Here is a 514,856-nt window from a genome sequence, read left to right as displayed (position 1 = left end):
GTGCAGAAGTTGAAAGAACTGTTGCACAAGTGTCTGCTAAAACACAACTCTGCATAAACCCAGAGGTTTTTGCTTATATGAAACAGAGCAAACTGAGCCTCTTGGGGCAGAACCACCACTTCCAAAGAGCTGAATGCCTAAACTGAACAAAGTTGAGAAGTATTTGATGCACAATCAACTCTTTGGGCTTGTTTGAATTATCTTCTACACCTAAAGTGTAGGTGTGCAATTTCTTCTGCTTTGGTTGCTCTAAAAGGGGGGCGGGGCAGGTTCTCTTTGGGAGCAGGCTTCATGGCTTTATGAGGGAAGGAATGTGTCCCTTAAACAACTGCAAGACTATAGCACTCAAAATTTCCCCTTAAAACTCTCCCAAACTCCCCCAAATGCAGAAAAATAAGCTCTGAGGGTCACAGAAGGGATGAAGGCAAGTCAGATGAAGCCTCCATCTTTGGTACTTCTTATATAGTTAGGTCTATATAACTGCATCTTTGGTGCTTCTGGTTGAGGATCTAGGCAGCAAGCAAAGAGTATGCACAGAACAAAGCCAGAATTCTTCAGGGCACAAGCAACAAGCTATTGCATGCTGTTCTAGTTATTCTCACTGGCTCCTCCACAGCTGATAAATACAACTGTTTGGAACTTAAGCAAAAGCCAGGTTCTTGCTCCCTTTTTCATGCTGGTTTACAACTGAAAAAATAGTAGTTAGGGGTTTTTAAAATTTTATTTTAACTATAAAATTTACCCTGTTACTCCAAGAGGGTTACATGATCTTGATTAAGGCCAGGATTAATCTTATCTATGCTGTTATAAATTCCTATAGCATCATTTTTCTTTTGTATCAATATCATTGAATTGTTAGAAAATGAGATGGTATGGTTTTACGGTTTTCTCTTGAGAAACAGGACAAAAAAGGACCAGTGACACTAATACTTCCAGATGACCACTTTAGTATAACTAGGGTACATAATATAATGAAGAATATAGTATTTGTAGGTCTTTTTTTTAATGTCTTCAGCCTAAGAAAAAGGGGTTTTGTGTAAAAGATACAAGATGCTCTGGTTACATGGATAGGTGCTCTTGATTTACTTTACTATGTCAAGCTGCTGATATATAAGCTGTCCAGAAGCTAAGCTCCAGAGCTGAATGTGATCCTCTGTGGTAGGGAGCTGCCAGCTCAGTTCTGTTGAAAATACTAGTTTTGTCTTATTCTGTAAGATGATGGTGATGGTGGTGGTGGTGGTGATGATACAGATGGGGAGAAACACAAACATCTCTTAACTGATTGTGAATTACATTTGTAATACATACGCAGTTATTTAGTGATGCCAAGACTAGCTTGTCATTGATATATATCTGGAACCTTCAAGAAAATATGTACAATCTTCCTGGATTAGCAGCATGTTCAGTACATAAACCTATTAGCAGGGCCAGCTTTAGACTGAGGCTGAGTAGACACTGACCTTGGGTGCTAAAACTTAGGGAGCATCAGTGCTGCCTGTCCTTCCAAATTATTCTAAAAATGCAAATCTGTGGGAGGTGGCCCCATCAATCAGTGTGACCTAGGGGCACCATATGCTCTTGAGCCAACCCTGCCCTTTAGCCAGAAAAAAAGTAAAGGCTGAACTAAACAGTGATGTTTAATGGACTCTATTGATTCTTTTTCGGCTTGAAACATTATTCTGGAAACAAAGAGAAGCAATAGTTGAGTGTAATACTTAAAAAAAAAAATCTCCATCAAACTAAGCTGGACTTCTGGTGACATCTTAGCAACAGCATGAGGAAGTGGTTTGCAACTTCCCAGTCTAGCTTACAATCCTGGTATTCTTTAGTGGTCTCCCATCCAAGTACTAACCAGAGCTGATTCTGCTTAGCTTTTTAAGATGACCCAATGTTGAACAGGAGGAACTGTTACTTAGTTAGGTCTGTGTAATTCTTTTATCTGCACTAAATTCTACCTCATGCATTTTTTTTCCTTGGGAAGAAGAGAGGAATAGATTAAGAATACATACATAGTAATTAACTTTCTTAACTGAGGCAGATCTTTTAAATTAAAATTGAGCTAGAATTATGTACATTTCCATATAGCATACAGATTTAACCCCAAGTAAAGCCAGATGTAGGCTTTTTTTTTTTTGGCATAATTTGAATTGATGCCATCTGAGGGGAGATTACAAACTGCCAAGCTAAAACTCAGTCTCTCTGCTTGTATGTATGGAGAGGGCTGTAAGTGTATGCGCACATGCATACCTTGTCATGACTTTTTATCCATAAAGTGCTTAAATATAGCAAAAGCAATTTTAGGAAGCCCTCGAAGACCCTATTTGGTCTTGTGCAGACACGTTGCCATTTAATCTTTCACTCACTTATCTTCTTTTTCAGCAGGATGCAATAAGGTTTGTTTTTACGCACTTAAGACCCTGAGTACATGCTGACAGTGGACTTGCATGCTTAACAGAGTCATCAAATGGCCTATTCACTGTGCGCCCACTTCGATAAGTATCAACTCTTTCCAGCAGTGGCTGTGCACAGAGAGGGTAATGTGCCTCCATTCTAAATTAAAGCCTCTTGGGCATTTTGTGTCTTACTTACATGCCACATATTTCTTTGACATGTGCAAGAGTTTTTTGGCCATTACATCTGTACATTACTATGTAAATGGTAAATAAATAATGCATTCGCCAGATCTTTTAATAGCTTGAGGCCACCTGTTGTAAAGCTGACCACATTCACGATGCCATTCTCTTCAGATTCTTAGGATGTTTTTGAAGGGTTTTGTTCAGCTTTCCTAACCCAAGCATTTGTGTTGTAGGTCTCTGTGACGGCCAAGCAGTCAAGTGGGAAGGGATTCTCTCGGCCAGCTCGCCCAGCAAACAGACGCTTACCTTCCAGATGGGCCTCCAGGTCTCCGTCAGCACCACCTGCCGTGAGAAGAACACTTTTGAATGAACTTGCTTGAGCGTTTCAGTGGGTCTGAACCTCTGTGTGGATTCAGGAATGATGTGAAAGTGCCATGTTTTTTAAAACACTCTTTTCCATGTTCCCAACCAGAACTAGTTCTATGCAACTCTACATTGGCCAATAATAACCATATTTTTGACTTGCTGAAGAAACTCTTTGGATTCTTTAATCATTCTTACTGTCTTCAGTGTTATATCAATTAGATAAGGATTCCCCTTTCCTTGAATGTGTATGTGTATATATTTATATATATTTTAGCTCATAGTAATTTTTCTTTGAACCTCATGCCACTATTCATCTCCTTAATCTGTTTTTAATTTAACTTTAGTGCTGTATATTCTGACTTTCCCCACAAAGGGTAGGAAAAAATGCTGTGTGCATGATCATGTCATTTTAGGTGCATGTGTTGAAATAGCAAGTGCATTTCGTGTGTAAGTAGAAGAGATTATTGCCATACCTACATATATCCATGCAGTTCCCAATGTTTGAGATTTGTTTCAAGGTTTGAATATATGAATATACATACATACATACACCCCTGCCAATACTTACATTCTGTATGTCTTTTATAGGCTTTACATGCCTAGTATTTAATATAACAAACCTAACTTACACATTTTTTAAAAAATGCATGCTAGCAGATGGAAAGTTATTGCAGTGATGTCATAGAAGCTGAATGGACTGGTTCTTCATTCGTGCTTCATGTTTCCCTTTTAATCTCCCATTTTTGAAACGTCCCAATGCACAATCTAAAGTTTTACGTATCTTTTTTTCCAGTTCAAATCATCTATTTATAACTGCATTAGCTTTTCTATTTAGCTGTTTCTAAAAAGGAATAATTCTCTTATTTCATTCAGTGTTATATTTCTCAGAAACTAAACTCAGACAACAACATAAGAAGAGCCTTGCTGGATCATGCCAAAAGCCTATCTAGTCCTACATTCTACATCTCCCAGGGCCCAAGCACAAGCAGTTGAGAGTCTCTGAAGTGAGATATGACGTTGAAAGCCCTCTTCTTTCCATCCCTAGCAGCTAGTATTTCAGGTAGTCTGTTTTTGGACTTGGAGATAATATGCAGTAGCCCTTGACAGCCATGTTAAGTTTATTTGATCAGCAGTATGGGTTGGGCCTGGGGAAGGAAGGAGACAGATGTCTACTCAGCATCTCAGAGCAAAGCTAAACTTATCAAGAGGCGCAGATCAACTTATCCCACGTCCCGATGCGACCGCTTTGCCAGCTGCACCCAGGAATAGATGAGCGTTCATTGTAACAATGTCTAGACATTCAAAAAGATAAATTAATGGCGTGAAGATAAACTTTACAAGTGGATGCTGTGATCACATGATGACTCATGTAGTTTGAAATTCCACCTATTAGCCTATTTTTCTCTATTTGTCTTAAGGTGAGGACATAGGGAATAGCCTTGAAGGACAGGAGGAAAAGCCTCTACCAAGGCAATGGTCAGATAAGTGGGGCTTGAGCCCATTCCAAGAAACTAATTTGAGAAAGCGTTTCAGGCAGGCCCCTTCTTAGTTCACATGAAGATAAAGTGAGGGAGGGGGGAAGCACATTCAGATTTGCAAGAATCCGTTACTCTAGCTGTTACAATAAAAGTAGTCCTGATCTCTATGGCATTGGTTTCATAGTCTAGTCTACCTTGTATGGCTGACACCTGATACGTTTTAAAGGAGTAGTGAAGTCATGTACAGAATTAACATTAAGATTTTCCTGGATCAGGACTTCTTCATATGGAGTTGATTCAATTACTTTCTCTTTTGATTATCTAGCCTTCACTTAGAGACTCAGGCCTTCAGCAAAGCAAAGTTAAACTAGTTAGTTTTGCATGGAGGGAGATAGATAAGAACACTATGGCTGTTTGGCATGAAACTACTTTTTTGAGATTTGTGCTCAGCAGAGATGACAGTGACCAGCTCACCGTGGCTGATCTGGAAAAAGCTAAATAGACTCAGCCCTGGTGAGTACTTGGATGGGAGATCACCAGAAATCCCAGAGGTATAGATTACTGAGAAGTCCAGAGTCACCATATTAGAACAAATCAATGGCAAACCCCTTCTGTATTGTTTTCCAAGCAAACTAAAGGGTCATGCCCATATAGCTACAGGAGTCAAGTTTGACTCAAGGAAGGCTTTATTTTACTGAACTTCAGATAGCCAAGGTAACTCCGTGCACTCTTCTCCCTTGACTGACACAAATGGCTGTCAGTTATGAATCTGCTTGTTTTCTGGCTGAAGCCTGACAGAGTGCATAAATATTGCATCAAGATAGTATTGCTGTGGTGCCAGAAATCCTAGACAAATGCCATTACAGGCATGTACTTCCCTTAATCTATCTCTGTGTTGTTGGCTGTTAATATGCTATGTATGTAGCCTGGTTTATTTCTCTTACCAACAGTCTGAATGAAATATCGATTCTACAGAGCTGCCTTACTGAAAGTCATTAAAAAAATTTCTCCTCTTTATGAATGTTCATCCCTCTTCCAACCATGAATGGCAATTACCTGACTGAGCGAGAACAAAGAGGTAATTTTGTTATATCAGCTTGGTTTCTAATCTCTCATTCTTTACCTCACATCAAAATAAGTAGCATTTCAGGCCATGCCATCCTTGACTTACCTGTCTGTCATTTAGATTACAGAGAAAGAGAGAACCTTCAATTGTTTTTTGTGAAGTAATTATGTTACTCTGGGGAAAACTGTTGTATTTATCAGACAGCAATTGTATTGCCTTGGCCTTCTCAGAAGACTCAGAATTGGTTGATATGTATAATGCAGTAGTTAATTTTATAGAACCTGTTCACAGCAATCCTTATGTTGTACCTGGTGTGCAACCCTGTGTCAATGGTTCATTTCCATATTCCCGTATTTTATTATATTGCTATTCATGGTGAGTGACAAAGAGAAAACACTGCAAAACTGTTCATCACTTCTTTCTTCCCCCCAAAGCTTTGGACATTTTGCAAGGTATTGTCCATCAATTCCAAGTCTGTTTGTGCAGTCTACAGTGATTAGATGCACAAGTGGGTTTTCCTTCTGGGGAAAGCTGAGATTCTAAGGATGCAGATTTCTGCCAATTCGTATAATCCCAATGTTATTTTTTTTAATTACGTAACTGCTCTGCATAGAAATATATTTGTGTGTTTTCATTCAGATAATTTTTAAAACCATCCTGCAAATTAGCAGCTTTAGAAAGTGACAGAAATTCACCTTGGAATTTTCCTCACATACACATTCCATTGTTAAATCCTGAATAATAAAAGATGAAATTATTTTCAGAGCCTAGAACAACTCTCACAAATCTGGGCATCCACAACTGTTGTTGGGGATAGTAGCTACAACTGTTGTCTTTATTGCAAATAAGCAAACTCACTCTGCTCATTTGCCAAACATATGGAAGCTAGCTGAATCTAATTTGGGATTTGCCCATCAATATCACACTGACTTGTTTAGAAATAAAATCTGACTTCTTGTTTATCTGACTCCATTATGATTTGTCTAAAACCAGAGCAAAACTGGATTTTATTTTACCTTATTTTATTTTTAGTGTTGAGAGCTGTGGGTAGTCTATGTCTTTGTTGGCATTATTCTTGCTTCTCCACATTTTCTGGCTTCTGGGTACAAGTAAGCCCTTACTTAGCAACCTATTTATATTAGGTAGGAATTACCTGCAGCCTTATCAGTAAACCCAATCTGAATTCTTCTAGTCAGTTTCAGGATCCCTGTTAAAAACAGCCTGGCCTGATTTTCTCTACTTATATAAGTTGTGAATTCCTGCTTCACTGAATCTCCCAGTCTTTGGTTTCTATTACTGTCCCCCACACACACTGACATATAGAGATAATCGTATGTGTAGCCGTAACTAGAACTTTTATGAAAAATCCTTTGTTGCAAAAATACGGCCACACTCTTCTTCCGATATCAGAGGTAACAGAAGCTTAGAAAGAGAAGGCATTGTTCAGACACATACACTGGGAATGCTTGTGTGCGTCTGTGTAGTGCCAGTGGCAAAGTACTAGGAAGAGTTGTTTTTGTTTTTCTATTGTGTGGAAAGGAAAGATGGGGATTTTTATTACTCCAGGAGCTGTGGCAGGTCACCTGTTACCTACAAATTAACTTCTATAGGACGGTGGGACCTTTTACCTAATACCCATGCCTCTACTGTATCCTGGGGTGTCATCAAACTGAGGTTTGTGCTCTAACTACCTTCAGTTAATAGTATCTTGGAAAACAAAGGTCTGTGTACGAAGACAGGGATCTTACTGTTAAGTCTTAACCAAATGGCTGCCCATTTCTCCTTACATGGTTAAATACCTCTCTGTTGTTCCACCTATAATGATCTGGTAGTTGTTATTCTGGTTTATTAGAACAGGTCTGCATTTTGGTATGGAATATATAAAATCTGCTGAAGTCCTGGGTTGTTTGTAGCAACATGGAGCATTACTCCTTGTTCTGTAAGTATTTTACAAAATGTGTTTAAAATTTCTTCTGTAGCAGGCGGTCCCACAAATGCAACAGCTCATTTTCATGCCAGCCCAGCAGAAGACAAAGACAAATTACCAAAGGATGACAACTAATTAATATTGCATGGTAAAAATTTATTCCCAAGACCAAATTTGGAAAATAACAGAGAAGAAATTTAAGACAGTGTTACGTCCTTCCACCAGTTCCTTCCTTCTTTCTTTACAAAACTAAAAAACAAAAGGCACAATGGAAAAACAATATTTTATCCACAGTTACACATTTCCATTTGTTCTGTTGAAATGTTCTATCATATTTCTGTTTTGGAAGAGTGACTTGAAATTTTGCCAAGGTATAGCTTGCATGATTGATGGGTCATCAATCCCTTTAAAAACTGTCCATCTTGAGTGTTCTCTAACAAAACACTTAGCTAAGCTTTGTGTGCAATGGCTCCTTCATGTTCCCTTACATAGTTTTTCAGATATTGTCACCTTCTCTGAGTTGAAATAGAAAACTACTAACACAGCTCAGACTCACCTGTAATTTCTGCAATAAAATATGAAATATACAGCAGAGGGGGGAAAATAATTGGTTCTGCATGCTTTGCGCTGTTGACAACTTCTTCCATCCATTCATAGTTCCAGAACTAAAACTTAGCAATAAAAACAAATGCTAGGCTGAAGCCTGACATAAAGACCTGCCTTTTTTCATTATTCTAAAACTTACTCTGCTTCACAGCACCTCCCCAGTCTTTTTCAAACATGTGCCTTCACTTAGATTCTAGCTTCAGCTTCTGCTGCAATTCCATGGACTGGTTCTTTGATTTTTTGCAGGCTGTTTTTTTCCCAAGTGAAGCCATATTTGGTCCCTTGAGTTCAGTTATGCCAATTCTGGAAAAGAAGTTCTCTAAGATGTTTTTAACTGGGGATACCTGAGACTGAATCTAGGACTTTATGAATATGCTCTGCCATTGCACCACATCCTCTTCTTAGTGGAAGTGGTTCAGTGCTTCCTCTTGACTCTGGTCTTGGGTTGTGCTATGATTCATATTCTCACTATTGGCTACCTGGAACCAATGTTTCCATTCTTGTGCATAAAATATATTTTGGACAACAGTATGAAGCTAGTACTATTATAATTTGATGCCAGTGTTCCTTTACATCTAGAACTAAAGCTGGATAGCCTTTGAGACTTATGAGAGCTTAAGTCTGTTCCTCTTGGATCAGACCAAAAACCAATCTCATAGGGGCCAAGAAGCTAATGAGAGGGGTATGATGGCAGCAGTCCTCTTCCACACTGGGTCAACAGCAATGCATTTAAGAATACAGTTTGTGAATCAAGAAGCAATATACTTCTTGAGTACAGTAGCTGCTGATAGTCTACCGTAGATTTATTGTCTCCTTCTAAAGCAATTAAACTAAGGGCTATCAGGAGGGTTACCTCTATATCTGTATGTGGTGGCTGGATATTCCATACTTTAACAACATATTGTATAAAGAAGTACTTGTTTTAATTGATCCTTTCCATTTAGTTTAAATGGATTACTAATTATAAGAGTGGAGTTCTAATTCTAGGCAGAGGAAAATAATTTTATCTTCCCTTTTTTATATTAAGCATGATTTTATTTAACCAATTCTTCCTAAGCTAAAAACCCCAAATGTTATCTTTCCTTGGTGCAGACCTTTTCCAGCCTTTTGGTTAACATGTTTTTGCCATTTTGCCAGTTCTAGGATTTGCTTTAAAATGTGTGATGATCAGAACTGTACAAAATATTCCAACTATTATCACACCATAGATTTATAGAAGACCATTAATACAGTGGCAATGTGGTTTTCATTCTAAACAATGCTTAGCATGGAATGTACCCTTTCTTTACAGCAACTTCACTGCCATCTCAGATCCCATTAGGAGAATCACTGCTGTTGTTCTAATCACTGCGTACTTGCTTTCATTCAATTTGCCACTTTAAACCCCATTCGGCTAGCTTGGAGAGCTATTTTGATCTTTTCAATCCCCCCCCCCTTTTTTAACTGCTTTTAATAATTAGGAATCATCAGCAAAGTTGGCAAACTTTCAAGCCCTGCGAGGCTGGCAAATTCAAGAAACAAGAACCTCTTTGACTTCTGGAAAGTTCTTTATTGCCAGTATGGAACTGAATCTTGAAGGACTGTCAAAGCCATTCTCCTGCTCAACTTACACCTAGCAAAAGTCAGCCAGAGTTGCTGTGAGTGTCTTTACCACACTTCCCTTCTCACCTGGGCTAAGTTCTCTTCTGTAACAGTACTGTTTCCTTCTTTCTTTTCTCAGAGTCTGCTAGACCAGGGTTCCTCAACCTCAGCAACTTTAAGATGGGTGGACTTCAACTCCCAGAATTCTCCAACCAGAGGTTGAGGAACCCTGTGCTAGACATTCCATCACACTACCTCATCCATCATCTGTAGCTACAAGTCACACTTGTAAACATGTTAAAAGTACCAGCATAGCTCTTATGGGTGGGAGGACTGTGCACATCTCTCCGTTTTGAAAACTATTTATTTCTACCACCTTCTTCCTATTCTTTAAACTGTTAGCAGTTCACAGGAGGACCAGTCCTCTTATCTGTGACTGCTGAATTTATACAGGGCCTTTGGTGAAGGCCTGAGGTGGGTGCCTCCTTCAGGCACTTTTCCGAGCCTCTTTTTAAAAATGAGCAGTGACTTCAGAAGGAGATGCAAAGGGAAACTGCATTTGTTCCCACTGTAGAACAGAAAACAGAATTTGTCCAATCTATTGTTAACCTTTTTCCCACCTCTTTATGGAGCCTGTAATTGTCTGCTGTTTGAGGAGAAAAAACTTTTATAATGCTATCATTATCTGAAGCTGAATAAATGAATATAAATCAGTAGGGGAGAGCCAAGCAGCAGCCAGCTGGTAGGAATACAATACACATTTCTAGAACTTCTTTCATATCACAAATATATTTATGATCAGTATATTCAGGCATATATTGTCCATCTACATCATTTAGAAAAGATTGGTTGTAAAAATTATTTTGTTTCTCTATTCTATGGAAGTGTTTGGTTTGGTTTCAGGAATAGATTGCACTAAATTGCATTGAAATTGCCAAAATAAATACAGAGAAAAACAGCATTTTTGCATAGTTGTTTTAAACCAGCTGCAAGCCCATTCAATGTGTTTTTGTTGTGGATAAGTGAATGTGTGGGTGTGCACACATGTGCAGGTTCAGAGCAGTCACACAGCCAGAGAAGAAATGGGCCTCCTCCTCTGAAGACAGATAATCTAACCATTCCACTGACATCAGAGGCCAAATGACAAAGGAACAAGCCAACAACAGTGGAAACAATGTAGTCTAGTGGCTAAGGCTTTGGATTGGAGTGGGGATACCCTGGATCAAGTCCCCACCTGGGCATAAAGTTCAGTGTGTGACTTTAGCACAATCATACTCTTTCAGCCTTAACAATCTTAAAGATAGTGGGCTAAAGAAACCTTCATTAAAACTGTTCTGAGATCTTGGGGAAATGATGGGATATCAATGAAACAAGCCAACAAACCCCCCTGGGACTTAATTTACTTGGCTGCATCTCTGGATCCAAAGCAGTAAAATGAAAGACAGAGAGCAAGTCGAATTGCTCCCCCTCTGACTCGGGCAGAGGTGAGCATGCCACCATCTCTGTAGTCTAATCCTTTGACCAATAAAAGCTTTTAGTGACGGTGACAGTTACTCTGCTAAAGGAACAGGAGTCTCCTGTCAGCTGGGAGTTGGCAATGCATGCTGATCTGTGGACCAGGGGAATGATTGGAATGAGAGCCAAACTAACTGCGATGGCAGCCTTTCTGAATGAAGAATGGTTCTGCTACAGACACCCTATAAAAGCCCTGATTCTAAAATGCTGTAGAAGGAAGTGGGAGGCAGCAGTTTAAATTATCCCTCCATCTGCCCCTCCCCTCCAAAAAGCAAACTTAAAAAATCTGTTTTGTCCTGGTGATTGTACTTCTATTAATAATGCCTGCTAGAGAGAGGTGGGGGGAGTTGTTTGTGGTGGTAATGTAGAACTAGAGAACTTTGCTTCCCCAATCTCCCATCCTTTCACTTTTGAAAGAATCAAGATAACTTGGTCTGGTTGCAGATAACAAGGGAAAGCAACTTTGTTTTATTGCAATGTGTTTCCTGGAAATGGTAAACCCCCTCCCTGCCCCCAGCATCAAGCACAGGCATGGGTGCAAGTCATAAAAAAGTACTACCACTTTTAAAAATAGATCATTTGACCTATAGCTAAAAGCTCTCAGGGCAACGTACAAGAGAAACACTAATAAAATCTTCATATCAAATCAAATAATAAAACAATTAAACAATCCATTAAAAATAGCAGTTAAATTCAGCACAGACAAAAGCACTTCAAGAAAATCTTAAGATTTTGATCTTCATGCCATCAAGATAAAACCTCTTTTTCTAAAAAGTTGAACATACTGGTAGAACATGTGGATGAAATGGTCTGAAAGAAGAAAAATATCTTTTCCTAGTGCAGAAAGGTATAATAATGAATTGTTTGAGAGCCAATGTTTGCCTGTTAACCTTAGAAGATTTCTAAGTACAAGGCAAGAGAGACAGTGCTATTAAATCTGGTAGAGTAGGTGTTAAACATTTAACAGTATTTCTACTCTCTGACTTTCTTCAGCTTTACTTAATGGTGCTCTGACTGCTCATGGAGGCCATATTAACCTGGCCTACAGATCTTGCACAGCTATGCTCCCCAGCCCTACTGGATGCTTTCTTTACTTTGATAATCACTCCAAGCTATTTATCATTTAGCTTTTGCTTAATTGGAGGCTCCTCTCACCAGCTGATTACATCAGTTATTCATTATCTTTAGAATTCAAGCGTTGCAATTTGATCCCATACTAGGAACCAATTCCAATTCCCTGCCTCCATCCTGTGATTGATGGTGGAGAAGAATTGGCAAACAAGGGTACTTCCCATTGGCCAGCGAAGAGGGAGGGTGTCCTGCCTCTAATGTTTGGGTTTCAATAGCCGAGGGAGAGTGATAGAATAGCAGTTAAATTCACAGACGAAAACACTGCAAGAAAAACTTAAAATGCCATCAAGATAAAACCTCTTTCTCTAAAAAGTCCAATGTATTTGTAGAAGATGTGGATGCAATGGTCTGAAAGAAGAAATTCCCATGGATTCCCCCGAGTCACCTGCTGGCATGGTTCCAGGAGCAATGGAGAAAATAAATGAGAAGCAATCTTGAAGAGAACACAGGAAACTTGTGAACAATCAAAGTGGACATTCTTCCCCAAGCAACCTCATGCTGGTTCAGACTAACAGAACATTAAGAATAATAGATTGCAATTACAAGGCATCCTTGATTTATTAAGAGATCTAGAGGTGCTGCTGATGGGACTTGTGGAACAAGAAAGGTCTTTCTCTGAGTCAGACTGTTGATTCACCCCCCTCAGTTTTATTGACTGGCTGCAGGTCCAGGGTAACAAACAGAGGATTTCCCCAGCCCTAGTGGGATAATTAAAGTTAGGACTTTTGTACACAAAGCATGCAATGCATTGAGCAGCCTTCACCAGCAAAGATTTGTATCTGGGTAAGCTGGATCAGAATGCAAGTTGAGTCACGTTTTCCTCTTAACTTCACACAAGTGGTGTGTTAGGAGAGGACTGTGCTTGCAGGCCTTTGGAAGAGGAAAAGCCAAAAGAGGGGCCCAGGCCAGGGCAGAACTGACATGCTAAGAGTGCGTGTTGAACCTGTGTTTCATATGCAAGTGAAGAGAAACCTTGTACGAAAGAGTTTGTGTCCTCATGTACTCAAGCACTGATGTCAGGACAGGCTCCTCAGACAAGATTGACTTACTGACAGAAAAAAGGGAAGGGAGGTGGACATTAAAAAGTCAACACTACTTGAAAGCAAGAGCCAGAATGCATTTGGTAACATTTCATCTGAGCTTTACAACCAGATGACTGAACCTCAGCTGGCACACCTAAATCAGTGAGCTGGACTGCCTTGTGCTACCGTGACTCAGAATGAGGTGGCACTCATGCAGCATGCTTAGGCTGCCTACAGGATTAACCCCTTTTCTGGTTTTGCAGGATGTATTGAGCCCTGAACATTCCAAACAAACTGGGTTTACACAACCTGGTAAGCCACACAAAATGCTAACAAAGTTCACTATGGTTAACCTTAACTGAACTGAGCATGATGTGTGAATGCTTCTGCAGAGTTTTCATTTGCTCTAGTAAAGTGTGTTGGGTGAACACAGCCCTAAGTTCTGTGTTTTCAGCTGAAAACAAATTGAGACCCTGATAGGAAGAAAACTCTTTTCAAACCAAATTGGGTTTGTCTCATATCCTGGAGCTGCTTGAGAGTCAGACTGATGGGACTGATCGGGAGTCATTCAATTAGTGTGCTTCCTTTTTAAATATAAGACTATTTATGGCATGTACTACTGTCCTAAAAGCTTTCCCATTCCAATTATGTAACTCTGCATGAAGCTGTAAATGCACATTTGGTTAAGGAGCCCAGCCTTTTGCTGAAAGAACAAAGGAATAAAGAAATGTAATAACAGTGGCAATGAAGGTAACAGTTGCAATCGTATTAATGACCTTTGGGAGGATTTGAATCATGCTGCACAGACTTTTTTTTTTTTTTACCAGGAGCTCAGGATCTGCAAAGGTACAACATATCATGGCCTAATTAAACTACAAAAGAGTTTGGTTTTATTGGAAGCAATCTTCGAAATGGCTAATACTGACTGGTTGGGTGAGTGAATAAGAAAATAGGGGGGAATGGGGCTTTGCCCTCTTTGCTGATTTTCTGCCATCTCGTGAAGACATTTCCTTTCAAGCAAACCAGAGCTGGGCTTTGCTTTTATTTATTCCTGGGGATAATGTTTATTTAATTTTTATTTGGATTTCCATATTTTAAAAAACTTCGGAGGGGTATTTTTTTCCCGACAGCTCTTCGTAAATTTGTAAATAGAAAAATGGAACATTATCTACTAGTCTGCCATATCTTCTCAGCATCTTCAGAGGAACAAATAAGACATTCAGGTGTCAACCTAAAACCATATTGTCAATGTTATTACTACAATAATTAAAACACTAGGCTTATAAACAAGAATACCATTTATGGATGGTATCAATAATATAATGCTCTATTGACTATTACTTTTACAAAACGTTCTACCAACACAGAGATGACAGTGATTTTCCTCAGACTTTCCGTCTTCAGCCTTCTCCTTTTCCTTAGTGTTGACAATGGCAGGCTGAGACGTGTAGTCATGCCAAGCTGTTGCTTAGCTACAACCTTCTAAGTAGGGTGTCCATGAAATGGAAACATTGTTTTATTTTGAACTTGGAACATTCCATCTCATTCTGGAAGTTCTGCCAAACTGTTTTGGGTCAGCTGCAGTTTGGCAGAAATTAAACCCAGAACTTTTGGGTTGTTCCAGGATTTGGAAGAAATAAAATCCAGATTGACAAGAGGGCAAGTCTGGTGTGTGTCATTCCTCTCTCCCCTTAGCAGCTCCCAGAGTGGCATATACCATCAGCTTACCTTCCCTGATCTTCTAGTGCCCTCTCTTCCTTCTTTCTCCTCATCTGCCATCCTTGTCTCAGCATGGCATAACCCATTAGCCTGCCCACATCCAGTCTTCCCAGTAGCTTCCCTCCCTCCCCTCAGTCACCACCAACAATATCCTTAGCTTTTTCCCACTCTTCATTCATGAACCACTTCTGCCTAGAGTAGCCCCATTTTGGTTCAAAACACCAGAAATATGTTTTAGTTTCAAGCACAGATTGTGCAGAGAATGTTTTGCATATCCCTAAGAGCAAAAAGAACATTATTGCTTTAATGATGACAAACTTTGCTTTACTGAGGCCACAGCTTTATTGTGCTTATTTAGTTTTTGCCTGATGCTACATTCTCAACTCATTGTTGCTATGAAGCATATTCTTAGCTCTGAGTAATTATCTTTCCAAACCTGCAGCTGAATTTGATGGTAATTTCCACTATCCCTAATTGGCCAGTTCAATTATCATTGTGGGGATTGGCAGATTATTGGAATTGTAGTCCATCGCATTTAGAGAGTACAAGGCTGAAAAAAAGAAGAACACGCTTTCAGGTAAAAGACAGAGTATCACCTCAGATTATACTTCTCAGTGGAAAAATTATGCAGATTGTGCTAAACTATAACATGGTTTGTTTCATTTTGGTGTTGTATGAATCCAAACAATTGAGGCTTAAACAAACTGTTTAAAACAAACTATTGTTTAGGAGAGTGTATATGTCCTAATCTATTCTCTGTACCTTTTCTGGTCTTAGGAGACTGATGGTCACCTTTAGGACCATCATAGCCTTGTTTCTGTTGAGGTTTTGTTAGTAGCCAGGAATTTCCACAGCAAGAATTTCCAGTGCACTATATGGACAGGCAACTGTCACTTACAAGTCAGTGTGAGAAACAAAAAAACAGTTTCCCAGACAGATTGCTGGAATTTTAGTGAAAAAAAGTGCAGCTTCCACTGTTGGTAATGGTTACCAGTCTTCCATAACAATAGGAATTTAGTTCCAGTTTGTTACATTGAGTCATCAAGAAGCTCCAACTAAATTCTTCCTTGAAGAAGTCTGAAGGTGCATGACTATGAAGGCCAATTCATAAAACTTACATCCTTCCTGGATTCAAATCTGGATCGGAGTCCTCTCTTTCCATGTTTTACTCTGTGTAACAGTAAACTGGCTTTTTGTTTCTCACACTCACTTGATGGTGACAGTTGATTGTGAATGTTCGCTGCATCCTTGTCCTAAAAAATGCGAATTGCTAACAGAATCCAAACAGTTTATGATAAAATGTATGCTATGTCAAATACCATGGATGACTTGCACATTTGCTTTTTTTTTGGCTTGCACATTGTACTATCCATGTCATTGTGATTTATTTAATAAGCCATATTTAAATAAACCATGACCTAGGACAATTTTTATCATCAACCCAGCTGATATGCCACTTTTATTTTCATTACAATGCTTCCTTGCTTTGTCAACTTGATATTTGTTTCTTAGAATTTACTCAACTAGTAGTATATAATATTTGGGTGAAGGTCACCTGTACTTCTTAAGGTAGAACGTTTTCTGTGCTTGTAAAATATTTATTATCTGTACTTTTATCTCATGACATATGTTCTCAATTCACACACTCAAAGGGATTTAACAAAATATTAGAGTTGTCTTTAAAAAAAAAATCTGAAATCTATGTTAGGACAATGATCAAATTTGTTCCTCAAAGGTCGCCCTAATGGATTTTCCAGTCAAATAAGATATTTACCAAGAGATCCTCTTTGATCTTTGGGTGAGGCTTTCTTGTTACTTTCTGAGACATTTGATAGAAACAAGAGAGAGGGACTTTTTCCTGCCTCCTGCCAGATGGTGGAATTAACTTCTCAGAGTTGTTCATGTTTTCCCCTCAGTGACAGCTTTTGGGTGCCAAGTGAAAACTCCTTACCTGGGAACAGACTTTTACCATCTTTTGCCTGTAAGTCTGTTTGTCTTATGGTGTTGTTACAATCCTACTAATATTTTACCAGCTCTTTTGAAGAAGTAAGAATTTATCATTTTATAATTTTGAATTTTATGTTTTAGTCTGTCCTTTAAAAATGTATTAATAGCTTGAGCACTTTTTGTATTTATGTCTGTTGTTAGCCATCTTGGGTATGATTCATACAAGAAGAGGATATGAGAGTTTCTAACAAATAAACCCTACCAATTATTGACCATTACGAATACATTAGTATCTTCCTCCAGCTTTATCTCCTTGGCAATCTTCTTGCTTTCACTTCCCACCCCACCCACTAGTCATCAGTCATCGTTCAGATGTTGAGAGCATGGCATGCCCCTAAAGCACAATGTTCTCATTGAGAAGTTATTGTCATATGTTTCTAATTAGTTTCTCATCAGGTTTTTTATTCAATGTATAGTTTTAATTCAGTACAGTTTTGTCAATTTTGAAGTAAAATGTTTATCTAGTGCATAATATAATGGATGGAATGAATATCCAATCCTTTATGGGAACTTGAGGAGGACATAATGGATTTTACTCTCATCTTATATTGTAGATATCAAAATAGGTGCTAGATCATTATAGCTCAGTTCAAATTAATGCAAATCATACTGTAATTGCTTTTAATGTTGAAATCAAAATCTTCATACAAATTATAGTTTATTTGGGGCTGAAAAATCAAGAATGCATAGTCTGAAGCTAGCTTGCAAATCACTGTTTGTACTAGCAGTAATTGGCTTTTAATATTGCTATTGCTCTATTTCACATGGCTGTGGACTATGGAGATGAAAATCACCTTAGGAAGTCAGGGTCTGACCTGATAGTGAATAGCCACCAATAGGCAGATGAAAATGTTGGTTAGCAAGTTGGAAACTCAAATATCAATTCCAGGCCTTTTTTAAGCGTGCATCAATTGTGAACACCTCACTCAGAAAACATACCAGCCACCAACACTGTCAGTTTTCAGACTCCAGCTGAACACATTTTGCTTGCTTAAGTGTTTTATCATTTTGTTGGTTTACCTTTTATCTGTCAATATGGTGAGATGGGGGGATTGTTTGGTTATTCAAAGGGTGTAAGTTTTAGTATGGTAAATAAACATGGAATCAACATATTCATAATTCATAAATATATGAATATTTAAAATAAATAAAACAAAGATGTGGATTCCTAACTATGATGTTTAGCACAAATCAAAATGCTTACTTCTGAATACCCTTAAACTGTTGCTAAAAAATATAGAAGCATTTTAAGAAAGGAAACTGTAAGTAAAATAGTTTTTGAAATCACCTAGCTAAAAATGTAGCGTCAAGCATTGCCTTGCAAGGATACAGAAGAGAACATGGGAGAGGCACGCTACATTCCTGCTGCTTGAATGTGCTTGAGTTATTCCCATAAATATAAGAACCACATTTGCTAATTGAAGCCACATTCTTTTGACTTACAGGGGAAAACATAGATATGTTATAGCAAAAAACATTTATCAATACAGCTGCTGGCTTGCTGCTATTAGACAGCAGAGTCCTAAAACGTCCCTTGTTCTGTATACCAGTGCAATTGATCTGTTGCCTAACAGCCCCAAAATGATGTTAGTTGTTAGCTTTTATAAGCCAAGTGACTAGAACTTCTCTGCTATGTGACCATGTTGATTAACTCTAAAGTAGAATCACAGGCATGGCAGCACTGAGCAGTTGAAGAAGGGAAAGACTGTACAGGAAGGCTGCCAAGAAAAGAGACAAAGTTTCAGCTGCTGCCAAAAACATATTGCAGTTGGCATTTGGTTTCCTGCAGATGCCAGACATATCCCATATGGAGTTAAAGGGTGGTCCCAGCACTGGATCTGTGGAAGGAAAATTCAATAGTGGCAGCAACAGATGAGGGAATGCCAAATTAGGATAAAAATTAGAAGTGTAGACTGGTTTGTCTAATAAATTCTGTGTCAGTGGAGCCCCTAGGAAAGACAACCCACAGAGTTTCCAGATGTACTCCTTGTTTCTTTCTGTATACTTCCCACTAACCAACGAGCCAACCTAAATAAGAGAGCAGATATGTTCCCAGATGGAGGGGATGGAATTGTGCCCTTTGACCCATTGAGCAGATAGAAGCTACACCCGAATAATTTGCTCCAACTTGTGCTCTTTCACACACTCCATGCTCAAAGCACATGAAAAGCTATGAGCTTATCTCTCTCCCAGGAATGACTGGGACAGGCAGTGTGGTGCCCTTTAGATGCTATGGAGAATTCCCACAATTCCCTATTCTTTGTCATTAGTGAAGCTGAATCCAAATCCTGGAGGGTTCCAAGTTCCATTATATACATATATGTATGAAATATACTTCTCCACTTCTTTAGCACCATAGATCAAATGTACATATCCACCCAGATCATCATGGGAGGATGATTTGGCAATGCATTTCAAAAGAAAGGAAAATGAATGAACACACCTGCAGAGTTACCCACCAAAACAATATTTTATTTATATATGTAGTGTTTGTGATGAGTGAAAAATGTATGTAGTATGGTGCAGTCATTATGCAATTGAATGCTGAACTGTGAGTGCTGAATGATGGTTACATGGGAAGAAAACCTAGGAAGACCAACCTTATTATCTCCATCTTGGGAGGGAGGATGGGTTCACTGCTGCTGATTAAATTTAAGCTAGAGTATATGGAGAGGAAGTCATAGCCTCTTTCCAAAAAAAGAGGCTTGCAAACCACAGTATGATTCCGTGTATTTCTGTTACTGGCATGAAATAGTAAGGAATTCAATGCCATCTCAGATTGCCAGCTCATTTGCGCCAATAGCCATCAACTTGCATGATAAGCATGACATTACATAAACATACTCATGGCAGCACTGAAACCTTTGATTCACATTTATTGAATCGGGAGAGAACCAAATTTCCAATAATCAGTCGATTTTTGAGACAGTGCTCTTCCTGTATTAAAAATATAAAAAGATATTTTTATATACCTCATGGTAGATGTCTAGTTACTAATTAGTTCTGCATTCTGATTTAGGAAGACTATAGTCCTCAGTAATTTAAATTTATAGCAAACGTTTATCCTGATATTATAAATCTTTCAGAAGTTCCAATCATTGCATATGTCTTTTTTTAAGTATTTCAGTTATGTATGTACACATATTCATATATGTGTGTAACACAAAATCTGTTGCTGATATTTACATAATGCTGATAATTTCACACTGAAGTAGCAGGAAACCCTGCTCATGGAAACTTCTTTCAGTGCTGCCATGAGTATGTTTATGTAATGTCATGCTTATCATGCAAGTTGATGGCTATTGGCGCAAATGAGCTGGCAATCTGAGATGGCATTGAATTCCTTACTATTTCATGCCAGTAACAGAAATACACGGAATCATACTGTGGTTTGCAAGCTGTTTTTCTTAGAATCTGCAGAAGATGAACTTGGGCTCCTTATAGGATAAAATCAGTAATGGCACCTGAGCTTTTCTTTAGGTTAGGTTGCATACCAGTCCTAGCTTTCCTCAACTGACATTTCCTCAGGGACTTTTAGCTCCTGGACCTCCTTTTGCATTATCTAAGTGGGCACACTAGAATGTATCCTGAATACCCCACAGTCCACAGCAGATGTACTTCAGCAGACATGTTCCTTCTAGGAAGGAAGCTTCAAAGTCATGAATTAGTGGCAGGATTTAATCCTTCCATTCAGCCCTGGATATGTTTAAAGTCCCAAACCTTCTATTAGAAGGATGGTCAGACTGGAAAAAAAGACTATTTGAGTAAAATTAGTATTCTAAAGGCTTAGAAGGTTTGGCATACAAATCAGTCTATTCTTCCTATAAACAAACTTGCTACAGAATGCTGGCTAAGAGTGGCCTGATTATGCCCTTGGCTGTGGATCAAGTTGGATCTCTAAATGCAGAAAACAGTCTAACTACATTAGACTCATATATATGCTTACTTGAAAGTCCAGCTGAACTATGTGAAGTTTACTTTAAAGTAAACATGCATGGAACTACACCACACGTGAGCTTTCTAAGTCAATATGGAAACTGATTGTGTTCTTCCGGAGATTAAACCTGATACATTTTTTGGAAGAGACATTTTTTTTGTCTCATTTTTTGATGCTGCTGTTTTCATTATAAACAAATGAATTTCCACAAAACTAAACATCCATTCTGTGCTAGACCAGGCTAAGGTGCGAAGAGGGAGAAATTAAAGCTATTCTGAAATTTACAGATAAAATTGCATTTTTATTGAGAGCTTCATGAACTTAAAAATGTAAGCTATGTTTTCCCCTGGTGGATTGCATTCCAAGTGTATGGGTTACATTTAAGCACAAGTCCATGTAATCAATTTAACATTAGCATTGAAGCTGATGTGTTTTGGTGTGTGTGTGCTACATCTAATTCAAACCAAGAGGACAATCCTGATAAAATCAATCATATTTAAAAGCTATTGATTTCATTGGGGAAAGAAGTCTTTAAATCTTTCCAACAGATAGCAATGTAGTGTAAAAGTGTGTTTAATACTGGTGGATGCCCCAAAACTGCTGAATAATGTTTCTCTTTTTATTAGCATCTCAAGCAGAACAGGAGATCCAACAAACCATGAAAAGGTAGACGGTACATGATGGGAAGAAAACAAACAAACATTCTCTTAAATGTATCATGCATTCTTAGCAGGTCAATTCCTCATTACTGTTGAACAGCACTTTTTCTTCGGGGCTATAGAAAATGGTTTGCAGAAAAAAAATAATGGAATAAATAATTGTATAGAAACACTGACTTTGAACTGGGCCATAATTGTTTATAAACAATAGACCATGTGCAGTAACTGGAGTTTTGCTGCTGCTTCTGTTCCTGCCATGGAAGTCTAGTCTATTAAAAGTGGCCTTGTATGATGCTGATCATGAACTGGATCATCTGTCCTAGTGTAACTTCTGCTAAATGTTGGTCCGAGAGAACCAGGTTGGAGGGAAACTTGAAAGTTTCCCATTTTTAAAATATCTTCAGTTAAATTGGCAGAATATAACCACTTATCAGACTTGGAATTAAACATGCATAGCTAATTAATCAATATGAACCAAGTGTTCTTTGCCCAAAGATGTTACTTTCAATTTGATGTTCCATTAAATGTTTCTTTGGTTCCTCAGGATCCATGTAACAGCTGGTAAATTAGGACTTCCAGCTTGAAGTGAAAGAGCTTTAATGACAATAACAAGCAGTCTCCACAGTGGAGATGAGGTAAAAACAGGCAAGATGGCAGTTGTGACAGCATGATCAAAACCCCACCCCTTTGTATCTGTGTCGATACAGAAAGCACATCTTTCAAAGGATTTGCACAGCCCCATTCTTTCTCCCCCACAATCTTTTTTTGAATTGACATTCCACTCCTCCCTTAGGAGGGTAAGCCAAGCTGTTCATATGGGATATACTGCCTCTCTATCTTGGTTTTGTTTTGTTTCCTTCCCCCTTTGTGCTTTATCCAACTTCTCCATGCAATCTACATGTGTTCAGGAAGAAGCAGCCAAGCAAAAGACTTGAGGAACTGTTAGGAACAAGAACCAAATGCTGGTATACAACCTTCTCCAATTGCTTATCCTCCAAATATGTTGAGACTACAACTTCCACAGCAGCAGCAGCAGCAGCAGCAGCAGCAGCAGCAGCAGCAGCAGCCAGGACAGTAGTTTATCCGTGTGTCCTCTGTCATTCATTTACTTGATCAGAAATAATCTTGTTTACTGCACAGTTATGCTGCCATAATTATTTGACCTTAACTTTGGCTCAAGCTGTGGGCCATACCAGCCTGCATAGGCCTTTCTTTAATTATGTTAGTAATTTTAAACAGCACTCTATGTTACCATCCTGTATTAAAAATAAAAGTGCTACAGACTGTGAAATTATTGTAAGCAAAGTAGTGTGCACACAAAAGATCACTGTGCCAGTGTGGTGTAATGATGAGGTGTTGGGCCATGGCAAAGCCAGCCGCTTTCTCTCACCCCAGCCTACCACGTTAGGATCTTTTTTTGAGAGTAAAATGAAGGTGGAGTCACATTTCTTCACTGCTAGGACCAAAAAAAAAAAAAAAGAGGAATATACATCTAATGAAAAATAACATTTACTGCCAAAGCATGGGGTCAGCCTTTTTTTCCAGAAGATGATAATCACAGATCACAAATACAGTATAAAGGAATGAACAAATTATATAAGTTATGTAAATCTCCTTAAATCTTGCAAATAAATCAGACACAAAGTTTAGCCAGCACTAACAGGACTTTACATCTACTTCATTAAGAGGATCAGCCCAGATAGTCTGCTTACATTCTAAAAGAATATCTTTTATTTCCTTCTAATTATACAACTTTTAATAATTTCCATGTGAAATAAAAGAAGATGAATAGGAAGTCAAACTTTTCTATGAGTTATTGTATGAGTCCAGAGAGAACATGGTAAAACCCACATTTTAGGCGGTCAAAGGAGTGAGACAAGGCTGTATGCTCTCCCCATATTTATTCAATTTATATGCTGAATATATATTGAGGGAAGTGGGACTGGAAGATGACTATGGTTTTAAAACTGAAGGAATAAACATCAATAATTGCACTATGCTGTGACTATTCTAATATCTGAAAATGCAAATGATCTGCAAGCGTTATTAATGACAGTCAAGGGCATAGTGGAAAAAAATGGGACTAAGATGAAAGAACACCAAAAATTGACACTTAGAACTGACAATGAAGATATTGAATTGGTGAATAACTTCTGCCTTGTAGGATTGACTATCAATAGTATAAAGGAACCAGCTGTCAAGAAATATGCTGCAGACTAGGACTTGGTAGAGCAGCAATGATGGCCTTGGAGATATTCAGATGCCAGGAATATCTAGAAAGATCAGAAGTGTGCAAGCAATGGTTTTCCCTGTGACAATCTATGGAAGCAAAAGTTGGATTTTGAAGAAGGACCTCTTGGGCACTAATTCTCTTTTTTTGGGGGGGGGTGCCTTAACTCCTGACGACTGCCTGGACTAGCCCCTGCAATTTTCTTGGCAAGGTTTTTCAGAAGTGGTTTGCCATTGGTTGCTTCCTAGGGCTGAGAGACAGGGACTGGGCCAAGATCACCCAGCATGCTTTGTGCCTAAGGTGCAACTAGAACTCACGGTATCCCAGTTTCTGGCCTGGTGCCTTAACCACTACACCAAAGTGGCTCTCGAACTGTTTCTCATTTAGAAAGCATATTTGCTGAGGGAATGGCTATGTGTGTTGGCCAAACCAATTGAAAAAGTAGCCAATGACATGCATTGCACAAACCAAGCTCCTCTGGCTCAACAAATCCAGGACATAGGGACAACTAAATACCCCACATGCTTAATCATGGATAAGTATATTGTGGGAAAGGAAAAGACAAGTAGTTCTGCCCATTTCAAAGCAGTTGCTTCTAGTGAGACATCCTTCACTGATATCAAGGTAGTGTTACCCACAACTGATTCAGTGTATTGTCTTCCATTTCTTTCAGACTCTTGACTGATTGGTGTATGTACTTTCCATGTCTGAATCTTTAGGGATGACATCCTACTGACCCCTCTGCTGAAAGATTGGCTGGATAACAGCCTTGGGCCTTACATAAGAAAAAAGAATGGCAAAATACTCTTTTATCAGCTTCGTTTCTTCAGTATTTACTGCTTTATTATCCAAAACACTTACATTTCCTAATCATGTTTGAGTTTCCAAAACAGTTTAACTAATATCATAAAATAATCAGGGCATGTTTCAACTGCACTTCGAGTACTATTGCTGGATCTATAATCTGAGGCCAAATGCCGAGCAGCAATAGCGTTGAAATAAAAATCTTAAAATGGCGGACAGTGTTCTTCTTCTTTGAGCCGATGAACTGCTGAAGCCAGGCAATGTTTTCATGAACCACTGAAGCTGTGCAATGTTTTCATGAGCGTCACAATGTATGCATGCGTTTTTAATATACAGCCTGTTTTCAGCCATTCATGAAAACATTGTGTGGCTTCAGTGGTTTGTTGGCTCAAGGAAGGAGAACACTGTTCGCCATTTTAGTATGGTAATAGGCAGTCTGTTTGTAAGTACGAGCTCCGACTTTCATGCAAATTCGACTTAAGGACAGACTTAGGAACGGATCTCGTTCTTAACCCAGGGATTGCCTGTACATTATGGTTTAGTATCATGTGTGAACTTGTGGTAGTGGGTTAGGAAAAACAAAAGAGTAGATGCTGTGGTGATCCTTTTTGCCAGCTTCAGTCAGACCTTTGAAATGCTAAAGCTCTTTCCCTGTTTTCCTTCTCCTGTCTACAGCTTACCTTCTGCTTTCACTCAGCAAACCTGTCACCTATAATTAATGCTTCGGTTGCTCCTGTGCTTTCTTGACATTACTATATATGGAAAGAACACAGCAGCAGCCCTCTTTGTGAGATGAAAGAAATGTTAACATTGCTGTCTAGGGAAAGAAAGCTCAATGCTGCCCTGTTTCCGTGTGCACTATACAGCTGTGTGGACTGAGCAGCCATCTGGTCACAGACCAGGGTCAGTGTTGGGAAATCCACAGCAGGCATGCAGTGGAGCTATTTTTAAAAAGTGGTTTAAATATTAACAGGCACATTTCTGCTTCTATTGGACAGGTGCCTAATTCTGCAATAGCAAAACTCCTTAGCAAATATGTGGAGAACATGCAGGCTTGAAACTAGAAGCTGAGCAGCTAAGCTTAAGCGTCATTTAATTCATAAAGGCACTAATGTGTCCTTTTGTTTCTTAGCACACAATTACGTGGCACTTCTTTTAGCATGAGGATGTTGAGTTTGATACAGCCTTTTCATTTGAAGGTACTTTTTATCTTTGGCCCTGAGTGCTAAATTGGAAGGAAATCTATGTACACTCTGCTCAAGTTATATTTCAGACATAATGATCCCTATTGTCTGAAAAAGAGTTATGTGCCTGGTTGTTCTCTTTTTTCTTAATCTTGTTTTATATTTGTCACCTTTTAAACTGGACCAGTGAATCGTGCAGCCATTTGGGCCACTGAGTTCAACCCCCTGCTTCATGAATGAATCCAGATGAAAGCATTCCTAACCAACAGCTGCCCAGCGTTTCCTTAAGCATATCCAGCAGAGGGATCTCACCACTTCCCTTAGTGATCAGTTCCATGGGTCACCTGTTTTTACTGGAATCTGCTTTCCTGTAATTATTATGTTTATTAGACTATTATGCTGTAAACTGTACCAATAGGTTGATCTCTTCAAAACAAAGAACCATTATTAGTTTTCACTGGGCTTGTTTCGTTCAACCTTTCTGAAAATTAATTTTACTTTGTCCCAGTTCAGGCAAAGTAATGAACTGCAGCAAAAATTGCTGTTTTCCAATCTCATAGAAATTTTAGAATGAACACAAAAGCTCAAGCTTCACTCCTGTAGTACTAAACTGTTTGAGCAATGTTAGTGAAAATAAAGATTCTCCTATATTGCTCTATAGCTGGGTTCCACACTGAGCCATAAGGTGATTTGTTTGTTTTTTGTCTTAGCATTATCTGTGAAACCACACATTATGGCTTAGTGTTAAATATGAACCAGGCTATTATCTGGATCTAATGATTTAAGTCCTCCTGTTGTGAGAAATACATTTTACACAAATGAACAGGGATACTTTTGTGGACAGAGAGAAGAAGAAATGCCTGCAGGACTAATACTCCTCCCACAATTTGGCAAAAATTTGAATTAAATTTAAAATTAAATTAAATTAAAATTAAAATGAATGAGGGACATTTTTCTGAGTTCTTTGAAAGGCAAATGGTGTAACAAACTGGGAGGGGGAATACTTTAAAATATCCCTACTAGACCACTTTCTTCCAATGGTTCCCCATAAAAAACAAATACCATTAGTTAGACTGAACTGCTAGACACCCCTCCGTTTAGCCAGCTGGGCAGTTCTTACCCCTTCCCTTAGGACCTCTCCTTGCAGGCCAGCTCTAGGAACTAGAAGGGAAGATGCTTTGGATCTTCCTGCCCAAATCCCAGAAATACAGAACTCAACCAATTCTGAAATGTGTAAGGTAGCTATTTACTTGTGCATGTAGGGAAGGTTTTAATGAGCGATTCCTTTCTAAAACAAATGAAACCAAATATCTAGATATAAAAAAATGTATCAGAAATATGAGAATATAGAGAAAACAACAGATTGCTTGAAGGTCCTGCTTGGATGCTAGTGGGCAAGGATGCCTGGATCCTTGTTATCCTCCTTCTTTTGAGCGCTTATCTTCCATTCTCTTTGTATTGGTGAAGTGGTATTGTGTTTCTATTTTGTATTAGATATATTTATTGTATTTTTTCTATGTGAGCTGCTGAGAATTGTTCTGATTGCAGCAGCATAGAAATATGTGTAATAAATAAATATTAAAGTGAAAGCCAATCTCTTTGATGAGACTGACCGTTGCTTTGCTGAAGCGAAGACAGAATTCTATCAGTGATGTCCTTGGACTAGTCAGCAAATCAGAAGTTATGTAGGTCCTAAATCCATCTTCCTAACAAGCCTTGGTGGAAACATAAAGCCACAGACTGGTTTTTACCAGGTGTGCCTTTGTGTAAATGGAATTACATGGAAGAATTTTTGGAGGGAAGGCTGAATTCATCTATTCAGGCCTCTGAATATAGGGTCCATTTGTCAAATGCTTTAGGGAGGACTACAGTACTACACCAAAACTAAAGGTTTGTCTAATCATGCAACAGCATCATTGCAATCACCTACCAACATTACCTTTATGGACTGATCAGGAAGACTGAGATTTGAATCTTCATTTGATTCATAAAATTCACTGAGTTCCTGTGGCTAAATCACTAATCTTAAATATAAAAGTAATCAAATATGAAAGAAGACAAGACTCCTGGATTCTTTGCAGTTAATGCAGCTCATCATTGGGGGAATGCTGACAGTCCCATCTGAAAAAGGTCTTTCTCTATGAATCTGTTAAAGGTACGGAAGAGCCTTGTCCTTGGCAATCCAAGACTCCATAAAGCCTAACCAGCAACCACAGAGCTGTAACAAGGATAAATGAGGCAATCCATTATTTGCTTCCCTATGTGAAGTAAATAAACAATTTGGCTGGATTGATTTTTCTAGCTTTTACCCTGATACTTTCAGTCAGCCAGCATGCATTTAAATAAAAGATAAATTTAAATAAAAGAGAAATGGCTACTTTTGAGGTCTGTTGCAGCTCTTTGTCTCAAACTATCATTACTATGGCTTTCAGTGGAACTAAATACACAGTCTCGGAACAAGATGAAACTTGGTTGGCAACTGGTTAAATAGAAACTAATAATATATCCAGTAGGTGATGTTCTTAGCTGTACAGGGCTGGTTATGTTTCTGAGGTTAGAAGTTGGAATATCCTCAGAACATCCTATTTCCTTTCCAACCTGACTATATCAAATGTCTGCTAAGACAAAAGGGGACAAAAGATTTGGACATTTCTGGGACATTTGTAGGAACATTGGTAAAAATGTCTCACTCCCAATTGCTTAGTGATAGTTGTAATAAAACAACTTATTCCTGCTGTCCTATATCATAATTGTATTGATTGTTGATTTAATTTTTTTCAATACATTCTTTCAAAGCGGAAGCACTCACAGTGCAGCTTGCAGACCAGCAGGGACAGACTTTTATTAGGACAGACTTTGAATTTTCTTCAGTTTGTATATGCTTTCATTATCCAGGTTTGCCTTTTATAATTAGATGCTTTTGGTAGATCTCACAAGTCTAATAAAAAGCCAAAACAGAACCAAAACAACCCCTGCAAACAAAAGCAAAAAGCAAAGCAGATCCAGCAAATCTGCCTATCTGGTGTAAGGAGATTTGCATATGGAGTCAAGCTAGTACATATCCCAACTGACATTCACAAGGCTGGATAACACATAGACGCAATCCAATGAAGGATCATGAAGTGGCTGTTTGCTGAGTCAAGTCATAATACAATTATTTATTTATCACTCTCCTGTAAGAAGCTATACTGAATGCCTCTTTTTGTACCTCCTAGAACTGAGCATTTCCTAATTGGAAATTATGCAGACAGAATTTAAAAAGCTGTTCATCTAGAATTCTTCAGTGATTTTGTTTGAAAGACCGTGTGTGACTAATTAAAACAAAAATAAGAAGTGATTACCAAGGATTAGGCCTATTTCCTGAACGTGTTTGCTTGTAAAAATAGAACGTAGAAGTGCTTGATTATCTGCTGACCTATTTATGGTTAATTGTATGTTTCATGAAGAGCAGTGTGAAATGCACATTTATAGAGAATATTCAGGAAGTGTGCCTGATTAAACAGGAACGCGGTTCTCGTTGTGTTTTGACTGCTGGATTGATATCGCCTTGGCAGAGATGCAGCATCTATTATGGCTGAACTTTCCTTATCTACCCAATATAAAATTCTTCTACTGGCTTTCTAGATCCAACACAACATCTGAGCCCCACCCCAGCTCCAGAACCTCCAGCTGTTCAAGGAGTTCCTCTTCTCTACTGCTCTTATCTTTCTACTGCTGCTACTGCTCAGAGTCACCCTCCAGGGGAGATGGGTGGCATACAAATTTAATAAATAAATAAATACATATATACATAAAAAAAATACTGCTCACCTTCTATTGTTTTCTATTGTTGCCTCTAATATCCCAGCACATTTTTCTGATGGTCCCTCATACTGCCTCTAAATTGTTTCCCTAAACCCCAGCTAATTCATGGCCCTATCCATTATTCCCTCTGCTCTGCTTTACTGGAACTAACTTAAATACACTATGAACTCAAATAACTCCTTTTTTTTATCTCTGTCTCACTTTTTTCCCTTCCTCTGTTGTCTCTCTTGTAGAATTATAGACTGAAGAGCCTTTGGGGGCAAAGATCTGTGTTCTGATACTCTGTAAGTGTACCCCTCAATTACCTAACAAGAGCAACAGCTATCATTTCAACAAAGGTAGCTTTCCTCATGGCTGGAGGATTCCTGTGGGCAAGCTAACTATTGCATTTATGAAGTTGCAGAGAAATGTACATATGCCACCAAGTGGTGAGGCATTGTTCAAACATTCCAAAAATATGACTGTGAAGGAACTTTAATAAATACTTACTAGTTTGTTATTGTAGGCATATACAAAGTGTTTTTAGGACTCGTGTATCTTCTTATCAATCACACTAAGTAAGTCAAGGTCCGAGTGCTGGATGGGTGCATGTCTGGTTAGGGAAAGGTGGTTGGTTGTAGGAATTACCTTATGAAATGAATTCTACAAAGCTGGCTGATTTCTGCAAGATGCCTAAGTGTAGAACTAGAATTAGCCTCTTGCTGATGGCTTGAAGCTGAGAACGGCTCATTTTTGCCATAGAGATCATTTATTTATTTAACAAAGATATAGGCTGCCCAAGTCATAGCAACTCTGGGTGAGGTACAAGATAAAAATAATCAATAAAATACAAACAAAAGAAGTCACCCAATTTTGGGTAAATCCAGCCTCAAACTGTTACTGTTCGTTGCAGAAACAGGATATATTACAATATTTTATTCCTGTGCACCAGTTTTTTGTTATCTTTCCACTTTCTACGTCTTTGTCTATTATGGTGTCTGTGTCTGTGTCTCTCTGTGTGTGTGTATTCTTGTTTTTAATATTTTTTACTTGCGAAAGTAAAGTCATTGGGAGTTGGGCAGTATATAATCAATTAATGAATAAATAAATAATTTTCTGCCTTTCGGTGAATCACACAAGGGGCTTGTACTCACTGACTGTATTCTAGATTTGACTTGAATAAGGTCAAGGACATAGGTTTCCACTGCTCTTTTTAAGTTTGGGAAGGTATGGAATGATTTGGATTTGGGGATATTTTATGCTGTGATCATCTCGTTTGTTAATCTGAATCAATATTCTGCAATGCTGTTAGAAAATCATTGTTAATCATTGCTTGCTCAAAATGTGCATATGTATTTGTAAGATGAGGTTGTCCCTATATTTAGCTACTCATCTTCCCTTTTTCCCCTGGAAGTTTGTGAGTTGTAGCCCTATCACATTTACTCCTTTGTATACTAAAACCACCAATTAGTCAGGTGGGGCAGGAAGTCTGATACAAAGCAATCAGTGATTGTATCTGGAATTCTCATTAGTTTAAGAACACTAAAATGAAACACCACAAGATCTTTAGTTACTTTCAGCTAATAGATAGCAAAACCTGCAGCCACACCTAAGAGTCTCATCCCACACACACACACACACACACACACTCATCAAAACTCCTTATATCAGCTTCTTGTCTTCGTCATGAGCAGAACTGTATTGAAAACAAAGAATGCAGTTGTAAAAACTGCATGGGGAATAGGATCCATTATTTAAATATGATAATTCTTTGTGTACCTTGTCATTCCAGTTCAGAATAAACTTTTTCTGTTTTCCAATTAATGATAACACCATTAATCAAATAGATTAATATTAATATTAATCAAATAGATTAAACATCTGTAGGCATTTTTGTAACAAGATTGGAAGATTCTAGGAACAATGAGATGAACTTCCAAGTAAAATCTACATATTAAATGCCTCTCCAAATAGGATTATTTAAGATTGATTATTTATACACACCTCATGCAACCAGAATCACTTTTATATAGCCAGTGTGATATTATTTTTAATTTAGATAAGTCTGTAAATACCTGCTTGCATATAAGTAAATATCTTTTTCATCCATCCAGAAAGTATGTATGAAGTTTATAGACATATTGTTTAAATCCATTATTTATTTTGTTTTTACTAAACCTGTTCTGACAGAATGGAAATTAAACAGGAAACACTAACAATGCTTATCAAATTATCTATAATTTTCCCATTATGAGGAAATCGGTTCTTGTTTCTAGAAAGGCACTGTGATACACAATTATATTATTTTTTTTAAAAGGTTGTATACAATAAGCCAAATGTCAAATCATTGAGCCAAAAGGAACCTTCGTACAATTGTATATATTCCCTTTCGTGCTGCGACTTGATTAAAGTACTTGGGAAAATTCTAAATCCAGACCATGATACTGATAATCTACTGATCGGACGAGTAAAAAGCTGCCCCGCTGACACGATGGACAGGAATCCTGAACAAACTCGTGAAGCGCTAGCTATTGCTGAACTACAACTCCCAGCATCCATCACACTAGGCAAAGCTGGCTAGGGCTACTGGGGTAAAGAGTTCATGAATATAACCTCAGGTGTCCCACTTCTACCCAAAATAAGATTTTTCTTCGCACTGTAATAGTCCATTTCTATACGGATTCCTTTCCTCCGTCTCTTGGGCTGAGGATCTCTTTTTCGGAGTGGCGGTTCCCCCACGGAGCTTATTCCCTGTAACACCAGAATTCTGCTTTCTGGGAAGCGGCGGCGTGTATTAGGGAAGGTTAGTGATCTGAGCGCGTTTCGCCCGTAATTCCTCTCTTCCCTCTTGTGTTGCCAGCACTTTGTTGCTAGACGCTGGGCAGCTTAGATTTTATTTCTTCTTTTCGGCATTACTGAGGATTCCTAGTTTGAGCCTTAGTTGCCTTTTCGTACTTGATTTCTCCTGTTTGTCCGTGGTATTAATTTTGCAGGACCGCTTAGCAGTTCACTTAATGATTGTTTATGGTGGGAGGTTGAAAAGAATTTGACCTGGCGGCCCCGCAGGGAACTAAGTTTATTATCTTTCCTTTTGAATTTGCTTCCTGTAGAGAAGTCGCGTGTGTATCTGACCAGGTTGGCAGGAAGGGATACTCCGTATGGGCCCAGGGGAATAGTTGAAGATTAACTATGGTCCCCAAATTAGGCTTTGGTACCGGTGAAGGAAAAAAGAGGATTTAGTACTTTTCTGTATTGGGGCGTGTGTGCGTGTGTTTATGTCCCTACATTGTTTTGTGCTTTTTGTTGTTAAAACTTAATGATCATAGTTACAGAAATGTGATTATGAAGCTTTAGGACTGAGAACTGCTGGAAGATGATAGAGTGCATGGAGCCCTGAAATAGTGTGCATTATAACATAAAGTCTTTGGTAGAGGTCTTTTGCTTTGGGAGTTAAGTTCTAATTACTTATTTTAGAAAGTAACATTGAATTCTAAGATTTACTTATAAGTAATCATGAGTATATTTGTACTAGGTAAATGTGTGGGCAGATCATCTGGAGATCTTTGCTCTGCAGACTGTTTGCAGAACAAATTGCATGAAACAGTGTGTGAAGACCTGAAGTTCTGATGAATGTTTTGTGTGATGACCTAAAGACTGAATGAAACTTTGCTTGGAATCCATTTGAGAATGTGTTATCAGGTTGTGATATATTGTAATAGGATGTTTTATCAAGTTGTCATATGCTGTAATAAGGTTGGACATTTCTTGAAAATTTGGCTACATTTTCTCTTTGTCTAGATCCATACTTGGAAGCTTCAATGACACAGTGGAACTTACTTAAAAATAAAAGCAGATAGGATAACTTCATAATTTGAAGTCTGTCTTGTCATTTGCTCAGGAATTCTTTATTCTTTTCTTTCTCTTTCTATTTAAAGATAATTAGAGTTGATGGTACAAAAATTGGTTTCTTCAAGCATATCCTGAGGCTGTTAATGCAAATCTTTTCCCTTGCAGTTCAGTGTGGGAGGATTTGACAGTTAAATGTCTGCGTGTGGTGTGCACAGAATTCTAATCACCGTTGGCAAGAAATTCTAATTTTGAATTTTATTATCCAACTGACTGTTGGTCTAATCCATATACAGCACTGATTATTTCTGAATTGACTGTGCTTTGAGAGTCTGTTCATAAATGTATGTTTATAAATATCAAGGGGGAAGGGAGGTGGTGGTGGAAATAACATCTATCTAGGCAATGATTTTGTTCTAAAACAGGATATACACAAAAATGATATTTATATTTGCTTCCTAGTAAGGTAAGATTGTTCATCATTCACTGAGCTGTTTGAATATAGAGATCTAACATTTATAAAAATGTGAGTTTCTGAACTGATGTGTTGCTGAAGTTTACAAAGGAAGAAAGAAGGGGATAGGTAATAGGAGCTAACTTCTATCAACATTTTGTTTGCTGTTTAGTTATTAAAACATAAATTGCATTTTACCTTGTATGAAGTAGATATTTATAAATATGAAAATTTTAATGGGAAGGAAGAAGTTGACAACTTTGAAATAATGGGCATATTACATATTGATTTTCTTGGCAATTCTATAAGTAGATTTTAGAGGGAGATTATTGACTTGGCTGCTGTTTCTGTTAAACAAGCACTAGATTGCTTCTAGTTAAGCATGTACATACTTATATGTTGTTTACAGTTTCATCATATAAACAACATCTAAGTATTTACATGCTTAACTAGAAGCAATCCTAGTTGACCTCTGGAACTGCCTCCTAAAAACACATGTTTAGGATTATATTCTAATGTTCCCAAAACTAGGTCATGTGAATAAACTACTTCAGGGGCAAAAGAAAGTACATCATCCAGAAATTCTCAAACTATTTGTCAGAATCCTTGCAAGATTTTATAATAGATTATTAGATGGCTAGTTTTAAAAAGAGAAAAAATGGTTTTTTACATGCTGCGGTTCTGCCATTGTAAAGGGGGTGGGGAAGTAGGGATGAGAAACCGTTAAAAAGCAGATGGCTCCTTATCACAAGCTCTGGCATGCTCAAGGTCATACCAGCAAGAGAATCAGAGGACCAAGAACTAAGGGCAATGGGGGGGGGGGGAGTAAGAAAAACAGCTTTTGTAACGCTTTTGATCAGTCTTAGCAATGCTTTGGATCGGTACACTTATTCTCAATAAATGAACTTTCTTTTGAATCAATATTGGTTGCAAGGAAAGTTGCTGGATTTGGGATCAACAGGTGGCAGCTCGTTAAATTATTGAGTTGCAGCCCCAAATGAATTTGAAGGAAATTGCAGATTTTTTGAGGCTTGCAGTCAAAAAGCAGGATTCCTGTCAGAACTTGTTCCTGCTGTAGCTTTCAGCTGCTTCTCCAAACAAAATCTGGAATGTGCACTGAGAGGGTTCCAGTTTTGAATGTACAATCAGCATATGTACCCAAAGCTGGATTGCTGTTAGAACTCACTCCTGCTTTGTCTGCAGAAGCTGATAGTAAAGTCAGGATTTTCTATAATTGCTGCTATAGAGAGCAGATATCAGTACAAGATAAATATAGAATGAGAAATTAGAGGGGCTGTAAAAGCCATATTTCAGGAATTATGCAAAACTAATCAAGGCTTCCTTCCCATTAGCAATAATGGTTTTAAATCTGATTGTATTGATCATTTATTTCCAATGAAAAGGTTGTATTTTTTAAGTAGAAATGGCTCAGTTTTTGTTTTAATGTATATATTGATTAAACATTAAATATAAAATTAAGTGGTTTATTTATTTCTTGCCCATCCCTAGCCCCAATAAAATCATTCAGATTCATTTATCATTTTAAGGAGTTATGGCATAGCAAAGTTTAAGAACCCCTGCTACAGTCTTTCTCAACTTGGAGTGCTCCAGATGTTAAGGGGTGCAACTTCCATTACCCATAGTGATTGTAGTCCTATATAACTAGAGTGCATCATCTTGGAAAAGGCTGGTCTGATTATAAGTAATGATTGATTGATTGATTGTATGACTTCAAGTCGTTGTCAACTCTTAGTGACCACATAGATTTTCTCCATCGTAAGCAATATGATAAGCAATGAATTTAATATAAATTGGAAAGCAGTTGATTAGCCAACCAAAACATTGAACTTTTCAAAGTAATGTTGTTTGAACAACAACAAAAATCAAATGAAGTTAGAGAAGTGAACTTACATGATAAGTTTTAAAGGAAAGTAAAAGCTGATAACAACAACAACAGCATAAAGCCTGGATATTATCAGTGACCAAGAAATCAGAAACCTGCCTAGTCCCAACATGTTTATTCTTAGCCTATGTAGAGGAGGGTCTTTGTTTGTCCCCTAATGAGCTCTCCCTCTTTGTTTGTACCTAATTCTGCTACTTCTTTGCTCATCTGTGTCTAGGATATTTTGAGACCTTGTTGTTAAGCTGAAGAAGATGTTGATTATCTTGGGCAGAATAAGTTGCTTGGTCTTGAGATATGCTTGAGATGCAGAACTGGATTGACACTGCCTATGTATTCCTTTCCAGACATGACTGTTTTATTATGGAAGAGTTTCCATGGAGTTACTAAGAGCAGGTTGTTCCAGCAAAGAATGCTGTGTCTGTATAACAATACTCATGGTTTTGAAGAAGATGAAATAAAGAAAAAGCTTCAGCAGTTTACGGGTGGCTCTGTTGACCTTTCTAAAGAAGATGATGGGATTGGAATACTTACACTGAACAATCCAAGGTTTATGAATGCATTTACAGGTAATAACAAAATGTTTGATTTCTCTGATAGCAGGCAAACTTAAAAGTGAAAAATGATACGTATCAGTTGTGGAAAAAAAAAAGATTTAATCACCAAGTTGTGCAGTGGCCTTCTCACTTGAACAAGGACAGAGTAAAGCGTGCGTGTGCGCGTTCTCTCTCTCTCTCCCTCCCTCCCTCCCTCTCTCTCTCTCTCTCTCTCTCTCTCTCTCAGTTATTTTCTTGAGCTTGCAGGAGCATCTGTCTTTCATGGTCAGATTCCCAACAGTGTCACTTGCTGTTGGCAGTACGTTGTCTGATGTGTGGATGTAGCTAACAGTTGTGTTGCTCTGGTGGAGAAGTTCTCCTGCCTCCTCTGTCCCTTTGATCTAAATCTTCCCTTGCAATTTTCCTTCTCATGAATAATAATTGTATTTGTAAAGGGATAAATGGTAATAGCACATGCAATTGTAGTTATAAAGCTGTACTCTAAAGATGTCACTTGACTGTTTTTTCTCTTAATGGCAGGAACAATGATGATAGAACTACAGGAAAGAATTATTGAACTGGAAAATTGGAAGGATGGGAAAGGACTTATCATCCATGGTGCAGGAAATACTTTTTGCTCAGGATCTGATCTGAATGCAGTAAGAGCACTTTCCAGTTCTCAGGCAAGTGATGGCAGAAATCAATTTGCCATGTACACCTTAACATTCTGAAGCATTTTTCCTTTAAAGAAAGTTGGCCCTGAAACTTAGTGCTGCAAAAAATAATAATAACAGTAATAGAACATAATTTTTTTTCTAATTTTGTGTTTGGTGCTAAGTGTCCAGTTGGCATTCCAGAAACAACTGACAAATTGCAAGTTTAGTTGTGATATTTTTGAGTTATTGCCTGTTTTCTTCAGTGTATTCCATTTAGACAGACAGACAGACAGACAGACAGACAGATAGATAGATAGATAGATAGATAGATAGATAGATAGATAGATAGATAGATTTGGTTTAATTTCTTATACCATTCAGAAGAATAAAACTCTTTGTGGATCAAATTATAAGCATGATTGCTTTCCCAAGCTGTCAAAGATTATTGTTTTCCTTAAATTGCAGATCAGCTATGGAAAAGAAAGCAAAGTGGAGGAAGGGAGATCTCTCCTTTTGAAGAGAGAGAATTTTTTCCCCAATGAGAATCTTGGAATACCTTTCCTACCTTCATGGGAAACTCCATAGACCTTTTCTATCTAATCTTGGTGTTCTGAAGTTAGGGAAAAGACAAAACAGACAATTTTGGGGGCTATTCCTGAAAATGCATGGAATGGCTTTTGAACAAGTGCACTACCAATCCTCTTGCAGACTCCCCAAAAGCGGGCAGAGAGGATTTATGTCCATCTTGGACTAGAATAAATTATTTCTCTCCCATTGCTCATAGTAACAGGGTTAAAAAAAAAGACAGAAACCCCAGTCAGGAAGTGACAAAAAATATAAACTCTGGCTAAACTTTGAATATTTTGGAAGCCCATAGGGCAACTCTTTAGGTTACCCTGTGAGAGGAGGAAATCACACCCTCTCCCCCGTCATACTGTCTTCCTCTTTGCTTTTTCCCGCCATACAGTTTTCCTCCCTCAATCAAAGCAAAAGATTAAAATTTACAATTAGAATGGGCTCACACAAAAAATTAAAATGTGGCAGGAAGAGTTAATATTCCTTGAACTTAGCCAAAAGATCTCCTTAGTTGAATAACAGAAGATCTCTTCCCCGAAGAGATTAGCATTCCAATCAGCCGGTGCTAGATAGGCAGAAACCGCAGCTCAATGGGAGGCCTGCTTACAATAAAACCGCAGTCAGCAGGGTGCCTGGCTGCAGAGTGCTTCCTTTCGGAACTCCGGCTAAGTGCAATTTCTAAGAATAAAGAACACTTTTGCCTGCTTCCGAAAGAACAAAAGCGAGCCTTCTCTATATAAAGGGCTTGCAGAGAAACCAAAGGGCGGCTGCATCTGACAGCTGACTTTTCATGTTGTGCTCTCAGAAATAAAACTTTTATCTCTGTTTCAAGCAACTGCCTGCACATTTTTATTCCTGGCTCGGAAATGAACTTGGTAAGATTTCTTTCCAACACTTGTTAGAGTGTAATCCTATGACTTCTTACTTGAAAGTGAGCTCCACTGAACTGAATGGAACCTGATTTCTGAGAAGTTTTGTAAAGGTCTGATGTTAATTCTAAGGTTAGAATTAGTATGCTTGAAAATAAGTTCTACCCTGGGGATTTTTTTTTCTTTTTGCAAACTCCATAAATCTGGGAGAAATTCTCTTTGAACTCAGCAGGTATTTTATCAATTTTGTTCTCCTCAAGTACCTTTTTCTTTCTGCAACTATATTCAGCCACAGTCTTTTGTTTACATAATTGCAGGAGCAATAAAGGACTTGGATGCAGACAGCTGAAATATATTGTTGGTGTTGAATGATCCACCCACTGCTGTAATGTGACAATTAACAATAGATGGCAAGCTATGTTGAAAAGTGCTGTTTTTCCTGAAGCCAGTAATGTTGGACTGAGGAAGAAAGATTGTTTTCTTAATTTGTTCAGGGAGGCTTTGAGCCTTCATAGTTGGCCTCAGTATATTCTGATCCCTGCTGTTGTAGCTTCAGTTTGCAAAATATGAGAGTTAATATAAATATATTCCCTTAATTCATTAATTTGTGCAATTACCATCACCCAGGTTTGACTGAAACATACATATTTCATATATACACATACACATGAAATATATATATTTCATATATATACATACATACGTGTATATGCTTTACTGGTGAAATCCATGCACAACATGTTCTTTGTAGTACAGAATGGTATAGGACAATTAAGATATTAGGATAAATTTCAGCAGCAGCTTGTGGTGGTGGTTCTGGAAGGAATGGAGGTGTGTGCATGTGTGTGTGAGAGAGAGAGAGAGAGAGGGGCTGTATTTTTAAAGGTCATGAGTCAAGCTTCCAAAGGATTTGGGTAATGTTGTAGTAAAAATTACAAGCATGATCCAGCATACATAAGTGTGCCTCCTTTACATTGATTACAGTGGGAAAGTTAAGGAAGGGATTCCATCTTCCTTTTGGCTGAGTGGTTCCCTGTATTTTGTACTTCTTTTTCTTTGCTTCCTGTTGTCTGAAGCTGAGGATTGTGTTTCTAAATATGGGCAGGAATGCTCCAGTGGCCTTCAAGATCCTTGAAATTGAGTCTTCAGGCTGCATTTTGCTTTTAGCTTCTCTGTTCCGCAAAGAGTAGCTTTAATTGATTTTATTTTTACATTACTTCTCCTATGTATTGAGAATAATAAAAAATTTTCAAGTCCCAAAGAAACATGAAAATACCATCAAGATATTTTCTACTCTCATAGGTATACCTGAAGGAATCATCTATACCAAAAATGCCCAAAATTGAATTGCTTGTTGTAAATTGGGATGTTATAAATATGGCACCCACTGGAGTTTCAGGCTGTTTTGAAGCTCAGGCCACTATTGAATCTTAAGGGACAAGAAAGGGAAAACTCTGGCAATGCAGTTTCAGCTGGATAAAAGAGAAGCGTGAAAAGTTCAGTGATCTCATGAATGGGCTGCTAAACTTGGCCTGCCAAAAAACTGTTTCACATTCTGAAAGGGTTTCTGCTAACTGTGTGCTAAGATACAATAATCAATGTCCATTTTATGGTTATGCAAAGGAGAACTCAGTAAATCTTTCAGGCCATCTTATTAGAATGACTTGGGCCATTTGGGATCAGGGACTAGTTCAGATGTAAAATGTGGGAGTAGGAGATCTAACCTTGTGTTTATGTGTGTCCCCTCACCTTTTTCATTTCACTTTTGATTTTGATGTTAGAAATACAGGTAGTCCTCACTTACTGACTTCCTCATTCAGTGACTGCTCTAAGTTACAACAGTGCTGAAAAAAATAACTTTACGACCAATGCCCACATTTATGACCTTCTCATCATCCCTCAGTTATGTGATCGCTATTACAGTCAATATGCATTTGTCCTATGCCTGACCTATTGTTTTTCTTTTCCCCCTCCCCTTGCAGAGTGGAGAGATTGGAGAGGAAGAGATTACAAGAGAGTAAGCAAGTACACAGTGAGGAATACACATCGAAAGCAATGCACTGGCATTGATAGCCCTGAGTGCGCTATGCAAGCAGCCTGTTATTTTCCCATTTTGTGCCTGCTTACCCTTTTGTAATCCCTTCCTCTCCAATGAATGTACAACTACAAACATTAATGCCCTTCTTGCTAATTACCCAGCACCAGGGCAAGCATTCCATAGAGTAGGGGAGTGGGGAAAAGGAAAGCACAGTTGTAGTCACATGATTTTCCACTTAGCAACCACTTTGCTTAATGACAGAACTGCTGGTTTCAATTGTGGTTGCTAAATGAGGACTACCGGTAGACTGCTTGGCCATTATGCTCAGAATGGTTTGCCCATTTCAGATGTAAAGGCAGAATATAAGTTATTCAGTTTGAATGTAATGTCAGATCATAGTTTACAACTAAATTAGAAGCACAGGAGTACTAAATCATATTGCATAGGACTCATTGGCATAGCGCTTACCCATATCTTGCAGTGACATCTGACCCACTGCTCTATTTGACCACTTTGATAGTCAGTAAAGCAATGATGTTGCAGGAAATCGCTGACAAGAGTACTCTATTCAGAAGTTAATATTCTGCTAATTGGAGGGAGCTCACAGGATCATTACTCTTTCTGCAGCTTAAAATCTCTTATTGTAAAGGAGATATATACCAGCCTTTCTCAACTTGGTGCCTTCCTATTCAGTTGGGCTACAGACCCCATTTTGATTGTAATCTGCACATAACTATAGGGCACCAGGGTAGGGAGGGCTGCTGGATAAGGTATGTAGAGACTAGTCTTGATTTAGGATAAAGATTTCCATTCTAAGCTGCTTAGAATTCAGGCTTCAAGCTTACTGTCAAATATAACAGTGAAGAGCAGAAACACCTTACATACAGAATTTGCTTTCTACGTGTGCTGTGTTGGCCTGCCAGAGGTTATGAACCCAAGCTGTAAGTTACTGAGCTACTATAATATAGCACATATGGCAGCTAGGGTCTAATTAAAACGATATGCTAGGTATGCATAACACTTATGGATGAATCCTTGTTTGCTTCCTGTGGCATGTTTCTAGATAAGGAGCATGAGGGGCATTGTTCATAGATGTAGGAATTAAAATAAATATAAATTGCAATGTAAAACAGATAGTTCTCTTCTGTTGGCAGGAAATTAAGTGCTTTAGTTTGAAATTTTACTCCCCTGCTACCTGTGTGGCTGCATAGCCATTTTTTAAATGAACCTTCTCTACAAGATCCAGTTGTATATAGGATCATGTGTTATTAGTTGGACACAGTACAACCATCCATTCTATCTTTTGGTGATAGGCATCTTGGTAAGAAAGATAAAACTGGAGGTTAATTCCAGCAACACTAGGAAAAACTGTGTCCTATAAATCTTGCATACGGGCTTCCTAAACAGTATCTGCTAAGCCTGTGGAAAACAGGATACTGCACTAGGTAGTTCTTCCTTTATTAAATCTGGGGGTTTGTATGAATCAATAGTCTATAGTTGTGTCTGGGCCTTTCCAATTTAAATCACTCTTGGCAATTACTTAATATGATGATGGTAACGGTTTACATTCCACAGTCTGTTTCAGCTGAATTTCTCTGTGTTAAAGCAGAATTGTCCTTTTTTTTTTTTGTAATAATTTTTATTAAAGATTACAATTAGAAAACATAAAAACTAATACAAACTACAAAAATATAAGAATAATAAGAAAGAATAAAAAGTGTATAATAGAAAAAAAGAAAAAAGAAAGTATATAAAGAAGTAACTTTTCCCTTCATCACAAGTATAAGGAATTTTAGTAACTTATCATCTGTCAGGCCTAGCCCAAGGAACTCCTGGAGACCGTGCAGGTTCAATCAACAAGGTTTATTAGCTAGCGCTTATTTACAGAATCATCTCAGACTGACCAGTAGTTCCCAGGGACAAGTCTCTACTATCTTCTGGAATGTTTAGGGATGTGCCAGCTTTCTCCGCTTATCTCCAGAGCGTTGCTCTGGAGACGAGAGCACCGTTTTCACCCCCCTTCCTCCATTCCAGTCCATCACATCACCATCTTTTAAAATGCAACAAACACTCTCTTTATCCAATATCTCATCTCTTAACTTTAAACAGAATCCAAAAGCCTCGTCATTCATTCCTTATCAGCAAAAGTCCATTAAGGGTTACCAGAAATATCTATTTTAATCTTGATCAAATAAGCTAATTCTATATTCCTTCCCTGTACTAATGTCTTAGAACTTGATTCCTTTCCTTTCCTTTCCTTTCCTTTCCTTTCCTTTCCTTTCCTTTCCTTTCCTTTCCTTTCCTTTCCTTTCCTTTCCTCTCCTCTCCTCTCCTCTCCTCTCCTCTCCTCTCCTCTCCTCTCCTCTCCTCTCCTCTCCTCTCCTCCTCCTCCCCTCCCCTCCCCTCCCCTCCCCTCCCCTCCCCTCCCCTCCCCCTCCCCTCCCCTCCTCTCCTTCTCCTTCTCCTTCTCCTTCTCCTTCTCCTTCTCCTTCTCCTTCTCCTTCTCCTTCTCCTTCTCCTTCTCCTTCTCCTTCTCCTTCTCCTTCTCCTTCTCCTTCTTTTGTCCCTTTTCAGAGAATCCTTCAAGCCTTTAACAGATCTCTTTTGTACACCCAGTAAGAAAAGGTTATCCAAATCACTCTTTGGTTTGATACTTGTATGTCACCTTTAAGTATTAAGACATTAGCAGGTTTAATTTGTATGTCCAGTATATTAGCTTTTTCCATATTGTTCTTGTAATTTGTCATATTTAAATCCACATTCAAATCAATTTCAGTCTTATCCAGTATAACTTCTTGTTCTTCTGTGACATCATTAACACACCATCTAGCTATGTATCAGACATTCTCAAAATTAATTTCTGAGTCCGTTGTTCAAAAATAGCCTTTATAATAACCACTGTTAAAGTATTTTGCTCCATTCTTTGTTAACAAGTAAAATTGAAATATTCTTCTTATTTAATTATAATTTCTTTTTTTCTTCTAGTTCCCTCTAGTGTTCAACCTGCAAAGTCCCATCTTATCATGTTTTTTTTTTCCAAAGAACCCAAACAGCCAGAGTTTCCTACAGGAAGAATTTTTATAATTCATTTCAAATTTTTATTCCAAATTTGTCTGGACCCTTAGTCTGTTTTTCACTTTCCAAAATCAACATTCTAAACACCATTTTGCTGTTTATTCCAAAAAATAAATATTTTTCCATGTCCCTAAATTGTATTTAAAACTTCTTTTTCTAAAGAGAAGGAGACTCACCCAGTGAATGCAATAAAATATTTGTGAGCCATCTAGAGTCACTTATATAGTGAGATGGGTGGTAGCATATAAATTTGATTTATAAATAAATAAAAACTTGCTGCTCCGAAGGGTGTTAATATTTCCAAAGCAATAAAAAATAGTTCCAACAATGATTAAGAAATGAGGCTCAGACAAGCTTTTTGTCCATAAAAGGCTGCATTATGACTGTGAGCTTAGATGGCATCCCTCAACTCCCAGCTGCTCGACTAATAAGCTGCCTGCAAAACCTTGGTTCCTGCGGTCTATTCACGAGGAGCAGCTGCCAGAGTGTGCATAGGCTATCTCACAATCTCTCCTTTCTCCAGAGAGGTTTTGCCAGCCAGGATCCAGCATCCAGCTGCCAATCTCCACATAAAAGCTGTCTTGCTTCTGCAGGGATGTCTAGCTTGCCATGGCGCTCACTGGAAGTCCCTTGAAGTTGAATTGTCCTGAGATCATTAATGCAATTTTGTAATCAATAGTCTTATTTTTACTTTTTTCCTTCTGTCAGTAAACACACAGATACCAATATTCTCTGATAGCCTCTATTTGTGCAGTGTTTCTTTAAAAAGAGAGAGAGAGAGAGAGAGAATGGTATTATATGTGAAAATGTTCTGAAATTCTTTGAAAGCTGTATTTTTTATTTTTAGACTATATAATGTATGGGTTAGTATCTTCGGTTTCACTGCAAATTATCAAACATTAGTTTACAAAAGTCAGTAAATCCTGATAATAATAGAATGTCAAAATAAAAACTAAATCAGAGAGAAAGCCAAATACACAGACACACACACACACACACACACACACACACACACACACACAGAAATAAAATTCAAAGAAAAGCGGCAGAGGTTTAGCAAACCATGATATTGTGCCAACTAGCCAATAACATGTCCCTGTCTCAAATGTCAAGTGGTATACTGAGAAAATAGGAGAAGGATGTAATTTTATGACTCCATGATTACCTTTTGGAAAGAACCCTTGATCTTTTCTAGAGCTGTCCAAAGTAAATGGCAGAAAACTTGCAATTTCATTATGTAAATGAAGTTAGAGATGGCTTCCCCAGACCAGTCTTTACCTGTTGAATTAAAGATAAGTCTTGTTGACCTCAGTGGTATTACAAGAGTCTCATTTTATTTTTCATTTTTTATTGTTAAAAAATGCAACAACCATGCCAGTGAACACTGTTGACGGGCATCTCAAGAGAAACTCTATTTTCCTTCCCTGACGGTGAAAGAGAGATCTGACTTGGAGATTGAATCTTGAATGCTTCTTTTCAATCCACATGGAAACTTCTGAATCACTTGCCTCTTCAGTAGAGGACTCAGAGCTGTAATATGGGCAGATTGGGAGAAGCTTTGATGTTGCATGAGCCCTTCCACTCTCTGTACATACTTCTAAAATTGTGGAAAAATGTAGAAACCCTGGTAACCGATGAACCTAATTTCCCTCAAATTGGTTGCAATAGGAATAGGAGAAGAAAATAGTCCTCTCCCTCTGTGCCACTCTCTCAACAAGAGCCCAGTCTCCTTGAAAAGTTATTGTGTAAAGGATGCATAAACTGAGCAGATTGTTTGAGAAATGTATTCTTTGCATGTTCACTGGAAATCAAGATACTTGGAACACTGAATATACCAAGCAGCTTGTTCCATTTTTATTCTTAGAATATTTCTTGATAATTTGTTTCTCTGTTTTCTAGGATGGGATGAACATGTGTATGTTCATGCAAAACATCTTAACCAGACTCATGAGGTAGTATGTGCAAGTGTTTGTTTTGTGTATTTTTTTCTCGAAATTTACTAAGCTATACATGAAATTTCAGCACAGTTTTAGAGGTTGTACCTAATAATGTTATAGTTCACTTTTGTAGATCCAGAAATGTTTGGAAAGAGAATAATTGATTCTTATAAAAAATCTGATTTTTAAAATTTGTTGACTTAGGGTCCTTTTTTTTTTTAATTGCTACTTGGGAAAATGCCCTTTGCAGAAATAAAATTCCAGAAACCAGAAAGTGTTGAAGTCTTGTAAAATAGATGTACCAACTTCTTACAAATTCATCTTCCCTGTCATAGAAGCCAGTCATCTTGAAAATTTGGCAAGCCTCATTTTTGCAACCTACGTAGGTCCGTGAATGGAACACATGCAGAAACATGAGTTTAATCCACCATCTGTTCTCTCCACGCTCCCACATAAGTAAATTCTACTCTTCAGCTTGTTTTAGTATCTGCTGCATGATCCATGCTCCAGATTTCTCTTGCATTATTTATTATATTTCTGACCTTCAGTTTTATGAAGACATTTGATTAAACATCTGACCTCAGGACTTGGAGATACGGAAAACATTGAGGGTCTTTGACATTTAATCCCATTCCCATCATTTAGGACATTTCTTTAACAAGCTGTAGGTTTACCATTTCCATGGACTTTGTAAAAAGCATTGAGTAATGCCTGTTCAAGGTCACAAGAATTATGAGACAGTACACAATGGGCCATGAGGAGAATTGGGGGAAAATGCTTGGTAAATTAATGTTATGCAATGCTGCAGGGCTAGACCAAGACATTTTATTGCCTGATACAGAGGGCAAGATGACCCTCAATCTCCCATGCACAAAAGCTGTCTGAACTGGCAGTCGAAAGTTACTTTAACACTGTCTAGAACTGACCCAGCTCCTTTCTGAGAAGTGCGATTCTCAGTTTTTTAAATAGGGTACATTTAAAGAAACAAACCTAAAATTGAATTTTGTACCAGTTGCTGTAAGTCATATTTTTGTCCACTTTGAGCTCCAGTGATTTAAAAACAACAGGAAAAAATGTATTAATTTCTGGATGTGTTCACAGATAATTTGGAGGAACATTACCCTAAACATTTGAACAATGGAAGCTCTCTCCTCATACTTATTTACTTGAGCAGTATTTATATACTGCTCCAATCATTGCAAACTCAGGGAGATGCACAACAAGAGATCCCTAGAAACCCCTAACCCACATTAAGACAAAACAATAATAAAGAATGGTTTTAAGGCCTTCAGAAACATCAGAAAAATAGGAGCCACATATACCTCCCAGGGCACCGTATTTTATTTATAGTGTTGGGATTACTACAGAGAAGAGTGACTACAGGTAGTCCTTGACTTATGACCACAACTGGGACCGAAACTTCTGTCACTAAGTGCAGTCATTAAGTGAGTCACACCCCATTTTATTACCTTTTTTGTGGTCATTAAATGATCACCACAGTTCTTAAATGAATCTGTCTTCCCTCATTGACTTTGCTTGTCGGAAGCCCCATGGGAAGGTCACAAATGGTGATCATGTGACCCTGGGATGCTGCAACTGTCGTAAATACATGCTGGTTGGCAAGCTCCTGAATTTTGATCACATGACTGTGGGGATACTGCAATGGTCATAAATGTGAGGACTGGTTGTAAGTCACTTTTTTCAGCACCACCATAACTTTGAACGGTCATTAAACGAATGGTCCTAAGTTGAGGACTACTTGCATAGTTACTACTGGCTTCACCTCGCTTTAGAACTCCTAGGCTGGGTTCCTCAACAGACTTACTTTAGATGTTTTGACTGGATGGATCAGGTGCTCCCTGATGTACTTCCAGGCTTCCTTGGATTAGTTAGTGTATACATAGGGTTGTGAGAATGTTTAGAAAATTATGAATTATTGCAGCAAATACTGGGGATGTATCTGATGAAATGAACCTTGAATGGATTTTTGAACCTGAAAAATGTAAACAGATTTTCCCATAGGGAATACTTAACTGAAATGTGAATGCAAATATCAAGAATTGTATATATTATAAGGATACTATTTCCTGGAATCATTTATCCTTTTTGAATCCATTGATGCCTTTGTCTTCCCACACTGAATAAAATTAATATGTCCAGTTGTCCTCACAGAACCATGGAGAAGATCCCCTGTCAGTACAAAAATATGTACATTTTTTCCTTTAACAAACCACTCATATTCTCAGGAATTTCTTCTTAAGTTTTATTCAAAATCTTCTCTCTCATATTTTGTTGATTTGGATTATACAGTCCCATTCAGATACTATATTCTGAAGCATATTTAGAGCAAGTGCTTCTTACTAGAAGTCAGTGAGAAGCAATGTTGAAATAATGCAAATGGATTAGGGCCAGCATTTCAGACTTTTGGGTGCTAACTTCAGATTTCTAGTGGGGGTGGGTTTCAACCTCACTGAAATGTCTTCACAAATCATATGTACTTGCTAGTCTCCTGTTTGAGTTGCTTGATAATTTGCTTGAGATGAATAGGTCAGTTTCTCTGTATGTAAGGTTGGCTGTTTTCAGATTTGTAATTTTTGAATTGTTTCTTTTTGATGTGTCCTGCTGCGTAGGTTACCTCTCATCACAGCTGCATTAATTCAGGGGAAAGCTCTAGGTGGAGGAGCAGAACTCACCACTGCATGTGATTTCAGGTAAGCTTAAAAACATCACTCATAGATCTGGGGCCCCATTCAGATGCTATTTCCTCCCCAAATTGTCCCCAGAGGAAGTGTGATAGCAAGTCTCAGTGCTATCTTATCTATTATTCCCTTGCTGTCCTAATTATCCTATTGTGCTATGATACGTTTTAGGATTTTTCTTTAGCTCTGTTTTTACATCCATCCATCCATCCATCCATCCATCCATCCATCCATCCATCCATCCATCCATCCATCCATCTTTGAATGCGTTAACATTACATTTTAACTAAACTTTGATGATTAAATTCTATATTGTAAAACACTGGCTCTTACTTCAACAAGTAGATGTGCTATTATTCCATTTAGTTATAACTCTGTGTTTGAAAAAAGTTAAGCAATGTCCCCGTCCTTTTTTATTTGAACAGTTCATTGTGTTATAGGCCTGAGAATTAGATCCTTGTCTTATTTAAAAGCAATGTACCTAGTGCAATAACCTAATATTCTCCATTATACAGCAAGCTTCGCTTCATATTTCATAAGTATACCAGCTGAAATTCCCCTTCCCTACCATTCTGCTTCCTTTGTCTAGGTCACTAAAACTGTCTGCTAATAGTATATGGAAGGACTCTCCCAATTCTTTACTTTACATGCAGCTTTCTGGATTGTTAAATGCCAATAACCCATCTCCCCAGGTGCCCCAGTCATGCCCCCCTGCATAGCCCGTGCTATGTCTCGGGTGCCCCAAATGCACTCCCTTGCAGGTGGGATAAGCTCAATACCTGCCTGAGATGTTCCAGTGAGACTCTGAAGGCTATTGGCCAAGTACACTTGACCTATCCAGTGAATCCTGATTTTCCCCAATACACTCCAAATCAGTCTGCAACCTGTACATCTTTGGAGGGTGATGAAACTTTTCCTTTTATACATTTGGGGCAGTCTTTCAACCAGATCAGAATATCAGATAATTAAGACAGTAAATACCAATGTATTTATGGAATATAATATTCAGCACAAGCAGTCATATGTTAAATATAATAAGAATTATATCTATATCTAGCATGACTGTCTTCTGGTTAAAAGTCTGTATCAGAGTACCTGGTGTGAGTAAAGACATAAAAGGCATTCCATTGAATGTGCTCATATGCCTCTTGCAGATCTTTACATTAAATGCATGAACACCAGTACAAGTGGCTAGATCCTTCATCTCTGTTCAGACACAGAATATAAATAAACCTTGGTCTCCCAACTAAATTTGAATTTCCTCTCTAAGATGGTCTAGCATAGATGATTTAGAGAGCAATCTTTTGTTGTTTGTTTTTCATTACCTACTTCCAAGTGTCTAGCTTCAATGAAGCTTCTGAATTTGCACTTTGACTGTATCTCTTGGACAACTTAGGCAACTGTTTCCTACGTGGCAATCCTCTTGTGCTACAGGCTTTGACCAAAGTGAAAAGGAAGGGAAAGAAGCTAAATGGCCTAACAACAATGAGGGGCGGAAGAGCTGATAGGTGTCTCCCTCTCAGGTGAGACGTTAGCTTCCAGCTCTCAGGAATTCCTCTTTTTTAATGGTCAGATAAAACGAGAGGAAATAGTAGACTTTTAAGGAGATTTACCAGACCAGCCTTGCTCTTGAGACAGCCGTGCATTTTCCATGCTTATTTCTTGTCAGACAGCTGCATAAGCATGTCAGAACAATCTTAGCAATTTGGAATTTGAGCATCCGAATATAGTGCTGGTCTTGTGAGTTGCATTATTAAGCATAAATATCAAACAAAAAACCAATGTGGCAAATAGAGGGAAATGAGAAACTACTTGGTGCTGGTTTATTGGTCAGCATCATTTAAAATTAGTCTGAAATAAATTTTATATCTATATCTAATTTTATATCTATAAATACAGATCTCTTTCGTTCTCTCACATACAGACACACACACATACTCATTTATAACTGACCACACCATTATAACTGACATTGCTAAGAGCCAGCTAAAATTAAGCATCATGTTTCTACCAAGACATTCTCTGAATTTTGTAGGTATGGTTAGCCATAAAGAATGTTCTGAAGTGCGTTGGTATTGGCACATGGAAATTATTTTGGTTGTAAGGTTCACATGGAGAATGCTTTGTGAGTATTACATTTACCTTCTGCTGCCACATGTACTGTATTAAATCAGTTGCATCAATGTTTGCTGTTAGATATGGGTACCTTTTTTCTTTGGTTATTGTTGAGAACATTTCCTCCACTCCACCCGTCTTCTCCTTGTGCTTTATTCAGGTACCAGTGACTGGAGTTTAGAACAAGACATAAATGTAATTCCTTGTACTTCATTCTATGTAATTAGGTAGCTCACATAATATAAATTTGGCAAAAAGCCCTAATCAGAATATTCTATGTGGCTCTGAACAAGGTCAAATGAGAACAGCTGAGTGCAGAAATTTTCTCAGCTTTCTCCAAAACAACAACCATACCCCACATCCTTTGCTTTAGACCCACAGATTTGATATTACTGTATAATTACAGTCATGAAACACTGTATAATTTATCGGATTGTCTGGAATGAGAAGCCTTAGCTTGATTTCCCATGTTTTAATTTTTTTCCTAGCTAAAGATCTGGCTTTAATTTCACTTTATTTAAAATTCATCCCAATACAACTAGCAATAAAGTGGGGAAAAGCTGTTTCATGTCACTAGCCCCTTTCTGTGCTTGTAAAAATATAAAAGAAGCTGATTGATTTGGACAAAATGCCTGTCTTTTCAGGATACTGTTCCACATTGGCCTTCCAGATGCATTAGTATGCCCTTAACCAAGATAGGAAAGCAATAGCACCTTCTTTTTTACACTCCCCAGCAACTGGCATTCAGGGACCAGAGGCCTATGGTACTGGAAGTAATATATAGCTATTGTGACTTGTAACCATCAAGAAATGGAAATGGTAACAATAGTTCCATGCCAGTGTTAACACACAATAGTTCTTTTATACAGCCATAAAACTTTAGAGTTGAATAAATCTTTGTAGGCTACTCAGTTTACTCCTTTGTTCAGTGGAGGAAATCAGGAATTAGAACATTCCAAATGATGGTTATATTTACCCTTCAGGAAAACAAAAACAGAACAACAAACCACTATTCCTCTAGGTAGTTTGTTCTGTTGCCAAACTACTTGTATATGTATGTGTTTTAAGATAGTCTCTTTGAGGCTAGCTTGATTTCTGGTAACTTCATGGGCACTTCCATATAGTTTGTGTGGGATAGTAATATAGAAGTTCAGGCAAGCTAGGTGGTTCCCCCACCCCCACCCCAAGCCTACAATATGACCCAGTTTTGAAAGCTTGGATGCAATAGTAAGATATACCAGTTTGGGTCATAGTTGCTGGAAATACTATTTAATAGTATATGCCATGGCATGGTCCTCTGCACCCATCTCAGTTCATGTTTTAGGGACACTAGTATTTGTTTCTATAGTGCTGGAAATTGCACCTCTCTCAATCTAAAAGGACACCATCAATGTGTATTGAACTAAGGTAGACATTTGTGTAAGCTTTTGGCACAATCTCCTAATTCCCATTCCCAAACCCTAAATTTAAATATGCTTAATAGCTTAAAAGTGTGTGCCCTTCTTGCTGTCTTTCTCCTGATTTCTTTTTTTTTAATTGTGTCTTAACCCTCCCACAACTGGAAAGGAGAGCCTGTTTCAACACCAGGAGGATTTTATGTGCATTTATACATATAGTATATATGTGCTTGGCAAATATGACAAGCAAAGCCTTGGCAAGGATGGTAGGAAAGGAAGATTTGAATAGAGGTGTATTCATATGCTCCTCTCTATGCACAGCTCTGTGTATCCATGCCAATCATGGAAGTGGTCCTTAGCATATCAGTGGTTTCTTGTCCACTTCTGGCCAAATTGTTTGTTTACACGAGGCTGAACAGGGGCTGCAGGAGACTGATTCTTATTGATTTAATAGGGAGAGGGAAGATAGAACTATAGCCTCCTGCTAATTAGACTGGGTGATAGAATGAAAAACTTTCAGTACTTTTCCTGGGAACTTGTGTGCAGTGAAACACTGAAATAAATAGATGAATATATTTGATTGCTCAGGTGCGTCAGGACAACAATAACAGTGGTTGAACTATGATGGGAGCCTTGTTCCATGGGGATGATGGAGCTGTGGCTCAACACATTCAGTGGGAGTTAGGTTGCTATTTTAGATTGACTTTGATCACTTCCAGATACTGTATGCCTCCTCTCTGAATTTTCACAAAAGAGTAAAGGAGGTAATCAACATGATGTTGGTTCCTTTCTTGGAGAGTAAACCCCCAGTCTCATACCTGATCAAACTGTTTTCTTCTTTGTACTTTCCATTGCCAGATGATTTGGAACCTATGAGTTCCCTGAAGCAGAGTCCTGGTCACCAGCAACCATAGTTACCTGGCCTCTATCCACATTAGTCTTATCAGTGTAGGCTGGGATGGGTTACTTGAATTCAGTAGGTTTAAAAATGTGTGAGAGATCTGTATCATGTAGAAACAGTTATTGGATATGCAGAGAACAAAAAATGTATGTGTGTATGAGAGACAGGCAGAAATACACCAGAAAAAGTGAAGAAACTTTGAGATCTATGACCCTCTTCCCCTGCACCTTGCATGCACCTGCCCATTAATAAAGCTAGGAAGCTAGATAAATTCTTTTGTACTACTTAGTTTTGCTGGGAGAGAATTGTAAGCAATCTAACTAGCATTCCAGAGCATTTCAATCCATGTTCATAGAGAGCAACACACAGCTTTGTCTTGTGATACTTACAGTCTTTTTATTTTTTATATTTAAATTCTGAGCAGTAAACAGAACAGTTTCTATCTGAAATTCTGTTGCCTCCTCCTTTTACAATAATGTATTCTTCTCAGGCTAAATTTCACACAATGCTTTCACATGTTCATGAGCTGTTATTGAGAAATACAAGCTAAGGAAACACTGCTGTGAGATTGGTACTCCATGTTTGTGTGAACAAAAGACATTCCTGAACCCATAGTATAGGCTGATTGTGTTCATGAAGTCACCTATTAACAATTTAATTTGTCTTGATCAAATCTTTGTTATTATTAAATAAAACTGCCATATTTAATTTAAAAGGCTTGAATTTAATAAGGATTTTAGAATGGCTGGAGATACAATAACAAGAATTTTGAGATGTAGTCCCTGGGTAAGGAATGCCCAGTTTAAAGATGACCCACAGTTTTTTTTTTAATAATAACTTTATTAAATTTTTTAAAAAGAACAGTAAAAAGTAACAAAAACTAATATTAAGAAAGAGAATAGGAAAAAGGAATTGGAAAAAAGAGAAAATTGTAAAGATCAAAAGTTCAGAAAAGAAAAGAAAAAGAGAAAAACAACAAAAGAAAAAAAGAATTGATTTCCAACCCTTCCTGCAACTGATGTAACTATATACATCAAACTTTTGCTCTAAATTTACAACATAACTTCTATTATTTCTGTTAACTCATATTATTTCTAATCATCAAACCCATAAAACATAATTTCATTTTTTTCTATATCCCACAAAAAGTCAAAAAAAGATTTCCAGTTAAGGCTAAAATTACACTATGTCTTATCTCATGTCAAAGCCACCAGTTTCACCATCTCAGCTAACTCCATCAACTTCACCAGCCATTCTTCCACTGTAGATAATGTCTTATCTATCTATCCCTGTGCATTTAAAAGCCTTGCTGCTGTTATCATATATAAAAATAAAGTTATAGATAATGTCATATCCTTCACCTTTGTACATATAGAAACCTTACTGTCAGGTTCAGCCCAAGAATTACACAAGATAGTCTGGAAATCAGCTCAGCTTCTTTATTAGCTAGCACCTAATAGATAGAACCTCTCCAGACTAACTCTAATTCCCCAACAAGAGCAACTGTAACCATCAAGCCCTTAGGGAGGAGCCAGTCTCTTCCTCCTTACTTTCACACAGTCCAGCTGGGGGCTGAGGAGATGCTTGGAATGTCACTTCCCCCTCCCTGTAACCTTGAAGCTCCATTCCAGAATCTTCCCCACTCATGCCTTCCATCACACTTACTATTGTTATCATATATAAGAACAAAAATTCCATACATTTAATAACAAATATATTTTTACTTTAGTGAACTTTATACACAGATCCTTAAAGCATCGTCATTCAATCATGGTCACTAAAAAAAAAAAAAAAATCCCTTTAATAACTACCAGAAGCCTCAACGTATATGTTAACTATAGTCAAATAAATTCACTTTGTAAACCTTCTGTTTACTTTTGAAAAGCTTAAACTTTAATCCTTTCAAATACTGACCCACAAGTTGATTCCCCATCAGGCTTTTTTGGACTCCAATTCCATTCGAGTCAATCTCCACCTCTTAACCATCTTATCCACTTATAAGTGGATCCACTTATCCACTTTTTTTTTTTCAAGGAACTTGAATTTTAGCTCCTAATTCATCAAACATTGACTGGAGTAAACTTAAAGGAGTTATTTTATCTTCTAACAGCTGCTCCAAAGGATCTCTTCTAGCCATTTTTTTCCCCCAAAGCAAACCTCATAGCCATATTCTTTTTTTGTTCGTTGGTTTACACAAGTAAAATGTAGAGCCAGATATAATTAATTATAAGCAAAAGTAAAATGTAAATTCATGCCTTCAAGTGTCTTTCAAGCTGGAATTGTTTTAGAAACCTAGCCAATCAACAGACATAATCCAGCAAAACAAGAAACTTTCCCACGGGAAAAGCAAACATCGTTACTGCAAATGGAGTTTCATAAAAAAAGAAACTTCTAACAAATAAATCTTCCCTTTTCACTGTAAGAAATTTTTAAGTCTCTTTTAAATTCCACATATCATCCAGCTTTTTTCGAACTAATCAGATTTAAATTAATGCTCTATTTCTTCTTTTGAAAATATAGACCAAAAATAAGGATAAGCCCCAAGAGAATTATTTATCTGTTGTGAAGGAAGATCTCTGTTAAGCTACAAAATAGTTATATTCCACAGTGTTTAGAAATGAGCTTCGGTTGGGTCTGGTGTCATAAAAAGGCTGCACCACAGCTTTCAACAAAGATGGATCCCCCGCCTCCCAGCCACTTGACTCAAAAACTGTTCGCAGAAGCTACTGTCTCTGTGATTAGCTTTCAAGGAATGGCTGTCTGGAGACTGTATGTGTCAATTTCTTTGCTTCCTCCTTGATCTGGAGCAAGTTGGGCGGCCAGCACTTGCTGCCAGTCGCCAATCCAGCTGCGGTGCCGTCTCCCCTCTCACAGAGAGATGACTAAGCTGCCATTGTCCCCACCGGAATTCGTCAGGATGACCCATGGCTAAGAACATAGCCTATTGTAGCAAAATTTGAGTTATGGTTCGAGTTCATTACGCAATACTACTTGTACTGCGTTATATAATAATACTGTTTGGCTTACATACAAATTCGACTTAAGGACAGATCTTGGGAATGGAACTCGATCTTAAATTGGGGACTACCTGTATACTATATGATCTGAAATCCATAGAGTGATAACACCTTTATTGAGATCAGCTGTAGCCCCAAACTGTATAAGTGTATACAGTATACACTGTATAACTTTTCTGAGAAAAAGTTCTGTAGGACTTAAAAGTCTCCATGCTATTTTATACTCATTTGTTTGGTCCCAATCAAGTTATATCAAGCTATGGATTTTGGATCACACAATACAAGAAAGTTGATATTTTCAGTAGCAACACTAGATAACATGTACTGCAGTGTTCGAATTTTTGCCTGCTAACGTTCTATGTATTGAGGAAGTACCCTTCTATCAAGTATTGTAACCCCTAAAAAATCTTCATGTATCCAAAAAACCATGTGTGCAGGTACCACATGTGCACATTAAGCAAGCTATTCTTTAGATAGCCTTAAAATTAAAATCCATCTTTGGGTAATGAAGATGACTTACTTGAATGACTGAGTTTTATTGAGAAAATGGCTTTGTCCATCATCAGCATCTATTTCTCTCAATAAGAAAAGAGCCCTTCTCTCTCCACGCATGAAGTCTCTCTCCCTTCCTCCTAAGAGAACGGCTATGTCAGAAGTTCCATTTGCCTTACAACAGTCTGTAAATGCAAAAAATAGTCTTTCCATTGGCAGCTCTCCCTTTTTCTAAAGGCCAGACAAAACCCATCACCAGAGGCCTTTAAAATGCAGAGAAATGGCCTTATTCAGGCCATCGTTACCTGGCTAGTTGGTATACATCTCTGCCTATAATCTGTTTTTATCACCTGGGTCCCATTTATTTATTTTATTTTATTTATTTTATTTATTAAATTTGTCCCCTGCCCATCTCCCCCCAGTGGGGGACTCTGGGCGGCTCACAACATGTTAAAACAATAAATAAATGTACAATTAAAACCTATAATAATACACATTCACAAAAATAAAAGGGAAAAAATCCAGGAGGCCAATGGTTCAAGGCAGCAATGCCAGGCCACTAAGGGACTAGCCAATCCCACAGTTGATGATCCCCCTCCTCGCCCCAGGCCAGATGGCAGAGCCAGGTCTTCAGATCCCTCTGAAAGGCCAGGAGTGAGGAGGCCAATCTCACCTCCAGGGGCAAGATATTCCAAAGGGTGGGGGCTACCTCAGAGAAGGACCGTCTTCTGGACCCCACTAGTTGGAGTTCTTTTGCCAAAGGGGTCCGGAGCATGCCCTCTCTGTGTGATTGGGTGGGACATGTCATCATTGTTGTAAAATGCATTGAGCTCTTCTGTATAAAGAAAGGAAAGGGTTTGAACAAACCAAACAGGAAGTCTGTGGCCAGGGCTTTGGCTGACAAACATGTCAGGATGTAGGGGTTTTTCCTGCCTGACCTCCTTTGTCAAGTCATGCCAGAATTGTCCACTCTCAGGCTTGTCTTCTTCACTGATGATCTTCACATTGGTCCCATTCATTTTCTCTTCTGCATGAATGTTCCCCACAGACATACTTGCTTCCCACCTGTAACCTCCTCCTGTCCCTCAATGTGTGTCCTTGCTTTGTTCTGACCTGTGTGCTCTTCTCACTTTCCCTTTTCACCATAACCTGCACTGCTCCGCAATCCCTAGCACCGTGCAAGCAAATGTTGGAGAAGATACAAATTGGGGAGACAAGTAGCTGTTGTCAGAAGTAGCTGTTTACACTGGCATGCCTATTCAGGTCTTTGGCCCCACTCCAGCACACTGTAGCAGTGTCATTAGCTTCTGAGGAACTGTGCTAGTTCTGTTCTGCAGCATGGCATTAGCTTCAGGATTGTGTGGTACATTGTGTTTTTCCGCCCCCTTTTTAAAAAAGCACAATGAAGAATGACAGAGTATTTCGACAAGGATGCGATAAATGGCAGAGTCCTGACTACAGTAGCAATTAACCATTCCCTATTACTTTGCCAAGGTAGAGGATAATATCCCTGTCCATTATTACTCTTAGGAAAACTTCTTTTTGTCTGCCCTGCCCTACTTACAGATAATACTGCAAGCTGTCCAGTTTTCTCTCTGAAGTATCATTTATTTATTTGTTTCAATTAAATGCTCCCTTTGACCTACCTTCTTCTCAGTTAACTACATGAAAAATAAACCTTCTTTTCAGTGTACATCACTATCTGGGCCAGTTTAAAATTAATTCAAGAAACTACATTTGCGGTTTTGATATTATGATTCTTGTGTATGTATGATGCACGTCTCCTATTGTACTATGCTGTACTTTTGTTGTTCAGATACTATAATCTGGAGAGATTTGGAGAGACTACTGATCCTATACTTATCTGGGTATATTTTTCAATACTATTCAATTTCATAAGCTTATCAAGTTTTACTACAATCAACTGAACTGTTTCTGTTGAATCACCCACTTCAGAAATACATTTTATAATTGTGGTCTTCATCAGTGGAACGTGGCTTTTAGTTTGCTACTGAACACAGTGAGGTGCCTTTGCTTTATTATAGTCAACAATGAATTGGATTGATATTTTAGTGTATCAACTGTTAAGTATAATGAACAGAGGCTTTGTCTTTATTTCATTTGGATATGCAGTTTTTGAAGAAAGAGAGGTTAATATCAATCTGTTTATTGACAGTTTATACTCTTCTAATGTGTAATATGATTTTCCTCTTAAAAAGCTCAGGACATAAATAATAGTTTTCCATTTAATTTTGAGTTTGGTTAGGTCAGATGAAGAGCATGTGATCACAGTCACCTAGCAATAGTGCAGATATAGTGGAGTTGATAATTCTACTTGCCCTCCTGGTGGCTGTTTCATCACCTCAGAGATAAAGGTGATGAGAAGAGCCATGGAAGTTTTCTTTCTCTTGGATCTGGAAAACCAGGGAGAAAGGAATCAACCTCATAGTTGCAATTAACGTAAGAATTTATTTTTAAAGTCTCCAGTCTATTTTGTTTAGGAAACACATGCACAGTAAAAGTGTAGTTAAGCAGGGCAACAGTCAAAGGTACAGAGACAGTCTTCCTTCAGCACAACTGGAAGATCACAGCCTAGAAAGGCCATGTAGCAGCCTAGAAAGGCCATGCTTTAATTCTGATTCCTGCACTAAGCATGGATTGGACTTGACCTAATTGGCTCCTTCCAATTCTCTGATGACATGTATATGCCTCTGAGGGCAACAGCACAATTCAAAATGACTTTGACAGATTTGAACACCTGGGCAAACCCTACAGGATGTGATATGCATATGGTCCATTTTAATTAAGATGCAGAGATATAAGATTGGGAAGACCTGGTTTGGTGGCAATGCGTGTGAAAGCAGGAACTAAAAGTCCTAGTGGGCCACCAGCAGAATGTGAAGAAGTCTATTCTTGGTTTTATCAGAAGCGTTGCATCCAGTTTATTGGAGGTAATAGCTCCCTTGAACTATTTGTTTATTTACTTGTATACTGCTTGATTCCTGACAACTCTGGGCAGTTTACAATTGAAAAGTTAGAAAAAAAAAAGACATGATGAGTGGCCCAAAAACAACATATACAAACAAACAAACAAAACCAATTAAACATCCCACCACCACCAAGCAGGGGCTCAACCTTCACCCTGCCTCCAAGCCTGGGAGAAAAGTCAGGTCTTCAGTAGCTTTAAAAGGGACACAAAGAAGCTAGAGTAAATTTAAAGGAGAGCTACCAGGATGATAAAGGATCTGAAAACCAAGCGTAACAGAAACAGTAAAAGGTGCTGGGCATGTTTAGTTTGTAAGAGAGAAAAATAAGGGGAGATATTATAAATATCTAAAAGGCTTTCCCATGCAAGAGGGGCTTGACCTGTTCTCTGATGAAATTGACAACAACCAGTGGCTTAAAATACAAAGAAAGATCCAAGCTGAATATTAGGAAGAAGTTCCTAGTGGTTAAGAACTATTAAGCAGTGGAATAATCTGCTTAAGAATAATGGACTTCTTGCTGGAGGTTATTAAAAGAGGGCTGAGTGACTACCTGTCGGATGGTTTAGTGGATTTCTTCAAGGAGCAGGTGGCTGTAGTAGGCAAGCTGTAAGGTTCCTTTGAACTTCTACATCTTATCAGTCTATGTTTGACTTGATATATTCCAAGTTTGAATCTGGAGAGCAGGAGTTTCTGTGTGACCTCTCAGAGATACTTCAGGATGGTAGGGACTGAGACTCCAGGTTTGTGTGCACTTACTTTGGGAGTAAAACAGTAGCAGATTGTCAAGAATACTTGGGTAGGTTTTCATTTAGGGAGTCAGGCAGAACTTTGGGATAGGTATCGTGTATTCTTTCTTCTGTTATTTCCAGCATAATTTTTTATTTTCACCTGAAAAAGAGATGATTAAAATTGATAATATTGTGATTTCCCCCCAAACCTAATTTGCACCTTTATAACTGTAGGATATGTGTTTGTTCACTGCAACTATCATTTTTAAATGTTTGCAGAAGTAACAAACAATAGTGTGGCAGGAGGAAAATATTTGAGCAAGATATGCTGTGATGGACATGAGTTTTAAGATCTTTATAAATTTGTGAACCCAAATATCAATATTAGATCTTAAGAATAATGTTTAGAAATTCTGGATTAGGGGATACTTTAAAAAATGATCTATTTGTTTTGTATTACTCAGGGTAAATTTTCTGCAAATCAATTCCCTGATGTGTCTAGTATTAAAAGATGTTCATTGTCAGCAAGTCTTGTCCAGAGCTGTGCTTTGCATAGAAATGAAGCAAAGAAGAAGGTGATGGCATCATTGCAACACTTTAAACATAATATTCTTTTTCACTGACAGGTTAATGACTTCAGAGAGTGAAATTAGATTTGTCCACAAGCAGATGGGCTTAGTGCCAGGCTGGGGGGGAGCTGCCAGGCTTACCCAAATCCTTGGCAGCAGCCCTGCCCTCAAGTTGTTGAGTGGTGCTGTGAAACTGGATCCAGAGAATGCCCTTCATATTGGCCTGGTAGATTCCATCTTGTCCTCGTCTGATGAACTCGAGTCTCTGAGAGAAATGCACACATGGCTTGAGCTATACACAATGGGCCCTGCTGAAGTCATTCAGGCTGTGAAGAAAGTTGTTTCAGCAGGAAGAGAGCTACAATTAGAAGCTGCCTTGAGAAGAGAAAAGGAGATATTTGGAACAGTTTGGGGTGGTCCTGCTAATTTGCAGGCATTGGCTCAGAGAACAAAACATAAATGAGTAATATATAAAAGGAATAGTTTTGATCTTACTTTCTTCAACTGAAACAGCTGCTGCCAAAGATGACTTGTGGGAAGCTTTCCAAACCTTATGAACTCAGTAGGTGTTAACCTTATTAGACCAGCTCTCCTGAAATGCCACTGGCACCCCATTGGCAATCAACTAGAGGTGTCACCCCAGGCTTTTTTTTAAACAATACTCCCCTCTTCCTCTACTGGTCTTGTCTCCCTCCTTTCCTTTCTTCAGACTCCTACCCAGATGGTACATCCTGATATCTGTAAGCTCCACTTGGAAATTAATGTACATAAAGTAGCATGCTTATAGTGTAAGAACCATCAGACTTGAGAAAATAGTTTTCCACAGAATTTTCAAATGCTGGCATTATGATGTGTGGCTTGTACGTATAGACATTGTGTTGAGAAGCTGCCTTTTCAAACAGGTTTAGTTAACATTGGTATCCTCAACTCTAAAGTCCTAGAGATGATCATGAGTAATTTATGATTCTTACCCGTCATGCCTTTGAATAACTAGTTCATTGTGAATTGACCCATAACCCCAAATTGAAACTGCAAAAATATCAAATACTTTTTCTTTGTAAGTAGTTCTTTCTGAACTGGTTATTTATAAGCAAAGCCCCTGCCTTGAAGCCTCATGTCTAATAACTGGGTTCTTATTCTCTGAACTAAGCTCTTGGAGACATTCACTTTCCATGTGAACTTCTTACCTTCACTTTATATATTTATAAAGTTGATGTAAGGAAGAAATGCTCACTCTGCTGCATGGCAACATTTGACATTTTGATATTCATGCTACCATTTGCCATGTCTGTGAAATTTATTTAATGGCATCTAGTCCATGCATCATCGCAGTATTTGATGGTACCATCACTCTAAGGATAACATTCTGTTGACTTTGCCTGTTCTACACTGTACTTAGCTTGTATGAGGAAGCATCTTCAAAGTGGTTTTCAAATGTCCATATGCAAACAACGTTCACTTGCAATGAATAATTACTGAACAAAGACATTGAGAGAGGTATTGAGAGAGAGGGAGAGAGACTGACTCTTTTAGGCTGAGATTCCTACATATCTCATGCTAGAAGTAAAGTACACCCTACATACTCCTTGTTCAGTTTATACTAGCTGATCAGTCATGAACAGGGCTATGCAGTGCTTCTGATGCATATCCCAAAAGTGCTTTGGAATACATGGAGTAGTAAATGGAGCATCTGTCTATAACTTTTTACAACAGCAGTTCATTTTCCCAGGACAGTGTGGCGATTGGACTGTGTTTTCTGAAGGACCATTCTGGAATCAAATCCAAAGAATTGCACAGCCTTAAAACTAATCTTTGTGAATAAGCTTAAATTATAATAGCACGTTCAACAATCTAGGGACCTGTTCAGGCAATAATTGAATCTTTGCTTGCTGGCTGAGACTGGATGCTGACAGCACAACCATATGTATATCTGCTCTGAAGTATCAGTATATTCCATTGAACTTACTCGTAGACAGGTAAGTATATACGGTACTGTGCAAAAATTTTAGGTAGGTGTGAAAAAATGCTGTAAAGTAAGAATGCTTTCAAAAATATATATTGTAATTGTTTAACAATTTACAAAATGCAAAGTGAGAGAACAGAAGAAAAACCCAAATCAAACTAATATTTGGTATACGGTATAAAATGGAAGATACTTTTTTATGCCTTTTTATGTTTTTGTTTGTTCATGTTTGTTTTGTGTTTGTTGTAAAAATAAAAAAATAAAAAAAACTAATATTTGGTATGACCACCCTTTGCCTTCAAAACAGTATCAATTCTTCTAGGTACACTTGCACACAGTTTTTGAAGGAACTCGGCAGGTAGGTTGTTCCAAACATATTGGAGAACTAACCACAGATCTCCTGTGGATGTAGGCTGCCTCAATTCCTTCTGTCTCTTCATGTAATCCCAGGCAGACTCGATGATGTTGAGATCAGGGCTCTGTGGAGGCCAAACCATCACTTCCAAGATTCCTTGTTCTTCTTTACACTGAAGATAGTTCTTAATGACATTAGCTGTATGTTTGGGTTGTTGTCCTGATGCAGAATAAATTTGGGACCAATCACACGCCTCCCTGATGGTATGGCATGATGGATAAATATCTGCCTGTATTTCTCAGCATTGAGGACACCATTGATCCTGAGCAAATCTCCAACTCCATTTGCAGAAATGCAACCCCAAATGTGCAAGGAACCTCCAACCATGCTTCACTGTTGCCTGCAGGCACTCATTATTTTACCACTCTCCACCGTTCGGCAAACAAACTGCCTCCTGCTACAGCCAAATACTTCAAATTTTGACTCATCAGTCCAGAGCACCTGCTACCATTTTTCTGCACCCCAGTTCCTATGTTTTCATGCATAGTTGAGTCGCTTAGCCTTGTTTCCATGTCAGAGGTATGGCTTTTTGGCCACAATTCTTCCATGAAGACCACTTCTGGCCAGACTTCTCTAGACAGTAGATGGGTGTACCTGGGTCCCACTAGTTTCTGCCAGTTCTGCACTGATGGCACTGCTGGACATCTGATGTCAAAGGGAAGTAAGCATGATGTGTCTTCCATCTGCTGCATTAAGTTTCCTTGGCCGACCATTGCGTCTGTGGTCCTCAGTGTTGTCCATTTCTTTGTGCTTCTTCAAAAGAGCTTGAACAGCACATCTTGAAACCCCAGTCTGCTTTGAAATTTTTGCCTGGGAGAGATCTTGCTGATGCAGTCTAACTACCTTGTGTTTTGTTGCTGTGCTCAGTCTTGTGATGGTGTATGACCTGTGACATGAAACTCTTCCACAACCTCACACTAGTAGCAGAGTTTGGCTGTTCCTCACCTAGTTTTAAGCCTCCTACACAGCTATTTCTATTTCAGTTAATGACTGTGTTTCAACCTACATATGAAATTGATGATCATTAGCACCTGCTTGGTATAATTGGTTAATCATACACCTGATTCTAATCCTACAAGATCCCTGACTTTGTGCAAGTGTACAAAGTGTGCAAGTGTAAGAATTGGTGCTGGTTTGAAGGCAAAGGGTAGTCACACCAAATATTGATTTGATTTAGATTTGCTCACTTTGCATTTTATAAATTGATAAACATAAACAACTACAATATATATTTTTGAAAGCATTCTGACTTTACAGCATTTTTTCACACCTGCCTAAAACTGTTGCACTTATATAAGGTTGAAGCTTCACTCTATAGTCCTTGCATGTCAGGAAGTTTGAAGTAGTAGATGAATTCATCAATCTAGATTGCCTTAACAAACCTCTGCTAACCTACAGTAACTGCTTTTGCTGAAGAAAAGGAGTTCAGTGCTGAGCTTGCTTTTAATAAGTATCTCATTTCTATATTTTCTTGAGATCAGAGAGAGTAGATGCTCTTCCCAGCTGCAGACAGAAACATGAAGTGGCAAGGCTTCTAGAAGCACAAGAGGAATTTTCACTACTCTTAGTTCAGCGCTTCAACAAGGTGTAATACCAGACCAAAAATCTAACCTTCCTTCTGGCTGGGAAGAAAGGGACTAAGTCCCATCATCCACCATTCTAATTAAAGTTGAACATATAGTTGAGGATATTAGAGCAATTTGGAAACATCTACAGCTGGGAAAGATGGTTTCTTCAAATCTGCAGACTTGTGTTTATTGCAGTAGCCTTGGTGAATCTGTTGAAATGAAGGCCTGGTGCTATCTTGTAAGCAGATTTGTGTATGTATTTTTTAATTGCATACCTACAGGGTACCATTTACTAGCAGAAAATGAGATATGGGGAGAATTTTTAAAATCAGTTAAGCACATTTAATAATTCTTGTTCATGAGTCAGGCATTTTCTTCATCTAAATACATGATTGGGATGTCTGTACTTTTAATTGGAATCTATTATGTCTCTAGCCTATCTCTTATGAAATTATTTCAAATGATGTATATGGGATTAATTAAAATTTAATTTTGTGAACCTGAGCAAAAAAAAGCACAGTAATATGAATTATGTAATTGTTCGGTACCTATAAATGTTTTGTTCAATTCTGTAAAGGAGATCTATGGGCAGAAATAAATAATTTAAATAAGCCCATTGACCATGTTCCCTGGTTATTGGCAGGTAGAGCAGGAATGGTACAATTTGATATAAACCAGATTTGCTAATGACAGAGGCAATAATTATGTATCTGCTGCCTTAATTTTTTAAAAACTAAAATGTTGAGTATCTTGCTCTATTGCATATAACTTTCTATCTACAAAGCTCTAAGATGTTTAGAAGCAGTTCAGTCTAAATGTTTTAAGAGCTACGATTCATGTTGCTTGGTGTGTATCAAATGCTCTCCCATGCCTGGAATCCAGACTAATTTTCATAATGTGTGCATGAGACTATGTTGCTTAATGTATGGTTAAAACAGATCTTTATGTGAGAACTTTGGCCTCCTTGATCGTCATGGATAATTTTGCATTTTCCTGGAAGAAGATACAAAAGGAGGAAGGTACAGACTCAGATTTAGGATACTGGTGTCTCTCAGCCCAATGTTTCCACCTCATGAGGGTTAAAATGTGCTGATCTAAACAAAGAACATTGCATCTCTGAGCCTGATGTCTAGGATGGCTGGAATACACCTCACTGCTGCAGAGGCTAAAGTAGATGATGTTTTGCACTAGCCAACTGTTTAATGAATATCTTGTCCATTCTACATACAAGAGACTTATTAGATGTAATGATTAATTGATGATTAAGCCACTGCATGTTTTATTGCACCCTTAAAAAAAAAAAAAGACTGGCATTCAGGCCTAATAATCCCCTTGCTAATTAACTGTTCAGGCAGGTTGGGTGAGGAAAATCCATATTTTCTGATAGCTGACCTGCCTATAGAAATCTCCAGAATAGTCACTAAATTCTGGTTTATTGTTATTGCTATAAAGTGGTTATGGGTATAACTCTGGGACTCTTATTCTGATATGGATTTATTCTATTAATTGTCTGAATAATTTTAAATTCTTCCTGCTTTCATCTACATGTATTGGAAATTTGATTCCTGAACTAAATAAATACATTTACCAGATTAATTGCCATCTTAAAGCAGATTTTTACCATGGAAGCAGCATACATAGTGCCTAGAATAAAGAATGGCAGTTCAAATACCGTATTATTTTATTTTCAGCTATTAGAGCTGGTTGTGTTCAACCTACATTTGATGGGTTCTCAATACAAAGTACGTATTTTTATATATACTGCAATATATTTCACTAGTAAAGCAACTACCACTACTTTGAGATTAAGCTATAGTCAGATGGCCCATAGCATCCTAGGACTTCTCAGCTGCATTACCTAAGAAAAAAGATAATTTAGTTATGCTGCAAAAGTACTGCAGAATGCATGTAAAACCATTCCCGACAAAATATAATTTAAATAACATGACTGAAAAACCAAATTCTGATAATTTCAATGTAAAAATGATTTTCTGATGGTTTCTACCATTCTCTCGCATAGAAGCTAGGAGAAGCAAATAAATGTTATATCCCTTTTCTATCATTATCTTTCTTCAAATATTGTAGGCTTCTTTCCGTAGGAGCTTAATGTGCAAGCATCTTTATTTTCCTGCTCAATATTTATTCTAGTCATCTTGGAAGCAAAATGCAGGGGGGTTTTTTTGTTCTGCAGTGCACTTAGTTCTTCTGCTAACCAAAGGCAGTGCATATACTGATGTGCCTTCAGTGTGACATGGGTTCAATTAAGATTGTTGATAAAATGTAGTTTATTAAATTATTAATTTTGTAACAAAAACAAGACACAAGAAAGACGCAAACAAGCTACAGGGACTAGACAGCCAATGAAGACACCATGACTTCTTTACAAGTAAAACTCTGCAACAGAAATTATTTTACATTTCATTCAGGATGATTCATCTCAGCTTTAGTAAAACATCTGAATTTCAGGAGTCACAACTATTTTATGTTAAAATTAAGCATCTTGCACATATCCAAACTCTTGGTCATTTCCAGTTTTTAATATTCCTTCCATACATCAATCCATGCAGATAGTAAAGATACTTAATGCAACAAATAATAACAGTTCCAAGTTGTACAGTGAATATACATTTGTCCAAAAAAGAGGATGGGTTTTAATATGGAGAGGGGCATATACTACAAAATAAAGGGAGACATTTTACAAAACTGTTGCTAAACAGCTTCCAAACCATTAACACATGCCCAGGTTTTTAAATGTTCAGTGTTCCAGACATAATAACAGACAGCTTTTAATGTTAGATGATCAGGTTTTTTCTTCCCCTTCTTCTCATGCTGAAACACTTTCAAATAGACTGCTAGGCTGGAGCGCAATGCCAATACAGACAAAATGTACAGGTATAAGACTGAGTTTTAAAACCATGGCTCTAGATTTAGACTTCTGTTATTGTGCACTGTCCATCAGGCCTTCTAGATCTCACAGTGGTATTTCCCACCCCACTACCTGCCATTGGTCTATCCAAGGCTGGCTGATTTCCATTCAGATGTCTCTGCTGTGCAGAGGGTACAGGCAGCTGAAATTGGGCAGACAAATCCTCACTATCACTGCTAGCATCCGATTCTGTTTCCTCTATGGAGGTGTCAATAACTCGCACCCTACCAGAAGATGGTGATTCATGGTCTTCCTCTCCCTCACCCCTATGGCTCCTTTCCACCAAACTGTCTCCATTTATTTGCAAGCTGGCAAAAGAGTTCTCTAGAGTACTTTCATCAGGTGATGGCGTTGCAGGACTTGTCCGCTGACCATCTAGTATAGGAAGGGGTCTAACAGTTGCTACAGGCTGCCCAGCAGCAGCACCTAGTGGTGGTATACTGTCTGCACCATCTGCAGAGCTCTCTCTTGCTAGATTGATAGCATTAGAGTCACAGTCCAACCTAAGCCCAGCCACCCCCTTCTTTGGAATATCTATTATGTCCCGTTTTATTTTCCTGCGACGTCCATGCTCATTTCTCCTATACTGAACCATGTTCTCAAGATCTGCCACATATAAGAAACCAGCAATTAACATTTCAGTGCTCTTTTTACCTTTAGAAAATGCATCTTCCAACTCCCTACTGGTACGTTCATCATATTGCCACCAGCCATTTCTGCCTTCATAGTACCAAGCATATTCCCCATTGCCTCTACTGGCTGCTTTGAGTTCCTCAGGTGACAGCAAAGTTGGCTTATCAAGAAAGTCCTCTGGAATCTCCTGCCGGCAGAGCGCACACCGCTTTCCCAACCAGGAAGCTCCTTTTACACACAGATAGCAGAAGACGTGTTTACAGGGCAGACTCACGGGGTGGACACATGTTTGCAGGCAGATAGCACATTCAGGAACCATAAGAGATGGTGCTGCATTTGAACATGATTCATTTGTCTTCTTGTTTGTTGGAAGCATATTGATTGAGTGATCAAGTTCACCACAACCAGCCATCCTACAGAGAATCAAAAGTATCTTAATTTGATGAGACATAGCATTACTTGCTTTAGAAAACCTGAACTGTTTAAAATGATTGAAAACTGAATATACTTAAGATGAGAAGCAGAACGTACTAGGCTGTATGTATCTACTGGCAAGGAGAAAGATGTTACAGGTCAACAACCACACATTCAGTGACTGAAGTTACAATGGCACTGAATGAGTGGTGGCTATGACCAGTCCTTGAACTTGTAGCTGTCCCAGCATTTCCGCAGTCATGTGACCACAATCTGGCGCTTGGTAACCAGCTTGCACTTATGATGGTTGCAGCATTCCATGGTCACGTAATCACGATTTGCAACTTTCCCTGACAGCTTCCCATAAGCAAAGTCAATAGGGAAGCCAGCAGGAAAGGTCACAAGTTGCTTGGGTAAGTCTCCCCCACTTGCGCACCTTCCCTGAGCCTTGCGGTGCTTATGCCGTGCCTCCCCAACCACTCACGCAGCCTCCCCGACCACTTGCATAACCTCCCCCACCCGGCAGTAGCCACGCTGCAGTCGCAGTGTACCTCCCCAGCCACCCACGCACCCCCTCACTCCCTCTCCCAGCTGGCAGCAGCCACTTACCTGCCTGCTGGCCTGCTTGCAAGCCACTTAGGACTTGCAACTTCCTGCCAGCTTCCCCACTGACTTTGGTTGTTGGAAGCTGGCAGGAAGTTGCAAGAAGCTCCTCGCTTAATGACAGCAACAGGACTGCATGGATTGCTGTCACTAAGTGATGCGGTCCTGTGACATCACACTTCACAACCACATTGCTTAGTGACATAAATTCCAGCCCCAACTGCCATTGTAACTAGAGGGCTACCTGTATACTGTGGGCAGTGCTCCAAAAGATGGGTAAATTTGCTAAGATAAATAGACAAATTAAAACAAAGTTACTTGCTTAACACTGGCTTACTCCTCTCTCCTATTGGTTATCCATTTTAATCAAGTATATTTAATTGTTATTATTACCCAGTTCCGTATTTGCTTCCTTGCATGTTCATCAATTACTCAAAATCAAAATAAGCCATAGTAACACCTGCATCTGTCTCTTTCTGTAACAGCAAAGATTGTTCAGCTACAGGATGCAGAGTTCCTTCTGTGATACACTTTCATTCATTTATATAGGGGCTAATTTTAGTATGAGGGGGAGAAATAGTGTTCACCACAAAGTGTTAGAAGCAAACTGTTAAAAGGAAATAAAACTCTCCTATGGAGTTTTCAGTTTCTGTTTTTAGTGATAAGTGAATGTAAAAAGAAAAGCAGGCAGAAGAACAATATTTACCTTAATCTTCTGCTGTAAGTAGAAGTCCACTTAAACTCAGAAAGCAAGGGATTTTAAAGCAGAAATTAGCAGTATTTCAGAGGCTGCAACATGGCTACCTGACCTTCCAGTAGGACCCAGGAAGCAGTGACAATGACATAGGAAAGAATGGCACTAACATCTTTTTACTTGTTTTTTCAGGGTGGGGAGGAGGTAAGGGTGGCAATAAGAGCAGGAGACCTCTAAGAAGCAAACAGCTTCCAACTGCCCTTTTTGAAATTCCCCCCAAAAGAAGACAAACAAAATCTAAACATGCCACTGTTTTTTGTATTTCTGGCACAATTTGGGATCTTTTTCACACTTTTAAGACAATTAGTTTGCTTTCCAGAAGCCCCCTATTCCCATTCCCAATGTTTCCAAATAAAAAATTGCACTACCCCAAATTGGCCATTTTGCTGCCAAATTTAGGCGATGTAATTTCAGGTTGCTGGGATGGGCCACAGGCAACCCACAGGCCATAAGTTGTCCATTCCTATTCTAAAGTCTTTAACTGCTAATAAACCTCAGGGAAAAGAGACCCTCATCAGCTGTGCTGTAGTAGCAACTTGAGAGAGGCCATTAGATGTTCATAGAATAAAATGAGACAACAAAGCATGATATGCAGAGCTCTTTGAAAGACATTATGGAAATATTATTTAATAACACATAAGCAGCTGATATTAAACTAGATTTGGCACAACAGAAGCTTAAAAGCAAGATGTTTTCTCTAGCAGCAAGGGGCTAAAGAGCTCAATCATAACAAGAAAGAATATCAGTAATATTTCTTCAATTTTTGTTTTACAAGCAAAACAAATTCAATTTGGGATCTCAAACGGGTTGGCCCTATTTCTCCTTATTCTAATTAGACTGGTATTTTGGGACTTTTCAGTACCTTTCAATGTATATTACTTAAGTGGCGACAATGTATATTTCTTAAGTGGTTTCGGTATTTGTATGGCTAATAATAGGCCTAGTCATCTCTTGGGAGTTACACTATGGGTTGAAAAGGATTTCATCACCTTCCACGTTATTTTTAACAGGTACATGGAACCTGGAGGTGAAGTCATCAGGAATTTTAGATTCAGATGAAGTAGAAATTTTACATTTTAAATTTATGCTTGAGATAAAGGATGGACTAGATAAATGTTAGTGGATAGGTCACATAGTTAGTATTCAATATGTTCTTGATTGAGGCTGTATTTCTCTGCATAAAGTGAGAGGTATGCAATTTGTGGGTCTTATATATCCAATCTTGTTGGATCCAGACCAGATTATAATGCTGCAACTCCTGAACAGATATAAACTAGTCCCAGTGATCCATGTGTTGGTAATATTTAGGTTAGACTATTATAGAAATTATGCACTTGGAGCTTTATTTAAAAACTGTTTAGAAGTTGTAATTATTACAAAATACAGCAGAAAGTAGAACTGATCTTGGAAACACCCTTGCCTCTTCTAAAATGTTTCTACTGTTTAGCGGTTCATTTAAATGCAATTTACGCCACTGATCTTTAGAGACCTACACAACTGTATACCTGGGATGTGAAAAAGTATGCCATTCCATATTCCCTTATGAGTGCAATAAAAATCTTCATAGGTCCTTTTCTTAGGTATTGCTTCTCTTAGATGGCAAATTGGGCAAAAGCTCCCTACCCTTGCTTGGGGCACCCTATTTATGGACATGTCTCCTCAGGAAGGCTTGCCAGACACCTTTAAGGTCCTTTCAGGTCACAGTGGTTTATTCTTGTACTTTTCAAAGCTCATAACAAAGTTTATTGTCTTTTAACATATTGTATTTATTTTGCAAACTACCCATGTAATTATATATTGAATGATAGCAAATACTAAAAAAGATGGTGAAATAAATGCTGTATAAGATGGATAAGCAAGCTGTTCAAACTATTTATCTGTCAATTTGGAGAACAGCTGGTTCGAACATTGTTCTTGCTTGGTGTTGGAAAAAAGGTATGCATCTTTTGTCTCTGTGCTGAGCTTTCCAAAGTTTTCCTTATATCACAGCTATACAGAAAAGATTGTAATTCCCCTTTTCATTCCATTAGAGGCCAACAGAAGACTGTCCGTGGTAGAGATGGCAAGCAGACCCCTTCAACAACATACTTTAAAATAACTACTGCTGTAACTAAGGCAAACATTAGAACTATTTAATCTCCAAATACTTGAGGGTAATAATCCAGTTAACAATTCTACTTCATTAAAATGAAGTGTTTTACACAAAACATGCTTTTCCACTGGCAGGCTTTATTTTTCTGAAAAAACCCTACAGTGAGTTTGAAGTTTTAATTTAAATGGATGTCAATAGCCAGATTTTCTCAAGTCTGCTCCTTGCTTCTAGTTCAAGAACTGTTTAGTTTCTGGACTCTAGTTCCAAGACTAGTTAAAGCTTGCAGAAGTGTAGCTGAACAATAATCCTTTGCCTGTGAAAACTTCTGATTCTCAAAAAAAGGCTAGTGTGTTCCTGTTCTCGGCTCTATAGCTCTAATGGGAGGAGCAATATAATTAGCCACTAGCTCACAGTATTATAAAAAAGTCACATACGAGTCAAGTCACCACACTTTTCAGGTGAAAAAAATTGAAAAAAAAAATCGCACCCCAGGCAGATAATAGATGCAGTACCAACCTGAGTTGTAGCAGGGCTCTGTATGTGTGCGCGCGTGTTTAATGTATCATAAAGATTAAAGCTGTGCAAAGCAATTCAAATTGTTAAAGCTTTTTGTGTGGCTTGCCATTATGACAATTTCAATCTTGGGTTTTCCTGGTGCCTTCCATCCAAGTGCTAACCAGGCCAACACTAATTAGTTTTTCATGACCAGTCAAGACAAGCCAGGAGTTGCTATGTGCTTTGACACACTTTCCCATTCACACACAAAACATTTTTCATCCATTCAGAAAATTGAACTAACCACTACCATATTTTCTCTTCCCTCTCCATCATGTTCCCTTATATCTTGTGTGTGTGGCTTTTTTTTTTTAATTGCAATTTTAAGGACCGAAAACGTTTAATGACTGATTTTTGAAAACTGCTCTGAAAATTTTTTTTAACAGAAGTACAGGAAAAATGTTCAAAATAAAATGTAAGTAATACATATTGATAATCTTACCTTTTCTTACTATTATTGCTATTCTTGGAACATATTGCAAAATTAATAGGTCATCTTTAAATGCATTAATCAAAGCAGAATGCTCTGTTTTCCACTGATAAATTTATTCTTGCATGCTGCCAGAGTTCTACTGCAAAAGAATAGCAAAATAAAGTATTATTAAACACAAAGTAACCAATTATTTCTAAATATATTTATATTTCATCTTTCTATACATGTGTCCACAGTGGTTTATATATGGGTTATAACAAAAAAGGTTAGGCAAAAGAAAAATGGATAAGAAAAAAAAGTATCAGCAATTTCAATATTGTTTCATTATGTTTAGGTTGAGTATTCACTGAACTTGACAGTTCTTGGCAGAAGCTCAGTCAGGTTTTATGGTACATGGATAGGGCCTTACTGGTTCACTTCTCCTTCTGCCATATAGTTGCTGTGAGTGGAGCAGAAGAGGCAAATGGTGGCTTTTTTAGAGCCAATAATTTTCCAACTGGACATTCTTTCTTTGGGAACTCAATGGCATGATTAAAGGTGGTCTATGTGCTGTGATTCTCGCTTCAAAGTAAAACTTCTCAACTCATTAAGCACGAATTGCAATCATTTAATACTGGCAATTAAAATGAACTCTGTAGTGAAAGTGAAATGTATTTGAAACAATAAAAGCTTATAACTCTTAGAAAATATATTAGTTCTTGAGAAAGCTATTGACTATGAAAGGACAACATGTAAGCCATCAAAAGCTACTAGACTGCAGGGGGATATAAGTACAATACATAAACAAGCATACATACTATTTCCTTAATATTTTATTGTATTGCTAGAGCAGGACACCTCAATTCCTACATGTTAGAGAACAGAAACATACATGCCCTACTATTTAATTTGATCACTACTCACCTTTCATCTGCTTTATCTTCAATATATTCTTTTGGAAAAAACTGAAACCTATGCTATCAATTGAAACATTTTGTCTTACCAGTCTTCTGTGGTTCCTATTTTTCATAATGCTGTGTGTCTGGACAACTAACTAAAAACAGTGTATCTTATTTGGAACAAGAGAGGTTACATTGAAAGGTAATTTTTTATTAAGGATGAAGCTTTTCAATTGCCTTGCCAGATTTGTTAAGTGAATTTTTACTGCATAAATTAGGCTTATCTCATATGCATGAAGCTAAATAAAGTTAGGAAACTGATGGGCCTTACAGAAAGGTTAATTGTAATGTATATAATTAAAAAGAGCTTTGAGCACTACCTTCCATACTAAAATCTCTTGTGTGCTACATGAAACTACTTAACAAGTATGTGTATGCATTTTAAATAACTATTACCAAGCAAGTAAATGTTATATAATTTTTAAGCATTTTTTTGAGAATAGAAATGCCTAACTCAAATCACCCAGTATCACTTTATATAATTGAAGAGGACCTACTGTTATGTACAGATTTTTTAAAATGCAGCACTTTATGTTCTTTGTATATCCTGTAATTTACCTTACACTCTTTTTTTATTCCATTTGGTATTCTTTTCACCACAAATAGCACTTTCTCAGTGATGCTTTGTTCAGTACAGCTAAATCTCTCAGTTCCTGTCATGTTTTCCTGTCTCACATTGCTCTCTTTCTAGAATCTCTTTGCTGGAGATTCAGCATCAGAAATATATGTCTATTGTTCTAGAATTTCATACTGAAACCAAATCGTAGTCCTGAAGTTCAGCAAATAAATAATGGCTTGTTTAGCCAATTCCTAGTGTGTTTTCCCTCCTTTTGTAAACTGCTGTCTTGCAATTCTCTGGATTGGTTAGGTGTCTGGGTGAGGCACAGAAGTCAGTGAAATAAAAGTTAGGAAGCCACAAACAAATAATGCTCCTGAATTCTCACACTATCCTAACCCACAAGTATAAGTAAAGCAATAAACCATGGTTTTAAACAGCAGTTTACTACACTAAAAAAAGTCATGTCAAGTGAAAACAAGTCACATTATGGCTTAGTATTAATGAGACAACCATTCTTCCACCTCCATCTGAATATATCTTTGGTATTTCTACAAAGGGATAAGAAAGAACTCAAAACTGGAATTCTCCTACACGAAGCCCAATGGGCCTGATGATTCACACAGGATTAATTTAGTTGAATTATTAACTCAGCTCCTCAAGCTTGAGCAGTGTCTCTCTTAAGGGACAGTTTCTCCATGTGTTGTGAATGAAGAGCTTTGATAATACTCTAAAGGTCTGTTGTAGGTGTCATCTTGGAAGGAGACCTACTTGGCAATGATCAGGAAAAAGGCATTTTTTGTGGTGGCCCCAGCTTTATGGAATTTTCTTGTTTTAAGAGGTTAAAAACTCATTTGTGTATTCAAACCTTCTACACCTAACAACATGTACTTTTAAGATTACTACTCTAATAATTTTATGATAGTTACAAATTGTTACAATCTATTTTTTTCTATTTTTGGATTACTAAGATGAAAAAAGTATAAAAAGAGAAAGGACAATTGGATAATTAAGTAAACTTGCAATGCTATTCTCAGTATTAAGCAATCTCTTTAACTAAAGATGCTTCAAATTGTCCTCTATTTAACATACATACACTTCTCACTGTGGTTCATTTGAACTTTCTGAAATTATGAGCAATTCAAGGAATGCTTTCAATCTTAAAGTTAACAGATTGTTAGAAAAGAAGGGTACTGGAAATAATGTATTTATTTATTAACAAGATTTATAAGGCCACCCAACTGAAATAGTGTGACTCTAGGCAGTGTACAGCATAAAAAGCAAACAATACCCCACCCAAAACCCAAACCACTTAACATTAAATATCTGTAATATAAATATAAAATATAAAATGGTGACCAAGCAACAGAACAGAACAATCAAAAGGGGACTCTCAGTCAAATGGCCTCTAATGCCTGGTGGAAGAACCAAGTCTTAATGGCTTTCCTAAAGGCAAGCACAGTTGAGGCTTGTCATATATCAGAGAAGATCGTTCCAGAGAACAGGGGCTACCACAGAAAAGGTGCACTTCCTAGGGCCCATAAGATCACAAGATTTCAAAGAATCTTGTCCTCCCCGTGGGAGCATGTGTGGTGGGCAGATGTTCTTGGGAGAAGTAGTAATCTGATTCTATGCCATGTAGGGCTTTAAGGTGATAAGCAGCACCTTGAATTGCATCCAGAAGCCTACTGGAAGCCAATGCAGCTCATGGAGTAACATGTTACATGGGCATAACAAGATACACACACAACTACCTGTACCACTGCTACTAAGCTACTAAAAAACGAATGAAGATAATATCCAATATAACCATAACCATCACAATTAATAGAAAATGTCTGGTATTTCACCTGCTAATCTCATGGAAACCATGAGTCCAAGAGGATCCCCAAAATCAAAGACCTGCTCTTTTAGGTGAAAAGTGATGCCATCTAGTGTCAATGTTAGAATTAACCCAGATCAATCACCAAGAAACAGCTTCTCCATCTTGTGAAGATGTAATCTGAACTTTAAAAAAAACAAAAACATTCAGGCCCTTTAGCTTCTAGGCACTTGCTTGGGATGGAAATGTAAAACTGGATATCATCAGCATCCTAATAGTACTTCAACCCAAACTTATGAATTGCCTCTTCCAGCAACTTTATGTACTATCCGAAAAAGCTCCATGTTTAACATCTTCCTGAATGCAGTCCACAGAGAGACTGCTGAAGAGGACTGGTGTGGCTTTCTGGCTTCAGCTCTTGACAGTGAGGCACTAGCAGCAGTTCTCCCTAGATGATGTGCAGATCAGGCCCATAAGGTTGGACCAAGTGTTCCCATGCTCAGGCCTGAACCCTGCCTGAAAAGAGTCCAGATAACCCTTCATCTAGGTGCTCTATAGTCGATCCACTGTTGCAGCAAACTTCCCCGAAAAGGAAAGGCTGGAGACCAGGTGATGGCTATCAATGCCACTGGATCCAGGGATGGTCTCTTCAGGAGGGGGCCATACAACAACTTCTTTCAAAGTTACTGGCAGAACCACCTCCCATTAAGAGGTGTTGAAAATCTCCAGAACCAAATGGTCATGCTACCCCTAGCCCTGTGAAGGAGACAACTTGAGCACAGGTGAAGCCTGCAGGTGGCAGAAGATAGTCTAGAAAGCATCACATCCACTTTGTGAGAGTTCACAGGCCAAAGGAAGTCCCAGATAAAACAAGATAATGTCCTAGTCACCACCAACAAAGATTTTGTCTTTAATAGAGAAGTGTGGGCCTGAACATAGGCACATACCTGTGCTCAAACAGAATCACTTTTTTGTCTTTTTTCACCCAGTGCTCTAGGTGTCATTTCTGTCACTTCATTTCCCAGATGTCCTCTGTAGGCAAAAGGCCACTGGTTTAATCAGCAGGAAGAGGCAGCTCAGGGGAAATCTTATCTAGTGCTTGACTTGCCTCCTGTGGCTGTGGCTTACCAAGCATTTGGCAAACCTGCCTGCTCAGTATCTGAGGAAGTCACCAAGCACCTCTGGAAGCCAGTTGGAATCATCAGGCACTTGAGATGGACCATTTAAATCAGCCCTTGCCCACAAATCATGGGAGGAAAACTAATTTGAATCAGGATGTGATATTACCAAACCAAAAGGTAAGGAAACTTTCTTCATATCCAAATCACTTAATATCTCTGAGGCAAATACGAGATCTTATGTATGATCACGTACATGTTTTGGGCCATGTAAGTCCACAATTGCCTTACATGCCATAAACTTCTAGGCTTAACCAGATCCAGCCAGCAAGTTCCTTACCTTATTTCTATGGCGCACTTTCACACATAAGCACTCCAATACCTCAGGAGCAGCATCCCTGATCACAGAAAAAGGTCCCTAACTACCAATGTCATTGCCTACCCTGCCATGATGTGGAGACTGAAGGGGCTGAAGCCTGGTGGGGTAAATTTCAAAGAGCAGTGGTGCCTCCCTCACCCAGCCAGATTTTGGCAATACATGCCAGATCTGCCTGTTCATCCAAACTGTGAGCGAATGAGGTTTTATTATAGACAGATCTGGCATTTATCATCAGCACCTTGAGGCCGCTCACCCCAGCAATCCAATAACCTGGCCCCCAGGATGGGCCTACTGGATTAAAAGTAGAGACTGGCATTGGATGACTTTCCTTCTGGAACAACATACCAAACAGTTCCCCCTCCTCCCTCCCACTACTGTACAGAGATATTTAATGTTGTAACGTGTACTAACAAATGGTTAACAAATTTATCTTTTATCAATTACTTACAGACTTTATATAGTATTTTTTCTGATTATGCACTTGTATTGCAGTAGCCACTGGACCTGTAGGTAGGTATATTTGGTATTGCCATATTTATAGACTTGGTGTCAGAGGTACAAATCAGTTAAGTTTATGACCATAATAAAATAAAATTAATCAATCTGTTATGAACTACTGTAGTGAAAACAATGAAAACCAACTTACTTTTGTGACAAATTTGAAAACTGATACACAAGAATGACATAATGTATATATTATTTGGTTTTGAAATGATGTTTCTATTGTTGGGAACCTGTTACTCTTTAAATGCAAGTTCTATTTACCACCCATTCCCAACAGTCTTTCAGATTCAGCAAAAGAAGCTCTCTTCTGTATTTACTTATCAAAACCTATATCACAAACCAATTTTCATCTTTCATTTCTGCCTATTAAAACAATGTGGGGAAATACCAAGATGCACACTGATAGAGAACAATAACATAGGTACTTACAGGCTACTTTTCAGAGTTCTGAACAATCAAATATAAGTTAGTCTGTGTGGTTTACTTTCTATTCCTGTATCTCATAAATATAAATTCAGGCAAAGTCATTATTTTTTTATCTTTAAACAGTTGCATAAACTCAGCATTATTCTAGCTATATTTTTAAAAGTTAAGAGAATAAATGTAAACCCAATAGCTAAGTTACAAAAGTTGGTAATATTAAACTAAAAATAGGAAATACTTGTAGTTCTATTTTCATGGTACTGTAACAATATGTATTTAGAATGTGGACATCAATGACTGAACTAATTGGCACTTTTTAATCCAGTAATAATGTGGAACTTCCATTATCAGATCTGTACTTCATAAACTAGGAAAAGGGAACATTAAGAGGAATGAACTATATTTTCTACAGCTAAAGGTCTACAGTAGGCATGCAAATACTTTCCATTTTTATTTGTTTGACTGATTATAATCTGCATTTTTGTTCTGGCAAGCACTCGAGTGCCTAATAATATTTATCTTTATATGACAACTTTATAAAAAGATAAAAATATAAAGATTATCAGTAACACAAATGCTAAAATTGTTCAAACCTAGTGTCTGTTGAAAGAGATGCATCTTTATAGACTTCCTAAAGATGAGGGCCAAATGCAACTCCCAATGGAGTCCCACAGCTGAGGAACAACACAGATGAAAGCCATTTTCTTCCTACCAGACAAACCTCTGACAGTAGGGGCTTCTTCAGTTCTATGGGTCAAATCTATGATTACGGATCCAGGCACTTCCATTCATTTTTTGTCTTTAGCAATACAGGCTATAATAAATCACTTTTAATAGCTTCCAGACCACAGGATAACCTTCTCCCTGTTTAATATTTAATTCATTTAACACTTAAGCACTTACTTTCATTACCAAGTGGAGCATGGTTGGGTTTGCAAAGTGATGTAAGCCAGTTTGTCTTATATCAATCTATTACTGAATAAACCACAATGGCTACATACAGTACAACATACATAAACCTAAGCCTTCATAGTTTTTGAACTACAATTTCAACAAAGTTCTACTTCAGTACACACTAGTTGGGAATTATGGGAGTTAATTTCAGAAACATATGGAGGATACCAGATGTGATGGAGTAGCCTAACTGATTTCTTCAGTGAATGTATATGTAAATGTAAAATCAAATATTATGCTGTTGCAATTGGGGGAGAGGTGCAAGGGGGGAAAGGAATTCTTAACATTACATACATTTTCAACAATTTCAAGTCATCCCTCCCTATGACGCTTTCACTTAACTTCTAGACACTTAGGAAAAAAATGCAGTTGTAGTAGAAAAATGTGCATTTATATTACTTTGTTGAGTAAAGAATTTTATATTACTTTACCTAATATAATATTTACTGCTTAAGTCTGATTTTTTTTTCAATTGTAGCTCTAACAACTTATTTCACACAAATGCCAACAGATGCACCTCAGTTTCTCTCAACCTGGGATGCTTCCAAATAAATACATACATATTTCAAAGACTGAAATTATTTCATATTGTACATGATTTTCTAGCATTATGAGAAAAATATAACTGTAGCAAAGCAATAAAACCATTTTATAAACCAACCATACTACCCTCATAATGATAAAAATGGAATATCAAATGTTCTCAGTGGGGAATACAGCTCTTTGTTCTATCCTGCTCCTCACCAAGGTGGTGTCAGGGATGAGAAGAGAACCAGGACGTTTAATTTTTTTTCTACACACGATTCAGGTGAGGTTTCAACAACCTCACGCCTCTCTTTAATGTACCAACAATAAGCGAAGCTCCGGAGATAAAGCTTCTCCAATGAAGTTGCACACAGTCAATCATCCAATGAAGTTGTCAATCTCGCACTTCGTTATATATAGCTACTAAAACGTTCAACAAAAGCGGTTTCCCCACCAAATCCGACTCCCCACCCCACACACCGAGAGAAGAGAGTTGCAACTGTTTCAGGTTCGCCCCTGCAAAGACAAAAATTAAAACAAGCGCAGAGAGACGTGGGGAAACAACTCCACTCCAGAGAAGAGCGCTGGAGCCGGAGGAAGCGCCCTCCCTTCCGTCCAGGTTCGCTTGGCGGGAGGGGGGGAGGGATGCAGCGGCGCAGGGCAGGCTTGACCCCACCAGCGACCCCACGAACCGGGAGGGGCGGGCGGTGGGACAGACGGCGCGGGCCCCGTCCTCGCCCAGGGCGCGGAGCGGACGACGACGCGGGCCTTTGTTCGGGTCTGCCGCTGCCCGGAAGGACCGGGAAGGGGCGGAGGGAGAAGCGAGAAGCGGCTCTCCGCGAAGGAGGCCGCGGCCGCTCCACAGCGACGGCCGCCTTCGCCAGAGTCCACGCCGTGGGGCTGGACGAGGAGGACCCATCCCCACGCGGAGCCTTCGCCCCCAGGAACGCCGCGGAGGCCCTCCGCTACCCCGTCCCCGCACTCACCTGCCCCCCCGCCAGGACTCCGGCCGCTGCCTCCGAGCCCCGCCGCCGCTCGGTGATTAGACTGCGCTGCGCCGCGCCGCCCTGCCCCCACCCCCGTTGCGTGAGGCCGCGAGCAAACGCTCGAGCTCGGCTGACGTCAGGACGCAAGGGAGGAGGGGGAAGGCGTGGGGGCGGAGCGTGGAGGAGCCGGCTCGGAGCGCCCCTGGAACGGGGAAGGAGGGGGGCTGTCGCCGCGGGCTCCCTCCCTCTTTCACCCGCCCTCCCCCGGGGAAAGCGGCTCGCTCGTACGTGCGGGGAGTCTTTCTGTGGTGCGGCAGGTTGGGAAGTGGGGAGCCTCAAACCTTCTTTCTTGTTATCCGCAGCGTGGGGGATGCAAGAACTTCTAACGACAACATGTCAACCTGCAGGCATCGTTAGAAGGTCCCGTGAGTTGGGTAGGGCCGGCCTCGCAGGAAGGTGGTGACATGTTGAAAGCCAACGAACAAGGCCGTTGTAAAGCGGTGCGTGCCGGTATTATTTGCCAGATCTTATTTTTAAGTTTATTTACTTGGAATACTAAGTTTTGCAGTATTTGTGTCAGCTTCAAATATGCTTCCCTACAACGAGAGGCATTTCTGTATTTAGACTGTTGCGAAAGCCTGTGCATATTTTATGGCCCCTTGAGCTCCCAAATTGTGTCACAGTCATAAGAACCAAATTGAGAGCATGCTGGTAATGTAACCTGAACAACATAAAACAGGGTCAGCTCTGTCATGCTTGTATTCAGGGACAGTTTCTCCGGTGGTGAATATTGACAGAACAAATGCAGAACAAGGTCACTGAGGAATAAAAGACCCAAGAAAGAAACCAGCCAAGTAGTATGTTATCCTTGACTCCTTGGCAGGTTACCAAGGAGGTAGGGGTATATTAGGACCTAAAGTTTCACAGGGTGGGAATGAAGAAAATGTAAACAAACAACTAACTGGCAGAAATAGGGAAATTGCGGGGGGGGGGGGCGGAGCGGAGGGCACCAGATCTGAACCAGAGAGGATCTAAGTTTGGGACTTGGCCTCAGCTGCAAGTGTGGGAGCTGCAGCGGTAGGTAAAGGCTTCAGTCCCAGTGTTACCATAATGCTTTCTTGCTGCAGACTTGCAGTGGCAGGTTACTGAGAAGCTTCTTCAACGTTTGAGTCTGCCCTTAGGGAACCTAACAATACCCTGGAAGAAAGTGTGGGCTTATTAACACCTCAGTCTGCTAAGAAGTGAGGAGACTTTCTGCTGGAACAGAGTTCTGATGAATTGGATTCCTGGTTTGACTCTGCAACATTATTCTTATACTGTGTTCCAGTATTAGAAGATGACAAGAGAAAAAGTGGGCATTGTAATGAAGTGCTGTAAGATCTTAGATCAACTAGCGCCTCCTTTTCCAAACTGACTTCTCTCTCCCTCCCTCTCCTCATATTTCCCCTTGGTGTCTCACAGTTACTTTAGCTGCCATAGTTACAGGTATAATTGTCTTTCGGTAGCACAGCTTTTGAGTCGGTGCACAAGCTGATAATTGTTGATGTGCCAAGGCAAGGCAACTTAAATGGTTCTCTATCTGTCATATCAACTCTCAGTGAAAAATAGAGCTGCATTGTTAAGAGAATGAATATTTAAAACCTGTAATGGGATAAGAAACATACATTATTTAAAATTAGCTCTTCTCTGTGACCTAACGATGATACAGTTTTTTAAGTAGTCTTCATTAATAAATGGAAAGTGGAAAAGCTGTACAATATTTCTAGAATGAATTTGCAGAAACTGATTCCATTAAAAATAACATTTTAATTATGATAATACAGTATCTGTGTACCAAAATATGTCACAAAAGTTTACTTGGTTAATCTAGTATGCAAAAATAGTAGCATTGATACAAATTATTATTATGGCATTATTAGGAGGAATCTTCTATGTCACGGGAACAAATCCAAGAAGGAAGGTTCTGAAATTGCTTTTTATAGTCTTCTGAGAGCTAAATATATGCCTGTGGGAAATCATCTGTGTGACCCAAATTGTATCTTAACTGGGCTGCTGCCAGATCTATGGTCAGTCTGACTTTTTTGCAAATATCATGATTTAGAAATCATCATTCTCTGATGTCAGTTGTAACTGAATGAAGAGATAGAATTGTTTTTGTTTCTATAGCCATTCTCCGCCCCCATATGGTTTAGTGAGAACCTCCCAATCAGATTTTTTTTTTTCTTTTCAGTATCAGGATCACAGAATTAAATACCATTGTAGAGAATTTTTCTATTGAACAAGTAACACTATATGAATGTGAGCTTAGTCTTCATGTATATCTTTTCTCATAATAAATTTAGCACCAACTATGATTTTGTCTCATCTACATTGGCTTCTTTCAAACTCATGCATATAAAAATACCCATTTACATTTGTTTTAAGTATCTTTTTTGCAATTCAGATGTCAAATGCTCACAGGCATTCTTGTCTTTTACATATTTATTCAACTTGGGATTCAGGTATTTCTGGCCAAAATATTAATGAGCAAATGGTATTAGAAAAGAAAATTGTTGATGGTATTTTCTAAATGTAGACTTCAGCTTACTGCCAGTAATCTGCTGAAGAATCACTGATTTGTAGTATAGAATTAGTATTGGTCTAGTTTTTTGTTGTTGGTTGATTTGTTCCTAAGATAAGTGAGATCTTATATCAAAAACCTTGCAGCTATAACAGTTCTTATCTGTGGGCTCAGTTTTCTGCTGAGGAAACTTGTCTTTTTCTATTAGACTTCACATATTCCCAAGTGATGAGAAAATTTCATCCTCAGAATTTATATAGATATAATTATAGTTAAAAGTACATGAGTAGAATTTGTAAAAATATATATATGTCCATGAAAAGCAACATGAAGATGAGAGGAGGCTGCATATAATGGCAACCTGTGGTTCTTGGCCACTGTGTCTGCACTGTGGAGCCATAGCATAGGCAAAATGCTTCAACCTCAAAGTGACTATTTCATATGTTCCAATCTTGAAATAAAACATTCATGTTCAGAGAGTTTTCTTGCACAGTTGGAACAAAAAGCAGTTTTGTTTCATCTCTGAACAAAGCCCAGCTATTTCAAGCAGCATCATTCCAACTGTTCCAAGTGCTATGATATTGTAAGTTGTGATTGGGTTAATTTTTTTTTCAAACTTATTCACCCTAGTCGGTACAGCAGCAGGGAACAGTTGCTTCTATTACTTTAAATTAGTTATGGAATTCTGGGGCAAACCTCAGTTACTTAAGCACATGGCTGAAGGCTAAATACCTACAGTATTGTGGATTTTGCTTTGCTGCTGGAGAAAGAGGACCAAAACTTCTGAAATTGACTGCCTAACCGCTAATCCTAAATTTGTAAGCTGGAAAGGCCATTATTAGTACTCTACTGAGATGGTTTGAGAGTGGTTTGCTAAACTTTAATGTATGGAAACTCTGTGTGCTTTTGTCCTGTACCCTACTGATGTTGAGTTTCAGGGGCATTTAAAGCTGAAAATAATTATATTTCTTTGGTTGTTTTGTAGAACGTTGGCTGTAGTTGATGAGCCTTCAGAATGCATTTAAACATTGATATTGTAGGCAGAGCCTCACTGAAAAGTAGTTTGTGGTGTAGTAGTTGTAACACTTCATGGAGTTATTCATGCAGTTATACATCAGTACCCCTTTTGGGGGGAGAGCAGCTCCTTTGTTTCACAAAATGTTAGGCACTGCAAAGAGCATTATAGTGTGCTAGACTTGCACCAAAAAAAAAAGATATGGCAGATATATGGCATGAATTTAATAAGTAGGATGATTAGGCTGCATACCCACTGCTGTCAACCCCTCAACTTACAGAAAATTTGGCAAGCTGATAATTTAAAAACATTTTTTAAAAACATAAAAACAGTTGGAAACAATGAAAGTGCATTTGACTAAGACTTAATACGTGCTTCCAGTCTTCAGGCCAGGAAGTAGTCATAGAAAAGGCAGTTTTTTATGATTAGTAAGACAAAAATGTTGATGTGATTACTTGAACTTCATGGTTTATTTTAAGAAATGAAAAGAAATCAGAATCCAGAAGGTTTTCTGGCAACAGATTCTAATTTTTAATGTTTTCATCCTCATCCTCATTTCTTTGGCCAATTTTTCCATAACTTGGGTGCCAAGAAATAATCAGCATACACTATTGCCCTATCTATTTGTATGGTGAAAAACAACAAAGCAAGGGGCTTGTTTTGATTTCCTGTTGCCTTTTATAGCCAGAAAACTCATTTCAAGTTTTGTCCTGTCAGAACACCCAAGTTCAGATATTCAGAAGGAACAATTCGGGTAGGGCTGGTTTGTCCCAAGCTATGGGGGGAAAAACCCACTCTATATTCCATTTAATACACATCTATACCTGGCATTGCTGCTGAAGATCAGCTGAAGAGTTTTCTCTAGCAAAGGCTTTGTGTTGAGTTTTGACCTACTTACCAGCCATAGCTACTGTATTTATGCATCCCATATGCTCTTCCCTGGAATCCAGTCCAGCTACCATACCAAAAAGATTTGCTCGCTTCTTCATATGGAAAACTGACACCTTGGTTTAAATACCTTATACTTTGCTATGGAAGAAAAAAATATGTAGCCAAAAAATCGGATTTGGCTTATCCATGGATAGGCTTATCCATGAGTATATACAGTAATACTTTTTAAAAGTACCCGTATTTCCTATATATACTTGTGCATAAGCCGATCTGCGGATAAGCAGACCCTCAAACTTTTAACTAAAATACCACAAAAAATGTGGGTCAGCTTATCCACAGGTGGTGCATTTTTCATGGTATTTTGGTTAAAAATTCAAGGGCCAGCTTATCTGCAGATGGGCTTATACGCAAGTATATACAGTAAAATAGTAAATTAGCAAAAATGTTTTATATTCTTTCATACATAGAATTGTTTTTTGTGTTGGTATCAGGTGTGTTGCAGAATGAAAAGGAGCAGGGCCTTAAGGTTCCCAGACTGTACAAACGGTAAATTTGGAGATGTAATTTTCAGGTAAGAACTGTTCCTCAAATCTGCCCCTTCTTTAATCCCCCCCTGAAATTTAAAAAAAACCAAACTCTCAGTTTTTGCAAATATCTTTGTTTTCCAATGCTACATTCATAATCTGTACCATTTTATGGCGAAATGGAAGCAAACAGAGCAGCCATTTTTACAAATGTGCCTGTTTTACTATAGTGCTAAAAAGCGCTAAAGCACCCATAAAGGTTCCTTGCTCACAGTCATTCATGCCTTAGTCACCTCCTGTTTGGATTACTGCAATGTGCTCTAATGGGGCTGCTCTTGAAGACCATCCAGTCCAGAATGCAGTGGTACGCATAGTTTTGGGTGCTGCATGGTTCACCTGAGTTATGCCACTACTGCATGAATTGCACTGGCAGCCAGTTGCTTTCCAGGTGCAATTCAAGGTGCTAGTTATCACCTTTAAAGCCCTACGTGGCACAAGGCCAGGTTATTTGCTGGACCATCTCTCCCTGAGGGTATCTATCCATCCTACTAGATTAGATAGGGTGGGCACACTCCAGATTTTCCTCCCTTAAATGTTGTCACCTGATGGGACCTCAGATCCCTACCCTTTTAGCTTTCTGGAAGGTTGTGAAGACCTGGCTCTCCCCCCAAACATTGGGCTTGGATGGGGCTTGAGCTGGGAGGCTGTTTGGTCTGTCACCTGGTGGGGGAAGGGGAGGGTATTTTTTTTTAATCTTTATTTTTATTGATTGTTGTGAGCCACCTAGAATCATTCTGTGAGATAGATGCCCATATAGGTTCTGTAAATAAATAAATGTAAATCAGTGGCTTTGTAGGGATTTTTTTTCAGTTTGTATGATCACAGATTCAATCTAAATCTGCCTGGTTTTTGAATATTTCTTTGGAGTGCATCTCTGCTTGGACACGATCTCCGATTTTAACTACTGGGTCTAACCTAGCTGAAAAGACTTGCCTTCCAAGCTCTTTGTCCAGCACTAGTGCTGCTTTGCCATTTGCTAAACACACATTTAAAGTTTCTAATCTCAAAATTGTTGTTGTTGATAAATACTTATGCCCAAAAACTTCAGTTGGCTTTGCAATCTTCCCTGTAGTTCTCTTTCCATCTGTTATGTTGCTGTCTCCCGTCTTGTGCTGAACTGTCTGACTGGATTTGATTCTTTCTAATTTACCTCTCCACTCTGTTCTCTGGATTGCTGTTCCTCTGCAGAATTACAAGCTTCATGCTCCTGTTCTGGGCCCCTTTTTTCTGTAGCACCTCCCTTTGTCCCTGGCCTCTGGCTTTTTACTTTGTGTGCTTTCTTGTGGTGCCACCCTCCATCTGTGTCTATATCTCTACTTCATATATCGCTGCAGATCAGTGGGTTAGCTTATGAGTTCAGTGCCCATGGAAATCTGAAATTATTACTGGCTGCTGCACAAAATCTCAAAATCATTTGATAAAGTTATCTTCAAGTTTTGTTACTAAGTCACTAATAGGCTAACTTCCATAAGTTTATCTAGTTGTGTTTTAAAAAACACATGCAGATATAAAAAGCAAAGTGTGTTTTAAAAATAAAACAAGCCTCCTTTTTAAGTTGTTAAAAACATATTTGCACTCTTTAGAAAAAATAATAAACTATGGCGTTTCTTTAAAAAAAAAGAGTTGGATGAAATCTTTTGGTTACAAAAATAAATCTTGAAATCCTAATTAGAAATGGCAGTTTCAGTCTCTGGAGTCCTAAATAACACTTCAGATCTCTGGTGACATAAAAGCCTGAGAGTTTTGTGCAAAGGAAGTCAAAGGTAGGTTACCAAAGTCATCAAGGAGTGAAGCATCCAAGACTTTCTTCACCAATCACCAATAATGACTATTATTAAAAAACATCCAAGGCTACTTAGGCCACTCGCTTCCTTGACATTCCAGTGGCTCTTGTTTTTAAAAGTAAGAGCGTGGCATGTAACCATGACAATGATGTTTTGCCAGTTATATGGGTTATAATTAAAAATCAAAAACATCTGTGACTGTTTCTGAGGTTGTTTTCAAGCCCTCTGTCTCTTTGTAACATTGATTCAGTGGGACTAATTAGGGTGCATCCATGCATATGCAGTATGTTGCACAATAGGACATGAAACCTTAATTAGTTTTTCCCTCTCTGCACTTACTCTAGTAAATTAATATATCATGAAGAATTCATCTTTGGCATTGATAGAAATGGACTGCTGTCAATTAGCCTGTTCTTTAATAGTTGTTTTGTCCTTATATCCCTAACCGATTCATATTCAATGATAGTGATGAAATAAGGTGATTTTGGCACTAAAGTACTGTTTCTACAAGACATAGTAGAATCCTGTCTTGTATTTAGCATGTTGTTTGCCATAAGGCGTGGGACACAGAATGCTGTCTTTGGAAGCCAGTCATGTTTAAGGTTTTGATTTCCAGTGGCTTTGTATTCCTCTGGCTTTGCAGCTGACCTAAGTTAGCAAAATAAATAACATGTAACCTTTTAAGGTGTCATATACAGCCTTAAATTGCAGAGCCTATAATAGCAAGTCATTATTGTCATGGTTAGTTTCATTGGAAACTGATGATGAAGACAGCCAGTTGATCTGCTGATGTTTGAGGGAGAAGGGCTCTGATGACATAAGATCATGTCTCATGCACATGGAGCCATTAGATAAAAATATGTAGAAAACTGAACATTTCTTCCGTGAAGCCTTTTTTTATGGCAGTTGGTTCATATAAACAATATAGCAAAATTAGCAGATAAACATTAACATTTGAATCAGCTTTTTTATCACATCATTTTGGTTGTCATTGACTACAGGATGTCTTCCTTTAGTATCTTTCATTTCTCCCTTATTTCTTCCTTTCCACTGTTGTTGGAATTATAAACGTTACGGTATCAGAATAATGTTTTTTGCTTGTGATATTCTGCAAAGGACCTTATGCTTTGATTCTGCTGCATAAACCACCATTAAATAATGGCTAACTTTTAATCATTAGATTAGAATATGCAAATTGTGGCCCTCAACATGTTGTTAAACTGCAACTTCCAGCTTCCCTAGGAAGTGTGGCAAATGACAGCAATTATAAAATATTCCTTGGAAAATTAAATTTGTTGTGGTATTTTGTTTTTCAGGATTAATTATCTTAGAATTTTGAGAATTATGATCAATAGATGAAGTTTACATGTCTCCGTATTAATGTGTGAATTCTTGCACTGTATGTGACATTTGTAGACATAATGGATAACACATATGTTGATACAGATAATTATTTCCATTTCTAATCATCCATACAATGCTGTGGAATTGGAGCTGGCATTTTAAATATATAGGAATAGATATTAATGCTCTTTTTTTTATCCTTCCACAGTTTTACTTTGGGTTGGGGAAGTTGTAGGCTTCATGTATCTTCTAACACCCCCTCCTCTCTGCAACACACCAAGATTGTGCCACAACAAATGGGTAGCTGAAGGGTGATACAGTGAAATAAAATTGCTTTGACAGCTTTAGCACACCTGTACAGGTTTTTAAAAATCCCATTAAAAATGGAGGGAATTGACTAGAAATCCTGGTATTCACCCTCTTCCCAGTAATAGCACCACTGTTTTACCTGTGTGGCCTTGCGTAGGGAAAATAATTACAAAGGGACTGTAGCATAAAACTATTCCCCATTTAAATCAGTAACTTCCAAGCCTGTACATTGCACACCTCCACTCTAGTGAATTAGCACAGTTGCCATAAGTGAGATGGAAGAAACAATTGTCAGTTACTAGCAAATGCCAAATCCTATGAAAAAGCAACATTCAGATTATTAAAATTAAGATTTTAATACATGTTAATAATAATAATATTAATAATACTATTTTTATGCCCATTTTCCAATCACAGACATTGCAGCTGGGGTTGCTCTGAGATGCAGACTCTTTGGTAATGCTAACTTCATGATAACATGTTTTTTTTCTCTGCACACAAGGCATACATTAATCAGCAGTGTTCTGTCTCCTGTGATAGCTTACTATTAATTAACAAATGCAGCCATGGGCAATGACAGTATGATAGTTGCAAGAAGTCTTTTTGCCCTCCTTTTTAGAAAATTGTTAATCGTAATCATCTTTAGTTTGACGCCAAGGCAACCACTTCTCCTCCTAGCTGCATTACACATGTGAGAAGCATTAATCACATACTGAAAGTGAAGGGTAGACATGGTTTTTTGACTCACTGCTGTGGTGGGTAGTTGTTGGGGCCCAGCAAGCTATAAAAACTCATCCACACTTGCTATTTTAGAGGAACAAGATAAGGAAAAGCCAAGTCCTGGTCATCGCAGTGAACTCATTAAATTTCAAGAGTAAGTTAGAAGATAACGTGCATTGTATTTAATAGTGTGGAAGCCAAATATCAGGTAATTCCCAAAGCCACTTGACCTTCGTACTAAAACTGAATTGGAAAGAAAAAGGAATGTGGATTCCAAATCAATTGAGCCATTATTGCCAGTAATATAGTGTTTGAAGCAAGGTACTGTACCTTGAAATGAATGAAAATGAAGCTCTGAAGTGAAAGTAGATGCTAGCTTTGTTATACAGTTGAAAATGTGGTTAGATGAAAAGGAACTGTTGACATTTAATTAAACAACACTGCAAAATCTGTTTGACCAGATTAAGAGAAATCCTGATCAGCTTTTAATTGTCGGAACACTATCAATTTGCTATATTCAAAAACAATTTCCTATCTGCTGCCCTAAGTTAGCTTGTGATGAAAAATAAATAAATGGTTGCTTTTCACAATATAAATTAATATTAATGTATATTAGTTGTTCATGAAAAACTAAAATTGAAATTAATTTTCCTAGTTTGTGATGATCCTATTTTGAGAATTGTTCTGCCCAAAGCTCATTTAGGGTTCTTTCTCATAATTGAATTGAAGTGCTACCCACCTGTCTTTGTACTGGCATAAAATCTGCTGTCCTTAGTAGCAATTCCTATTTTAACACAGGCATGATGCCAACAAATGGTGCTGTTGTTATTGTAGAGGAATAAAGAGTTAGTCTTGAAGAAAGTATGGGGCAGCCATTACAACAATATCAACTTAACCCAGAAAGACAGAAGGGGCTGAGGGAGAAACTCAAGATTAGCCCATCTTGATTCTCTTGGGTATAAGAGGAAAGGAAAGAGAAACTGTCAGGCTTTCAAGATTCTATTATAGTCTAAATAGAGTTGAGTTCTAGTGTTTCTTGTGGTGTCTGTTTCCTGACCTAGTCTACCTTGAAGGGCTGACACTTATTCACAGTGTACATGGCACATTAAAGCAGGCATTGTTGGAGTCCCCTAGCTTTATTTCCACCTCTTCTCATCAAAGTCACCAGCAAAGCCAGTGTGGGCTGGGACTGGGAAGGAGGCACATTTGACAGGTGGCCAGACTAGCAAGTATTTTGTCTCTGTGCATTTGAAATGAGAGTGACTGTCAGGCGATAGCTCCTTTTAGACATGAGTTTAGTGCTCTTGTCTATTAAACCCATATCCAAATGAAGCTGGACACGGGCTTAGTGCTATTCCAGAACAGTGCTAAACTCATGTTCAGTAGGTGAGTGATTACCAGCTGATTCAGTTATTCCAGAAAAACACTAAGCCTGTGTTCAAAAGCAGCCTACCTGAATGACAATCAACAGGCATGAGGGGGATTGCACCCTGAAGCAGACAGATAGAGCTAGTTATCCTGCTTCACACAGTGCCTCTCCCTCCTGTCACTACCACAGGCTAGCTGCCATTTAGGCTGCTCCAAGAAGCAGAATGGGGTTGGCTCGGAGACCTGGCAGAAATGGGGAAAGCCCAACTTGAAAGAACCAGACTCTCCTGTCCAGAGCAGATTAGCCCTGGAAGACAGTGCCTGGAGGCCAGTGGGGAGGAGGCATGCCAGCATCAGCCTAAGGTCAACCAGTAGACATGGGTCACCTTACTACATTACTGCCAAAATGGTCAGTGAAGCATTCCAGATTGTGTCCCCTGCATAGCAGTGTCAAGATAAGAGGGAAAACTCTAATAAGGGTACAGTTAAGAATGATTTAAGGCTGCCTCAGGAATCAGCTGGGGATCTGAGGAAGGCCACATTATGCAGACAGACCAGAAAAATGATGTTAGGGCACGTCTGTGTCCATAGCAAGTGAGGAAACCCAACCTTGGCACTTCTTGAATGTGAGAGAAGCAATGAGTGCTACTGTTCTTGTGGGAACAATGTAAATTCAGCTATACTGTACAAATATTTATTCTTTGTCCAACCCTAAAGAATTCTTGCTTACTTTGTTGATAGCATGTTGCCCACCATTGTGCATAGTGATGTCATTCCATCAGCTGGAGGAGTTAATTGGATATTCCCCTGTATATTTGGTAAAGTGGCCTTAGTTTATTAGATAAAACATTTCTAAAGAACAGCATACTTTTCTCCATTTACAAAGCAGACTGTGTGACAATGTTCAATTACAAGAGGGATGAAAAAGTCATCAGTGCAAATGTCCTATTTGTGTGATCTCCCATCTCTGTTCTTTATTCTCTCAGTGTTTTGCTTTTTTTTTTTTTCCGGCAAATATGATTTGTCAGTCTTTGGAAGATTTCAGTGATATAGAGAACAGCTCTATATAAATGATATAGAGAATGATATAAAGCATAGAACAGCTGTATTATCAAGGTTTTGACAGAAAATATTCTGCTATCTTGCAAATAAGAGTGCTACTTAACGCCATTGCCTCTCTTTCCAATGTGTTTACTGATGCTTCCATTTCTTTTGTGCCTTTGCTTCAGAGCCGTGCAGCTCTTCAGTCTGGAACTTCTAATACGAATCTGTGGCAAAATCCAGTGAACTTAGTTCTGATAGACTGTGTGGTACTGAACATTCAGTGCTCGTAAGACACTTTCTTCCTCCTCCTCTTAATTCATATGTAACATATATACTGTAATGATGCACCTAGGGATGCTGTATCTTTACCTTAGGTAATTTTTGCTTCATAAAGAATTGGTTGAAAAAAATATTTTACAGAGGAAAAAGACTTTTTCCTAGTGGTTGTCCAATACATTGTTATACTTTATACCATATTGATAATTATATACAAGCTTCTAAATTGACCCTTAGAGATAAAAGCTAAAGTCTCCTTTGAATCCCACTTGATTCCTGGTGACATCAGGGACACATCCACGTTGCTTTCTCAGCAAGAGCAGGGAAGTGGTTTACACTGCCGTCTTCTGGGATTTTCTTTTCTTTTCTTTTCTTTTCTTTTCTTTTCTTTTCTTTTCTTTTCTTTTCTTTTCTTTTCTTTTCTTTTCTTTTCTACTTCCCAGTTTCACCTACTGCCTTGCCAGTATTCTAGAACTAGCCAGGCCCAATCCTGCTGAGCTTCTGAGCCTGACAAGATCAACCAGGCAGTCCAGCTGCTGAGACACTCCTAGAGATGCATGGAAGCATGTAATATAAGGTTGAAAGTATCCCATTTAAAGAAAAAAAAAATCTTGCTTCATGTCAGTCTCTTGAATAAACTGTGATTGCATGAAGAATATAGTAGTAAGTATTGGAATGTTGTTTAAGTATAACTTGTAATATTGTCTATTGGTGATAACTGAGGAACACTGACTCTGGGGGTCTGGTGATGGTAGCAGCAGCAATAGTTTTAAACAGTGGTGTAAGGCGGTTAGTGTGCAGTGCTGATGGTGACTAGTTTCTGCTGTTTATCCTGCCCTCTTTTCTTCAGTTGCGTTTTGTTTTTGTTGTCCCGATCTCTGTTCTGCCTTCTGGATTCTTGATCTCTGTTTTCCTGACTGGTTTCTTTGCTTTCTTCTCTCTTTGGCTTTTTTCTTCTTTCCTTTCTTCTCCCTGCAATAAAAAACTACAGTACATTACAAGGTATATTATTTATTCAGGATGATCAGTTTCTCTCGGTTAGCCTGGAATTCTCAAACTCTGAACTCTTAAATAAAGAAAACTTCTGACATTGGCCTCTTTCAAAGAACAAGGTTGAGAACAATTGAAGACATAGAGAACTCAGACCACCATTTTGACAAACTAATTCAAAATACAAATTATAGCCTTTGTCTTTTCATTTTAAACTGTTTAAAAAGGTATTATGCACAATGCCACCATTTGTTGTAACTTACATAAAAACCCTTTAGATTGTTATAGTTGCATGTCAGGATTGTTCATTATAGCATATATTATAATCAGATGAATAAAACTGCAATATCATAGCATTAGTTTTGTTGCATATATTTTAATAATTAGCAATACCCTACAATTATGCTAAGATCTGTAAGAGTCTTCCCGATGGGGAGCAAGCCAGAATGTAAAATCACACATAATAAAACATTTTTATTTATTGCATTTATGTCACAACTTGTTTCTGTGGAATATTGATCTACATAAATGGCAAGGAATCTTCCCTGATTTTGTCTCCACAACCCCAAGAAAGAATAACTGGGCCAAAGACATAGAGAGCTCCATGACTGAGTGGGGACTTGAACTTAGATCTTGCCAGTTAGTTGTATGATCATAGAGTTGGAAGGGCCATTTAGGCCATCATATCTACCTCCTTGCTCAGTTTAGGAATCCAGATGTCTCTAGAACCTACACTTGAAGACATCCAGAGAGAAGGAGCCCATTATCACTCTGGATAATGGATTCCACTGTCAAACTGTTCTTACAATGAAAGTTTTTGCTATCATTCAGCCAGAATCTACCCTATAATATTAAATTACTATTCCATGTCCTATCTGGAATACATCAGAACAAATCTTGATGGTTGTCTATGTCAAGAAAGTTTCAAATGCTATTTGGGATGAGCAAATCTTAACAATCTTCTATGTCAAGATCATTTCAGATACATGAAGAGTACTGTTCCCATCAGTCTTCTCAAGGTTAAACATGTCCAGTTCCTTCAGTCCTCTTCACAGTGTTAGTTACTAGCTCTCAATCGTCCTCATCTGCATTTCAGAAAAACTGTGTAGCTGAAACTTATTAAAACGTGTGGCTAGAAATGGATACAGCATTCAAAATGGAGTCTGACCAATGCAGAATACTAAAATTATTACTTGCCATAATTTGGAAACCATACTTTTATGCAGCCTAAGATTACATTTGCCTTTTTTTGCTGCCATATCTGCCCAGGAACAACGATGAAACAGTCCAGTCGAGTACAGTTCCTTTATTTGCTTACACCTTATAGACAGAATCTTGCCAAACTAAATCTATACTACTACAACTAGTGGATATACCCTGGGAGATTCTAGGGAATGGCTATCCCGAATCCCTTACTCTTCTCATGCTCCCCCTGTGGACTGTCTTGCCTCTTGCCTCCTCTCCCCTCCTGGAATGCACCCCCTCTTTCCTGATAGCCTTGATCTTCCACATCGCTCTCCTCCTCGTAGATACATTCCATCACAATATCACACTGCTGAATCATATTCAATTTGCATTCAACTATTCTAAGATCTTAAAAAGTATATTACCAAGCCAGGTATCTCCATCTATAACATAGATGCATTTGATTTTTGCCTTCCAAGTGCATAACTTTGTGTTGTCTGTTAATTTCATTCTATTATTTTCAGCCTATCTAACCCATCAAGTATCTCTGAATTCTCTTTCTCAAAATCCCATCTAATTTTGTGTCATCTGCAAATAAACATTCCTTCCACTTCTTTATCCAAGTCATTAAGAAAATATTGAAAAACAGACAATCTACGACTGAAGCTTGTTGGAACTCTACCACAATGGTTCCAGTTTGATTAGGAACCGTTGATGATATCTTTCAGTACAATTTTTGGACCACGTATGTCCACATAATTGTTAATGTCATCCAGCTTATGTTAAACTTGCCTCCTAATCAGAATGTCATGGAACACTGTCAAATGCTGGAAAGGAATGTAAGAAATCAACTTAGAATGATGGCTTTCAAAGTTGATGTCAGCCCTTCAAGGTAGGTCAGGTCAGGAAACATGCCATAAGGATTCCTGGAATGCTACTTTGTTGTTATAGGGTATAGTAACAGAATCTTGAAAGCCTCCGTTCCAGGGACATCTCTACCTTCCTTTACAAATGCTTTGCTTCGACCAAGTTATATTGCCTCCGTAGGATTCCCACAACCTATTAAGGAAATTATCTAATTAAAATAAATGAAATAAGGTTAATTTTGCAAGACTTGACAAATCCAAGGCCAGGACTTTAACTATTACTCTATAAGGCTCTTAATAAAAATGATAAACACGGCTAACATAATAACAATCCGATACTAAAGTTTAATATATTTTCTTTTCAGTTGTCTATTCCAATAGGCTGTGGGCAAGGAAGAATGAATAAATGAAACTGACTTAAAAGTTAGAAGAATTATTTACAATGCATATAATTAATGCAGCTGGAGAAAATGTGATAGTGTAGATCCTTCAAGAGATGAAGCGTATAAAACGAACAATTGCTCTAATTCTGAACAACTTTGTAATATATTGCACTTATTTATGTGAGCTACCATAAGAATCCACTAAGAGGCACCCTTGTGCTTTTTAAGTCTGTCTTCTGAAATCCTTTCAAATAAAGATGTATTCTTTTTAATGAACAATGTAAATGCCATTGTTCTGCAGCATAGTCTATTCTGAGTGTATGGATTCTATGTTCAGTTTTGTTTTTACAGTGTTTGTACTCTCTGAATCCATCTGATTTATCATATCAAACAATCATAAAAGGAAAGATATAAGACAGTTACACACTCTAATGTTGTCTTATAGGTTATGCTATAGAAAGAAGAGTGAATGAGAATAAGCAGGTGCAGTGCCATCATATTTTGTGACTCTTGGATACAAGGATGAGAAGATAGACAGAATTATGCACTGAACGTGATTCAATACTGTTAGGGGCCTTCACAAATAGAGGATTTTTTTATAACAGTTCCTTAGCTGTTCTTAAGAAACTAATGTGTCTAAGGGAAAGCATTATGTTTAAAGATAAGCTAATCTTACTTGTCAGACTGTATTTACTGACTTTTTAATCACAGGATTAAGAGGCACAGCAAGTGATAATATGTTATTTGAAGCTCTCTGATTTTTTGCTGCTGCTAGGCTTTCTCTCTCTTTATCCTGAAAAGACTGGTTTGCAATTTAGTCAGGACATGGTAGCAGTTCAGGTCGGTGTGAAACAGCTTAGTTAAGCTGCATACAGTAAGCCTGGTAGGACTTATGTTGTCCATCCTATTGATCCCTGCATTGTAGCACAAAGAAGGAAGAAAAAAGGTAGCAATTCAAGAAGGAGAAAATACACTGGAAGAACCAGCTTCTCTCAAAAGTACTGATATAATTATTGATTACTCCTAGGTCACTTCAAGTCACCTATTGTCCATTAATGCAGTATTACGTATATTCCTAGCACCTTTCTCACTTCCAAGAAGCATGACCACTTTTTTGGAGAAAGGTCAACTTTCAAATATACTGAGGCTGAACTTGACAGATGCTGGCCAAAACAGAATTTTAAAGACTCCGCTCCCTCCATCACAAGGCACCTGTTCAGTTCAAAAGAGATTTTAATTCCATTTGCCAACAAATAGGTCTATCTTCTTGTAGTTTATGTGTACGGAGACTTGGTGCTTCTACGGAAGAGCAAATGTCAGACTGCTTTCAAGAAGTGTTACCCTTGTGGGAGGGTTTTCATTAGAACAGTCCCACAAGCACAGGAAGTAGAATCTATGGTTTCTAAATGATTGTTTATTGTAGTTTGCAATTCTGAGTATTAATTACATGCTATTATCACAGTAACAATACAAGGGAGATCAGGGTGAGAGGGTGTGTATGATGGGATCAAAGTCAGCTAGTAACTTTCAGGTTCAAGTGGAGTTTAGAAACCAGATTTCCCAGTTTTGTGTGCAGTCATCTCCAAAATGCCCATTAGTAGGTATGCATTTCCCATCACCCTAACCTTTAACACAATGTCCCTGCAATAAGACTGTCCTTGCACATGTAGACATCCATTTATAAAGTATGAACTAGTAATCAGGCTGTTGTCTCTATGAGGAATAATAGTACAGTACTCATATGGGCAATACTCTTGGAGCATATGCTAAATCATGATGGAATTACTTGAAAAATTCTAAAATATGATAGTGGGATTTGCTGCTTAAACAATCTCCACATGTATATGACTTGGATGCAATATATGATGTGGATGATATATGTATATGGTACAACTTAGGATCAAGAATTTTGGTATAAATAGTTGTAACTTCTTTTTGGGCTTCAACAGTTTAATCCCTTTTACAAAATTCCCTTGAGGTCATAGTTGTTCTTTATGAGACATTAATTCAGCTGGCAGAGGCATTTGAGCAAACCAGGAATACAAATGTGATGCTGCATTATGTCAGAATTGCATGTTTAGTCTGCATTTCAAGAAATAATCAGGAAAAGTTATACATGATAAGGTACAGATGCTCCTATCCCACAGATATCTAAATTATTTCAAGTACGGTATTATAGTGAGAAAGCAACCAGATGAATTATTTGATTTCATATTTAAATGATTTGTAATTCAGACACTTCTAAATTGTTTCTCTTTTAAAAATAAAATTCACTTTAAAATAAAATCAAAGTAACTGCATCCTTCCCCAATAAAATACATGTATTTGAAATGGTTTGTAATATAATGAAGACTTCTCTTATGCCAATAACATTTTTGTTCCCAAATTGTAGGACTGTAAGGGAGTAGGAGATATAAAGTCCAATACCATCCCCCAAAGTCTGACAATAAACTCTTTAGCTTCATGAATAATGTGTGCATTGTGTATCAAAGATACTAGAAATAGGCAAGCTACTGTGACCATAGCACTTTCAGGGCATATGGCTCCATCTGAGCCAGGAAAGTAAGCCAAACTTCACCCTACATGGGAAAAAAAGTAGAAAACCTTTTTCCCCTTTATCCAAAGAAGGCTATTTTCTAATATCCAACATAGATACAAAGGACTAGGAAACAAAATGTACTCAAGTCAGGTCAGGGTGGTTATATATCTCACTTTATGGAAGCAGATCCTCTATTTGAAGGACCATCTGATCTAAGTCTGCTATACAGTTAAAGTAGGAGAAGGGAGATTTATTTATTTAAAGCATTTATATAGCCGCCCATCTTGTACGAAACTCTGGGAGGCTCACAACCAAAAGATAAAACCATATCTATGTACAATAAAAAATTTAAATCAAAAATATTAAAACCAAAAATACCCCACCCTATCCAAACTGGTAGGACAGGCAGATGTCCTTAGGGAGAGGCAGTCACACAAATAACCTGGTCCCATGCCATATAAGGGTTTAAATAACCAGCATCTTGAATTGCACCTAAAAGAAACTGGGAGCTAGTGCAGCTCGCACAACAGGAGTGTAATGTGGGTGAACTTGGGGCATGTATCATTGCATGTGCCACTGAATACTGAACCAGTTGTAACTTCCACATGGTCTTCAACAGCAGCCCCATGTAGACTGCATTGCAGTAATCCAACTGGGAAGTAACCAAGGCACAAGTGACCATGAGCAAGACCTCCCAGTCCAGGAAAGGGCACAATTGGTGCACAAGACAAATCGGTGCAAAGGCCCCCTACCACGCTCCCACCTGCTCCTAAAGCAGGAGCCGTGAGTCTAGGAGGACCCCCAGATTGCACACCAGCTCAGTCTAGGGGAGTGCCACCCTGTCCAGAGTCAAAGATGACATATCTCCTGGGCCTGGGGGGCCAAAGACCCAGAGCCACTCAGTCTTGGCAGGGTTGAGCCAAAGCTGTTTTCTCCCCATCCAGACCCTTACCACCTCCAGGTACTCGGTCAGTGCCATAACAGCGTCACCTGCCGGGCAAGTGGTGGAGATGTATAGCTGGGTATCATCAGCATACTGATGATACTGCACCCCATGCCGTCGGATGATCTCCCCCAGAGGTTTCGTGTAGATGTTAAAAGAGGAGAGGCCCTGAGGCCCACATTGCAGGGGCCTAGGACCTGACCTCTCCTCCCCCCCCCCAACATGGACTGGAACTGGCCATAGAAGGAAGAGGAAAACCACTGCAAAGCAGTGCCTCCCACCCCCAATGCCCAAAGCCAGTCCAGAAAGATACCATGGTTGATGGTATCAAAAGCCACTCAGAGGCCCAGGAGGGCCAGAATGGTTGCACCACCCCCATCCTGACCTCTCCAAAGGTCATGTGCAAGCACCACCAATGCCATTTCAGCTCTGTGCCCCACCCTGAACCCAGACAGAAAAGGGTTCAGATAATCCACCTCATCCAGGGCTCTCTGTAGCTGAGCGCCAGCCACCCTCTCAACAACTTTTCCTAAAAAGGGAAGGTTGGAGACTGGACAAAAATTGTCTAATGCTGTTGGGTCCAAGGATGGCCTCTTGAGAAAGGGGCGCACCACCACCTCCTTCAAGGCAGGCATTTCCACCCCATCCTACAAAGAGGCATTAACCATTGCTTGGACCTAACTACATGCCACCTCTCAGGAGGCCTTGACCAACCATGTGGGACATGGGTCCAGAACACAGGTGGCCGAGCTCACAGCCACAAGGACCCTTTCCACTTCCTCACGATCAACCGGCTCAAACTCCTCCCAGATAACAAGGCTCAGAGATGAAGAATCTGTAAGTTTGTCACTGAACGTTAACACCTGCAGGTCACATAAAGTAGATACATGGGACATAGCCTACAGCTTTGGCTATGATTAGCCTGGCTGGCTGAGGAAATTCTGGGAGTTGTAGGCCACACATCTTAAAGTCGCCAAGGTTGAGAAAACTGCCCTATGCACTGAAGTGATGGTAGATAGTTTAAACTTTAGGATGACATCTCCTGTTGAGTCCTAAAAAGTTTGCTTGAAGCAAAATTGCTAGGAATAAGATCAACAAAAACTAGTTCTTCCTGGGTAGAAAACTTACAAAGAAAAGTGGCTATTTCATGGGAATTTCCAATATAGTAATACATTCTGCTTCATAGATTTGGCCATTCAGCTTTGTCTTACCATGACAAAGTATGGTATACATACCATGAATATAATTCTACTATCCTATAGCCTCTTTTTCCTTCTTCCTAAACTGTAAGTGCTATTAAGCATGCACAAAACCATAAACAGCTACATTACACATTTGTAATATACAATAAAAGTACCATACGTTTAACCTTGAAGCCCCCCCATCAGAACAATAAATGGAAGTAGAACCATTCATTTCAATAAAGTCCAAAAATCAAAGCTGCAGTTAGAAGATAAAACAGGATCATATACTATTAAAAGTTTGATGGAACAGATTAGAACTCTCCATCTAAAATATGCAAAGGGCAGCCAACCACACATTCCTTGAGAAAAACTTCAACTTAGCTACGGGTAAATAAATCCTATTACAAGAACATACCAACCTAACTTCCATAAGTGATAAAATATATAATAAGCTATTTAATGATGATCAGAATTTACAGGCAGTTTAATATGTCAGGAAGTTTTCTTTCAGATTTCCTGGCCCAAATTAGCAATTACACTGTCTATTATTTTATACTATTCTGAGAACTCCAAAGTGCCTAGATGGATCGGATAAAGACCAAGCTGGTCCAGAAAATGTTGTAACAATCCGAGACCTAGCTGTGCCATTGAAAATAGCCCAGTAGTCACACAGCCAAACTAACGTGGTCTCGGCAATTACCTTGATGCTCCCCCCCCCCATCAGATTTTCAAATTCCAGTAGTGCAGTTTGCCACTGTTTAAACAGGGGACTGAGCATTTAAAGGTTTCTAGGCCTTCTTGAAAGTATGCATTTAAAGAGAATGATTACAAGCAACTATTTAAACACATATGTATATTTATCATGGATAAACTGAACAAGATGTGTTTTTGTTCTTTATTAAAAGAAAAGGAGCAGTCAAGAACTTGGATGTATTCACTTTACTATGCTTTATATTATTTAAGCCCCCCACTGTAGCCAATTGACAATATAGGGCTAATCTGCCTAAATTATTAATGGAAGGAACTCATGAAGCTGATTGGGGCATCTCTCTGGCAGCTGTGCTGAAAGTCAAGAGGTCCATATGCTGCTGAAAGAACCAGTACCGATTCATTATTCTTGGGGCCCAGCATTGTGACAGAACAGGAAACAAATACAGCTAAAAGTCATGAGGCAAAGAGCAGTGTATCATAGTTAGACTAGATTCAGACTACCAGTTGGAAGGCCCAGGTTCATACTCCTCATTTGTTCATTATCTCACCTCTTCTCATGTGGTGATCTCTCAGCCTGATCTACCTCACAGAATTTGTGCAAAATATGTGTGGGAAACTGAATTTTTAAAACCCTAGGTATATACCCTCTTATGTTTTTTGAGGGAGGGTGAGTTGTATACATGTGAATAAATCAGCCAGCACTGAATTGAAAGAGCAAGAAACCTGAATTCCACAGGCATATTATAAACAATTTATGTAGTGAATGTATGTGTACCATAATTCTAAAACAGAAATTGTTGGTAACAGCTGCTTTTACAGAAACTTAATTTTTTCAGGTAACAGCTCAATGCAATAAATCAATAGCAATACATATGGAAATTCTTAAATGGTGTGCCCAGTATTTGGACTACCCGGTCTGGTTGCAAAGATCTAGGCAATTCCTGGATGGCAGCAGAAAATACTCTAAGTCTTTGTTTCTGTCTAGCATCTATCTAAACTTTTGCACCTCAGATCTCACGACCCTAATTATATGATGAAATTATAATAAATGGTAGGTGAGTTATTATCCATATTTTGATGTTTCAGCACTTGGATCACTCACTGGCAGTTCCTTTTAATGTATATGCATATTTCTAATCATGTATTCATTTAATTAATTAATTAAATTCCTAAATCCTTCTACAACCAATGGCCCTGTTCCCACAACACTCTTAATTGGGTCAGTGGAGATCAGCAATTTTATGTGTGGTATGAGAACACCAAAAAAGAATCAGTTAATCCCGTCAGCTAAGATTCTAGGGGGTTGAATTTAGCCCTAAACATACCTATATTAATGCAGAGAGATCAGCTAATTCCAATGTAAGTTAAATAGTGGGGTTGTTCCATTTTATAAAACTAATTTTCAAGAGTTGACAATACTCCTTTGGTGGCAGGGTTCATATATCAGGTGCCATTTGAAGAAAGGGGATGGAGTCTCCATATTGTCAAAACTGTAATTTTTGATCTAGATACTGTGTACTGCCAGAATCACCAGTGAGGAAATTTGACTGGTTTAGTGACTGACTGGTTTAAGTATCTTATGGGAATGGGGCCAGATATTTCCAGCCAGCAATAAGTAGAATTTGCAGAATGGAGCATATTATCAGTGTAAATAGTTACATGTGATAGAGGGAACAGAAGGCGGGAAGAAAATAAAGCCTGGTATGAGATTTGTTACATATTAGTTTTAAATTAAGACAAGACACTGCTTAAATATGGCATGCCACCCATTACATGGGGCCATAAATGAACAGTTTTGTGAATTAAAGGCTGTTTGTTTCATGATGTAGGAATCTAGCTGTGTTTGTTTTGGAATTCTAATTTAGTTTGATACCATATCCCTCAGATTGTAGCAAACCTATGGATGGAGACAATTAGAAAGCAAATTAGCTTGAACCAATTTTTAAGATCAAGAGGAAAGCACAATTTTTAAGATCAAGAGGAAAGCACAGTTTTTAAGATCAAGAGCAAAGCATATTCACCATTTGTATGAATATTTGTACTGAGGCAACTGTTTTCTATAGCATAAAACTTAAAAGGATTATAATTTTAAAAGGGTTATATATGTGAATTGCCTTATGATCATCTAAACAAAGGAGGGGGGAGCAAAAAAAGAGAGCAAAACCCACAATTAAGCAAATGTTTTATTCACTGGTATTTACATTTGCCATTCACCTACAGGGCTGGGAGGGAGCTAGGTCCACAATGGAATTTGAGAATTTATTTGTTTAGAAATATTAACTGTGATTTTGGTTTCTTAATATCAGATAATTGTATAAGACTATTGCCTACCTGCAATAGAAAAAAAAGTATACATTAAAATATATGTTTAGAACTAAATCCTTCTACTTAAAACACTAATATAGAATAATAAGATTCTTCTACATTTATAATTCCAGTTCGGTTACTAGTATTCTAATAATATATTACCTAAAAAACTGCTGTGGTATAACTATTTCTCTGTCAATCTCCAGTCTCAATTTGCCTTGAACAAATGTTTTATTGCATGCAACTGAATGTGCAGTTGTTAGTTGCTATAGGGATACACACAAATAGTCCAAACAGCATGTGTTATGGAGAAACATATTTTCTCAATTTCAGACATGTCTGAAACCCATGTCAGCTAATACCTGTTAAACCACTGTTAATAAAAATCTCTCTCTCTCTCTTGAAAAGTATTTTCATACATCAGTAAAAGCTGAATCCTTTCCGCAAGCTTCATACAGTGCTTGGAATTCAGTTGCAGATGAGACTGGCTGCTGCTTTCTTCTGATTTAAATTTGGTGTTTTGTACAATTGGGTTATATAGGAATCCTAATCCTTTGTTACTTTCCAATTTTAATGCCAAACTCAGCATTCACTTCATGGTTTTTGCACTGTTGGTTTTATGTTTAACTTTAATATTTTGTTAATTGTCCCCTGCGCCTAATTGACAGGAGTGAAGTTTGTAAATTAATGCTGTAAATAAATAAATGTGACCTATGGAGTCTTTTGTAAAAGAAACATGGCATCTATAGCAACTTTACCATTATACACTGTAAGGTGAAGATTTCTTCTCTATTATTTCAGCATTAGAGATCATACAGAGGAAAGACTAAATTACAATTTATTTCATCCTAGTTGCCTAAACTGTGCTCGAGTTTAACTGTTATTAATGTCACAATTATTTGATAAATATGGTTTATGTAAGGTAGGAGTCTAGACTAGATGATATAACAGGCTTTTGGACCTGATGTGAATAGTTTTTCTTATGCCTTCACTGACTTTCTTTTCTGGACACTTTCTAAGCCACTTCCTAATAAATGGAACTGACTGTACTTTGCCAGTCTTCCTTTATAAAAACTGCAGTGAAGGTGATCCTTGGAATAAGCTGTAGGAAGAGAGATGCCAATGACTCAATACCACTTTGAAAGCATCCCATAAAATCCTGGCTAATAATAGAGTAATAAATAAATGTTCCTGAGCTTGGTGGTTAACAATGTCCTAACTGTGTTGCTATGCATGGAAGTATTTCATGGAAATATAATTAAGCCGTATTAAATTTTGCCATCATTACGTTTAAAAAGTCTGTTCCTCCATATGTTCTTCATACTTTGGCTGAGCTTAATAGAGGTGCTTATATGTTATTTGTTTTTCTTTTCCTCCCTGCCTTTCCTTTCTCTTCCACTTACAGTATTTCCAATACTCAGATACTGAAATGCTAGCCAAAGATATCTCTAACCCATCTATCCAGTTCCCTTCCTAAGCACTAAGTGGCAGCATATTCTAATTCATTATGGGGACAGCTGAAGGAAGGTAAGTTGCTTGCCTCCCTTGCTGTAGCTGGGTGCCCTGTCTTCTTAGAAAAGACGCCAGGTGAAGATAACTGGGGTGTCTGGTAGAGCAAGCAGATTATTGGAAGCAATGTGATATATAAATGTGTGTTTTCCAATAGTAGGGAAAATATATGTTTTGCATGCTTTGTTTTGGCTCACTTGATTAGAATCCATAGAATCTGGTCTATGTAACCCTAAACCCAGATATTTTTGGCATCATTAATGTGCTATTGTTATAATCACACAGCAGATATTTAACTGATTTCTTTCTCCACTTGTTTGTTCTCAGAATAATTCAAAGTTGATACACCTTTGTAGTTTCTGTGACTCTGCTTTAAATATTGTAGATGTTCATCTGTATGATCAGGTTATGTTTTGCAATATTGTTATCAGATTACAGTATTACAAAACAAGAGTTGTCCTAATAAGAATGATTCTTTTCTAGTTGGTAGACTTTGGTCTTTCTTACCCAGAATCCTTCCTAGGAACCCCTTGCATAGTGCTGCTACACTACCTTGCCGTTCTGTTGCATGGTTAATTACCTAAAGAACCAGTGAATTGTCAAGAGAAAAAGTAGGTGTCAATGAAGAGACACAGGAACTTCCTCTTTTAGAAGAGAATATGTGTAGCTCAGGGTTGAACTGTGGAGTCCTTGGGGTTCTCTGAGCTTGGTTGTTTTCTCGCAAACATTTTGTTACCTGGTTAGGTAACATCTTCAGGGCTAGAATGGGATGGGGTTTGCTCTCTGTTTGTATACTGTGGCATGCCTTGCCAGTGTTGGTGGGGGTGTGGGTTTTGTTTTGTTTTATTTTTTCCTCTGGTAGTTCCTTGATTAGGATATTGTTTACTGCTTGATTGTACGTCTGGTGTTAATCTTTGCTTATCTGGGTGATGATTGCTGGTGAGGAGATGTTCTGGTCTTTTGTTTTCCTTTCTATTGTCTCTTTTGAACAGTGTGTAGATGTTGTTTATCTCTGTGTGCCTGTCGATGGCTGCCTTGCCTGAATACCAAGTTTCTAAGAATTTCCTTGCATTTTTGGATTTAGCTTAGTCTAAGATGCTCAGTTTCCCAGTTGAAACCATGGTTAAATCTGTCCATGTGTTGTGAGATTAAGGAGTTTTCATGTCTTCTGACTGCTAGTTGATGTTCATGGATGCACTCTGCAAGCCTACCTGTCTGTCCTACATAGTGGTTGTTACAGTCCTTACACTGTATGTTGTAGATGACTCCTGTTTTTTCTTCTTGGGCTACTGGGTCTTTTGGTTTGTTATCCTTTTCATAGCTTGTGTTGGTTGTGTTGTAGGTTGAGTGGTCAGGCACTTTTTGATAAAGTTGCGTGGATATCCATTTTGTTGGAAGATGTTGTATAGGTGGTCTGTTTTCTTTTTCTGCTGTTCTGGGTTGCTGCAATGCATTTGTGCTCATTTGAATAATGTTCTTACATAGCTCCTCTTGTGGGAGGTTGGGTTGTTACTTTGGTAATGGTACCAATCCATTACCAAAATAACAACCCAACCTCCCACAACCAACACAAGCTATGAAAAGGATAACACTGCCATACATCAGAAACGTCTCAGACACTACCAACAGCCTATTACAACCACATGACATCTCCATAGCACACAAACCAACTAAAGCCCTCCAAAACATCTTAAGAAAACAGGACAGAAGGCTTGCAGAGCACATCCATGAACACCAACTAGCAGTCAGAAGACATGATGAAAACTACTTAATCTCACAACACATGGACAGACTTAACCATAGTTTCAACTGGGAAGCTGTCAGCATCGTAGACCAAGCTAAATCCAAAAATGCGAGGGAATTCTTAGAAGCTTGGTAATCAGACAAGGCAGCCATCAACAGGCACATAAACAACATCTACACACTATTCAAAAGAGACAATAGAAAGGAAAACAAAAGACCAGAACATCTCCTCACCAGCAATCATCACCCAGATAAGCAAAGATTAACACCAGACATACAATCAAGCAGTAAACAATACCCTAATCAAGGAACTACCAGAGGAAAAAATAAAACAAAATAAAACCTACCCCCCCCCAATACGGCATGCCACAGTATATAAACAGAGAGCAAACCCCATTCCATTCTAGCACTGAAGATGTTACCTAGCTGAGTAACGAAACATTTGCAAGAAAACAACCAAGCTCAGAGAACCCCAAGGACTCTACACTTCCTCTTTTACCTACTCTGGGAAGGACATATGTAACCTCTCTTCTCTTGAGTGGGTAGAAGAGGGAAGAGTAGCTACACAGGATGTGGAACAGCTATGGGCTCATTTGTGATACCAAGGCCTCCACATCTTTCCTAAAAGTTAATCTTGACATTGGCTCTGGAAGCCACTCTACCACACATAGTAAAAGTACGATACAAGGGATCTTCAACAGGTTCCATTCAATTTACTAGAGTAAGCCCACTGTATTTGAGCATATAGTCTTTCTTCAGAATAACTTTTTGAGCATGCAATCTTTCTTCAGATAACTTTTTTTTGCAGGGGTTAAGGTTAGGGTTAGAGAGAGGGACTGACCCAAGGTTACCCAGTTGATTTTCTCCCTCGCTCTATCTTTATGCCAGTTTCAAAATGTAAGTTCATTGAAATTACGTGCTTGGTGATGAAATTTTTTAGTGCTTCTTATTTAGTGCACGGTTCTAACTCGGACAGGGGCCATTGCTTAACAATACAATATATCTTTAGTATGGATAATATCTTGGGCTGAATATCTGACATCTTCAATTTTTAAAAAAAGGTAATAGATGATGATGGCTGGCAAAGTGATTTTCCAGCAACCATAGTTTGGTATTCATGAAGCAGACACATGAACACCAAACTGGCTTTTATATCTCTTAAAGCATAAAGCCACCTTATACATGTTAGTGAAGAAAAAAGGGAAAAAAAAGTATAAATTACAGGTAGTCTTTGCTTAACAATGGTAATTGGGACTGGAATTTACATCACTAAGCAATGCAGTCGTAAGGTGTGATGTCACGTGACCACTCTGCATAGCAACGACAGTTCCAGGAGTCCCCAGATACCGACATTAAGCAAATCACTGCAGGTCATTAAGTCTGCAGTGACCTCACATGACTGTGACTTCCGACTTCCTGCCAGTTTCCCTATTAACTTGGCTTGTGGAAAGCCGGCAGGGAAGATCACGGATCACAATCACATGACTGTGGGAACGCTGCAACAGCCAGAACTTCGAGGACCGGTTGTAACCACCACTAGTTCAGCATCATCATAAGTTCAAACAGTTGCTGAACAAGTGGTCATTAACCAAGGACCACCTGTAGTGCAACGCCCCAAAATATATTCTACATTTTTCCTTTCCCTACTTCTTTAGTTTGATGCAACTGTAATTGCCTCCTTGTTTCAAAAGAGGATAAATATTGGTGGAATTCTGATAGATTAAATCGTTAAAGGATAGATCTGAGTTTCTGTCATTGTACAATCATCTCTCCAAAAGTCAGTATCCCCTGGTACACTTCAAATAAGTCCAAAGAGAAAGACATCAAGCAGAAACTCTTCTCTTGGAACTCTTCCACAGAGCAAAGTGGCTACAGAGTAATGGACGAATGTGTAATAGTAAAATATAACACCCCCAACCCATATCTACTTTGCAGCAATGAAAAAAGATCAATAATATCAAGGAAATGTAAAAGAAATTCTCAAGCTCTCTGAGAAAAAGGTAGCAAAAATGGAAGCATATTTCAAAGGAGAAGAAAACTGAAGGACCAATTTTGTTATAGTAGTAGTATAAATTTAGTCTGCTAGCAGTATTAATATCATGGATGATTACAGGGTGAGAAAGTTCCATTAAATGAGATGGATGAACGTTCTGACTCATTTGTTTTAAGACAGACCGACCACTCTGCACTGGAATAAAGTATTTAATCTATTATGTTTCCTATGCTATTTATTAATTCATTTTCTTTTTATGAATTTAAAAATGTTATGTTTTAAACACTGATGCAACTGTTCCCAGAAACTTACTGGGCAGATTTAAATTTATATATATATATATAGAGAGAGAGAGAGAGAGAGAGGGAGGGAGGGAGGGAGGGAGGGAGGGAGGGGCAGGCTATGGATGTCCAGAATAATAGTAAAATTTTCCTTTCTTTTTCTTCCCCTTCTGGTTGCATTTTAGTCATGCTTCTAAGTATGACTAAAGCTAAAGCCAATTCATTAAAATGTGTTTATATTGGGAACCCACAACCTCATTCTCAAAGTGCTTCATTTGAAGCAGAAATGGGCTACCTTCCTTGTAAGAGAAAAAAATAAAATGCAATGAGAGGATTTGTTGGCAGAAAAAAAGACAATTAAAGGCCCAGTACTTCATGAGTCGTTTATACTAGTAGAATTACAGTTGCAGATCCAAGTTATGATGACCCAGCAGTGTATGTAAAATGTCAACACTGAGATACAATAATTAGTTTCATGTTAATTTTGAAGCCACTACAGCCTGGGGAACAAGTACAAAGAAAGAGCATTAACCTTAATTACACTGGGGTCATTCATATGCTGTTGCTGGAGAATTGTGCAGGAATGATATGATCCAGCTGCCAAGTCCCCAAGTTTGTTTGTTTGTTTACATATCTCTTTATTTCAGTGTGTAGAAGCTTTATATTTCTTTCCTGGGAGTGAAATAGTTCATCTTCGTGTCTAATTAATATCTCTGTGTGTGTGTGTGTGTGTCTATGTGTATATGCATGTATGTGTATATATATATATACAGTAGAGTCTCATTTAACCGACCTTCGCTTATCCGACATTCCGTCTTATCCGACACCCCTAAAAAAAACACAACACTCATAAATCAGCGATGAGAAAAGTGTGCCGCTTGTTTGCGAGCGTGAGTGTACTCTTTCTTGTTGCTCCTGATGCTGCGGTGCCACAACGCAAAAATCGATTGCAACAGGCGCAGCAGATCGGTTTTTGTTTTTACTGCACTCAATCGTTACTGTGTGTTATCCGACATTTTCGCTTATCCAATGTTCTGCTGGCCCGTTTATGTCGGATAAGTGAGACTCTACTGTATATATATATATATATGTATATAAAATGTTAACAGCCTTATTCTCCACTGTAAATTACAATATTGCCATTACCCCAGGAGATATGGAAGATACATTAGAGCTCAGGGCAAAATAAACTCTTTACTTTCCCATTTCTGCGCTCCTGTAGCACTATGTACTATGTCAGGTGCTGAACAATCCAGTACAATGTCTCTTTCCATTTAATACTGAGAATAATGCCCTGGAGCCAAATACAAGCTAACAATATTATTTAAAGTATCTGAAGTTAGTTGAATGCAGTATTATAATAGAGAACTTGGTGGTGTTTTATTTTAAAGTTTCCTAATTTCATTATCTGCAAATTAAAACAAGGCTTTGCATTTCAGGAAATAAGTTTGTGCAAAACCTAATCAACAAGGTTTGGTGATTTGTGCAAAACTTAATCAACAAGGTTAGTCTTTGTTATTTTGCAATGCTACAGTGGGCCTTATCTACCTTTTACCATGAATTTATGCAACATGCTGTTTTTGTTGAAATTCATCTATTGTTGTTGTTCTTTAACAATAGTTGTTTAAAGTTTACTTTAAATTATCTCAATCTCCATATGCCAAAAGCGTTGGTCATGACTACTCTGATGACATTACCACAACATCCCCATGCCCCTTGTGTCCCTGAGAGAATGAAGCTATTATTAAAAAATGCAGCCTCAGCCACAAAAAAAAGTTACTTTCCAGTGGCTTGTACTCTCTTGGCATTCAGGTATATCTTGCAGACATTGGTAATCAATCCACTTTGTTAGGGTGACCTGATTTATGCTTCATATTAAGCCATAGTTAACTATGTTTAATCCTAGTTGCACAAATAAGGCACAAATGGCTAAGTTAACGTATCATCATAAACAATGGTTTACAAACCACACTGGTGCTACCAGACTCCTCCTGATTTTAGATCACCCTGGGTGGGTTCACAAAATAATTTAAGTCAAATCTATAGGGACTTTCTCATAGCAATGTACTGGGCAATGTATTGCTCTCTCAAGTAATACCTGGATAATAATCTCAAGGTTTCTTCTGACCATTTGGAAATAACTAATGAGTATGAGTTTCATTTAGGACTTTCTCCAGCTCCCATCTTGTCCATGATGGTGATATTCCAACTGCAAATTCCAGAAATATCCTAATCTGTTCTTTGCTGTCCTTTCAATAGGAGGTCTATTAGATTGCTTTGGTGAAACCAGCCATTCTGAATTTCAACACACTAAAAATACAAGATATCATGGCTTAATACAATCCAACAATGAGCCACTATAACTCTGGACCTCAAGCAGCTTGACTTTCTGAACCTCTCTCTGTCCTGAGTGTTGTATAACAACTTAGACAATCTCTTTTAGTTCTGTTAATAAGCTAATAGTTTCATTGTCATCTTTATAATAACACATTGTGTTAAATCATAATCATAGTATTGGTTTATTTGTTTTTGGCTTGGAATAATGTGCTGCTGTTAGCCAGTCTGAAATCATGTTTTTGTTGTAGGTATGATTGCAGCAGTGACTTGGTGTGATGTACAAATAAGGATGCATAGTTTCTTTGTAGATTCTTGGCTTGTTCTTGCTTGTTTTTATACCATGTCCATTTAATCAGAAGAGCAAGGCAAAAAAAAACAAAAGCTAAACAAAATATTAAAAATAAACTAGGAATTGGCCAAACAAGCTCCAGTTTTTGCTAATGCACAAAATAGTCTTTCCTTTAGTTTTGGGCTCATCAAATATTGGCTAAAAAAAAATTAACTAGAGGAATATGCAAACTCAGCCCAGCAGTTCCTGCAGCCTTTGATGCTTTCATCCATTACAGTATCACACTACAAGCTCCATCCCTTTTGTGCAGGCAGGTGACATCATGATACATGTAGAAAAGGGGCTGGCATCACTCTGATCTCATCACTCTGATTCCACGTCTGCCGCTGACTCAGCCTATAAACAAGGAGCTTTTCTGTTGAACAGAAATCATCTAACAACTAACCATTCTACTTTGTCCTGTGTTGGTCAAATCAAACCTTGAGTGTTGTGCCCAGCACCATACCTTAAGGAGGATTTAGACAAAATGGAACAGGTTCAGAGAGGAGCAAAGAAGATAATCAAGAAACTAAAAGCTAAATCCTACAAAGGGTAAAATACTTGAGAATATTTAGCCTGGAGAAGACAGGGACATGACAACATTCTTCAACTACTTAAATCATCCCAGGGAGAAGGGTATGGAATAATGGATTCAAATTATAGGAAGGCAGATTCCAACTGAAAGCTAGGAAAAACTTCCTAACAGTAAAAGCATTTCACAGTATAACAAACTATCCAGAGAGGGAGTAGGTTATTCATCAGTGGAATTTTCAAATGAAGTCAGAACAATTTTTGGGGATGTTTTAATTTGCATTCCTGCACTAAACAGGGCACTGGGCTCTGTGGCTTTTCAGCTCTATGAATCTTTACATACTTGCATACTTAGAAGTAAGGCTAAGTATAGTGAGCAAGAGAATAGCAAGGGAGTTTGTTCCCTACTTTTTAAGACTGCCAGCTTTCCCCCCCCCTTTAATGGACCTCACAGTGTGTCTCTGCTGATTTTCTTCAAATCTCATTATTACTAGAAAATTCTATGATTATGAACAGAGGAAAGTGAACAGAGATGAATTACACATTCATTCTTTCTACAGAAATGAGTAGCCTATTTTTCTTTGTGTTACATTTTAATGAAGTCTGCATCTGGTTGGTGTCTGAGTAGGTATAAATAAAACTACTTAATTTAATCTTAGTTTAAGCCTGTTTGCATTATATCACATTGCCTTTACATAGAAGCACCGTTATCTTAACATTAATGAATGGCTGGACTGTTGGATTTCAATTCAATAGTGTTCTAGAAAAACCCAAAAGGACATTCTACTGGATTCTCTATACAAAAGAGTCAACTAATTTAAAATACCTTTATTGTATTACTGTACTTAGCCACATATTAATTAGGGATGTTTCTATGAATCCAAACACATGATTTAAACCTCACAGGAAGTGATCCTAACCTCCTCCATCCAAAAGTGGTTGGATGGGGTGGCGTTGCCTCTGTCCTGATGAAGATGAGCTCCTCTAATGAAGTAGAAAGTTCTGCAGACAGAGCATCACTGCTAATGATGCAGACTGAAACCAGAAGACCTGTGGTGGGAAACAGATAGCTTTGGATCTGCAGAATTTAAAGCTCCTTCATTCCCCTTCTATGGGCCCAAACTAAAATTCTTTCCTATTATGAGGTGTACCAATGGAAGAGGGAAAATGTAGGCAGAATATCAGAAGAATACAGAACACTTATCTTTCTACTTCCTGCCCTGGCTTTACAAATGGCAGTTTGTTAATTGTGAGTTTTCCATTCCATTTACTTTTGCACTGTCATTTAAAAATATAATTCTGCTCTACCAGGATGGATAAATCAATGGTTTTCATATGTTCTTGGAGTTATTTGGCTGGGTATTATAGTTTCTGAGCAATAAAATGAGAAATAATAGAAAGCTTCTTGAAAGATAGCTTTTTCTTTATTACTATTCTTCCATTATACCTGCAAGATAGCACTTTTCTATTCTAGGCTACCATCTCATGCTCAGTTCATGTGGATTATGGTGAAGCCTCGTGCAATGAAGATACTCTAAATACTGTGTTTAAAGAAATTTTATTAGGTTCGCTGAAATGGAAGAATGAAAATCTCTCCTTTTTCAACCTTTAGTGAAAAAGCATCAACTATTCAAAGTTATTCAAATGGAGAGGTATATTTAATTTAGGGCAAGTGCACTCTGACTTCCTGCTATGGATAAGAATTTGTGGTGAATGGCAGAAGACAATAGTGATCCTGATTTGCACTTGTTTCCTTTCTGGTTCATGTGCAAAAGTATTCAGCAACAAATTATATAACTTCAGGCAAAAAGTATTTGGATTCAAATTACAACCCATCAGATTTCAACTTTTCAAATACAACTTTTGACCATGTGACTACCTATTAACAATATTTCTCAGGATTATGAGCTAACAGGTGTAATTGGAATAAGTGAATACTAAAAACTCTTAGTCCTATACTATACACAATGAGATACAATATAGTATTGTACATGTGAAACAGTTGTTACATGTATGCAGAGCCCCTTCCATGCATACAGTCTGTCTCCTGGAAGGCACTGACTGCTTTCAGACTATTCCTGGAACTATCTTGAACTTCTGCTTTCTCTTGTAGCAATTGTCAAGTGAAAAATTACATTTTACAGCTCGATTGCATCATGTTTCCAATAGTACTTCACAAAAACATATTAATTGTATCACATAAGATAACTTTATATAACTGAATTCCTGAAAGTAAATAAAATTAAAATATATCATAAAATGTATAAACAGTTAATTTCATTTCCTGCAAATATTCAATGCAACCTACTTTGAAATTTGCATATTACCCAATAAATGTAAGGCTGTTTGTAGTATGTAATCATTAAAGGAGCATGAACATTGCTACAGTGCACATATTTTAAAAGGTGGGGAAAAAAATTAAAGTCCATAAACTTAAATAGCAAATGCTGCTGTTCCCCAATGTAGCCAACGCATCTCTGGAAGTTACATCCATTAACTGCTGGAAACTTTTACGTTGTGCATGCTAAGCTATAGGCTAGACTGAAAACTAAAAAAAAAAAGACTTGGAAGAATATAATGGCAAACCACTTCCATAACATTATTCCCCCCCCGCTACCAAAAAAAAAAAAAAATACATGGATGTGCCTATGATATCACCCGGAGCAGACTTCAACTCAGAAGAGACTTTATCTTTACCTACAGCAAGCTAATTTGTCATACAAAACTCATTTAGTAGAACATTCCTTAAAAATTAAAAAACCTTTCCCATAGAGTACCCTTATGGGAAAGCAAATGAAATTGATTGGAAGAATTGGAGGCACACACACAAAAATTGCACAGTGTGATCTACTAATCAACTGTCTTTTGTAGCACTATGCTACACTAATGAATCTGTTTCCCACTGCCTGTCATAGCCATGTATACCAGAGTTTTAGATACCTAACAACTTTGAACATTACTGTGAGTGATGAAAGCTGTTGACAAGAGCTTCAAGCCTCAGATAATACTGCTGTCTGGAAGCTTATACAACTATTCCACTGAATCTCAAATACTGTTAGTTGTTAGGCCATATAGAGAGAGCAAAATTTAAGTAGTGCTGAGATGCTCTTCTCCAGACTTGCTAAACAGTAATTTCACTTAAATTAGTGGCATCATGTTTATACAGTAGTATAAAAAGAAAATATGATTCTAAGGTATTTTTGGCAAATACAAAAACTATTTTTGTTTGTTGGAAGAGGCAAAGCCCATAAGTCAACAATACAAACACACTATGTCAATTTATAACTTTTTTTTTTAATCAAAGCAAAAACTACAGTTAAGGCCCAACAAAAGTTCTGGTGAAATAAGCCTTTATATGGAATTGATACTCATTAGTTAAAAATATTGAGCAATAACAATCTTAAGTACCTTTTTCTCCTCTCTGGCATTTCTTTTTTTGTACAACACATTTTCTTGTTTCACTTGTATGTGGGCATAATTTGCCTTTTGTTGAAGGAAGTTGTAGGATTTCTCTGACCCTTGTTTCATTTCCCCTTTTGAAACCACATGTTTTTCCTTTCCTTGTGCAAGGACTCCACTGGCTCCATTCATTAATTTTACAATGCACTGTAACAAAAACATGAAACAAATAAATCTGGGCCAATAGCCTACGAAGTATAGCCTTTTCATTGCACATCACGTATTTAGTCTGTAAATGAAAAATAGATCCAGGAAGAAAATCTCTCTTTAAATTTGAATCTTGCATCATCTTAAATGACTCCTTCTCAAGGACCTTTTTTCATTTGCTCAAATATGGCTGCAATTCTTATTTGTTCAAAATTAAGGTCATTTTCCCACTAGTGACATGTAGCCTCTTTATAGCATCACCCAGCCGTCATTGAAGTAATATAAAATCCTTCAGTCCTTATTACTGTTATTTAGCACAATAAAGGGCCTTACAGACCCTAAAAGGTGCTATTGGTCAGGGTTTTTGAAACACAAAAAAAACCCTTGAACACAACCAGTTTTCTGTCACTAGAGCTTTGTCTCTTGATCAGAAATTCCAGGAAGTTTTTTTTAGCTAACAAGTTCTGAGGCCTGAAAAAGTTTGAAAACTGCTGTTCTATGTTACTAATGCGGAAATGGCCTAAAGATAATTTCATTGTCTTGTAAGAAATTGCATTGTGATTTTTGGAACTTTTCTAGATGCTGGGCAGTGAAAAAGCAGTACAATAAGTGGGATGAATAACATAATAATTGTGATAATGACTATATCATTGCATTGTACCAGCAATGAGGCCCCTTAATTCCACTAAAAATGGGTCCTGCACCAAGAAACTCTATGCTGAAAATAATAGCATATACAAAACAACTCCTGGCATGGATATGGTAAGGAGGAAACTTGAGCAGAATATTTTTGGGCAAATAATGCTTCCTATGGTTTTCAGTGGTTTTTCTACTTCACACCTTCTGAAGTTCAAAGGTCTAAATTATAAAGAGAAGGAGCTTTTATTTTAGCTTTTCTGCTAACCCTAAGCTCTGTAAAACTTTACAGAGAGCCAACAGTAGCAAAACAGTATCCACCTGGAAAGGTTTATTGAGTAAAGTTCTTAGCATAAACAATTTACTTACCAATATCATTGCATTCCATAGTGTGATTGTTGGATTCCAGCCAGTCAGGGCAGTTTTCAAGGCACTTTCCAAGGTGTAAGTAAAATCCATTTTTACACTTCGTGCAGAAATTTTTATTGAAGCAGGCTTCACAGTCAGCTTTACATTCTGAAGTACAAGAAATAATCAGTCACTTCCTGATCATATTCATCCCCCTACATAATGTATATGATTTACATATAAAATGACTGTGAGACATGGTTTCTACAATAGGGATTGTTGTAGGAGGCGAACATTGTTAGTCTATGGTAGCCAAAAATCAGCTTATCCCTTTTAATAAAATTTTATGATACTCTTATCAACTGCACACATGGCTTTTCTCTAAAACTTGGGTGCATAAAGACATAATTGTTTGAGTGATCAAACATCTTTGGAAGTATACATTATCCCAATATATCCCAAGCTCTGGGAATACCAGGCTTGCATTTTGCCTCAGACTATAAATAGCACTGTTTGGCTAGTAATTGTAATAGTTGTCCTTCCATCTATTTGCATAATAATTTTCTATATTTTTAAAGTGAACTCTCCTATAAAATTACAACAACGATGATGTTCCATGGAAAGAAGTGTCACACTGTGGTTCATAAATGTATTTAAAAAGGCGTTACTATAATTTGAGGAGGAACAGACAGACAACATACTAATGTGAGTAAATACAGGGAAGGAGAGATAATTGAATTTCATTCTCTGGGAAGAAGATGCCATGCAAGAATGACACACGCATGCAGGAAGTGTCCCACATTTGTGTTGTTTTGTAAGGGTAATATTTTAATATTTTATGAACCACATGTATTTGTAAATCACCACGAGCTGTACGGAGTCGACAATCTATAAATACTTTAAATAAATAAAATACGAAGATAAAATTAATCCTGTGTCAAGATATATCTGCATACCCTTAATTGTAAAACCCATCTTGTATCTTGGGATTTATTATAAGCAACAGTATCAACTGCAGTGATGACTGGAGATGTCGATCTGAATAGATATCTGAGTCTAGTGGAGTGGGTGGCCATAATAAATTGTGCCATAATAACAATAATAATAGCTTTGTAACATGGTATTTTAGTTTCAGTTTCTAATTAATCCTTGAGGCATAGTTATTGCTGTCATCATGACTTCCCTTAAAGAGACATAGTATTCAATGTGAAAATGTTGAATAAATCAGGTTACAATACTTAAATTGTGACAAATATATAAGAAACTTATAGAGGTGAGCTCAAATGAGCATTTGTATCTGCTATTATTATCTGAACAATTTACCAGTAACTGTCATGGTTTTTTGTGATTTCAAAATGCAAAGCTTTTCAAATATTAAACTAGCTTTAGAAAACGATTGTTGCAACATTCTATCAACTTACTTATACACTCATTTCGTTCTGGGGATCGTTGTCCAAAATACCCAGGAGGACAGGATGAAAGACACACCCCAATCTGTTTCATGCGAATCCTCTCCAGAAAAAAGAAGAGTCTAGGTTTACATGACATGCATCCATTGTATTCAGAACATGTTGCACATCCTCCTTGACAAGCTTGGCTCATATTGCGATGCACTAAGAAGAAAAATCACAAAAATATAATTAGCTGAAGTACTATAATTTTTATCTATATAGCCTACTGAACAGTTCAAAATATTCAGTACATAGCTGTTTTAAATGCCCTGTATGGTAGAAAAATAGACTGAAATAACAATAACAATTTATTTACTGTTATTAGTAAGTTTAACACAATGAATTTTAATGTCCCTAGGAAAGAAGAAAGATAACAAAAATGCAGGTATTTTGGTCCTAAGTTTGTATTTGAAAGGAATTTTGTACTGTGCATAATGGAGCTTTTAATTGCAGTACATGTACAGTATATAAGATTGCAGCTTCAATGGTATACAGCAAATATGCATATTATTCATAAATAAGTAAAAGTAACTTCTACTGCATTGTAAGACTACAGACTTAATTTTATGTTTAACTTGGTTCCAGGAAATCTTTAAGCTATTTGAAACATTTTCTAATTAGCAGCAGTTTAATATCCCTGAAAGACAAGTTACTTTAACATTGCTATCAGACTTCCCCTGATGATACAGGAAAACCTAGAAAAGATGATTTTAGGTTGCAGCTGTAATTCATATGGAATAATGGCCCAACAAGCATATGGAAAGGAAAAAAAAGGCATAGTATAGAAATGGGCTTCATCTGCATTGGTACTATTATATGAATATTAATGATTTAGGTGTTTCTAAATCATAGTCATCGTAGTCTATGTCTATTCTATTTTGTGCCTTCAAGTCACCATTGACTCCTGGAGACTGCCTGGACTAATCCCTGAAGTTTTCTTGGCAAAGTTTTTCAGAAGTGGTTTGCCCTTTCCTTCTTCCTAGGGCGGAGAGAGAGAGTGACTGGCCCAAGATCACCTAGCTGGCTTTATGCCTAAGGTGGGACCAGAATTCATGGCTGCCGCTACCTAGCCTTGTGCCTTAACCACTAACACCATGTACCTTTTTTTTTTTTTTTTGCATTTTGCCTTTGTGTTCAGATTATTATAATAGCAACTAAGTCCTTGAAAGTAGAAGGTAAATGCTCTGCTTTATTATAACCTTGATTGGGATTATGCATTCAGCTTTAAAAGAATTCTTGTTCAGTAAATCATCAGAAGCCATGGCAGGGAAATGGAGGTAAATGGAGAAAAATCAGTAAGGACTTCTTGAGTTCTCTGTGCTGCATAAGCACTCAATCACTACCAGTAAGATATAAAAATGAAAATATTCATAGTATTTTCAGTTACCTTAATTTATTATCTTTTGTTGAAGTAGCACAACAAAAATATGGAAGGACTCTGATATCTATTTCAGTAACTGTATATTTATACTTTCTAAATTTATGTTTCTCCAGGATCTTAATAGCAGAAAAAACAGAATGAACCTCATACTTATCCACATGCACCATCAGTTTTCAGTTTTCTCCTACTTTTAAGTGGAAAATACATGGGAAATGTAGTTTTAGCATAAAATAGAGCTGACGCAACTTTTAAAGATCAAATAAAACTGCCAGCCATTACACACACACTCTCACACTTGCAGACTAAAAAAAAACCTTAAAAAAATTCACCCTGTATGTGTGGAAGGTGCAGCCCCGTCCTCATTTTATAACTGTCCTACTAAAGTAACCCTAATCTTTCTTGCCCCATAATATTCATTAAATATAATCACCAAAAGTTGCCTCTTCTATTTCAATGTGATCAATGAAATGGATGTTTCATGAAAGGCACACTTGTATCTCTCTGAGACTATATGTGGTTATTCGTCCAGAACATTTTTATCTTTCATTATAACACATTGAAAAAGAAGAAGAAAAAAAAATGTTTTTAAAACGTTTGACTGGTTTTAGTCCAGACTTGAAACATGTTTCTGAATGCATTTAAGAGCAGGTTTTTGAGACTTGACATGAATACTTTGGCATCAGTTAAAGAAAAGTGCAAGAGTCAATATGCCATTACATAGATAATTTAATCAATTATACATTCTAAAGATTACATTGTTGCACACTGACTTACTTCATACCACAGACTTCAGGTGCTTCACAGTCCTGATCCTATACTACATGGTTCCTTCCATCCACAACTGTATCTTGGTTTCAGCCCAACAAGTTTAGCATTATACTGTAACATTGGCTTTATGACATATGGACTTATTTATTGCCATTAACAAGGACTATCTCAAAAATGGTTAGGGCTACCAAGTATGAAACAACTATCTTTTAAAAAATTGTCTTCACAACAGGTGAAATGAAAGTATAAATGTCATACCAGGAGATAGAATAAAGTTTGTTCCTTGTAGTTTTACCCTTTTATGACTAAACAGACTGTTGATTTAATTTTCAGAAGGCCTGGTTTTCATTCACACACGTGTACACTAAGCTATACAAAAGCTGTTTCTTTCTGGTGTTATCCCATGTGGCTCTGGTAACATATTTGAATATCGCAGCTATAAATAATTGTAGCATATTTCCCTACTCAGGCAATTCCTCACCATGAGATTAGATTAGGAGATTAGAAATCTTCCCATTGGTTCTACCTGTGTAAGGAACCATATGGAGTTTAGTGTCATTCAATTCTGTCTTCTATGGAAAACTCTTTTGAAAACTTAGAGTATACAGTAACTCTCTATTTTTTTTTTTTTTGGTTCAAACTTTTGAATTATAGAGTAAATATGAAGAAACATCATTGTGTTGAGATAGTAACTAATTAACTGGTAACTTCAGCTGATAAATTCATCCAGAATATTACTTTTTTACAAGATTGCCCAAAAGTTAATGTTAGCACTATAGCATAAGCACAGAACTTCCTGTTAAAACAGAAAAATTAAAACCAAGTGACAACATAAATAAGTGGGTTGGATTATTCAGGCTTCCTCCTTTGACTATGAAACCAATTTGCCACATTGCTTAAGTTGTTCTTTTGCCAAAGAAGGAAAAGAAAGAAAAAAAAGGGGGGGCAAGCAGCCATTCATTTATATAAAAATGAAATCATCTGTGTCATGCATTTGTTATTTCCTCTTTTATTTTCTTGTTCAGCTACTCATTTTTTTCTGCTGGCAAAGATTGTGGATGTTCACAGTGAAACAGCTATGTGCTTCTCCTTAAATATAGCCCAGGCTCCAGTCTTTGACTTTCCTTTGGCCTAGGGGAAAAAAAATCTTACTGAAGTTATCGTGTTAGAGTACTACCAAGTAGTCCCCTCCTGCTTTACTGGGAGTCCCTACCCATTTCCTGGACCATCTCCTACACCTATACTCACCAGGGCAGGATGGCAAAGTCTGTACATAATAGCAGCCATGGTGGCAGGTCGCATGTGGCGGTTGTGCAGGTTGAAGTGGGAGATTCCTCCTACTTTAGCCATAGTGGCAACCATCCACAACATGCTGTGCAGGGGATCTGGGAGGAAGGAGTAAATATGACTTCAAAGAGTCATACCCCTACTAAACAACTCTTACTCACCACAATGACTGCAGGGGAGGGCTGCAGCCAAAAGAGGCCAATAGATGCTGGGCAGTACCCACCTTGTTGCATTATCTATTCAGTTGCTGAAAAAGCACAGCATCATGCAAATGACGACAAGGCATATGTTGGAATAAGATGGAAAATATCACTTCAGCTTTGGTTCAGAAAAACATAAAGGTAGTTGACCCCAACTCTGGGCTGGCAATGACAGGAACCCCTCTTGTGAAGGTATCCTTCAGGAACATTTTCCCAGGCATCCTTATGCTGAAGTTAATGGGACATGTGTAAGTGTGTCTTTTATGAACCACTCATAGTAAGAATACATCCATTTAAAGTCATACTCTTTCACTATATAAAATATATTCCTCTTATGTATCTATTAATTTGTGGAAAAAGAGAACATTTGTTTATCCTCCAATCTAAATCAGTAACCAACCATACATTGCATGCATAATGAACTGTTAAATTTGCAAACTAAAGCTTATTGTAGTATCTGGTAAAATATACATCCTATGGTAAACTAGTCTTACCGTCATATCTCTTGACACTTAAATTCTCTGAATGCATGATAGGAACCTGGAGCTCTCCAGATGTTGCTGAACTCCTCCTTTCAATTAGCCCCAGCCAGGATGTCCAATGGTAAGGCCTCATATTCCTGAGCTTGTTCCAATATTTTATTTTCCATTAGTAATGTGACTGCATTACTAGATTAAATGATTTCTAACAGCATGGACTGGGAGAAAGAATATAAATCAGAGGAAGAGTTTTGCTGGTTTCATACATTATACTAAGCCATAATGTGATTTGTTTGGTTTTCACTTTAACACATTATAGGCAGACTATAAGAGAGAATTGGAGAAATTTAATTTCAGCAGCAAAACTTAAAATTCCACTTGGTTTTGGCACTTAATCAATTGATCCTTTATAGATAGAGGTTTTAGCCCTTTCACAGAAATATCTGCAGATAAATGGGAGGATCACTTCTGTAACATCTTTAAAAGGGAATTTGCTGTAATCTCAGATGGGATTCTCTCTCGCAGTGTCCTCCCAGATTGGCCACCAGTGTCCATAGCTGAGGTTAAAGATCTTATTGCCCAATTAAAACCAGGTAAATCATCTGGAGGTGATTTCATCCCCCCAGAATTAATAAAAGAAAACAAAGATTGGTGGTTCTGGCCACTTTATTCACACATATTAATAACACAGGCCAATTTCTATCTGATTGGAATCAGGCTATTATTGTACCGTTACACAAAAATAAAGGAAATAGACTTGATCCCTACAATTTATAGACCTATTAGTTTATTAGACACAATAAGTAAACTTTATGCCAGATTTTTATATCTAGAATTAGTGGATTGGGTACAAAATGAAAATATCATTGCTGAAGAACAGGCTGGATTTAGAGGGGAACAATCAGCATTAGATCAATGTTTGGTTCTCCATCATTTGGCAGAAAAATATTCTGCGCCCCCTTGAGGTTCCCTTTTTGCAACTTTTGTTGATTTTAAGTCAACTTTTGACCTAATACCAAGACTGTGAGACAGTCCGAGATAGTCTACTGTTGATAAAAAGCTGCTCCTACTTACTCAGTCACTTTACTCAAATACCTCCCTGAGAATTAGATGTACACCTTGGCGACATTTATCTAAAGCAATCCTAACTTATAGAGGTGTAAGACAAGGTTACATATTAGCTCCACTATTTTTTAATCTATATTAAAATCCAATAATCTGAGTGCTTGCTGTTTCAGCCCATCATCCAGCTACAGTATTTTAGCTGATCGTGCGATTCCAGCATTACTGTATGCCGATGATGTAGTTATTATGTCTACTTCACAGGTGGGAATGAGAGAAGCACTTAGGGGACTAGCTTTATTCTGTACAGATAAAGATATCAATAAACTATCAGAAAACCAAAGTTTTAGTATTTGCTTGACATTATCATAAAATTCACAAATGGCAAATAAATGGGACTCAAATTGAGCAGGTGTGCACACATAAATATCTTGGAATGCAGTTCCATGCTTTTCTATCCTGGAATGCTCATTTTCTTTACGGGACAAGTGTCACACAGTACACCTCTATAGCTATTGTAGGATTTTACTGATCAAAAGGAGCCCATTATATCCCTGCAGCTTGCAAGGTTTTCCAAGCTAAGGTAGTCCCTCAGCTTCTTTATGGCCCCCAAATTTACTCGTTTGCAAACCTTAACAGTCTTGAAACTTTTCAAAATAAGTTTATTAGAGACATGCCGATGGTTCCAAAAAGTATCAAAAATGCCACCTTACGTGTAGACAGGCATAGTCTTGCTGGATGCTAGAGCATGGTTTCTTCTTATTACCTTTTGGCTAAAGTTAATTTTACTTCCTATAGGTTTGGCCCCATTAGCACTTAGAGATCATATTAAATCATCATGGCTTAAAAAAGCCCTAGATAAGATTCTTTTACTGGGCTTCTCTATGGAAGGTTTGTGCTCATTAGGTTTGGATAATACTAGAACTGCCCTCAAACAACAAATTTGGGATATAAATCTCCAAACAAATGTAAGCAAGGTGTCACACCCCAATATTTATCATATTCTTCCAAAAGTGTTTGCGCCAGCCTCCTATTTATCATCTATTACGATTTTGAAATTGTGTAAGGGCTTCACTTTAGCTAGGCTGGACGCATTGCCCTCAGCAGTCCTTTTTGGACATTTTAAGGGTACTCCTATGTATCTTCAGTTATATCCACGTGACGATGGCTCAATAGAAACTCTAAGCCATATGCTACTATGCAGCTCCCTATATAAGGACTCTAGGCAGACCTTCGTTTATCAAATCTTGAAGAAATTTCCAGGTAGGAAGTGTGATTTCTACTAAATGTTACTTCTTTTGAACAAGGACTCAAAAATATCTTTCCAAGTCCAGTTTTGTGCTCCCATCTGTACAATAGGCCACACCATTAATTAAATTTGGAACTTCTTATACTACTATTTTTATTCTGTTTTATTTTATTATATCTGTTCTTAATTATTTTTGTGATCCTATTATACTTATTGTTTTTCTGTTATATATGGAGAAGTATGTAACAGTTCTACTATTATGTATTTTATTGTATCTGGCCTTAGGGCTGTAATAAACTGATTTGATTTGATCACTTTAGCAATATAGTATCTACAATATATGAGCTATGTAGCATGTTCTTGCTGCTGTCATTGGATGTTGTCGGATTAAGAGAAAAACATTACTTAACACCATTTAAACCAGACTCATTTGTAAGCTGTGGATGAAATGAAGACAATGTGATGGGGACTTGGGAAAGGGTCCAGGACATGTTAATCACCTGCAATCTCATGAGACCTAGACAGAGAGAAACTACTACAGAAAGAAAGAATGTAGGTTGCATGTTCTGGGAAAAAAATCCAGTTTCAGTATTGTACTCAAACAAGAATTTGCAATACTTTATGAGTCCATAAAAAATTAGGTTCTTAACTGGAAATATCTAAGAATATGAAGGATTTACTCAGCATAGATGAATATTCTACATATTGTTCAATATTAAAGAGAGAACAGTAGACTCATTGAGTATAACAAATTAAAATCTAATCCAAAAGAAATGCATCCTGAATTTGTTGAGAAACTGTTTAAAGATTAAGAGAAACCCACCATGGAAGGATGCAAAATTTATTCAGTCTATTAATTTCTTTGGCACAACAGAAATAACCTCCAGATCAGCCACATGAGCCGCCAGTGGTTTGCTTTCCATCCAAGAATATTTCTTATAAATAAACTGAGAAGAATTTTCTGTATACAGAATGAATGAAACAGTTCTTTTCCCCCTCCATACACTCCTCCTTGTTCTTCTAAAATTTATAGGAACTCATTTTGACAAAGCTATGTGCATGCACACATACATAATATGCACAAGGAGGCTAGGATAAAGGTATTTTATTAGATCAATGTATTTTGAGGTTAATGAAAACCCCACAAAATAGAGCTATGGTTCCCACAAAAGCTCACTTTGGCAAGAGGGGCAGCTATATAAATTTAAATAAATAAATAGTACTCATGAGTATACTTTTAACACTTATCTGTCCCCTACATTCAATCTGATTGCTATCTTATATGCAGAAACATAAAGGATTATAAAATCAACAATGAAGTCTTAGCTAGTAAGGCCTAATTCAGACAAGCTTGGGAGCTGCACATTGTGAAAAAGCAGAATATCAATTGCTTAGATTGTCCAACCCAGCTTGTTTTTGTGTTAATAGGTAGTTGCTATTCAGACATGATACGCGCATCTCTATAGCTGGTTAACTAAGAGCCATGCCAATGTTCCCAATAAGTGGTGTTGCTCCCTGTCCACATGTTATTGGGAGAAGTGTTTAAATTGACTATCAAATTAAGGTGCTATCTATCCACCCTTGATCAGCACCAAACAATGCTGTCATAAAAAGTGTTGTTCCCATTTGCTAATCCGTAGCTTCTATCCATTCCAGGTCAATGTTGAATAGCATCATCCTGATTCATGAGTGTGCCAGAGGTGAATGGTTTTCTCCTGTGGCTTTGCTACTGTCCTGTCAGCATGGCACTAGCCAATGGGAAAAACATCCCCAAATAAGGCACTGCAGCAAGAATGGCCTGAGTTTGATTTCAAGACATTGCCAAGGTTTCTCCAGCTGGCTTGCTTATTCCTCTTTCTATAACTCCTTCAGCTGCCTCCAAGGAAAAATAATGTTGCTACCATGACAGATTCCTAGTTAATCTAATACCTATCTCCTGTACCCACTACCTGTTGGATATTCCCAAGTGCTTGAATATATATTCTGGAATTCACAAAATTCATTTTCTCTAGCAGCCATACTATGAACTACTTTGAAAACTCCAATTTTATAAACAATTTGGTATATGGAAAGAAGAGTTGATCCTCATGAAACAGAAGTCTAAATTTCCAGTGATCCCTTGGATTATCTAACCCAATTGCTTTATAATTTTGAATTTAAGCCCTTGAAAATCCAAAATAAATCCAGTTTTCCCCATGAGGCAGGTTAAGAGTCAAAGGGTATCTTAAGCCTTGTAGAGCTTAAAAAGACATTTTTGAAAAAATCATGAAAGCCCAAAAGAAGAAAATTTTCACTCTGATGGTCTCACATCACCAGCCATGCAATCTGTGCACCCTTATCAGAAAAGTTTGCTTACTCCTGGTTTCAAATCAGAAGCAGAAGCCTCTTAAGGCATAGAAAAAGAATGGAGTGAGGAAAAGGATGTTGGTCTGGGGTTCAATGAGGCAGAATTATATAGTGGCAAACCACAGTTTCCTGTCAGATGTTAGAGCCTCTCAGATGTTAGAGTATGACTGCAATGCCAAAGTTATGCAATAATTTTGAGGCAGATCTGCAATATAGTATGCATGTGATGGACACACTCACAAAAATGTTGTCTTGGTGATTATGGCTAGTAAGAGACACCCATTTACTAGAAGATGAATTAGCTTCTTAAGGTGCTCCCAGTGAGACTTTCATGGGCCCAAAGCTATTTCTGCAAGTAAATACAGTTATTTTGCAGCATGGCAGTTTCTATTTATTTATTTACCTTTGTCTGTGCCAAGCCATTATATGGATTGACTAGTTTTTGCTTTACATTATGTGTGAATTGAGCTACTATTGGCTTATAAACCATGTCTTTATATCTTACATATTGAATGTGAACAGTTGATTGCGGCTTGCTCACCATGTTTAAACCAAAACATGGGTTATAGATTCATATGTGCAATCTGAACTGAATAATGCAGAAAAAAAATCACATTTCTGTTACACTGACCATTTCTAAAAAATATATCAAGGTCTACATCAATTATTATTAGCTGTGGCTTGAATTGACTTTACAGATGTCATTCATTATTTGCAAAATGTGAAAGAATGCAATCTTAGGAAAGCATTATGAAATCACTGACTGAGCACTAATGTAACCAAAAGCTGAGTTTAAATTCTTGGCTAGAAATTTAACAACTTTCATTGTTAAATGTTACATATTTCCTCATCGATTCTCAAATGATATGGGAATCATTCAGTTCATATCATTAGCATTATGCAACACCAGTAACAAGTTTCCCTTACAGTAAGACAAAAGTTTTTGTTATGCAGGTTTTTTTTTTTTATATTAGAAACCACAGAAATTATAGCAGCAACATATTTTAGTTTAAACCCCCTTTTCTTATTCTTGCACATACTATACCACAAAACCCTGTAATTCTATTTTAGGAATTTTTATGTTGCTTAATATTAAAGAAATAAGACTTAATGTAATCATCCAGCTTTATTACAGAACTGTACAAACAGTGTGACCCACTGAACTGAAAACAGCCCACTATGTATTATGGTCTTTTAGATACATGTTGACACTCTCATTTATTTTTAAAGTCCCAGACAGAAAACCTAAGCAAAGGCCTTTAGCAAGCCCATGGGATCCACCATATATGGCTATGTTTAGTTTGGTGGGTTCAAGTAGACACATATCTAATTGTCTTGACTTTTGCTCAATAAACTTTGGCAGTGATTTCAACATCTCTTTCCCAGTCTTATGAAGGTTGATGTATACTCTATCAAGAAGGCACAACGTCATATTTGTTTATTCAGAAATAAGCTTCACTGAATTCAGTTTATTGAATTCTTTTTTCATTCAAATCTCTGTTTTACTAAAAAGTGTTCTGTGAATGCCTCAACTGATCACAATCATGATAGACAGCAGAGGTTAATACTTATGAGCCCATCAGGTGGCGACCACAGCATATGGAAGATTGTGACTTGGAATGTAAGAATAGTAAATAATAAAGAACAATTACTTAACAAAAGAAATCAAAGAAGACTGTATAACTAAGAGTCAGGGAAAGATGTAATCAACCTGAATGAAAATGGACTGATTCTTGGGAATGGAGTTGATAAATACATGCAGGTCAGTGAAGGTGAAGGTTTAATTATGAATGAAACAGCTAAAATGTATGTCAGGAAGTATGGCTTGGGTTATCTAAGTAGTTGTTGTGGATGTTTGAAAGTAGGAATCCATAGGTCAGTGATAGTTGTATGTTATATTTTATGAATGGTCATAATGAAATGATCAGAAATGAGTTTTGAGGGGAAAAATGTTAAACTTGCTGAATTAATTTGATCCAGGAGGAAAAAAATATTCTGTTAGAGGACATGAATTGATGTATGGCAATAAGATCAGAGATATAGAAAAAGTACCTGGACCATTCAGAGATTCAAGAATAAATGAGAATGGTGACTGATTGGTGAGCATCTGCTTAGAAAATGTGTGTTTTGAATATATGATGTGAGTATAAGTCTATTTGAATGAATATAAATCTAAAAGCTTGATTGATTTCTTTGTTTATGATGAAAGATTGAGAGAATCAGTGAAGAATACAAAGGTAATGAGAAGTCCTGAATGTGTAACAGAACATCATTTGGTAGTGTCAAGAGCAGTACTTAGGAAAAATGGACATGGGAGAAAAAGAAGTGAAAGAAACAAGAGTGAAGAATCAGAGGAAAAGAAGGCACCAGTCTTTTCTGGTGATAAAAGTTAACACACACACACCCCCAACCTTCATACACATGTGAGCTGCAGTCAGTACCAAACCTATGAGATGTCCTCTCACCACCCAAAACATGTGAACTGCTTAAAGTGCCTTTGTAAGAAAACACTTACAGCAAGCTGAATTGGCCCTGAGTGGGGACAGGGAAAGGGATCTTATGTTGAATGTTCAAAGTGATTTGTTTGCTTTAGGTGAGCCTAGTTTTGGCCACAACACTTCACAGAAGGGTGTGGAGTTACATTGGGAAGAATGAAAAAGGGTGCTGGATGAAATAAGGAGATGAAAGTGGCTGTGAATGGGGAACATATGAATATAAGGTAATGATTCCTGCAAAGATGAGGATGAATGAAAGATAGTTTCAAAGAATGTAGTCAAAGAGAGGAAGGAACGGTTAGGATTCAAGGAGGCACAGAAAAAGCAGAGACATTTTAATGGAAATAAAAGTTGTTTTGAAATTGGGTGAAGAGGGCTAGCCAAGAAGCTTCCAAAAAAGTAAATGGGATTAAAATAAAAGGAATGAAATCATTTGGGATGAAACTGAAGTGAGAGAATGCTGGAAAGTGTGTTTTAGAGATGTGTGTAGGAATGATAGTGATATGCTAAGAATGGAATTGAAATAAACACTACATTTTACTGTCCAAGAAAAAAGGATGAAAAGGAAATACTAAATGTAGTGAGTGTTTAAAAATGACTAGGCTGCAGGTGTAGAGTGAATAATTGGAGAAGTGTTAAAATATGGTTGTGGTTTTCTTATGAAGTGGCTGTGTGACTTGTTTAACATGTGTGTGAAGACTGTATCTGTTCCTGACAATTGGAAGAATGTTATTATAGTAAGGAAAGGTAGCAAATTTCAATGCAAAACCTACAGGGTGATTATTTTGTTAAATATACCAGGGAAGATGTTTGGAAGAATTCTAGCTGAAAAGCTATAAGAGGTGACAATAAGCAAAATTTGGGAAATACAGTGAAGGTTTATGCCAGGTAATGGATGTGCAGAACTTTGCCCTTAAGCAGGTAATTGAGAAATGTATGAATGAGAAACAGAAGGATTATTGTATGCTTGTTGATTTAGAGAACGCATGTAATAAAGTGAATAGATATACATTTTGAAATACTTTCCATGAGTGTGGAAAAGAAGAATGTGATAAGAGCAGTTCATGATGGAAGCAAACCAGGCATGAGAATAAATGGAACTGTTAGCAAATGATTAAGTATTGAGTAAGGATGTGTAACATTCCCTTGGATATTTAAAATATTTATAGATAAATGTCTAATTAGTGCTTGTAATGACGTATAAAGAGGTATGTTGGTCACTGACTTATGCAAATGATGCAATGTTGTTAACTGAGAATCCAAATAATTTGCAGATAACATCAGATAGATTGTATGATGCAACAAGAAGTATGGGTGTGAAAACTAATGTACCAGCCCAAAGAAGATGTGTAACAGGAAAAATGGAATGAACATCTGCCAGTTATTCTTAGATGGGGAAAGCCTACAGCAAGTAGACGAATTTATGATCATTGGTAGAACATTACTAAAAATGAGGAAATGATGGGGAAATATTAAGATAAATAGTTGTAGAAAAGCATTAGAAGGTATGTGGTCTGTTGTGAATGAATGTTTGTCAAAAGTGGCAAAAATGTGTAAGAGGGTCTTCTGTCCACTTTATTATATGGAGGTGAGAGTTGGGTATGCCAGGAGAAACATTAAAGCATATTGAGTGCAGTGGGAATAGGGTACTTAAGAAGAACGTATCATAAAATGAGAAGAGATATGGTTCTGAATGAATATTGGTTGAATACAAAATGAGTGAAGTGTGTGAAAGAAGTATATTGAGGTGATTTGATCATAAATAGGATTGAACTGCAAAACAAGTGTATGAAGGACAAGTTAATAAGTTTAGAGGAATACTGAGAAAGTCATGCTGGATGGAATTGATAAGATGCTCTGAAAAAAGAGAAATTTAAATGATAAGGAGCAGTATAGGAAGTGGTATCTGGGCCAGGTGGAAGCAAGAATGGCTTGCAGAGTAAAAAATACAGGGAAATATAATAAATGTATTGCTACAATCTACCTTTACCTCTATTTCTTTCTCTTTCTCTTATTGTATGCCTTAATTCCTTTGCCTTACTATTTCTTACTACTCCTTTTCTGCACTTTGTATAATGTTGCTTACCTTGAAAGAAAACAGCATAATGGGTATGTTTGTACTATGAAGCATCAAACCAGAATTGAAATATGGTTTGGACCACCAAAACTTATGATGCAATTAGCTTGTCAGTTTTTAAGTTATCAGGCATTTTGATGTTTTTATTAAAGTGATGTAATACTACTATCCTTTGGGAATAAAGCATAGAAATTATTTCAAAGAAAACTTCAAAATAGGTGTTTTAGATTTACCATTTGAAGTACAGTATTTGAATAATCTTATAGACATGGACACATGGATTGACTGATTTCACAATATAGATTTGAATATGAGGAGAAATGTAGGCAATTCTTCCCATATCATATTTTATAGGTCTTAGGTTTATGTCAGAGTGCCAGTTGCAATATAAGAAATAAACTCTGGACATATCCCATGTGGCAAGAATTCCATAGGTGGGAAGACATGAAGGTGCAGCAGTGCAACTGACCCGATTACTGATCCCACAAAACTCTTAAATATGGGCTTAATGTTATTCAGAGGAAGCCTTGTAATTAGAAATGACTTCTTGGAAAGATGAAAGCATGAATCCAATTTCAAAGCTTACTGAAATCAATGAAGATTGGGTTGGGTGGGACTCCCTGTGGTAGCAAATTCCATTTCAAATGAAATGAGAGCTTTCTGTGTTGAAAAACTCTGGCTTCTACTATTAGCTCTAAAAAGAATGTAGTCTTGCCATATTATAGTATGACTAAATAACTTATCCATTTTATGAGAAGAGTAGAAGAAAATAAATGTGTATGCCTGGAATAAAGCAAGGGAGAGAAAAATCTCACTGCTGAAAAGTGTTCTGCCAAGATAAACCTTAGAGAGTTTTATAAATTAATTCTATTCCACATGTTTATTTTTCTTCTGGAAATTCTAAAAGGAGACCATTTAAATAATCTTATTGGCAGCAGCATATTTTTAGAGAATGTATATCCCTGTTACTGGAAGATGCTTGCTATTTTTTCACTAAAAAGTCTTCTTCCCTTCTGACCTAGCATATTAGGTAAGATTTATACTTCTGACCTGACATTAGGTTGTTAAGATTTATTCTTATATATTAATTTTATGATGCTTGCAAACCATTTATTTACAGCATAGGGAATATATTTATGGCTGAAGAAAAAGCAATTGTACTTTACACAACAGTAAAAATATCTTAGGGAGAGTCCCTTAGATTGATGAAAGTAACAGATGCCCCTGCAGCTGGTTTCCTCTGGCACTTGGGGTATTTTCTTTGTTGTTTAAGTGTTAATATTATAAAATTTCAAGTTGGTTTGTTGGATATTAATTTTAGAATGTTCCAAAAATTCCAGCTTAGTGATATCTATTGAAGTGAAAAACAAAATGGACTAGTTGTTAAATTCCAGTGGCAATCAGTCCCCAGCACAGAGAACTATCAAGCTGAACTTCACTGAAATCTAATATTAAAATTAGATAATTTAACAGAACTTAACTTTAGATAGATTTAGTGCTGAGTTGCAAATTCTGGCTTTTTAAACTATGCACAGGGTGAGTTTATATGGTATTTGCTATTTCAACATTTAGTTGATCAAGACTCAATAACTCACAGCTGAATGTATAGACCACTATCTCCACTGAAAAGCAGATTTAGTCATCAGTTAAAAACCATGTCATTAAATCATGAATGTACAGCTCCTGAAATCTCACATAAATCAGATAGATAAATGATCAAGATTAAAACCAAAAACATGTATTGTAAAAAAACCATAGAAGAACCAGGAAATAACTTTCCAAACATAAAACTAATTCCCAGAAGCCCTGCCCCAAAGGCTTGATGAAATAACTTTCATACACTTTTTAAAAACTAGGAGGGAAGGGACCATTCAAAATATCTGGGGAATGCTATTCCTGATGAGAGGTTGGTAACTGAAAAGGGATGTTTCTGTGATCTCTGTTGGTGGCAATCTCTAATTGAGGAGTCAGCCCTACTAGATTTTATGGGTGGGCAGATGTCACTGGGAGAAGATAGTCCCACAAATATCCAGATCCTGAAACATGAAGGGCTTTAAAGATGACCGCCAGCACCTTGAAGCCAACTGGCAACCAGCATAGTTATTGAAGTAGAGGTGATATGTTGGCACCTGGAAGGGCAGCCATAACTACCTGAGCCATCACATTCTGGTCCAGCCATAGCTTCCAAATACTCTTCAAGAGCAGTCCCGTGTTCAGTTAAGAGGTGATTAAGGTGTGAGTGGAAGTGAGTAAAGCCTCCTGTTCCAGGAAAGGTTACAATTAGTGCACAAGATGAAAATGTGCAAAGGCCCTCTTTGTCACAAATATGTTTTATATGCCAGATAAGTGTTATAACCACTATACTATTGAGAAGACCTGTAACAAAAGCTGCAGCAGATCTTATCAAGGAAAAGCTGGAAAAATCATTTGATGGGCCTTTCTAGCTTAGCCCAATAGCCAACCAAATTTTGCTTCAGGGGTTAACTTACCCTGATGCAAAAAATTCCTAGACTGGGAGCCCTTGCTCACAGTCACTCATGCCTTAGTCGCCTCCCATTTGGATTACTGCAATGCGCTGTAGGCTGCCCTTGAAGACCATTCAGAAGTTGCATCTAGTTCAGAATGCAGTGGCACGTGCAATTTTGGGTGCCCTGCAGTTCACCCGAGTAACACCACTGCTGTGTAAGCTGCACTGGCTCCCAGTTGCTTTCCGGGTGCAATTCAAGGTGCTAGTTATCACCTACATGGCACAGGGCCAGGTTACTTGCAGGACTGCCTGTCCCTGAGGGTATCTGCCTGTCTTACTAGGCTAGATAGGGTGGGCGCGCTCCAGGTCCCCTCCCTTAAATGTTGCCACCTGATGGGACCTTGGAGATGTGCCTTCTCGGTGGCACCCCAGCCCTTTGGAACAGTCTCCCACCTCAGATATGAGGGATACCTACCCTTTTAGCCTTCCGAAAGGGCCATGAAGACAGGATTCTTCCCTCAAGCATTGGGCTAGAAGCGGGGTTGAGCTGGGAGGCTGTTTGGTCTGGCGTGAAGGGTATTTTTGTTTTTAGCTATGTTTTAATGGAAGTCATGAGCCACCTAGAGTCATTGTATGAGAGAGGCAGCCATGTAAATCCTATAAATAAATAAATAAATAAACAAACAAACAAACAAACAAACACACACACACACAGCAGGCAAACTAGACAGCAACATTTGAACTGGTTGAAACTGGAAAACACTACTTTCAACCCACACTGGGTGGGGTGGGGCAAGTAGAAATTGTTGGGGAAATGATGGGAAAACTTGGCAGTGCAGATATTCCCTAAGCCTGTGCAACTGAAAAAATGGCTAATAGTTTCCCTATTAATGTCATTTCTATCTCTCCTTCCTCTGTTATTGCCCTTGTGTTGGATTTTCAATGTAAATGTAACCTCTTCAGGATAAGTCCCATGTGTAGGGATAGCACTGTATTAAAATAAGGATAACAAATTAACTATATTAACATTTGATGTTAAAAAGGTTTGTTGAAAATGGAATGTTCAGGATTCTGAGAGTTCTGTAAATTGATGGATTATTTGAGGGTCCTCATTTCTTCAGTTCTTGGTTACAACATGTTTTTTGTCAATGTTAACATATTACCACAACTACTCCCACTTTATGGGTGAGTTCCTGAGCAAATGCACATTTTAAAAAGGGCTTGAATAATATGAACCAACACAGTGTTAGCTTTTGCAACCTATTTGGATTTTACAGCTTCAGTTCAAGTAATACTTCTTAATATGTATCCTTATATAGTCATCTAATGTAAGAATGTCCTGCTTTCAGAAGCAGCTTAGAGGCATTACTATAGTGAAAATAAATATGGGGGATTTTTAATCCTTTTTCCACTAAAATTGTAGATTTCACTTAAGAAGTCAGTTATATTTCCCCTTTCTTTTATTCTAATACTTTTAAAAAACAATACTTCAATTCTAGAGTTCTTGTGTAATCAACACTATAGTTCTAGACAAGTTTACTTTTGGGTATTCTCAGAGTAAGCCCAGTTAAACATAAACAGATTTCTGTCCAAATATTCATGGGCATACTTTAGGACATAATCAGGAGCCCTGCAATCTTGGAGTATTTCAAAACTATTTCTGAGGCAGGAATCAATGGGATGCACCATACCAGGCACCTAGTCACCTTTGTGGCAACTGCATGTCATTTCTCTAAATGTCAATGATAGACAATTGAACTTATTAGAAATTGTCTTTTCAATACCTAGCCTACGAAAGGAACAAAATACAAATAAGCACCCTCACTTATTATCACAGAGTCCTCATTTGCCTCATGCTCTGAAGACAGTATTTGAGTAATCCCCCTCTCTGTTACTCATACCTTAAGTTCTTTCCATAAAAATGATATGTAGCCACTACAGCTTTGACTGGTATAGCATTTTTACAAAGCATGCTAACTGGTGTTTGGCAACCAAAGGCAATGGTTCCAAAAAAGGGGAAGAAGCAGAGTTACAGCAGAGTAGGCGAGATGCAGCAAAAAGCATAGAGGGAAAGGGGTGTCCTTTTCAGTAGAACCCCCTCATACTTGGTAATACCTCTGTCATATACATCTTGACCCCAGGCACAACAGAAGATGCAGATGAGGTTCTGTCCTGATGACTGGAAGCTGTTAGGGTCTGCATGGGGACAAACAGGCTCAGGTTTAAGCATAGAGGGCTGAGTTTGGAAGCTTTCTAATTCTAGTGATATTCCATCTTTGTCCTAGATAGGGTCACTCTTCCCCATGCAGAACGGCTCCATAATCTGGAGTTCCCTCATAGCTCCTGCTCAAGGAGTAGTTGGCAGTTGTGCTTAGAAGAGCATTTACACAGCTTCATCTTGTACACCAGTTACAGCCTTTCCTGAATCAGGAAGCCCTGCTCACAATCATTCATGACTTGATCTGGACTGTGGCAGCACCCTCTACATGGAACTGCCCTTGAACAGCATGAGGACCTGCAGTGAGTCCAGAATGCAATGGCTTATGTAGTTATGGATACTGATCAGTTTGCCCATGTAATACCATTACTTTGATAGCTGCAGTAGTTACCAGTTGATTCCAGGTGCAATTCAAGGTGTTGGTTTTCGCCTTGTTGCTCAGCATCTGCTTTCTTTGGGACAGTAGCCTTTGCCCATCTGATAAATCTGTGTCTCTCCTCTTAGAGAATACTATGTACAGGGATCTTGGGGACACATTTTTTGTTTTTTTAGAATAATACCTCTGAGAAATCTTATTGTTCTCTATACTTCTGGGGTTTCATGAACCCATGAAAACCTGGCTATTTCAGGAACCCTTTGGGATATGAAGGATGGGATGGTTGCTTCTGGTAGGGGAATGTATGTTGGATATGTGATTTTCCCAGAGCTAAATTTTTCTTTTTGGTTGAATTAATTATTCTTTTTGTTTTGTCATTATTATTATGGTTTTGTAATTTAAAAATTTGTGCTATTGAATGAAGTTTGTGAGCTGCTCAGAATCACTTGGGGATTGAAGCAGCGTATAATCCTAATAAACAAACAAACAGGCATAGGTTGACACTGTAACACTGCAGTCCTATATAAATTTTCTTGAAAAGCAATTTCATTGATTCAGTTGCTTTATTTTAAGTAGACAAGTGTGGTATTATATACTGTTAATGTTGTATCAATAATCTCCTTGAACCTAAGTGGTCTATTTTTAAGTAATTTGAGGGTTGATTTGATGTTCAACTTTTTCAAGCATTTACTTAGGAATAAGAGAAAGTTTATGGATGAATTATGACAATGTCAAGATGGAATAATACAAGTCATAAAATATTTGCAGATTCTGGCATTTGTAGCTTTCATGAACAAACAATAGACTAATGTTTACTGTTGCTATGTGGGAGATTTGCTTCATGGAACATGGTTAATTTTCTTTCCTCTGACCAATAGAGCTGATAGGAATCAAATATCATGTTCTTAAAATTCTCTTCAATAAATTCTGTTGGTTCAGTGAATATGCTGATAACACACATAAATTTCATAAGCTACATTAAAGTGTCATGGTTTTGCAGCTTAGGGGATTTGTGCATGGGGATTCAGAGATACAATGCAGGTGTTTTTACATCAGCTAGTTATTGCTACATTTGTGATTTATATTTGGGTTCAGTTCAAATACTCTCCAAAGTATAACAGAATCTGGTGTTGCCAGGTAACGTCAAATATGTTTACCTGTATGAATAGTGCCTAAACTACAAATTCTTAATATAGTTAGTTTCTGTCTCAATAAATTATAGGTCTGTCATGACAGAGGTGATGTTGTAGTCATCAGAAAGAAAAAAGCAATGAGTGAATCAGTCTGTCTTTCTCCCTGTGTATGTTGGGCAAATTTTATTTATTCATTGTTAATTTTATATCCTACCTTTCTTCCAGGAGCTCAAGGTGGCCTCCATAATTTTACTACCACAACAATCATCCTCTGGGGTAAGTTGGTCTGAATGAAAGTGGCTGGTAGACCTATCAGTACTTCTGATTTGACAGGAAAAAGGTACTTGTCCTGAACTCCTTAAAGCAGCTGTTTTTTTACCCCCCTGGGATTTTGAGGCTTCATTTTGCAACCCGGAGAATAGATGCTTTGTTTAAGGAGTTGCAGATAGGCGCTATTTGCACACCCCTCCATGCTCTGAAGTACAGCACAGCCCTAGGGACTGGCCCAAACTCACCCAATGAGCTTCCATGGCTGAGGTGGACTTGAACCTGAGGGTGAATGTGAAGACTCAAATGTCAGGACTGTTAAGTGCATATTGGCATAGCAATTGGATGGATAGTTGGTGAACTCACTATCAAATTCTCTGAATGGATAACTGTGCTAGTATGTTTTAGTAAGAACCAGTAGGCTGACGTTATTTTAAAAAAATAAGTAAAATCTTCACAAGAAGTTAGTGGTCACTTGTGAGATCTCCCAAGATTTCATCAACATTTTTTACCTTAATTTTTGTTTGTTTTGAATCACATTAAATCGCTATGGTAAGTAAGGCTGGAAAATGCTTGCATATATAGATTAAAATGACTTTGTTTACACACATAACTGCTGAGACATTAAGATTAACTTTCATGGCACTTTTTGGGGCAGGAACTTATTTTCAGAAGTAAAGTAGATGGTAAACCGCAATGCATTCTCCATAGAGGCTTGCCTGGTACCTGTCTTATGCTTTCAGTACCAGGTTGATTGGCCTATAGATTTTAGATATTATAAATATTATTAATGTTAATGTTTTAAAGCAGGAATATATCTGAGATGTAGTTGCTGCTTAAAGGAAAAGATTAACCCTTCCCAACTCTGCAAATTCTTCCCACTACAATTTTATCATAAATTGTAATCAGCTCTGTTTTTCAGATGTTCTATAACCAACTAGGAATATTTATTTGCCAGTCACTAAAATATGAGTATGTTTTTCTTGTTTCTTCTGATTTCATTATGATAATGACTAGATTAAGACTAAGTGCTTAAAATAGGACTATTAGACCTGGGCTGCAAAAATCTGGATGACTATGACTATGAGATGGTAGCAAAGAGTTGGAGTTTTCTGTATTTCTTGACTACCATCTCTTGGGCATCAAGATTTTACAGTTCAAATATGTAGCCCTTACTACAAACTCCACTTACCGAATGCTCCTCCCAGTAGGTGCAAAATGAAAGAGCAAAAGCAAGGGGAGATGTAGAAATCTGTCAACTTTTTAGAATCAGAAATAGGGATGTGGTTATTTTAATGTGCTTTATATAGCATCATGCACTTTTTCCTTTCCCCCCCGCCCCTCCACCTCCCAGGCATGAATTCTGTCTCAAGTCCTAAAGGGACAGTCTTTATATAGGTCTTGTGATGAAACCATAAATCTTACATTCTACTAAAACAAGTAGAGTATAAACTGAACAATTCCTTATGTGGAAGGCAGGAAGAAAGGGAAGAGATCTTGGAGAGACGAAGATATTAAGAGAAGAAACAGTGGTACCAAGTAAAAAGAAGGAAAGGGAAAGGAAGTAGCCAGAATATAGAAAAGAAAGATACTGTGATAATCATTCTGTACTTAAGTATTCAGAAGGCCTGTTGCTGTATCTCTTTGCTGTCATCTAGGTCATTGGGATTTTTCCAGTCTAGAACTGATAGCCTTAACCTCGTAGTTTAGGTGCCCCTGAATTAATAGTGGCTACAAAAAAAAAAAAAGTTGTAGCACTTAATGAGGACAAACAAACAGTTTCAGGCAGAACAGTTTTTGGGCATGAACATTTCTCTGGGTTTCTGGGCAGAATAACTAACTCAGTGACCAACATAAAATTCCAATTGCTTTCCACAATTTGTTTCCAGCTGCTGAGCTCATCTTTTATATGAAAATTAATTAAAATAGAAAGGAAAAAAATAAAGAAAAAATGAGGAACAGAACAGAACAGAACAGAAATGTGTTAAGACATACCTCAAAAACCTTATTTTCTATGTCCTTTCAAAACTTATTAGAACTTATCTGGGCTTAGAAGATAAACAGGTTCAATAATCAATCATCCTAATTAATTATTGGATGATAGACCTCCAGGGAATTCCCAAGCTATAGGCTAGACTGGGAAATTGAAAAACAAAAAAAATCCAGAAGAAGGCAATGGAAAACCATTTCCATGTTGCTGCCAAGAAAACTACATGGATGTGGTCATGAGCCAATTTGGATTCGAATCTACTCCTTTTTTTAACATCCTAGCTGTAACACAAATTATCTTTGGTTTGTTTTATATCTTTTGGTATCCACTTGTTTTTTATGTCCTTAATATCCTTATTTTTTTAAGAAGCAAACAAATGCCCATCATTTTATTACTGTGGTTCTTAAGGATTTCAGCTCAACTTTTACATCGTCTGTTATATAAGCTCATCCAGGCAGCCACTTTAAAATGCTTTTCTTCCATCTTTAGATCAGTAGGAAAGTATGTTGACATAAATTGTGCTGCCCCCACTGTTGAGATTTACTGCACCTCAGCAACAACAGTGGGCAGTGTTGCTGTCCTTACAGTTTTTACTAAAGGACAGTTTCAGGGCAGTGATTGGTAGAATCCTGTCATCCTTTCTCCTCCCACCATCATTTACGGGCAGGAAAATTAACCATCAGTTGCTTTCCTGAATAGATGATGGGGCTGGGTGGGTATTTTATTTTAGTTTTAATTGTGTGTGTGCGTGTGTGTGTGTGTAGCCTTGGGAATATCAATCTTTTGGTCTAAATGCTGTGAAGAGATTGATATCCCCTCAGAGACAATGCCAGTAGACCTCTCTTGATAATCAGTCATATCTGCCTAATGTTTTCAATAGCATTAATAGAAAGTTAGGAGAAATAACACTAGATAATTTTCTACTGCTTTCCAATAACTTTTGCTAATGGGGGAAATCTAGACTTATGATTGTTTGTTGTTTTGTTTTGTAAAGTGGTAAAAAATTGTTCAAGCAAATGATTTGCTGAAAAGATAGCACCTGCCCCTTCCTCCCTCCCTTCCATAGAAACTGACCAGTTGCTGTTCCCAATAATAATAACAAAAACATCCCAAGCTACCTAATTTTCAGTACTTCTATGCACAGAGTTTAGACACACTAGTCTGAAAACAGTTCTCAACTCTTTGCCTTTTCTAAAAGTGCCACTTCACAACCAGGAGGTTATATCACGTGCTTTTCCTGCCAGAAAGAAACAACTCATAGTTCAGTCTTCTTCCATGACAGACTGAGAAACTGGAAGTAAAATATTGTGGGAACAATCCCCATAGATCATTGCTTGCAGCTTTACTGATGAAATCCAAGGGCAGTCCAAATGAGTTTTTTCCTACACTACCACCTGCCTTAAAAACACCATGCATTGCTTTGCAACCTTCTGACCCATTCAAGGTCATGGGGAAGGGGCAACAAAGGAACAGCAATAAACAATGTAGCCAGCAATTGACCCTGTTCAGAAATAACGAAAGAAAGGCTGCGAGGAAGGCTTGTTTAACTTTACATGAAACCATTGGGTGAGATCATCCATCAGCATGGGACTAAGTACCATCAGTATGCTGATAATACTACATTATATATCTTTTTTCCAGCTGGTAATGACTCCTAATCTGAACACCAGAAGACTGAAGCCCCACTTTAACAGGTTGATATCAGGAGCCCATTTAAAAAGTAATTTTCCTTTGAGTGTCCAGTTTAGTTTCTATGTACCTATAAAGAAGATTGCTACTGACAAGTGATAATGTAAGTTCCCTGAGCATTTTTAATTCCTTTTCTCTCTGAGCCTTTCCTTCCATTCTTCACAATTCAATACTTTTCTGACAATTCAGATAGATAGAGTTTTTACACATTCTTACCTACCTCATGCTTGGAGCAGCAAGTATGATAAAGCACAAAAGATGCCATTAAGCTGGAATGGAGTTGCTACAGTTGTTTAAGATCTTTTCAGGAGCCTCCAGCTACTGCTGCATTGTGTATTAAGCTAAGTGCTTTCACACAAGGGCCAGGAGGTGAGTGGGGAGATGCTACATGAGTCCTCTACAGCCTTTTAAGGGGTGAATACTTTTAGGACTTGTTGTTTATCATAGGAATATCAATTTTCTTGAGGTCCTCCATTTGGTCTAGGTTGCCTCAGCAGCAAGCTGGGTATGAGGTGTAGATGATGTCATGAGGACATATCCCTCAATAACAGTTTAAAAAGTGGCATGTGTCATTAGTAAAAGTATTTTGTGCCACGGCAAGACACAAGGAACCATAATGCTCTCTCTGCAGGGTGAAGCAAGGAGAGTGAAGATCATTAGTATCTTTTTTCCTCCTGATGTCACTTCCTCTTTCGTCAACGAGGATGGAAGAAAGACAAAAGAAAGAAGGAACTAAGTTCCAACAAGTAATACCCACAGAGTCCAATGGAGGTAAAAAAGGCAAGCTGGCAGAAGTGGAATGTACACGTACAAAAGGACAACATAACACTTCCATCATCTTGCCTTTTTTTGAAACACACACGCACACACATACTGTGGACCCTACTCATTTGCCACAATGTAGGTTTCTAAATCATCTTTCTGGTTTAACATCCTGGTTTTTGCTTTATGTCTTAAACTGTAGTTTCCCATGAAATAGCTCTAGAAGTGTCTAATCTCTTCATATATGTGAAGAAGGGGGACATGGGGAAAGGAGAAATGTGAGGGTGATGTAGATGTCCATAACAACAAACCTATGGTTTGCTCTTCATGTGTCTAAGCAAAGGTATCTCAAATGAATTCAGCAACGTAAGTTTAAAATATAATGTGGCATGATCACCAAATAGTGTTTTGATACCTCAGATTGTAATGAAAATGTCTTTTTTAAATGGCAAAGATTTGCTGTTTCCATCTTTTTTTTTTTTTAATATGGTGAATGTGAATGTTATCAACACTTGTATATTTGTTAAGGGCACATCTTCCTCAGATTTCTGTTAGTTCCTTTCAAGAGTATCTCAGTTGTGCTCCATGGAACTCTGGGCAGCAAATATGAGAAAATCTAGTCTCCCATCTAGACACTGCCAGATGCACAGCTGGCAGTAGTATAACTGAACCTTGTAATATTTTCTTTCAAGCTATGTTAATTGTTTGTTCACACTTACTTGTATATGTAGATTTGTTTTGTGTGCATAGTACAGTTCAGGCATTACACAAATAGGGGAATGCTGTGTAGTTCTGCCCCTGTTACCTGTTATATAGTTACTCCAGAAATATCCATGCATATAGCATGAACAACTACAGCTAGGAAGATCCATGTACAATTATACAGACTGAGGATCACAAATGTGAAGGAACCTTGATAGTCCACAACTGCCTCAACATCCCTGATATGTTAAAGAAGGATTCCCTGTGGCTGGAGGAATAACATTTTTATTTTATTTTATTTTATTTTATTTTATTTTATTTTATTTTATTTTATTTTATTTTATTTTATTTTATTTTTATGCCTCCCATCTCCCCCAGAGATTTGCTTTGCTTACCCCATGCTAAGAACTTTTATTTGGGACCACTTTTCAGTAAAAATGCCTTGTTTTTCCCCTTTATTTATGCTGTCAAGATAGCTACCAGCAAGGAGAGAAACCTCTTTCTTTTCTCTCTAGGCTGAGTACAGCTGAAACCAAGTAATGTCCTGGCCAATTGTCCAGCAACTGTCTAAGTGAGTTTGTCCCACACAGGCTGTTCTTATATTTGTAGAGAAGGGAGAAGAAAAGGATGAGGAACTATTCATATATTTATTGGAAGTCTGTTTTCAATTTCACAACTTTCCAAAATAGCAAACCAATCTTTAAAAAAGTTTACATGAAGAAGCATACAAATAGATGTGCACAATGTAAATAATAAGTAAACAAAACAAAATGATATAGAGAAGAATGGATGAAAGCAAAAATGATGGGTTGAAGCAAATGGAAATGTAGTATATAAGAGGTTGGGGGGAGGGTTGCTTTTTCCCCTTTTTTCCAAATTAGCCATCCATCTCACTATGAGATGTCATGAGTAATGTCCTATAAAAGGAGAGACAGAACATCAAATAGCCTAAAATGAAGCCTGACCCTGCCTCAACTATAATGATCCTACTTAATGCTTCTATTGCAATACATTTGGAAATCTGTCTCAAGACCAGCATAAATGGGTAAGGTTGACCAACTAGATCACAAGTAAGTTAACACATACATGCACACAGACACAGACACACATAAGCAGCAAACAAACAAACAAAAAGCAAGTTCATTAATTATTCTACTCCAAGACTACAATTGATTGAGTGATTGATTGATTGATTGATTGATTGATTGCAAATTTGGGGGAGATGACTGTCGCATGTCTTTTGAGCTGCTTCATTTTTAATGTAATTCCATATCTTAGTAAGAAAACAGAAGAAGCTGTTTATTGACTAAATTTTTACCACAGAGCATCTCTTCAAATTATTTAATACATACTATTATTTCTCCATGTATAACTACAGAAAATAAGACCCACTGAGTTGAATAGAATATATTTCTGAATAGATGTATTTTGGCTCTTTCACTGTTAAACTATTATCTTTTTAAATTCTCAGAATATGTTAATGTTAAGATATCTTACCTGAATAAAACACAGAATACTCCACCACTAATGTCTTTAAATCTTTCTATTGTGTATTATATATTACCTGAATAAACTGCAGCTGAAATATTGTCTTTATCTGCTGCAAAAGGGTATCCCTGCTGACAGTGCAATTATTTCTTATTTTTTTATTTTTTATTTATTTATTTATATATCAAATTTGTCACTGCCCATCTCATTGAAACGACTCTGGGAGGTTTACAAAACAATTAAAATCAATTAAAATGACAATATACAATAATCTTAAATAAATAGAAAATAAATAGATCCAAGGATAGATATAAAATATTGAGTGAATTGGCAGTCACTCAGGGAGCTACTTATGCTACTGACTTTCCTCAAAATTAGTCCTCAACTTATCCTCGGATGAACCTAATATAGCAATCTTTCCAGAAAGTTAAAATCATAAAATATGTGTCTTCTTTCTGAGAGGAAAATATTGTCTTTATAAGTTAAACATACACATGCCTGTACCAGGGTTATTTCACTTCTCTTTCATGCAGGACAAAGTAGGACTGAGTATTAGGTTGACAACAACAACAACAAAATGTTCTTTAAGAGAAGGAAGAAACCCTTTTTCATTTTAAATGTATTCAATTAATTTATTCATTATGAATAAACTACTTGATTACATGAACATTGTTTTCTGGAAAGAACAGTACCAAATATCATTTTTGGTTTGCACAGGAAATTTAAAGTTCTCATGAATGCTGCCCACTAGAAGAAAATGTGACCACATACCAGTAGTTTATTGACCACAGCTTGTTTTTCTCCTGTTATTTTACTGGTCTTTTCACCCATAAGCCAAACTGTCATAGTCTGAAACTTAAAATATATATTTTTTAAATGGCCTAATTTAAAAGGAAGAAATGTCAAATCCAATTGATTGTGTTCCATTGGGAAGCTCTGCAAAAACTAGGAAAAGTTCAGTGAATGGACAGCTGCAGCCCCACCCCCAATTTTCCCTTCACTTCTTGCAGACATTGCTTTTCCTGCACTAACCTATACCCAAGAAAGCTGCTGGATTAAGGTTGGATAGACAGAAATCCCATCCTAAATTGGAATCCCACTTTGAAACATACCCAGGTTTCATCTTCTTCACCAGCAGATTCTTTCCAAATATTCTTGTGGATGCAGATACTATGTGGACAGAGTAGAAGATAAATGGAAGAGTAGAAGACACACAACTTCAGGATTTTCATATGCTGAGGCTGATCTGTTTCACCAACAGTGCTGCAGCAGCAATTTGGAAAATACCGGCAGCCTGATGAGTGATGAACACTAATCTTGAATGCCTGTCACCATTCATTTAGGTGCAATCTCTTCCCAGTTACCTTTCAAAATTGCATCCCTGATTCTCCTTGTATGTTTTTGTTCCCTTGCTCTGAAGCCAAGTAAGAGGAGTAGCTGCCTTTGAAGTAAATCTTTGTCCAATTTACATTGCCTGATTAGTTTCTAAAGATAAGAAAGTATTCTCTACCATGCTGATTAAGCATTTGTCTGATCTTGTCATCATCATCTGATCTGATCATTCTCCCCCCACCCTTTCCTCCACCCAAATGTTCATTGTCTTCAAATACAAGTTTAGGGGCTGTGATTGTTGCTTTTGAAATCAATGGCAAAGCTTTGGTAGAAGCAAAGTATGGGCCTTTTAAATACTTGCACAAAGAGTTTTAGTTAGCACCTCATCCTTTTATCCTTTGGGCAACCTTGCAAAAAGCAAGTCCACACCTGCAAAGGGGAGAGTGACATAAGGGCATATATGAGCACTGCATGGATTTCTGCAGCAGACACCAGAGGTCGCACCTCTCACAGTTTTGGAGCTCTGGAAATTCAGGGAGATGGAAGACCTTGGAGAAAATTGAATTGAGTAGGTCATGCCCAGAGAAATCCTTCCTCTCTCTTAAATAATTATCAGTTCATTTGGGCAAATGCAAAAATGAAACTGATTGGGGTTTGTATTTTTTTCCCTCATGGATCCTGAAGAACCTGTTCCTTGGTTCATATTTTTTTCTGATCTCAGAAAAGCAGATATAAATAAAATATATATAAGTATTCTTGCAGTATCTAGGCTACTTCTGTATGAAAATCCAATTCTCCCATTAAACTTTGATCTTTGATTGCAAACAAGTACAATCTAAAACTGTAATCCTATGCCAATTTAACTGATGGAGATATGGTCCCAAGGTAATTTCCTCATCAATGTTAGATAGTGTCACCCAAATATCATTGTGATCAATTGGCACAGAAATTTCAGAGGATGCTAGTAAGGCATCAATGCAAGTCAATGTACATAAGAGAGCAGTAGGTAAAAATGTTGCCTTGCAAAAGAAATGAAAATGTAGGCTCTGGTGTTTGATTTCTGATGGACATTTCAAGTATCCTTCAGATTATCCAACAAGTAGGTATAAAATAACTTCCCCACCCTACTGTAATTGCAGGAACAAGAACTGAGAAATCAGAAGAAATTGGTTTATTTCAATCTTCCTCTTGGACAGATGACTGCATTTACTAGCATCCAATGAGATAACTCATGCAAATGCTTAAATATCTTCATTGGATACATTTAGCACTATAGGATATGGTTTTATTGTTTTGTTTGATTTCTGCTTGATAGAGGGGCAGTGAGGGAAAGAGTCCCCACAACTATTTGATGACCTTTCAGCAACTCATTGTGAAAAGTCTGAAACCAAATCTATTTAGGGACCAGTCTTGCTAGCTAGACTGGAGAACAGCAGAGGTGCTCTGAAGAAAACACAGCACTCCATTGCCCAAGGTATTCACCTGGGTGGTTTGTCAAAGGCTGATTGCCTTTCCTTCTCTTAGTTCACTGGACTGTAGAATGACTGGAGGTCTCTTGCAAAAAGTGATGTTTTCAGGGAACCTTCAGTGAATCAGACAGACCTTGTTTTTCGGAGGCCAATGCTACAAAGGAAGCCTTTCAGGAGATACGCATGCCATGGCGCGGAAAGGGAAGGCTGGGCAAAACCTAGGAAATAACCCAGTGTACTTTTAAAAAACTGAATACAGACCACTGTGTGTTCTGACATTTCTCTCTCCCTATCAGAATAGAACTGTTAAGCAAGAGCAAAATAAGCAGCCCTTTTCACAAGTACAAACAGTGTCAGAAGGCAGAGGGAGAAATACTCATGAAGACGAAGCAGTCTCAGTGGGCTTGCAGACACTTTCAGAAAGGCCTTTTAGAAATATAAATCTTGAGGGAGGACTAGGCCAGATGGAAATTTTTGTTTTCTGTTTTATTTTCTGTAAAGTGTGCTGCTGTTCACAAGGGAGATAGGAAAACGTAACTTTGCCTCCTCCAACCTGGTGCTCCCCAGTGCATGACTTTTAATCCAAATCCTGTTGGAATACACCAAAATGGGGGAGGATAATGAAAACAATAACACTATCTCTCAAAACATTGCAAGAAATGAAAAGCAAGACCAAACTGACTCCCAGTCTTCTGGACTTACCTATTTTGTTCCCTTCTTCTACTTGACTTAACACTATGAACTAATTAAGGCACATTTTAAAATACGTTTTATTTAGCTTTGAGACTGCCATCCACTTCCAACCATATGAACTGCCTTGAAAGTGAAGCTATGGGGCCAGACCAGCAACTGAAATCCCAGATTGAAACACCAAAGTTAGATGTAGCTTTCCTTGGAAAGATGGTACCTATCATTGTCTCCACAATGTTCCTAGGTCTCTGCATATTTCTAAGTAGGAGCAGGGCATGATCCAGCCAAAATTAAGCCAGCAAGACTTATGGTATATAAATGAATATATTCTACTGAAATCAGTGACAGTTAGGCACAATCCAATAAACACTTCCTTGTGAGAAAGTTGAACTTTACTTATTTCTCAGTGAAAATGTTGAGATTACATCGCTCAGCAACATTTAACTATGCTTGGGTGCTGTTGCTTTTGGGCTTGTTTGATGTACAGTAGTCGTTTGGGATCTTTTTGTGACCTTTAGATTGATCAGTTATCCTCCCTCCTTAGAGAGATGGGATAGGTTGGATAATCTTTGCCTTCCTCCATCCTCAAGGCAGAATTTTGACAGGAATCTTCTCTTAGGGCATTTATTTCAACATTCCAATACTGCAGAAACGCCTAAACTATACCCACTCCCTCCAATATATCACCCATCTCTCTCTTTCCTTCTTACTGGCTGCACCGTATAGCCATTCCGCAAATTGGATATCAGTTTACCACTATGAGCTTCAACGGAAGACAGACCTCATTTCAATAGCCCTGCAAAAGGCACTTGCTGGAATCCAGCTGGGCCTCTCCAGTGCTCGACTGCGCTGGGAGCAGGAGAAGCTAATCGGCCACACATCCCATAATTTGGTGTGGGGCACAGATATGCTTCCTGGATCCCGAATGACACATGAACTAGAAGAAAGCAGTAGACTAATACATAAGGAAGAAGTTAAGCTTTCATTAATCGAATTTCGTCTGGATTGGTTTCTAAGCCTTTGACGAACAAAGAAAGACAGAGAAAAGCTTTTCCTTCACAGAGCATACTGCGATTCCATTTTTCAAATTATTGCAGTTCCAGTTTGTAAGCTTTGTTCCACTAATTTAATAAGACTCACGCAGCGCTGTCATAACCATACTTACTTGGAAGCAAGTTTCCTGAAAGCCTGTCGCTGTACATACACTTCCTCAGCATCAAATCCCACCACTACACTTGCTTCAGAGTGCAGGATCTGAATTTAGGATCGCTTTGCACTGCAAAGAGATGCTGCAATCCTATGCATCTCTACCTGGCCCAGCAAGCCCCGCTGAACATAATAGTGATGCTTCACTATGGAAGCCTAAATAAAAATGCGGATGCTTGGACTTCAGAGGGACTAAGTCCCTCTGCCCGACTACAGTGTCCGCTGGGGTAGCGAGGCGTCCAGCCCCGCTTCAAGAGAGGCGGTGGAGAAAGGCGCACTTACTTCTTCCCTGTCGCCGGACTCTGGAAGGGTGCTCCTGGCCACCAACGTATTCCATTAAGTTCCAAGTGATAAAGAACCAAGAAACCAGTCGCAATTGCATAGTAACCCTGTAAAAGTTCTCGTCTAGTGTCCTTTGGGGAGGAGGAGGAGGAGGAAACGTGGGGAGGGGGAAGAGGATGCGGAAGAGCAGCAGAAATACCTGTCTCTGAGAAACGGCTCCCGATCTTCTTCTTTAAAAGAAAAAAGGGGGGAGGGGGAGGGGGCAAACTCTTGCTGAGGACGACCGATTATTGTACCTTCCGATTGCCCCAACGATTCCCTCCTCCTGGCAGTCTCGTCGGAAGGGTGGCGAGGAAGGGCAGCAGCCCTGATACGGGAGCGATAGATCCGATCGACCTCAGGGCAGGGACCATGTTGCCGAAGGAGGGGGACAGGGGGAGGGAAGCGCGGTCTAATAAGAAGGAGAGAGGGGAGAGCCCGGCTCGTTCGGGGTTCACGCTCTGCTCCGGCTAGGGGACGGCGGTCCCGTTCGGGAACTCCATGGGCAGGTGTGCTCCTTTCCTCGCGCGCTGGCGCTCAAGCCCGCCGAAGGACTCCCGGAGGCAGTCCCACATGGGGAAAGGAGAAGAAAGGCTCGGGCAGGTGGGGCGAGCGCCTCGGAAAAGCAGCTCAAAGGTCCGGCTGGCCCTGCTTCAGGACCGAGCGCGCCCTCGGGCTGTGCTGAGGGCTGCCTCGGCCATCCTGACTCCTCGCAGCATCTCCGGCAGGAAAGGCAGGCGCGCCGAAGAGCAGACCTAGCCCTGAAGAGGAGCGCTTTGCCCCTGGACGGAGGCGACCCCGTTAGAAAAACGGCTTCATCCAGTGGCACCGAAGTCAGACCGAAGTAGCGGCGTCGGTGACCCCTCTGCTCCGAAAGGCCGGTTGAGTGACGCTCCGCTAGGAGGGACAGCTGTCTCCGCCGCGCTGCTGGCCTCGGCAAGCCAGCGCTTCCCTTCCTCTCTTCCCTCCCCGGCTGCCCAGGGCCATTTTTGAAGCCCGCATGAAGTGTGGAAAGCCGACTCCAATAGGACGCGCGGCAGCTTGGGCGAGGAACTTCCAATCGGCGGCCGGCGGGCGGGCGGCTCTGCTTCCCGCCGGAGAAGGGAGGGGCGCTGGGCGAGGAGGGGAGAAAAGGGAGAGATGCGAGCGAGCGAATGCGCCCGGGAGCCTCGCGCTCTCCCTTGCTACTCCGCGGGCCTGGCAAATTGGCCTCCGCTTCCGCGGGAGGGAGACTCCAAAGTGGTGGCTCCGCGGAGCGCCATGCGCCACGCTTGCTTTCTTTTCCAGTATTCATTTACGAAAGAGTAAGCCCAGGTCTTTACTGAGGCCAGCTAACAGGGAAGCCGTAGTGAGTGACCTTTCATGTTTTACAGACGCCGTTGTCCTGCACAGCATTCAAAAGAAATAAGGGGGGAGGGAGCAGAACAGTAAAATGTCTGATATATGCCTGATAATGTCAGGCTCGTGGTCTGTTTTGTTCCAAATTATCTCCTTTGCCGTGACAGGGACCTCTCCAGAATATCTAAGAGGGAGATCTTCCCAACCCTTTCTGGAGACTGAATCTGAAGCAGCTAGAACACCCGTGTTGATGATAGAAACTGATAGAAACTGTGTCAGCTAATGTGAGGGTAACATATGACAGTTGGTTTCTTTTTCTAGATTAAGAAGAATAAACTGAACCCACTGCAGAGTATTTCATGTGGCAGCAGAATAGATTGTGACAATAAGGTAATGGATACTTTTCTTTTTGCAAATATAAAAGTAAGCAGACATTAATTTGTTCGAAGACTTACTGAAAGTCACACTCCCTCATAATACAGAAAGAAAATGATTTTTTAAAAATAAAGGTGTCTTAATTTTAAATTATGAACTAAGTAATTATAACTGCTACAGAGTAGCTCCCATTTATTCTAGCATTTTTTGTTCTGTGCCGCTGTCTTATTTTTTAATAACATGTTTGAAAAAGAGCTCTGTGAAACTCAAAAGCTAGCTTCTACTCTGCAACTTTTAACAGGGCTTTGTGAATTTTCAAAAGAATGGTTTGGAGAAGATTTAGTCCAATCACTCCTTTCAACAAATGCTGAAATCAAATCATAGAGGTGATTTGAAGTGCTGAATCAAACCAGGAATTGCGGATGATTTGGAAATTCTGTAGACTTTCCAAATTTGTAGAGCCTCAAACATTGTTGCAAGTTTCCTTCCATGTATGGACAAAGTTGGCAGGGGGATATTGAATGGTGTGCTAGGCTGCCTGATACTGAACTAAGTTGCTGGTGGATGAGTTTTACCACCTCCTCAAATCCTGCCTATCAGAATACTTTGTGCTCTTTGTGTCTCACTCTTCTGATAGAATTTGTTAGGCAGGTTTGCTTGAGGGAGCAGGGAGAGACCAAAGGATGAAAGGAAAAATCAGATTTATTCTGCTGCTTTTTTTAATCTGGTTTACTGCTTCTGTTGTGCTTCTCTAACTCTCCCTACATTCATAACATTTTAACCTTATCATCTTTAACATTAAGTCTATTTGTCTGACATTATACAATTCCAGTCTACCTACAGTTCTTCAGCTCTTTGAGTTCTCTCTTTTATTACTCCCTTTCCCTCCCTCCCTAAAGTTAAAAAAGCCTGTTTTGTCTGCTTTGAGTGGAGCTTAAATAATCTCATTAAAGCATATTTGTGATACTTGCAAAATGCTTTGTATGTAACTTTCCTGCATTTCTGGGTTTGTTGCAAAGAACATGTAGAAAATGAAGTTGCAAGTTCAGTTTCATATGGAATGGTATAATTGGCTCTCTGTGTTGCCCTGAATAGCTGGCCACTGAGTGAAATTCTCTGCCTATCAGGATTTTGTTAAGGTAGCAAAACTAACATTGCTTGGGGCTTCATTTACTTTCTCTGTTCTCAGTTCCCTTAAAATGGGCACAAGCATTACCCTTGCTTTCCTTTGTGCTGATGGAATGTTACACTTCTGTACTTGTCCTGCAAACACAACTAGAAGTTCAACTCAGCCCTCAAGTACTCTGAAAACGAGCACAAGGCTAGCCAGCCCAGTATCTGGTCAATTCATTAAACTTATAACTTGGCTTTCTTCTGGAGCACAAGGTGACTTATGTAAACCTTTCCTTTCATTTTCTATCCGTAACAGCAACTCTGTAAGGTAGGTTGGCCTGTGCCAGAGTGACTGGTCCAAAACCACTCAGTGAATTTCCAAGGCTAAGATGGACTTGAATCAAGGTTTCCCTGGTCTTGGTCCAATATCTTCATCACTACTCTACCTTAGATGGGGCAGGTTTAAATGTTCTGACAGTGGAAGCCAGCCTAATTTTTACAGGCTGTAGCTCAAACAGTTACTGCTTTTAAAACTGTGAGGAGGGAGTCTATGAATGTCACTTGCTCTGTGGCACTGTACTGTACGATGCCATCCTGTTTTTTGCTAATAAATGTAGAACATTGCGAGCAAGCCACAATCCTGACTCAGTTGTAAGCCTTACCCAGAAGCCAAGCTTTGCCAGTGTATTTTACCTAGCTTGGCATCCCACCAAGGCCAACAACAGTGAGGCATACCACTAAGCCATTATTTGAGGCAGCAAAGCTATACCTCCCACATGAGCAAGTCCTTGGGCATTCTTCAATAAGATGCCACATTTGGAGATTCAAGTGAGAAATGAGAAAGCTTACTTTAATTTTTTTTTAATTTTTAAAGTGGAATAGGATACTTTCTGCAGTGATGCAACACAATTTCTTTATAGGGACTTTATTGAATAATTTGGAGCTGATCCTTTTTCCTCATTCTTGCTATCTCTGTCTTAAAGGAGGCATTGTTTTAAACATTATGTTAATGATATTCTTCAAGGTTTCTGGCTGAATCTTTGCAGGGGTAATGTCCCCTAAAGAGTCTACTATCCCTACCAGTTTTATCCCATCCTGTACAGGAAAAAAAAAAAAGGCAGTTGCAGATACTTTGAATCTTTTTCCATCTCAGACTAAGTTCCAAATAAAATATATTGATCCAAATAGATTCTTGTCTTCAGATCAAATTTCACTGAATCTTGCCACCTTTGGATCTAAAAATTCACATTGAAATTAGACTTGGGTAATTTTTATATATTTAATTTTTGGATAGATCCAACATTTTAATGTCATCTGCCTACAATTTAAAGTTCATATTCATAAGTCACTATTAATAGACTTGTGACAGGCTACTGAATAGGCTAAGCTTTCCCCTTCACTATCACAACATCTCCATGTTAAAAAAAAACAAAACCTAAGAATTGAATTTCTGCTTGGCAATCAAACATAAAGCACCTAACATGCCAAAGGATGGCTAACTGAAGTACCACTAGTTGAAAAGTTTTGCTTACAGGAAGTTTAAATTTGGGAGGACAGATTTTAAAAAGAAAGCAAATGTAGAATATTTTCTTGTCTATGAAGTGGTATGTAGTTAGGTGATTTATCCTTACAACAGGGCTGAAAAATAGTAATTTGCCCAAGAAATTACAATTTAATTTTAGAATCCTTAGTTTAAAGCCAAGGGGTAATCTATCTAATACATTTTATCCTGCACATCATTAAAAATTTCCACAATAGAGGATGGAGGAACTACTATACATCTTAAACAACCCTACTGAAATTGTATGGAAAATGTTAGAGTAAATGCTTGTAGTTTAAGGGTACAATCTAACAAAAGCTGGTCCTAAAACATGTCCTGATCCTATGTACATTTATTTGGAAGTAAAACTTACTGAGGTAGAAATTGTATTGTTAAATCTTTTGAAAGAAAAAGCTAACAATTAACTTAAGCTTGGTTTATTTCAATATACAGTAATTTAGTCACAACTATTTTTTTCTAGGCTAGGCTGCATTTTATTTGCAGTCCAGATTGTCCAAAAATGAGGGTTTTAATTGTCCCCGTCTTTCTTAATGAGGATATTTCATATAACTAATTTCATTTTCATGGATAATGTAGTTTGTGCATTTTAAAAGAAATGAAATAAAATCATATTTATAGGTGGTTTCATCCTTCATTAGAAATTCATGTTTTTGTGAAACAAAGACAGTGTCAGAAAACTGGGAAAAAAAACTGTGTCTGCCTTATTAAATATTCAGATTTAATTTAGTTAATGCAATAGAGTCAGAACAGTCACCAAAAGTAGGAGATTGCTTTATAAATCAATGGCATTACTATTTCTAATCCCCAATTAATTGATTTAGAAGTCACACTGATTTTAACCCTTTTATTTAGCAGACTGGGCTAGCTTTTACATATCAATATTTATTCAAGAAAATATTAGTATTTTTACAAATAAGCAATGCTATTTCTTTTCTTTTACCAATAATCAATATACGTCTGTTAAAAAAATAAGAAGATTGCTTTGCCCACACTTAAATAACAAGCAAATCATTAAGTTCAGTACTGTTTAATACACATCTTTAGAATTCTCCTTTTTCCTTTTTGTTGTATTGTCAGATATCTCTATCAGAAAATATAATGGATTTAAAGTTCTGTGGGAGGTTTTATTTGAACAGGGCTCCAGAGAAAATCCTCCTAATCCAGTTTACTGGGACAGATGGGAAGGGAGCACGGGGCAGACATAGGATAATAGCAATTCAGCCTTTGAATTGTTAGCTTAAACCATAGGAATGGTGTTAATAAACAAGCAGGGTAAGAGGCAAAAGGAGTGTACAGACCAACCAACCCACAGCAAACTTGGGCGGTTCAGCTGGATAAGTGTTAAGGAGAAGATGGATCTTGAAGAAGCATAAGGAAAACATTATATTATATATAGAGAGTTCATTCTCACTCACTAATGACACCTTCACCCAAGTAGAATAATGGATATATTGCATTATTTTATTGTGTCACTGTTTACACACAACTTTTAATAACTGAGATGACAGAAGAGGCTTAGCAATATCGTTCTGAACTATTTTCTGTATTCACAAAAGGCAGGATTCAAAAAAACTTCATTCAAAGGTAGATTCAGTTTAAATCACTGGCTGTCTCTACAGCTTGGAGAATTATTTCTTGGATGTTGGTCAGGGTATAAGAAAGATATTTAAATGATCAGAATTTTTAAAAAATCATTTAAAAATTAGTAATTGTCTATGTTTCTATTTCCACAAGAGGAAAGTTGGGAATATTTTACACTTTGATATTATGAAAGTCAATACTGTTGAAGAAAACTAACATAATGTTCATCTTGACGTCCATCTGAATAAAATAATGCTGGCTTTCTGTGTTCTGTAATTTTTGCCACAGGGACTGAATACTAGTTAGTGCACATTCCTACACATATGTAAGTTCACATCTGTACACATGACAAGGCCTATGCATCAAGACATTATGTACTTTCCTTCAAAAATACAAAGAATATTACTCTAAACTGGGGCCCCGAGTTTTCAAATTACAGAGTAAACATATGTTACCATAGAATAACTAATCCTTTGGTTAGTATACTAATCCCCTAGCACATGGAGGAATACGCTATTTTTAATTGTCCTAAAATAGAAATCTGCTTGGTTAGTCATGAATATTTGGAAACTCTCAGCAGGCATATGCTACCCTTTCAGTACTCAGCATAAAGCTGGGCAAGAACAACTAATAGATGCCAAACATCCCAAGATAAACTTTGGTACTTGTGGTAAGAATAGGGAGACATCTCCTGACCACCCCCCCCCCAAAAAAAGTCTTGCTGTTATTCGGTGATTTCAGAATCACCAATATTTTGCTGTAAAATCATTAATTTTAATATAGCCAGCTGAGTATAAAAATGGTTAGTTTGACCCTTGAAATAGGCACTAAGGGTTGTGGGGAGAGCACTAGAGATTATGAAGACAGGGTCATGGAAGTCAAGCAAGCCATAGATTCATACATGGAGATGAAGGGGAGAAAAAGTAAACCAAATGTGTAGACTAAAAAGCAATTATTGACTACAGAAGGAACATTACACAAAGAATTTAATATCTCCAAGGCTTGCCTCAGATATAACAGAACAAAGAAATCAATAGCTGGCTTCTAGATTGAAAGGCAATCTTTCAGAAACTGCTTGATTGGATTAGAACTAATTAACCTGAGCACTGCAAAGCTATGCAATGGGAAACAACTGGATAAAGGTATAGTAAAAAAAAAAAAAAAGTATTGCGCCAATATCAGGTTCCAACCAGTTGATCTATTTTGGAACTGATTACTTCTGGATTTATCAGTGCTCTCATAAATAAAGCTGATGGCCAGTTATTTGGCAATCATGTAGTCATTTGCTTGTATCTGCGATGCTAAGCATTCACATCTGTTCCTAACCATGATGATACCAAAATAACTAAACATACATTGTGACATCATAAGACAACCTTCATCTTTACACTCAAATAATAGGGGGTGGAGCTTGTGTCATGATGTTGTGACATCCATTTCATCATTTATCCCCATTGCCCACCCCCATTTTCTGCAGATGCCTATAATGCTAAAGGAGCTACCCCATTATCAAAGAAGGAAACACATGTTAGATTCTTACCCCTCTGCAACCATCCAGAGCTCTCTTCTTGTAATTAACAGGGACAGTTTCTGGCTCCGTTACGTTTTCTGAAACAAAAAGGATTTTTTAGCCAAGGTACATGGATGATGCCATTGGAAGTATGAAGCATAAGCTAAAATACATAAATACAGAGGATCAAGATGACTGTACCTCTTTCACTGTAAATAATGTTCATTTTGTACTTTCTTTCTATACATCAGAATACAAAAGAAAGGGAAAGGAGTCATGGTTATGAACAGGATTTTATGGAAAAGTCAGGAAGTGAAGCTGAATCCTAAGTTTGGTTGACTAAAGAGAAAGTTTTCACACTGTGTAGAAGATATAGGAGTTATGTGCCTTTATTCAGATTCAGCTCCTGAAAACTGCATGGACAAATGGTCACTATCTTGGTCCATCTGTGTTAATAACTTATAGCTTTTCCAAGAGCATTCCAAGAATCCTTGTTTTATCCATCCATTTTATCCATTGTTTTTCTCTTCCATTACTTCCCTTAATCCTTCTAAGCATAATCATTTCTCCTACTCCATCAGTTTATATTATATGCCCAAAATATGTGATCTACTTGTTGATCATTGTCTCAAGGAATAAGTCAGTCTTTATTTGGTCCAGAACTGATTGATTGATTCTCCTTGCAGACTTTAATATTCTTGGTAATTATCTCCAGATTGGTAACTCAAAGCCATCCTTCTTTCTATGACCAGCTTTTACAGCTGAATATTAAGAAAGACCATTTCAACTATTCTGGTCTTTGTGGTCATTGAAATATCTTTATACCGCATACTCTTGTTAAGTTTGTCATTGCCTTCTTCCTTAAGATTAATTTCTTCTTCACTTCTCCATAATACTCCAGATGAATACTGTCCATCTTTATTCTGGAGTTCAAGAATTACCTACCACTTTCACTTTTTCACTGCCAACTATAAGTTCATGGAAACATGGAACAAAACAAATTTCTCCATATTGGAGCATGTCTGGACCACTGTTATTCATTACTGGAATTATGTGACTGTAAAGTGAGAACTCTTATTAAAGCCAGGCTGTGGCATGTGAAGGAGTTGTTTCTGCAGTAATCTGGCATGGAGCACTGATTATTTATTTATTTATTTATTTAAATGTTAGCCATCATGCTAAGATAGCAGTGGCACAGTTCAGATTGACATCAGATGTTGAAGCCAAAAAATTTATAAAAATATGTCAGGCATATCTTGATGGTGTAGAGTCTTGCAGCTGTATATGATGTCTACTGGGAATATGAAGACTTTAGATGTTGAGATGAGGCATTCAGTGAAAGCTCCTAACACCCGTATTTTGTAAAATAAAATCAAATAAGCATATTCACTACAGCAGTGCTTCTTTTCCTGAAGCTATTCATCAGATATACACCTTGGAAGTTTTCATGTGACCATGGACTATGAAATTAAAGGAGAAATGTTGGCTGCCCAGAGTCTGGTACTGCTTCAGAAAAACAAATTACTACCAGATAACTGGGAGTCAATTTATATATCACAATATGTAATGCCAAAGACATATTAGGAGGAAGCCACAGCTATGGCTCTTTGCTGCAGAATGCACTAGTGTTATGCCAGCAGCAATCCACCCAGATAATTATCTTATATTCCTCTTATGGTCAGGCAAGTAAATTATTTCTACCTTTATCATCCCATGTTGCTACTTCAATCAATTTAAGACCTCGACCACACTGCATTTCTCTAAAAATTGCAATATTCCAAAACATTTTTTACAATTACAATTACAATTACAACATTGTACTATAATGGTTGGTTGTCATGCGTTGACTTTCAGCAACATCAGTGGCAAAACTAGATTACTTTGCAGGACTGTTACACTGCTGTTGCTGGGCTATATTGGAGAACTACCTGACTCATTGGATGAAAACTCTGAAAACCCTTATCCTTTGCAAAGCATCTTTCATCTCTGACTCTGTACTAGACATATCATCATCATCACTGTCATCATCATCATCAGAATCAGAGCCCCACGCTAGGTACCATGTACATTAGATTTTAAATGAATGTGGTACTATTTTTTCCCCCCATTTCAGGAAATTTGGTTGTTAGATGTGAGGGATGTGTTGCTTTTGGGGGTGCTGGGAACTTTTATATTGATTTTTATGCTTTTTATTGTTTTATTATTATTTGTAAGCCACCCAGAATTATGATACATAATATGGGAGGCTATGTACATCTTTTTAAAAGCAAATAAATAACCGTTTCTAATATCTGTAAAATTGTTTCTAATACATAATATAATATAGTGGATATGATCTATCCAAAGTTAAGCACTCTTCCTATTCATTGATCTTAATGGAACATAACTAAGAACAAGTTTAATGATTCTCTTGAAGTATGATTGGCTTTTACTTATTTAGATTCTAAATAAATAATTGAAAATAACAGGATATTTTGATTTGAATAGAAATAAAAATATTAGAGAAAGTAAGTATATGCATATAATTATCAACTAAGATATTGCCTTTTCAAGTAGGATTCAGTCATATGCCTAATATAAGATTTCAGTCCATAGGTTGTAACTGTAAGTGCTAGAAACACAACAGTGACCTTATTGCATAACCCAGAACAAATGAACTAGTACCAGTGCTAAACAAAGTTAGACCTGTATTCTAATTTATTTTTCTCTTAAATTTTCCAGTAAAATAGCAGTTTTAAAATAATTTTATCCTTTAATGCTACAGGAATCTCTACTGTCATTATAAATACTGGCTTTGTTTTTTATGAAGTTTTTCTATTAAAATAATTAAAAAGATATCTGTATTATTTGTATAACTAGACAAAAATATGAAATCCTTTTCACGTGTGCAAAAATGAACGACATAGTTACAACAACTTTGTTGGTTAAAGTTTGCAGAGTTTTAATTTTAATTAAACAAGATGCAGATCATGACCTATGATGAATATGGAACATGCTATCCATCATCATGCATGTCCCTGGTTTTTACATGCTAAGGGTAGAAAGAAGCCCTTTCTATCTAAAGTTACCCCTGCATAATTGACAAAAATAATTTTTTCAAGTTTTGAATTCTTCTACATGGATACAAAATGCTCTTCAATGGAGAAGTTCATCCTCATCGGATGAGGGAGTAAGAGGAAGTGAATGGCCTTAGAAGTGGAGTAAATGTACAGCGCTGTTTTATTTATGTTGTCTCTTTCCAGCATGAAGGAGGCTGGAAAAAATGTAGACTTGAGTCATTGGGGAAATTGTCATTTAATTCTAAATGTAATGACCTGACAAGCTGAAAATGGGCAGGTGGGCTATAATACTAAAACAAATGCACCACACAATGCTCATGGAGGGGCAAAACTGAGTAAACAGGTAAGCTTGTAGAGTGTTCTGCTTGGTTCAGAGCAACATTCAATCTATATTCTGAGAGATAGAAGAGTTTGCTTAGATATAGTTCATGCATGTACATCCTATTCAAATATGTGAGTGAAATTAGTACATTATTAAGCAATACTAAAAGTAGTGTCCACTATCAGTAATACCATAAGCATAGTTACTGAAGCAAAGTCCTATGTGAGTAGCTTCAGAAAGCAACCTAGAAGTTTCTGACTGATCTTTCAGAATTGACTAGGAAATACATGACAATAGACAATAATCCTAGAGACCCTAGAAGGGGCATCCTAGACTGAGAGGATTGGTCTTTCTCCCATTCTGAATTTACCCTCCCCTCCAACCTGCCAGTCAGCCTCCCTAGATGGCTGTTTCTGAACTCATGAAGCCAGGAAGTACAGCAAAGACCATGGTAAAGCTGGGAGGAGGCATGGCTGGGGCAGCTTTGATTTGAAGGATCTAAAGTTTTCTCAGCATCTCACTGTGATATTGACCAAGTGGGAACTGTAAGCAATGAAAAACACACACACACACACACAAAATAGGCACTGCTGTTTTGATCCTGCTTGTCTGACACTGAAAAACGGTCCATGATTGAAGCACTCTGATTTCCCATTAGCATGTCCTTGTCAAAGTTAATGCAAATCCTGCATTCAGAAGAAAGAAAGAAAGAAAGAAAGAAAGAAAGAAAGAAAGAAAGAAAGAAAGAAAGAAAGAAAGAAAGAGGGAGGGAGGGAGGGAGGGAGGGAGGGAGGGAGGGAGGGAAAAGCCTTGATGCATAAGCCCCAAGTTCAGCATTCTGATAATTAGACTCTTTTGGGCAGCTGGTTCTTTTCTGCTGATGGTCCCCAAATGTGATATTCAGAGGCATTCTGTTTTAGAACACAGGCATTCTGACTTATTTTGCTATTATAACTAAAAGTTTTCTTTGAACTTTCAGAAACCCTAGGTATAATATTATAAATATAAACCTACCACGTTTCCCCTCTCTTCCTTATCCTCTTGCATTTCCATATGTCTTTTGTTTCTGACATCCATCTTTTGAAATTGGTATTTTCTAACAATAGAATTAATCTCAGTACTGTTAATTTAACACCATAATCAAAGGTTTAATGAATGAGCATTTAAAAAATGGACTATGTAACTGAGTGGATGCAAATTATGAGATTTCCATAGATCGTTGTTGTAAAAGGATCCTTTGGTTATTTAAAGACAAGATACATTTTTTTTAAGATCTATAACAAAAAAATACTAAAACAGTAAAAAAATTATTATGGAGATGTTATCGTAATTGAGGCCTAAAATTCAGAATGTTCTGGGTACAAATTTTATACATGTAATAATCCCCATTTAATTTGTTTTTGAGTAAACAGAGTTACTCTGGAAGACTGAACATTAACGTAATCCCTAAGAAAGATATGTTCACCAATATTTAACAACAACAATAATACTAATGATGATGTTTTGGTCTTTGACTTTTAAAAAATTATTACTTTAAATCCATAATTAGATTTAGAACTACATGAACTCAGACATCTGAGTTTTCCAGAACACTTCATGGGAAGGATACACAAAATTCCCAAATTAGGCCTGATGTTGTGGCCATGAAGTTTGCAGTTTAGGCTCAGTAAGTCTTGCAGGTATCAAATTTCATTTTGTGTCAAGGATCAAAAAAAGGCTAGCTCCCTATTTCAATTCTCAAAAAAAAAAAAAAGTGATAGCAGGTTCTAACTCTCTTGCTTTGAGTAGAACTCACAGGAAGAGAGCAAAGAGAACAAGAAATACCACTGTTATAGTGTCAACACAGCCAACCTTTCTAGGTGGAAGATTTCCTCAACATTTTTCCCTACTAGGTTGTATGAGATTGTCACTTTAATGTTATAAGTGTGTGCGTATGCATTAAAGCTGGAACAGAGAAACTGCTTTAAATTATTCCCCTCATCTTCAAGCACCAAGTATCTGCAACTGCATGAACAACCTTGAATCCCCTGTGTTGGAAAGGTGATATTTAGTTCCTATTGTGTTATAGCCTTTGTGTAATCTTTTCAGATAAGAAGGTTGTGCAATTTTTAAAAGCAATAAGGCATTGGGAAAGTTTTGTGACAATGTTTTATCAAAGGGTAAGAATAAAGCTAATGTAGAGATATAATGTTATTTGATTTACACAGCCAAAAATGCTAATTTGGACCATCTCTGTTAGAGAAACAAAAGGGTTATTTTTGAATGGGTGGACCTGGAGGAAATAAAAAAAATAAAGGCATTCTCCAGTCAGACTCAACTCTGGTGTCTATATGGACATTCACAAGTCTATTTAGTTTTACTGGCAACAAACCAGAGTGGTTTACCATTGCCTTAGGTTATTTTTCTGACTTCTCAGTCTAGAGTCTACAGCTCTGAGATTACTTGCTAATTCTAACCCTGCTTAGTTGTTTGTTTTTGTTTTTCAAGATCAGCTAAAGTGCTGGGCGTCTGGGAAGTTTTCAAGCACTTTCCAACACCAATTTTTGATCCGAATATATATCTAGAGACACGACTGAATGAGGTAATTTAAACTTGGTGACAGTGATATTTTACAGCTATGTCAACAACTGAATCTGTATAAAATATGGTCACAAAAATAACTATTCACCCACTATTTTTGTAGTTCAGTTTATATTATGAAGGTAGAAGCAACAAAGCAAAATAACAAACAACCCCCTGGACAATCAAAAGGGTTGATGAGGATAATCATGCGTCCCCCAAATGTAATTGTGTGTTGTTCTTTTAGAAGAAAAAATGTGAAAGGTGAAATCAGCCCTGGAAGAATATACATTTAAGAAGCAAGAAAATTCTGTATTACTATTTCTCCTCATTTAGAGATAGAATATGTGGACAGGTGTTCAAGGAACTAAGACTGTAGACTGTAATATTAGCTTTCTATACATCAAATCAGACCGAAGTAGCCAAATTCAATTTGAGGGAGTTTTACTCTTTTACTTGTGAGAAACACATGCATCACATAGTATACAATGATGTGCAACAAATAAAATAAATAGTAATAAGAACAAAAGAACACAACCTGCACCCAATTTGTCCAGTACAGAGGGAAGAGCAATTTGAACAGATTCCCTTTCTGTCTCCTTTATCCTCCAAAATCTATTCCAGATGTTGTGGGATCTTCTAGAGAAGATTTAAGTGGCATTCTAGAAATTGCAGAAATTGTAATCCCACACATCTGGATGGCTCCAGATTGGGAAAAGCCAGACTAGCTAATAGTCAATTTCCACCAAGTGCTTAGGTAGGTAGGTAACACTGCAAAATCATCTCTTCTATTTCTTGTAATTACAAGTAATGATGTTCCTTATGTACCTGAGATGGTTATGAAAAATAAATGGAATTCCAACTATAAGAACCTTAAGATTATCCCTCTGATGGTAAATTTCAGTTTCAACCCTAAATAAATAAACAAAGAAAGAAAGAAAGAAACAAACACATTTGTGTTAGATGTATCTCATTCACACACAGTACACATCTTCCAAAGATGGAACCTGGAGAAGTAATTCATCTGACAATCTTAATGGGAAGTTATTGGTTAAACATAGTGATATATGTAAGTTAGCACAATTCATTGCCACTATAAATAAAATGTGGTTTTTTGTGTGTGTCATTAGCTGTTAAATACGATCACTGGAATCCTGCCTCCTTTCATGCCTATTTTGTGAATTTTTTTTCTTTTAAAAAAGAAGATTCTTTATGGTCTTTATTTCTCCTTTTAAAATGTATTTTATATTATTCTATTTTAAAATATGTTAAACAAATGCAGGTTTCACAACTTGCTTCTTCTCTGCCATTCTTGTATCATGGTATAGATATAGCTAAGTTATATTTTGTTTTCTTTAAAAGAGAAACCAGCAGTATATCCAGCCTCTCCAGATCTGTGCACCCATTATCACGCCTATTTATAGCACCTTCAGCCCCCTGAGTGACCATGCACCCATTTGTTAGAAAACCAGGATAAAATATATGGAATTGCATGGAAAAGGGGATGCTGCATAAAAAAGTATGTTTTTGGAGCCTTGAATTGAACTGAGATGGGTGCAAAAGAACTGGAAAGAACTATATTTATATTTACAGGGATTAAAGTGCCAGTTGGGTCCCATAGAATCAAATAGGACATAGGGCAGATAATCAACCTTTTTAACATTCCACTACAGGATTGTGATCTCTTAACAAAGGCACCAGAATTGCAAAACAGTTTGACTTTGCTTCAGTTGGTAATTAATGAGGTGCTAAGAGTGGCTGAGCAAAGCATCCCAGTCAGAGGATGCATGACTCAAGATCAGAAGAAGCCCCCACCCCATAATTTCAAACAACAGTGTCACTTAAATAAACAGAAAAGACAAGCAATTGTAGCCTGGCAAGGGTGTGGAGGCTCTATTAGCATTAACAGACACCACACAATTCCTAAACTTACTGGTATGTATAATAGCATTAGCAGTATTTAGCACATTTTGTTACTGAGACACAGAACAATCCTTCCTATGACAAATAAAGAAAGTGGAGTCTGCTTTAATCTTTAAATGAAGTCAACAATTTTAGAAATATGTAATATGTGGCAGGGGGAAAGAAACTCTCCAATAAACATTTCATAACATTTCATTTGTGGCCAACTTCTGAAAATCATCCAATCCAGGAGCCAAGAATGCTTAGATCCATTATAATGAGTTGTTTCCATGTCTTGCCAACAGAGAAAAGATCACAGGGTCTGAGTTCCTGCTCCAGACTTCCCTCAGAAGCCCTCTGAGTCCTTTCCCAAATTTTCTCTCTAAGATCAGAGAACCCTACTAAATATTATGGACTGTGGTATAGGGGGTTCAGAAGGAAACTGGGCAGATGCACATCCTTTGAGTGGGAGCTCCATCTGCAGGGGATCTCTCTTTCCATTAGCAGGGAAATTTCTCTTTCCATTAGTTCTCTTGCACCAAGTCAGCTCTGTCCAGGAGTGCCTCCTAATGCTAATGAACTCAGGAGACTACTAGGGAGGAGTGGCCAGGAAAAACACTTCCCATGCAGTGAGATGTCTGCAGGACTGGCAAACTAAAAAGTCCAGGATGCTGCAGCTGCTGCAGGCAATGAAAGAGAAACAGGCATCAGTCATTGGATGAACATGAGCATACTAGAATCCATTGAACTGATGCTACTTGCTACAGCATCTTTTCTATTTTCTAAAAATATTCTGTAGCTGGGCACAGCTGATTTGACATGAACAGGCACTAATGCTGATGCTTATAGTTTTATTACTGTATGTACAGTATATTTATAAATAGATATTTCTTGCTTGCTCGCTCTCTCACCCCCCTTTACACACACACACACACACACACACACACACTCACGCCAGCAGTGTGATATAATGGGACTGGACCAAGAGTGGAAAGATCCAGTTTCTAGTCCTTCCTTAGTCACAGAAGCTGGCTGGGTGACTTCAGATCAATCATTCTATCTCACACCTAGATTGGGAAGTTGAAAACATCTACCTATAGCAACCCACACTGGGTCTGCATGGAGACCAATTGATAACTTTCAATGAAGAGATCTTCATCCTGCAGTTCACTGATTCAGTGGATGGTCGTCATCATCATCATCACCATCATCATCATAAGTAATGTGCATGGCCGTCCTCAAAGAGCTTTCCATTAGACAATTAAGTTTAAAGTCTGAAATAATTTATTGCACCATTGCTACTGGAAATTCCGTTCATGTTGCCAGTTGGGAATCTTTATCTAGAAGTATGCTAGAAACATTTACAATTATAAAGCATATTAAGAATATATAGCTATAACTTATGGAGGAAAGGGTTGGAGTTAGGGAGTAAGACTGAAACTCCAGCCACCTCTGCTTACCATTAGAAGGTTCACCATATGATGGACTCAGTCAACCTTTCAATCATTTTGTTAGTTACAACAGCAGATGCAGGACAGCATTGGATTTTTTTCATTAATGTCATCAATGCGACAGCACTATTCATTTAAGTTTTTCCTTGAAAGATGGTAATGGTAAGCCACTTTGGTATTGTTGCCAAGAAAACTACAAGAATGTGTCTGTATAGTCACCAGATGTTGAGCTGGACACCACAGAGTCTTTGCCTTTTCTTTGTCACAAAAAGAGTACCTCTGAGAAAATGTAAATCCCTCCTCCTCTGATACATGCCAGGTGGTGTAAATCATAGAATACCTAATCTGACTGTCTGATGGGAGCCCCAGACAGGACAGTTACTCAGCCTTGAGAGTTTCCATCTTTTCAGCCATCAGGTTCCATCTAGTGTGAGGATACCCTCATGCTTATTTTGTCTTTCTTAAGTAATTGGCTGGAGAGGCAAAGGGCTGATCATTCTGTTGTCTGAGTTTCCCAAGCAGACCCTCTAAAAATAAACCTCAGAGAAGCTCTCCAGGCTTCAGTCTATCCATTTTCCTTTGCTTAGCTTTCATCTTTGCCATCATACTAGCTAGTATGGTGGAGTCAATGATTGTGTTCATATTGTACTTAACCAGGTCAAGTAAAGACACAGCACATGTATTGTACAATATGGTAAGCCTAACTAGCATTTAAATTTGGTTAGGAATTTGGGGATATAACATAGTGTACAAACCTGGCCCATTAGGATAGTTTATAGTTCAATCCATTGTGCAAATTCCAAAAAATTGTTTCATTTAGAAATCAGGTTAAGTGTGCTGGATGAACTGAAAAGTATTCCTCCTGGGTGAATTAAAGTGTTATCTACCAGTCCTCGTGCCTGGAGAAAAGTATGGTGGCATAAAATTTGCTACCCTCATTGTTGATTCCTATTCTACCACAGGAATTAGGTAAATACATTGTCCTCCCTTACTTATTGTGGGCTAAAGGGATTGTTGGATTCTCATGGGTTGCATCCTCTCCCACATGCTGGTGGGAAAACAGGCACTAATTATTCTTGCTAGAGGGTGGGGTGAATTTAGACAGAATGTCAGGTTTAGCCACCTGTCAAGCTGGCCAGTTAACAGGTGGAAGACACTTAGGGGCGGCATGGGTGAGGTGGAAAGGGATAACTTTCTCAATGCTCCTCACAGTCTTCCAATGTGCCTATTAGCTGTCAGGATATTTCTGAACACAGGTATAGAAGCATTCTACCCAGGTTGAGAAATAGTCTGCCTGACAGAGGAGGACATAATATGAAGTGGGAAAGAGATCTCCTGATGCTTCTGCTTGGCACAACTCCTCTTTTGCATCTGTTGCCTTCAGGCTATTTCTTAACTGTCCCTCAGACTATTTTTGAAAGAAAGTAAACTCCATCCCTGACTACCATTGCAAAGGAATGGCAGTGCTACAGCAAGGGGCCAAGCAGCCCAGTTTTGACCTTGTAGCTGGCAGCACCAGGGAGCAACCCCTGGACTGCCACATGCGCCAGAGCAGCATTTCAGATTTACACAGTTGTGATTGGCCTTGTGTAACCACAGCAGTCGTCATCACAGTATCCTGGTCTGTCTAACCAGGAACAGATCAGCAAAACGGCCCCCACCACTCCTAGTGACATAATAACTATGTGTGTGACAAACAGCTGCAAAAGAACTACAGTTTCAAGAGATTGGTCCTGAGAATGCCGACTGGGTCAAGTTGCAATGCTTTGTGTGAATCCTCTGAAATAATAAAAGTAGTAAAAACAAAAGAAAAAGAAAAAGACACTCCAAACCTCTTGGGGCCAGAAGCAGTAGAAAACGTATAATGCACCCACTTGTGTCAGAATTAGCAACACATCGCTGGCAGAATTTGGGTTTCCTTCCCAGTTTAAATCAATCTTCAGTGCTCTTTCGAAGGACTACTAAACCTGTGCTTAAAAAACGAGTCTAGTGTTCTTTTGAAAGAATGCTGACCACACATGTTTATAAGGAGCCCTCTGTAAGGCCTGGCAAGTTTTTTGAAAAGCACTGGTGAGACCTCAGCCTTTGATCTCTCTAGCAGCCAAATCAAAATAGCCATGGAGGGCAGTGACCAGAGCGGAGGCACATGCCCATGGCAGCCTAAAGTGGTCAATGGGAGGTGGGTAGATCCCCATCCCTGATCATGGCTGTGCCTGCAACCAAAGGGTTAACAAAGCAGGCCAGATTGTATCCAGAATAATTCTTTAAAACTGGGACAACCAAGGACAAATATAAGCTGCTTCAGCCACACAGGGATGAGATGAAGACAATGCCACAGTAATTAAAAAAAAAGAAGTGTTACTGGATCATGTCTGTGCCATGGTTAGGGGTAAGTGAGGAAGGGCCCACAATCAGTGTGGAATTTGTTCTTGGAAAGTTAACCTATAATTTCAGTTAGCTCCACTACTTCTTTCTCCATTGTTATTCTTTTTCTTCTCTCTGCTTGTTATTCTGAACCCTCAGAACAGTTAGGGCATGGGGTATGATTAAAAACTCTACCCTGCAAATCTAAGCTATTGCACACATAAGCCGGCAAAGCCTAACAAAGTAGGGAGCATCTTGATCCACACAATCTTCACTGTCAATAATCTTTCCTCTGTCTGCTGTGTTGCCTACCCATAATAACATGAATTACTTAAGTTAATGTAGTAATATTTTTCTTTTAGATTCATAAGGAATTGTGAGTCAGATAACGATTACTCTGGATTTATGTAAGGGACTAACCATGTCCAAGGTCAGTATACATAAGAATACACACTCCTTTTATGTCTGCCTCTGCACTTGACTTCTCACTAGAATAAATAGGTGGAACACTAATTGAATTAATCAATAAATATTTTTCTGAACATTTTTTCCAAAGTCTACATTTATCTGAACATTTTAAAGAAGCCTACAATGAAGAATAATGTTATTTTTACAGCAAATTTGTTATTGGTATTCCCAAAGCACAGATGAGAGCACTAATGTAGTCAGAGACTAATTTACTATTTGCTAAATGTATGACAGAGATAAAATTCAGCTAAGGATTTCCTGATATTTTTTTTTCACCCAGTCTTTTAGGGCATGTCCACACAGCCATATTGTCCCAACACAAGTACTGACCACCAAGCATTTCTAGAGGGCAGGAATAGAATAACATAATCTTCTACTTAACCCATGCTCACCGTGAATGTCACCTCCACCTGTGTTTTCCTGCTCTGCATTGAAAGTGGTGCTTGCTGATTTGTATTGGCTCAAGCATTGCTGTCCAGTTTTCCAGCTGTGTTTTACTTTCTTCTAGATACATTCCTGCACTTTGATTGGCTACTGTGCAGACGCAGGAACATCTGTTCACCTGGGTCAATGGCCACCACTCTGGCTCTCTAAAAACTATGCAGAAACTATTACCAATGGTACTGCAGGTGCAAAATGGTTATAATACTTGCCTGATATATTTAAAATGTCACATTCAAATCCAGAAGATGATAGATGATAGATGATAGATAGAGAGATAGAGAGATAATTTCCCTGAGCTACCTACTGTTCTGTTGTTCTTTTTTAATACTGTTTTATTGTTTTTCTAGTCACCTGAAGTAGAAGCATTTCATCCCAGCTCCCAAATATTCCAAAAGAATAAGTACATAGATTGGGGCTGTGTGGAAGCTGGGGTGAAACTCTTTTAATTCAAGTGACTGGGCCAATGAAGTGGTGCATTGGTTGTATTACTATTACTACTACAGTAAATAGTTGTTATTGTAATTTTAAGCAGCAGAATGGATAGCTATGGAAAGGAAAAACAGTAATTAAAATAGAAACATTTCTGCCAGGTTTTGAACCAGTGGCACTCTACATGTCAGGCAAGTATTATAACCACTATATTTCTGAAAGTTTCTTGTACAGAGGCTGAGGCAAACTTTATCAAACCAAAGACAAGAAAATGCAAGAAAGGGTTTTTTTTAATGTGAAAGCTGGTTGTTTCACATGTATATATGTGTATTTTGATATTTTAACTTTGTATATATAAATTTAACTTTGTATATGGATGTCTGTATGACAATAAAATCCAGCCACAGAAAAGAAAGCAATTGGTAACTGCTTTCCTGGCATGCAGAGGAATTGCCCAGCAGTCAAGACTGAACACCTGCAAGTCACTGTCAAAGTGTCCCAATCTGGACAGAATTGTTTTAAATTGGCTTAGAGCCCAGCTGGCATCAACACAGGGAAGAAGCAGTTAAAGGTGCAGTGTGGATATGCAGCGAGCCACAACTGCATTTTGTAGTCATAGTAGTTGTACTTGGGCAATGGTGATTATAAGGATATGTCTGATTTGGAACATGTTACTTTAATACATTCATTAATTAAAAATAAATAATATTTTTCATTTTTTACTCCTGGCAAGACTGCCTGGACAAATCCCTGCAATTTTCTTGGCAAGATTTCAGAAGTGGTTTGCTATTGTCTACTTCCCAGTGCTGAGAGAGAGTGACTGGTCCAAGATCACCCAGTTGGCTTTGTGACTAAGATGGGACTAGAATTCACCATCTCCTGGCTTCTAGTCTGATGCCTTAAACCACTACATCAAACTGGTTCTCCTATTGGCTGATAGTTTTACTTCAGTAATGCTACTGTGCACCCAAAGATTATGTTCCCTTAATTGTTTTTCTCCCAGTCCAAGAGTTAAGATGCTTGTTAATGAATCTATATATATATATTTTAAAAAGTAGTGCATTCCCTAATAACCCATGAAAGTGTTTCATAAATGACTAAGGGAAAAATCTTTTAAAATAAAGGAAGATTTGACTACATGCCAGCGTGATGATTCAGCTGGCTGGTTAGTTCAGGGAGTTGTGACCAAGGTAATCAGCATGAGACGAAGGATGTGATTAAGTGAAAAGAATTAATTTTGCCACAAAGCCACTGAAATTAGAATACTTTACTATTCTTCCTAACTTTCCTCTCTGAAGTTCTAGGGCTGAGGGAAAAGGAAAATGAGGGAATTTCACTGAAGAAGTTGGTGTCAAAAGGACTGACTTTACTGAACAGCTTCCTCCCTCCCCCCCAACTTTCAAGAGATGCATCTCCTGTATGTATAAGCTAAGTGTACTCAAGTTTACTTCAGATACCTGGGTCTCATACAGTTGATCTTTGTGGAATAATCATTGGATTATTAATATCATTAATTTTGTCCAGTCTTCCTCAACTTGATCCCCTTTAGATATCTTGCAACTATAATTCTCAACACGTTTGGAGGGCACTATCTTTGGAGAAACTGCACTAAGTCATAAGTGGATATACAATAGTATTAAGTGTGCCTAAAGTAGCAGATTCTGGCCTTTATTGTTTCTTGGACAAGCATGAATGCTTAACAATACCCATTAAGAATATGCCTTTACAAATTTTATTTCTTATGGATACTTCTTGTAATTACAATTTAGCATGTGTGTGTGTGTGCGTGTATGTAAGCGCGCGCACACACACACACAACTTGAAGATTAAAAAAATGTCTAGGAAAGGCAAAAACAGGACATTTTTGTGGGATTGCTGCTGGAATGTTTCTGTAATGAAAATGAAACCTCTCTGATGAGCTTTTCCCTTAAAAATACTCTAGAGGGAGTCAAATCTAAGAAAGTTTATTTATGTTTCATGGATTTCAACTCTTGTGCCTTTCTAAACACATTCTATGTGCTTCCTGTTTATCTATTTTATCCCTGCCTATTAATAAGTAGCTTTTGTTTGTACATATTTGTACATGTTCAGATTGGACAAGTATTCATGTCACTCAAAAAGACATTATTTAAAATTGCATGTCTCTCTCAGAAGATTAAATAGTGTTTGAAAAAAAAGTAAGGATTGGCTTCAAGTTTAACTAAACAAAACCTTTGTCAGCTAAAAAGAAAGGAGCCTTATAAACCAAATAAATGGAGTGAGGCTATTATTTTCAAGTTAGGCCACTTCCCTTGGGTACATTGTATAATTTAAGGATGTTATGAAAATAAATGTTTAGATCTAGTAGGTGTTTGGAAACAGATTTTAGGGTTATTTTTAATGCCTATGTGCACACACACATATATTGCAATAATAATTGCTTTGCTACCCAAATTAATTGATGTAGATTGCAAAAGATCTATGGTCCATAAAGTATTTTCCTGTCTTACATTCTTGTAGTAGTTATTAGATGAATGTACTGTAAAAGCTCCAAAGAATTCAGCATTTTATATCTTTTGCTGTGCTGAGATTTTCTTCTATATTGACCATTCTGAGCCAATATAGTGGGGAAATTGTTTCAATTTTCAAGGAGAGGAAAAACTCAGCAAAATTTTTATGGGTGAAATGAGAGTCCTAACAGTATAGATGAATTTTTCTATTTTTCATTCAAATTCAGCTTCTGTTTCTCCTTGAGTTCAGAGCAAGAACAATAGGCAGTCAGGAAGCTGAAGACTGATGGTGAAGTAGCATGACAAGAAAAATACAGCATTGGCATTCTGCACCTTTCAAAATCACATAAGCACAAACACTTAATTAAACGAAATGCTAAATAAATTCTCAAGCACCTTGACAATGAAATAAAATGAAATAGTTCACTTGGATAGCTACAGTAGAATTTGCTGCCAGCAGTCATGATAATGGCAGCCTGTTCAGATGATGTTCAAAGGGGACTGGGCAGGTTCACGGAGGATTAGGCTATCCATGGCTAACACTATTGATGCATGTTACCTCCTGCATCATAGACAGCTTTAAATAGTCTTAAATTTTGACTGCTGAGAAGCAACAGGGGCAAGGAGTTATTATTCTTCCACCCAAGTTTCCTAATGTGAGTTTCCTAATGCCTCCAATTGGCTGCTCTGTCACACAGAGTGCTGGACCAAATGGCTGATGGCTCTTAGAAAAATGTAGCCTTTTTGCAAGTGGGGAAAACTTTCGGGAAATTGGAAAACAGATTTTGATGCATGGGTTACTCTATATACAGCCCAATATTGCTAGAATTGCATTGCTTTCAGAATCCAATTTTCAGAAAGACACTGACTCTGAACATGGAGGGTTCATCAAAAAATTAATACTAACCTTATTTCTTTTGAAATTGTATACTTCTAAAAAACGTGTGTGTCGATGCCATTATTGTTCCTTGTAATAATTAGTCCCATACATTTATGAGTTTGGCAAAGTACTGTATGCTCTTTTATGTATACTTTTGTACAAATGCTATCAATTAATTTAATTGGATGATCAAACCTCATTCTAAGCCTAATCATAAATGGAGAAGGAATTTTGTTTTACCTGTATTTCCAGTACTACTAGAAATGATAATATAATGTAAATCATTTATATAAAGATATAAATCTGGAATGGCAACCAATCTTTCATCTATTTTTTCCTAAATATGTTATTATCAAACTTTGAAAAAGAAATGACAAGAAATTGGTTTAAAGTCAAAGATAAGCATTTTAAATTTACCAGAGACTTCTGTGGGAGGGCTACATCTGGGCTTGGCCTGTGGGATTTAAAAACTTCCCAACATTACCCAAGTCTTATTATTATGAAATTGTTATTTTATAGATATTTTACCTGCTGATGTTACCTTATATGCCTATATTTTGTGCTTATATCCTTCAATGATTGCTGGTTTACCTGGTGTTTATTATCATAAGTAACCTGAGGATAGATGCTTTAAAGAAGGGAGAAGCAGCCCACAGCATTACTGAATTACAAGTTCCAACTTCCCTGATCATTGGCCATGCTTTCCAGGAATGCTGGAAACATCTGGTGCACTAAAAGTTGCGTTACTGTGACCTGAAGGATAAAATATTAAAGTGATCAAACAACTATTTTTGTAAGACTGGATAATGTCCTGCAGCAGTTTTTAGAAACAGAAAAGAAATTGTGTTTGTCACTTTAAGAGAAGGACTTTTAAACAAGATATGGATTACAAGAAAAGGGAGCATAGATTTATGAACTTAGAGAAATGAAATAGGGTGTAATTAATATGGTGGTGTTAACATCAAAACTGACCTTCAACTATGTTTCTTTGAATGGCCATCTATGGATTCACCTGTATGGATTAATATGTATTGGTTATGCAGCTACATAGAGATAATGCTGGAATTGCTGAGGATTGTTGGTGAAAACTGTCCTCTAGACAGTACACATATGCCTATACTCTCAGTTCCCTGAGACTGAGAAAGCATTCCTAGAACCCTGAAAGCATCTGAAAGTACTGGAACCTCCAACAAGGAAGGTGAATGGATATTATAAAGGCACAGATGGTCCCTTGAAGAACCAATTTCAGGCAAGCAGCCTATTCTTCTTTTTTATGGACTGTGTGTATCATATGTATGGCTAATTAAGATCTCATATTCTAAAGGATAGATAGATGTCCTGTCTAGGTGAAGAGATAGGAAAGCACAGGATGGCCAAAGTGACTATCATATCTTGGTAAGGCAGTGAAAGGACCAGTAGAAGCTGCTAAATTCTTCTAGACTCTTTTTTTATACCCACTGGAGCAAGTTAACCCCCTTTCCCAATTAATAGGATACAGTAATAGCATCTTTCACCCACTGGAAGAAATCAAACTGACAGACTTTTATTCAGTCCCTAATACTAAATAAATAGGTATTTGGATCATAAGAAATTTGCTGTTTGATCCACTTAGAAGACCAATGTATGCTAAATATATAAGAAGTGAACATGGTTAGCTGGTTAACCTGTAATGATGTCAACATTTATGGAAGGAAGGACACTTGGAGAGCTGCTTTATCCTTGTGGAACTGCAAATTGAGGTTTTTAACCTGAAGTGCACAAAATTCTCATGCTTTTCTCACCAAGGTGATCACACCAAGAAAATCACTTTCCATGAAAGCAACCAAAGGTTCTATAGAAGAGCTTTTGACAAAAGAATGAGTAGTTTGTTTATCTATTATGTTTATATGCTGCTCCAATTATTGATCAACTCAAGCTGACTTACAAACCTATCATGTGTAAACAAGATTAAAACAACTAAGAAATAGAACCAGATAAATAACATTATATATTAAAATATTCCTAAGCTAGGGAATCATAAAAACCTAAATAAGCATATACAGTACTCATAGATAGGAGAAATCTCTCTTAGTTCATCTCCCTCTCAAAAGCCTGCTTTAATAATCAAGTTTTGATTGCTTTCCATCTCCCCACATTGTTTGGGCAAGTCAAATCTCTGAGGGAATGCTGTTTCAGAGAAGGGGAGTGATGATTGAGAAGATATGCCTCCAAGAACTCTGTAGGTGACATTCTTTAATGGGGGGAACTTGGTGGGAGCTTATAGTTCTGATCTAATTTAGTGAGCAGAAATTATTGGGAACTGGCATATAGATATAGATACAGAAGATATGATAAATGGGTAAATATTATACAGTTTCTTGAGGAAAGTATAGCGAAAAACAAAGACATTTTCAGTTGTAAAATTCTGAAATAGCTGCAAATAAAGCTTCATCTAAGAGAGGGAAAGACTCTACAACTGACAAGACCACAGGAATCCACAATTTACTTGTGACAGATAAGTCACAATATCATTTCTTCAGAAAACAGCAAAAAGTTAGTAGGATAAGACTTCTGTACTTAAAGGTGACATTAAGCCTGGAGGATAGTCTCTATCTTTCTTAAAAAGGATTGGTGCAAAGCAACCACGCCATGAACCCAAGGCATTTCACATCTAGATGGAGGATCCATCCATCTGGTGCTGTAGCCAAAGGTAAATTTTGCAAAATCAGGACAGCAGGTTTAAAAAGCACGGTTGCCTCAGCCAACCAAGTGCAGATGCAGTCAGGATATATGGTGAAGAAGCATAGCATAATCTATGATAACCTTTTCTGTGAGAGTAAAAGCATGCATTCCCTATATCTTCTATGCATCCGATGATAGGAAAAGAGAACCTCTTCTAATAAGAGGTTGTGATCTGCTCTGGTGCAATATCAGGGGCACTGGGTAGTGTCTTTGCATATAAACAAATCAATAGATGGAGTTTCCCAGTTGAAGGAAATGTCAAGAACTACTGTCTGGTGAATCCATCAGGCATATCAGGTGATCTGTAAGATGTTCTGCAAGGCTGCCAAGTGAACAGCTGACTGAAAACCAATGTTAAAAGTACCAGTTCCACAATAGGAAGGTTAAAATAGGGTTTTTTGTGAAAATGTGTTCTCCTTTCTTTGTTTATATAGAAAATTGGCATTGAGCTGTCCAGTGTCATTTGAACTGTACAATGCTGAAGGAAACATTTGAATACCCACAAAGTTTTGAGCACAGCAAAAAGTATCAAGTAGTTTATTTACATGGAACATTTAGTTTGCAACAGCTGTTTGTGGATCTCAAGGCTGTTGCAGATCAAGAATGAATCTGTAGTAACCCATGGATAGAAGGAAAATAAATAAGCATTCCCTGCATAATTTTTGTAATACATCCAGCAAGATAGACAGGACTGAGTGCAACATAGGGGAGAAAAAGGATCTTTGTAGGGTTTGTTTCTCTGAAACAAACTATAGGAAGCCACCTCTGTACAATTCTTATGATGAGAACTATGTACCCAGTGATAGCCCTATAACTTTAGTTTTCTGCTATTTCATGTGCTCTAACAGTAAAGAAAATCTACATGTGTAATCTCCAGAGAAAGAATCTCTAAAATAAGGCAAGTCATCAGCCCAAGAAGAATAGGAGTACAGATTATATGGTCCAAATAAATTAAGGTAGGCAGGTTAATAACTCCTCTCCCTAAGGGGTGAATGAGACAGACTGTAACAGTTGATGACTCAGTAGCTGTAGTCTTGGTTGGTGATCAGAATTGAGAAAAGATATAAGAATCTCTGGAGTATGGAGATGAAGGTAGCAACTATCAAATTGGAATTGAGATTGAGAAGCCCCTTAATTTCCTATGGTCCTCTCTGCTCAGCTTCTCTGATGCTGATCGTAGGATGGGATGGCCTCACTCTGAAGATTCCATTTGGGTTTCTGAAGACTGCCCTCGGGTATTCTTAGAATTGATGATCAAGCAGAGGTGGAAATGGAAAAGGAGAGGATGAGGCTAGTACTGAAAGAACAGGAAATGGCCTTTTGGAAAAAGTATTATCTTTTGTTGTTGCTGTTGTTCATGTTAAAGAAGGCATGAAACATGCATTTGACCCAGAATTTGGTTACTTTAACCTATTTCTCTGGCCTGGTATAGAGGGACTCACATTCCCAAAGATACTCCATACCAGTGTGGCCAGGTGAGCAGTCAGTACAGAAAAATAAGGGAGGGAGGGAGGGAGGGATGGATAGATAGACAGACAGACAGACAGACAGACAGAGACAGACAGACAGACAGACAGACAGACAGACAGACAGACAGACAGACAGACAGACAGATAGATAGATAGATAGATAGATAGATAGATAGATAGATAGATAGATAGATAGATAGATAATGTGCCATCAAGGTGGTGTTGACTCCTAGTGATGACATGGATATATTTTCTCCAGGAAGATTTGTTCTCTAACCTCGACCTTCAAGTCTTCCAACAGTGCACCTATTGCCATTGTAATTGAGTCTATCCACTTTGCTGCTGCTCATCCTCTTCTTTATTTTCCTTCCACCTTTCCCAGCATTATAGACTTCTCTAGAGAGAGAGCTAGGTCTTTGCACAATGTATCCAAAGTACAATAATTTGAGTCTGGTCATTTGTGCTTTGAGTGAGAACTCTGAACTGATTTGTTCAATGATCCATTTGTTTGTTTTCTTGGCTATCTTTGGTATTCTCAAGAGTCTTCTCCAACACCAACATTCAAAAGCATCAATACTCTTTCTAACTTGCTTCTTCAAGGTTCAACTTTTGCTTCTATAGAGTATCACAGGGAAAACCATTGCCTGCAAAAATTCTGATCTTTATAAGTATAAACAAATCCCAGCATCAGAATATCTGTTATATCTGCAACTGTTGATAGTTAAACCTAAAAAGTAGAAGCTATCCACCACTTCAGTATCTTCATTGTCAGTTCTAAGGCTGGTTGCTGAACCTGTTGGTCTTAGTTTGGTCTTCTTTCTATTTAAATCTTAGTCCCATTTTTTTTACCATGCTCCTTGACTTTTATAGGATCTAACAGCTACAGAACTAGGCAATGTTCCCTAATCATGCCACCCATATATCTTGAACTATGTCTTTCCCATCCAGCATGGCCAGTGTCTAGGAATGTTGGGATTCGCAGCCCCAGTGTTTGTCAAGGGCACTGGTTGGAAAAGGCTGCCATAAGGGCTACCATGTAAATACTTTAATACATTCCTAATGTTTATGAAAAGTATTTCTCTCCTTCCCACTATAATTTATATCTTACAGATCAATCAGAAGCAAAATCAGTAGACATGTACTACAGTGACTTTTTTCCTTTGGACTCCACAAGCAAATGAGATCTGTGTGTGTGTGTGTGTGTGTGTGTGTAAGATTTTTTATCCCACCTTTATTATTTTTATCTAACTCAAGGCGGTGAACATACTCCTTCCTCCTCCTATTTTCCCCACCACAACAACCCTGTGAGGTGAGTTGGGCTGAGAGAGAATGACTGGCCCAAAGTCACCCAGCTGGCTTTCATGCATAAGGCGGGACTAGAACTCACAGTCTCCTGACTTATTTTTGCCTAAATTCAAGAATTAATTATACTTCCATTCCACATATTATGGACTTCATTGCCAGCCACAAATCAGGATATTTAAAACTCTTCGGTAAAGAAACAGAGTCTTGTGGAGTTCTTTTGAGTCAATTTAAACAGGAATATGTATTAGTCCCTCCCTCATATAAACATTGAGGGGAAAAGATAGAGGGCCATGGCTATGAACTGTAGCTGTAAGGGTTTTGTGAAATAATGACTTTTATGTAAGATAAGCAAGTTACTTCATCAGCACATAATAATAGCTGGTAAGCCAATCAATCTAGATTTACTGTGTTAACTAAATAATATTTTTAGAAAAACCCTTGGGGCTGAATCATGTGGCTCACTGGCTGCTTCTCCTCTTTTAGCATGTCTGTACTTTATTACTTTTCCCCCATTGAAGCAAATGTTAACAAATTATCTGTCAGAATAAGTATTCCCATTGCATCATATTTTTCCTCAGAAAAGAAAGATTAAGACCCATGAGACATGATGCTGGTAATTTAGCACTATTGCATTACATTGAAAATTAAGTACATACTTAACATTCCCATTGATATAAACAGATAGGAAAGTGTTCAGCTTTGTCTGGATTGTTCTATAGAGTATTTTGCCAAAATATCATTGCTATTGTTAATGCAAAGGGATTTCTAATGACAGGTAACATATAGCCTAATTCAGGCAGCGATACTTTAAGAAATTAGGGAATACTTTGTGCTTTAACACAGTAACAACACATGGCTGGCTGGGGAATTCTGGGAGTTGAAGTCCACCCATCTTCCAGTTGTCAAGACTGAGGAACACTGCTTTAACACAAGCACTAAAAGCTTAATTCATTATGGAAATTTAATTTCTGTGCTTGGATTGGCAGAGAACTTTCAATGGTTTCGGCCCGTTCCAAACAGTAACGATCCCTGTTGTTCTAAGGGCTGGAGTGGTCCAAATGTCCCAGTTCCTGGATCAGCCTTGTGTACACAGTGTGACCTTAGACTGATTATTTCTTCAACCTCACTTCTATATCTGAAACATGACATAGTAACAACAGCTGATGAGCTGATGTCATATATAGATTTTGTAAAATCTGCCCAAAGTATGTACATTTTGAAAAAAGGTTCCTGACAGTGTTACCAATACTAAAGCCATTGTGGGAAAAAAGGATTCTATAACTATTAATTAAAATCTATTGTCTTTCTAACCACTATCTGCTATCATTTAAAGACATTAGAAACCTCCAAATCTTGAACATCTTACCTATGAATGCTTATGAATAAATTTCTGCTTCTTCCATCCCCTTTTACAAAGAGCCCACAATCACTAAAGCTTCTTTTCAAATTTTGTTTCTTTTTTCTTTTTTTGCATTGTTAGCATATTCTTAGACTTTGCTCCCTTGTCCCTTATTGCACAAATGAAGACTTTGGTGAAGTCAAAGTCAATATCAATGTTTATTTCTTAAATCATTGATACTCTGCTTACCAGCAGGAGTCAAGTCCATCCCTGGCTTAGATAGAAGAGGACTTCTCAGCTTCTTTTCCAATGAAGAACTGCTTTACTAGCTTTGTGAATGTAGGTCCTAATCTGCAAAACTGACAAAGCAAATCTCCTGGATTGGGTCTCTCTGGGGAGTGGAACTGACTGCGAGTTGGACATGGAATCAGGTTCTAGGTATTTGCTTCTGAATAGGGCATTCATGCAAGACACCATGACAAAATGCTGCATTAAAAAGATCTTTCCACATCTTCAGAAGAGACCAGAAGGATCCAGCTGCTACAAAATTGATTGCTTGGTTTGTGAGTTGCAGCTGTATGTTTGTTGGAGGTATGGGAGGCTGGGAGATTCCTTGCTAACTTTTATTTTTATTTAAGCACGAAGCTTAGGAATATATTAATATATTTGCAATATATTTCCCTCATTTTTTTCTGTTTTAATGCTTCATTTTTTTCTCTGGTTCTTCTATTTTTGTTAATCATGGGTATACTGTACGTAGGGATGTTCTGGGAGTTGTGAAACTCTTATTTTTCTCTTTTCTTCATTTTCTCTTTTTTCCCTTTTCAATCTGCGGTGCACTCATTATCTTGCAGTTACCTGGGTCAGTTTTCCTTCTCTGTGAAATAGGTGGCTAGTCTTGGAGAAATTAAAAAGATTCCTTTATTTGTTGCTTAGTGAACCTTGCCTCTCTTTTCCCTCTATATGAAGTCATGGTCTTTGTGTTAAATTTCCCTCAGTTTGCTTTATCAGTGCAATGAATTGTTGGAAGCAGGAACAGGAGCATCTGGATGCAAAGAAGCACCATGGTATTGTTCTGTTATGGGTTTGAACAACCCAGGAAACAAGAAAATTGCTTAAAGGCATGCTTTGTATGAAGTTCTCTCTCCTTCCCTCCACATCTATAGTTTGTGTACAAGTAGAATCCTCCTAGGGCTAGCATAAAACATTGCTTTTTTAACCTTTCATTTCAGAAAGCATGTTTAAATCTTGCATAACAAGGGAAAACAGGTGTTTTCAGATTTTTTTGTTTTTGTTTTTCTGCCTTTGAGTCAGTGTTGACTCCTGGCTACTGCCTGGACCAGTCTCTGCAGTTTTCTTGGCAAGATTTCAGAAGTGGCTTGTTGTTACCTCTTTCCCAAACCTGAGAGAGAATGACTGGCTCAAGGTCACCCATCTGGCTTTGTGTCTCAGGCTGGACTAAAATTCACAGTTTCCCAGTTTCTAGCCTGGTGCCTTAACCACTACACCAAATGCACTGTCTAGTTTTCAGATTACTCTCTACAGTATGTTTCTCCACACCACAAAATGTTTTATATACATAGCAGAATTAATGTAGAAGGTTTTAGGGTGGGTTTAGAACATTGTAAAGATCCATTTTGAGTAGGACTTTAGTATTTCTACAAAAGCTAATATATTTCCATTGTCACAAATAAAGCAACAACCAAATCTTTCTGACATTCTCCTTTCATGTGATTGTAATCACATATAGAAAAGCCATGCCTGCAAAGGGCTTCTGAATTCAGTTTACCTGAAAGATGGCACTGCAGTGTTGAAATGGATAAAAGACAAATATTGTAAATGAGACCCAAGATGCAACAACATTTTGCATCTTAACTCCTCCTCAGAGTTTTAATAATAACAAATAATCCAGTCAGCTATTGTTACATAAGACCCTGGACCAAAATTCAGAGATTCTTCCAGCTTTGAAAAACTATGTGGGTCAACTTGTATTCAGAGATATTATTTCCTATTGCCTTTGAAGAATCACACCCATTCTTTATGCTATGAAGAGCAAGAGATTTGTCAGACCACACTTTCTGATTTATGGACATTTCCCATATCCTGTGGAAAATTATTAATATTTCTGCTGAGTTTTATGTCAACAACATGCTTTACTTGCTAGTCAGAAAGAATTTTATTAGCAAGCCTACAAAGATTAGCTGAAAGAATGATTGGCAATTTTTGCTGTTTAAACAAAGTGCGATCTCAATGGATATTTTTATTAATATATTATTGTGGCCAGTATATATTTAGGCTAGTAAGCCAAGCAAGCACCTCTCTTATAGCTTTATATCACAACTCAGGCGTGCACAGCTAGGTCAGAAGCACCTATCTATGAACAATTGCATATACACAGCTGCATATCTTCTCCTCAGTTCTTTTGCGGCAAAGAATTAAAGGTAGCCATGGGAGGGGATGCAAGTATTGTACAGATGACTACCAGATGTTCCTTCCAAATCCTTAGAACCCAGCAACTTCATAGATGCTGGCTGCCTCAAAAGGGTGACTTCCCATTACTATGATAACCGCCAGCTTTAGGTGCTTTTAGTTGCTTAACTGGCTAATCCTAAATAACTGTGTTATCTGAGTTAAGTCAGTAAGGGTTTCTTTTGATTTGTCTAGAAAAGCTAGTTTGGAGATTGTGTCTCTGCCTGTTTTAGAAGGGATTGTACTGTCCACAGAAGATCAGGTTTGTGGCTGGGGAGTGTGCCTCAGTCCTATACTGTTCCTGAGGTTTTTGCTGATGGCATTAACCTGCAATCATTCTGCAATCATTCTGACCTAATCTGATTCACTGCAGTTATTCATGGCGTCTAGACTAGAACAATATATTCTAGGTCTAGCTATCCTTGAAGACTGCCTAGAAGCTTCAAGTAGTGTGAAACGTGACAGCTGAATGTCTTTGTGGTCATAATATTCTAATTTTAAAGTATTTGCACTCACAAAGATTCACCAATCGATTTTGCAGCTCGGTTCAAAATGTTGGAGTTAACTTTTCATGTTCTAAATTGTTTAGAACTTGCTATCTGAGGAATCATATTCCAAACCTGACCAATTACTAAAATTTGTAGGAGACTCCACTATAAAGGGGAAAGGATTTTATCCTGGCTTGATCCAAAACTACAGAACATACTACTCATTTTGAAAAAGCAATTCACCCTTACCTCTTATGACAGATCCACCATTTCTGCTTGGCCTATCATCAGTGTGGGCCACTCACAGCTTCCTGAGCGCAAGAACAAATGACGTTGTCTTCCTCCCACTCCTAGCCTATTACAAATGTACCCTCCACCCCTGGTTTTCAGCTTCAGTTCAAAACTGCTGTCTTCCAACCCAAGCAATCTTAAGCCCTACAATTAGAGCTACCATATCCAGGCTGCAAATATCCAGATGCTGCTGATCAGCTACTTTTTTGGGTGGATTCAAGTGATATGATCATGTTTATTTCAGACTGTGATCAGATAGGTTGATTTAAGTATCCAAGCCAGAGATTTAGTTGGTACAGATAGTTTTCTTTGAAAGAACTGGTGCCATTTCACATTTCCACCTATCATGTTTTCATTTTTCTTCTGGGAAAATAAAATGGGGGGGGGAACTATGTATGGACTCTTAAAAATACTTATGTCAGTCAGTAATTCAGTCAGTCATATTTTTCTTATATAAGATAACAGAGTGTTCTCTGTATGGATAATTCCTGATGATATTTAAGCCTTCTGATTAGTACATTTGGATGCATTTCATATTTTCCTGGGCTTTAATGAAAGGTTTTTATGTCTTATCTCCCTGTAAAATGCAATTTGTGTGATACAGTCCTTCTACAAATTTTTCTGTCCAATTTTCCTTCTGTTTGTACTATGTCCATGAAAGGGGTCATCCCATCTATGCCACTTTGTGCTCCTAAGAAGAAAGCTGGTCTGTAAATGTAGAAAATAAATAAAGGTCTTTCCAGAAAAAAAATTACACTCATAGGTCAATTGTATGAGTGAACTTTACTCATTATATTAGCTTAAATAAAATCAATATTTTGATATACTGTATTTAATAGCATAAACTACTTTTCATCTAAAATCCTCAGAACAAATGTTTGATCTTTGGACAGGAGGACGAACAAGAAGTGACAGCAGTAGCCAACCTTTATTTCAAAACCAAATCAAATCAAACCAAACCAAACAAACAGTGGTTGCAAGCAAACACTGATCAAGCAGCATGGGATGGTATTTTTCACCCATAAGCTCCATCCTTTCTTTTTTCTTCTTAGGCTTCTTTAGGAAAATGGCTTTTGGGAACGGGTTTAAAAACTTTCCCCTGGCAATACAACATCAGTATAATCCTTTTCCCCCTCCCAGTATATTGCTACAATAAACTCTGCTCTAAGTCTCCAACATTGTGGGTCATATTCCTTTATCAAAAACTAGAAAACTGCCTCTGCCTAATGGCGCTCTCTGAGGGCAGAGCCTGCCTGAAAGTGCTACCTTCCAGGCAACGAACTGGCAGAAAAGCGTGCTGGCATAAATGACACTGCCCCTATAGCTAATTCTTCTTCTGTTTCAATAATGAGGCCAGAGAGTAGTGCTGCCCTTACGGGTTTGATGGAGGACAAGTTAAAGAAAGCGATTGGTGGATTTTTCTGGCTTTGTTTCCCCATCCCATCAAATGCCATATACCAGTGTGTGTGTGCAGCAGTGGTGGGAGTCATAATTTGCCCTCTTTAACTTATGGTGGACAGGAAAGAGTGAGCACAGACAGATGCTTAGAACCAGTGGTCTAGCCACCTGTCATGCTGCCCAACAGGTGGCAGGCATGGAGCGCTCTGAAAGAGTGCTAAGCTCATATCCCCAAATAACATGACTGACAGGTCACAGGCATGGAGGAGTGGTGTAGGGTGGAGCCGAAAAAAGCAATCAATAATGAACAAACTCCAGTTGATGCTTTAAGAGAGCGATGGTGTGTGATTGTGATCAGCAGCAGACAGAAGTAAACTGTGGAGTAGAAAAATGGACAAAATGGCACTGTGCCCATGAATAAAAATAGCAAAAGTGCACCCATGTAAAACCCATTGTTGCAGAAGCAGCAGAATACCTATAATGCACTCATTGGTGACAGAAACTCTCTTTCCCAGTTTAAATCAATCTTTTCAAGAATGCTAAACTCATGTTTAAAAAGCATGTTTAACCCATGTTTAAACCCATGTTTAAAAGTGCTCCTTCAGAAGATCTCTAAACTTGTGTACGTAAGAAAGCCCCATTCAGGCGTTATATGGGCAGATGCCTCTGTGGATGTCAGACGTCCAATCTCTCTTGCAGCCCGAGCCAAAATGGCCATGAATTGGGGGGGAGGGGCATGCTTACAGCAATCTAAAGTGGCCAATAGGAGATGGGCAGATCCGAAACCTCAACGTCAGTGAAGCCTTGCTTAAATATGTCCACGCCAAACGCTGTGTTGAGAAAAAAGGAAAACCATTCCTTTGAAACTGGGGCAACTAAACATTACTTTAAGCTGTCTCAGGTGAATGCTGGGAAAAACATGAAGTCATGAGCACATGCCACTAAAAAGAAGAAAAAAAAATACTTGGGCACGTTCTTGCCGCTATTAGGGGAAAGTGTGGATAAGCCCTCAGTTCCTAGCATTGGTTACAAGCTCTGATAATGTCGTAATGGCAATACATGTGTGATGATGTCATCCAACAAATGGCCGTATGGCCTCAAATTATATAAACTATTATACAGCCCCAAACCTCCTTATTGCAGCCTCTAACCGTCCCCCTCCCCTGATGCAACTGTCAAAAGTCAGTAGAATGATTTCAAATGATTTGAGTTGGGAAAAACAGAAAAACTGTAGCACAATGTCTAAATCATGTTTAAGACTGCTTTAACAAGCAAAGTTGCCTTTCCTCTTGCCAGGAAAAAAATGGAAAACCCTGGCTCAATCTATATATGTGACATGCCTTTTCCCACTTTGCATCCCCAGGCCCCCTTGGGCTATGCTCACTCCTCTGAAAACTGTAAATTGTGGCTCCTGGCCACCAAAAGGTTGTCCACTCCTGCTCTAAATCTTAGGGCCTATATATTCATTTAGCCTAACTAGAGGATGCAGGGATGTATTCTATTCCTTGTACTTCATCTGTGATATTATATATATTTATTCAAGAAATGATGATGACTGCTGCTTTAATGGTGTGCTGGTACTGTTATATCTGTAGTCAATGTCAAGTGAATCCCTTTTATTGGTGGATAACTAAGAATAGTTCTAGTTGTAATATGCTGCCATGTTTTTTCATACAACAAAACTCTGGGGAATGAGAATATATGTCCCTTGCTATTTACACATGTGCATGAAAAATGGCTTAATTGCCGTTTTTTTCTTATAGCAGGACTTCATGGATACCATCTTGCTGCTTTCACATTATTTAACAGGAAAAAAAATCTGTCCCACTGTACTGCCTGGGGACATGGTATATCTTTATTTATTTTTATTCAACTTAGACACTTGCCGACTCTGAGTGGCTGAGTGGCTCACAGCATAAAAGCAAACAATATACAAAAACATATAACAATCACTATAACCAGATGGCAAAACTGGTCAATAAGACAAACACATTATACAATCACAAGGAGCTCCAACCACCCTAGCCCAATGCCTGGGAGAATCTGAGCATGCTAGTAAAATAAACTGAAATATCCAATGAATTCTGTATAAATTCTTTTACAGTAAATGAATCTGTATAATCTCATAGAATTAATCAGTACCACACATTTTCAGAATGGCAAGAGAGTCTTTGAAACCATGGGTTCTATAATGAAGTTTATGCAAAATGATGTTTCAAAGCTGCCAGTCTGGCTTCCTCTAAACCTATAAATGCTTTTAATGTTAAGCAAAGCCTATGTGTACAAGAAATGATCAGAGAGTACAAACTAGTTTATGAGAATATTAGTGCTTTGGGTATTATATACAGTATGTACTAACAGCAAACTCTGCCGAAAGCAAACAGATTTGAGCCATGTAAATCTCCTCATTCTGTCTGGACTGAATTTTCATATTTAGCTTGCTTTACTAGTAAAAGAAATCCAAGATAAAACGGTTGCAGTAAGAAAGCTGTACTGTGTCATTCCAGATATTAGGGCAAATACATTTCCTAGCTCACATAAGAAGTCACATAATAGTATTCAATTTTCTGAGTTCTCTAGAATTCTTAATTAGGGATAATGATTAAAAAGTGAAGACAGGGTCAGGATTAAAACAAAACAAAAAACCAAATACTACCTGGCGCTGAAGACTTGAGTCTGTATTTAGTCACAGATTCAAAATGAAATATGGGAATACGTTACAGAGGACATTTAAAGTTGCTTCTGCTGGTTTTAGTTTGCACCCAGAAATCTCTCTAGAAATTCTGGGATTAAAAAAAAGACGACGACGCTGATTATTCAGTTTTGAAAATGCAATACCCAGTCTTTACTCAGAACTGTTTCTGTCCTTAGATGAAATGTACCTTTCTTGGTACATGGAAATTCAAATTTATATTCTCCTGTTGTATTTATGGAAAAGGTCTCCAAATCAAGGTTCTTGTCTTCAAAAATGGATTGGCATCCAAATTCACATCAAGAGTGTGTTAGCATGGGCATGGGGCATAGGTATCATCAAGTGGGCAAAGCTGGCCCATATTTATTTCTGTAAGCCACCCAGAGTCACCAGGAGTGAGTTGGGCAGCCATATAAATTGCTTTAATAAATAAATAAATCTGCCTTTGCAGCCCATCATACAGTCATTCAGGATCTAAAGTAAGGCAAGCAAATATGTTAAAATATTTTACACAGATAACTTGTTTAATAAATGAATACTCAATCCCCTTCCTACACATAAATATATATCCATTCTGCTATTGCCTTTTAGGATAGGCAATGTTATGCAAAGTGCGGAAAAAGAATAAAAAGTGGGCAAAAGATATTAAAGGCAGCAGATAAGACAAAGTAATCTAATTAAATTTTGTGAACACCAACACCATTTTCTATACCTCTTGATATATCTTTCTGTACTTGGAAACCATCCTTGGTTCCACCCTATCCATAACCACTTCATACATTGCCTTTTATTCATTAAGCTCCTTCTTTTGGACAGTCTCGTCAACTCCATCCAACCATGACTTTCTGTCTTCCCTTTCTTCCACTCATTCACTCTTTCCTCATATATTTGTTGTGATTTGATCCTTATTTATTTTCCCTGTTATGACCAAACCCTCTCAATATTCTTATTTTGAACTGGTCATTCACTCTTAATTCAATCCAATTTACTCATACCTATTCATTCTTGATGCTATCTCTTCTTGTTTCACCATCCGCACTTCTTAAGTATCCCATTTCCACTGCATCCAACTTACTTTTATGTTTCTTCTGGCATACCTAATTCATACTTCCATGTAACAAACTGGGCAGAAGAAGGATTTTAAGTACACTGTTAATTATATGTTCCCAGTGTTAACTGTACATTTATCTTAGTGTATAGTTCTTAACTTTAGCAAGTACATATTTACTGCATAAATAAGTATCTCAGAGTTAGGGTTAGTGTTAGAGACTTGCATGTAAGTGTTATCCATGGTGGGTAGAAGAATAAGTGTAGCTAGTGCATCCTTTCATAAAACACGTCATTCCTCATAAAGGATTGCCATGGTGAGTGGATGTTTGTAGCTCAGCATTGAAGACTTCCACCTCCTTCAACCTGGTTTCCACACCAAATGGTGTAAGTAGATGGAGTAGGGTTCAATAAGTCAGTGGTTTATATAAGGATGACACTTCAAGAAGTCAGCCCAGGTTGGCACCATTGACCCTAAGTCTCCCTTACTTTCTGTCTTGCCAGGTCTGAACCCTACCTCTTTTGCTCCCCAGTATTTTGTACTTGTTACCTCTTGTCCTGATGCTTTTGCTGATCAAGTTATGGTTGGTCAGCTGGTCAGAATATAGTTTCAACTATCTCAATGTTCCTAGCATCTATCATTGAGCATCTAACCTCCTTTTGAGTACTTCAGTACCAATCCTGCCACTTTTAGAATATAAACTGGGAAGTGATAGCCTTCCAGATGTTGTTGTTCCAATTCCCAGGATCTTTCATTGTCAGCCACATTATTGGGCTGTTGGGAATTAAAGTCCAACACATCTGAGAGACAGATTTTCTCAACCCTATGTACAGGATACCCTGCCCAGCCTTTTTCCCAAGTTCCAGCACTTAGTCTCTTGTAGCATCTTCTTTCACAAACACTTCTTCTTCTTTCCTTTACACTTTAAACAAACAAACAAAAACCCTGCCTCCACTAAAAGCCCCACTTTTATCTCCTCCTCCTCCTCCTCCTCTGACACCTCGATCTTGCTTGCTGCAGCCCTCAGTGGCCAAAAGAATAAAAATGAAAAGTGTGGCTTCTAGCCACTAAAAATTGTCCACCCTTGCACTCTATTCTTTATTCACCACCTCTTATACTCCTTTTGGCTCATTTTCAGCTTTTGACTCTTCACCCACTCCACCTGCTGTTCTTCTTTCCTATGTGGCCTCTAGACTCCTTGTCTGGCAGGTTCTCTGAGCAGGTACTGGAAATACTTGGCTTTGAAATTCAATCTGGTCAACCAGCTGAAGATAGAATATTTTAGTGTAAAATTATCATAAATAATACCAGACAATAAAGGTTCTTAATAAGCAGAAAAGCAAAATGTTGCTTAACTTTTAAAGCAGATATATTGGAAGGAAAAGTTTTAAGAGAATAAAAAATGTACCTTATCTAATAAGACATGTCAATGGAGTTGTGGTGAATTAGAAAACAATGTGATGAGCTGGTTTTTCTATGGATCTCTGACTTTCTCTGATGCATTCCCACCACTCATCCATCTTCCATCTGTCCATAATTCTAGCTCTCTAAGCAGCTTCAAATAGATGGCATCTTTAAAAGAAAATAAACAGTGCAAAACCATATTTCATTTCTTACCATCATGTACTTCCCAAAATATCATTGGCATGACAGGAAAGATGAATGATATTTAGTTCTGCTCTGGTGGCAGGTTTTAAAGGTTCAGTATTTAGCAGATCATTATGACAAGACCAAAAAGAGAGAGAGAGAAGGAAAGAGAGAGCCTTATACCACCAAGAAAGAAAGAGAGAGCCACATGTATTTGGTTGGTTCTACAGAAATCAGTACTAAATCTGGAATGTCTATGGAGAAGAGAACTAAAAATCATGGCATTTATTGTACATAAACATCTACTTTGGATAATTTAGAGAGATTTCACAAATGGTAAATTATAGTCCAATTCTTCCAAGGAGAGGCAGAAATTCAGCAAACACCATACTGTTCAACTCAGTACAGAAAGCAGACTTGGTCTCAAGAATCCCATTTTCTCCAAAGGCATATATTGAGAGGCAGTTCTGTTTTATTTCATCTTTTCCTCTCTATTCATTTAATTATATGTTACTATATTAGTACTGTTATCCACTTCCATAAGGCTTGAGAAGAATAAATATTCTTGTTCAGTTTGATGACAAGGAATGTGAGCTTAAGGTAAAACAAGAAGTTAAGGGGAAACCAAATGGTTGCACACATGTTCTGGTGATGAGTAAGAAAAATGTTACTGAGAGGCTAAAGCATGGATGTCACAAAAGGGGATCTGAACCTTAAACAAATGTGCAGGAGGAATTCCATTTGCGTTGTTTGGGGAAATTCATCATAGATGTGGCGTCAAGAACGCAGGATATGTAAACAAGGCCTCAGAAGTATCCTAAACACAGTGTATTGCATATACTATCTTTAAAAAAGATTGACAAGTTGTCATCCAGCTCCCTGTTGCAGACGGTACATGTACTGACCTACAAGCATGAGACATTTCTTACGGGAGCATTTGGTATGCTTGGAATTGGCATAAGCAACCAGCTGACCTTGGCTATTCAAAGAGCTAAGTAGGATTGGACCTGATTAATCCTTGAATGGGAAAATGCATGGAAATCCCACAACTGAAAACTACACTAGACTTTATCCCAAAAGAAGGCAATGGCACACCATTTCCATAGTATTTTCAAGTAAATTAAATGAGCACTGTGATATTAGCAACTAGACATTGCATTTGACTCAAAGAAGTGGTTGGCAAGGTCATGATATGGGTGTGTCCATATAGTAATCGGAAGCTGAGCTTGGCTCAAGGAAGTCTGAATCCTTTTAGCACAGGCCAATTGATGCCTGGCCTTAGCTTGTATATCAGAGGGACTCAAAAGCCGTGATGTACCATATGCACCATATTTGAACAGTGGTTCATTATGTACCATATGTACCAGTAATGCTGTAAATTGTGATTATAATTCTTTACTTCTTTATTTATAAAATGTATATGGCTGCCCATCTTAGATGTATAACTCTGGGCAACTAACAGCCAATTTACAAAAATGACAAAAGCACCCCAATCATAAATCATCATAATAAATGTATTATTGGCTTATTCTCAAAGAATTCCAGGAACTGTCATCCTTGCACCTCTGGAGAGTACCAGATGGGAAGGTCTGCCCTAGACCTTTTCCCCATCATGATTTATAGCATTTTCTGCAGTCATCTAACCATTGTTGTGTCTATCTTATAGTAATGAGGTCAGGCTCTACATTGCCTTAAGGATGAGTGGGTGATAAAGTCCCTAACAGGGAAATAGCCCAAAAGAACTAGTCATTTCCTGGAATATCTTTGAAGAGTCTTGAAAAATTTTGCATAGGAAATGCCAGTTTTATGTGCACAGTAACAAAAGGACACTCTGTTTGAGAATCTTGTCATTCCTGATACCTTAACTGTATCAGGAGTCGGTACAATATTGGATAGTTTCAGAGCCAGAAAAATAGTAAGACTAATCCTCATATCAGGATTCAAAAACAACACATTACATTTTAATGCAGTCTATTGAATTCCAAGTGTCACTGCACTGACCGTCCCCACACCCCCACCTTTAAAGAGTAAAAATAAAGAGATATCAGATATTGCATACCTACAAGATAGGAATGTTTTACGTTGGTTGTCAAATTTAATTCTGTGCTTGGCTCAGTATATGCCAAAGCAAGTATTGGCTATTGAGGAACAACTACTAAAAGGTAGTTGTGGTCTTAATACAACATAATTTTCAGCATAATAAAGTTTAATTAATGCAGACAGGAATATTTCTATACTTCGATGTTATTGGACAGTAACTGTTCAACATAATGTGTTAAAAGACAAAAGAAGGGTTGGTTTAACTTGAGAAATTTGATAATTTGATTTCTAATCCTTATTCTGCAAGGGTGCTCAGTACAACAGAAAAAATGTATGTACAGAGAGTTACTTATAGTGACATGTAATTAAAGTATATCTCTAATATATTTTTGTCAAGAAAGATTTCAGTTTAAAATGATCATAGTACTTGGAGTAAATTTATTACATTCAATGATACTGTACAAGCAAATGCACAAATACTGTTGTAGTATAGCCTCAGGGAAAATATATTAGGGACATTTTGCTTAGGACACTGATTTGATGATCTGGAGAACATCCTGAGTCACCTTAGATGATTCATACATCTCTGATTTGATTTAGGGGCTTAACTCCAAATCTCACAGCTTCCAAAAGGATTCTCCCAAGGATTTAGAAGAAGGGGAGGAGTGGGAAGAGGAAGCAAATTTGGTGGCAAATAAATGGAAATGTAAGAGCCATATATACACACACGCATACGTATACACGCACACACACACATATACACATACACATACATACATGCATACATACATAAAGGAAACTTGGATATTAGGTCCCCTCCCAAATGAAGTACCAGCTTTTCAGCTACCATCCAAATTTTCCCCATATGGGTATTTTCAGGAAATGAACATGGGAATAAACCTGGGGGTGGGGGGAGCAATAAGTGGCCGGATGATTGTGAAAAGACTGAAGTGGATACTAGGAAGTCATGGGAGAATGAAGTTGGGCCTAATTTTTGGTCAGCTGAATTGAGCAGATTTCCTGAGTATTTCAAAGGAAGCATTTCTTAATCCTCTAATATTAACCTGTTTTCTCTACATAATTATACTGTTGCCAGTTGTTGTAGTCTCTGAGCCAAGCTACACACAGGATGTAGGAGATCTATGACTGGTTTTCCAAAGTTTTTAAAATAAGGCAGCTGCCTTTGATTTAACCTCTCCCATCCTGTATTTCCCCAGTCAACATTTTGGGTTCTGTAGTCTTCAGCTATTAATAGCAGCTTTTAACAGTGGAAAAGTGCAGTGGGGAACTATATTCCCTGGTGTTTCTGCTCTGAACTAACTTCAGTCATTCTTGAACATGGTGTCATGTTTAGGGAAGCCAGATGTGTGCTTAGTTGCACCCCACGTCTAGGAGCTCAGTAGCATCATGCTTCATTTGAGTCATGTTACTCTATCTAATGCAAGGAAGCCAGCAAATATTTCATGCATTGCAGAAATAGATTGGGCCCAGTAGTATTCAGAACATGAACTAACTATGTAACATATGAAGGAGAGAGAGAGAGAGAGATGTGTGTGTTTTCCAAGGGACAACATATGCACTGATTCCCTTCATACACTTCAGCTGTATTCCCAGGAGGACAGAAAGAATCTAGAAACCTAGTTTTATAGAGTAGATAAACATAAGACTTAATCTGAATATCTGAATTCAAATCCTTATGGAGTCACAAAATTATAGGATTGCATTACTGTAAGGATAAAACTGGACAATCCAGCCCCAAACACTAAATGGTTAATGTAGCAGATCCAATGCATTTATTCCATTCACAATTCTTTTTACAAGGCAAAAGCCAAATTCTACAGTGTGAGAGAAGGAGTAGGTAAACTGCTTGTATAAAATGCAACAATGAACAGTAAATAGCCTTGGAAATCATTTGTTATCTTTTTCTCCAATTAAAGGAACTGCTGCAAGGAAGCATTTCTATAAACAGAGACGCATGGGCTATTTGGCAAGTTGCCTAATCAACTTCTGCCTTTCCTATTGAAAAACTCCTGACACACTTCCCAGAAAACCCAGACTATGCCCCAGAACATAGGCTACAAAGCTTGTAGCTTGTGCTTAGATAGCTTTATATCTTGTCCCATTCAAATCCCTGCCATACAGTGACAATTTGCATAAGCTTCTCCACATTGTTATATGTTGGATCATGTTCTGCGTGACAACATTCAAGGGCAAACAGATTTGCTTTCAACTTGCTTTAGCTTCAGTATTAAAGCCACATAGTTTTACAGATGTAGTGTGCACCGCAGCTTGGTAGCCCCAAGCAGCACCTGCTAGACTCCATCGGACGTAAGAGCATAACTCGCAGAAACACATGCAGCAATGTGCGGAAGACAGCAAGGAGTCTAGATAGTTGAAAGGGCCCCTTCATGATGCACAGTGAAAAAAAAAACAGTCTTGACTCACAGCAGAAAGGAACTTTGGTGACATGTACTGGTTGCTTCAATCCCAGCATGCCAGCCTTCATCCCAAATATTCGCTATGAAAAATAATGACATATAAAAGCATTTAACATGCTGTAGGAAGCAGGGAAACCACTTATTGTTAGAGAGTACATTTGTAAGATTTTAATTTGGTTAACTAAATGTCCCAGGTCATTTAATTTGGGAATATACAGCACTGTTGAATTATAAAAAGCAAGTTTCTAGCAGCCAGCCAGCCGCAGCATTTTTGAGACATGCACTTACTTTCCTGCTCACTTTTCCTGTCTCCCACTTAATACTCCATGGCCAAGCATCATGCTCAGTCCTCAATGGATGGTAGCTGGAGAATGGCTACAGAATTATGGGAATTGGCCTTTAGGGAATTTTTGTTTGCTGTGTGTTTGTCCATTTTTCTGTACATGTAAAAATGTTTTTAAAACTCAGAATTTTTCCTGGCAAGTTGATATCATCTTACTGTTTTTTGGGAGCCTTGATTTGGAGTAGAAATTATTTTAATGATGCTGTGATCTCACAATTAGTTGGAAGGATTCAGCTTTATGGTTTGAATTGAATTCATAAGATATTCTTGTGAATTTGGTTGCTATTATCTTTAATATACAGTTAGAGGAATAAATGTGTTTTCTTGCAAGTATACATTAAGTACATTATCCATAGTGCTAAACTAGAATTTCTGTTAACAATGGTTAGCTGAACAAGGCATAGTGGCCTGGTTTGTTTATAATACTTGAGTCAGAATTGATGGGTTCAAGCAAAAACTATTGTCTGGGTTATATCTGAGTCATTGACTACAAACAACACAGTGCTTGGTACCCGAGTCCCATATCTGTTCTAACCTCCTTGTGTGAGAGAGTCCTCCAATCCCTTGTATTTACTTGTATCCAGTACTGTGCCAAAATCTGCACTGCAGTTTCTCGAACATTTGCTTTCCCTGCAAAATAAAGCCATTTTTCTCCCTTATTCTTAAGGCACTTTAGAATTTCTTTTGATTTTTTTTTCTTGGTGGTGGTTTTAGGCTGAGCTTATACTTGGAGGTGGTGAAGAATGCTACTGCTGATTATTTTATTGTTTTCTGCCACATACCTTCCCATCACTCTGGAAAGTGGTAGATATTTCAAGAGGAGGAGTTCCTTCATGATATTTCCCCTTGGGATTGAACTGATATGCAGAAAGACAGACAATGGTATAATGAAAGACCAAGCATCCACACACACAGTAGTCATTGGCCCCCTCATTTCTAAGTAAGGGCAAGCACACATTCACTCCATGAATATTTCACTGCCGATCTTTTTCCCTTCAAAATATTTTTTAAAAATGCATTCCCTTTTGTTGAACTGAATTACTAATAGGGAAAAAAATGCAGAAGAATTTTTATGCACACACTGCTTACAACCATTTGTGCCTAGAGTATTCGGAAGTGAATAAGATGCCCAGTTTATGCAGAAGTGCTTTCAAAAGAATCCTTTCTCTGTATGAAAATGCTGGCTCTAGGCGATAGTACTTAACAGGCTTTCTCTGATATAATCTGGTCACATATAAGGGCACTTCCACAAATGTTACCATTTCTACTCTTCAGTCCCTTAAAACAATTTGAAGTCAGCTGTGAAAATTACTGTTCTACCTCAAGCTGCAGCATGCCTTCTAACAACAACCCCTGACCACCTCAAAAGGGAAAGAAAGAAAAATAATAATAATCCAGGTACAAAAAGCCTGGCACTTTGCTTGCTGCTCCTCTTCTGCCAAAGAAAAGGGGGAACTTGATGGAATCCAGTCAATTTAATCTCTGTTCATTTTACCTGAGCTGTTGAAGGGGAGATTCAAACCTATAAGCATACCTCTTATAGGACCTTGCAGGGCAGCTGAAGTTCAGGAACTGGGAGGAGGGCTGAGACATGTGTTCCTTCCAGTGGGGAAACTTCCAAGCTCTTTAGAGCTCCAGTATTTTCAGCTAGAAACTGGCTTCAGAACTGTTCCTATTATGCTAAAGTTGAAGAGGAAGTAAAACACCTTAGTTGTTGAACAGAGATCATGGCAAGAGATCAGTGGGCTGTGGCAAACCTTTCTGTTCCTTGTCCTCAGTGCTTCAAGATGACAAGATGATCTTCACACTGCTTTTGAGGAATTGGGGAAGTAAAATTGTACCAGTATGAAAGTGCCCTTAATAAGGTTTGTATATATAGTAGTACATTGCTAGTATGAAGGTCTCATGTATTAGAATCACAGGGATCTAGTCAACAATGCCTGCTTCAGTATAACATTTATCTTCTTATCCTCTCTTCTGAATATAGTTATGGTACAGAGACCCAAAGGAGGATAAAAATTTAAAAGGACATATTATCAGACAAAGCTTGATAAAAGTATAAGATACTGATTGACTTATTGATTGATTATCTGCCAAGTTGTTGTCAACTCTTAGTGACCACATAGATAGATTTTCTCTAAGATGATCTATCCCTAACATGTTCTTTCATGTCTCCCAACGGTACATTCATCGCCTCTGTAACTGAGTCCATCCACCATGCTGCTGGTCATCCTTGTCTACTGCATTCTGCTATGTTCTTCTACTACAGTACTACAAAGGGAATAATAAGCCCAACAATTTCACTTTTAGCTTCTTCTTCAAATGCTTTTCATGTCGGAGACAATTACAATAAAAGGAAGATAATTAGATATGCAGACATGGTCCACTCAGATTCTTTGAACTTAAAAACACAGCAACAGTGACTTAGTGAAGGATGGAATATGCCATGGTTGATGTACTTACAATAGTCAGAATGACAAGATCAGATCTTAAGAAGGAAGCAGGGACATTAAGGGGGGGAACCAGAATTTGAAATGCTAATACAGAATCAACACCCCTTATTAGATCCTATATATGAGCTTTTACTTAGACATGACATATGCAGCCACGTAAATTATGAATCCACGTGTCTGCCATTCCTGCACATTAGGACTTTTGCAAAGCATGAATCCCCCTCTTCAAAACATTAAAGCAGCCAGGGCCTTTAAAAGACTTACAAAAGTGCTTTAAAGGCTGTCAAGATAGAGCACTTTCTATTTGCTGATAAAATAGTGAAAGTGATATGCCTACACTGCAAATACTGAGAAAGGAAAGCACAACCTACACCATGGATTGTAGCAATGGGAAAATGAACCAGTGAAAAGAATATACCAGCAGTACTTAAGAGAGATGAGGAATAGCAATAATATGGCACTTGAAATGCACTAGCTAGCTTGATGACAAAAATATCTTGATGTGAAAAATTTGTTTCCACAAGATAGCAGAAAAAAATGTTCCCTATGTCTGATGTCTCCCTCTTGCTAATAAATATACTTTTCATTAAATGTATCAGATTATGAATCCTGACATCTCAATTAATTTTTGATCACCTCTGAAATTTTTAGTTTTGTTGTAGAAATGAGCCAAATAGTATAACAGAAATGTATTTTCCACAGCATTGGCCTGTTGCCCCTATTAAATTCTGACTGTACAGATACAAAACTCTTTTAGAATAATGTAGACTTTTAGTATTTGTTTATGGGCAGATGACACAAATGTATAGTGGCATTTCAGATTCCTTTCATTTCATTTTTCCTAAAGTGATTTAAAAAATGATTGGTGCACAAAGGGTATTGAGGTTGTGTTTAAATCTGTGGTTCATGCATTCTGGAAGTCTTATTTTGAGACCAAATCTAATCATTCCAAATTGATTACACAAATACTATAGGTATTTTATTTCTCTTCTGTTTATAATATGTGGTATAGCTGATTGGGCTCTTTTGACTTTGTGGTTCTCCCACCAGTTTATAATTCAGCAGGTCATAAACTCTTAGAAGCACACATGTCCCATAAACAGAACATTGGAGTTATTATTGTATTAAATCTTTCCAAAGATGCTTTTCCTCAAAAAGACTCAAAGACATATTTCATCTGGAATTAGCCGTTTTCTAGTTTTGCTTTTATTGGAAGTATTTATTTTGTAACCCTGCCATTAAAAAAAAAAGACCATTAATTGAAGGCAATTCCAGAAGGAATAAAATTAAAACTAAAATATCACCCAAGAAAATCCATACCAAAATTATTTAACATACACAAATATACAACACACACATAATTCAAGCAATTATGCACAAGAAAACTGGTGCTGAAAAGGCAATAAAACATAGGCAGAAAATCCTTACTGCAATGGTTTTTCCATTGCAAACAGAGAATCAGAAAATAATGGAAATGTAAGCTAGAAATGTTTCAAAAGATACTGCTCTTTGTGAACTGGATGTACTGCTTGTGTAGTCATATTAAGATACAAATCTTGTGGAAAGCTCCTGTGATTTGTTTAATAGTATAGTCATGTGAAAAAGAAAGTACACCCTCTTTGAGGTCTGTGGTTTTACATATCAGGACATGATAAAAATCATCTGGTCCTTAGCAATTCTCAAAAGTAGGTAAACACAACCTCAGATGAACAACAACACATGGCATATTACACCGTGTCATCATTTATTTTACAAAAATAAAACCAAATGGAGAAGCTATGTGTGAAAAACTAAGTACACCCTTACTGCTTCCATAGGCGTGAAGAGACTAAGTAGCAGCCAGGTGCTTCTAATCAAATGCCCTTGATCAATTGATCATCAGCAAGTGTGACTACCTCTATAAGAGCCAAAGTTTTAGGAGTTTGCTGGTCTTGAGCACTGAGGTGTATTTTAACACAATGCCAAAGAGTAAAGACATCAGCAATGACCTTAGAGAAGCAATTGTTGCTGCCCATCAATCTGGGAAGGGTTAAAAGGCCATTTCCAAACAATTTAAAGTCCATCATTCTACAGTGAGGAAGATGATTCACAAGTGGAAAACATTCAAGACAACTGCCAATCTTCCCAGGAGTGGACATCCCGGCAAGTTCACCCCAAGGTCAGACTGTGCAATGCTCAAAGAAATTGCAAAAAATCCAAGAGTTGCATCTCAGGCTCTACAGGCCTCAGTTAGCATGTTAAATGTTAAAGTTCATGACAGTACAATTAGAAAAAGACTGAACAAGTATGGTTTATTTGGAAGAGCTGCCAGGAGAAAGCCTCTTCTCTCTAAAAAGAACATGGCAGCATGGCTTAGGTTTACAAAGTTGCATCTGAACAAGTCACAAGACTTCTGGAACACTGTCCTTTGGACAGATGAGACCAAAGTGGAGATGTTTGGCCATAATGCATAGCGCCACGTTTGGCGAAAACCAAGCACAGCATATTAGCACAAACCTCTCATACCAACCGTCAAGCATGGTGGTGTAGGGGTGATAATTTGGGCTTGTTTTGCAGCCACAAGACCTGGGCACCTTGCAGTCATTGAGTCGACCATGAACTCCTCTGTATACCAAAGTATTCTGGAGTCAAATGTGAGGCCATCTGTCCAACAGCTAAAGCTTGGCCAACATTGGGTCATGCAACAGGACAATGATCCCAAGCACACCAGCAAATCTACAACAGAATGGGTGAAAAAGAAAAGAATCAAGATGTTGCAATGGCCCAGTCAAAGTCCAGACCTCAACCTGATTGAAATGCTGTGGCAGGACCTCAAGAGAGCTGTGCATAAACAAATGCCCGCAAACCTCAATGAACTGAAGCAGTGTTGTAAAGAAGAGCCAAAATTCCTCCACAACGATATGAGAGACTGATAAAGTCATACAGAAAATGATTACTTCAAGTTATTGCTGCTAAAGGTGGTTCTACAAGCTATTGAATCATAAGGTGTACTTAATTTTTCACGCATGGCTTCTCCATTTTGGCTTTCTTTTTGTAAAATAAATGATGACATGGTGTAATATGCCATGTGTTGTTGTTCATCTGAGGTAGTATTTACCTACTTCTGAGAACTGCTAAGGAGCAGATGATTTTTATTATGTCCTGATACGTAAAACCATAGAACTCAAAGGGGGTGTACTTTCTTTTTCATACAACTGTATGTGTAAACTAGGAATTCTGATTTGGACAATACACTCTGATGGCTTGTTCAGCTACTCTTAGGAAGGAACCAAGTGAGAATAATCAAGCTTTTCTGAGGCGGGGGGGGGGGGGCAACGTGTAGATGGTCACTGTATCTGTGGGTCTACATTGAAAAAAGAGAAGGGAATAGTTCGAAAGTCGGTGGATTTGCACTTATGTGCAGCCTTCTGTGAGCATTCTCATCTTCTCTTCCTGGAGCTGGACAGCACACCTTCCAGCTGGCCAGTTGGGAAGCCCTAAAATGGCGCAGCACCATCTTCCTTGCTTTTCCCTCACCAAAGTTGCTTTCTGTGGTGAGAAAAAGAGTAATGTGCAGTGGCATGGGAAAACTGTCACTCAGATCAAAAAAACATTAAGGAAATGGCAATAAGGCCCATAGCAGCTTTGTTTCAGGAGGGGAGGGAAACCCCCAGGAGGCAGGACAAACCAAGAGTTCCCAGTAGGGAATAGACTGCCTTGCAGCTGCAGAGGAAATACTACAAAATTATCCTCACATTTTTTTTTCCCTTGGAACAGGAGCTAAGCTGATTAACTTCTGAGTTTAATGGAAAGGTGTATGTAATTTTTCTCTCAATATATTTATATTGCACTTGGTCTGCAAAGAGAATAGCTGTTTTCAACATTCAAACAGGAAAGATGGTTGTACCTTCCAGAAATTGATTCATCAACTGATTATCAACATTAGATCAGACATTTTCATGCTGACAAGCCATCTGATTTTAGCAAAACATAAATGAGGAATGGAAAATAATCTTTATCAGGAACACAACTGAAAAACTGTCCATTTTGCTAAACTTGTTGGTCACAGTGTGGAATTGTAAAGAGAGGCTCCACTGGACATGTCTGTGTTTCTGTGGTTTATGATTTGGGTGAGTTTCAAACATCCTGTGGCTGGAGGTGAGGTGCCAACAATACAAAAACATCATCCCTGCCCCATCTTTGCAGTTCCTATTTCTTTCCTTTCCCCCTTCCTTCCAGAATGGATGCTTAAGTGTAGAATTCTCATCAAAAGTACAGCCTGCAATCTGCCATACAAGAAGAGGTAGACATTCCATTCATGAAACAGAATTCTAAACTTGAGGAAAAGATAAACTTCCACCAACTATATGAGGCCACTGTTAGCAAACTACTATAATAAATATTATGATTAGAATAACTTAGACCCATGAACTGTTCCACAGGTTCCACAACAAATCACAAAATATATGAATGTTGCCTAATATTGACAGTGAGCTGGATGAGGGAGAAGAAATTAAATCCAGGGGTGCTATTAGTAAGGAGGATGCTGGACTCTGGGATTGAGGAGAATCTTCTTCTGGATGAGGTTGCACTCCCCCTTCAGCTGCAGGTTTGTAGTTTAGGATTGCTCCTTGACCCCAACAGTTAATGGATTTGCAGGGGGTGGTTGTGGCCAGAAATGCATTTGCACATCTGTTGAACCTTTCTGAGCTAACTGGATTTAGTGGCAATAACCCATGTCTTCATTACAACCTGTCTCAATAACTGCAATGTGCTTTCCATGAGGCTACTGTTAAAAAGTGTCCAGAAATTGCAATTGGTGTAAAATATAGTAGCCAAGCTGCAGACTGGTGCAAGGTATAGGGATCCTATAATTGCCTGGGCTAAAACAAATTGTGCTGGCAACCAACTGCCTATCAAGCACAAATTAAATTGCTGACATTGACCCTTAAAGCCCTAAAGTCCTAAATTGTGTAAGGCAGTGTTGTCCAAACTTGGCCACTTTAAGATGAGTGGACTTCAACTCCCAGAATTCCCCAGCCAGCCATGCTGGGAGTTGGAGTCCACTCATCTTAAAGTGGCCAAGTTTGCACAACACTGGTGTAAGGTCCAATCATCTCTCCTGCTATGAACTTCTGAAGATGTTTCCTGACTTCCAGAAAATCAACTATCATGTTCCCATTATTTAAGAAGATGGTTAAAACATCTTTCTTTAGCCAAGCTTGTAACCTTTAATTATTTTAATTATTGATTCTTGTGAAATTAATTTTGTTACTTTTGTGGTATTATTTAGTATTAGTGTTGTAAGCCATCAGTATTCATCCTGAAACTGAATTCATTGTGCTTATATTTTAATGTTTGTAAGATTATCTACTTTTTGACTAGAAAAAAGTTAAGTTTTAAATCTTACCAAACTTTGTTCTGAGTAGTTCTCCACATAATAAATCAATTGGTCTCCTCTTAAATGGAAATGCTGAAAAAAATGGAAGAACTTTAAATAGAAATTTTGCTTGCAAAATAAGTTAGATTTTGCAAGCAGGGATGGAGATTTGGGGTTCTGGAGGTGGTTACTAATATGATTACTGGGAATGCTGTAAGCATCATTTGGAGGGCCACTGATTCCAAACTCTTGAGTCAGCAAAATCTGCATGTCCATTTTCCCTTCCTCCTTCCCCACATCCATTGCTGTCTTGATGAGGATTGCTGAGCTGAGCAAAAGATCTAGTCCTAAAACCTGAATGACATGACACAGAGGATAGCAAGAGTACTGGTGGCCAGATGGAAAAGAGGACACAGGGTTCCTGCTCATTTCTTAGCTGTGAAAAAGAGGGAATTTCAGCAAGGAGTTTGGTTGCCATGCGATTGTAACTCAATTGATTAGCCCCCTCATCCCATTTACAACTTCTACACAGCACTCCAAGTTTCAAAACAGCATTAGAAAACACCAGTTTGGGGAATTTAGCACCCAAGGCATTCAAAGCAAAACTACACAAACAGAGATTTACGAGAGTTTTTAAAGAAAACTTCATATTTCCCTTTAAAAATCGGCTACAGTGCCAAATTCCTAAATTGCCTTTTCAACTCAGATGACTTTGAGATGCAATTTGAGGGTTCTTTGGCAGTAGGTCCTGAGAAGAAAAACGATTGGAAAAATATAACGCACCAATGGATGTTATGTATCCCCTCTGGAGCTCGGCCTGTCTCTTTCCAGGACCAGATGAATAAATATATGAAAATCATGAAAGACAGATTTTTTTTTCTTTTGCTCTAAGCACTGAATATTCAGGATAGAGAAGGTCATTAATATTCCTCCATGCCTTTGGGGCTGTGATTAATGTCTTTCCACACTCCCCATGACTTTCTCTCTCTCCCTACCTCCCCCTTGAAAACATACTTGGCATTTAGGAGTTTTAAAGCAATTTCCTCCTTTGCCCTCACCTGGGATCTCTGCTGTCCCCAAACCTCCTCCTGACCTCAGTATTGTGTTTTCATTTAAAACAGGGGTATGTCTATAAATGTCAGTCCTACAGAGCAATTAGAAGTTTGGAAAAGAGCTGTAACATAAACCAGCATTTGGGTGAAATGGATACCACCTTGCCTCTGCCTGCCGTTCGCTTGCTGTTGGAAAGAGAATATCCTGCCATTCTCCCATGGTGGCCTCGAATGGAAGACATCTGAGTGGGACTTAACCCATAATTCAGATAAGCCTCAGCATAGCTTGAAACAAAAGAGAAGCACAGCAAGGAAGAAGTTAAGCAAATTGGGCTGGTGGTTTGCCAGGGTGAGGTAGAAATCTGACCCTGGATTAGGCCTTAATAGCTGCCTGTGGTGCTGTCAGCAAGATCCAGTGTTATCTCTTGTTTCTCTGCATTTGTAAGCCCAGAGCGTGCCATTTGGTCTCACATGACATTGCCACGTTATTTATGGGCAGAAGCAATGGGGCCAGAGGGGGGCATTCATAGCCAGGAGTGCAAGAATACCCATTTGTTATACAGACAGCTTGGTAAAAGCTTATTGACAACGAGGTGCATCTCACCATTTCATCCTCCCTCTCTTGTAGCAGCCAGCCTGCTGAATGTGGTGACTTTGGCAGCCTTCCAGATTAGGGTATATTCCTGACCCAGGGGTCACGTGGCCCGCCCTGCAATCACACAATGTGGTGACTAACGCCTTGTGCTCCCAATCCTTCCATCAGGGCTCACAGAGGGAGGAAGCAAATGCTGCTTCCGAAGTAGCAATCTATTCCCACTTTCTTGCCTTCCAGACTTCTGGGCTTCCGTTATAATTTCCCACTGACATAGTTAAAAAGTAACCTGAAAGTAGAATCATCACTATACCAGCAGTATAGGGAAGGCAAGGAAGTATTACCACCATAGTAAATAAGAAGCTTTTGAGGGTCCTTATTTCATTTGGCTCTAGTTTTACAGCCAATGGCTACCCTTCACTTTGGCTTCCCTCACACTGGCTTTGACTCCGAACCTTCCAAACAGTGGTCAGTGTTCAAAAATACAAGTGGAGAAGCACATGAAGTGTAGAAGACGGGGGAAACTGACAATTTTTGCATGTTTATGTTTTTTAGGCATAGACCAGATGGAACCAGACACTCAGTTATTGGACAACTTGAAAGGGGACAATTAGCTGGCAGTTCTCTTTTCTCATCTCTGGGTCAAAAAGGGGAAGTGCTGATTGGCTGGCAGTTCTCTCCAGGTTCTGTACTCACCAATAGATAAGCATGATCACGTGCAGAGTGACTTAACTGTTTGTAGATCTATTCATACAGCAACACAGCCCACATCAATCTTGCCTGCCTTTTATACTGGATGGAGAAGGGTGAGGAGACAGAAAGACTCACTAGAAGACCCCTTTGTACTGTGCAAAAAGTATTGTGCTTGATCTGAGTGCAGGATAGGACTTCTTTGGTAGCATCTGCCTGATTCTGAATTCCACACAAGTGAAGTTGGACTGGCCCCTCCTCTGTTGTGATTTAGATAAAAGATTAAGACATTTTATTTCCCTTTTTAGTAATGTTTTCAGTTGCTAGTTATAATTTTAGCTCTTTTACTCTGGCTCTGAACAATTTCTGCTTTTTAAATGCTTTGAGATTTTATTTTGCAAACTGGCTTAGAAGGTCCCTCTTGTTATTTTAAAAAATGTATAAACCATGCTTTGAAAGGGATGAACTTGTGGTCTAACTAGGATTTTGCCTTTCAATTAATGCATTCTGCCTTTATTAGCCATTGTTAGGATACATTCTTGTTCAGGCACTTTCCTATTCCCACCCAGATGTCATTCAGAAGACATGAATTTCATTCCCCCTTGATATGAGGACTTTCAGAATCCTTGAAGAACGTATATGCTTAAACATTGTACAGTATATCCTTAATTCTAAAGAAGCACATTGTGAATTGGGAATCAAAAGTTTGAGAAACATTTCAAATTCTATTTCAACCAAAAATGTCATACAGCTGTCTTAGGCATGTCACTATCTCTAGGCATTGGCCTCACCTCCCCAGTAAAACATACTTCCTTTATATTGTTCACATGTTTTTTTCTTAACAAAACAGATGAACACAGCTCAAGTATTGCAGTATTTTTTTATGGAAGTTGGCTAGAAATGGTTAGGTGATATTTCCTCAGTAGATAGCAGAGATAACATCACAACATTAATGTGTTTTGATGGATAGACATTCTTTCATCCCCGCAGACTGGACATGGCAGAAACTCAGGGCACTTCCTCATGACATATTTGCATCATTCCAACATCAGCTCTGCATGCTGTGGATTTAGGAATAAGCAGTGAGCTGGCCATGTTTGTATATGACATTAAACTATTGAAGGTGATAAAACCCAAAGGTGCTGATTGTGAAAAGCTCCAGAAGTATCTCTTTACAGTCATCCAAATGGCAAAAATGATCCAACTTAAATAAATGCAAAATAATGCACACTGAGGGGAAAAAAAAACTTTCACAAGTACACCTATGGAGTCTGAGCTTTCTAACTAATGAGAAAAGAGATTTTGGGTTCATAGTGGATATCTACAAAATCTTCCTGTTTAGTTACAGACAGTTCAAACCATTTCAATGTAGCTAATCAGGAAAAAAAGAATGGCTATATCTAATAGACATCAGTGAATTGAATTGAATTGGATAGGAATTGGACATTTTCAGTCTGAAGATCATACTGTTTACTACTCAAGACATGAAAAACAAAGATGGAATGGTGTTGCTTTCATAGTCAGGAAGGATATAGCAAAAGTAGTAGTTGGGTACAATGCAGTCAGTGACCAAATAATATCAATTAGACTTCATGGATAGCCCTTTAATATGAGTGTTATCCAAGTTTATGCTCCAAACACAATGCAGAAGAGGAAGAGGTTGACAGGTTTTATGATAAAGTTCAGTTTGAAAATGACAGAACTTGAAAACAAAATGAGCTACTTGTGATTAGAAACCAGGATGCCAAAGTTGAAATGGTAAGGAAGAAAATATAGTTTGACTGTATGACCTAAGAAACAGAAATGAAGCAGGAGAATGATTTAATAGCTTCTGCCAATCCAGTGCTTTCTTCATAGCCAACATGGTCTTCAAACAACCAAAATGATGTCTGTATAGATGGGCATCACCAGATGAGTACATAGAAATCAACTATATTATTGCTAAAAGAAGGTGGAGGAACTCAATTATAGCATCAAAGACATGGCCAAAGGCTGATTGCGGAACAAATCATGGACTAGTCATGTGCAAGTTCCAAGTTACGCTAAAGAAGAAGAAAGCCAGCCAGTTTCCACAATATGATCTTGAGGATATACCCACCATTTTCAATAAGAACATTAGGAAGTCCAGAATCCCACTGATAAGGAATTAGAGGACTCCTGGAATGAGATCAAAGTAGTTGTTAAGGATAAATGTGAAAAAAGACTGCCAAAGACCAAGAAAGCAAACTCAGTGTCAGAACAGATTGTGGAAATTGCCAAAAAAGGCAAAGATCTCAGCAAGAAACTTAACCAAAAAAATCAGGAGTTCTCAGAAGAAACAAGAAGCAGTATTATAACAATGTATGTAAAGAGAGTGAATATGGAAACAGACACAGAAAAACAATAAAGACTTCCAAAAGGAGGTTCCAACTTCAACTTGGTATGCTATAGGAAGCCAACGGACAGACAGTAACAGATTCAAAGAAGACCAAAGAAAGATGGAAGGAATATACTGACATTCTGTACAGTACACATGTTAACATCCAAGATATCTTTGAAGATATTCCCTACTTGCAAGAACTTATTGTATTAGAAGATGAAGTTAGATTAGCACTCTGCTCATTACCAAATTGGAAGGCTACTGGAACTGATGGAATATCTACAGAAATATGGCAGGCTACAAAAGAAGAATTGATAAGAGGTGTAACCAAAGTATGCCAGCAAATCTGAAAAATGGCACAATGACCAATAAGATGGGAAGAGGTCAGTCTACATACTAATAACAAAAAAGGGGACTTAACATAATGAGCAAACTATTGTACAACATCCTTAATTTCACATGCAAGCAAAATGAATACTTAGAATCATCATAGGCAGATTAAAGCCCTATATGGAGAGGGAGATGCCAGGTGTTGAAGCTGGTTTCATAAAAGGCTGAAAAACAAACGTTAGGTTACTTGCAATTCAGATATAGTACAGGAATAACTTCCCTGGACCTGAGTTTTAGTTGGACATACTACAACTATGTGAATTTGGGCTACACCATTTCCCCATTGTTTGCTTAACCCCTCCTCATGGCTCCTGAGGTTCACCCATCCTAGCAGATCCTATAAAGGGAATGAGGGTCTAACAGCTTTATCTCTTCCTCTCAGTGTCCCAGACAAAGCAAACAGAGGTGAAATTGACAAGCTTCTGTCAACTTCCTCTTTTTCTACAGCAGGGGATAAGCCCAGTGGAAAGTACCAGGATCCCTGGGGTTGGTTTATATGTATTCTTTTTTATAGAGCATATGACACCTAGGAATTTAGGCCAGGCCAATTATTTTCATTTCTTGTTATGCATTTGAACATGAACCTGTTTGCCTGCTGTTAAAAAGGGGAAGTTGAAGTGGTTGTTCATGCTTGATGTAGGATTAACAAGTGTCTTGTGTGTTTAATTGGAACACATTTGCCTCCACCATGCTGTGTTCATAAATCACTAAATGTTATGGATATATCATCCATCTCAAGTAATATTCATACCAAAGAACCTAAATCTTCTGGGCTTGCCTTTGGACTTCTTATCACTTGGGGAGGAAATAAATATTTAACCTTACTATTACATCAACTCAGAGGCAAAACATCCCATCCAATTATCTGCAGCTCAGTGCTTTAGCTGATAAACAGGCCTAGTAAATGGAACCACCGAATGTTTTGCGGGGGGGGGGTGTACATAGATTCCACCTTCTTCTGAAATGGAAGAGAAAGGTGCCAGGCAAGCATGGAACCTCTAAGCAAGTCTGAAAACCCCTGGACAGAAAGCACAGAATGCTGTTCTTCCACTGGACTCTTCCAATTCTTGTGTGCTGCTCAACCATGCAATTAGCTAATGTTATGTGGGTGTTCTTGAGGCTTTTCAGCCATTTCCAAATGTATTGCACACACTTTTGGTTAATCTGACCACAGCTGCTTCCTAAGCAGATTTCTTTGGTGCCCTGAATGATCCAAACCCCACTGAAAGTCCATGAAAGATGCCTATTGTCTTCAAAAGGGACCTACATCAGACCTGATATGTCCCAGAATCAGTGAACTAGCAAAAGGCTTCCCTTCCAAGATAAAGCTTAACATCCTGATTAGCCACTTGCAGTCCCCTAAATGTGGGGAAGAATTTTGTCTGCTCCAGAATGCTTCACAATGTTTAAGCTGCTATGAATAAATGCCTCTAGAGCTGTGGAATTAAAACAAAAGAGTTTAAAAACTGGTGTCCCTGCATGCACATGGATGCAGAGTCCCAGCTGAGGAATCTGGACTGCCTGTGACCAGCATATGATATGAAATACAGAAGCCTCGATAAATGTTCAGGATGCTATAACAGAAATGTAAGATGTATAAGAGAGAAACAAAACAAAGAAGGAAAAATTGGTTCCAAAGTAAGCTTTCCCTATCTGGCTTTCAAAAGATGAATATAAATATGTGCAGATATGTTTTTAATTTGCAGATTATATTTTGAGGGCAGTATTGAGAATCTTTTTATGGAAACAAATGAAGAGTAAGGAAATGGGAAAGTCTTTGATCAATGAGTTCACAGAGCATGCATAGGGAGTCTACAAGGGATAACAGGAAAAGAAATATTTTGGACCTTGATCACTGGAATCATCATCCAAAATCTGTTGCTTGCTGTGAGGCTGCCTCTAATCCTGGTTTCCTGTCTTTTAGAAACCTGATCTATACAGGAATATGATAGTAGCAATGACTGTATCACTAATAATATAGGTGATAAATTCTATTTTAAAACTATTTTTTAAAAAATCTCTGAAAACATAAAAACTAACAAACCCAGGGGTGGGGGTGGGGGGTGGGGGTTGTGGCAGGGAGATTCTAATCATCCTTTACAAGTTGTGGCACTTTTCTCTTTGCAGGCAGTTTATTAATATAGGGATTTTCAAGGATGATTTCCACAAGGTATAGTCGAGAAGTTCAATCAAGTAGATCAGGATCTAGGTTAAAAACAGAGATGCCACCTGCAAAGGCGTTGCGGTTCTCATATGACAAGCAGCCCAGCTCTATCTCTTGGAGTGCCTAAGGCTCTGTGCAGAAGGAGGTCCGGAAAAACATGCATTTAATGCCTGTTGTAATCCCTACTTGCACTCTTAGGAAGAATTTTAGTATGGTCCCCCTTTGTATGAGAACCTGTCCATGCAGTACAAATGCTACAGAGACCATCACTCATGTGATTTTACGCTGCCCCTATTATCAGGGTATTTTCATTCAAAGTAGTAACCAATTCCGTTCAGATTTTAATTAGTTATTTTTAAGGTCCCCCCTCCACCCCAGCCTTGATTGATTTCTTTTGATTTTATGGATGTTCACTGTCACCTCTGATTTTCTGGGAGGTTACTGCTTATAAGAAAGCCAGTTTGGTGTAGTGGTGAAGGCATTAGGCTAGAAACCGGGAGACTGTGAGTTCTAGTCCCACCTTAGGCACGAAGCCAGCTGGGTGATCTTGAGCCAGTCACTTTCTCTCAGCCCAAGGAAGGAGGCAAGGGCAAACTCCTAAAAATCTTGCCAAGAAAACTGCAGGAACTTGTCCAGGCAGTCTCTGAGTTTTCTTAATGTACTAATAGATAGGGGATTATTAATTTAGCTCTTCATACCAAATAATTACATTTTATTAATATGCTATTGTTAACACCTTATTTCTTTTTAATGTTATTTTATTTTCCTTTTAGTATGTTAAGGACTGCACTTAAGCTCTTTTTACACACATGTATTTTACCTTTTCCTTTGGTATTTAATTTCCTTGGTACTTTATAATTTTAGATCTGTATAAAACATTGGTTAGTGACCATAATAAACTTGAACTTGAACTTAGGAAGGATGAAGCTGTTGCCAGACTCACCCTTGGCTAGAGGGAAGGTGCTGTAAGCCAGTGAGTGGTTAGCAGTTTGCAAGGGAAATACATGACGGAGAATGTTATGGTGAAACAAAAAACTGGGTAATCTCTTCCTGCTCACAAAGAGCTGGGTTTTCTTTTTTTTTCTTTTTTCTTTTTTGCCATGGGTGGGTCTGATGAGTCCTTCCTTCCTCAGAATGCAAGGCTAGTGATGCTCCAAGCAATTTTCATCTGACTTCCTTGTGCTGTCCATCAAGTATAGTGATCCAACACTATGACTGAGGGAAGAACATTTCCCCATACCAACATCTGTGATATTTCTCCTTAGCCACCTTTTTCCTAGACTGAAAGGACATCCCACATACCAGAGGTGTGTACTTGTTTTCCAGCTCTACAATGGGACTACCAGAAGTATTCCAAATTTAGCCTATACAGTAGTGCCATAGGCATTACAATACTGGGAGTTTTGTTGCCAACCTTTTTCCTATAATGATAGTATGCAATTGGACTTCTTCATTGCCTCTAATGAGTTGAGCTGAGTTGATCCTCCTCTGAACTTCCTATTCATTATAGATGAAGTTTTCTTTTTTTGATTTACCAGCACCCATTCTGACTTATCCAACTTAAAAATGGTTAGAATTTTCTATTATTATTTTCCCTATTGGCAAAATCAAGACCTCTGTAGGAATTTTGAGGGTAGTTAGAAGAATGTAGACTGGGCTTGCTGGAATTCTAATTGTATTTGCACAGCAAAAGCCATATGAGTTTTGTCTTTCAAAATAAGTAGGGAAGGGCTAACCAAACAGAAAGGCAACCTTCTGGCTAAAGCAAAACAAGACATGTAAGAGAAATACCCATCTACCTTGAGTCCCCTTTCTCCACAAGGCAAAAATGAAAGAAATCTGTCTTGCTTTTGGTTACATATATCTGGGCTGGGCTCTTGCAGGTCCCTCTCTGGTTTGATTTTTTTTTTAATTGCCATCTAGTTTGAATGTGAAGGAATGTACACCCACTCCCTTGTTTAGTGCATTTAAAAATATAAGTATACCTATGATATTTGAATACTACCTGGAGAAAATAGCTAGACTACCCGTTTTTGGAAATTTGGCATTAATCTGCAACTGGGCAGAAAGGCAAGATATACCTTGAATAAATAGTATGTTTCCTTTGAAAATTTCCAGAAGAGTTTTGCATTTCACAACAGCTGAGCATTTTCCAACCTCAATCTTGCAGTTATAAAATAGGAACAGCAGCAGTTTGCCTCAAATGCTTGTTCGGGTAGTAAAATGCTATTTCATTTAGGAGATTTTTTTAAAACCTTGCTCTCAGGATAAAACCTCTCAGAGAAGCTAACAAATGAAAATATAATCAGCGCAAAACAAAAAAATGTCATCAAACAGAATAAAAAGGTAAAAGACTGCATTAAAAGATGATAAAATACCTAATCTGAAAACTATCTTGTATGGGAAGATTTTATGTAAAACAAAGGAGAGAGAGGGAGGGAGGGAGAGATGCAGGCACAGGGGCATATAAATTGCAACAAGTGTTTTAAGTATCCACTCTCCCTGGTCCTAATTCCTGGCTGTTTTTTACCAACTTCAGAAGAATCAAACACAAAATCATGTTCACAATTCCCAGAGAATACTAGCAAGATGATTCTGATTATCTTCCTTATTTTTAAATTCAGGGGGCCTTGTAAAAAAAGCCTATAGGAACAGTTTTACTTACTAGGTAGAATAATACAAGGAAAATCATGCTTTAGGCCTGTAGCACTCAGCACCAATAATCAGAAGTGGGCTTGGAAACAAAGAAAGATGCATGTTCAGCTGTTTGAAATTAGTGTAGTTTGAACTTTTTGCTATCCAGCCCCAGGTAATAGGACTGTAGATGTGTCAAAAATTATTCAGGAGGCATGCTTTGGAGTCCCTGGGAGCATGAGCTCAATAGCTTTCTAGAGTAGCTGTTGCTTTTTTTTAGTCTTTGGTGTGAGCTTAAAAAAAGATGGAACTCTGTCAAGAGTGAAAGCCTGAAAAAATGCAGCTACTTTAAAGAAGTAGCATACTCCTGTTCCAGTATGTTCCAAAGAACTTCTTCCAGATAATTTTTGAAGAATGCAGAAAGCTTCCAGTTAATAACACAGTTACCACCATTTTTGAATCCATACCACACATTGTAGGAAGCCAAAAAGGATGCTGCTACACCATGGGTAATAATGGCTGGGCTATTTGAGGGACTGCCTCTCCCTAGTTACATCTACTTGTCTCATAAGGTCCTGTCTATTAAAGAGTGTCATCTGACAGGGCCCAGGAAGAGAACTTTTCTGCCATGGTACCCACCCTTTGGAGTATCATCCCCTCCAAGGTGACCTACTGACCTTCCAAAAAGCTCTGAAGATGTGGTTTTGCCACTACGGTATGCCTGAGAATCTGGTTGTGATGTGGAGCCTACTAGATGGTGTACTGATCATGATGTAAGGGTTGTAAATGCTGCTGACTATGGTTTTAATCTGGTTTTATGGTTTATTTGTATTTTGTTTATTATATTTTGTGGTTTTTAATTTTGTGAGCTGTCCAGAGACATTTATGTGAGATGGGCAACTATATAAATTGAAGGAATAAATAAATAAAATATAGGTGGCCCACTGAAGATGCTGAACTTCTTACACATGGCCATGGCTGACAGAAATAAAATTAAATGGAAAGAATAACATATAAAATAAATTTCCAGCACATTAGCAGTGTTAAGGCTTTATTCACTTGCCATTTCTATTGGCAGCAGAATGCCATGGCAACTTCACACAATGCATGCCCTACCTCTCCAGGCCAACATTTTAACAGGTTTGTTCATCCTTCACATTCCAGAACTGGTAGATTCCCTGGGAAGTACCCATATCTTGGGAGGCAGAATTGGAAATACATGCCATTGGCTTTTTATAAGTCAATCAGCACCTTCAACATATTGCCCCTTCCAAACATACCAATGAAGACAATACATTTCATTAGCCAGTGAGAACAGCATCCAGGAAAAGGACAGCATAGGATGAACCCGGTCAACTGTTATTCCAGTACAGTGAGGGCTGAATCACACTAAGGATCTCCAGTGAGAAAGGGAACTACTGTATGTCTTCAGTGACAAAATCCACAAAGAGTCTACTGGCTTCTTGAAGCATAGGTTTCCCTGGACTGAAATCCCTTGGGATCTGGTGAATCTATTGTAGTACCACTAGGCCCTGACAATAGTGGCTATGTGCTAATTACCACCTGGCTCAGTTACTGCAATGTGATCTACCTGGGGCCACCTTTGAAGACCACTCAGAAACTGCAACTGGTCCAAAACCTCTTCTGAGTGCTTTGCGTAGCTTAATATTTATACAGATATACTTTAAGCCCAAGGTCAGATTGCCTTTTATTGGCAGCAAGACTGGTGTCATGGTGAAGAATGTAAGGTAGGAAGGAATGTACTGATAACCTCAGGCAAAATATGTGAACATCTAGTTTAGTACTGATTACAGTGTCAGCTAGTGGATTTTCTACCTGGAAGTGTTGTGGGTTGAATCCAGGAACCTCTCCACAAAAGAAATGTCTTCTGCTACTTAGTCCTCTCACAGCAATTCATTATTTGCCCATCCTGATGATGACTAATTTATTTGATCATGTAAATCTTTTAATACACTGTGTAATCATTGAAATCAAAATCTTCACAACTTTGTTAACCATCCCAATCCAGTAGCAAAAGATCTTCTGTAAGATATTTTGTTTCTCCTACAGCAGTATATGTATTTAACCTTTCCTAACTCATGATCGGGCCTTTTTTCTGTAGTTCTTCAAAACTCCAGCCTAATCCTTGCTTCACTGAGCTTCATGCCATTAAACTGAATGATGAACACTTGCCAACCCCCCAAATATGTCAGAAGAATGCAAGCCACATGGGTATAGGGTGCAGCACCAGCACTTTCTAAGCCAAAACAAGAATAAAATGCTTGAATGACAAAGAACTACCTGATCTGTTCATTTTTTGGCACTGAGAATGTTCACAAGCCTTGTACTAAATAAAAGGAAGCACATGCCGAGGTTAGGCCAAGAACACATTCAGGCTACTCTGCCATTTTTACTTACTGGAGGATTTTAAAGTGTTCTGTGAGACCTATGAGTACTCCAAAGGGACAACTTCAGAGACTTCAGTGGACTTCAGTTTTTAAAAGAAGTAAAGATGCATACTCTGTGACCTACTTTAGCCACAAATGTTTACAGGCATAAGGTCAGAAAGAACATGTCTTGAAAAGTAGAGACTCATGCACTGCTGGGACAGGAAGCAAACCCCCAAATGGTGAACCACAGAGCTACATGGGTGGGCCTCTTACTCCTGGATCAAAAGTATGGGGGTGGGGGCTTGAGGCAGCATCGACACATTAGGTAATGGTACTGGTCTGATTTATGTCTACCCACATAATTCCTGGATGGTGTTGGAAATTGCCCCAATGACTGATGTATCCAACCATTGGGATAAAGCAGTTAGAACTGCCTGCTGCTTGCCTTAGCTGTTTTATGGTGGACTAGGAAGATTTCCATATTAGTGATTTATAGCATCACCCAGTGCTTGTCAAAGTGATATAAAATCTGTCCTTATTCATGATGGCTAGATGATGCTATAAATGGAAAGTATACTGTAGATATGCTCATTGTCTCCTCATAAGCATGGCTGCACTTTCCTGATTGGTTGAACCCTATTCCCATTGTGCTGAACACTATCCTTGGAAGGGTGGCATGCATATGAAGGCTATCCTTTGGCTAACAGAATGATGCCCTTCTCCTTGCTGTTCTATGGGACAAAATCAAGAGGGTATATCTCATATCAGAAGAAATATTAAACAACTTTCGGGATATCCCATTTTCAGAAAGGTGCAGGAAGATTAAAGCCTTAGCTTTTCTCACCTTTTACAAAATGTTCTTTTTTTATCCACAGTGAAAAGGAATGGCCTGTTCTCATATTATCTTAGTGATGGTGTCATCAGAGCCCATTTCACAAGGAAGGGCTTATCCTATCATATGGCCCAGTTTATGTAACAGGCTATATACGTTATAATGTGGTTGGTTTGGTTTGGCTTAGAGTATTGTGCGACCCAAACATTGCGGTTTACAATTCACTGCTCATGATTTAGACTGTTGTGCAAACTCAGCCAATTATGGCTTATTCAACAAACTATGGCTAAGGACAATTTGTTCCCAAGGGCCCTTGAACATTCTGCTAGTCGTGTGCTTACTCTCTTCTAGTTTTAAAGGAGTTATGGAATTCTAATGGGAAAGAAATATGCACAAGCAAGAGAGGGGCTGGGTTTGGGCTCACACCGGGTCCAAAGCACTTCTGCCAGATTTTTGAAGCATGCACTGCTCTACTATGTATGTGTACAAGTGATCTGACCTGTCATTGCCCACCTCTGCCCACAAACAAAGAGACTGGGATGCATTTCAAGTGCTACTTTTCTACCATAGGGAGAAATTCATTTCATTCCAGCTAAAATTTGGCAGTGGTTCAAAGGATACAGGTTTGCATTCTACCTTGACTGGAGACAGTTTCAGTCATTTCTATGGAGTCCAGAAAAGAAAAGGAAGAAAGGTTTTAGAGTCAGAGCAGTCACTGTATGTTTAATCCCCCCCTCCCCCTTTTCAGAGTGAAGGCTCAAAACTAGCTGACCTTGGATTCTTGCTGTTTGGTTTCACTTACTTGGTATTCCTAAAGTGGAAAGGTCGGATTAACTAACCTCCATATAATGTGGAACTGGAATGGAAGGGGTGTATATGTGTAGGGAAAGGTTTAGGTCGAAGAGGTGATTTACATGCTGCCAGAATCTTATGCTTGCCAAGCACAGATTGCTTGCACTCAGCTATGCATAGTAAAATGAATAAGAGTTGGGGGGAAAGGGACAGGGAACCTTGGGGAAAATTCTTTGCACACCACTTTGGCACTTGGTTGCAAAGTTCAATTTACTGCCAAGACATTAATTAGACATGACAACTTTCTTTCTTTCTTTCTTTTTCTTTCTTTCTTTCTTTCTTTCTTTCTTTCTTTCTTTCTTTCTTTCTTTCTTTCTTTCTTTCTTTCTTTCTCTCCCTCTCCCTCTCCCTCTCCCTCTCCCTCTCCCTCTCCCTCTCCCTCTCCCTCTCCCTCTCCCTCTCCCTCTCTCTCCTCCCTCCCTCTTCCTGAAATCCTACCTTTTAAATTTTATTACTACTTTTTTAAAATGCAGAAATCTTCTTTACATTCTTTCAAATGTGTTGCTTTCCAAGGACCTTTCCAGAGGATGAATAAAAATGCATTTACCCATTGCACATGGTCCCAAATGCAATTGTTTAGCATGTTATTCTTCTCCTGGATGCCAGTTTTTATCTGGTAATCAGAGTAATCACTGCACTAGAGGAAAGAAACAGCACATCTTCCCAGCTGTTCCCAGCAATTGCATGCCCCATCTTAGGTGCTCAGAAAAATACAGTAGTCCACAAAGTAAAGCTTTGAAGTTTGACACACAAACAATGTTTGGGCATGATACAAACACATTTGGTCATGCAGGGATGGCCAATTAGCCACCCAAACTCAAGCAGCTCAGAATAAGATTTTACAGAGTTACATGTCAACATTCAGTGCTTCTCCGCACACATCACTGGTACCATTCCCTATTTGGCTTTGCACCTGCATGATTGCATGCCAACATTACTGTAGCCAATGAATTTCCAGCTCAGCAGCAATGCAAAAGAGTTTGTTGTGAGCATTTCTGGATGAAGTGTGACAGCTTGGAAATGGGTAGTTTCCCATTGGCAGGTACACTTATCCTGTCCTTCTTTGGCCCTTGGTGTCTTCTCCTTCTCCTCCTCATCCCCATCCAGTCTAAAGCGCTGTGGTGTCACATAATCTTTTCACAGGTCTTTTCAAAGCACCTGTGGAGAGGGGTGCTTTTCAACATCCTGGTTTGTCTTTGCTGCCACAGCTGGTTTTGGGGGTGGAAATAGTGGCTGTATATAATTAGTAATAATGATTATAATGTGTAATCACTGTAGATGAAGAAAGCCCCATCTGTTTTGAACTTCAGCTTCAACCTTAGATCTTTAAAAATGAGAAATATGCTGGTCTATCACCATAATAAAGATTTGATTTGGTTTGATTTAAAAATGAGCAGGTACAATATGAGAATAATATTCTGGACCTGATATCCTGGACCTTTAGGGCTTTAAAGATCATCACCAACTCTGTGAATTCACTCTAGAATCCAACAGATAACTAGTGTTGTCTGTGCAGGAAGCCATTGCCAACATTCTTGCTGCTCCATTCTGGACCTGTTGATATTTCTGCAGGTATTTCAAATGTAGCCTCTAACACAACTCTTGTGATAATTAGATTAAGTGTAATTAAGGTATTTATCGCAATGACACAGTCTGGAGGTGACAGGAATGGATGCATCTGTCATACCAGCTTCAGATGGGCAAAGGCACAGGTGGTGGTAGCCTTCTGTTAAGGTGATAGACTAGGACAGGGGAGATCCAGGTTGAAGCCTAGCCTTAGCTATAGAAACTCACTGGGTGACTGGAGATTGTCATTCTCTTTCAGCCCAAGCTACTTCATAGGGTTGTTATTGTAGGGACAAATTGAAGGAGAAAGTCCTACATATGTTGCCGTGGCCTGTTAAGGAAAGCACGCTATAAATCTAACAAATCCTGAACCTTTCCACACCCCATATCAAGTGTGAACTTGATTTTTTGGAAGAAGTCCTACCACATCCTAAAAAGGCTAGATTCATACTCTAGAATCTGTTTGTCTGCTTCCTTATAGAATGTTTTGTATCAGAACCCAAAGCATTTGCACTAGGAGAAAAAGAGAAAATTATAGCCCTCAACTGCAGCTGACTGGCAAGATAAAGGTATTCTGGATTAATCTAGATTTATCACATACTGGACTTTGGTTTCTGGAATACTTACATTAATTCTGTACTACAGGTCCTTCCATTTTCACTCCTGATGAGAACTGACATTATGCAGTGATTAAGTCTGCAATCTTGTATGTATTATCTGGGAGTAAACTCCATGGAATATAGCTGGACTTATTTTCTGCATAGGATCGGGCAGGTACATTGTGATCTGTGATGCAATCCAAGAAAAAATGATGAGAGATTTAAAGTGCTGCTGCCAGGCACAATGTCCATGCTGACAGTCACCTTAGAATCAGCATTAAGGTTTGCATCCAGAGTGCTGCGCAGCCCTACTTCCCAAGTCCTCCAACTGGTTGCATATAGAGAACGATCACCGATATATGTGGTGGACATCCTCTCCAGTTTTCACCTGGTTCCTCGCATATATGATTATTTCCTAAGAATGTACTGTCCTTCCAAACACCTACTTTAGCCCATCTAAAGGAAGTATTTAATCCCACCCAAAAAAACAGGACAAAAATCACATAGATTTGTATTTCATGAATTGCTAAGAATAGGTACAAATTTAGAAACAACACATAAGAACTATGGTCTGAACAGATATAATTTGTCTTATGACTATCCCTACACTGAGTGTTGATGGGTTATTTCAAGACTCTTTTTGATCTTCGTCTACAAAATAAGTTTTCCAATTTTCAATATTAGAAATAAGATTTCAGATTCTGTTTACAGCCATGCAAAATGCCTTGCTGGCAGAAACAATAGAAAACCCAATGATGCACCCAATGATGACAGAATCAATAACACACAACTGGCAGAACCAGTTCTATTTCCTGCTTTAAGTCAACCTTCTGTGCAGCAAGAAAACCCTAGTCCTGCTTCTTAAACCACAGTTTAGCACTCTTTCAAAAGAGTGTTAAACCCATATTTATAAAGAGTATATGTAAGATACTTCGTAAGTAAGATGCTTTGAAAAGTGCCATACAGACATTTTGCAAGCAGATGCCTCTGTGGAAGCCAGGCTAAAAGAGCCATGGAGGCTACTTTCCAATTACTCAAGTGGAGGGGTCATGCCCATATGATCATAAAATGGCCAGTAGGCCTTGGGTGACAGATCCCACTGTTGACTGTGTCAGGAGCCACCTCTCTGACGAAGCATCCTAAATCTTAACCACAGCCAAATCTGTGTTGGGAAAAAAGATAAGATGCTATATTAAAACTCAACAGCTCTCAGCTATGGTCTGTGAATGAGACAAAAGCAGCGTCATGGGGATATGACAATAATGGTTACCATGGCATTAATAATGGTATTCATGGTTTGGAAGACATGAGGAGTAGTCCATCATGTGGGTTGCTTAGGGGAAGCAGGTCTTTTTAGCACGCTATGATATCCGGGCTGTAAAAATCTGGACAACCGCTAAATGGCAGCAGAGAGATACAGAAAACCTGAAGGGGAAAACTTTCCTAAGATCAGACTATATTAGTCTGTTTTGTTTTAAATGAGGTTTGCTTTAATGTTAGTATTTTTATCATTTTTTAGGATTGTTGGTTTTATTATTGATGGTTTTATTGTAAATGGGATTATTTGTAAATTGCTCTGAGCACCTCCAAGAGAAACAGAAATAAAATAGAGATAGAGATAGAGATAGATAGATAGATAGATAGATAGATAGATAGATAGATAGATAGATAGATAATGTAAATCAGTATTATTATCTATTATGTTGCACTTAGGGAATTAAAGATTAGAGAAAAAGCTTTCTCATAATTATTCAGTGAGCTGAAGACAAGAGATGAGATGCAAACTAGGGATTTCTTCACTTGTGCCTCCCTTTTTTTTAGTGATTAGCTTAAAAACATTAGCTGGTATTCTAATTTATTTTCTCCAATCCCTATTATATATTCAGAGTCTTGGGCTTGTCAGTTCTGTATTGTGAATCTCCAAGTTCTTCCAAAAGGCAAGACTGCTCTGTTGAGGAATGGTGCTGAGAAACAAGGATCTTCCCCGATCGTCTGGAACAGTTAATGCACATGAAGATGCAACCTATCTAAAAGAGTAGGATTTCATTCAACATCAGCCTTAGCGCCCTTTTTAGTTAGCTGCTGCAGGTTGGTTAGCTTTTGTGAATGCAGAATTGCTGTGCAGAAACTACTTGTCTATTCTGAGCACATTAAGAAAACAAAGGTATTTATGCTAGCACAACCCTTGGCAAGCTTACATCCCATTTTCATATTAGGCCTTTGTCTCCTTTTTAGTATTGGATGGGTCTTTTGTTTTATTTTTATGCACTGGATGATGCAGTTAGCTCATTTATGAAATGCCATGACAAATCATACAGGCATCCCAGCTCACCATCTGCTAAAGGAACCTATGAGGTGTTGTTGAAACATCCTTTAACCATTTTTGTCTATCACCAAACTTGGTAGAAATAACTCTGTAAATGACATGCATTGGATTAAATGTTATCAGATATCTAACTCCTTCTGGGGATAAAGTTAGATGCCTTTTTAAAAAGTGGCTTTCAACTTTCAATTGCCCGTTATGCTCCAAATCAGATCCCTCCCATGACTAGGAAGCAAGAGACCTTTCCCATCTGAAAATAAGACTAGCATCTTGATGTCTCTCAAAAGGTCATTTGGTTATAATTAACATTCTAATAAAGATATCCTCCCCCAAATACCAGTGTCATGAATCAGCATTCATGTTGCAATAGCACCTAGGAATCAACCACATCAACACATCCCCCTACCAAGATAGCTGGCTAACCCTTCTTGAAGATCACTTCTAATGATGCCATCTTTCTCTCATCCCCAGACCATTGCTGAGGCCAACTGATTTTGAGTTTTTCAGATCCTTTATAGATTTAAGTGTTTTCCATTTTTTCCCTGACAACCCTTTCTATGTGCATGACAAACAGTACTTTGATGGCAACAGAGCTGATGATAAGGCAGGGGCTGGAAAGTGTCCTACCTAATGCAGACCTGGTCCATTCCCCTCTGGTCACCTGTGGTGGGTTGTGCTGCCTCCCATGAACCTTCAGCCATATGACCTTTGAAATCCTACTCTCTCATGCCTTGTACGGCATGTGGCCAACTATGTAGGCAGTTTGCAGGGGTAAGGACTTCCCACTAAAAGAGGAGGGGAGAGTATTTTCTACAGGACGAAACCACAAATGGATATGTCTTTACAACAGCAATGGGAAAAACCATGAACAGTGTGTGTGCCTTTAAGCCCCGTTTGGCTGGAAATGCTCTTGTTCCTTTTCCCACTTCAAACACTGTTATTTTGATGTCTGTTCTTCCATGTGTCAAGAGCCAGTATGGTGTAACAGTTATGGTGCTGGACTAGGAGTCGGCAAAGCCAAGTTCTCCTCCTCCCTTATGCAATGGAAGCCAGCTGGGCGACCTTGAGCAAGTCATTTCCTCTCAGCCCTAATCAGTGTCAGGCTCTGCAACAAGCTGGCTGAAAAATAAAACTTCTTGTTGTATCATGCACTGATAGCTTCAAGATAAGAACTATAACAAACTCGGTGCAAAACAAGCAAACCTTATGACCAAGAGAGACAAACACTAGGAACAATAACATCTTCCATGTAGCCTACTCGCAATTTTTAAAAAACCACCAATATAAGAGAACCAAACCTTTAATATTTAGAGTTAGCTTCCAAAATCTGCTTGAAAGAGTTGAAATCAATCCTAGAAAGAGCACTCTCTTGAGAAGCGTATCGTGTGTCATACAGCAGACTACAAATAAAGAAAATATCTCAGAAAAAAAACTTTTTGCTTATAAATGAGGAATTCTTTGGATCCAAGCCTTAACATCTAAACAACACTGAAGACCACAGCAGCAGAATATTATGATAAGCTGTCATAATTAAAATTAAAGTATCCCTCTTGCTGCGGATATAGAGGGGGGGGGCAGTACCCTCTTTCAAAAAAAGCACAGATGGGAAGAAATACTGACTACAAGGGTATCCCCACTAAGAAAGCCCTTCTTCCCCATCTGTCTAAATTCTGACAAAGCCAAGTTCAAAACAAGGTCTCTGGTGTAGGGGAGGGAGGGAAAGAAAATCTCTACCATACTTTGGATCAAGGCCATTTAAGGCTTTAAATTGAAAGGAATAGCACACAGAAACAATTTGGGAACTAGCACTGTACTTGCCATTCAGACATAATATAGTCACTCCAACTGATGTTCACCTATAGGCTACACTTGTCTGGTTTTGAACTGTTCAAGTGATCAAGGAAAAACTTTCCAGATCAGCATATGTTGAGATTTAGAAACTGAACATATCACACTACTGTTTATGTTCTACAGTGGCATAAAGACCTTGGTAATTGTATTAATATGGGGCTTGAAGGAGGCCCAGATGTAGCTTTAATCAGGTCACATACATTGTCCGTTTTACCTATAGCTGCATCCAGTTGAATGAACTAATAAGGAGGGTGGGGATTATGCACAAAAACATTTCATTAGCTATATTATCTCCTGGATTTGGCAACTACTTGCCATATGAAAAGCATGTTGTGTCTCATGGTACATTTTTGGAACATAAATGTAAGTTCAGTCACTCGTCAAACATTTTAACTGATGTCCAGAAGCTACCAAATTATTCAGCAGGAAACAAGGATATATTGATCCAAAGATGCCAAAAGCAGTTATTCTCTACTGATGCATCTTTAATTATTGTTCCAATAAAAAAGCTGGTTATCTGTTTCATTGCCAACATATCCATGTGGAATCAACCGCAAGTGCTAGCTGAGGGGTGTAAATGTATGCAGTGATGAAATTCAGGGAATATGTAAAAAATTCTCATTAAACCAGAGCTATTATAGGCATGTCATAGATTTTTTAAAATTCATGCATGTGTATACATCTATACAAAATATTGCTACAGAATACAGGATTCAGAAAAGACGTGCATGCAAATATCAAGGGTGACAAGATTAGAAACAGAGATTGGGTGGGTAGCATCCATTTGCTCCAATATTTATTTATATCCATATATAATACAACATAGTATAAACGTAAATATTTAACAGTATATAGTTATGACACAAAGAGTAAGTGGCATGTAGGTATGTGTAATGGTATGTGAAAAAGACCTTGAGAGAGGGGGTGAAGAGATGCAGCCTAGGAAATGGTCAGATAAGAGAGGGCATAGCCCACAGCTGCATAATGGGTAGAGAAAGAGTATCAGAAAGGAGCCTCCATAACTTATCAGGCTGTAAAGGAGACAGTGGGAGATTTGTATTTTCAGACTTGCAAGATTCTGTTAATGTAGCCTTACAATAAAGTAGAATTAGCTCATCTGGTTGTGTTTCCTGTCTGGTCTACCTAGGAAGGCTGACAGTATGGAACTGGAACATTTTGTTTTCATGGGTTGAAATTGGTAGTGGTGGCAAATAGGGAAGCTGGAGAACATCATCATCAGGATGCTAGTAGCAGAGGGATCTGCAGCAGTCATAGCCATACCACCTCAGAGAGGACATTACCTGCCTCTTATCTCAAGGACTCAATCTGTTCTTTTTTCTCTGCAGTAGCCAGTGATGTCATTCTGACAATGGCAAATCCATGTACAAGATAATCTAGCTTGTCCAGGATCCAAAGTTCACATAAGACAGCATGATTTGCTTACTTTGGATAATTTGTCCTAATCCCACTGCCCCCCAAAATTGCATTTTAAATTTTGCTTGCTAGGAAGCAACCCTAAGCCTAAGCCTAACCTAACCCTCTGCCTCTGGCTCCCCCTGGCCCTTCTGCCTTACCTTGAATTTCACTAGAACTAGTACGATACCATAAAGCCATGCGCCCTTTCAAAATTCACCTCTCAGTGCCTAAACCCTTCCCTGCACACCTTGTATACCATCGCCCTGACCTTTTGCTAGTTGAAGTTATGAAAGTGTCGCCATTCACTTTTCAAGGATCAGTTCTGTGGGGAAGATGGAATTCTGCCCAGTCCAAATAAAACCAGTTGTTCTGCTGCTTCCTTTGTAGGCCTCTGTCCTTGAGATCCAGACTCATATCTGAGATTGGCCACAGAGACTCCTGAATGTTTGTGTGTTGGCAAACGTGAAAACATAGGGAACTATGAACCATTTAGAGGAACTGTTGACAATTTCCAGTCACTGCTAATTGCTCAGGGCTTACTTGGGCCTCAGCCATATCTATACCTTTGTGTCTTTAATCACTAGGAATCCTCTGGATAATTTGTCACACCTGGGACAGGGGATAATTCATTGCTTGCAGATGGATTAGATTGCAGCTCACTTGGATAAATTTTACTTTAGCCCTAGTCCCACAGACTTCACTTTTATAGCACAGTTAGATCCATTAAAATTATGACTTCCAAAATTCTGTTGCATGTTATGCCTAACATGAGATATTTATGACCCTTTCTGCTTAAGTGGACATTTCTAGAGATTTACTACAGAAATAATTCAGGCAAATAGCTTAATAGTCAGAGGTACTGCCAATTTGTACACAAATATAAGTGCTGTTAAAGGGAGAAGAGAAAAACACCATCAGTATACAGACCGGAATGTATGTTGACCTGCACAGTATTAACGATACACAAAGTTATTTCGTTCATATAGCTATGAATGTGTTTAGAAGACAGCCACTCAGAGTCACTTTTTTGTGAGATGGGTGGTATCTAAATTTGAAATATGAATGAATGAATGAATGAATGAATGAATGAATGAATGAATGAATGAATAAAATTTTTAGTGGGTTGTACCAACAGCCACACAATTGAACTGGACAAGCCAGCTGAATGGCTGATAAAAGAATACATCATCTTGGCTAAGTTTATTTTTCCTTCTGCCATTTTTTCCATGAGACTGGAGGCCAATATTTTGACTAATTCAACCACACTGAATAAGAAAAGAAATGCATTTCTAATATCAATATGAAGGATCAGTGTCTCATTTATAGATGACATCAGTCCTCCGTGGTACTTGGAACATTAGAAGTGGGTTCACTATGGATGTAAAGGTCAGTCATAGTCCAATATGAATGCAAAGGAGTAATTCAGTTGAATGTATTGATACGGTCTGATAAAAGTGTATGTCTGCACATATAGAAGAATCCATTGAATCTTTGAACTGATATGAAGTGACATATAGAACTGGTTCAGATGAGTGATTTAACTGAGCTGCCTTCCAATCAAAGCTCTGAGTATTCTAGATTTTACATTGTGCAAATTAATGGATTGCTTAACCCTGGATTATTAAATAAACCACAATAGGCTTGATCCATAAAATCCAATCAACCTACATTGTGGCTGAATGTAATGTGTGGCCCCAAACCATACTCCAAAGTAGGCTTTGGAGAAACCAGCCAGCGTTTACCTTGGCATGAAGACTGATGCTGTTGCATTTACATTTTGGAAAAGACACCTGAAACATGGGCATCTATGAAGAAGAAGAAAAGGGGCAAATGACAATACATGTGTCATGGCATTATCACGCAAATGATGCACCTTGTACACTTGGGTTAGATGTCACAATGTCAGTCCATAATTGTGTCATTTGCTTAATGATGTCATAATGTACCTGTCATTTTGGCCCCAGTTTGGCTTGTTACAGATTCTGTTGCTAAGAGAGTTAAGAAATACATGAAATCTTGTTCAGGCTTTTTGTGTTTTTAGAAGGTCCATCTCATTCGCATATCTGACATTAAAAGAATCTTCAAATGTTTTCTTCAAAGTGCTTAGGGTGCCTTTTTAAAGATGTGAATAAGAAATAAAGAAGTGTAAAGTTAAATATATTTCTTTGGCTCTGTTCTTGTACTGATTTTACAGCTTTGAGGCTGAGTTCCAAATTTATCTGACGCTCAGATTGGAAAGAGTGGGAATTATTCTTGGAACTAACTGAATCCATGCCCGTTAGTGAACCACTAAACATTAAATAAATACAATTGAACCTGTCAAATTAAAACATTTTCTCAAAATGACATGTATTTATTAAATTAAATATCTCATTCTATATTCGCATTCATGGAAAGGGAAGAAAGGGTGACTTCAATCACCATTCAATCTTTTTTTGGGTCATAAACATACACAGGGGTAGCACTGTGTGTGTTTGTATGTGTGCATGTGTGCATTATATATCCTCCTCTGTTTTGTCTGAACTTAAGAATAAGATATATTCCTTATGGGAGCAGAGAACTGTAAATTTTGAGCACATAGATTCTGTAATTTTGTAGTCAGTTTGATTTCAAGTGCCTATTCTAGTAGAAGTTATACATTTTATTTTTTGTGTACTTTTATTAATTGTACTTTATTGATTTCATTTTATTCTTTCACTGTTTTTAAATACATTTTTAGAAACTTCAACAATTTTACTAGGTTTGTAATCCACCCAGATAAATTATCTCCTTTGGGATTCTGCTTTAATGGTAAAAGAATGTTTCAAAAATAAATACAATAACAATGTAAATAAAATAAATATATTTTGGTATCATTTGTTTCAGCATGTTTTCTTATGGCATGATTACTCATTTTTATTGCATGCTGATTGCATTATTATTTTCATGGCTGTAGAAAAAATGTCACTGGCAATTTATAATTAAAAAAAAACACAAAATATTACTAGGATGCTAAAAAAGCACTTCCTGGAAAGATATAAATAAATGAAACAAAATCAGAAATGGCCTCAGTCTTTAAATGCACATGAATGCTTTTCATGTGTACCCTATTCCACAATTACTTTACTTTTGAAAAGTATGCTAGAAGATGTTTTATTAAAGGACCAATTCTTAACACCTACAGTGGAACCTGTATTAGGGAAGGTTTGTGGAAATGCATTTATGGTGATAAGTTCATCTTCTGGATACAATAGCCCTGGCTCGGCTTTTCCCTGATTCTACTTGATGGCCAGTACAGGGGCACCCTTCTGGCAAAGAGGTTTAGGGCAGGCTTTGGTGACAAACACAATGTTGGGAAACTTGGAAGGGTTCTTCCCCCCACATTTAGTATTATTCTGAGATGGAAGGAATATATTCATATACAGTGATAAGGTACACAATATTAGGAACTCTAGATTATTAGATTAGGGTGAATATTTAGCCTTCTTCATATGTTACTTGCATAGGGTTTCCATTACTGGCTTTATGTCAGCATCTGGCATCTTTCTAGACATTCCCATGTTCACAAGCACATTGACTGTCATCATGCCCCATCCAGAGGATTCTTGAGCTAGAAGATCAATAGAAATATGTGCTCTTTCAAATAGGAAAACATCTTATTAGAATTACTCAATACGTGATTACCGCAGCAAGACTTCTTTATGCACAATTTTGGAAAACCCAGACACTACCAACAATATAAGAATGGTTGTTAAAACTGGTGGATATGGCAGAAAATGATAAACTGACTTGCTTATTAAAAGAAAACTCAAACAACTACTAGCTTAAAGAATGGAAACCATTGATGGACTATTTGCAAAATGCTGGGGGGGGGGGAAGCATAGATGGGGATTTGAAGATTAGATTATAAATGTAATGGGATATGTTTAGACAAAGAATTATTCCTATTTAATGTATTAAAAACTAGCACTTACGATAGCCTTATTATTTTTAAGACCAGAGTTAGATTGGAAGTTATCTATTTTTCATCTCTTTTTTTCTTTTACTTTACTTCACTTTTTCTCCTTTTCTTTATATTTTGTATTTCAAATTTTCTTTTTCATTTCTAACTTTTAAATATGTATCTTTAAAATCTTAATAAAATATATAAAAAAAATAGAAGTATGTATTGTCTTGAGATGTGAGGTATCTCCTTTCTTTCTTAAAGAGAAGTCACATGGTCTAAATGGCAACTGGCTTGCACTTACAACAGCTGCAGCGCCCCACAGTCATGTGATTGCCATTTGCAACCTTCCCTGAAGGCTTCCCACAAGCAGTCAGTGGGGAAGCCTGCAGGAAAGGTCGCAAGTGGCTCCTATAAGTTGCTCCTGCTCCCATCACTTCTCCTCCCAAGGAGCCCAACTACAGAGTACGAGATCCCCATAGTGCATGTCTGCCACCTGTGCGCCTTCCTGAACCTGACAGTAACAACCCCCTACCTGGCTGCTCTGGCACCACACTGCAGGAGCCACCAGCATGCCCTCCCACATCCAGCAGCAGCCATAACATATGATGGAGGTTAAGCATGGATAAGAATAAATGGCAAGCTTATGGAATGGTGCAACAACTGAGCAGGGAGTAAGAGAAGGATGCATGAGGTCTCCTTAGTTGTGTAAGATGATACATTTATAAAGAGTCTTTGTAGTGGTGCTGGAGGTGTGTTGATAGGGAATATGTAGTTTCACTAGCAGATGATGCTTTATTGTTTCCTGAGAACAAGTTGTAGCAAATATTAGATGGATTGCATAATGCAACAAGAGCTACAGATTTGAAAATTAATGTGTCAAAGACCAAGATAGTTGTGTTTGCCAAGGAAACTGAACAGTTATAGATTATACATAAATAGTGAAAAACTAGAGCAAGTAAATGAATCTGTATAACTTAATGGAACGGTTACTAAAGATAGGAAAATGGATAGAAAAATGTTAAGACATGCAAGTGCTGGTGGAAAGTATTGGTTAGTATGTGCTCTGTTCTGAGGAAAGCGTGTGTACAGAAATGAAACCCCCTGTTTGTAAGAGTTTGCTTCTACCCATTCTGTTATAGGGAAGTGAATATTATGTATGTCAAGAGAACTATAAAAGCAAGTTGAACACAGTGAGATTGGGTGGATAGGGTTATAAAAGAAGAGGTGCTGAATTAATGTGGATGGAAAACAGTAAATAACCAGTATAAAAGAAGTACAGTGAGGTGGTTTGGTCATATAGAGAGAATAAACAGGGATCAAATCAGAAGCCAAATGCATGAAGCAAGAGTAAATGGGTCAAAAGGAAGAGGAAGATCAAGGCAGTTTTGTTCTGATGAATTTGATGAAATCCTCCACAAGAAAGATGTGAGAAGTTTAAAGAATAAAAGACAATGTATGCAATTGGATGGTAGAAGCAAGGATGGCTTAAGCTAGACAGAGATAAATCATCCTTTTACTTATCTCAGGTCTTTAATTTCTTTGGCTAACCATTTCTTACTTAAATAATTTAAAAATAGGTATTAAAAATACCTATTTTTCTTAACTTCCACTGACAAATGGAGGAAAATTTGCTGCTGAAAGTTGTCAGTGTAATCTTTGCAGATTACCACAAAAACAGTCCCAAGATTGGTATTATATTAGCTTCTCTGATTCCAGGACATTTGCTATGGAAAGGACCCTTGCTGTGAAAAAATTGTAAAGAACAACAAGGAACACACAAAGAGGATTTTATCACAGTGAAAAGCAACCTAATGCTTGATGGCAGGATGTTACGAGAAAGTTGTGCAGAAAAAACCTAATATAATTATAAACGTCTGAAATGTATTGATCATTGTAATTCAAAACCCATGATCAGAAATCCAAACAAAAAATCTGATGTGTCCTTATGGATGGACAGCTCAAAACAAAGATGGGCATTGAGAATTAATTTTTTTTTCCTAGCATCACAAGCTTACCCTGGATTTTTTAAATTGACTTTTTCATTATCAAGCAAAACCTATATCTGGGGGCAGGATAAAGGAGAGGAATGTCTAAGTCCCTGTATCTCAGTCTATACAAATGGTAGCTATTACTTCTACAGTTACACAGTAAGCTTGTGCACTATGATGTATTGACAAGTTAAATAAATGCTAACTAATCCTCTCTTCAAAAATGGAGCAATGTTGCCACATTAAAACATTATACTATCCAGACGAATGCTAGCTTGTCATTTCATTAAGGAGAAACTCCCCTTGGACTTTGCAAGTAATGATTGCATCCTTTATCTAATATTTGGCTTATGATAAGTGACTGATTTAATTTATTCTAATTATTTGGAGCAAGAACTCTCAATAGCCCCTCTAAAGAAGGAGGGTATGCCATAGGCAGGCTTGTGAGATCAAAGGTGGAAACAAAGAAAGCAATTAGTTGAGATGAGATCATTTCAATCAAAGTTTTTGTGTACAGTTTCTCACCCTGTACTGGCTGTTTCCTTGAACATATATTCCAAGTTCAGTATTCTGTCTCAGACCTCTGGGAGCTGTAGTTAGATACTGGCCTTAGGGAACTCAGTATATTTAGCAACTACAATTCCCAGGATTTTTGGCAGGAAACAGAAAATGGATCTATTACCGTGACATCTTTACCACGGACAGGCAACAGAAGGTGGATCTGTTAACACTGACATCTTCCTCCTTCACCACTGAATGAGGGTTCTCTTCTTTGCGTTTGTATTTGAGGAACTGGTTCATAGGATGTTCCTTAATAACTTGCACAAGCTCAGACTTCAACAGAAGTTCTTGTTGGGGGATAAATGAATATATTCTGCCTTTGCTCACAGGTCTGCTACTAGCTTTGCTGACTCCCAGAGAAAAACCATGCTGGATTACAGATAATCATAATTTACGGCTCTGCCACATAGCAATTTCATTCTGAATATTAACAGAGTGGCATTTAACTAACTGTGTGCAAATAGCAACTGTACAATTTTGATAACAACAACCATAACTGGGTGGTACCTTTGTGAAGACCACCCAAATAATATACAAGAGCATGGATACTTTTTGAGTTTGCCGGAATTTTACATCAAGCAAAGGATGGGAAAGTAGATTAAAAGTACAAATATTGAACCCGATCGAGCCGATAATTTATCAGTGAAGTTTGCAGAGGTTTGTGGATTTTTTTTAATGTATTCAGATAATGTAAGAATTATTCCTAGTTAGTGAGAACTGGAAATTGCAAAAAGATGCCAATGCTGTTCTCTTTCTTAAGAGTTGTAAAATCATAGTTTAAAATGTATTAAGAAAAATAATCAGTAGAGATTAACACAATTGGGCATGAGATCTATGAAGGCATTCTTCATCTAAACTAATGGGACATGGAAGAAAGGATGGTGCATGTTCTAACAGGAAGAATACTGTAATACCCCAAGATCTGGAAATCATCAGTTGCCTGATGGTCGCCCTGAAAGGCTAAAAGCAGGTTAAAGCATCCTTTCTTAGCCACACTGTGCTCTTCTGTGGTTGTCACCACAGAAATTATTATACACTCCAAGAGCAGATGGAACATCATGAAGTATAATAAAGAGAACCTGTCTTCCGTTGAAGGTTTGGCAGAAAGCAGCCCTTGCTATGCTTCACTGGAACAACTTTAAGCTGCCTCTGGTACAGGCTGGGGATATGACAGAAGAAAGGGGATATGCTGGAATTCACAAGGTCCTTCCCCTTAGAAATTAAATGCTCTTAAGAGTTGGGCTGGCCAGGACTATTTTAAGCTGGAAAGATTCAGAACTGCAGCAAAATGAGAGCATCATGCAGTAAGAAAAATGTGAAAGTTCACACTGTAGTACATTTGAATCCTTGATTACATAAAAGCACTAGATACATTATGTCAGGGATGGGGAATATGATTGTGTTATTATTTACCTTGTAGAATGTAAAATTTATTTATCTCCATGGCAGGGATATGTGTGTTAAAATGTAACCTATTATCCTGGCAAGCCATTCATTTTGATTACTTAGTACAAATCACTATCACTAAATAACATAGCTCTGTGCTCAGATCAGTTAAAAAAAGAACTATGGCTAATAGAAGACTTTCCCACAGTAAAGCAGAAAAGGAAACTTCCCATATTGATCAAAGATGCCCTTGGCATTGTCAACCTATGCCATTTGAAAGTGCAATTCTGTATTTTCCATGTATTAAAAACAGACACTTGCTTTGGCAGCCATTAGGAGAAAACTGCCTTTGTAAATTTCCTGGTTGAACTGAAGACATTATTCAATACCACTCAAGCTTTGAAGCTGTGACCCAGATAGTAATTAACATACCAGTTTTCACATTCTTTCTGCATGCCCTTCCTTCCTTCCTTCCTTCCTTCCTTCCTTCCTTCCTTCCTTCCTTCCTTCCTTCCTTCCTTCCTTCCTTCCTTCCTTCCTTCCTTCCTTCCTTCCTTCCAACATGGGCATGCACAAACCTAATAAAATGATCTATCACCTCCATGTTATTTGTATAGCATCTTTGGGAGCACAGCAAACTCCAAGGTGTACCTTTTTGTCATATTTTTCCTTTTACTCACTTTGTGTGGTTTACCCATCCTACTTATCCAGGGTAGATACCAGAAATGAAGACTGAGGTAATCAGCATCTCCTAATGGTAATATGTTTCACCCTTGGTCTGTAACAAATACTTTTGTATTAGGAAAGATCTTGATTTACAGGGCATATGGGCCATTCCAATCAGATCTGACCCTGACTGACATAAAATTCGTCCTCCGTAAGTCAGGTTAAAAAAGAAGGATACGAAAGAAAGCAATCACATTATATAACAGAATAATAAAATTGTCTATATAACAGCCAGAAATGAATTACATTCAGTGGGGAGTATACAAGATCAATATATAATATGATTATGAACAATCGATTTTGGTTCTGGAACATACATTGGTTAGATCCAGCAACTTCTTCATGTGTAGTCGCATTTAGAATCTAAACCACCATTTGTTTGGGTCCTTCCCATTATAAGTGATTGGCCAACACATTTTCTCCATCATAGTTACTCCATCACTGTCTTTTCTTGTCCATTTCTTATATGACAGTACTTGTGGAGACAATAACCAAAAGGGGCTATTACATTCCCTGAAACAGGCTACTAAATTCCCTGAATTTACACTATTGTTGTAGAAATTCCCTTGAACTGACCATGGCCATGCATTCTGGAGCACGAAACACAACACTGCTGGCTGGTTGTTCTGACTTTCCTATGTGCTGCAATTGCTAGCCCAAATCATATTTAAACCAACAAGCAACTGTTTTATTATTTACTTATTTCATTCAATGTAAAGGCTTCCTCATTATGAACAACTCAAGGCAATGTACAAAAGTTAAAAACAAGTTGTAAAAACTGAACAGAAAGAAACTAACAACAACACACACACAAAAACCATGTTATGGAAGTACAAAAAGAATTAAAATCTCACAGGATTCATGCTGGTTCAGAAATCAACCTGCCCCAGAGCCTGCTAGAAAAACCTGGGTTTTAATGCTTTCCTAAACAGGGTTAGGACTGTATGGACACAGAGGGGATGCATAGAGAAAGCATTTTATCCCATAAGATGGCATTGTTTTGTTGATGGGACTTGGAGCAGGCCAAACCTGCCAGATCTTATGGGACATACACAGAAAATAGGCGGGGGGGGGGGGGAGGAATTACCATAAACTTTCACATATTATGCACCCTTTTTACTTTGTTTTTAAATGTAGTCTTGCTGGGTCACACCAGTATCTACCCAAGGATCCTATCAGTAGGGATGAGAAGTAATCAAAGAATATATATTTTTCCTCTAGTGGCATCTTGCTTCCAAATGCTTAGATGTGGCAACACTTTGAAATCCGTTATATATCACACTGTTACAGTGAAAGTGGCGTAGTAATGAATTATTATACCAGGAGAAGCAATTCTAGAAAATATTCTGAGCAGTAGCTCATTTTTATGTTGTTCAACTGATTTGAATAGATTTTGTTTTTGTTTAAAAGAAAACAAACAACAAGAAGAGCCTCATAAAATTCACTATTTTTAAGAGAGAGCTGAATGTGGGAGGAAGCAAAACTGACAGGTTCAGCCATCCCTAGATATAGCTGGGCTATGATAGCTGTGGATGTACTCATATTTATGTGTGTTAATTTGTTAAATGAAATTATTTAGGGACCTGAAACTAATGTAATTGTATATTAAAGATATACATCTGGACTCACTTTTTCCAACTACACCAAAGCACATGTGTGCATGCTGCTATCACTGCTTTGTTTCAAGCTGTATCTATGCAATTCAACATCATGACCTTCCCCCATGGCTGAGGTGAACTGCTATCAACCCATCTTTGACCCTGTAGAAAGCTGTACCAGCATGAAATTAGCTGTTCCCATGGCCCAGTTCTTACCCCGTCTCTATTGCTTCTGTCCCCAGTCACTGCTGGTCAGCTGTGTGACAATGCCTAAGATTTTGCAAAGACAAAGATTTTGCACAACTTAAGGCTGCTCTTGGTTGGGGGTATAATTACATTAACCCAGGAACAGCCAAGGATGACTTAAACCTGTCTCAACTGGGTCTGGGGATAAGGTCAAGGTAATTTCATTGGGAAAAAAAAAGATATCGCTAGGGTATGTTTGGGTGCAAGTAGGGAAATGTTCTAAGAATGGTATGAAGAAAACCACTTATATTCATAGCTAATATCTGAGGATCTGAAGGAAGATCTTCTTTTCCCATTCTCTATTATTAAGGTATAGAAAAAATGCATTCTTTCTCATCAAAGATAAAGCTTGTACAGCAACTATTAATAATAAATATGGTGTAGTGGTTAAGGCATTGGGCTAGGAAAAGTGAGCCCCATGTTCACGTTGACCCTCAGCCATTGAAATTCATTGAATAGCTTTGGGCACATCATTCTTCTACATTGTGAGAAGAATTGAAGCGACTGTGACACTTCAGGTTTGAGTCACAATCTGATACTGGAGCTACTGCAAAAGCAAATAATGCCATGGGAGGTTTTTTTTAATCCCATACCTACATGGAAAACATGAAATATTTTTAAACTTGAGCTGGAGGAGCAGATTAGGCTTCCCTCTCACCAGTCAAAAATCCCAATCCAGCCTGGAGCACTGTATGCTTACAATTAAGTCAATAAAATCAGAAACTGGAACAGCCTGGCATGAAATTTATATATAGTCTAGTTTAGCTCTCAGATGTGCATCAAAGTGCTTCAGTTCACATAACTGTGGCTCTCTAATATTCCATTGTTCTTCTTGGAGTGACTGACTCATTCTATTGCTATGAGATGAAGATGTCTCTTTTCCTTCTTTCTTTGTGCACTGTGGCTTTCTACTTTCTCAATCCTTCCGGGTTGCTTCTTTATAAAAGAAGATGACATTAAACCAATTTAATTAATTAGTTAAATTTAATTAATTAGCTAATTTAATTAGTTACATTTAATTGATTGGCTAATTTAATTAATTAGTTAAGAAAGGGGTTAGTTCTCTTTAGGACAACTTATATTTATAACTAATTAATTAAATAAATGAATAAAGATGGCATTAAACTCTTACCTGCACTGGTAAGTTTGTTGTTACTTTCCTGGTGGACAGAAAAGCAGTATGTAAATTAAAATAACGGTGTAGTAAATTATTATTAATAAGATCAATAATGTGATATGGAAGAGTTTAAAAAAAAAAAGGGAATTGCCTCTCAACATTATTTTTCACACCCAACATTTTCATTGCACAAGATCCCTCTTAAAAATATCAGAGCATAGCTTGTCTTTAAAGCGAAATAAATTTGCTAGCCTGCAAGTACACCAAACAATTTGCGGGGACGGGAAAAAAAACACCTCAGGAAAACTGCGTGTGTTTTATTACTGCATCTGTGCACGGCAGGATGTCCTCACACCATGATCTCACCTGCCCCCCGACAATCACAATCATATACTTTTTCTCGTATTTATTCCATGTGCTGATACATCATGTGTTCTGTTCCTTCTGTTCCTCCAACCTCAATAGTTGCCACTGCCTTAACATCTGTTGTCATTTAGCTGCCAACTAGTTAACATCTGTTCCTCCGGCTGCTGTCATGTAGCCGCCCACACCACTTGCTTTCCACTGTTGATATTTTAAGTCTGATATTTAGGCCAGAGCACTATGTGCAATTTTCCTGTGTGGTTTCTTAGCCCACGAATCCAACAGTGAGTCAGAAACCATTTTCCCTCAAGCACCACTGCTCTGGTCACTATCCAGTTCCAGGCTTTCCTTTGATAATTTCAAAGAGGAAGTGTGTGGAATTCCTTTATTCCATTAGAATGCTTCTTAAAATGTATTTTCTGTAATACAACTAAAAGGCAAAGGATTGGGTTTGAATATTTCACCTATTGTTTGACACTAAGAAAGAGGCATCTTTGGTTTGCCATGTAGGTCTGATCCAGGTAGGTCTGATTATGTCGTATTGTAAAGTATTTGATTTAAAGGGAAGCCAATAGAAAAATAATTTAGAGTAGAAATTATTACATTCTAAATTATTCTATTCAAAAAAAGCTACATAGAATTCCAGAAAATCCAGTTGTTAATAAATGTGATTAAACTTGTAGCCTCAGCTTGTGCTTCCTATGTTGATTTCTTCAGATATCTTGAACCTTTTAATCGTACCACCAATTGCCTGGCTGGTGATTTATGAAGCTGCATTCTAATGTATCTCAAGGCCCAAGGTTGAGAAAGACTGTCTTAGACTGAATGGAATATTATACATCAGGGAAGGCTGAAGAACTATTTAAAGTTCACTTTGATTAGAATAAATAAGTAGATAATCTGTGGATATGATGCAAACAAATGGGGATTATTATTTTCATCATTATTTCCACTGATTGATTGATTATGTGCCATCAAGTCAGTATCAGCTCTTAGCAACTACAATGATAGATGTTCTCCATGATGATCTGTCCCTCTCCTAGTCTTTTAGGTCTTCCAATGGTGCACTCATCGCCACTGTAACTGAGTCCATCCATCTTGCTGCTGGTCATATGATATATATGGTCACAATGTCATCCTTTCTTAGTCTTGGATAATCTGATTAGCTCAGGATGATTGACTGATTATGTGTCACCAAGTCAGGGTTGATTCTTAGTGACCGCATAGATAGATATTCTCCATGATGATCTATCCCTAACCTAGTCTTTCAAGTCTTCTAGCAGCACACCCATAGCCACTGCAGCGGAGTCCATCCACCTTGTTGCTGGTCATCCTCTTCTCTTTCCTTCCATCTTTCCCAGCATTAGAGCCTTCTCCAGAGAGTAGTTCTTTGCATAATGTGTCCAAAGTAGAATAATTTGAGTCTGGTCATTAGTGCCTTGAATGAGAACTCTGGGTTGATTTGCTCAATGATCCATTTGTTTGTTTTCTTGGCTGTCCATGGTATTCTCAGGAGTTTTTGCCAACACCAAAGTTGAAAAGCATCAATACTCTTTCTATACTGCCCTTTCAAAGTCTACATTATTTCCATTTACTTAGTTTTTTCTGTCTTTTCATAATCTTTAGAAAAACTTTAATTTCTGGGCCAAGGGACAAAGAAATCTAGATGATTGACCTTAGTGATGATTGCAATATGGTAATATAAATCTTAGAGTAAAAAAAATAGCATCACTCATCATTAAGAAAAATATTTGGTTTTCTCCAGGAAATAAATCACTGCTATGAGCAGCTGAATATCCACTTTCATTAATGCACTACATTAATATACTACATATGAACTCCAGGATGGAAACATCTTTTCAGGAAAAAAAATCTCCAACCTGTAACTCTCCAGGTGTGTGGACTACAATTCCCATTTTCTAGGAGCAATCGTTCATCACATCAGTTTCAGATCAAATTATCAGGTTCTGAAGAATGGAAGGAATGATGAAGGAAATAAATCATGTAAACTACTAGAAATAGTTTCATCATATACAGCACCTACCAAGAAGTGGTATTATTTGCAAAAATTAACTTCTTTAAAACCTGACAAAAATTAATTTGACCCATATCATAGCTAGATATTATAACCATATCTTATTATTATGTCTATCTTTCAAGGAGCTCAGAATACATATGAGATTTTATCTTCACAACAACTTTGTGGGATAAATTGGATGAAGGAATGGCGATGTGTCTGTCACCATTCAATGGTGCAAGAATAATTAAGCATTTAAATAGCTCTTCTTGGATCATACAGGGTTTAATTCTATTGCCTGATTTATTAACACTTGCGGAATGCTGTTTTTAGAAGGTCCATCTCAAAGAAGACCCACACAAAAGGGGGTCACATTGACCTAGTTATGATGAACAGAATGAATGCAGCAAAAGGGAAGGATTGTAGACAGGTTATCATAGGTATGAAAGTTGAGCAGAGATGATGAGGAAGGTGGAACTATGTTGGGAGCCATTTTACAGTATACAGCAGCAACAACAATGCTGGGAAAGAGAGAATCCAAGTCATAATAATGAGCTGGAGTCAGCTAGGCAGCCTTTTGCAAGATATGGCCTGGGATGTTAAGTGCTGATGAGCTCCAGGCTGCCCTCAGTGCAGACAGTGATGCTGATAGGAAGCCTCAGTGAATTTCTGACAGAGGTGATTGGCACAACAGGTGGGCAGCAGTGGCAACATCTGGCCTGGGGTACTGAGAGCCCTACCAGGGGAAGGGAAGATTGCAGTGGGCTTGTTAAAGCAGTGTGGAAAGCAGGAGAGGAGTTGAGTGGTAAAGCACCATCTTGAGCACTGTATCTACTCTAAATGGCGTTAATGGATGGTGCTCCTGCTATTTTGCCTCTTCAGGGTAGAGGACAATGTCATCCATTCCTGAATTCAAGAAATGACAGTAAAAAGATGGTGGAGCTGGTCAGTAACAACAAACATATTATACACCCAATAAGGGACTCCAGCCATCCTAACCCAAAGACTGGGAGAAAGGCCCGTCTTTAAAGCTTTCTGGAACTCCATCAAGATGGAGCCACCTGGATCTCAGGAGAAACTCATTCCAGATGCAAGCATTCTGATGCATTCAGAGTTCCAATAGATGTCACTGCTTGCTTGCTTGCTTGCTTGTTTATTTATTTATTTGTTTGTTTGTTTGTTTGTTTATTTAATTTGTACACTGTTTGACTCCCTTAATCAAAGGAACGCAGAGCATGCCAATCTTATTGGATTGAACCAGCCAGGCTGACACCACAGGAGACAGGCAGTCTCTCAAGTAACCAGACCCTATGTCATATAGGGCTTTTTAGGTCATAACCAGCACTTTGAATCACACCTGGAAAGAAATTAGCAACCAGTGCATCTGGCAAAGGAGGAGTGTCCCTTGGGTATGCTGAGGCATGCCCATCAGTGCCCTTGCCATTCCATTCTGGACCAGCTGACCTTTCCTGGTGGTCATCAAGGGCAGCTCCATGTACAGTGATTGAGCCATGAGATGACTAGGGCATGAGTGACTGTCTGAAGGACCTCACTATCTAGGAAAAGGTGCAACTGGTGCACCAGATGAAGCTATCTAAAGGCCTTACTGGCCACAGCTACCTGCTCTTTGAGTAGGAGCTATGAATCCAGGAAGACTCCCAAATTGTGCATCACTCTTGGATGGGGAAGTGCTATTATCCCCTACAGATCTAGGTGGTTCTAACATATACAGTCACTTGGTAGGATTGAGTCAGAGATGGCTCCTCCCCATCCAGGGACAGGGACAGGACCTTGACAGCCTCATTTGGCCAGTGTGGGGTCAAAACATATAATTGGGTATCATCAGTATACTGGCAGCATTGGTTCACTCCAGGCCCATCTCTAAACCAGAGTCACCTTGTGAGACCTAGGCATCTGAACTTACCCTACGGAACAGCATTCCCTCAGAAATCCATATAGCTCTGACCTTGCTCTGCTTTTGCAAATCTTTAAGGACATGGCTCTTTCAAGAAGCCCTGATCTGCTCCATAATATTAGATTGGATTCATGCCTTATGACTGATGTTGGGATTTGTTTTGTTATTTTGTTCTTCCATGATATACTGTTGAATATCATAGTTTATTCTTTTGCTGCTGATGATGTTGATAGCAATGATTACATATTAGTCCTACTATGTAAACCACCTAGAACTGGCTTCATGATTGAGGCAGCATTCAAGTCAATTTAATAAATGAATAATATTCTCATATCATATCCCTATGCTGTTCTGAAATGGAAAATATAGTACCTCTTTTCTGTCTCCAAAAGGCCAGGCGTATGAAGTATATGAAAATTGCAGACTGATGTTCTGAATCTAAGACAGAACAGGAAAATGGCCAGCATTGAAAATACAGTTTTCTATTGGAAATCAGTTTTATTTAGAACTATATCTATGGTTAAGCAAGTTGTTTTGAAAAATATTTAATTCCTTTGCTACTGCATGATTTACTTAATTATGGACTGAAGATAAACCTAGAAACAATATAAAAAAATGATGCATTATTGGGCAGTGGAAATGTATAAAAAATCCGGTTTCTTAATTGTATTGCTTATCATTATTTTAGTGTCTTTGGCCAGAAAACCCTACTCCCACCCCACTTATTTTAGAAGAGTAAGATAAGAAAAGTTTTTTTAAGAACCTACTGACTATAAAGTGGATCTTGTTCCAAGAAAGTTCAACAGTGGCCAATAACCACTTTGACGATTTTGTAACTTTAGTAGCTTGAATGCCATAATAAGAAGAGTGAATGATTAAAAACACAAAGTTATTGCTACATCCTCTTCAGAAAGAATTATTAGTAAAGGCAGGAAATGTTCTGGCTAAATGCAAACAGATTTATATTAAAGTATGCCAGAAAGATGTCATTAGTTAGTGGTTGCAAACTACCTAGGAGGTGGTCTTGGTGCCCTGCTGTAGCTAGAATCAAGATGGCAACTTTTTTAAGGGAAATTGATGGCTCTCTACCTCATATGAAAAACCTTTGCTGCAGCAGGAATTATGCCTGATGAGATTCAGGGGCATAAGGAGGGCTCTTTGGGCCCTCAGACAAACCTCTCATATCAGCCCCCCAAAGATGAAAGAGTGCAGGAGCTGAATTCCCTCAAGGGTTCAGTGGTTGAGGTCAGGGGAGAGAAGGAAAGGAGGGAGCCACTTAGCCACTTCTTCCCCATGAGAGAATCAGGTTCAGGAGAAGAGGAAGAGAGTGGCTCCAACAACTCCTCTCGTAATGCATGGTCTGGCCCCTTCTCACCTTGCTTCCAAAGCATCTGACAAGCTCTTCAAGACTGCCAAACTTTGGAAAGAAGAACCCTTGGATTTTTGGAATGAACTTTATTCCTAGCAGGATAATGTAACCAATCTTGAAAGCCTGCCAAAGCAACTTATACCTAGTGTGATTAAAGTGGAATTACTCTTAAGTCTCTTTCTCACAGTTCCCCCTTTCCCTGGACCCAGGAATCTTTTCTTAACAGCCCAACTCCCTTCTGTAATGGTCTTGCTCCCTCCTCTGGATGCTTGATATTTCTTCACAGAATCTGACTGATTAGAAGAGAAAGAAGATGCTGGAAATGGCACTGTTGCGATTACTGAAACAATGACTGAGTTAGCAGCAGCAGAGAAGGAGGTATAGTAAGATAGCAACAGTGACTCCTTCATTTGCTCCCTCCAACTTCTGCCCTACTCCTCTGCTATGGCTCCTATTCAAGCCTTGGGTGTAGATGATGGATGGATGGATGGATGGATGGATGGACGGACAGATAGAGATAGATAGATAGATAGATAGATAGATAGATAGATAGATAGATAGATAGATAGATAGATAGATAGATGTCATGGTGAAGGAGGATCGTGCGGACGGGGCCCAAGGCATCCATTTCCCCTGCCTTCACTACTTGTGTGCCCCTGGGGCTCTATTTTCTAATGTCTGCTAGCAAGCAGTCCTTAATTAGATGAATTTTGAAGATATAATTATTCAGAAAGGGCTCTTTTATACAGTGATTGTAAACATGGATGCATCAAGCTACAAATGGCATGAGAAGAACATATTGCAAATTTTCATTCTGAACACAATGCCCGTTTTTGCAATGAGATGGAAAGGCTCCAACTGAAAAAATTTCCTTACAGTTTGTTGAGATGTGATGAAGTTGTTGAGTGCATCCTCTCATTTTAGGGCCAGATTTATTCTTTCAGAAGGTCTGGTCCACTTTGCAAGAACAGAGGGAACTTCCCCTTGAGTTAATCTATTGTGTCCTAGGTTTATGCTGGTCTATGACCATAATAAAATTTTGTTTTGATTTGATTTGTCTCCTAGGTATGACCGACTTTTCCTTTTCACTATAAATAGTCCATGGCTGAGCAATTCTCTATCTTCCCTAAACTCTTAGTGGTATGCTACAGGGCTGAATTAGTAGTCCAAAAGAAATGATCATCTCAACTTTACCTGGAAATACACTTTTACTGGAACGGCCACTTTTGAGTTTGTGTGTACAAGCAGCACTCTAAACAGCACATTGTAGTTTGAGAACATGAATTAGGAGCTGCATGTAACAAGGCTCTAGTACAGATCTTATTCCAGCTATGCACCTATTAGCAGTAAGAATGGACATGCTCCTGCATAATATTAGAGATGTGCATGATAGAAGAGAGCAGGCTCCAATGAGTTATGCTTTCACCAAACCTCTTCAAGGTGAGGCTTTTATTGTGAACCTGCTGTTACATTCAAACATTTTTCCAGGGGCTGATATAATCACATCCTATATTTGTAATCTGCTCATTGTTTCTCTTTAATTTTTCTGTCCATATTCTTCCAAGGAAAGATCTATTAAGGAGGAACACATGGAATGGCTATGTACAACCTTTGGATTGTTAATGCTAAGAGCATCTCTAAACTGAATGTGTGCAGATGGCTGTTGGGCACAGCTGGGTGAAAATGTGATTCGGTTGCATCAGCTAAGAAATACATAGTGCTCCCTTTGTCCTTCTCCAAGTATGAAACAGAAATGTTGAAACTGGACCAAATGGTTATATTGACATTGGTGGTGTAACTGGTAGCTGGGGAATATGGATTGCAGGAACTCCAGTTCCTAAAGCATTAAAGGAATTTGGAGGTTTACTTGTGCGGTCTGTCTTCAAAAATCAGGCATCCCATATGCAATGCTTGCTGGATTCCCCACAGAACCTGCACTTTTATTTAACTGAAATAGCACAGTTATTTCAATCATATAGTCCTAAATGGGGTGGGGACTGTGTAACCACCTGACCACCACTTTTAATTCACTTTGGATGAAGATATATAACTTCTGGACCACAGATGTCAAGGCAGTAATTTTCATAGTCAGTGGAAATTCACACACAATTTGTGTTCATGTTAGGATAAGACTAGAAATGCAATTCCAGATCTAAGGGAGGACAGGCAAGCAAGTATTAAGGACTTGAAAATGCTCTCATTCACATATAGCAAATTCACTAAAAAGCAAAATGAAAATCTTCCTACAGAACAAACAGTACCATCTTCCCTCAAGGCTGTCCTTCTTATGCAACTGGACTTAGATCAGTGTCACACAAGAGCTTTGTATCAGTTCAGAATTATTTCCAGACTGACTGATCTATTTCTGGCTCTGCACCAATTTATCTGAAATTGAAACAAATCTGGTTTTTCCCTTTGGATCACTATGTCTCTGTAGGAGAGCTTGTACAGTGGCCCTCATTTAGTGACCACTCATTTAGCAACCATTCAAACTTACGATGGTGCTGAACAAATGTTACTTACAACCGGTCCTCGTACTTACCTCGGTCACGGCATCCCCACAGCACATGATCGTGATTTGGGTGTTCGATGCCTGGCTCTCAATTACGACATTGCAGCATCCCACAGTCATGTGATTGTCATTTGCAACCTTCTTTGCCAGCTCTCTTCAAGCAAAGCCAATGGGGAAGCCAGCAGGAGGTTGCAAATGGCGACCACGTGACATCCTCGCTTAATAACAATGTGAGATTCACTTAATGATGGCAACCAGAAGTGCTGGAATTTCCATCGCAAAGCGCCATGGTCACGTGATATCACACTTTATGACCGCATCACTTAGTTATGGAAATTCCGGTCCCATTTACCGTCATTAAGTGAGGTCTACCTGTATTAGTGGACCATTGGTGAGAATTCTTTCCTCATGCTATTTCCTGTTTAGCTGCTAGTGTTAAGTCAATATCATTCTCCCTTCCCCCTAAAAATATTGCTGTACTTCAATCACATGGCTTCAGTGACCTGTTCTTGGTGCCTTGTCTTAGAATGCACCCCTTTCCACTACTCTAGCCACCGCAGTAACATGTAATCATGATTATAGTCACTATAGGTATTGGGAAATTGGCTTGGTTTCAGAATTGCTGACAGTTTATCACTCCCCTTTCAGGCCTTTCAATGGGCTTTTAAATGTAGGAGAAATGTGTTTTGCAGCCTGGATGCTTTCTGTTATAGCAAGTGTTAAATTTTGTTTTGTTCTGTTAGCCAAAATAATATACACAAAATGTACTGAAAATGTAATCCAAGGGTGCTAGTGATTTCCTTCCTTCCTTCCTTCCTTCCTTCCTTCCTTCCTTCCTTCCTTCCTTCCTTCCTTCCTTCCTTCCTTCCTTCTTTCTTTCTTTCTTTCTTTCTTTCTTTCTTTCTTTCTTTCTTTCTTTCTTTCTTTCTTTCTTTCTTTCTTTCTTTCTTTCTCTTCTGAATTGGGATGGTTCTGGTTACTTCATGACTTGTGGTACTTCATGGGCGAAAGGCTGATTGGATGATGTTCTTTGCCCTCTCCTATTAGTTAGCTGAAAGAAGTACTGAATGGCCTGGTCAAGTGGTTCAGCAATGGAGGATCAACATTCAACTCCCCACCATGTGTAAATCTAGTGTTTTATATATAGTTCCATATGTTTGGAAGACCTGCTGGCTCAGTTGTTAATCCAAATTAACACCGAGCTGGGTACAAGTCTGAATGAATCAAACATGCAGTTATCTGGCCCACACATACATACCTGCTTTCTCCACTGAAAATCATTTAGTTGGGTGATTACATGAACTATTACCAGAAAAAACTAAGATTTTTTTCTCTTCCTTCCTTTTGTGTAAATGTGTTTTTCTTTTTATAAATTTTAATCATGTATTTATTTGTTTTAATTGGATGTAAACCACCCAGAGTCCCCCATTGGGGGGAGATGGGCGGGGATAAGTCTACTAAATAAAATAAATAAATAAATAAATAAATAAATAAATAAATAAATAAATATAGTCCACTTATAAAACTACGCAGAAAACCCCATTAAAGAATATGGCTCCACATATCAATGACTGTATGGTTAAGCCTGAAAGACTAATCATCATGAATTAAATTTTGAGCCCAACTTTTTTTCTGTACATGGGCAAAAATTGCATTTCTCTTTTGCTTCTGATATAGGACAATGTTTTATTTATGCAGGTGCAAAAAAGAATGAATACATATGCTGACTTACATAAATGCAAGTCTTTAACTTGGAAATCATATGAGAAATGTCACTGTTTTTTTTTAAGAAGCCTGCAAGGTCCGGTCATGAAGGTCAACATATGGAATTGATTTAAAACATTATTCAAATGAGAGTGCAGTGCCACTCATTTCTTACTTTCTTCCAGCTGCATAGTAGAAGATTACTGGCACATTGCACCAGGAACCTCTTGATTTCAAGCCCCCATTGAAACAGAAGGGATCGCATAAGAGCACACCTCCCAGCTGCAGCATGGTGCCCTCTAGACATGTTGGAACTACAACTCTCAGAATTACCAGCTGAAAAGTATCAAGTGTGAGGAAGGTGAAACTAAGATTAGTCTATGAGTGTTGCCATCTTTCTTATACCTAGATGACAGATTTTGCTTTTCTTTAAAATCTCCTTAACTGCATTATTCCTGAAGTATAATTTAATACAGTAATGCGACGTTTTCTTTAAATGCCTTAAAACTTCAGCCTACAAAAACCTTCTGCAGAGTGGTTATAGTGTTTTCCCCCTAACTTGAAGCATCCAGGTTAAATATTAATAAGGTTATTCACATCCAACAATAGATCTGGGAACACTCAACTTTTTAACATACATACCTGGTTCACTTTTTCTTTTCTCAGAAGCAGTTCCTTCCCAATGTAATGACAAATAGTCCTCTCCAAGCATTTTCCCAAATGCTCAAACTGTGTAAAGAAATGTGTTCTTGTACACAGGTACTTTTTGCTTCTGGGATCTGCTGATTCCCAGACCACCTCATTGGCAGAAAGGTCTGAAGGGGTATTCTACTCATGTCTTGCTTACAAATTGCAGCTATCAGTCAAGAATTCAAGCTACTTAGTGTAGATAGTAGATAGTGTTGATCTTCTGTGTTTCCTAGTCCTAGAAATCACAAAGCAAAAAGATGCAGACGTTGTGTCTATATTTTTCCACCATAATCACACACATCTTCATATGTGGACTTATACTAAGGAGTCCTGGAGTTACTCCAAGTGTTACAATTGAGAGCCAAAATGGACCTTCTCCAGTTCCATTTCTGATCATAAATTACTGTGTAACTGCATTCATTGTTGGTATAATAATTCAAGTTAACAAGCCTATTCTGGAGATTAATTTCATGTTTAAATATAGCCATATTATAAATACAGATCCAATAATATAGAATCCAAATGTAATTATGGGAATGTGTAATACAATAGCTTCATTTACTAGTGAGAGAAATGTGAAGTGGTTTTACCTGACTAAACAGTGCCTTTTAGGCTATCTTAGGAAAGAAAAAAATAGAGTCTTTGACAGCTGAAAAACTGGTAGAATATTAGTGTGGTTTCCAAAACTGAGGTATTTCTTAAATTTAAACCTCAGGGGAGATGGGGCATTTATAAAAATGTATATAGCACTGAAAAAAAAATAAATGGAAAAAGATCTGTTGATTTATCAGTTAATATAAATTAATATATTTAAACAATTTAAATAAGATAAATGAAACCTAAATATAATGCATAAACATATGATATATATGGTCACAATGTCATCCCTTCTTAGTCTTGGATAATCTAATTAGCTCAGAATGATTGACTGATTATGTGCCACCAAGTTGGGGTTGATTCTTAGTGACCACATAGATATTTTCCATGATGATCTGTCCCTAATCTGGTCTTTCAAGTCTTCCAACAGTGCACCCATAGCCACTGTAGCTGAGTCCATCCACCTTATCACTGGTCGTCCTCTTCTTCTGTTTCCTTCCATCTTTCACAGCATTAGAATCTTCTCCAGAGAGCTAAGTCTTTGCATAATGTGTCCAAAGTAGGATAATTTGAACTTGGTCATTAGTGCCTTGAATGAGAAACTGGGTTGATTTGCTCAATGATCCATTTGTTTATTTTCTTGGCTGTTCATGGTATTCTCAGGAGTTTTCTCCAACAGCAAAGTTGAAAAGTGTCAATACTCTTCCTGTCCTGCTTCTCCAAAATTCCAACTTTCACTTCCATAGAGTATCATAGTGAGCACCATTGCTTGAACTATTCTGATCTTTGCATAGACAAAGACATCTGAATATCTTTTCCAAGTCCTTCCAAGTGCTAGTCTGAGGCATATTTCTTGACTGCTTGTTCCTTTACTGTTGATGGTTGACCCTAAAAGGCAGAACCTATCTACTACTTCAATATCTTAATTGTCAGTTCTAAGACTGCTTATTGTACTGTTGTCATTAGTTTGATATTTTTCTTCAGTATATTTCTTCCACCTTTGTTTGATCTTCTCTGAGTCAATTACTGTTGGTCAATTGGCCTCCTTTAGCCTACCAATTTGAGGTTGTAACCTCCCTCTGACTTCAGAGATCTTTTGGAAGACTTTCCTTGTTCTTCCATGTCTGTGTCCATCTTCAATGTCTTTACAGATGTTGTTGTAACTAACTCTGCTTCTTGTCTCTTCTAACAATTCTCTGAAACTCTTTTTTTCTGAGATTGTTGTCCTTCTTGGCTTTGGTTTCTCTTCTCTTCTGAGCAATTTCCACAGTTTGTTATGACATTCAGTTTGCTTTCTTCTGTTTGTTCATCTTTGGCAATCTCTTTTCACATTCATCTTTCTATAAGTTCATTCCACAGTTATTCAGGTTCTCTACCAATGAGGTTCAAGGCTTCAGAGTGATTCTTGATGTTCTCCTTGAAAATGGTGGGCATATATTCAAGATCATATTGTGAAAACTGGTTGGCTTTCTTCTTCTTTAGTTTAACCTGGAACTTGCACATGAGGAGTTCATAATCTGTTTACAATCAGCACTTGATCATGTTTTTGATGCTAAAACTGAGCTCCTCTTTTTAGCAATAATATAGACAATTTGATTTCTATGTACTCCATCTGGTGATGTCCATGTATAGAGATGTCATTTTGGTTGTTTTAGGACAGTGTTAGCTATGAAGAAATCATTGGAGTGGCAGAAATTGATAAGTCACTCTCCTGCTTCATTTTGGTTTCTTAAGCCATACAACCCAACTACATTTTCTTACATGTTTCCAAATTTGGCATTCTAGTCTCCAATCACAAGCAGCACATCTTGCTGACATATTCTGTCAATTTCAAATTTAATTTGATACTCATCAAACTCCTCTTTTGCATCAGTGGTTGGCTCATAAACCTGGATGATCATCATATTAACGGGTTGTCCATGAAGTCTAACTGATATTATTCGTTCACTGATTGCATTGCAACCAAGTCTTGTTCTTGACATATCCTTTCTAACTATAAAAGCAATACCATTCCTCCTTTTTCATATCCTAAGCAATAAACAGTTTGATCCTCTTACTGAGAGTGCCCAATCCCATCTCAATTCACTGATGCCAAAGATATCAATTTGTAGTCATTTCATTTCATCTTTAACTGTGTTGAATTTTCCCATGTTGATGCTTCTTACATTCCATGCTCCCTTTGTAATTCAGTCTTTGCAACTTCAGATTTTCTTTTCCCATATGGCAACATTAGCAACTAGACATCGCAAAGGCTTTAATATAGCCATATCATAAACACCATGAGTAATCTGAAAGATCTTCAGCTCTTCCTTCGTAGCATGTTGAGTGCCATCCAACCTGAGGAGCTCATCATCTGGCACTATATTGTCAGTCATTTTATATTTTCTGTCCATGTGGTTTTCCTGGTTTACCATTGCCTTTTTCTGCGCAGTATGAATTGATGCCTTTGCCATTGTCACTAAGTGATCATCTGCCTCCAGCATCTTCCTATAATGCTGCTGCCTAATATAGGTGGCTGCTTGCTTTGGCTGAGTAGCTGAGATGACCTTCGTGCCTTGGGTGACCCTGCTGGGAACATCTCCTCTTGCCAGACCCTCCCGCCATTCTTTGCTGATCCCTCCCAAGAACTACCATCCACCATGATGAGGTAGCACAGCAGGACCTGAGGGAGGGGTTATTCTTATATAAACACTTTTACAAATTTAATAAATAACAGTACATTGACATATTTATTAGAGTGCAGTTTACCAAGATCTTATACAGTATCCAACCATTGAAAATAGAAGTGCAGAAAAGTGCATGGTTTATTTCAATGAAAATTAAGATAATTTCCTGGAGTTCAGCTTGAAATATTAACAACTCGTGATGCAAATTTATCTAGAAATAAGTCATTTAGAATCCAGTGGTGCTTTCTCATGAAGATAACTTAGTAGAATATTTTTTTAAGAAATCTTAATTTTATTGTTATATACATTTTAATTTTTGTTTGTTTGTTGTGTTTTCATGCAGATTAAACTATATCCTATTTAACTTGACTGGCTATAATCAATGCTTAGACGGTCAGCACAGGCTAGACAGTTAAAAAGCAGAGCTGTCATGAAATAACTAGAGAATGGATTATTCCCATGCATTGAGAGATGCAAAATCTTTCACAGCAGAAGCCACAGGAAATGATTTGATACAAGCCACAAACATGTGTCCTTGGCTGACGAAATGTCTCCATCATCCCAGGGGATGATGGGATATTTGATTATTTGTGGAATGCTAGGAATGTTAGATTGCTTTAGCTATAAGTCTTCTTAGCACCTAAAAGTACCATTGCTTTTTCAGTAAGTTTTACACTGAATTGCACTTTTACTCCCCTACTGGTTTGTATGTATAGTTATGCACACACATGTCTAAGCAAATGAAATGAAAGGGAACAACTTACATAAAGTTATTCAAATAATGTATAATAAAGCAAAGTATTTCTCCATTTTCCAGCTGCAGTTAAAGTAAATTGGAAAGAAGACTAATATAGGGAGATTTTCACATCAAACAGAATCCATGACATATCATATAGTGGAAAAACCGAAGTTTAAATCTTGTCTACAAAAATGATGAGTCCATCATAATAATTTGCTTTGTACTTTATGCCATAACTGAATAGTAAAAACCTGGGGAAGGGGGATAATATCCAGAATTAGGGCTAATTCTCAGCCTTTCCATGGCTCTGTTGAATGAAGCTGAAGGTCTAGCCTTTACTATAGCATTATTTTATTTTGTATGCTTCTTTTAAAAATGGTTTCCTCAGTTCCCAGTTTAATTATGATCTAAACCATTGCATGCTTGAGTTGCTCCCTTCTGAAGATAAGCAGAACAAGGAAGTGGTTGCAGTCATACCTTTCCATAGTTGCTGCAAACATGCGAAAGGTTTCCAATGACATCGGTTCCATGTACTCAATTATCCCATTCACTGAAGTGATTTCTGAAATCCTGAAGGACATTCCAGTTTCCACTGCACAGACCTCATTTATCAGGTGAAATGAGGCAAAGAAATCAAGTCACTGAATGCCAGCGCTGCATTACAAGTTGTTGAACCATTGAAACTTGTCACAGAGCCAAATTACTTCAGGCTATCTTTGTACACAATCATATTTTGTTCACTAGTTGTATGTAGCTCCTTGAGAACAAACAGCAATTCTGACTAAGGTTGAGCGTAGCAGGCACAATGTCATTGGCCTAACTGTAGGTTGGCTATCGAAGGCAATACTTTTGGAGGCAAAATAATTTGAGCCAGGATAAATCATGGCACTGCTGCGCCTCCAATTAAAGAGCCTGGGTTAGGTTCTGGAAGTCCCCCTCAGGATGTGCAAAATACAGTCTATCTGCATCTCTGAGAAAAAGTGTAGGATGTTCTAGGCAGAAATGATCTGCGGCTGATATAGCATAGTATACTGATCTGATCCCTGTGTAATCTATTATGTATTTTTTTTCAACCAGCCCTTTATCTTTGCTTTACTGAACAGAACAGAACAGAATCTTTATTGCAGTTAATGACCGGTCCATAAAATATTTGGATACTTAAAATTAATATTGATTAGTTAGTTAGGCAAACAGATTTTCTTCTGTTCTAATAATCTGCGCATTTTACAAATTACATGACAGAATTTGGCCACACTTAAAGAGACAAGAGTCATTTGAATCTGGCAGTAAGAGATTTAACTAGAACTGATCAGAGTGACCAGGATATTTAATTAGGTGTGGTGTATCTGATGGTTTCTATGGTTTCTACCACGTGAGCAGAGCCTGGATTCGAATAGAATCCCTTTGTATCTCCCTGCTAAAACTGCTAATGAAAGTGTGTTAAACCATGCTAGGCTTAGGGTTTGCTTTACTGAAAAGGCAAAGCATATCTCACTTCAAATTCCAGAGCTAATTCTTTCAAGCAGATCAATCATTTCCAACCATTTTCTTTATGTAGACCACTACATTGTCAAAGAACACTGCTGTAATCCTATGGTCTTGATTGAGCTCTTGCTGGTGGAAATGGTTTTAAAGTGTGGTTGCACTGTTGGGCAGAAAAGGGAAGGGGAAAAAAATGAACAAGTCCTTTTGCCAGTGCAGGAATCCAGATTAAAGAATGGTTATCCAGCCTCTATGTTAATCTCTTCAGTGAAGGGGAGCCCATCACCTCTGTAGGTTGTGGGTTCCACTGTCAAATGGTTCACTACTGGAATTTTTTTCCCCCCAACATTCAGTTGGAATCTGTCTTCCTGTAATTTAAATCCATCATTTAGCATCCTGAAATCTGGAACAAAAGAGAGCAGTTATTTATAATTTTCTGACATCCTTTCAGGTATTTCAAAAGTGCTATCATGTTGCCCCTCAGTTTTCTCTATGTTAAACATGCCTGGTTCCTTCAATTGCTTTTTATAGGGCCTAGTTTCTAATCCCTTGATCATCTTCCTGCCATTCCCACTTCAGTTAAGTCAACCTAACTAGTTAATATCAAGGTAAGAATAGCGATCCTTCCTCCACTCAAATCAAATCAAATCAATCAAATCTTTATTACAGTCATAGAGCAGCAAAAGGGTGGGAGGTACATTCATTAAAAAAGCATAAAGGATACTTCAAGAATAAAAATAAAAAAATATATATAAATATGAAAAGCTAGAAGATATAAAAATATATAAATTTTAAAAATACAAGTATATATAAAAAGTGAGAATCTAAAAGAAGGCGTAGGAGCATTAGATGGGTGTGAGGGAGCATAAAAGGTTAATATGTGGAAGACTATATCTATCAAGTTACAAAGCACTCAGATTAGGTGTCCATTAAATCTAGTTTGTAAAGTTGAGCTCCAAGCACAGGTCATCATCCAATGAATTTTGAGCGCTGCCACACAGTATCTGGCCACATTGTATGTTGTAGCACAGTGTTGTCCAAACTTGGCCACTTTAAGATGAGTGGACTTCAACTCCCAGAATTCCCCAGCCAGCCATGCTGGCTGGGGAATTCTGGGAGTTGAAGTCCACTCATCTTAAAGTGGCCAAGTTTGGACAACACTGTTGTAGCAGGATTGGTATCTGTAAACAATAAGATGGTCCTATGTGCCCTGGGTATTTATGCAGCAATGGTGAGATGACACTAGTACAAATGTTTCTGTAGTACAGGCACTGGAGAAGCATGTGATTTCTTGTTTCTGTAGGTCCAGGGTCACAGAGGCATTGTCGGTCCAAGTAAGGAATCTTCCTGTATCAGCCTTCAAGGACAGTGAGGGGATGGCATGACATTGTGCCAGAATAAAGGTACCTTCTATGTTTAGGTACTTCGAGTTTAGTTAGGTATGCCATAGGGGAGAAAGAGTACCTGCTGGATTCACTGGCAATAAAGGTTGGGGCCCGGGCTAGATCCAGTTGGTGTTCTGTGTCTGCTATGTACTGTTTAATTAGTGCTTTGGCCTGATCATACCCCATGCTGAGTAGAAGACCTGGAGAAAAGCCCAAGGATGAGATTTTAGTTGCCACTGCTTCCATGAGGACTGAAAATCATCACTCATAGTTAATGGGGCAAGGCCAAGGGGAAAGAAGATAATCTGAGCCAATAGTTGAGTATGGCCACCCACACTCTAGCCTCCACTTTCATGATGCCTGTCTCTAGTCGCAGGGTATCATTAGAGACACAGTTAGGGACTTGAAGGGCTGCTCTTAAACATTTGGATTATACAAGTTCTAACGGTGCAAAATTGGAGGAGGGGCCCAGCTGGGCAACCTTCCTTCATTCTCTGAAGGGGAAAATTGTCAGAAAGACATGTCTGGTGTTTCCTGGAAAAACCATGCTTGATAGTCTGTCTCTCAACAGATATTGGGATAAGGTATCCCCTCATGACTGGGCTGTGCCTCTTTGAAAAATCTGCAGTTTGCTTTGGGAGGCATGATCCACCTCTTCTCCTAGATTGGACAGGCCAATGGTAGATATCAACAACAGTATTTCTGTTATTCGTTCCTCCACTTAAGTTAATCCTTGTGTTCTTTAGAGCATTGCCAAGTTCATTCATCTGGATTTCTGAGCAGGAACGGACACTTTTAACATACAGTACAACTCCTCATTACTCTATATATGGAAGGAAGTTGTAACAGCATTTGAAATCTTGCAAAGCCCCAAAAATCCATCAAATGTCTTAGTGCCTTGGAACCTGTCTGAAGAAATTCAAAAGTATTTGATTTGATTCAACATTTTGAATTGCCTCAAGAGATTCAATTCAGAGGTTCAGTTCAAAGGAGTGATATGGTTCATTCTCCTTCAAATCAAATCATTGCTTAAAAGTTTCAAATAGCCCTACTGATAATGCTTAATAATACAATTTATTACATATCTAAAATTTGGAGTTTCCTTATGGTGCATTTCATAAAGATTCAAAGCATATAAGGATAACAAAATGGATGCATTTTGTAAACTGCAACTAATTAGGGATGGGGATCTAAAATTTTTATAATTTGGCTTGCCTTAAAATATAGAAAGCAAACAAACAAACAAACAATGCATTTATTTATTCTATGCATCAGCTCAAGATACAATTTTTTGTATTTTCTTCATAAATATGTTCCTCATCATAGAATGTATATTATATGATACACATGTAGAGAAAAGCATGCATGTATGAAATGCACATGCACTGATGAAGAACATACACTAAAACCATGTACTGAGCCACAAACACAAATGATTTGACCAGGACAGTGAAGTGCCCTCCCCATGGTAACTGTAATGGAAGGCATGTGCAGGGAGGATACTGGAATGGAGGATCAAGGTTATCAGGAGGGAGGGGGAGCATTCCTGAGCAAGAGCTTCCTCAGCCCACAGCAGGACCGTGAGAATAGGAAAAAGCTGAGACTGGCCCCTCCCTAGAGTCCCATGGGGTATATCTGCTAGTTGCTTTGGCATAGGTTTAGTCTGGCGAGATTCTGTCTATTGGGTGCAAGCTAATAAAGGAACTATACTGGACTGGACTGCCTCATTGTTGTTCTTAGGCTGGGCCTGACAGTAACATTTCAAATGACACCATTGCAGAAACTTCATGTTCAGTAGCTCACTGACAAAAAATGATTTAATCAATTTCATAGTCTAGGAACAATTGAATTGGAGAGTGGGAATCTGTAAATGTTGCTGATTTATTATTTATTTATTTATTTGTACTTCTCAACAGCCCCAGTAAACATGGCCAAAGTAGATGCTGCAGTTCTGGACTGCCTGCAGGGTTTGTGGGCAACCTAGGGGACAATCGGGAGCCAATTGGATCTTTAGGATTTGAAAGCAACAGGCTTAAATGAAATGCCAGAGGACTTTATTGAATAAATCTGACAAGGGTTATCAGAGAAAGATATACCAGTCAACATCCCTTCAGCATGCCAGGAGCCCCAAGAATGGCAGTGAATGAACTCCCTGAAGCTGACAGTTGCACAACCCTCTCCCAGGACTTTGGATCTATACTGAGGTTCAAACAGTCTGGGGGCTTTTGGTGGGTTTATACTTCTCTTAAGAGACAGGGAGCATAAACAATAACACCTGGGTATGGTTGGTAGCACCTCTTATCAGGGACTTGATAATAACTTTAAACAGTGGAATCTCTGCCAAGAATACTTTTAGAGAAGACAGAGTCTTTAGCAGATAGCACCTGGGGTGATCCAATGATGTATCTGGTCAATACTTGGGAACCGAAAAACATGATCCTTTGGAGTTCTTGGTGCTCTCTGAGCTTGGCTGCTTGCTTGCAGTTGTTTGCATGCACTGATTATGTTACCTAGGTGGGTAATGGTTTGATTAACAATATAATGATGCAATCTACAAAACTCACCTAAGTAACTTCTAAGTGCACATGTGGAGGAATAGAAAAATTGCCTCAGCTGGCTAAAAAGCCAATTACTGCACAGATATTTCTTATATGTGGAAAGGGAAAAAAAGAGCTCCATCCCACTAACCCCTCACTTATCCTCCAATTCAGGAGGCTAAAAGTGCCCTGCCCCCTCAGACAGAGCACCTTTTAAATTGCCTCCATCATCTATCTGTAAGACAGATCCATAATAATGTTGTAAGGCTTGTTAATAAGTATAAGCACAACATATGTGCTCAATGAATATTCCAAAGCATCATAAATGCTCAGAAGACATAAGAAGGCAATGGAATTAAATGGCATTTCTCAGCATTCCACTCTACTCCATCAGTAATTCATAACAAAAAACAGATTTCTCTTTTTATTAGGAAAAAAGAGGTAAGTTTTATCATTGTTTTTAAATGAATGCCTTTATCCAGGCAAGGTAGTACTTGAGAAAGGTGCCCTGAAATTTGCTTAGCATACAATTAATACCTTGGCAGTTGGATGATAATTTTCAAATTTTCTAACATGTAATTTTGGATTGCCTTTGGCATTTTTGGTTAGCTTGCAATAATATTACAGCTCTAATAAGATGATGGAGAAGACTGAGCATTAACATTCCAACCAACATAAGCTGCAGATCCCTCGCTTTGTTCCAGCATCCCAAAGAACAAGGAAAATGTCAGTCAGAGTCCTGATCAATTAAATTAGATCATTCTTGCAAACTTGGATTGGCTCCTATCACTTGGAATCTCATAATCTCTGGGCAGCTGAGCCCATTTCTTTTGGTTCGGCTACGATGCAAGAGAACTCATTTTGAAACCAACCAGAAATGCTGGGCTTCTGCGGAAGGATGGGGTTTTTCCCCATTATGAAAACTCTTGACTCACCCATGGCCAGACTTCTGGTTTGTTTTCCCTCCCTGTAGAATTAGACTCCTATGTCATTTTTTGTAGTTGAAGATGCCCCTAAACGGAGGAGAGGATCAGCCCCTTGGCAATATGCCAGCACTCCCCTATAATTACTGCTCAGTTTACTTCAAAGGTGCCAAAGATGAAGTAGTTATTATTTGGGCATGCATGGGAGTGGAGGCAGGATTCTTCTTGGGTGCCATTTTTTGTAATTCCCTACAATTAATTCAAGTGATATTCGCAGCACTTCAGGGTTGGCTGCCATGATGGCAAATGCAAGTCAGCTTCAAATTGTTTCTGAAGGAGTGAAAATGATGGTGGTGTGGAGGTACTCTCAGTCAACTAATTGGTGGAACTGGGTAAGAAAATAATGGGTATACATACAAACATCAGAGTTTTGAAAAGTAAGGTTGGGAAAAGAAAGCCAAGACATGATTTCAGGACAACTTGCTGAAACAAAGCAGATCAAGATTCCAATGTATATCAGCTTGAGTACCGTTTCATGGAAGAAAAGCTAAGCATCTGGACTACAGAATGTTGGACTAGATTGATCTTTACCTTGCTCTAGGAGAATCTGCTTATACATAGGAACACTTACAATTCTGTAGCTGGGAATAATACAAACCAGAAAGAGCTTTTTCTCCTGTTAATTTTATTAGCACTTTGTCTTTTTCTAAAAGCTAGCAGATACTCTATCTGCCAGTATCATAATATGTTGCTCACCTTATATGGAGATAGATGTTCTGCAATTTCTGCAAACATTCACAAAATTTAGTTTAATACAGCCTTCTCAATCTGGACATGACTATCTTGGCCTTTGTTAACTATGAAGTGTGGCTACTTTTTAGTATAACCCACAAGCTCTAGCTTATATTCAGCTTCAAGAACGGTGGCCTTTTTTATGTTTGGGGGAATGTCCAAAATAGCATTTTTGGATTGGTGCTGTAACACAATTACAGCGAGTTAATTCTACAGACAGAAATCTATTAGTTTCATGTAACAAACAGCAATATTAACAATATTCCAGCTGCTAAAGAATACTATGGCTAGGTCATTGAAGGAAGTAGCTTATCACAAGGAACTTTTACCTGTCTTGAAAGAGGTGAACTTTCACTTTGCAATTGAGCCAAGTCCAATCTGTTTGGATGTGGTCCTTACACAGCTTGGGCATGAATACTTGATGGACTGCCTTCTCCCTTACATACCAAACTAGTCATTAAAATGTGGTGGGGCTGTCCTAATGACCATGCCTATCTGTCAAGAACTGGCTATGTGGCTTCTGAGAGAGGGTGCCCTTAATCCCAGTGTCCTAACAGTGGAATTTTCTCATTTGTTCTCAGAGGCTTTGACTGCTGTGTCTCTTGTCTTTTGAACTTGTGTTCTAGTTTAGATATGCTGTAATTTTATGGTTTAAGATGCTGCAATTGGATGACTTTAATTGTATTTTGTACCCTGCTTCGAGAGTCTAAAATGAAAAGCAGAAAACATGCGTCAATAAACTAGAAGAAAAGCAATCCTGTAGAAGGATGGGAGGCAAGGAACCGAGGCTCTTTTCCAGACAAACACAGGCTCTGTTCCTGGGCTGCAGCAGTTCCCCAGCCAAAGACGAGGATGAGTGATGTGCAGAGCTTTCTGTGTGGTCGCCGTGTGATGGAATGATTGTATTCCAGTGGGCACAGAGTATGTGCAGTGTCTTTGGCTTCTTGGTACATTCAAAATATCTTACTTGCTATCTGTTTATTTAATCGTTTGCTGCACAGCGTCTTCTGACATCACATGAGACGATGCGTGACACTCGGTTCTTCTCAATCAAAAAAGGAGCCAGTCTTTTCTTTTCAGACCTCATCTCTCCAGAATCATAACAGCCCTTTTTTCTGCTGTCAGCTTGGGCAAGAAAGCATGCTACATTTTCAAAGCCATGTTTATTTTGGGCCCCGTATTAAAACGGAGAACAACTTCTGTCCTTAGTTACACTCATCAAACCGCATGTACCTCAGTGGTGTTACATGGCTGCAACCAAGAACGGAATTTTAACCACATCGTTTGTTTTTTATTGGGATATGCATGAGATAACACTGCCTTTTCATTTCTTATAATCCCAAAGGGAAGTCTGGAAAATCAGATGTTGAATATTAAAAGGCTCTTCCCTTGTGAAATATTCCAACAATGTAAGATTATAAAAAATTTTTTTTGTTTTTTTGTTTTCAGACCCAGCAAGCTGACCCCTTAGCTGGCTTACATGGGCTGCCCACTGATGATTACAAGTGTTGCTACTGACCTTGAGATCACCAGAGTATCAGAAATGATGGGGGTCCTCACTTATTCCTAGAGAACAGGTTTAAGAAAGCAGTACTGTGTCTTCTTCAGGGGTTTAATGTGCTTTCAATGCTCTTCAACTGTACTAAAGGTCAGACTTGACTCATCTGTTAGGACTGGCATCTTGGAGGGAACTACTGTGTAAACTTAACAAGGAGGAGAACTGAGACACTTTATCAGTCTTTCTCCTTGATGTTGCTTTCATTTCATGGAAATTATCAAGAGAAAAAGGATGTACATTGTTCCATAGAAGAAGAATGGAAGTGTTGTTTGATATTTTTAGATTCTAGGTCCTCCCTTGGAAGGTCACTTTATTACTTTGATAATAAAGCATGCAATTAATATGTAACCTTTTCTTCACCCTGCCTGTTTGGTGCCCATTCCCTCTTAGTCTGCTTTCTTTTAGCCTGTATCTCTCTTAGATCTTTTAAAGTATAGTATCTAACATAGATTGCCCTGTGCATAGTATGGCTGGGATCAATCTGCACCACAGCTGTTTAAATCTTAAACTCTTCTGGCATTTAGATAAGCCTAGAAGCAAGCTGATCCAAAGAGATCTCAGGTTGGTCTGCTGGGTATCCTCCATGTTCAAGATGTGATCACAAGAACAGCTATCTTCTAATAATTTAGCCATCATTTCATCATCTCATTTGTGCAACCAATTGACATGACTTAACCCCCATCCTAATTAAACTGAATGCCTTCAGCCTGAATCAGACATAAACAAAAATATAAGAACTATCGTTTCTTATATTTCTGTAAGAAAACCATGGAATGACAAGAATTAAAGCTGAATGAATAGTGAGTTTCCAGATTCCAGATCTACTTTCTTTCTGCTTGTTATCTGTTTGTATCCTGCCTTCCATCCAAAAAGCGTGCTCTGGGCTTCTAAGAGAAAATAATGAAACACAAAAAGAGATTAATCAAACAACTAATCATATACTGTAAATATATGATTTTTGCATTTTTGCAGTTGCTTCTATACAGGAAAAGTCTGTGCCCTCCCAATGTTACAGAACTAAAGCTTCCAACATCCCTAGAAAGCATAGCCACTGGTGAAGGATGCTGGGAATTGTTGTCAACATTTGGAATGCCCTAACTTACTTACATGAGAGGCAGTTTGGTGTCGTGGTTAAGGCATCAGGCTAGAAACTGGGAGACCGTGAGTTCTAGTCCTGCCTGAAGCACAAAGACAGCTGGATGACTTTGAGCTAGTCACTCTCACTCAGCCCTGGGAAGGAGGCAATGGCAAAAAACTTTGCCAAGAAAACTTCAGGGATGACTGACTCGAAGACACCAAAAAAAAAAAAAAACCCCCAAAAAAATAAATAAAAAGACCTTACCTCTTTATTAGAGTTAAATAAAGTTAAATAAATAATAAACTCTTTATTAGAGTTAATAAAGTTCTTTATTAGAACTTGCAAACAAATATTTAGTAACTTTGCAGTATCCAGAACATGGGCAGTTTCACAGCTGCAATCCTCATCATGACCTTAGGAATAAAATGAGGAATTTGTGTCTCTTACCCATGTGCTAAACATTTTAACCGCATTTGCATGGATTTCTTCAGAATGATGGCTTCCCTGTGAATGAATAGTGTGCAGGTGTGCAATGGATGAATTGTACCTGCTGAACCATTTGCCAGTTCCAACTCTTGTTTGCTTACTGTGTATCCAAAATGAAAGAATCTAGATCATTTCTCTTGAAACCAGAATTTTTTAAAAATGGCCTCTGATTTTGGCTGGTTCTGAGAAGAGCAAATCAGAATTCCTGGTTCTTAATACACAGTATAGAAATTGTGGGCAAACTATCTGGGCATGCCAACTACACCAGCTGGCATGAAAAGCCAGCTGGAGAGACTGAGCAGTATTCACCAGCCTGATGGATTTATCTGGAAATAAGAGTAATTTTGATTTTTTTTAAAAAAAAGTAAAATAAAGTTAAAAATAGCATTTAGAGTCCTGTACTTGGGAATAAGTACAATTATCTATCTGACTATCTTTTAACAATATCTATTAATTGGTTTGACAATATAACCTTATTTAAAGAATAAGAATGGTCACTGCAAAGAGCAGAGTTATCATATTCCAGATATTTCTTTCTGCTGTTCCCTACACCAATTTTTCTGAGGTATTTGAGGCTCCAGGTTCCTGAATTTCATCTATTCTGTCCAGTTTTAATTATGCTGCTGAAGAAGAATTGAAAACGTGACTACAGATTTAAAAATGGCCACAAGAGAAACAGTATGATACTAGTTTTCTGATTTGCTAGTCAAAAAGCTGCTCTCCCAAAAAGCTAAGCAGGTTCTGACATGGTTAGAAGGTTCTGAAATGGAAGACACAAAAGGATACTTGGATGGGAACCCACTAGGAAATTCTAGGATTGTACATTAGGCTGGAAAATAAAAATAAATAAAGTTCATGTGGCAAACCATTTCCATATTGTTGCCAAGAAAACTGCATGCAGAGATCCATGGAGTCACCCAGAAGTCAAGCAGACCTAAAGGAGCCTTTATGGACAGTATATGCAGACAGAGTTTCTTCTTCTTTTGATTCACACGAGGGCAACTCGGGATTCAAGCCATTGTGGGAATTTAATTTATTTTCCTTACTTGCAAGTATTAGAACTTGGAAATTAATTGGTATTAGGAGCAAGTTAAAAGAAACTATTTCTCCAAATAATTATCTGATGCAGTGAACTCCCAAAAGATGCACTCAAAGGAGCCTTTGCTTATTATTAACATGCATCATCCCTTCTGCCCATGTAAGATACGTTTCTTATTCACAGTCATCAGAGGAATCAGATATAACTGGTAGGCACCACTGGGTAGATCAGACCAGGAGATCAACTCTACAGGAAGGCTAAAACTACTTTTACTGAGATTGGCTATAACAGCAGGGTCTTGCAAATTTGATTGTGCTATACCTCCTTCTCCTCCTCATAGTACAGTGAATTAGGGAGGCATCTAATACAGGTGAATATGTGTAGCTCAGGGTTGAACTGTGGAGTCCTTCGGGTTCTCTGAAAAGAAAAGTACCAAAAGAAAAGAACCAAGCTCAGAGAACCCCAAGGACTCCACAGGGAGGCATCTGCCTGAACCACTTCTGAATGTTATCTCACTGTTCTAGACTTTAAAATTCTTCAGCCCCTTTTGCCTAGGCAACAGATCCTGCATATCTCCATCAAGGTCATCTTCTTACTTTCCATGTAATATCACCATTACTATAATGCATTTGTATCACTCTGGAGTGTGATCATGAAGTAATGTGCACCGTTCTGGTGATTGCGTAGACAAAATAATAACTTACGAAGTAGGGAGAAGCTTCAGGGGAAAGTGAGTAATGGGAGGAGATGAAAGAAGTGATAGAACTGAGCATAGTGTAAGGAAGTGGATAGGATTTTTTTTCTCTGTATAATAAACTGAAGCTGAATGGTTCATTACAGAGAAAAGAAAGCAATTCTTCACACAGGATATCATTGAAATATGGAATTAATTACTAGAACAAGAAGTAGCGGTGACCAACTTGGATGGCTTTAAAAGAGGAAGAGATAAAATCCATGGAGGATGAAACTCCTAATGGTTACTGATGGATAAGTATATATTTCCTCTAATTTCCAGAGGAACATGATGCTATTCATTTCTTCTTCTGAATCTGGCCTTCCCATAGGTGGCCTTGGTGGGACAGAAGACCACACATTAGAATTAGAGCACTTGGCCTAATTCATCACATGAATTATGTGGTGAGAAAGCAGGATTTACTAAATAAGTAATAAATAAATAAGGATTTACTTATAAATAATGATAATCCATACAACTAAAGCAATCTCCAGGTCAGATGTAGAGAAGCAAACAGTAACTTTTCACTCAGAACCAAAGGGCAACTGCAGGGAAGGATGGGGAAAGGAGGGTGGGGAGCAAGTGACAAAATGTGTGTCACAAAATATGTGTTGCAATGCAAACCATCCCTTGTATATTTATGCATCAGCGTTGCACAGAAGTACCTAAGAGGTGGAACTTGCCTTGTGGTATTACATTTGTCATTTTGATGACATCTCAGCTTGTTGCTAACAGCTCTTCCAAGAGCTCTATTTTCTAGGGGTAATCTCTTGGGGTGTGGCAGTTCCTGGCAATGGGCAGGTCTAAGGTCTGGCCTGGACTCTGATTCTGTTCTTATAAGATGCATGTCCATTTCAGAGTGCCCACAGAGCCTTGGTTCTAGATTGTCAACATGAGTGCCCCAAGGCCACCCAGCCGGTCCACAGCTCAGCTATTATTTTAATCAAAGTCTCCCAGGGGTAAACCTAGCATTCAGCCTGGTAGACCACACGGGCTATCAAAACATCGTAGATTTTTATGAAAAAGCCCATTTGCTTCCTGCTTCAAACACTGCTAAAACATTAACTTGAAGTGTAAACTTCCCTGTCTTTCATTTCCTTGGGGATGACAGCAGAGAGGCAGACTAATTGCAAAATCTGTAGAGCTTGTCTGAAGTTTTAAACCTAACTCTAGTCAGGCCCCAGCTGTGAGGCTAATGAAAATAATTCAAATTGTACCCAAACAAGAGACTTTTATAAAGTCCTGGGAATTAGCTTGGTGCTAAATCACCATGAGAGAGAACAAAAAGCTCCCAGGAGCTTCTGAGAAGACACATTCTGATTCTAAGCAATTCTCATTCTGTCTTTAAACTAATGCATGGTTTTTCACTGTGTTCTTCTAATACCAGAGTCAGGCAGTGCAGAAAATGTAAAATATATAGCTTGCTTTATTAGGTTTACATAATTTAACATCACTCTCCACTTTCTTTCCTGATATTTTATAGATGGATTGTTTTAGTATGAAGAATGAAATCTTAAGCATACTTCTATTTATTTTTTTAAACAAGCATGCCATCCTTCCAAACTAAGGTTTCCTAGGGCGGCTCATTTATCATCATGTAACTTTTTTGCGCAAACTAAAGCAATAATTAGAGAGACAGAGAGAGAGAGAGAGAGATGCAGCAGTATGGATATAAAGAATAAAAGCAAACTGGCAGAAAGAGCAGTTAAAATGCTTCTCTTCAACACATACTTTTTAAATATTAGCAATTAATGTATTAAAAAAGTGTTGGAGAATGAAAACATTTTTGCTGGAAAGACCATAAAGCAGGTGTCAGTGATGCCTCATTGGAGACAGCATTTCTGAATTGGGTGATTCCGGGAGAGCTCTGGGGTCAGATCAGCCTATTCTGGAAAAGGATCCAGAGCAGGCTTAAAGGAAATGTGCGGGTAGGTAGAAAATGGGAAGAGGCAGTTCTTGAGATAGGGAACTCTTTGATTCTTTTCTGTATCTATGGGAGAAATGGTTAGGTTGTTTGTTTGGGTCAACATCAAGGGTATATAAGACCCTCTGCATAAGTATGACAGATTGAACCATCTCTAATGGGAAGTTAGGCTGAGTTGCCAGTGAAATTGAATATTGCTTATCCAGGAACCTGCTCAGGATTTGACAAATCAGTGAAATATTCTATGAAGTCCAGAATATCCTATCTTTTGCTCGTGATGCTACTTTCACCTGCAGACAAAGGTGAGGGAGAGATGCTCATTCCTACTGAAGTCATGGTCATCATAAACATTTGAGCACTCCTTTGAATCATATGGAAGAAAAGAAGGGCTCCATGTTCATCAGAAGGGATAAACAATTTGGTGTCCTCCAAAATTCTCCTTTAGCCACAGCCAGTATGGCCAGTGGTAAGAATTTGGATGAGATGTAGTCCAAAATGTCTGGAGAATATCCAGTTGCTTATCTTTGATTAATGGTCTGCCACAGTGACAGAACAACTATGCATATATTTAGGCTCTCTTGCAATTGCTTTATAAATGTCATAAATGCATGCCTGAATGTGCTGCACCTGTAGTTATTTAACTGTTAAACTATTCTCCTGTTCAGTCACTGTTATAAAACTTAACTCTCCAGGAACTTGGATGCACCCTGTCCCAGAGGCCCTCTACTGCCTCCCTTGAATCACAAATATTTCAGCTAATGTTGATTTGGATGTTTCTATTTCTGTGAGATAGTGAGCAATATCTGGACTGCAGTTGCCATTGAGAAGTCATCTGGATTTTTACAGCCAGAAATGGAAGCCCTACAGTTACCATAGAGTTCTCTTGGGGCTGATGTAGAGTTACACCATCACCTGACCTTTGAGGACAAGGCCTTTCCGAAGAATCAGCAGCTGCAAGATCAGTCAGTCAAAAATGAGGGGGCTTTATTAATCTCTTATCAGTCATCTCAGATGCTTGGAGATTGGAAGAGTTCAGCTGCTTAGAGAAGCTTTGTGTGTACTGTATGCCAGGACCCAACTATATATCTGTGTGCATATGAATTTGTGGTTTCCACCTCACCAGAAAGCCCACTGTGGCCACAGTCAAACTGCAAAGATATTTAATTTAGGATTAAACCTATGTACATATTTATTTTGTGCCTTTATGAAAAAAATAGAAGAAAGAGAAAATAATAGTGAAAGAAAAAAGGAAAGGAAGAAAAAAGGAAAACAAAGACTTCTCATACACACATATATATTTATGTAATTTTATACAACAGTTTCAGGGAAAGATGACCATATTTCACTGAAATTGTTCATATATAATCTGTGTCTATAAGCAATTCAAGAGTCACAAGAAACATCAGGTCTAACAGGGTGGATAAACATAGCTTCCTAGTATTGAAGGGCCATTCTCTTAGCAATAAGGGCCACAGAGAATCCATTTCTGTTGTCCAGCCCTACTTTAATTTCATTGCAGACAAATTTCATAGTTCTCTGAGAGTCTTCAATAAAAGCAGTCGGCCTTTGAATGCTGTATTGGGGAGTGCAAGTAGGAAGGCGCTATTGAGCCTGTGTTCTGGTTGCATTCTCAGCATCTGGTTGGTACTGTAGGAACAAAGTGCTGGACTTCATACATCTTCGATCCCTCCTAATGGAGTTCTACTTATATTCTTCCTTTGTCTTCTTTCTACTGAAGAAATGTTCTTGAGCTCTTGTATTCAAACAAGCAAATAACACCCAGCCACAGATGGACTCTGCTTTGAAATAATCCTCATTCTTGTTGATTAATCTGATTATGATTGGCATTCTGCTTTAATATATTTAAAATAAATAATTGCAAAGTTCCCTGCCGAAAAGCATGGAAGAGTTTGAAAATCAACCACATTGCTTGCCTGCTGCCTATAACCCTCTTTTTTTTTTCTCTCTCTCTCTTTTGCATTACCTTCTCCCTTCTCCCACTCCCTTACCTTTATCTAGTTTTGTTCTCCCTTATCTGTGTTCTTCTTCTTCTTCTTCTTCTTCTTCTTCTTCTTCTTCTTCTTCTTCTTCTTCTTCTTCTTCTTCTTCTTCTTCTTCTTCTTCTTCTTCTTCTTCTTCTTCTTCTTCTTCTTCTTCTTCTTCTTCTTCTTCTTCTTCTCCTTGCTCTGATCCAGCCTCTGTTCTGTCTTTTTCCTTCTCTTTTGCCATTTCTGCGGGAAGCAGAAAAGTATGAGTGGGTGTGGGTGAATGCATACCTTGTATTTCTCCGTGTCAGTGGTCTGTGTAAAAGGGGAAATGGCCCCATTTGCAAAATCAATGAATTTTGTAAATGTGTGGGAAATAGTTCTTTTTACATATAATTAGTTCTAATCAGTAGCAATTAATTCAATGTATTTTTACTTTTATTTTGGTCCTGCCTTTTTTTGGAATGTGGCTTCTGGCATGGGTAAACACAAACTCATATGCATACATAGAATGATATCCCCAGAGCACATTTATTAGGGGAAAAGCAGTCCTAGGTTAACAAGGTGGAGAAACTAAGCTTTGCACAGGATTTCCTTCCCGCTCTTTCTCCTTCTCCCTTTCTTCTGATGGTGGTGAAGGGCTATCTTGAATTACCTTTTAGGAAATATGCTGTGTTGGCTCCATGCAAAAATATCACCTTAAAGCATAAGATAGAGGTAACACAAATATATGAAGACAGCTTTATTTTTGACAGAACAATCCTACATTATTCAATAAAGTTTTTTTAAACAAAACACACACATTGATTTGGCATGACTGTACTTCCCACAATATTTTAACTACATACACCATAGAAAATAGCCACAGTATTCATATTTGAATTGTTTCCAGTTGAAACACCACAAAAATGCTTTTTCTAGGGGTATTTAAGCTATGAAACTCTGACAAATTACATGTATCACCATACCTCAAATTGGCACTGTATTTTTTTAATATAAAAAAGCATTAGTTGTGGTTGGTGGTATGTGTTATGAGAGCTTATCATCAGATAGGATTTGATTCTGGGAAACATTTTTAAATTGTAAACTTTCAATGTTAAAAACTTGGTTTTGAACCAACTAACCACCAATCACCCTGTACTGTAAAACCCCTTAGAAATAAGAAACATCAAGCACATTTGCCACTAAATTTCAAAAATAAATTTTCCATAACTCCCTCTCTCCCCATCCCCAAAATCATGTATAATATTGTTCATCTTGTAGAAGCAAAAATAACAGCACTTTAAGCACAGCAACCATTCTTACGCACATACCTTGTAATACATAAATGACCATCTTAGAAATTAGTCTGAAATAGCTGAAAATTTAAATAAATTATGTTTCAGGAAAAATTAAAGGCACAACTTGGCCAAAATGGAGTATTTTCATCTGCCACTAAATTACAGATTTAAAAAGCTAAATTTGATTAATGCATTCATACTGCATAGGATTGCTATAACAAAGGAAAAACAAGCAGGATAATTCAAGGGTAGAGGAATAAGAAATAAGAAAATATGGAGGTAGGTCTGTCCTTTTCTAAAACCCAAGATAACCATGAGTAAGACAAGGAGAAATCTTCTTACAGCTGCAACAGAAAGGATAAAATGTAACAAAGAAAAAGATATAGAAACATGAGATTTCCATAATAATACACTGAAGTTTTTAGTCCTTTAGATGGAGTTTTAATATGTGAGATAGGCACAGTAAGCCTTGAAGAAGTCATCCTCTTTGTCCCCTACTTTAGCCAAAATGATGGGGAAATTATGTACTTAATATTTTGGCAGCATGATCTTAAGGAAGTCTAGGACCCAAAAATTAGGACGGAAGGTGTACATAGACCATGGATTGCTTACTTCTGTATTAGGTTATTGCCAACAGAGAGGGAAAATGCAAATTCTTTATATATCATGTTCTATAGTATCAATTAAACTTTAGATCTTCTCCCAAAGAGTAAGAATTTTGCCTGATGAAATAGCTTAAAAAAAAAAAAAAGAATTATCTGGTAGAACTATGAGTTGATGAGAATGATGTTAAGAGAATTAGATCTGCACCACTCTGAAAGAACTGCAGAGTAAGGCAGGTACAGGAGACAGATATGTGGGTAGCTGGAGAATAGCTAAATATTAGAGAACTGAGTGATAAGTGCTACAGATTCTGCCCTGTGTTCTTTGAGACAGCCTGCTGCTTTCAGGAGAGGAGAAGGATGCTGTCTCATTCCCAGTGCTGAAATAACCTTCAACAATTTCCAGTCAGCTTCTGTATATGCAGTAGAGGGAGGTAGGAGAAAGAAGTCCAACTTGTCTTCTCCTCACGCAACAAATATCTTCAGCTCATGTGAGCACATAAGGAGAAAAAACTAGCATCATTTAATCACTATTAATAACCACTAATTCATAGTGTGAAGTACATCAAACTTAAGGATGTGTAAAAGTCAGGACCACTTCAGGAAAGAAACTGAAGTAGACTCCTAATGACCTCCATAGCAAATAACCTCTTGATGAATGGTAAAAGAGAATAATCATTTGGACAATATTAATCAAGCTATTTTTATATACAGTTAAGAAGAAAACCAAAAGAGAAAAATATTTTTTTTTAAAAAAACCTACAGTTTTATCCAAATGGCTTAATGTGTTCCATTAATTGCCTTCAACTGTGACCTACAACTTCCTGGGAATGCTGCTGCACTGCTATGTTCAACTCAAAGGCAAGAAAAAGACACAAAAAGGCAGGTCATTTCAATGGAGTTTTGATCAATAGCTTTAATAGCAGATTAATGCAAAATTTGAAAGTTTGAAAGTCTCTTTCCAAAGTGAGTGAGTGAGTGAGTGAGTGGGTGGGTGGGTGGGTGGGTGTATGAGTATTAACATTAAATGGATGAAGATCTGTTTAAAAGAAACTTCCTGCATAAAGGAATGATGTACATTGGTTGAACCTGGGGACACGCTTTCTGAATGAACCACAGGAACTAATATTTTTCCTGAATAATGTCTAACTTTCCTGTGATACTTTTTGCCCCACATATCACAGGCTACTTCCATACCAGCACTGCTTCTACTGTCCAGTTCCTCACAAAAAAATTCAAGATCATCTTAACTCATCTTCATTTCTGCTAATTTTGGAAAGCTGAAAATTTTCAGGGAATGACGTGAACCATTCAGTGCTCACCTTTGGCTGATCAATAGGAGAGCAGAAAAATGTCATCCAGTGTCCTGCCCTTTTGCGAAGATTCTGGAAGAACACAACTCTTCCCAGTCCACACAAAAGGGAAATCAACAACTTGCTAATGTCCTCACTCAATATTCTTAGTTCACTTTGTGTATCACCCATGTCAGCTCCCTTCCTCCTGGTTGCTGCTACAACTTTCCAGTCCCTGAAAATACTGCTGCACAGCTTAGACCAGCCTTTCTTAACTGGGGTTCCAGGGAACCGTAGGGTTCTACCCAAGTTTTCTTGGGTAGAGGGATTGCGATTACCCCCCCCCCCAAAAATCATGTTTTGAACTTTGCACACCATGCAGTGCTAGCACTTACAATGGTGGGAGGTTTTATGTACCATGACTCAGCTGCCAGCCTGCTGCTTTGCTGTTGTGGTAAACATTGTAAAATGTGGATTGTGTAGGTTGGAAGTGAATTAGATGGTGAAGTTTTCATATTGTTTTGCAGTTTTTATGCTGGAGTCCCCTAAGACCTGAACGTGATTTCAAGGGTTTTTTCCTGGGTAAAAAGGTTGAGAAAGGCTGGTTTAGAATATAGTGCAGAGGGCTAAAGTGAAAGTGGAGGCACCCATTGTGAGCATTTGGAGAGGTGGGGAGGAAGAAATAAGGAAGTCACAGACCTAAACCATGATTTCACTAACTTTCATTTCAACATTCCATCATCAATAAATGGAGATTTGGCTTTGCATTGCTATAATGAGAGGCATTTTTTTAACCCCATAGCATCACTGATTACCCTGAGAAACTTGCTTCCTAGCCTAAAACATTATTTGTGTTGGAAGGGAAAATGCTCTTTTGAGATGTTGTTGCTTGTCAATTAACAGCACCTTTCTTTCTTCTCTGAAATAATAAGTCCTTTGGATTACGGCTATCTCAGTCTCTCAAGTGGCAGAACAGGACAGGAAGAGTTACATGGCCTGATTCAAACAAGAGTCTAAAGTGGCATCATGGCCAACAATTTGAGTTAGGCTGGTACCTGGCTCAAATTTTCCATGACTAAATTCCAACAGACAGCTGTTGTCATAGCCTGACCATATTTACACAAATCAAAATAATCTGAGTCATTTTAATTAATAGAATGCATCACTCAACTTCAGTTAAATGACCTTTGGTTAATTGACTTCATTTAGTTAAGGTCAAGAACCCAGCTGATTCCATTGAATATGGGGATTAGATGTTTTCCATATGTACATAAATTAACTACATATGTACATAAAATTAAGATCTAGATTCTTTATGTTTAGAGTTTTAAACATAATCAATAGAAAGAAAATAAACCCAATCCCAGCAGCATATTTAATTTTCAAAAGCTAGTATCATGTAGCGTTTAGATCAACCATTGCCAACCAGATTTAATGAAGCAACTGGAGAGTAAAAGACAAACAGTTATTAAATGTAAATTTATATAACATGTAAAAATATAAATTACATTATGTATATAAAATACACATAATGTACATAAAAATTAAATGCATGCAAATTGTCCAAATTGCTGAACAAATGACTTTTCTGATATTAGGGGATGAAATCCAAAATCATATTTTGTCCATTATGTCTGGTCTAGTGAATAGGAGTATATAAAATAGAGATTTTATTCTATCTTCTTGGTACATTAGACTATAGACGTCATTATCCCCAGCCAGCACAAATATGTTGGCAGGGATGGTGGAAGTTGATTATATGTTAATTCATCCAAAGATACCAGTTTAAGAAAGGCCAAGGAGATGCTGGACTTTGGTCAAAGAACATGCACTGAAATCTCTAAGTACAGAATTTTTAGTGTAAATATCACAGCCAAGAAAATTGAATGATGTTCACGCTAATATACTTGTGGCATTTATTTAGAAACAATGGAGACATATTTTCTCATCAGTTTCCTCCTGATTCTCCTAAACTGCCTTCAGTTATTTACCGCAAAGTTCAATATTTCATATGATTTGCCTTTTCTGTTCTATGCCACGACCACCTTCCTTTCCAAGAACATTTGTCTGCTTGTTACAAGCCTTTGGGAAATTCAGAAACAATGGTGATGGGCCCTTTCATTTTTATGGCCCCTGGTGCTCAGATAACCCCGTTGGCCATGTGGAAGTTCATGTTCAGCTGAAACTGTGTTCTGCTGAACATCCAGTTTTTAATGTGTGTAACGGAAATGTGTAAGTCATATGAATCGTTGGCTCAGCTTTCTTCTCTCTGCCCAAACTAAAAAGTATACGCAATTTGATTAATAACTCAAACCTGAACAGCAGACTTATTGTTATCTTTAGCTAAAAACACTTTGGGTTTCATTACTGATGTTCCTCTATCAGTACAGTGGGTTTTACAGATGCAATCCTAGGCACAACAATGCCAGACTTTGGGGTTACTTCTCTTCAGCCATTATACTCACTCTCTTGTGTGAATAAAGTTGTAAACTATTTAGTTACAAGACACAAAAGCACAAAACATAATATTCTAGATATTCCAATGCTAGAGGATAATCTTTCAATCTATTCAAATGGTATTAGGTAGTAATGCAAAATTTGGACAACTAAACCTAATTGTGACCCTGATGTATATTTAGCAACCAATATTTTTCTAAAGAAAGACTGTTTGGATTTTGCATAGTCTTGTAGATTAGGAACTGTTTATGCACCATGAGAGTCTTTTATACAACTGAGAAAAAAACTTCAGAAGTTGGATAATTAACCTGCTGGAGTCATAACATGGCACTGAAGGAAGATACCCTAAAGGTTTCAGCCACAATCTCAAATATGTACTGCAAATGGCATCTTGATGATGAGCCCCCCTGATCTGTGAACCATACAAAGATAAAATTACAATACAGTTCAGTTGCCCTGTCCATTTGATCTATTCTTTTATATAAGACGCCTATCAAGAACCAGAAGTTTTAATAAAGATGCCTAGACGGAAATATGTAAGACGTAGAACTCTTTTCCATTACCCTTCTATACTTGGACTCTGTTAAGGAGAACTGTAACTTCATGTCCAAGGGGGAAACGCTACTTTTGTTAAGCAAAGAAAGGAAAGATTTAAGATTTCCTTCCAGTGGTTCTGAACCATTACTGGTAGGGACTCTTTTTATATTTTTATGAGATTGCTAGCTGCTTGAGAGAGATTCTAAATAAAAATAAAAATGGGTAGGCAACTTTGTTCAAAACAAAATAACAACCTGAGGGGTGAAAGTGACCAAGGCACTATTTCTCATCAGTGCCTGCTCTGATAATCATCACTTTGTACACATATCAGGTTGGTTGCCTGCTGCTTTGTTTAAAAAATATATATACTGAAATATAATCTCATCATGAACATACTTGGGCTTATCTATGTTTCTAGAACTTCTTACATGTTCATTTCATCAACTTAGGTTATAGTTAATCACTGTGTTCTGTATCCATCTTTGTTTCACTTAGAAAGATCTACAAGACTTTTTAATGGATAAATTCTTATAATAGAACATCTCTAACAGGTGTAATTATACTTTTTGTCTTTCTTTCACAGAAGCTTTAATGTCTTGAAGTTAATTCTGTTTCACTTAATTATTTTAATAATGTGGGTCTACTTTTGGATATTTCAAAAATCATCTTAAAATCATTAATTCCGAAGGGCATTATGTATCTTCAAAGGGATATTTACCGTATTTTTCCGACAATAAGACACCCCCATGTACAAGACGACCCCCACTTTTCCAGCCCAAAATTAAAAAATCAATATTTTAAAGATAGTGCAGAACACATTTTTATTTAGTAATTAGTTAACATTGACCTGATACACTCGGTGGGAGGAGGTCCAAACCGTCTCTCTGCAGCTCTATTTCCAGGCTCTTTTGCTTAACTGATTACATTCAAGCACGAGTGAAACTGCAGATAGCTTGTCTCTGCAATCAGCCTTCCTCTAATTGGTTTGTTCAGCATCAGCTGACGTCAGTTACATCAGGCTCGTGATTGGAGGAAGTCTGTTTGGGAGATAAGCTATTTCACTCGTGATTGGAGGCTAGCAATAGGAGGAAGCCTCTCTGCAGAAACAAAGTATGGGCAGTTTGGAACCGCGCGATTCTCGGCTGACTTCCTTGAATAAGACGCCCTTCAGTTTTTAGGGTAAGGATTTTAGAAAAAAGTATCGTCTTATAGTCGGAAAAATACGGTAAGTGTTCATTCTCCACCACTAAGAAGCCATCAAAATGAGGGTAGGAAAGGGAAGGATGGCTTACTGTCCCCACTTTGCAGATTTCCTGGGAACATATTGAATTTGTATCACTGTTCCATGTGTGTGATGGAGGGGGAGGGAATATGCTCATCATCAATGGTTAAATAGACCGCTAGTCATCCAAAATCTAATATCCAAAGTATCATTCTACATCACAGACTCTGATGGGGTTCCAGAGCAAAAAGAGAGGCATTTCAGCTCTGTACTATAAGTAATAATATTTTATTACAATATCTCCTGTGCCCCTTCAGCTGACACAACTCTAATACCATATGGTATTTTCCCCTTTCATATAACATGATCCATGTTTCACAAAAGATGATATCAAGGTACAGAATAAATTGTATTCCATTTATGGTAGGAGAAATTTGACAGAAGTTGTCTTATATCATCTCAAACTATTTGTCCATCAGGGTTAGCATAGCCTGCTTAACTGGCAATTGCTCTCCAGGGTCTTGGGCAGAGATTTCCAGGGCATCTACAGGATCCTTTTAACTGGAAAAACCAGGAGTTGAGTCTACAGTAGATAGCAACATTTTGTTGACATTGGCTTAACTCAAGCTAAGCAAAGTTAGCCCTAGTTGATATTTGGATAGAAACTCGCCAATGAATTTCTCTGCTGTAGGCTGTAGGCTAAATGGGGAAGATGAAAAACCAGTGCAGAAGAAGATAATGATAAACTACTTCCATTTCTGCATTCTTAGCCAAGAAAACACATGGGTATGTCCACATAGTCACCAAGAGTCAAGCTAAATGGAAGGGAGAATTCACTTAGCTGCTCCAGATACTGAGTCTGGTGCTTGTTCAGTGTATTCTGCCACAGAGCTGTGGTTTGTTCCGCTACTGCTAGTTGATAGTGATAGCAATCCTGTGTCTCTTGACAAGCTTATTGATACCCTGAAACTGAAATAGTTGAATGCATCTATAAAGAAGGTGACATTGAAGGCAAGTAATCTCCAGTGTACTTAAAGAGTTAAGAATAAGATCCCAAATAATATGTTTTCGCTATACTAATGGAAAGGTTGGGAGCATCTTGGGTGAGGATATGCTTTTTTAAAAAATAAAAATCCAACATTTTTTTACAGCTGTTAACAAAACATAGTTGTTTTTAGAGAATTTAGCACGTACTAAAGTCAAAGTAGAACTCGTAATACAGTACTGGAAAGATAATCCAAGGCTCTAGGCCTAAATGCCGGAACATCACTTTTCCGGTTTTGCCAGATAACACAGTGCAGATATGTGTCCATAACACCATGCCAAACTATTCCAGGGTTTGCAGAAACAGTGTCTTCTTAAGAAGTAGAAGTTTAATTAGCTAAAAAGGAAGTGTACAAAGAAGGCGATAACACAGTTGGTCACTGTGTCTCTCTGATGAGATTATCCTCTGTACCTCTGAACTTTATTATCCAAACAAAAACCCATAACATGACATGGAGTCTCTGACAGTCATGTTTTGGTTTTTGGTGGTTTTTTTTTAACTCAGGAAAGCTGTCAGGAGGCCCTTGGCTATTAATTGTGACTGCTTGAGACGGCTAAATAGGCTGCATGTGTGAAAATGTTTGTATTTTTAAAAAAAAAATGAAATACACATTCTAGACATTTGGAAAATGATCCAAAATACTCTAAAATCTGTGGCAGTTTTTCTTGTTGGCTTCAAGGGAGTGTAATTGATGTTCTGGTTATTACTCAATTATTAGGAGATTTTTGTTTTCATTTTGAACTTCTGGCTCAGTATTCTGATCTTTCCAGTTTGTGCTGACATGAAACCCTGGTGAGACGCATAAGTATGCGCTCAGACTTTTTGAAAGAACAGAGATCTTGCGATTGATTTATTATTTGTAATATCATTTGGAGTTTGGGAATCTTCCAAAAGGCAAATATTATGGCATTAATCATTGGACATAATTTGGAAAGACCATGTAGGCAGGACCACTGATCTAGTTGCAAACTATCTTCAGGCAGATATGTAGACTACGGGTCCCAATCACATATGAATCTAATATTACAGAAAAAGGGAATATTCTCTTTTCTTTTCTAAATGGCAAAGCTGTGCACATTTTGAAAATGGTTTGGAAGAACTTCCCTGGACTTTCCACAAGTACATCTCTCTGCTTTTCATTAAAGCAACCTGACTTTTTTCAAGCTTTAGCAAAATCCTGAAAAAAGATGTGACTGCTTTAAGGAGCTGGTTCATTAAAATTAATGGGACTCTAAGAAGGACAGGGAGAAAGGTTGATCACCCAGAAGACTTCTTAGTATTTCTGCACAGTTTGTCCTGCTGTCTGGTTCTTCTTTATTTTGCAATATAAATGTATGATAGATTGATAGATGATAGATAGGTTGAGAGTTTTCATTTCTAAATTCCTTATTGCCAAAAATGGATTTCTCGAAAACTGAATTTCTGAAGAATGCTTCCAGAAATTTGAGAAAGTGGGGCAACCTCACTCTACTAGCTCCCTCACTCTGGCAGCATTTGATATCACTGAGCATGGTATTCTCCTGGGCCACCTTCAAAAGTTGTGTGTTGTAGGCACCGTTTTATGTTGCTGCCCCTACTACTTAAGTGAGTGATTCTCAAGCCTTTGGGTCCATCAATGCGGGGTCTGTCAAGGCTCTCTCCTATGCTATTTAACATCTACATGAAAGTGCTAGGGAGGTGATACAGAGATGAGAGTTGAGGTATCATCAGTGTGTTCATGACACCCCATTATACATTGATATTCTGGGCCATGCCAAATATGCTGTGAAAGACTTAAATTGGTGCCTAGAGGCTGTGAGGATCTGGATGGGGCAAAAGAAGTTTAAATTAAACCCTCTAAGATGGACTTGTTTGTTTATGAGCACTGAGGCATCATATCAAGATCTTTCCCAGTCATCCCACTGGGCAGGTCACACTCCCTTGAAGAATGTAATCCTGTGAATTGGGGGTCCTCCTGAATCCCTGGCTTTTGCTCAGATAACAGGTAGAATTCCCATCTACAGCAGGTGGAAATCCCAGGGGGCTGTGCTAGTTATGACCCTACCTGAACAAGGATGCTCTGGAAGGGTAATCCACACTCATTTGGACTACTCTACTGAGGGCAGTCTGTGGAAAAGACCTGGAAGCTGCAACTGGTGAGAAATGTAGTGGTACATTTGTTGGCAGGACAATCCTACCAGTCCAGAATAAGCCCTATTTTAAAGTTGCTGCATTTTGCTTTACCAGTAGGCTTCTGGGCCCATTTCAAAGTGCTGGTCATTACTGTTAAAGCCTTACATGGTGCAGCAGCAGCATCAGGTTCCATCAGGCAATGTGCTCCCAGGATAGAATCTGCCTGCCCAGCCTGACTGTCTAGACAGGACCTGCTAAGAGTCCACTCACCCTGTGAAGCATATGGAGTATGGACAGAGCAGCAGGCCTTCTCAGTAGGAGCCTCTCCTGCCCCAGAGGTAAATCTTGCCCCTATCCTCTTTGCTTTCTGAAAATGAAAACTGTCTTTTCCCAGTGTGCTTTTAAGCTTAGCTGAATGTGGAGTGCTACAATCGTTTTAGTTTTATGTTTTTCTGATGTTTCTTGTTTTAATCTTTGTTGTTCGCCATCAGGGTCCTTTGGGATTGGGGTGAGCCAGAAATACTGGCAATAAATAAAATAAAAATAAATAACACTGCTTCTTCTTGACCCAAACTAAGGACTACAGAATGTAACTCCTTCTTATGTAGTAACTAGGTTTGTACTTTATAGTAAGCTATGATTTGTTTTAAGCCTGGTTTGTGGAATAAGCCACAATGCCTGGATTCACACATAAAGCTATACAGAAACCATGGTTTACAAAAGACAATAGTTGGGCTCACATATTGGACTTGACTAAAATGAAACCAATTGTGAGATGGCTTAGTGGGTTGTGTGACTGTGGACAACCTCCCTTGTGGGAATTGGAAGTGAGAGTGAGAAAAAGACCCCATGCCTGGAGAAGGCTGTAGGGAGGATGGGCTGCTCCATTTCATACTGACAGTAAAAAATTCCTCCACTAGTTAAAGCATACAATGTGTTTCTAAAATGTATTTATATTGCATATACTCTGTATATAATCTGTGGCCTCCTTATAGTGCCCATAGTATATAAATAAAATCACCCCAAATCAGTCATTTAGACAGTCTGTTCTGGTACAGGGTTGAGATAAATCTCAGTGGAGGGAAATATATTTTATGTATCTCAAATCTTGTTGCACGAGGGATAAGGGAAGAACAGCTCATTTACAAGTAACACTCTGCCAACATGGGTCACAGGGGCAAGACAGTCAGTGACAAATGTTGACTGATGTGGGCACTGATCCAAATGTTTTTTATGGTCAGGAAAACAAAGAAGAGTGTTCCCAATTGTTTTTGTTGCATTTTCACTCAGCAGTTTTGAAGCAAGATAGAGTGAAATTTTATTGCTTAGTATTGTGTATGGATTTCAATGATTTAGAAGTTATCATCAAGTTGAGAGTGGGTTGATGGCTGCCTGAATAATAAATAAAACTCGATTCCAAAAGACAGGATTTTCTGTTCTTTAATATAAACCATCGTCCTTCAAAAGGTTGGATATTGATAATATTTTATATTCCTATTTTTTTTATCTCTTAATACTACCTCTTACACTGGTATTATTGTGATTTAATATAACCCAATCATTTGATTCTGAAAATCATTTTTTTTTTCAATTTCCTTAGCATTTCTTGCTGGCACCAAACTTGTTCTTGATTAGGTATTAAAATACCCATTAAACAATATTGTACAAATAAATGTCTATCCTTCTTATCTTTCTGAATCGTAATCAGTTTAAAATCAAGATCTGTTTTAATGAGAACAGCAATTCCCTTTGATTTATTTGACCCTGGAGCAAAATATTGTTTGCCAAAATATTTTTGTTTCAGCTTTTACACCATACCATTTAACTTGTACATTTCTTGAAGCATTATTACAGAGGGTTTAATAAGAATTAAATATTTTATAGATCTGTATATTTTCATCGTATCTTCTAACTCTCAATATTTAAATACACTCTTTTAAATGTCTCTGATATCAAAGTAGACTACAGTAGGTTGAATATATTTTCCCTTCTATTGTCTAAAGATTAACATTTGTTTCATTAAAACTTTTAAACAATAAGGTTTGACTTAATTGCATAACTCTTTCCATCAAGTAATCCTCTCCATCCTACTTTCCACTAGAAGTCTTACCCCAAATATTTTTCTCCTAGATCCTTTACCATCCCCATTATGATGAGAGCCAGACAAAGAAGAATCATACGAACCATGAGTATTGAAATCCTTTCCTTTGATCACTTTATTACATTTTACATGTGGAAGAACCTATTAACACGGTTATAAAATGCTTTCAGAAAGCTAGCTTGGCATCTTGAGTTAGTTGGTGGCCTTTTTAACATCATCATCTGTTTGGATTTTAGTCTGTAAATATGGGCAACATTTTCCTGATGTAAAAGGCTTCTTCTGGGCTTGTGTTGGAGGAGGAATGCTTTTCTTCCTCTGTTTTCATATATTCATATTTATATTCATAATCAAATCCTATCTGATGTGGAAGAATCCTCTTCTTATCTTCCTTCCACTTTAATATGTTCTTTCCAAGAGTATAGCATTCCTGTTTTAAAAGACGTAACAAGCTGGCCCATTGATCCAGTCTCCTTGCTCTGTCTGGAGAGCCATTGGTTGTGTCAAAAATCTTTTTAAAAGTACTAAAAGTGCTAACTTTATATAAGATAACTTTATATGCAGTACTAATCTAATATTATTTTTAAGTTTCTTATTCAGGTTGATTGATAAGGGAGCTTGTAAATCTCTTTTCTATTTCTTTCATTTTTCCTTTATTTCTTTTTTCTCCTCCCTCTTTTTTCTTGGTTGCACTTTTAAATATCTGTTAAAATAAAATGAAAGATTTAAAAAGAAAAGAAAATCTACAAAGTAGTCAAAACTCTCATCATGCATTTTGTTTTATTTTTTAAACTGCTGAAACTCCGAGTTGCATGAGGGACAGGGTTCTCACAAGGCCATAAAATATCTGCTCTGGAAAAGCCACAGGCTCAAACTACCTCCATGATTCCTCATCCAAAGACACTGAGACTCCAGCAGTTCTTTCTTCCTTGAGATGAAGTTATGAAGCTCAGAAATTATTCTTCCATCTTACCTGACCAGAAGCTTAGCATTTTAAGACAAAAAAACCCCATTGTTCCATAGTTTCCATGGATCCATGTAAAAGTAACAATGCTACTTTAGGATGGCCAGAAGCTAAATTTCCATCAAAATGGATTTTAAAAAATGAGGGAAATCAAGAGAATTTCAGGGTGTGGGATATCTTTATTGAGTTCAAAAGCAAGTTCTAGCTTTTCCATGCCACACTTTAATCTTCCTTTTTCAGCCCATTTCGTGCAAAATTATCAAAATAAACAAAGAAAAGTCTCCTACCTGAACAAACAGCACCACAAAATGGAAGAGTGAAATCAATTATTTTATCAAATTTGCAGCTATTAGCCCCTCTCAGAAATAAATAACATTTTTGATTTTACTCTTCTCTCCACCAAGGTAGCATCAGACTTTAGCAATACAGCTGCAGAGAGAGCATATCTTTCTTGCAGCATGTAAATCAGCCCCAAATCTCAAATGAACTTAATTGATAATGGCAGCTAGTCTAACTTAATCATATGTGAATTTCTCTCTCTGCTCAGATGTCACTGGATGAGTGTTGGCAAGACTGTCTTCCCTTGCAAACACTTTAGATACTGTTTCTTGCTTTTGGGCAAAATCTCTCACAAGTACTTGGATACAGTCCAAGATACATCATGGATTTTCCTTAGAAAAACAAAACAAAACCCTGATTCACTTGAAAAAAAGAAACCTTCATATTGTCACTTTCTGACCTGAGTGGTATATTAAGTTCTGTGTTTGACTGGGGCTAGGGAGACTTAAGTTGAAATGCATCCTCAGCCATAAAGTTCACTAGAACTTTGGGTCAAATATTGTCTCAAGCTAATGTACCTGACAAGACTCTTGTGAGTGTAAAAGAGGAATATTAGCTCATTGAAGAAGAAACAGGATATAAGAGTCATCAATAGAAATGACACGTTGAAAATAATAATGTTGAAAATAATAATCCAATATTTTGTTGGTGCATATTAGTTTTAGAAAGGAAGATTGATTCTGAGTTTGTTTTCCGATTTCTATTCAATTTTCCTTAATCTACAATTCTATCTACACTTACCACTGACTATAAACTTTGAGAATTTCTGCAGAACCAGTGAAATTCCAGAAGACTGGAGGAGTGCAAATGTTGTTCTTAACTTCAAAAAAAAGGAAGAACTGGAGGAAAATATAATAGGGAGAACTGTGATATCCTGCATTTGGGGAGAAAAAAAAATGAAAGGCAAAATTATAGGAAGGCAATAGTCCATGTGAAAAGGATCTGGGTGTCCTAGTAGAATACAAGTTGAACATGAGCCAATAGAACTATATAAATGCTACTAAAAAGGCAAATGCTACTTTTTAACATAGAGCACGGATCATGGGAAGTAATTTTCCCATTTTGCTCTGCATCTGAAAAATCATGTCCAGTTCTGGGCACTGCAGTTTAAAAAGGAACAATCTGAAGTACTGTAAGTTCAGAAGGGCTACCAGGAGGGTGAGGTGACTAATTAAAGGAACTGGGTAAGTTTAGCTAATAGAAGAGAAGAGGGGAGATATGACAGCAGTCTTTGGATATTGAAAGGGTTGTCATATAGAAGAGGAAGTAGACTTGTTGCCTGTCATCCAAGAGGGCAGGACCAGAACCAATGGTTTGAAACTATATGGAAATAGTTTCAGATTAGATATTAGAAGGAATGTCCTGAAAGTAAGAGCTGTTAACGGGTGGCATAAGTTGCCTCATCAAATGGTATGTTCCCCTTCATTAGAGGTCTTCAAACTTAAGCTATGTAGTGATCTGTCTGAAATGCTGTAGCAGATCCTGCATTGAGCAGGGGTTAGAATAAATTATATCTGAGTCCTTTCCAACTCTATGATTCTATGAGAACAATAAATAGGATTGTGAGTATACATGATACTACTGTATTGGACTTTTTAAACACTAGATAAAATATGAGAAATAGTAATACAATTCCAATAAATGAACAGAAGTACAGAAAGTCTAATGAGGTATGTCAGGCTCAAAGAATTTAAAGAAGACAAGGCTTCCTTTAAAATGGGATAGTCTACCCAGCTGAGGAAGCAACACACATTGAAAGTCAATAATAATAAGAGAAACAAAAAATGATATATCGGAAGTATATTCTTAGGAGTAATATCATGAGTCAAAAACATGTTAAAACCTAGAAGAGATTCTGAAAACAGTAAAGGAATAACTGGATTGCTAGATCACAAGCAAGCTGAAAATATTTTTCAGTGAGAAATTGAATGAATGTCTCCATGCAGAATTTAGACTATGCAAAAGAAGGGTATTTCTGTACTTTCTTCACACTAATCATAATTTACAAAGATCTAATAATGAGATAAACCTCTAATAACAGAACTGAAATTCAGAACTGTCAAAAGGAAGTATTTATTAAAACTATGTATGAACAATTTATAAAATTGACTATATTGGCCATTGGCTAAGAGTCAGACGGTGCCTTCTTTTTGTCCATCTCTCCTTCTCTGTCTCAGTCTCTTCTCTATTTTACATCTAATAACAGCTACAAAGGGGTTGGATCCAGATTGGGATCATGGAATGGTGGATTTAAAAAACACCCACACATCTTTTCCATTTGCTTAATTCCTTCCTAAACATTTCTTCAAGAAGTATTCCGATGACAGCTCTGAAATATATGTTGATTGATTGATTGATTGATTATCTGCCATCAAACAATTGTCAACTCTTAGCAACCACACAAATAGATTTTCTCCATAACGATTTGTCCCTAACCTGCCCTTTCAGGTGTGCCAATAGTGCACTCATCCCCACTTAGCTGAGTCCATCCACCTTGCTGCTAGTTGTCCTCTTCTTCTCTTTCCTTCCACCTTTCCCAGCATTAGAGCCTTCTCCAGAGAGCTGGGTCTTTGCATGATGTGTTCAAAGTAGGATAATTTGAGCCTGGTCATGTGTGCCTTGAGTGAAAACTCTGGTTTAGTGCAGTTTAACTTTTAAATGGCTTTTCATTGAATTATATATTGTGCAATATGAGTGGGCATTAAACATGCTAATTACATCAGGAATGTCCATATCACCTTTAAATCAGGAATGTCCATATCACCATATTATATCCTAGTTGGAGCCTTGCTTCCTCCATCCACACACCCGCCACATCCACCTGACCAGTGTTAAAAGTAGCACAATTTTGCACCAAATGGAATGTTCTGAGGCAGCAGGGCGATTCCTAGCGCAAAGTATGTAAAGAAGAGCAGGCAGCCTATGATCTCCAAGCCTATACAGCCATCTTGCCCTTTTGAGAGGCCCTCAGACCCCCCTCCAATATTCAGCCCCTGAACTGCTGAAAATTGGCAGCATGATTCCTCATTTTGAGGGGGAAAGTCATGGAAATGGTTGCTTAACCTGTCAGATAATCTTTACCCAGTTCCCCCCCAAACTAGGAAAACAAATAGAAAGCCCATATGCCCATTTTGAATAATCAGTAGGCCCACTATGCCCATCAAGCCCACCAAAACATTGAGTGCAACCCCATCAACCAAAACGTTGTCTATCCATGTTATATTCAAACCCTTTGCCAGTCAGAAATGGAAAGAATGTTTATCTAATGGCACCTGGAAGCCACAGGTTCCCATTTTGATATAAGGACTGCAGTCTTAGTCCTGTGGAAATTCAAAGACACATTCATCAGGCCAGCATAGCATGCACATAAAAGCACAACCAGATCGGCAAGATTTAGGTGGTCATATTTGCAGCCATTCCTCTCCTTGCAGTTCTCATGAAAATCCTGAAGCTTGAAAGTTGTTTTTTTTTTTTTTGTTCCAACCACAGTATTTACTAAGCCTTTGATTATTTTGATACTTGCAGTGCAGGAGACAAGCTTTCTAAAGAAACATGAGTGGAGATCATTCCCTCATTAGGACAATGAACTACCGAATGGCTTGGTGGAGAAGACCCAACCATGTTTTCTTTCTGCTGAAAGACTGAGATAATCAGAATATAACCACTAAACTGGCCTCACCTCAACACCCTTGCCATTAAATTCCATATGGAATTAAAAAGTCAGAATAAGAGCACTAAAATTAATATGATCCAATCGTTTTGTGATAGGCAGTTTCTAATGCCAGTGCTAAGTTATGCCAATCAATCACTTATACATCTTATTAAGAACACAGGTTTGCTCGTGTCTTGTTCCTTCCCAAGTCTTAAATTTAGAGATTTAGGCAATTGTCTTGAGGAATACAGCATGTGACAAAACTGACACAACGGTGGATCGTGTGAAGAGTGAAGGAAACCTCTTTGTATTCTTTGTACAGGATGCTATATTTGAAAAGAAGGCACTTTGGAAAATGCACTCTAACTTTTGCCAAAACATCTTTACAGGAAGAAATCTAAGGCCTTGTCACTTGATAAGCTTTTACAGTTAAGGAGATCAAAACAAGACAAGTGGAAATTGTATAGATTTCAGCCAGGAAAAAACCAAACAAAACAGAACATAGTAGTTTGTGACTGAGTTTACATAAAGCACATTACTGACATGTCCTGACCACATCATTTTCTGATCACACCATTCTTTAAATATTTTGCTGAAGAAGTGGAAATACATAATACATATTTTATGCATCACTTTGAAGAGAGCAAAATGAAGCTTCTTTTCTATATTAAGGTGTTGTCCAACATTCTCATCAATGACAGCTAATCCTTATTTTTAAAAGTCAGAAATGAAAGAAATAAATGAGCTATTCACCATTCTCCCATCTATCATCTATCTATCTATCTATCTATCTATCTATCTATCTATCTATCTATCTATCTATCTATCTATCTATCTCACTCAATTTATATGGCTATCCACCTCAAACAAGTGACTCTGGGTGGCTAACAACAGTTAAAACAACAACAAAAAATACAAAATAAATAGTTGATTGGCAGCTGAGATTAAAAACAAACCAACATCAATACAGATACAATCCAAATATTTCAACAAAACTAATTCTCAGGGTCCAACAAATACTGTAACCCCCAAGCCCAGAATCACAACCATCCCTTCAGGTCCTTGTGAAAGGCCAGCAGGGTCAGGGCCAATCTGATCTCCATGGGGATGATGCTCCACAGGGCAGGCACAGAGACAGAAAAGGGTCTTTTCCTGGGATTGTCAGGTGGCACTTTTTAATTGATGGGTGGGTAACACGCCTCTCTTATGGGATGGGCAGGCATAATTGGAGAGAGGCATTTCCACAAATAGCCACATTTCATCAGGTAGTCCTCATTTAGTGACCACAATTAGGACTGGCAACTTGGTTGTCAAGTAAAATGGTCACTAGGTGGAACTGCCTGTGCTTACGATCTCACGTCAGCTTTCCTTTGCTTTACAGACCTGCAAAGGTCATAAATGCAAGGACTGGTCACAAAGTTACTTTTTCATCACCATCGTGATTGCAAATGGTTGCTGTATGAAGCAGTTGCTAAATGAGGACTACCTGTATACAGGAGGTGGTTTGTAAGAAAACCACAGTTTTAAAGCCTGGAGTGAATTATAGTTAACTCTTAGAAACATTTTTCAGAAGCTATTTACGTATTTAATAAATAAGCATGTGGGAGGTGAAACACAGTGGGGCACTCCATTCTTCACCTACAAACCTGAAAAGAGCCATAAGCACATTATATATACATAATATAAACTACATGTACAGAGGACAGACTTTCAGGTGTTTCACCCTCGCATTTGTTTAGCATTTCAGTAGGGGTGAAGAATTTTGTTAGCAGCTCTTTTGCTATCCTTACATGAAGGAGTTAGTGATAAAATATAAAGGAACATATAATTTATTAAGTGGTGTCATGGCAGGGAGGGGAAGCTGTGAAACAAGACACGGGGGGTTGGTAAGAACCCAATTGCTTCTATATTGAGGAAGGGAGTCCTTATAAAAGAACTGGGTCTGTTTCAGGATTAACTAAAAAAATATTTCTCTGAGCGGCCAAAGTTGGCTTGCTTTCATAACTGCAGTTTATTGGTCTGTTGGCTCAAGCAAATCTAAACACAAGGGAAAGTCAATCTTGCACCATAGCTAACACCTGGAATATATTCTCGCGAGTGAAAACAGCAGGGAACCGACCAGAAATAACCTCGCTTGTATTATTGCTTCAATTAGACCAAAACAACTTTCCCTTTGAAAACTTAATAATAAACACTGCAGGTCATTCACTTGTTCAGAGTCCCATTGGGAGAGAAAAACAGATGGAGGCCCTTAGCTGGACCTTTTTCTGTCAAGACAGACAAGAGGCACAAATGAGGAGACAGAGACTGATTTTAATTGGAACCAACAGCACCTACATGCTGCCTCTAATATCCATGTCATCTTATTGAAAAATTCCCCCAGCCCTAGTCCTCAGTCGGCCTGCCAAGATGAATGAAAGACGGCCCCTTTGCCATTTAGAAGTGTATCTTTTTCAGGTTCATTGCTGACTTCAGCAAGCCCTACCAAGGGTAGATAAATTTCACAGGCTTCACATGTTGCAGAAGTAGAGCAAATGCTGTCTAAACATTGCTTGCAATATTTCTTTCCATCAGATGATATGCATGGCTGCGGTTCATTGAATGGAATGCAATCAGGTACTTGAAATTCACCACTTGTGTTCCCTTGAATGCAGGCATTGGTAGCAGAAACTGAGCCCTCTCAACTTAAAATCAAATTAAGTGGCATGTTTTCCCCACCCTTAAAGTGCACTCTGTTGCTCATCATATTTTTCTCCAAAGCAAAGTTGTGGTGATTTTCTCTTAAACCATCTAGCTTTTCAGGTGATTTTCCCCCCTACACACAGACAGGCTTACACATACTTGCTAAACACACTAAAATAATTATTGAACTGAATAATCAGGTCTGAAAATCAGTCTGAAATATTTCCCTTTGCTAAATATGGACATGTTCTTTGACCACCAAACCAGATCAATATATATTTTTTTACAAACTTCAAGTTAGATCTTCTTTGGACAATGGCTTTGGAGAAGTCTGGTAGTTTAGTAATTTCACTCTCTTTTTCTACATAAAAAGTAAGTTTTTCTCATTATAATAAAATAAGATGGGTATAATTCCAAATTAGCTGTATCTGGAGCAGCTTCTAGATATATTTTGTATTTGGGGATAGACAATTGAATGAAAACTAACACCAGACAATTTATGATGGGAATATGCTTTCTTTTGCTATATATACTGTATATTCTACATTATGGCTTAAAATATGTCAGTATGACTACCCTGCTCACTCCTTCCATATATTTTAATGAATCTGAATTTGAAACATGTTCATCATTCATCAGTACATGCAATCTGTGCGTGTAATTAATATTCACATATCTGGTATACCCCAAGATATGGTCCTGCCTGAGATAGAATAGTAAATGGTACCTGTTTCATCCACACCATAGTACATAGTACCTAAAGTCATTTTTGGCAGGGAGATAGGAAAATCTGCAAGCATCTTCTCTTCCTGGAAGTAAAAACATATAACTAACCATCTTTTTCATAATTCCCTAGGCTCATCAACTATTGTAGTACTCAGAATTACTCTATGGTTTATAGTATGCATCTACTCTATGGGAGAGTAGTCTATGGGAAATATAAAGAGTATTTGGCACAACCTATGATCTATGAGAAAAACTAATGGTATTTGTTTATACATTTTTCTATGTTAAAAATGTGGATTTCTTAACTGGCAAGAAAGTATCCATCAAATCTAGACTGTAGGTAAGTCTTCGAGCTTGAACCTATTGGATTTTTGCCAACAGATAATTCTCTCCACCCTCTTTCCAATCTTTTATGTTATTTCTCAGATAAAATATTACAGCAATTCCTTTACTCAAATTTTCATTCAAAATCTCCAGTTTTCATCATGCAGCTCTGTTCCCCATCCTCACTTCTTCTGTTACAAGAGCTTCTAGTGATAAAGAACAAGACATGTTCTAACTGCCACATCAATTCATGACTATATCGCTTGGAAATTCTTTCACCTATCCATTTGGCTGTACTCTCTTCTTCAGAAGTGTTAGATGAGATTACCAAAGTAATTAACACCACAGATTGCATTTTAAATAGCATTTGACAATAATGGCACCATAAAATGTCCTCATGATCAATTAAGAAGCCAGCAGCTTTATCACTTTTGAAGAAGTGCAAATGATGCTAATTAATGCATACTATACTATTCACTATCCTGTCATAATGGCATTAAAATATGTCACTAATCAAAACAGCTGCTCTGATTTTAATCAGAGTATCTTGTGGGTGGTTGATAAATTGATGTCATATTTTTCATTTAACTTATTTTCAAGATAAGATGATAAAGAGAATTTGAAACATACATTTGTGAAGCCTAGAACTTCTATTCTAGGCTTCACAAATTTATGTTACAAATTTTCTTTATTTCAAAGAAGACAGCTCCATAAGAACCATAACCATCCTTATCTAAGAAACACTCCAGTTCATTTTTACAATGTGTAATTTGGTAATAAATCTAGGCAAATATATTTTTTTTCTTTATTTAATGGTTATTCTTGTTAAAAACTATTTTAATCATCAGGCACCAGTTTTGCCCTAGGGAATTTTAAAAACCAAAGGAACCTCAAGAATGGCAGAAGTGAAGATTTTCTAAGGCAATTTCTAACATTTGAGTCAGACAATGTCTTCATTAAGACCAATCTAATATATACAACATTGTGGGGAAGTTCTTGACATCTCCAGCTGTTATACCATAGGTGAGAGACAAGAAATGGGACAAAAAAGACTGACTTGATGAAATGTGCACAGAGTCACCAGATGGAATTGAAGTATTGTAGCTTTGGTGGGTAAAGCTGATTAAAACACTTATTAGTTCTACAATGAAAAAGAAATTACAGTTGTATTAAGCAAGGACAAGGAGGGGTATGCAAGCAATATATTTTATTTTCCTTGTCCATGGAATGAGGATGAGGGGATGTTTGATTCTTCAGGATCTGCAGCTCCTTGGGGAAGGACAGTGATTCTTTGTTCCTGATTCTCACCTTTATATGATTGGCAGGACAGAAAATATTATCTGCATGATCAAACTGAAATTGTGACATTGGGGAATGGAAATAGTAGTAGTACAGAAGTGTCCTTTTTAAAGAACTGTGCAAATCACTAAATAAGAACACTGTTGTAAGTGCACAATCATCTTTATGTCTTCATGCTTCCAAAACATACTTTGAAGCTAGGTAGATGAAGCCAAAATTGATTGATTAACCTCTTTAGGGTCTAGGTTGGATCCAGATGTATCAGTAATGGTTTTCTTTGATATATCATATAAAATTAATTATATAGAATTAAAAATTAATTATATAAAATATAAAATCATATTATATATGTATGTACATGTGTATGTGTGTGTATGTATGTGTGTGTGTGTGTATGTGTGTGTGTGTGTATATATATATATATATATGTATGAGGTTTTATAGACTCTCAGTATACAATTGAGCATTGCTTTTCCATCTTTGCTTTGAGATTTAAGCCACACAAATCAATTTGGTTTTTAGCCATGCAAATCAGCTCAGAGCCTGTAGCATGATAAATGACTTCTCAGCTAAGCGATTTATCAGCAGATCAGATTGTGGTGAACAATCATCAAAACAGCCAAGACTTTATACCACCTAGTGATCTCCCTGCAGTTTGTGCCAAACTCTTCTCTAGGAAAATGCCATCAGTAATTTGAAATAACAATACGGCTTGATGCTGAGAGTCAGTTTCCAAGTAAATAGAGTGCCAGCATTTAAACAATTGCTCTGAATAGTTATTTATTTTTAAAGCAAAGCCTGAGTTTGCAAGGGAACTGCAAAACCTGTAGCCCCCATCTTTTATTCCACATATGGTAACTACCACAAGTACAAAGGAACCTCCTTTTCTTCTTCTCCCCTTTCATCCTTCCCAACCTTTTTCTGAAACAGATTTTTGGGGGCACATGGGAAACTGCAGTGGGGAAAGGGAATTGGTCTCACTAGTAGTGAGTAATCTGCTAAGAGGAGCTCAGGAGTGTAACAATATGATGGCAGATATTTTACTTCACATTACTGGGGGAGATATTGAGCAAAAGATGGGTTGTTGTTGTTTCCAGTAGCCATAGTAATGTCTTATCCTATTCTCAACAGCTACTAAAGTATAATTAAACTGGTAGATTTTGATTTGTTAAAGATAATGGCTTTACAATGTGAGATGCATCCTGAAATGGTGTAAATGTTTTGGAAAATCCTGTTGAGATAAATGCAGTGTTCAGAGTGGTATTGAAGGTCGAACCATTAAAAACCATATCCTAAAGGCATTCCTTCTGTTCTCAAACACTGGAACTTCCCTTGTGGGTGGGAAGTATTACAAAGACTTTCTCTACCATGTAATTGGATATGACTTGTGCCAGCATTTCATAAGCCATGGGAAATGGAAGGAATTGCTATTTTTTTTTTTTTTTATCAGTTGCTGGATACTTCATGGTTTGGTAAACTAATTACATACGAAAAGGCTTCACTGTCATGCAAATCCACACATTTGATTGCAAAGTATGATCCCAGTGATAGGAAGTGTCATCTTAATCCTTTATGTGTTATCAAGATTATTTTTTTTCCCAAAATCACATTTTAAAAGCAAGAGTTCAAAATCCTGAAAAATCCAAAATTCAGATTCTTTTAATTTTTTTGGTTATATGATTTCCTATTCATAAATTCATATTTAACTGTGCAAAATTGTTGAGTTCAGCTTTATATTAAGCTCCAGAATAGTTCAGTTTCTCATAGAATGGATGGTTGATACTTACATATTAGTGATTATTAACAGAAGGCAAATATGCCATATAAGTAACATTAACAAAAACGTTAGTTTTTAAATGAAAATTGCATATTTGGAAAAGGGTGCCTTAGTCATTAAATCACTTCTGACTCATCATGACCTAACAGATTTTCTGTCAATAGCTTTCTTTCAGTTCTTGTAAGTTCTTGATTGTATCATCAGTGATAATATCTAACCACCTTGTCTTCTGGGGGACTCTTTTTCAGTTTAATGCCTTTAATTTTTCCACCTTTCTTCACCTGTTTTCAACATGTCAGCATACAGCCATTTCATCTTCTTTTGCTTATTACATTTTGGGATGGTTTTCTTTACTTCATATTTGTTATCACAAATCCAGAATTCTTCAGGTTCTGTGTTAATCAAATCTAATCCATTAAATGATATTCAGAATCTGAGTCACTAGGTTTTGTTTTTGTTGACTAAATAGTGCTTCTCTATATTTGCTTGCATAGTGTAGAGTCAATTTGATTTTGGTACTGCCCACCCAGTGGTGTCCATACGTAGAGTCACCTATTAGGTTGTTGGAAGAAAATATTTGATATAAACATTGAATTTTCTTAGCAGAAGTCTATTAGTGTGTCTTCTCCTTTGATTCAGGCACTAAAGCTAACATTTCCCATTACTCAAGATGATATTTTATTGCCAGTGTTAGCATTTCAATTTTTATATGTGTGATGGCTTCTTTTGGTGTTGTTTTGACAAGATCTTACAAGTTGCCAATACACGCTTCCACTTCCTCTTCATCTGTATTTGTGGTTGGAGCATAGACTTGGGTCATGATGATATTGATTGGCTTTCCTTGGACTCAAATTTACTTGATTCTATCATTTGGGGGGAAGGGTGTATCCGAGTACTGGATTTGACACCCTTTTATTAATAATGATGGCTACTTCATTCCTTCTATAATTTCTTTTCAGTAGTAGATCTGATGTTCCTCTGATATGAAGTGAGTTATTCAAGTCCGTTTCAAGTTACTGATCTCCTGAATGTCAAGGTTCAACATGACATGCCTGTTGACATGCCTGTTCTGACAACATCAAGTTTGCCTTGGTTCATGATTTTCATACCAATGGTTTATATATTTTTGCAGCATAAAATTTTCCTTTTTATCTGGGAACATCAGCAGCTGGATGTCTTTTCAGCTTTTATACATCATAAGCAGCAATGTTACTAGTACTGCTCTTGCCCAGAGCTTGTTGGATACCTTCTAATCTGGGGTGGGGTGGGGTGGGGGTGGGGGCTCATTTCCAGTATTATGTGGGTATTGACCTGGTTGTGAATGTCTGTTTGGTTTTCTTGGCAGAATTTGGGAGTATGTTGCCATCTCCTTCTTGGGTGGATTGTATTTAGTGTGGTCCCTCATTTATGACCTGCCCATTATGGGTGATTCTGGATGTACATTCCCAAAGGTATCGTTTGTAGCATCTTTGGGATGTGCATGCCTTTTCAGCACTGTACATGATTGAATTAGCTATTAATGTCAATGTACTGGGCATGTTCAATGAGCAACAGGTACTTTATATTAACAAATATACCAATTTAGCCTCTTCATGGCTTTTTTTAAAGATGGAACATGCAGAAAAAGAAATTGCACATTTCTTAAAAACAGTATGTGTTGTATGTGTATGTACATATAACACATACACACACATGTATGCATGTGTGTAAACAAGAGCCAGCATGGTTTAGTGGCTAAGATCCTGGACTAGAGATGGGAAGACTTCAGGTTATAGTCCTCCCTTAGACACAGAAGCCAAATGGGTGATCTTGGGCCAGTCGTTCCCTCTCACCCCTAATCAGTGTCAGACTCTGTGATAAGCTGGCTGATAAACAAACCCCATCATAACATTATGAAGAACTAGATGAGTGCTGTGCAAAATCAACTGGATCCTAACCGTACAACCATGTGAGACAAATTCTAAGAAAAACAGCAACGTGTGTGTGTGTGTGAAATTCTCATTAAACACATGCTCTTCAGTCTTCTAATCCTGGAAATGTGAAAGGTTAGTCTTTTCAGAAATGCCATCTGTGAGAATCTAGGATGACTACTGCCTTCTTTCTCCTGGGAACTCAAACCTTTCAATATTGCTGTAATGAACAAGATGATTGATGGATGTCACCGTTCATCCTCCTGAAATCTTGATCTCATTCTGAATTTCAGCAACAGGCCTGACCTCCTCTTACCAGCTGGTGCATGAGTGATCTATCCACTCATTCATCCTTCCATTCCACAGCTCCTTCTGTGTTCTCACCTTCATACATCTGCCCGTTGGGGGCAAGCAATAGGCCTGTCTGTCAGTAGCTCTGTAATGAGTGGTCTACCAAATTACAGTATCCTGTCTCTTTTGGAACAAGGGGGAGGGAGGGAGAGAGGAAGAAAAAAACACATTCTGCATTTAGGAGACTCTGCTAATGACTGTGGGAGGTCATGCTTTACCATGTAGAAAACTAACTTAGGATCTAGAGAAAGTCTACAGTAATCAATTCACCTGCAAGTTAAAGCATTTTATCATAGCTTTAAAAGAAAAAGGGGAAATTCAGGAGATAAGCAATGATCAAAGTCATCAGGACCTCATTGTCATCATTATCGTGCCCAGTGGAATAATACCTCTGGTTTGTATTGTGAAATACAAATATTTCATAATATTTATTATTTATGAACTAAATCATAACAAATGCTCAAGGCAGCTAACAAGGATTGCTTTTTGGTAAAGCAATCAGGAAAACATAGGATCAGATAAAGAGTAAATGAAACTGCCACAGATAAACAAAAGAGATGGGATTACCTCATACCCATCAACCAATTAGGAATTAGATTATTAATAGTTCTCCAGAAATCGTATACTCAGCTCAGTTCAGAAGGCAGACATTCCTCAAGGGGACTTTCATATAGCATGGGGAAAGAAGGAAATTTCTTCTTGCTGTTATAGGATCTTACTCAGAAATAAAACATTTCTGGGGATTAAAAAGGGCCACAGAGGATGGGGAAAAGAATAAGGTGATAATTACTTGAAAGAAAGAAGGGTGGAAGGCATAACTGTTATGTTTCATTCTCTTTCCATTCCTTCTCTTTTTTTTTCTTTTTCTTACTTTCTATCTTTTTTGTTTCGTATACTTTTACTGTATAGATTTTATTTATATATGTATATTTATTGGCCACCATCTCAGTGGATGGATGGATGGTCAGAAGGACAGACAGACAGACAGACAGACAGAAAACATTCCTTGATACAACATTGCTCCATAGCAGACAATTCTTCTTACAGAATCTTGACTCTAGGACAGCTACTTTAGATCCATGTGTGGGCTAGGCTGGACCAGTCAACCAGAAAAATTGAGTTCATTGAAGCATTTGAGAAATACCGATTTTGATGTGCTAACAAGATCTTACCTTACATGAGTGTTGTCTGCATGTGTGTGTTTCAAAGCATGTTTTCAGATATTTAAATGTTTCCGTTTTTGTATTATTACATTTCTGTGTTTTTAATTGAAACAAACAAAGAAAGAGTTTCCTGCATGGCAATAACCACCTACCATTGTTTAAAACACATTGTGTTGATTTTGGTTTGCATGAAATAAAGGAGAAGGCCAAAATCAGCTTGTCTACAAAGCAATGTTGCTCTATGCCCAGTATTGATGTAAAACTCACAACACAATTATCAAGGGTTCCTTCACAATCTCCCTGGACAACAAGTGGCATAGATAAAGATCTGTAAAGTAAGTAGAATTTGAATACGAACCTCAGTCCAAACAAATGAAGATGCGTGTTCACTATGCACATACTATTTACCTGTGGTCCTCTATCTGCTTCATTGAAAGCAGGAGTAGGTTGAAATATGTCTATCCAATACAGAATTGTAGCTCTGTAAATCAGGAGAATAGTTGCAACAGAAAGTGGACATCAGCTTAAATTAGAACAGATTTCCTAGATATTCTTCCCTGAAGAATTGCTTCTATTATGAGCTGGTCTTTTCCCCATAGCATGGTATAGTCAGAAGGCATATCACTATCCAAGTTTTGCATTAAATCATTTTGGTATCTTTTAAAACAACAGCAATAACAGATGCCATTAGTTCCAGAAGAAAAACGGGGAAATCTTATTGCTGAAAGAGACCGGGAGCAAAAGCCCAGGGACTGTTTCCAGTTTATCAGGTTAGAAAACTGAGACATAATGTGCTGAGCCACCAGAAAACGGAAAACAAAGCGAAATATAGAGAATACACACCGATCGTTTTGTTGCAATGTAAATTACATACAGATGAAAACTCTTAAGTGCCAAAAAACAGTAAGGCCTTTGCATAAATAATAATAATAATAATAAAAAAAAAAAGACATCTGGTACTGGATGCCCCACCAGACATGACTAATACCATTGGTATTGTGCAAGCTAATGTATTATTGAACTGCAAAGATTAGGATCCCAGACTGCTTCCTAATATTGTGAAACATAGATTTAACAAAGCAAAATGCTCTATAATCTGTAAAATGGGTTGCTGTTGGATTAATGGCAGCCTTAATTTGTGCATGGCGCGTGCGAAATATATTTTATAATTTCACCCATGCTTTTCTCAGATCCCTTTCTAAACGCCATCAATTCTGCAATGCGTGCAACTGTTATTTTATTATGTAGTCCAAGATCATTATGATAAGGGCTAGCCCAACCGGTTTTTTAAGCCACTGGCTGCAATCCAGGCAGATTTAAGCACCATTTGATTCTAGCAAGAAAGGTATGTGTATGGATCTGCATATGCACACCCACGCGCACATGTACGTGCACACACACATATAAAATCTCCACCTGAAATCAAAGGGAGTTGACGGCATAAACCTGTTGCTGAGTTAAGCCCATTGAATGCTGATTAAATGAGTCCCCTTGCAGGAGTAGGAAAAAAAATAAGCCATGATAGCATAAACCATGTTTGCACATAAGCTAATTAAAACCAATAGGATGGACAGAAAGTGGGAATCACTGTACTGTAGTGTGATGGAAAACAAGCCACACTTAATTAAAAACCTGTTTACAATTTGACTGTCCCTGCCCAGCAATGATATACGGTAAGACAATAACTACAACAGTAAGATCAACAACCGGACAAACGATAGGGTAAGTCAAAACTGAAGTTCATGGAAACTTCAAATGCAGATTCTCCAGATGGAACTGTGTGCAGAAATTGCATGAGAAGTCTGTATTATATCTAGATCTTCATGCACAAATTCAGTCCCAGTATATGAAGACGCTACTGGGAACCCATTGGAAGGAATAGGAGGGGGAAGGACATACCACCAAGGGTATATCAGCAACCTCAAGAAAGTGGTCAAGATGCATGATGGCGGCCTATATCAATCTCTTTTCCTGTTCAGAGAACTCGAGACTACTCCAAGGAGGACTTTTAGGAGTTTTGTTGAAAAGCAGTATTTGGTATTAAAAACAGAAAAAAGCCAGAGCTACAAATTATTGGTGACTCTTTACGCAGCACCAGTATCACCACATTGAAAGAATTTTTTATAGTACTTCCCAAGTTTTTTTTAATGTTTATTAAAAGAATTGAATTATGGTAACTTAACTGCCTCAATTGATATTCATCATTATAAAAATATAGGTTGTGTTGCCAATCCCTATTTTCTAACTAGGCCTTCTATATTGATCTACTCCTTCCAGAGGTCCCTCACAAGAAATATGCATATGTTGTCCAAGAAAACGCAATTCTGCTTGATTGATAGTGTATCAGAAATAGATATAAAAATACAACTGACCAGAAGAGCAAAATACCAAAACCAAACCAACACAGATCAAACCAAAACAAAATAAAACAAAGCAAAAAAACCCAAAAAAGATGCCACAATCACCCTACCCCCCAGGCCTGGAGAACAACCAGGTCTTCAGTAGTTTTCTGAGTGACCTAATGGTGGGAGCCACCCAAATCTCAGGATTGCACTGCTAATCTCCTCAATTACAAACCAAAAATATGTAAATTTAAAGGCAGATACCAAGAAGTGTTTCAAATCACACTGGTAATTTCATCTGGGATATAATATTAGTTTACAAGAGTTGAACCTTCTGAAGCCCCCCTTGATTTGAATGAATTAAGATCTATTAAATATGTGCTCCATGTTATGCTCCTAAACCTGGATTCATTGAAAATCTAAGAATTATTTTAAACTCGCTGATCTTAATACACTACATTGTTTTTCCTATTGGCAGGAACAAGCACTGTTGACATAGTGGCTTTAAAAATATTGACTGTTGGTGTTTTTTCTCTTTCAAAAGAATGTGACAAAAACTGGTGGGACAATTGCTCTTCTGCTTTTGTCATGTGTTCTACCTCTGTGAAGAATAGTTATATTTAAATTTCCATTAACAGGAATCAGTATATAGCCAAGTGAATACTGGTGGTGGTTGATTTTTTCCCCCAAGTTTTCATTAAGATGTGTTAACCAAATGATATTCAGTCTTAACCAAACTTCAGACTGACAGTGACAAATAAGTTCATAATTCAAGAAATTATGGCGCCCCCTAAATATCACTACCAAGTAAGGCCTGTAAGAGCCACTCATTCCACTCATTCCTCAAGAAGCCTTGGATTCAACAGAAATGGAAAACTTCTGTCTTCAACTTTATCTACTTGGGAAAAGTTATAGAGAAAGTGATAGGTACAGTTGTAGAAGGTTCTGAAGAGTATGGATTATCTGACTAATGGCAGTCTGGATTCAGGCCATGGTTGCCCTGGTGGATGAGCACTGGGCATCTGGAGTAGCCCCTAAAGAGTCAGCCTTGGCGTCCCAACTAGTCCCTGGTTTAAACTATAGAATTCACAGGAGAGTCTAAAAAGCCCTGGTAGATGAAACTGTTGAGAGCCACTGCTAGCTAGCACTGAAATACTGAATTTAAAAAGACTGACCTATGTTCTGGTTTGATATAAAAGCTGAAAACTATATGATTTGTTGTTGTAATTTTGAATACAACTGAATACAATGGCAGTTATTTACAAGTAAACCAGCAAAGCATTAAACCACTGTTCTTATAATCAGGTTTCTGTTGATGATAACTGTTTAACAGAAGCAACGTTTCTAATTTTTCAGTATAAAATCTCTGAGGTCAATTGTTGTAACACAATACTACTTATACCAAAATCTGATATTCAAGATTAAGAAAAGAGGGAGGAACTTCTAAGGCAGTGTGTCTCAACCTTGGCAACTTTAAGTAGTCTAGACTTCAATTCCCAGAATTCCCCAGCCAGTACGGGAGTTCTGAATAATGGTATAAAAGCAACCATTAAGATTTGTTTGATTAATAAAAAAAGAAAAAAAACTGTAGCAAATCTAAATTAAGAGGGTTGACCTCAACTTAATAACCTATCTATCAATATTTGCATGCTGGGAGAGATGAGGCAGGCTGCTGTATCCTTCTGATTGCTCCCTCTGTTCCAAGAGTAGGGCTATTCACTATAAGAGATGAATGAACCTAGAGGAATGTGGGGGATTTATGAGGAATTTAGTCCTAATAAAGAAAATTTAGTCCTAGCCGAACAGACTTCATTATTAGAATGCAAAGTTAGCTAAAATAGCATGGAACAGATAAGCAAATGGTCGCTATGTTTACAAGGCAGAAAAGGCACAGTGGAGCTGCAGGCTGTGCTGTAGATAAGGGGACAAACTGTATAGCAGGTTATTATGGAAATTTCACTGTGATGACACATGTGCACAAACCTTTTGGGGAATTTTCAGTGGCTTAGAAATGTGTAAATGATCATATGTAGGTTAGCCAATGTGATTGCGCTATTTGAAATTCCTTGTGTGAAATTGGTTGTCTGTGTATTTGGGGTCTTTCACCTGGGAACATTCGTTGATGTGTCCTTGCATATCTGACCAAGACTTTGCAGACTCTTAATACAGTTTTGGAGACCTCTTAATCGATGTCCTGGCTCAGTAAAGGAACAGGCCCAAACATCGCCATCCAGGTGGCAGAGAAGAGAGAAGGGTGCTGGAGGTTTTCTCAGGGTATTTCTCCAACAACCCTGTTCCTCAGTTATATGGAGTAGAGACTGAAGGAGAGAACTCCTTGTTTTTGAAAGCAAGGCCTTTTTTATAGGATTGTTTCTCTCAAAATCCCCCTCCCACAATGCCTTAGCTCAGCTGGAGAACCGAAGGGCATCCACAGAAGGTGGATAGTTGTACGGCCTATAGATTAGCTCTGATATGAGCAGAATATCCCCTGACAAATAAGCAGGTGCAGACCAGAAGTGGCAGTATCATCTGGATGTGGGGGAGAGCACAGTTCTACAAATTGTCCCAGAAATCCAAAGACACCACTGTGACAGGACACAAACAGACTACCTTAAAAATCCAGCCCTATCTTCTTGGCTGCAGCAGTGGTGCAGTCAGTACTGGCGCAGGGCCAAGACCAAATACATTGGATTGGCATATGACCAGGTGGCTGCGGGTGAGGGTGCAGCAACTCTATTGGCTGAGGCACCGTGAAGAAGAAAGCAGTGGCAAGCTACTTCTTCGCCCATGCCAAAAATGTTCATGGAAAGAAGCTTTTGTCAGAAAAGTTGGTTCACATGGAGACTTTGGAAATATCATTCAGGGCTCTTCTGAAGTACATGACATACATATTTTTATTGATTCACGGCTGAGGTGAATCTCTTGATTTCCAAGGAACATTTATTCCTACATTTCAGAGATAGAAACAAGCAAGTTCATTCATTTGTACTACCCCTGTTTTTACTGCCTTAAATCTCTACCCCCTTGTATGTTTTTCCTTTCCCACAGTGTGCTCTATTACTTTAAAATAATCTGTCTGGCTCTGTGTTTTGAAACATTTGTAAATTCATCTGGGGTAAATGGAAAAGGGAAGAAAGCACCCTTTTTATGAAACTATCAAAAGTGTCCCCCCCTTTGAGCAAAGGACAAATTACCCTGATGAAGGTGGCCCCCAACTGTCTGTGAGGAAGAAGCAGTCCTCTTTCCTTTCCACTTGAAGGTACCAAAGGCAGGAAGCATCTGAGCAGGAAGCAGGTAGCAATCTTCAGTGAAGAATGTAAGCAAGATTCCAGGTGGGCTATTGCAACCTTTTGCTTTAAAATGTTTTTATGGGGAATTCATTGTAGCCTTAAAATTTATAGCATTTTTGAGAACTGCTCAGCGCTTTGGAATTAATTAAGGAAAGATGGTTCAGGCTTCGCAGGGGTGCAAACATAGCAGCTGTCTCCAACTCTTTAAAGCAGATGCATCTTTTCCTGGAAACACGTGGCTGCCCTTTGCAGCTGTAACATAATCCCAGAAAAAGACATGGCTAATTTAAAGAGTTGCTAGCAGATGCTACGTTCACACTGCCTTGTGCTCTGAAGCACCTTTTTGAAATGAAATCTGAAGCATTGTATAGCTATAGCATTTCATTAAATCATTGTTTGTTTGTTTGTTTTGTATACTGCTTGGCTCTCAATGACTGAGTGGCTCACAAGTAAAAACATTAAAAACAAACAAACAAAAACAATAAGAGACAAACATACGAGAATAAAAGATGGCAAGGATGATAGAAACCAGACAGGAACCAGAGAGAAACAAACCCACACAATCCAAAGGAGGATCCAATCTCCCTCACCAAAGGTCTGCAGGAAGAAGCAGGTCTTCCGGGCTGTTCGAAACACCAGCAGGGTGGGGACCTTCCAGATCTCAGGGGAACCTCATTCCAGAAGGCAGGTGCTGCTACAGAGAAAGTGCACTTCCGGGCTCCTGATAGGTAGAATTATTTCATTGAAGGAACCGGGGCATACGGACCCTGCCAGTTTGGCTCAGCTGGGCAGAAAGCATGGGAGATAGGCAGCCCCTCGAATAAGCAGGCCCTGTGCCATGAAGGGTTTTATAGGTAATGACCAGCACCCTGAACTGCACCCAGAAGCAAACAGCCAACCAGTGCAGCTCATGAATAAGCACACTTGATAATTCACGAATATTGGTTTGGTTTGTACTTACCATGGAATAACTGTGATTTAAATGTATTCAGCTGTACTTACTCTCTAGATAAGCTGGGAAGCGAGGGGGAATGAAAAGGAAGGAATACACTGAATTAGGTATATGAGTGCAAATTTGCACACGCATGTTTTAGACCAATGTGCATCTGTTCAGCTACTCAGTTATTTAACTTCTGGAGATTCAGGATGAGATCAAAGTTGTATGAGCAGATTTATGCTTGCATAGCAGGACTTTCTTTTCCCCTCTTTCCACCCATATCCCTTCATCACAGCAGATTTTCAAATTTAGAGGAGCTATAGCAGATAGATTTTTATTTTATTTTATTTTATTTTATTTTATTTTATTTTTAGTTCATTCATTTTATTTTATTTTAGCTGCCAACTCCAAAAAGGCCCTGGGCCCTTCCTATCCCTATGAATGGAGTGGGAGGTCCTGCTGTAATTGGTTACAATCCCAGAGACAAACCTCTTCAATGACCCCCCTCTGGTCTCTTTCCATGCTCTCTCTGTGAATGCCAGGGAGGATATAGTCAAACCAGCCATGAAATACATACAAGTGGAAGCCATCAGTGGGCTTGAGAAAACCCAAGGTTTGCAGAAGTACCGAAACAATACGTTGTTAACCTGCAGAATTCTGGGCAGTGACCATAATAAAGAACTATACTATAGAAAATAATTGCAGGGAGGTAGAAGGAAGCCCTAAAAGGATAATATCCCAAGTTAATATATGAATGCAGAGAAGGGTCTTTGGATGGGAGTGAAACAGAATGGAGTATATGTTCGAGATGGTGCTGGATGGTTAACTGAAGGGGTAAATGGGCATTGCACACGGCAATTGGCTACAAGAATGTGTATAGATTAGAAGGAGAATTGATTAGGAAGTTATATCAGAACATAAAAATTGCTGTAGCTCTGGCATCATGGGACAACAGCATAAAGGAAGAATGTTTTCTGCATGGGCTTTTTAAAAGTTGGCTTGTGACTGGGGTGAGTTGATTGTATAATAAGAAACATATGAAGCAATTTTAGCTCATTAGTTCTCCGGTTGCCAGTGTAACCCTCTTGCAGCTAATAAAAATTTTTAAAAACCCTTGTATATTGTAGAAGAAAATTTAAAAATACCCTTGGTATGTTTAAAAAACAAAAATCAAAGCTCATACAATTTGTTAGCCAAAATGGCACACATCACGGTATCTCACTGTCTCTGATTTTAATAGAAAGCATTTGTTCTATAATAATTTGAATGCCTTTGAGGCACAGACGGGTTGCTGTTTGTGCCATGACTAACTGTGAATATTTGTCATGCTTGTCTTGGGGAACTAATTAACTTGCTAAGTCCAAGTGCTACAGCAACTGAATGTTGCTAAAATATGTTGCAGAATTACGTTAACCCATGCAGACAATGTGTTACTATTAACAATATTTAGATGTTTCTCTGCACTTTGTTGTTGCAGCAAATGTATGAAACTTTGATTTGAACACAATTTGGTCAAATCATCCCACCACACTGAAGACTGAATTCAATTGCCAACAGAGTCAATGTGGCAAATCAAACTGGGTGCCTTCAAATCAATTGGAAAATTGAAGGGACTTTTATGAATGTGTTTATACATTTTTGTCAGATAAAATCTTTAAATCAAACTGATTCAAACTGAATTGATCAATACATACATTTATGTACACATTAAGAATGCCCCATTTAACGGACGGCCCATAGTTAAGAACGGAGCCTATTGTAGCAAAATTCAAGTTAAATACGCAATACTACTTATACAGTATTATACAATAATACTGTTCTGGCCTACATACAAATTCAACTTAAGGGCAAACCTTGGGAATGGAACTTGTTCTTAAACTGGGGACTACGTGTATAGCCACCACATTATTCCTTTTCAGAGTAAGCAATATTTTGCAGAGCACAGAAAAGGAGTAAGAAAGAGTAAACAAACAAAAAGATACATGTTAAGGGGAAAAAATGGAAATATAGCTAAATCTAGTTTAGTGCAACAGCATTCACCATGCCTTTCTATCTGAATTGGTTCAACTCTTCCAATCAAATTAGAAATTTGAATTGAATCAAACCAGCTTTGAGAACTAAGTTGCAAATTCAAATATGATCTGACAGCTTCCTGATCGGAACATTTCTGTTGCTCATGACAGTTTCAGTATCGTTTATTTGCCCCACAAAATAAGGCGAACAAAACCCTGTCTAACAAGTGGTTTGTCCAGACTTGGGAACACAACATACCAGTTGATTCCAAGCTCCAGACAAGAGTCCTTTTGTGTTAAAAAAATCAAAAGTTCTGTGATTGGCTCATGGTTTTGTATGTGATGATTTGCTAATTAGCTAAGTCCTCCCAACCTAGCCAATAAAAAGGAAGGGACTGGTTCCATCTCTGCTTCTACTGGCCAAGAGTAGGCAAAAGGAGAAAGGGGAGATGAAGGGAAAAAGGAGGGAGACAGGGAAGAAGCTGATGTTTTATAAAGACATGCTCAGAAGCAGTGTTATTCTACTGCTGGCCTCAGTCACTGCATCTTCTGGGCAGAACAGAGTAATGTAGCTGCCTTAAGAGTTAATCCTGGATAGCTAGTTCCAAACTGATGAAGACTTTTCTATGTTGCCTGCTTGCTCGGTAGATAGGATTACAGATTTTTTCCCCTTAATATGAGGAAGCAAGACTAGAAGGGTTACATTGTTATACTATGAGTTATGCTTTCTTTGTCCGACAGGTATTCAGTAGGCAAATGCATTAAGGTGTGTGTTCTGCATTGTATGCATTATCTAAATGTTGCTAATAATGCTAATTTCAGGCTGTAAGTTGTATAATACAAAGTTGATATTGCTTTTGGTGTTCAGTATGCATCAGTTATATTGCTTTATTGTATTTGTTGAGCATTGCTGGCATATTGCCAGATGCCAAAATGTTTACTCTGCATTAGGAACAGAAAGAAAATTCCAACCAATACTCAAAGTATTATATTTTTATTACTGCTGTTGTTGTTCATAGGCTGCAGTGAAGTGAATCAGGCTCTATGTTGCTCTTTGCTGGGTTTCTGGGACTGTTTGTATAGGTATCTGAAAAAAAATAAACTTTTAATGCCATTTTTATGGCATTTCTATATGGCAATTTTTCATGTATTAATAATCATGCCCTTACTTAACTGTTTTCTAGGTTGAGAGATAGAGCAGTCAGCAAAGACTGCTGCCTCACCTACTTCTGTGTGAAAAACAAGAGTGAAAAATAAGCAAAGGGATTATTTTGAATTTTCACTGTTACTTAGTGCATGTTTTGCTCCTTACAGCATACTCTAGACATTCTGGGTTTTGTTTTATTAGAACAATGTCTGGTACTTGAAATAAAATAGTTTTCCATTTCATGCACACCCCTTTATAGTACCATATTCATTCTGTTATAAGTGGATTCAAGTAAGAAAAACATATTTAGAAACAAGTATACACTTTCCACGTTAACATGGTTTTTCATAATTAGAAGGACAAAGTTGTGTTTTTAAGTAAGAATCCTACTGTACATGAGGCCTACTGAATTCAACAGAGAAGTTCCCATTTACTTAAATATGATTATTGTAACTTAAGCTCTCTCCTGAATAAGTTATCAAAGTATTAACAAATATAGCAAAATAGACCTGATCATTCATAAATATACTGAATTGCATTAAAAAATATCAATTAATTGTATTTTCTTTCTGTATTATGCAGTCAACTCAATCTTTTAAACAATATGTCCAGTTTTTAAGAGCTCATTCTATTTGTTTTTCTTTCCTCTCCTGAATAAAAAGTGCATATTATTGACTACTGCATTCCTTTATTCGCCAGAAGACCATGCTGGAATATAATATATCACTCAAGATGAAAAAAAACCCTCCTCATTCTTTTCAACAATGATTCTAACTGGTAGTTAAGCAATTGGTTTTAAGTAGCTTTTCTGAAGTAATAGCTAGCTTGACAAGAATGTAAACAAATAATCTGGAATAATAAAAGGTGAATATATTCAATCTGTAGTTATACTGGGTAACATCCAGATCTGTCAATATGATTTTCATTAGAGTATGTAACTCAAATTTCACTTGTCTGTAGAGGCATCTGAGGTCTTGTCACTAGAAGCATAGTAAAAAGAATGCCTAGCAAAGGAGAAATTGTACTCCATTAAGGCTGCTGCACGTATCATGACAATAAAATTAAACAAAACACAGGCACTTCATGTACATTTTAATTCAAGATAAATTTCAGGGTTTTCTTTCTGTCTTAGATGACTACAATACCATCTTTTTATGAAGTACTTTCTACATGATGTTTTTAGCAAGCTATTTTTTATAACCCAAAGACCAGTCACGTTGGATCAAAAGCAATCACTGTAAGCATGTAGTAAGAATTTTTGTTTTCCAATGTAATCTTTCTTATCTTTTACTCTTTACATGTTGCTTTTGATTAGAATCACCATTATGAACCCTTTGGATGATCTGCAAACTTGGCTACTTCACAGTTCCTCTCAGCCTCTTACCCTGGATTAGCCTTTCTAACCTGGATTCCATTAGTTATCTTAAACTACAATACCCGCACTGATTATGCTGGGTGAATCTGGCCATAATTAAATGTGTTGTGCAGGAATCCCAGGAGTTGTACTCCCAATAGATCTGTAAAACTCCAAGTTGGAAAAGAGTTGAGTTAGATCATTTATGAGAAAATCAAATAGAACCATTTTTAACAGGCCCTTGATTGTACACACTTATTTCATAGTGAAAATCTGATTGAATTCTTCTCATGCTTTTTGTTTATCTTCAGGTTTACCAATGTATATCCCACACAAAATGTGCAGATGATTGCATTTGTAATAGCAATTTTGTGCAGTTATGCATTTAGTAATCAAATGGGGGGAAAAAAAACCAAAGAGGATGCAGATTTTTGGGCCAAGAAACATCTCTACCAAAGGGAGGTTAGTGAGAGAAAATAGGTGGAAGGTCCCCATCGTCTAGGTGAAAAGTAGAGGGGGTGCTGACCCATCCTAAATTGAGAATGCATAATGGCTTTTGTGAGAAGGAGGCTGATGGTTCTGGCATCCTTGCTTGTGGGGTGAGGTTTGCTAGGTGGTCTGTAGCTGTAGTCTAGAGATATTTTATTTTAGTTTGTTGGCTGCTATACTAGCTTTAGGTGAAGGGCCTAAAACAACTTATTTTTATTTTTAAATATATTTTTATTAATTTTGAATATATTTTTATTAAACTTTAAAAACATTGCAGTTAACATTTCTTTTAAAAACTAGGTTATCTGTAGCATTGTATATAAACTGAATGGCAATATAACTATACATATTGTTTGTTTATTTTGTGTGTTCGAGTCAGTGTCGACTCTTGGTGACTGTCTGGACAGGTCCCTGCGGTTTTCTTGGCAAGATTTTTGGAAGGAGTTTGCCCTTGCCTTCTTCTTCCCAGGGCTGAGAGGGAGTGACTGGCTGGTCACCAAGCTGGATTCATGCCTCAGGCAGGACTAGAACTCATGGTCTTCTGGTTTCTAGCCTGGTACCTTAAACCCACACACCAAACTGTAGTAGTTTACCAAATACAATTCAAGGTGCTGTTTTTAACCCATAAAGCCCTATAGAGAATATCTATGAGATCATCTTCTCTAAGTTGCCTCTGGCCAGCCCATCTGTTCTGCTTGTGAGAGAATACTCCAGCTACCCTCAGTGTAGGAGGTGAAGAGGGTGGGCGTATAGAAGCAATGTTTCTCCATTGCTGTCTCAGCTCTCGAAAATACGAGCCCTGTAATCTGGTTGGCCTCTACATTCCTCCATTCCACCTGGAGGAAATACATGTATTGAGCTAGAGAGAAACATAGTACAAATTTTGGCCTCTGAGATGAGAATGAATTTCTGAAAGGTGGAAATTTTTCAGGGAATCAAGAATCAAATCTTTATACATGACATTCATCCTTGTAAGATGCTGCCCTTTATGACATAATTTTGTATCAGAATATTGTTTTATTTTTATATTACAATTCAGAAGGTCATGCTTTAGTTAAATAGTGCCATTTTCAGAGTGTATTAAAATGGCTCCATGATACTTCCAATCTTAAAATTTGTTGAACGAATGAGTTCTTCCACATATATTTTTGTCAATGCTGTAATAGATATAAACCCATGGATATACCACAGTCAAAAAATCCTTCACCAATAAGTTTCCTGACAGATAATTTAGCAGAAATCAGCAATCCCTGAAAGATTTATCCTGGGTTATGACTGTAATAAAGATTTGATTCTTGATTCCCTGAAAGATTTCCACCTTTCAGAAATTCATTCTCATCTCAGAGGCCAAAACTTGTACTATGCTTCTCTCTAGCTCAGTACATCTATTTCCTCCTACCTCCAAAAAGCAAAATTGGTCCTGGTCCACATCACTCCATATGAGGTGGCTTTTTAGCCTATATGGCTATTGCTGCAACTTGGATCCCTAGTAGTTACCCCCAACTCACTTCTAGGATGGCAGGATTGTCTCCTGATGGAGAGCAACATTAGCAGCAAGCTTTGCAGTGTTTCCAGTTGTACTGTCTTCCACAACCAAATGGAATATTCCATTGCAAATAATTCAGTGTTTGCCTATTTGTTTAAGGTTGCATGTCATTTGTTGTCTTTCTTTGTTGTTATGCAACTTTATCTAGGAAAAACAATGACTCTTTAGTTAGGCTGAGATTAATATTTTCAGTGAAAGCATTACAGATTATCTGATTAAGGAAGCTTTGGTTATTATCTGGCAGTTGGCCACCAAATATTGATGGGATTATCTGGCACCAAAAAAAAAAAAAACAGCCTAAGAGACCCATGCAACCTCTAGGGATCTCCGCTTTAGAACAAGAATAAAGATTTTCAGTTTATAATTTCAGGGATAATCTGTAAGGAGGCACCACACAGAGGTAGATGTTACAGAGCCCAAAGTAGGCAAGGCCACCTTTTCTCTCCCTCTTTTTGCCATTCCTTTCTCACTGTAACCACCTTCTCTCTTTCTCTGTTCTTAGGAAAAGAGACTGTTCTTGCAAGAGATCTGATCAGATTGTTTGCAGAAGGCTTTTGAAATTAGGCCAAGGGCCACAGATTCTCCATCCCCACTTTAAAACAACAGTCCATCTCCTCCTCCCAATTCCAGAAGACATGATCTAAATAAATAAATACTGTCCCCTCCCTTTAAAAAAAAAAAATCAGGCAATGGATTGTCCTGAGCAATTGCTTTGTTTATGTTCCAGCTCTATTTCAACTCTTCCCATCAGTGCTCTTAGTGTTTCCTTGTTTATTTTCTTCAGCACACATGGAATGAAACTGGATCTTATGCAAGGTTTATTGGGGTAATATATACACAAAAACTACCCTGCACATCTAGACAAGGATTTGCTAAGAATTCATTTAGGCAAAGAAAAGAAAAGCAAATCTGTTAGAAGAGAATGATGATCATCTAGAAGAAAAGGAAATTATCCAGAGCCCTAAAAGTAAAATTCAGCACTTCAGTTGATTTTAATAAGAAGGCATGAATATTAATGTGTCTTTCCTGTTACTGATGTTGTTGGGACCAAAAGGCTTTTTCCATTGTTGGAGAAAACTAGGACCAGTAAAGCCACCATACTAGTGGAAGGAGCAGGGTGATTTTCAGTTCTTTCCCCACTATAGCCTCCAACACCACAACAACCCAACACTCTCCATTTTTCTGTGGCATAGAAGGCTACAGAACTACAGCCAATAGATCTTTATCACTCTTTTCTATATTTGTTGCATGGTGGAGTAGGGACTTGAACCTGTATCTTCCCAGTCCTATTCCAGTACTCTAAATATTATATCACACCTTTCTGAACAACTCACCAATGCTTGGATTACCAGATCCAGGCTGCAAAAATCCAGATTACTATTAGGTAATAATAAAGAGATACAAAACACTCCAACCATTGCTATCCTTTTTCATCATTCCAATTTTTGCAGCCCAGAACCGGTAGTTTTAGTCAACCCATAATATATCATCATGACAGCTTAGCCAGCATTATCTAATCATGAATCCACACCATTTCCTTAAGCTAAAATGGATGTAAAAACGACTGACTCTTGGCACATTTGCAAAGAGATGTAACTTTAGTTTTTGGCAAGAGACATAAAATGACAAACGATTTTTCACTGTAGCACAAGGAAGAAGGCCCAAGGCTGTAGTAAATACTATTTTTAAAACCCATACTAGGGGTTAAATATTTGAAATACTTTTCTATTACACCTACCATTAAAGAACTTTTAGAGTTATATATGGTTTGCACATGCAATTAAATAGGATCCCAGTTCCTTAAAATATTTAAAGAATTTCATTTCAAATGAACTGGCAATCCTACTGCAAACCAAGTAATTGGTATGTTCATCCGATTTCCATGACATTTAAGACTATAGCATTAGAGCCAGAATTCATCTGTGCTTAGTTACAATTTACATTACTACTTGGATCATCTGAAAACTTTCTATAATACTATCGATGCATGAGTAACTCTGCCAACTTTGCTTTTGGTTTTATTTAAAATCTAATGCTGCATTGGTTACATATTTATTGATGTTAATCATGCCAATAGAGTGAGAGGAAGATCAAAGCAGTGTATAGAAAGCCAGGATATTAATGCATGGAACTCCATTGCTCAGTAATAGGAACATCTGTACCTCACATGTATACACTTGCTGCCTCAATTAAAATTAATGGGGTATTCTGCATACTTAAGTTTGTGAGAGTTTTTTTTTTTAATTTGAAAATGACAGTGTCAAATTTGCATGTTAAATATATACATTAAAAACACATTTTTCTGAATCAATTTGAATGTCAAATTGGGTCAACTCAACATTTTGGATTGAATACAGTTTGAATTGGACATGATTTGGATTGAATACAGTAGAGTTGATCTGCACACTCTACTAAATGTCATGTCCAACAAGGTTGTCTCGGTGATAAGACCTCCAAGGATGAGGTCTCCTCTGACGAGATCCCTCCTTAGACAAGACCTGAAAGGTTAAAGCAGATTTTTCTTCTTCTTTTTCTCTCACGCTATCCCCCATACACAGACAATTCATACCACTGGAAGTTTAGTACCAAAGGTGGCAGCAATCTGAATGAAAGCCCAGAATTTGCAGCATAGTACCCAGCTGATAGTACGTCAAATATCTGAGTGGGAAATAAGTATACTTTAGATTAGAAAGGCTGTGAGATGCCACCTCAAAAACAAAGCTGCTCAATTTGCAACTAGTTTTGCTGAAACAACATCTCTTTCTGTTCTTCGAGTTGGACAGCTCCTCTGCTAACTTAAACTTCCTTTGCCTTGGCCCACAGTACTGCTACTAAAAAAAAAAAAGTATTTGATCCTTTGGGCAGGCATAACAAGTACAGGGCATTGGCTAGAATTTCTTCCACCACTCCCTAAAAATATCAAAGAATGAAGTGAGGGATCTTTTACATGTAGAGCCATGACCTTCCTTCATTATGAAGAATGAGGAGTACAAAATGTTGGGCATCAATACAATAACCCAGAATATAAAACTATTAGCTGACAATAAATTATACCAAGGAAACATTAAAAACTTACCTACAAAGAGCAATTTAGCTCTCAGTGGATTCTTAAATATATATTTGGGAGATAAAACCCTACATGCCAAAATTATGACCATTCTGCTTGCATTCTTTTTAAAATATTTATTCTTTCATTTTTAATATATGGCTGATTTCCATCCCTGAGCCTTTCTCAGATGCCTGCAGCCAGCATGAATGATTTCTCTCTAGATTCAGGCTTGTGCTTCATGGGGGTAGGAGTGGAGAATGTGTCATCTACCTCCTCCACCCAACATAGTTTGCTTTAATGCAGACCGTACTACCAACTACCGATGCAGAAAGCTTAGCCGTGGTGTCTCTGCCTGATATTATTCATCACGTACTCTTGGGCCAGTTGTAGGCTCCACGGTCTTTTCAGTTTACATTCCTTGTCCAAGGAGATGCCAAGAGCCAGAAGAAGACATTTATTAAAGCAGACAGGGAGACATTACAAAAGAAGAAGGGAGCTGGAGTGAGTATTTATCTTCTCAGCAACACCACTGCTACCACCCCCACCCGCCAACAAAATAATGGCCTGAAGCCTGTGAAAAGTGTTAGACCTTGTTATATGTTTAGAACTCCTGCTGCCTTTCTCTTGGATTAAAAATCTTTATAACAAAAGCCACAAGAGTCTACAAACAAATGACCTGAACTGCATGCTTACTCCAACATACACAGCATAAACTACAGTTCAATTAAGAACAGTAACGTTTTTTTTTTTAACAAATAAAGCATCTGTACATTCTGGGCTACAGCTGAATTAAGTACTTTCTGCACTTGAGATTTCTCATGAAGTATTGCTTTCTCTTCAGCTGTTTTGAGGGTTGGTAGCTATTCCCTTCCTGTCCATATTTTAACTTCCTAAGTGTTAATCAAGAACCAAGCATTGACACATCACACTCTTGGGGCTCAAATATCTGGCAACAATATCCAAATGCATCTATTTAAAGTTACATTATGGTCAAGGTTTCATGCAAAAATTGTTTTGAAACAAAAAGGCAATTGGAATATGTAACCGCAAATTGAATTACTGCATATAGTCGAAGGATTGGTACTAATATTCATAACTACCTTGGAAAATTGAATAGAGGGTGACGAATGTATTAAGGTGTGCAAATATATATTTAGGGTAGTCAGAAATAGTTAACCCCCTCCTGCCACATTTCAGCTCTATGACAATTGAGATTCAGGTACTTATAGTTGAGATACAATAATAGGGACTTCAGTTTAGATATTTTTGGCAAATCCTCATGAATTTGAACCATCAGGTTCAACATATGAAGCTGTCTCCCACTGGATCAAAGCACTGATCCATCTACTTTCAGACTGTCTGCATTGACTGTAACAGCTTTCTTGGGGTTTTAGATACAGTTTCCCAGCATTACAGTTATCTGGAGATGCCATGGTTTGAACCTGGGACCTATTATATGTAAAGTATGCACTCTATCAATGAGCTACAAACATTTTGCCTCAAAAGTATGAGTTTCTCTGCTGGCAGTTCATATTTACAGGTTAATGAAATTAGCCCCACACACAACCATAGGTAATGCTGGCTGGCCGATGTGAGTTTTTTATTTTAATTAATTAATTAATTAATCAATCAATCAATCATATTTATATAGCCGCCCATCTCACACAAGGTGACTCTGGGTGGCATACAACAATTAAAAAAATAAATACATAAAAAACTATATATAAAAAACAGTAAAAACACACAAAAACAGGAGGGGATAAAATTAATAAGGGAGCCATCGTAAAAATTCCCTGGTCCGTTGGGAGCCCCAGGCTTGATCACATATCCAGGTCTTGAGGGACTTACGGAATGTTAAGAGGGATGGAGCTAATCTCACTTCCGGGGGGAGGAGATTCCACAAGGCAGCACCACGGCAGAGAAGGCCTGCCTCCTGGGACCCGTCAAATGTAATTCTCTAACAGACGGGATCCACAGCATGCCTTCTCTGCCAGATCTGATGGGATGGGCAGATGTGATCGGGAAGAGGCAGTCCCTCAGGTAACCCAGCCCTGTGCTAAGGGCTTTAAAGGTCAAAACCTTGAATTGGACCCAGAAACAAACTGGCAAGCAATGCACCTTGTGGAGCAGAAGTGTAATGTGTACCATCCTAGGGGCACACATAACTGCCCGCACCGCTGCATTTTGCACCAGTTGAAGCTTCCAGATACTCTTCAAGGGCAGCCCCATGTAGAGTGCATTACAGAAATCCAAACAGGAGGTGACCAGGGCATGAGTGACAGTGATTAGGTCCCTCTGATCTAGGAATGGGCGCAACTGGCGCACAACACGAAGCTGTGCAAAGGCCCTCCTAGCCACAACTGCCACCTGCTCTTTGAGCAGGAGTCGTGAGTCCAGGAGGACCCCCAGATTGCATTAATGTATCACCTCTGCAGCACTCAAGGCAGCAGAAGGCTACACTATACAAAATGGCCTCAGTGACAGAAACACAACATCGGAATTCAAACTAGTTCAGTGCTGGATCTTAGTATACTATGGCAAACCAAGCAATTTCTTTTTGCCTGCATAGCACTTCATATCATGTATACCATCCCAGACTGAAATAGAGATCTACTGCTATGAGATCTGGGCTGAAGAATTGTAGATTACCATTAGATGGAAGCAAAGAGTTAGCATTTTCTGTATCTCTGTGTTCCTATCTAGCAGTTGTCCAGATGGTTGCATTCTAGACCTGATAGCCTCAGCCTCCAATAAAATTCCAACAGCATCTACGTCTTAATTTACAGTTCTTTATATTGAGTTAAACAGGACTTATCTTTCATAGAATTGCATAGGATTAGTCTGCTAATGCAGCCCTGAATGATCATACTACCAAATAGTATGATTGCACTTGACTCTAACTGTAGTTAGTATAACAAAGTACCCTACTCTTTTGTATAGATCTGATGTGCTGCAAATCCTAGATAAGTATCTGAAGGAGCTGCTCTAATGCAAGCAATGTTGACGTAGCCATGTGTTGTTTGATGTAAAATGGAACAAAATGACTTCTATCCAATGCTGTTTTGATTGGTATCTACTTATTTACAAATAACAAATACACATGATTAAACAAGTGAGGCTGTTCTTAAAAAGTAAGCTCCACTCTTTCTTGTTTTTTTGAGTCTGTTTTATAAGTCTCATAAAAAAGACATTACTTCTCATAGCATAAAAATATTTCCCATTAAAACAGTGGCCTGCTTTTAATAAATCCCAGAGTTATTGTTGGCACAAAATTGCCAATGTCTAACCAAATGGATATTTTTGTGTATTAAACTCATGTAACTTAATACACTCTCTAAAATGGTTCAAATCCTTCAGCAACTCATTTAGGCCAGGCAGATGTCAGAAGCACAGTTCTATTCAAAACCATGATATTGTCTTTATTGACCTTTCTTTTGCTGCTGTTATCTCAATAAATAGAAGGACTTGTGCTGGCAGAATTTAATATAGGTTGGTGTGGGAAAGGAAATTAGTTCTGCTTTCTGCAGAAAGGACATCAGGAGACCCTACTTTCCAGCTTCATCACTTGCTGCAAAGACAAGCAATTTTTGTCATTCCTTCTATTTAAGAGCTCAGAAGAAAAAGACAGTACGTTTGAATTAGGCAATTTTTGGCATCCACTGAAATTAAAATAAGATTTCCTGGATTTTGGGGGGGGGGGGGAAGGGGGTCAATTGATTACTGCAAAGCCCTACACTTGAAGGGTGACAGGGATACAAACTCTTTCTGCTATACTGTTAGATCAATGATAGGTCATTTCTCACAACTTCCAGTGGGATTAATGATGAGGGATGCTACAATACAGAAACATCTGGAGGATGTAAGGGTCCCTAATCAGTGTTTTAAATCAGGGCAACAATAGAGCTACTAGGGAGCAATCATCTGAAAGTCTACAAAGCTGAAACTCAGTTCAACTATAACAAGGTTACACCAAGAGGAGTTCTCTATATTTTTCATCATTGTTCTTAATGAGAAACAAAGGTGTCAGCTGTAATCAACTCAAAGAAGCAAATTATGTAACTACATGTATTATCAAATGCTTCACTTGCAATGATGTAAGTTTTTTTTAAGTATCAGTAGAGCAGCTTTTAATGGGATTTAAAGTGAGAGGAGAATTATTCTTCCTCTCTCCATTGTGATCCTGATATTAAATAAAACTTTCTTTCTCAGTGCATATAAAAACAACACAGATCAGCGTTCATATGTAGTTTTAGTAGTTTTAAATTGTTTAATAGTTTTATTTAAATTGATTTGCCTGTGGAGAAAGAAAGCTGGAGCATGGACAGGAAGGAATTAGAAATCTTCCTTTTCACCTTTCTGAGGAAAAAGGTAGACTTGCTTTTACTAATCAGCAACCACACCTACTTTTTATTTTTAATTAATCCAGTACCCCATCTCACTCTACTCTTCCAACTTCAGAAATTGCCCCTCTAATTTTTCTAATGTTATTAGAATGTTCTTATTCTAATAACATTATTATATTATATATATATATATATATATATATATATATATATATATATATATATTGCTGTCTTCAGACCAGAAGACAGCGGTAGTGATAGATGTAGCAGTGCCAAGTGACAGCAACATCAGGAAGTAGGAGCATGAGAAGCTGGAGAAGTACCAGGGCCTGAAGGAGGAAATAGAGAGGATGTGGAAAGTCAAGGCCAAAGTGGTCCCAGTGGTGGTAGGAGCACTTAGCACTTAGGCCTCTCCTAAGCTGGGAGAGTGGCTCCAGCAGATCCCAGGAACAACACCAGAGCTCTCTGTCCAGAAGAGTGCAGTGCTAGGAACAGCTAAGATACTGCGTAGAACCCTCAAACTCCCAGGCCTCTGGTAGAGGACCCGAGATTGAGGGAGACACATACCACCCATAGGGGTGAGAGGGGAAATTTATATATAAGATATATATTATATCTTATTATAATAACATTATTCTAATGTTATTAGAAAATGCTATATAAATGGGCTAATTTTCATGAGGGTTGAGAATGAGTTAAAAGCAACCCATACATCGTCATCATCATCATCATCATCATCATCATCATTTAAACTGAGAATGGCAGTCAGTAAAATTAGATGGTAGGGCTGTTTGTTGCAAATCTTTTTAGCAAAGTTAGACAGCAGGGGTGTCAAGTTTATAGGTTTAGGATTTTGTAGGTGTGTTAATTTTTTAGTATGATTGTAAATATATCGTTGTGTATGAATGTTATTGTTTTTGTGTAAAATTAACCGTTTGATTTTTATTTATTAATTTTGATTGTGGCTAGACTACACCCAGGGCAAATAAGTCATAAGTACAATTTTTGTTTGTACTGTAAATTAAAAGTAGGCACAATTGCAATAAAACAACAGTTGGTTTGGATCCAAGTGTATTTTCCTCTGTACTTTCTCCTGAAAACCCAACATTTATCTGGTTTTATTAAAGACGTTTTTCTGATGCAAAGGTAGATGGGGCTTCTAGGCTTTCAACAGCTACTAAGAAAAGAGAAACAGCTTATTTATTATTATATATAAAAAGTGAGGGTGGGGAAAACACAGTGTACAAAAATATACATTTATTTGCTGCTTAAATCCCTTGGGCTCCCCTAGTGGGGAATCTATGGCTCTCAAGAGGTTGCTGAATAACAATTCCCAGCATTCTTCACTGTTGATCATTGTGAGCGGGACTGTTGGGAGTTGTTGTTCAGCAATATTGGGAAAACTAGAGATTTCCTGCCCCTGCTAAAAAGTCATAGACTTGCTGATCTGTTCCTATACCTTTTCTGATCAGGTTTGTTCAAGAAGATGTAAGCATGTGTTAGTCTCAGGCTACAACCACACCAGCTGCTTTGCTGCACTCTTCAAAATACCTCTGAAGTGATGGAGGGGTATAAGAACTGGTTTCCAGACTGATGGCGATTCAGAAGGCTGTTATGTAAACAGCCGGCTGTTGCCTTCCCTGATATCAGAGTGGAGATCTGCCTCCTTGCCAGATCATAAGAAGACTTCATAAGAAAATCAGAAATGCTCTGCCTGAATGTATGCTGAAATATATAGCCTTTAAATGAAAAACAGTTCAGTTGCTGGAATTCTTGTAACCCCACTTCATTCATCTCAACAAACCTTTACTTACTTACCGACTTACTTGGCTTATATGCCACTTGAATAATAATTGACTCTGGGTGTTATGCTAAAAAGAACTCTGTAAGAATCCTGTTTGGAAAAGAATTACTTTTGGTTTTAGGTAGCTGCCAAAGACCTTGACAGGGACATATCCTACTATCCTTATGTTGAACTAAGATTGAGTCTTTTGTATCTGAAACTGGAGCTGGCTGAAAAGACATCCTGTCCTTTGGCTCTGATAGCATAAGATCTTGGGCTGGTGATGGTATTTTCTAGAAGTGTAGCTTCTTCCTACTTTCAAAGGGGTTGTAGAAAAAATGTGGCACTCTGTTGACATTTGCCTTCTTGCCCAATTACTCTGGAGGGTTAAGTGAAAGATGTCCCAGAATGTATACAATCTCTGTTCCATTGTTTCTTACGCTGCAGATTGCTTGAGTCCAAGTTCCAAGCTGGGAAAGGACTAGCTAGCTTAAAGGAGAGGTAATAGAATACAGATTTCCTGATCTCACATCTGAAGAAAGAGAAATAGCCCTTTAGTAATATAATTAGGCCTAGTTCCACAGCATTTGTTTTTCATCACTTACTAGTATTGCAGTAGCATCTATACTGTGTCTGGTGTTTTCCAAACATATAAGAGGAATAAGCCAATATTTTCAAAGCTGACGTTTCAAGCTACACTAAACTCTGTATTTATGCATGTACATATATGTATTTGTATATGTGGATGTATACGTACACTTGTAGTAAAAGAACATTCAAGTGAAATTATTTACCTTAATTAACAGCACATTCATAGGGAAACAGCTCGTAACAGGATGCTAGTCTTTTGATGATATAGTCCCAAAACCACATCAGCTGCCATAGCTCGCTATATACTCCCAACAATGGTGCTACATTGCCAACTCTTCCCCAATTTGCTTGATTGTAGAAAAGGGAGCAAAGCAGCTGTTTTTCTTCATTTAGGGTACCAGCACATGTTACGTTGTTGCATCCATTGACACACCTAAATGGAATGCCATATCATCAGTCTAAGGGTCTTCCAGAGAAAAATTAAGCTCTACAGGATCATGTTGGCCACTTGGAGGAAGCATTGGGAGGAGAGGTTGAAATCTCTCCCTTGTATAACCCACTAACCAATGCAGAGCCATCTGTGGGGAGAGTAAAGAAGTCAAGATGGCATCTGGGACTGTGTGATCAAAGCCCTCCCCTTTTTTAGTGTGACACATATAAGAAAGGTGTGGGGCTTCACTTGCACTGTCATAGATACCATCTTGTCTTTTTGACCCACCCTGCAGATACCCCTATATCCATGATCAACATAATGTGGTTTATTCAAGTACCCCTAGTTTCTGGATTTGCACAATGCACTGGATTGTACATTATGTGTATGGGCTGATTGACTAGCTGTTTTTGTGGCTCACTTGATCTATGAACCTAGCCACAGTTTACCTGTGTAGAATGTGACCTTTATATGCACTACTGTAATGGTCATTGAATGAGACAGTAACATGTCAGTTTCCAGAGACATTTAAAATGCTATATGCACTCTAATTTTATTTATAGATCTGCACAATATCTAATGTTAACAATAAAACTTGTAAGATATAAAAATGGGCAGTCACGAAAACTGCAATTTAGACAATGACAAGACTTCACTTCTTTAATTCATCTCTAACACTTATTAGCCTTCCTGGAGCAAAGAACTCTCAAGATGATGGCCAGGAATATACATATATGACAGATCAAAACAACACAATAACACAATGTGCCCATATTATGCTGTTGACTAATATTCAATTTGTAATCAACTAGAATTCCAAGATTTTTTTTTTTGCAAATACTGCTGCCAAGCCAAGTACTCTTTCGTTTGATGATCTGTGGTTCTTAAGTGTCTCTGTGAAATTTCATTCTGTTACTTTTAGCCATTTCTTTAAACTCTTTATTGTTATGAATTGTATTCTATCTTCTAGAGTATTAGCTACCCCACCTAACTTTACATTATCTACAAATTGGATAAGCATTCCTTCCACCTCTTAATCCAAGTCTAATAAAAATGTTGATGAATACAGGATTAGACTGTAATACTTCCAATCCATACTATATTTTGCTCTCCAAAGCAGTTTTTTAAAAAAACAAATTTTCAAACTTCACAAAATAGAGATGTGCAGTATAGAATCTGACAACATTTTGAAGTTTTAAAAAGTGCCAATTGCTTTCTTAAGGCTATCATGAAACCTGTTTTGAAAATGGTTTTGTTGTGTTTTTTAATCTGCGCTCAGTCATTACTGACTCTATAGTTAGGTCAAGTTAAATTTGTAATTTGATATTAATAATTTGAATACGAATACATTCAGTGTATTCTTATTCAAACTGGTAGAATACCTATTAATGCTTCAGCAAGGGTTGGGCTAGGTGATCCTTGAAGGACTTTCCAATTTTGTGAATCTCAGATTCTGTGCTTTCAATTTCTGCCAGTTTCAGTATAGACCTTCAGGGGGATGGTTTTCAACAAAATTTTAGAGGGTTTATATAGTCCTTGCTTTCGTTCTTAAAATTATCCAACAATTCAGACTCCCAACATTGTACATATTTGGAAAATGCTAAAAGATAAATATTTCACTTGGACTAAAAGAGAACATTAAACCCACACAAAATGTCTGTCAGCAGACTTTAGTTAACATGTTAATTGTGTTTATGATATTTTTTTTCTGACAACTTTGATGTGGAAAAACACATAAATGTGCCAAATAGTTGATTGTACATTACAAAGGGCATAGTTGTTGTTTTTTAAAGTGACATTTGATGTAAATCACAGATTAAAATCAGTCCTGATGCGGGAGTTTGTTCTGCTTTGCACAAAACAGAAGAAAGAAATTTACATCCATTTTCTAAGTTTAGATTCAATAGAAAAGAGTGTGATACCATTTGAGCATGAACTGCTTTGTTATGAATAACTTATTCTATCTGAAAGTGGTAAAATCTGTTATTATTGATTTCTTACAATTCTTAGGTGACACTCAATTGTCTCTGTTTTCTAACAAAACTGAATCTCAGACATTCCTTCTACACTACAGAGTTCACACAGTGATTTTGGCAACACACAGCTGAGATCCCTAGGTTGCATCCTGCAAAATGTATCTTCTACTTTCATGCTTTAGATGAAGACTGTGAGTCACAAATTCTGTATGTTTTACCTTGAAAGAAGCCTCATTTAATTTAGTGGGAGTTATCCCTGAGTAAATATTCAGCAAGTGCCCTAGGACTGTTGGCCAGCCCCACCTCCATTAATTTGCAGAGAGATTCTCATAGTTTTTTTCCAAGGTCCAAGGTCCAATCCCCAGAAAAGGAGCAGAATTGCTGTCGTAGTTCCTTTTTCATGAGTGATATTAGAGACTGCCTGTTCAGAAACCCATCTCAGCAATCTATATGCATGCAAAGGCAACCTGTATGTATATAACTGTACCCAAGTAGGCACCCTGGGCAAACGACATAGATACAATGAAATCGGAGCAAGGATTTTTAGGCACATTAACATGTTCCAATTGTCTCTGCTTCTTTGTAGACTGAGCACAACTATTTAAATCATTCCTTTTTTAAAAAAATCTTTATTTCGAGCACCACCACCAAAAAAAAAAAAAAAAAAAGGCTTGTCCCATCAAGCTGAATCACCTTATTATGCCATCAGCCACCTATTATCATCACTAGTGCAGTTCTCTCCCTGTTGACTCAGACTGAAGTTCAGTTATCTTCAGTGGGACTGCCCCTTAGCAAGTATGCCGAGGGCTGCCCTCTAACATTCCAATTTCACAGTATCAAATATATTTTTTCTAGGTCTGGAGGTAACACAGAAGTAGCAGACAGAAATAGCCTAGAGGCAGGAAGATCTGCTTTACTAGGGCATCTCTTCTGAGAGACAAAAGATGTTTGGCATATGTACACATTTGCTATTTACAGGAGAAAACCTGAACCCATGACCAGAGTATTGGATAAATCCCACTGACTTCACTTCTAACATCTTACCTCTGATAGTTCCAGAGACTGACTGCAGTATAAATTGGCTTAATCTAAATATATCATTATAATGGTTTTGTGGATGGCATTGATAATAGTCATAGCATGTATTCTATAATGCCCCATGTGAGGAACATATGTGATAATGGATTGCTGTTCAATTAAATTATATATATATATATATAAAAATCCTTCCATGCACAAACAAAATTTGCATTTAAAAATCTTAATATTTGTTTTTTTTTAATCAGTCTGGATTTGGGATGGTGAGCATGGGACAATTGGGAGTTTTTGCTACTCTTGATAATTATGTTAGGGTTAGGCCTATAAAATCCATAAAAACTGCCGACGATGTAGAGGTGTCCCTTTGTAAGAATCCTAACAAATTAAGGAAGAATCAGTGAAAAGTTTTGAATCCAAGCTCCTCTACTTCAAATTGGTATGCTTTTTTTTTTTTTTTTTAAAGAAAATGCTATTATTGACAAACTGTAACTGCAACCATCACCACAGCAAGCCTGATGGGAAACCATCATGTTTCTTGTATATCAAATATCACTGAGTAGGAAAGCTACTTGCAGGCAGCCACTGAGACACTGATTTGCTAAAAGAATGATAGCAGGAATCTCTTTTCTTCTGGTCTGTTTATTTCCCATGCTTCATTTTTATTCATGTAAAATGCTTTTATACCCCATTTTAGCACAGATGTGGGCAAAGCCTCTAAGACAGCAGGGCACATATTATTTTTTTAAAAAATAATCTTTAGAGTGGCCAAAAGCCATAGGCAGTGACAGTTGCTACAAAGTGCAAGGCCAAAAGATGTTTTTTTGGAAGTTACAGTCATCTTCTTCTTTCTGGGCCCCTTTCCAGATCCCCTTCTAACTTCTCATTTTATTTTATATTTTATTAGCAGTTAAGTTGAGTATCTTATGGATAGAAATATGGAATTAAAGTTTTTGGTATTATTATTTTCTTTCAGCATATCAAATATGCAGTATCAGTGGTGCCAAAAAATCAAAATACTCTTGGTTATGTTCAAATACTTTCCTTTCTCAAACACACCTGAGATATTTAATCATTTTGTGAGCTTGACAAGGGATTTCTTGATAATGAAAACAAGTCCTGCTCTCAAAAAAGAACTAGGGCTGCTCCACATGTACAAGAGATATGAAGCCAAATGATATGGCGCATGTTCAACAAAAGTCCATGCTTTATCATGGTCATAGTAAAATCTACATCTCAATCTCTTCCTTTTAATTCCATCCTCCTGTTATCCCTTTATGTAATTATCTTCAGTAAACCATATTTTCACACCCACATGAATGATTACATGGTCAAAGAAGCCAATTCATAACCACTCATGTATGGTTAACTTAGCTTGCAAAATTAGGCAATACTGTGAGGAACAGCTGGGGCCTACAGCTACCAAAAAACACTTTTGGGTTTCTTTTCAGAACCATTAAATCAGTGTGGTGAGTACACAGTTGGACCTGATCCATTAATAACTTATACAGCCCCAACTGAATGCATAAAAGGAGGCTTGGCATTTTATTTTTTTCCCCCTAGCTGAGATTGCAGGTGGAATCAAAATGTTAGCAAAACAGAAACAAAGTCAAGCTTAGCTTTTGCTTTTTAAAACAAATCAGGGATTTGCCTGTAAGGAACCCTAATTCACAGAACTATTAAAAAATCATATTTGATATAGGAGGAATGCTGGGCACAGAGACAGTTTGTTGGCCCCCACTGAATCACCAAGCACGATTTTCAGTTTGCAATTGATGAATAGGTCGTGCACGACAAATATTCTCCAGAAATATCCTGGGAGAAAATATTGTAGTCGTAATGCTGGCCAGAAAAACCTAAAACCTATCTCAGGCTGCAAGCAAAATCCCAAACATATATAATATGGACAGCTAAGGTTTGGAACTGAATGCCAAACCTTACATGGAATGCTAAAAGCTGGTTTAAAAAGCAGCAGAGGTGAGCATCTGCAAAATAGAAAAGAAGGAGGGCCTTGGAAGAGATTAGGAAAAAAAATCCTTACATGCATTAAAAGCAACAACAGCTTTGAATTGTTTCCATTCTACCCACCCACCCCCCATTTGTTTGCAAAGTTTTCATTCCAAAACTCCTTTGAATAGTGTAAAGCACAGTAAGAAGGCTGGCATTATAACCATTTCAGAGACAGAGATGTAAAGATGAGAAATGGTCCTTCACCTAAAAATAGTTATTATAATGTTTATTTTAAAAGAATAAAGGCACATTTGTTACTCATTTGTTGCATTCAGGCAATGGGTAGCATCCAATTAACCCCTCCTAAGAAAAAGAATGACTTCTACCAGAGAATACAGAGAAAAGGAAAAATCCCCTCCCCATCACGCAGCCTCTTGCAGCCCCCAAGGTCAGCTGCAGAGGGTTGGGGAGTCCTCCAAAATGGGTTGCAAGGGTGGGTGGAGACTGCAGGGGGAAAGAGAGGAAGGGAAAGTGTCCTTTGAGCAGACGTACTTTCCGCTGCTTGCCTTCACTGAAGGCAGGTGAAGGGAGGAATGGAAATCTGATCTGGACTTCCAGATTCTTTGAGAGGTCCAAGACACCCTGAAGAGACTTTTTGTTAAAAAAGTGTTTAGGTCATAAGAAACATATCTAACATACCTTAAAGTCAGAAGCAAATTTTCTTGTTGAACTTAAAAAACAAAAAACGGTAAGAGTGTAATCTTAATAAAGACTTCTCCAATAGTACATTCAATGCCTCTGCTGTTTCAGAGGCCACAAGGTTATCAGGAATAAACAGTGTATGAAAAGTGTTTGTAGTCTTTGTAGGTAAATTAGATTCCTTTTATAAAATCTTAGATGTTTTAAAAGCCTCTTTGCTTAATAGTTGCATAAGGATAATGATCCCATTATGAACTCATGCTTTCCAAAAACAGTGCTACCAGCCATTTTTGAGTAAGAATTGCTTCAAAGTGTCAATTTTTCATGAGAAGGAAAATCAATTTTAAGTTTTCTGCTCAATTAGGTCCACATATGTCCAACTGCATTCAATGCTGGAAAAGTAACCAAATTCCTGCTATGATTAGAATCAAGATTTGCCAAGATTGTAAGGGTATTCACTGATAGCTCTCAAGATGAATTCACAATGGTAAACAGTCAATATCCTTCCCATTCATAACTGAGGTTAACAGATAAGATCAATGGTATTGTTGAAGATCAGGAAAATTCAAGCTACCATCTTTATAAGAGAGATATTTTTGACAAGGAATTTCTGGGTATTTGCACCTCCATAAAAAATTAACCATTAATTTCTCAATCTTTAAAAATATTGAAATGGAACCAATATGGGCATTGCTCATAAAAATCATATTCATAACATTAATTCTTCCCCCAACCATCCACCTCTTAATATGGTCTCATATCTGAGTCTCATTTTAAGCATCATACCAAGCTTGGTGGATTGTGGAGGGCACCTTTAACCCTACCCCAAGAAACATTTCCCTCTTGTGGCTGTTCTTATTATCATTCAATGGAACCTTTCTTCTCTCTGTCTCACTCTCTCTGTCTCGCTGTGCAGAGATTAAACTGGAGAGCAGGCACAGCTAGACAGAAAAGGTTTAATCTCTCCCTCTCTGGAGCCTCACTTCTGGACCATCCCTTATGATTATTTTTAAGCAAAGAAATAATGCATAAGGAACAGCACACTATCCAACATACACAGTGGATAAGTCTGACTTGAAGAAGCCAGTGCACTTTTCCCAAGCACAAACTGGAAGTATCTGCAACCTTGCCAGGCAACATAATATGGTTTGTTTTGTTTTTGTTTTTGTTTTTTTGAGGAATGCCACATAACAACTGAGGACTTTTTCATTTTGGCTGGTCAATAATGGTACAATGGGACTTCCTTATAAAATAGTACTACGTCAAACCTACTCAGTACAAAGAAAGACTGTCTGAGGTAACAAATCTTGCTGCCAAGTAGCAGACATTTTTAACTACATGAGGCTCAGATAACACTTCACTGTTTATTTCTTTAAGGGAGAATGGGCCTTAAGCTTCATGTGCCAGCAGAGACTAACAATATGACACTATGTTTAAAAAAAGAAGTATTTTCATAAGATCAGGACAAGGTAGCAAATGTATCCCTAAATGAAAAAAAGTTTGTTTATTGTTAGGGAATTGTATAGTGAGATATAGGATTCCTTCAGTGCAAGGAGTCGGAATTGCAACTAATTTATTCTTAATTCTTTGAAAGACCTTTACATTAGCTGAGCAGGACATGAAACATATGCAAAGCATGTGGATTGCTGTGCAACTCAAGGTGAACAGGTACTGCAACCACTAGCACCGCTCATTACAGTGTTAATATTGGAATGTTTTTTCCCTTAAATCATGAGGTTTTCTGGATTAGTCATTTATGAAATTTAAATACATTTTTGAAACTGAACTTTAAATGAAATACGTTACAGAACCTGTATGAATGAATGAATGAATGAATGAATGAGTGAATGAATGAATGAGTGAATGAATGAATGAATGAATGAATGAATGAATGAATGAATGAATGAGTATCATATGGATGAAGTTAAGGGAGAGAAATAGGCTTGAATGATTTGCAAGCCTGCTAATGACCTGATGTACATAATAACCTATTAATATAGTGCATGCTAAATATTTGTTTAAAAAAGTTTATTAACAATATTGAATTTGATTCAGAGGTGGTGAAGGTAAGCAAATTATAGGTATTTTCTAATTTTTAAGACAACTTTAATGGCAATTAGCATAAAACTTATATATCTCTTTTCCATAATTTTGTAGTTTTTTTCCCCCCCAAGGGCCCATGTACAAAATTTGCTGTTCTCATAGAAATTGGGCACTAAATAATATAGGGAATTAGTGCATTAAACAAAAAAACTATAAATGGTATAGATTTCCTTTGCCTAAATCTCTGGGCCTGCTTGTGTTTAATTGGGAGATATTACATTCAGAGAGGGGAAATTATGTCTATAAATGTCATACAATTCAATTTTAAAAAAAGAAACATAGTACATTCCTTTACTTAATTGAAAAATCAAGTTTATAAGAAAAAGCATTGCATGCATACCTTTAGAAAAACCTATTACTCCTCTAAATGTCAAACAGTTCTGTTGAAAAGAACAAAGGTAATAGCTGATTGTGCATTTTCAATAGGAGATATAAAGCTTCAGCTGAATCAGTGGCTTGCAAATTGATCTTAGTTGAATTTGACTGTTTTCCAAATGGTTGTCTGTACCCACCTTTCTTGTTGAACGCACATGAAGAGCTATGGCAGATAAGTTTAAAGACTAACTAACCCAGCATTCTGTCTTTCAATCATGGCCAATTAGTGAGTCTCTGGGAAGATCATAAACAGAGTATGAGTGGAGGAGACATCTTTTGTTGTTCAAGGGTAACATGTAATTAAATTACATTTGGTAGGTCTTTACTCTTAGCATGGTGCTACAGGCCAAGGTCACAGTACAGATTATAGAAGAGGCTGTGGACAGATTTTGATTTCCATGTTATTGGACTGTTGATAGATGAAGAAATTTGTAATTTTTTTCAATGGCAATAGATAGCAGTCTGGACAATTAACGAATGGTTACAATGTATATGAATGGTCAAAATTGATGGTTCTGGAATAACTCAAATACTATAAACCAAGAACTACAAACAGGAATTGCCTGGAAAACATCAAGCAAGTTTGATGGCATTACTTTTTAGAGAATAGCAAAGCATAGGTTAACATATATATAAACTATTCTAACTCCAACTTATAGTGAAATAGTTACATGAACTTCTTAGGCAAAGCAAGGTACTTAAAAGAGCTTATACACCACAGCATTTACAATCCACATAAGTGTGGGCAGGCTCAAGACAGAAACAGCCAACTTCCCTCCCCCTGCTTGCATTATATAGGGGGTATCCCAAAATTGAAATTTTATGCTTTAGACATGATATGAACAAGTAGCTTCTTTCTACGTAGGTATAAATAAGTCTCAGAATGAGACAGACAAATATTTTAATCCAGCAAGTAAAATTCCAGCCTTTTGAGTGTAATACAATGTATACAGGTTAATCAGAAATCAACAACATCCATCCCAATAAAACATGAAATAGTAAATGCTACAACTTGTACCAGTCCCAATAAAATTAAAATCCCAAGTAACCTACCATCAGTATGACCATAATTTACATGTACCCCTCTCTCTCTTGGTCTCCTTGTGTGTGTGTGATCAGCAAAACATAGGTGGTTATGATATTCACTGCTGACCTTTATTCCTACTCTGGACCAGTTCAGGTGTTTGAATATCTCTTCTAGAGAATAGTTTTGGTGAAATTGCATCGCCTTGTTGAGTTCTTCCACACCTTGTCTCTGCAGAGCTTTGAATATAGCATGCAATTTAACAGTCAAAAGTTTTTTAAAGTCGAGAAAGGCTGTGCCAAATGGTATCTGGTATTCACTGCAACATTTGATAATGTACTGAACTACTTCTATATCTATAGTGCTAAATCCACTCTCAAAACCAGTTTGCCATGTTGAGCAAAGTCCAGTACTGTTCTGATCCATTTTGAAATAATTCATGTGAGAAGTTTGTACAGAACTGAAAGAAGGCTTATCAGTCTGTTCCTTTTATGGTAATGACTTCGGCATCATTCTATGATTGCGGGATATTTCTGTGTTGTAAGCAGCAAGTAGATAATTTTGCCAATATTTTCTATGTTTTACTATTACATGATTTGAGAGTATTTCCAGTGATTCCATCCTGGCCAGCTATTTTGCCATGTTTAAGGATGTAAACAGCATCTTCTACTTCTGCTGGAATTAAGCAGGGATGCTAGCATTCAGATAGTAAGTGGGGTTTAGTTATTCTACATTGTCAGCATATAATTTGGTATAGAAGTCTGAAGCATTCTAAGATTTCTTGCTAATTTGTTGTGACTGAGACAATTTCTTGATCCTGAAGAGTCATGTCTACTTCTCCTAAATAGCATTTTTAATAATAATTAAATTATGAAACTTAGTTAAACCTTTTATCCCACCTCTAGCTGGCAAAGGGAGATCTAAGGAAATTCCCGTCTCAGAACTTAAACAGCTATTTTCTGTGAATGGAAAGGATTTTTGATGGAAAGGATGCTTCCTTTCATTTTCAGACTGAATGGTATATTATTCTAAGACTCCTAGTTCTGACTTGACCGTACTGTTTGCTCCGTGTAGAGATCAGAAATGAAACATAGCAAACAAGTTCCTTCTAAACCTGAGACCGTTTATACTTCCTACTTGTCCAATGTTACTTTCCCAAGCATTGCTGATGGAACAGCTGCAATCAATCTTGTGCAGTTATTTGGAAGGAAAGAATTCTTGTTTGCCAATAAAGCCTTGGGTAAATAATTTGTTTAGACAGGGTTAAGAGGTGTTAAACAGGAAAACAGGCAATTGTCTCATATGGTGGTGTCAGTTACGTTGAGTTGTAGATCTGCCGTGAATGACTGTGAACAATCCAGACTGTCAGAAAGACCTGGAGAGCTTTATCTGCACATGCTAGAAAGGCTCATAGTTCTCCTGACATATGGCAACTGATTAGTTTTGTTTTTGTTTTTTGTTGGGGACACAAATAAGACAAACCAGACTCCAGCCAGTTCTAAAACACAGTGTTTATAACAACTGTCTGGGAAAATATGCTAGCAGCAATCAGTGACAATAAGTTTGAACAGTGCAGCTATCTTAAAACCTTCGACAGCTTCAAGAGATTTAGCTATGCTGGGAATAATGAAACCATTTTCAGGCTCTTTCCTTCCCGAGGTGCTCAGATCCTTCTGCATTTGTCCAGAGGACTTCAATCATGCCAAACCAACAGAATAAATCAGACCCTTGAAATATTGCCTTTGAAAGATTCTTAAGTGGAACTGCATGGAGAATAATGATAGAGAATGATGAATTTTCTTCTTAATAAGAAGAAATCTGTCAATAATCTTCAGTGTTTAATGGTGTTCAAAGTAGCTGACATGTGCCATCTCCCTTAATCCTTGCAGCAAGTTCAACATTATTATAGGTGATGCTTTCAACATGCCAAAAGGACTTATTCATGTTTCTTTGCTGAAGTTCAAACTTTGACTTTCCTGGCTTTTTTCTGGATCGCCACTGATTTTTCAGAATCTGGTTTTCTTCTACATTAGATTCAAGAACTTAACCAGAATACTTCACACAGAGTGTGTGCTCATACTGACGCCAAATATGAAAACATAACAGATGTTATCCATGCAGAGTATCCGAATCATGGAGGAAAATGCAAAACAACAAATGGAGCAGGAGAAAACTACTCATCCTTAAATGTATTGCAAATAGATAGATGTGGCCAGGGAGTAACAGTTCCACTAAATCAACAGAGTGAATTCATAGGTAGAAGAGGCAATATTTCAGTCAGGGATTTATTAGCCTGCAGCTCATTAATTCTCAGAGCTGGTTCCAACCGTATCTAGCAGCTGCCACTTTTACAAATAATCATTCACATGAGGAATCAGTGTGTATCATCCGTGTAATATTCAAGCAACCCCATCTGCTCCAGCTTGTCCTTTCATTTAGCTGGTCCTTTCATTTCCATGCATTGAAAAGCCAAGACTTGATCTCTTTTTTTCGACGTACTGAAAGGAACGGGTATCAGGAGCTACTGAGGCTAGCCTAGAACGAAGGACCTTCTTCTTTCTATGTAGCTACCCCATGTGGTGAGCTGTCAACATTGCAGTTTGGAACATCTTCGTACAGAGAAATGCTCCCTGGTTCTAGGTTTACCCATTCACACTGGCTTGCTAGTGTGCCCTTATGAACAAAAAGGCACCTAAAAACTTCCTAACTGGATCTTGCTTGACAGGTGTGGCCTTCCTAACTTGTTCTGTGTTCCCTTGCCTCTCAGCCCTGGGAACTCCTAGGATCATCTACATTGCAGGGGGAAGATTTCATTTTCCTGATTTCTTTTTTCTTTTTCCTTTGGATAGTTTGACATTTTCAGATTATTTGAAGCAACCTGGTGAGCTGATGGCAGAGGCAAGTTATAACAATCGTAATGTGGCTCTGTTCCCTAGCAAGGAGTAGGGAATACAGTAATGCCAGTGCTACTTTAGAAACTATTATATTTCATTGCTTTTTGAACCCTTTGTAACATTGGTACAATTGTTTGGAATAAGGTTGACAGCAAGCCAGATCAAGACACTTTTTAAAAATCAGTTGGCATTGTTCCAGAGATCAGTTAAGCTGCAGTACTTGGATAAAAGCCAATTTAGTCTCACTGAAGAACCATTAACTGGAATGTTACATTAAACATGTTTGATTATGATTGAAAGAAAAAGTTGATCAAAACAAGCCTACATCTTGGGGACAGGAAATGTCCTGAAACAGTATCTGACTCCAGACAGGATATAAGTAGTTTTCTCCAGTAGAATATTGGTGCTTCTCCTCAAACATTTTATTTAGACTTTGTAATAGATGGAAAATACAGATAAAGCACACATTTATAATGCATAAGAAGAAAATACATGAGCAAAGCCAGAAACCTAGCTGCTGGTTATTTTACTTTGTCCCTAAATTGCTTCTGAAGCAGTAGATCATAAGTATAATTCCTTGATTTAAAAGTAGCTATTAAGTAACACCTCTAATGAATATCTTCACAACTGCAAAAGTTCATTATTAATCTTTTTACGCTGTAGCTTATAAACATTACTCTACTAATTCTAACACCACATAAATTCCTTTTCACAAATTTGGGAAAATAGCATTATTTGATAAGATTTGATAAGACAGAGTTAACAGCTTAGATGTACCCATCTCCCAAAGTTATTTAGTTATTAGATTTATATTTTACCTTTCCTCCAATTCTCCTTAGAACTATAGACTGGTGGGCTAATAGGAAGTAACTGGCCCAAAGTTACTCAGTGAGTTTCTGAGGCTAAAGGTAGACCTGAATTTGGGACTCTCTGGATCCTAGTCCAACATGTTAACCACAATACCACACTGGCTCTGTGGTTTTTTATTTACCAGGACAGGATCAACTGATACAACACTGGAAGACCATTGGCTCCCTCTAGCCCAATAATGGTGACGTGAACTGGAAACTGGACTTGAGAATTTCTGGAGGAATTTTTCTATCCAGAATGTTGAGAGTTGGGTCCTTCTGCATAAAAAAACATGTATTATACAGTATAGTTGTTCCCCTTTCACCCATGCTTTGCCTTCACCGTGTATTTTGGGAACGTCTTAATTAGAAGGAATGCTGATCATAATATAATTGCTAAGTAACCATGAGCTGTACTACCAGTGTCCATGATTGTTGTAAGATAATTCGGCATCTCTAAAAAAAAAAAAAATAGAAAACCATTCTTTCCACTTTTAGATTAGTAGAAGGACAAAGAATGTTTGAGTTAAATTAATATAATTTAAATGTAATATAATAGACACAGAATGGCTACCTATAAAGCCCTATATGGCTTGGCTTTACCTCAGAGACTGTTCAAGTGGAATCTGCCTGGCCCATGGGTGCATTTACCCAGGAAAACATAGGACAATGATGGCCAAGCTATGACACGTGTACTATACTTTTTTTTTTTATATTCTAGAGCAAGAAAATGCTTAGATCATCCCTTTAAATGTTAGAGAAAGGTTTCAAAGTCAGAACCCATCTGTCTTCTTGGCTTCCACTAAATCAAGATACAGATTCCTGCTGCCTGTGAAGTTTATCTATCTAAAAGAAATAACATTTTAAGGTCTAAAGCAGCCTTTTGGGTTATGCTTTCCAGATGTGTGGGGCCTTTGACCACACTAACTGAGAATCCTGGGAATTGCAGTCCCAACACTTCTGGACATCACTGGGTTGGGAAAGGCAAGCCTAGAGATCATATAGAAGCAAATTATTCAGTCTTCTTGGTGAAGCTAAGCAGATCTGGTTTTATAATCTGTTGGTATAGAAGACCACCTGGGAGCCAGATGTAATATAAATTATTTTGATATCCTGACCAGGAGGTCCATAGTATAAATCAAATAAGGCTGAAATTCTAATGACAATCTTCCTTCACCAAATATTACAAATCCCACCAAAAAAGCAGTTTAAAGATAAAGGCAAGAGATCTTGGGGAGTCCTCTGGTTTTCAGAGGAATGTTGGGAGATGAAGTGGCAGCAAAGATATCTGAAGTGTTTCTGAAGGAAAACAAAGCAAATTTGACCAAACACGGTATTAACCTTTATTAAGGATTATCTTGTGGTAATAAAAGCAGTAAAACAACTATTTTTCCCCCTCTTACCACATTGGCATCTAGCCAGCTGGTGGCCCTGCTATTACTGTAGTGGCTGGATTCATTGGAAGAAAACTTCTGAGTGTAATCAATATAATATGATTCATATTAGACATATTATTCAGATTATTTTCAGGTTATGCCTGCTTTTCTGTCCATAGGTCACTCAAGATAATTCTGCAATAATAATAGAATTAAGCACATCACTTAAAATATATTTAAATAATTAAACTAGCTAAAATTGGAAAAAAAAATGAGTTAAGAGGAAGCTGGGAACCTTGACTCCAGACACCTGCACCAAGTGGTTTAATGTAGTTACCAAACAACTTAAAGCACAAGATAGAGCCCTGGTGCCAAACAGTATTCTCTCAGCACCACTGTTTGGACATGGCAGGCAGTATCAAAGCAAACAACATCAAAAGTCTCCAAGAGGTCTGAGACAACTAGTAGGCCACACTTCTCCCATCCTACCCCCTGACTAAGATAACCACAGCAGTCTAAAATCCATATTCCAGCTGACATGGGTCTAAATAACGGCATCCTCCATATATATCTTGAACTTTGATACCACAACAGACAATGATTTCAGTGTACTTGAATCTAGATCACAACATTCCATCTTCCTCTGGATCTAGTTAATCTGAAGACAGGTTTAAATACATAACAGTGAGTTAAGCTTCACTCCAGGTAACATGGGCACAACCATGTAATGTTCTTAGTAACCACATGGAAGTTGTTTGCTCTTGCCTTTGTCCCACTCTAGCCTACAACCCTGATATTCTCTGGAGGTTTTCCATCCAAGTACTAACTAGACTTGTTTCTGTTAGTTTCTAAGCCCAGGCAAGGCCAGCCATATACCGCCACCTGCAGAGACAGTGTAAGGATACCACAGCTCAAGAGACACATGCTTATTGATAACTGCAACTGCATTCTTTGGGCATATGGCCAATAACAGTGTGGTCCCATAGTGTTTAGTCAGAAGTCTACTTTTGTACTTTTTGTTACTACCAGATATGTATAGAATGACAGCCTAAGAGTGTTTACAGTTGCAGCCTCAAAATACTGTACTGGTAGTCCTTGACTTATGACCACAGTTGGGACTGGAACTTCTGTCGCTAAGCGATGCAGTTAAGTGAGTTGTGCCCAATTTTATGACCTTTTTTTGCTATGGTGTTAAGAGAATCACTATGACCATTAAGCAAATCCAGCATCTCCTACTGACTTTGCTTGTCAGAAGCCCCCTGTGAAGGTCACAAATGGTGATCACGTGACCCTGGGACACTGCAACCATAAATACATGCTGATTGTCAAGCGCCTGAATTTTGATCACGTGACCATGGGGATGCTGCAATGGTCATAAGTGTGAGGACCGACTGTAAGTCATTCTTTTTAGTGCCGTTGTAACTTTGAATGGTCATTAAACAAATGGCTGTAAGTCAAGGACTACCTGTATCAGCAAACTGAGGTAACTTCTTCAATCACATTAGTTTTATCATGTTGTGTAATGAGATGCTGAAGTAACAGTAGTTAAGTTGCTTGTTAGGCTTACAAAGAACTTTTTTGCTTATTTACTCATCAGTATATACTCATCAGTTTTCCAGAATGAACTGTAACTGCTAGTTTGTCTGTGAGTTCTATGTTAGATAGTGGGGAATTAGTAATAGTTTGAAGAAGTAGCGTTTGGAGATAAAACATTTACTTTTTTCACTTGAAAAGTAAATGGGATAAATGTGTCTTAAAAACAGAAGACATTTTTAACCTAAAAATGATACATCCATTTGTTGTGCTCAGTTCCTTTATCATTCTATGATAAAACATGCAAAATAATTTACATGTATGATCATTTCCAATTTTTCTTAATTTATACATTATTGTACACATCCTTCTCTAAAATACATATTTGGAACACAGTTTCAATTATAAGCTCTTTTAAAATTAGAAATGTGTGTTTTTGGTTTATTTATTCATTTAAAACAATTTTCTTTTCTAAGTAGATTTTCAACACAACTTGAATGCATTTTTGCATACCTATGATTTTCTTATTAGTTTTAGAACTGCAAATTAGGTCAGTCTATTTAATAATATATCTAAGTGGAAGATTAATCCATAGATACCAGTCTCTCATGATAAGCATGCTCAGCACATCAGAATACAGTAGAATCTATATGTGCTACAATATATGTAAAATATCATTGCTGCCATTCTGAATTTTAGATACAATCTTATAATTTTAATCCAACTGATTTCAATAGGAATTCTAAAAATGTGCTAAAACATGATTGGTTCATGTGCCTAGTACCTGCCTTTAAAAATGTTGGATCATTTAAAATAGGAAAATAATGACTTATTTCTATTTAATGTATTTCTTAGTAGCTTGCACTGTATAGTAACACTCAGTATTAAATTATACTTTTAACCATGTTTAAAATAAGTCAAATAAAATACAGCACAATTTCTAATACTTAACAAGGAACACAATAGACCCTTTTCAATTAAAATTAACAGAGAAAACCACATTTTCATGCCTTTTTAAAACAGCCACAGATGCAGGCAGCCATAATGGAGGGGCTACACTAGGAAAGTCTTTTTGTGTGTGTGTCTAGGACCCTCTCTGATCCTAGTACAAAGGAGAGACTTCTGAAGATGATATGAAAGCATGGGGAGATCATGATGCTGTAGATAAGTCTTCAAACAACTTTGAGGCAAACCATTGGGGCCTTTAAATGTCCAGAGCACATGATGAAACAGGAAAAAATATCATTGTAATCAATGCAGCTAGGGTAGAATTAGTATATATAATTGGTATATATATATACACACACACACACACACACACACACACACCAGTCAGGAGCAGGCAACCAGATGTTGATTTGTTCCATCAAACCAAGATTGATGGAAGGTAGCCCCACACATCTGGAGACAAGCACATGGGGCTCGGTTGCCTGTAACCAAGATTATGACATACCCATTAGTTTGAGATATTTTCAAGGGCTGACCTGTGTAAAAGGCATTAGAGTACTCAAGCCTAGATATAAAAGTATGCATTGCTCAAACTAGCCCACTTTTGCTAGGTAAAATCTCTGGACAAAGTTGGTAATAGGCCTCTGGCTAATACTGTAAACTGTAATTTCACTATCAATGATCAAACAGGAACACAAAAGTACAATATATGTATTTCATATACTGTATGTATTTAAAAAACAGTTCTGTAAGTATTCGTTATAATATATGTATTTCAAAAACACTTCTTCCAATAGAAGTGTTAAGGTTAATCATAGATTAATTAAAAAAAATTCCAATGGACATTATGTGCATATCTTTTTGGGGTTAGTTTACTCATTAGGAGTTTTCCTATAAATAAGGTATTTATTAGGCTTTCCACAGCAATTCTAGTTGTACTTATACTGCATTAAATAAATAAAGTTTTCAAAATAATATACAGGCAGTCAGCAAATCAAAGAGCCTTTCATCTGCGGATCTACAAGTTATAAATATTTATGCATTATAATAGGATCATCCAGTGCCCTGCAGCACTGGTCTAGTTGATTATAAAGTGTTAGCAATACTGAAGTGATTATGGAAAACGTGTTCACAAAATAAAGTACGTCAGTCTGGACTTTATACATATGTCAACACCATCACTTTTCTCTTTCACCTAATATTTAATCTAGCTGCATAGGTCTGAGGAGCAGCTGGTTGTTTATGTTGCTTTATTTTGTTTTTTGCTTTTTTAGAAATCCCCTAAAAATGTTTCTTTTTTACACTAGAAAAGTTGCTATTGAACTAATAGCAAGATAAATTTATTTAAAGATTGATTGATTGATGATTTATTTAAAGATGATATAGATGATTTAGAAGAAAATTGGGGATGGAGTTATAATAAAAGTCTTTAAAAATCAAATGTTCAAAGGAAGACTGAGGAATTCAATTCAGTAATATTAAGAAAGGAAAGGAAGGGATACAGATTACATTTTTATAATTACAAAATGAAGACAGAAGGAAGATGAGGAGTGATTAATTACTGAGGATAGCTAGAGCTATGATAGGTTCAATTTAGAAGTATTACTTCCAATAAAAAGGATATAATTGCATATTTGTACAAAAAATCATAGTTAATTCTAACCTCCTTAACTCTCTGCACCAAGACATGAATGCTCATGAATAACCCAGGTATCAAAGCAGTTCATTTACCAAACGAACAACAGTAATTGGAAACTGAAGGCAGCATCTAATATAGTGTGAGCAGACCTACACTTCTCTTCTGTTCTGAACTTTAATCTCCAAAATCTCTTCTTGAGAGTCTTCAGTCCAAAGGAGGTGTCTACTTCCACAATGGATTCCATTTTGTCAGAAGATAGAAATGATTGTGTTTTCCTCTATATCCATATCTCTCCTCTAGGGCCAGCTATAATACACTTTACTCATAGCTGTGCTGAGAGTCATCTGAAAACTTTGTCCAGTTAGATCAGGGAAAAGGAGCTTTATAGCCTGAGCTTGAATAAACTGAAAAGCAGACAGAGAAAACCCGCTCTATTTGCTCCTCTAGAAATCTGATAGGGAAGGAGCAGAAAGTCAATTACATGACTTTGGGTGGCCAACAATACTTAAAAACAGAGTAAAAATAATATTAAAAATATAAATAACATAAATTGCTATATAAATTTGCTAAATAAATACATACTGAGACAAAACAACCAACAGCAACTATTAAATGCTTAATAATAACAATTAAGACAACCATGAAAAGGATTCACCCACATATCCAGGCTTGACAACAAAACCAGGTCTTCAAGGCCTTGTGAAAGGTCAGCAGGGTCAGGGTAAGTCTGAGCTCTTGGGGGATGACATTCCAGATGATGGGTGCCATGGCAGAAAAGGCTCTCTTCCTGGGTCCCACTCCATGATGCCCAAGAGCAGGAACATGCCTCTCTTGCTGGATCTAATAGGACAGGTAGATACCACTGGAGAAAGACAGTCCCTTAAGTAACCTAGGCCCAAGCCATGAAGGGCTTTAAGGTAACTATCAGCACCTTGAATTGAACTCAGAAGTATACTGGCAACCAATGCAGTTTGTGAAGCAGAGGTGTCACATGTGCTGAACAACAGGCACCCATAACTACCCATGCTGCTGCATTTTGCACAAGCTGAAGCTTTCAAATATCCTTCAAGGGCAGCCCTGTGTAGAGTGTGTTGCAGTAGTCCAACTGGGAGGTGATCAAGATATGAGTAACCATGAGCAGGGCCTCCTGGTTCAGGAATGGATACAATTGGTGCACAACCAAAGCTGTGCAAAGGCCTTCCTGGCTATGGCTGCCATCTGCTCTTTGAGTAAGAGTCGCAAGTCCAAGAGGACCCCCAAACTGCACACAGGATCTGTCTGGGGTAGTGAAATCCCATCTAGAACTAGAGATGGAAGTTCCTCAGAGCCAAGGTGTCTTAAGACCCAGAGCCACATGGTCTTGCTAGGGTTGAGTTGAAGCTTGTTTTTCCCTATCCATGGTAAAGAATTGACATCCATATTATATGATGAAATTGCCTCTTATAGCATATAGCTTCCTTCCATCAGATTCCTTTAATCCTACTGTGTAAAGCAGCACAATATAGTAAGCACATTTATGCTTACAATTCATTTCTATTCTTTCCTTTCCAACATTTTACAAAATTATTACATAGAATTTCTTGGTTAGACCATCTGGTATATTCTTGGCATAAAAGCCCTGGTTTTGCCTAATGAGCATTGCTGATCTTCATTTATTTCTGTGGCCAATGGCAATGCAATACAGTTATATTTATATTTTACATATATATTTTCAGTGATAGATTTTTACTTATTAATTTATTGTCTTATTGAGGATAGTCATGAATTAATCTGGCAATTTATTGTTCTGACATATTAGCTAATGCATTCATGTGCCTGATTATATAAACTCACTAGAAAGCACACCTAATTTGTCAAGTGTAAGTGGATTAGAAGATTAGTAAAACACCTACTAATGCTCCTAAATAAAACAGACTTTAGATATAATAAACTTCCAGTTTTGTTCTATCCCAACAATGAACAATTTATTTATTCAACAGGATTCACAAAAGAAAATTCAATGAATGCTTATATCATAAATACAAGATTTTATAATAATTTCAAGAGATGAAGATACTTGCTTTTGTTAATGGTCTGTTTTTAAATTTATCATTAAAGACAACATAACGATCAGAAGCAATTGCAACATTTAAGCAAAAAAGCAGACTGAGGTACATGGGCTCTCAAGGTGACTGGATAAGAATCAGATCCAAATTCTAAAGTTATCTACTTGATATACACAATAACTTAATTGCTGAGATTCCTACAACCCATATCCAAAAGGAAGTTTTACATATCCATTCTCCTGGACTAAAGGGGTCTGAAAGTGCAACAGGACTGTGGACCAGCACAGAACATCTTTGAGAGCTTCGTACATTTGGATGTTGTCTCCTGCAGTCTCTTTCACTATCCCAGGGACAACTTTTCTAACCTGATTTCCGATGCCAACTCACCATCACCTTTCTCCCATCCCCATGCCCTTTTGTCACCACCTTGCCACCATTGCTATCAAGCTCTGGCACTGCTCCCATTCTTCTCTGACTTTTTTCCCATGTGTTTTTTTCTCAGCCACCCTTCCACCTTTTCCAGCTCTGTTCTCCTTCTTCAGTCCCTGCCTCCCCATCTTAATTCTTTGGATTTTGCTTTTTAAATGAGAGGATGGGTTCAGTGCTTCACCAAGTGCTGAGAGAGGTCAGCAAAGTCATAACTTAAGGCAGAGACTAAATTAAGAGATCACTTACATTGTGTCCAGTTGAGGTAGCTCCTAGGTAAATATGTCTTGAATTGCATCCAAAGTCATTACGTTTTACCTATACTCAGGCCAAAAACTGTTGAATCTTGTGTCCTACTTAATATTTGGAATAAAGTGTTCTCTGTTTTCAGCTGTTTCCTGAGCTGGTCTTAAAACATACAAAAGCTTGTTCAGCTACTGCAGAGACATTCCCTGAGGCATTTTTTGCCCAACTTTGCAACAATAATGCATACATATTCATATCTAACAGCTGTTGCTCACAAGTTGAAAGTATATTTGTATGACAAATTTCCATTCAGAACCTCCAGACCTTGATTTTCCAGACAACAAAGGTTCATTAACTTAGATAGGAGTTCAAAACCTAGGATATCTCTGAACTTCACAGTTGCTGGAACATATCTCTTCATATTCAGATTACACCCCCCCCCCCAAAAAAACAAAACCTGATACAGCAGCTGCTTGATTAACTTGGACTGTTCCAATGCCAGGGAAGAGAGCTGGCTGAAGGCCGCTTCTCCATTCTTCCACACGTGTGTTGTATATCCAGCTTCAGCTTTGCCTGGGAGCAACTATAAGTGGGAACCTTGCAAGATAAAGGTTGGCTCAACTCTCCTCCTCCTCCTCTTCTACAAATCATTAGCCTCTTTTATTATGTCTTCAAGATACTTGAAAGGGCTTAGCTTGCTTTAGCTGGTACCCTCCTATTTACCATTATATGTTAACCTAATAATAGTACATTATATATTTGCTGTAGTGTAAACAGGAATGAGATTGTTATCCTTCAAATCATGACTTCAGAATATAACTATAAAAAAGATATGTAAAACTTAATGTTACTGTGTTTTTAGATTTTCTTTTTAAATGCAGACAATTATCTAGAGTGCTGAATTTGAAGCCATTACCAACAAAATACATGTAAAGGACTCTAAACAATGTAAAGCACTATATAAACATAAGGCCCATAACCACTTAACTGGGAATGAGTTCCACTGGGGTCACTGGGATTTATATTTCAGTAGACATGTATGGGATTACTGGACCATGGTAGCATTTTTAGACACATAGCTTATGTTTTATTTTTTGTTGGCATCAGTATCTTTTGTCCATTCTATCTTGGCTGGGCAGAATCCTCACAGCAGCTAAGAGGAAGATGATGTTAACGTTGGTAAATTAGGCCCCTTGTCTTTATTTTAATTGAAGTTCATTGACCTGAATGTCCTCTACTGTAATTTAATTAGAAGAGTTGCCCTGCTGCAATATGCATAGCTCTGGAATTCCAGATACATGGAAATACATTTTTGACTACCAGATAATCTTCTTAAACAGGCAGTCCCAAAGAGACCTGTGATTGGAAGGAAACTTACACCAATTCTGAAGCCTCAAAAACTAGCTATCAACTCCTCCCAGGAGATTACTAACTTGACATGTGGGAGGATTCAGTAGCTTCAGTGACCCTGAGAATGATGCTAGTAGCCATGGGAATTTAGTAAAGTTGTCTTTGCTGGTAAAGTTGAAAGGGCAACAGTGAAATTAAGAGAAATCCACAATAGGGTTGAGGACAGATGGGACTCTGAAGGAGTGAGGGAAGCTACCCGCCTCAGAGAAAAATCAATCCTAGAAGGCAATGGCAATCCTGCAACAGCTACTACTGTTCAGACATAGCCATAACATTTAGGCAATTTTGGATGCCAGATGGTTAGACCTTCAGATCAAAAGGCATTCCTCTGTAGTGGGGACAAGTGACAAATGCTCACAAGTAGATTTAGAGATGATGATGATGTGGCCAATCAAAGCTGCAAATAAGTTTGGTCACTGAGTTTGTTTTATACCATTGGAATATATACCACTGGAACTTGGTATGGGTAAAATTTGTGCAAAGTATGAATTAAGGAAAATTTGAAATTGTCAAAACATACTTAACTGGATGTTTTAGGAATAAATGAAGTTAGATGGACAGGAGTTTGCCATTTTTAAATCAGATGATTATATAATATGCTATTAAAGATGAGATCATGCAAGGAAAATAAGCAGTGATGTTCTAAACAGACATCACTAAATATATACTTAGCTATAACCCAATAAATGACAGAGTCATGTTTATTAGATTTAGTGGATATCCAGGTAAATATCAATTTATTTACACCTTTGTGCACTGAATTCAAACACAATGGAGGAATTCCATGGCAAATAGCAAAAAGCACTAAAGACAACATCAAAGAAGGACATAATATTACTAACAGGTGATTGCAACTAGAATTGGAAAACTTGGGAAAATAGAGGAATCCAAGGTTACAGGAAGATCAAGTAAATTAATAAATGCACATAACAAATAATGCATTAATAGAATTATGTAAATAATTTTTTGTTCATTGCCAATACTTGCTTCTAGCAACTTAAAAACATATTTTATACCTGAACATCACCAGATGGATAATATCAGAATCAAATCTGCTACATAATGCATAACAAAAGATGGAGAAATGCCAGGAAACTTCCAGGTACAGATTGTGAAACAAACCATGAATTATTCTTGTAAAAAACAAGTTAAGCTTAGAAAATTCAAAAGAGTAAGTGTCCCAGAGCCAACAAGAGTTGATTTGGAGGTCATATAATCAGAACATAAAATAATGTACAGTATGGAACAGAGTTGGTGGATTTAAATTATGCTAAAGAGATTCTGAGGAACTACAATATGGGAATGGACAAGAGATGCTGTGAAAACTATAATGGAAATATATATATATATATTTGTGTGTGTGTGTGTGTGTGTGTGTGTGTGTGTGTGTGTATCCAAAATTTCAGAACAAGCTAATATGATGGCTAGAGAATGACAAAGAATTAAAGATCTGGGCAACAAAAAGAGCATATGATGACTGAGTCAAGCGAGCAAGCAAGGACAAACAAAAATAACTCAAACAAGAATGTCAACAAATAAAGAACTAAGAAAGTAAAATGAGATGTACCTTTAAATATCAAAGAAATCACAGGAAAATTTGCAGCTAAGAATAGTCATGGAAGAGATCTAATAGAGGCAAAGGAAGTTGGAAAGGCTGTCCCATTTACAAATGGGATTACAGAATGACAGAAACATTTGCAGACAGTATATATACAGAGCTAATTCTACCAGAAGACAGATAGCTGTAGTGGTTTAAGGTACCAGGCTAGAAACCAGGAAACTCTGAGTTCTAGTCCTGACTTAGCCACAAGGCCAGTTGGCTAACTTTGGGTCAGTCACTCTCTCTTAGCCCTAAGAAGAAGGTAATATCACACCACTTCAGAAAATCTTGCCAAAAAGGCTGCATGATTTGTCCAGGCAGTTGTCAGGATTCAGCACTGACTTGAAGGCACCTACATTTACAATTCTACCAGAAAGTGATATACAAGAGGCAATAGACAAGATGTTAAATAGAAAAGCACCAGATGCAGATGAAACACCTACCAAACTGTTTAAAGCTGCAGGAGATGAGACAGTTAAAATGTTAACAGCTTTTTGTCAAAAAATATGGATCAAAACTGTCTGGCTTATTGATTGGGAAAGATTGGTGTACAAACCTATTCAGAATAAAGGAAATGCAGGAGAATACAGTATGTAAATTATCAAACTGTTGCACTCAGGCAAGCAGTGTTTCATTTAAGATCTTACAAAATACAAGAGAGCCATAAAAGAGAGAGAGGGAGGAGTTATACACTATAAGGAGTTTTACCTTTGCTTTATTGATTACATCAAGGTAGATGAAATAGAGATAGAGATGTAAAATGAGTGAGTCAGAATGCCTGATTATTTTTCTAAGGAATCTTTACAATAAGCAAGAAGCTACTTTAAGAACTGAATGTGGAGAAAATGAATTGTTCAGAATAGGAAAAGGAGTGAACAAGGATATATACTGTCCCCATATCTATTCAAATTTATAGAGTGAATATATTATAAGAATGGCAGAAGAAATTATGTCTAGAATCACAACTGATTGCAGTTGTGATTCTAACAATTTGACTAACAATTTGAGATAGGTGGATGGCATCATTTTGTTAGCATAAAATAAAGAAGAGTTAGAAAACCTCATTATGAAAGTGAAAAATCTAGATTAATGTTAAATATTAAGAAGACAAAGGTAATATCAACCAGTATGCTTAGTGAATTCACTGTTGGCAGCAGCAAAGAGCAGATGGCAGATAGCTTTGTTTTCTTGGGTTCAAGAATGGGTAAGATAGACAGTGTCCTGGAGTAGTAAAGAGAAGATTTATTCTGGGGAAGAAGGCAATGATAAATTTAGATAAGATCACAAAGGATAAGCTACTTTTATAAAGAAGATCAAACCAGTTAAAGCAATGATTTATCCAGTAGTTACATATGACTATGAAAGCTCTACTTTGAGAAAGAGTAAGAAAAAGAACAAAGACACTTTCACATTGTGGATTTGGAAATAATTACTAAGAGTACTATAGATTGCAGGAAGAATCAATTAATTAATTAATTCTGAGCCAAATAAAGACTAATTGGAATTTGAGGTGATGATCAGCAAGCAGAAACTCATGTGTGTCGGATATGGAGAATGATGGTCTAGTAAAAACAAATATGTTTGGCAAAATTGAGGGAAATAGAAAAAAGGAAAAGGATGGGATCAAAGAGATTACTCAATGACAACTAACTAACTAACCTTGCAGCTGATACAATGTTTTTGTGTTCTGAATCCCTCTTCCTTAATACATGACTTTTATATTATTTAATCGGGACATTCGCTTTCAGCTGATTACCCCTCTTTTATTTAAATTCCCCAGGCATTCCGATAAGTTTTACTTGTATTATTTGTTAAATAATCAAGACAGATCTATTTCTTTAAAAGTTGCAAAATTTTGCTACATAATGTGTAAGCTTCGCCCACAAATGGTTGCTAGTAGTTATTGATGAAAGGGGTAATATTGTTGTCTGTTTTATTGTATCTATTTTTATTGGTCAATGACCAAAATAAATATGATGATGATGATATTATTTAATCAACTGTTTAATTCAATTAATACCTCTCTTTTATTCCATCCTAAATCCACTTAGAATTGTTATTATTTTGTACAGAGTCTTAGTTTGGCCATTCCATTCCTTGAGATAATTCCTATCACTCTCCTTTTCCTACTCTAGTGCCTACCCCATGTTTCCAAGACCAGACTTTTGCACCATCTTCTCTTGAATCACCTTGGTGCATTCTATACCCACAGAGTGCTGCTTTCTCTTGCATTCCCAATAGAATTTCACTCCTGGTGAAGCACTCAATATAACTTTCTATTCAGGTCCACTTATAGTGCAGCCCATTTGCCCTATGAAACCTAGGCTTTCTGCATAGGATATAAACCTCCCAGTCTAAGTACCTCACCAGAAATTTGGAGGCCCTGATCTCTTGCAAACCTCTCACAATCCTTGGAAATCATGATTCTCAAGGGATTGAAGCTTTGTGAGTTGCTGACTCTAAACCCAATGGCTAAATGAATTGTCAGATAACTTGAGAATCCAAGGCAGCTTTCTCCAAACTGCTGTTTAACAGATGTGTTGCAGCCACAGCTCTCAAAATTCCCAGAAACCAAGGCCAATGGCATTGTGCTAAGATCTTTTAGGCACAACGATTGGGTGTGCAGGAAGATCAATTAATTTCATTAATTCTCCAAAAGAAAAAGGTCACACAAGTCTGTGTGCCCAGTGAATCAAACTGGCCTTTTTTGGGGTGGCAGGGAGGGAGCCTTCTTTTCTCCTACATTTTCCCTTTTTTACATTCACTATTTTCTTTGGAGCACTCAGGACCCAAAAAGAGACTTTACTCTCAATCTTTCCACTCCAAATCTTTCCACTTTCCACTCCAAAGCTTTCCACTATTTCTTGTAAACAAATTGTGTGGCTTCATGAACCTTAATAATAGTGGAATCATCCATTTTCTCACCCTATTATCAACTTTGGTTGCAAGAGTCTTACCATTGTGGGAGCGACAAGCCTTTTAGCTCTCACTACACAAGTTTGTTTGTTTATGTATCTAGTTTATATGGCTGCCCATCTCAACAAGTGGCTCTGGGTGGCAAATGGAATTAAAATAGAATAAAAACAATTACAAAAATTACAAAAATTAAAATACAAAGAAACCGAGAACATCAGACCCAAATCACTAATACAACCAAGAAGCAGGTCCCTGCACACACTTGGGTTTGGTGCATCAAGTCATCTAAACATCCAAGGTGACTGTCGTATTTGGAATTACTCACCAAATTCTTAGGGCAGTAAGAAAACCTACACTTGTTCTGAATTTCAAAGGCTGTGACCAATATATATTTTTATATTCTACTGTTTATTTTGTTTCTACCTCATGTTCTGCATATCTCTTTAGTGTTTCTGTATGGTACTACTGAAAATCTCATTACCCACAGGTTTTAGGAGCAGATAAGTGGGAGGAGATTGGAAATAATGGATAATTCCCAATGCATGAAGCAGATTGTCATCATGTACTATTGAAACAGCCATCATGCCCTCTATACACAAGTATTTTTCTTAGTTAGCATCAGGGCAAACAGAACGAACAGAATTTGATTCTGGGGTGTTTCGTTACTGCTCAATATTTTACAATTCCTAGAGTGTTTTTTAGTATAATTCATACTTTTATAATCTGCAAAAGTCATAAAGGTACAGAGTAGGTAAAATTATCTATTTTATGGATAGATAATGGATAGATAGATCTATTATGGGGCTAATTTAGGCATGCATGGCTTTTGAATCAGTTTAATCCTACGTAAATCTATGACCCCTATAATCCTGCAGTTGTAGCAGAGTTCCACTTATCTTTTTCCTGTGTCTGTTTCTGTTTGTAGAGCACAAGGCAATTCTAGGAACCATACTAGGAGTAAATTCTGTGAATATTGTTAGCTGTATCTCCAGAGGAAATCATATTTCATTAGTTCTCCAAACGACAAAGGTCACGCAAATCTGTGTGCCAAATTTATTTGTTAGTTTTTAATTGAAAAACAAAACATGCAGCTAGTTTTTTAATCCTTGCAAACCAAGAGTGCCTTAATCTTTCCAGTTATAAACTTGGAAACAATCATTTTGTTGTACAGAAAATCCCTATAATTTAAAACAATAAAAAGAACTTCTGTAACTGGAAAAGAAAATGAAGTATCTAATGCAAAACAGTCCCCTGTTGCATTCTGATATGTTTTCCCACCTCCACTTAAGCAAATATTCTTTAGTTTGGAAATATTTTCACTCTCCGGTTTGTCCATATATTGGCTTCAATCCCACACTCTTCTGGAATGATCAGCATTTATAATAAGAACTGTAACCTTAAGAAAACAAATCAGCCAGCAGCTGCCCCAATTTACAATTGGAAGATATTCACATCTCAAAACCAAGAAAAGAGGTCTGTTTCCATGATATCTGATGCAATCTGAGTGTCATCTAGGAAAAGTAGAATCAATGCATGCATAATATTATTGGAGGTTGAAATGTTTTCTGTCTGTGGATGTACATGTGTGAGCATTCCTGAGAGCAAGAACGTGCTCTATGCAGTGAAGCAGGTTTTATAATTATAACATAAAGATTTATTTACAGGGAATATATGAAAGGGATTGGCAAAGCCTAGCACCTACAGGATGTAGCACCTAACTACATCCTGCCAGGAAAAGAGTCAAGTTCATGTGCTTTGCATATAGATTTCTGAGAAGAAAGGCAGAAGATTAGCAATCCCTTAGACAAAGATTAGCTGCATTGATAAAGATGGGGCACAGAGTAAATCTGAAACTTTCTAACCACACCTTACAGTCCCCTTGTGGTCAGTCGGTCATAAAGTGCTGAAGAGTCAATGACATTAGATCCATTCTTCCAACAAAGATCAAGACCACTGTGCTACATTTTTCTGTACAGGTGTCTGTCTTCTGATCTAATCAAATCTAAATTAATGGGACAGAAATATCAATTTAAGTTTATAATTTCTTTAGATATATAATCTCAGTTCACAGATTCTTGAATTCCTTTGCCTGGTAGGTGTGGCTTTGGGTTATCATCTCTAAGAAAGTGTTTCTCAACCTTGGCAACTTTAAGATGTGTGGACCAACTCCCAGTGTGCTAAGATAATGAAGGGTACGGCAAACAGAGGTGGTTTAACCTATGCACAAAGAGAAAATACCCTTAACTTCAGCAAGGATGATTCCACAGCTTTCTTGACTTTTCTTTTAGGATTCAGCATAATGCTATAATCTGGCAATTTTAAATGATAGAACACAGAACAATAGTGTTCGCCAAACAAGAAGGTATCCCGTGAGCTGGTCCCTCTCTCAATGAGTCACTCTCGCTGCACTGCAGCCCAACCTTTTCCAGCCAAAAGGACAAACACAACCAAGGCTTTCAACCAGCAATCCCTGTTTGTGTGAAAAGGCATTGATGGGGGATCTGTCCATTGGCCAATTACCCTCCTTTAACCCAACTTACTTCACAGTGTTGCAAGGAAAAAAAATAAACGAGGGAGTGTTAGTTAGATCACCATGAGCTCCTGAAGCACTATATCCCAACCTTGCTGGCTTTTTGGAAAGCTTTAAAGACATGGATATGTTCCCAGGCCTGGAGACCAGAAAGTTAGCGGGAGTTTGTGGGGTTTTGTAATTTTATTGTAGATTGGGTTTTACCTCGGTTGTCATTATCGGTTCTTTATATTGTTGTTTCTGATGGTTTTCTGTATTGTTTTCATACGTTGATAGCTGCCTGAATTGCTATGGCCACATAAATCAAAATGAAATAAACAAGTAAAATGAATGCTCTATGTGTCCCATGACCAGACACCAATGAATGATCTGGCAGATCAGGAAATACATCTATCATTTGCAAATCAGGGAAAAGGAAAGTAGGCAATTTTGCAAAGATGGTTGAGAAACAGAAGTGAGAAAGTAAAAAGAAAAAGTGAATTGAACATGGAGAGACCTAGCCTCATCAATGTTGAGGAAGTTCCAGGGAGTTCTGATGTGTCTGCTCATGTTCACATGGGGAGAATGAAGCAGCTGCTGTTCTCATCACACATTGTTTCCTATTTTTCTTGCAATTATTCTCATCTACTTACTTTTCAGAGCAAGGGAACACAAGTAATGTCTTGGCTTGTGATAGGGGCATGAAACTTGACTATGTCTAGAAGTCACATGCTGGCAAACTTAAGTATCTTCCCTATTAAACTATACTAGAGTTTGGGGTAGTGAGGAGTCTTGTTTAGGTGAATGGTCTGCAAGATTTTCTTTCTTTCTTCCTTGGCATTTTAGCTCTTTTTATGCTCATATACATAGCTGAAACAGAAGACCTCTTGAAGATTACAGTTTTCCCCAGTTTAATCACATTTTTCATTTCATTAATTCAAAAGATGTTTTCCTTCACATCAAGAGAAGTATTTATGTGGGGTTGGTTTGTTTGTTTGATTTTGGCTCCATTCAATTTTACTAGACATACAAATATTCCATCCATGAATTCAGAAATGTTGTCTTTTCTCAGATGTTACATTGAAACAAGTAACTCCAAATGTCTGGTTTAATCTTGATGTACCTTGATAACAAATTGGATAACTTAAAAATAATTGGAGAGCCAGTTTGGTGTAGTGGTGAAGGCATCAGGCTAGAAACCAGGAGACCATGAGCTCTAGTCCCACCTAGGCACAAAGCCTGCTGGGTGATTTTGGGCCAGTCAATTTCTCTCAGCCCTAGGAAGGAGGCAATGGTAAACCACTTCTGAAAAACTTTGCCAATAAAATTGCAGGGACTTGTCCAGGCAGTCTCCGAGACTGGACATGATTGAACAGATTTAAAAAAAAAAAAAAAAAAAACCTTGACAGCACTGGGCTCTTCCATATAGAACCAGCTCCGCTATGTTTCCACTCCCCTTTAAAATATTTGGGAAACTGGCCATGCAGTAATCATGCTGCTGAATGCACACAGATTGCCACGAGCTTATGAACAGTCCCTGATGACTGGCAACAGGAGCAAAGAACATCATTCAGTCTCATCCTTTGAACAAGCCCCCAAATAATGGCTAAAATCTCTTCTCCTTCACATTTTGCAGTATATATGTGCCTTTAAGTTGTTCCTCATAGCCAAGTTAAATTCAGGCCTTAAATCGTCAGAAAACAATGTCAGCATAACATTTCTTAAATCTATGGATAATCCCTATCCTGCCACAGGCATGTTGCAAGCAAATATTTGTGATATTAAGGAGAGAGCTGGCTATTTCCCTCCCCTCCCATCAAATGTCACCTGTGGATGAGGAGGAGATAAGTTTTGAAAGATGGCTAGACCAATGGGCTTGGCCATCTGTCGAAACATACTTTGTTTCTGCCTAAATGTTTTGTGTACATCCAGTCAAAGGGAGCCTGAGGTATCCATTCCTTTTGAACAGAGATTTTTATCCATTCTAAACAGTGGATAGGCATGGGGAGGGTTGAGCTCTCTCTCTCTCATCCCCCCCTCTCCTATACAGCCTTCCTGTCTCCACCACTGGTCAGCTGCTGTTCAGGCTGATCCAAATTTCCAAGCCAGGTGCTCCAAGGGAAACAGAGAAGAAAGGCACCAATGGAGCTGCTGTCAGCCCCATGTCAAAAGAGGAGAAGAAGGTATTTCATGTTTGAATGTTGGTAACTTCTGGCTGGATGAGGAGATTCTTGCCCAAGAATCTGCTGCAATCTTATCTCCTCTCCCATTAGCTAGCAATGTGATTACTCCATCATTTGTTCACTCCACTTTCCCACATTCATCCTTTCTTTTGCATATTAAGTTTCATTGGATTCTGAGGAGTAATTTGCTTCCACAGTGAGGCAAAAGGTGCATCAAGAGACAAATAGACCACCCACAAGTAGCAGAGTTGTCAAAGAAAGGTTCAATTTTGCTCTGGTTTCAAATAAACTGGTGCAAAATAATTCAGCTCTCCAGATGCACTGACTTCTTGTAGGCAAACAATGCTCAGCTGTTTCTGGAGTGGTGCAAAGATGCTATATAGAACAATGTATTGTTTCTTACCATATCAAGTGCACACGCCAAACTCTTCCTGTGAATGGAAGTCTTATCATGGATAAGAACATACAAACATCTTTGAAAATATAACTATGCACAGTCTCACTCAGTAGTGAGTGAGGTATATTACTCAGTAGGTATTACTAATCATTCTAATAAAGTTTTTTTTTTAATGCAGATATACATGCAAGATTTAAAGAATAGACTTTGAAGTGCAGTTTAATTTTTTTAAAACTTCTTTTAAAAAAAGAAAAAAATCTATGAAACTGACTCATAGTGTTTCTGGGAATAGGTTTGTGAAGAAGAATGGTTATAAAACAAGGATTACTTGATCCAGTATATTTTTTTCTTAAAAGTTATGAAAGATTCCATTTATCACTAACATATTACGTCCTAATATGGACTTTTTGGTTGTTTGCCACTTCCAGCAAATCTGTGGGTTAGTGATATTCAAAATCAATATCATTAAACCAGTCCAGAAAAAGTCTGAATTCAATCTTATATATCTGAAAAAAATATATAGTATAGTAAGTATAGTAACTACTGTATATGTTAAAAAATAGAGTAGCCCATCTTAATTAATATCATGTCTTTCTGCCAGATTCTGTATTCTCAGAGATCATGAATGCTGCTTGAAGACTGAAGCTGCACATCTAAATCCATCTAGGTCTTTGTTTGAGTTTATAAGAACTGGTTATCCTTTTGCATTTTTAATGTATCATTTCCATTGCCACAATACAGATGTTCAAAAACAGCTTTTTTCTTATCCTTTATTGAAGATCATTCATGGCATTCAAAACTGAAAATCTGAAACCAGTCCTAGCTGTGTGAAGTCTCATATTAAAATTGAATAATGTTGGGTTGCCAAAAATCATTCTTTTAACAAGGAACATAGATTCTTTTTAAATGTCAGCATGCCAACAATGAACGCTTTTCCAAGTGTAATCTATTTATACAGCAAAACCCAATTAGTATAGAAATATCTGTTTTGGTTTACTTAGTTCAAAGAGTACACATCTACTGCTGAAAGATCTGAGGACACAGGCTTCTGCTTTCTCCAATGTAAGCAACATAGTTGACTTTTTCTATCTTTTTTTATTTATACACTTTTTAAAACATAACTGGGACAATTCTGTTTTTCAGGAGGTTGCAAATGCTTCCTAATGCTGCTTAATAAACATATAAGGCCTGCCTCAGTTGAGTATCTTTTTCTCACAAAATTAGATGTAACAATAGGAAAATTTGCCTCTCTTTAAAAAAAGGAATGTCGATGTTTGTCATAGCATTCATAAACTAACCAGGAGAGCACTGTATATATCTTGCTTCTTAAAAATGGTTTTGCCCCAACATGTAAGTATATTAAGAAAAAAGAACTGTTTTGAGCTAATATGCTAGGCAATATTAGAGCTGTTGATGTCAGATTTTACTCAAGTATAGGTCATATATGCATAGAGAAAGCAGGATTGTAACCTCCAATCTTTCTATCAACTTCTACCTAATCTGTGGAACATTATATGGATCATTTCATTCTGGTTTGGCCACTGAAACGTGATTGTCCAGTGGAATGACCTTTGCTGAGAGAAGGAGAAATAGGAGAAGTGTAAATCCATTTTTTCTCCTTGACTTTTCAGAACTGTCGATATCACTAGTCATGGTACCCTTTAGATACATTGTCTGTTTGATATAAGGCAAAACTCATATCAAAAAACTCCAGATGATGGATCCTGAAGATGTCTTTGTCCCATGGCTGTATGAGGCTCTATCTTATGTCCCAAGGTGTTTAACATCTACATAAAATGAATGAGTCAGTGCTATCGGTATGTTGGTCATACATACCCGGTTCCAGTAATGGACAGGATGAAGACTAATGAACAAAAAGTTAACCCAGGCAAGATAGAAATTCTGTTAATAGATGGAAGTTAGGGCTACTTACACAACTTAGAGATGAGTACCAAAGCAGAATCCAGCTGTTTAAAAAAATATACTTGTGGATGTTCTCAGCGTGAACTTCTGGGCATTCCTTATAATTCTAAATCCGAGAGAAGTAACCCTGATCCCTCAACTCCATTTTTACAACCCCACTGATCTATGGCAGTGCGATTTGTCACATTTTTAAAACAAATAAGCAGTAAAAATGAGTTCTGCCATAATAGACCTAACGTATCACTTCTGTTGGAAAAAAAATTACCCCTCCCAATTAAAAAAGGCTAAAAATTCCACTTCAGTGACATTGCTGTGACACTGCTACACTCCTCCCCCATTGACCTCAGAGGCAAAAAAAAAAAAAAAAAAGCCTTAGAAAAGCTCCAAAACTTGTTTGTCCCTTTGTTAAACATACTTTAATGCAACTTCTTTGCGTTAAATTTGCCTATAACTTTTCATAGACACCATCTCCCCATTGTTTATTTTATATTCACCTTTCTTTATATTTGTTGTGTTTATATCATTTGGCGGGCTTTCATGCTGCAGGTCAGAAGGCTGCTTATCCCCAAGAGCAGTTTTTCTTCTATTTGTTTAGAAATTGTTGAGTGCCTCCTTGCATTTATGGGGAGGTCTGTCCACAGTTCAACCAGAGCAGTTACATTTATTGCATGTTCTGTTTATTGCACATACTCTGGGGAATTTTATTGAGCAGGTTGAGACTATGCCTATGGCCCTTGCTTCCCCTCTAACAGCAAAAATTACAAGGCAGTAAACTCATGTGCAAAAGTCAAGCCTTCAAAGACAGAAACTTATCTTTCTTTGGGGCTACCTCACAGACTGAAAGACACTCAGCTGCAAAACTTATCAGCCATGAGGTCATAACTAAAGCTGGTCAGTCTCAGTCGGCACTTGACATGATAGCGCACTCTGATAAAGCTGACTAATAAGAAGATAGTTTTGTTTCTTATGAGTGGAAGGTTTATGCTTCTTAGAGCTGAAATGATTTCTTTGAAATCTCTATCCCTTTTTCAGAGATAGGGCTAGTCATATGTTGTTTTTTTCCCTAAGAAGCAGATCTGAAAGGAATATAGCCCACACAATTAATGGAGGAAGATATCTTCTCTATAAAATATGAGACATTTGCACAGCAAGGAATTATTATTTTTATTAGTAGTATTAGTATTACTATGCAGACACCTAAGATGTGATTAACACTAGGGGACATCCATTTAAGCTTTATTTATATGGTCATAGGGATAGAGCCGTATAACTCTGTTGGGTTTTCAACTGGGACCTATTTTTAAATTATAAATGCCAAAGCTATAACTATAATATTATTTGGTATTATTTAATACTCCCACCCTCTTCTAATACCACTGTCCTTTTCACCACTATATTTATGAAGAATCGAAAGTTGAAGTTTTTACTGTCAATCAACATTTACATTAGTTTCTAAAGGAATAACTGCATTGCATGAAAAATGGGCTCCATTTTCACAATATGCTTGACTCAGCCAACTACTAACAAAGTCAAAACTTCTTACTGCTGGTTCTGGCAAAACACAATCACATTAATTGGATCAAAAATCAATAATTGAGGAGCACAGAGTCTCTGCCCTTTCTGAAGGAAGTGCATGTATTCTATGAATGCTGTACTAGAAGAATATTGATATGGCTTCATGGAATCATTACTCTTTCCATAGGGATTAGTAGGCACTAGTAGTAAATCACTGTTTAGGAAATGTGTTCTGAGCTGACAAGTCTTGGCAATCATGTCTGTAATAACCCAACAAGGTTAACTAGGTGGAGCTTGGAGTTAAATTTAACTTTGGAATTTGGGTCAACTGACTCCTTATTAATATTTAATAAAAATGTATTTAGTATGGTAACATATTAAACCCCTCATTGAAATATGTTGTGGGAATAAGACCAAAAGAGTATTGTGTACAATTGTGGCATACGTTCTTGCGGACTTACCCACTTTCTCAAATGCATGAAGATTTATTCAGAGATTAGAACTGTAGTTGGTGAATGGAAATAGTGATTTGTGAGTAAATTATAAAAAGAAGTGTTGTTAGATACTGTCCTGAGTTCAATTTGTTGCAATAATATTGAGTTTATTTGTGAGCTACTGGTAGGAGAAAGTGTATGATACATTAGTAACAAAAGTTTTCCCTGAGCATTGTGAAACTACTTAAATAGATTATGAAACTGATTTTAATCAGGTTATCTGAGAAGATCTGGTTGTAAAATTGAGTAGAGGATGCATAAAAATGCCATAGGGACAAAGGGCTCCCTTGATCTCTGCACTGTCAAAAGACTGGTAAGCAGGAACAATTGGCTTTTTTTAAAAAAAAAAAAACCTCTATCAAAAATGCATGAAGAAATTGTTTTGAACTTGTGCATTTTTGTGGGCAGAAAATTGAACTAAAAATAACCATGCATATCAGCAATGAGAGAATCCAACCCCCGCATTATTGGTTCCCCACTACATGTAGCCCTTCTAACATATCTTATTGCCTGCAATTCAAAAGTTTGTTCCTGTTACATATATTCTAATCTTGTGATTTTTTTTTTTTTTAATCTGCGCTCAGTCGTTACCGACTCTGCAGTGACTGCTTGGACGAGTCCTTGCAGTTTTCAAGGCAATTGTTTCGGAAGTGGTTTGCCAGAGCCTCCTTCCTAGAGCAGAGCCCAGCTGGCAAGCACAGGAGGCAGGGTTTCCGTTGCTTCACGCTCTTTTCAGGCGCGTGCGGTTTTTCGCGCTTACCGGCAACTGCTCCCAACTCCTTTTTTGCAAGGCGCCGCCAGCATTTTTCCTCCCACCGGAGTGAGAGTACCCATTTATCTACTCACGTGAGTTTTCGAACTGTTGGGTTTACAGGAACTGGGGAGGAAACAGGAGCTCACCCTGCTAACGCGAAGGCTGGACTCGAACCGCTGAAGTGTCGACCATTTCTGGCCGGCAACTTTCAGCGTCATTAAGCCGCTGCGCCACCGCGTCCCCCCAATCTTGTGATTGGTAAGCAGCAAATTACCTCAGTCCACTGTAAATCATGTCTTTGAATCGCTATGTCTCAGCTTTTAACATAAATGTAAAGAAATGAAAGATGAAGATCTTGTAACAAAATTTCTGCTACCTGATGCCTCTCTGGTACTCTCAGACCAGTCAAATGCTTTAGTTTACACCCTTGGTTTAGTTTGCCCCCTTGGAGCTAACCCTTACAGTACTGTACATACTCATCCTACTGTAGTTGCTCTGGTCTCTTGATTTTTCACCATGTGGAAGGTTGAGTGAGTGTAAAAATACTTGCTTAGCATAAAAATGAAGGCTTTGTTCCGAGACAGCTTGTAAATAATGAGGAATGTACAGATTTCTCACCTTGTTCTCCATTTTACTTTGTTTTCCCCAGACTCTCATCAATCTGTCTTTTAGCCCTAGTTTTAAAATTCATTTAATTCCAATTCCACGTAAACAGCATATATTACCCTCTGGCTAGAAAAGTGGAATACACATTGAACAGCAGCAGCAGCAATGTAATTACATTGCTTAAATCCCACAGAATTCCATGGCATAAAAGCATTCTATGTTCATTTTACACATGTTTTATTGAATGTTAAAATCCTACAAACAGAAAATAGATTATAAGCATTCTTATATTACTGTGTCTCTCAAGATAGCCCTCTGCTGAACCTGCAGGTGGAAAGTGTGGGAAAAAACTGCATGTGACCAATCCGAAACTAAAGATGGGTATGCTTTTACCAAATCTTTGTCATACCTGAGACATGCAGAACATGATTCCTATCTCCAACCGTTCCTAAGATATTTAATCAATTAAGTGAAATGAAGAGGAAGAGAATGTCCCAATCATATAGTAGTTCCTGGGAAAGTATCCCAAATGAATATTTGAAAAATGAGGGGTGAGAAAGAGGTGGAGAAAAGGAGAGAGAAAGTACATCCAGGAGATTCAAAGGTCCATCAGATGTCTAGCCAGCTTCCACAGCCTTTGTATCTACATTGTCTTTTGAATGGAAAGCGCTAAAAGATAGAAGAATGACAGTCTGGGGCAAAGAAAGAAAGACAGTAATTAGACATGTGTGATTAGCATTGGTAACCGGAGAAATTAAGCCACTAGTCCCAAGAATCTTCTCTTTTGAAGGTACCTGCAGAGGAAGAGAAAAGCCATTCCCCACCGAGTTGTGATGGAATCTACTCCCTGCTAGTAGAGCTTGATTGCTTTTTTGGATACCTACTGTGGGGAGATCAGCTCCTTAACCTTCCTTTCTATAGAACTATATTGTCCTCCTGTGAAGAAAGGGAGATTAAGACTTTACAAGGCTCCTTCCATCACTGGACTCTGACAGAAGTACTAGAGCGATGAATTTTTAATGGCTTAAATTGCCACTGACCAAGATCCTTATTGAAATGGTTTAGTTTAATGTTAAGTACCAGATTTTAAAAAATAGATCCCTATGAAACAGCTCTGACTGTTTGTTTTGAGCAGTAAATTCCTGAGCAACTTTTTTTTTTTTTTGAGTGATATACAGAGTCAGATTTTGGTTTATTCACTTAAGCAGATCACCTCAGTTAATAAGTATATAATTATTTGTGGGGAGGTAAAATATTGTATTACAGCTCAAGTCGTCTAAACAAACTCCCCCCAGTAATTCATTGATTTCTACATTCACTGTTTAACTAGAATCGTACTTTATCCATTGTAATTTCACATCTGGTGCTTCCCAAGGCTTTATAAAGTCTTGACAATAATAAATAGAATGGATTTTCTTCAGCTTTTAAGTGATCTTCATAAGATCTACTTTTACTCTTGTTGTCATAACAATACTTGCCCTTAGTTTAATTATTCATAGTATTAAATTTTCACAGCCTAGTTAGCATCCCTTGGAAATGGAGCAAAAGCTGAACAAGTTAATTTGGAACCTGAGATGCAACATCCAGCTGGTCCTTCTTCCTTCCTTTCTTGAAGGTAAAAGTATAATCAATACAGGTCAAATAAGTATTTGTGACACTTTCTTTACACCCTAAATCAGCTGCCTGAGACAGGCATCTTCCTTTGCCTAATGGTAGAACCAATACTGAATAACAGCTGTGGTGGAGGTATGTGAAGATGACCTCCCACCACTCTCAGGCCTGGATTGAAAGGCAGGCAAGAGACTGCCTCAGACTCTAAGTTTCACATGGGGGGCAGGGGACATTTCTGTCTTAGGTTACCTACTCAGGTTGGCTGATGACTTCTTAACTTTTGATAGTGTTTCATTTGAGGTTTGATTATTGTTCTCTCATTTTACCTTAAAAGCTATTTGGGAAAATTATTTTGAAAGGTAGAATACAAAAGTCCCAAATGATTGAAACCAGTACTATTCAGCAGGTAAAACACAAGCACTTCATTTTAATTTGTAAAATGCACTGAACTGACTTATGTAGGCCTAGCACATCATTAGTTTTTAAAATAAGTATGGACAAGTCAGTTTGATGAATATTTTGAGTATGGATAGTTGTGATTACATTTCTTCAAGACATGTGATCATTGTCTCTCAAACAGATCAAATGAAAAGGGGTTATGAAAGATGCTATTGCCCAACCCGTCATTTGATTTTGGATTAGAAATGCCACAATCATATGGACAAACTGTTTTTATCTCATTCTTTTTTGCTGGGTGTGCATACACTTTGGGACAGCTTCCCCCAGACATCCAGTGTGACCCCACTCTATTGGTTTTCCTCAAACTATTAAAAACTGAATTATTCTAGAGAGTCTGTTGGGGAGATGAGCTGACCCCATCAGAATAACCATTTATTGTGTGATTATTTGTTTTTATACTTTTACTGTAGATGTTTTATTATATTTATATTGATATATATGAACCACTGAGAGAATTTTTGGCTGTGGCAGAGTACCAAATCTAATAAATATTTCACAGAAATCCAAGATTCTTTTCTGAACATTTTTTAATTTAAACAGAATCAGCCTGAAAAGAGGGAAGGTTGTAATTGAATAGTGTGGAAATAAACTCTTTTACAAAGAGGCTAATACTTAGTTTCTCAACATAATAAATTTCATCTTTCTCTACTCCAACACTCAAATTTTGGGATGATTTCCGTCTCCAATTTCACCTCCTTTGAAACCCCTGAGTTTTACCAGGATAAAAAATCAGTTTAGGACTAATTTTATCCAAATATTATTTTCTACTAATTATTGCTTACCATTTCTTCCTCTCTAGGTACCTTACAGTCTGTTTCAGATGATTTCAGGGACTCTCCAGTGGGCATGCTGGGGTTACAGAAGGGAAGGGCAAATAATGCTGATTCTTGTCTCTCTTATATTAGAGAAGGTCTCCACTGAATCAAAACCAAAGACAGCATTGGATACAAACTATTATTTAAACCCCCTTATTCTTCCTCCACTTTCATTAATATATTGTTTAATTCATGCCTTTATTTTTGTACCAAACAAAACAAAAACAAACAAACAAAAAAACCCCACACACAAAAGCAAGTCTTTGCCAAGTTCAGCTGATACATATGTTGCTGGAAACACTTAACTCTTCCAGATTCTACCACTTTCACAGTTGAAAAACCTCAGTCATCAGGATGCAGGATTTGCCAGCCTAGTGTACTACATTAGTAGTTAATATGCTACGTTCTATCATCTGGAAATTAAAATCATTTGAGGCTTCTTACTTTAGGGATTTGTGTAGGGATTTTGTGTGCATATGGAAACCGTTTGTTTCTACACTGAAGACAAAGTAGATAATTTGACATCAACCATGACTAGCAGAAGCAGCAACAGTGCTTCTTGTTTTATAATATGGATGTTAACCCAATACAGTCCAAAAGCAGCTGTATCATATGCCAGTTCAGTTAATAGCATACAAATGGCTGATAGACACCAGTATTTCCCTGCCATTCTGATTTGAGAACTTAGGAGAAACCTGGTTACAGACAAATCAGATGATTTGGATGTGCCAAAACCATAGTGCTGGTTCAGTATTTGCTGCCTGAAATAGAGCCATGTGAAGCTCTACTTCATATTACATAAAAACACATGATATGGCCTGAAATTGAATAGCTAGAACGTCAGTGTTGCTTATTTTGATTCATAGTCAAAAAAAAAAAAAATGAGAACATGTTGACAGCAGTATGAATCACAAGAGTACAAAATAACCATGGTTCCCCTTCTCCCTGCTATCCATAGCATATCCAGTCAAGGAGCAGTGAGCCTATGATGTCCCTATGTCTTCTACAGGGATGATGTCCATATATCATCTATAGGTTATACCCGATTTAAAAGATTCACCATTATTTTGAATGGCTATTCTGAATACCTTGAAGAATATGGTTTTCGATCATTACTTTCTCTAATAGCTCCTGTAAATTAAATACAGACACCATTGTGCTCATGAGATTTGTAAAAATTCAGAGTTTTTTGCTGGACAGGAGGAAAAAAGCATGTGAACATACTTCATAGCCACAAAAGGTTGAGCATGACTTGTGAAAGGAAGATGAAAATCAGGGAGAATGTGAATGAAGACAGCTACTTGGTTGGCAAAGGCTTCCACACAACGTGTTACAGCAGACCACGCTTCTGTGGGTACGATGACTACATTGTAAATAACTACATATTTAACTACCTTGGCTTTTCTTGACTTTTATAATTTGGCTCTGATTGTCTTTTAAATCCTGTATTTATATCCTGTTCACAGTTTCCTCTTATGAATAGATATTGCCTTTAAACATGTTGGAACTTCTGAGTTTTGTGGATAAGTAGGTTAGATAGATCTAATTATTTTGCAATATATTAGATATGGACCCTTGTGTTCTTCCATGTAAGGTCTTACCATGTAATAAAAAATAGCATATAGTCTTCCAATATCAGAGTACATTTTTTGTAATACTTTTACCTTATAATGTAAAAGAAAATACATAAAGACACATGTTATGGAATGCCTTTCAAATTATAGGTTTTATATGTAACATGTCAGAAATTATAAGTCATACAAGGAAATGTTATTAACAAACAGAACTCCTTCCCTGTAAACATATACCATATACCAGGAAATGTAGTTTAGAGGTGCTTAGAAAAAGCATTTCCCCCCCTTTATTCTGAAAAGAGAGAAAGGAATAAAAAAGAACTGGAAATGAAATGGATGTGCAGACAATGCTTTCATGAGAAAACTAATTCTACTTCAGTCTACCCCATAAGGATTCTATAAACAGAAACAGACGGGGGCTTTACAAAAGACTGATATTCTACCAATAGGCACAGTATATAGGCCTGTGGTACAAGCTAGCATTCTAATGCTTACCTTGGAACAGAATAAATGGAACAGACTGGATAAATGCAACATAGCAGTGCAAGCTATAGCTATTTTTTTTTAATATGAAAAAAATGCTCTGTGTTTTTTGGACAAAAGAGACAAAAATCTGCCATGTACAAAATTCTTTGTGCCAAATACAACTAAATTGTGAGGAGCATCTTGTGAGGCTTTAGCTCATAATGGTTAATTAGCATGCTTATTTGCTATAAATAAGTCAGCAAGTTAGTCCAAAGCAAGATGGGTCATTTATTGAACTATGGGTCCACCAATGGTTTGATGCTCCAGCTTTCTGGAGATGCACAGGAATAATCATGGAAACCTAGATGGTGATAAGTAGATCTCAGTAATATGTTGCAAAGAAAAAGGGTAAAAAACAAGTTTTTAAGAAGGATTGAGATATATAGGTTTTCTAGAAAGTCATTAGTGCTGTTATTTTTATGAGATGCCCTAATACTCTATAAAGCGCAGAAATGCTTTATTCTGAAGAAGTGTGTTGCTAGAAACTATATGCTTAAGTACAGTTAAAATCTCTATTTAATGGACCATGGACAGGGGGAAGGAGCATCCAATACAGTAAAGCCATGTTTGTTTGTTTGTTTGTTTGTTTGTTTGTTTGTAGGGCTTATTTATTGCTCAGGACTCTGAGAGGCTTACAATCTGTTCTTACAGTAAAAGGTTAAGATATAAAAACAGTATAATAAAATAAGACACGGTGCAAAATAATAACAGCGAAGGTTACTAAAGAAACTAAGGCAGCCAAGAACAAAATATTGAACCTCATCCTAGGATGGGGTTCTCTCTCTTTAAAAGCCAGGTTTTAATGGCTTTCCTAACATAACAAAATGGGGGCTAGTCTGATCTTGAATAAGTTGTTCCAAAGAAGTGGGCTGCAACAGAGAACTCCTGACTTCTTGGGGCCTGTAGATGATGATCTCTAAGATAAGCTTACCCTGCTTGATTGGCAAAAGCCATGGGAGTAGATGGTCCTATGGATATCTAGGCCCTGAGCAACCATCACCTTGAATAGCACCTAGAAGCCAACCATTAGCTCTTGAAGTAGGAGTGTTATATGGAAAAACTTCAGAACTCCCATCACCACTCAGGCAATTGAATTCTGGACCAGTTGAAGCTTTCAAATGTCCTTCAAGGGCAATTCCATATAGAATGAGTTCCTATGTCCATTAATTGTTAAATACATATTTTTTACCACTAAAAATATACACTTACAGGAGACAACCATCTTTACTTAATTGTACTCAAACATTCATTACATGCGAAAATTAATTTTACTTAGCTTTACTGAATAGTTCGAAGAAATTAACCAATTTTAATTGAGTCTTTGAAACATGCTCTCTCTGTATAGTATGCTTACCTTGCAAAGCATATGTAAGTGGAATAATGAGGCTGAACTTCAAAATCAGAGGAATCAAAAAGGATAACATGAAAAGTTGGAATCTTAATTTCAATAACTTTATACTGGATGTTACCTATACTTCTTCTTCAACATTACTATTGTCCTCTTCCTTCTTGCTGGCCACATCCTCTGCAGCTGTAATGCCACGGCATCACTTGCTATCTGGGATTGCCTTTCTCCCCTAACTAATACAAGCCACCATTCTCAGCTGTTTCCTCTTCACCAGCTTTCTTTATAACTCTGTGGTTGCCCCTGATTTCAGACCCTTCAAACTGCAAGTCTATATGCACACTCAATTCTATGAAATTGCCACAGCCATCCATCACTGGCTTTGAAACATATGTTTATGTGGTTTGCTGTTGCATCAAATGCTAATCCACACATATAAACATCACCTGAACATTGCAGAACATAACACTTTATTGCAGCTTCATCAAGGGCTGTTTTCTGAGCCATCTTCATATGCCTTCTTGCCCCAATTTCAGCCGGTTTATTGGTGGCATTTATATCACACTTGAATACATATTTTTTCAGCTTATATTTTGCTTAATGAATACCCGTCAGTTTCTTAATCCGGTACAAAGAAGTGATAATTGCCTACCCATTCAGATTTTCGTCTGTTACATCTGAAGTCCATTAAATGATCGTAAAATAAATTGCACCCCCCTAGCAATTTTTTTTTAGTTTGTTTAACACTCCTGTGGAAAGCAACCAAATTATTTGGTTCTGATTTTGATAGTGCTTGTCTATAGGTGGCTTAAGGTATCAGAATTGGGTGGCTATGTACATGAAAGCTAGATGCATAATTCTGGATCCTACATGCCCGATTTTCCCAATCAACTAGGCTAAGTAAAAGCTTTTAAAAAGAAGCAAGACTGTTAATGATCAACTGTGGGGAAGGAAGTACAAAGTAAATTACTTCTCCTCATCCATTTTCAAAACCTGACAAAGATCTGGTATCTGTAATTATTTCAGGAGAAAGCATCCGCGTTCAAATATTATAGTACTGCAGCAAAATAAATGAGCATACACACACACCTGTACATCCCAACAGTAAGAATTTGGGGTTTTCCAGAACTACATCTCTCAATAGAATAAATTAATAAGCTTGTAATAAACTTTCAAATTTGTAATATAAAGCATGTCCATAGTACATTATTCTAATTTATTATTTATTGTAAGAGTAAGGCAGCACAGTCCAAACATGTTGGTGGAATTATAGCACATACTTACATACTGGACACTGGCCCTTTAAATCTACTGCAGATCCTGGTGTTTAACAGCCAAAACTAACTACTAAATAGTATCTTCCTTCAATCACATTCACATATGCAAAATTACAAATTGTATTATAGTAAGCATCATTTTGTATTAAGTGCATGTGTAGCTGCAATAAAATAACAGTAATTAAAATGATAAAGTCCCTTATAAATATGCTGTACATTTTGTCAGATGATACACCTAAAGCTTAGTGAGATTGATTATTTGAATTGTCTTTTTTACATTAGAATTTGATCTGCACTCTAAATATCTCATATTAATGTTGTGGAAGTAAGTCAATTTATTAGTATGAATAAAGTATAAATCCACTATAATATTTATAGTGGATTATTACTATGAATCCACTAGAAATATTAATAAAATTCCCAACTACTTTATGAAGGGTCCAGCATGTTTAAAGCAATTCATTTTAAATCTGCAATGGAACAAAATCATCCATTTTTTCCAATTATAAATCTTTTTTAGTATGCTGCAGGCAAACAGTGTAATATGTTTTGCCACCAGCCACAGGTGTTGTCACTGATTTTAAAGTTGAGAAAGGCTCAGATATTCATTTCTGCTCATAAACAAGACACGTATTTTACAGTAGATTTAGCACCCAGTGATTTTGTTCAGGAAGTGGAATCTTTTCTTTTAAATTAATTCTTTTTAGATTAATGTTGTGATACTCATGGAGACATGGAGTGTAAGCTATGAACTAGCAGTGGAAACATATTCTCAATACAAGCCCTATGTTTCCAGGAAAGATTTGTGCATAAATTCATGTTGAAATGTATTTCAAACTTGCAGTGTAAAGCATTTCCAGCTATGTTATCCTAATTTCTTATTTATGGTTTGTCTGTGCCATCAGATTTGATGCCATCTGACTGAACAACAAAATTGTATTCTTCATAGTTAGCACTGTGGCTTGCTAAGTGCAGATTCTCAGTTCACAAAGTTTTCTTCTTGCGAATGAAAGAGAAGTCTCTACCTGAAACCCCCAGACAATAGCTAAAAGAAATAATAAATATAGAAATGATGATCCTTGGCTTATCAGCCGTGCATGTGATGACATTCACTTGATTTTTTAAATGCTTTTTGCTTTGCTCCTCATTTTTATATTTTTATGTTTTTTTCTGCTGAGACTGTTTTACTGCTGGCATTACCAAACCTACCAAAAAGGTTAACAACCCTGAAATTAAGATGATTCTCCTCAGCAAAAAAGAGTAGAAAGAAAAAAAGTTATGAGCACAGGCAAAAGCTCTGTGCAAAGTCCAGCTCCCTCGAACCTAAATTTGCCATCTCCACCTAAAACCAATCCTAGAGGTCTCCTCCAGAAACATAAAAATGAAACACTTCTATATACACACGCATGTGTGTATGTGTGTAGTGTGTAGTAGGCCAGGACAAAATAGAAATTGAAATATTATTAATTAAAATTAATTTCCATTAAAGTCAGGTATGCCATTTATAAAATTAATTGATCGTCCATCTGCATATACCACAATTTTCATGTGCTTCTTCCAGCAGAAACAGCAAAAAGAAGACATGACAGAGAAGCAGTGAGGAGAAGGACTGACTGTATTAGGAAGAGAATGAGAGAAACAAAACATGGTGACAAGGTGAGTTGAGCTGAGTTGAGTTGAAAAGACAATTTAACAGGGAAGGAAATAAAAGAGAGAGGTACCATGTTTAGGTGCTAAGAAAAAAAGCTATAATTCAATCAACAAGCAACCCCCCCCCCCCCGCCCCAAAGACAGGGCTAATCTTCCAAGGCATCTACACTTTTTAGCAATGAAATCTGCAGTCATTTGACCTCCTGCTCATTTCTTTGTGCTTTCAACAATGTCTTCTATTCTTCTCAGCAAATGTTAAGATGACCCATCCAGCCCATTCACAGTTAATTATCTAGGGAAGGAACCTCGGCTGCCCATCAAGTAAATATGGTATAACATGTTTAGATATTTTACTGCTGTGGTTTTGTGGTTTATAATTATGCTATGAATTAATTTGGGCCACGTCCAACATTCCATGAGCAGACTTTTCTTCACACAGCGAAACTTCCCTTTGTGGTCCTCCTGTTGCATCTTTCTTGTGCACCCAGAAGGAATTCTGGAGGATTCCTACCTTCTGACAAGATTTACAGAGCATGCAGCAGGGGGGTAGAGGTACTGAAATACACATAGAGCTATTGAAACAAATGCTTAAACATAAATAAAAGCACTTTCTTTAGAGGCAAGGATTCCAGACACCCAGCAAGAATAAACTGTAACAGATTATTGTAATGCTGCTGTGTCAGCTTTTGGAAAAGAAGTGGGAAGTCTGTAGCTCTCCAGCTGTTATTTGATTCCAGCTCCCATCAGCCATAGCAGTGATGAAGGAAGCTAGAGTCCACCATCAACAGGAGCTCATACGTGATACAACCCTGTTCTAGATTCATGTGGCTGGCCTGGGTTGTACACAGGATGCTCAGTTAGATGGATTTTGGATCTCACCCCACAGGGCAATTTACATGTGGGTTTCCTGATCCAAATTAGTCTTGTGACAGCAGGACATGGATGGCCTTGGCAGCACATAATAAAAAAACCATTACATTAGAGCAACATGTAGAGAAAATTTGCTGGAACTAGAATATATTTGTCCAGAATCAGGATATTGATGCAGAGCATTTTCAAATAAAGTCTTAAAAGTATCAGTTCTTCAGTGAAAGTCATTTTTTTGCATTTGCATGGATATTGATAATATTGCAACAAGAAGTGTGTTTGTGTGTGTGTAGGGGGTGTTAGCTCTCCATTCTTGGGAATGATGTAATAGCATAAATATATATATAAACAGAGAGGCCTATTATCTAAGCAGACACAAATTTTAATATATCTTTGGAGTCATGTTACCTGGAACTTTAGTAAACATTTGGAGGGCTGTTTCAACAAGGTTTAGAAGAGGATCACCACCACTGCGTTACTAAGGGAAGTTCCCATCCCTTAGTAACCCTTTTGCTAGAAGAGCTGAGAACTAGAAAAGCCATGCCATCCTCCCACAGGCACTTCTCAGAAATTATTTGTGCTTTTCAAATGGAATGAATGATGAATGGGTTGAGAAATAATGGATAAATGAGAAATAAAATGGATAAATGGGTTGAGAATTTTTTCAACAACACCTCCCCCCTCCCCCCAACTTCTCCCTATATCTCTATTATGGAGGCCAACTATTATCTATAATAACCCACATCTTGTATTTATGCCATTTGATTATTCTATATACCCAAATATAAATCATTTTACTCTGGTGGAAATTCATGCCAGATAGATAGATAGATAGATAGATAGATAGATAGATAGATAGATAATCACAAAAGATAAGAACATGTTTAAAATTAACAAATTAGGACCTAAAATCATAGAACAATGAAAATATTTGGTAAAAAAGATCTATATTTACAGATTTTCTAAATACAAGGTTGTGGAAGTCACTTGCAACTCTTATAGACTGTGTTCCATAACTTGGGAGCAAGGTACAGGAACATCCTTTCCCACATGCCAAGACTGACATTGGAGACACCTTTCGGAATGCTTCTACTGTAGAACTTAACCATCAGACTGGTCCTTAACATGAGAGGTGGTCCTTTAAACAAACAATCTAAAATGTTTAGGGCTTTGAGATTTAACTCCTTAAACTGTATATAGAAAGCAACTGGCAACCAGTGCAGATCTTTCAGAACTGGCAATTTATGAGCTCTCTACTTTGCACTCACTAACACCTTATTGCCAGGTTTGGCACCAGCTGCAACTTTATGATACTTTTCAAGGATTGCTCCATTTTGAATATGTTTGAATAATGAAATCAGGATATAACCAAGAGATGGATAACTATCACCACATCTGTACTTAATGAGAAAAGGTTGCAACTGGTAATTGTATACTAAGGGGTCTTCCACACAACCCATTCACCATTATTCAGCAATAGCTCATTAATCATTTTTTGAGGACATGGCACATGTTTCATCTCTTCCCAACCTATCATGGAAGCAGCCTAAATTAATTCTTAGGTACTCCAGTTTTAAAGCAGGGTTTTTTTCTGACAAATAGTCCTGGTGATGACTTGGTCAGGAACAAGCACTCATTGAGCTCCTATTGGTGTGTAATTGGCAGCACAGAACAGCAACAGCAAACCCTTGTTTAGAAATAGCCCAAGCAACAGGTTAGCGTAAAGAACACCTCCACATCGGCAACCTCTTATTCAGGCATTCTGAAAGTTCAGGATAAAGCCTCCACTTATCCAAGACCACTGCTTTTTTAAAGAAAGCAATCGGTGGTGGTTTTTCCTGCCAGGCGAATGTTGGAAGGAGTCAGAATAGTCAGTGGCTTGATCTGATCTGTTTGCTTCTTCAGAAAATCAATCAGACCCTTCTTGACTTGGACGCCACAACTGTTTAACCTGTTATTTGAGTTGCTTGTGGTTGTTAGAACTTGAGGATTTTTCTATATGGACAGTCTGGAGAGAGGAAGACCCCCACCTGCTTGATTCTTGTTCTTCTTAGCTAATTAAGTGTGCCTGGTGAGTTTGATCCCATGGTTAAGGGAGTGATTGATGCCTCCTTGAAGGTGGGATGTGTTCTCCTTTGCTCAAGGAGGCAGTAATAAAATCTTTATTGAAGTAATTCTTTCTTCACCCAAGAGATCTTTATTTCTTTGTATTTTTATATATTGCCTATTTCCTAAGAACATATATGTGAAGGGGAATGGGGGGAGGCTACCTACATTTTAATAATACTCTGTTAAATTAGAAGGATTTCTGGTTTGTTTCAACATGAATGTGAAGTCACACAGAAATTCTGCTTCAATTGCCAAACTATAACAAGTGAGGATTAAAAGTATTACGATATTAAAGCAATTTTAATTTAATTTTAATCTCCTTTCAGGGAGCATTTGAGGTTAGCAATGAAGATAGGATAAAACAATAAAATGACAAGAAGAGTCCATAAGTATTGCAGGAGAAAATTAAGGAATAATATCTATGATTAAACCATTATATATTGTAAGCAGAAGATATAGAACCTTTTTATTTTAATCCTTAATTTAGTTTTTCTTGAGCAAATCAATCCTCTGAAATATTTTTAATCTAAAATGTTACTTACAATCTGGTAGCACCCACTGCTGCCTACATAATGGATCATGGCATTCTTTATTATGTATGTTTTTATCCCACCAAGATAATCAAATATACTGCATTACTTTTGGGGGGGGGGGGATATGGTGATAAGCACTGTCTCTTAAGTTAAAAACAAACAAAAAAAGCTAGTGATCTTGCAATATTCTTCAATACTGAACTTCTGAATAAGGACAGATAATGGCCATGGTAATGTGGAACAGAATCTGGATATGAAGCTATAACTGTGCTTATGAAAAATTCTAAGAAATACAAAGATGCCTATTGTTTCTCATAATACCAGGCAGCTTTGAAAATGAAATCTTGATTCAAATTGTCATTTGGCTGACTTGTGCTAGCCTGCATTTAGGACTGGTGCATTAAAGATGTTAGGTTGATCAGGCTGATTTTAACTATATTGGGGAAATTACCAAAACAGGGAGAGTAATACAGAGAAAGTCCTTTGAGCAGGATGGTTGGAATCCCCATGTAGATGGGCAGCATTCAATTTTGATTTTCTATTGGAAGTTCCTATGTGAAATACTTGTCCTGGGTCTGTGGTTTATGACTAATTTTAAGCTCAGCTTTGTTACCCCAAACTATCTGAGAACATAGTTTCAGTTTGCAGTGTCTAGATCTTTAGAAAGAGCTACACGATCACATAATTGTATATAATGTAAATCACATTTGTTCTAATCTTTATTTTTAGCTATTGTGATGTTATGTTCCCAGATGGGAAATGAAAATCACCACAGGCTTTCACTAATTATTAAAAAAATACATATATGAATTCCAGATGTAAAAGCGTGCTTACATTCTCTGTTGGCAATAGATGTATTTCCATGTTGCCTAGATTTTGTCAATATATGACTATATAAGGCTTCTTACATATAATTTCATTATTTCAGAATGAGGCTTGTCTTCCTGCTGTCAAATACATATATTCTGTTCTGTTTGGCTCAGAGGTTGTATATATATCCTACATATCCCCAATTTCTCTGCACAGATATAAAACACCAGAGAACTCTTGACAGTAGTGACACAAGCAGTAGTTTTATAATTGATTGGAAGGGGGGTAAGAAAGCAGCTCCAAGGGAGACTTTCTTGAGGACATGAAATCTCATTCAGATTTATCTGTTTTCACCCCATTGTGTGAAAATATATGGGATGGTTTTCAACCTAGAGGTCTGTTGAAGCAGAAATCAAAGTTAATTTTTAATGCACTGCAAAAATGAAATTAAACAGTAGGAAAGCATTATACCATAAAACAAAATAATAAAGAGAACAAGAACACTTTCAAGCTAAGTTATTGTTTCCCAAACCTGACAACTTCCAGATACGCAGAGTTCAAATTTCAAAATTCCCCAGCCAAGGGGGCCATTGTTAACAATGCTGGAGGTTGAAGTCCATGTAGCCGGATAGACAGTTTATTCAATGATGAGAACAATAAAAAGGGTTGGACAACAAATTACATTACAATAGCATAATAAAAAATGATTTCAAACTATATGTACAATTCTAATGGCACAACACATAACTGAACTCACTCTGCACATAATATTTATTCTTCATTACCCCAGATCTAATTCTGGTAATGGGCACATTTTAATAGCCGTGACACAAAATTTAGCTACATTATACATAATGTTTGGTTTGTTATTTGATAAGAGGAAAGCAGTATAAAACCTATCTGATCATCCTGGGATATGTTCTAACAAGGGAGAGATGAGAGATTGACAGCTACCTTGATAATACGAGCAGTACAACAAAACATGTTGAGTGGTTTTTATTGAAATTTAATCACAGGGACAAGTTCTTCTGGAGAAAGGAATTTTGCCTAATCTACTGCTGAGAACTGCTGTAAGTAAAACACCACACAGCTGGAAGTTGCTAAGATTTAGAAATGGAGAGCTAGGTTAAAAATTTGCACAAAAAGACATCAGGGTCTGTGCCAGGCAAGCCACCCTGGAGTGGGCATTGCAAAGAACTTTATCGATGATGCCAAGGCAGCAATCATAAACAAGAATACAATGCTAATTATAACTGCAAGCAACAGGAATCATGGCTGCTTCAGCTAATAGGTGGAGCAAATCTCAGGCATGATCTTCTTCTCTGTTTTTTACTGTATGACCAGAACTTGCAATGAGAATTAGAACATCCTGGCCATATAGAATATGATCAGGTCTAGCATGTGTACCAGCCTTATTCTCACTATACACCTTCTTATCACAGCACAGAAACAATAGTTAAAACAGAGGCAGATTTCCTAGTCTCAATATGTGTATATTGCGGGTTCTTAGTCCAGCTGTTCCTACTTCAAAGAAGATAGGTGAAGAAAATGACCTTGAATAAGCATTTACCCTAAATCCTAAGCTTTATCCGCTTTAATGCTTCTTTCGAGCAATGACTGCAGACATTAAGACCAGAGCTAAATGGTGTGGGCTTGGTGTTTTTTTGTGGGGAGGGGGAAGGGTGGAGACTGCAGAAATAAGGACTTCAAGTACAAGTAGAGCTTCCATTTAGGGGCTGTCAGTACAGTAGATTTTGCATGGAAATGACCTAAATGATTACACAAATGATTCAAATGGCCATAGGTGTCAGTCTCCAATTTAATGGACATCTGTGAATAACAAACATACCCTCCCTCCAATTAGTCTGTTAAGACAAAGTTTCACTGAAATAATACTGTCCTCACAAAGTACTTAGCTTTTCATCTTTCAGAGTTTGTTAGTCTTACAAGCAGTTCTACTGTTATGAAACAGAAACTGCGGGATATTACCCAGAGTGCAGTGTGACTTCAGATTGCATTGTTTGACTTTAAAATCCAACTGTCTCTAAGGGTTTTCATGAATATTGTAGCTGGTGATTAGGAGCCAGGATGACGGAATAATATATGGCAATTTTATTACAAAGTCAATCATTTTCTGAGAACTAACGCTTTGGGATGGTTACCTTGTGGAAGTTTTGTTTTGCTCTTTAAAGTAGAGATGGTCTGTTATGGTGTTGGTAAATGTGTAATTCGTCTGGTATTTGCAGTGACAGCAGGGTATAGAATTTCAGCATCTCTCTATGTTTCCAGTCCTAGTGATACAAAATCACTCATGTTTGCCAAGAAATCTGAGATTTTGTTGATTGCTGATGTGGGCCACAGGACACAGTGAATGTCAATGAAAATATAAATTATTCTGGACACCAAACTAGAGTTAAAAGGTAGGAGAATCATTACTGACAGGCTGTTTCTTGATGACCACTTGAGGTATCTTTATTTTCCCTATAGCAAAGCTTTGGGGTGGGGAGGGGGACAGTTTGCTAGCAATTATTGTCATGTTTGTCATTTCTTTCAGAAATAACTCTCTTTAAAAGATAATTGTTCAGCTAATTCTTTCTTTCTGAAATTGCCTCTGCAAGTTTGCCATTTTCCATTCACTTCTTTTTTCTTAAGTTCTAAGTCTTTCTTTGAGGCTGAATGAACATAGGTATGACATTATCCATGTTACCTTTTCTGTATCTTCCACTTCTTTTGTATACAGCTTTCCAGGGAAGTTAGAAGATCCATTTAATGGTGTGTATATGGCATATCATGGGAACTTCTGACTATTCACAACCTATCACTCTATATTGTAAAAGATATTAATGCTCAGGCAAGCCCCTCCATAGCCATCTATCTTGCAGCAATCTAAAATTATTTCAGTAACATGGTTAATATCTGGTCTGAGTTCTTGCTTGCTCTGTATTTCCTGGTGAAACTGTATTTACTACTGTACCATTCCCCTCCCCTTTCTCTAACTGTTTTCAATCAGCTTGATCCTTTCAAAAAAGAAGAAATTTGTGAAATTCTCATGAGTGAAATTGGGGCTTCTCATATTAACCTGAGTTACATGATGGTTGAGAGGTAAGTGTGAGAGTATGTCCTTATTGCAAAATCACCCTCCTGGCAGTCTTCCTAGGCTTCAAGGAAATCCTGGGGATGAGGCAATAGCATGAAGCAACTTCTCCAATAACACTTTTTTCAGATCAAGAAGCACAGGCGGTCCAGTGTTGCATATGTGTGCAGTTGTAATGGGGTCTGAGAATACAGAACCTGGGGAGACAGGAGGAGGAGCTACAGCCAGGGCGATGGTCAGACAAGAGATATCACAGAAGGAATGGGGGCGGGGAAGCATTTCAGAAGGGACCCTCCCTAGTTCTCTGGAAAGTGAAGGCAGGGGAGGGGGGAAGCCCTTTCAGACTTGCAAGATTCTGTTACTGTAACCTAACAATAAAGGTAGTCTTAGTACTTGTGGTTTTGGTGTCTTGTCTGGACTATCTCGAAAGACTGGCAGCAATAGAAAGTAGGGGTGAGGAATCCTTAGTGACCTCCCACTATGATGGTAGGCTTAAAAAGACTCTTTTGAAAGACATGAAAAATAAATTCTATATGCTTTAAAAATGTAAAAGCCATCAGCAACCACTGCCCAGCTCTCAGTATTCTTTACAATCTCACCCCTACTCAGATGAAATTTTACAATACGAGTTTCTACTGGAGAAGACAACCTAGAAAGATTTTTCACAATCTATTTCACAAATATATTGCCAGGAAAGATCTTATGGTAGGAAAAAGAGAATAAGCAAATAGTCTAACATCCCAAACCTTTGGACTCAAACCCTTAATTTCTAATCATGTAAGTATTGTTTGCCACCTGCCCCACCATTAGCTAGTTTCAACTATGACTTTGTTCTCTTGCATTGATCAGGCTATATTAAAGCCTAGAAGGACATCCAATTCTGCCCATCAGATTGCCTTGTTCACTGCATCATGTCTAACCCTTCCCTCCTTGAATAGTACTAGATGCTTTCTTTATGTCTAAATGAATGGATCTGTTGAGGGAAAATTTTAGCTGCCTAAATACGGCTAATTTTTAGTCCCTGTTCAAGAACAAAGAGGCCAGTACAGGGAGAATAGCTAACCCAATTAAGTTTTGGCATATTCTTCTCTCTCTTTTAACTCATTAGTTAAGGTTCGTGTAGATCCCTACCATGATGCTGTTCTGTAATAATCCCTCCAAGTTATGCACAGCTATGTGCTGCGTGATATAACTGAATGTCACTGACACATCCCACAGAGAGGTCACATCAAGGAAAGCATCAGCCAAGCAATCTGACAAGAAACAGCTTTCTTAGTGCTGACAGAGCCAAGATTTACAGAAAAGGGCTGCTTTAGAAGATAAAGAGACTACCAGTGACCAACAAAACATTACACAATAGCTGCTGGGTGATCACAGAAAATCTTGTTTAGAATAACTATAAGGCAAAGTAATGCTCTGAAGATGTTTTCAAAAAGAATTAGTCTCAGTAATAAGACTTCCACTGGCTTTATGGAAATGTTGTTTGTCTAGCAAGCTTGCAAAAAACTATGATTGTAAGTACGTCAGAAGTACCCATGCCCCCTAGCATATTTTGATTTAATATTGTCTTCTAGTCAAAATTCTTTGTCTGTATGTCCTTTTCCTAATTATCCTGATATTGTCAATTTAGTTTTGGATATTTTGGATCTTTGATTGTCAATTTCCTTGCTAGTTGATGACCACAATAAAATTTGATTGATTGATCAGAAGTACCCTGCCCAAAGTTGCTAGGAGTTGGGTGGCATATAAATTTAATTTAATAATAATTATAATAAAAGTAAAAATGGAGTAGAAAGACCTGGCCAAATCTGTATGCAGGATCTTTGCCAATTCTAACATTAACTTATTTTTAAGTGACATTACTGATTTAGTCATTGGGAGCATGATAAGGGTCTCATTGGGTTTAGATTAAACTAAACAATCATTCCATGTTTTTAATGATTACTTTTTAAAAAGATCTTGGCAGACTGACTTATTGGCCCTATTTCCACAGGTTTAACTAGGTCAGTGAGAGGATTATTGTGAAAGAATCAATTATTACATTCAACCAGCCCCCAGGGAGTTAAAATATAACCCAAGGCTTACTCACTCATGCACAGGTTACCTAACTTCACCCAGTCAGTTGTGTTATAGGAACACTTAAACTAAGTCATTTGATCCATTCAGCCCACCTAGTCTTCCAAGAAAAGCTAACTGCCCAAGTCTTTCACACAGAGTAACTTCCACACCTGATGAATTGCAGTGGCCAAGCTATGCCTATATAGCTGCCTGCCTTGCTAACAGAGAAGGCCCAAATGACGTCATGAAGCTGTGCTAATTCTCTAGGTACTAGACACTTTTTTGAGAAAGTGGATAGGGATTCTGTATTCCCCAACTTGTGATTTATGTGCTACCAGGCATACTAATAAAATTTGACTAGCTTTGTGGCTGCCGGGTTAAATGTGCTGTGGGAAAGGTCATGATGAATAAAATGGGGAGAGGAACTGTCACCCGATACAACTATGTTATAAAATAAACAGAACAATCAAATAGAAGAAAGTTGACTTATAGTGCAGATGGACCAGGATGCATGAGAAGCACCAGTTCTATGGAATCCACTGGATTTGGGGTTTCTGTTTCTCAAGCCGTCGCCTGCTCGTAATTTTAAACAACTACCCTCCCTGCAAGTATTAATTACAGAGCATGGAAAGTTTCAAATATGACTTCTGTTTGAAACATTGGGTGTGTTTGCAGGATACCTTGAGCCACAGACTAGCCAACCACATTTTAGACTAGTATGTTATTAGTTTATGGTTCAGTGTGTCATGCACACTGGATTGAATACATTCTGGTTAACCATGGGTAAATGAGTTGTGAGAACACAGCTACTGTGATTTGGAACCATTTCCTATAATCAGATATATATAGAAATCCTTTGATGACACTTAGCAGTTCAGGCATACTTTCTTTATTAATACAATGTTAACATAGATATTGGGGTGGAGCCAGGGCATAATTGGAGCTCCATATATGTTTCTTAATTCTTTTGCAAAACTGATGGCATAACTCGAAGGGTATCACAAAAATCCAAACATGTTAGCATCTACCTTTTTCTCTAGTCAGAATGAATCATTCTCCATAATGATTAATTAAATGGGAAAGTACCCAAATCCATTGATTTAACAGACTTCATTGAAGTATGCACAAGCAGCTGTGATATCTACAGTATATAACCTTCTCACCTCATATATTTGAATACTATTATGCCTGCATTGTATATACATGCTGGGATTGTATCAGTACTTACCCTGATGTTTTCTTAACATTGTGTTTGTTTCTGTGCATGCGCAGGTCTGTGGGTAATGCCTGTAGATTTTTAAGGTTTGGGTGGAAAAATTGAGTAAAGAGAAATGACCAACCTCTGGAAGAACTCCCAATAGGTTCTGTTTCTTCCAGGAACACTTTACTTAAAAATACAGGGCACAAAACGTAATGATTCTGTTAAATGTTTGGTTACTTTTTACCAAAGCATTTTTCCAAGCTAATAAAATACAAGAGTAGCCTCATTTATCAGAATGAATAGTATGCTGTAGTTATTCACTAGAGGAATGAAAATTGGCTCTGATGGTCATGCAATGAAAACTTTAGTTTTTTGTAGACATATAATTTATTGTGACATTGATGGCTGAAGAATTCAATATAAACCCAAAGCTTGCTCCTGGTTCCAATGGAGAAAAATACTCTTTAGACATGCACCTACACAAAGCTCTAACGTTTTGTTCACTGTTGCCTCAGCATACTTTGGGAACTGCATAATATGCTGAGAGGTAAGAGAGGATGCAGTTGGTCCTACTGAAAATACATCATGTTGAGGAAGCTCTGACTGAAGAGGGCAAGTACGACTAGCATTGGGATACTGATCTCAGTTCTGCCCTATAAGAAAAAAAATCATCATAATATAAGCATTTTCCTTTCAAATAAATATTTGAATAGGAAACAAATTTGCTTTATATTGGCTAAAACATTGCGTAATTTCCTTCTTTCCTAGAAATGAAAAGTGTCTATTTTTATACATTTGTTTAGTAAAAGATTTTTTAAAGTCTAAACCAAGCCTTTTAACCTTTCTGTGAAGAAGAGCTGAACTGTAAAATGAACATTATCATGGCCTGAACCGCCACCAACAACAAAATGCTTTTGTTAGAAATGTGGAGTCTAGAACCTGGTGTATACTATGAATTTCAAAAAAGTTATAACGCCATGCCAGTTTAAAAATGTAACAACTTTTTCTCAATATTTAAACATAAAGGTCTTGATACCTCACAAGTATAAATTGTAAACATGATCCTGTCTCATCTCCAGGAGGTTCAAGCAATATATTAGTTATAGATACTCCATGCAACTTCCCAGGTGCCCTTCTACTCTGTATGGACTCATCTGCCACAAGAAATTGCTTCATTAGTTCTTCTAAGTTGATTGGGAAGCTGTCTTTATACACTTTATAGCACACAGCCTCTTTATCCTTCTGAGCAGAACATCTGATCACCCTATCCATGAAAAAAGGTATGCTCCTACTCTCCTGAGCTGGAGAGGCTATAATGATGAAAAATGAATAAAATAAAAATTATATCACTTGTGGGGAAAAAGTATACATTCTCAGTCTGTTAAATCTTGTTAACCTGTCATCTGAGATAAGCTTCTGAGAGATCCATGATAGTCAGAGAATCTTGTTGCAACATTTCCACAACGAATAATGATTTTTTTTTCCTATTGTGGAAATGCTGTTTCTTCACAAATACATTAAACCTAGATTTACCTTTATGTTTCTCTTCTGTGACTCAAGGTAAAAAGAGAGGCAAAAAGTGTGAACTGATTTTATATCTTAAATATGCCTAGGATTCTTTAAATAGTTTATTATTTGTACGATTTTGCAGATACTGAGGGTTTGATGATGTGACCAACTGAAGCCCTTGAATCTCTATAAAATTAAAATGTCCCAAGGAGCTACATTTATGGACAAAATACTGGTGTCATCTCCTATGCTGCAGATATGGAGAAATAAACTCTTCCTCCCACCCCAGCAATGTACTTTCCATCCATCTTCAAATGGGAAGAAGGTATGTTTCTTAGAAAACTGCTTTGTCAACAGTGTTCCTCTTACCTTGCCTCCAATCTCTGAACACAGAGAAATTGATGAATCTCCTGCCCACTGACTCAGTTTAGCACCCTTGGCTGGTGGAGAAAGGCAGGCAAATAAAAGAGGAATGAGGTAGGGATGTCAAGAGAGATGACCAGTGGAAAGATTGTCGTGATGGGAGATGGTGACAGGCTGTGCAGGTTTTACCACCTTGACAGAAGCTAAGGAACTACTACCAGCATGTGTCTTCTGAATCAAGAGCATCCATCCCCTTTCCTAAAGGATTGGAAAGGGCAAGTATCTGCTTATTCCTGGCGAAATCAAGCGCACTGCTTTAATTTTTGGAATCTTTTCTTCACACCCCAAATCAAACGTTGACAAGGAAGAGATATTATTCCATATATTAAGAATGCCTTCCATACACGGTTACTAAAAGATGGACTTTGATTGATTGATTACATGCCATCAAGTCTTTGTCAACTCTTAGTGACTACATAGACAGATTTTTTTTCCATGATGATCTGTCCCTTACCTAGTCCTTCAGTTCTTCCAATGGTGCATTCATCACCACAGTAACTGAGTCTATCCATCTTGCTGCTGGTCATCCTCTTCTTCTCTTTCCTTCCATTTTTCCCAGCATTAGAGCTTTCTTCAGAGAGTTAGGTCTTCATGTAACGTGGCCAAAGTAGGATAATTTGAGCCTGGTCATTTGTGCCTTAAGTGAAAACTCTTGGTTGGGATTCTTGTTCCTTTACTGCTGATGGTTGATCCTAAAAGGCAGAAGCTATCCACCACTTTGATATCTTCATTGTCAATTCTAAGGCTGGTTGTTCTATCTGCCCACTGACTGGGGGCAGTTTGGTCCTCTTTATATTTAATTTTAGTCCCATTTTTTCACTGTGCTCCTTGACTTTTATTATTAGGCTTGCAGATCCTTTGCATTTTCAGCTATCAGGGTAGTGTCATCAGCATAGTGCAGGTTATTGATGCTTCTTCCTCCAGATATAAAACCCTAGTCATCTTCCAATCCATCTTCCCTTAATATATATTCAGCATATAGGTTCAATAAATAAGGGGAGGATATACAGGCTCCTCACACTCCTTGAGCCAGTCGGTTTCACCATGTTCTGTCTGTACCATGGCTACCTGGCCTGTATATAAGTTTCTCATGAAGATAATGAGATGTTCTGGGATTCCCATTTTTTTCTGAGCACTTTCTACAGTTTGCCATGATCAACACAACTGAAGACCTTTCTACAATCAATGAAGCACTTAGTGACTTCTTTTTGATGTTCTTTGGCTTTCTCAATTATCTAGCATGCATCAGAAATAATGTCTCATGTTCCTTGGCCTTTTCTAAAGCCAGCTTGAACCTCTGGCATCTCTCTTTCCTTGTAGGACTCTAATCTGTGTTGGATGATCCTAAGCATTATTTTGCTAGCATGTGAAATTAAGGATATTTTACAATAGTTTGCACACTCTGTTAAGTCTCCTTTTTTGGTATTGTAATGTAGATTGACCCTCTTCCACTCTGTTGGCCACTGTGTCATTCTCCAGATTTGTTGGCATAACTTGGTTAGAACCTTAACTGATTCTTCTTCTGTCGCTTCCCATATTTCAGTGGCTATTCTATCAGTTCCTGCAGCCTTCCAACCTGGTAATGACCAGAGTGCTAATCTAACTAAATATTCTTGTACTATGTGCTTTTTATTGTAGGATTCATAGTTGTCCATGCATCTATAAATCCATAATAGTATATTAAATTTTGAAATCTCTTAAACATTCCAGTCTGAGGTTTTAATGTGTCAATATTGAAGTCCCCTCCTATTACAAAATTATTATAAATTTTTTTAATATTCATAATCTTTTCTAAATAACCAATCTGACCCTGATTAGGAGCATATATAGATGCCAGAGTTAATGTTATATTATCAAACTTCCCTTCTATAAATATAGATCTACCTTCGCTATCTTTTAGAATCTTTTGAACCTTGAAATTTGTGCCGGCTTTGAGAAGCTTAGTTACTCCCCTTGTAGTTCCTTGTACAAAAAACTGTTTATCAAAATATCTATCATTCAACCTATTTGTTGTATATGTTTATATAACATCACATGAGTTTAAATGATTTAATGGAATTAACAATCCTTTTTCTCTTAATAGGATCTCCCAGGTCTCTAACATTTAGAGAAATAATTCTACATTGTTCTCCCATTACCTGCACTTTTAGAGCATTTCTATCTAATTTCTCTGTACTTAATTTTTTCTTGCATCCAGAACATTTTTGAAGGCTTGTTACTCACAGAATCTATCATTATGTTGCCTGATATTATAAACAGCATGTATAACATTAATGTTATTTTTTCTGCATTAATGCACTCCTCCCATTCTCCCTCGCTCTTTGAAAATCACCCCCTCCCTTATCCCTTCCCCACCCCATTCCCCACCCTGTGCCATCCCTCCATATCTAACCTCCCTACACTCCAATTCCACTTAGACTGATACCGAAAAAATCACAGAGGATCCTTTAAGGATCCTCTTCATGGTCCAGGAGAGGGGGGGAGGACTTACTGAGATTCCTTCTCCCTCTCCCTAGCCAGTAAACTCCCAAATTTAATTTTGTCTTCCAGTACTAGAGATTCTTGTAACTAGGGAGTATCTTCTAAGGTATCTTGGATGTTGGCATCTGTACTGTACAGTATTTCAGTATATTCCTTCCATCTTTGTTTGATCTTCTTTGAATCAATTACTGTCTATACATTGGAGTCCTTTACCATACCAATTTGAGGTTGGAACCTTCTTCTGAGTTCAGAGATCATTTAAAAGACATTCCTCGTTTTTCCATGTCTGTTTCCATCCTCAATGTCTTTACAGATGTTGTTGTAATGCTACTCCTTGTCTCTTCTAACAGCTCTCTTAAAAACTCTTTGTTAAGTTCCTATCTGAGATTTTTGTCTTTCTTGGCTTTAGCTTTGGCTTCTCTTCTCTTCTTGGCAGTTTCCATGGTTTCTTCTGACATCCATTTTGCCTTCTTCTGTTTCTTCATTTTTGGCAGTCTCTTTTCACATTCATCCTTCACAATTTCTTTAAATTCATTCCATAATTCCTCTGGGTCTTTATCAGTGAGGATCAGAACTTCAAAGAAATTCCTGATGTTCACCTTGAAAATGGTGGGTATATGTTCAAGATCATAATGTGGAAAATGACTGGCTTTCTTCTTCTTTAGCTTAACTTGGAGCTTACACATGAGCACTTCATGATCTCTTCCATAGTCAGTACCTGGCCATGTCTTTGATGCTATAATTAAACTCCTCCACTTTCTGTTAATAATAATATAGACAATTTTATTTCTATCTATTCCATCTGGTCATGTCCATGTATAGAGGACATCACTCAGTAAGTCCTCCTCCCCTGCTTTGGCCATGAAAAGGACCCTTGTTTTAGTTGTTTGAAGAAGTGTTAGCTATGAAGAAATATAGTACAGCAGAAATTGATCAATCATTCTCCTGCATCATTTTGGTTTCCTAAGCCATAGTCCAACCACATTTTCCTCTTTTATGTTTCCACCTTTGGCATTCCAGTCTCCAATCACAAGCAGCACATCTTACTTGCATGTTCTATCAATTTCAAATTGAATTTGATCATAAAATTCATCAACCTCCTCCTCTTCTGCATGATTGAATGATATTCTCGAATGATTGTCATATTAAAGGATTGTCCATGAAATCCAGTTGATAGTATTTGGTCACTGATTGCATTGTAGCCAAGTACTGTTCTTGCTATACCCTTCCTAACTATAAAAGCAATGCCATTCCATTTTCGTTTTTCATGTCCTGAGTCATAAGCGGTGTAATCTTCTGACTGAGAGTGCCCAATCCCGGCCCATCTCAATTCGCTGATGCCTAAGATGTCAATTTGTAGTCCTTTCATTTCAGCTTTCACTGTGTTGAGCTTTCCCATGTCCATGCTTCTTATATTTCAGGTTCCTACTGAAATTCATTATTTGCAGCTTCAGGTTTTCTTTTCTTATACGGCAACATCAGCAACAAGATGTTCCAAAGGCTTTAATCTAGTCTCAGCTCTTCCTCAGTTGCGTGTTGAATGCCATCCGACCCACGGGGCCAATCATCTGGCACTATATTGTCAATCATTCTATATTTTGGGGACCTTTTATCATGCTCGGTGGACATGTAAAAAAGCTTAAAATTTTGGATTCAAATGCACACATTGATACAGAGGATTTTCAAGATTAATATTCAGTTAATAAATAAACAGTTAGAAAATAGTCACGGAATATTATTTCAATATATGATTACTGTGGCAAGATTACTATATGGACAAAGAGGAAAGATTTGGCATTACCCATCCTGGAAGAACGGTTGAAGAAACTGACAGAACTTGCTGAGATGGCCAGACTGACTTGTTTGATTAGAGAAAGGTCATTATTGACATTCATCAATGACTGGAAACCTCTTCTGGATTTTTTGCGTAAAAAAGAAAATGATTTTGTGACTTATGGTTTTGATGATTAGAAAGAATAGGTTATAGACAGAAGGAAATTATGATGTAATCTTACACAGAGAGGTTTGATTAGAATAGTATGTATAACTGCTGAGAGGAAGATCAGAAACCACTTCTTTAGATATATATTTGTTATGTTTCCTGTTCTTTTATTTTCTTTTTCTATCTCTTATTTTCTTTGTCTCTTCATTTCTTTTCATTTTTTTTCTTTTTCACATTTACTTTATTTTTTCTTTGAATGTATTTCTTATTATATATAAATAAAATCTTTTAATAAAAACTATTTTAAAAAATCATATAATATTTTTTATCCATGTGGTTTTCTTGGTAAAAATGCACAAGTGGTTTAGCATTGCCTTCTCCCACACAGTATTACCGTATTTTTCTGACAATAAGACGCCCCCATGTACAAGACGACCCCCACTTTTCCAGCCCAAAATTAAAAAATCAATATTTTAAAGATAGTGCAGAACACATTTTTATTTAGTAATTAGTTAACATTGACCTGATACACTCGGTGGGAGGAGGTCCAAACTGTCTCTCTGCAGCTCTATTTCCAGGCTCTTTTGCTTAACTGATTACATTCAAGCACGAGTGAAACTGCAGATAGCTTGTCTCTGCAAACAGCCTTCCTCCAATTGGTTTGTTCAGCATCAGCTGACATCAATTACATCAGGCTCGTGATTGGAGGAAGTCTATTTGGGAGACAAGCTATTTCACTCGTGATTGGAGGCTAGCAACAGGAGGAAGCCTCTCTGCAGAAACAAAGTATGGGCAGTTTGGAACCGCGCGATTCTCGGCTGACTTCCTTGAATAAGATGCCCTTCAGTTTTTAGGGTAAGGATTTTAGAAAAAAGTATTGTCGTATAGTCAGAAAATACGGTAATTGATGCCTTTGCCATTGTCATTAAAGTGATCATCTGCCTCCGGCATCTTCCTATATTGCCCGATGCAGGTGCCTGCTTGCTTTAGCTGGGCAGCTGGGAGGACCTTCATGCCTTGGGTGACCCTGCTGGGATTATGTGCTCTTGGCATACACTCCCAACTTTTGCTCACCCCTCCCAGGAACACTCCCCAATATAATAAGGCAGTACAGCAGGACTTGTGGGGGAGAAGAAAGACTACATGTATAAATATTCTAGCTGAGCACATATTCCATTGATGAAAGCTTACTATTACATAATGCCAACTAGTTCAAGAATTTTCAGTCAATGGATCACAATAAATAATATTTTGACTGAATGCTGTAGAGAAGCTTACATTTCCTGATCTATTGTATGAATCCTTTTTTAAAAAAAAAATCCCTTATCAATTTAATGTTGCTTTCCCCCATTAAAAATAAGTGACCAGGAAGAAGCCCAAAGCAGTCCAGCTGTTATACAGAAGATTTCTGCATTCTAGTGTTTCTTTTATCTTTGTATTAGAAATTGAAGGCCCTGACTTCTTCATTCTTCTTTTAAGTCCCCCTACTTAAAAGAAAAAAAGAGAAAAAAACCCTGTCCTCTTAGAGTTTGTATGTGCCCATCTTTGTAAGGCAGGACACTTCAGAACAGAAAGCAGCTGCAAATCTTCCAGGCACAAGTAATATTTATTTTCAAAGTGAAGTTTTGTCTTCGAGATGATGAAACCTTCACAGGCAGAATTTCTCAGACTTTTTTGGCTCAGATAAAATCAGCCTATTCAGCTTTCATTGCACAGTAAACTGAATCTGAGTTTGTTTGCTCAGTGGGAAATGCTATTTTTTAAAATTTATTTTCATAGATTAAAGAATGGGGTCACTAGAAGTGTGGGGGGGTCGTGGTGTGGAATTAAATACCATCCCACTGATGAAAATGGTATCATCAGGATTAAGTTATCATCTGGTTTCTTGCTGAATAGGTTTGCACCAGCCACTCAGATTCCTGCCATTTCCTTAAACTGACCCAGAAGACTCTCACTACTGTTTTTGCTGATCTACATGATCCTTCATTATTTGCTGAATCTGCATTGAGGGTAATATTCCTGCAATCAGCTAAAATGCATATTTTGAAAATGTGGTTATTCAATACAAGTTTGTTTAATGAAGTATAACAGTTTAGATACTTCCCTAAAGGCAAGGGACAGAAGGATAAATGTACTCCAGATGAAAAGGATGATCATTCTAGTAGAAGGTATTTAAAGATGGATTTTCTTCCTCAGAATTAAGTTTAACAAGAAAGATGGCTGTAGTTTTGCTATTCAGTATAAGATCATTACTATCCAGCCTATACTATATTCTCAAATGATACAATTTAAGCTTTTAAACACAGATGCTAAGATCCCACTTCTGAAATTAAATTACAACTTGGTGAACATGAATTATATATTGGCTCAGAAGAAGCTGAGAAACAAACTCCCCTTTCACTGTGCATGTATACAATGCTTTATATCTACAAAATGTATTGAGAAAGAAATGGGATCATAGCTCAATAAGACATAATTTGTGGGATTATTTTAGATATACTTCTCTCCCAGGCCATAAAAATCTGAATCTGAAAAGAGAAGGCACATTCTGATCAAATGTGTGCATGTATTAGTGTTTTTTTTATTTCCATAATATTATAAAGCATTTATTCTTTGATAAATATGGAATTTATATAGAACCAAACCTGTTCATTCTAATGCTTTTCCCATACAAGAGCCCATATTTAGCCTAATGCTTAACAAGGAACATGCTTTAAGTTATCATCAAAATAACCTAATGAAATTCTTTTTACTGAAAGAACAGTGTTCTTGAACTTTCAAGGAACGCATGGCCAATTTTATATAATTATGATTCTATTTAATGTTCATGTTGCTTTCCAGTTATCTGCTTATTATCATTGTTCAGGACTTTCACATTACTGAATAACCTTGGAAAACAGACCGTAATTTTTTTCCTGCTACATATTTATGACCCTTATCCAGTTTTTTCCACATTTGTGAACAAGGCACAGAAATTGTCTTAACTTTTACAATTATTATTATAAACAGTACTTCATTATCTGCAATGTTTAGTTTCTTTCTTCCTTCCACTTTCTATATCCAGTTCTATCATGTAACCTAAAATTTAAGTTACAGTTGGCCTACCCAGCATCACTCAGTCATTACAGTTTGCCTTGTCAGTTGTCCTATGTGGCAATTACAGTTTAGTACCACCTCTCATATTTATACAATATGAGACAGGTATATTTAAGCCACATTCTAATAGGCTATTATGCCTATTCTTCTGATTTTAGAAATTCCATGGAAATAAGCCACAGAATTGCGGCCTTCTAGAATGTCTGTTTGACCTCCAGTCTAGCCTACAGATCTGGGATATCCTAGAGTTCTATGCAATTACCAACCAGTTTTGATCTTGCATAGCTTTGTTAAGATCAACCAAATTCAGGTAAGGAATTGCCATAGGAGTTAATATATAACTCACCCCTAAGCTGTATTTTATGCAGGTATTAATTTGTATATGTCATTTCACTAGAATTTTTTAGATCCATTATTAAAGGTGTCAGTAAATATTGTATAGAACACATGAAAATATCCATTAGCTGATATATACACACATACTCAGAAACTTGTATGCAAATGCTACAATTATCTAAATACAGAATTAAAAAGGAAAATTAACAAAAACAAAAGTCTTGTGTTCTTAAGGAGAAATGCATTTTAACACCTATATTTTATAATTCTGTCCAGAATGACAGATGAATGTAATCTATTAGGTAAAACATTGTTAATATAACATAAGTGTTGTTAAGGTTTAAGTAAATATAGCCAATGGGTTTCCCGCCCCCCCAGTTCTAGTTTTAATTCTTCATTATAAACTGGTCATCTGAATAAATGAGACATAGTAGCATCTGGGGGTGGAAGGCAAGATGGCAGTCACTGCATCATGATCAAAGCCCTGCCTCCTTTATACATGAGTCAACATCACATGTTGGTCTATGACTGTAATAAAGATAGATTTGATCTGATGCACATACAAAGGGGTAGGGCTTTGATTTTGATCCATCTCGCCTGTTTTGACTCACCCACCCAGATGCCACTGAAGATAGAATTTATAACCCCACTATGTGCCTCAGATATTAGGCTATGATGGCAAGAATAAATGAGAGACCAAATAACCTTAATATAAGATTTTAAAGTGTATCACTTGGTTTAAAAAAATATTGTGAAGAAAAAAATATTTGTCCTATATAAAACTAAATATTAGAAATATTCCTAAATATTAGAAAATGAAATTTTAAGTGTTTGGAATAAAAACAAGATTTTAGGAGGTATAACTGCACGCAATCCTTATGAAAGATATTGCTATGACTTAAACTCCATTTTGATCTTCCACAGAGGGTATTAATTGTTCTTTTTAATTGATGCCATTCTTTGTAATAATTATTCCTAGACATTAAAATCCATCTAGACTAATATGAAGTATAGTAATTGTAGAACTAGTTGTTTATGATTCTTAATAAAGTTAGTTAAACTAACACAACATTTATCAGTTAATTTCTAAACCAGCTATTGCATGAAATTTATTTTATTCAGTTTGCAACTGAGTTATATCTCTATTTGGGTTTTCAGAAAATTATATAATATGTAAGCAGAATAATTTGCTGTTTTGATCCCATATTAAGACTTGAATATTATTATTCTAATATTCAGTGCCAATATTTCTATCATAAATTCAAACTAGAAAGGTCCCTTCCTTATTTCCACTGATATCGATTATTGGTTAGGCCAATAAGTATAGACATTGGCTTATTTATAAATCTTATTTCCAGTGACAAATTTTCAGAAATTTGTCAAATGCTTTTTTCAAAAGAATCTATGAACAGCAAAGCTGAAGGAATTTTTATATGCTAATCCTAATACATTAGGATTAATTATCTGTAATTAAATGTATTACAGTTCTTTTAGGGACAAACCCAGATTGATGCAGTGTTTTTAATTTACTGGCCAATAGTGCAGTGATTTTTTAAAACTTCATTTAACAGTCCAATGAGCCTATATAATGACATTTGTTGAGGTTCTTTATTTGGTTCTGGAATATTCAGAAGTCGATTTTTCCACCAAGAATATATTATTATACACTTGACATAATTCTTTTTTTAAAAAAAAATTGTAATATTCAGGTCCAAAGCATCTACATTTAAAGTCAGGCCATTTTTATTATTTGTTATGACAATATCTATTTCATCTTTGGTTATTGTTTGATTGATATTTATATTAATCCATCAATGGATTATATTCCTCTACTTTTTCTTTATTCCTACAACATGAAAATACTAACTTTTTCTAAGAGGCATAAGATTCTTGCATTCTTCCACATTCTTGCATTTTGTACTCATAAAAATTCTTAAAGTACAGAGAGGTTTTTTGGGGGGTGCCTTCTAATTCTTTCTGATGGAAGCAGTTTTGTCAGCAGAAATACTTAAGTGGATTTAGTGTATGAAAAGTAAATTTGCTATGATGGCACAGTAATCACAACACGTTTTACAATCCATTATGTGCAGATGTCTATTGCTTTCCAATGTAAGATTACATATTTCAAGAAATTACACATAGCCTTCTAGCCACAATTTCTTTAAGCAGTGGCAAACAAATATTCAAACTACAGCTAGCAACCATATGATTAGGCTGGCTAGATAATCCTCAGGAACAGTATGATATTGCACAGCTTCAGCAGATTACGTTCAACCCTGTTCCAAAGTAAGGAATCCATTATTCAACATCTAGACCAGTGTTTCTCAACCTTGGCACCTTTAAGACGAGTGGACTTCAACTTCCAGAATTCCCCAGCCAGCCATGCTGGCTGGGGAATTCTGGGAGTTGAAGTTCACTCGTCTTAAAGGTGCCAAGGTTGAGAAACACTGATCTAGACCATGCTTCAAACTTCTCAGCAAAATCCTGCCATCTTCCAAGACGCTCTTTCCTGTATTGAATAGCTAGTTCTGCCTGGTAATTCTTCATATTATTTAGTGGAAGTCTTTCTCCTTGACGTTTGAACCACTGGTTTTGGCCCTTGGCCCTAGAAAAAACTACACGCAAGCTTATTTGAAGGCAATAGCTTTCTAATATGAAAATGTCTTCCATGATTCCTCTCAAGTACCTCTTTTCCAGGATAAATTTGCCAATTCTTTTCTCATAAGACTTGTCTTAATTCTCCATGCTAGGGATGGGCACCTAAAGCCGTGCCATGATTCTTGTTGTATTCTTGTTTCTTTTTATTCTTTCCAGCCCAACCAAATATTTAAATGGGCTTAGCACTCTTTCCATCTGCTGATTAGCACAAGAACTCTACAGAAACTGAACAGAAGAAGACCATATTTGGTGTGGGCAGCAGAAGCTGGGGAAAAAAAAAAAAAAGATTAGAGACAGATCTGGTTTGGGGCTCTTTTGAGAACATGCCAGAAACCCCCCCCCCCATTGCATTCTTATGGGAGAGGCAGTCGGGCAGCAGTGTGGAACGTTGCCAAATGCTCCATTCTTATCCCCTCCCTCTTCTTCCCAATCATGTGACCCAGAGTGCTGTGTAGGCACTTCCTTCCCAGTTCACACATGTGCAGTTGCACCCACAAACAAGGGAATTCTAATAAAGGGATTGGTAAGAACTCAAGAAGCCCTGCTGGGTTTTGCTTTCCCTACTTTGTTTAAACTGAAAATACAGGATCCATCCACTAGGTTCTCATGTAAGAACCTAGAGCACTCAGAGCTAAAAGGGAGCCCACTGTCCTTTAAACCCTCCAAATCTTTCAAACATTTAACAGTTGGGCTGAATCCCATCCCTGCCAAAATTCTTAGAAATTTGTATAATCCACAGAGCAAAATAAGCCTACTGCTTTCCAAAGCACAACTGGTGCCTTCTAATAATCCTAAAGGGATGCACATCAGCTGGAGAGGAAATCCATAAATAATCCCTTAACCCTATATGCAAATGGCAGGAAATAAAATTATCATCGTTCTATATCTCATTTGGGCTGTGAGAATTGAGCTTCTTTCATATTCTTTCGAACCACCTCTTGATTAAATCTAACTGTACCCTTGTTACTAATGATAAGAACAGCCAGCTTTAGAAACTGGTGAGCATTGTGGAGCAGAGTGTCTATAATACCAGGTTTTCCCTCAAAGGCCATAAGTCTGTGTTGGATCTTAGAGTGGAAATCCAATTATAAAGTCCCAATGGAGTTGCCCCAAGGACTGAAAGAAAGGATCCCAACTATATTTTCTTAAAAAAAAAAAAAGTCTTCTATAAAATGTTAAAGTCAATTATAATACATAGCTATAACGTGCAATACATTTCTTATGCTCACACCAAACAAATGCAGCATGTGCAATATGTTTAACTATTGAAAATTATATGGCCCAAAGGAAAAATATATGTACTTTAATATAAGTCCAAAGATATCTAGTTAGAAATGGAGTTCATATAAAAAAACCAGTTGATTTTTTTTTTTTTTTTTTGCTAACTATTTGGGCCAGACACTCTCAGCCCAACTTACTTTACAGGGTTGCTCCTGTAGGGGAAATAGGTGACAGGAATATTATGTACATGGCCTTGAGCTGTACAAAATAAAGGCATGATATAATGACAACAGCAACAATATGGCAGTTCTCCACATTCATTTTAAGAAAAGATTCAGTGAGCATAGTGTAACTGTCTTAAAAATAATGATCAGTAGAAATCAATATTGGGCAACCTACAGCACGAACGTGGCTCCTTTTTGTGGCCAAAACGTGAGAGGTAATAATAACATTAAAAGTAATAGTAATACCAATACTTGGGGAGATTACAAAAGTTTAAGGCATCCATTAATCTAATCTCCTCCCAAACTGGGGCAATTTCAGCCCTTTGGAGAGCCATTAACCCCTGCCAACTTTTTGGCTCCACCCACTCTAGTGATGTCATGCTGTCACCAGCCCTACTCCCTGAGGCCAAAATAATTATAGTGTAACTCAAATGTCAAGCCTGAATTACTATAAGATGGCTATTTGTAAACTTAATGTGATATACTTGTGTTCACTATGCAATAGGAGTTCCCCTCAGAGAACTCCTGGGGGAGGGAGAGAGAGAGAAAAAAAAAAATCTGTTTTTTCCAAACATCAGTTTCCTGACAAAGGGGATCAAAATAGACGTTAGCAGGAATTAGGTCACAGAGGTTTTAGGAGGAGCTGTGGTTCCATTGGGTTCTGGTTGTCTGGCCTAAGCCTGGTTTGTAATAGGAAAACGGTGGTAGGTCGTGCAGGAAAGCAAACACCTCTGCCATCACTTCTGCCCCCTTGGCCGGCCACCAGTGCTGGATTTTCCCAATAGCCTCATCTGAATTGCTCTTCACACTGATATGGTCCTGAAGTTTTTAGGCATGTTAAACAACCTTCTGTCTATGAACATTTTTAGCGCTCACATTTATACCCATAAGGTTAACTCCTGAAATATATTCTAACGTAATTACTTAGCATGTATTTTTAAGGCTAAAAAATTAAAAATCCACATAACTCTTGAATATCTTGAATACTGAGAAAGTTATGAACCATTTCACTAAAAGAATACCTGGGGGGGGGGGGGGAACCAAAATAAAGAGAACATGCAGAGCATAACTTGTGGAATTAATTCCAGTCCTTTATCAGCAACGGCCATAAGAGGTATGTATATTTCTTCTATATAACGAAGAAATTACACGAAGAACTAACACCCATGCGTGTTTCTGCTCTCCTACATCTTGCATTTGTTTCTGTGAATGTGTGCACTGGGAGGCACAGGGTGGGCTGCATAGGCTGCCTCTGGGTCACGTGACCAGGAGGGAGGAGTTAGCAACATTTGATGATGATGTCCAACTGCTTCATTTATACAGACACATTGGGGGATTTTTCTAGTTTCCAGCTGGCTCAGACCCATTTTCAAACTCAATCTCTCCTCCAACTACAAATTTGGGCCTGTTCCGTTTAGTTTTCAGAGAATTATCCAGCTGATGGATAGAGCCAAGCCCCTTTATATATATTTTTTCCAACATTCCTTTGGGTTGGAAAGAATAAACAAGATAGGAAAGCATGTAGAATGGCTGCTGGAATTCTGCCCAGCCCTGTAATTGCAGTCCCATTCTGGATCATGTGACCAGGAGAGAGGCGGATGTGGGGCCTTAAGAACAGAGCAATCGGCGGCATTCCGAGCTGCTGCCCGTCGGCCTCTCCCTGAGGGATGCGTTGGGGAAAATATTTCTGGATTCCTTTTCTCCGCAGTCCCCGGCCAGATTCAGCCCTGCTAGGTATCTCTTTTGCCAGCTTCTCCCCTCACACCAAATTTGATCCTGTTCAACTGTTTTCAGAGAGTAATCTTGCTGATGGACAGATGGACGGACAAAGCCCCAGGCCCCTTTATCTAATTCCTTTCCAACATTCCAATGGGTTGGAAAGAAGAAAAAGTTACAGTTAAAGATGTATTTTATTCCACCCTTTATCCATTCAGATCAAGGACAGAGCCAGACAGCTGGCAGTCACCATGAATGTACATAATAATCCTTTAAAATAGGAAAACTGCTCTGATTATTTTTTTAGATGGTATTTTGATAATAACTACACATTTGAGGAGACTCTTGTAGTATCATTTAATAATAATTTGCCAACTATGTAGAATTATTCTGACAGAAGGTGAATACTTAACCCAACTGTGGTTAATATACCAAGAGGCTCTATTCCAGTGCAGTTTACTCTGAAGATTGTCCAATGTTCTGATTGCCTTGAACTGGAATAAAGATTTGTTATTATCTGTTTTGAGAGACATGGAATGGTGAATATCTGAACTTTGGAACTGCCTTTGTGATGTTTGGATAGTTTTTATACATTATATGAATTATCATGTGGTGCTCTTAAGAAAACAAAACAAAACAAAAATCACTGGAACTGCATTTAAGAAAAAAGTACTGCCATATGGATAAGCTAACCCTATCACGGCAACCAGACTGAAGTTGGGTACATATGTACAAGTTATATCTACCAACATATAGACCTTAGTACAATTCCACTGCAGATTTTGCTCCAAATTAACTATTGGTTGATCAGTGAAAAGATTACAGCACTGTAACCTAGTGTTACCTATATTTATACTGCATTTTTCAATCCAATGTATCATTTGATTTAGTAACTTAACTTTAAATTAACTTGGTAAAGGTCAATTTGTATCAATAGGAACAAAGTCACCCTTTGGAAACATGCTTTGGCTCAATGAAAACACATCTTCAAGTGGAATTAAACATTTAAGTAAGAAATCCACTACTGGCAGATATCAGCAAAACTTCCAATTTTGGGGGCTTGAATACCTCTCTGATGGATGCCCAAAAGGAGAAGCTTGAAGGGCTAAACCATTTCAGTACTTCCCCTACTGAAGGCATTGCAATTAAATGTCTCTGGCTGGCAAGTATCATTTCCTGTGTTCCTTCGCTGGGACTGGTCTCCTCATTCTCAGACAGTGGCAGCTCTAGACTGGCAACCAGGCAAACAATGCCTCTGCCCTCAGAAAAACAATTATTCATTCAAAATTTGGCACCCTACTTAACCTGGCACCATAAATGATTGTCTAGCTCTTCTACGTGGACAGGCCACTCCTGATCTCAACAGAATCAGTTACAATCACCTATTAATAGGATGAGAGGTGGTAACAGAGTATTCACTGTCAACTTTTAAAAATGACTGTTTTAATTCCATTGTTCTTTTGATGGACTGTAAGACATTCTGGGAATTCCACTAAGTGAAAAATGGGTACTAATACTTTAAATAAATAAACTGAGACTACCAATTGCTGAGGGATACTGTCAAAATTTCCAAACTTCCAAAGTAAGTCAGACTAAGAATATTTCACCCCACAACTGCTGTAAATAGCTGAAACTGCAGGATTTTTCCAATGATGCAAACTGAAAAGCAGAATGGAAAAGAAAGAGCACAGGAGGCCAAAAAAACTCAGTGCTTGCTTCCCAAGCTTTATTTCAAAAAGCCCAAAATTTTTAGCATTTGAAGTGCTTATTTTTCAAGTAAGTTTGTCTTACAAAAAATGACCAAACAAATACAGGCATTTCCTTCTCCTGTATCATTAGGGAACTTTTAACCAGACATTCTTAAACTTAAAGAGGGTGGAATGGGCTTAAATTTAAATGTAATTTTTTAGGGTGGAAAGGCCAAAAACATGTATATATTTGCCAGAAATATATTTGAGACATTTTGCTTAAATGTTCATAGTTTTAAGAGATGGTGGTGGTGATGGTGGCAGTATATTCCACCTTCCTAGTATCTATATTTCACCATGGAATAACACTTTCTTTCGAAACCAACAGAAGATAAATTATGATTTCAGGAATATAAAATATGAAAAGGAATTTTACACTTTTGTAATGAAAATAATTAAAGAAGACACCAGAACTATGATATATTGCTTTATGTCCCATAAACTGCAGGATTCCAAAGGCTTGCTTTCCTCTGGTGTGCATTAGTTATTGACCTTTCAAGCTGGTGAGGTAATTCCCTTAACACTATAAACCATAGGATATCCTCCCCTGTGTTTAATGTTTTGACATTGCAAAAGTTCATAAAAATGTTCTACCGCATACAATGGAGATAAGAAAAATAACTTTTTGCTTTAGTCTTCAAAGACCAGTATTTGAAGTCTATGCAACACACTTATCTGTACTGTCAAGAGAAAAACACAAACACATAGCCTAAGATTAGATTTAGTTCAAAATAATTGACACTATTAACATTTTAAAATAGGTTAAACATTTAAACACAACAGTAACAGTCTACTTACTGGCTTACAGGACCAGGGAAAAAATAGTTCATTATATGAAATTGTATCTTAAGCCCATCTCATATTTATCCTTCACATATAAATCTGATTAATTCGTACAACTTTCTTCACGTAGCTATTTACTAATCTTATGTATCTTCATTTTTACTAAAATTAAAAAGAGTACTTTATTAGGGTACACATGCTGTTTGATCTTCCATTTCTACAAAAAATGGAATCGTAAAGATAGATGCCATTTAATTTAAAATAATAAATAGGAAATATTTTGATTGTTATTTGAAGCATAGGATAAATCCATACCAAAAATATCAAATATTTCAATATTTAAGTAAATATAAAATGCTGGTTAATGTTGGTCCTGGCCTATTGGTGGGAAAAGTATCTATCTGCATGCTAATTAGAACACATATAGTAACCATCAGGTTACCATATTTAAAATAATGTTAATACATTAGTAGTTAATTAATGTTATCCTTTATAAGAGGTGATTAACTGCTAGAGGTCATCCCATTAGTAACTTGATCATGCAAAGCCATTCTCAGAACAATGACTCAGAAACAACTTAACTGGACTTGTTCCCTACAGAGATGTGCAAAACAGTCTGAGCACAAACCACTTCAAGTTCAAAACAATGAAACATTTCAACTTTCGTACTGAAGAAGACACCCTCTTACAAGATATTTAAAGACTTCTTTGTTGTTTTGCTGAGCAAAGAACATATGCGCTCACAATGATTACTCCCGTTTTCAATAGCTGAGGCAGTAGCAGGGGGGAAATTTTGTTTCTGTCCCCTCTCCCTTGTGCTGTAAGAGTCAAACAACAGCTGTGAGCACTTTTTGGACAGTCACTGCCTGACTTCCAAAAGAAAAATATGCAAAATGATATGTTGCAAAGGAGAGTGATTGTCCATTATGACTTATATTTGTACCTTACCTATAGTCAAATTGGCCAAGGGGCCGATTTGAAAGAAATCTGAGTGCATTTACCACCGTATTCTGGAAATTATAAGCTAACTAATTGGAAAAGAATATATTGAGACTAATCTGTCATGAATGAGCACTTCAGATAATATTTACATGCATAATATCTTTATAGGAAGCAATTGCTTCCAATGTTCTTAAGTTTACAAACTTTAAAATCACCCCTTTGGCCAATTTCATTACGATTTAGGTGGCTGCTACCATTCAGCATGGACAGTCAGTCCAAATATTCTTGTGGCCCTTGGCTTAAAAACAAGGAAGCAAAAAGTTCAAAGAAAGTTCCCATTGTTTACTGTAGCCAGAACACTTCTGAGTTTTGTTCTGACAGAAGAAGAAACACTTGCCCCATTTAAAACGTTAGTCCTTAGAACACAGTCAACTCAGAATGTTCTGATGGAACATTTTGAGTTGGACTGTTCTATTCCAATGTCAGAACAAAACACAATCCTAATGCTTGGCTCTGCACATTTGTTGAGAAAAAAAAATCATTCTTTGGCCAAGAGTAATACATACATAATTCTAAAAATGTCTAAAACACTTTCTCTCCTTATTCTAATAACAAGGGAACTACTGTGAGTCTGTGAGTCCTTCCAATAGTGCAAGGGTACTGTTAAATAGGAAGGTTCAGCTTGTCCCATGAGGGCCAGGTCTTTTCGTGTTATGCTAGAAGCATGGGAAAGACCTCACCTCCCAGACTGCTAGGTGGCCTTCTCTTCCTCTCTCGTAGGAGAGAACCCAAGAATTAGTTCAAAACTGAAGGAAGTCAACATATGTTTCCTAATCATGTGAAGCACTGTTGTTGTAAATATGGATATAAAACACTTATATGCAAAAATGGTGAACAATATCAGCAAACAACTGCAGTAGAAGATGCAAAACTTGCAATCAAAAGAGCTAAAATCTCCAGAAATTAAGGTACGAGCATACAAAATAAAAGTAAGTCAAATGAATAAAACAGTTGTAAACTACCCAACAGAGACCCATTCAAGCATTGCTACACTCTCTTATCCACTCTTCAATAATATGTTTGGAGTTTTTAAATAAATGTGTACAGTATATTACAATCTTTGAACACAGATACTATGTACTAACACTTTAATACATAATTTGTAATCTTAAGTGTACTGTCATAGCACATTTCCTTTAGAACTTCAAGATTTTCTAAAACTGGCCAAAGGAAAAATGTTGCATAGTTCTCTCCGTATCTATTATTTTGGGTGGGGGTGAGGATTATTATTACTATTCTACTTCACTGCAATAATTTAACTGATGCAAGATTAGTTGTTTTCTTTAATTTGTGCTTAATTCAAGTAGCTGCTGTAAGTACTCTGTATTAAAAACCTATCTACAGTGATTAATATAAACACTGTTTCTAGACAAAATCTCTAAAGCATTAACCACCCATTGTTGATTATGTTCGATGATTAGAAAATGACACTTCTTAGTGTGAAAGATAGAACATCTTCAGCATGCTGCCAAAACACAGAAATGTAACTTCTCTCTTGACAGAATTCATTAACAAGAAGCATGAAAGTTCTGAAGCTGTTCTTTTCCTTCATGTAAAACTGTAATTAAAATGAAATCCATAATCACCCTACATCTGTCAACAAGAAGGTACTTTAATGTAACATAATAATTCTTTAAAAGAGGCAGATTTAATGAAACAGAAATCTACATAAAAAGGAAAATGTATGGGACACTTTACTCTATCCCCATCTTATGGTTGCAAAAGGAACAGCCATTTTAAAAGAGATGAGATTTCTAAAAAGAACAGATTGTATGAAAATAACGCTGATTATATTACTGTCTATATCAAAGGCATTGATCATAGTACTGATTTACAGAAGTAATTAACACGTTAGATTTCACTATAGCAAAACATTATAATCTATTCAATTAAAATGGGACATTCACATACTTTGTGTACTTTTTACTTAACCACAAAGTTGTATGAAGCAATGTAGAAGCTTTAAAAGTAAGCAGCCTTCTTTTCCAAAAAAAATTTATGTCTGCAATAGCTTATTCCTTTGAAGGATATAATGGTGTAGAAATTCCAAAAATTGTAAGACTGAAGACAGAAGTCTCTTTATTAGGTTTTAATAAATTATACAAATTGAAGGTTCCAGTTATATTTTTCCTGTATAATATTATGCATGTAGAGAAAGATGACAGAATTGACATTTCTTCTAAAAGTAAAAACTGAAAAAGAATAAAACTGCTTCATGGTTTTCATTTCTTTTATGATCCCCAACATCAGTAGCTGCTTAATAAAAGAAGAAAAGGAATGTACCATTGCAATCTCATCCTAGGAACTATTAAAATTGAGCTGGGCAAGGCTATTTACCAGTTTAAGTATTTTTTTTCTCTAGCACATAACAAAATAACATGAGAAATTAACATGTGAAGAAAGCAGTCTAGAATAGCTTCATTACTACAAATGGTAATATTTGAAATATTTTTATATTTTATTTATGGTTTTGTGTTTTAAAACTCTGTCTCCCACTACAAGGCTCCAAAATCAAATATTTCCTTAGCTGCAAGGTTATTTATTTATGATGTGATTTAACATCAGAAGTTCAAAAAGGTATAAACAGTAGAAAACATGCACATTACAAATATCCTCTGGATAATAATTTTTTGTTTTTAAAGGTTTGTAGGAATACATAATGGCTGCCAGTTGAGGTTATGTTTAAAGTTCTCTGATAAGGCACTTTATATAATCCTTACAAAAAGAGGCAATATTTTCTAATCAATATTAAAACTGCATTTCAGTCACTGGTGTTGGTTATATACACTTACTAAATAATTTCATCAAAGACTATATAATGAACTCTGAGATTTATTTCTAAGAATTATTTAATGCAAAAAGAATGAAAATAGAAAACACAAATATCTGAATTTAATCATATATAAGATCCTGGGAATGTAAGTATAAGAAATCAGTCAGTGAATTAAGAACTTCTCTTTCCTTTAGCCTCGACTCTTCTTTAAAATTATCTGGAAAGAAAAACAGATTTTTCAGATACATAAGCTCATTATTTCATTTAAATGTAGTCATGTATTTTATATGAAATGCTTTAGATGGCTTTCATCTGTTTCCAAATACCTTTCATTTAAACAGAGTATGACTACAATGATCACTCTAACCAATAAAACAGTGACCTTGTACCTACACAAGTAAACCTTTTGAATCAGCGAGCATGTGTCTTTCCATTCCTCTAGTTCTTTTGTTGTTCTACATTTTACAATACACGAGTAGGGAACATTCTTTAAAATAAAATTTATGTCAGCCTGACATCTGTAGCTAGTGATGCAGCATTACTAGAAGTCAGGGTGGATTTGTTAAAAATAAGACCTGCCAAACTAATTTCATTTTTTCATCAAGTAACTTTAGTACCATACACTGCGGGGGGTTCTGTGGCCTTTTTGTCATGGGCACACAACTTTCTTAAGGGGATTACAGTAGCAGACCCTCTCTCTAAAGGATCCATTGGAATGGTCCACTCCTGGACACTAATGGAATAGAGCTGGTGATCCTTTCAAGGCCTCTGTGACATTATGGAATGATGACAGAACCACAGACATGATTGCCCTTAAATGCTCTCATCAGCACTGTGAACCCAAAATGTAAAGTCTGTAAGATGGGTAAAGCACAACTGGCACTAGCCTAAACAGGAATCAACTAGCATATGAGCACTACATAGTGTCACGTCTGTAGAAGTACCCCTCTCCATTGCATCCTCAAGCTCTTATGAAGGGCTTGTGGGCAATGACTTAATAATGACAGCTCCTGAACCCTTGGTCATTTGCTCTTATGTACTGGCTAAATATTTTTAGGAGAAAATTACTGACTATCATAAGAAATATGTATGAATTTTGAGGATTTTATAGAAATTCAATGCAATACAATATTTCAGGGTTTTTTTTTTCTTTTTATTAAAGACATGTTAAAGAGAACAGTGCAGTTTTGGTTTCTTAAAATGTAACTAATGGGATTGCATTTCATCATGAGTAACTCCCTCCTTCTCTTCAAGCCTTAGCTGATAAGACTGCTTAAAATGCAAGACTAGAGCATTTTTTTCTACACTCAAGCTTTTAGCCTAATGTAATGGAAGCATACACACACATGCGTGCTCACACACACAAACATATATAAATTAATTATGATGTGAACTTAACATATGTGTCCACTACTCTATTTCTAACCTTAGCTACTTCCTAATTTTAGAGTTAAGGAAAGGCTTACAGAGAAGAGTGGCAATTTTTTCACTCAGTCAAGCTGGTTGATAAAACCTATAATCTTCTTTTCTTATGTCATTTTCTGTCATTCCACTGTGTCCTCTGCATTGGTTAGTTGTTGTCTTTTGGTGGTCTTCATCCTCTTCTGATCTTCAGTATGCTTCCTCAGATTGAGCCCCACAACTCTCTTTAACAATTTTCTTGAACCCCGAATGAACAGCCTGTCAGCAGTGCAAATACTACCTAATCCAATTTAAGTTGATCCACAGCTCTTTATTGAAATTAACAACCCCACTACAACAGCTATGTCTGTCTGCTTCATTTTAGTTGCCAGCCATTTCCTCCCCCCCCGACAAAAAACCCTCCTGTTTCAGTTGTTTCTGATATTTTAAGACTTCCCCCTTAATAGTGACTCAGCCCAGAAGCCTTCTATGAGAATTAGTTCCTGTGTGAATTTAAATTGACACATACTCTTAGCTTCTTGTTATCAGCAAAACTGGCACACAGCAATTATAGGTAGTCCTCGCTTAACAACCACAATAGGGACCAGAAAATTGGTCATTAAGCTAGGTGGTCATTAAACGAGTCATCACAAGACCAGACCCAATTTTACAACCATTTTTACAATGGTTAAGCGAATCAGCATGATCATTAATCAAATCATGTGGTTGTTAAGTGAATCCAGATTCCCCAATAGACTTTTTTGCTAGAATTTGCTTAACAACCATGGTGATTCACTTAACGACTGTTGTAAAAAAGGTCACAAATCATGATCATGTAACCACGGAGGGGCATGATGGTTTGTGATGGTTGTAAGTGCAAGTACAGGTCATAAAGCACTTTTCCAAGGTCAACGTAACTTTGAACCATCGTTAAACTAACAGTCATTAAGTGAGGACTACCTATATTTGGATTTTGGTATGGAAGCAAAAATAATTTGGAGCCAGCAAGGAGCCATAGTGATGCTTTGGGGAACTGATTTCAGTTTGAGGATGAAAGTGTGAAAAATAATTTTGCATCTGTACATTTTCCACATATAGACATATAGTCTGGATTCTTGCCAGTCCTGGTTATTGAGACCTAGTAGAAAGGGACTTATGGAGGAGGTCCAGAGTGAGGTAAACATTCCATTCCATTCTCCCTTGAAAGAGGCAGTGGTGTGGCCTCTCCTAAGAGAACCATAACTACTTGTGAATACTACTCTACTGCAAATACCCCACTGAAGAAGATAATGACTGATTAATTTCATATGTTCCTGAATGGTGCAATTACCTGATCCAATTCATCCAGAGTTCAAGTTTCATTCTGGCACTGCAACTGCTTTGATTGCCCTAACAGAAGACTTGCTGGGGGGTGGGGGGGGGTGTTCGTTCTCTTTAATCTTATGGCAGCTTTTTATACCACTGTCTGGCTGCCCATGCATTAGCAATCTTCCATTTAGATTACTGCAATGTTCTTTCTGTGGGGTTTAAAATATCCTTGCAGTGAATACCCCTTTTATAGTATTATTTTTATTATATTTTTAGCATACAGAATTATTTTGACAAGCAGTTACACCTAATCCAATTCACTGATTTGTGTTTTAGTACTAACAACTATAATTTAGATATACATGTTCTAACATAAATTTGTAATGCAATTATACAAGAATGATTATTTTTCTCAATGTAATAAAATTTTAATAAAAATCTTATGTTTATAAAAGGTAGTCTCATCTGAACGCTCCCTTAGATCTTAATATAATTGCATGCAGCTTTAACGTTATAGTACGCAAATTAAGATTCAATAAAGAATTTAACTATGATTACCTTTGCTGAAGAGAGAACATGTTCATATTTAATTATTTTACTTTTTTCTTCAACAGCCTTGGCCCTGGCTTCTTCTGCTAACCGAAACAGGAACAGTAAGAAATTCAAATGTACCTTTTAAAAAAAAGTACAAAATTCAAAACCTTGCAAAAAATCTCAAACACACTAGATCATATTAATCTATAAAATTATATATAATGATACTTATTAAACAGTTCTCAAAACTGAATTTATAAATATATCTATGTCTATTTCTTACATTCTTTACTTCTGGAACATTAGCATTTCCAATCAAATACATATAAATTTTTTGGAAATTTTGAAACAATGGAATAAATAAATTATGTTTCAAAAAGATGTCCTAGACCATGGAAAGGCATGAAGGTAAAATCTGTCTACAGATTTCTCCTTGATCATGTCATCTGGCAGCCATATGATCCAAGGAAAAGATGGAGCTGTTTTAAAGAGTTGAGACAAGTGATACATTTGTGCTCCAGCATCCTCTTAAGGAGCCCTCTAGAATCAAATATGAAGTTCTGTACAGCCCAAATATTTACCTAGTCCTTTCTCCCAATTTTTTTTTAAACCTTCGAGTCAGTGTTGACTCCTGGCGACTACCTAGGCAAGTCCCCAGTTTTCTTGGCAAGATTTCAGAAGCAGCTTGCCTTTGCCTGCTTCCTAGGGCTAAGAGACAATGGCTAGCCCAAGGTCACCCACCAGGCTTTGTGCCTAAGGCAGAACTAGAACTCACAGTCTCCTGGTTTCTAATTTGGTGCTTACCACTACACCAAACTGGCTCTTTCTCCCAATAATCTACCTTAAAAATGAGATTTAGATCAGATGCAAATCTGAGAATAGAGGCAGATGAGTTTTTTATGGCTTTCTTTTCAGAATTTCTTTTCAGGGTTATTATAGAGCCAGTTTGGTGTAGTAGTTAAGGAGCTGGCCTAGAAACCAGGAGATTGTGAGTTCTAGGCCTCTCTTAGGTATGAAAGCTGGCTGGGTGACTTTGGGCCAGATATTCTCTCTCAACCCAACCCACCTCACAAATTGTTGTTGTGAGGAAAATAGGAGGACAAAGGAGTATTTGGTATGTTCACCACCTTGAGTTATATATTAAAAAAGGTGGGATAAAATATAATAACAACAACCCCCAGTGAGATACTACCTTCACGTGGTTGTGGGACATGAATGCTCCAAGGAGGATGAAAGCTATGCCAGAGGTTCAACCAATTTGGACAGGTCTCATCAGAGGAGCCAGACAAAGAATGTCTCCCCCATAAACAATATGGTGAGACGTAATTTACAGAAACCTATACCAGATTAGTCATTGCCCGGGTCAACAAGGACCACACTAGCTGATCTAGTTCCTGGACATCTGGTGACAAGTGGGTTACAGGACTCAGGATTGTTGGCTGAGCAACCAGGGCCAGCAGCTGCAGGACTACTAGAAGAAAAGTTGTTTACCGATCACAAATATACAAAGACTGAAAACAAAGAAATAATGATCTGCTATTACAAATCAAGTCCAATGAGAAGAGGATATCTGAAAAGAATGCACCTGTTTTGGAAAGAACAACATCCAGAATCAGAACAGAACAGAGGCTAGCAGATCAAAGTTGATTTATAATACAAAATAAAGTATTCACAGAAGTAGAATTGGAAGAACTGCAAAGGTCTACCCAGGGCAAAGAAATCGAAGCCTTTCCAGAAGTAGCTCAGACTGTAGAGACGAACCAGGGGGAGTCAGCAGTAGAGGAAGCCAGCATAGCTATTGAATCATTTTCATTCCCAAACCAGGCACCCTTTCCTATGCCTTCTCCTTAGAAAGAACAAAGCCCTCCTCAGAAAGAACAAAGCCCTCTAACAAGAGGAGAGGGGAAACAAACTTCTCACTGCAAGAAACAAACCAACTAATGTACAGCACGGCTGCAGTTATAACTGAATACCTTGGATGCAAAATCAACAAACAAGAAAAAAAGCCAAACAGTGAATACCATCGGCATTGACAAAATCACCATCAGTCAATTGCAAAAGGCAGCTTTACTTGGAACAGCTTACATCCTGCAACCATACCTTTACTATTATTAAGCAACAACATCTGCCTATCCCAGGTCCTAGGAAGGTCTCGATAAGTAGACAAAAATGCAAAATCCAGTCTAAACATCTAACTGACTGTGCGACCAACCATAATAATAGTAATATATCTTAATGGTCAATTTCTTTTCAAGTAAACAATGTATAACATGATTTGACATTAGCTATGGATAATCCTGACCCAACAGATACCATCAGTCTTGTCCCAACCCTTCTGGCCTTTTACAAGGCCATATAGACCTGGTTTTGTCATCAAACCTGGGGCCCTGATGGCAAGGGTGAGCCCGTTTCTCAGTTGTGTTAACTGTGATGATTATTAGTGTCATTGTGGGTTGTTTTTCTTGGTTGCTATTTATATTTATGTTATTTATAATTTTGCGATATTGTTTTTATTCTGTTTTTAATTTTAATTTTATTAAATTTTATTATTATAAATTTAATTAAATTTAAAATAAATTATAAATTATTTAATTTAATTTTATTCTGTTTTTAATTGTTAGCCATCCAAAGCCATATTCTTGAGATGGGCAGCCATATAAATAATATCCTTTTTTTAGTCAGGTTTCAAAGAGACTGATATACATAATGGTATTTTCATTCATACACACACACAAACACACACACACACCATATAGTTATATCTCTACATATGGAATAGGTATAGAGATAGAGATATGAGGGCATCCAACTTAAAATCTTCCAGAGTAAATGCCACTCTGAAACATTTCCTGATCTTTAAGAACCATTAATTTAGCCAAGGAACAGAATTCAAAAATAAGTTTTTAAAATCGTGAAATCTACACAGCATACTGCACATGGTCCTTTGACTTTTATAGAACAGTTTTGACTCAATTCTGTTAGTCATAGTTCCTGCCAGAAATATACAATTAGGGCAACTTTTTAAAACAGATCTTGTAACGTTTTAAATTTATTGTACAATTACAGGAATTTCAGATTATTAATAAAATGATATTATATTTCAGGCTGTGATTGACTGCAACGGATTTGCAACCAAGTATTAAAAAGGGTAAGTTTGATTTATGATTATTATTCTGTCCCATTACTTTTGGTCCCTTAACAAGTGGGAGGCACATATGCAAACTGTTGTAATTCCTACACCGTTCACCTGAGTTGAATGTACATACCCTCAAATTAAAGCTGACAGTCTGCAGTTAAAGCACATTGTGTTTGTTTCATTCCAAATCCATTGTGGTGGTGTATAGAGCCAAACATGTTAGAATTGTGTCGATGTCCCAATATTTCTGGACCTGACTGTATATTTGTTCAAAATATTCTAAACTCTTTTAAAGAAAGTGGATGCTTAATTGCCCTGTACGGAAAAGTAAAAGAAGTTTTAACTTTATAAATATTTTGTAAGGGCTGAAAAGCTACTTTGTAAGAACAAATGAATAGTGAGGGTTGTTGTTTTTTTGTTCATTAAAGTCACAATCCTCCACGCACAGTGAAGTAAACTTACTGAACACAATGAAATTGATTTCTGAGGAAAAAAACAGAATTGCACAGTACCTCATTTAAATTTTTAATAAAGTCATGAAACACTGAATGTTAAGATGAGTTACAACAGAGTAATACCCCATTAAAATTACATTAAATTTAGTATTACATTTTATTTGAAAACCAAAGACAATTTTAGGGATTCTTAAACTGTGTAATTCAAGATACTTTTGTAAACAAGATTACTTCAGGTCTTTGGAAACTCACTAAATTAAGAAAAATAAATGTGAAAGAGTAGAAACAATTTTCATCATTTGGTAAAATGTTCAGTCTTAATGAGTCAACAATAATAAAGATAAGGATTACAAGCTACAAAAATAACTGCTAATGAATATAACAATTCAAAAACTGTAAGATAAGGTTTGTTTTGCCTGAAAGTGTTACTTTTCAGTTTGAATATCATAGCAAGTACAATGGGATATATTATCTTCCAAATGTATAATAGCTTGTTCATTATTATTTAAATTTTTAAAATAAAATAAAATTGTTTCTTCTGTTGTGAATATTACTTAAACCAAAAAACTAAACAAATAGATTTCTTAAGCAGGCTGTACTTCCTTTTCTGAGTTATAACTGAAAACATTTAGAACTAAGTTCAATTTCCAAATATCTAATTGGTGTATGAACCATTCTTTTAAATTTAATGTGCCATGATGATTTTGAGTAAATTAAGTTTTATATAATAATTTTTATATCTCTAAAATAACAAAGTGATTTTAGATAACAATAACAAAGTGATTTTAGATCTGTAGATGTACAGGTAGTCTTCAACTTATGACCACAATTGGGACCAGAACTTCCATTGCTATGTGATGCAGTCATTACGTAAGTCCGCCCAATTTTACAACCTTTTTTGCCACAGTTGTTAAGTGAATCACATAGTTGTTAAGTGAATCTGGCTTCTGCCATTGACTTTGCTTGTCAGAAGCCCCCATGGAAGGTCGCAAATGGCAATCACGTGACCCTGGGATGCTGCAACTATCATAAATACATATTGGTTGCCAAGCACCCAAATTTTGATCATGTGACCATGGGAATGCTGCGACGATCATAAGCGTGAGGAGCAGTCATAAGTCACTTTTTCCATCACCACCATAACTTCAAATGGTCATTAAATGAATGGTCACAAGTCAAAGATTACCTATAGTGATTTGTTTCTAAAAATAAATTTCTTTTCCCCAGAATTCAAAAATTCCGGACATTTTATATATCAAATACTATTGTTTTTATTTTCTCCAATGAGATGACAAAGGCAGGATCTTGTGATGTCATCTGGGAGGTTTTTAAGCCCATAGAATCTGAAAAAGTAGAACATTCTCCATTTTTAGCTCTGCTTCTTGGGCACTTGATTCCTGCCCCTCCAAGTTAGTTAAAGCAAACAGGGAGGATGCAGTGTGTGGATCCAGGCTATAGTCAATTCTTCTTTGTGGGAGGGGGTTATGCCAGTAGCCCTGGAAGAAATGTTGACTTATTCCCTTCTTATGAGGCTTGCCCTGGATTCACTACTGTTGCCCTATATCCAATTTCCTGTTTGTGGAGATAATTATAGAGAAATTGGCAAGAAACAATTCCAAAGAATCCTGAAAAAAGTGAATTATCTGAATGCTTAGCAATCAGGATTCAGGCCTGGATATGGAGCTGAAACTGCCTTGGTTTCTCTCATGGATAATGTGTGGCAGTACCTGGAGTGAAGGAGTATGACATTCACATTCTGCTAGACCTCTTGGTGGCTTTTGATACTTTTGGCCATATTATCCTTCTGGCCCACCTACAATGGTTGGAAGTTGCAAGCAATGTTGTATAGTGGTTCTTCTTGAGAAGGCAAGTCCAGTTGGTTGCAGGGGAGAAGAGGTCTGGCCACAGATATGCCCTAGGATTCAGTCCTCTTTCACATCCTGCTTATCTATATGAAGCTGCTAGGAAAGGTCATTCACAGGTTTGGAGTGAAATATCATGAATTTGCAGATAATGTCCAGTTGTATATCTCAATCCCTGATGAAGTGGAGGGTGTGGTAGAAATCCTGCTCCAGAAAAACTAGCTCAGATTCAACCCAACTTAAAAAAAAAAAAAGGGCATTCATTTGGAAGCCTTCTGATTCTGGGTTGATACCATATTTGGAAATTTGTGGGTCCTCCTGGATTCACAGCTCTTGCAGGAAAAACAGTTGGAATCTATAGCCAGGAGGGTCTTTACCCAGCTTTAGCTGGTATACCACTTGTGACCATACCTACAATAAGGGACACTAAGAATGGTTATTCATGCCCTTGCCACTTCCTGTATATGTTAGTGTAAATTCCTTGACATGGGGCTGTCCTTGAAGACCACCCAGAAACTTTAACTGGTGCAAAATACAGTTGTCAATTTGTTTATAGGACAAACCAGAGTTATGCAAATCATGGCATTTCTTGTTATATTCTATGGAAGTGAAAGCTGGACTTTGAAGAAGCAGGATAAGAAAAGTATTGATGCTTTTGAACTTTGGAGTTGGAGAAGACTCCTGAGAATACTGTGGACAGCCCAGAAAACAAACCAATGGATCATTGAACAAATCAACCCACAGTTCTTATTTGAGGCAAAAAAGGCCAGGCTCAAATTATCCTACTTTGGACACATTATGCGAAGACCAAACTCGCTGTAATGCTTGGAAAGGTGGAAGGAAAGAGAAGAAGACAACCAGGAGCAAGGTGGATGGACTCAGTTACAACAGTGATGAGTGCACCATTGGAACCATTGAAAGACCAAGTTAGGGACAGATTCTCATGGAGAAAATCTATCTAAGTGGTCGCTAAGAGTTGACAATGACTTGATGGCACTTAATAATTTCTATGTATTTATTATTGCACTGGCTCATTTCTGTGCTCTTTGTGCACTCTCCAGAGTCTTTTATGATTAGGCAGTTTAGAAATTGCCAATGCTAATCCCCATTAGGAATCAGGCAGCTGCATTCTTTATCAGTTGAATATTCCAACTACTTAAGGCCCATATTCAGACTTTAGCACAATTGATAAAACAGAATGTTTTTAATAATTTGATTATATTAAAATCTCAACAATTGGTCTGAGATTCCAAAACAAACAGTCATTCTTAAATTGCTCATCTGTAAGACCTGAAGAGTCCAAACTTTACTGGTGAATTATTGGTGCTTAAAAACCAGATTCTTCAGATTGCAGCCAACCAGAATGACTTCTATTGTGTTTGGATTCAGCCTGAACTGTTTCACTAATCGTATCCATGCCAAATATTGTGCAATGTTGAATAGGCAACAAGACTGTTGTGACTTCATTTAAATAAAAGCATTGCATTCAATATGATTTACTTCTGAGAATAAATGAATCATATTATTACACCAGTAAGGATGTTATTCTTATATTTAAAAACCCCTAATATTCTCAAATTCCATATTTCTTTTACTATAGTTTCAGTCAATAGTCTGATATAAGTCAATCTTATATTCCGCATCTTATTATTGCAAGCCTGCATAATTTCTGAACCAAGCTTCATGCAGCCAATCAGCTATATATGATAGTCCATCAAATGCTGAAAGGCCATCTAGCTTTTAACCTGTCTGTAACTATATATACATTCAAGATTATTGGATTTCAAGTGATTCACAACTCTGAGAGGACCGAGTGACTACAATTCACATTTTTGTAGTCACTCACACATTTATCAGATCTCTAGAAACAGCAATTAGTTTGACTGTCCAAAGATTGTAGAAGAGTGAGTTACTGTAAACACTAGGGCTGTGCAAAATACTCAAAAGGGATAACACACATCGGTGTCCATTCCTAACCACATTGATGCCAAAATCATGTCACAATGCAAACTCAACCCTTTCACCTGTGTTGTGACATCATAAAGAGTTTATATTATGCACAGCACAGAAAAAGAATTATTACAAAAGTCTCCTTCTGATATATGAAAACATAGGATTTCCCATTTAAACTGGCTGTCAGTAGAACAAGAGAAATGGAAGAACCTCTGTGTTCAAAAGTGACAACCTTGCAAAAAATTTTATTGGCATGATAGGACTTGGCAGAAGGGGGGTGCAGAATCATATTTCTTAAACTGCAGTCAAAGAAGCTTCTGACAATTTTTACAGTGTTTAACACTGGTACACAGGATAGAGCTCTCCATCATGCACACATGAAATTTCTTTGCATGCAACCCCAGGTCAAGTACTGCTTACCAGGCTAGCACTGATATACTGTACAAAGATGATTTACAGAACTTGCTGTCATTACACTCAAGTCAGGCTTAAACAAAAGGAACCACCCACAACGGAAAGAAATGGAGCTTCCACCTTCAGACCTTGCACCCTCACTTAATGAGTGGATGGGAAGCGCGGGAAGCAGTTTTCCAGTGAGATTCCTTAAAGTTACCGAGTTAGCCTCTCTGGGAAGCAAGACACTGAACAGAACACTGAATTCGTCCTGCCCCGGCACGCCTCCTCTCTCGCATTGCAGAGCAGGACACGGGCGTTCAAAGGCGTTGCGCAGAGCTAGGGAAGACAACGGCCACCTCCCTCCTTTCTAGCTTCTCTCCCCCCCCCCCCCCCCCGCAACTGTCCCTCACCAGCAGGTCGGTGTTACCGCCCAAACGGAGTTGGGGCTTGTGCTTCTTCACCAGGCTCTTCAGGGTGCTTCGCGGCAGGGTACGCTTCATCTCAGCGGCGCGGGAACCCTCTCTCGTAACCAACGCCGGACTCCGAATCAGCGTACTTCCGGCGGGGTGCTCGCCCCAAAACACTCCACGATCGAATCGAGCGCGCTTGCGCCGTATAAGTTCGAATCTGCCGCCGCGCGCCTTACGTCACAGTAGCAGCTGACGTATCGACCCGCCTACTTTTTCCCGGAGTGATTGGTGGAAGGGAGCGCCTTTCTCTTTTCTTCATTCAGAGGTACTGTTGAGAGAAGCAAGGGAATGAATGCGCCCTTCATCCTCCAGTTTGATATCCTCCATTATATCCAGCACGATACATACTGCTCTCCTCCCCCACACCACACACACACACACATAAATGAACACGGTCTTTTTGTACAATGGACTTATTTAAACTCAGTAGGACTTGAATAGCCCGTGAATGTGTCTTAATCTGTTACGAACTTATTTTAAAAGTTGCAAATTTATGTGCAGATCTCTGCTTATGGTAAAAGTCGGCAATAGTTGTAAGGGGATCTTGTCCGCGAAGGATTACGCCGCGATCGGTAAGGCTTCAAAAGAATGCACTCAACTCTTCGTGATTACAAACGTGACTCTTCCAACTGAACTATTTCGCCTTTTGGGGAGTCACCAAATGAAGTTGTGGTTTTGTTTGTTTTTTTACTTTTAAATTTTATTCGTGAAATATAGCAAAGAATGAATACATCAGTGATATACAAAAGAAACTACATACATTGATGAAAAAATTAGCATAAGGGAAAGAAACTGAGAAAAAAGTTAAAGAAAGATACATATGATATCAATATAAAACTTACTCAATTCTTAAACTTATTAAATCTAGACCATAGAGGAACACATTGCTTCATCTTCCCATTTTTAGAACCCAAAGATGCTTTAAAAATTGATAAAGGACACATATCTGAATCCATTCCAGCTGTGTTCTCACTTTCACAAACAGTTCTCCTAGGCTGGCCCAAAATTGCAATTATTTACCTGGGAATAAATTTATTCAAATTTGTTATAGCTGCCCAACTCTGATGGAGTCAGGCACAGAGGAGAGAGAGCTGGGTGACTCCAAGGCTCCACACAATCCTTCCATCATATGTGTGATCTGTCAGTCAGTTGAGATGTTTTTGGAGACAGGTGTAGCACTCTTCCAGAACAGCACTATACTTGTGTACAAAACTAGTTTGAGTGACAAGTGACAGAGCCAGAGCATCTCCATGACAACCTGAAAAGTGGCTAAATCCTGTTTTTGGGGAACCTGCCTGCACTTGCCCAATACCACTTACCACAGGTTTAGGAGAATAATTGGTATAATCAGCGGGTGATGCTCTTTGGGAGAGGAAACAAAGCTTGGAAATCCATGAAATGTTTTCCTTACTTTGTCCCTTATTAAACCTGTAATCGCTGGGATTGAATAGGGCTTGGCCACGAGGCAATCCAACATATGCCGGGGTACTTTTCTACTGAGTCATGGACATGAAAAAAAAGTCCAGGGGAGTTATACTTGGGTATCTCATGCATGACTAGAGTGAACACACAAGACAGGAGTAGGAGTGTGCCATAAAATTCTATTCCTGACATGTATGTAGAGAAAGGCTCTCTCCTTAAAGAATTTTCCTCCTTAAGGAATTTGGGAGTGAATGCCCATACATATGCAGTCCCACCACAAAGGGAGGCTAGCCCCAAATGGCAGGAAGGAGAACTGGCTGCTGTCAGGGATGAGTCTCCCAGAAGATCTAAAGTAGGGGTGTACATCTTGCAGGAGGTGTCCTTCTCTTGGGTATCCTGGGACCAAACTGTAAGCAACACCTTGTATCCTACTCAGAAATAAAGTGGAAGTATAAGTTAATTGTAATTGTGAGCTGAATGCTAGAGACTTTAAAACAACCTAATCCAGTTTCATACAGGAAATCCAGCTGCAGTATGTCCAAAGATAGCTGTCCAGCTTCTCCTTGAACACCTTTTGTTAAACCCCAACATACACAAAAGTAAGGACTTATGCTAAGAGACTTGTCTTTTTCCCCTACCAGAAATCAAACATCACTTTTCCTCCTTAAAATTAAATTTGAATGTGTTGTCTTAACAATGTTTCCATGTTTGTTTTTCTTAGAATTAATGTGTGCTATAAAGGACTTCCATAATCCTTCAGTTAGCATGGTCAAAACCTATTACCTAATTCTGCAATATGTATAATCATATATTGCAAGTTTATCACCTCTGGATACTACATTGCTAATATTTTAGTGCTTACATATGTAAAGTTAACCATATTTATAGAAGATATCTCTGAAAATGAGGAAAATGTTGTTTTGCATATGGTACTTTAAATGTTGACATTTCATATTCAAGTGTAAAAATACTTGATGCTCATCCAGTGCTAATGATTAATAGAAATTTTGAAGCATATCTTTTCCAGCACTGAAAATAAATCTCCAAAGAGAACAGAACAGTCTTGCAAAAACTGCCCTATAAAGATAGAGATGATCGCTTTGATTATTCCAGTTTCATAATTAGATGATAAATAGTTGAATGGTTGTTTTCTTTCATATATCATTTCTTCCTGATACACACACACACACACACACACACAGTGAGAGAGAGAGAGAGAGAGTGCTATATTTGGATGAAGAGTATTTGTACATCAATATAACTTCATCTAAGAATGAAGAACAAAATAAATGTAATGGGCAGATTAATATTCCTTTGTGAGATATGTGTCTATGTAAAATATTTGGGGGATAAAGGAACATTTTGCCCCAAAGTACTATATATTTGGTATTATTGTCATTATTATTATCATTCTTCCATTATTCCATACATATATACATATATATATATATATATATGTATGTAAAAACTCAAGATTGTGAGCATACCTAATACTCCTGCCTCCCACAACAATTTCCCCCCCACAACAACAATCCTGTGCGGTGTGTTGGGCTGAGAGAGTGAGTGGTGTAGAACTCACAGTCTCCTGGTTTCTAGGTCAGCACCTTAACCACTACACCAGACTGGCTGGATAAATAAATAATAAATATTGATACATTTATTTCTGTGTGCGTAAATATTATATATTTATTATATACTTATTTATTTATTGAAGTATATATTCTGCACATATATTTCAATCTTGAAATCGGGAATTCAACCCTAACTGACACTTAAAATGAGAGGGAGAAAAAGAGTTTTCTTCTTGTTGTCCACACCTTCACAGATTTCTCATCCCACTCCTCAGACAATGGGCTTTACAAAGTACCTAATACGATAGGCAGATATTTAGCCCAATTCTGCTTTTCATCACGACATAGCTTTTAAGCAGCCTTTACAACCTTATTTATTTATTCTAGAAGTAGGGCCTCACTCTATTTCACCCATTCAGTGACGTATGTAACAATAGTCAATGAATCAATGAAGTATGTAACACCAACAACAACAATGTAACAAAACCAAAAAAAGAGCCAGTTTGGTCTAGTGGTCAAGGCCCCCGGGAGACTGGGAGTTCTAGTCCTGCCTTGGGCACGAAAGCCGGCTGGGTGACTTTGGGCCAGTCACGCTCTCTCAGCTCACCTCACAGGGCTGTTGTTGTGGGGAAAATAGGAGGAGGAAGGAGTATTAGGTATGTTCACCACCTTGAGTTATTTATAAAAATAATAAAGACAGGATTTAAAAATCTAGGAAAAAAATGTGAATCAAACCATTCAATGGGCAAAGGATTTGCTCAAGATCTTATAAATGTGCAGAGCTTAGGAGGGTTAGGGTTAGGGTTAGGGTTACAGCAGTCCAGAGGATCAAGAATAAAATACTGAAGGGCATACAGTAACGGATTGAGTACTCAAGCCTAACAACAAATATTTTCTTGTAATCAATAGTCTTTGAATATGCGATGAATATGAGATTTTGTAAAACACATTTTGTTTTCATGAGTTTCTAGTTCCCAAAATAAAGTTTAAAGCTGATGTTTAGGAATCTGTGAGCATGGAGAATATAGTTCACTCCCCACCCCCAAAACAAATAAGAACAGAGTAATAGACAACAACAGGCACACAAAAAGACATATACTGTAACATCATAGTGACATACAAAGTATTTCATGGATTTTAACAGTTAATAAAAAATTGTATAACTGCAGTCCTCGAAATCCTACTCTCCAGGCTAAGTGTATAAGCCCATGTAAAAAAGACCTCTTAGTGTAGCACTCACTGGGCAAAAGTTGTTCATTGTATGGAATGCCATCTAAAGGGCTTTCTGGCTCTGCACTGTGTGCTTAGCAAAGAAGAGAGACTTTAGATGATGCATAGGGCTGCAAAAGGAGATTCTGCATCCACATGATGGATACTTTTTTCCTTCCACATACTAAACCCTCATCTCAATTGCTGTGTCTTCTCCTCTAACTTCCTTCCCAGGTATGCCAATTTGTCTGTCAGATTGTAATAGGAAACTGCAGTTTCAAAGCTCCTTTTTTGTTGATTTCCCTCTCTTCTTTTGCTCTTCCCCCAGACTGACAGTCAGTGCAGAGTCTCCCTACTAAACCACAACATAATTCTGAGTGCTCTGTCTCCTTGTCCCAGTTTTGCCTGTAGTTACCCTATTCAAGGAGTGCCAGTTATATAGGATGCATGCACATGTATCTGGAGCTCTATTTAAAATGAGGTGACCACCTGTATTAGGTGTAGCACATGCTGTAATTCTTACTTCCTGTTGGAGCACCTGCTTACTAGTTTCAACAAGTTGTCCATCTCAGGGATGGTAACTCCTCTCACCCTTATCATCTTACATTAAGGAAAGTTAGGCAGGCGGATACCTGGCACAGGTGCCTATCACAGGCCAACTACATATTGCTTTGAATATCTCAAGAGCTGAGCCTTCAACAGCCTGGAGCACATTGGGAAGGGACCTCTTTACGGAGTTCAGTTTTCTCCCTAATGAACTATCTTCAGTTGGGCTAGGAATAGGGTGAAACACTGAGATGAAAACTTACTGAAATCAGCAGTGGTGCCATATCATTGATTCAGTGATTGTCTATTAATCTCATCATGATGATCATGAGGCCAGAACTGTAGGAGAGCTTTCCCCTTGTTAAATACTATAAAACCAACAGCTGAAGAGTGCTTTGAAGGTTTACTGTATTTGTGATCATGGGGTGTTTTCAATAGGCGAAGACGTGTTTTGCAAGCAAGCAATTTATCAAAACACTACATCACCTTTTCTTGCACATCTTATTAGGAACAAACATTTAGGGTAATTTAGGATTTAGGATAAGAACAGCCTTGTCCTTGTTCATATGTAGTTATTTCTAACTTGCTTCTTTTCTGGGATGTGGACAAGACAGCAGTTTGAACAAAGAGAGCTTGTTTCTACCTCTTATGTATTATATGAGTTGATTGGTATTCTCCTGCAATCTTGTTTTTCTATTATTTTTGTTTGTACTTTATTGTTTTTATTTGTACTTCAGTGTTTTAATTTTTGTTATACTGTTTTAATTGTCTCTGGGTTGTATGCCACCCATACTCACATTCTGTGAGATGGGCAGCTATATAAATCTGCTAAATAAATAAATAAAAATAAAAATGCAGCATCTATTTCTCAGCTGAGGATCTCTTTCAAGAACAGAAACCAGAAGACCTACCAAGAAGGCCATTAACAATTATGAACAGTGCTTTCAGAGTCAGATATGGTACTTTACTATGGAGCAAATAATATGCTCCTTGGTGAAATAAAAATAGGCTATATCATAGAGTAGATATTACTCTATGAATAGGGAGTAATGTTTATTAGGCAAACTGCCCAGATGAAGGTAGAGTTGGAAAAAATTGAGAAACACCAATTAACCATGTCCATTCTAGAATACAATACCGCAATGATCTTTGTAGTCCATTATTACATTTTGTTTTTTCACAGCATGCATTGCAATATCTGCTATAAAGATGATAGCAAAAAGTCAATTGTGCTTCTAATTCCTTCTGTCTCTCTTGCAGTGGGCACTTCTGTATCTACATGGCAATTACTTAGACCGTGTCATCTTAAATTAGGAACTTTTTCATCTACTAGTGGAGCAAGAAGAAACTGTAAATTATTACCTTCCAACACAGTGGGATACTAGAGGCATAATGCAATTATGCTTCCTGTTCTTCCTATTATTGTCATGTTCAGAAGAGCTCTTGGAAGGACACTATTTAAGAACTCTATTATTTATTTCTGGGTTCTCAGACTAAATTAAATCCAGATGGTTCAAACAAACAAAACATGCTACATTTTGTGGAGGAAAGTCTATAAAAATGATGGTTCACCAGTCAGTCTAATCTAAGCCTTGTGTGAGAATGTGATGATTTAAATAATGCGTGAAGTTTGCATATTTCAGATTTGAAGGAATGCAGGACTATCACAGAATATGTTGTAGTAGTATATCCAACTTTTTCAGCTATTGCTATAAGAAGATTGCCTGCAAAGTGACTAGCTCTAAACTTTCCTTGTATTTGTCATAATAAATTGTAGTTCTTTCAATGCAAAGGAGTCCAACAAATTGACATGGCTTCAAATAAAATGTTGGAAGAAAAAAAAAGCATGGTTGACTAGTTAAATCCTATTCCTCATGATAGGCACTGAAACGCAATTTATGTGTTAACTTGATGAAAGGAAGCTAGAAACCAAAAATGCTACAGCAACATTCTAATAATTGCCATTACAGTAGTTAAGTGCAGACCAGACTATCTTAGACATTGTGGCTATCTCAATAGGAAAATAAGGATTACAGCAGATGATAACAATTGTGCATTTCCTTTTGAAAGGTTAATTGTTTATTTACAGATTATGATAAACTGTAAGAAATTTCCCTTAAAGTTTTTGTTTGATTATTGAACAAAATTTTGTTGTTGTTGTTGTTTAGTCATTAAGTCGTGTCCGACTCTTCATGACCCCATGAACCATATTGCGCCAGGCCTTCCTGTCCTTCACTGCCTCCCTGAGTTTGCTCAGTTTCATGCTCATTGCTTCAGTGATGCTATCTAACCATCTCATCCTCTGCCATCCTCTTCTCCTTTTGCCTTCAATCTTTCCCAGCATCAGGATCTTCTCCAAAGACATCTCTCTTCGCATTAGGTGATCAAAGTATCTGAGCTTGAGCTTCATTATCGAATTGAACAAAATACCTTATATTTATTCCAAGGGATCAAAATCATTATAAAATCACATTTACCTGAAATACTTTAGGTATTTAATTGATACACTGAGAGGTCTAGAGCAACTCAAGACTCTGTATTTCTATAATAACTTTTTGGTTTTTATGGGACCAAGTGATCTAAATGATATTTCTGATGTATTTATCTCTAAAATTATTTGGAACTTAAGTAAGACTTTCTTCACGTACTTTAATTTTTAATTTCCTCAGGATGCAAGTTTACTGAGATGGGAAGTAGTGTTGAAAGAGACAATGTTTTGCCAAGTTCAGGTCATAACAAATTTATGGGATAAGAAACTACATATATGCTTGGTTTTGCTTGATGATCTTACAATTTCAAAAAAGATTCAGAGGCCTGTCACTCATATTCATTTTGGTGTGCCTTCCAGACTGCCCTCCCAGAAGAATATGCAAGAATCATGATTTAGCTAAAACTGGGGAGTCAGTCAGTGGAACTTGTGGATTTTATCAAGGACTTCCTTATCTCTTTCATTGCCTTCCCCAATATTTTGAAATTACCTGATTTTCCTTTGTTGGTTCCTTCAAGATAATTACCCTGAAGGACAAGAGAAATTGAAATTATAATTTCTTTATAATTCATAAACCAGCCCTTCCTTTTGTAGCATGATATTATGCTACCCATGTTTAAGATTCAACTGATTGCTTTATCTAATTTATAGATAAAACCAGGCTAAAAAACAAATTTAGATCAACATTCAAGTATGTTGATTTTACTACATTTTAACATGCCTTGCCCTGGTCTGATTGTAGCTATGGCCAATAAATATAGAATAACACCATACATTACAATGAAATTCATAAGGAGCTGCCTCTTCCCTACGAGTTCATCCCGTCCCACCTGATCACACATAGAGGGCATGCTCTGGACCCCTTTGGCAAAAAAACTCCAACTAGCAGGGTCCGGAAGATGGGCCTTCTCTGCTGTAGCCCGCGCCCTTTGGAATATCTTGCCCCTGGAGGTGAGATTGGCCCCCTCACTCCTGGCCTTTTGGAGGGATCTGAAGACCTGGCTCTGCCATCTGGCCTGGGGCAAGGAAGGGGATCATCAAGTGTGGGGTTGGCTAGTCCCTTAGTGGCCTGGCGTTGCTGCCCTGAACCATCGGCCTCCTGGATTTTTTCCCTTTTATTTTTGTGAATGTGTATTGTTATAGGTTTTAATTGTATATTTATTTATTGTTTTAACGTGTTGTGAGCCGCCCAGAGTCCCCCATTGGGGGGAGATGGGTGGGGGACAAATTTAATTAACAAATAAATAAATAAATATTGAAATTAAAGGAACAAATTTCATAGTAAAAATACAAAGTTTATAACAAATGTTGAGTTTGTTTATAAATCCTGTATTCTAGTTCTGTGGGTTACACATTTAAGAATGATCAAGAATTATTTTTTAAAAAATCATTCCCTCCTCATTTATTATTAATGGATGCTAAGAATTATGAGTGCAAAATCAAATTACATTTAATCAACATGGAATTCTGGATTGTTGAATGAGAAGGAAAACAACATAAAATGACAATGGAACCAGGTGAGCAAAGGACTGAGAAAAACACTTCATATAGTTTTAAAATGAAATGATTAATATTTTCTTTTTTTATGTAATTATATTGAAGTTTTTAGTAAACATAGTAAAAACCAATACAAACTAAACTAGAAGGAAAAAGAAAAGTAAAAGAAAAGTTCAGAAGGTGCAGGGAAAAGGGAAAAAAAGTAAAAGAGAAAAGGAAAAGGAAAAAGAAACAAAGATGATAAAACAGAAGTGGCTTCCAACTTTCATCAGACCAAGCATAAGCTAATTTAATAACTTTTCACCCTCTTTTAAGATTACCATTTAAAAAAATCTCTTCTTCCCATAGCTTAACTTTTATCTGTGTGCAATCCACAAATTGTCATCTTTTCAGTCCTGGTTCAGCAAAAAGTCCATTAGGAGTTACCAGAAATATCAGACAAATAATTTATCCCTGATCAAATAGTCCAACTTTATATTCCTTCTTTTTGCTCTTCACAACCTTGACCTTTAAATCATTCAAATGGCATTGCAGGATTTGATCTTTCATCAATCTTTGGCATTCAAGAGGAAACTTCAAAGCTTTCAGCAACCTACATTGTAAATCACATAAAGAGGCATCATCTGGGATTTGCAATTGTTCTATGTCCAGAACCTTTTCTTGATTTGTCTTCTCTATTCCCATTTTGGTAATCTCAGTTTTGTTGTCTTCCATGCTTTCAAATTCTATAATATCTGTGTCAGGTAAGACTTATTTTTTAAATTTTTTCTCATCATCTTCTAAAAGTTTAACCATTGAAATCAATATCATTTCTGAGATACTAGTTATAAATATCTCAGTCCATTTTTCCAAGTATTCTTTGAGACAAGTAAAAGTTATAGCTGGCTTAGCCATTTTAACTCTTTTCTATCTGGTCCTTTAGTTCCCTCTAGTGTCCATCTGCAACCTTCATCAAGCCTCAGTATGTTCCTAATATGACGTTACATGTAGTCCTTAACTTACAATCATTCATTCAGCAACTGTCTGAGGTTACGGCAGCACTGAACGGACTTATGACCAATCTCTGAAGTTACAGCTGTTGCAGCAGCACCACCATGGTCCCATGATCAAAATTTGGGCACTAAGCAGTTCACCCACCTGCCTATCTTATGACCACAGGGGCGCTTCAATTCCCCCACCTGCCTATCTCCCCCCAACATCTATGCCCTTTAGGCCCCCTGCATTCTGTGGCCCCTTCGCTGTCTTCTTGCTCCCACTGCTCACCAAGCATGCCTGGCCTGCCCCCTCATAAGGCAGCTGCTGGCCACATGAAGCTTTCTTCCCAAGGCTGTGCATGGCGGTTTCCTCATGAGATCTGGGGAAGATGGCCTCATATGGCCAACAGCTGCCTCACGAAGGGCCAGGGTGGGCATGCCTCATCAGCAGCGGGAGCAAGACAGCAAAGGCCAGAGCACAGGGCAGCAGGGGCCTTGCAGTGCAGGGTGGAGAGTGTGACTGTGGCTGGGACTGGACTTGGGTGGCTGGGGCTTCCTGGGGCTTCCTGGCTTTGTGCCATGCTGCTGGGGCTTCCTGCAGTACTGCAGTGTTGCACCATGCTGCTTGGGCTTCCCAGGGTGCTGTGGCTTTGTGCCATGCTTCTGGGGCTTCCTAGGGCTTCCCGGCTTCCTGCTGTACTGCTAGGGCTTCCCACAGTACTGTGACTTTGTGCCATGCTGCTGGGGCTTCCCGCAGTGCTGCAGCTTCATGCTGCATTGCTGGGCCGGGCTGGGTCAGCTGAAATGTCCAGGGGTGGCTACGGCTTTGTGCTGTGCTGTGGCTCTGGGGCTGCAAGAAGCCCCAGAGCCACAGTGCGCCAAGAAGTCCCTGAGCTGCAGTGTAGCAAGCAGCCCCAAAGCTGTGTGGTTCTGGAGCTGCTTGCCACCCCACAAAGCAGGATGCAGGTCAGCCAAAAGGGCAGAGAAGGGTGGGGAGATAGGCAGGTAGGGTGAGATGAAGAGGAGGCAGTCCCTTACCTTACCGAGGCTCGGGACTGGGAGGGACTAAGCCTGAAATGTCTTGGATTGGAGTGGGTCCTTGGCTAACAACCGGTGGAATTTGGTTAGCAATGGCAATGGGGAGTGCCAGGATTGTCGTCATTAAGCAATGCAGCCACGTGATGTCGTGCGTTTCAGCCACATTGCTTAGCACAGAAATTCCAGTCCCAATTACCATCAAAAGTCAAGGACTGCCTGTAGTTCCATTTCAGTCATTTCCCATAGCTATATTATTTAATTATATACTTGTTTTTCAAATCTTACAGTAAAAATAACCAATATTTCGAATCTCTTTGGTCTCCCAGCCCATTTAAAATTTTCTTAAATCAAAATCTTGCCAATTGTATATTATTTTAAACTCTTACATGTCTGTTAAAAATTTCTTAAATCCAAAGAAGAAGGTAAAACTCACCAGGTGTCAAATTAAGCTTGCAGTTTTGAAGGTGTATTTAATATCCATAAAATAGTTAAATTGAACATTTCCGAATGTGATTAGAAAGTGAGTTTGGCTGGCTTAGTGTCCTTATTCAAGGCTTTGCTGCTGCTGAGAGCAAAGATGTCATCTCCCTTGGCTCCTGGTGCTCAAACCCAAGGGAGACCACTGTTTTATGGTCTCCTCATAAGGAACTGCCATTCAGAGCACTCGTGGGCAATCTCCCGCTATCTCCCTTCTCTGGAGAGTTTCCAAAGGACTGGTCTACTTGCTGGTCATTCTTTCTTCACAGCCATCATCCTCTCCACTGTTTGGAGATATTTTCAGTCAGCCATGATTCACCTAGAAGTCCAAAATGATTAAATGATTTTCAAATACAGTGGTACCTCGGTTCACGAACTTAATTCGTTCCGCGGCTCTGGTCGCGACCCGAATTGGTTGCGACCCGAATCAAATTTTCCCATAAGGTTCAATGTAAATACGGTTAATCCATTCCAACCCCTCCGAATTTGGTCACCAACCAATTTTGGTTGCGTCTCGAATCAATTTTTCCATAAGGTTCAATGTAATTACGGTTAATCCATTCTGAACCTTATGTTTTTTTTTTTTTTAAACTACAAAAATATGACACAAAATACAGTACGAAGAGAGAGAATGCTAACCTTGCTTGACACGATTTCTGGCGTGGAGGACCGGAAGGTGGGTGGGGAGGCGGTTATTGCTTGGAGGGAGAGTCCTCCTCCCTACAGGAAGCCACGACGACGTGTCACGGGAGGGAAAATGGCCGCGGATCCTGTTCATCACCTGATCCGGCGTTCGTGAATGGAAGCAAAATTTTGTGAACGGAGCTGTTCGTGACCCGAATTGGTCGTGAACAGAAGCGTTTGTGACCCGAGGTACCACTGTACTTACACTTTTTCATAGGATTGACACACCAAGTAATTTAACTGTTATCAACTGGCCATTGAGCTTACAATAATTTCATGACTCCAGAAATACCATTAGCAAATTAGTAGTATACCATTCTAAGACCAGGATCAGGATCTCAGAGGAAACAGATTATCTGGACCCCTTTCAGTGTGGTTTCAGACCAAGGTACAATACAGAGACAGCAGTGGCTGCGCTTGTTGATGGCCTTTGGCGGAGATGGGATGGGGTGATGTATCCATCCTAGTGCTCCTTGATCTATCAGCAGCTTTTTGTATAGTTGACCAGAGTATCATTCTGGACTAGCTGCAGGAGTTAGGAGTGGGAGGCACTGTGCTTCAGTGGTTAACATCCTTCCTCAGTGGTTGCTCCAGTCGGTAGTGACAGGTGAGATTGTATCCGTGGTCCTTTGCGTGTGGTGTCTCAGGGCTCGATGCTCTCCCCTCTCCTGTTTAATATCTATCAGTGTCACCACCGCTACACAAGCTGCATTGGTTGCCAGTTGGCTTCTGAGGGCAATTCAAGATGCTGGTTATTACTATAAAGTCCCGTATGACACAGGCCCGGGATATCTGAAGGACCACTTGTCTCTAATTGTTTCTGCCTGCCTGCTACATTCTGGCAGAGTGGGTGCACTCCAAGAACCCTCTATTAACTGTTGTCATCTTGCGGGACCAAGGAAGTATGCCTTCTCTGTCACAGCCCCCACCCTCTGGAAGCATCCCCAGAGATAAGGAAGGCGCCCTCTGTCCTAGGGTTCCAGAAAGCTTTGAAAACCTGGCTTTGGTCCCAGGCTGGAGTTGATGTATTATTGTTTTTTTTGGGGGGGGGGGCTTGTTTTGCTTGATTTGTATGATTTTTAGATTGTTTTCATCTGGGCTGTCCATGTGGTTTTAGGTTTTATCTGTTTTTATGAACGGGGGGGGGGTGTTGTATGCCATCCGGAGTCCATGGGAGTTGGGCAGCTATAATGAATTTAAATAAATAAATGATAGTATTATTATTAAGTTATTAAGAACAGGAGTTTCCTAGCTTTCAGCAGCTAAAACCAAGCAAGCAATGTAATAAACTTCTATTGATCACTGCTGATGTGTGTAAATATTTCTGAATACAAAATACACAAGTTGTCAATAATGTCATCTTCTCTTGATTCCATATTGTTTGCGGCAAGAACCAAATTTCTTTCAGCACTGAGCATTGTCATCATAGGCAACCACTGCAAGGGGAGGAGAAGTGATTAAATCTGCATCTAATGTAAAAGCTGTGACGATGGGATGCAAGTCTGCAAGGGTGGAGTCATGGCATTATGATGTCAATATTCATGTGTCATCATTTTGACACAATATCAGTTTGCTGTTGTCACCTATGATTATTAAGACTGAAGTTTCAGAAAAATAATCTAAAATTATTAGTGACTATGTAAAAAAGCATACCTTCATACTTTTAAAACAATTTGTGTACAAAGTAACTACCACACATACCAAACTTGTTGGCGATTAAGGCTGTGGTCCTATACACCGATATAATACAGTATTGTCTGCAGGTGATGTCTTTGTCTATCTCAATAGATATTCAGCAAGTATTGCAAATTTTGTGTGTGTGTGTACGTGTACACACATACATGCGTAGCTTGGTAAATGTTGCAAGCAGTTTTTCCTAGAAATACTTTCCTAGGAAACACTTTCCTAGGAATAAAAAATGAAGATGAATTTGTGAGGATTAAGCATAAAAAAGGAATATATTGAGTGTTGTATTAGACATTAGAAGTCTATCCAGGATCATGTCTAGAACTTAACAATCAGGATAATTAGATTGAAAACAAACTTGGTTATTCAAAATGTTAACTGTGAAGTCAAGTAAACCCTGCCCAAAAGTAAATTCACTGAGTAGTCCACTGAGTCCTGTGGAACGTAGAACTTTCAGTTAAGTTACTATAAGGTGGAAAATACTGAATTCTACATAAGGTACTTTCTGCATGTTCAAAATCATGATAATTTTTCATCTAATGTTAATTTTAGCCACAGCTAACCTTGTTAATAGCAGTAGGAGGTGAAATCTGAAAGCAAGGGAAACACTGACAACCTTGAATCTTATTTTTCACCTAGGGAAATTCTGAGTACTTATTATTATGGTTATGATACAAGGCCTTGTCTATCTACATAGAAATTGAAAGAACAGTCATACTGAACACATTAGCTTCTCACTACACACTTCATGACTTTATCACTTTTCTTGGCTTGGCATAGAAAAAAGTGATTAATCAATCAGACATAGGTTTTCTAGGCCTGGTCCTGATTTATGCATCCACATTTAGCAGACTCTAAAAGCAGAACGTTTTGATTTATTAGTAGTAAGCATATCTTGTTTGGCCTCGGAAAGACTTATATTATGGTGACAGGAAATAATAAGTGAGTTCAGTATATGGCTACACAAATATAGGTTTTCTTCTACTGCTGGGCCCACCACAAGCAAATGAAAAACATTTATTTGAAGTGAGGAAAAGAAAAGCAGTAAAATACAGGCCTGACATAGTATAAGCAACTATTTTTATTCTAATTACTTTCACTGAGTATTTTCTTTCTTCTTAAGGATATAGTTTGTAATCTGCCAATGTGACTTTTCTTTAAATCAGAATAAGCCAAACGTAGCCTGTTCTGGATCCAGATCCCTATTTATGAGGGAAAGAGCTTAATCTTCTCTTTCCACAAAATTTAACTGTGCAAAATTTACACATGTATGGAGAGGAGGGAATGGGGTTTAAAAAATGCTGGAAAAGACTCTTCTTCAATGTCACAAGAGTTCAGGTTTTCATCTTCTCCTAAATACTATATGAGGGAAGGTGGTACAGAAGCATCAGAAGAAGGAAAAAACAGAATGCTGTATTTCCAAATTGTCAAATCCTGAAGCCATGTTACTTATGGTATAGACTCAACCTCAAAAACAGATTACAGACTCACTGAATAAATCCTTTACTACACATTTCAGGTATCTTATTACACCTAGCCTAATGAAATACATTTCTAAAAACATGAAGGTTGGCAGTTCTTGTCATGGGTAAAATGTGCAGGTTTTTGGCTAGGCAAAAAGCATAAATAAAGAGAAAGATGATAGCTTTCACATTAGCAAAGAAAAAACATATTTTTGCACTAGGCAAAAAAGTCAACAAGCCAAACAGTGTAGCTTTACAGTGGTTGGCAAGAATGAAACCCTCAAAATGCAAAATTCCTACTCAGGTGGTAGGAAGTCATTTTAATTTGGTAGTAAATTTCACTTTGCAAAGCTAAATATCTTGTTTTTCAGAGCAAAGAAAAACACGGATAGCTGTCTTAGTTCATGGGGGAAAATATCATAAAATCTGCAGGTGGCATTTGAATTCAAAAGGAACTCTTGTGAGAAGAAGTGCTCCTGAGCATAAGCAGAACACTGAAAGAATAGCAAGTAACTCAAGTAGCAGAATGTCCCATTAAAAAAGTAAAATACTTTAATAATGCAGATGTCTTGGATTCAGAGTATGGGCTTAGACCAACTATCAATGAATGCTGATAGGACATTCATTAAATCTGAAGTAACAATGAGATTTATGAAGAAACACATGAGGACAGAAAAGCTTCTCTTCTATTGAAACTACATCTTGTAGAGACAGAAGCACAAGAGAGAAAAAGGAAATTCTCTTTGTCTCTCAAACAGAGACTCGTTTTACAAAAGAGACCAGGTGAGAAACAGTGACAGCATGTAAATATAGTGTTACCACTGACATGGTTGAAATGTTGGGTTGTTTTTCTTTGTGGATGAGTTTAGAAATAGATGGGAAAATTAATGGACCGAAGGAAGTTCCTCCAAATTCATCCTCCTCCAGTCCATTAATTTCCCATCCACTTCTAGACTCATCCACTAAGAAAAACAACCCAATGTTTCATCCATGTCAGTGATATAGCTAGGTCCCATCAGTTGTCCACCAGTATGAATCATTCCTGAGGTGAATGGAGGAGTGTGTAGTGAGTTCCCAGGACCACAATAGCACTTGGTAAAGAGTAGTTAGCCAATCAGTGGCAATTTACCCCTTCTATCACTGAGGAGCAGCCAATCTAGCCCTGTCCTTTCGCTTCTAGCCTCAAGAATGCTATCAGAGCAGCCCCATCTTCACAATCCTGTGGGCCATATTTGGAGAACACACACAAGGTTTCAGGGAAGGCAGAATCCCCTCACATTCTGCTGAAAGGAAAAGTTCTACTATGGGAGGATACAATGTTATATTACTCCATTTAGTTGGGTGATATTTTTTCAGGTGTTAACCAGGTGTTAATTTTCAGAGGATTCGGGAATTTTCACCTAAGTGCCAGTGGTAATCTCTCTGCCATGAACAAGCTACAGGAGATAATTCATACCATCTGTTTTAAGAAGTTCAAAGACAAAAATAGTGAGGCTACTACTTACACCCAAAAGGGGAAAGGATTTTATAAAAAAAAAAATATTGAACTTTACTTTGTTCACAATTCAAAGACAAATAAGCACATGGAAGAAACTTACTAGAAAAGAGCCAAGCTGAGTAACTAAGATGTTCTTTTAATGGATTTAAATTAAAACAACACTCAGTCTAGCAGACAGAGCTGGTACACAACTTTCATTCAGTTCATTGCAGCTTTCTTCAAGTCCCTTTCTTGCCCTCTTAAATAAATGAAACTCAGCAGCAACCATGAAGAGTGGATTGCTTCATAAAATGCTGAGATGAAGTTCCTTTCCCCAGTCCTACTTTTCATCAATTCAGTGCAGCTGTGAAAATGAATGTTCAGCTTTCTTAAACAGACCATCTTTCTGAGGAATACCTTTCCTTATTTTGCTGCTTACTGGTGGCAAGAAGTTGATCTCACTTAAGTCACTGGAAGATTTACATTTAATTAACTTAGTAAAATGGCTTCAAGGGAAGTTGGTAACATTGTTTCCTTGTCCTCCATACTGTCATTTCTCCAATTTGAAAATTTCATGTCCTCTTCCCTACCCTGACTTAACAGATTCATAAACTGGCTCCACCTTCAAATGTACTGTGGGGAAGGTATTAACACTTTATATTTAGTCAGAAAAAACAGCATAGAATGAAATATCCATATAAGAATCTAACTGGGTCAGGCTTTTAAATCTTTATGTGCTGCAAATGGGCAGCCCCTTTTACTATGTCTGCAGGGAACAGGATAGATTAGGGTAGGTGCGGTAGCCATCAAATGCTATGGGAACTGTGTAACACTAGAGGCAGTTCTTGAAATATGCAGGGGAAAAAAAGTATTGATGCTTATTCTGTTTCCCACATTGATCTGCTTCGAAAGGAATATACATGGAGCCTTATATATGTACGGTTAATTTTCTGAGGTATGTTATTGATCCATTACAGATATTGGTCTACAGCATTAGGGGCACTCACAAGGGGTCATGTGACATCATGTCTATCATCACCAAATGATGCAAATTATGGAAGTTGCATCAGTCATGCAATGACACTGTAACACATGTGACACTATATGGTTTGCACCAGATCCCTGTGTTCCACATGCTTCCAGCCCAGGACTATGTAGCTGGAACCTAAGAAATTACTAACTTTCATCCCATAGTTGCTGTTAAGAAATTTTCCTCACATTGTACACTTATCACAGCAACTAGACAGCAAGTTGCCTTTAATGAATCAGATCTTTGGTCCTTCTAGCTCACTACTGTCCCACACTGACTAGAAAAACTCTCTGGGATCTTAATAGAAGAATCTTTCCCAGATTTACTTGAACTGACATGTAAATAATATATTCTGTCATTTAGGTTCCAGCCCTTTTCATCTTTTCTTCTCTTTTAAATAAACTTTAGCTGTTTTTGTTGCTGCTTTCTGTTTTAAGGAACAGGGAACAAAAAATATCAACACAATTTTCACCATGGACTTCCTCCTCCTCCTCCTTTATCCCATTAGCATTTAACCCAGATTGCATAGTCTCCATAACAAGATATATAGTAAGGTAAAAAAAAAAAAAGAATAATATACTGATTTTTCTATCCATTCTGTTATTTAATTAGACTACATAGCTGGACAAAATTCAAATTATTTGTGTAATGATCTATGTACTGTGGAGTCATTGGTGTCCTCTGAGCTTGGTGGTTTTTTTGCAGACATTTCGTTATCCAACTAGGCAACATCTTCAATGTTTGAGCTACATATTCTCTTCTACTGATCTATGTATTGTTATCTTTGCTAAGTTTCTCCCACACTTGTTTTAATACAGCACAACTGATAATTCACCTTTTCAAGTAATTGTAACTGCTTCATAATGAAGGAAGTTAAAAAAAACAACAACCCACAGTACTTATTTTATTATAAGTATAATCAGTGTAGTAATACTCTGCACATCTTAACTGATACTACTATGGTTAAACATTACCTAACAGCTCAAACTCCTCATCATGGAATAAAGCTGATTGGTTTTAGTCTAGTTTTTCAGTATTTTGTCCAATAAAACTACAATAACTGCAACAACTCTTGAATGTTGAGGACCTGAAATATATTATGTAAATACAGTGGTACCTCGGGTTACGAACGCCTCTGCTTACGAATTTTTCGGGTTGCAACCAGCTCTGGCCGCAAAAATTTACCTCGGTTTGCGAACTCCGCCTCAGGGTACGAACCGGATCCACGGCCATTTTCCGCCGTGCCACGTGGTCCACGGCCATTTTCTGCCCGTGCCACGTGGTCCACGGCCATTTTTCCGCCCGTGCCACGCGGTCTGCAGCCATTTTTCCGCCCTGCCGTGCGGTCTGCAGCCATTTTTCCGCCCTGCTGCATGGTCCGCGGCCGTTTTTCTGCCCTTGACGCATGGCCCGCAGACGCCGGAACGGATTAACGGTAATTACATTGAACCTTATGGGAAAATTTGCTTCGGGTTGCGAACAAATCGGGTTGCGACCAGAGTCAAGGAACGGATTAAATTCGTAACCCGAGGTACCACTGTATTGTTGGGGAGATACATACATCTGCAAGAGTCTGTATATTCAAAAAGAATCTGAATTGGAAAAAATGCTTAACAGGTTGCATCCCACATTATAGGAATTGAAAGTATATTTGAAGATCATGATTTGCCATCACATGCACAAGGAGCAATGAATGTTATATGATACTCCATAAAAATTCAAAATCCTACAAAAGTGATGTATTAGACACCAAAGATGAATCCAAACTACAATCTGTCCTTTGAAATTCTTTCATGCTAGATGAAGGTATGGAAAAAGAACCTATATTCAGCAATAGGAGTTTGTGGAGGCATGATACTCTCCTATCATGTAAGTACAGTATCCTAGATCTTGCAATTTAGTTCTCATTCTTCCTCTGCAAACTAAGCCTACTTTTCCTACTCTCTTCTGGGCATATGTGTGGGAGGCATTGATTTGTATAGTTCTGCTCTTCACACATCCTCTTCTTCCATGTTTGTTTTGCTTGATTTTCAAAAATGGAGCTGGACCACTGACAAAACCCTAGAACAAAATAAGTAGACTTCATATTTCAACCTCCTGCCATATAATCTAACGTCCAGGATGTTAGAATTTTAAGACGTGAGGAATTATTGCAACTATATATGTTCTAGTCATCAAATTCCTAGGATTCATTCATTTCCATGGAAAATTGTTGACCCATCTAAGCAACAGAGAGAAGGCCAATATAGTTAGAGAGTGAACAAAACTTCCTGCAGATTGAATATCTTCCCCAGGAGAGCACATAAGGATTAAATCACAAATAATGGACCAGTTTTGCTATTTACTCTTATAGAAATATAGTCCTGCCCAGATGCTTTCAATCTCTGCTTTAGACAAGACCCTATAGAAAACATGCCCAAACATCTGGGCTTCCAAATTGAAGCCAGCAGTAATTTAAAAAAAAAAAAAGATCTGGCTTCAAATCATTTCTAAAGGTCAAACTACTAATTCTTCTCTGTTGTCTGAGAAGAGGATCTTCAGCAAAGGACGAAGAGAACTCTGAGTTATTTATTGGTGAGAGTAGAGCTTAGTCCAAATGGTCGCTGTTTACAGGTTTACAGGTGGCCTGTTCAAATTTATGATCTGTGGTCAAACCATATTGTGCTTCTTAAACAAAGTAGTACATGATGATAATGATCATGCAAATTTGATTTCTTCAAGGGAAGCAGATTATGTGTTTTATTTGGCAGGTACTTGACATACACAGGTATCAGAGTGATCCTAATAAAATTTTATAGGCTTATTATAACATATTGGGGCTGTTCAAACTCTGTAAAGAAGTTGTGAGATAGATAGATAGATAGATAGATAGATAGATAGATAGATAGATAGATAGATAGATAGATAGATAGATAGATCGGTCTGTCTGTCTGTCTGTCTGTCTGTCTGTCTGTCTGTCTGTCTGATTAGGAGTTTGTGTGAATTCTGGGGAAGGTTTTAATCTGGCGCTAGATCATCTGTTAGCTGTACAGTATATGCAGCAGGTCCCTGAATCAATTTAGTTGAAAGTCTCCCTGGCATCTCCTATTGAAGGATCAAGAGGTAAGTGATGAAATCATGGAGATCTGCTACTAATAAAGTTGCTAGATGGATAAAAAGTTGTCTAATGTGAGGCAAATTCCAAAACCTAAGAATAAAAACCAGTGTAGTATAGTGTACTTTGGGCCGGCCATTCTCTCAGCCCAACCTGCTTCACAGAGTTGTTGTTTGTTATGTATACCAGTATTCAGTATGGTTCTTAAGTATACATAATGTAGACTTTGGTGTAGTGCTCCAAGCTAGAGAAACTATGGTCCTTTAGAAGCTGCTGAACTACAAATCCCAGCAATCCCAGCCATGATTGCTTATGATGGAGAATGAGAGTTGTGGTTCAAGAACTTTTGGTGAGCCGTGGGTTCCCCAACTCAATCTTACAGCACGCTTTATGCCACCATCTTTCTTTAGTGGCAACATAGCTCATATTTTCATAATATACTTACTATTTTGCAGAATTGCAGAACATTATACATCTATATTTTAATATAAATTGACCCCTCCCAATAAAAGTAAGTGAAGAAACAGTGCATGGGGGGGGGAGGCTTACTTTTTTCTCCATGGCATGATTTAAGAACCTCCTTACCCACTCACACACACGTAGTTCACAATGAGGCAATCTTTATTCCAGCAACAAAAGGGAGATAAGAGGTCAGCCTCTGCCAGTATGCTATGGTCTCAGCATTTTCTCTCCTATGGACCTACTATATATTTTAATAAAGGAAATCGCATAATATCCATTTAGCGCGTGTCCAGTTTGGCCTTTATGGCTACATGGGCTCAGTGGATAAGTTATGCCCATTCCCAACCTCTCTTAGGAATTAGCAGCCTTAAGATTGGCCTCTAAATATAAGCAATGGTGCAACTAAGACTGGACCTGATCCAAGTCCTTGCAGCAGGAGACAGGCAAATGACTGTCCAGGGGCAGAAGGGACAATAGTAAACAAGTCCAGCATAAATTCCTGGAATTATATAGGTATGCTGGGTTCCAGAGGGATCCTTAAGTCATCCTTGCCTCCTTAAGTCATAATAAGAAAATTCTAATTCCTCTACAACCATCGAAACTCACTAGCTGACTTAGGGGCCATCATTCTGTTGATGGGTTCTTTGGGGAAAATGGTACCATACACCCCATAGAAAGTGTCGCTTTTTTTCTTCCCTTACTTACAATGGAGCTTTTATTATTCAAAAATAATAACTGTTTAAACAAAAGTTATGATACCACTTAAATCTAACCCCTATTGCTATGCCTATAATATTTACCTATGTGCCTATTTCTATATGTGTCATGGGTCAAATTCTAAAGATTTGTATCTTCAGTCATGAGGATTTCAGTTTTCATCACAAACTCCCTTCTCTCTTTTCTGTTTCTCCTTTATAAGCAGGCTTGAGTTGCCTACAGCTGTGTAAAAGTAACAGGCTTAGTTGGCCTTGTTCTTAGCTGTTCCCTCAGTGTGGACTTTGGGGAAACTCCTTAGCTGGAGTTATAGCCCCCTCTTAGCCAACCTTTAGCTACCTTAGGTTTGGCTGGCTGGTATTTTATTATTTTTTGCCAAATGCCAGCTGCTGCCATTCAGAATTGCTGCATGGAATTAAGCATCTCACAGATCCTTAGTCTTTGGGAGAGAAAAGGTTTGTTGCCAGCCGCTTGGTAGGTGCTGGCATTTCTGGAGGAGTTGGCATGGGTGTGCCTCTGAATTCTGCATGTGCTTTCCCACCCTACCAGCTGCCCACTGCGTCAAGCTGAATGCAGCATTTCTCCTTTCTCACCCCACACTGTCCTCCACTATAATTGGAGCACTAGTGTGGTCTGGCTACTCACACGGCCTTCAAGCCCTTGGGGGGCAGGAGGGAGGGAGAAGAAAATGGAAAGAAGAACTCACACTGACCACTGCAATACTTTCTTTCCCCACATGTTCTCTCAGCCCAGCCTACTCCACAAGGTTGTTGCTTGGGGAGAAAAAAAAAGCAGGAGGATGGAGTGCAATATATACCACTTTAAACTTCTGGAGGAAAGCAGGATATATATCTAAGAAATAAATATGTTTTAAACAGTTTAAATTAAAAAAATGAGTTGGTCTGTATCATTAGTATCAGCAAAAAATGGTCCTTGTTCTCATCTAACACAAAGGGCTATTCAAAGAGAACCTCAGTGAAAGACGATGAAATCCAGGAGCTAAAATTCAGCCAATGTGTTCAATTTATTTATCCTGAGGTTTATTTTTATTTTTTAACTATGCAGTGCCTTACCACTGCGTGTAAGGCGTGTAACCAATACAGGGCTTCAAGCCATAATATATAAACTTGCTGAGCCTCAGTTCTTGTATTTAGGTCAATTAACAGCTCAACCTTATGAGGCTCTTCTGAGAAGTGAACTCCATATGGCTAATGGGTAATGGTTTGGCTGCCTACGAAGCCAACAAAGCTGTCCCAAAGATTTATTTAGATCAGATATTTCATACAACTCTGGCATATATTAAAATGTTTTCTTAGTCCATTTATTTGACTTCCTTAGGGCATTTCCAGCTTATGAATATTAAAAAACAAATCTCAGAGTAAGAAATTGAGGGGGGGGGGAAGTGGTTTTTAGCATGGTTGAATTTTTATTTTTTGCACTGGAGTCCTTACTTGACCAGCCAAGACATCTTAAATTGGACTCGAGTTTAAGAAATGTTGCTACTCCTGTCCTTGAGCCAGGTTGCACTGATAAGATCTCTGAGGAGAAGAAACAGCTAGATCTCTGTGCCTTGGCCAATTTGTTCACATAAATTGTTTACTTATGCATGTTTAAACAACTACTGACACAACTTTCTTTGGAAAAATCTTCTCTAAGCCTGTCTTCACATGAAAATGGGTTTCAGCTGATACTCACAAGGTTCTTTATACTTTCTCACTTCTGTTCCTGCCTTGCAGGGGGTTGATTGATAGCAACCCAGTGTGACGAGCAAGAACTTTGAGGTAAAAAATACAACAATTAAAGCTTGTGTTACTCTCCTTTTTTGTTGTTTATCTGTAGGTTTATAAACATAGAGGGAAAAAAAATATTGGCCTTGCGTTTTAAACCAAATATTTTCAGGCCACCCAATCTGGCCACTTAAGGACCTTTCCAGTTTATTCTCACTTAGGGGTCAGAACTCAATTGCAGTAGAGCTGCACTAAACTGGTACAACACAGGGGTTGAGAGATGAGGCCTGCTTCATAGAAACTTTAGATGAGCCAATAAAAGTTTCCACAGACGGTAAGATTTCCCTGCAGGTGGAGGCATTGTGTATCTTAAAAATAAATCTCAGTTATATAAAACTGGAAGAATCTAGCAAGCCAAATCCAATCTAACTAGTATAATTCCAACTATTCTCTCTGAAATCACAATCCCAGGGACCATGTTTTGGGGGGAATGAAAAATGGTTGCATCTGCATGATCCACTGAATTCTACTGGCTAATTATATTTCAGCCAACCATATGGTTCAAGTCTTGTCCATGTAGTTGGTATATGGTTCACTGGGTCATGCAAACCCAGAAAATTAATCTAACTGACTAAACTATGGCTGCGATAAGTACAAGGAGGTATGTCACATGGTCACAACCCAATCCTTCCTGATAACACTCTAAAACAGTGTTTCTCAACCTTGGCAACTTGAAGATGTGTGGATTTCAATTTCCAGAATTCCCCCGCCAACATACTGGTTAGGGAATTCTGGGAGCTGAAGTCCACACATCTTCAAACTGCCAAGGTTGGGAAACACTGCTTTAAAATATAAACACTCAAATGGCTGACTGACATATTGGCTTTACCTGTATGGAAGACTGAAGGACAAGGTTAGGGACACATTGTCATGGAGAAAATCTATCTATGCAGTTGCTAAGAGTCGATAACAACTTGATGGCACATAATCAATCAATGCCCTGGAAATTTTATCATATGAGGATAAATAGAACAGGCTGTAAGGCCTCAATAAAATCCACAAGATAATATAATATGGGTAGTGGATCCTACAGCTCCTGTGCCACATGGACAAAACATAAGGTATTTTCTTATATCTGCCTTTAAAACAATTAATGGAAAGACACTGAACAGAACTAATGTTAGAGTCCTTCTCAGTTTGGAAACTCAGTTAAGTATCTCACAGATCTAAACAGGGAAGATGACTACATAAAAATGTGTCTCTGGGCAGGCGAGATTTCATGTCCAAAACATGTGCTGTCAGTACTCTCTTGGCCCATGACAGTAGGGCTTCCTGAGACAATCCATTAAAAATGCAGCTTTTCTTATAGATATTTCTTCTCTCTAGGATTCAAATTATCTACTAATGGCAGAGGGGTAAAAATCTTAACTTTAACCCATAAGCAAAGAAATTAGCCAAATGTTGTATTCATCCATTCCTCCAGCCTTGCAACAGAGGACGTTTGAAGAACTGCACAGGTCTGAGAAGATGATTCTTAAAAATTTTGACCGCACAATTTCTAATTTTGAATCATTAACATAAGACCCAGACTGTTTACCATGTTTTGGCAGAAAATAGCTTTAAAGTACCAGGGATAAATCAGGTGCCCCTTGATTGATTAAAAAGAAGCAGGAATCTGGTAGTACCTTTTCCAATTAACATGTTTTATTAAAAGGCATAGGCTTTCGAAAGCTTATGCTTTTTAATGAAATGTGTTAGTCAGAAAAGATGTTTCAGTTAACCTGGCTCTGCTCCTACAATGTCCTGATTGATCAAAAATTCCAATTGCCAATTTTTAGTATTCTGGATACACAGTCCAGATGAGTACTTTTTCCACCAGAGACCTGAAAGACAATTCCAAGATATTTAAAAATCTTAACTTGTTCAATTATGTCGGCATTTGGTTGCCAATTGAGAATTCTAAGATGTTTAGCAGTTACTTTTGTCTTTGCATAGTTAATTGCTAGTTCTTCATCCTTATAGTGTGCAACAACTCATTTTAATCCAGTTGAAACATGAGACAGGAGAGCTACAGTACATAATCAGCATATGAAAGCATATGAGCTAAAAGGGGAAAATGAGCTGTTATAGGCAAGAAAGTTAAATAATAGTGGTGCCAAGATACAATCCTATCTGACTCACCTGCGTGACTGCTTTAGTTAGGTAGCCTTGTGGCATAAATAAGATGTTTAGGTAGGAATTTTCATGAAGCTTAAATAGGAACAATAATAGACATTGGTTTCTCAGGGAATTAATGAATTTATCCCACAGCATAGCTCTGGATATTGAGTTGAGGGTGAACCTAAAATTAATAAAAGCTGCATATAACCCTAACCCTAACCCATATACTTTTCTGCCAGATACTTTCAGATAAAGGCATGATCAAAAGTGGTCAGCTCTAAAGCCAGCCTGTTCTTCTGCAAGGATTTGTTCAGCTCCCAGCCAATCCAATAATTTCGTATTTAAATGTTTGGCATATAGTTTGCTAATATAGTGGACTAATAGGGTATATTTGCTGCTAGGTCCTTCCCCCCCTTTTTATAAATGGGGACTACTATGGCTGTACCCAGTTCTTTGTACCATCACAGAATGATCTATGAAAGAAAACAGGCAGGCTAAAACCAGGGTCCACCAAAGTTGCTAGAGATAATTTCCACAGTTAAGAAATCATTACCTGGCCCTTTTCTTGGTTTAAACTAGTTAACGAATTCTTGAATTTCTGAGCATGTTACCAGAGCCAGAGAAGAAACAAGTCAGCATTCAGGTCAATTTGAATAAGTCTAGGCTCCTCACATGCACACACAGAAAAGAAATGTGCCTTCTAAACCTCAGCTGGAATCAAAGAAGTAGGATGAGAAAAGTGATTTGTTGGTTGTACAGCTGTAAGGTGCCAAAACTGAGTTGAGTTCTGGGCCTGGGATACCGTTATCAGCTGTTGCCAGGATGTTCTGATTGTTCCCTTTTTTTCCCCTATAAAATAATTGCTTATGCTGCCTTTTCTGTAATATTAAGTCACGGAATAGACTACATCAAAAGATCTTACTTGTATTTATTAAACAGCCTAATTCTCTTTAGCTTCAACACAATCTAAATCAAGCCAATGCTGTTATTGGGAGATCTAGTTCCTGGCCTTTGGAGCTGTGGGTGATATAAGAGCAGGTTGGAGTAACTGAATTAAATTAGAATAGTGGTTTAGAATTTACTTACCCAAGCAAATAACAATTGCAAAATAAATCTCATGGGCTGTCTTGGATTTTAAAATTTTAAAAAGCGTTTCCCCCATGTGGGCTGACCATTTAAAATGAATAGGGCAAAGTTCATCTTCCCCCTGATAATGGAGCTCAGATCAGAAAAAATTGTATCAGGCACTGGAAAGTGATCACTGTCAGGTCAATTGTCTATAAAAAAGGTTCTGAATAAAAGGAACTATTTTGGGAAATTACTATGTAATCTATTAGGGGGGCTTCCATGCCCTCCCAATGAAGAAATTCTGGTTTTAATCAGTGAGCATAGATTAACTCAACACATTTAAGTTCAATTTATGGAAGGCTTGGAGCAAGCACAATCTACAAAAATGTCCCACCATATCCTTAGACTGACAAGTGAGGTGTTACCATCAGTGTCAGGTGAATAATATTTAGTATAAAGAAACATATCATTAGTGCCTATCCTTGCATTAAAGTCACCTGCCAAAATAATAAATGCATAGCAACCTTTAGTTTGTAGGTCACCAATATCTGAGTCTAATAATATTGTACTCTGTGATGTGCTTTATGAAAGCAGTGTCATTAAGTCTGGCTTCCCTCCAGGAGATGGCTGTGGGGGGTGAAGAGCCAAGGAATGTCAAGGATGGGGTGGGGAGGGTTGAAAGTTCACTCCTGCATGTTGTCCCTCTAAAGGACCTTCTGAAGGGTTCAGTGGTGATATTGTATTTTCTTCTTGGGACATCCCAGAGTTAGTCTTATCTGTCATCAAGGAATAGAATCTTCATTAATTTTTGGGAGTTCTATCTTTGCCAGGTAGTTGGATTTTCCTTTAGCTTCAGGTCCTCTGACTTCCCTCTCCTTTTTCTGATATTAGTGCCATCCCACCAGGGGCCTCAGGGGTATAACCAAAATAGTCAATATCTGCTCTTAGAGCCTGGCTCTTTTCAGTTCTTAAAAAGAGCTGTACTCTTCCTTTTAGCTCCCTATTCTGCTCTTTACCTTCTGGCAAATCAAAGTGTATTTGCAAAGAATTCAGTATATCATACCACAGACAGTCCTCTACTTACGAACTTTCAAATTACAAACTTTCGCTGATATAAACAAACCTGTCCACAACTCCAACCTAGAAGGTCCCAGAAGGCGGGAAAAGGTGAGAAAGGGTTAGCTTACTGCATGCCGCATAAGCATGCTTGGCAGCACCGTCACACATTAGGAGGCATGTTTTTTATACTTGATTGGACTTATGAACAAAATGGACTTATGAACAGCCTCTTGAAACGTAACCTATTTGTAAGTAGAGGACTATCTGTATTTGTGAACAGCTCCCCAATGGTGATGATATTAAGGCAGGGGGGAAAGGAATTATTATTCAAACTATAGATATGGAACAAACATACATATTTGTATTCCAGAAGCTAACTATATTTCCTGTTTAGAAAATAATCTTATGCGTATAAAACCATTACAAGAGAAAGATCAAGATCTTTAAGAAGAGTCTTTATGAAACATACTGTGTGACTGAACAAAGAAATGCTGCAGGAGCGTTCTTATAAAGACTCTGTGGGGTTGCAAATTTGGCCACTGCAATATTGGATATATTTCAAAGCTGCTTAAGAAAATTTAATAAAGGATTTGAAAATTAAATCTTGCCCTCCTAAATTCAAATGTATTGACTATATTAAAACAAATGCAGCTGGAGCCATTCACTTAGACCAGGCTTCTCAACCAGGGTTCCATGGAACCCTAGGGTTCTGCGACAGGTCACTAGGGGTTCCCTGAGAGATCATGATTTATTTAAAAAATTATTTCAAATTCAGGCAACACGCTCTTGTAGTGATGATCAGAAACTGAACAAAAATCTAGTTACAACTCTTTCTGAGCTCTCTGGTAGTGCTCTGTAGAACTATGTTTATTTGGTTGGATCCATTACTGATTTTTGACACAAGATAGGGGAGACCGTTGATAACAGGTGAACACTATAGTGCAGGAAGGGAGGAATATATTGAAGGAAGGGGAGGGAGAAGTGCATTTTTCAAGAAATTAATGGACTCGTCCAACTTAGTCTGTGATGTGAGTCTCTTCCTCCCGTGTCTTTTCCCTGAGGTTTTCCTGTAGTTATTTTATCACATTATTTTAAATAAATTTTGTACATGTTTATTCAGTCTTGTCTGAGGGTCCAATGTGGTGAATTATGAAGAGGAGGTGTGAGAGAGAAAGGAGGATTCTAGAATGGACAATACCAATAATTTAAGTGATGATAATGATAGTGAAGAATTTAAATCTTCTCAGGCATTTCCCTGCGCTGGTACATCAACGGACTAAAAAAAAGCCCATCTTTACAATGAAAGCTGTTTATCAATGGATTTTATATGGACTGGTGATCCACGTTGCCCTATTCCATTGTGCCTCATTTGTGGCAAATGACTTACATATGCAGCAGTGGCTCCAGCAAAATTAAAAAGACACTTAACTACAAATCACAGCCATGTGACAGGTAAAAGTTACGATTATTTTAAATGGCTATTGGAATCACAGAACAAACAGAGTAAAGCTTTTGTTAATAAAATGACAGTAAAAAAGCCCAAGAAGCAAGTTATTTAGTGACAGAACTTATTACACAGCAAAGGAAAAGTCACACTTTGGGTGAGAAAGTAATCATGCCAGCATGTAAAATAATAGTGGGAAAAATGCTAGGACCAGATGCATACAAGAAATTGAAAAGGTTCCACTGTCAAATAGTACAATAAGTCGGCATATTGATGACATGTCATATGATGCTGAAGAAGTTTTATGTGATAAACTGAAGAACAGCAGCTTTTCTATCAAATCTGATGAGTCAACAGATTTCACCAATAAATGCCATGTTACGGCATTTGTAAGATTTGTAAATTATGGTGAAATTCAAGAAAACTTTTTCTGCTGCAAAGAACTACATGAAACATGCAAAGACCAAGAAGTATTTAATGTTTTGTCTTTATATCTAGAAACAAAAAGTCTGTCTTGGAGGAGCTGTGTTGGCATCTGTACTGATGGTGTTCCATCAATGGTTGGCTCTATGAGAGATTTCGTTTCTCTTGTAAGAAAAGAAAATCCTGATGTTGTCACAACACTGCTTTTTTCACAGAAAGATGTGGTGTCAAAAACTCCTGGAGATGAAATGAAAAAAGTTCTGGATGATTCTACAAAATGGTTAACTTTATTAAGCAAAGACTAGTTCACTCAATAATGTTTTAAAAACTGTGTGAAAACCTGGACAAAGAGCGTTTAAGCCTCCTGTACACACAGAAATACAGTGGCTCAGCAAAGGAAGAGTTCTCAGCAGGGTGTTTGAGCTGAAGGCAAAATTACAAGAGTATCTTCGAGAAAATGGTATTTCACATTTTGCTGAATGCTTTGAAGATGGAGAATGGTTGCAGAAACTAGCATACTCTGTGGACATCTTTCATCATGTGAACCAGCTGAACAAGTCTTTGCAAGGCACTGGAGAAAATGTTTTGACTTCAAGTGACAAGATTCTTGGACTTAAAAGAAAACTGAATGTTTGGAAAAATCATGTTTCAAAAGGAAATATTGAAATGTTTCCACTTCTGCTTAGGCTTGAGAGTAAGGAAGGATACCAAAAAGTCTCAAATCTAATTTGAAAACCACCTGGAAGTACTACAGAACAAAATTGATCAGCACTTTCCCTCCCTTTCAACACAAATGTATGACTGGGTGAGGGATCTTTTCTTTGCATCTTCTGCTCAGCCTGAGAACTTCACTTTGAAGGAAGAGGAAGAACTTTGTGAGCTGCAGTCTGATCATATACTCAAGATGAGATCCATTGATGGACAAGTTCTGGATTTCTGTGAAAGAAGAGTATCCTGCCATTCATAGGAAGGCATTGAACATTTTGCTGCAGTTTTCAACTTCTTACATGTGTGAGCAAGCTTTTTCTTATTTAACAAGCATCAAAAGCAAAGACAGAAATCGTCTTATTTCAGTTGAAGATGAAATCCGTGTGTGCTTGTCTCAAGTTTGGCCCAGAATTGAGTATTTGTGCAGCAAAAAACAAGCACAGGTTCCACATTAAAGAGGTAACTTCCATTCTTTATTTTTAGTTTAAGAATGCTGTTAATGCACATACATAGGCCTACACATGAAATTAATATAATACATTTGTAACTTCTGGCCTATATCTGAGCCTGAATGTGCAGGGATTCCCCAAGGCCTGAAAAATACTTCAAGGGTTCCTCCAGGGTAAAAAGGTTAAGAAAGGCTGACGTAGACTCTACAAAAAAACAAAGACAATTTTAGATGTAACCCATAGAGGCATTTGTGGGCTGGGACCCACCTGGCCTTGCAGATCACATGGCACTTCTGTGTTTTTTGTTTTAGTCTGAATACAGATAAGGTATCTAGACTTTCTGTCTAAATGTGATTTCCTGATAAAGATGTCCTAATAAAGAAATCCTGTGATGAATTGCTCTGTTATTTTTATTTCTCTCTAAACCCATATTCTGGTCCATAAAGCTATTCCCACAAACACTACAAAAGCAGTATTCTGCCTATGGAGGGGATGGCTTCTTACCATTTGAAATCCAGGAAACTTGCCCTCTTTTCAGTTCTTCAGGAGTGGTTAGATTGCACCAGCCATTGGCCAGCTCAAGGAAATAAGGGCATGGGGCACTGGCTGGGCTGCCATTTTTTTCCATTCCCCCATAGGCCAGTCAAATGGCCTCCCCCCTTTCCCTTCCTCATCTTCAGGAACCCCAGGTTGCAATAGAAGGTAAGTAGAGTGAGGCTAGTGTTTGCATGAAAATTTCTTCCAACATTTTCCACTATCCACATTCTCTCTTCTTGTTCTAACTCTCTCTTTCGTCCCCTGTCCTTTCTTCTCCATTCATATGGTCTTCCCTCCCTGTCAGTGGCTTGCACTGACCTAAGAATGTAGGATTTCCTAGTGACACATAACAGTGCCATTAATTAATCTGATTGTTATCCTGCATTCTGTTCTGGCAAGTATTCAGGGTAGCTAACCAATTTTATAATAAAACTACAAAAAAATACAGATTAAATTAACAGATAAATACTAAGATTGTCTAACAATTAATAGCCTGGAAAAAAATGATGCATCTTTACAGATTTCCTAAATAAAGATAGAGGAACATCTTGAATTTTCTAGGTTACATTCTCTGTTTTTTAGAAGTGGTGGGGCTGGAGACTTCCACTTTCAAAAGTAGCAGACTTAAAAAAAAAAACCCAATGCTAGACTGAAATGTGATCTTAATGAGTGAATGGAAAAAGGAGAAATCAATACCTTATATAGCAAGAAAGAATTCCAAGAGAACAGGAGCAAAAGGTGGATGGCAAGTACACTTTCTAATAGAAGTCAACTAAAGGCTTCAACTAATTTATATAATTACTCACTCCAAATAAACTAAGTTCCTACTATTGAACTGAGGATTCTGGCAGGGATGTCTGCAGTGATAGTCCCTGGCTTCAAAATGTGTGCAATGCATGTTAAAAATGGGTAGAGCTTTGATTGTCCAGTTGTGCCTGTTTGAAGCTCATATCTATAGTTATGAACACCCCTAGACTCTGGCTATTTTATAAAGAACTGGTAGATGATGTTTAACTTCAGATCATAAATAGCTTCTCGTGCCAGTCTGAAATTACATGCACAAGCCAGGATTTTGATTTACTTTGTGCCTGTCTGACTTCCCGGCCTTCTCTTTCATATAAGATATCAGTAAGTGTGGAACAGCAAGGGGCCTATAAACATATGATCTATTCAAGAAGGCCTACAGTGTGGCCAGTGCTGGGTCTGATCCAAGTTGGTGAAAATAGTTGCTTTCTTGGTTTGTCTACAAACACTCTTTGTGAGAATGAGGCCTATCTGACCTGCAAAGGAGAAGTCACTGATTCATTCTCATCTCCTCTAGGATTAAATGATTTTATGACCTTTCTGAGATAACTTGTGGGGGGAAAAAGGACAATGAACAATTGTTTCTGGCTCCCAGTTCTTTAACAATAGTCAAGATTAATAGATTTTAAAACTATTTTTCAACTAGAGAAATAAATCTTTGGAGAAAAGCAGAAGTATATTTATATGTGAAAGTTCCACTCCTAATATTTAAAAAGAGTCTCAGGCCATAAATTCTTAGGGCCATTTTTTTTCTTTAATTCAAAATGTATGCCCCTCCTCTGGGCCTCCATTTCAGGATTCTAGTTTAAAAAAATGTAGTAATACCCTGTAGGTTTGATGTCTGTCTGCCTTTGCTCTAAATCATCATAGAAAGTATTTTTTACCACTTTTTTGCAGCCATGCTCATTTAAAGAAGTCAAACTAGCTGAAGCTACAGGGTTATAGAAGGCACTTAAAGCCAATTCCAGACATGGCAGTGTCCTGGGATTTTTCCCTTTTCCCTTTTGCAAATAATTTCTGGCATAATCTGTTTCCAAATGCAGTTTAGATACATAAGGCAAGGCAGTAAAAGGCTTTACAGCCCATGTAAATCTGGTGATCTTGCAGGGATATAAAGATACAAGTAATGAAAATCTTATTACTCCATTATGAGAGCATACGTGTGCACATGTGCGCATGTGCCCGTAACAATGGCTGACAGATATTTTAGTCAGCTCCTAAAAAAATCCAAGAATAGAGAGTTTACAGCCTGATTTTCCTCTAGCAGAAAGACTTTTCTGTTCTTGGGCTTCAATTCTGCAAATCTACTGAATACCCTTACTGGCTCATATATGCACCTTGAATTACACTAAATGGAGAAAATGCATTTATCTTCTTTTCAACTAAATAAATGACAAAAATCAGAACATTATTTAAAAATTTGATCCAGATCCTCTATTTGAGTTTTTGCAGAATTTGGGACTCTGATGGTCAAAGGAGAATACTAAGGGGAGGTTATCTCCAAGAGACTTAGGTTGCCAGTTACATGGAAAACCTCATGTTGGACTGCTGACACAGCAAATGTCTAATTCTACTTCTTGATCTACAGAAGTAGAAATTATGGTACGCTGATATCTGCAGTAGAATAAGAGAAGAGACACTGATAGTATAACTGGTTGCGTGATTTCAGCGATGCCTTTCTCACAGGGAGGGAGGTCCTGTCTGAAATAACAAGGCAGCCAAACCAAGTAAACACAGAGGAAAATTTGGCCATATGGATTCAAAGTCAAGAGAAAAGATCATGCAGGAGTGAATCACAAGAACAGGCAGCATGGCAGGCAAAACTGGGGTGGGAGAAAAGTTAAAATTAAGTATTAAAGATGAAGTACGCAATCTCCTTCATGGATTGGATTCAGGAGCAGTTTAAAACAATAGTCAAGGAACATAAAGAAGAAAGTAATTTGGGGCATTCTAGGTTTGGTTGTTTTAAAAAAGATGCCATTCCTGGACTAAATAGACATATTCTTGAGACTTCTGCTTGTCTGACTGAATTTGGAGCTGGTTACATTTTACAGAGGGCAGGTTTAGTAGAGGCAGTGAAGTAGGCCATAGGGGAGAAAAGAAACTATGAGGATACACTGGTAGAGATTTATCTAATGTTTACCAACCATTGCTAGTGATCTTTCTGAACAGAAGAACATTTTGGAATTCTTAGCAAAAAGTTAGATTGCCAATCCAAGTTATCATGGATTTGCTATGGTAGTGAAGAAATTAAAGAAATCTATGTACATATATACAGAGTTTGCATTCTCATTTTTTAAGTCAATTACAGAGAAGTATATGTAAACAATGCCCTTCAAATGCCTAGGTTACCATTCAGAAGGCATTTTCTCCTGCTTCTTGTTCCAACAGACTTGCAGAACAGTACAGATTAGAGGTATATGACCTCAAAATAGAAGCAGCATATGGTTATTGAAAACCTTGGCAGTTGCTGTCAAGACCCCTCCCAAAGTTGCAGCCAAATGATGCATTGTAATGTAATAAGATATTACATTGTATGGATTCATGATAACTGTAATTTAATTAAATTGTAAAAAAAAAGAAAAAAGCCTCCATATTTTTTGTCCTGGCCTAACTATTTTTGTGGCACGACTTGCCAGTCAGAGATCAGGTTGAATGTGTCTGGCACAGAGGCTTTAAGTGAGGTGTTAGGTAGGGTGATGCTCATAGACTGATATGTAAACATCAGCACCACTGGCATTCTCAGTAGCAACCACTTGGTGAATTTCTTAAACTCACTAGACAATCATTTAAAGGAAAGGAAGGAATCCTTGGCACATTCTTGAGAAAGAAGTTTTGACCCGTTTTACATTTCTAGAGTACATGCTCTAAAAGCCATTTCACTGGAAGTCCCGAGGGAAATGCAAACAGGTGCAGCACATAATGGAAGCCGTCTATGCCACCTCCAACACTCCATTAATATTATATTTTTTCATTCTACTATGTATGCTAAAAAAGTTCAATCTATGTTGACCTTCAGTAGAAAACAAATAACTGTTAATGGCAGATGTAAAATACATGTTGACAATAAAAGAAAAGAAAGCAAAGCAGAAGCTAGAATATTGATGCTTTCTAAAGCAACGTTTGCATGTTAGATTCTTGGAAAACCCCACATCTTTTAGAAGTCTTAAAAGCCAGCTGACCAGACCCAATCCGCATTACAGATAACTCACTTGCATAATTCTCAGGGACCTCCAATTATCTTTGAGAGATTTGCAAGTCACCACGTCCAAAGGAGCTTCCACGTGGGCAGGCTTTTGAGAAGCAGATTACTTTGTACACTGTAAATCTTTCCCACATGTACACCTGAAGAGTATCACAAGTGACAGCTGTTTAAATTTCTGAGGGAATTATTGATGCCCAAAGAGGCAAGGTTTAAGAGGATGGGAAAGCAGAGCGATACCGATAGCATGCCGCCACTAAGGGCAAATTGTTTATAAAAGCTTGTAGATGCTGCATTCTATGTGGGTTCATCTTGAAGAATTTTATGATCAGCCCTGCTATCATTTTGGTCCTTCAATGACCCTTGAAATAATGAAGCCCATCAGCTGTTCTGATTCCTAAAGTATCTCACTAATTAAGTACCTAAGGTGTTTAGGTCACTGATGGTTTGGAGCTCTCAGAGTTGTGATCGGTTTGCTCTTGTTCAGGTCCTGGTTTCATTTATGCTATGTGTAAAGTTTTAAATATTTTAAGCCTTGTTAGTACTTCTATTGAAACCTTAGTTGGGGATGGAAGGGATATTTCGAAGTTTTCCTGGGAAGAGAGTGGGAGAGAAGGGAGAATGGTAATCAAGAACAGATTTATCATGCAACCCTTCTCTAATAGACTGTAAATGGCAAAAAAAAAAAAAGCATGCGCCCCACCCCCTTTTCCTTTTATTGAATGGCTAGACTTTTACAATGGGACAAATAAACTTGGTGTCAGCTACACAAGCGTTCCTCATTCCCCATGAACCACTAGGCAGGAAATGTCCTCATTTCCAAAAGAATTTTTTCAAAGTCTGGTTCTATTTCAAAGACGGTACTGTGAAAAAAATTCCTTCTGCCTGGTAAATATGAAGTGGTGAAATCACAAAGCCAGACCATGGGTAAGGGAATTATAGATCATTATAGCTAGCTATTCTGCTGAAGGCATCTTCATTGTCTTCATTAATCCTAGAGAATAAGGTTTTGAATCTGGAGCATCAATCTTGTTTGAAATATTATATACCAAAGACTGGATCGAAACAGCGTGAAAGGAACAAGTTTCTTTCTCAAAGCTCTTCCATAGAACTGTTGTGAAAGGGTTAGCTAATGGGGTGATTTATGCAAGAATCTATCACCAAAGTTCAAAACATGATGCATGATCCAAACTTCACACTGTATGTTAGTACTTTTCAACATGTGGCATATTGCAGAGAGTTTCTTTGCAAAACTATTGGACCATATGTAGCCTACAGGCTTTGCAGTGGAAAATTGTGTCTAGAAACTAGAAAGTTTTTCTAAGCTAGGAAAAGTTCAAGGTAACAAGAGAAAGCTAACAAATATTCTCATGCAATGCAAAAACAACACTTTGAGATATGTTGCTAGTCCCAAATCAATGTATTGTTTTATGTAATTACTACTACTAAATTGATAAACTGAGAAGCCTGGACAAATAAAATATTAAGAAACCTCCCTATCCCATCGGCTTAGGACAAATTACAGCCATTTTCCCCAATGCATATATTTCCAGTCTTTGAGAGTTTCATAATCTAATAGTTAACTAGCTTGGCACCTTTAAAAAGGCCTGGAAAATGAAATGTTTATATTTTAGAGCAGGTTTCTCAACCTCAGCAACATTAAGATATGTAGACTTCAACTCCCAGAATTCCCCAGCCAGCATGGAGTAACAAAGTTTACAAGCAGGTTAATATCAGGTATGGAGTTGGCTAGCCCCCTAGAGGCCTGGTGTTGCTTCCTCTTCCTTTCATTTTGTTTTCCTCTTCCTTTCATTTTGTGTAAATGTGTTTTTTTATAAATTTTAACTATATATTTATTTATTGTTTTTATCTGTGGTAAGCCGTCCAGAGTCCCCCATTGGGGGGAGATGGGTGGGGATAAGTTTGATAAATAAATAAATAAATAAATAAATAAATAAATAAATAAATAATTATGGTCAGTGGGCAATTTTGCCAAGTAATCCCTGTACTAATATTTCCTTGTCCATCTCCTATATATTCATTTCAAATATTACATGTGCTAGATAACTTTGAGGCTCACGAACTTCAGAGAGATGGGGCAGCCTTTCCTATCCTGGAATTCTCATACTACGCTTGGACAACAACTCTCAGAATTCCCAGTCAGCTGGATTGGCTGATTCTAACAACTTCAAGACAGGATCCGCGATGACTTATAAATTGGAAATGTTTTCTTCCAATAGTTCATTTTGGTTCTATGGATGCTTACAGTCATTAATCACTGTAGCGTAAGTTATGCAGACCACCTACACTTGGTTATTTAAAACTGAAAACTATTTTGGGCTTTTCTTCCTGGTCCATCCATATTTTTGTAATGGAACTGTCAGAGCTTAGACAAATGTATCAGCATTACTTTTGTTTGTTTGTTTTCAGTGGATGCTAAGAATGAATAAATGTCTAGTCTTGTGACTATTTGCAATAGCAGATATGTCACAACATAACTTATCTATGAATTATACATACCATGCACTCAGTTTCTGTTTTAGGGTGTTTTTAATGTTAGTCATTTTTGTCTGTTGAAAGTCTCTTAGATAAATATTCTTCCAGAGAGAACAAGCTAATATACAAGGAAATGAAGTCTATTTATCCATCATTTGTTGTTCCCTCCTATTCATTCAACCTCAGCTGTAATTCATCTAACCTGCTTGCTCTACAGACAAAATACAGAGAGCCAGTTTGGTCTAGTGGATAAGGCTCCAGGCTAGAATCCAGAAGACTGGGGGTTCTAGTCCCACCTTAGGCATGAAAGCCAGCTGGGTGACTTTGGGCCAGTCATGCTCTCTCAGCCCAACTCACCTCACAGGGTTGTCGTTGTGGGGAAAATAGGAGGAGGAAGGAGGATTCGGTATGTCTGCCGCCTTGAGTTATTTATAAAAAATAAGAAAGGCAGGATTAAAAAAAAATTGAAGAAGGGTTCATGTAGAGCAAGGATAGTATTATTCAGTTTCTATGAAAACTGTGATTGCAGTGAACCTAACCTGATTTATTAACAAATTCAGAACAATCCTTAACATTTAGATGAAAGACTACATTTCTGTTCATTAATAAAACTTGCTAGAGCATAGAAATTTTAAAAAATGGTAATATCTGTTTCAGGACCAAATACTTGTGTGTACAGGCTTTGGTGTTCTCCACAATTCATTATTAGACAATCACTGATGCAATGACAGCATATATGGAGATGTTTATCTGTGTTTCTTAGTATCTTAGATTTTGGCAGAAGGTTCTTATTTCTGAGATTTGAGATTCAATAAACTATTTTATAATTTCTATTAAAAATCCATATTGGCAGATACATTTGCACAGATCAGAGATCAATCCCTTATGATATCAATGAATATCAACAATGCAGTGCCTCATACCTTTAAAAAAAATCAGCATTTGTTAATTCTTTGTCCCGTGATGTCTTAGTGAAATGCATGAATTTCCAGTAGGCACTATTTTCTTTATTTATTGTGCATTTTTTTTTCTTGAAATAACTTATTAAGGCAAAAATATACTGTTGATTTGGGCTTCCACCTGAAGTCTGTTTTTTGGTTCTTTGGTTGGTTAAAAATACCTTATTCTCTTCCCTTCTTTCAATTCTCTGTGATCTCTTTCTAGAAACGGCTATGGTGATTTAGGCAATACATTACTAAGTGCTGATCTTATTTTTGTCTAACAGCAAAAAGTAAAAATTCCATTATCAATAGCACATTCTGGATGACACAGTTCCCATAGTTTGGTAATGAAAAGATCTGGGCTACCTGGAAACATTCAAGCCATATTAAGAGTGCATTTTTCCTTGTTTTATGAAGGATTCAAAACAATTTACATAAAGCTAATAGAATTTAAAATATGAGTAATAAAAATAGTAATAGTGGATAAATAATACAAGCAGCAGTTTCTGGAGACACTGAATACATAACCCCTTTAAATTAAAATAAAAACTCCTTTGTCATCATCCTAAGAGTTCAAAAACATAGGACCCCGTAAGCTTCTTAATAACTACTCATGTACCTATTCTGATAACTATTCTCGTTCATCAGGAAGAAAAAAAGAAATTAATCAAGATAACATTAATTAATAGAAAATTAATAGAAATTAATTAATAGAAAACATTAATAGAAAAAAAGAAATCCCAAACATAAATTTCCCCTGGAACTTACATTGCTAAGATGTTTTTCCATATATTTCCTCATGAGCATTTGTCCACAGAAGAAAAGTAAGAGTGGAATTCATTCCAGAACAGTATTTGGCAACATTACCTTGGCAACTTGGACTTCATGGTTAAATAAAATTATGGCTTAGTGTGATGTGTGAACAGAGCTTATATTAATTATTTCCCCCATATTTAAATACAAAATATTTTTCTTGTTCTTTTATAGCTTTGAAATAAATGATTCTTCTGTTTTTTATCTAAAGCTGTTGTAGCTGATTTCCTCCAAATACTTATTTAGTTTGGCTAGTCCAAAGCTAAATTTCCAGGAATATAGTGAAGTTTTGCTCAATAAAAATTGCTATTAGAAGGCTCTGGGTTTCATTCTTATGCTGGTTAGGGGTGTTGGACACATACATGCATACAGATATACATACATGCACTATGCCTTTGAGAGAGAGACACACACACACACACACAAACATACCTACACACACACACCCCTTGAGAAATGCTTACCTAGCTTACAACTACAAACATATATACAGTATACTGTAGAGGTTTATCAAAGCCCAAATGTGAGGCATTTAGCCTGCTGGATCGTATTTTGTAAAGGGATGAGTTCTAACAAAAAATCAAATGATTATGTGACTTCCTCCTGCTTTTTTCTGCCTCTCCATGTTGTGCCATAATGTTTCTGCTTTGACTTCAACAGGAGTCTGAGATCCTGTAACTCTATTCCTTACCCCATCAGATTTCATGCTGAAAAGCTAGAGACAAGGGACTGAAGGGCATGGACTGTGAAGCAAAGGTTAGGACACCAAGTACAAGTTAAATCTAAAATTTCCAGCTAGGTCCTTCCTTCTTTATTAAATTGCCTCAAAGGCAGCTTTTATTCTCCACATCAAACTGACTGATAATGAACTTTATAAATACTGAAAGAAAGAAAAAAGATTGTCACCTGATGAAGACAGAAAATCTATTTACTTTGAGAGGCTCTTTTATTAAAGAAGGACACACCATTGTTCTCCTCCCCACCTCTCTCCCTGTCATTTCTCCATGTCAGTTACAGCCTGTGACCTTGAAAGAGCTGAAGGGTATCGCTAGAGCTCATGGATTGCCCATGGGCTAGCTCTAGGAGAGCCAAGGAGGAAAACAGACCCGATCTGAAAACAGGAAGGTAGACATGTTGAAAGCCGTCTCTCCTTCAAGCTATGTCCCCAGTGATGGATTCAGTTTGAACTCCTGCCACATCCAGAAGTATGAGTGGAAGGTATTAAAAACATCCCTCGTGGAGCATAAAGAAGCCCTTAGAGGAGGAAAGGTGGCATCAAATGTTGCCCAGGGAGGCTGACAGGAATCATCTGCATAACAGATTTGCTGCTGCTACTTTAAAAAAAAAAACATTCTAGTAAGCCTCAGTCATAAAAATAATATCACTTTTGTATTTCATCCTTGCTCACAGTGGTACTATACAATTGGAACTCCAGGTCCTACCATTTTCATGACACATACTTCTGATCTCTTCTCCTCCTCCTCCCTTCTTTCTTCTTCTTTTTTTGAAAAAAATTAACACCAGAAGTCCTGTTCTGAATATCAACACCTGGTCTCCCCGAGAGACTCTCTGAAAGGACAAAGGGCCTACAGCACACCCAGACCCTTGTATAAATCAAAAGCAAGAGAGAAAGAAGTGAAATCAGTGGTCTGTCTAGCATTGGGGGTGGGGAGCAGGCATAAGAGAGAAAGTATCAAGAGGAGGGAATTGGGAAAATATAGGAAGATCACAGAAGGAATTTTACCCAGCACTTCTCTAAACCAGGCAGCATCTCTATTTACTCAGAAGAGTATATATAGTAGAAAAACATTGTTTTAGTCCTGTTTAGCCCCAAAAACATGCTTAATAGATTATCGAATGATTTTCATGGAGAATCATGGTCAGGGAAATGCAGTTGTCTTACTGCTTGAATAGACTTTAGTTAAGGGCAATGCTCTGACTTTTCAGCCCAAACGCTGGTATTATTCCTGTCCCCATCGAGCTCAACACTGTCAACATGAACTGGCTCTGGCTTTTAACGATTTCAAGCAAAGAGCCTTTCTCAGCCATGCAGAAAAATTATCCTAAATTTTGATAGGAGTTCTCATTCAAGTTAATGAAAGAGAAATTGATATAGAAATTATTTCAAAAGAGAAGGGAATTTCAGTGAAATTCTTTTGGGTGGTAATACTCTGGTATTCTTGCATTGTTACAAGGTAGCCAAGGAGTGCGTATTTTATTTTTATTTTTTTTATTTTTTTTAAACAAATGCAAACAGTTGCCATTTACCATAGGAATTCTGGGTGGCAAACAAAGATAAAAACAAAATCCAATTTAGAAAACTAGATACAGCCCCCATATAAAGTCTCCATGCTAATATATCCAATTCCAAGGACCCCACCCCCACACCAGAATGCCATCAACATCCTGGACCCAGTACCTGGGAAAAGCCAGGCCTTCGTGGTCTTCCAGAAGGCCAGCAAAATCAAGGCTGTCCATATCTCAGAGAGGAGATTGTTCCACAAGATAGGCACCAGGAGGGAGAAGGCACACTTCCTAGGACCTACCAAGTGACATTGTTCACTAATGGGACCTGAAGCATGCCCAATATAGTGGAACAGGCAGTACCATTGGGGATATTACAGTTTTATTTTATGCAATAGCATAAGTAAGTCTTCCTTGGCTCTGGGGAAAACTTTAGATAGGGTCCCCAGTAAACAGATAATTGAGATGCAACGACTGAGGGAGGAGCGGAGGTCATGCTATTGCCCCTGCAAGGGTCTCCCATACCATACTCCTCAGTCACCATGGAGTGTCCCTTCCTCAACTAGAGAGAAGAGGAAGAGAAGGCTGGCAGTAGCAACAGCTGAATTGGGAGTGAAGAAGGAGGAGGTTAGTAGCAGGGGCTCGTCCCTCATCTTCTTCTTTTCATCTTGCTTCTCCTCTAATGCTCTGTTCAAGGCCCCATGTGACCACATTGGTTGGTGTGTAAAGACAGAAAGAGTGGAATGAAGGATGGGACAAGAGGAACCCGGGGCTCAACATGTCCGTGTCCCCTGCCTTTACTGTTTGCACATCTCTGATTGCACAGGCATTTCTTCAATAGGAAGCCTTTTGGGGGGGGGGGGCTTCCTGTTAAATTATAGCTCCAATTAAATCTCAAGACAATGTGATGGAAATTCTCCCATTGGGTGATAATTCTCAGTTGAGTGAGATAGTAAGCTAAAAATCACTGCCAAAAGAAAGACAAAGAAATTCTCAAGCAGGACAAAAATAAGGTAGAAAAATCAGCTTTTAAGAACCTGCAGGGCTGCTTTCTCATTTATGATAAGTTGCTATTTTTTAATACTGCTAGTACTGAGATATCTAGATGACCTAGTGAAATAATAAATAAGATCTGAAAAACAATAGTTTGATCCTCAGTTCTCATGAGCGGTACTCCATGGAGATCCCTTTAATAGGTGAGCCATGTAACATCAATTTCTCCTTCCTTGTCTGGCTCTCTGAACCAACCAAGATTTTGCTCTGGAAGCTGCAGAAGGAACAGGTGAAAATTGTTCATCACTTTCTGCCAGTGACAGCCTTGAAGGACTAAAGTTCCATCACGAAAAGGACATTCTTCAGGTCAGGACCCAACCCAATGCAGAAATACAGGAAGCAACCTATACCAAACTCTTATGATCAGCCTACTCAATGTAAAACTCTCCCCTTTAAATAGCAACAATTTTCTGGGATTTCAGACTACTGTCGTTTTCTTGTGACCTACTGAAAGTGGAATTTGGAATCTTGTGCTCCCAGTCCATGTGTTCTTTTGCTGGGCTACAATCCTTTCCCAAGAATAGGACCCCCCACACATAGGCACACCAACTTCACAAAAAGGTGTTTTGAAAAGTTCCCAAGCTTAAGTAAAATGCCTAATTTCACTTAATTGGCTGGGCCAGAGGTCATCGCAGGCAAAAGACGCTGCTGTCCCATGGAATGTATTTGTGCCTATCAAGCCTTCCAGTGCGGTTCTAATGCTGAGAGAGAAGGAGCAGGATCCAGGACAAGTTCAGAATCCGTTTTGGTGGGAAGTTGAAGATGAGTTTCGCTGTCTCCCAGTGAAATGAATGGGGCTTCAAAGTACTTAACTTTGATCCAAGTAAACAGTTACTCACACTTTTTGTGGGGGTGGAAGGCAGTTGCCTCCTAGCTGTTGATATTGTCTGCCTTTGCGCAAGGAACAAGTGTGTGGCATTGTCAAGTCATCGATGCTGAATCACGAAAAAGCCCTTTGGCTCAGCAGCTGCCTGTTTACAGGAGAAAAGTTTACTTTCAGCACTTTCAGCTTGGAGTGCTATTTGGAAACATTTAGCTCATAAAAAGGCTTACAGTTCATGTGGTGACCCTGTCGTGACCTGAACATTTTGTTAACAAAGTACTCTGCTAATGTTTTGACCAAAAAATGAATGTGCTTCAGATTGGTTGCTTTGCCAAAGTGGTGCTTGCTCCTAAAAAGGGAAAGTTTTTAACTCCATTTTCAGAAAGAGAGTTTCACTCTTAACTATATAAGGAAATGTCACCCATCAGTCCTGAAAAAATGAGTGTGTATGTGCAAATGGAAGTGGCACTGGAAGAGCAAGGAGTTTTGTTCTCTGTAAAACAAATCTTACCAAAGAATAGGACGCAGCGGAAATCTTTGTCTACATCTAAATTTCTCACCATCCATCCTGGGTAGATAGGCATATGACTTGACATTTATTACTGGCAGTGTAAGATCCTTTTCAATGTAAGCGTATATAGCGCCATGACTTCCAGATGTGAAAAAAAGAAAGAAAGAAAGAATGGAAAATACATTTTTATGTACCTACCCAAAACTTACATTGCTATCTAAAAATGAGTTTAAATTGTAACATACTTTAGAAGCCATAAAAATAAAAGAACAAAAAAAGTAACCCACTATATATACATACATACATACATACATACATACATACATACATACATACATACTTACATATATAGGAACTGCTTGCCATTCTGTTTTGTTTAAGTTTGTTTAGGGGGAAGGAAGCGGAAAAATAATGTAATATGTGTTGATGAAAAGCGACTTACTGTAATATTTTAAAATAGGGTGAGAATGTTTTCTTGTCAAAAGCTGCAGTTGGCTTTGGATATTTTACCAAGGGCTACTTTTCAAAAAGTCTACATGACCAGGACAATGAATGAAGTAGACATGGATGAAAATGAAATTTGACTTATTTGGAGTTTACGAATTAAAGTAATTTGTAAATGTTAATATGATTTCACCTCGTATTTTTTCTAATTGCATTGCTGTTGCATTAAAATTATGATGGGTGGAAGTTTTCATAGAGGCCTTGGGGACACACACAAGTGGTTTTTTTGGGGGGGGGGTCATATCCTGCCTTGGAACTGCAAATTGTGCATCCCTCTTTTAAAGGGTCTTACGTACAAGTTGCAAGTAAAAACTTAACTACCCATGGCACAAATGCCACTCTCAGACCTAGGACATTAGAATGAAAATGTGACGGTACTGGTGTTTCTACTAGTTTATCAAAATAAATTAGTTTATCTGAATGCCCTGATTTATTATGTGCAGGAAAGTTTACAGAGACATATTCAATCCTGAGCCAAATCTGATTAATTCGCTGGCAAAATAAGGTGAGGTGGGACCCAAGCAAGTGACCAGAATCAAACTGGAAGTACCAGGATGTCAGCTTCACCAGGTAGACCAGACAGACCAAGAATCAACTCCACAGGAAAGCTAAGACTACTTTTATTGAGGGTGACCATAATAACAGAATCTTTCAAGTCTGATTCTGCTGTGCCTCCTCCCCTTCTTATACCCATGTGAATTAGGGAGGTGTCTGAACCGCTTCCACATACTTTAGCTTGTTTTGGACTTAAGCCATGTTTTTCTCCTAATTGCTTTGGTAACGGATCTGGCCTAGCTCTGTCAAGGTCATCTTCCTTACTTTCTACACAGGAAGACAAAACAGAAGTTAATATGTTTGTGAAGAGAAAGAGAAACTTTTATTCAAACAGAGGGCCAGCGTTAGGCTAAGGCAGAGTAGACACTGGCCTAGAATGCCAAAGTTTAGGGGGCACCAATGATTTCTTTTCCTTCCAAATCATTCTAAAAAGGCAAATTTTCACATTAGCAGGAGGTGGCACCATCAGTCAATGTGGCCAAGGGCAGCCAGACTCCCTTGAGCCAGTACTGCTGTATGGATCTCTCAGGTCAAAGAAGGATTTCTTTAGTATAGTTCTTATAACCACACAAGCTCTCACTGCTGCCCTATCGATTTCACCACACTAATAAATCAAGAGGCTTATATGGTTATGTGAGAGAAGAAGGCTAAGAGTATCAACTGCCCAGCTACTCTCCATATTCCACAAGTAACCAGGGACTTTATTGTATTACTGACAGTAAAGGGGGAAATCCCCAAGCACATTAAGGGATGATTTGTCTCAATCAGGAACCTTGGTTGGATCTTTTTAACTGGTCCTCCACACCCAGAGCCACCTGTGTCAGTTTCAAGTAAGCTGTCCATGAGAACAGTCCCATGGTATTCCTCCACCTTCAGTTCTTCAGCTCTACCTCCAACAAAAGCCCTATTGCATATGTGAAGCCAGGTACAACTCCCTTGTCAACCTAGGGGAGTTGGGACAGTCCCTTGTAAACCTAGAAGACAGTATTCTATTAAAGCTTTTTTGTTGGTCTGTTGTCTTTATGAATAATCTCTCAAATTTAGTTTTAGAATGATTAACAATGTCTGTTAAATGACAAGTTAAATATGATGGATTCTCAATGTTCATATATTTTATCTCATTAATTGTGCTAGATCGGAGTACTTGAAGGTTCTGAACCTTAGCTCCTTATGGAATCAGAGGATTTCCCCCCCTCCCTCAATCCTACTACTGGAATGTTCCATTTGAGAGCTTGATGGCAACAGGAATATCATCAGTTGTAGATGGATGCCTGTAGGCTTTCTGTGGTCTTTGCTGGCAAATCTGTCTCTATCTCATCCTAATCCTCAACAATTACACCTGTGGATTAGGATAGATATGTTAATTCTTACCTGATCCATAATAAATAATTATATTGGAGGAGATAGATAGATAGATAGATAGATAGATAGATAGATAGATAGATAGATAGATAGATATCCTATGATTTTAAAAATAGCATATATAAAGGGTCATAATCACTTGGAAAGACTCTAGTCTGGTATAGAACCTCTACTGGCAGAATAAAGGATGCAACATTTACATATTTCCCTTTCCTTTTCTCCTTTCCTCTGTTCTCATCACCAATCTTCTAGGAAATTTAGGTACTCTATGGGACAATTGCAAATATCGTAGTGGAGACAAGAGACAACAGTATATCACTAAAAGTAAACTTTGTAACAGTGGGAGCATTCTAAGCAAAACATTGGTTAGAGATAGCTCCCTTTGTGGAACAGAGACCCAAGTCCAACTGTTCCATCATTTCAGCTTTTTAAATTTTCCAAACAAGAAAAGACCTTAACAAATGGTTATCTTAAATACAAAAGCAGTAGTAAAAAAAGTCATTTTAGTACCTTTAATCTTAAAGCACAATATATGAGAAAAGAAAAGCAAACAGTGGATCCTTTTTGGGTAAGTGATGCAGTTTTAATTTTTCCCAGTCCAAATGAAGTCAATTACAGATTTATTCTTGGTTTATTTTATTTTATTATTTTTTAATTTCTGAGGAAATGATTTTTATGGGAATGTTCTTCAATATAAATATCTTAGGAGAATAGTTCATGTTAATGCAAAGCCTATCCAACCAATAAAATTTCAGATTAGATTATGTATTTATGTCTTCTCTAACTGGAGACACCAAAGAAATGTAATTATTTTAAAATAAATAATTTAAATGTAATGGAAGGAAATATATAAAGTTTAACTGTCCAAAAAATGACAAAAGTCTATTCAGCATATCAAATAGTTGATATTAACTTTTATTGGCCATTTTTAACCCTACTAATTTATTCACCAAGGTAAAATGTACATGGATCAGTATGATGAAATACATTAAATGCAGGTTGTTTTGATTTGCCATGATAATGGCATATCCTCTACATAAAGTTTTTTTTAGTAATTTCATTTAAAATATAATTACAACAATACAAAGTAATACAAACAAAAAGAATAAAAGAATAAAAAGAAAAAGAGGTGCAGAAAAGGAAAAAATAGAAAAGAAAGAAAAAACAAGAATATAGTAAAGAAAAAGAAAAGAAATACATAAAGAAATAACTTTCCCCTTCATCTCAACAAGTATAAACAATTTTAGTAGCTTATCACCTTCTCTTAACATACAACAAATGATCTCTTCTTCCCATATACCATATCTATAAACAAATCCTTAAAGCCTCGTCATTTCAGTCCTGATGTCAGCAAAAATCCATTAGGGGTTACCAGAGATAACAACATATCTGTTTTAACCTTGATCAAATAAAACAACTTTATATTCCTTCCTTTTATTTCTAACAATTGTGATTATTAGTCACTTCAAATATTGTCCTAGAACTTGATTTCTTTTCATTTTTTTCTTTGTCACTTCTCACAAAATTCTTCAAAGCTTTAACAAGCCTCTTTTATAAATATAATATAGGAAAATTATCCAGGTCACTCTGTTGGTTTGTTATTTGTATATCCCTTTTAATTATTAAGACATCAGCCAGTTTTTTTGTATGTCCAGTGTAACATCTTTTTCCATGTCTTTCTTGTAGCCTGTCATTTTTAAATCCACTTTCAAATCAGTCTCAATCTTGTCAGGTAAAACTTGTTCTTCTCCCATAACATTTTTTAAATATAGTCTATCTTTAGAGGCAGACACTCTTAAAATTAACTTCTGGGTCCATTGCTCAAAAATATCCTTCAATATGTCCAATGTTAAAATATTTTTCTTCATTCTGTATTTGTAAGTTGAGTTTGAATATTCTTCTCCTTTAATTGTAATCCTTAGTTCCTTCTAGTTCCCTCTAGTGTCCAATTTTTAAAGTCTTATTATGGTTTTTTTTTTAAGAATTCGAAATAAAAGCATTTTCCCATGGGAAGGATTCTTATAATTAATTCCAAAATCTTATTTCAAATTTATTTGGGTTCTTAGTCCACTTGTAATTTTCTAAAATCAAAGTTTTAATCACCCTTTTGCTGTTTTTTCAAAAAAAATTAAGTCCTTAAACTTGTATTTAAAACTTCTTTCTCTAAGTATTGAAGGAAACTCACCCAGTGTGGTAAAACTTGTTAATCCAAAGGTTCCTTATAGCTGAAGAGCAGTTAGCAAGCAATTTCCAAAAGTGATTAGAAAAGGAAGTATGCAAATCCAGTGTCCTTTTTGAAGGTGCCAAACACAGTTTGAGCAAGATGGCTATTCCATGGTCTCCCAGAGCTCTAAGACTGCCAGAGACTGCTATCTTGTGAGGAGTCACTCTCTGGAACACTTGTAGATGATCTCAAGGCCTCTCCTTGTCCAAAGAAGAATTATAGAAGAGCTGGTCTACTCACTGGCTCTTCATTCTGCCACGGTCATTAGCTCCACTTTTCATGGAGCCATCTTCCATCCCCCATTTCTTCCCCAGAAAAAGATTTTTAAATGTATATTAACTCATTGTGTGTGTTTTAGTCTTGGCTGCAAAGTTGGAGGAGGAAGATGAAAATGGACAAAACTGAAGAAGTGATTCCTGACACTGGAATCAACCTGTTATGTAAAATTACATGTTGTAATTATAATAAGAGGACATAATGTATACAAGTTTAATACCTTTTAAGCAATTCCATTGTATGAAAGATTGGCATTCAACTGTGTCAAAAGCTTTCTACAGATTGTAGGAAAATGTTTTTGTTCTAATTAAAATTTACAATCCTACGTATAATTAAGTGAGAATGACTATTCATAAGCTCAGTGCATTTTACATTTGAGTAAAAAAGTTGTTGCACTGATAATGGCAAAAGCATTTTCCAGATTGGTCAGATTAATTGTAATATAATTATTAATCATATGCATTAAGTGCAATCAAAATACTTTTGTCAGAGTATATGCCATTAAATCAGTGGGGATAGTTTCTTACAAGATATGCATAAGTTTACTGTATGTTCTTCATCTCCCAGTAGTATGAAAATATTTTATAATTCTAATTTTATAACAGAAACAGACTGGCTCCAGGTTGGCAAAGGAGTGTGACAAGACTATACGTTCTCCACTTATTTATTTAACATATATACAGAGTATAAATTCAGGGAAGCTGGATTGGAAGAAGATGAGTATGGTTTTAAAACTGGAGGAAGAAACATCAATAACTTGCGCTATGCTGATAACACTACCCTGAGAGCTGAAAATGCAAAGGAACTGCAAGCTCTAGTACTAGACGTCAAGAGCACAGTGAAAAAATGGGACTAAAATTAAATATAAAGAAGACCAAACCAATGACAACAGGTAGAACCAGTCTTAAAACTGACAATAAAGTGGTGGATAGCTTCTGCTATGGTATTCCCTGTGACACTCTATGGAAGTAAAAGTTGGACTTTAAAGAAGCAGGATAGAAAGAGTATTGACACCTTTGAACTTTGGTATTTGAGAAGACTCCTGAGAATACATGGACAGCCAAGAAAACAAACCAATGGATCATTGAACAAATCATCCCAGAGTTCTCACTCGAGGCACAAATGACCAGGCTCAAATTATCCTACTTTGGACACATTATGCAAACACCTAAATTTCTGGAGAAGGTTCTAATGCTGGGAAAGGTGGAAGGAAAGAGAAGAAGACGACCAACAGCAGGTGGATGGATTCAGTTACAGTGGTGATGAGTGCACTATTGGGAGACTTGAAAGAACAGGTTAGAGATAGATCGTCATGGAGAAAATCTATCTGTATGGTCACTAGGAGTCACTAGGAGTCGAAAATGACTTGATGGAACTTAATCGATTAAAAAATATTCTATAGCTTTTGTGTATTTATATTAGGAAATTAAGGTTCTTCTTGCATTTATTGAACTTGTATTCATTGTAGCATCCCCAATAGGATCAAAATGAGCAAGAGGGCAGGTGGACCATTGTGATGCAAGCCACTCTCTTTTTGTACATGCATCAACATTACACAGAAATTCAAACAATGCCAGGGCTTGCATCACAATACTTCATCCACCACCTTGTCATTCTGATCAGTCCCCCATGGACACCACTGGTTGGAGAATTGAATTCAGCAGGAGTCCTTGTTTAAAAATATGCTCCTGGGCATAAGCAACAGGCTAAAAGAATACTAATTAAGTAGCAGAGTGTCTCATTGAAAAAGAAAGTAAATACACATAATATAGTTGTCTTGAATGCAGAGTATGGGCTTAAGAGATTCGGGGGGAGGGGGGGGGTTATGTATCGTTTGTGATTTGTTGTGAGCTATCCAGATATATGTATTTAAGATGGGCAGCCATATAAATTGTCTAGATAAATGCATAACCCAACAATTGGTGAATGCTAATAATAATTATTATCTTTGCTATTCACCATGCAGGAAAAGTCTATAACACTTGATGGCTTGATAGATTCCATATGCTGGGGATATAGCCAACAGCATATGGATTCTTGACATGCAATAAACAGTCTAAAACAGCCATGGTAAGTCATATGGATTCCAATGTAACATATGGTAGTAACATGACAATTGAACATCTTCCAATTCTGAATAGTTTCTCCCTCTCTCTCTACAACAGCAAGGTATTTTCAACTAACTTTGTTAACTGATATCTATGCTGGTTTAATTTATGTTTTTGCTTTTTGTATCTCACCTTCTACTTACTGCTTGAATACTCAAGCTGAGGGGAACAGTGTTATAATAAATTTAGAATATGTATAACTAATAACTTTGGAGTTGTAATTCTCTGGAAAAAAAGTTTGCTACATTAGTGAGGATGCTGGATGGTATCCAATTAATTACTATGCCTGCCAACAAAGCAGCTTCTATCCACAGAACACTTGGTCAGAGCAAAAGGCCAAACCAAATGTGCAACCAGCAAAATGTGTTGTACTGGATAGATCACAGTTGATTTAACCACTGTGAATTCCTGAGCCACACCTGATGGGCTGTATCTACTTCCAAAGTAGATGCTGAAGCCATTCAGCATCAAAACCCTGGGTATATTCAGTATCAGCTTGTTAGTTGGGGACTTTTAGGCCATCACAATACCCAATCTGTCACTGAAGATGCAATTGACATAAACCATTTTTCTCAAATGGATCTGAGTAAGAGAGGCATTATTCCTATGATTTACAGCCCCACTTATCCTTCCATTCTCCACAACAAAGTATCCCCAGAAGCTGGACCCAACTATCAGATTATGGATGACTACAGCTTTACTTTGTGCTGACCTGGCATTACAAAGAAGTACAGATGGATCCCATGTGTAGTTGCAACAAGAATCTGAAAGCTGTCCAGGCACTCAGAAAGAGAACCACTGTCAGTTCTGATTTCCCTTAGCAGGAGCAGTCTGTTGAATTGCCTCCACTAGATATTCTATTCCCAATTATCAGAGCTACTTTGGGTTTAGTGAATGTATGCTAGCATTCCCCCCCCCATTTAGAGAGGAACCTAAAAACTTATTCACATCAGAGGAAACATAATAATGATAGGTTACATCTTTTTAAATAATACACAGGATGAAGGAAAAATGAGAGGTTTCAAAATCTTCAAAAGGTCTGAGGTGAGAAGAATGATAAGGTTGATTTCTACCTTGCATCTTCTAGCTGGCTTAGAAATAGCAAAATGTTCAGGGTTCTAGAGCTTCTAAATAGAAGACTCTTAATAGCACTGATCAAGGAGCACTATGCAACTGTTAATTTTTTTCTCTCAAAGGATATTTTATGAGAAGGAAAAAAATAGGGTGATTACTGCAAGTTTTGTAATAATTATCTCATCTGAAAGCAACTTAAATCAACCATAATTCAGCAAAGCAGCTGTTTTAGTTCATTAGACCAGTCTAGCTGTTCCAGACCTTAGGAAAAGAAACCACATCAATTATTGAATAATTTAATTGTCTTGCTGGAGTTTTATGTTATCTCTGTACATTGTGCAAATCTGATATAAGTGTACTAAGTTAAAAACTCCTCTATGATAAATCAGTTGGATTTTGTGACCTGATAAATGTACTATTTCTGGACTGTTTATGTAAACCATTTCAGTTTCAATGTTTTTATCTTCTGCAAGATCTATAATCTCCTTTAAAAAAAACTATAAAATACGCCAAAAGCTTAATTTGGATATACACATTTATTAGTAGAGTTTTCCTAAGTATTAAATTTTTAAATATGTTTCATGTTTAAAATGCTCAATCAAAATCCATTCTCTCTTTTAGCAACTTGAATCTAGATGCTTAACTTACTCAGATAAAGCTGGAAGTATAGGTAAAATACATTCCAGTGAATTGCTTACCATTCTGATTAAAGAAAGCATTGCTTGTTAAAATGCATTTCTTGGGGGGAAATCACATCATTCTTTTGTTTCCCAGAACTCAGCATGTGCATACGAATTGATAACTGCTAGAAGAGCACTGCACTAAAAGACAAATCGTCTGTGCATCTATGCTTTGGAAGGAAAGAGAAGAAGGGGATGATCAGCAGCAAGGTGAATTACCACAACAATGGGGGCACCATTGGAAGACCTCAGGGACAGATCATCCTGGAGAAAATCTATCTATGTGGTTGCTAAGAGTCAATGCGAACTTGATGGCACATAATCAGTTTGTGCATACTATCAGTGTTATTCAGTACATACAGTAGCTACCGAACCAGAAGCACTTATGAGGATATGTTCTTACATGAATAGAGAAACCAAATAAATACACAGCCTTGTTTCTTAATTTCTATAATAGAAATTGACATAAAAAGAGGGGGGAGGATATGACTACCACGAATCTTGGAGTACTATTATCCACAGCAAACTTACATTCTTATTTTTCATCTAGAAAAGGAACACTTGGTACAAATAGCATATATGATCTAGACAAAACACACTATCTCCCTCAAGTGGTCAATAATGTTAGTTTTCTATTCCTATATTGCACTGCTATTATTAGTATCAGGGTAATGTTGCATGTAATAAATCTTTTTTTTAAAGTTTGTATTTCATTTGCAGTTTGCTTCTTTATAAAAGGAATATGCTTTCTAGTATTTCTATTTAATTAGCCACCACAAATATACAGTTTAAGTGACTAACTGCATCCTTATGGGATGCAGAACAAACTTGTCTGAAATATGTGTATGTCTGCATCCATTCAGACATATACATACAATTTTTAAAACATAAAGTAGCATTTCCTTCTGGATCAGGAAAGAATGTAGTAAATAATTTAAAGCACATAGCTGTTAAAAGGGTTTTTAAAATGCTACAATTTTAAAGCAAAATGTTTCAGATCTGGCCTTTTTCCATACCAGATCCAAAGTCAAATCCCAAAGGTTTTCTTTGAAAATTTAAATGTGTATTATTTTTGTTTCGGATACAAAACCTTCTCAAGGATGACACAACAAAGATTGAACTGATACAAGCCCGTGTTAATAATAAAACATTCCCCCAAAGTAGAAAGTCTGGAAACCATAAAGAAGACTGAAGAGAAAGCCATGGGAAAAAACCCCGAATCTTGAGAACTTTCCTGAAGTCTTGAAGTTCAGTGCCTTCTCCCTAGTAATGGTGAATCTCTCTGTTCTTAGAGGCAGGTGAAGGGAGGGGCAGCTCTTATGTCTTGCCAGCCACAAGAACAGTCAGAATTCAATAGTTTCATAGAGTTGACATGCCATCATTGCACTGCCATATCTAGGAGAAGAGCACTCCCTGTGTTAATAGAGATAATGACAATGGCAGAGGGGGTCCTTGCTGAAAGAAATATGAGACCATGGTAAAGATGACTGCAAATAAGAACTCATTTCAGAGAATAGTTTTAAACAGAAATTTTTATTTCTGTTTTCATTTGAGAACTGGAAAAAATGGTTATATCTTGGTGGTTATATCTTGGCATTCTTACAAAAAATCCAAAGAATTATTCAATGTTTTTTGCTAATGTTAATCCAGGAATCTTAATATTAATTCAAAAATTGGGGAGGGGGGAGTTGGTGGCTGTATTCTGGCATTCATATAAAATTCACATCCCCTCTTTCTTTCCCTGTCTTTGCTCTCCAAAGGTTGCACATCAATTTCCATTTATTTGAGTATTTGCTAATTTTAATCCCAATGAAAGAATAGCTAGGCGAAGGTCAACCTGATGTTTTAAATGAAATGGCTCAGCATAACTGTTTGGCACTTTCGTTTACATATTTGTTTCCTTTTGAAAATATAGCTACTGCCTGCCATGATGAAGAATAGTAATATGCTGCCAGTAACAAAAACAGCACCACGGCACCCACTCAATATGGTTCGATGCACATCTACACCCCTGTCAGGAAACAGCAGCCTGCAAGAAATAGAGAACCCCCAGTCCCCTAGTGATATCTAGCTCTGAGTCCTCTCCAACTACACGGTTGAAATTTAGCAGCAATATGCTGAGAATTGGCTGCATAGTATTCTATCCTTTCTGTGGACATGTTCATGTTTAACCTTGGAAGAAGCTTCATGTATTCTCAAAGAAATGGAAATTGATGTGCAGTTCTTGGAGTGCAAAGACAGGGAAAGAAAGAGGGGATATGAATCTTGGTCATGGTCTTTCCTACATGTGCACATATGTTGGCCTTATTTTATTATGGTAGGTGAAGATAGGATGACTTTCCTATACAGGAAACATTTATAGAAAGGGGAGAAAAATATATTCTATCTGCTCTGTTAATGCACCTAACTGTTGATGTCCCCTTGTGATATGGTTCTTCAACTTTTATGCAAGTTCTTCAAATAGGACCTTTACTGACTTCTGTACAGTAGGTGGCATGACTACATTCCAGCACTACATGACAAAGTATAGGTTGCCTGGTACATTCACACACTTTGCTGAAGAAGAGCAACGGTTTGGAGTTTTCTCCTAGTAGCAGGGCTGTTTGCATCTCAGTTGGATTCTCAGTCAATCTGGAGGCGAGTTTTGCAATTACTATGTGTACTGTTTCAGTATTGAATTAAGGAATGGGACTGAAATAAGAAACGTAACATACAGTCACTTGTGTAGGGCTCTGAAATCCAACCTAGGCTCTGGACTCCTTCTCCCTCTCTTGGCATCAAAAAAACTATTTAACTTTTAAAGTCTTGCCAGGTTGCTGCAGAGAACTCGGATAATAAACCTGTTCCTGCTCCACACATGTAATTTAAATCAGTAGCCCAGCTTCAACAGACAATACAAGTCCAATCCAGTTGTTAGCTGCCTGATGTGGTGCCATGTTGAAAGCAATGTCTGTGACATGGATCCCACGAGGCAGGAAAAGAATATTTCTGAAGCTGCCTCCTTGCTATATCTCTTTTCAGTATGCCTATGCAACGCACACAAAGATTTTGGTCAAAAATCAACCCAGGAGAGGCTACTAGGACATGAAGTGGCCATTTCTGTGCTCAACTGAAGTTTGGGCAAAGTGCATAGTCAGCCCTGAGAATAATACTGTGTGGCTTTTCTAGTAAGGCTGTTGTGAACATTCAACCAGCGACCCTTGCAAAAATTCACCACTTGGTCTGACTACACATTCACAGAAGTGCACAAGCTTTTTTAGACCAAAGACCCACCAAAGAGTAATTCAAATTGCATTTGTTTTATGAAATACAGTTAATACTATTACAGGTAGTCCTTGCTTACCGATGGTAATTGGGACCGGCAACTCCATCACTAAGCGACGTGGTCCTAAAGCGTGATGTCACATGATGTCGCCAACTTATGACAGCAGTTATGGCAGACCCAGTTGTCACTGTTAGGCAAATTCTACATGGTCACAGCATCCTGTGGTCAGGTGATCACCATTTGCTGACTTTGTCAGAAGCTAGCAGTGAAGGTCGCAAATGGCGATCACATGACCGCGGGACACTGCAACTGTTGAGCCAGTTGCCAAGTGCCTGAATCACTATTGTGTGATTGTGGGGACACTGCGATGGCTGCAACTACTGTACAAGGACCCATCATAAGTCCCCCTTGTTCAATGCTGTCGTAATTTTGAATGGTCACTGAACGAGTTTGTTCAATGAAGACTACTTGAACTTCCCACATGGTAAAGATTATCAACTGTCACCTTGCAGAATGAGCGGACTGCAGTGATGCACATATGCAGCTGTTCTCCCTTTGAATTCTACCTTTGGCATCTTCTGAACTTCTCCCTTTTCCATGCCCTGCTCCTAGGAGTAGGTTAAGGAAGATAGTATGGATGGGGCCATGACTTGCTTTTGTACCTTTTCTTCAACGTGAGTTGTATCAGGGTCACTGGGGTGTGAGGGCAGTGCCTTTCCACAATGATCTTGAGCAAGGTATTAGAAGGGGAAAAATGTCTCCACATTGGGGTCACTGAGAAGGAGACAGGATTAAACTCTCTCCCTCATGCACACATACAGTACCGTTGGGTGGGGGGGGGGAAGTGGGTCAAGAGCACTGCAGCATGACAATACCAGCCCTGTCTCTTCTCTACATGCATCAAAGTGCCACATGGTAAATAGCATGTGAAGGATGTGTGTTTTATTTATGGTTTTTATATATATAAGATGCACTGGGGATGGCATTTAATTTCGTTGTATGAGGTACAATGACAATAAAGTTTACAATGTGACAATGACAATGACACATGTCCCAAAAGGTCAGAGCTTGCAAGATATCCCAGTGCTGCTTTTGACATTCTGGCAAGTTCTTCTGGCCACCACTGCCTTCTCCTACCCCCAGTCCTGGGAATGTTAATAATAGAGGGAGGGAGAGTATGACAGAATATCAGAGCTAGCAGTTCTGGACTGCAGAAATCCAGATGACCACTAAACAGCAGCAAAGAGAACACACCTCTGTACAAAGGCCCCCAAAAGACTAATGCATGCCCTTCAACAGTGGGAATCCCATGAAACAGACCAATGCAGACCGAAGCAATGCCACTGTATGCATGTTTATTTGGAATAAAATTCTGCTGCATTCAACTGGATTTACTTGTATGACTTAATTGCAGCTGAAAGTCTTTCATTTGCTCCCAGTTATTCTTTAAAAGGGAAGCAAGTACATCTGACAGTTCTCGGGAACAGCATAACAGGTCTTGGTTAACATCAATAGTTAATGTTTTCTTAACATCCACTTATCCCCATTTGCACATACATACACAGATACTGCCTGCCAAAATACTTTGCACTAAGTTATTTGGAATCTGTGCAGCCACTTCTGGTGGATTATCACATGGAAGGATATATTTATTTATATAACACTGGATTGAAATCACCCAATTCCTTTCCAATGCGAATGAAACAGGCCTCAACGTATTGATAGCATTTGCTCACCACTAACCAGGATTACAGTATGACAAGACATTTCAAAAGACCTTTCAAGCTTCTCAACCACTTGTAAGCCATTCCCTCACCAACGTTTTCCTAGTATCTTTTGATTTTCTAATAACAGAATAATTTATTTCTATTTATCCCTTGAAAGGGAGTAGCCTCAGTAACAATATATGACATGCCTTGCAATTCAAGAAGGTAAGTTGACTGGAATTTTCTCTCTCCATTTTCCATCTAACATAACAAATGTCACACAGTGCAAACTGTGGTGTGTATGTGCACACAGACATACTGTACCCACTTAAAATAAATGGCAAAAGTTCCTATTCTCTGTCCTCACTGCAAGCAATGATGCTCCAATGGGATTTCATGCTAACCTAGACTACTGTGACAATACGGCCTTTATTATAAAGGACAGTCCTTCATTTCAGAAAAAACTCACTTTAATCCTCTATTTTGGTCCTTTATCTTTTACCATACCAACGGTACCACTTAATGCACCATCTTCCACATTCATGTGAAAAATATGGAAATCGAATTGCCTTTTTAAAATAAATTTACGTACACTGTTTGATTTTAAATGTTTTTATTAGAATATGCGCTTTTGTAAAGTTTTTCTTGGTTTCGCTCTTGAATTTTCCTTTGGAAAGCAAAGTTATAAACCATCAAATTTTTTTTAACCTTATGAACCTCTTTCAGATTTGCTCCTTTTTCAGGTTTGTCCCTTATTTTCCCCCAGAAAATATGGTTACTGTTTCCTAGACACATCCTAGTGGAAGAAGTAAGGGGTGTCAAGGAGGCATAGAATATTGCGGGGAGGGGGGGGCGGAAGAATAGCATTTATGAAAACGCCCTATCAAATGCCAAAAGAACCATTTTGCCTGTGTGGGAGTGCTCTGTTCTCTTCCCAGGAAATCCTTGATTTCCTCGGAAGGCTGTACTCTGTTCCCAGTGCTGGAAGAGCTTCAGCTGATTGCTAGAAGAGACACAAGGACAGTCGTTCTTTCTGAAAACAAGTTACTGCAATATAAAGATTGTGCCAGAGGCTGGTGGTTTGCTTTGCACTATGCCGGTTTTCCCACTGCATTTTTTAATTTATTGAAAGACTTTCTCAAGAAAATTGAAACTCAGAAAGAATGGGGCCACACTTACTGCTCCTAACCCAACAGACCTGGGCACAGGATATCCATGCACTTTTCACTGTGTTCACTGAAGGTAATCAGAACTCTCTGGATTATTGGGGACCCTGCTTCCCAGTTACATTGAGGGCTAAGTCCACATTCAAGCCAAAGGGAATAGACCCTTGGGCAAGACATTGCCACGCAACATGGCATGGCTTAGAACTGAGAGGATATAGTATGTTGTTTAGGGAAAGTTCTGCAACAGCTGTGAATGCACACAGCCCTCACTCTCATATGTCAGTTACTGAACAGATTTGCACAATAATCCTATGAAAATTTTCTTCCCAGTTTGGAATTAATCTCCCTACGTCTGTTATGGCCACCTGCATCTTGGTACTCTGGTTATTTGTACAGTGTGAAACGTAATTTTTATAACTTGGATGGAGGTGATAGTTGATATCCTGCCATCTAGAGGCCTGGGCAGCTTGTCTAGGGGAGTATAGGAACTTCCCACTGTAATGTCAACTCTGAGTCATCTTACATAATAAGATGGAGAAGTAATAAAGAACCTATTTTGGCTCTGAAGGTTCTTATTGTTTCCACCTACATCGTAGAATTTGCCATTCCCATTGCATACCACAGCTTTTTCCAACCTGGCACTCTCCAGCCATGTGGGGCAGCAATTCCTATCACTCCTAGCTAGCAGATTACAGGATGGACTTCTCAGGTTATGATTTTTAGTCCAACACATCCAGAGAACACTGGGTTGGTAAAAGCTGGCACAATGCAATACAAAATGCATGTGAAACAAACCTCTGCAGGACTGTGGAATAAGCCCTATTAAATGCATTCAGTTCATTCAGAGCAAGCACATGTGCCTTGATTAGCATACATGAATATGTAAAAGCAAAAATACTAAATTCACTTTGACTTCTCCCTCCAAGTAAGCATACTGTGGATCAGAGTAAAAAAGCATTGCTGTAATGATGATGTAAATTAAATTCACATCATCATCCCTGTTTGTCATTTATCCCTTCTCTGGAATTTTACAAACAGGACACAGGTTCTTTCTGGTTGGATTGCCTGTCCCTTGTGATAGCCACAGAAAGATCCAGGAGACCACCCTTCCTTTATGTCTAGACAGGAAAAGGCCATGAAGTTTCTTTAGACTGCAGAAGTTGGTGCCAGAATCTTGTTACTGCTGTAACATGTGGTCATGGTGTGGAAGAGATTGGAAGCCACTGTAGCAGAGAGGTAGTCTCTGGTACTAATCAATCCAACATGAGTGATAAAATCATTTTTAAAGGTGATAAGCTAACAACACTGTCCACGGATCACCAATAATGCTGACAAGCTCATGGCTCAGTCAGGCTTCTGAAAAACATCCTGCAGAAATCAAAATAATTGATTCCAGCTGGAGGTTTCTACTTTCGCTGAAGCACAAATCCTTTAACTCTACTTTTAATCAACAGAGTGAAGGGCTGCTAGACAGCTGTGCTCTAGGCTGGGGGCCCACCCTGTCTCCACAGCTGGCAGGTAAACATTCTATGAAAAGATCACAGGAACACAAGAAGCCTTCCTATCTAAAATTAGCATCAAATCTACCTGCCCATCATGACCACTTCTGTTGTGACTAAAGAGGAGCAGAAAGCATCAACTGTTGGTGAAAGGAGTATTTCCTGAGAGGAGCAAGGAAGAAGGCAAAGCAGAGAAGCCAGCAGCTGCTCCCAAGTTCTTCAACTTGCTTCTCCATTCTAGGACCTAAGTAGAGAACACTGGTCTTCTGGGGCGTCCTAGAGGGAAATACCAAACTCATATCATGCTTCTCTCTCCTCTTCTCTAGTTAAAATAACAGGACTAAATGAGAGCCTGCATCTACCCCAGGAACCTCTGTTCTGGGTTTTTGAAGGAACAGTAGCATATCATACATCTACAGTAAAGCAAGAAACAGCTTTAAACCACTCAGGATGGGCTTAATAAGGAAAATTACATCCTTGGAAGATTAAATGACCTACAAAAGAGGCCTTATTCCTGTAAATGACTGGAAGAAGGTAAGTTTAGTTGGTCAAACTTGAGGAAACATAGGAAAAGAATCAGTAAGCAATCCATGGATTATACAGCTGGCCAAGAAAGAGAATTAGTCATAGTTGGAGAGAAAGGGTGGAGACTATATGATATTGGCCAATTATATGAATATATACATCCATGTGATAATGTCATTGTGCTCTTTTTAGGATAACAGGACTTGAGATAGACCTCAGCAATTCAGAAGACTCTCTACAGTGGGAATGGAATTATTCTGTCATCCTTATTCAATTGTGAATATGCTTATATTTTTTAAAGAAAAAAATTAGAATAGGGAAATAGGCTAGCAGAACCATTAAGACAAAATGAAAAGATTAGATTATGTGCAAAATAAAACAAATAAAGGAGGGTTGTTGTTTTTTAAAATCAGTCAGGAGAAAGGGTAAAGTGCATGCATTTACATATGCAAACATAATTTGCTGAAGGTATATGGAATTTGGGATAATCATACTGTATGTTATTGAGGTTTTTGATCGATGACTGCACAGATCTACATTTGGGACACAATAAAGTAGCATTTTTTTACAAGATGGGGATGAATTACATCACTGTCTCCAGAAAGGAAAGAGAAGGCAGTCACCTGTTATTTTCTGTCTCAAATTCAACCTCACATTGAAGTCAATGTCATAATTCCCATTCATTTTCCACAGAAGCTACAATCCTGTGTTCTGGCTGTGTGCAACAGACTTTTCAATTAAATATAATATGGATCACATCATTCTGCCCTTGGCTCCAGGGTAAGAAAAGCATAATCCTGCAAATGGAAACAATTTTCCTATTAACTTTTTTAAAAAGTAAGACTTTAAAGAAATATGTAGGCTAAGCCATCAGTAACTATTTTTCCTTCCTTTGCTGACTCATTTTTTCAGTCCTTGATTTTCTAGTAATTGGATGTCCATTAGAAAAACCTGGGTTCAAATTCTGTCTCATCTATAGGACCCAATAACTAATCAGTCAAGTTGAACCAATAAAGACAATAAATTTACCAGATATCATGCAACATGTGTATTCCAGAATTATGACTGTTGTTGTTATAAGAATTTATGTTTGTTATCTATTCATCTATAGTACCAATAATGCCCCCTGGACAATGTAACAATTGTGATAAACATATTATCATTATACTGCAACTAACCATTGGACACAGACTACTTTAACTTTGACTTGGATTGCAGATCAAAATTCCTAAACACAAGCTCCTTATTATCAGAGATTTGATTTAGCTGATGACAGAGAAGACTGAATACAGAAATAATTTCCACTGAGAGTTTCAGAACAAACTCTTTTCATAGAGATTTATTTGGAAGATATAAAATCATCATTGCTGTTATACACCTAATCAGGCCCGCTCCTTCGATTAGTAGGCCCATCCTCATGACCCTTGGAAGGATGAGAAATGAGCCTTCTCTCCAAATATATATCATCATCAGGAAGTTCCTAATGAAGAAAGAACAACCCCTAACCCAACCCACCCCCAATTATTCAGAAGAGGACAGAATCTGAGACACTAATCCTTGGGTTAGTTCAGGATCATTGACAAAAATTCCTCAAATAACTTCTCTTCTCTTCTCTTCTCTTCTCTTCTCTTCTCTTCTCTTCTCTTCTCTTCTCTTCTCAATTCACACATGGTTGACTTTAAATTCAGTAGGGATGACCTTCAGGGAACTGGCTCTGTATCATTCTCATGACCTTCCACATGCCAAGAAAGTAAATATGTGATACAACCATCCTTCTTTACTTCTCTAAGGTTAGAATTCTGAGCAGCATACAGAAGACTGCCTGACAAAGACATTTGGTTGCCTAACATGTGAAATGCAAGAATGGTGGCTAACTATGGGGGCAAAGCCAATGAGCCATCTGGTCTCTATTCAGATGATGATTATTCATGCAATGGAGGGCAGGAAAAACACCCAAATAGGGTTTTAATGAAAGTGGAATATGTAGCCCCATTCCACATTTTGAATGGAAGTGAGGATGAGATGTCTTTGTAATATTTCCAAAACTCCCTGATGCAGCCTATTCTAATTAATGAGTTGTACTGATTGATTGATTGATTTTGTGCCATCAAGTCAGTGTTGACTTTTAGCAACCATAGAGACAGACTTTTTCCAGGATGACATGTGCCCAACCTGGTCCTTCAGATCTTCCAATGGAGCACCCATCACCAATATAATTAGATCCATCTATCTTTCTGGTCATACTCTTTTTCTCTTTCCTTCCAACGTTTCCAGCATCACAGACTTCTCAGGAGAACTATGTCTTTATATAATATGTCCAAATTTGAGCCTGGTCATTTATGGCTTGAACGAGAACTCTGGATTGATTTGTTCTATAATCCATTTGTTAGTTTTCTTAAATATCCATGGTATTCTCTAATGCTGAAAATCAAAAGCATTAATATTCTTTCTATCAAAATCCAACTTTCACTTCAATGGAGTGTCACAGGGAAAAACCATTGTCTGCACAATACTGATCTTAGGTATAGACACATCACAGCATCTGATTTTTCCCCCCCACAGCCTTCATTGTTACCCTGTCAAGTGCTAGTCTATGGCATATTTCTTGACTGCTAATTTTGTTACTCTTGATACATGAGCCTAAAAGGCAGAAACTATCCACCACTTGGCAGTATCTTCATTGTAAATTCTAAGGATGCATCTGCTGTCATTGGTTTGGTTTTCTTTATATTTAATTGTAGTCCCATTTTTTCATGTGCTCCTTGATTTTCACTGCTAGAGCTTGGAGATCATTTGCATTTTCAGCTATCAGAGTAGTATCATCAATAAAGCACAGGTTATTGATATTCTTCTTCCAGTTTTAAAATCACACTCATCTTTTTCCAAACCAGCTTCCTTCAATATATATTCAGCATATAGGTAGAACAAATAAGGGGAGAGTATAGAGCCTTGTCTCACTCCTTTGACAACCAAGAACTGGTCTGTCTCACTATAGTCCAGACTGTGGCTTCCCATTCTGTGTACAGATTTTGCGTGAGGCAATTAGATATTCTGCCATTTCCATTTTCCTAATAATATCCCATAGCTTGACATGACCAACACAATCAGTCAGTGAAGCACATACTGATTTCTTTTTGGTATCCTTTGGCTTTCTCAGTTATCCAGCATGCACCAGCAATACTGTTTCTTGCTCCTCAGCCTTTTCTAAAGTCTGCATCTCCCTTTCCATGAAGGGCTTTACTCTGCATTGGATGATCCTAAGCATTATTTTGCTAGCATGTGAAATTAAAAATATTGTGTGATAGTTTACAACACTGTTAAGTCTTCTTTCTTTAGTATTGATATGTAGACTGATCTGTTCCTATTGGTTGGCTACTGTGTCATTCTCCAGACTGCTAGCATAGTACCTTTACTGATTCTTCTTCTGTTGCTTGCCATATTTTTGTAGATACTTCATAAATTCCTGTAGCCTTCTGACTCAATAATGACTAGAACTTCATCTTCTAGTACTAGAGCTTCTTGTAAGTATCTTAAATGCTTCTGCTGTACAGAATTTCAATGTACTTCTTCCATCTTTTTGATCTTCTTGGAATCAGTTGCTCTCTGTCCATTGGTATCCTTTAGCATATCAGTTTGAGGTTGGAATCTCATTCTGAGTCCCAAAATCTTTTTGAAGTCTTTCCTTCTTTTTCTCTGTTTCCATCTTCAATGCCTTTACAAATGCCAGTGTAATACTGCTTGTCATTGGCTGGTGTGGGTCTTCCGGGCTGTGTGGCCGTGTTCTGGAAGTGTTGTTTCCTAACGTGGCGCCAGCACCTGTGACCGGCATCTTCAGAGTGCAGGAGCACAGACAGGAGCAGGAGAACTGCTCCTGTACTCTGAAGATGCCGGTCACAGGTGCTGGCGAAACGTTAGGAAACAAAACTTCCAGAACACGACCACACAGCCCGGAAGACCCACACCAGCCATCGTATGCCGGCCATTAAAGCCTTCGACAATACACTGCTTGTCATTACTGCTTTTAACAGCTGCCTGAAATTCTTAGTTAAATTCTTTCCTGAGATCATTGTCTTTCTTGGCTTTATCTTCTCGGCAATTTCCATTTTTTGTTCTGATATCCTGTTTGCTTAATTCTGTTTCTTGATCTTTGATAGTCTCTTTTCACATTCAATCTTAAAAAAACACACCTACATACATACCTGAGCAGAATCTTCAAAGACAAGTTATCTGCACATTTTTTTTACTTATACCCAATAATAGTGAATTCACTCAAATGAAAACAATTGTGCTCTTAAGTTATAGGGTAGCCCATTAAAAGTTCTTCTATTCCATTAAACTAACTCTTTCTGATTTCATCAGCCAGAACTATAGTTGACCAATCTTTTACTAACATATTCTAGCCATAGTAAGTTTGATCAAATTGACACATTGTAATGTTTTAGATAAGACAACTTTGCTGAAACTTGTTTTTTATAAGAACTTTATTAAGTTATAAAAGGCATAAAGAAAAGCAAACAAGAACTAATAATCAAAGAAGAAATAGAGAAGAAGAGTTAGAAATAAAGGAAGAATACAAAAGTGATGAAAAGTAAAGAAAAGAAAGGAAAAATTACAAAAAGAATAACTTCTGACTTCTTATGCAGCAGATATAGATAAATCATATAGTGGCCTCTTACTCTAAAAGTACATCTCAACATACATATTTTGTATAACTTATTATTTTAACTAATCATCAAATCCATAAATCATAATTTCATTTTTTTCTGTCTCCTGCAAAAAGTCCAAAAGGGCATTAAAATTAGTCCATGTTTTTTCTCTAAGCAAAGCTGTCAATTTTGCCAGCTCAGCTAACTCCATCATCTTCATGATCCATTCTTCCATTGTGCGTAATGTCGAGTCCACCTTTGAGCATATAAAAGTCTAGCTGCTGTTATCATATATAAAAACCAAGGTCCATGAGCTTTTTCCAATTGTTTATTCATCAATGCCAAAAAGAAAGTCCCTGGTTTTAACTGTATATTAGCCTTCAAGATCTTCTGAGTTAATATATGAATTTGGGTCCAAATTGTTTTGGCTTTATTACACGTCCACCAAAGATGATAAAAAGTCCCTTCGTGTTGTTCACATTTCCAACATATACAGTATTTGAAATCCCTTTGTACTTTTTGGATAGTCTTTCTGGTGACAAATACCATCTATACATCATTTTATAGAAATTCTCCTTCAAGTTATAACACAGTGTAAATGTTAACCCTTTCATCCACATATTTTCCGATTGTTCCATTTGTATATTATGTCCAAATTTTTTGGCCCATTTTATCATACAGTCTTTATCTTGTTCATCTTCTGTTTCAAATCTAAACAAAAGCTTATACATTTTAGCAATAAAATGTTGCTAAAACTTGTTTTCAGTGAACAATGTATACATCTTTAGATTATATAGGGCAGATTTACTGAAATTCACAAATGGCTTAAAAATTTGTGAATGGTTTAAAGGCTGGGAGTTTTTTTAAGTAAAACAATATTGTATAATTATGGTTAGTTTCTCCACATTCTACTTCCTTCTATGAAGATAGGATCTTCAGATAAACATTCTGCTTTCCTCACAGTGTCACTGTTATGTAACACCAATAACTTTGTGAGACTCCAAAAAATAGATGAGGATTCCAGAATCTAGCTCATACGCTTCTTGTCGGAATGGAATCAATCATGTACAAAATGTGAAATAACTCTACCATTTCAAAGCTAACCCAACAGAAAGTGAATGGAAATATTCCCTAAACTGTATAAATGCAACAACCCTCCCTCAAGAGTGATGATTTTCTTCTTTTGTAAAAACAGCCAGTCATAAAAAGGAAAGGAAAATGGCATATTCGTTGTAAACCTCTTAATCCTTAAATTTCATGTGTGTCTCCTGTACTGATCTTCTGGCAATCTTTACAGTTGAAGCCAATAATCCCTAATCTTTCCATGGAACATCCATAATATTTTGATATCAATAGTTTTGAAGCTAACCCAAGATGATATATATTCCTCCTAAACTTTATATATAATGAAGTTTAATGTATTTCCTCTGCCCATTCACAAAAAAAGGTTTAATTTTTCAGTGACTGAAGTTGGCTTTCAAAGTTTCCATTCCTGCAGCTTTTCTTATTAAACATGAAAAAGACAAATGCCTATTCTTTCGATTAAAGAAAAGGACATCTTACTCTGTAGAGTATATGGGGGGGGGGGGCAGCTGTGAATAGGAAGCAAAGAGAAATTAACTAAATATAAACCTGCTATATTCTGTGTTATGCCATTGGTCCATTTGAACACAGTCTTTTCTTTTTTTGATTGATGTTATCTGAACAAGGCCTAAGGAAGAGATTTTCCTAATTCTGCCACCATTGAACCCTTTGCATTCTGATTGATGGCCTCTTATTTTTATTCCCTAAGGTGCCCATTCATTAGGATCATTCATGTTTTATAATGGCTTCCGATTATTATTTGGACCATGATTTGAATGTTCACTGTACTCTCTATTTTAAGAAATCTGACTTATTTTTCTTATGTTATTTAAAAGCCTATGTGCTGGTAGAACATTGTGAAAGAAAATGACATTTCTAGATCTAATAGAAGCTCGAAAACATTCACCAAATCAACAGTCCTTCAAATTTATTTATTTATTTACAGGACTTATATGGCTGCCTAACTCATACAGTGACTCTAGGTGGCTCACAACAAATCCCAGGAACTGTAACACATTTGCTAACCACTTAATTCAAATTATATAAAGTGACTTCCATTCCCATAACTAAAGTGCCAGAGGTTCCCCCAACCATCCAGAGCAAATTTAGGAAAATTCAGTTTGCTAACAATGGATCATTCTGCTGGCAGAAGGACATGGTTGGGTACTACCTAACCTTACCTACCTCCTTTCTGTCCATAGGACAAACAAGACTTTCTGTTCCCTGAGGTGACAAACAAGATGATGCCTTCTCTTATTAAAGATGCAAAAGCTCATTAGGTTGGCAGGTAAATTTTGTTTCAATGGGACAACCTTCTCCAGATACTTAGAATCATAAAATGTATGTGTTGGAAGGGACTTTATAGATCATCTGGACCAATCACCTGCCTGATGGAGGAATCATTTCTGACACTGGCCATACGTCCCACTGGAAAATTTCCAGCAAGAAAAAGTCCACCCACAGTTCAGGATATTCCTCCTAATATTGAATCAGAATTTCTTTTATTTTAATCCGAATGCATTGATCCTAGTTATGTCCTCTGTTTCAACAGAGAGCAACTCTACCTTTTCTTGCCAATGTTGTTTGCTATCATCTCTTTCCTCTTGCTTCTTTTTTGAAAGTTGAATCTGTTTAACTCCTTTAAGTGTTTCTCATGAGCCTTCGTGTCCAGATCCTTATCACCTAACAGCAATCTTCTGAATCCACTCCAGCTTCTCTATGTCTCCTTTAAAGTGTGGTACCCAAAATTTGACCCAGTATTCCAAGTGCAATCTAACCACTGCAGAGAACAGTGGAACTATTCCTTCTTGTGAACTGGACACAAGGCTTCTGTTAATGCAGCCCAAGGCTGCATTGGCCTTTTTAGCAGCTCCATAACACTGCTTGCTCCTGTTCAACTGGTTGTCCACTAAGACTCCTGGATCTCATGTGCCATGCTGCCAAGCCAGATTTCCTCAATCCTGTACCGATGGCTTTCATTTTTCTTACCCAGATGCTACACCTTATATTTTCACCAATTAACACCATCATATTGGAATTGGCCAGCTTTTTAAATCACTATTTTCTCCACTGACAGTCCCATTAAGTTAGTGTTTAAAATGTGTCAAATTTGAAAAATGTCTCTTTCTTTTCATCCTTTAAAACATATTTTATAGATATTGAATAGCATTTGTTGGAGTCTCAGACCTGGGAGAGCCACTCACAATTTACCTCCAGGTAGACGCACAACAATTTACAGCACTCTTTGGTTGCAATTGTTCAAGCAGCTTCAAATCCACCAGACCATAATACTCTTTAGCTCACATTTATTCTTCCTGTCAGCAAAAATATCACATCAAATGCTTTATTAAGATCAAGATATACTACAGGAATTTCCATTTGTAAAAAGAGAGCAGGTGAGTCTAACATGATTTCTTGAGAAATCCATGCTGGCTACTGCTAACGGTAACATCCCCTTTTGAATGTTCACAGACACGGTGCTTACTTATCTGTTCTAGTAGTTTTCTCAGTACAAGTACTAAACTAATTGGTCTATAGTTTCCTGGGCTCATGTCTGCTTTTCTCCAGTCTTCTATCGCCTCCTCGGTTCTCCAGAATTTTTGAAAGACTGTAGTTTGCAATTCTGAGATTACTTCTGCCAGCTCCTTCAAAGCTCTGGGATGTCATTTGTCTGGTCCTGGAGACTTGAATTAATTTCAGATAGCAAGATGGTTCTTACACTTTTATCAAGCCTGAGCTATGTTCCATGCTTTCCTCAGTCCTTTTAGGATGGACTGTCTCTACTGAAAGAAGTCAGGGGGAAAGCAAGTGGGAAGCAGTTCTGCCTTCTGCATTACTCCTTCCCTGCACAACAGACACATAGCCTCCTTGACCTTTATACTAGCCATACCCTCAAAAAACCTTATTATATTTTGCATACCTGACCTGCCTGATCTCATTCCCAGTTTTAGCGTTCCTGACTATCCATATAGGCTTGAGGAGTTTGCACTGCCCCTTAGTCATTAGCTCCTGCTTCCATGTGTTATTGATTATTTATTACTGTTATTTATTATTTATAGTTGGTTATAGGTTATTTCCTTTGTTTTGTTTTTTTCAGTTTGTCTGTGAGCTGCCTATTTATTCATATAGGCCTCTTTAAAGTTTTCCCCATTTTTCCTTCTCTTGGGTATTATTTGTACCTGTGGTTTCAAGTTGCTTATTTTTTAGAATTTCCCATTTCACTTGGGCTTGTTTATACTTCAGGATTTTTAGCTATCATATACCACCTACTTTTCATCTGATTCTTAAAAAACTCTGCCTTCCTGAAGTCCAGACTGACTTTGTGACTGACTTCAGTCCATGACAATTCCTCTCCTTTGGTCAGGATTAAATCCAGGATGGTTGACCCCCTTGTTTCTTTTTCTACTTTCCAAAATATGAAACTGTCATCAAGAAAGTTCAGAAATCTGCTGGACCTGCTAGTTTTGAAGGCAACAGCCTTGCTTCAGGTTGAAGGACACGCCAAGTGACAGACAATTATCCACTCAAATATCTTGTTGCTTCCTGCCAGTATGTACTGTCAGCAGTGACTACTCCCTGCCCAGGAAAAGGCTTATTTTCACCTCAGTACACAGGCAAAGAACAACTTTGCTTGTTTTGTGGGCCCCTGCAGACACTGGTACCGATACAAAGCTTTCAATCTGTGTGCATGCTGTTCAGCTGGAAACAAATGAGAGTCAAAGAAGCAACAATGCTTCAGGTATATACCTAATTATCTGCAAAGATTCATGACAAATGCCAATTATAAGGAGTGACTGTGTCACAGAAATGACAAGAATATCCAAAATTAACATATGCAACCCATTTTTTCACATATGGAAATGTAAAAGATGGTTCAGTTTGCTAAAAGGTAGGGTCTGTTAAAATTATCTGATGTCAGAAAACATATTTGTAGATATATATCTATATATCTATATATCTATATATCTATATATCTATATATCTATATATCTATATATCTATATATCTATATATCTATATATCTATATATCTATATATAGATATATAGATATATAGATATATAGATATATAGATAGATAGATAGATAGATAGATATAGATATAGATATAGATATATATATATAGATTATATCTACATATAATAATTTATAATAAGCCTGAAAGTTCTGTTTTGTTAGGAGAAACTTCAAACTGGCATTTTGGAAAACTAGAAACAATTAATGTAATCATTGTATCTTAATTGTGAGTTTGGCCAATGATCTTAATAGCATGTGTTTTGAATCCTTTATGCCTTTCTTTTTATAATAATTAATGAACAGAACTGGTTGTAACTATACCCAGAGAAGCAAAATTATTACAGGGTAAACCAACACTAGCACAGATGGATATCATGGCCATTGTCTACTTAGGAACACTCCTGCATGCTGCATTTCTAAATAGAAACTATCAAAGATCAGAAATTATGCAGTTTTCCCCAAAAGGTGGGAGGGCATGGGAGTCAGCCAAGAACAGCAAGAAATGAATACATTTTAATGGAGAATAATAGTTTTGCATCTTCTAGCCAAACTGCATATCTCTTATGAAGAGTTAGTTACTGTCTTAGACATAGACTTGTTGACTGTGTTTCATGTATTTCTCCAATGTGCTGCTAGTACTGCCTTTGGTTCTTCTGTTTCTTATATTGTTTTTAATCAACTATACACTGCCTTGAATCATTTTTTATTAGGTGGCCTTATACTATATATGATGATATATTGAAGACACTGCAAAATCATACAGCTTAAAGCCACATAATTCCATCCAATATTATTGCATCACATTTGTTTCCCACATTGAATAAATAAATAAAATTCTGTTTTGTTTTTTCCCAAATAATTTATCTTACCTGTATTGAAGGCTATCCTGGAGCAGTTGGCCCAAAATGGCCATATATAGACATTGTTTATTTGAAAACCAAAGAAATCATTATCAGGAGGTAAGCTTATAGCTTTTATATCAGAGCAGATGCATTTTTATTTGAGTCTTTGCATATGTACTCAAAAATAATTACAGGTATTACATTGTTGAAATTCTTCCTGGCTGAAATATAAATTTAACATCAAGTTATATATGCTGCCATACTTTCAATATTTTCTTACCAAACTCCTATTGTTTTCTTTGTTGTTGAAATTTATACAACAATGAAAGTAGAATTTTAACCCTGCCAATAAGACAGTGTCATTGGCATTTTGCCTCTCAAAACTAATCTTTCTTGAAAAGTGACTGAATTCCCAATAATTTCTTTATTTATTTTTCAAATCTGTACAGCCGGCCCTCTCATATATACGACTCTGGACGGCTTACAAACAATCAAAACAAATACAACAAAGAACAATACAACAATTTTAAAAACAAGAAAAAAACCAACATAAACGCATTTAAAAAACCATCCTAAAAAATCCATAAAATCCATATCTGAGGTAAGCACATCTAACAATAACACTCAATGCAACCCTTGTGCCGACTCTACCACATTCCCTGGTCTCTATGCCCTTGGGCAACACCATGTTTTCAGGGTCTTTTGAAAAGCCATCAGGGTAAAACATTTACAGTACTTCACTTTAAGTCCTTTTGGTGACTTTTTGAGGATTATCGGGAGAAAAACTTATTTGAAATCATCGCCATATGTTGCTGGACCTGTTTGTACTCTTAACTGACAGGTTACACGGTATCTTTTGAATCTGCAGCCCTTTGTGGCAACCACCTGTATCCCCCTGATCTTTATGCTAGGGACTTTTAAGACGGGCACGTAGGTGTGAAGCTTTTAAGAAAAGTCATAGCCACCAAGTGCCTGTTAGACAGCTGTCCTTAATGTGTGTAATTTGCTGAACTCCCTTTCAGGCATAATTCTCACTGTTGTTTCTTCTACGTGGAATTGGCTTCTTTCTGTGAAAAAAAAAAAAAAAAAGACTTGTTTACCACTTGAGGTGACTTAAACAGGGGCTCTGGATTCAAGGCTGCCAATGGTACAAAGAGGAAGCAACTTGTTCCAGATCCCCAATTCTACACCTGAGATCTAGATTGTGTAACCAGGCTTCTGTCGCAGCCTAGATGTCGCAGTATAAAGCAGTGACTTGGTTAGTGTTACTTCTCACTCAAATTGCCTTCCAAAACATTAGTGATTATAACCTCTCTTGCTTGTTTTAATTACATTTCTATTTACAAAGAAGCAACTGAGAAGAAGGGAAAAAGGGAAAGGAATAAGAAATAAAATTTAAAAGAATATTATAAATATCTGAGGCATGGTTTAAAATTATATCCCATCTCCAATTCTACAACAGACAATTAAGGGTCCATATGAAGCTATACATACTCTGAAACTTGTTTTCCAATATAAAAGAAGTTCAATAAAATTATAATATATTTTATTGCAAAGTACTTTGAGTTTTTATACAAATGTTTTTAAAAATAAATAAATCACTATTCATCTGTTTTCTCTGATGCTAACATTTGTTTACTAGGTCTTTTTCCTATATAAACAATGTTTGTTAGCAAGATAGTTTTTCACTCTCATTTGATTTGGGCCACCCTTTCTCCATTAACACTCTCCCATTATTTTTCTCAAATAACTCATGAACATCCTGGAGACATCTAAATATCAGTAAGCGGCTAATGATTAATTTCCAACTCATACTCCATTTTTTTCCTGAAGGAAGAGAGCCTTGTGAACCATTTCCACTCTTTTATTGCTTCAATATCTTTAAAAGACTGGTTTTATATTCAGCTGTTAAAATTAACTTTACTGAGGTCATCTAAATTTACAACAGGTGTTCTTTTAAATGTTTAATACAATAAGATGAAAGACATTTACAAGAAAATCTAATTTTATCTGTTATTAAAACATTATTGGCAATCCATTCAATTTGGATTAAGCAGGGTAACCAGGTTATATGATTGGGAAACTATGGATTATCACTGGCTGGATACAAATTGACTCCCTGAAAATACAAATGATTTTACATAGTAGAGGCCACTATATTGTACAGTTAAACTTGTGAGACAATGGGAAACACCTTTTATTTCTCAAAGATGTGGAACATCTGGTATCCAGCTTTCATACTGTGCATTCGGTTGGCCCCCTAAAACTTTAGTTTTAAAGGAAAATCCATTACACAACTTCAGCTTGGCCTCTTGCAATAAATATCTTAAGCCGTTTATATGTTTGATGATAATCCACTTATTTATGGACATGTTAGTAACTTTATAAGTCAAGTGGGTTCCGCCCGAACATTCTGCTGTAGACGAGATACTTGATCTTCCAAGTTATGGAATAGAAATAGAGCTATTTGTTCTCAAAAGGAATGCATCTGAGAAATAAATGGCCTAATGCAATCCAACTGCATGATTTAGGCAGTAGTGGAATTGACCCGAATTGATGCAGATTGCTAAGTATTTATCAGCAATCACCCTTATATTCTTTCAGCTTTAGAGAATCTCATGGTTCAGTTAGAAAGAGAAAGATTTGATGTTAAGACTAATGGAGTTGTGGTTCATATAATGAATTATAGATTAGGGCCCAAAGGTAATGTTATGTATCTATCTCTTTTCAACAAATATTGCAGTGTCGCCCTGACAAAAGTTACAAAATACCCAAGGGAAAATATTGGGCATAATAAAGGTTAAGAAAAAGGATATTCACTAAGTTCAAGGAAATGTTTGGGGAAAAATCAACTAGTACCCCAGATTGCAAACCCATTCTCCGAGACTTCGAGACTAGGCAAGGAAACAGAATACATGAGGATGCCCATTACAATTTTTTTCATAGGAATAGGAGATGTAATATTTCTAAAGCCTGGAAATGAATAACAGTTGCTAACGTATGTGCTGGTACATCTAATGATTCCCATGCCATATTTCTTTTGTCCTACTCTGTAACACCGTACAGCCCGTAATATCCCATTGTTTCCTATAAAATATTCTGATTCACCATCGGATGAGAATTAGTACACTTAATTCTCTTAGATTTACAATTCTCTTAACAATTTACAATTTAGAAATATTCTAACATCCAGCGAGTGCTTACACCAGTTACACAATCATAAACAGCAAATCTGAAATAACCATAATGAAATTTATAGGGGGATTTTAGGACATTTGTAATGTATGTTTCTATTTTAATTATTTATGGATTTTAGCCATTGTTGGAGGGATTGGTGTTTTTTCCTTTTTTGTTATTGTGAGCCGCCCAGAGTCACCCACTGGGGGAGATGGGTGGCATACAAGTTTAATAATAAATAAATAAATAAATAAATAAATAAATAAATAAATAAATAAATTACACTGGACCTATGTCCCCACGGAGCCCTTAAGATGATTTGGAGCCGGTCACTTTCAGTCCTGCTATCACCCAGAACTCTCATTATGAAGAGAAGATCAAGGAAAACCATCTCTGCTGTCTTGAGTTCCTAGAGGAAAGGAGTGTAAATTTACTAATAACCAACTTTTCCATATCTGAGATACCACTGGATTGTTCAGGATCCAGGATTCTGGATTCTCAAAGAAAAATAGCAGGAGTCCTTCCTATTCATGCATCACCCTTTGTAGGGTGCTACTGCTTGGAAGCAAGACTAGAGCTGCATGTCTAGCCTGGCTCCAACAGCCTACTGTGTCTAAAGCACACACACACATTGTGCTTACATTAGCCCAACCAGGATTTCTGGTAGCAGTGATGTTCCAGTTGCAAGGAGCCCTTGCACCAGCAGCTGCTTGCATGTTAAGGTGCTACATGGCATTGTCCATGCTTTAATATAGTAAGGTGCATACAAGAGATTTCTGTTTTTCTCAAAACAGTAGGAGCTAAGCTTTGGATTTAGGGATATGGTACAAAGCAAAACACAAATCTTCAAGGAGAAAAATCACTAGAAAATGTTTAGGAACAACTGGCAAACAAGCGTGAAAGAAATAATATTTTTCCATGTCTAACAAGTTTCAGATATGTACAATTACTTGAGGATGAGCATTTTATATTTTCTTTTAGGGAGCCAATTGGATCTCATTAAAACAAACTCCTGATTTTATTTTTTATTTTTTTGGTATATTTAGTCACGTGTTAATTCATCCTGAGAAATTAAGTATTAGAAGAGCTGTCAATAGATTTTGGATTCTTAGGCTGCAGATGTCACCTGAACAGTATGGGCTTATTTGTGAGTAACCATGACTAGAATGTACAATAACTGTTGCGTTTCCAGCACCATGAATCAGTGGAGACAGAAGAAAACATAGTTTTGGTTTGGATTCCTACAGGAATCAGGTTGTAATTTGAAAAATCCATTATCAGGAATTATTTCCCTCCAGTTTCCAACCACAAATGTTCAGTAGAGAATGGAGGTTTGAGATAAAAGACTTGGGGCTTAGTTACATCATTTTAATAGGCATGGATAATGGAGCTGTTTGAGTTTTAGTTCTGCCAAACCTCATCATTCAGGTTTGGCTCTCAAAAAACAAAAAACAGTTGAGAGTGGTTTGACTCAAGTTCCAGTTAATTCAGATCAATAAAATGAGGAGGTGGGATTTGGGAAGGGAAACAAATGGTTGCAGAATGACTTTCCAGAATAAACCCCACCTTTAAATGAGATTATAGAATAACATTGCAACATTTCTCTCCAGAGAAATAACCAGAAAAAAACCAGAGGTATTGATTTAACTGAGAGCTCTGTCCACCATGGAGGTAAAACTTTTACATAACCACTGCAACCATGAATAACTCTGATGGTTAATAGTATTATAGAACAGCTCATAGAGACAATTTTGGACATAAAAAGTACACATTAGCCTTTTGTGTAATGGCCTGCTTCTAACTGTAGAGAAGAGGATAATTGGAACTGTGTTATCTCTGCATAGCAAGGTTCTGCTTGATGAAAAGTTATGCCAATTTGAATTTTGCATATACTTGCATTAAGAGACCAAAAAACGGGATTAATAAAGGTATCATCTGTACAGTTTATTTATGGTGTTCTGGCTCTACTTATTTACATATTTAGATATATGCTAGATATTCTTTATGGATACTACACCATGTAGTTTCAAGAAAACGTTAGAGATGTACATTTTAGCTTCCACTAGTGAGAGTGATAATGCAGTTACTTACTTTGGCTTTTGAGACTCTATCACAAACGCTTAGTAAAGGAACATGTATCTGAAGAAGCAAGTCTAGGATTCTACCCTATCTGCATGTATGCACACAATCACGTTTGTATCTTCTCCATGTAAACTTTAATTACACCATTACATAAACACATGCAGAAATGAGGGTGTAGTTTATTTTGGTAAAAGTGACTGAAAACAATTATTTTGACAATAACTGCTTCCTGTCTCCACTAACATTTCTCTGTATTGTTGAGTATTCATGTCCATGGTCAAGAATTCTTCATCAGTCCTTTTTTTTTTTTAACACAATCTTATCTGTATCAATTGAAAACTTTGGAGAACACTGTAGAGATTGTGAACAAGGGGGTGCATTTTACACCATGGCAAATGAAGTATTTCCAGATCTACTAAAACAGGCTTCAGTGTAATTTTTCTTCTGTAAACAGGAAAGACATCTAGAAATTCATCTATAATAAAAGAAAAGGGAAATGGGTAAAGTTACCTATTTATGGACAGAGAAAATTAGAGAGCAATTTTATTTTATTCAAATTTATTTCATAGGATAGGATTTATCACTAGCAGCAGAGTAACTTCTTTCAATTGTCTAAGGTCCTCAACCCCCCACCCCCACCCATTGATGCTCAAAATGTCAGCAGCAGCTACTGCTCTGGCAGGCTTGCCATTCGTTGTCATCTTCCACAATATGTTGTTCTGGGGCATTATTGGGTGGGAAAGGGACCACAGATTATCTTACACTCAAAAAGATAATGCAGAATATCTGGAGAGGATTCTGCAAAGTGACATTTAGGGGAAGCTGTCAGAAAAAAAATGTCTTCTGAGAAATTTCAGCTCAGCTCAAGAAAATGCAACGGAGGCCATGATTTTCTGGGTGTGGTGGTACTTGGAAAAACAAATCCAGATGTACATACAAAGACACGCATATGCACGCACGCACATATTCATAACTTCATAGTGCTACTGAATAAGTATGTTGACAGTGAATTATTTTGTAAGTTTATACTGGCAACATTAAATTATAACCTTTTTTTGACTTGCATTAAGATTTCTGATCAGTGTTCAAAATCTGTGCATATAATATGCTGAAGTTTTTCCCTTGCTAGTCTTTTTACAAATTATTAAATTACCTCCTACATATTTTGTCCAACTTAAACATTTTCAGAAACACACAAAATTAAGTTAGGGATGTTTTTTTTCTGTGTGTGTGCTTTGTTTTCTATGTATCCCTAAACTGCACAGTTATTCCTTGGAGATTCCACTCTATTTCAATGTTCTGGTTTTCTTTCTCATTCTCATTCTGCAATATGGTTCTGTTTAGACACAGCTTGACAATTTTGTAACCCAATTTGGATTTTCCTTTTCTATACAGAATGGCTTTCGTTTCCTTTTATGCACACAGCATGCACAACAAATGGGGAAATGAATAATGCTATATACAATGCCATTATAATTTTATGCCTCTATATGAAATTAATTATAAAATACTTCTAAAAGAAAAAGGAGGGGCAGTCATATATTTCCTGCATTAACCCTTGAATTTTTCTTCTCTTGGTTAGTTCAAACATGAAAAAAATCTGATCCCAAATATAATATTGTTGGGTTTATTCATGCCAACCATTCTTTAACAAACCTGTTAAAAAGTAGGAGAGGAGTTTTAATATTCTCTAACACTGGAATTTGCTCTCAGGTGTGCTTTTAGGGAAAGGTCTTAATTAAGTCAGACTGAAAATTGGAAGTCATCTGAATTCATTAAGCAAACAGAGCTCAGTTCTAAAACCACAAAAGACATATCAATAAATATGTATACAAAGACAGATCAAGTCAATGGGTTGGCTTCAGAACTGCAGAGAAATCCATGAATTAGATGAACCCATGGGGAGGAGGAGATGCAATATTCGTTCATTCCCTCTTTCTTTTAAGCTGCTTATGACCTCAAAAATCTTCTGTCAAAGGCTAGAGAACCATTTAAAACATCATGCCATTATGATACATTTCATCACTTGCCATCTCTTATCCCTGCCCCTCCTCACAAATGCTGATGTTTTCCGCTGCAGAATATGTATTTGAACTGAATATAGTTTCAGGATGTTTCTGGCTAGATTCATATGTAGGCATAGTATTTCATTAAGATGTCCTTTCTTATGGTTTTCTTTCCAGTAGTGTCTTCTGTGGCAGCAGCCACTTCCTCCCACCCTGTAAAAACAAGGATTTCCTGGGGAATGTTTTCAGGTAGGATAAATACTCCCAAACCATGACTGGCCCAGCCAAATTGGGCAAACTGGCAAGTACAGTTAGAAATGTGTGGTGGAAATGTTGGGTGCTAGCCTTGGACTTTTCCAAGGACGTGGTCCTGATGAGTGTCTATTTTTAAAACGAGATATGTGACATTTCATACATGTGACTTTTTTCCTGAGATTTCCTATTCCCCATTAAACTTTAATGACTGCTCCTTGAGAAGAAAAGGAAACTCAGTGTAAAGGCTGGCTAAGCTAGAGGTCAAGACAGAGGTGCAGGCACCTGGCCTTTGAGAAATATGCTGGGAACCAGATCCTCCAAAAAAAATGTGGCCAGAAATAAACATATATAACCAGCCCAAATCAATCTACTGAAGGATGAAGGCCTCTTCACTGTAGGTTATGGACCATAATCCACCACACTGGTCTAGTGCAGATAGTAGATAAATGTTTTCAGCTTCCCAGTCTTGGCTGAGTCTAGGCCTGAGAGAGAGAGTGACTGGTCCAAAGTCACCCACCTGGCTTCCATGCTAAGAGAGGACTAGAACCTGTGCTTCCCCACTCCTACACCACCATAACCACTATACCACACTGGCTCTCCTAAGCGTGTATGTGTGTACACAAATACGCACAAGCCCCCACATATAATCATTTCCATTTCCATTTAATTAAATGTACAGTTAATATGATTACACTCCAGTCATATTTTACTCATTTTCTTTTCCTAAACTGCCAATTTGTTTACAATTTTTGCAGGTCTCTGGGAGCCACATGCTGACTTTGGAGGTCTTTTCTGGTCTGCGCTAGCTCTGGGGGCTCTGTCTGGCCATTTCTATGTGTAAGCCAAGCCCATATCCCTGTGACTGTGAGGATGCAATAAAATAATCACTTAAAGGAGAACTTAAGGTTCTTGGAAGAACTTCCGAAGCACAACATTGTGGCAAATGAAATAGGCCCATGCCATGGAAGCAGCCCCATTTAAGTTTTTTCCTAGCCAGACGACTTTGTGCTGGTTAAACATACAAATCTATTTCTGAGCATCACCTTATCTGGCATTAAACTCTCATTTTTAAAATCTTTTCTGGGAGATAGAGGATGAGGATTATCTCAACATGTTTACTCTTACTGCAGTGTGCTCCTGGGGCTTCAAAAGCAGTTTCTTATCAGCTCTAAAAGGAATTAACACCTTGGTGAAGAGTCATTCCATTTTATTCTGCCAGCTCTACACACTATTATTACTTGGCTAAAAGAAGATTAACAACACAGTCCCATTTAGATATACTCAGAAGTCAGTTCTATTGATTTCACAGACACTGGCCCCAGGTAAATCAGTACAGGGTTGCAGGCTTGAGTAATCTAATTCAGATTAGCAGCTTTAAAAAGGAACTCTTTACACTGAGGTCTTTCTGTGCCCTTTCCTAATCTCTGTCCCTGCAGAAAATTCTAAGATACAGAAAAAACAGAAAAAGATACCATGCCAAGAGTAAAGAGATAAAGGTTTGAAACCTTTTAGGGTTACACAGGAGGGAGAAGCTCATGATAAACTACCATTTTGTACAAACATGCCCATATTTGTGAGAAACACCAGGCATTGCTCACTGGAGGAAAAGACAGGAAGAAAGAAGACTTATGGTTGCTAAATGTTCTTTTAAAGAACACATAAAAAAAAAAAGAGCAAAGCATAAGACAATCTGTTTACTTTCATAAATCAAACCAACCAGAGGAACATTTATCACATGGTTGTTAACACATGGCATTAAGCTATTGTTCCTTTTAAGCACATTTTTTGACAAGTGATAGTGACCTGATTCGTACATAACATTAAGCCACCAACCACAGTTGACTTACCATAATGATTAGGTTGATATATTATTATTTGTTTGTTTTTAATCTAACATTAAACCCCATCATTCTGATCAAATTAGCAGTTAAGATGGGTGACAGCATTACAAAACAAAGCAGGAAAAGTTAAAAACCAAACTTGAATAGTGAAATCAGTTAACGAGAGAGAGAGAGAGAGAGAGAAGAGGTCATCTTTTTAGTTTTTATTAAAGATGAGAGATGGGAGACCAAATACTCCCATCAAGGGATTGCCTTTCTGTAGCTTGAGAGCAACACAGGAGAAAGCTCTGTCCCACATAGCAGTTGGACAAGCCTCTAACATACTCAGAAGAGCTTCTCCTGAAGATCTGATCAGTGTCATAATTGGCAAGGTGGCCCTTCAAGCACTTGTTTTTCAACAGCATCAGAAGCAGGTAACCTAGGCTAAATCCAGGGAAGTATTTTCTGAACTTAAAAATGTGGGTAGAATTGGACTCTTGACACTACCCAATTGTTCAGTGTAAATAGATAATCAGCTGCCATCTGACAAATAGACAAAAGGGATATGCAGATAAATCTTTACTCAACAGCACTGCCGGACTCTTTGCAGAATGGGTTCCATCCTTCTTCAGATGGTCAGTCAAGGAAGTGCTAAGGCAAACTTTCTTCAAAGAGCTCAGCCCTACGGTAAACTCATTGGACTTTTTACAGGTTTAAAAAAATCTGGAAAAAATTAAAAACTCCCTCAGTTACTTTGTATATTAAAAAAAAGAAGTAACTTTTTAACTGAAGTATTGAAAGGTTGCACAGTGCTCACCCTAGGCATAGTCCAGCTGATTATAATTATTTTCATAGCAACAGTAATTATGAGGAAAAGAAGAAAATAAATTTATGATGAAAAAAAGCTCAACATTTAATCATATAATGCTTCTTCTATGAACTTCTTGGCTTGATAGGTGATGCCATACTTTAACTGACCTACATTTTTGCTACCATATAGGTAGTCCTTGACTTATGATCATTTGTTTAGTGACCATTTGAAGTTACAACAGCACTGAAAAAAGTGACTTACGACCAGTCCTTTCACTCATGACCATTGTAGTGTCCCCACAGTCCACAATCACTTGGCAACCAGCATGTATTTATGGTGGTTGCATTGTCCCAGGGTCATGTGATCGCCATTTGAGACCTTCCCAGCCAGCTTCCAACAAGCAAAATCAATGAGGAACTGCGTGATTCATTTAATGACTGTGGTGATTTGCTTAATGACCACCACAAAAAATACTGTAAAATTGGGTGTGATCACGTGATGCCTTGCTTAATGACCACACCACTTAATGACAAATTTTCCAGTCCCTACTGTGGGCTTAAACAGAGGACTACCTGTAGACATTTTCCTCAGAGCTAAAATCTGGCCTAAGTTCTCAGAAAGGAAAAGAACTTGTCAATAGGCATATTTCAATATTTCACATTTCCAGAATGTTCTATTCTAATTCCTTTTAGCCCTTTCCCCAAATTGATGGTATATTTTTACGAAATGGGTGCATTATTAATAGAGCAGGGTGGCTTTAGATTAACATTGTTATGTGATTTTCAAAGGGAAATTATTATTCCCATATGTGACTTTTTCTTTTCCTTAATATGGTCAGCAAATTTGTTGTGATGTTTTTAGCATATGGCATGAGTACTACCCTTGACAGTTGACTTTAATTTGAATCCATCAACATGCCTTAAGCAAAAAAGCATAATACTAAGCATTAAAAAACTCCTAAACTGCAACATGACTTGTTGCATAGCCTTAAGCAAGTCCTTTGATCACAAATACTGCTCCATTAGATTTCTGAAGTGCCTAATTTAAGATGCGATGCACTTTGGATGTTCCTATCATGTTGGATGCTAACTGATTGAAATACTATGCTACTTCTCATTTTCACATCAAATTTAAAGACTATGAAATCAAATACTTCACAAATATTTCTTATGATTATAACATTAAATTTATTTCATCCAATTTTGTACCTGTTGTGAAAATTGTCAAAGTTGACATAAAAAGTACTCATTTATGCTTTTCTATGAGCATTTTTCTATAATATAATGTATTTATATAATTTTCTGTAGATTCATTTCTAAATATACTTTCCCCAGTGTATATTCTTGTACAAAATTTCACTTGCAAAATTCCAGCACAAAATTCAGAAAATTATTGACATTATTATATAGCTAGATATTAACATATCTATGCAAGCCATTCAGAAGAGGTGCTTCACAACATGCAGGAGTGCGTGCAAAAACACCTCCAGCTGAATCCCATATAGACACAGCTAAGAGCATCCATGTGAGTCTTGCAAAAGATGTGGCTGCTTAAATATTTGGAAAAAGTTGCTTCATGCACACATTCACTCATTGAGAAGCACATTGGTAACATATTTTACACATCCCTATTAACTGGTATTAAATGTAATTCCTCCAGCTCCTTTAAAGCAACTGGTCTTTGCTAATCATGAGGCTCATGAGGTAACCAAACGTTCAGTTGTCCTTACCCAAGGGACAGGCTTGGATAATTATGTACCTAGTGTCTTCTCTTAAACAGCAGTTGTCAGAATTTGAACAACATTTTCCCCTCCCTCTGCAATTGACTATGCACCCTCCCGCATATTTGCTCAAAGACTTTGGGCAAATGGGTATATGTGTGTGTGTGTGTGTGTGTGTGTATGAGAGAGAGAGAGAGATTCCAGTAGAGATAAAGTCCTCATATAATATTGGATTCCATCTGTTATATTTTTTGGATTATATATATCCTCCAATTTACATATCCCATGTCTTTCTAATTTGTGTATTTATTTGATTTATATCCTACCTTTCATTCAGGAACTCAAGGTAGTATATATAGCACTCCCCCCTCTTATTTTTCCTCACAACACAACCTTGTGAGATAGATTAGGCATAGAGTGAGTAACTGGCCTAAAGTCATCCTGTGAACTTCTATAGCTGAAGATGGACTAGAATCTGTCTCTCTTCCTGAAGACATCTTCCTGAATTCTGTAATATGATCTTCCGGAGCACTAATGATATATCTCAATTTATTATTATCAGTACATGTGGAAATCTACTCCTGTTTCTTTCCTCCAAAACTGGAATGGACAGTAAATTTTATATTTATATATATATATATATATATATATATATATATATATATATATCTACCTAGGAATGTATAAATAGTATCTGTTGGTGGTTAAGTAATTTAGTTTGTTGAAAAATGGTCAATAACATTAAAAAGAGGAAAACAACTATAAAAATTATGAAATACTAGTGAGATGTTCTAAAAACAGATTGAACACTGGCAAGCAGGTGTAATTGAATATAATCATTCATAATTTGTATCCCCAGTGGTCTGATTCAGTATTTCTACATTTCTGCAGTTTGTCTTTTTAATTTATATTTATCTGCCAAGTTTGAAGCTGACTTCATAACATCCTTCTCTATATCCCATTTTTGTTTGTGTGTGTGCCTTTAAGTCATTCTTGGCTCCTGGTGACTACCTGGGCAAGTCCCTCAATTTTTCTTGGCAAGATTTTTGAAAGAAGCTTGCCCTTGCCTCCTTCCCAGGGCTGAGAGAGAGAGTGACTGGTCCAAGATCACCCAGCTGGCTTTGTGCCTAAGGTGGAACTAGAAACCAGCCTGGTACCTTTAATCACTACACCAAACTGGCTCTCTTATATCCCATTATTACTCTTTCTATAAAATAAAATCATATTTCTATTAAATATGATCTACATATTTAAGTCTGTTTTAAGTGAGAGAGTCAGAACTGTGAAAGTATCATTTGATTCCATTTTAGGAGCCTCTGGCAAACTGAGACTTGTTGGGAAAAGTATATGCAAATTACAGAAGTATGCATTAAAGAGGGCAACTTCAACCTCAAAGCCATAGGCCCCCTTTCTGCTACCCTCAGAGCTTTCTCTGACCATGTGAGCTGAAAATTAACAGCTGTTTCTTGACATTTTGAGGTGGGAAACACATAAACACTATAACATAGGCCTAAAATCATCATATGTAAACTGCCAAAATACCCACCCATTTACACTCACATCCACAGACACAAATTATGCCCTGCCTACGTGTGTGATGTGAGCCTATGGACTTTGGGGCCCTCAGAAAGAATTTTGCAACAATTCTTTATAATTCTTCTTCGTCTTCATAAAAACAAGGGGAAAAAAATCCCCAAATATTAACAAGTCCAAAGGCTGAGGGGGCATGAAGAAAGTTTAAAGCATCTGGACCATTTTTTTCCACAGTAGCCATTAGCTGTTTTCAGGTGTTCTGCTTAGAGTGTTCTGCCTCTCTTTGCCGTTATTTGGTGGTCATCTGGATTTTTTGCTGCCTGGATCTGGTAGCCCTGGTTCAGCCTACACTTGCCATGGTTGAAATGTGATAGAATGAAGATCTGCGCACAGGCTTCATTCTCAGCTTCCTCACCTCTGGCTCCTCTAAGGATCTTTTCCCTGAGTGAAGGGAATGTACAGTATGCATATGTTCAGCTATAAGGAGATTGGGCCTCTTCACTGGTGGGAATTGGGCCCTCTTAATGCCTCCCTGCCCCCCGTGCTTTCTGTGGAATAGCTCACCCTGATATAGCTGGACTGTTTCCTCTGTGGCGGGTTTTTACATTGTAAGTACAGAGCTTAAACATGTGGATTGGACTACTTCAAGGGGTATTGTATGAGCTAAGTAAATGTAACTCTGGGAGCCATAAAACAAAGGCTACTTATGTTTGTATAGATATTTATAGCAGCAGGCACATAATTCCTGCTGCTGGTGAAATAGAGAATTGTATTAGCCTAAAAGCGTTTATTTGTTCCTCCAGGCAGAAGACTGAAAAATAATTCTCAGATATTTAAAGGTCTTTGTTTGTTCTATGGATGCGTTGAGAATTTTCCTATGGTAGATGTGGCTAGCAAGTCTTTAGGTGAAGACTACTCCTTAGGGCTGAAAATAATGTATGTGTCTTACCATAATATAAGGCAATAAGGTCTTGAAGTTTCCCCTTTAAGCTTACTTGTGTTGTGGAGAGGGTGGCTGCATTATCAGTATAAAGCAGGATCAAGATCAATTTATTAGCTAATTTTTTAGCCTACAGTTTTTCTAAGTTTGGATTATGGTATTAATATAGAAGTTGAAAAGGAGAGAAGCTAGTAACTAGCCTTGCTTCAGTCCTTTTTAGGTGGGATTAGCATGAAGAATGAAGTTACCTCTCCTTTTCCTAAATGTCACACAAGAAACATTAACTAGCATAGCTGAGAAGGACCTTGGATTCTACCCTGATGAGAAAAGTATATATAAAATTAAGACCACTGAGTAAAACGGACTCACTCTAGACCCATTTTATACTTACTTTGCCTCTGAAAATAAAAAAGCCATAATCAGTGGCATAATTGGCTATTTTAGACAGTACACAGTGGTCTTAATTATTATAACTATGTACATCATTTGTGAATTAACATCATTTTGTTGTGGAAATAATATCTTCTTAAAGTAAAAACAATTAAAGTAATATTTGCAATTATGTGCATGATCAACCTTCCACCATGGGCCCTGACTAAGAAAAAAAAAATTGTGGTGAGTAGTAACAAGTCCTATTGGGCTACACTAGTTTTGTTGTTGTTCATTCTTTCAGTTGGTTCTGACCCCTCATGATCTGATGGATAATAGTTCATCAGGGCCCTCTGTCAACAATTGTTTCTCATGGTATCAGTGATAGTGTCTAGCTTCCTTGTCTTCTGCTGGCCTCTTTTCTACTGACTTTGATTTTCCCAAGCATCATAGTCTTCTCCAAAGACTCTTGTCCCTTTATTATGAATCCAAAATATTTAAGCTTCAGCTTCATTATTGCTACCATTATCAAATAGAGATGTAAGGACTATACTGAAATTCTGTAACGTAGGAATGTCAACATCCAAGATATCTTGGAAGATATTCCCTACTTACAAGAATCTCTTATATGAGAAGATGAAGTTCGATCAGCACCCCAATCATTACCAAGTCAGAAGGCTTTAGAAATTGATGAAATATCTATAGAAATATGGTAAGCAACAAAAGAAGAATCAGTAAAAGTTCTAATCAAAATACATCAGCAAATCCAGAGAACCACACTGTACCAAACATATAGAAAAAGATCAGTCTCCATACCAATACCAACGAAAGGAGACTAAATAGTATGTGCAAACTATCACACAATATTTTTAATTTCACATGCTAGCAAAATAATGCTTAGGATCATCTTTCTTTCCATGTAGAGTCCTTCAGGGAAAGAAAGATGCCAGATGTTCAAGCTGACTTTAGAAAAGGCTAAGGAACAAGAAACATTATTGTTGATTCACACTGGATAATTGAGAAGGCCAGAGAATACCAAAAAGAAATTAATATGTACTCCATTGACTGATTGTATTGATTATGTCAAGCTATGGAATATTATTAGGGAAATGGAAATTGCAGACTCATTGTTCTCATGCAAAATCTTGTGGGGCTGTCTTCCCAGATGTATCTACCCATCCTGTGAGAACCAATAGGATAGGCATGCTCCAGGTTCTGGCTATTAGGAAGTGTTGTCTGGCAGGTTCCCAGAGGAGAACCTTTTCTGTCATGATGCCGTGGCTATCAAGATGGGTGGCCATGTAGAATGAATGAATGAACGAACATACATACATACACAGGATGGGAAACCATGGTCTGGTCTATGGTGAATCAGGCTAGCTCTTGGTTGTCAAAGGAGTGAGACAAGACTATATACTCTCCCCTTATTTATTCAACCTATATGCTGAATATATATTGAGGTAAGCTGGTTTGGAAAAAAATGAGTGTGGTTTTAAAACTGGAAAAAGAAATATTCATAGCCTGTGCTATGCCAAGGGCACTACTCTGATAACTGAAAATGCAAGCAATCTGCAAGTTTTAGTCATGAAAATCAAGGAGTAAAAATGGAACTATGATTAGATGAAATGAAGATCAAACTAATAACAATGTACAGCAACCAACTTTGGAACTGACAATGAAACACTGAAGTGGTGATTAGCTTCTGCCTTTTAAGCCCTACTATCAAGAATACATAAATTAGCAATCAAGAAATATGCCACAGAGCAGCACTTGGTTAGATAGTAATGAAGGCCTTGGAAAAGATATCCAGGTGCCATGATAACCTACAAAGATTAGAATTATGCAAAGAACATTTTTGCATTTTTCTATGCATTTTGCATAGGGAACATTTTTCCCTATGATACTCTATGGATGTGAAAGTTGGACTTTGAAGAAGCAGGAAAGAAAAAAGTTTTGATGCTTTTGAACTTTGGTGTTGGAGAAGACCCTTGAGAATACTATAAATAGCCAGGAAAATAAACAAATAAATCATAGTACAAATTGATCCAGAGTTTTCACTCAAGGCACAAATGACCATGTTCAAAGAATTATACTTTGGACATATTATGTGAAGATCCAGCTCTCTTGAGAAGCCCATAATGCTTGGAAAAGTGAAAGGGAATAGAAGAAGAGGATGATCAACAAGGGGGATGGTCTTGATTACAACAGCAGTGAATTTACCATGAGAGACCTAAAAGGCCAAGTTGAAGACCGATCATCCTGGAGAAAGTTTATCTTTGTCATCACTAACAGCTGACACCAACTTGATGGAACGTAATCAAAATCAGTTAGTTTGTGATCTGAGTCATGTTCAGCATCTCCTCCATCTTTGCTTATAAAGTACTGTATATAGTCAGTTTTTATGTTACCCATTGAACTGTGTCCATCATCTTTTAGGTTGTTGAAAACGGGTATTTGCTATGAACATTGAATCATCCTGGCAGAACTTTATTGGTCTGTCGCCTGTTTCATTTCATATACCAAGGTCAAATTTTCCCATTATTTCCAATACTATTTTACTTCTAATAATGTTACTACTATTACTAGTATTAGTAACTACTAATGTTATTACTAGTAATAATGTTACTAATGTTAACATTCCAGTCACCTATAATGTGTATAATGTCTTTTTAGAGGGTGCTATATTGAAAAGTTGTTTCAAGTCAGCACAGAACTGCTCAGTATCAGTTTCTTCTGCACCTGTGGTTGTAGCATATCCTTGGATCACCATTATATTGAAAAGCTTCCACAGAAACTGAGATCACCCTGTTTTTTTGAAGGCTGTATCTGACACTGGCTTTAATATTCTTCTCTTAATAATGATAGCTATTCCATTTCTTCTATTATTTTCTTGTCCACTGTAAAAGTAGTGCTCCTCAGATGTAAAATGGCTTATTGCAGTCCATTTCAGTTCTCAGAATGGTTCATATTCATGTTTTTGCTGTGACATCATCAAGTTTGCCTTGGCTTATGGTTCCGACATTCCATTACTAATGGTATACATATCTTTACAGTAGCAAACTTTCCTTTTGCCTCCAGGCTACATCATCAACTGGATGTCCTTTTGGTTTTAATCTAATGACATCATAAATACCAGTGCTACTCTCATTTGTTCTCTGCTCTTTCCCAACAGCTTGATGAGAGGCTCATCCAGAATTATATAGATATTGGCATTGTGAATATCCATTTGGTTTTCTTTGCAGAATCCTGGAGTGGATTGTCATTTTCTTCTCCAGGGGATCATGTTTAGTCTGATGGCTTCCCTGTCATTCATGACAATTCTGGGAGTGTACATTCCCAACTATACATCTCATAGTATCATTGGGATGTGCAAATTCCTTCATAACTTCATGGTAATGATCAGTAAAGGGGCACATTCACTTGCAAATGAATATTGGGCCAAATGTTTGGGGCCCTGCTATATCAACTGACATTCTTTCCATAATTGTTAGATGGAGCTGGGTGGTGGAGCCTAAGTCTAGTCTTAGCTGTATCATTTGCCATGATCAAGCTTACTGTTATAATTTTTGAAAATGATGTATCTTCCTAATGTTTTGTAGTACCGCTAAAGGCACCCTATATGGGTGCAAAAATCCTGCTGGACTTTTCTATGTTTCTTTGCTGCCACCTAGTGGTAGTCTGGATGTTTGAGCAAAAATATGGTAGCCTGTTATTCATTTATTTAATAAATTTCTATTTGCTTTCTCCACTGTTACTGTTTTGCTGAATGAAAAGGAGATTCTAGGAAATTGTGATCCAGATTTAAAATGTGTTCTTGTCTCCTCCATACAAGAAAACAAACCTGAAAAAGACAACTTCATTTTCTGCTCATAATTGCCTTGAAATTGAAATATATTTTGTTCACATTTATTTGCTAGCAAATTATATTCAGTAAAAACCCTGGTGAGCAGTTTAAAGACATAGATCCTCCCCATGTTGAAAAGGCTTACAAATCAAAGATGCAAAAATGAGCATTTCATAATCAGAGCCAAGTTCTATGCATGACATATTTTAATGATACTGAATTTACCGCTTTCAAGAAGCCTTTTTTTATTATTCCTGATTTGTAACAAAAATGTTCAGCTGGGATTTTTTGAATGAAATAGCATTTGTAAACAAGTATTTCTTAAACATACATGTGGGATCCTACAGAAATTCAGAATTCTACCACACTTCAAATATCTGTCTCAAAACCAAATTATGATAAATCTTAATGAAATACTTGTAGCTTATTGAGAAAACGCACATTACCACTTTAAATGAATTTGTTTTTCCCCTTAGAGAATGTGTTTTGCAATGAACCCTGCATCTTTGCCTCCCTTGAATCGTTGCCTTTAAGTAAGAATGCCAGAATGGAAACCAGTGTGAAATAAAATAGGCTATTCTTTCATGGTTTCTAAAGATAGGCAGGAGTTACTTTTTGTAAATGGTAAACTTTGATCTCTTGACATTACAAGAAGACACATCATTTACATTCATGCTACAGTCCATTTGCAGTCTTGCAATGCAATCCTCCATGTGTCTACTCAGAAGCAAGCCCCCTGGGTTCAAAGGAATCCTTTCCTAGAATGCAACATTAAGGAGTTTCATATATGCCAAGTCTCCATTTGAAAATGGACAGTGTCCCTTTGAGAAGAACACTTGGGCGTTTTCTATGCAATGGTTGGAACAAACACTAACGCAAGCAGAGAGCTTGAAAAGGCCTGAACTGCTGTCTTTCGGAAGAGAATCCCTGTCTTTCTAATAGAATCCAGGAGTGGAAAACAGAGCCTCACTGGCAATTAGGACTTGTCCATTAGGAAGGAAACATCAACACAGAGAGAAGGGTGACCAGTTTTCCAAGAATAAAATCTGACATGCATTAGTTGTATAAATTTGCATATTAATTAATGTGAATCCATAACCTCAAGTACTCCCACAGATGCAGACAATTCTAACACTTTTTTCCTCTAGTGGCTGCCCAGATTTTTACAGCCTCAGAATAATATGTGGCGAAGACAGAAGTTTTTCCCATCCGGAATTTGTGTGAACTTGCTGCTGTTTGTGTTGCTGCTCCTGACCAGCTAGGGTGGGCTCCTGGGAACTGGGATATGTTCCTGAGTTTCAGGAGTATGTCTGGCACCTTAAAAACATCCCCATAACCAGCACTGTCCTGGGCAAACCAGGAAACCTGATTATCCTGCCAGAGAAAGAAGTGAATTCATACAGGCCTATCCTTCTTACGTGCATGGTTTTAGCCACTGAATAAAGTCAGTCCCATTTGGGGAATTTTTTGTTGTCCCTATAAATACACCTTCACATTGGATGTGTTTTCTATATAGTCATGAATTATATCACCAAACTCTGAAAAATACATATTTTAGTGTGCATCTTTAGATTCAGAAAGGGCAAAATGGGTAAGGTGGTATAAAATGTAGGTGAAACAAATTTCTCATCCATCCTTGCTTCCTATGCAGCCATGTTCCTAAAAAATTCAAAAGCATGGGTCTCGGTGACCCAGTCTAATGCATTTAAAGGGTATACCATGTCAGCTGATGCCCCCCATTTAAAACTTTTTGCTTTTCATTCTTATTTACCTTTAGTTCTTTGTATACATCCCCTCTGCAACTGAAACCCCTCTGAATTTCCACAAAGGAAAGCAGCTTGAACGATTCAAGCTGCATTAAGGCTACAACCATCTAAAAACCAGCAACAACTGCTTAAGCCCATTGGTTTTCTTGAAGATGACAGCTGGAGATGGAACTTGTAGGACTATACCGGCAATATTAAAATATAGCAAGACTACCCTTTGATGCAATACGTGCCACAAAGCCTTAATTAAACTAGAGAGCAAGAGGAAAGATTATCCAAACAATGCTCTGAGGTACTTAAATTATGAGTCTATTACAAGTAGACAAGATGTACAGGACTGAGTAAGAACTGCATGTGCTGGCTGGAATGTTTGTGGTTATTAAAAATAAATTCTGTACTTTACAAGTTCTAAGTCTTCAAACATTTTTAAGTGTTATCGCTGCTAGAAAAATTATAGGCTATAATAGAGGAAAAGGGTAATATATTCATTTTGTGTCTTGGATCATTCATATCTTTTGTACAAAAAAACAAGCAGGTCCTCCAAGATATTATTCTCGGAGGCACAGGCCTTTGCCACGAGATCATGATGTGATGACAGCCGCACTGAAAGCAGGAATTCACCCAGTGCCTTCAGAAACTGGCTTTTTTTTTTTTAATCGTTCCAAATTTCTCATGTACCAGGAAATGAGGCGGATTCAGACATATTCTTGTAGTATATGTGGCCAATATATATATATATATATATATAGACTTATTCAGCACTTAACCCTACACTAAGTCTGTAGTGTAGACTTAGCATGAAGGTATTTAAGTCTATTCATTAGAGAACTGAATTTATAATTTGTTGATTATTCAACTAAAGGTCTTCCAAGCAATTTTAAGCAAATTCTCTCCCATATAAGGATAGTACCCATCTTCTGCATAGTCATTAAAAATTAAAACTTTAACCCTAAATCCTTTGCCTAGTTACTCAGAAATTCATCATTGCCCTAAGGCCTACTCCTGTATTAGTGTATGCAGGATTAAAGACTTGCACTGCAACCTTATTCAGACTAACCTGAGAGTACTTCGTTCTCAGTCAACATGCATAGGATTGCATTTTAGTTCATGAGTCAATAGACCTGCTCAAAACATTCAATGGCTGAACGCCCCTCAAGGTCAACATCTGATTGGTTCAGTTCCCGGCTAGACTGAAGGAAATACTTCCTTAAAAGTGGTGAACAGATGCAGAGTCAGCCAGCCAGCCCTAACTGTCTTTTATTACTTGTTGGTTGGCTGCATTGACATCCTGCCATATTTTATACATGCTTCCAGCAGTTTATATCTGTAAAGGCACATAACTCAGATGTTACAGAGACAGAAATAAAATATAAAAAGAGGATTATTCATAAATATGAGAATAATAAATAAGTGCAAATGGCAACCACTCTTTAATTGCCATCTGGAACAACTCTGGTTTCACTCATTTTTGGAAGGTCAGTAATGAGGATGCTAACCTGATTTTGAGAAAGAGGCTATTCCAGAGTACAGGGGCTGTGACTAAGCAACACTGTGAGCTTCAGCTTTCTTTGCTTCATGAAACTGGGGGACTACCAAAGACTTTGCCAAAGTGTACGCACTGAGCAAGCCGGATGGATTATATTCTACACAGAGAAGGTGGCTGCATGTACCTTGGAGCCAAGCCATTTGGGCTTTATCAATTTTAACCAGCACTCTGAATTTTACCCAGTACCCTACTGATCACCAATGTAACAACCACGTTAGAATGTTATGTGATTATGGTGATCTTGGTTTCCCAAGACACAAGCCACTGCATTTTGAACCAGTTTCCAACTGGCCTTCAAAGACCAAATGAATGGTGATCAGTGTACAGTATGAACTGATGTTGCCACCATTATGACTTGTCAACTAGGCTAATAGTATCACCACTTGTCTGGAAGGGTGCTGGATGTGATCCCTTGTTGTGAAATTCTAAAAAAAGCAGTAGCTGTGGTGCTATTATTAAGATGGAACAGAAATGTTGTAACTAGTTTTAATGGCATTATTCTGGTTCAACACTGTTATTGATTGCTATATCATTTTTAACCAGAGAATAACCAAAGCAATTCAGCTGTTCAGGTTAAATTATTCCTGACAAATCTGTGTCACACCCAGTGAAAGGAAGCTCATCATGGAACTGTCTGGCTTCAAAATGATTAGGAAGAACTGTCTTCAAAAGTGTTGGAAAGCGAGGGTAACACCTTTTGCTTTTGAAAAAAGATCCTGCTGCTTTAAGGAGTCAACTTATTAAAACAGCGATATCTTTTATACAACTCAAAGCCTATACAGCTGTATCCATCACCTCCTTCAATAATATTTTATATTCACTAGATTTTTATGTTACCACGTATTTATGGTGTTGCATTGTTTTATCATATATCCTGTATCAGTATTTTTTTAATGTGACCTTGGAACCTTGTGAGAATTCCTCACACAATGTAATGTTAAATTGAGTTATTCAGAAGTCTCTGTTCACTTTATATCTGAATATAGGATGATTGTATGAATTTCTGAGCTTCAGTTAGAAACTTGTACTATCTTTCAATAATGCAAGTCCCCTTGGCTTGGTTTGAGGGGCATAAATCAAGCCGTAGGCCCCTGTAGTGTGGGATGCCTCAGGTTGAAGTCTCTTGGCCTTCCTCTTTAATATCAACATGAGACTGTTGGGAGAGGCCATCCAGTGGCACAAAGTGCAGTATCATCAATATGTTATTGATACTCAGCTACACATCTCCATCCTAGCCAGCCAAGTGACTCTGTCCCAGCCTTGGCTCAATGCCTGGAGACTGAAAGAGTTTGGATGGAGAGGAACCAGCTTTGACTCAGTCTTAGGAAGATGGAGTGGCTCTGGGTTTTGGTCCTCCTGGGTCTATTGATATGTCATATTTGACTCTTGCCTGCATAGCGCACCCCTGGATAGAGCTGGTATGGAACTTGGAACCTAGACTCACAGCTTCTGCTTGAGGAGCAGGTGGCAGCTGTGGCTAGGGGGGGGCCTTTGCACAGATCCATCTGGTGTTCCAATTGCATCCATTCCTGCACTAAGAGGCCTTGCTCACTGACACTCATGCCCTGCTCACTTCCTGGTTGGATTACTGTAATTCTCTCTATATGGGGCTGCCCTTGAAGATCATCTGGAAATTACAACTGGTCCAGAATGCAGTGACATGTGCAGTACTGGGTACACCATGATTTGCCCATATTACACTGCTGCTGTGTTAGCTGGACTGGCTTTTAATTTCTTTCCAGGTGAATTCAAGGTGCTGGTTATAATCTTTAAAGCCTTAAATGGCACAGGACCAGGTTACTTGCAGGACTGCCTCTCCCAGAAGGTACCTGCCCATCCTACCATGTTAGATAGGGTGGACATGCTCCAGGTTCCTTCTCTTAAATGCTGTCATCTAGCAGGGTCCTAGGAATCCCACCTTCTCTGTATCTGCCCCTGCCCTCTGGAGCCCATTCCCCCAGAGATCCGGCGGGCCCCATCCTCCTTGCCTTTTAAAGGCCTCTTCCCACAAGTGTTGGGGTAGGATGAGGCTGGAGCCCAGCAAGATGGAATGCCATGATTTTTTTTACTGAGTTTTTATTTTGATTGTTGGGCGGGGGGGCTTTTTTACTGTCTTGTGAGCTGCCCAAGGTTGTGGTTATAATATGGGTAGCTATATAAGCCTTTTAAATAAAGAACTAATTTGTGTTAAGCTCAAGATGTGCTGAGCCAAGTGGGAATTAGCATTCATGTCATTCTATGGAAAATTGCACCAAATAAAAGAAGAGTTAAAGTCCCTGTTTCAACTTAGTTAGGTCCATTCAATTTTATTGCCATTTGCTACAGATTGTTGCAGAAAGTATCATCAAAACAAAATCAACAATGGTAACATATATGAATATTTGTAGAAATCACTTAACAGCGCAACTGTATAAAATTGTTTTTCTTCCACTAGAAAAAAAAAAGAATCTTATTAAAACAAGTATATAAAGTGGATGCTAGAGCTACCAAACACTGTGAATAATACAGATCAGGCCCTTCTTGTGACTAATGCACAGGGCACTAGTCTGCATATTACTCTTCAGTCTTTCCCAAATATTTATATTAGCCATAAATGTACCACTAGGGAAAGGATTGAGCTGTACGCGTGGGAGGGGCAAACAGCCATCTAAATTTCCTCCTTCTCCTCAGCAGTCCTGCTCAAGACCTCCAGTTTCCTACTATCATTGGCAAAAGGAAATCAGCACCTTGAGCGAGGTCACTAGATAGAAGGAGAAGCTATGAAGCTTCCTTCTCCCTCCCACAGATCCTATTTAAGATGGATGGTTTTCAACAACTGCCAGTAACAGTGGGAAATTGCAATCCCAAGAAGATTGCTGAGAGGGAAGAGAAGAGACAAGGTTTCTCTTTCCTATCAACCCTACTTAAAATCGCTGCCAGCAGCAATGGAGAAACCGTTATTTGTCTGCAACAGCCAACTGATGACTAATCAGCTGAGGAAAAGGAGGTGGGCACTAGCAGACTCTGGAGATTACATCATGCTGCATACAGGTTGCAGCTTGGCTACCCATGGATGTTTTTGAAGGTCCATGAGAAACAGTCTACCTGACAAAAGTGAGACTTCTTGAGTTTCTCTTGCCTTTTGGTATAAGATGCAGTGGAAAATACAAAGACGTGAGTCCCCACTATTTCCACTAGCAACTGAGAACTTTAGAGCACAACCCAAACCAGGATAATAATGTCCTTCCAGAATACCAGAAGACATAATTTAGAAACAAAGTGCTGTGTAAGCTTTCCCTGAGCTAAAAGGGTCAAAAGGTAAAATAATTTTCTCAATTATAAGTCTTCAAATGACAACAGCACAGAGAAGAAAGTTCATTTTTGAATTTCAGCCAGATGAGACTGAATTTCAATGTCATGAGTCTAATCAGAAGCAAAGATTTAGCACCATCCTTTGCTCCTGATGTCAGCAGGCTAGACTGCTGTAAATAAAGGGGGGGAGGAGGAACCAGATATAACATTGCTTAATTCAAACCAAGACTATTTTAAGAGACATTTCTTAGAAAATCTGATTTTTCTGGGCAAAAGGATTTCTCTGAAGTGAATGAATAAGGATCAAAATGACCTTGACAAGCTTGAACACTGGGCCAAATCAAACAGGATGATGTTCATTGGTGATAAATGTAAGGTAGAAAAAAAAAATCAAATAGTTATAGGACTTGGGAGACCTGCATGCGAGAAGGACCTAGGAGTCCTAGCGGACCACCAGCTGAATATGAGCAAATAGTGTGATGCAGTTGCTAAAACAATGAATATATGCATGGGCTGCAATAATGGGATTATCAAAGGCAAATAATTTGGGGGGTCAATAATGGAAGAAACAAAGCAAACCATTTAGAGCTAACAAGCAGACCCAACTTCATATTTACTAACGGTGCCAAAATTTTGTAGAACCTTTCCGCAATTTGATATCATACAGTACTGAAAACAACCACAAAGCAAAACATGTGCTACCCTCTTCCTGTAGAAACGTAATACTGGTCATAGCCTGAAAAGAAGGCAATGAGTCTTACAGTCTGAAGATACCATGGATGAGCCACCTAGAGTCACTTCTATAGTGAGATGGGTGGCATATACGTTTGATTTATAAATAAATAAATAAATAAATAAATAAATAAATAAATAAATAAATATTATAGGCACAAAATAGTCTTGGTCTGGGTACCTGAAACCTTCATGGGAGAATCAACACTTTTTAACCTTAGGTAATTGTAGCTCTAATAGCCTAAGAGACTGAGGTCTTTTCTGAGCTTCTATTAAAAAAAAATAAAAAATCTGAGCAGGGTTCAGTAGGGGGTCCATGCACATTTCTCTCATTGCCCTTGCTATAGCATCATACTAGGATACTGAAGAAAATATCATGGGTAAACTCAGCTAGAGTCAAGAGCAGTGCTGCCTGTTAATACCAGCTAAGTCCAAAGACTTAAAATAAAGTCAAATAAAATAAGACAAAGTGTACCAGATTTAAAGATGGAGGAGGAATTTGCTTAATTTAATTTTGTGTTTTCAAATAAAGGCATATAAGGTGGGTACAAATTCTCCTGTGAACGTTTTAAACATTCAAATTATTTTGGAAAATGAGCGTAAGACTGTAAAATTAGGATGTAAGGGTGCTTCCAGGTGGGACTACATATTCTATTGTATTCTTGCTGGCATCATCCTTGGATGGCCAAGCCAATTTCTTGCTGGCTCAGGTCAGTTGACAAAATCTTGGCTGCCCAATATCTTCTGCCCAATATCTTCTGCCCAATATCTTCTGATCTGAGACTCTTGCACTTCATTGTATTGGGGGTGGCAAATTTCCCCATTGGTTGGCATTCCTGGTGATGCCTGACTCCCAGTTCATGGGCTGTTCCCACTCCCAAAGACTTCCCACCATTTCCTTGTGTTTTCCAAACAGGAAAGAGGGGCAACCTTGCTACCTTGCTACCTCCTCACTCAATGACTTATCATGATTTTTAAAGATGGCTTCAAAAATCCCTGCAAGGAAAGAGAGGGGGCATAATCACTGGCTGGCAGGGGATGAGAACACCAGCTTGCTCAGCCTGAGTTTGTGGAATGGTTGTGTGAGGATAATGGTCAGCCATTTCAAGACTGCTTTTCTGAGGGGAAAAGGATATGTGTGGAGATGCCATTGGAGAAACCAAAATGAACTACAGGTAGTCCTTGCTTAATTACCATTCGTTTAATGATGGTTCAAAGTTATGATGGCCTCAGAAAAAGTGCTTTATGACCTGTACTCACACTGCAAACTGTCACACCACCCCCTGCAGTCACATGATTGTGATTTGTGACCTTTTTTACGATGGCCATTAAGCAAATCATGTAGTCATTAAGCAAATTCCAGCAAAAAATGTCCATTGGGGAAGCTGGATTTGCTTAACAACCACATTATTTGCTTAACAACCATGGTGATTCACTGAATGACATCATAAAAATGGTTGTAAAATCAGGTCAGGTCATGTGATGACTCACTTAATTACCACCCCTCTTATCAACCAATTTTTCTGGTCATTAAGCAAGGACTACCTATATTATTCTATCCATAACTCCAAATAAGACAGGCTGTGGTGAAGTTTATAAAAAGCTGGTCCTTAGCATCAAATTACTTGATAAAATTCCATTAAACATAACATGTACTAAACTAAATTGTCCACTCTTGTCCACTGACAAACTGAATTTCAAATGCAAATACAAAAGGGAACCTGATTATTGTGGAGCCCTAAGGGGTAACCTAATAATTCCCCTAAGAAGAAAGAAAGCCTAGATTGAAGATTACATCTCCTAGCTGTTTCAAGAGATTTATTTCCAGGACAGCCAGATCCATATAGTTCAGAGAAAGAATTGAATGCCCTGGAATTCCTTAGAGTGTTCTGTTTCCAGATACACCACATTTTGCTCACACTCATTGATTTGTATGATTAAGGAGCTTGACATCATTTGGGGGTAAGGGATTTTAGGTGTCCAGAAAGAGGTGGAGGAGTTGCTTTTCTTCTGGATGAACTCTAACCCTGACCACAGATTCGCAGATCTCATTTTAAAAATAAAGCTGAGTATGCAGCAAAATTCAATTACTATGCTGCACATTTTGTAAGAAAAACTTATTCTTGCTTTTCAGTGTTTTTAGCCACTGAATGAAGATTTTCAACTATGGTTGACAGTCTGGAGAAACAAAACATTTCTAATTTTTTAAAATAATTTTTTAAAGTAAAATCTTTCATATTCACTTTATCACTTTATTGTCATGTTCCTCCAGATAGTATTGATATCCAAAGTGATGACTTTAATAGATGTTCCAGCTGGGGCCAGGATCTTTTCACAGTCCATCTCTCCATCTTGTAGGAGGTTGTCCAAGTCAACATGTATAACTATAGGGCCACCACCTCACTTTTTTGTGTTAACCTATTGTCAGGTAAACTTACAGTATACTCTGGACATTTACAGTATATTTCCATTTTAATGCTATTTTTATGACATCTTTGAAGTTAGTCCATCATCAAATTTTCTTATTTCTGATTTGATCTCTGAGCAAAGTCTTCAGCCTTTGTCTTGTTGCACACTGCATGACTCAAAGTTTTTCTGCATCTGATTTCCATAGGTTCCACACTTCACATTCATAGACCATTGCTGGAAGGACCATGGTGTTGAAGGTGTTTTTTCTTGCCTTGGTGTTATCCATCAGTTGGATAATTGTTTTTATTTATTTATTAATCTTTTAGTCAATTTATACAGCTGCCATCTCAAATACATGATTTCTGGGCAGCTAACAATTAATAAAAACAAGATAAAAACATCATTAACAAAATTATAAATAATATATACAGCAGCTGAGACATAGTAAAAACCAATCAACATAAATGATACAGGCAACTACACACCCAGGGCCCCAAGCTTGGTAACAAACCAGGCCTTCAAGGCCTTACAGAAAGCCAATAGAGTCAGGGCAAGTCATTCACTCTGGGGTGACAATGTGCCAGAGGGCGAGGACTATGGCAGAAAAGGGTCTCTACCTGGGTCTCACCAAATAACACTCCCTAATAGACAGAACCCAGAGCATGCCTCTTCTGTTGGATCTAACAAGACAGGTAGATACAGTTGGGGAAGACAGTGTGATGGAAGACATGAGTGGGGAAGATTCTGGAATGGAGCTTCAAGGTTGCCGGGAGGGGAAAGAGAGGTTCCAGGGAAAGCACCTCCTCAGCCCCCAGCCAGAGTGTGGGAAAGTCAAGAGAAGGAGACTGGTCCCTCCCTAAGGGCATCATGGTTATAGCTGATGTTGTTGGGGATTAGAATTAGTCTGGCAAGATTCTGTCTATTAGGTGTAAGCTAATAAAGGAGCTGAACTGATTCTGGACTGTCTGGCACCATGCCATGAAGGGCTTTATAGGTCACTACCAGCAGCTTGAATTGAACCTTGAAGCATACTGGCAACTAATGCAGCTCACAGAGCAGAGGTGTCATGCACTGAATGAAAAGCACCCATAACTGCCTGTGCCCTGCATGCTTCACCAGCTGAAGCTTCCAGATGCTATTCAAAGGCAGCCCCATGCAGAGCTTGTAGCTATAGACCAATCAGGAGGTGACCAGGGCATGAATATCCATGAGCAGAGCCTCAAAATTGGCATGTAACACATAGCTGTGCAAACACCCTCCTGGCCACAGCTGACACCTGCTCAAGTAGGAGTCATGAGTCCGGGTGGACCCCCAAATTGTGCACAGATTCTGTCATGTGCAACCCCATCCAGCACTAGAAATGGAAGGTCCGCAGAGCCAGGGGGTCCTAATACCCAGAACCACTCAGCCTTGTTGGGTTGAGTTGAAACCTGCTGTTTCCCATGCAAATCCCACAGCCTGAGACAGAACCTCCATAGCATGACTCAGATGACTCAGGGTGAAGATATAAAGCTGGGTATCATACTGATGATGCCTCACTTGAACTATCTGATGACCTCACCCAGTAGCTTCGTGTAGAGGAGAGGGTATCAAGCCCTGTGACACCCCATAAAGCAGGGGCCATGTGCTGGACCTCTCCTTTCCCTACCAGTTGGAACCAGCCCTGGATGAAGGAGGAGAACCAGCTTGACACAGTGCCACCTACCCCCAACCACTGGAGCTGGTCCAAGGATACAATGATTGATGTTATTCAATGCTGCTGAGAGGTCAAGAAGACCACCTCCATCCCACTCCCATCAGGGGTCATCTAGAAGTGCAATCAGTGCCATCTCACAGCCCCATACCCAGGTCTGAATACTGACTAAATTATGCAATTGAAACTGAGCCATGCTGCTCTTCTTCTGTGTGATATTTCTTGATCAGTTTTCTGTATGTTATTGATTTCTTGGCTAAGAAAGATATAATAATTTTCATCTTTTATCACCTAATTTCCAAGTTTCATGTCAAAATGGATTATGCATTTTGTAATGGCAAAATGGATTATGCATACATTTAATTTTGTTTCTATTGACCTTTAGGCTAACTACCTCATTGAGCACTTTATAGCTTCCTCAGTACTGTGACTATCACAATGCCATCAGTGAACCAAAGGTAAGTGAGCCTTTTGGTGTCTGTATTAATGTCTCTGTCTCCTTAGTTCAGAGCTGCTGTGAAAAGCTTTGGGGAGGTTGTGACACCTTGTTGGACACCTTGGCATACTAGGATGTTAAATGAGTGATAAAATGGTACAATGGTGTAACTGACTGACTAGTCTTCATTTATTATCTCTAGTAGCCAAATGTATTTTTTTATCAATCCCTTGATTTCTTTAGTCATTTACAACTGCATTAGACTCTACTGTCAAATGCTTTTTCATAGTTAACAAGCGTGAGGCACAGTGGCATGTGGATTTCTCGTGCTCATTCCATGAGCTAGTTGAGCATACGTAAGTGGTTAATGGTTGAACAGCCTTTGTGAAAGCCAGCTTACTCTTGAGGCTGATGCTCATCCAGATGTTTTTCCAACCTGTTGACTATCGTGTGTGAAGAGTTTGTGAGCTATAGAAAGTAGGCAGATGAAGTAATAGTTTATAAGGTTTTGACCTCTCCTTTTTTGAGGAGTAAGATTGTTTTTAAAGCTTTCCATTGTTCTTTCTACCAAGGTACATAAATTCATCTACTCGATCTAGTTTTTCACCATGTATGTATAACTGTCAATTATTCATTTTCTCTGTTGAATACAATTACATTGGTCTTGGGTACATTAATTTTAGCTCCATATTTCTCATTGCATATTACTTGCAAATCATTTGGGTAGTCAGCCAGTAATACAGCATCATTGGCATAAAAAGTACATGGATATGCAGATCCCTAAACAACACACCACTAATGTTACCACAAGAATTTTCTTAGCCATATGTTAGGCACCAAGGGGACATCATACATTGTCAGGCCCAACCCAAGAACGACAACGAGGCAGTCCAGTCCGCTATAGTTCCCTTATTAGCTTGCACCTAATAGACAGAATCTCGCCAGACTAAACCTATGCTAAAGCAACTAGTGGATATATGTGTGAGACTCTAGGGAGGGGCCAGTCTCAGCTTCTTCCTATTCTCATAGTCCTACTACGGGCTGAGGAAGTGCTCACTCTGTAACCTCTCCAGGAATGCTCCCCCTCCCTCCTGATAACCTTGATCCTTCATTCCAGTATCCTCCTTGTATGTGCCTTCCATTACATACATTGTCTTAGTCCCTGCTCAATGTTTTATTTTTTATTAAACAGGTTCATATGGCCACTTGGGTGATATTGGACTTTTTCAATGCCCTCTATATCAAGCTGCCCTTGAAGAGCATTCAGAAGGTACACTGGTCTAGAATGTAGCAGCTCAGTGATGGATGTACCTGAAGGCAACTAAGTAATACCACTACTCCAAGAGCTCCACTAGTTGCAGTTGCCTTCTGGGTGCAATTCAAGGTGCTGGTTGTTACCTTTAAAGCCCTGCATGGTTTGAAGACTGGGTATCTTCTTGCAGTAACATTTGCCTGCCCCAAAAGTTCAAGGAGGGCAGGTTTGTCATGTGTCCCCTCTATTCAAGATTATCAGTGTCAGGGCCCATGTAAATGTGGCTTTTCAATAACATTCCCATTATATTCAGTCCCTTCCCTTCTTACTTTATGAAATTGGTGAAAACCTGGCTGTTCCACCAAGCCAAGGTCATTGAATTGCTATAATTTCCTCTTGGATCATAAGATTGCCTTCTTTATTATATTATTAAGGTGGATGCTTTTATTTGTGATTCTAGTTACTTGTTATTGTTAAACTGATAACATGCTTTTAATCCTAATTACTTATCGGGGAGCCTTATCCACTCAGAATTGGTAGATTGGAGCAGCCTATTGAACCCATTAATTAATTAATTAATTAAAATAGTAAATACAACTCTAGGATTATTCTTTTTTATTTTAAGAGACGTTTATAGATACTGGACTGGATAGACCTAAGATCTTCTCATGGGCATCAGAAACATTCAAGTAGAAATGATTGCCAGACTGTTTTTCTAAAAGTACAACTTGCAGGCAAAGATCATGTTAGAGAAAAAGCATGGGAGGATGTTTAATACTTTGAAAATTATAAACATGTTAAGCTGGACCTTAACCATCTCTTTATACCATAATTGTTTCTCCATGAAGCTTCTGACAAGATTAATTTGTCAGAAGTAGAACCAAGTTAGACTTGAGTGACATGGTCTCTCAGAGATATCTTCTATAATTCTGTCTCTTTGTAATACATCTCAAATTGGACACCTAAAACTGAGAGACATGCATAAAGATTTACACCTACTCATAGTTTTCTGTCTCTCAGAAGATCAGGAGAGAGTGTTCTCTTCACAATGCATACCTGCCAGTATGTTCATAAACCAGTCTGTAAGATTTGTAACTTGGTGTGACTACATGGTAATAATGACCCAACAGTTAGAATATTTGCTTGATTTATTAGGTTTTATGTAAGAAAACTATGTAAATCCTTTTCCACTAGAAACCTGAACCCTTTCTTCAGTAGAAAGAACAAATGAAACACTAGTCAAAATTGATTCAAACACGCAAACTTTCTCATAAAAAAATTGGAACCATATGTCAAAAAGATGAGTGATAATTAAAGGAGATAAATTAAAGACTTATTTTCAGTGAATGACTGCTGCATCCTAATTGCTTTTGCATGAGAAAGAAATTAACTAATTGCTACCACTGGTCTCCAGAGTTTTCCATTAATAAAAGCCAGAACAGGTTCCCTCTCTAACCTACATTCCATTCTGCATCAGCCAGTTTATTCTCAGTGTGGTTAGCAAAATGATCATGGAGATTCAAAACCAGAAATTTTTGGGTTCCACCATTAAGTGACTGTATCGGCAAAAACTCAAAATAAAATGGATTTTACCACTCAGAAAGTGACTTTATACAGCAGAATGGTAAGATTCCATATAAGGTCCCCCACTTTTAAATGGATATTTTAATATAAGAATAACTATACTGATTCCAATCCAGCTACAGTCATGGCAATTACTAACAACACAATACAGTAGACTGTAATTACACCAACTGTCTGTTGTCTGCAAACCCCTCCACCATTAAAATGTAAATAATGTATGCATTTTAAATAGTTGAAACCTTATAAGATCATCAAATGTCACTAGATTTTGATGATCTCATACCAAAGCAACAACTTCCCACAATCCCAGGCTGACCAACTGTGAGGCATTCTACAGACTGTGGTTCAGCAACTTCTAAAGGACCACAGATTTCCACCCCAATCTAGGCTCAGAGGCACAGGTCCAGATGCTCAGAATAACTGCCACAGAACATATTAAATCCTTATAAACTTCCCAGAGGCATCTGGTTAGCCATGGTAGAAAGCAGAATGTTGAACCAGTAGGGTCTTGGGTTTGCTAGAACAGGGCTTTTTGAATATCTTTATGTACTAAACAATTGCCGTTCCTGCTGCTACATATGTTGCTTATATTAATATGTGTGCATGCATGTATAGGCGTGAAACCTGCCACAGTGCACAAAA

General features: G+C 37.8%; 6 protein-coding genes across 28 annotated transcripts in view; 3 read left to right on the top strand and 3 right to left on the bottom strand.

Moving 5' to 3' along the window:
- Positions 1–6,446, top strand: part of KIAA0408 (KIAA0408 ortholog) — a 23,567-nt gene extending 17,121 nt beyond the window's left edge. For both annotated transcript variants that reach the window (XM_007421002.3, XM_007421001.3), the window contains one exon: positions 2,810–6,446. In XM_007421002.3, coding sequence (XP_007421064.2) covers positions 2,810–2,956 — 147 coding nt within the window. In that variant the 3' untranslated portion in view covers positions 2,957–6,446. The remainder of the gene's footprint in view (positions 1–2,809) is intronic.
- Positions 6,447–32,194: 25,748 nt separating this feature from the next.
- Positions 32,195–65,925, top strand: ECHDC1 (ethylmalonyl-CoA decarboxylase 1). 7 transcript variants are annotated; one of them, XM_015888690.3, is made up of 6 exons: positions 32,195–32,394; positions 36,139–36,360; positions 36,868–37,010; positions 45,441–45,493; positions 48,109–48,189; positions 60,441–65,925. In XM_015888690.3, the coding sequence occupies exons 2-6, from the start codon at positions 36,141–36,143 to the stop codon at positions 60,844–60,846; spliced, it is 903 nt and encodes a 300-aa protein (XP_015744176.1). In that variant the 5' UTR covers positions 32,195–32,394; positions 36,139–36,140; the 3' UTR covers positions 60,847–65,925. The 7 variants fall into 7 exon arrangements, 5 of the variants coding, with proteins under 5 accessions (XP_015744176.1, XP_087996665.1, XP_087996645.1 ...); XM_088140539.1 differs by lacking the exon at positions 32,195–32,394 and adding an exon at positions 32,410–32,420; XM_088140519.1 differs by lacking the exon at positions 32,195–32,394 and adding an exon at positions 32,427–33,903.
- Positions 65,926–66,845: 920 nt separating this feature from the next.
- On the bottom strand, positions 66,846–81,084 carry RNF146 (ring finger protein 146). Its single transcript, XM_088140500.1, has 3 exons — positions 80,945–81,084; positions 72,749–72,878; positions 66,846–68,301 (listed from the first exon to the last, which is right to left on the bottom strand). The coding sequence occupies exon 3, from the start codon at positions 68,298–68,300 to the stop codon at positions 67,257–67,259; it is 1,044 nt and encodes a 347-aa protein (XP_087996626.1). The 5' UTR covers position 68,301; positions 72,749–72,878; positions 80,945–81,084; the 3' UTR covers positions 66,846–67,256.
- Positions 81,085–81,119: 35 nt separating this feature from the next.
- LOC112541063 (uncharacterized) lies at positions 81,120–462,858 on the top strand. Of its 15 annotated transcripts, XR_015796087.1 has the most exons (15): positions 81,120–81,228; positions 81,307–81,444; positions 85,902–85,981; positions 138,474–138,524; positions 142,147–142,297; positions 151,824–151,892; positions 163,511–163,604; positions 169,662–169,729; positions 171,939–172,057; positions 364,937–365,031; positions 370,361–370,414; positions 371,634–371,764; positions 372,355–372,446; positions 400,933–400,971; positions 403,957–409,005. XR_015796087.1 is itself a non-coding variant. In XM_088140587.1 (5 exons), exons 1-4 carry the CDS (start codon positions 359,942–359,944, stop codon positions 403,993–403,995), a joined length of 240 nt encoding a protein of 79 aa, XP_087996713.1. In that variant the 5' UTR covers positions 358,322–359,941; the 3' UTR covers positions 403,996–404,000; positions 458,945–462,858. The 15 variants fall into 15 exon arrangements, 5 of the variants coding, with proteins under 5 accessions (XP_087996713.1, XP_087996707.1, XP_087996700.1 ...); XR_015796089.1 differs by lacking the exons at positions 142,147–142,297; positions 163,511–163,604; positions 169,662–169,729; positions 171,939–172,057 and adding exons at positions 377,349–377,531; positions 383,949–384,062; positions 385,307–385,458; XR_015796090.1 differs by lacking the exons at positions 364,937–365,031; positions 370,361–370,414; positions 371,634–371,764; ... (1 more) ...; positions 400,933–400,971; positions 403,957–409,005 and adding an exon at positions 197,416–198,115.
- RSPO3 (R-spondin 3) lies at positions 93,193–151,148 on the bottom strand. 2 transcript variants are annotated; one of them, XM_025168929.2, is made up of 5 exons: positions 150,325–151,148; positions 118,681–118,872; positions 117,281–117,427; positions 116,078–116,275; positions 93,193–93,811 (listed from the first exon to the last, which is right to left on the bottom strand). In XM_025168929.2, the coding sequence occupies exons 2-5, from the start codon at positions 118,859–118,861 to the stop codon at positions 93,630–93,632; spliced, it is 708 nt and encodes a 235-aa protein (XP_025024697.1). In that variant the 5' UTR covers positions 118,862–118,872; positions 150,325–151,148; the 3' UTR covers positions 93,193–93,629. The 2 variants fall into 2 exon arrangements, with proteins under 2 accessions (XP_025024697.1, XP_007421067.1); XM_007421005.4 differs by having other exon boundaries at positions 150,126–151,146.
- CENPW (centromere protein W) lies at positions 393,185–409,907 on the bottom strand. Its single transcript, XM_007429938.3, has 3 exons — positions 409,065–409,907; positions 400,877–400,990; positions 393,185–397,826 (listed from the first exon to the last, which is right to left on the bottom strand). Exons 1-3 carry the CDS (start codon positions 409,152–409,154, stop codon positions 397,800–397,802), a joined length of 231 nt encoding a protein of 76 aa, XP_007430000.1. The 5' UTR covers positions 409,155–409,907; the 3' UTR covers positions 393,185–397,799.
- Positions 462,859–514,856: the final 51,998 nt, after the last annotated feature.

This window comes from Python bivittatus, unplaced genomic scaffold, assembly GCF_059951505.1.
Source record: "Python bivittatus isolate LINGU-HERP-01145 unplaced genomic scaffold, Pbiv_v1 ctg000020_np1212, whole genome shotgun sequence".
In the NCBI taxonomy this organism is placed as follows: Eukaryota; Metazoa; Chordata; class Lepidosauria; order Squamata; family Pythonidae; genus Python; species Python bivittatus.
The sequence above is the reverse complement of the archived record's forward strand: the minus strand, read 5'-3'. Positions and strand labels throughout refer to the sequence as shown.

Excerpts from the sequence above, each read along its gene's own strand:
- LOC112541063 (XM_088140563.1), top strand. The coding sequence starts at position 359,942 with ATGAAGACAGCTACTTGGTTGGCAAAGGCTTCCACACAACGTGTTACA. Across the intron at positions 360,009-364,936 it reads AGCAGACCACGCTTCTGTGG|CAGAAACAGCAAAAAGAAGA; the intron begins GTACGATGACTA and ends TGCTTCTTCCAG. Across the intron at positions 372,447-400,932 it reads AGTTACATGATGGTTGAGAG|CCTTGGCCCTGGCTTCTTCT; the intron begins GTAAGTGTGAGA and ends TTTCTTCAACAG.
- ECHDC1 (XM_025168910.2), top strand. The coding sequence starts at position 36,123 with ATGTATTCCTTTCCAGACATGACTGTTTTATTATGGAAGAGTTTCCAT. Across the intron at positions 45,494-48,108 it reads ATCTTAACCAGACTCATGAG|GTTACCTCTCATCACAGCTG; the intron begins GTAGTATGTGCA and ends CCTGCTGCGTAG. Across the intron at positions 48,190-60,440 it reads ACCACTGCATGTGATTTCAG|GTTAATGACTTCAGAGAGTG; the intron begins GTAAGCTTAAAA and ends TTTCACTGACAG.
- RSPO3 (XM_007421005.4), bottom strand. The coding sequence starts at position 150,225 with ATGCAATTGCGACTGGTTTCTTGGTTCTTTATCACTTGGAACTTAATG. Across the intron at positions 118,873-150,125 it reads AGTCCGGCGACAGGGAAGAA|TGCATCGCAATATGAGCCAA; the intron begins GTAAGTGCGCCT and ends TTTTCTTCTTAG. Across the intron at positions 116,276-117,280 it reads TATGGAATGCAATGATATTG|TGCATTGTAAAATTAATGAA; the intron begins GTAAGTAAATTG and ends TTTTTGTTACAG.
- CENPW (XM_007429938.3), bottom strand. The coding sequence starts at position 409,154 with ATGAAGCGTACCCTGCCGCGAAGCACCCTGAAGAGCCTGGTGAAGAAG. Across the intron at positions 400,991-409,064 it reads GCGGTAACACCGACCTGCTG|GTACATTTGAATTTCTTACT; the intron begins GTGAGGGACAGT and ends TTTTTTTAAAAG. Across the intron at positions 397,827-400,876 it reads ATGTTCTCTCTTCAGCAAAG|ATAATTTTAAAGAAGAGTCG; the intron begins GTAATCATAGTT and ends TTTTCTTTCCAG.
- RNF146 (XM_088140500.1), bottom strand. The coding sequence starts at position 68,300 with ATGGCTGGTTGTGGTGAACTTGATCACTCAATCAATATGCTTCCAACA.